The following is a 525,650-nucleotide window of genomic DNA, read 5'->3' on the forward strand; positions in this document are numbered from 1 at the left end:
GGGGACTCTGAGCAGATACCCAGAGGGGGGTGGTGGCGGGCACAGTGGACTGTGTCTGGCCCGTGTCTGAGGGATCTGATGGAGAGGGGCAGACAGTCTCCCCTCCTCAGGTGATTTGGGGACCCAGAGAGGAATCCACAGGTGGGAGCTTGTCCTGGGAACATTTTTAAAGGGATCAGACCACAAAGAGGTGTGTGCAGGTAGATGGGTGGAAAACAAGGCTCTGAGGAGGGGACAAGAACTGCCAGAGGTGAGCACTGCCTTCTTTGTGAGCGCCAGAACCTCTGAGGGACCCACAGACACACCTGCATGACAACAGAGAGGCTTTGGAGGTCGGCTTGGCCCAGGGAAATAAGTGCATCTCGCAGTGAATGGTGGTCCCCTCCCAAAATCCATACGCTGAAGCCTTAATCCCCAGTGCGATTGTATTTGGAGACGGGACTTCTAAGAGACAGTCAGGTTTAGATGAGGTGATGATGGTGGACCCCATGATGGTGCCCTTGTAAGACAAGACACGTGGGGCGCCTGGGTGGCGCAGTCGGTTAAGCGTCCGACTTCAGCCAGGTCACGATCTCGCGGTCCGTGAGTTCGAGCCCCGCGTCAGGCTCTGGGCTGATGGCTCGGAGCCTGGAGCCTGTTTCCGATTCTGTGTCTCCCTCTCTCTCTGACCCTCCCCCGTTCATGCTCTGTCTCTCTCTGTCCCAAAAATAAATAAAAAACGTTGAAAAAAAAAAAGACAAGACACGAAATGGCTTACTTCCTTTCTCTCTCTCTGCCAAGGGAGGACACAGTGAGAAGGCAGCCAGCTGTCTACAAGTCAGGAAGGGGGTCTTCACCAGAAACCAGCCATGCTGGCACCTTGAACTTGGACTTCCAGCCTCCAGAACTGTGAGGAAGCAGATTTCTGATGTTTGAGCCCCCCACTCTATGATATTTTGTTGTGCAGCCCCCGCTAAGATAGCCATAAAGCTGTCCTTACCTCTTCCTCCATTCTCCCTCCCCAGGCTCCAGCCTTGAGGGGTCGACAGCCAGAACTACAAGCTGAGGGAGGTGCGGCAGGGACAGCAAATGAGCTGTCCTCCCACGCGTTCCCATGCTGCAGGCAGCTGGCCTTGGTCTAGGAGTTTTAACTTCTTCTGAATAAGATTCTAAGCAGTTAAATATTATGCAGGACTGGGCATCTCCATTACTGGAAGGCAAGTCTGTTTGCTGCAGATGCCTGAGGACCTTCTATTACTTTAGAGTGATGGGTAAGGTCCTAGAGTCCAGAGGTGGCTGGAAAGTGGAGAGAAAATGAGTTACATTTTGATCACATCCCCAAGTCGTGGTGTTGAAGAAAAAAACCAGAAGCGACTGAAAAAAGCCCCCATCACAGAGGTGACTTCAAGTGAGGTCATGAGGAATGAACACGGTCAAGTAAGTCATGGCCGGGAAGGGGGAAGGTCGGGACAAGAAACCGGAAGGGTTCTTTGTGGCCAGAGTGTGAACTGGTCTCAGCAGGAAATTGGCATGAAGTGAGCCACGTTTGGGGATGGTATCAGAAATAAGATCAGTTAAGCAGCTTTAAAAATTCTTTAGCCAAGAAGTTATGAAGGCCTGAGAGACAGAAGTACTAACGGAAGAGAATGGGCATAGCTGAGGCAAAGGTAGATGCAGCAGGACCTGGTCCCAGACTGGCTTATGGTGGGAGCTGATGGAGAATAACAGCCACTAGAAGATGAGATATCATCTCATCTGGGGAGAGAAGGGCAAATTTGGGAGCAAGGTCCACATTAGTCAGGGTTTTCCGGACACACAGAACCGATGCGAGGTGTGTAGGTACAGAAAGAGATTGATTCCAAGAAACTGGCTCACACAATGATGGAGGCTGCACTGTGAGCTGGCAGGCTCAAGACCTGGGAGAGCCAATGGTGCAGTTACAATCCAAAGGAAATCATCCGGAGAATCTTCTCTTGCTGGGAGAGGCCAGTCAATTCCTTCTATTGAGGCCTTCAACTAATTAGATGAGGCCCACCCACATCGGGGAAGCCACCAAACTGCTTTAGCCAAAATCCACCGATCTGAATGTTAATCTCACCCCAAAACACCCTCCAAGTTGATATACAAAATTAACCATCACAAAGAGCATTAAAAGACCCGTCTTGCTCAGTTGTCCGTGAGTACAGTGAGAGCTGATTGGTCTTCTCAGCACAGAAGTGTCCAAATTCTCAGCCTCCAAGGGTAGGTACACATTTCGTTGAAGACCCATGTGAGGACTTCGACTGACATGAACAGAAGCAGCACCCAGCCCTACTGACGTCCAACCTGCAGCACAGAATCACATCCTTTCCATGGAGCCTTTAGAAATTTCCCAGCTGTACCCATGAACCAACTGTGTGGACTTCATTACCAATCTAAGAAAGAAGTGAGCTCACCCACATAGTCACTGTGGACAATATGGAAGGTTACATAGATTTTTGCCAATGATTTTCCTAAACAAGGAACAATGAGTCACTTAGCAAATATGAAATCTACTGGGGTACCTGGGTGGCTCAGTTGGTTAAGCATCTGACTTTGGCTCAGGTCATGATCTCACTGTTTGTGGGTTTGAGCCTTACATCAGGCTCTGTGCTGACAGCTCAGAGCCTGGAGCCTGCTTTGGATTCTCTCTCTCTCTCTCTCTCTCTCTCTCTCTCTCTGCCCCTATCCCTCACTCATGCTCTGGCTCTCTCTCAAAAATAAATAAACATTAAAAAAAATTTAAAAGCTACATGGTAAATAACATCGCTTTGTATCTGTTTGGATGTTTAATAATGGGCAAAATATGTTCATGTAACTGCTGTCATTTATTTATTTGTTTTTCTTTCTTTTCTTTTTTTTTTTTTTTTGAGAGAGAGAGAGCAGGGGAAGGACAGAGAGACAGGAGGACAGAGGATCCAAAGTGGGCTCTGCACTGACAGCTAAGCCAAAGAGGGACACTTAACCGAATGAGCCACCCAGGCTCCCCAACTCCTCTCATTTAAACCTTAAGACAGGGACATCTGGGTGGCTCAGTTGGTTAAGTGTCCACCTTTTGATTTAGGCTCAGGTCATGATCTCATGGTTCGTGATTTTGAGCCCTGCATTAGGCTCTGCGCTGACATTGTGGAGTCTGCTCTGGATTCTCTCTCTCCCTCTCTCTCCGCCCCTCCCCCACATGTGTACTTGTGGTCTCTCTCTCAATCAATCAATCAAAATAAATACATAAACTTAAAAAAAATTTTTTTAAATCTTTCAACTTTAAGACAGCTCTGAAAGTTCGGTCACTATTCCCTGTTTGGAAGTTAGGAAAGGAGGGCGCCTGGCTGGCTCAGCTGGTGGAGCTTGTGACTCTCGATCTCAGCGTCATGAGTTCAAGCTCCACATTGGGTGTAGAGCCTACTAAAAAAAACAAACAAAAAGGTTAGGAAAGGAGGCCAGGTGGTTAATAAATGAGAGCAAGTAAGGACACAGCCAATGGCCTCTGACTCTGAGCCCAGAGCATCTCAGGCAACAGGGCCTCTTTTGGAATGGAAGCCAGGTGAACAGCCAAACTATGGGGCACCAGGACCAATCACAGCAAAGACTGCTGTCTATCATGGTCCATTAACCCCTAAAAGGAAGAAGGGGTGATGTAATCAACTAGGAGGAAAGGCGCTGGGAATAAAAATGAGGAACCTTCTCCCATAGGTCAGCAGGAAGCACACAATAATGACTCAAGAACTCATTTTTCATGTCATTGCAGCCCCTCCATGCAGGGGACATATTTAGAGGCAAGCAAACCAGATTTGCCTGCACAGAGACGAGCTGCCCAAAGACAGCTGGAATGATACACTCAAAATAACAAGAACTGCTGTGGGGTTCCTGGATGGCCCCCAAGCTCTCCTCACTGCCCCCCCACCCTGTATACCTGTACATTCTCCCAGATAGTCAATCAAACACTAATCCACATGCAGCCGTGATGGGATTTTACAGATGCAATTAAGGTTCCAAATCAGTTGACCTTAAAAAAGAGAGATTGTCCTGGGTGAGCCTGACCTCAGCAGGTGAGCCCTTAGATGGGACTTGGCTCCTTTTAGCTAAAAAGCCTCAAACTGGGGGGCACCTGGATGGCTCAGTCGGTTAAGTGTCTTGACTCCTGATTACGGCTCAGGTCACGATGTCACGGTTCATGAGTTCGAGCCCTGCAATCAGGCTCTGCAGGTGCAGAACCTGCTTGGGAATCTCTCTCCCTCTCTCTACCCCTCCCCTGCTCACCCTCTCTCTCCCTCCCTTTCAAAATAAATAACTTTTTTAAAAATGTAAATGAAGAAAGAAATAAGTAAAATTTTAAAAAGCCTCAAAGCATAGAAGGGATTCAACGCAAGGGCAGATCTGTGCGGCTGGCTTTGAAGATGGACGTCGGTGTGGCAAGGCAGGGGGGGTGACCTCTAGGAGCTGAGAGCAGCCCCCAGCTGAAGGGCAGCTTAAAAAAACAGGGATCTCATTCCTATAGTGGTAAAGAAGTGAATTTGACCAGCAATCTGACTGCACTTGAGAGTAGATCCTTGCCCAGATCCTCCATAGAGGAACACAGCTGGCCAAAACCCTGATTCAGCCTGTCAGACCCTGTGCAGAGAACCCAGCCATGCCTGGCCAGGACTTCTGACCTGCAGAACTATGAGCTAATACGTGAGCAACTCATCAAGCCATGAAGCATGTGGTAATCTGTGACAAGGAAATTTAGAAAAACTAATACAATTGCTAACATTTAGAGCTCCCTGTTTGCCAGACAGATAAGTTTAATTAATTCAACCAATTCTCAGGATTTGTAAGGTAGACACCGACCCCATTTCACAGATGAGGAAATCAGGGCACAAAGCATGTATCCAATTCTTACCCATTTCTTTTTTTTTTTTTTTTTTTTTTTTGTAAGTTTATTTCTTTTTGAGAGAGGCAGAAAGAGAGAGAGAAAGAGAGAGACAGAGCACAATTTAGGGAGGACCAGAGAGAGAGGAGATAGAGGATTCCCAAGCAGGGTCCATGTTGTCAGTGCAGAGCCCCATGTGGGGCTCAAACTCATGAACCACAAGATCATGACCTGAGCCGAAGTCAAAAGTTGGACGCTTAACTGACTGAGCCACCCAGGCGCCCCTCCTTTTTAAATAAAGACATACGACATGTTTTGATATACAAATACATAGTGAAAGGATTAGTAGGTTAAGCTAATGAACATACCCATCTGGCCGCATATTTACCATATATTACTATTGTTGTGACAGTGCCTGAGATCTACTCTCTTAGCAAATGTTCAGTATGCAAGTCAGTATTATTAACTACAGACACCGTGGTGGACTTAGATCTCTTGAATGTATTCATCCTACACAACCAAAACTTTGTATGCTTTGACCAACATCTCCCCTTTCCTCCGACCCCCTGGCAACCACCATTCCACTCTCTGCTTCTATGAGTGTGACTTTTTCAGATTCTACATATAAGATTATAAGTATTTCTCTTTCTGTGTCTGACTTATTCCACTCAGCATAATGTCCTCTAGGTTTATCCATGTTGTTAATATGGCAGGATCTACTTTTTGAAGACTAAATAATCTTTTATATTTAATATTTCATATATATGTGATACATATAGATATATATATAGATGTATATATGTATGATATCCATACATTTTCTGTATCCATTCATCCATCTATGGACACTTAGGTTGTTTCCATGTCCTGGTTATTGTGAATAATGTTGCAGTATTCACAGGGGTGCAGACATCTCTTCAAGATACTGATTTCATTTCCTTTAACTATACACCCGGAAGTGGGATTGTTGGATCATATGGAGTCCTATTTTCAATTCTTTGAGGACCCTCCATATCATTTTTTCCATAGCGGGTGCACCAATTCCCATCCCCATCAACATTGCACAGGGTTCCCTTTTCTCCACATCTTCACCAACAATTATTATCTCATCCTTTTGACAACAGCCATTCTGAGAGGTGTGAGGTGATATCTTATTGTGGTTTTGATTTGCATTTCCCTGGCCTCCCTCCCTCGAAGGGCCTGGATCACTTCAACAACCCTTTATCTTTCTACTCAGAGTTAGTCTGATGGGTACCTGCCTCCTGCCTCTGCCCTTAGGGCTCCAGGCTTACCTTCCTCAAGGCTGACAGGGAAGATCCTTGAGTGAGGTGACTTTGTGGCCCCCAAAATGGTGCTGGGTAGTGGACAGGTGGCCCAAATCCAGTAGAGGATCTGGTAGAGGGTGAAAGGCACTCTGTGAGTTTGGTAAGGCTGCCACAACAAAGTGCCACAGATAGGGGCAACTTCAACGACGGAAATGTATTTCTCACAGTTCCAGTGTCTACAGGGCCAATGTCACGGTGTTGGCGAGCTGGGTTTCTTCTGAGGCCTCTCTCCTTGGCTTGTAGATGGCCACCTTCTCCTCTCTGGGTCTTCACATGTCTTTCCTCTGTGTGTGTCTGTGTTCTAACCTTCTTGTCCTACAAGGACTCCAGCTGAATTGGATTAGCTCCCACCCTCATGACCTCATGCTAACTTAATTATCTCCTAAAAGACCCTATCTCCGGGGCGCCTGGGTGGCTCAGTCGGTTAAGCGTCCGACTTCAGCTCAGGTCATGATCTCACGGTCTGTGAGTTCAAGTCCCGTGTCCAGCTCTGTGCTGACACATCAGAGCCTGGAAGTCTGCTTCAGATTCTGTGTCTCCCTCTCTCTCTGCCCCTCCCCTGCTCATGCTCTGTCTCTGTCTCAAAAATAAATAAAAACATTTAAAAAATAAAGAAATAAAAGACCCTATGTCCAAATACAGTCATGCTCTGAGGTACTGGGGTCGGGACCCCAACATGTGAATTTGGGGGGAGAAGGATGAGGAGGGGACACAACTCAGTCTGTAACGGGCACCAAGTCCAAAGTCAAAGGTTTGAACAGACTTGTCAGAGCCCAAGTGCAAGACCCCTCAGGGCTCCCTGCCAACAGTTCACGGTCCGACGCCCCATAGAGCTGCAACTCCCCGAGACTCCGTCTCCTCTGTCTCCCCCAAACCTTCCCCCACCTGCACCCAGGACCCTCAGCACTGCTTCCACTTCCTGCCCCCCACTCAGGGGCACAGCTTGTGCCCCACAGAGTGCCAGGTACCCCAGCACAATCAGCTCTTCTCATCAGAATTTTGAAGGCAAGCAATATTTAGCAGTTCAAGTGGGGCCAAGGGCTGACATTAAACAAATTTCAAGGGTTATTTGAAGTTAATTGAGTTTAATCATATAATGATTTTATAATTAGTCATAGTGCTCTTGTTTCTATGTGAGTGGACCCAGGCTCTAAAGAAATGGCTGTATCAGGTGGGGACAGGGCCAGACAGCATTAGGGGAAGGCAGCAGGGCCAGGGAGAAGGCAGTAGTGTGAGCAAGAGCCCACAGAAATGTTCTAGTGCACCTGCTGGGTCCCAAACTGCACCGGCCTAGCGCTGGGATCCCAGCTGGGGCTCCGATGCCCCACTGGCCTTGCTGGTGGTTTCTACATGTTTGTCATGTTAACATGGGGTACATGCCCCATCTGTGTTGAAATGGAGCCTTATCACCAGAAGGACAGCACAGGGAAACTTCTAAGGTGACCAGACTCACTTCAGGCTCCACAAATGCTGCGTCAGGCCAGACTATGAAATTAGTAAGTCTCTTAGTCCAAAACACTGGCTGAACCTAATTAATCAGTAGCACTGAACTCCTGAGCAGTGATCAGTGATAGCCAGTGGGCAGCATGAAATCCCTGAAGGTCTTTAAAGTGGGTGCAGTGTGGGTCTGATGTCCTTCTCACCCAACCAGATTTGGGTCATTGGTTTTGCTACCACATTTAGCGCTCAGGACCTCACTGCACCCTTGAATAATGAGATTATGAATGACTCACAGAGATTCCTTGGAATGCTTTGTGAAGCTGGGCCTTTTGGAAACAGCCTGACTCTCCTGGGTGGGTCGGGAGAGCCTGGTTGACCAGCGTGACAGAGTGCGATGTGTCACCCATGTAGGATTCCCCAAAAAATCAGGTAATGTTTTCTTTATGGCCACAGGGGCTCAGAGAGGTAAAATCACCTGCCTGAGGTCACACATTCAGGACTAGGTGCATGTCACCACAGCACCTAGGGACCAAGTGCCTACAACAACACATCAGCTGGTGGGTAGAAAGGACACATGATGGGAAATCTGGGCAGAAGCCTCCATCACTGGGCAAATACCTGAGACACCAGGAACGGCTCCAGCCTACTGTCTTCCCCAAGGAAAGGCCTAGGTTCCGGCCCAAAAGAATGTCAGTGAGAGACACACTGAGGCTTGTCTTTGCCTCCCAAGCCCTCCCTTCACAGAGACCACATTAACCGTATGAATAGGGTTCCAGGGAAATGATCTGATGAGACAAAAGTGTAGGTAATTGAGAGTATAGACTCTGACCTTGTAGTTTCATTCAATGATGGAAATATTTTTAAAAGACACTGTGCCAGGGCGCCTGGGTGGCTCAATCAGTTAAGCCTCTGCCCCTTGATTTCGGCTCAGGTCAGGATCTCATGGTTCGTGAGTTAGAGCCCCACATGAGGCTCTGTGCTGACAGTGCAGAGCCAGCTTAGGATTCTTTCCCCTCTCTCTCTCTGTCCCGCCCCCCCCCCACACACACACTCATACTCACTCTCTCTCTCTCAAAATAAGTAAACTTTTTGTAAAAAGACACTGTGTAACCCAAGTACCCATCAACAGATGATTGGATAAGCAAAATGTGATCTCCTCATACAATGGAATATTATTCAGCCTAAAAGAGGAAGGAAATTCTGACACCAGGCTACACCATGGATGGACCTTGAGGACCTTATGCTAAGTGAAATAAACACATCACAGGGTGACAAAACCTATACGATTCTGCTTATATGAGGTCCCTGGAACAAAGTTCACAGAGACAGAAAGCAGGGTGGTGGTGGCCAGGGGCCAGGGAAGGAGGGGTTGGGGAGTTAATGTCTAATAGGTACAGAGATTCAATTTTACAAGATGAGAAGAGTTCTGGAGATGTGTGGGAGGGATGGTTGTACCACAACCCGGAAGTACTTTATACCACTGGACTGTATACTCACCAACGGTTAAGATAGCAAATTGAAGGTTATGTGTACTTTACCACAATACAAAGAATTGGGAAAAAGCACCATGAAGTCAGGGCCTGTGCTGCTTCCCAGAGCTCCTGGGAACCCCTCAAGCCAGCCACCCCCAGTGGAACTTCCATTTCTAGAACAAGTAGGGTTAGGCTTTAGAGCCTGAAATGAGAGCTCAGCCTGTTTGAGCCTCTTCCTCACCCTACAGAAGTTCGTCTCTAATAAATCCGTGACGCAGGCTTCACCTGGGACAGCGTATCTTGTACAAGTTCAGGATGGATCAGGTCAGAACCCCAATGAGCTGTATCACACTGCTATGGGGACGGCACTTGGCTGTTCCCTGTTGGCACTATCCCCTCTCCCCCAAGCTCCTGTGGCTGTGGGTCATTAACCTTCCCCATTTCATAGGCAACCCCAAGTTCGATGGAACTGTGACAGGCTGTGCCACATTGTAGATGGTGCTGTGACTACACATATCACATATGCTGACACACCATGGAATAATACATGCTGTCTCTCTTCACACACACACACACACACACACACACACAAATGGTTCACAAGAGCCCACATCAACAGTACCGCAGGGAAGGGTATCTGTTTGCCTCCCCTGACTCCAGACTGCAATTCACATACTCGGCCCCTACCGATGAGGCCACCACATAACAGTGACTGTCCCTCCGGATGTCAGCCTCCTGAATGGCCCAGCAGTAAAGGAAATGGCAATACAAGTCAAAGGGGGAAGGACAGAGAGAAGCCCTGATGCTGCTGAGCACAGAGGAAGGCTCTAACTTAGACCTTGGGATGGAGCAGAAAGGGGTTTCTAGAGGTAGCCACTCACCCGAGCCTTGAAGGACAAGGAAGTCAGGTCACCAAGGGGGAAGAGTGGGCCATCAGGGCAACAGTGCATGTGGAGAAGGGCGGGGGAGGCTAGCCCAGCTGAGTCTCCCCTTCTCCTCACTTGCTCACTCAGGGGTCTTGCTCAGACATTTCCATTTCTTCATCCACAGAAGGGGAGCCAGGGGGTGAGGTCGTTAGGCCACTTCTCCAGAGAGGACCACCTGCCCACGGCCCACCGAGGCTCTTCCTGCCTCAGCGGACAATGCTGTCCTCACTGCCTCTTCCAACATCCGGGCTTCTGTTGGTTTCCTCCTTCAGTCTCCTGGTTTCCAGTCACTTCTCTCTCTCTTGCTACCCCCCCACCCAACACACACACTCATACAGGCATGTACACTCACACACACTCTCTCACACACATACATATTCTCACATACTCACACTCTCTCACACACACAGTTAATCTCTCAGTCAATTCCATTAGCTGCTTCCTTCCACACAGGCTCCTGTCCCCTTCAGTCTCCCTGCTGTTCCTGTCACTGCTGAACCCTTAAAGCAACAGCCCAAAACTTTAGCTACACCCTCCCCCCAAAATCTCCTGGAACATGTGCTGAAAATACAGACTCCCAAACCCCATCCTGGGAGATTCTACTTTGTGTAGGCCAGTGCCAGAATCTGTGATCTTAACTGATGATTTTTAGGTGAGAGGATGAGCTGATCTGTTATCACCCTTTCTTTCTTCCCTGAGAAACTTCTCTTCTCTCCCTGTGCTTCAGGTGTGGAGTTCTCCTTGCTAGCTAAAGGCACTGGAAGGTGGGTCTCTGACTACCTGACGTTCCACTGTTCTTTAGAGAAGACACCATTTTAAGGCACCACTAAGGGCAATTCCCATCACTCATGGAACGAGAAACCATTAATGAGTATCACCAGCATGCAGCTGGTATTGTTGACTACCCTTGACTATCTCAACAATTCTCAACAATTCACCAGGCCCAGCCTGTGGCTTCCAACACCCATGCTCCCTCTTTATGGGACACCGCCCACCAAGATCATCCATCAAGAGAGCTGTTATTTACCCCACTGGCTTCCCCATGTGCAACACACGCCATTTTTTTCAGACATTCTGAAATTCAAACTTCCTTCCCACACTCAGTGGCCCAAACTGACTGACCCAGCCAAAATCCAGAGACAAAACTATATCCACTGTATCTGCCACTGCCCAGTTTGGATGTTTTCAACTGCACGTAACACACCATCCATATTTAAACTGGTTCTGAAATGTGAACGTTGATTCCTATAGTAGGGTGTCCAGGTTAGACATTGATCTGTCAACTTAATGGTGTCTTCAAAGATTGTTCTGTGCTGTCCCCAGTCAACTTTATGTAAACACCGGTCCCTTGAAGGTCCAAAGATGGCCACCACCACCAGTAGATTGTTCTCATCCTGCACCATAGAGAACTCCTCCTCCATCAGATTCTGGAACTTTTTTCATTGGACTAACATAGGTCCTATGCTCACCATTTGACTCCATTCAGCCGCTGGAGGACTGCTACATGCTGATTCCCCAACCACATTTCCTGCCTCCCACAGCTGTACTGGGGAAGGGGGGCTTAACAAAATTGGGGTGCCCTTAGGAAGCGGGATTGAATGCTAAGTAAATTGTTCCAAGAGCCACTGCAGTTCCCAGGACACTGGCTCTTCTCAACACAAACCCTGAATGAGACCCCCGTGGCCCACACACAATGCTCTGTGTGGCACATCTCTCCAGAAAGAAAATCACTCGTGTGAGGAGTTCCACAAGCTGATCCTGGCAAAGCCAGACTCCTCCATCACAGGGCCCTTTGTTGGTCTTATGGATTTGCAGGAGTTTTTAAGTGCTTTGCTTTAAGCACCTGATTACATACTAATACAAGGTCAAGGTCTCCTGACAAAAATCACTCTCCATCTCTCTTCCCAGGAACTCTCTTGTTGCAACCTTTGCCTCTTCCCTACCTCCCTGCAGGCCCCATGGCTGTTTGAGGGATGAGAGACCAAGGAAACAAACTGCCTTTGATTCATTTAAAGGGCGGCATTTCCAAAGCTTTGGCGTGTAGGAACATTGCTGTGGATTTGGGGCATTTGTGGCTCTGGTTTAAAGAGTCTGGGCTTCGCTGCAAAGTACTTATAGACCAGAAGAAACGGATGGTCAGCGTGATGGAATTTCTGCATTCAAGGCCACCTTTCCTGTAGGTTAGTGTTATTGATTACCTACACCTCAGGCCCTGACAGGTAATCAATAGACCCTCTGACCCAGATATGTGACTTGGCCTGTGGGGGCTTTAAAAACAAGAAGTGAACATGGCAACTCTGGTTCACACGTTTCATACACGAGAATTACATTTTTTTCCCCAGAGCTGCAGAGCCGTTTCTGCTCAAATTACCCCAGCCATCTGAGGAGAGCATAATCAGAAGGTTCTGTTCATTTTTCCTGCTGGATCGTTCTGCAACCAACTCAAGCCATTAAGAACAAGTGACAGGCTAAACTTTGGGAAAATCTATTTATGCCTCCAAAGAGCTAGGATTCTATACCATCATTCTTCAGGAGGGCCCACCTAACCTTCTGAGCAAGAGGTGGGGGAAATGAGGACGCAGAGATGGGGGCAGGAGAACAGGAAGGGGGCCAAGCACCTGCCAGGGAAAGAGGATAGAGTACAGAAGCCGTTGACATTGTGACCTTTGGAAACGAAAGGTTCATGGCTGGTGATAATGACACTGACCCTCAGAATACCAATGTAGTGGGATCGGGTGGGGAGTGGAACTGCAAACAGTAAAAGACTCTCAAAGACAAATAGAAGACCAAAACCTCCAAAATGATTTCTGGCATCTTCTCCTCCAGGAAGGCAGCCCTAACACAATACAACATCTTGTACAGACCAGGAGTCACCTCCTCAGAGTGCCCATACTTCCCTGGGCGTATCTGTAACGTTTTCCGTGGGTCTATGTGTGTGCATATGCATTGCTATCCCCTCAAAGCTGTGAGTCCATCGAGGGTAGGAATCAGGCCAGCTCACATCTAAATCCCAGCTGCAAATAAAACCCAGTACCTAACAGACTCTCAAGGAAGCCTACCGACTGAGTGAATGAGTAATTTTTATGAATGAATGAATTTATGAATGAGTGAGTGAATGAATGAAAATGTAGCACCCAACCAAACACAGAATACCAGGGTGCTAATATCCCCAAGGATAACAACCTGAAGGAAAGGGGCATCCTTTATCCCTTTCTCAGAAATTGGCAAAGAATTGGCTAGGCACAAAAAAACTTTTACTTCCAGGGATGGGTCCGTATCTTGGCTCCACTAGCAATATGAGTGTAGGTGAACTATTTAGCCTCACTGTCCCTCAGTGTCACCATCTAAGAAATGCAAACAATATAAGGCCTACCTTACAGAGCTGTACTGAGAATGAGAGATCGTGTCCACTCTGTGCCTGGCACATGGTTGGCACTCAAGAAGTTGTAGTTACTGTGGACATTAACCAAGTCTGGCAAGAGAATGACATGGGCAAAGCTGGGGTATCTGTTACCAAGCCAGGAAAGGTTAACCTCACGAAGAATGCCAAGGTCATTCTCAAATACCAGATGGCGGAGCTGAGTGCCAAAAATATTAAGAACACAACTTCTTTCTTCCCAGTCTTGAAAATGATAACAGATTCTAGCCATCCAATAGGCCATCAGAGAAAACCTCCTCAAAGAATGGGAATGCATCAACCAGGAAAGGCAAAGGCACTGCACCTGTGGAAGTGAAGTGATGGCAAATATTAAGTTGCCAAAAATGCAAACACTATGCATCAGTCAGGATACGCTGGGTTGTGCTGTAGTAACAAGCAATACCCAAATCTCAGTGGGTTCAATATCATGTCACATGTCCTTTGCATACTTGCAAAGACTGGCTTGGAGATCCAGGCATAGTGAACAATTACCATCTCAAATGGTGCTGATCACCAGTGCTGGGGGCAAGGGTTTGGCCGGGGGGGGGGGGGGGGGGAAGCTCTAGAGGGTCACATATTGGCAATCAAATGCCCCATCTGTGGGTGACACAGTCCATGCACAATCATTGGCCTGAACCAATCACCAGGCACTACCCAACCACAGAGGGGCCAGGATGGGCAATCCAACATGTACCTAGAGTGTAAGGAAAGAGACATGTTTGGTGATCAGTCTAATGAGCACCACATACCACAAGAGAAGGAACGCCTAGTAAGTTCCATCCAAACTGGCCCTGGACAGTGGTGCCATGAGGATGACTGGAAGGCAAAGGCATCAAACCGCTCCCAAGATCCAGCAGCTCGGAGAAAGGGGTCACTGCAGAAGACGGCTTTACTTTGCCTTCAGCAAAGGGTGGGGGACCTCGAATTCCCTCGCTGACCTCTTTAAAAGTCCACTGTGTTCATCCTACCCGAGCACGCACGTCATACCACAATGCTGCCTGTGTTGGGCAAGAACAAGACAGAAGGCCTCAAAGGATTCAGGTTCTTGCACGGGGGTGAGAAAGTGCTTCTTTCCCCAATTTAGAAGTGAGTTTTAAAACGTGCAAAAAAGCAGAAATTCCTCTGGGGATATTACCCTGCCAGGTATGGCTGTGAGTTATTAGCAACAGCAGCACCCCCGGCCCTGCCAAGACTTACAGGGGACTCAGGAAAGGACCTCATTTTCCAGGTCAAGATCATTAGGGAGTTTAATTAGCACCTTGGCTTCAGAATCGACATGTAACCCCGTCCTCTGAGGCCTGTATAAAATCAACCGGGGCTCCCCATTCCTTGCCAGATGGAAAGTTCAGTGCTCCCCAAGATTATCTTTGGACTCTTGGGCCTTACATTCACAGGGCTCCTATGGTGCTGCTTCCTTTCTCCCCTGTCCTTCATCCCACCTGCCAAAGGAAAACATGAGCAAGACGCAATGGCGGGGAACTGCCTGGTGTGACTATACCAGCAAGGGTTCTGGTACTGTGAGAGCAAGATGGGGACATGAGAGCAGGCTGGCAGACAGGGCACAGAGGGTCTTGGGTATCACAGGAAGAAGCCGGACTTGAGCCAGCCCTCGGCGAAAAGGCAGGGAAGGATTTTAGGCAAGGAGTGAACACAGTCAGTTATGACCTTTAGATGAATCACGGGGCAACTGCAGCTCTAGATATCGGTGAGGAAGCCAATGGAAATGGAGAGAATCCAGAGGGGAGACTCCTGTAGGAGAGCTGGTGAGAAGCCAGGCCTCTGACCTGGAGGTGGGAAGGGGGGAGAATGAGGTGGGGACCAGTTTTTGAAATGAATTGAGAAAGTAAATCGGCAGGGCTTGGTGACTAGAAACAGGGATAAAGGAGAAACAGGGGTTCGGAGGGAGCTGGGAATCAGTGGAGGCAGAGGATGGGAAGACACGACATGTCCAGAAAAGAGAAAGTCATCCAGCCCAGCTGGCAGATGGAATGTTCTTACGGATAAGCGATGGTCGGGGGCCTTGAAGGCTGGCGCCAGGGTGGTGGGAGGCGAGGACAACTTTGCACCGAATCCTATAAGAAAGAAATCGTTCCTGGGCAGATTACTAAACAAAGATCTAGCAGGTCCGGGTAACTTTGCTGACAGCTTGTCTGTCTCAGCTGGGATAAACCAACATGGGAGAACCTTAGAGACTAACTTCCTTGGAAAAACAGAAAGCAACATTTATATAAGGGATATAATGACTTTAAAATACGTCCTCAAATTTTTCAAAACGGCACCCTTCCACAGGCAGAACCTAATCCCCTTCCCCTAAAGTTCGGGCTGGCTTCTGACAAATAGCATGTGGGGGGAGAAACGATACCTGACTCCAAGACCAGGCATTAAAAGACTTCGTGTCTTCCCCATTGCTCTCTTCCGTGGACCCATCTGCTCTGGGGGAAGCCAGGTGCCATGTCCTGAGGACGCTCGAGCAGCAGTACGGAGAGGCCCGCGTGGTGAGAAATTGAGGCCTCCCACCAACAGCCACAGTAGTGTGCCATCTGGGAGGTGGGTCCTCTGGCCCCAGTCAGGCCTTCAGACGACTGTGACTCCAGCATCTTGGCTATTACCTCACAAGAGACCCTGCACCGGAACTGCCTGGCTAAGATGCTCTCAAACTCCTACTCTCTAAAGTGTGTGAGATAATAAACGTTTGTCGGTTTTAACCAATGTATTTGGGGGAAGGGGGTATATTACACAGCAATAGACAGCTGTAGTGGGATGCTCGGGAAATTGCTGGAAACTCAGTGATAAAGGGGGAAAGGGGGCCAGTTAGACAGCCCTTGTCAAAGTTTCGGAAAGACATGTGAGGGGCTGATGGCGGGTGATGGGAACAGAAAGGATTGGACCACCCATAACTGATGAAAGATGGAAACGCTACGGATCTCAGTAACTGGCTGACCACGAGAGTACAGGACAGAAAGATCACAAAGATTCCTGCAATGTTTAGAGCCTGAGAGATTGAGAGGGACCTTCGAGCCTTTTAGAAATGGAAATTGCATGGATCCGTCCTTGTCATCACAAAGATCACCCTCACCATTGTTAGCTTTGGTGTTTAGAACAGTCTTCCTTTTAAAGAATACGTTCCCAAAAATGGCTTCTTAGGAACCTACTTCACTTAGAGGGGTTTCCAAACATGCCATTGCAGTTATTGAAATGGCCAGAGCATGTCTGTTGCACAAAAAAATCTCCACTTTGATGTCCCGTTTTCTGAAATGCTTGTCATTATCCTGGAGTATGTGAGCAACTTGCAGCGGGCGAGGCCTCTTTCAACGGTCAAATGAACAAGATAAAATCCTTTCCAGCAGCGTCTTGTAGCACTTTAAACGCGTGTGTGTTGACCAAGGAGCGAGCTCACATGCATGCATGCACACAGGCACACGGCGGCCCCATCAGGGTTCCCAGTGGAGAGAAAATTGCAGGCACCACATTGATTGACCCATCAACACTTCGGAGCCGAGCAGAGAGAAGGGAACTCAGCTGGACATGGGGAGGGACAAGCAGGGGGTGTTGACAGCATCTTCTGGAAAGGATTCTTGAATCGGACAGCACTCTCCTGTCAGACGTCACGGGCGGCAGATGTGCAGACGCCCTTGCCAAGCGCCAGATAACAGCCACACATTTGGCAAATGCTGAGCCTGCCCCCCCCCCCCCCCCCCCAGGATCCGGCGCGGAGAAATGCATTCGCACACTCTTCTCCGCCGCTCCTTCAAGGGGCCACAGAAACACGGAGGGGAGTCAAGGTTGAACATAAACGCGGAAGTGCACACTGCGGGCCTGCGCCAGAAGCACGCATGCTCCTGCGCTGAAGTTATTTCAGGGTCAAGGAAAGGTCAAAAGACAATAACAGGGAGGATCACAGATACCTCCACCTACTTTATTTTGGTGCCGTAATGATCCTCCCACCATATGAAGACAGGTCTTCCTTTGACTGGAGTTTTAGGGGGCCTGGTGTCAATTACCTGATCAACAGGCAGGTGAGAACTGACTTCACGCTCCGCTGCCCAGCTTCTAGAACAGCCCTGAATAGAACCCCACTGAGGCCCTTCCCATGCCACGTAAGCTTTGCTGCAGAGATGGACCCATCGGATCACTGGTTCCCAACCAATGTGGTCTGTGTCACCCAGGCGGCGTTGAGTAATATCTGGGGACATTTTTTGATTGTCAAAACTGCAGAGAGAAGGGCGACGCTGCGGGCATCCAGCATGTTAGAGGGATGTGCTAAGCTCCTGATGGCGCACAGCTCACCCCCCACAGCGAAGAGTCATCCAGCCCGAAGGTTCATGCTGCTGAGAGTGAGAAACCCCGGTCTGGGTTACAAACTCCATCCAGACAGGCAGTAGGTCTTTTCTTGTTCACTGCGTGGCCCCCAGTGCCTAAGACCCAGTGACTGACTCACAGTAGGTATGGAAGGGAGGGTGGGGTGGAAGGAACGTTCTCTGGAGAAACTTAAAGGCTGGATGAAGGAGCATTACTAACTTTGGCTTGACCAATGTGCTACTGTCTCTCTGGCAGAGTTTCAACTACCCAAGCCCAGCTGTTGATGTCCAGCCAGACACTCCTCCTGGCACATCGGTCAGTCGCCCTTTTGTTTTTTATTTATTTATTTTGAGAGAGAGAGACAGTGTGAGCAAGATAGAGACTGTGAGCGGAGGAGGGACAGAGAGAGAGAGAGAGAGACAGAGAATCTGAAGCAGGCTCCAGGCTCTGAGCTGTTAGCACAGAGCCTGATGACGGGCTCGAACCCACAAACCATGAGATCGTGACCTGAGCCAAAGTCCAACTGAGTCCATTCAGCCAACTGAGCCACCCAGGTGCCCCCAGACAGTGTCACTCTTAATGACACTCTCCTGTCTCCACCCCAAACGTGCACACTTCGGGGCCCACCCGTGGCCTTGGACGTTGACTTCACCCTCCACCCCTAGAACGCACAGAGCTCTGACCATGTGCACACACACACACATGCATACACATGTATGTACACACAGGAAATAACATGCAAGGCCATTTGAGTACTGCCCAGGGCTGGAGCTGGTGACCTAGGATGCTCTCACGCCCAGTTACAAACAAAACCCTGAGCTCTAAACTCTTACATTCCGGAGCTGTCTGTACAATGTTTCCCTTCCCTTTCCAAGCTGCCACCTGAAAGAATATAAACCCCAAGGAGACACAACACAGATGCAGAGTCTCCTCCAGAAGGGTCACTCTTCTCCTGGGCATCTCCAGCCCACCCCAGGCCAGAATCCCTGGTGATCGCCCTGGCAGACTGAGCGAGAAACAGACTAAAGAGAGGCTGTTGACAAGGTGTCCACACTCGCCCTGCCCCGCTGAGTTTTATGTAATGCGGGAAGTTCCTCCATTTGAATGAAAAGTCCAGCCTTTCTGCAGTCACCCAGGAAGTCTTTATCTGAGGCAGTGAACCATGCAGTCTAGAATACCATAAACGCAAGCTGTGGCCTTGTACAGCCTTGATGGGTGGGATCCCCAAAGTTCGACCTTCCTCCTTACTGGGGATGGAAACTGCCTGTACTGATCACGTCTTTTACTATCTGTATTGCAATGCCTTGACATCTGGGGCCTGGCTGACCTTGCAGGGACTGCCCCTTCAAGGGTTAGCCAATTCCTGAACAATTCCATGACATCAAGGACACTATTCATATACAAACCGGCCAATCCAGTGCCCACACCCCCAAATTCCTCCTCTATCGGGCTAGCACACTCAGAGCAGCTATGCCCCTGCCCTGATCAACCAGGACCACAGGTCCCAGATAACTAGGGACAGACCCTATGCCCCAGAGCCCAGAAACTATTCAAACCAGCCAATCCTAAGCCTGCCTAACCTGCCTCATGCATTCCTCCCATGGAAACCACAATGAATGCTCTTACCCACTTTCCCTTGTCTCTCTGCCTCCTGATCGACCGTGGTGCTGCCCTATGTGGCCCTGGGTGGAGTCCTGCGTACCTGGCCCTAGAGAACCGTGAATATGATAAACTTCTTCAGGACAATCATATTTCTGCTTCTGCGTGTCCTACTACGCCTGCCCAAAACAAATCCTGGGGGCCCTCAGAACAATGCCAAACCAGCAGTAGTCAAAAATGCCAACGCCACCAGCATTTACAGATGCCTATGCCCACTCAGGCCTGGGTCACGGCCACACATCCAGCACCTCCTCCCGTCTCCATGCTGGGGGAGTGAAGGGAAAAGGCAGCCAGGAGGTGGGAGGGGGGAAAGGTCTCCCCATCTGGAAGCATCAACTGTGTGCAAACATTCATTCCTCTCTCGTGGCTACAAACTTTGAACCCGGGAGAGACCGAGAGGCAGTCAAGGCCCCACACTAATCAGGTCTAGAACCAAGATTTGAACCTGAGACTCAGACTCGGGCACTCCTTCCAACTCCCTGGGCTGCCTTCCCAAAGGGCGCTTTAAGGCAAAAAAGATGTGTCTTCTTTCTTTGCTGGGACTGGCAAGAACCGTGTAGAAAGGGGCCACCTAGAGGGCGTCACTGCTGTAGTCCCAGGGCCCCACGCCTCCACAGTCCCCTCTCCGGTGACACTCCATTGTTGGGTCACCTCCGGTAGCCCATGGCCAGTAACAGCTCCCAGTGTGCCCTCTTCTTGGGACATTAGCATTTTAAAACTCCAAGTGTGAGGAAGGAAGCCTTCCAAGCGTTTTCTCTAAACCCCTGCCGTTCACAGCACAACACACGTTGGACTGTTTTAAAAACTATGCAACAACACTGCCAAGGAGGTAAAAGGTAGGATTGTTCCCAGCCCGGATCTGCCCCTTGGGGAGGGCTTTACAGTGTAGCCCTGTCAGTAAGCACAGAAGAGGTGATGTCTGGGAGGCGTGGGAACCTCCAGCATCACTCATGCCTGAAGTCAGAACTTCCTGCCAGAAGCCAGGAGGCTCATTCAGGTCTTGCAACCACAGCTGAGAAGAAAGACTTTTTTTTTTTTTTTTTTTTTTTTTTTTTTGCAGAGCCCACATTGAAAATGAGCCACCTCTTGGCATTAACAGCATTTGCACAGATCCCGTGGCAGCAAAGAGAAGCAGAACCAGCTCAAGCTAGGAGAAGGTACTTGAGGAAGGTCCTGACTTAAGTGTCTCCCTTCAGATGGTACACCCTAGAAGGAACAACAGCACCTCTGCCGTGCCCCGGCACGAGCACACGGCAACACTGGACAAGCACAGAACAAAGCACATCCTACTTTAAAAAAAAAAAAAAAGCAGAGGAACCATATATTTTAAAAATGCCAACGTCATGGGGGCCCCTGGGTGGCTCACTGGGTGAAGCGTCTGACTCTTGGTTTCGGCTCAGGTCACGATCTCACGGTTTCGTGAGTTCAAGCCCCACGTTGGGCTCTGTCCTGGCAGGCACAAAACCTGCTTGGGATTCTCTCTCTCTCTCTCTCTCTCTCTCTCTCTCTGTCTCTCTGCCCCTCCCCCACTCACACTGTCTCTGTCTCTCTCAAAATAAATAAAGAAATTTTAAAAAATGTTTAATGCCAATGTCATGAAAGAAAGAAATGTTGTGGAAACATTCCAGATTAAGGGGTCTAATAAATGCAATATCTGTTCCTCAACTGCATCCGGTATTACTTGGGGGGCTGGGGGGGGGGGATCATGTTACAAAGGACATTATTAGCTCAAGTGACAGATTAGAATACAGATAGATTAGACAAAAGCGCTGTACCAATAAAATCGATATTGATAACTGTGCTGTGATCACACGAGCAATCACTTCCATTCTTAGGAGATACACACACTGAAATCTTCCGGTTTAAAAGGCCATGATATATATAAAGACTTTGAATGGGTCAGCAAAAAACATTACGCACACAGCAAATCTGGGTAAGCGATACAAGGATGCCCCTCTGTGCTATCTGTAGTTTTGCCAACTCCTTTCCATTTAAAATTAATTCTAAATAAAAACTTGGTTTTTAGGGGAGCCTGGGTGGCTCAGTCGGTTGAGCGTCCAACTTCAGCTCAGGTCATGAACTCACGGTTTGTGGGTTTGAGCCCCGTGTCAGGCTCTGTGCTAACAGCTCAGAGCCTGGAGCTACTTTGGATTCTGTGTCTCCCTCTCTCTCTGTCCCTCCCCTGTTCGTGCTCTCGCTCTCTCTCTCTCTCAAAAATAAACATTTAGAAAAAAAATTTTTTTTTTAATCTTGGCTTTCAAATCTGATCTCAAGCGACTACAGGCACGGGTAGAGAATGTCCCAGCAACATGGGATCAGGCAGGGGCAGCACCACATGGGCCCAGGAGAGGAGCCCTTCTGATCTTCTCCAGTACCCACTGCATTCCAGAAGCTTCCCTAGGCCCCAGCATAGTGGGGATCGAAACCGACTATCTCACGGAGTTTAGAGACTGGAGGAGGAGGCAGCAGATGATGCACTGGAAATCACACAAGGAAATTCATCACCACAAGCTGCTGGAAGCTCCAAGGGAGAAGCTCAAAAGATGTAAGAAGACGTAAAGTGGGAGACTGAAAATAGAATGTGTTTCAGGGAAACGGAAGCATTGCTGCGGGAGCGTGAGGAGTGAGGCATTTGGGGGGCGGTCCTGACAGGTGTGGATGGTACGGAGGAGTTAGCCCTGAGCAGGAAGCAGAGGAGGGGCCGGGGCCCCAGCAGTTGGGTGAAGGGGGTGCCACTCACGCAGATGAGACCATTCACACCACTGTTTCTTGCACTTGGACTTCTTGCTCCCTCCGGTTCCTCTCCCTGGGGTTCCCTGGGGTTCCCTGGGACACACCTGGCTCTGGCTGGCTTCTCGCCCTCACCTGGTCTTGCCCCCTGCACCTGTGGCCAGGTTTCTCTTCTTGAGAGGAAGCCAGAATCTCAACACTGCAGTCTCACCCAGGCCTACGCGCTTTCTTTTAAACCTCCCTGACGGAATCAAAGCTGTGCCCTTCGGGGACTGATCTGGTCTCCTCAGGCAGCCTCGGGACTTGTGCAGCTGATGGGGGGGGGGGGGCAGAGGGGAGGTGGGCATTCCAGCGGAGCAATGTGACCCCAGAGCACTGGGGCCCTCTGGCTCGTCTAAAGCCGAAGAGAAGGGACGAACGTCAAGACGTCTCAAGCCGCCCCTTGTGTGGACACAGCGTCCAGGGACCGCTCCAAGAGGCCTTGGGACCACCAGTTTTTTGGCCAGGATTTGTAGAAACAGAAAGCCCGGGGTGGACCCTCCCTCTGCCCTTGGTCGGGTGTGGCCTGACTCACACTGTCTGTACCTGTATTCCCTCACCTGTAAACTGGTCCACAACAGTCCCTCCCTTGTGGGCTGTGCTGGGGGATCACACGAGTTACTTCTTTTAGAGCAATGCCCGGCACACAGACAGCGTCTTACTGTCAGGGCTGGTGCTGTGCTTATTACTAGTACAGCCTCACCTTCCAAGGAGACTGCCAAGTCCCGGGCAGGGGTCCCTAGATGTGGCCCTCCGTCACCCAGAACTCCACGGAGCCTCCCATGCGATACCCACTGCCAGGCACTGACACTGACCTTTGCCTCCAACCTGCAGCTGGTCCTGAAACCTGCGACCGCCTGGGGCTTGCCTTCTCTCCTACTCACCCCCCAACGCCCGCAGGCCCACTCGTTCATGAGCCCTGGCCCGATGCCCTCAAGCCCAGCACACGTTCTTCCCCTGTGGAGACCTTCCCAGGTCCTTGTCCACTCCGTAGTGTGTTTCCTTTTACTCCCTGTCGCCGCTAAATTGACACACAGATCCACGAAAGAACAAGAAAGAGGCTTTCCCAGAGAAGAAACCAGCCTGTTGCCACTTGTATGGGCCCGCCTCCACCGATGGATATTAGGGCCTGTGGCCTGAACTATGCCACCCCAAGGGGCTAGGGCTGGGAGTGCGGGGGGAGGGGGGCACGCGGCATGCAGTGCGTGGGGAGGGAGACTTGTAAAGTCCTAAAGAGCTTTCCAGCTACAATCCCACAGTCGGAGTTCCCTCTGGCCTAAGCCTGCTGGCTGCATATCATTTCCTGAACATCTTAGTGAAAGAGGCCCCGGCTCACAATGGCACGTTGTTATTTCTCTTCGGGGACTCTGCAGGAACCAGGGGAAGCGGAGAGGCGGTGCCCGCGCGCCACGCGGGGCCCGCAGGAAAGTGCAACAGCGCCATCTAGTGGCCGTGTCATGCAATTGCGGAGATCCCCATGCTGCTACAGATCTTTTGCGCGGGGACGCGGTCCCTCCCCATCCGTGGTCACAGCGCCTATGACACGGCCTCCCGAGCTTCTTAGGTAACAAGAATGGCTACCGCTGCCACATCACTAACAGAAGTAAAAGCCAAAACGTGTACAGGGGGTTGACCTATTTGGCTTGGATGATGGTGAGGGACCCACCGGGGACACTGGACAGGATTCCTGGGACACCCCCGCCCCATCCCCCGGCTGTCTGGAACTCACTGCGGGGGGGTCTCTCGGGTCTCAGGTCCTCCTGCCAGGGCTAGCGCCAGCCTGCCTGGACTGTGCCTGTCTGCTCGGCTGTTACTAAAGGCCTCTTCCAGAGAGGGAAAGACTGTGTTCTTTTGATTAGAGACCTCAGAAAGGCACAGGTTCACAGACCTGAGCGTGCAGCAAGGTCACCTGGAGGCTTTGCTAAAACCAAGATTCCTGGGCCACAGCGGGAGGCTCTGATCTGTTCGTCTGGGGTGGGGCCTGAGAATCTGCATTTCTACCACAGTCTTGGTGATGCTGATGTTGCTGGTCTAGGGCCCCACTCAAACCCACTGCTTAAACCTCACAGTTATTTTAAAACAAAAACAAAAGCCAATTATTTAGGCTGGACTGCTTCTTCCTAAACATTTGGAAAGCCCCCCGTGGTCTGCACTTATCTGACTGCAGTTACACTGGCAGAGGTCCAGGACCTCGGGCTGGCCACTCTCTTTGAAAAGTGGGAGAGGGAGTTGGAGGACAAGGGAGAAATCTAAGAGCTGAACGCTGGGGCTTTCCCACCACCACGCTGTCACGGGTTGGAATCCACCAGGAGACAAAGTCATACCCAGCCCCAGGCCTGCTGACGCTGCAAAGACCCTTAGTTCCAACCACAGCATCGAGCGAGGCATTCAGGGCAGGATACCTACTGCCGACGTTCACGGAGGGCCAGCTGGAAATCATCTCTGCAAAATTAATGTTCGTGTGTGTTCCACAACCTTCGCAGAAAGACTCGTGCTGAGGGCATTTCATGCTGGAGATTTAGGAACACAAACGAGAAGCTTCTGCACTGGTACGACCAGCATGACTCCAAGACAGGCCTGTTGTCTCAGCCTGCAGTTTTGAGCATGCTCTGTCCCGACACCTAGGCCAATAAGCCAGCACATGTGTTCAGCCAATCAGAAGTGAGCAGTGCTCTTAGTAATAGCCTATCACATCCAGTCCAATCAGACAACAGGGGCATTCAGCCAATCAGAAGTGAGCACTGCTCTGTGCTTCCCCACATCACAGCCAATCAAACCATAAATAAGTTCACCCATTCAGAAGTGATTAATCGTTGAACCCCACCCACCAAAAATCTACAAAATTGTTTATACCTGCCCTGTTAAGAACTGGGTCCCAGTTGATATGGCTCTTAACTGCATTATACATCAATTGAAAAAGGCGATTTCCTTGTAACTAGGAACTAAGTATTCATTACAAATGTTTGCCCGTGATAAAAATGTATACAAGCAGGAGAAAAGCTAGCACTCTCAGAGTTGACTTATCTATTAACACTACAGGCACTCTGCCCAAGGAAATGTTTTATTTTAAAATAAGAAAACAGGGGTCCCTGGGTGGTTCAGTCAGTTAAGTGTCCGACTTTGGCTCAGGTCATGATCTTGTGGTTCATGGGTTTGAGCCCCAAGTTGGGCTCTGTGCTGACAGCTCGAGCCTGCAGCCTACTTCAGATTCTCTCTCTCCCTCTCTCTCTCTCCCACTCTCTGCCCCTTCCCGACTTGTGTTTTCTCTCTCTCTCTCAAAAATAAAACATTAAAAATAAAATAAGGAACAAAAAAAAAAGATACACTCTGTTCTGGGTTATGTTCATCTTTATGATAACAGAGTAGCAAATGTAATTTTTTTTTAATGGAGAAAGGGGTCCACTGAGGCAAAAGTGCCAAGGCCCATGGAGGTTCCAGGTCAAGAAAAAGAACAGAATTATATTGCCCTGAAGGCCAGTACAGCTCTAAGCGTAAATAGTTGTGTGTAACCTCTTTTCCTTACATTTTTACAAAAGAGTAAACTGGAGACAAAAAGAACCTCAGTCTGGACTCTTGGTTTCAAGTAACAACAACAACAAAAAAAAAAAACACCTCAAACTGGCTCAGGCAAAAGAGAAATGTTTATCTCTTTGAAAACTCCTAGCTTCAGGTGCAGCTGAATTCAGGGGCTCAGTCAAAGCCACTAGGCTCCGGTGTCTGTCCATCTGTCAACTCCAGTTCCATTTTCCAGGCCCTCCCCTGTAGCCACAAGATGACAGCAGCCTTGCTACCCTCACCTCCCACCAGCCTCTCTTCAGGCAGCTGAGCCTCCCTCTGTCTTGACCAGCTCATGCTCTGACTGGCCTAGGTCCGGGTCACCTGCCCATCCCAAGCAGAACAGCCAACCTGACCATCCGGCTGCACGTGCCTTACAGGTGAGTGGTCTTTGCACACATCAGCACGTGGGATCACCCAACCAACCCTGGGGGCCACGATCTCATGATCCCCATCTCACAGATGAGGAGACTGAGGCCCTGCCAGGTTAAACTGCTCGTCCAGGATCCCCTGCCCGGAAAGCAGCAGGGCCGGAACACCGAACCTCATCTCCAGACTCCACGTGTGCGTTTGCCCGCCTTCCTACTGTCCTTGCAGTGTAAGAATCGCGGAGAGAAAATTATCACAGGCCCAAGAGAGGTGTAAGGGGGGAGGAAACCGGAAGATGCAGAAATCCCCACCGCAGGCCCTTGCTGGTCGGTTCGCTGGCTGCAGACATCGTCCGAGTAAGTCTTTTGGATGCCAACCTCTGTCACACCCACATCACTCTTGCAATTTGGCCACGTGCACTACCACCTACATACTTTTCTTAAGTTAACTTGCCTATGATGCTTCCAAAAACGGTTGGGGTTTTTTGTTTGTTTGTTTGTTTGTTTGTTTGTTTGTTTTTTAGAGAGGGAAAGGGAGAGAGAGGATCTTAAGCAGGCTCCATGCCCAGCACGGAGCCCGACACGGAGCTCAATCCTACGACCCTGGGGTCGTAACCTGAGCTGAGATCAAGAGTCGGATGCTTAACCGACTGAGCCACTCAGGCACCTCCCCAAAATGAGTTGTTTTTTTTTTAATTTTTTTTTTTAATGTTTATTTATTTTTGAGACAGAGAGAGACAGAGCATGAACGGGGGAGGGTCAGAGAGAGAGGGAGACACAGAATCCGAAACAGGCTCCAGGCTCTGAGCTGTCAGCACAGAGCCCGACGCAGGGCTCGAACTCACGGACCGTGAGATCATGACCCGAGCCGAAGTCGGCCGCTTAACCGACTGAGCCACCCAGGCGCCCCCCAAAATGAGTTTTAAACATCATCTTCATATCACACCTTTAAATCGAAACAGTCTCACCCTTCCTGAAATGAAGACTCATGTCCAAATCAACTCAGAACTATTCGAAGTGGCCACTGCACCCACCCTCACACCCCAGGCGGGGCCCACCGGCTCTCTCTGGGGAATCAGCGCGGATGGCTGCACCAGGACGCAATCACCGTACTGTCCCTCGACGGTCCTCTCCAGCACGCCCACCATCCCCCACGTACTCCGGGCTCCAGGCGAGGGAAGTCAGAGCCCTCTGGAGCAGGAGGCATGGAGAGCAGGCCCCACATGTGGCCAAGGCACTGCCGGCTTACAGCTTGGTCCCCTTCCCTCCATCACAAGGCTGCTGGTTCTGCCGCAGTATCGGGGTAGTTCATTTTGTGTGTCGCCTTGGGGTGAGGGTGTTTCCGGACGCGACTGGCACTTGAATCGGGAGACCGAGTGATGAAAGTGGCCCTCCCCACTTGTTGGGCACCGTCCAATCCACTGAGGGCCTGAAGAGAACGAAAAGGTACAGAAAGAGGGAATTCTCATTCATTCATTCTCTCTCTCTATACCTGACTCCATACCACTATACCTGACTGCATGACCTAAGACTTCAGTCTCCTGAGAGATCAGTCTCCCCCGCTTAGATGAGAACTTACACACGCCTCACTCCCGATTCTCAGCCCTTCAGACCCACACTGGATTTACACCAACTTTCCCGGGGCCTCCGGCTTGAAAATGGCAGAACTTAGAACTTCTCGGCCTCCAGAATTAGATGAGCCAATTCCTTATAGGCAATCTCTTTTTAGAGCTAGAAATGTAGGTAGGTAGTAGGCAGGTAGGTGGGTAGGTGGAGAGGGAGACAAATACTTCATTAATTCTCCTTCTCTGGAGAGCCCTAACACAGCTCCCTCAGCTGCTACCCTCACTGAGGTACGATGGTATTCAGAAGCCACAAGACCCTCGGTGGTTTCCAGCATGCTCTTGCCTGGCCGTTTATTCATCCCAGGTCCCTAACTTCCTTCTTGCATGATTATTTCCATGATGCTCCGGGTGGAGAGACCAAGGCAGCCCCGGGGGAGCCACGGCCACACACGCATCATTACCCACAGTCACTGTGACCAGCTGAACAGATGTATAGTAGTGTGAGCCTCCGTGGAGAGATGGGAAGAGACTTCACGACACCCAAAGGGAGCGCCTCCCTGTCCAGAGATGGAAGCCAGCCCGAGAAGGATCCATGGCTTCCCACCCCACCCACCTGGTGGGGCAGAGATGGGCTAGGTCACAGTCCCCTGACTCCTGATACAACGTCTCTCTTACTTGACCAAGAATATTCCCACCTCAAAGTAAACTGGGTCAATTCAGGTTCCTAGCTCTAAGGACAGAGGGTACAAACCCCTCAAAGGAACAATCTAGAAAATGGGGCCAAAGTGATGAAAGATGAGAAGGGGAGAAGGGAGTCCAAATCACAGCTGGATGGTGACCTGTCCCTAGGTACCTGGTCCCCAGGGTTTCTTGAACCCATCTCCCAGGGGAGGCTGCTGAAGGGCTAGGAGAGCTGAGAGGGAGCGTGGGGGCAGGGGCCCGGGCAGAGGAGTACACCGGGGCCAGGACCTGCATTCCTCCCCTGCGAGTTCACCCACAAGTCAGGTGAATGCACTCTTCCCCAGGGAAGCTGGGTTTGGGCCTCCTGGGAGCCCCCCACACACACATAGTGGAGACAGAAGGAAGGGAACGTGCTGAGTAAGAAAAATTAAATGCCATCAAATGTCAAAAATGAGTCTGGCTGGGGGCGCTGGGTGGCTCAGTCAGCTAAGCGTCCGACTTTGGCTCAGGTCACGATCTCACGGTTCATGGGTTAGAGCCCCGTGTCAGGCTCTGGGCAGTTCGGAGCCTGGAGCCTGCTTCAGATTCTGTGCCTCCCTCTCTCTCTCTCTGCCTCTCCCCTGCTCACACACTCTCTCTCTCTCTCTCAAAAATAAATAAACATTAAAAAAAATTTTTTTTAATGAGTCTGGCTGAAAGAGTGCTGCTCTGGGAGGCACCTTTAAAGAGAAAGAATTGAAATCGGGATCTGGAAGAGGTATCTGCCCCCCCTTGTTCATCGCAGCATTACTTATGACGGCCAAGACATGGAAACCAAGTGCCCAACAATAAATGAACAGATAAAGGAAATGTGGTGTAAACATGCAATGGAATGTTATTCAGCCTTAAAGAAGCAAATCCTGACCTCTGTGGCAACATGCATGAAAGTGGAGAACATTCTGCTGAATGAAATAAAGCGGACACCGAAGGATAAATACTGCAGGATTCCGCGTATATGAGGCATGAATTCTGGTTACCAGGGGCTGCGGGAGGGGGAAAGGGAGATACCGTTCGGTGGGTATAAAATTCCAGTTATGTAACAAGAATGAGTTCTACAGAGCTAACCATACTGCAGAGCACCTCCAGTCAGCAATACTGTATTACACACTTCAAACTGGTGAAGGGGTTAGATCTCGTGTGAAGTGTTTTTACACCAATCAAAAGGGACACAGGAAACTTCTGGAGGTGACAGATAAGTCCATTACCCTGATACTGTGGTGATGGCTTCACGGGTGTGGGCATGTGCACAAACTCATCAAATTGTACACGTTAAATATGTGCAGTCTGCTGTGTGTCAATTATGCCTCAATAGAGCGGGTTTTTTAAGAGAGAGAACCAAAGGGAATGATCTTCCCAGTTCCCTGCATCCCAGTGCTGATGGGCCACACAAATGGGTACAAGGGAACCAAGATGGCGCCATTCCCCCCCCCAGTAGGACACTCACTGCAGGTGGGTGTGTGTTTACCTCACAGTTTTCCATTCGTTCCCTTTCAAGACAGCATCGCGAAAGCACTCGGCCTGTGAAGGGTCTGGGGAGCAGGCGAGGCCTCCCAGTTTCCCCAGCAGGAAAAGGCTGCAGGCTGCATTTGAGAGCATTGGGGGCTCCTTGTCTTTATTTCTGTGTGGGCAAGCCTGTGGGGTTAATGAAGAAATGGGGAAACTTGGAACACGTCTGCACCCCTGGACTCACAATGAAAGCTAAGCATTTTCTCCTTTAAAATGAGAGAGATTTGAGCCCTTCTTAAGAATAAGTCTCAGCTGGGGTGCCTGGGTGGCTCAGTCGGTTAAGCATCTGACTTTTGATTTCAGCTAAGGTCATGATACCAGGGCTGTGGGATCAAGCCCCGCATCAGGCTCCCTGCTGAGTGTGGCACCTACTTAAGATTCTCTCTCTCTCCCTCTGTCCCTCCCCACTCCCACTTTCTCTCTCGCACTCTAAAAAAAAAAAGAAAGAAAGAAAGAAAAGGAAAAGGGGGCACCTGGATGGCTCAGTTGGTTGAGTGTCCGACTTCGGCTCAGGTCATGATCTCACAGTCTGTGAGTTCGAGCCCTGCACCGGGTTCTGTGATGATAGCTCAGAGCCTGGAGTCCGCTTCGGATTCTGATTCTCTTCGGATTCAGATTCTCAGAGCCTGTCTCCCTCTCTCCTGACACCTGCTCGCACTCTCAATCTCTCTCTCTCTCTCTCTCTCTCAAAAATAAACACTAAAAAATAAATAAATAAATAAATAAATAAATAAATAAATAAATAAAGAGGAAGGAAAAAGAAGTCTGTCTTGCCACATCACGGAAATTCAGGGGCTGGGGTGGCAAATTAGTACCATAACAAAACCAGTTAACAGAGGCAGGTACGTGCAGTCTGCGCCACTATTTCTTTATAAAGCTTGGTGTTTCCAACCACAACGAAAGACGCCCACCCTGGCCAGGCTGGGCGTCTTCCGTTTCTGCAGGAAGGCAGGTGGGTGTCCGCGGCCCCAGGACCCCCACTGGGGGCTGCGGTCCTGGGCGGAGCAGGCTTTGGTTTGTGCTCAAGGCTGCCATCATGTGGCCGCCGTGGGTATGCTCAGGAAACTGCCCGGCGTGAGAGAGGTTCCTGCTCTCTGCAAGTCCGTATCAAGGTCCCGTGTCTCCCGCTCATCTGCCACCAGCCAGAATGGGGGCTTCAAGATACAGATCAAGAGGAAAATCAAGTTCTAATGTTGCCATGCAGGTCTGAATCTTCCGGGGCACTTTCCCAGCCTTACCGTGGACTTCAACTATACCCACGCTGTGATTTCTCTTCTAAACGGGGAAGACCTTGCTCACCAGTCAGCACAGTAGGAAGGCCGGAGATGTGAAGCGTCCCCAAGCACTGGCCTGGTCTCTGCCGGGTCAGCTTGCAAGCCCCGTCCTCATCTCGGAGTTTCCAACAGTCCCAGGGGTTCCTTAAATCCTCTCTGTGCAGAAACTAAGCCAGCACAAGTGCTCCATAAGTAGCAGGTTAAAGTGGTCCATCCGTGTCTCAAGACCCGAGCTCTCAGCTTGCTCTGAAGCCATGACGGAGCAAGTCTGCAGACACCCGGGACTTGAGAGCTAAAGGCATCTATCTGTTAGTGTGGGGCAGGGTTTCTCGGCCTTGGTGTGACAATTCAGGCCGAGGTTGCAAGGGCCACCCCGGCCTTTTAGGATGCCGGGCGGCCTCCCTGGCTTCTACCCACCAGCGTCAGTTCACTCCTCATCCAACTGTGACAACCAAAAATGGCGCCAGACGTGGCCAAATGCCCCCGGGGGGGCCAATCGGCACCCATAGAGAACCACTGTCTAGGGGTATACTCGTTGCTATTGCCTCTGTTAATAAACAACCACGCATTTAGTGGCCTAAAACTGCACGGTTTATTATCATACGGTTCTGGAAGGTGGTCTCCCGGAGCTAAAACAAAGGTGTCCACGGCACTGTGTTCCTCCTTAAGGCTCCAGGGGGAGAATCTGCTTCCTGGCTTCTTCCGGGTTCTAGAAGCTGCCTGTATCCCCTGGCACATGGCCCTTTCTTCCACACTGGAAACCCCTGATGGTGGGTGGAGTCTCTCTCACAGCACATCCCCCTAATGATGTCTTTTGTAGCCAACCTCCCGCTGCCTCCGTCATTTAAGGGCCCCTGTGACTACATGGGGCCCATGCGGGTAATCCAGGATAATGTCCCCATTCTGAGATCTCTGGGAAGTCCCCTTTACCACCTGAGGGAATATAGTTACAGCTTCCGGGAAGTCTGACACGGACATCGGTGGGGGGTCATCATTTAGCCAGTCACAAGGGAGTACAAACGTGACTGGCTCCAGCTGGCGAGTGACACAGCCAGCGAATGGTGAGGAGGACAGCTGTGTCTGGGTCCTAAACCCCTGTGTCGCCAGACAAATCTCACCTGTGTACTGGTGTGGGCCCTCCAGCTGCCAGTTCATAGACCTGGACTCACTTTGACTCACACCTTCATTTCACTGATGAGGACCCCGGGTTCCCCAGAAAGGAAGCTGCCATCCCAGACCCCAGTGAGGGGCCAGGCTGGAACCGGGCCCCATGCTCTTTTCGGTCTCGGGACACAAACCCCTGGGTTACCAGGCACCCCCAAAGGCAAACATTTCTGACGGTGGGATTTCAAGCCGTGCGTCGTCAGCAGCCCACATCCCCCTGGAGGCTCGAAGACTGTGCGAATCGGCCAAGGAGCCTGCCCTGAGGGATGGGATGTGCAACAGCGAGGGCACCGGGACTCTGCCAGGCACTGACAACGCATGCTCAGAGTCTGGCTCTGTGCTACACGTGAGGACACAGGGCATCCCTGAAAGACGTGGAAAAGAAATGACCGGTTCGTTGGCTTTGAGGTCTCATTGGGGCAGGGGTGGGATGGGAGGGGGTGGCAGGAACTCTGACAGATTTAGGGGCTCCAGAGTGGAAAGGAGGTACGCCCCATCCCGGCCTGGAGTTCCCAGGGAAGGCCCCAAAGAGCAGCCTGAGCCCCAGACTATGGAGGTTACACGGGGGGTGCCAGGGCCCGCCCCACAGCAAAGCCACAACGGTCCCAGGGGAAAGCAAGGGGTTTCCCACGTGGCCAGAAACAGCAAGGCACAGGTCACAAGGAAATCTGCAGGCTGCAGCATCTCGTCCCGGGGGGGGGGGGGGGGGGGGGAACCCAAGGAAGCACCCACAGATGCCTGCGGGGCCGCAGGGCAGGAGTCTGGTGTGGAAGGCTGCCAGTGCGGCCCGTGGTGCCCACGTGGCTGGGCATCTGAGACCAGGCACTCTGACAGGACAACGGTACGCGTGAGCCGCTGCCAGTGTGGGCAGGACAGACCCAAGCCAAGAGGTGACATCCCGTCCCCACCAAGGCCCTGCCCTGGGAAGCCCCAGAAACGAATGCCCACAGAGGGAGGCCGGAAAAGGCCCGCGTTCTACCTACAGCGGTACCTTTAAGTATGTTCCTTATGGGGTGCCTGGGTGTTTGAGTCAGTTAGGCATGTGACCCTTGATTTCGACTCGAGTCATGATCCTGGGGTCCTGGGATGGAGCCCCACATCGGGCTCGGCGCGGAGCATGGAGCCTGCTTGATATTCTCCCTCCCTCTCTCTCTGACCCTCTCCCCTGCTCGTGCTCTCTCTCTAAAAAATGAAAAGCATAGGGGCGCCTGGGTGGCTCAGTCAGTTAAGTGTCCGACTTCGGCTCAGGTCACGATCTCACGGTCCGTGAGTTCGAGCCCCGCGTCCGAGCCCCGCGTCGAGCCCCGCGTCTGGGCTGATGGCTCAGAGCCTGGAGCCTGCTTCCGATGCTGTGTCTCCCTCTCTCTCTGCCCCTCCCCCATTCATGCTCTGTCTCTCTCTGTCTCAAAAATAAATAAACGTTAAAAAAATTAAAAAAAAAATGAAAAGCATATTCCGTATAGTTCCTTATGTAGCTTATGTAGATTTAATTTATACAAATTTTCTAAATTACTTTACAAACATAATACACACGTTTGGAGATATATATATATATATATATGAAACGATGTGGTTTTTACCTGCTTCTGTTGGTAACCTGAGAATCCAGCAAACATCCGCCAAATCAGGCAAGTGTACAACCAAGTAGGAATAACAACCAAGCCTATTCCTGCAATTCACACGGAGCCAGGAAGACTGTACCACCATCCACCCAAGGGCACGTCCTCCAATTCCATGGAATTCAAACAGGGGCCGAGCACCCAGAGACCAAAGGAGCCATCTGCTCAGTATCCACCTTGTACAACAGCCATGAGCTGCCCACTGGGGCGTGGGTGCCTTGAGTCGGGGGCAATGAAGGCTATGAAAGGTCACAAGCTCTGCAGCTCATCTGCCCACTGCCCAGCGTCACTGTTGGGAGAGGTTACCTTCTAGAAAGCCTGCAGAATACATTCAGGGAAGCACTTCTGTTGCTGCACCGTTTGTAGGATCTTTCTTACAGGAAATTACTTTCTGATAAGGTCTCAGTAGATACTGAAAATGACAGAATGCCCAGACCCCTGGATGTCCGGTTGGGTGCTGGGCTCGCAGACCCGTGACTGGGTCGCTGTGGTTTCCAGCTCATCTCTCTCTTGCCTGGCCACTGGGACATTCTGCACCCTGTGTGAAACGGCGGGAGGCGGAAGATAAAATTGGCCAAGGAATTTCACAGCTTCTCAACAGGGAAACCCCCACACCTAACTTCCAAACCTCCAGTTGCTGACCATCTCTCCCTAGAAAGAGAACTCAATCAAAATCAAAACTTTTATAAAGCTTCTCGCAGAAAATGGGGGTTTTAGAAACTGTCTCGTGATCTGTGGGGCCCCTAGGGTTTCTGCAAGTAGCCACCCAGTTGGATTTATGTTTCTTCCTCGCCCCAAAGGGCATGTTCTCAAAGCCTTCCTGGAACGAAGTATCTGATGCTAATATAGCCTGAAACCCCACTTCCTGAAAGAAAACTTGTTCAAGGAGCCAGTACACAGCAGTGAACGTCCGCCACCAGGACTAGACCCTGCATTCGTAAGGCAAGCTTCTATAGGACCACGGATTCCCAACATCCTCTGCCCACCCTGCATCTGTTTTGTTGTTGCTGCTGCTGTTCTGCTTAGCATAATGTGTTTTTTAAGTTTATTACTTATTTTTTAGAGAGAGAGAGAGACAGGGAGACAGAGAGAGAGATAGAACAAGCTGGGGAGGGAAAGAGAAAAGGGGAGACAGAGAATCCCAAGCAGGCTCTGCACTGTCAGCAACACAGCCTGATGCGAGGCTCAAACCCACGAACTAGGAACCAAAACCAAGAGTTGGACGCTCAACTGATTGAGCCACCCAGGCGCCCCAGCATAATAAGGTGTTTAAGGTTTATCCAGTGTAGCATGCATCAGTACTTTACTCCTTTTTATAGCTAAATATTCCATTGTATGGATTTACCACATTTTGTTGATCTGCCTACCAATCTATGGGCTTTGGGAATGATTTCAGTTTGGGGCTATCATCGATAAGGTGCTTTGAACATTTGTGTACACGCTTTTATGTGGCCATATCTCTTCAGTTCTCCTGGTTACATACCCAGAAGCGGAATTTCTGGATCATATGGTCAGCTTGGGTTGGAGCAACCTGCAGGGCAATGCCCCTCTCACAGGGCATGAGCCTGGGATCCAGGGATGGCTTTCTTCTAATGATTGCTTTGTGGATTTTGCTGTATTCATTGTAGAATCAAATAACTTTCTCCCCAATAACTCCCTTTAGATGGAGTGCACTTTAAGACCCAATCATTACTACTCCACCAAATACACAAGCAACCAAAGAAAAGTGGACAAACTGCGCATCATCAAAAACCCAAAACGCTGTGCCTTCAGTGACACTATCAAGGAAGTGGACAACCCACAGAATAGGAGAAAATATCTGCAAATGATGTATGTGAAAAGAGACTTGTATCCAGAATATATAAAGAACTGTTACAACTTAATAAAACAAAGACAGACCAGTAAAGAAATGGGTAAGGGATCTGAGTAGACATTTCTCCACAGAAGACACACAAAGAGCCAACAAGCCCATGGAAAGGTGTTCCACATCGTTAGTCATCAGGGAAATGCACATGAAAACCACAATGAGACACCTGCTAGTTCTCAAGCACCAGGAAGGATGCTGTAGTCAACAAGACGAATAGCAACCAGTGCTGGCTGGTATGGGGATAGACTGGAACCTTCATACACTCCTGGAGGGCATGCCAAATGGGGTCATCCCTTCGAAAAAACAATTTGGCAATGGCTCAAAAATAGGTTACCTTCTGACCCAGAAACTCCACTCTGGGGTATATACCCAAGGGAACTGAATAACATGTCCACATAAAAATACTGACAAGAGCCAAGAAATCGATCTAAAAATGCATTCATTGGTGTATGAATAAATAAAATGCGGTATATCCATACAACGGAATGTTATTCAGCTATAAAAAGGAATAAAGTACTGATGCGTGCTACACTGTGGATGAATTTTAAAAATGTTACATCAAGTGAAAGAAGCCAGATGGAAATGACCACACACAGTATAATTCCACCTGTAGGACATGTCCCGAACAGGCAAATCTAAAGAGAGAGAAAGTAGATTTGTGGTTGCCTAAGGCTGGGGGGGATGGGGTGGAAAGGGAGAGACTGCTAATAGGTGCGGGGTTTCTTTTTGGGGTACTGACTGAGCGCTGATTGCACAACTCTGCAAATATACTAAAAAAAAAAAAAAAGGAATTATATACTTCGAATGAAATTCATTTTATGGTTTGTAACAAAAACAACACAGCGCACACGCACACACACACACACTTTACGGACATTCCTCATGGACATTCCAAGCTATGTGGAAGGAAACCCTGCACACAGCCCGACCTAAACCAACCGTGTCACTGGCCAGAGAGGGGGTTGCTCAGAGCCCCAGTGTGTTTCCTTCTAACTCTGCAGGGTTGTTTTTTTTTGTGTGTTTTTTTTTAACATCTTTAAATGAACTACACCAACACATCAGTTCTTCTCCCTTGGGAGGATGTTTTTATTGAACAGGAACTTCAACAAACCCCTGAGACATTTTCATCAGTTCGTTTCCAGGTAAACACAAAGCACCAGCCATTCATGCCAAACGGTGTCAAGTTCACAGCACCCATTGTGTCACAGGTTAAAGGCCAGGCCTGCCACCACACACAGAGCACCCCCTTGGCCGCAGATTCCACTGCAAGTCCACTTTTATGGTCCGTGCCTCCTTCACACAGAGTCCACATGCACTGGGGACTTCATGCAGTCTCCATATGGAGCTCTGCACTCTATTTCTTTCCACTGGACTCTTCCCTCTTTCTAATGGGTGTAAGACAAACAACTCCGGGGAACACTCTAGAAGAGACCCTTCCAGAGAGACGGGTTTCCTTGAGTCCAGTAATCACATTTCACTTATCTATATACCTACCCCCAGTGCCCAGCACAGAGCTTGGCCCTGAGCAAACATGTTAAATATCCAGGGTTTTTAAAGTTAATTTATTTTCAGAGATTACGCACACATGCACGCACACGCATGGGGGAGGGGCAGAGAGAGAGGGAGAGAGAGAATCCCAGGCAGGCTCTGCACCGTCAGCAACACAGCCTGATGCGGGGCTCAATCTCACGAATGGCAAGTTCTTGACCTGAGCTGAAATCAAGAGCTGGACGCTTAACTGACTGAACGACACACGTACCCCCTGGATACTGGTTGTACAACAGGATGGATGGATGGATGGATGGATGAGTAGAGGGATACACAAATGGACAGATGTGGGCAGACAGGTGCGTGGACAGACAGTTGGATGGACGCACAAACAGGATGGACAGATGGATGGATGGGTATCAGGACAGATGAACAGACAGGTGGGTGGATGGATAAATGAATGGAAGGACAAACATGGTCAGACGAGTGGGTGGACAAATGTGGACAGATGGACAGCTGAGTGGATGGACAGATGGATGGACAAATGTGGACTGATGGATGGAGACAAGTGGGTAGGTAAATAGACAGATGGACTAACAGGTAGAGGAAAAGACAGACAGATGGGTGGATGAACACACAGATGGATGAATAAATAATTAACAGAGGTCCCATCACATGTGCCCTCTGTCCACTTAGGGAAACAGCAGTGAGTATCTGGTGCTGGTGGTCTGGTGGTCTCCTCCCTAAACCCAGGCTCCAGGATAGGAATTTACTACACCCCTAAAAAGCTAAAACTGTTCTTCCATCCATCTCCAGAGTCTAGCAACAGATGAACAGAAGGAAGCTGTCACCCCTCACCCTTGAGGTGATCTATTACCGTTCATTCCCCGTGCAGTTGAGGACTGCCTCTACACTGGCGCTGGGGACACAAGCAGCAACTGAGCAGACCCAGGGCTGACCCTGGTGGCGACTCATGGGGCTCACAACTGACTGCCCGGTGTTTTGAGAACATGTAGGAAGGGAAGAAGGAGGTGGTCAGGAAGGGACATCTGAGACTAGATGTAGGAGTAGGAATCAGACTGATTGACAAGCTGTGTGTGTGTGTGTGTGTGTGTGTGTGTGTGTACACGCGCATAAGAGGGGTAGGGAAGGGAGAGTGACAGAGAGGGAGGAGGGGAGGAGGGAGAGTGAAAGAGAAAAAGGAGGACAGAGAGAAAGACAGAAGCACAGAGGGAGAGAGGAAAAGGCACATGCCCATGGCAGAACAAGTGCATGAGCGCTGACCTTGAAGCAAGGGCACAGGTGCGTCTGATGGGAAAGCCCAGGCAGCTGGGATATAGAACGCAAGGTAGGCATGCCCAGAGATGGGAGCAGAGTCATCAGGGCCCTCTGTGACAGGCCTGGATGCTCCAAAGATAGTGACAGAGCCCCAGAGGGGTGTCCCCAGGGAGAAGATCAGGTCTGCATTCACACGGAAGCAGGAGCCGGGACCGCGTTGCCTGCCCCAAGACGACTCAGCCAGCTTCCTCTGGTTAGAATCCTACTGAACATCAGTGAGACTACGCCAGCTGCAGAGAAACCCCCACCACAGCTTTCAGGGAGCAGGCTCTGGGGCCTCATGAAGCAGCCTGGACCGCGCCTTACCCCGTGGAAGGCCTGCTTCTCCTGTCCTCACTGGGCTCTTATGGGCAGGGGGTCCCTCGGTTCAGCTCCAAAGCTCTAACAGCGGCCGAGCACACGCCCCAAGCAGGGCCGTGTAGGTAGCCGAGGAGGCCACTGTCACACTGGGGGTTGGCTGGTACCTTTAGATTCACCTTTACCAGTATGGGTCTTTTCCCTCCAGGCACCAATACACTGGAAGAGCCATCAGCCCAGAGCCCCCTCCAGTGGCTTCCCCTCTGAATCAGGCCATGGCTGAGATCCTGACACCGCCTGGAGCCTGCTCTAAGTGCCTCCTGTATGCGAGGCCAGATGTGACCGAGGGACCCATGGGTGGTTTGCACCAGCCAATCCCAGCCACTGCCCTCGGGGAGCTTCTGATGTGACTGAAGTTTCTCTGGAAAAGAAACGTGCCTCCCTAGAAACCCTTCTGGTGTCTGTGGTCTCACAGTGACATCTGGGCTGGCGTGAGCAAACCTGAAACAGATCTCTGCAGTGCAGGCTGGAATGGGCATGGCCCTTCTCTGAGCTTCAAGAAAGAGGCACGTGCGTGTGGTTCCGGTGAGATCTTTACAAACCCCCCCCCCAGGAGTAACAGAAACTACACTAGGTTAAACAAATGAGCTTCTGAAATTCGAGCTTGGGAAAATAACTACCTGTACCTCTTTAGATCTTTGTGCTTGAGGAACGCAGCACTTTCTCAGGCTTTCTATCACCTGGGCCCACAAAACAAGCCTGAGGTAGTCAAGGTCTGTGCGGTCACCCTCTCCTCGAAGGAGAACACAGCAAGGACAGAAGCCAGCTCCCGGCCACAGGAGCATGGAGTGACAGGGGCAGCTCTCACACCCGTGGCCCCTGGGGCCCAGACAGGCCCCTCAACAAGAGTCAGGATGGCGTCTGGGAGTTAGGAGCTGGGCCGCACGTGCTTCTTCTGGGACTCCCAGGCCAGTCCTGCATCCAGCACGGTCCTCTTGGCTTCCTGCCTGGCCGGCTCGGCCCCACAGGCTCGCCCAAGCCGCCCTGCTTCTTCTTCCACTCCGCAGTCTTCATCACTCTTTGTCTGTTCCCGTTCTCCGCTGGTCCTCTCCTGAATCAGAAAAAAAAAAAAAAGAAAAAATCAACGAATCTCTCCAATGCTGGCTGGAACAAGCCCGCAGTGTCCTGGCCGGGCCCCTGCACTCACTGCGTGCTCAGATTCAGAACGGCTGAGCCGGGTTCCAACACCCCAGCCAGCCACAGGGACGCTGTATTTTGTTCTTAAGATGCTCTGGACACGTATTTACTGATGGGAACATACTTCCTGAAGGGAACTGAAGAGCCCAGCCCATGGAGATCTGAGAAAGGGCAAAGCGAGCAGCACTACTTTAAAAGGTGGCACGCTTATGCTTGAGCACATGGACGTCCCAAGATGCCTGCCCACGGGCGGGACATCACACTGAACACCTCCTGCTCCCTTCAAAGGCCTTCGAGGTTTAAATGCAAACTCAGCGATCCGCAAAGAGGCAAAGCACAATACTGTCAGTTCGGTGGCCTGGTAGAATCGTCAGTGAGCCAAATTTTCCATTGCAAACCAAGGAAAATGAAAGCCCCCTCCTCCGCCCGCTTTTCTAAAACAATCCAGCGCTTACTGGGATAGATCATGCCTTTGGTGTCGCGTCTTCTATCCCCGTATCATCTACTTTCCAAAATAAGCAGTACTGCCCACAAGTTGCAACTGTTAAGTTTGGGAGCTTTAAAATCATTAATAATTCTTCAGGAATTCAAGAGCAAACACCCTTCTGTGGCCGAGAAGGGGCGTTATCAGAACTATCTTATACCGGCCAACGTCTGTCTTGGCTTCGGGAAGATGCCTCATGGAATCACATCGCTTCAAAGCAGACCACTAAGGTGGACCACTAAGAAATACTTAGCAGCCATCCTTGTCGGTGGGTCTATTCTCTCATCACTCTGGGCTCCACAATGACCTAATGCCATATTCCATTTTGCAGCATCTGGGCTTGGAGGCGTGGAGGAGGAAAGAAAGAAATTTGTCCGCACATTTGCTCCGCTTGAAAGACACTGGTCCATGGCAGAATGTGAAATTCAGATTTTCCAATACTTCCTTCACAGAGCAGGGTGACGCTGATTGCCACGTGTTCTCTGTTTAGTTCTGGCTTCGTTAGAGCTTGTGTAGCTCAGAGAAGAGGACCGTGAAGAGTCTAATTACGAAGGCCTCGCCTCATGCCGCAGCACAGAGACTCCGAGTGTGAATCAACAGCCCGCTGCCGTGGAGAAACCCACAGCCAAGGTGGTGAGGAAGAGGCCTCGTGGGTTCAAAGCTTTGCTAAACAAGCACAACGTGATTGCTAAGAAAACAAGACACATTCCCAGAATGACACATTCACCACCGTACCTTCTTGCCTCCTTCACGACCAGACATTCTGGGTCCATCATCTGGAGAAGTCCGCCCACAACTGCTCACGTCCTCCTGGGAATTTCCCGGGTGTGCTGCCCTCCCCAAGCAAGAGAGTGGCATAAGCAAATGGAGGTGGCCCCGAGGGAGCAGACAATCAAAAGATTAACAGTACAGCAGGGACCCTTCCGAAAGTACTGATCGCCACGACCCAATTCTATCCTCATGAACTTCACTGTGACACCTGCTACAGTGCCTTCTGGAGAAAAGGGAAACTTGTCAGGTTTGGGGAGACATGAAGCAATGGTTCTACTCAAGCATGTCTCCCATCCAGCTACTAAGCAGGCTCTTCCCTGCTTAGCTTCCAAGATCAGAGATTGGGAGTAGAGCCTTAGGCACTACTCAAGCATTTCTGAGCTGGAATTCTTTTCTTCCAATTATCTGGACACTAAACGGAGTTAGGCTTGCAGAGCTATTCCTAGGCCCTTCTCTTTGCTCGCTGGAATTGTTACTCACAAGAGAACCCATAATCACCCTTGTTAATTCAGCCCTCCTCCCCCTTTCCAAATCAGACCGAACTTGGAAAGGATAACTTTGCTGTCCCACTGTGTACTTCCTACATCCCAAAATCCATACGTAGAGGTAGGTGATTCGGGTGGGGGGGGGGGGGGGGGGCACTCAGATGCTTTAGGAAGAAAATAGTTTTCCAGTTGAGCTGAAAATGCAAGAAACACATTTTTTCAAATAAAAATAAATACATTATTGAAACGTTACCTATACAGGTAAATTTTAAAGTTTATTTACAGACTTTATAAATTAGCCAACTTTGGTTTGGCAAAATTGAATCCTAAGCAGTGAAAAACACCAGAGTACTTCAGGGCTCCCTTGGGAGTTTCTATATAATGCAGTAATGATTCCTCATGTACTTCTCTTTGCAAAAGTAAGCTCATAAATGAGTTCAGAGACTCAGCCTTATTCACTACTATATCCTTATCACCTCAACCAGTGGCCTGGCACTGGGAGATCCTCCATTAGAGTAATCTAGTGAATGAATGAATGAGTGAATGAATGAATGAGAATGCATGAATGAATGAATGAATGAATCAGAGAATGAAGCAGACAATTCAGTATATTCTACACTTCCTGATGTGTGAAACTATCTTTTTATGCGTTACAAAGCATGCTTGGTAACTATCAAATGTTTACTTGTATTTTATTCCTAACCAATAACAGTTCAATAATTTTTAAAAATGAATGCTCTAGGGGCACCTGGGTGGCTCAGTCAGTTGAGCGCCCAGCTTCAGCTTGGGTCATGATCTCGCGGTCCGTGAGTTCGAGCCCCACGTCAGGCTCTGTACTGAGAGCTCAGAGCCTGGAGCCTGTTTCAGATTCTGTGTCTCCCTCTCTCTGACCCTCTCCGTTCATGCTCTGTGTCTCCCTGTCTCAAAAATAAATAAATGTTAAAAAAAAAAAATGAATGCTCTAATTCGGAAGCACGAGGATAAGAATCCGAGAAGCAACCACACATGTAGGTCACAATAAGTTACCATCCAGGAGTTACTATTATATGGGACGCAGTAGGTGACAATGGCCGCTAGAGGGAGCCACACAACCTTTCAAAGAGCAGCATTAGGAAAAATCCATGCAGGATGATGGTACTGCTATGCACTTCCCACCATAGCTCACGCCGCCAAATTGCTGTAACTACCACACTATGTCATGTCCAACTCCCCCAAAAAAGCTGAGACAAGCTCAGAGCTGCAAGCATCAGAAGCATCAGATTTTTAGAAAAAGGACCCTGCCCGCCCCCCCCCCACCCCCGGCCCCAGCTCAGAGTTCATTCACATCTTTTTATATACATACACCGTAGCTTTAAAAATTAAATGTAGCAGCTCAATCTGTTGAGCATCTGACTTCAGCTCAGGTCATGATCTCACAGTCCATGAGTTCGAGCCCCACGTCGGGCTCTGTGCCGACAGCTCAGAGCCTGGAGCCTGCTTCAGATTCTGTGTCTCCCTCTCTCTCTGCCCCTCCCCCATTCACACTGTCTCTTTCTCAAAAATAAAATAAAAACATAAAAAAATTAAAAAATTAAATGTAAATAAAATTCTTTTCCCTGTGGATAACAATTGAATCTATTAAAAACTCACCTGGGAAGAAAGCAACGCTATAACCTAAACAATGAAAACAATGATTTTTAAAGCTGTGTGCAATTATTTCCTGCCTCCAGCCACATTTTTGTAAAAGAACACTCAACTGCCAGAGGATTCAATTTCATCTCCTCCAGTAAAGAAACTTAAGGCATGTGCAAGCTAACTGAGAAGTCACACCAGACAGAATTATGATCCTATTGGTCAAGTTTCAAAGGCTTCATGTGTAACTGAGTGTAGGAAGAAAAAAAAAAAAATTCCCACAAACTCCTTCTCTCAAAAGTTCCGAAAACGCTGTAAATATTTTCAGGGCCATTATAAGCCACAGATGTTATCAACAGGCAAGATCGTGCAAACTTTAAAAGACCTCGTCCATAAATGACGCTGCTTCAAAAAATAGATTTTGAAACCCTGGAAAGGAGCACAAGTTAATTTCCCTTTGGAACATTGTAAAACGTCCATGCCTTACTTAGAATGTAAAAAACAATTGGCTCCCCCGGGCTTCTTGCTTACAGTTCTACTGCTACAGCACATGAAACTGTAGGAGCCCTCCAAAATAACAGCCAGAAATAAAGAAACAAAAGATAGAACTTGAAAAGCAGAACAATTCAAGAAAGCAACTCTAAGAATAACGGGCTGGTTAAAAACTAAAATTAAATTAAATGGCTGTGTGACATTTCCAGGCAAAAGAAGATTCCAGAACCTGCACTGTGGGGTGACCTGTGGGAAAACCTAATGGGCTAACACAGATTTCCATGAAGGCAGACAGACTGTAAACTGAGAAAATGCAGAGCATCTGGGCTAATCTGTGATTGCATTTGCAGCCCCCCACTCACCAACCTGGAAAAAACCTGAAATGTCAATGCTGACAAAATTGCTACAAGATGAAGCTGGCTGGCTGAAAACCTTCCTGACTGAATTAAAATCCTGACTGCTGGCCCTGGGGGGACACAGAAGTTGTGGGTGAAACCGGGAACTAGCCATGATTTATACAGGGAGTGAAAAGATCATAATTTAGCATTTTTTTAATTATATAGTTTTAATTATCTAATTATATCCTGATCATAACGATGACCCTTCTTCCTTCAAAGGACTCAAAGCATGCTTCTGGAACATTCCCCGTGCAAGTTCCCTCATTTGCTGTTTTAAAGAGAGAGTTGGCAAATCTCACAGTGAGTTAAAGTGACAGGTCTGGCATCTGACTTCCAGCTCAGTTTCCTGTGACCAGACCACACCAACTCTCAGCTCTTGAAATAACCCCAGCGGAATTCTCCTCCGAGGAAAGCAGTCTCCCCAATTATGCGAACACGTTCTCCCACTGCTTACCCCCCTCCAGCCTGTGCAATTTCCACATTATTTCCACGTTCTGATATGCAACACTTTTTTTTTTCCTTCATTCCCAGCCAAGGAGCTGCAACATCCAAGACACAAAGGCCAAGTCCACGTGGGAGCTGCAGGCTCATTTGTGACGTTTCTTGATAAACCCACGCGGCTGGTCAGCTTAGTGCATGGGGATCCGGGCAAGCTCCCCTTTCATTTCTAACTGTGGATGCCACAGAGCAAGTCACTTAACCGCCTCATTAGGATCACAGTCACAGCCCTACCATGGCCTCCTTCCCAGGTGCCTGGTCACCCCATTAATATCTGCAGAGCTCCATTAAGCCTTCTAGCTGAAAGGCACCATAAAAGCAAAACCTATCACTGTTATCATCAATAAACTCCAAGACGCTCTTCCCTGTCACGACCTAACGTAAATCAGTTACCCACGTGGAAAGCCCACGGAGGCCTAATGAGCTACCTACAGCCTGGGAAATGGCATTTGATGTTGACAGGAGCTTTCTTCCCCGGGGGCGGGGATGGAAAGCCAGTGCTTTCACTTTGGCGGGTGAAACTTAAAACTGTTAGGCCCTCCTGAGCCTCCCACCCACACACAGCACCTGCAGCCTGAAAGGGTTTGCCGGGATTCAGCCCTGCCCTCCAAGGCCCTCTCCCTGAGCACTGAGCTGAGAACCAACAGCAATGTGCAATCCATCCCGGAGTGCAATCCATCCCCGACGTGGGAGAGGAGGAAGGCACACTGTCAAAAAGCAACTTGGGGAACCAGACACAAGTGAATCTGGTCTTCCCACCCCATCTCCCCTTGGGACCCTCTGCCCGTTCTCATTGCTTGAAAACACCCTCCATCAAAACCCCGCCGGCAAACACACCGTGGTGCTATAACAACCTCAAACTGAAGACAATGCCTGTCTGTAACAGGGACTGCCCAAAAAAACACCTCCATACAGCAGCTTACTATGCTGCCAATAAAAAGGGCGGGGACAAAGTACTCATTTGCAGAACGCTGTCTCTGCAATGCTACCACTTACGTATGCCTGCCATCTCCCCCAAGGGAAGGAGGGGGTGCATGGAAGCCTTGCTCTTCAAGGTAAACCCTTGTGTGGCCTTCCAATTTTTAACCAGGTGCACACATTAGACCTCTTCTGGGTTTCAGTGATCCCTTCGAGTTATAAACAGGGAGCCACTCTGTCCCAGGGAGCTTCTGATTTAGTTAAATTGGGGGAGATCTTCATCAAAGTCCAGAAGATGTGGTTCATTCGGGAAAGGAAGGTAGACCAAGGACAAGAAGCCACGACCCCAGAGGCGCCTGGGTAGCTCAGGCGGTTGAGCGTCTGACTCGGTATCAGCTCAGGTCCTGATCCCACCATTAGTGAGATCAAGTCCCACACTGGGCTCTGAGCTGATAGTGCGCAGCCTGCTTGGGATTCTCTCCCTCCCTCTCTCTCTCTCTCTCAAAATAAATAAACATTTTAAAAAAGAAATAAACAAGAAGGCACCACCCTGGTCTCACTCCCTCCTCTGTTCTTGCAAAAATAAACATAACACCTGCCCGGGCCTGACTCCATCCGTATGCATTAACCTGTGCTTCAAAGGGCACTTTGTTCAATGTGACTCACAGTCTGGAAGTCTTGACTGTTGCAGTTGAACCTTCAGCCAGATGCTGCCTCGCTGGCCCCAGGCTCCTGGGGGCTCCACCTCCCACAGGCGACCCCGCTCCTCCGGATGGGCCAACAGGAACTTCCTGCACACTGAGGATGTGCAAGAGTGAGCCAGGAAGGCCGGCCCCCTCTGCGTCTCAGGGGCGGGCACTTCCGGTTCCAGCCAAGGCCCCGCCCCACCCTGGCTCTGCTCTGTTTCTGCTCCAGGGGCACCAGTGTTTGGCCTCCTCAGCTGTCACCCCTCATGCTCCCGCTTTCACCCAACCTATCTTAGCTGGGGCCACCATAACAAAGAACCACACATTGGGGGGCTCCAACAACAGACTTCCACTGTCTCACGTGGTGGGGGCAGGAAGTCCCACGGCCAGGCATGGGCAAAGGCTTGCAGATGGCTGCCTTCCCACAGTGGCGTCGCATGACCTTCCCTCTGCACCCATCCGTGTCCCAGGCTCCTCTTTTATAAATAAGAACCACTTCTTAAGAATCTACTGGATCAGGGCCCCACTCCTATGACCTCATTAAATTCTAATTGCCTCTTTAAAGGCCCCACCTCCACGTATAGTCACATGGAGGGTAAGCTTTCAACATAAGACTTCGGGGGACCCAATTCAGCCCTTAACATCCCCCCAACACTGTCCTCTCCTCGGGCACTGTCCCTCCTTACCCTGAGCCTCCCCAGCCCTCCTCTCCCACAGAACTTCCAGCTCATCCTCTGCAGATGCCTTGATTCCAGTCACCTCAAGGCTCAAAGACTTCTATGTCCGCATTCACAGGGTGAGAATTTTCTCCGGGCAGTGCCCCAAGCCCAGCCAAATGAGCAGCTGCTCCTGGTCCCGCAGGTGCCCATGGGGACCCCGTCGGGCCCTCCCCTAATACGTCCCAGCCAGGGGCAACAGCACAGATGGAAACCTCCAGAGGGTGAAACTAAGTATTCGGAAAGTGTAAGCCAAACTAGCAGAGTGCTAGATAGAATGTTCTGCTCTCCTATCTTGACAAATATAACTTCATAACAACAGGGAAAGCCAGTTTCAAATTTAGAATTCTTGGACTCCTTGGAGTTTTGCACCAGAATGTGGCAATACTGAGGGAGCTGCCCCCACCCCCCGACAGACGGCCCACCCGCTTCTCCTTCTACCCCAGCCCCACACACGTACACAGCAAGGGGCCTGTGAATGCAAATGTGAACACCACGCCCACACTCCACCCACATCCCACCAACGCCTGTCCCTAGGGTCTAAAGATATGCAAACTGGTGGCATGGTCCACCCTTACGTGCAGACCCAAGGATGGAGTCCACTCGGGCCCTCACGCCACTGGCAGGAATCCAGGGGTCCTGGTAAGTCAGCTTAGAAGGAGTGGTCTGGACCCAGGAAGGACGATACTCTTGGGCCCAAGACTCCTCACACCACGGAGAGAAATGCAGCTGCAAGAGGGCTTTAAAGCATAGGGCTCTGGCCTGTCCTTTGAATGCAAGAAGGAATCCTACCGGTCATGGGGCGCCTGGGTGGCTCAGTCAATTAAGTGTCTGACTTCAGCTCAGGTCATGATCTCACGGTCCGTGAGTTTGAGCCCCACATCGGGCTCTGTGCTGACAGCTCAGAGCCTGGAGCCTGCTTCAGATTCTGTCTCCCTCTCTCTCTGCCCCTCCCCCACTCGTTCACTGTCTCTCTGTCTCCCAAAAATAAAAACATTAAAAAAAAAAAAAAGCCAGTCAGTAAAGTGTGCAGGTGGCACACACCTGAACCCAGTCCTGAACCTCCAGCTGCTTCTTTCTCCACGTTCTACCTGTTCACATAAATGCCCAGGTACAGTCAGGGGTGACGTAAAAGCCTGAGGCCCCAACATCCTCAGCTGGGCAGCTCAAACCCCCAAGACACGACGCGTGCTTCAGAATCAGCACGTTCTTATTTTCTTTCTCTATGGGGCAGAGATAGAAAAGGGAAAAGCAGGGGGGTGCCTGGGTGACTCAGTCGGTTAGGCATCCAACTTCAGCTCAGGTCATGATCTCAGAGTTTGTGGGCTTGAGCCCCGCGTCAGGATCTGCGCTGACAACTCAGCCTGGAGCTTGCTTTGGACTCTGTGTCTCCCTCTCTCTCTCTGCCCCTCCCCCACTTGCATTCTCCATCTCTCAAAAATAAATAAACATTTAAAAAAAGAAAGAAAGAAAAAGGAGAGCAGGGATCCACAAGACCCTGCAAGGGTACCTGCAGTGCTGGCTCTGGGGCGCCCTCCCCCCTCCGTGGAGACTGATACTTCCCTAGGGAAACCTGAGGTGGCCACATTGAGAGGCCAATGCACTCAAATCAAGGTCTCCGAGCTGACGCAAAAATTAGGAGAGAGAGAGGACAGGCATGTGGTTCTGGAACTTTGCAACACCTCAAAGTGAGCAACACAGTACAGGAATCCTGGAATGCTCTTTGCAGAAATTCAAGGCTCTTCAGAGTTTAATTATAGACCATGAGTTTGGAAATATAAAGAAATGACTAAACCTACTTGAAAATATGTTTTCACCTGCTTTTCTTAGGACTTTAGAGCAACAGAACTTTCCTTACCTTCCCTACGTTTTCTCTCTTATCTCTTGATCTCCCCACACAATAACGGTACTGGAAACTCAGTACTAAGGGCCCCAAAACATCTGTATGACAAGAAGTGAAACAGTACCCAGGGTGGAAGGGGTGTACTTCACAGCAGGGGTGTGGGGAACCTAGAGAGATGCTCACCAGAACCTGCCCCCCTTACGTACTTGGAACGTAATGTTTAACACCAGGGTTTGTTTCATTTCCTCTGAAAAAAATACACATATAAGGATTTCTCTTCCAGAACGTGAAAAGGGATTGTGATAGCTCATTTTAAGTGTCAACTTGACTGAGCCAGGGGGTGCCCAGATATTTGGTCAGACATTATTCGGGGTGTGTCCGTGAAGGTGTTTGGGATGAGATGAACATTTGAATCAACAGACTGAGTAAAGCAGATTGCCTTCCCTCATGTGGGTGGGCCTCATCCAATCAGTTGAAGGCCTGAATACAGAGGGAAAAGGCTGACCCTCCCACAAGTAAGAGGGAACTCCTGCCTGTCTGGTGAGCTGGGACATGGGTCTTTTGCTGCCTTTGGATTTGACCCAAAAACTTTTTGTTGGCTTTTCTTGGGTCTGGAGCCTGGCAGAATTTGCACCGTTATGACACCATTGGCTGTCCTGAGTCTCCAGCTTGCTAACTGCAGATCTTGGGAGTCTCAGTCTCCACACCATGTGAGCCAATTCCTTATAATAAATCTCTCTCTCTCTCTCTCTCGTGTGTGTGTGTGTGTGTGTGTGTGTGTGTGTATACCCTATTGGTTCTGTTTCTCTGGAGAACCTTGACCAGTACAGGGACTCAGTAGGGTAAGAATGGAAGAAGGGGACTGTCTTCTGCAGCAAGAGCTACGAGGTACTTGGGGGCTCAGTGCAGTCAGAGCTTGCCTTTGCACTCCAGCTGCCCTCCCAGACAAAGCTCCTGGGCTCCCTTTCAGCGTCTAGCTGAAAGGACTAAGTCATGGGCTCTAAGCATCAAGTGAAACCACAAAGGCCCTCTGAGCGCCCAGCAGGTGCACTTCTCTGGATTCTGCTTCTCTCTGACGCCATGTTTTTTATTATTTCTAAATCCAGTTATTTGTAGGGCTGGGAAAGTCTCCCCCCCACCCCCCAGTGCCACAGCATAAAGTTTCATCTGTGCTGAAGCAATGGGAGATTTCTCAGGAGGAAGAGAAAACCCACACGCAGAGTGTCAAGGAACCTGCCTCCCCGGAACCACCTAGAACTCACGTGTTATCCATCACCGTTGCCCATACGTTTCCGCCTGACACAAAGCGGGTTTACCTTTGAACATGGCGGGAGAAATCGGCCAACTGACGCCCAGAGCCTCGTCCTCACGGAACGTCTCACAGAAGTCCTGCAGCATGGCTGTGCCCAGGCCCTGGCGGCGGTAAGTCCTCCTGACAAACACGGTGTCGAAGACGGGAAGCAGGTAGCATGCACCCGGGCCATCACCACACAGGCTTCCTGCAGGGAAAGGAAGAGACAGGCGCCGTCCCAGGCTTGCACCAAGCTGCCAGGACCCTGCGCGACTCCCACACAGCTGGGTCACTGGTACCACCTAGAAGGGCTCACATCACTAAGACAAAAGAGCAGATCATCCCAAACCACCAGTTCTCCAGCCGACTGACCAGCCCACATGTTATTGATCACGAGCAGTGCAGCCCCCAGACTATTGTACCAAAATGAAAAGCAAACGCAGGTGCATGTGCCATTCACGCACCCAAGACCCTCAGATGCTGCCCACACTGTGCAGAGTTCACAGAGACACTGGAAGCCAATGAGGGGCATCTGGACATCAAGGTTTTCCATGAACCCAAGGGATATGGGCTGGGAGACCCACCCAACACATCTCTAGGGCATGGACTTGTTTCAGTAACTCTAACAAGCAGTCATCGTGTCCAATTAAGACAGAGTGCATTTAGGGGCACCTGGGTGGCTCAGTCGGTTAAGCATCCAACTTCGGCTCAGGTCATGATCTCACGGTCTGTGAGTTCGAGCCCCACGTCGGGCTCTGTGCTGACAATTCAGAGCCTGGAGCCTGCTTCAGATTCTGTGTCTCCCTCTCTCTCTATTCCTCCCCTGCTTGCTCTCTCTCTCTCTTAAAAATAAAGATTAAAAAAAAAAAAAAAGACAATGTGCATTTACCCCAAGCAGACTAAGTCCTGCCTCCCCTACAACATCAGTGACCTTGCTATAGCAGAGCAAGAGGGGCCACAGTTGGCACCCTTCCCACCTTTCCACCCTGAACTGAACTTCACTGCAACCAGCACCAATACCAGCACAGTTGCTGTTTCTGCAGAAGGCACTTGGCCTTGGCCTTGGCCTTGGCCTTGCAAGTTCACCTGCATTGTCACCCTAACCAGAAAATCAATGCTCCACGGAGCCTACTACATCACCTGTCTTACTTCCAAACGTACAAATGCCTGCACCCTAGATGCACGAAAACCCAGGAAAAGAAGTATGGAGCATATTCAGCTCCTATTGGAAGAAGTTTTTGTCCCTGTCAAGAATCAGATGGTGGGTAATTTCCCAAGCGAAAAAACTGACTCCGATTCTGATCAGCCAGACTGAGTTGCAGGGATACATGCTACTGTAGTGAACTGCCTGCAAAAAATGAGCACAATTATTCCCCTTCCTATATCCACATCACATTACATGTGATTCTGAAGCACCTCCCATCAAAAATGGGGCCTGGTTTCATGGGGTCCAGTGCCCCTCTACTATTCTTTCTCAGATCCCTGCTACTCACTCTAAGAACACAACTGGACTAGGCTGCCACCACAACAGAAACATGGCCTGGGCACCCTTGTGGTCCCAGCAAACATCTAGCCAGTCCCACGGAGCAGAGCCACCTATACCACCCATCCCACCCAGCTGAGCCTCAGCAAAACTATCCAAAAGAATGGGGAGCTGAACAGTTGATTTTGTGCCAAAAATGAATGAAGAAGTAATCTGAGGCCAGTGATCAACACCACCCAATTCACTTGGGATGGTTAAGTATAAAGTATTTGAATTTCACCCTCAATATTCCTGAAATGACAGTACAAACTTAGGTTGGAATTCTGCAGTTGCCAACTTTTATATTGAGGAGAACAACATTCCCCAAATGGTAGTCTTCCAAAGCTGAGAAACATTAAAATTACATAAAGATACAATTCCTTTAAAAAAAAAAAAAAAAAGAGTCAAGGGTTGCCTGGGTGGCTCAGTCGGTTGGGCGTCTGACTTCGGCTCAGGTCATGATCTCACAGTTCGTGAGTTCGAACCCCACGTCGGGCTCTGTGCTGACAGCTCAGAGCCTGGAGCCTGCTTCGGATTCTGTGTCTCATTCTCTCTCTGCCTCTCGCCACTTGTGCTCTGTCTCTCTCTGTCTCTCAAAAATAAATAAATGTAAAAACAATTAAAAAAAAAAGAGTCAATATTGGGGCGCCTGGGTGGCTCAGTCAGTTGAGCCTCCGACTTCGGCTCAGGTCACGATCTCACGGTCTGTGAGTTCGAGCCCCGCAATGGGCTCCGTGCTGACAGCTCAGAGCCCGGAGCCTGCTTCAGATTCTGTGTCTCCCTCTCTCTCTTCCCCTCCCCTGCTCATGCTCTGTCTCTCTCTGTCTCAAAAATAAAAACATTAAAAAAAAAAAAAGAGTCAATATTTAGGGATATATTTAATAAAAGGAACATAAGCCTTGAATACTGAAAAACTACAAAACATGGTTAAGGGAAATTAAAGAAAAGGTAATAAGTGGAGAAATACCATGTTCATGGATTGGATGACTCAATACTGTTAAGATGGCAGTTCTTCCCAAACTGATCTGTAAGTTCAACACCAGTCCTATCAAAATCCCAGCAGGCATTTTTGTGGACATTGGCAAGCTGATACTGAAACTGACACGAAATGCAAAGTCTCTACAATAAGCAACCCAGTTTTGAAAAAGAGCAAAGTTGGAGATTTTACACTACCCAATTTCAAGGTTTCTTATAAAATCAAGGCAATCAAGTCAGTGGGATACAGGTGTAAGGACAGGCATGTGTATCAATGGAACAGAAATGAGTCAAGAAATAAATTCTTATACTTTTAATTTCAACGATGTTGCCCTTTTCCAATGAGAAGACAGTCTTTTCAACAAATTGTGGTGGTATGACTGGATGTCAATAAGCCAAGAACAAAAAAAACAAACAACAACAACAAAAAAAAAAAAACAGGAAGAAGAAGCTGGAACACAACAGCCAGTCCAGAATTAGACCCACACAAATATAGTCAACTGATCTTTGACAAAGGAGCAAAGTAAAGTCAGTGAAGAAAGGACAGTCTCAATAAGTGACACTGGACAACTGGATATCCACATGGAAAAAAAAAAAAAAACAATCTAGACACACACCTTAAATACTTCAAAATTTTTAACTTAAAATGAATCACAGCATAAATGTAAAATGCAAAACTACAAAACTCCTAGAAAATACACAAGAGAATATCCAGATGACCTTGGGTTTTGTAACATATTTTTTACATACAACACGAAAGGCATGATCCAGGAGAGAAAAAATTGGCAAGCTGAATTTCCTTAAAATTAAAATTTGCTGGGGCACCGGCGTGGCTCCGTTGGTTAAGCATCCGACTCTTGATTTCAGCCCAGGTCATGATCTCATGGTTTGTGAGTTCGAGCCCCGCATCAGGCTCTCTAGTGTCAGTGCTGAGTCTGCTTCAGATCCTCTGTCTCACTCTCTCTCTGCCCCTCTCCCACTCTCACTCTCCCTCTCTCAAAAATAAATAGTGCACTTATTTAAAAAAATAAAATAAAATTTGCTGCTCAAATTTTTGACATGTGAAAGACGATGTCAAAAGAATGAAAAGACAAGGCACAAACTGGGAAAAAATATTTGCAAAAAGGCACATTGTCTGATAAAGGACTGTTATCCAAAATATATGAAGAGCTTTTAAAACTCAACAATAAGAAAACAAACAACGTGATTTAAAAGTGAGCCAAAAATCTTAATAGACACCTCATCAACAAAGCTATTACATATGGCAGGTAAGGATATCAAAAGATGCTCCACATCATATGTCATCAGGCAAATGCGAATTAAAACAATGAGATATCACTGCACACCTACCAGAATGGCCAAAACCCAAAACACGGTCAACACCAAATGCTGCTAAGGATGTGGAGCAATGGGAACTCTCATTCGTTGCTGGTGGGAATGCAAAATGGTACAGCAACCCTGGATGAGTTTGGTGGTTTTACAAAAGCAAACAGAACTTGTTCCATACGATCCTTCAATTGTGCCCCTTGATATTTATCTGAAGGAGTTGAGAACCTGCACATGAACTTCATGGCACCTATATTCATAATGGCCAAAAACTGGAAGCAACCAAGATATCCTTCAATATGTGAATGGACAAATAAACTATGACACATCCAGATAATGGAATATGATTCCATGCCGAAAAGAAATAAGCTATCAAGCAAAAAAAAAAAAAAAAAAAAAAAAAAAAGACATGGGGAAACCTTAAGGCATATTACTTAAGGAAAAGTCCCAATCTGAAAAAGTCTACATACTGTACAATTACACCAGTTATATGACATTCTGGAAAAAGCAACACTATGAAGGCAGCAAAAAGATCAGTGGTTGTTAAGAGGCTGTGGGGAGGGAGCAATGAATAGGGGGAGCATGGGGGTTTTCAGGGCAATGACGCTTGTACGACGCTACAAGGATAGAGAAACGTCCTTCTGCATTTGTCAAAACCCATAGAATATACAACATAAGGAATGAACACTAATGTAAACTATGGGCTTTAGTTAATAATAACGTATTCTTATGAACTGAACGGCGTCTCTTACATTGAAGCCCAACCCCGAGTACCTCAGAATGTGACTGTATCTGGAGACACAGACTTTACGAGATAATGAAGTTGGGGCACCTGGGTGCCTCGGTCAGTTAAGCATCCAACTTCAGCTCAGGTCATGATCTCACAGTTCATGAGTTCGAGCCCCGCCTTGGGCTCTATGCTGACAGCTCAGAGCCTGGAGCCTGCTTTGAATTCTGTGTCTCCCTCTCTCTCTGCTCTTCCCCACTCATGCTCTGTCTCTCTCTCCTTCAAAAACAAATAAAAACATTAAAAAAATTTTTTTAAAGAGGTCATTACCTCTTAAAGTTAAAGCAAGGTCTTTTGAGTGAGCTCTCATCCAATTTGACTGGCGTCTTTATAAGAAGAGGAAATTTGGACACGCAGAGAGATGTGCACACATAGAGGAATGACCTTGTGAGGACACAGCAAGGAAATGGCCACCTCAAGCTAAGGTGGGAGGCTTCAGAAGAAACCAAACCTGCCAACACCTTGATCTTGGACTTCCAGCCTCAAGAACTGTGAGAAAATTACTTTCTATTGTTTGAGCCACCCAGTCTGTGGTATTTGGTTATGGCAGTCTAGCCAACTAATACGTGCACCAATATTAGCTTATGAATTGTAACCAATGCATCACAATATGTTAATAATAGAGGAAGTGTGTGTGTGTGTGTGTGTGTGTGTGTGGAGGAGGGTGGGGGATATGGGAGAACTCTGTACTTTCTCAATTTTCCTGTAAACCTAAAACTGCTCTTAAAAAAAGCCTATTAATGTTTTTAATGTACTAGGTATTTTTTTTTTATTTTTTTTTTAACGTTTATTTATTTTTGAGACAGAGAGAGACAGAGCATGGACAGGTGAGGAGCAGAGAGAGAGGGAGACACAGAATCTGAAACAGGCTCCAGGCTCTGAGCTGTCAGCACAGAGCCCGACGCGGGGCTCGAACTCACGGACCGTGAGATCATGACCTGAGCCGAAGTCAGACGCTTAACCGACCAAGCCACCCAGGCGCCCCAATGTACTAGGTATTTTTAAAAATTAAGTTGGACGCTTACCTCATATCACAAAAATTAATTCAAGATGGATCTAGGCATAAATATAAGTTAAAACTATACAGCTTCAGGGGTGCCTGCGTGGCTCAGTTGGTTAAGCATCCAACTCGGTTTCAGCTCAGGTCATGATCTCACATTTTGTGGGATCGAGCCCCATGTCAGCACGGAGCTTGCTTGGGATTTTCGCCCTGTCTCTCTGTCCCTCCCCTGCTCACTCATTCTCTCTCTCTCTCTCTCTCTCTCTCTCTCTCTCTCTCTCTCTTAAAATAAATAAATAAACTTTAAAAAACTATAAAGCTTTCAAAAGAAAATAATAAAGAAAATCATCACAGAGTTCTGAGGGAGCCAGAGAGTTCTTAAATTCAATACCAGAAGCACAATCAATTGACAAATCTGATTTCATCGAAATTCACTTTTGTACTTCAAAGGAAACTGTAGGGAAGTGTTTACGAATCACATTTCTGATAAAAAAAAAAAAAGACATATCCAGACTATATAAAGAACAGTTATAATTCAACAAAAAGAAAACAACCAATTAAAAATGGACACATGAAACACTACAGTTTCAGGGATCATTTAAGTCTCTCAGAACATGCAGAGTAGCCTTGATCAGTGACAACCAAGGAAATTATTTGCTGAGAACACTTGCATTTGGTTTAGGACTTCAGATCGGTGGCCATTTGCTGGAGAGTACAAGGAAAACATTGAATTCCTAAAGCTACTTAGAATCAGATGCCTTTATGTTCAGGGATAGGTAACTCTTACCTAACCGAGTTGAATGTTTGTTTCAGTGCCATATGGAATAACGACTCTCAGTGGCTTTCCCCCCTCCCCCATTTTTTTTTTCTGGAAACATGTGAGACACAATGTCTGCTGTTCCCAGCTATCTTTCTTGGCTCCTTTTGGTCATTCTCTCAATGTGCATTAAGTTCTTCTATCAACCACCATTAACGTCTGGTACATCAACACTAAAAACTGATCACTGTAGAAAGGAAAAACCCGTTGCAAGTTTAACCTTAACATGTTTGAAAGTCTGAAAGCAGAACTTGCCTTGTAAGTTAAGTAAGTGAGTAAATAAATAAATAAATAAGTAAGAACGGACTGATGATCTGAATAGACACTTCTTCAAAGAAGACAAATGGTTACCAATCAGGGGAAAGATACTCAACATCATTAGCCATTAGGAAAATGAAAATGAAAACCACAATGAAATGCTACTTTTGACCTACCATAAAAATGGCTATAATCAAAAAGACAAGCAATAATAAGTGGTGACAAGATGTGGAGAAATTGAAACTGTCACATAATGCGGATGGGAATGTATAATGGTAAGGCCACTTGGTCAAATAATTTGACAGTTTCTTAAAGTTAAACATACGCTTATCAAATGAACCACCAATTCTATTCCTGGGAACCTAATACATGCTACAATTTGGATGAACCTCAAAAACATTAAGTAAAAGAAGCCAGACACAAAAGACCACACATTGTATCATTCCATCTAGATGAAATGTCCAGGAAACACAAATTGATGGAGACGGAGAGCAGATAGGGGATTGCCTAGAGCTGGGATGGAAACACAGATTGACAGTAAACAGGCTACTTTCTGGGGTAATGGAAATATCCAAAATCTGGATGGTGGTGATGGTTACACAACTCTCTAAATTTTTTAGAAATCACTTACCATTGGCAAATTTTACGGGGTGTAAAAGTATCCATCTATGAAACTGATGTTTAAAAGATACAATGATAGGCACCTGGGTGGTTCAGTCGGTTAAGCATCCAACTTCAGCTCAGGTCATGATCTCATGGTTCATAGGCTCGAGCCCCACATCAGGCTCTGTGCTGACAGCTCAGAGCCTGGAGCCTGCTTCGGATTCTGTCTCCCTCTCTCTCTTCCCCTCCCCTGCTCGTGGTCTGTCTCACTCTCTCAAAAATAAATTAACATTAAAAACATTAAAAAAATAAAAAATAAAAGATACAATGAATTGTATTTAAAATTATATGGAGTTACATGAAAAGGATACAATCAAGTGTAGAAAGAGAAAAATAGTAACCTTACAGTGGAGAAACCCATCAGATACCCCCTTCAGTGATCAAGGTGAACATCGCCAACAGTAATGTAGGTATCATGTGCCTTCATGTTTGATGTGAGCATGTGAGGACAAGGACACTTCACTTTCCCCCAAACTCATATCCTAGGATAATCATGCGAAAATATCAGACAGACCTAAGTTAAGGAACATTCCACAAATCCCCTGACCAGTACTCCTCAAGTGTGTGCAGGTCATGAAAGACAAGGAGACCCAAGAAATGGTTACAGATTAAAGGAGGAAACTAAGGAGGTACGAAAAATATAGGCAAGGTGGTATCCTGGATCAGACCCCATAAGAGAAAAAGGACATTGCTGAAAAATTAACCAATGTAAAAAAAAAAAAATTAACCAACGTTAATTTCTTAGTATTCATCCCTATACTGTGGTTACTGTGGTTACATAAGATGTTACCAGCAAGGGGACGTAGGAAAAGGGTATTTAATAGGAACTCTCTGAACTATCTTTACAACTCTTCCATAAATCTAAAATTATTTCAAAATGAAAAGCTGGGGGAGACTAGGGGGCAGAAGAAACAAAAGCACTCCAACAGCTCTTTCTAAAGGCCAATCACACCTTCAAGCCAGTCAAATAAAATCTTTCTTCTAACATCAATTCCCAAAGCCAAAGAATTGGCTTGGCTTGGCTTGGCTTGGCTTGGCTTGGCATGGGGCACAGGCAATGAGCTTGCTGTAGGCCAATGAACTCTCCACTCATAATCAGAGTATGAAGTCCAAGGAAATCATGCCACATAACATGGAATGGTTGGTAAGAACCCCAGCAGTGATTTTATTCATTCTACCCATTTTACAGACATGACAGCTAACAGGGTCAAGAAAGGTGAACACACACACACACACACACACACACACACACACACACACACACAAAGGGCTTGGCTCCTTTCTGTCAGTAACAATTGCCCAACTACCTCTCCTCAGCTCACAAAGAGTCTATTGATCCCACAGCAAATTCAGACCAACCCACACCACCAAAGTAACTGATGGCAGAACAGAGTCAAGAACCAAGACCTCTGGTGTCCCCTTCCTTCCTTCTGGCTGCTCCATGTCCAAAACTGCCTTCAATGGCTACACAAGTTGTCTATACCTAACAACACTTAGAAGAGTAAAGCATATTCCAGATGGGCACTGTTCAAAATTGGAATAAAGATGCTCTCTCTCAGGCAAGTTTAAATATCCAGAAAGGTCTTTTACCTGAGGATAACTGGTCCTGAAAAAAAAGGTCATGGGAACATATCCATTGAGTCCACAATTCATAGTAAATGGTGGGAGTAACAAAACAAAACAAGACAAACAAAAAAACTATGGTAAAGCACAAACCAGTCAGAATGACCAACCCAGGGACGACCAGGTGCCTTAGTCGGCTGGGCTTCAGACTCTCGATCTCGCTTCAGGTCATGATCTCACATTTCATGGGTTCAAGCCCCATGGTGGGCTCTACGCTGACAGCATGAAGCCTGCTTGGAATTCTCTCTCCCTCTCTCTCTGTCCCTACCCCATTCATGTCATGCTCTCTCTCAAAATAAATAAGTAAACTTAAAAAAAAAAAAAAAAAAAAAGAATGGCCAACCCAATTGGCTAAAATGGCAGTAGGATGAGATTATTTTAACCATAAATGCTGACAGGAAAAAAAAAACAAGAAAAGATGAAAATTAACAAGCCAAGCATCAGAATTTAAAAGGTTAGAAGAGAAGAGAAGAGAGACCCAAAGAAAATAAAGGGAAGGAGACAAGGAGGATAGAAATTTATAAAATAGAACACAAAAATATAACACGAACTATTTAAAAAAAAAAAAGAGTTGCTAAAGTAAGAAAAAATGAATACCCCATATATAAAGCACATCAGGAATTAAAGATATCACTATGGATGTGGCAGAAATTTCGAAGGTAAGAGAATACAATAACTATGCCAATAAACTTAAAAAGAGAGGAAAAGGACAAATTCCTAGGATAAAACAACCCACCAAAACTGACTAAAATTTAAAAAAAAATAAAAGAAACCAGATAAACTAACTTGTCCTATGAGCATTGAAAACATGGAATCAGAAGTTTCAACCTCTCCCACACTGAACACACCAGTCCAGGTGGCTTTAACTTCTGTCTTAGGTTGGTAGAACTTCTTACCAACCTTCCAGAGGAAAGCCTTCCAGAGAACAAAGAGAGAATATTCTCCAGCCTCATCTATGAGTATAGTACAACTTTTTAAGGAAAAAGAAAGAATGGCCAAGGATAGGAAAAATAACAGTCATTCTTGAACATAAAATAAAAAAGCTTAACCCAGTATTAACAAACTGAATTCAACAGGATACACAAAGTTAACTTAGATCGCTGTAAGGGGCTGGATTCTCTGCTCACCACCCTGGCTGTTCCTGAAGATATGCATGACCGGTAAGGTATCTATGATGAAACCATGACCAAGGGGCATGAACTAACACTGCACATAATGATGACTTTACCTTCAACAGCCTGGGAGGACCTGAAGAAGATACCTCTGAGAGAAGGAGACAAAACCTAACAGACTGAACGATGTGAAGCCAACAGACTGTCCACTAAAAATACACACCCAACAAAACACAGAAAAAAGACCAGGAGGGTTACTTCACAAAGACAGGAGTGAATTCTTGGAATACCTAAGACAGAATTCACAGATGGTGCACCATGGGCAAATGATAGCAACAGGCAGCCAGAAAGTAATGGAAGAAACTGTATCTGCTTCAAAGAGAGAGATTTGTCAGAAGGAAGATATAACAGGCAGGTGGCAAGACAACAGTCACAGCGTATCCCCGCTGCCGGCTGTTTTTGAGAACTGAGATCTGGGCACCAGGAAAGTAATGATGTGGGGCCGCAAGGCACAAAATAACCAAGTGCCTGGCCAAAAGCAATGCTGCTCTTGGTGCATTTCCTTTTGCAAAGTAGCATTTGTGGGGGCTATGAAGCATCTGCCCAGGTCTGTCCTGTTAAACATAAGAAAATCTGTATCCGGGGAGCCTGGGTAGCTCAGCTGGTTAAGCATCCAACTTTGGCTCAGGTCATGATCTCACAGTTCATGAGTTCGAGCCCCATGTCTGGCTTTTCACTGACAGTGCAGAGCCTGCTTGGGATTCTCGCTCCTTCTCTCTCTCTCTCTCTACCCCTCCCCCACTCTCTGTCTCCCTCTCTCTCTCCTAAAATAAATAAATTTTTAAATAAAAAAATAGATAAATAAACTTAAAAAAAATCTGTATCAGTAATTCGCCTCCTTTATAGATTACAGGAGAAAGAACCACTCCAGTTCAACATTACACTGGACCCTGCACATTATCCATTCCATATGGCATAAAATACAGAAAAATGATAAAAGCAAAAGAAACTACCGAGAAATTATAAAACTAAGAGGGAAAGTCTCGCAAGGTCAGCGGACGTAAGACCAACACGTAAGATGGAGGTGGCATTTCTATCTACGAACAACAATCAGAAAATAGGCTTTAAAATAAGATGATATTTTGTAGCCACAGGATCAGCAACCACAACAAACCTGGACAATACCAATGCTGATAAAGACGTGAAGAAACAAAAACTTTTTGCAGGTGACGGCATACATGCGTACAGCCATTCTGGAAGACAGCTATGCGCCCCGTGGGGAAGCGGAGGGTATGACTCACCTACAGCTAGCAGTTCCTCTCGTAGGTATACACCCTCAAGCAGCGTTGATCGAATATTTTCTCATTATCACCAACCTAACGAGCCTTCAGAGACATTTCCTCCTAATCGCCAACCCCCCCCCCCCCACCAAATTAAATACCAAGGAATAAGGCTTTGTTGGGTTGAGGTTTGGAGAGCCACAGACCATTGTATTAGCTATGATTCTTTTGCTCCCCAAGAAAGAATGGTTTAGCTTGTTGGGGGCAATACCAACCCACTGAGAATGCATGCCTTGGATGAGTGGTTCTAAAACCTCAGAGGGTCGATGGGATCACTTGGAGGGCTTGTTAAGACAGACTGCTGGGCCCCACTCCACCATCCGGGTTTCTGATGCAGGGTCTTGGACGGAGCCTGAGGGTTCCTGGAGCCCATAACAGATGAGCAGCGCAAACCGGGTGCTGGAGCATGCCATCTGTTACGCATGATCCTCTGTGCAGTAATGGAGGGCTGCCTGGTGGTCTTGACCGGAAGTATCCAGGCCAGACTAAGCCTTCATAAACAGGATGGATTATGATGGGGTGTCTACCCAACCCACAGTCCTTTAAAACGGCCCCTGCCCCAGCCTCAGTTAAGGAACGAAGGCTAGGTGGCCATATCTAGACCACGAAAGCCAGTCCACCCATCCACAGTCAGTTGAGAGGAGAGGTGGACCCATGGTCCACAAGAAACCAATCCACAGGCCAGCTGGACCAATCTGATTCTTTTGAGGGAACTTAAAATAAAGTAAAACTAGGACTACAATAGATCTTGGCCCTTTAAGGCAGTACAGGAAGAGGCCCAGTGGGCATCATGGCAAACTCAAGTCAAGGTTACAAGGAAGAAGGAGGGGCGCCGAGGTGACTCAGTTAAGCGTCCAACTCTTGATTTTGGTAAAGGTCATGATCTCACGGTTCATGAGTTTGAGCCCCACAACGGGCTCTGCACTGACAGTGTGGAGCTTGCTTGGGATTCTCTCTCTCTCTCTCTCTCTCTCTCTCTCTCTCTCTCTCTCTCTGCCCCTCCTCTCTCTCTAAACAAATAAATTTTAAAAAGTTAAAAAGAGGAAGCAGGAGACGTAAGTGTGTGAAGGAAGCTGTTTGCAAGGATAAACGTGCAGCAGCCGCTGATACACATCCCAGCATGAGAAGGCAGGCTGTGTCCCGTGCTCTTCCCTGCAGACTCCAACACCCCATCTTCAGGCGCACGAGGGGACCCCCATTCCTCACAACAGCAGCCCGTGTCTCATCGGGCAGCAGCGTCAGTACCTGGACCAACACCACGCTCTCGCCACGCACGCCACTTTAGCTACTTATGATTCCGCCGAAGTCCAGAAGATGGCACGAGGGGGTCCTGCCTGATGACACAACCCCGCAGGAGGTGCCTGGGGCACTGGGCGTCTGGGGGAGGGGGAAGGGAAGAAGCTCCACCCCCCTACCCCCCTGCGAGGAGCAGGGCAGCCGAGGCCACTTCGTGGCATCGCTGCCGTCCCCCATGCCTGTCTGGATTGCAAATCACCTAATTTAATGCTTTTAAGTGCCGCTCCTGGTTTTATGATTTGCATTAGCGTCGGGCTTTCAGGAATCTGAAATATAAAGCTGTTCTTTTCAGATTTTTATACAAAAGCAAAATACTTCCCAGCTCGGCCTTAAATTGGCCAGCTCTCCACTTACAGTCTGGTATTTTCTTCCCTTGAATGCTAACAGTCTTGTGGACTAGTGGTTTGAGAACAGAAGTTAAAGTAAAACCTCATTAGTTTTGATTATCTGGGGCTGGGGGAGAATTTCGACATAAAATAGTGAAATGGCTGAAGTGTCAATATTTCTTAAGAAAGGCAATCACTGAACGGCCAAATGAAGGGAGAAATTCAAACCAGCCTGTAAAGAAAATGGTCCCAAAGAGAGGTCTACCTGAAAAGATCTCATTCGGTCTGTACAAAGGCACTTGTTTCAAACTGAATGTGCTCCTCAGCAATACAGAGGCACAAACTACTGATCTACACATGGACTTGGATGAATCTCAAAGCCATTATGCTGAGTGAAAACAGTCTCAAAATTTTATAAACTATATGATTCCATTATGTGACATTCTAGAAAAGACAATACTATAGTGATGGAGAACAAAGCAGTGGTTGCTGGGATTTCCTGTGGTGGCAGGGAGGGTAGCGGATGACTAGGGATAACATGAAAGAGGTTTTGAGGGATGGTGGATTTTATTCTGTATTTTTTTTCTTTTTGAGAGAGAGAGAGAGAGAGAGAGAGAGACAGCGGGAGGGTACAAGCAGGGGAGGGGCAGAGGGAGAGGAAGGGAGAGAATCGTAAGCAGGCTTCATACTCAGCATGGAGTGTAACGCAGGGCTCAATGTCACAACTGTGAGATCATGACCTGAGCCAAAATCAAGAGTCATATGCTTAACCGACTGCGCCACCCAGCCGTCCCGTTCTGTATTTGAATTATGGTTGTAGTTACATGAATCTATACATAAGTCAAAATTCATAGAATTGTAAAGCCAAAAAAAGGGTCAATTTTATTGTCTGATAAATTTTTTAAATACTTAAAAGTATGTGCCAAGAATGTGCCTAGAAACAATGCATACTTTTTTTTAATGTTCATTTATTTTGGAGAGAAACAGAGACAGAGACAGAGAGACAGAGAGTAGGGGAGGGGCAGAGAGAGAGGGAGATACAGAATCTGAAGCAGGCTCCAGGCTCTGAGCTGTCAGTACAGAGCCCAACGCGGGGCTGGAACCCACAAACCTCAAGATCGTGACCTGAGCCGAAGGCAGATGCTTAACCAAAGTCAGATGCTTAAATAGGTGAACCCTGGCCCCTGTGATCCAACTGATGCAATGAATCTGCACACTTTCTCTTCCTCTCAGAATGAAATTATACACTGAAGCCCAGTTTGAGCTAAATTAACAGATATTCTGAATCCAAAGGATCGAATCTCATGAAGAGACATTGTAGCGGTACAAAGTTGAGAAGGATGCCATGTGCTATGCCCATACCCTAAGCACCAACACGAAAACCATACATAATGCCACACGACAAGCACCGAAGACAAAGCCGAGACTGACGAAACAACCGTTCTGAACTTGTGACTACAAACTCCTCCTGTAGTCCGCTACTCCACATGTATCTGCCAGTGATTTTTTGTAAATCACGTGTGCAAATAATAAAGCACAATAAAATAGATCTATTCCCTTTCTGAATTATGGGGTTTTTTGGCCTACTTGGATGCTGCTGGTATCAATCATTTCTTAATTTATCAAAATAAATCCCTCTCTCAGATTATAGAAAGACATGGGAAAGATAGGAAAAAAAATTCTATGATCCATACCTGAACAGAGTCCCCAGCAGATAACGGTGGTGGAATGAAATGCTCATGCAAATCCCCACATGTAATAACTGTTTAAGAAATGTATTTAAGAAATCATTGAAAGATACCACAGGGCACCCAAAAGCACATAGGGGCCAGAGGAGAATTTAATTTCAGGAAATTGTGACTGGGATAGGGAAGACCTATGAGTTTGCAGCTTCCTGGGCATGAGTAACTCAACCCCCAATGCTACAGAAAACATTGGTGGGAAAAGCTGAAATGCTACCAGCTAAAGTGTCAGAGATCAGATTTGGAATTAGGAAAGCAGTTGGGAATTTATTTTATTATTTTTTTTAATGTTTATTTTTTGAGAGAGACAGAGAGTAGGAGCGGGGGAGGAGGAGAGAGAGAAGGGGACAGAGGATCTGAAGCAGGCTGTGTGCTGACAGCAGAGAGCCTGATGCAGGGCTCAAACCCACGAACAGTGAGATCATGACCTGAGCCATAGGCAGCCGCTTAACCGACTGAGCCACCCAGGTGCCCCTGAAAGCAGTTGGGAATTTAAAGGGAAAGACCTAGCAGCAGGAGAACGACAGAATGAGCTAGACTCAAATTCTGAGCAACTGCCCAAATCCTTGGCTTATAGCTGACCTACACATAAGCGAAGGAGCCCCCAGGGAACCCAACAAGAAAAAAGTCAAAAGACCAGAAAGATATCCACTTTCAAAAAAATGGAACTACACAGGATTAAATCATCTGTGAGTTTGATGCTTTTCTCAACCATAAACATTCCTCAACTGAGGCAGCTCAAGTGGCAGAGAGCTGGAGCCAAATGGGCTTGAACAGTGAAAGTACAGAGCCCCAAACCAGCAGGAGCAGGAAAAACAACAACAACAACAACAACAACAACAACAACGAAATACCAACAACAAAAAAAAGCAAAAAACAACAACAACAAACCCTCAGGAGAGGTAAGCTAAATCCACATCTTTGACCACCAAATCTGCAGCCACAGGGAAGATCCCTACAGGGCTAGGCTAAAGAAACAGCCACAGGAAGTCAAACAAACAGATGTTAGCAGCTGCACATCACAAAGGAGACAAAGTCTATTGTTTGAATCCAGGCAAACTGAATGACTACTAGGTCAAAAATCTAAAAATCCTGAGAAAACACACGCACACAATAGCTATAATATTGGTATACTATAGCTGCAACATCTAATTTTCAACTAAAAATTATTCAACATGAAGAAAACAGGAAAGTGTGACCCATACTCAGGACCAAAAAAAAAAAGGCAGTCAATATAACTCACTTTAAATAGACCTAGATGTTGGATTTTGCAAAGGCCTCAAAACAGCTTTACAAATATATTCAAAGAATTAAAATAATTCAAAAAATTAAAGGGAAATATATAGAAAATCTCAACAGAGAAATGGTAACTACAAAATAATATATAAATTCTAGAGTTAAAAGTATAACTAAAAATTTTCAATGGCTCAACAACAAATTGGAGACAGCAGATGAACTTGAATATATACCAGTAGAAATTACCCAACAAAGAGAGAAAAATGTTTGAAGAAAAATGAACAAAACCTCTAAGACACAACTTATAAGACATTATAAAGTACCTCACATACATACAACTAGAACCCCAGGAAAGGAAGAATGAAAGCAGCATAAAAAACAAATTGAAGAAATAATGGCCAAAAACTTCCAAAAGATGGTGAAAAATTAAAGATTCAAGGAACTCAACAAACCCCAAAAAGATAAACAAAAATAAAATCATTCCTAGATATACCACTGTCAAACTACAAAAAAAGCAGTCAGAGAAAAACTATGTGTTATGTATGAGGGAATAACAATAAATAACTGGATGACTTCTCACCAGAAACTATGAAAGCCAGAAGAGACTGGAAAAACATATTAAAAGCACTGAAGGAAAAAAAAAGCTTTCATTAATAATTCTATATCCAGCTAAACTATCCTTCAAATATGCCCATGAAATAAAATATATTTTCAGTAAACAAAGACTGTTTTTTTGTTGCCAACAGAACTGCACTACAACAAATTCTAAAAGAAGTACTTTAGCCTGTAGGAAAAATGACACTGGATGGCAACTGGGACCTATATTAAAAACATTTTTCTAAATGGGGCACCTGCGTGGCTCCATCGGCTGGGCGTCCGACTTCAGCTCAGGTCATGATCTTGCGGTTCGTGGGTCGAGCCCCACATCAGGCTCTGTGCTGACAGCTCAGAGCCTGGAGCCTGCTTTGGATTCTGTGTCTCCCTCCCTCTCTCTCTGCCCCTCCCCCACTCACACTTTGTCTCTGTCTCTCTCAAAAATAAATAAATGTTAAAAAATTTTTTCCTAAAGGTAAGTATGTAACTATTTTAACTATATTTTTCTTTTATTTTTTAATCTCTAAAAGATATAACTACTTTATTAAAAACTATTAATCAACATTGATAGGTTTATAAAATAAACAGATCTAATATATAACAATACTCTATGTAAATAAAATGAGGGGTAAACAAAAATACACCTTTGCAAGATTTCTATATTTTACCTGAAGTAATTCAATATTAACTCTAAGTAAATTGGGAAAAGTTTAAGACGTATATGTAATCCTGGAGCAACATCTAAAAAATTTAAAATGCAAAAATATAGAACTAGAAAGCCAACAGAGAAATTAACATGAAATACTAAAAAACATCTGATTAAAATAAAAGAAGATATAAAGGAGGAACAGAGGAACAAAAAAAAACAGAAAACACAAAACAAACTGCAAAAGGCCTCAGTACAACCAAATCAATAAATAAATGTAAACGGACTAACATCCCAATCAAAACATAGACATTATTTTTCTTAGATGAAAGAGAGAAAGCGCATTCGCGCATTAGCAGGCAGGGGCAATGGGAGAGGGAGAGAGAACCTCAAGCAGGTTCCATGCTCAGCATAGAGCCAGATGTGGGCCTCCATCCCACGACCCAGGATCATGACCTGAGCCGAAATCAAGAGTGGGACCCTTAACTGACTGAGCTACCCAGGTGTCCCAAAAGCACTGGGGCACTTTTAAGACTAGATTTAAAACCAAAGAGTCAATTGTATGCTGTCAATAAAATATATGCTTCAAATAATAAAGACATAAACAGACTAAACATAAAAAGCTACAAAGAATGTATTCCATGCAAACAGTAACTATAATAAAAATGAAGTGGCTATATATTAATATCAAACAAAATAGACTTTATAATAGATATTAGTGAAGACAATGGGAACTTCAAAACAATAAGATGGTCAATACATCAGATGGGTAGAACAATTATAAATATAGATTTGACTCATAACAAAGCTTCAAAACACATAAAGTAAAAACTGATAGAACTAAAATGAGAAAAAGATTAATTCATAATCATAAAGTCTTCAACAAACTCTGAAATTGATAGAACTAGACAAAAAATATCAGTAACAGTGCAGAAAATCTGAATGATATTATCAATCACCTTAATCCAACTGACATTTCCAGAACGCTAAACCAATACCTGCAGAATACACACATTCCTTCAAGTCCACAGGGAATGTCTACCAATATAGACCATATACTGGGCCATTACACAACTCTCAATAGTTTTTAGAATATTAAAATGTAACGGACTACATTCTCATACTGCAACAATTCAATTAGAAACCAAAAAATAAATAAATAAATAAATAAATAAATAAATAAATAAATAAAACATCTGGAATAGTCCCCAAATATCTGGAAATTAAAAACCACTTTAAAACAACTCATAAAAATGACAACGTAAACTAGAAAATATTTGAACTGAATAATAATGAAAAGTGGTAAACTGGTAAGACAGACTTCATCAAACTATTAAAACGTTTGCTCTTTGAAAAATACTGTTGTGCCAAAATGACAATGTTTTCCAATACATTATCTGATAAAGAACTTACATCTATAACATGTGGAGAAACCATGAAGCTCAATAATAAGCAAATGGCCCGGTTAAAGAAATGGACTAAAATATTTAATGACTCTCATATATTGCTGCGGGCAGTATCTATATAATTATTCTAACAGAAATAGTTTTATTCTCTCTCTAAAACTAAGCTAATCAAGCAACGGCAGTTATTAAAAAAAAAAAAAAAAAAAAAAGATCTAAGGTGTACTTCATGAAGCAGACCATCAGGAACCCCTGTGGTACCATCAGACTTATACATTCAGTGGCCAATAACCAAGGCAAACTGGAGTTTGAGAAGGGTCAGTCCTGAAACAGTTTCTTTCTGAAACAGAGAAGCTGTCTCCTGAAGACAGAACCAAATGCTTTGAGCAGAATGAGGCCATTGAGGCAGTCCATGATGCCATGGCACAGGAAGGCCAATGTCGGGGAGATTACAAAGTGAATTTTCATGGTGGATGGCCATCCCTATGAACTTGATGGACGAATGCCTTTTCCGGTAAACCAGCTGCGAAGGTCTGCAGAGAATTCACTGAGCATAAGCAAGGGGAGGTCCGCTTTTCTGCTGTGGCACTCTGCAAGACAGCCTGATGCCCTAGGGGAGGGACATAGCTTTTATCACCTCTCTTCCGTTCAGCGTGAAACCTGTCCCCACAATGCAGTCTAAAATGTTTCAGTACTTGTGGAACACAGCTGTTCTCCTTTGGTTTTGCAGATACCCTCTTACCTTCATCCACACCCAAACACCAGCAGAGTTCAGTTGTCGATCAAGCAAAGTGTGATATAAGCTTCAGATGGCGAAGCATTGTCCCCCAGTGTAGGTATTGTACCTCAATAACTAATGTTTTAAATGGCTACTTTGGTTTGTGTCTGTAAGTTAAGGCCTTGGATGTGGTTTGTCTGTCCTTAAAAGAAATGAAACTTTTCTGCTGATTAATATAAAAAATTAAAAAAGAAAAAGTTTTAATTGGCAATGTATACCAGAAGTCTGTATTTTCTTTATTTGATTTTATACTGGTTTGGTACTTCCCAAACGCAATAAATTGTTGAGTAGCTAAAAGTCAATTGCCACTTAAAAGATCAGTTCATGGATGAAAACAACATGACCCAGGAAGCAGCTTCAGAGAACTTTCCACCAAATTCGTGGAATTCATCAAAAATGAAGAGGAAGCAGAAATCCAAGCACTTTAGTCTGATCATCGGACTCAGCTTGACATCTTAAGGTCCTCCCCTTCACTCTGAGGTCTGGGTCTGCTTTGGGAAGAACGAGGCAGCCACAACCAACCTGTACTTCATCCTCACAAAACGACGCCCTGGTTTATCGCTGCTACAAGGTGCAACAGAAGGCGCTGGAGAGAGAAGGTCACACACTCCTTTCACCCCATTGCTGTGGTTCTCACACATCAAGGTGGGATCTGTTAACCATTTTCACTATGAGTAGGATGTCTATGGCACAAATGATACTGTGACAGATTTAAGACCAGCCATTTATTAGAAAATGAAAGAGGGGGGCACCTGGGTGGCTCAGTTGGTTAAGCGTCCGACTTCGGCTCAGGTCATGATCTCACAGTCCATGGGTTCGAGCCCCGCATCAGGCTCTGTGCTGACAGCTCAGAGCCTGGAGCCTACATCAGATTCTGTGTCCCCCCGCTTCTCTCTTTGCCCCTCTCCTGCTCATGCTCTGTCTCGCCCTGTCTCTCAAAAATAAATAAATGTTTTAAAAAATGTTTAGAAAGTGAAAGAGGAATTAATTACAAAAAGTTTCCCTTCCATTTTAATTATTCTCTGGATCCCTTGGTCTATCAAAAATAAATGACTAAAGAACAGAGCCACTTGGAAAAGCAAAATGGTGCACTGAAATCCAAGAGTAAATGGCTATGGTGAGCAAAGGAGCGGAAAGACACAGGTGCTTAAGTGTGTATGACTGACCTTGACAAATAATTAACTAAAGGAGTTGTTTGCATGGGAAACTGGTCATCTCACACTGAGCTGGGGGGAAAAAAGGGAGAAATGCAGATTTACTCCATCCTGGACAGGTGGATCAAACACACAATATGAATGTAGCTCAATACCACAATCAGCCTTTCGATCCCCTGAGAAAAACACTTAACTCAAGAGAATAGCACCTCTGTGGTGGTTCCCTGGGAAACTTCATTCTTGCTAAAATTTAGAACTCAATAAGAACTAAAGAAGAGAGCTGGGACCATTTGGATTAGAGATGTTGACAGCCTTTAAATATTCAAGAAACTATTAAAGAAAGCAACTTTAAAGACGAGAGAAATCCCTGAGGCAAAATGGTCCTAGTATCACACTCACTTCTTGTCACAGCCCCTAAAAAATAAGTCCCAGTATTTTACCCTAACCTTATTATCATGGCCGACCTCCCCCTCTTCTGAGGTAATGTCTATAAATCTTGGCATCCAGTGTGTTTTTTTCGCCACATGTCAGCTGTTAGCAATGGTATTTTTCCTGACAGCTAATTGGTAACATTAAAGAAAAGAAATGAAGAGCACTGTGCTTGCAAAGTCATTTTACACCATTAACAGCAATAAGCATTTTATGAGGGACATGGCAATGCCTGCGAATCAAAAGGACACACTTTTCACCCTATTTGCCAGTAGACTGAGAATTGAGAAAATGAAATCCATACCTTGGGTTTATTTACAGGACAGCTGAATTAGCAACACTTCCTGTGCCAGAAGATTCTCTCCAAGGAACACTTGTGCTAAGGGGGGGTCCTCCGCAGCAGGCAGACATCGAGAGCCTCCCTCACCCCGAGGGCCACGTGTATCCCTTACCTTTCCTTTTGGTTGTGTAAAACCCAACAGCTGCTCCATCCCGCCACAGAATTTTCGCTTGCTCCTTCACAGGGTGAGGTAAAAAAAACATGTCCCCATCATCCAAATTTCTCTCCAATCTTCCAAAAATAACGACGTTGAGAATGAAAAGCACAATCCTTTCCCCGAATGACTGAACCTTTGAGGTGGGGGGGGGGGGGGGGCAAGGGGAAGGAGAAAAAGAAAGAAAGAACAAGCAAGTGAGAGAGGAAAATCACACGCGATAAATTTTGCACTTGGAATCAACCCACGCTTCGGGGCCAGGTGTGTGCGCCATCATTACAGGATTCCTTCCGTGCTCAGGAGCCAAACTGTGAATCATAATTTCTCACAGAGGTTTTCACAACCCTGACCTTTCGCACCCATCGGCCTCCAGGAGTGAGGGGCAGTGCCAGAGGGGCCTCCTGGGTCCCCAGGGCCACAGATGTGGAATGTAAGTAGAAAGAGAGAACGATCCTTTGCTGGTCAACAAAACAGGAAGTTACCTCTGGAGGGGGCCAGGCAAGCCATTTCAGCAGTTTGACTAGACATGTCTGGAAATCATCCCACCCTCCATTTTTAACAACCGCCCCAGAATTCTGACCCTCAGAAGGAGGATAAAGAATTGGGGAAGATCAATGGCTACACCAAAAGCGGACGACTTTCAATGGCTTGTGATGTGATAGATTTGGAGCACACACTAGAGTCCCAATCTCAGAGACTTACTGGGAGTCAAGGCTCATCTTGTGGCTCATCTTGTTCTAAGGCAATAACATGAAACCACTTCTTGCCCATCACAATGTCACAAGTGAGGCATTTGTGTGTGGTCAAGATCAGGCCCACACAGAGTTTTAGCATTAACAAGTCAAAATGACTTTACACTCCTCTGCCTGTTAAAATTTTCTGCATTTGTATAGCCCACAGGTGGCAAATACGTGGCATAAACAGAGGCGTCCCACTCCTACACCCACGGCAGACATAGCTAATCGATCCCAGTCTGTGCGACTGAGTCCGGATACGGTCAGAGTCCTAACTGCAGTCCTCCAGGCAACCACCAGCAAACACTCGGGATGAACCCAATCGACTATCGATGAACAGAAAGCACTGCACTCTGACAAGACCGCTATGTGACAGCCTACGTGTGTGGGTATTGGTCACCCCGTCCTATGCGTCACCACGAGATCAGCAATGCCATTAACTGGGCCGTGACTTCCACCCACAAGCTCCCATTCCATTGTCACCACACGCCAGGAAGGTCCTGATTCATAGGTAAGGAAATTGAAACTCAAAGAGGGTAAGTGACTACATGTATTGATTTCCGTGCCTCATTCCAAAGAGGACTTATGACAGCTGAATGAGGGCTCTGCCAGAGACAGGCAGGCTCAAAATAGGCCAGAGCTTCTGAGTCCCAGGCCAGTGCACCTGCTATAGCCCAGCTCATGGTTCCTTTCTGCATCTTCATGCATTAGAGCTAAGACTTGGCAGGGGCACCTAGGCAGCTCAGTTAAGCACCCAAGTCTTGATTTCGGCTCAGGTCATGATCTCACGGTTTCATGAGTTCGAGCCCCGAGTCCAGCTCTGTGCTGACAGTTGCAGAGGGATTCCCTGTCTCCCTCTCTCTCTCTCTACCCCTCCCCCACTTGTGTGCACTCTCTCTCTCTCAAAATAAATAAACATTTAAAAAAAGAAAAAGAACTAAGACTTTGGGAAAGTTTCACATAAGTATCTATGCTTAGTTTTATATTGAATACTTTACCCCTTAAAGTTTTATCATCATCACCATCATCACCATCATCACCATCATCACCATCATCGTCGTCATCTATGATACTGACTTTACAGCCTAGATTTGTGGGGAGCTCTTTAGCAACACCCAACCTCTTTGAGCCTCCGTTTCCTCCAGCGGTCAAGGGAGAAGATTGTCTAAGTGGGCCTTAAAACACTTGTTTTGGGGGGAGGGGAGGGGGAAAAAACACTTGTTTGCAAGTGTTCTGATAATAAAAACAAGGCAGCTTGCAGCACCCTAGCAAATGGCACAAAGTGTTCAGTGCCAATAAACTTATTAATTGGTCCAGAATGTAAAATAGTTCACCCTCATCTGGAGCCAAATCTTAAATGAGAAAAAGCTTTGTGAAAACCACACCAGCTTAACTCTGAGAAGCCACCCCAACTTTGTATCTCAGACAGTAGCAGGCCAAATCAAGTTCAGACTTTAAGAGTAACTAGCTGGTCACGCAAAACCTGAGTGGGGTGATGTGGGAGGTTGTATTTTTCAACTTACAAAGCCAAAAAGTTCAGAGGAAAGCCAGAAGAGAAAAGCAGATTGCATCTGGCAGAAGGGAAATATCCAATCAAAAACTGGCAGGGGAAAAAGGAGAAAAAGAAAAGGCACTTAATTCATCCAATTTCATTACAGGGGGAAAAAAATGGGTGACATGTGATTCTGACTTAGAAACGTTTCTGAAAATACAAAACTGAGATCCAATTCTAATCCCTCAATTAGGACCACTAATTATGTTCACAGAAAGAACATTAACCTTTTTTTTTTTTTTTTTTTGGTAATTTACAAAGAAGAGCTGGCTAAGAAACAAAATGTGATTAAAAGAAAAAAATAGATAAATGTCAAGACCTGAAGTTCTACAAATGGAAAGGGAAACTATCCACAGACAGTTGGGGACAGCTAGATCTTTACAACATGATTCATTAAGTGCAAGTAACATCCAAGCTTCTTTCTGTTCACAACATAGGCCACATTTTCAGAAAATTTGGGGTTTTCTTCATCTAAACACAGAAGAATTGACACATGGAAGAAGTGACCACTCTTGTTCTCAAAAACAAAAAAAAAAATGATTTAAAGAGCAAATCAGACTCCTCCTGGCATTCAGAACACCCCGCCACTAAATACCATTGGCCCACCTGTGGAAAGGGACCAGCATAGAAACACAAACGGGTACACCAGGCCACCCCACTGGGTCCCCCACACACATTTGCTGAATCTCAAGCCACTTGCCAGTTTGGGGGGGAGGGGGGGGGGACGGTGGGACCCTTTTCAAAACACTATCTTTTCAGTCAGTTAAAACCAGACCTGAAAAATCCTGCTGTGTACAATTTGGGTGTAACCAGAGGGCATTATGCTAAGTGATAGAAGTCTGACAAAGACAAATATTGCATGATCTCACGTGCGTGTGGAATCCGAAAAAGCCGAACTCCTAGGAACAGAGAATACAATGGCGGTGACCAGGGGCTAGAGGTGGGAGAAAAGAGAAGATGTTGGTCAAAAGGTACAAACTTCCAACTGTACGATGAATAAGTTCTGGGAATCTAGTACACAGCATGATAACATATATAGCTAATAATACTGTATTATATTAAAGTTGCTAAGAGAATAGATCGTAAATGTTCTCATCACCAAAAAATGGCAGTTATATAATGGAATGCAGGCATTAGCTAACGCCATGGTGAGAATCATGTTGCAATATGTATGCGTATCATATCAACACGTTGTACACCTCAAACTTACACAACGTTTATGTCAGATGTACCTCAATAAAGCTGGGGAGGGGGGCAGGCATGAAAAAGGCAACTCACAGGCTGGGAAACAGTATTTGCAAATCGTATCTGCAATGTATGCAATAAGGACTTGTGCCCGGAATATATGAAAAAGTGTTTACAACTCAACAGTAAAAAGCCAACCAACCAATTAAAAAGGGGGCCAAGGAGGGGCACCTGGGTGGCTCAGTCGGCTGAGTGTCCGACTTCGGCTCAGGTCATGATCTCACAGCTCGTGGGTTCGAGCCCCGCGTCGGGCTCTGTGCTGACAGCTCGGAGCTCGGACCCTGCTTCGGATTCTGTGTCTCCCTCTCTCTCTGCCCCTCCCCCACTCGTGCCATGTCTCTGTCTCTCAAAAACAAATAAACATTAAAAAAAAATTTTTTTTAAATAAAAAGGGGGCCAAGGATTTCAATAGACATTTTCCCAGAGAGGATATATGAATGGCCAACAAGTACATGAAAAAATGTTTAACATCCTTAGCCAGAGACATACAGATCGAGACTACAATGAGATACCACTTCACACTGGGTAGGATAGATAACATTAAAAAAAAAAAAAAAGACAGTAACAAGTATCAGGGACACATGGGAAGATGGACACCCTCAGACGTTGCCAGTGGGAATGTAAGGTGGTCCCGCTTACCAGCAGTTCCACTCCTAGGTCCATACCCAAGATGACTGAAAATATATGTCCTCGCAAAAACTTGCACCCAGATGTTCATAGTGGCATTATTCAAAATGGCCAAAAAAACTGAAACAACTCAAATGTCTACCAACAGATAAATGGATGACCAAACATGGTCTATCCATGCAGTGGGATAATACTGAGCCACAAAAAGGAATGAGGTCTGACACGTGCTACCGTGTGGAATAACCTTGAAGACTTCATGCTCCGTGAGAGCAGCCGGACACAAAAGACTGACTACCTAGTGTATGATTCCATGGATGTGAAATGTCCAGAATGGACAAATCCGCAGAGGCAAAAAGCAGATTCGTTGCCAGGGGCTGGGGAAAGAGAGAAATGAGGGGTGACTGCTGATGGGTAAGGGGTTTCCTTTTGGGGTGATGAAAACATTCTGGAATCAAGTAATGGTGACTGATGTCCAACTCTGTGCAAATACTGAAAATCACTCAATTATATACTTTGAAAGGGTGCAATTTAGAGTACACATTTATCTGCTCATTTTCTAAACCAAACCTGAAAGAATACTGATAATTCATTTAGTATTTACAGGACCCAATGAGGGAGATCACGTGGACTGTGGACACATCCACCATTTCAAGACTGCCAAGAAGCACCTACGGAATGAAGACAAGTGTGCCAATCAAATGAAAACAGGCAGACGTGACATAAACAGTCTAAATTCTTCACTAGTTACTACCTTTTTCCTCAGCTTCTGCCCGAGCCAAACTTCAGTGGAGAGATTGCCACAGGGACTCCGAGGAGCTGCTGGGGCACCTGCCCTTACCCTTGCCATCCTAGGTTTTGGCTTTACAACTGCTCTAGAAAACCACAGCCCGTCAAAGACCTCCATGCCCGATCTCAAAGAGACTAGAGTTTATGTCTGGTTAAATCACTTACTAGCTGTGTGGCTCAGCCTCAATGTGTTCATCTGCAAAACCAAAACCTTTAAGATTCTAAAAGTAGATTATCCCCACAGAGTCTGAGGTAACACACAGGTGAGTACCTAACACAATGTCTGACTCACGGTAAGCACCAATAGACAGCACTTGGATGCAATACACAGAACTCTCCTACACACTAGAGAGATCGTTTCGATTAAAGTTTTAAAACTAAGACACAAGGGGCCACTAAGGAAGATAAGAGAGATTTGCCAATAGCCAGATGTCTGTTGCACACGACCATTTATTACTCTTTTTTCTTACCGGCAGGATATTCCAGATTGAAAAGATGTTGCAGTCCTAACTTGCAAATGTGATTTATTTGGAAATAGGGTCTCCAGATGATCAAGTTAAGATGATGAGGCCATGGGGTAGGGGGAGGGCGCCTGGGAGGCCCAGTCGGTTAAGCATCCGACTTCGGCTGTCATGATCTCGTGGTTCGTGGGTTCAAGCCCCACATCAGGCTTTGTGCTGACAGCTCAGAGCCTGGAGCCTGCTTTGGATTCTGTGTCTCCTCTCTGCCCCTTCCCTGCTCCCTCTCTGTCTCTCCCTCTCAAAAAAAAAATGAATAAACATTAAAAAAAAAAATGTTAAAAAAAAAAAGACAAGGTCATTAGGGTGGGCCCCGATCCAATATGGCTGGTGTCCATATAGAAAGGAGGGACCTGGACAGACACAGACCCACACCAAGGGAAGATGACCGTCTGTAAGTCCAGGAACACTTGAGGCCACCAACAGCTAGGACAGAGGCGTGGAACAGATTCTCTCCGTGGCCCTCAGGCTTGTAGCCTCAGGGGACTGTGAGACCATACATTCCAGTTGTTTCTGCCCTAGGAGACTAATCCACAAAGGGAGACTGCTTTCGATTATTAACACGATAATAAGCACAGTGACTTGAAACCTGTTTTGCAATATCCATGTAAACTTACATGCCCTCACCTTCATCAGACCTTCTCGGGCAGGATCAGAGGTTCGCAGCACATCTTCGGTGGCCCACCAGGCCTCCTGTATGTAAACAGCCACAACTAAAGAGAAAGCCAAGAGAAAATGATGATGTGCACACGGCCACGAGGCCACCAGAGAGGCGGTTTCAACATCATGCGACCTCCAGAGAGGCGCAAAGGAGGAGGATGTGTGGGTAACGCGGGCGATAGCTCTAGAACTGTGTTCTCTGACAGCACTGAGCAGGACAGAGTGACCCCTCTCACCTGAAGGGGACTTCACAGAGATCTTCACAGATGGCCCGTTGCCGGCTCCAAAACGAGATATATGTGTCCCAATGCTACTGGGCAAAACACACTACACACCACACTGCTCACAAATTCGATGGCCAAGAATTACATTTTTTTTTCCTTCAAGGTCCAATTATGGGCTGCAACTCAGAACTCCCCACTTAGTCAAATCCAACATTATGGAAGGCCATCAAACACACCATCTTCTCGTTGCCCTCAGCACCGGGCTTGGCCCCGGCTTTTTTTCCATGATTTTTTTTTTCCCCTTCTCACAGTGAAACTGTCACCTGCGTTTTTCTGAGGACACCAATGCTCTCAGAGGTAAAGTAACCTGAAGGCAGCAAGCTGGGGGGGGGGGGGGGTCTGAGGTGGGTCCACCCTTGGGCCACTGGACTCCAAGGACAGTGCTCTCTCGCAGAGGCCAGAAATGAGTCAGCTGTTAGAATATGGGGTGGCGGGGGTGCCTTTGAATAAGGAGGCTCTGGGGCTGGATCTACAGAAGGAAGAGACATCTCTCCTCCAACCACTCCTGCCCCGCCCCACCCCAGGCTACACAGCCCCTGAAGCTTGTGGATTCTGCCCACTCCATGTTCGGACATGGGCCCTGCTACTTACTCTAAGGGTGACCTTGGAACACCTCAACCTCACTGAGCCCCAAAATCATCAGAGTTGCCCAAACTGATCACCTGAGGTGGCTGACAAGTTCTGATGAGGATCGGACAGAAACACCCAGCACAGGGCCAAGTGACAGCTAATAGACGCCTTCCTCCTCCCCCACTCCATGCTGCTGCACCAAATCAGTTCCACCTGCCACCTCGTGATGGGCCCCATGCCCTCCTACCCAGCCCCAGATGCCAGCAGGGTCCAGGCCACCATGCACAGAAGACCATGACAGTACCTCACCTGACCCCCTGCCTCAGTGTCCCCCGCTGATCCATCCTACTGAGTGGTCACTCCAAAGGCAAATCCAGTCATGGCCTCTGCCTCTTGCCCCCCTGCTGGGCAACCCTCCTTTCCTTGTTTAAGGATTCCATTTAAACACCAAAGTTCCTTTGATTGTTTTTTGGTTGTTGTTGTTTTATTTTCTATTTATTATTTTTTTAATTTTTTAAATTTATTTTGAGAGAGAGAGTGCATGCAAGAGAGACAGCACAAGAGGGGGAGGGAGGGAGAGACAGAGAGAGAGAGAGAGAGAGAGAGAGAGAGAGAGAGAGAGAGAATCCCAAGCAAGCTCTGTGCTTTCAGCACAGAGCCTGACTCGGGGCTCAATACCACGAACCGTGAGATCATGACGTGAGCTGAGATCAAGAGTCCATCACTTAACCGACTGAGCCATCCACGCGCCCCTGTGTTTTTTTATTTTTTAATTAAGAGCATTCTTTACAGCAGTTTTATTGGGTTCATAGCAAAATTGAGAGGAAGGTGCACAGACTTCCCAGGCACCCCATGCCCGCACATCCGCACAGTGTCCCCCACCGTCGCTATCTGTACCATTGCGGGAACATTTGTCACAACTGATGGAACTACACTGGCACATCATAGTCCCCCAACATCTATAGTTTATATTAGGGTTCACTCTTGTTATACAGTCTGTGTGTTGGACAAATGTGTAATGACATGCATCTCTCATTATGGTATCCTACAGAGTATTTTCACTGCCCTAAAAATTCTCTGGTCTTCATCGATTGACCCCTTCCTCCTACCCCTGCTCCACCCCTGGCACTGATTTTTTTTTTTTTTTACTGTCTCTATACTTTTGCCTTTTCCAGAATGTAATATAGTTAGAATCCTACAGTATGCAACCCTTTTCAGACTGGCTCCTTTCACATAGTAATATGCCTTTAAGATTCCTTTCTTGTCTTCTCATGGCTAGAGATCTCAAAAATCTTTTTAGCACTACATAATATTCCACTGTCTGGATGTACCACACAATTTCCCCTCTGATATCTTTTTTATACCCCCTTTTATTAAATTGCCATTTTTTAAAAACTTTTTTTCATGTTTATTTATTTTAAGAGAGAGGGAGAGGGAGAGCATGAGCAGGGAAGGGGCAGAGAGAGAGAGAGAGAGAGAGAGAGAGAGATAAGAGAGAATCCCAAGCAGGCACCATGCCATCAGCACAGAGGCTGACATGGGGTTTGATCTCACAAACTGCAAGTTCATGACCTGAGCTGAAATCAAGAGTCAGACATTTAACTGACTGAGCCACCCAGGCACCCCAAATTGCCATTTTTATGCCAGTTTCTCAACCCTGAGGGGTCCAGAAGCCACACAGTAAAACGATGCACCTTCCCAGTCAGATCTTTTTAGCTGAAGATGTGGAGGAAAATGACATGGAATAGAAAACAAAAGTCACTCCAACATTCATGTAAGGTTCATGACTTTGAAACCAATTTTGTGGGCCAATCAGGTTAAGCTGCTACCACCTTCTTCCCTATGGCTCTCTGCTCTTTGAAGAACTTAAGTAGAAAACTCTATGAAGACCAAGTTACAGTGACGTTAGTCAGTTATTAAGCATGAACTCTGCCCAACCAGCCCCTCCTCCCCAAAGACCAAGAGCATCTAAGCCACTATGTCAGTGTCATATCATTGTTGAGTTACATCATCAACAATCGTTCCAAAACTGATTGAGCCAGCTGCGAGAGAAGGGCCAATTAAATGCTTGACACCCGGCTTCATTTATTCAATTAAAGTCATGTTCAAAATGGCACCTACTAGAACTTACAGGAGGTTTATAAAGCCATAAGGATTATTTTCCCGCTTAACAAGGTGAATCAATAAAGGATGTTCCATTTACTAATGCAGTGTATTACCGTAATACAGATGTTCAATTTGCTACGACAGTTTCAAACAGGGAATGTGTGATGATTTGGCGTTTGTGTGGTGCCTTGCAAATTTCACAGTGTGCTGCAGAGCATTAATTAGTCACACAGGTTGTCACAAAATAGATTGAACTGGTTGTTGTTCGGGGGTTTTTGTTTTGTTTTGTTTTTTCCCAAAACTAATCTTAAGCTGCTAAGGATACATAACAATGAAGGTGAAGTCCAATCAAATTCAACAGACCTAAAATAAATTGTCCTCCAAATCAACTCTTTTTAAAAACAGAATCGGCCTTCTGGAAACCAGCAGCTTTTGATCAGAAAAGTATATCTAGTCAAGAGGAACCAGGAGGACAGAGTGGTGTCAGGGTGCAGGGAGAGAGACTACAGCCAGCTCAGCAAGGACAAAGGATGGATCCTGGGGACTGACAGGCACTGCAGAGCCAGCCTCAGGGCATCACTTCTGAGACCCTGAAGCCAGCAAGTTCCAAGAGTTAGAAAGTGGAAGCCACACACCTGTGGTTTTAAAAGAAAATGTGATCAGCATCCCTCGGGCTCTCTCCCATCGAGGGCCTGAGCAGAGACTGGACATCGCAGAAGGCTGTGCAGTGGTGACAACAGTCAAGAGGACGTTACTAGTTAAAGGCCAGCCTCACTGCATGGATTTAATTTCCCTGCCCCCTGAGCGACAGGCGATGTGCACCACAAAGAAATGTCAGTAATGGATTCTATTCTGTGAACGCTCCAAGGTTTCCCAAACAAGTTAAGACAGTGAGGTCCCTAAGGCTACTACCTCCCAGTGGCCCGGCTTCATGGCAACTCAGCATGCTCAAACTGCATTCGACTACCCGTGGCTGAGTTCCTGAATGCATGAACAGTGCTGTCTGTCCTAGGCCCTCAGAGGCCGATGCGTAAATCCCCGTTCTTGCCCTTGGGAGGTGGCAGCCTGCGGAGGAAGGAGTGCTAATAAACAAGCTGCTCCAATACAGGCCGGGGCACGAAAGGTGCCAGAGTCCAGACGGGAGCCAACGCATCACCAGGACCCAGAGGAGAGAGGCAATTCTGCAGAGGGGTGTTGGGAGAGCATCCCCAGGGAATTCAGACAGCTTGGGTTCTGGATCCGTGGGTAAGGTTTCAACAGGCAGAGACAACAGGCAAGGGCACTACAGGCAGCATAACCTGTGAGAAGAGGCACAGAGCCCTACAAGTCCAAGGCCATGCTCAGGGCACCTCAAGTAGTAGGGATAGCTGCAACGAGGCCTAACCGATAGAAAGACAGGGCTGTAAACGTTGGTTTACAACAAGGTTCCAGGATAGAAAGCTAATATACAAAAGCCAATTGCTTTCCTATATACCAGCAATGAACAAGTGGAATTTGAAATTAAAAACACAATACCATTGACATCAGCACCCCCCAAAATGAAATACTTAGGTATAAAGCTAACAAAATATGCACAAGATCTATGAGGGAAATTATAAAACTATGACAAACAGAATCAAAGAACTAATAATGAGACATTCTACGTTCATGGATAAGATAACTCAATATTGTTCGGTGCCTGGGTGGTTCAGTCGGTTAAGTGCCAACTCCGGCTCAGGTCATGATCTCGCGGTTCATGAGTTCGAGCCCTGCATGGGTCTCTCTACTATCAGCTCAGAGCCTACTTCAGATGTTAATAAACATTAAAAAGGCAGGGGGGGGGAGGGGGGAGCACCTAGGTGGCTCAGTTGGTTAAGCATCCGACTTCTGCCTAAGTCATGATCTGGCCATTCCCAAGTTCGAGCCCCGAATCGGGCTCTGTACTGGCAGCTCAGAGCCTGGAGCCTGTTTCCAAGTCTGTGTCTCCCTCTCTTTCTCTGCTCCTCCCCCATTCACACTCTGTCTCTCTCTCTCAAAAATAAACATTAAAAAAATTTCTTCAATAAAATAAAAAAGACAACGACTCAATATTGTACAGATGTCATTTCTTCCCAATACGATCTTTTGGTTCAATGCAATCCCAATCAAAATCCCAACAAGTTATTTTGTTAATAGCAACACTGATTCCCAAGTTTAGAGGGAGAGGCAAAAGACCCAGAATAGCCAAAACGAGATTAAAGGAGAACAAATTTGGAGGAATGACACTAACTAACTTCAAGACTTACTACAAAGCTACTTAAAGCTTTATAGTATCCATATATATAAATATATAAAGCTTACTATAAAGCTGTAATCAAGACAGTGTGATTGTGGTGAAAGAAGAGACAATGAAAGAAAGATGAATGGAAGGTGAAAGAAAGATCAGTGGAACACAATGGAGAACCCAGAAATAGTCCCCCATAAATATAGTCCACTGATCTTTGACAAAGGAGCAAAGGCAATACAATGGAACAAAGATAGTCTTTTCAACAAATGGTGCTGGTACAACTAGGCATCCACACACACAAAAATGAAGCTAGATACAGACTCCTCACTCTTAATAAATACCATCTCAACAAAACATAGACTATTCACTCACCAGTCTCTAACAGACTTCCGTGCCAGTGGAGAACAAGATGACATAAACATTTAGATATGGCCCTGTGCACCTGTGTAGGGAAAAGACTCAGACTTCAGAACCAGATGGGGTTCAAATTCCGGCTTCTCCAATTCCTAGTTATATGACCTTCACCCAGCCTTGAGCCCCCACCTGTCAAATGGAGACCACAACATCCTCTCACCTGGTCATCTGCAGGTTAGGTGAATGAGTCCACCTCACCAAACTGCTTTTCCTAAGGTGTTTGAAGCTTGTCAGTGGTTTCCAGAAACTTCCTCCGCCTGCTTCAAGTGGTTCTCTGGGATATCAAATAAGCATGAAAAGCCCTTTTGTCACTTGTTGGCTTTTGTCAATGAGACAATGGAAACTGCTTCATAACACTCCCGTGTCTTCCTGAAAACTCCCATTTCCAAACTTCCTGCTCTGGTTTGCATGGAAATGTCTATCTTTCTTTCTCTAGCTTGACCTCTACTATCCTGTCTGCTCCCTCAAGTGGATACAGGTTTGTACCCACCACATTTTCTCGTGGCCGTTCCTTTCTCTGTCAGGGAGTGTTAAGCTGACCACCGTCTTCCTCACTTTCTCCTTCCAAGGCTGTTGAAGGAGCACCTCAGGCTCGATGAAGACACACATTTGAACCCACTCAGTGCCTCCTGACAAAATTTTTAAATTTTTTTAAGTGTTTATTTATTCGTGAGAGAGAGAGACACAGAGCATAAGCAGGGTAGGGCCAGAGGGAGAGGGAGAAGACACAGAATCTGAAGCAGGCTCCAGGCTCAGAGCTGTCAGCACAGAGCCCGACGCGGGGCTCGAACTCACCAACCGTGAGATCATGACCTGAACCGAAGTCAGACACTTAACTGACTGAGCCACCCAGGCATCCCCTGACAAAATTTTTAAACCTTTCATCTTGCCTCCCAAGATCTCTTAAAGGAGCTAAGTCCTTTTTTGTTTAAACATGCTTTTTATAATGAATAAATAAGCAAAGCAATCATTGCTAAGAAGTTGACAAGATTTTTCCATAGTACGGGTCAGGGAGAACCGGTTGTCACCTGTCCTTGAAAGGATAGATGGGCTGTGACAGAGGCGAGCATTCCTCACAAGGATTTTTTTTAATGTTTTTATTTATTTATTTTTTTTGGGGGGGGAGAGCGCGAGCGCACACATAAGTGGGGGAGGGGCAGAGAGAGAGGGAGACACAGAATCCGAAGCTCCAGGCTCCAAGCTGTCAGCACAGAGCCCGATGCCCGGTTTGACCCCATGAACCACGAGGTCATGACCTAAGCCAAAGTCAGAGGCTCAGCTGACTGAGTCCCCCAGGCGCCCCTTTCCGGAGAAGGATTTTGAGGCCACGTTCTAACTCAGCAAGGAGGAGCACTGTGAAAGGAGCACTGTGATGGATGAGCAATATCCAGGGAGGAGGCAGGAGCACCTGTGGTTGTGCTCACCGTCCCTCCTCATCTGCCCCAACACACAGGCAGGCAGCAGGATGCACCCACATCATACACAGACCCTCCGAAGGTCACGATTCTGAAGCACATGTTGCTCATGTAACCCACATGTTGAGTCACTATTATGTGCAAAGCACATAGTAAATCCACTCAAGGGATTAAATTTAGACTCTGGCTTAAGACACTGACAACTCCGAGGAGGAGACAATTGCCTGGGACGTGAAACGGAATACAGTGAAGTCAGATGGAGGCTGCGTGCTACAGGGCACCAGAGAGGATGAGGCAGGCATTCCTACTGAGGGGCCGGGAGAGCCTGTGGTGGAAGGCACCCCCAGCAGGCCTGAAGGATGCATCAGCCCAGGTAGGAAAGGGGACTCCAGGTACCGTAGGTGACGGGGCCTCAGAGATGTGAGAGGGCACAGCATGACGGGCAAGGACAGGAACTGCAGGGTGCCAGAGCGGACAGCGTGGGGAGAAGGGAGGAGGCCAATCAGGGAGGACTCAAGGGCCTACGTACTCTGCAGACCACTGCCAGCCACCATGCTTTGGAGAAAAAAAGGGGCATGACCCAGTTACAGTTTTAAAACAAGAACATGTACCACAACCACAGGTGCAAGCACTCACCAAGCATCTGGCACAGCGCCAAGGGCAGTATCTCAGTTAATGCTTGCACGGCTGATTCTTTTTTTTTTTTTTTTTTTTCAGGTGAGGCTCAGAGGAGTTAAGAAACCTGGTCAAGGCCAGGTGCCCATAAACAGCAGCGTTGGGACTGGGTGTGAACCGAGTCCTGTTGGTTCCAGATCCCCCAATCTCCACGTGAAGGAGAGACAAAAGGACAGAGCCAAGGGCCAGGCCCCGACGAAAGCTGACAGAGTCAGAAAGAGAGGGATGACGGGGCGCCTGGGTGGCTCAGTCGGTTAAGCATCCGACTTCGGCTCAGGTCACGATCTCGTGGTCCGTGAGTTCGAGCCCCGCGTCGGGCTCTGGGCTGACGGCTCAGAGCCTGGAGCCTGCTTCCGATTCTGTGTCTCCCTCTCTCTCTGCCCCTCCCCTGATCATGCTCTATCTCTCTCTGTCTCAAAAATAAATAAACGTTTAAAAAAAAATTTAAAAACAAAAAGAAAGGGATGAAAGATGAGGAACAGACAAGAAAAAGACACTGTGACAAGAAAGGAGAGATCAGCATGGAAAGACCTTACTAGGGCAGATGCTTTAGGATTTCATTTTGTGCTTCGGGTGGGGGAAGGGGCCTGCCACTCATTCAGCAAACAAGGACAAGGGCCAGGCACTGCACTTGGCATCAGCAGGGGCAGGACAGGTGACCAGGCCGTGACCACACACACCATGACCAGCACTCTCGGGCATGAGCGGCCGTCACGCACCCACCCAGGGGCTGTGCGCTCATCCATTTGGGCTGATGTGACAAAACACCACGGACTTGTACAGGCTTGTAAACAACAGAAACATGTTTCTGGTAGTTCTGGGAGGCTGAGAGCAGGCTGCCAGCATGAGCAGGCTCTGGTGAGAGCCCCCTTCCACATTCCAAACTGCTAACTTCTCACGGTGTCCTTACAGGGCAGAAGGGACAAGGCAGCCCTCTGGGGTCTCTTTAGTAGGGGCACTGATTCCCATTCATGAGGGTAGAGCACCTCCCCCAAACCCTACTTCCTAATGCCATCCCACTGGGTTTGGATTTCAACATAGAATTTATGGGGCACACGAATATTCAGACCAGCAGTCTTTCGGCGGGGGGTGGGGGGGGGGGGTGCTGGGGCAGAATGCCAATGAAAGTCCTGAGCCAGACTGGGCTTCAGACCTGGAGGCTGTGGGGACCAGGCTGAGATATTAGCTTCAGAAGTTTCTAGAATAGTCTGACCAATGAGAGACATAATCAGAGTAGTGTTTTAGAAAGAGAACAGTTGGGGTGGCGGGGAGGGGGTGCCTGGGTAGCTCAGTTGGTTGAGCGTCTAACTCTTCCTTTCCGGCTCAGGTCTCGATCTCACGATTCGTGAAGTCGAGCCCCACACTGGGCTCTGCGCTGTCAGTGTGGAGCCTGCTTGGGATCCTCTCTCCCCCTTTCTTTCTGCCTCTCCCCCAGGTTGGTGTGATCTCTCTCTCAAAATAAATAAACTTAAAAAAATGGGGGGCGGGGGGGGCACCTGGGTGGCTCAGTCAGTTAAGCATCCAACTTCAGCTCAGGTCATGATCTCACAGCTTGAGGGTTCAAGCCCTGAGTCAGGCTCTGTGTTGACAGCTCAGAGCCTGGAGCCTGCTTCAAATTCTGTGTCTCCCACTCTCTATGTCCCTCCCCTGCTTGTACTCTGCTTCTCTCTCTCTCTCTCTCAAAAATAAAATAAATTTTTTTTTAATTTTTGTAATGAAAAACAAAAAAGAGAACAGTTGGATTATGCCCAGGTAGGAGGCATTAGCCATTTTGAAGTTAAAAAAAAAGAAAAGTTTGGGGCGCCTGGGTGGCTCAGTCGGTTAAGCGTCTGACTTTGGCTCAGGTCATGATCTCATGGTTCATGAGTTTGAGCCCTGTGTTGGGCTCTGAGCTGACAGCTCAGAGCCTGGAGCCTGCTTTGGATTCTGTGTCTCCCTCTCTCTCTGCTCCTCCCCCGCTCATACTGTCTGTCTGTCTCTCTTTCTCTCTCAAATAAACATTTTTAAAAAAGTGTTGTTGTTTAAAAAAAAAAAAAGGTTGTTGGAGAAGGATCTCCCTGATGGAGTGTAGAGAATGGTTTTAGGTGAGGCTGGAGGCAGGGAGAACAAGTGTTGATCCAGACAAGAAGTGAACAGGGGCTGACCACAGCAGTCAGGCTGGTGGGGAGGGAGATTCCCAGAGGACAGAAAACACCACCTGAGGAATCAGACTGGGCTAAGGCCGAAGACACAGGGTGGGGCAGAGGTTGGCAGCCAGCTCTCAAGCCTGAGTGGAAGATGCAGGTGCCTTCCCCAGGAAGAAGTGAGGACAAGAGGAGACGTAAAGGCTTTAGTTTTGAAATGCCTGTTAAAGCTAACAAGGTCAAGGCAGCCAGCAGGCAGCTAGATACACAGCAGAGACACAGAGAAGGTTCCTGCCCCCGTAACATCATAGGAACCAAAGAGGAAAGGGTTTACACACACACACACACACACACACACACACACACACACACAACACACACACACCCCTTACCTCCCCCACACTAACTGCAAGCTGTTCATGTCCTGGCCCATGGTCTATACTTCTTCGATCACAACTGAAGGGGCTTCAAGTCCCCCTACTGCCCACCCTCTGCCTTAACTTGATCGCTCCCCCGGAGTCTAAGCTGCCATTGATTGCCCCGTTACAAATCTAAGAAATATGTAATTCCACAAAAAAAGAGTACAGTTAAACCAAAGTGACAGGCCATCTTCCCAAAAGCAAAATACACATAGGAAAAAAAAAAAAAAAAACGTTGAAAAAGTTCTGGCAGAGGACAGCACATAAACACATTCCAAGGCATTACATGACTTTTATGCAACATTGACCGAGCCGGTCAATAATTTAAGGGGAGGGGAAAAATACGCAAGTTGACATAGCAACTGTCACATTACATTACTTGGGCTACCATTTCCATACAGATGTCTTCCTTAAAGGAAAACACTTCCCCAGATGCCCCATGAACTCGGGCGCCTCTCTGCCATAGAGAAAGAAACATCTGGTTTGCAGTATATTTGCAACAGCCTCCCTGTAGTTCTCAGGCCTCTCTTGCCTTAAGCAATTTTGTTTTCATAAGTCTAAGAGTTTAATTCAAGGAAGAGGGACAAGATGGGGTGCCTGGTTCCTGAGGTGCCGCTGGAATGCAAGGTGTTGGGGCAGAAAGAAACTCACACTGGGCTCCTGGGTGGCTCAGTAAGTTAAACGTCGAGCTGTTGATTTCGGCTCAGGTCATGATCTCACAGTTCATGAGTTTGAGTCCCACATCGGGCTCTGTACTGACAGTGTGGAGCCTGCTTGGGATTCTCTCTCTCTCTCTCTCTCTCTCTCTCTCTCTCTCCCCCTCTGTCTCTCTCTGTGTCTCTGTCTGTCTCTCTCTACAATAAGTAAACTTAATTATTTTTAATGTTTACTTATTTTTGAAAAAGAGAGACAGCATGAGCAGGGGAGGGGCAGAGAGAGAGGGAGACACAGAACCTGAAGCAGGCTCCAGGCTCTGAACTGTCAGCACAGAGCCCGACGCGGGGGCTCAAACTCAGGAATGGTGAGATCATGACCTGAGCCGAAGTCTGACACTCAACTGACTGAGCCACCCAGGCTCCCCTCAAAATAAATAAATAAATAAATAAGGAAGGAAGGAAGGAAGGAAGGAAGGAAGGAAGGAAGGAAGGAAAGAAGGAAAGAAAAGGAAGGAAGGAAGGAAGGAAGGAAGGAAGGAAGGAAGGAAGGAAGGAAAGAAACCCACACCAAAGCTAGTCCATCTAGGAAAGGAAACTTAAAATCACCAGTCTGGACCAAGGCAAACGCGGTGAGTTTCTCAGGGCTCAGGGAAGCAGAGAAAGGTGCAGACAGCCCTAGATGCAGTGGTAAAACCCTCAGATGCCTCAAAGACGCACCCACACCCCAGACAATGGCTCCATCTTTGGCACTAGAAATATTTTCCTTGGACCTTCCCTGTTTTGCAAATACCATTAGTCCCTTGGTAAGAATGACATGTCTTTGTTTGTGGGATGCTGTTTTCCCCTACGTTTAAATCCAACTCACAGTAAGTGCCATAAATTAACACGGAATAATGAAGAAAATCCCAAACAATAGCCAACATGTGTTCCCAAAACACGATGTTGTCACTGTGAGTGGCTCTTCAGTCTGCATCGGTCACTGCCCAAGGAAAACAGAACCCTCGGCTTCCAGCGTGGAGCTTCTCTAGCTTAAGGGAACTCGGGTCCTACTTAACCTGGGGGCCACCTGGTCCCGGCCTCACGTCCATGGTCACACGGGCACCTTAGCTGCCAAGGGGGAACAGGTATTTAAACTGAAGCTGCATTTCTGGCCAGCGCTCTTTTCCCCCAAACTGTCAAACCCACTTCAGTGAGACTCCACTAATGTGGAAAGTGGGGCGAGGGACCCATCTTGGGCCCTCTGCATCACCAAAAAGCAAGCACAGACTCAAACATAAGGATCCCAAGTCCGCACAGTCCTGGGAGGCTGCACCAACGGGGTGCCTGGTAACCAGGTGGTTACCAGGTGGGGTCCCTGGTTACACTTGGCTTCGCGAGTCTGAGGGGCCATCACACTTCAGAGCCAGAAAAACTGCAGTGACTTCCCCACGTGCTGAAATTCAGACTTTACCAGGCCAACAAGCCTCTCCCCCAACCACCCCCCTCCTGCCATATAAGCTTGCTTTTTACTGGATAGACAGAAACCACCGTTTCATCGAGTCACATCGGCAGGTTCATCCCACGAAACGGAGCTGTGTTTAAGCCCCATCCACCCTACCCGCCAGGAGGCCAGGCCTCTCCCTTTAAGGCCCACTCAGGATTAAGAGCTCCCTTTCTGGGAGTCACAAATTCGCAGCACCCTTCCACCGTCACCTTCTGGCCTTGCCCCCTTGACCCCTCTCCAAAATCCAGACAGCACACTCAGGGGTGAGGAGCATCCCAGATAGGGTTCCCCAATTCTGAAGCTCCCTGGGCACCTCAGGGGCACACCTTCCACCCCCTACCCCCGACCCACCACCCACCTGCCCCAAACGCGGCCCCCAGAAGGCCTGGACGGGGGCCTGGCATGTCGCAATCCCGCCCGGCCCCGCGACGGCCACTGGGAAGGCGGGCTCCACACAGGTTCCAGTTTCATCTGAATGTTTGCCTTGGCTCGTTGCTGTCGCTGCAGGCCTAGAATGGGCATGCTTTTCCAGGAAAAATCATCATTTTTTGATTCCCTGCTTGTTTTTCTCAGGGTGCACATGACATGCAATCACCAAAAACTGTAAATAAATTAGCAGCAATTTGAAGGATGAGTGTTATGCTTGGTCACAAAACGTCCTGGAAGAGAGCTAGGGGGATAGATGTTCTAATCAGAGAAGTCAACATGCGGTGAAAAGACCACAAACAATCTCTCCTCCGGCTGCCTGCGCCGGAAGTATCCCGTTGTTTGTCAGCCTTGCCGCCCCCACCCCCACCGCCACCCCCAACCCGCCCCTGCACAGGGAGCCGACGAGAACTGGCCCAACACCCACCCGGAAGAGCCCTCCCGTCCAAGAGCCGACGGTCCGCCCACGGAGATGAGCCACCGGAAATGACTCGAGAATGAACGGCCACCAGGGATGTGCCCCACATTGAAGGTGCACCCAGGACCCCACCCAGACCCCACCCTCCAATCTGAGCTCCCACAGACCCCTTCAGACGCGAGCACTGCTTCCCCTCACCCACAAGGTGATTTTCCCTCCCGGTTGCCCAGCACTGTAGGCACCAGCGCCAAGCCCAGCTGAGAGCTGAGCCATTCCCAGCCCCTCCTCCCCGTACCTGCCATCCACCCCCAGTCCCGTCCTTCCCACTGTTTCCCCAACCCGTGCCCTCCCCACCAGGCATCCCTCCCCTGGGCTCTAACCATCCTCCCAAGGATCTGTTGGCTTGTGTTCCCACTCATCCTCCCTTCTGGGCACACATAAGGCACTCTGCAAAGAGCTGAAGAACCAAACAGGACCCCTGTCTCCAGCCCCAGAGCCCACCATCCTCCAGAGCATCACGAGGCATCTAACTGCCCTCAGCATGGCCTCCCAGCACCCAAGGGCCCAGAGCATAATGAGAAGGTTCTGTGAAAGGAAACTTTAAAACATTCAAAGAAGGGACCAGGTGAGTCATGGCCAGACTGCAAGATGGGAAGCTGCTGGGGGGCAGTGGCAGGGTGGCGGGATGAGCTTCTGGGTCCCCTGTGCCTCTGCAGGTGCTCCTTTGGGTCCAGAGCCCCCAGCCCTGCAGGGCAGAGGGGCAGCCCCTATGACCACTGTGTGACCACCAGTGAGCCCAAATGCCAGGAAAGAGAACCAGCGATCCCAGAAAATAGACAGTGGAGAACTCCCGCCCCCTATTTTGACCAGACTGTCACCTCCCTGCCAAGAACCAGGGCTGGCCCCTCCCTCCACCCAGCAATACCCAAAAGACCCCTTATTCCAGAAACTTCTATAATGCTGTAGCATTAACTCTCTTTCATTTGACTGAATTATAAATTACCATTTTTAATCAACCTCTGGTATTCTTCACCGTCTCCTCTGATCATCTGACCACTGGGTTTTATATGAAAAATATATCAAAAAGACAATTGTCAGAAAAAGAGCTGAAAAAAAAAATCTGGCAGGTTTCCTAACACGGAAAATAGGTAGACATCATCTAGGAAGACTATACATGGGGCCCAGGAGCTTGCCGAGACACCTTCCAACAGAGAGGGTCAGATGTTAAAAGACCAAGTGTAGAGGGTAAGAGGCACCCCCATAACCAAGGACAGGTCCCCAGGCCCAGCACAATCCTTTAAAGTCATATGGGAAAGACTGCAGCAGTGAGTAAGTTTGGGCAGGCTAGGAAAATATTCAAGAAAAGAGAGTGAGCTGTGCCTAAACTCGAGAACCTGGAGGTAGAAACATTCCTTAGCCAGATGCTCTAATGGTCACAGAGGACCATCTTCACTTGCTCCAAATCAGGAGCAAGGTTGGCAACTGGAAATAGTGCAAAGGCAAGAGGGGTGCGTTAGCTACTTTCAGAAAAGCTCAAGTCTCTAGACACAGGGAATTTATGTCCCAGGAGCCAGAAAGTCCTGCGAATGTAATCCTGAAGTTGTAACCCTTAATCTCTGAGAGTATGGGAGGCCAGGGTTGGGCCAAAAAAAACAAAACAAAACAAAACAAAAAACAAATGAGCCAGAACTATCCTAATGTGTTAGGAGAAGATGTAGATCTGGGAACCAATGTCTGGTTCCCTGAACATCCCCTCCTCATGACAGTCTAGAACGAATTATAAAAGATGGTCCATAACGACCCTAGAAAAGAAAGACTGGATTTAAAATCAGCATGAATTGGGGCACCTGGGTGGCTCAGTCGGTTGAGCGTCCAACTTCTGCTTAGGTCATCTCACTGTTCCCGAGTTCAAGCCCCACATTGGGCTCTGTGCTGACCGTGCAGAGCCTGGAGCCTGTTTCGGATTCTGTGTCTCCCTCCCTGTCTCTGCCCCTCCCTTACTCGTGCTCTGTGTCTCTGTCTTAAAAATAAATAAACATTAAAAAAAATTAAAAAATAAAATCAGCATGAATTCACCAAGACCAAAGAAGACAAACTGGCCTCGCTTACCTTTTCTAACAAGCGTGCCAGGCTAGTGTTCGGAAAATACCTAAACACAGTAATCCTAATTTCACGAGCCAGATTTCCTCCATTCTTAATTTCAGGCATGCATTTCAGAAAACATCTTTAAATCTCCTTATGGATGAACCAGAAATATATGCTAAATAACAGGTTGGGTGTATATTTAGTGGTATCATAACTGCATGAATAAAAAAAAAAAAAACAGCATTTTTAAAATGATTTGGATTAAAAAATAACGTGCACACCTTCAGGGGCACCTGGCTGGCTCAGTCAGGAGAGCATGCAGCTCCTTATCTCAGGGTCATGAGTTTAAGCCCCACATTGGGTGGAGAGATTACTTGAAGATAAAATAAATAAACTTAAAAAAAAGAATGCACACTGTCGAAGGCTAAATGACATTAACTAAACAGCCAGAAGGAAGGGTAACTGGATGGAAGGACCTGCTCTTCAAACAAGCAAAGACTTCTTAGATATGACACAAAAGCACAAGCAACAAAACATAGATAAACTGGCCATAACAAAAAATTTTAGGGGTGCCCGGGTGGCTCAGTTGGTTAAGCGTCCAACTCTTGATTTCAGCTCAGGTCACGATCTCACAGTTTGTGAGTGCAAGTCCCACATCAGGCTCTATGCTGACAGTGCGGGGCCTGCTTGGGATTCTCTCTCTCCCCTCTCTCTCTGACACTCTCCACTTGCTCTCTCTCTCTCTCTCTCTAAAAATAAATAAATTTAAATTTTCTTTTCAATTTGAAACTTTTGTGCTTCTAAGGACACTAAAAGGAAAGTAAAAAGACAACTCATAGAAGAGGAGAAAATTTTTTGCAAATCATATACCTAATAAGGGACTTGTGTCCAGAATACATAAAGAATTCTTACAACTCAAAAATAAGAACACAAATAATCCAATGTAAAAATGGACAAAGAGTCTGAAATAGATAATTCTTCCTAAGAAGACATAAAAATGGCCAGTAAACACTTGAAAAGATGTTCAACATCATTAGTCATGAGGGAAATGCAAATCAAAACCACAATGGTTCTAAAAAATAAAAATAAACATAAAATAAATAAGATTCTTTAAAAACCACAATGACTCCTTGACATTGGTCTTGGCAACGATTTTTGGATCTGACACCAAAAGCAAAGGCAACAAAAGCAAAATAAGCAAGTGGGGCTACATCAAACTAAAAAGCCTCTGCACAGCAAAGGAAACCGTCGACAAAATGAAAAAGCAACCTACCAAATAGGAGAAAGTATTTGCAAATCATATATTTGGTAAAGGGTTAGTATACAAAATACATAAAGAACTCCTACAACTCCATAGGAAAGAAAACAAATAATCTGATTACAAAATGGGCAGAGGATCTGTGTTATACTGTGATTTATAACAAGGAAGAGAAAGAGAGACGGGGCGGGGATGATCTTCATCCCTGTTTCTGGCAGAGCTCCTTTAGGAGCTCATTACAATTTCTTAAGTGACAAAGGTGTCTCTTGTTAGGTTAACAAGATGATTTTTGCAGCTTCTAAAGATAGAGACTGGTTTTAGGAGAACATGCCATGTGATTAGCCATGGAAACTTTCAATCCCATCACCTTGACCTCTGAGAACAGGAGAGAGGCTAAGGGGTGAATCAATTACCAATGGCCAATGATTTAAACTATCATGTCCATATCATAAAGGAGGGGGTTTGAAGAGTTTCCAGGCTGGTGAGTATGTGGAGTTAACAGAAGAATGGCATCCCTGGAGTGGACACGAAACCTCCTTGCCTATTCCTCATACCTCACCCTATACAACTCTTCCATCTGGCTGTTCTGAGTTATATCCTATTATATAAACCAGTAATCTAGTAAATGAAATGTTTCTCTGAATTCTGTGAGCCACTCTGGCAAACAAATCAAACTAAAGAAGTAGAAAACTCTGATTTTATAGCAGTCTGAAAACAGGTAACAACCTAGATGTGCAACTGGCATAGAAAGTTCAAAGACAAGGTCATGGGAACCTCCAATATGTAGCCAGTTGGTCAGAAGTAAAAGCAATAGCCCGGGCTTGTAACTGGCATGTGAAGGGACTCGGGAGTCTTATAGGATCGAATTCCTTATCCTCTGGGATCGATGCTACCTCTGGATAGATGGTGTCAGACCTGAGTTGAATGGTGTAACACCCAGCTGGTATATGGAGAATTACTTGGTGTTGTATGGGAAAACACCCCCTCCACGCACTGGAAACTGAGTCTCAAAACACACTTAGGATGAGTAGACATTTTTCCAAAGAGGTCATACACATGGCCAATAGGTACATGACAAAGTGTCCAATATTACTCACCATCAGGGAAATGCAAGCCAAAATAATAATGAGACATCACCTCATACCTGTTAGAAAGGCTAGTATCAAAAAGACTTTGGTGAGAATGTGGAGAAAAAGAAACATTTGCGCACTATTGGTGGGAACGTACTTTGGTGCAGCCCCTATGGAAAGCAGTATGGAGGTTCCTCACAAAATTTAAAATAAAACTACCATGTGATCCAGCAACTGCACTTCTGAGTATCTATCTGAGGGAAACAAAAACGCTGACTTAAAGAGACATATGCATATCTATCCACACAAAACCACGTACGTGAATTTCCACAGCCGCATTATTCATAATAGCCCAATGGTGGCAATAACCCAAATGTCCAACAACTGATAAATGGATACATAAAACGTAGTATATCCATACAATGGAATAGTGTGGAACCATAAAAATAAGTGTACTAAAGCATCTACAACATGGATGATCCCTGAAAACATCATGCTAAGTGAAAGAAATTAGACTCAAAAGGCCGTGACTCCATTCATATGAAACATCCAGAACAGACAAATTCATAGAAACAGAGTAGATTGCCTAAGGCTGAGGAGGATAGGTGGGCAGAAGACAGTGACACACAAGGGGAGACAGGTTGGCTTCCTTTAGGGATAATGAAAAGCAAGCGGTGGTAAATGCAAAACTCTATGAATATACTAACAACCATCGAACTATAGGTTTTAAATGGGTGGTTGTATGGGGCGTCTGAGTGGTCAGTCGGTTAAGTGTCTGACTTCAGCTCAGGTCATGATCTCGAGGTTCATGAGTTGGAGCCCCACGTGGGGCTGTCTGCTATTAGCACTGAGCCATCTTCAGATCCCGTCTTCCTCTTTCTCTCTCTCTCTCTCGGTTCCTCCCCTGCTCACATGCATCCTCTCTCTCTCTCTCTCAAAAATAAATAAACATTTAAAAAAATGTTTTAATGGATAATTGTATGACATGTGAATTATGTCTCAATAAATCTGTTTATACATATAATGGGAATAAAAGTAGTCTTTCCTGTGGGTTCAAAACATCAACTCCACAAATTTTGGAGGACGGGGCCATGTCTTTAATAATGAGTTTGTGCTGAAAAAGCCCAGAAGCCAGGCATGCATGGTAATGAGCTGTCAGCTGGAGGTGAGTCAACCTTTGGTTGGTTCCACTGAAATGCCGAGGCATGATGAGTAACTGTAATTGCATTTCTTTTTTTTTTTTTTGTAAGTTATTTATTCATCTTGAGAGAGAGAGAGAGTATGCGTGAGTATGAGCAAGTGGCAGAGGAGCAGAGAGAGAGAGACAAAGAGAGAGAGAATCCCAAGGAGGCTCCACACCACCAGTGCAGAGTCCAAAGCAGGGTTTGAACTCACATCGTGACATTATGACCTGAACTGAGGCCTGTCACTTAACCGACTGAGCCACCCAGCTGCTCCACCTCCAGCCATTTATTTCTAACAAGCTTCCTGGTGCTATCTCACAGCTGGGCCACGGGCCACACCACTGAGTAAAAAGACAGGAAACTGAAGCTCAGAGATGCTAAATAGCTTAACCCAGGCCACCCCACTCACCAAGGACCAAGGATTGGAAATCAGGTCTAAGTGACTCCAAAACCCAGGTTCTTCCCTCGACAGCGTCCGTGATACGGGCCCTGGACGCCATGTTCCAGGAGAAGCCTAGACCTGACTCAGAAAAGAATCCAGGATGTCATGACCCTGGAGCCCATGTCACAGGGGGAGCAGCTGAAGAATGAGAAATGTGTGTCAGACATGGCAGCTGACCCACGCCTGGGAAGATCTATCGTGTGGAGGAGCCCTGCCTACAACTGCAAGCCTGGATGGCCCCAGTGGGGGCACCAGGCCAGGAAGGAGACGTACGGGCATATCAGTTTGGATTCCTTACGAAGAAATGTTCTAATACTCAGAGGTGTGCCAGAATAGAACAGTCTATCCCAGGATGCAGAGGCCCCAGACTAGAGCCCAGTGCTCCCCAGACACCACCCTCAAGACTCTGACAGAGTTACATACCAACTTTATTAGCCCTGCCACAAAAGAGGCATCATTTGCTGTTTTAAAAAATAAACCTTAGGGGCATCTGGATGGCTCAGTCGGCTAAGTGTCCGACTTTGGCTCAGGTCATGATCTCAAGGTCCGTGGGTTCAAGCCCCGCATCGGGCTCTGTACTGATGGCTCAGAGCCTGGAGCCTGCTTCAAATTTTGTACCTCCCCCTCTCTCTGCCCCTCCCCTGCTCATACTCTGACTCTGTCTCTCTCTCAAAGATAAATAAAAAGATTTTTTTTCATTTTTTTTAATTTATTTTTGACAGAGAGAGAGAAACAGAGCATGAGTGGAGGAGGGGCAGAGAGAGGGAGACACAGAATCTGAAGCAGGCTCCAGGCTCTGAGCTGTCAGCACAGAGCCCCATGCAGGGCTCAAACTCACGGACCGCAAGATCGTGACCTGAGCCGAAGTCAGATGCCCAACCAACTGAGCCACCCAGGCGCCCCTAAAAAAAATTTTTTTTAAATAAACCTTAGACAAATCTTTCAATTCTAGCTATGGGCTCTCAGCTGGGAGACATATTTTCCTTTCTTCTTTTTTTTTTTTAGATTAATAAGTGATAGATAAGTATCAAAGGCGTATTAGTAGGAATTGCAAACTTTTTCCTTGATATATTTAGGATTGAAATAAAATTCAAAAGATCATCCATCCTTTTCTCTCCTGAAATTCAACCGCACTCCCCCCCAAAATCTCCTTGGAAAATACCGGACCTAATGATCTACACAGCCCTGCAATCATGAGCTTCTGGACCCCTGCATCCCTCCTCCAAAGCTGAATAGCCCTAGTCTCTTCAAGCCTTGTTCAAATGGTTTCAAGCCCTCTCATCACCCCGGTTGTTCTCCATGGACGAGTGCCAGTTTGCTTCATATGCGGTCTCAGCAGCACCAAAGAGAACAAATCTGTAATTGCACCGGGATATCACCCTTCCATTACCGCAGTCCCAGGTCACGTCTGCTGTCCAGCAGCCCCACTGCAATGCCGGGGCTCACTGTGCTTTCTGAGGATGAAAACCGCCATCTGTGTCTTTTTCCCTGGGTGGCGCAGAGACACGTCCTCCCGGGCACATCCTTGATCATTGGTTGCTTTTGGACGGACTAGATGACACTTATCCCGTGAGGCGGTCTGGGATCAGTAGACGGAAAACAACTCTCTTACAATTAGGTTTGTTCAAACACAGGCTAACCTGGCCTAGTGTGGTACTGCCTGCCTATCCATGAGGTGTGCAGGCAGAATTCATCCGGAGGTCACGCAGCTGCCAAAGCGTGGCCAGCACTTGGCGAGAATGCCTCCCGCTCTAAAATCCCCTGCTTCTATCACACAACACTCGAAGACGGAGGAAGAGCAAGCCCCACGTGGGCTCACGTGCAAGAGCCAAGGGCGCCGTGACGGAAAAACACGACGGGCATCACGCCTACTCTTGGCCCTGGACGGTCCAGAGCGTCATCAGCTTTTCTGCCACAAATCACTTCATGCTCACCACCACCCTGTGAAGTGAGGCATCCCAGTTTGCAAATGACAAATGAGCTCGGGTCAAATCACTTCTCTGGGTCGCCCAGGAGGTTGGCAGAGCCAGGATGCCAAATTAGTCGTCTCTGACACCATCGTCCGGGTTCATCCTATGCTTCCCTGCAAATCACAGGAGGAAATGGGAAAGGCCAAGGGCCATCAGTTGGTGGGAATCTGGAATGCTAGGGTAAGCAGTTTTGATTGAATGCAGGAGAAAAGAAAAAGACCACAGCTTTTTTTGATAAGGAGTTATTTTTTCATCTCTGTAAACGCTTGACATCAGTTAAGAATTTAAAAATAGAAGGAATAATAAAACAAGGGGAAAGAAATGAAAGATAAGGCCCTTGAGAGGCAACTAAGGAATGGGGGTCCTCAGCAGCATTGGTGACCGGCCGGCCTCTGATCAGAGAAACAGTGAAGAGTGAACCCCACAGGGACGAAGGCACGTGCTTCTCAAACCACCTTTCTGGAAAGTGCATCTCCAGCGTCTTTGAGGAAGAAGCTGGAGAGCTTCATGACTTACATCCCAACACCAGCCTGTCATGCACGTTAACTGCTTGTCCCCCGGGAATTCAGAACTCCAGGATGTTTGCCATTTGCTCACAGGGTTATCGAGAATTGCTGTGATGGACTCAACCAGCTTCTCAACGATTAACTCCTATATGGGGCTTATCAAACAGCTTCAGATCCCTTTAGGGTCCACCCAAACACCCACATGGCCTTCACCGATGTAACTGTCCATACAGAATTACAAAGGAACCAGGGACACAATGGTCACAACCAGGCACGGGGGTGATGTGACAAGCGGGTCAGAGCTGGGAAGAGGGTCTACGACAGCATCCACTGCTTCCGAGTTCAAACCAGCTACAGGAGGTGCGTTCATGCACTCGTGTCGGCTTCGAAATACTAGATTTAAGAGCGTGAGGTACGCATAACACCTGCGCACTTTCTGGAACTCGTGCAAAATTTCAGCAAGCACCACAGAGCCCCAGCCAGTAGGAAAACATTTGAAAACTTTATTTAAAGCGCTACTGTATATAAGGAAAGGTCCAGAGTGAGATTTCTCATAGCTTATGAATATTTATTATAATACATTCTTGAAAACAACCAAAAAATTAAGTACAGTATAAATAGGAAACAGATTTATGAGTCAGTCACATGTTTACATTATGCAAATTATAGTTAAAGACCTATAACCAGGATATTGTTAAATGCCGAAGAAAGGTGGGGGGAGGGGGGGAGCGCTGCTGATATTTGGACGTTTGCTTAAAATCGGCAAGTGATATTTTGAGTTTTGTTGACAATCTGTTCACCGAAGAGTGCCTGTGGGCACATCTTGTTACTTTCGCTAACCTGGTGGTGGAGTCCCAAATTCAAGGCAATGCCGAAGGCCTGGGGTTCTCATAGCCCCTTTGTTCATGGCAACCAAGGCTTTGTTGGACAGAAATGGAAGGAGTCCTGAACCTGAACCAGAAAGCTCTCACACACAGCAGCCACTCTCAGCCTTGGACCAATGAAGAGGCTTTGCCAACATGCTAAAAACTCCCACAGAGAGCTGGCTAAGAACACTTGTGTCTCCAGATGAACAAGAAAAGAAGCAGAAACAACAGTCTCTGGGCTGAATAACTTTCTCCAGTCCAGGATATCACCTTGGGCTTTGTGACACCAATCAAGCAGAGTGTCCTCTGAGTACAAACGCTGGGTACGCAGGGTGAAAAGCAAAGGTCTTTCTCCAGGGGGGCTGGAGAGCTGAAGAAAGCCCCCTCTGCAAACTGTAAAGATCTGTAACCCCAAACTTTCACCAGATAACACGTTGTTTACAGGGGGCTGACTGATAAAGGGTTGGTTTGGTCTTTTTTAATTTCTTATTAGGAAAATAATACATGGTCACCGAAAAACACATCCGTAAAACACAGAAAAGTATAATCAAGGAGAAAATTTCCAAAATAGAAAGGAAACTGGGGCACTTGGGTGGCTCAGTCGGTTAAGCTTCTGACTTCGGCTCAGGTCATGATCTCACGGTTTGTGGGTTAGAGCTCCACGCAGGGCTCTGCCCTGACAGTTCAGAGCCTGGAGCCTGCTTCAGATTCTGTGTCTCCCTCTCCCTCTCTGCCCCTGTCCTGCTCATGCTCTGTGTATCTCAGCAATAAAATAAACATTTAAAAAAAAAGTTTTTATAGAATGGAACTTAAATTGGGGCCCCCTTGAAGTCAGAGACTTCAAAGGTGTTTTGCTTACAGCTCACCGGTGCCCTGGGCCCCAGGTGGAATGATGGGCTGGGAACCTTCTCCCCTAGCCACCTCCTGCCACCCGCTACCAACAGCCCCAGATCCCTACCCCATATGCAACTCAGCACTCACTCCAAGGAGCTGAAATCGGTCACAAATGGGCTCTTCATAATGCAGAGGAAGAATAAATGAGTTACAGATTAAATAAACTTCCTCACCAGAAACAAAACCCCACCCAATCATCACCTTGCAAAACTCCCCTGCAATGCACTAGCTGTGTGGCCCGAGGCAAATTACTTGACCATCAGAGGCCTGATTTGTACATGGGGGATAAGAATAGTCCCTGTGCTCCATAGGACTGTGGGGACACTCCAACAAAAGGGCTCCGCCCTCTGCACACAGCCCGTACATGTTATTAACAACAACATCAAGTACTACCCTCAAAGGCAGCTCGGAACACAGTCATCGTGGGTACGAGGGTGTCTAGTGTCTTTTTTTTTTTCACGTTTATTTATTTTTGAGAGAGAGAGAGTGAGAGCCAGGGAGGGGCAGAGAGAGAGAAAGGGAGACACAGAATCCAAAACAGGCTCTAGGCTCTGAGCTGTCAACACAGAGCCCGATGCGGGGCTCGAACCCACAAACCGTGAGATTTGACCTGACCCGAAGTCAGGCGCTTAACCGACTGAGCCGCTCAGGCTCTCCGAAGGTGTCTAGTGTCTTAATACAAAAGCCAATATGTGTGTCAATAAACAAAAATAATGCACTATCAGATCTCTAAAGGCTGAAAATCAATCACTTCTGCCTTGATATTCTTCTAGGTCCAGCCTAAGAGTACAACCACCATTCCATGTATTTAATTCCATTAGCTGCAAAAGCAATTCAATCAGAATTCTTGCTCAATCCATTAATAACCACCAACCTGTCTTTGTGTCCTGGGGATTAACCAAGGCTAATATTTTATGTTGAGGTTCGTCACGGTACATGGTGCAAAAGCAAACAGACGAAGCTTCCAGTTTAATCTGAAAAAAAAAAAATAATGAAATCACCATTTTGTTCTGTCATCCTGGTAAGGGCACGGGAAATGACTTAACAATTAACTAGCACAATATTCACCAAAAGAACTGTTACACGGAGGTTAATTTGACAGGATGGAGGCAATTTAGAAATGGAAACCTTTACCCACTCTGAGCTAAACACAAGTGGCAAGTGACAAAGGCCCTTCCTTTGTCTCCCACCCTCTCCATCCCTTGTTTACTTGTCCCTCTATCCAAGGACTGATTAAATACCTACTCAACTGATACCCTTCCAGTCCCTCCCTTCCATATGCTTTGGGAAGCATCAGCCTCCCCCACCCAAATCCCCCTTGGGCCTCAGCCTATAAAAGCCAATGGCCACACGCTCACCTCGGGCTTGCACCTGCCAGGCTGGCCTCCACTGTATTCCTGTGGCCACTCCATGGGAACAGCCTCAACAAGCCTGTGTCCACCCACGATGCCACTCAGGCTGCCTGCCGCCCTGCCACTGGTCTCTGCAAGCCGTCTCAATAAACCCATATCCTCTCTGGGCCCTGCAGGCTCAGCTCTGGGTCTGGGGCGGCCCAGGGGCAGAGAACCTCAGTGCCGGTGCCTGTGGGCTTATGAACCAGAGGAACACCAAGCAGCATGTGTGGAGCCTGTAATGCGGGGACTGTCCGAGAGCCTTCTCGAAAGCGCTGCCATCCCAGCCCTCTTTGGGGCCATCGAGCCCACTGCTCCTGGCTCCCAAAGCAAAAGGCCAACATGTTCCACTGCAAAGCCTGTTTTGAAAACTGAGGAGAGTATAAGAAAATGAGAAAAGAATGTGTCAGCTGAGCGAGGCAGGCAGGATGCCTGTAAAAGTTTACAGCAGGCCTCCGTGGTTTTGGAGAACTGTTTCTTAACAAATTCAAGTCACCGTTAGGGACAGTCTCCGAGCTGGCCCTCCCACAGTGGTTCTGTGAAGCACAGTTTACCCACTAGAGGGCTGTTACAGGCCATTAAAAACAATACTTACAGGAGCCCCTGACTGTCTCAGTGGGTGAAGCATGCGACTCTCGATCTTGGGGTTGGAGGTTTGAGTCCCACTTTGGGTGTAGCGATTACTTAAAAATAAAATCTTTTTTTTTTTTTTACATTTTTTAGTGTTTATTTATTTTTGAGAGCAAAAGAGACACAGCGTGAGTGGGGAAGGGCCAGAGAGAGAGGGAGACACAGAATCCACAGCAGGCTCCAGGCTCTGAGCTCCGAGCTGTCAGCGCAGAGCCTGATGCAGGGCTCGAACTCATGAACCACGAGATCATGACCTGAGCCAAAGTCGGATGCTCAACCAACTGAGCCGCCCAGGCGCCCCCAGAAATAAAATATTTTCAAAAATATACACACAGAGCACTGTATTGACATAAAAAGATGTTTCTTACAGACAATATTGTATTCTGAGAGGACGTGAATGTTTAAAATGTATATGCAGAAATAAAAATCAAATGAAACATGTCAAAATGTTCACAGCAGTTAGCTTTGGTTTTTTTTAATTCTATCTGTCCCTGGCTACAGTTTCCCAAATATTATACAAAATATTATTAATTATGCAATGAATAATACAATTAATTATCCCAGCATACGGTGGTTTATTACCAGAAAAAAAATCATAAGTATTACTGTTTAAACGTGATAGGACAATTTCAAGACTGGAAACAGTTCATTAGGACTTTTTGAAGAACCAGATCGATGGGGTACGACATATCCTCAAACCGCTTTCTCATCTTCCTTTTTGTTTGGAAAAATTTCTCTGGATTCAAAAAGAAAAGTTAAATTTGCTAAAAGCAATGAGGAGGTCCGATGCCACCCCAAATTAGACTATTTCAACCACTAAGTGGTACAAAACAGCTACCATTGCTTAAGTAATTGCTAAAATGGTAGGAAAACAAATGGATAATGTTCTCGTGGAAACTTATTTTCCTTTAAGGGGGAGAAGCAGATAGATATAAAGTCATTTCAACATTTCTATCACATAAAAACAACTTAATTTTAAAAACTGTCTTATTTTGTTATGTTTTTGCTAAGAACACTAAAATTACTGGCTCACTGAGCACACTTACATATTCGGGTTTTTTAAGGAAGGGAATCTCATAAATAAGCGTGAAATGAAAGCAGAAGATTGAAACTGCATCCTAAGGTACTCCAGGACTAACTCTTGTATTTCACCAGCCTCTCAGGTTATCTAGGCTTCCCCACACTCCGTCCCACCCTGCAGCCCACAGCCTCTGGCTCCCCAAGAATTAGCAACCCTAACCCTAATGGACAGCTTGCGTCCTCTTCCGGCTTAACCGCCACTAGGGGGCGCTGAAAGCGTGTGCGTGCAGGGACCTCCCTCTGCAGATCAACAATGTGGAATCACCCCAGAGATTCATCTAGGAGTTGATTATGCATTAGCATCTCCAAAATCTCAAGGAAGCCACACTATACAAGCTGCACAAGCCACTTTTCTAATTAACTCTGGAACAACCCTACTATGCCGGGTAGACAGCAATGATATCTGATACGAGTAAAATCTTACATATGTGTAAAACAAGAAAATCCTGTCTCTTCGAACATCAGACTCAAATCTGAAAGAAACGTGACTGACTTAGGTACAGCCCAAGATTCACATATTCTTTTTACTTACTGCATGCGGAAAAAACATTCTTAAAGGTAACACGATTTTAAAATTTTACCCCCAGTCCCACCATCCTAACAAATAAATGTTTTTCATTTCTCTCTGTTCCCTTCCAGTCCTTATTCAAAAGGCAACCTTGGGGCACCTGGGTGGTTCAGTCGGTTAAGCATCTGATTTAGGCTCCGGTCATGATCTCATGGTTCATGGGTTCGAGCCCCACATCGGGCTCTGTACTGACAGTATGGAATCTGCTTTGGATTGTCTCTACCCTTTTCTCTCTCTCCCCTTCTCTCTGCTCCTCCCCTACTCGCTCTCTATCAAAATAAATAAACTTTTTTTAAAAAATGCAATCTTATCGGTACTAAAAATCATTTTTTATATAATTTCATTCCAGTTGACAAAACTTCATTCCAAATCACAAAATTTTAAAACTGAGCCAAACCCTAGAGACCAAAGAGCAACCAATCCCTTCATTTTACACATGGGGAAACTGAGGCCCAACCAGGCATCACACAGTGTCTCCTTCAGTCCCCATAACAACAGTGCAAGGTAAGCTCTGTTATTGTCCCAGTTTTAAATATAAGAACACCAAAACCAGAGAGGTTAAGACACTTGCTCAAGATCACACAGCTAGTAAGCAGTAAATGTGGGATTCACAACAGGCTGTCTCACTCACTGCCTCGCATAACTGGACTTTATACTCAGGACTCCCAAAGCCTATTCTAGGATTCCTTCTGCTTCTCAAAGTGGAATTATTCTAGCATTCACTCTGGAAGTTATTATTTTCTTAATCTATAATATTCATTCTAGTACTAACATTCTACTTTCTAGTGAGCTAGATTTTTCCAGAGCTTTCTACCAACAAGGAACATCACACATACCTGCTCCCCAGTGGGAAGAGAGAAAACCTCTACTGAGGACCGTATCCCTTCCCTGAGTGTCGCATAATAACCCAGAGTTGCTTCCAGATGCCTTTCAGGGTCATCTTCCAAAATATCCACGGGGTAAATGCCTGCAAGGAGGAAAGACAGCAAGAAATGACATTAGATTTACTCTTTTGTTAAAGGGAAAGTCCTTTATTTCTTGAAGTATGTGTATGTGTGTGTTTGAGAGAGAGAAGGCATGAGGTGGGGGGGGGGGGGGGGGGGGGGGGTGGAGAGTGAGGGAGAGAGAGAATCCCAAGCAGGCTCCACACTGTCAGGGCAAAGCCCAATGTCAGGATCGATCTCAGGAACCGTGAAATCATGATCTGAGCTGAAATCAAGAGTCAGACATTTAACCAACTGAGCCATCCAGGCGCCCTGCTGGGTTTTGTTTTTTGTTTTTTGTTTTAAGCACACAATTACCACTTGCTGTAAAAATTATGTTCACCTATTTTTTTTTTCAATGAAAAAGTGCTGCAACAGATGCCAAAAGAAACCAGAAGACATTCTCAATGGCAGGGGTGGCAGCAACCCTGGAGGGATAGGACATTCCACCCAAACCCTCTTGCAACGCTACAGAAACTTCCTTCCATAAACCCAAACCATCAAATGGGTTCCCAAGTATCTATCTTCCCAGAGGGTCAGCCACAGCAGCCATGTGCACAGGCAAATACCTTGAGAGCCCACGCTAGCTGGTTAGAACTTTTTTTTTTTTTCTGAGAGAGAGAGGGCGCGCAAGCAAAGGGCAGAGACAGAGACAGAGGGAGAGAGAGAGAAATCCGGGGCTCATCGGAAGCGGGGCTCGAGCTCACCCGATGCGGGGCTCAAACTCATGAACCATGAGATCATGACCTGAGTGGAAGTCAGATGCTTAACGACTAAGCTACCTGGGCACCCTGGTTAGAACCTTGATAACACTGACAAAGCCAGCTTGAGTTTTGCCAGCTTCCATATTCGCTGTGCAGGCTGATAAGATTTGCCAATTCTTCTCCCTGAGTTGGGCTACTGTTGTGTAAGAGAGTTGAAATGTACTAGTTAGTAGGAACTGTAAACCCACATGTCCATACACAGGGAGACTAGTGTATATATTAATTTGCAAGTTTTCCCCTGGCTCCTCCTCAGCATCTCTTTCTTATCATCACACTTGTAAAGGAAAATTACATCCTTGAATAATCATACAAATTGATAGCATCCAATTCAGCTTGGAAGCAGCAGTCGGCTTTCCCCTGAGATGCTGGCTGGCCTCTGGCTGGCGTGTGCCCAAGTGGGAGGGGACTCTGTCGCCCCCTTCTCTTCTGTGGATCCTGCCTCTGATTCAGCTCTGGGCCTCCTACGGGGGTGAGGCTGCCAAAATGGCTGCCTGATCACCCCCTTCCTCCTCCTCCCCTCCTCTACCTCTTCAAGAAAGATAAGCCTTCACATAAACACTCACAGAGATAGCGGCTTCCCACCTTTCTCTCAGAACCTCCATTCCTCCTGCCAGCTACTTTTCAGGAAACGGGCTGCTGTTAGCAGCAAAGGGTTTCAAGTCCCCAGTCTTTGCCTGTGAGGAATGTTACTGCCATGGATTCGTTACTGGGGGAAACGCTCACAGAAAAGGAGGGATGTCAGGAACGCCTGTGGACCAGGGCCCCGCCTCTGCATATGCCCAAACCCTGCCCCGGGCTTTACATGCTGACAGTGTCGTGGGCACACACAGAGTGACAGATAGATGAGCAAATACATTCTCCCGCTATTCAATGTTCTAAAAAAGGATGTGAGGGGCGCCTGGGTGGCTCAGTCAGTTAAGCATCTGACTCTTGATTTTGGCTCAGGTCGTGATCTCACGGTTCGTGGGATCGAGCCCCGCATCGGACTCTGAGCTGACAGCACAGAGCCTGTTCTCTCTCCCTCTCTCCCTGCCTCTCCCCCATGTTCTCTCTCTCTCTCTCTCTCTCTCTCTCTCAAAATAAATACACATTAAAAAAATATTTGAGTATAAAATGTGTACCCAAAAATTACAACTATAAATGCACTGATACAAATGTTTCAAATACAGACAGAAGAATTAACAGTCCTCTTGGTGACTATGAAAAAGTCCACGATGAACTCTGGGATCTCTCCCTCTTAAAAAGGGCTGTATCTCCGTATAGCCAACATATTCTGTTGCAAAAGACACACACTTGTGGACGGACGGACACACACACACACACACACACACACACACACACACACACACAGAGTCAAGGAGGTCCAGACTCCTCCCTTTGAGCCCAGAAGCCCCAGAAACCAACCAGACATTGCAGGCTGAACCTGCAGACCTCCCCTACCCCCTACTGGGCCTTCCAAGCCCAGAGGGATCCAAGCTGGAACCCTGGCTCCTACCTCAGGGTCCACTTCAAACCTGTCACCAAGACCTGCCTGCGTCCCCTGTCTCCATGCTCATTCTTAGTCCTGAACCTCAGCATCTCAGCCACCTGCCACCCGCCATCGACCAAAATAACCCAGCTAGGTTGCCTGGGGCCCAGGTCCAGCAGGATGCTGAGTGCTCTCTAGCCCTTATTTCAGTCAGTTGGCTTAAGCCCCGTTTCCAGATGAGGAAACTGAGGCCAAGAGGAGAATGCGTGGCTAGTCAGTGGCACCAGCAGGTCATGAAGCTCCGGCTGATTCCAAAATCGGTGTAACACTCAGATTATGTCAGCAATCCCATCAAAAACGATCTCCTCCACCCAGCTCCGAAGGCCCTTCATAATTCCACGCCCCCTTCACCCAACACGCTTCTACACCTGCACCCCCCACTCCTTCTATCGTGACCTCCCCAAGGCCCATCTCAAAAACCGACACTCCCTGAAGCCTTCACGGAGCCCCCAAAGGCAAGGGCTCTGGGGGCCTCTGAGTCCTGTGTCCGAATCCCAACTCGGCTTAGGATGGGACTGAATCTGTCTCTGCGGCCTCCCCTGTCCATCAGGGCCTCGCATGCATGAACTCGCTGGGCCAGAGAGGCAGTCTCACCCCACTGGCTCCCAAGCCAGGAACACGGAGTGCTCCTCAGAGCACCTGGTGCGAACGCTTCTCTCCTCTCCCACCCTGCCGCCCCAGGCTTTTCCCACCCCGAGCACTTAGGAAATCTGGGCAGGTGTCTAGGTGGGCTCTCTGTTCAAACTGCTCTTCACTTCCTCTAGACAGTCGAGTGGCTTCCTACAGCTATGAAAAAAGACTGTGCACGTTCAAATGAATTAAGAAAAACAAACTGGAGAGAGGGTGGCTTCAACCCTGAAGCACCCAACTCAAGCTGCGTGTTCACCCCATGAAAACAGCTTCAAGAACACGCTCTCCTAACTGCCCCCAGGAGCTCTGTCTCAGGAGCGAGTAAAGACCCCCCCCCCCCACTTATACTCTCTGTTGCTGGGATCTTCTCAGGAGCGATGCCTGTCAGACCCAGGCATCTAGTGCGCTCCAGTGAGGTCGAGGGCTGCCAGGACGGAGTCACCAACCAGCTCCACCAGGAAGCTGAACTTGGCCCCTTGGGGGTCAGGGAGGACGCTGTGGTCTTCAGGGCTTTGAGAGAAAGGACACCCCACCAGGGCCACAGGGCCCAGAAAGCCTGGGAGCTCCTGGGGGGCCCACAGAGGTTCCTGCTTGGCTCCCCTACAGGCTGCCAAGGGTTACCTGGCATCAGTTCTGGTCGCCTGTGGTCAGGAGAAATGCAATGAATGTGTTTTGCTCCTTACACACCATGAAATCATTTCCCCTGCTGCTTCCGCTGCTGAGGCTGGGAGACCCCCTCAGAGAACCTGGGGGGAGGGGCAGTAACCTCAGGACACCCTTAGCCTTCCTGCCTCTACTGTCAGCTGGGCCCAGGGGCAGAGCCCTGAGGTGGGGGTGGGGTGGGGGTCTTCTCAGCAGGAAGGCCACCAGAAAAATCGGGCCTGCCTCTGGGGGTCAGGACCCGGGAGGGCACAGACTAACCTTCTGGGAAGCGGAGGGCACCTTTGAGCATCTCAGGCCCCACACAAAACACAGCACCCGTGCCGCACCCAGGCCCACTTCCCCTTTAAAGCCTCCAAGCCAGGTGTAGACCCCACACTCCCCAGAAGTGTCCTGGGACAGGCAAACCAGTCTGGGGGAGGCGGCTCAATTCTTCAGCCCTTTGGATTTTAATTAGTTCTCCTCCGCCTGGGCGGTAAGTGGGGGGGCAGGAGCTCCCCCATAAGAAAAGCTACAGCAGCTTCACTCTTACAAACTGTGTGGGTTCGGTTTCTAGAAATCTGCGTGGGAATGAAAAAGGGAAACGCTTCAGGCAAGAGTGGGGGGGACATCCAGTACCCGCTGGGAAAGGGGACCCCTGCTCTCCCAGGGGAATAAAGACCCCTCCCCAACTTGGCAGGAAGAGAGACTCCCTCCCCAGCCCAGGATGAGCATACACACACACACACACACACACACACACAGGAGACCCCGAGAGAGGAAGGAAGCCTCCCACCCACTCACCCCCCAGACCGCAAGGGCACACTTGGGCAGTGCCCAGGGGCCTCCAGGAAGTAAACAAGTCTGGGACGTCTGACGCAGGCGCTCTGGAGGCTGAGCTGGGACCGCCGCACTGGCTTTGCCGGTGATGGAAGGCAGACTCCGGGCAGGGGCTTCCAGATGTGAAATGCTAACAGGCTTTAATGGCTTCAACTGAACAGGAAATGTTTTTCCAAAGCCAAAAGAACGTAATCTTTTCAGTACAACGCAAAATGCTTTTATGAAAAAGACACCCAGTTGAAATGATAATTCACTGCAGCCTGTAAAAAAAAAATGAGATCCCCAAACGAGCCCCCAATTTAAGAATTCACATTAAGCGTATGTTTGCTGTAGTCACCGGAACAACAACAACAACGTGGTACCTCTTAAAGCATACTTCTAGGGAAAATACTTAAATCCTTCAGGATCTTCGTACCGAAGTCCCAGTTCCCAGGGCTGCACGGATGGTACCCAACACTCCCCCGAGCCACTGCCTGTTACCCACTGCTGATCAGCCACGGCCACTCCAGGGCCACCCACTGCTGCTCAGTCTGGCAAAGCCTAATGCTCTAGAACCTTCTCAGCACTCTTTGGTCCTCCCAATATAAAGAGCAATGCTGGGGCACCCAGGTGGTTCAGTCGGTTCAGCATCCAAATTCAGCTCAGTCCATGAGATCACACTGCATGAGTTCCAGCCCCGCATCGGGCTCACTGTTGTCAGCTCAGAGCCCGCTTCGGATCCTCTGTCCCCCATCCCCCCACCTCTCTCTCTCTCTGCCCTTCCTCCACTCGTGCTCTCTCTCTCTCAAAAAAAAGAAAGCCAACTAATGAAGACCTCGAAAGATGTCCATGATCTGCACTTACCCATTTATTCAGTACCGCTTGCAAAATATTCTCTCTGAATACCACCTCAAACAAATATGAAGAAAGTTCTTTCATTTGGGGAAAGTGAGATTTTTCTCATATGGGACTATGATCACGAGAAACATGAATAAAGATATTTTAAATTTTCCTAGCCCTGCTCTTGAGAACGTTGACCCCAATGAAAGCCTCTATCTACCCATCAGTAACTACATGGCCTTATGTCATCAGAAAAGCTGACTGTAATCACTTGATTTTTTTTGTAGTAATGTACGTTGTCGTTCTTGAAGTATAGCTAACGAATCTTGCTCATGATATGTGAAAAAATTTCTAAGAATACAAAATTAGAAGGCAGTATTCCACTTTTATTTTTCAACAATGGTTTGTATTCCTAACATACATTTTTTTTTTTAATTTTTGCTTTCCTTTATTTTTCATACAAGTGGTCTGCTGTTTCTTCAAAAATCAATTTTCTTCTCAAAGGAACTTATAAGAGGGGCTCCTGGGTGGCTCAGTCGGTTAAGCATCCAACTTCGGCTTAGGTCATGATCTCGTGGTTCATGAGTTCAAGCCCCGTGTCGGGCTCTGTGCTGACAGCTCAGAGCCTCGAGCCTGCTTCGGATTCTGTGTCTCCCCTGTCTCCCCCCACTCACGCTCTATCTCTCTCTCTCTCTCTCTCAAAAAATGAATAAACATTAAAAAAAATTAAAGAAACTTGTAAGAAAGAATCCGTATTACAGAAGAAACTGCCAGCGAGGATTAAGTGACTAATTCTGGACTTAGCAGGAAACATAGAGACTAGTTTGTAACCAGAGAGAGAAGGGCACCAGGAGAGACCAGAAGCACGGAGCAAGAGGTGTCCGTGCAGATCTGAACCCAGGCGTTCCACACACCCACGGCAGGGAGGGCAGCACCTAATGGGAGAAGATTCCCAAATACCACCTCCATTGCTCAGGATTCAGGACCAGGAACTCATCAGGCTCCCCAATTTCTAGCGAGGAATGTGTTTTGCTGCACAACACGCTCCCAGAGCTACGTGTCTTCAAGCTGTATGCTTTAAAACTCAGTATTCGCCATGCAAACTGCATCTTGAGCCTCCGAAGCATCCACCACAGGATGCCTTAAAACTGAGAACTACTCATCACCTAAGGGATGAGTATGTTTAACTAAAAAACAAAAGAGGGTTATTGCGTATACAGGTATCCCCTACTCTTCCCAAGTTTACATTATGCCACTTTGCTTTCATGAAAGAGCTACATTAGTACCCGTTTTTGCTCACTGAAAAAATCCAAACAGGTCTTTCCCTTTTATGATGAAAGGGGAAAAGCAAAAACAGTGTTCGGCATCGGTTCTGCAGTGAGCCCTTACAGACAAGGCACAAGGCACACACAGTGAGCACAGACAGTGGTCGGGAGAAATTCCTTTCCCGGAAAGGATCTCAGCATCTCAGCATCAAGCTGCCAGAACTTCTAACGGTGTCTGTGAGCACCCGTGCTTTATCTCGATTTATTTTATGTATCCCTTAGCAAGTTGTGTCCTAAGGTATCAGAAAAGCCTGCGACAGGTTATTTTTGGGACTAGGCATGCTCAAACACCATATAAGTCCATGGTAACTGATTCTTCTCTTTATGCCATTTCAGCCTCATAGGAAGGCTCTCCTTGCAGAGAGTGGGGGAAACCTGTAGTGAGAAATACCCACAGTTGAACAAAACATTGCCTGGCATTTACTTACTATCCTAAAACCCAAGTCTGCACAGCCATCACGAGGACTCTCCTCCTGCCATTCCAGCATTTTCCCAAGCACATCCCATGAACACTTAGCTCCATAAGATATGCTGTGAACGGGGCTTCCAAGACAGGCACGTTTCAAAATGGGGGCCTGCTGTCCTCAGAGCTCAGTGCTGGGAGCTCCACGTGCCTATCAGCAAGCAGAACGTGGAGAAATCCTGAAGCAGTGGAATTTGCTTAATCCAGCATTTATTTCCCATACTTATTTAACCAGGGACCCCTGTGTCCAAAACACCAACTGACAGATGAAAAGCACAACTTAGAGAAGAGTGGGGGGTTGGAGGAGGGAGGGTATTTTAAATTTTTTTATTTTAGAGAGAAAGGGGAGCAAGCAGGGGAGAGGAGCAGAGAGAGGGAGGGAGAGAGAGAGAGGGAGAGGGAGGGAGGGAGGGAGGGAGGGAGGGAGGGAGGGAGGGAGGGAGAGAGAGAGAGAGAGAGAGAGAGAGAGAGACTCTCAAGCAGGCTCCACACTCCACAGGGAGCCCAACTCAGGGCTCAATCCCACGACCCCGGGATCATGACCTGAGCCGAAATCAAGAGTCGGACACTCAACCCAACTGACTGAGCCACCCAGGTGCCCTGGGAAGAGTGTTTTGAAGTAATATCAGGGCAGAAGGCAGCATCGCTCTCAGACAGAGAGCAAATATGCAAATGCTCAGAGCCCAAAGGCCCACCAGCCAAGGGAGCCACAGTGACACAAGAGCGATCATCCACAGAAAAGAGTAGAAAACAGAAGGTGAAGCAAACATCCACTCAGATATTTTTGTTGCTTTTGAAGAGCATCTGATTGCCAAAATATTCTTAGCAAAGAATTGAGAAAAAAAAAAAACAGAAAGTTGGAAGACAGACTGTAGAATATGTTAGAATTTTTTGAGCAGATGAGCAAAACTGTCAACGCACGTAAGCACGCTGGGAAAGGTCTGCAGGTGGTGGCGGGAAAGTTTCCTTCCCTGGTAATTGACAGGGAGCCTGTCGCTCTGTTATCACATATTTAGTATTGGCCCACTTGCAACTTGTCACTGCCTCGGCTGAGAATAAATCACTCGTCCCGAGTCTAAGACGGTAAAATATGCCGATGACTTTATGTGCCCACCCACACAAAGGTTTATGGAACCCTAACTGCTTTTAATATGAAGGTCTCGTAATCTGACCACTGGTGCATCTTACTTGCAGGCAAGTGATACAGAGACAAAACTATTTCTTCCCCTGAATCATTCAAAAGGACGTGAGGTGGGAATGAAACACGCTGTTGTTTTTGCATCCAAAGAGGTGTCACGTCGGAGGACAAACGTGAAGCCCTGCTTGGGGCAGGCGGGATGAAACGGCATCTCCAATGTATACTTCCTTCTGAATGGTAACCTATAATTGTCTGACCCTGACAATTGTGGGAAGCTCGGGCTTTCCTCACCCCTGAACCTGAGCCGCTCCGTGCCATGTGATCATCACCACGGTGCCATATTTGTCTAACCTTTACTGAGAAGGAAGAAGGCTCAGGAGAACAGAGAAAGCTTGACTCTTTGTATCCTGAATGTAATTGACCAAGAACTTGTGAAAATACCGAGCCCCGGTGTCAGTAACACCACCACAACACGCGATGGCCCCGAAGCTGATGGGAAAATGCTGTGGGGAGCAACTGTCCAGAGCGGAACCAGAGCCCTAAACCACACAGGACACAACGAGAGGAAGAAAAATAACTCCTCATCAACGTAATGCTTTTACCCATTACTCACAGAATAACATTTCTCAGAACTCACCCCAGAACTGTGGCTCTTAATGGACTTCATAAACTTTCATCCAGAAAACCGTATCTCTATGTATGCTCATCTATTACACTGCGAACAATACCTCTGAAGAGGAGGGAAAGATTGGCTTCTGATGCCTGTACAAAGCATCAGAGGGAGTTGAAAATAGACCAGCCCTCAGTGTCCACATCCCAGTTCTAGATTAAGTTGTGCACACTGCAAAGTACTTAGACTCATCACCCAGACTACCACCCACGGAGAATGAATGGAAAAGAATAGGTTTAGGGGTGCCTGGGTGGCTCAGTGGGTTAAGCGTCCGATTTTGACTCAGGTCATGATCTCACAGTTCGTGACTTCGAGCCCCCCCCCCTCCTCCGTTGGGCTCTGTACTATCAGCTGGAGCCTGGAACCGGCTTCAGATTTCAGGTCTCCCTCTCTCTCTGCCCCCCCCCCCACTTGTGCTCTGCCTCTCTTTCTCTCTCCCTCCCTCTCTCTCTCTCTCTCAAAAATAAACATTAAAAAAAAAGAATGGATTTACCTGAATCCTAAAAAATTATTTACTTAGAAGACAACTGTTCCCCAATAACTGGAAACGTGTCAAGGTAGCTACATTTTTATAAGGGCACTGGATCTTTTGTATAAAACTGAAACATAGGTGAAGATGTACACACCAAATACAAATAGTTGCATCAAAGTTAGTAGCCACTAAATTGCACCTAACTGGCTCAGCGGGAAGTGCACAGGACTCTTAATCTCAGGGTCCTGAGTTTCCGCCTCACCTTGGGCATAGAGATTACTTTAAAAAAACAAATAAAATAAATTTTTAGAAAAGTACTAGCTGGGAGAAAACAGAATACTAATGAGAAGTTCTCACATAAAATGTACCCTTTGGGGTGCCTAGGTGGCTCAGTTGGTTAAGCATCTAAATCTTGATTTCTGCTAAGGTCATGATCTCAAGGTCTGTGAGACTGAGCCCAGAGTCAGGCTCCATGCTGACAGCGTGGAGGCTGCTTGAGATATCTCCTTCTCCTTTTCCCTCTCTCTCTCTCTTTCTCTCTCCCTCTGCCCCTCCCCTGCTCACTTATGCATGCTCTCTCTCTCTCTCGAAATAACTAAATATTTTTTAAAAATAAATAAAATGTACATATTCCATTCACATAGGCTTTTTTTTCCAGTTTTACAAAAAGCTTTCACACAAGTACTTGCTTGTTTGAAATGTACATCAACCCTTTGAAGTCAAGAAAGCACACAGAGCCTCACCCCATTTCTCAGATGTGGAAACGGAAGTTCAAAAACAGAAAGTCAGTAGTAGGGCTGGACTCAAACTCAGATCTTAAGATTTCCAGGGGAGCCTTTGCCAGCGCCCCCTCCTGCTTACTAATGTATATCATGTCAAGAGCCATGTGCTATAAGCCAGCACCAAATGGGAGCTAGTACTCAGCACAGCACTGCTTAAAATAATCCTTTTTAAGGCTGAATCATATTATGTTATATAATGTGTGTGTGTGTGTGTGTGTGTGTGTGTGTGTGTGTGTAAAACTGCCATTTTGTTTATCCATTCACCTGTTATTGAATACTTGGACCATTTTCATCTTTTGGCTATTGTAAATAATGGTACAATGAACACGGATTTAGAAATATTTCTTTCAGCCCCTGTTTTCCCTTCTTTTGGGTGTATACACCCAGAACTTTCTATGTTTAATTTTTTTTAACTTTTTAAAAAAAGTTTGTTCATTTGGGGCTCCTGGGTGGCTCAGTCGGTTAAGCATCTGACTTTGGCTCTGGTCATGATCTCGTGGTCTGTGAGTTCAAGCCCCGCATCGGGCTCTGTGCTGACAGCTCAGAGCCTGGAGCCTGCTTTGCATTCTGTGTCTCCCTCTCCCTCTCTTCCCTCTCTCTCTCTCTCTCTCTCTCTCTCTGAGATCCCTCCCCCACTCGCTCGCACTCTCTCTCTCTCAAAAATAAATAAACATTAAAAGATTTTTTTAATAAAGTTTATTTCTGAGAGAGAGAGAGAGAGAGAGAGCGTGAGTGCACATGCACGTGTCGGGGAGGGGCAGAGAGACAGAGGGAGAGAAAATCCCAAGCAGGTTGCCAACTGTCAGCACAGAGCCTGACGCAGGGCTCAATCTGACAAATCGTGAGATCATGACCTGAGCCAAAGTCAAGAGCCAGACGCTCAACAGACTGAGCCACACAGGTGCCCCATCTATGTTTAATTTGTTTAAGGAACCACCATACTGCTGTCCACAGTGGCTGCACAATTTTACGTCCCCATCAACAGCGCACAGGGGTTCCAATTTCCCCACATTCTTGTTATTTTCAACACTTGTTATTTTCTGGTTTTGCGGGGGAGGGGTTGATAACAGCCATTCTAAAGGGTGTGTGCAGTGATATCATTATGCTTTTAATTTGCATTCCCCAAACGATTAGTGATGTTGAGCATCTTTTCATGTGCTTGCTGGCCATCTGTATATCTTCTCTGGAGAAAGGTCTATTCAAGTATTTTGCCCAAACAGTCATAATTTGTAACCTGTATTTTGGGGGCGCCTCGGTGGCTCAGTCAGTTAAGCGGCCAACCTCAGCTCAGGTCATGATCTCGCCACTCACGAGTCCAAGCCCTGCGTCAGGCTCTGTGCTGTCAGCCTGGAGCCTGCTTCGGATTCTGTCTCTCTCTGCCCCTCCCTTCTCATGCTCTGTCTCTCTCTCTGTCTCTCTCAAAAATAAAGATTTAAAAAAAAGGTTTTTTTAATTAAAGAAAGAGCGTTCTGTACTTTGAAAACCTTGTAAGAAGTAAAAAGACATGCATTCACAAAGGGTTACATGGGAAGGCTGGAGTGGCCTAAGTGGACTAATACCTGCAGAGGATTCATTCACACTACCCTCATCACTGGGCAATGATGCCCACCTCTGCCCACCGTCCAGCTGTGCAAGGCTCCAAACAAAGACAGCAGTGGCTGGGAGACGGCTGAAGTCAAGAGGACAGACTGAGTGTGCACTGTCATTTGGTAAGCTACTTTAAAGCTTGGAGGGGAAAAAAAAAGAAAACTTCTCCCAGCTTTTTTTAAATAATAATACAGTAAAAAAAAATTTAAAAATGAATAATAAACAAATAAAATAATACTACAGTAACACCCTGAGGCCTCTGTGATACCTGTCCCCAGGGTACCTGCCCAAGGGTGACATCAGCTTAGACCAAGGTCTCCCTGATACCCCAGGGTCCTAGCAACAGATCTAATCAGACCCAGGTCACATCCAATATCAAGCCCACAGCAAAGGTTTGCAAAATTTTCTGCCATAAAGCTATGTTAAAATGTGTAACCTAAGACATCAAGGCCACCATGCAGGGGTGCCGGGCAATACCCTGGAGAAAAACAAAAACAGTCTCTGTCTGCACTTCTAGAACTTACAGCCTGGTCAGGGAGACACATAATCTTAAAAAAAAATGTTGAATACTCCCATGGTATGGCAGGAGAAGGGAAGGGGAGACAGGAGACAAGAGGACTAGGGAAGTTCGATCTAAGAAAGTAATCTTTAGGCAGAGGACTGAAGAATAAAATGTCAGCCCCATGCAGAGCAGGGCAAGGGCCCAGAACACTGAAGGAACAGCCCATGTAGGAGGAAGAAAGGAGCAAAAGGATTCCAAGAGCTAAAGGCCGGCCAGTGAGCCTGCATTAGTTTCAGGACCCTGGCCTTGCTCCCAACTTCAGGTTTCAAGGAAAATGCAAAAGGAGGCCTCTGAAAGGTCCCCAACAGGCCATGATAGCTGGAGCGTGTCTTTACTCCTTCTTCCAGAACTCGGCAGTCGGCACCAAACCAGAGGCAATGCAGGTTGAAGTGGCCAATGACAGTAGCTTGGACCAAAGACAGCAGTGGAGATAACGAGAAAGAGTTGGCAGGCTTCGGCCAGATGGGCGGCGAACATAGCAGAATTGGATGGTGGTTGGATGCACGGGGTGAGGGGCCAAGGTGGCCTACTTTACCCCCTCCCCTCTATATAAGTCAATGAAATTCTACTGGGACCTTTCAGCCTGTGACAGATTTATAAACTAGCACTGGAAGCAATCTAAGTCTGCTAAGATCCTAGCTCTTTCCAAAGGGGGAAATTGATGAACCTGCCAACAGAAAGAATAAGATGTATGTTATTTTAAAACACTAAGTATTTTCCTTAAGGTATTACGAATGGAGCCCATCGGAGAAGACAGATGAAGCTATGCACAAAAGGATACCACCATGCCAGATCTCCCCAGTATGGAGCCACACGGGCTGTGAAGTTTGGGCATGAGGGAAGGGCACCAGCTTTGGGGTCATTCACACCTGATTTCAAAAATCTCTAAACACATGATGAAAGAAATGGCCACAAAGGGTCAGCACAAACTGAATCAGACCCACAGGACTGTAGATATTGAAACCGTCCGGTAGAGAAGATAAGGATCTTAAATATGTCTAAAGAAATTTAAATACAAAATTTAAAAAGCCAACATTTTTTGTTTGGCCAATAAGATCCTAGGGGGAAAGGAAGCAGAACCTCTAGAAATGAATGTCTTAAAGAGCTGATGAACTAGAAAATATATCTGCAGAAATTACCCAGAATGCAGCACAGAAAGACACAGGGGGAAAATACGGTAGGCAGGTTAAGAAAGAGGAAAGGAGAACTTCAAGGTCCAGTAACAATCTTAACTGAAGTTCTAGAAGGAGAGAATAGGATGGAGAAGAGTTGAGATTTAAAGAAATCATGATTGAAATTTTTCCAGAATTGATGAAAGATACCTACCCTCACATATTAGAATCCCAACCAATCCCCAAGGTAGGAAAAAAAGAAAAAGAAAAATCCCCACCCAGACACACTGTGACCAAACTGCAAAACAACAAACACAAAATGAAGCAGCCAGAAGACACAAGACATCTTCCAAGGGAATGCTGAGTAGACTGACAGCGGCCTTCTCCACAGCAACTATGGCATCCAGAAGACAATGGAAGAACATTTTTAAAGGGCAGAAGGAAAAGAACTTTGATCCTCCACCCGGCAAAAGTAACTTCCAAGAACATGGGCAAATAAAGAACTGTTTAGAAAAACCAAACCTGAGGGAGTCTGCTACCAGAAAATCCTCACTGAAGTTATTTCTAAAGGATACCTACCAGGAGATAAGGGAAGAACCTCAAGGTAAGTTAGTTAAGAAGGAATGGCAGCAAAGAAAATAATAACCACGTGGCTAAAACTCAAGCCAGTGCTGACCAGATGAAACAAAAACATCTAACTGGAGGAAATGAAAACTCAGAACATCAGAAGTTAGAAATCAGGAAATTAAAAATTAGAACAAAGGTGCTACATAACAACAACACATAAACTGGGAAGGGGATAATTGAAATGGGAGCACTATAAGGTCTTGACGTGATTCCAAGAAAGTTTAAAATTGATTAGTTTCAGAATGAGAGTTAACGTGCATTTTAAATTTTCTAAGTGAGGGGTGCCTGGGTGGCTCAGTCGGTTAAGCGTCCCACTCTTGACTTGGGCTCAGGTCATGATCTCACGGTTCTTGAGTTTGAGCCCCACATCGGGCTCTGTGCTGACAGCACGGAGCCTGCTTGAGATTCTGTCTCCCTCTCTCTCTGCTCCTCCCTCACTTGCTCTCTATCTCTCTCTCAAAATAAATTTTAACTTTAAAAAATAAATAAATAGAATTTCTAAGTTAGCCCCCAAAAGAATAGAAATATAGGTATCACATTTCAAAATAGGAGAGAAAAAACAGAATTAGGACAAGGGTTGGGGAAGGATATCTCAATATAAAAAAAAAGTGAAAACATGATGATTTGTTGATACTCATATTTAATTGTTACAGTTAAAAACCAATATTTATTGGAGTGCCTGGGTAGCTCAGTCGATTAAGCATCCAACTTCGGCTCAGGTCATGATCTTGCAGTTCATGGGTTCGATTCCCACATCGGGGCTGACAGCTCGGAGCCTGGAGCCTGCTTTAGATTCTGTGTCTCCCTCTCTCTCTGCCCCTCCCTGCTCATGCGCTCTCTCTCTCTCTCTCTCTCTCTCTCTCTCTCAAAAATGAATAAACATTAAAATTTTTTTAAAAAAAACAATATTCATCAATAACTAGATTATGCTTTAGTAGGGCAGATTTTGTTCATTAGTGTCTTTACCCAAATATTTCTTAATATTTTAATAATATTTTTATTCAGTGTTCATGTAGTATGAAAAAAACACAAAGCAATACCTTTCTGTCTACATAGCTTATTTTTTTCCCCCAAGATGTTCTAAGAGCCCAAAGGTAAGCAATACATATGCATTACAGAAATCACTTGTTGGTAGGTATAAAGGCCAAAACCAACAAGCAACTATAATTCGCTTTGGGCATTATACCCCTCTACCCACATACATACACTCGGCAAAAATAGTCCACGAAGTAGCAGAAGAATATTGGGCAAGGACAGTGTTTCCAGAGGAAGGTCTACACAATGGGGAAGTCTACACAACATCTTCTCCAGCTCCTACCATTGAATGAAATATTCAGGGCTCTGATTAGGGTTTATTTCAGCAAAATGCAATGAAGAAATGAACACAGCTTTTTCCCTATCTTAATGCAATTCAAGAGCAGTGGTTAGAAACTCGGTTTCCAAGAAACACACATTTATCCCCACTTCTGCAAGTCCAGGAAAACGAGCAGTCTCGAAAGTCTGGTTGGGCCTTGGGAGCCCCCAGCACATACGTGGGCAGGAGCTCCCTTACAGCCCTCCATTGGGGTCCCCAGACCTCTACCTCGCCTGAGTCCCAGTGGCCCTGTGGCTGCCCTCCTTTGGAAGAGCAAAGAAGCACAGTGGAAGGTTTCTATACCTGGACAGACAACAGGTATTGGTTTAAGCGGGAAATGAGGCCACTGCCTGGGCATCGACAAGGCAAAGAGCTCGATATGAGAGGGCTCCCCGGGGGCCAGCGTGGGGTGAGGATGATCTGCCAGGATGTCAACAGACAGTGGCCTTTGGATTCAGACACCCTGTGTATCCTACCCCCAACCCCAGCTTGCTGATCAAGGGCCTTGGAAAAGAAAACCCACAACAGAGGACGGACGCACTAAAAAGCATGGAATCTCTCAAGCACAGCTGTTACATCCTAATGAGTGTTTTTCAAAGGTCCCAACCTTCAGTTGCTACTGACAGTCAGTCTTAACTGCCACGGCCCCCACAACCCGGCAACCCTGACTTGGAAAGTCACATGACACCAGGGGCATCTGACCCCAAAATGTGCTTGAATTTTGCCCCGCATTTTCTGTCTGTACCACTCGGACACAGCAGAAAACAGAGCCATTTTCTACAATCCTCTGTTTGGGATTTCCCAAGGCTAAGCTACAAATAAGAATGTCATCAGAGGAGGCGGGAGCCAACTGCTGTCAGGAACTGAGCTAAGGCCAGTCAGCTGGTCAGCAGACTAGGGTTTCAAAGGTCAGAAAGACAATACCTCAATGCCCACTGCCCTCCCACCATCCAGCCGGAGTCCTGGCTGCTCGATCGTTCACACCATTCTGCCAACACATGGCAGGAGGAGGTCAGAACACGAGTCATTTCTGGCCTGGCTTCCTGCATTGGAGATCCCCATTTAACACAGATATTTCACAGCCCTCATTTAGAAATGGAGTAAGGACCATCTATAGCACAGACAGCATTATACGGCAAGGAATCACAACCAATGGTGGGGCTTGGAGGGGGGGCAGGTAACACAAAATGCCCAAGCCATTAGGAGGACCTGCTCAGGACCCAGGCTTCCCAGAACAAGCAGGACCCGGGAAAGATATCCCAAGGAATGGACTGACCAGAGCCCTGTCCAGGGACACCCTGCACCAGCAAGGGCAGGTCGGCCTGGGTCATCCCATATCCTGATACGCCTAATATGCAGTAATCCTACCACCAACACAACCAACAAAAGCTTTCACCAGCTCCTAAAAGGAAATGATTTCTCCATTCAAAGGTCATGGAGCTCCTGCTGTGGGCCAGGTCAGAGCGGGGCGCTACAGAAGAAAGATTAATTAAGGTCCTGCCCTCAGAGAGATCACAGTCTGGCTGGGTAGGAAGTAACTGACCAACTTCAGGGCCAAGTGGATTTTCAGAGACCATCCCATCTTCTCCCTTCCTTCCTGATGAAGGGATGGAGACCTGAAAGCACTTAGCAACAGTGACATGAGTCCAAGTGGCCAGCCCAGCCCCCTACCCACTGCCCCCAATGAGGCCCCGCTGTCAGAGACTCAAATCATGTGCCCAGACTCACCAGGTCCACATGCCTCTATGGGGACCCTTCTGGACCTTGAACTAGATAAGATCCACATTTGATAAATATTTGATTTTTTTTTTTTTTTAAGTTTTATGTTCGCATGAGGTCGTCCCTAAGGAAGGAGGCCCTTTAAGGACTGGCTCGTGGATTACTTCCTTCTCAGGAAGGAAGTGGGAGGGGCTCCACATCAAACATCACCCTTATGACAAGATCCTTTCTCTGGGGAGTCAGACCACCCCCATGTGAATCCCAACCTGCCACTTACTAGCAGGTAACTTTAGGCAAGTTACTTCGCCCTTGCCCTGACACCCTTCTGGGCAGACACGGGTCCTGCCTGCCTCAGCCTCTCTCAGCACCAGGCCCTGCCCCGGGCTTTTCTTTCCGGTCTCTCCTCCTTTGGGTCCATGCCTCATAACCTCAGCACTTCCCCCTCTCTGAGGCTTCAGGCTGTGCCTTCAGCTCCTCGCCTCTTCCCATTTCCCAGGGGACACCCTCGCCAGACCTCCAGGGGTCCCCAACAGAGCTCAGGGCAGGCACTGGCCTTTCTAGATTCTCCCACACTCCAGAGTCAGTGTTTCTGACTAACTCTTCAGTATCACCCATGGGTGGCATGTTCTGGAACATTCGGAAATCCCTGTGTCTAGATTGCTTCAGGTTTTCCCCCTCTGAAAGTCAGTTCCTTTACTGAACTCATCACTGTCCCTGTTCCCCCAACCCAAGCTTCAGAGTCAACCCAGCCTTTGGAGTCTTCCTTGTGTGCTAGCTTTCCCATCTGTAAAGCTCTGCTTTGTTACCAGTGCAAATTGTCCAACACCTAACTTTTCTTACCTGGAACACTAAACTGACTTTTTTTAATAGCTTATTTTTTGAATTTATTTGTTTTTCAGAGAGAGAGAGAAAGAGAGAGAGAGAGTGAGCAGGGGAGGGGAAGAGAGAGAGGGAGACAGAATCCCAAGCAGGCTCCATGTTGTCAGTGCAGAGCCCGACGCGGGACTTGAACCCACCAACTGTGAGATCATGACCTGAGCTGAAACCAAGGGTCAGATGCTTAACCAACTGAGCCACCTAGGCACCCCTAAACTGACTTTCTAAGTGGAGATCATAAGATAGGAAATTCTCACAAACCTTTCAATTTGGGCTGTAAACAGAAGGGATGAAGGGCAAAACAATGGCCTTCTCAGAGGGGACCCTACATTTTACCATGGACGCAGCAGTCGGCAGTGATGAGCTCAGGGTCGCCTGGAACCCTTACGAGGTAGGTCACATCCTTATTTTATGGATGAGGGAGATTCGAGGTGAAGGATGAGAGGAGTACAGAACTGGACCGTGTCGGACTTGCCTTTTCTTTTCCAGGATGCTCCAAGCTAAAATGACAGCAGCAGATGGTCTGCTAGGACCTAAGAACTTTTTCAGCATCAGAGAAATTAAAAACCCTCAGAGAGAGACAGAGAGAGGAGAGAGAGAGAGAGAGGGAGAGTATGTGAGTGTGAGTGTGTGTGTGTGTGTGTGTATGTGTGTGTGGCCCTGGGGCATGTCTTGAATTACTTCGGGGTAGCTCCAGAGCCCCACTGTATCATATCCCCCAACCAGACACCCCAATACTGAGGAGGCTCATCTAGATCCAGAACACAACGCCCATGGGAGCGTCGCAGACCCTTTCCCTACACTTTAGGGCTAGAACAAGCAAGGACCAGGTCACAACCTTATCTGAAAGCATAGTTCTTAGTTTCATGCTTCCTTGCTAAAGAAAAAAGGATTCCTACGTAGGCACGATTCGTTCAAGCCCTTTTTGGAAATGGGCTATCAAAGCTTGGGCAACGGTTCAGCTATGTAAGACTCCAATCCATTAGGCTCTAGCACATGTGGAAATGATTAATGTGTAACTGCCGTGTGTCCTCTGGTCCATCAGCAACCACGAAAGCCACAGCAAACGCTGAAAGAAATGCAGGAAAATCCTTAAAGTGTCCAGGCCAACTACACTTTTCCAGAAGTGAAATTACCCTTACTTTTCCCATTAAACGTAGAAAGCCTGGGTAGAATTGCACAGCGCTAAGACAGTGGTTGGGAAGAACTCTCTGATTCACGGTACACTCCGAGGAGGAGGGGAAGGGAGAAGCGAGGGATTGCACAACTCTGTGCCCATTCCTTAAGTGTTGAAAATATAGGAGGTATTCCTGTACAGTAATTCCCTAGGGAGCAAAACCGTCTCCCTCTTGCAGATGTGGAAGACAAGACCAGAAGAGCAAGTCACTTTTGTTTCTTGACCCAGTTCTCAAACTGGCCCAGCGCTCACTATCCACAACCATGGCGACCAACGTTCCAGAAAGGACCGCAGGGGGGGAAAAAAAATCAAAACCCCAACAAAATCACCCCCCACCCCCACCTCTAAAAACAGCGACCAAACCATTTCTCAATCTCCAGACCAATGAAAACGTTCACCAGGAATGTAAAACTCATACAACTGGCTAGTGGCCACCTTCTCTCCTTAACTCGCTCTAAAAATCGGGGAAAACAACTCAAAGTCACAGTTTTTAAGTGCAGGTCGTAAAAAACGAGTCATTTGCCGCTGTTGACTTCCAATAAAAGGCAAAGGAGCCTCTGTAATATTGGTTTTTTTTTTTTCCTTACAGAAATGGGGGGGAAAGAAAGCGGCCAGTCTGGGGTTTGACTGCACGCGGGGGCAGGGCTGGCCACCTGTGGCCTCACGCCTCGTGGCCGGACTGGACGGAGGGGACGAGAGGTACCCGGCCACTGGGCCCTTCCAGCCGCCGGTCCCCGCCAGAGGAAGCGGATACAGGAGGGAAGAGGCATTTTCTCAGCATCCAACGCCCCCTACGCCACCTCCCACCCAAACACTCCTTTGTGGGACTGGCGGAAAGCCCTTTGGGGATTTGTCCCACGTGCTTTCAGACTCAGAATGGCAACGCTGGCCTGGTTCTCCGGAGAGGGAGCCGGGCAGGGCCCCTCCTGGGCCTCTCAGGAGGAGGCAGACTTAGTTTCGGAAGGCGGGGGGGTGGAGGCGCCCCCAAATCCAGACTCCCCAGCTGGCCTGCTGGATTGGGGGCCGCACGCCCGCCGCCGCGCAAGGTGCCAGGGATAAAACAGGCCGTCCTGGAAGCTGGGAAGGGGGCGGCGGGGGAGCGGAGGCGCCCGCTGTAACCCGAGCTGCTCTTCTGATTTCTCTCCGGCCTTGCGGTTCCCATTTCACAGACAAGGCCACCACGGCTGGGAAGTCAGTGAGCTCGCCAAGCCCGGGTCAGCGGTGCGGCCGCCCGGTGACCCCGGAGACGGGCGGGGGAGCGTGACCGTGACCGTGACCCCTCCAGGGCTACCCCTCCCAGGAGTGAGAGCTTCAGCCCGTCGGTCCCGCACCCGACGTCCCGGGCCGTGGGCCCATCTAGTTCCCTGGAGGCGACAGGTGCGCGGCTAGTGGCGCCCTGGCGCCGACTCCGGGGAAAGTTTCCTGGCCGCTGCGCGCTGTTTACGGTCTCGTTTTGCAGCGCTCGGGCCCCGAGCTCTCAGGCCAGCCCAGCCATTGAAACCCGACACGCGGGGAGGGGCCATCGCGCCGGCCAGCGAGGGAGGCGAGCTGGCTCCGGGCCCCGCCGGCCGCGGCTCCGCTTACCTGCGACTCCGCGAGCTGCCTCTGCCTCCATGCTGGGCTCCTACGGCGCTGCGTCCGGTCCCCTCCGCGCTCCCTCCTCTCCCGGCCCGGGGCCGCCCCCAGCCCCCGCCCCCACTCCGAGGCTGACCCGCCCCTCCCCCCGGACTGCGCCGGATCGCGGCTCGCTCCCCAGAGCTGGCCCTGCCCCGCCTCCAGCCGCGTGCCCTGGGGGCCCCGGCTGCGCCGCCCATTGACCCCTACTCCCCAGTTTGCAAAGCTACACCCTGAGGAGCTTTTATTATTTCCTTTCATTCTTTAGAAGAGAAAACTATTTGCACCCCATCCCATGGCCAGTGTCTCTGGGCCTAAACCCAGTACCCCCTCTCTGAGCCCCTTCCCACTTCCTTCTTCTGTTTCTAAGGACAAGAATCATTTGCATTATTCCTTTTCGAAAATTTACACAGTTTAAAACTAACTCAAAGACCATGAATGTCACTAAGACAGGGCATCTAATAACCTTTTCCGCCCATTTCAGATTTCTTCTGATGCCTGTCATGTGCCCAGTTTTGCCGATAACGAATATTTTCATTTATTAGATGTTCAGGCTTGTCCTCACTTGAAATAGCGTGATTCAATGACAGCCAAGTGTTTCTCCAGCAGTTCTTGCCGTGTTTCCAGGCGTTTTTTGTTTTTTTTTTACAGGGGAGGTATGGAGCTGGGGTGGTTTTAAAATGCGAACGGCCTTGGAACCCAAGATCTGTGGTCAGTCAGCTGGTGCCTGCTCTCTGGTTGGCAGCTCTGAAATTCGCCCTTGTGGATGATGGCCCAAGCTGTATCCTCGGTCCTTCTGGGTCTCTGCCGCAGGACAGAAGGTCTAGAACTCATCTGCCGGCCTGTCCCTCCACCCCCAGCAACAGCTGCTCAGGGGAGCCTCCCAACTGCCGGTCAGAGTGTATCCCCACCTACGAGCAAGACTTGTCATGGACGCTGACATCCTCAATCATGGGATGAAAAACGACCCCCACCCCCGCCCCTGCTGGTGCTTCCATTATTTTTCGTAGCAGTGTGCAAGTTCATGGCGACCAGAGCTGGAGACCCAGCTTAGGTCCACCCTTGAGTCACTTTCTTGAAAGTTTGAGGTTTCATTTTCTACAGCAATGAAAACGCAGAGCTCCCTGGGCAATAGCATTCAGAACACTTAACTTCTCCAAACACCTGTCCTGTTTAATAAACACAGATTAATTAGGCCACTACCATGTGCCCTATCCTGTTCTCGATTGTAATGATTCAGCAGTGAACAAAATTAATAAAACCTTGCCTTTGGAGGCTACTTTCTAGTGGGTGAAAGTGAGCAGGAGATAGAACACAATAATATGGTAAATATGGGATAGAGGAGAAAAATGTTTAAAACAGAGAAAGGGAAGTAAAAACATGAAGAAAGTGAGGGAGGTAAGCATGTGAAAAAGGGAAATGGCAAACGTTACAGCAAGTGCAAAGGCCCTGAGGTGGGAACAAGTCTCTTTTTGGGAGCCTTGCATCTTTGTTGCACTCCTAATAATCGTGGGTGTTACTCAAGGCATTGGTACACGGAGCTAAAGGCTTATTAATCTCTGCTCTAAAGCACACTGCTTCAAGGGCACCTGGGTGGCTCAGTGGGTTAAGCCTTGGATGTTGTCTCAGGTAATGATCTCACGGTTCCTGAGTTCAAGCCCCACATCTGGCTCTGTGCTGATAGCTCAAAGCCTGGAGCCCGCTTCGGATTCTGTGTCTCAGTCCCCCTATGCCCCTCCCCCACTTGCGTGCGTGAGTGCTCTCAAAAATAAACATTTAAAAATTTTTTTAAAAAATAAAGCATACTTGGGGCGCCTGGGTGGCGCAGTCGGTTAAGCGTCCGACTTCAGCCAGGTCACGATCTCGCGGTCTGTGAGTTCGAGCCCCGCGTCAGGCTCTGGGCTGATGGCTCAGAGCCTGGAGCCTGTTTCCGATTCTGTGTCTCCCTCTCTCTCTGCCCCTCCCCCGTTCATGCTCTGTCTCTCTCTGTCCCAAAAATAAATAAAAAACGTTGAAAAAAAAAATTTAAAAAATAAATAAATAAATAAATAAATAAAATAAAAATAAAGCATACTTCTTCAAGTCTTTGTTAATTTTTTTTAAGTTTTGTGGTTTTTTTAGTTACATAATACCTGAATATGTGTTCCTTCAGGGGAAAAAAAAAAAAAAAAAAGATTTTAGACTAAAAAGGTCCCTGTGTCCCATTAAACTCCCGTTTCCAAAGTTGGTATTTAGTCAAACACTCCATCTTTTCCTTAATAATTTCTGGGTTTTTCTCTCTTTAGGCTGAAACTACCCCAAAATTAGAAAATAAGTTCTTCTACATTTCCAATATTTTAATTGTTTTGGCCTGTAGATTGGAATTTTAAAACCAATCAAAACTCATCTATGTCTATGGCATAAGTAATAGATCTAACTAGAACCAATTTTTCCCACACCATCATATGGTCCATTCTTTTCCCCATTACTATGAATTGCTTCCTAAATCATATATGAAAGTCTCGTGTACATTACAGCTCTTCTTTTATTGACAATTTTTGCTATTTCTTCTACAATACCACACTATTTTAATTACCATAGCTTCATCACATGTTTGGACATCCAGGAAGACAAGCATTTTCTAATCAAATATTCAAACCAGGTAGTTAAGGATATTGGGAGATGACACAGATTACATCTAACCTTGAACATTAATTTGCATAGCATTAACATCTTTATTTTTTTAAGTGTATTTATTTATTTTGGCTGGGCGGGCCAGGGGTGGGGGGTGCGGCACAGAGAGAGAAGGAGAGAGACAATCCCAAGCAAGCTCAGTGCTGTCAGCAAGGAGCCTGACGCAGGGCTTGATCTCATGAACCATGAAACCAAGAGCCGGAGGCTTAAGCGACTGAACCACCCAGAGGCCCCTGAGCATTAACATCTTTAAAGTTTTGAGTCATCCAATAAGAAAACATAAGCACACTTAGGTTTATTCAGGTCTTTTTTTTTTTTCTTTTTGGCTAAAGTTCTAGTTTTTACAGATGGATCTAATACATTCCTTTATTTTTTAATTTTTTTTCTTTATTTTAGAGAGAGAGAGCAAGCAGGGGAGAGGAGCAGAGGGAGAGAGAGATTCTTTTTTTTTTTTTTTTTTCTAAACTTTGCTTACTTATTTATTCTGAGAGAAAGAATGCAAATAGGGAAGGGGCAGAGAGAGAGGGAGAGAGAGAATCCCAAGCAGGCTCTGCACCACCAGCAGGGAGAGCCTGATACAGGGTTCCAATTCACAAACTTTGAGATCATGACTTGAGCCCAAGTCAGACTCTTAACCAACTGGCGCCCTGAGAGAGAGAGAGAGAGAGAGAGAGAGAGAGAGAGAGAGAGAGATTCTTAAGCAGGTTCCACCCTCAGTAGAGAGCCCTACATGGGGCTCAATCTCATGACCCTGGGATCATGACCTGAGTAGAAACCAAGAGTGGGTCGCTCAACTGACTGAGCCACCCAGGCACCCCTTTTAAATTATTTTTTATTTTATTTTTTATTATTTATTGTTTGGGTCTAATACATTTCTTATGCTAGGTTTATTCCTACATATTTCTGATATTTGTTGGCCATTATGAATGGGATTTTTCTTTTCTCCAGTTACACTTGCTAATTAGCTATTACGGTACATAAGAAAACTATTGGCTTGGGTATATACCAGTTTCCTATCCAGCCACTCTTATGAGGTCTAATAGTTTTTTTTTTTTTTTTTTTTTTTTTTTTTTTTTTTTTTTTTAATATATGAAATTTACTGTCAAATTGGTTTCCATACAACACCCAGTGCTCATCCCAAAAGGTGTCCTCCTCAATACCCATCACCCACCCTGCCCTCCCTCCCACCCCCCATCAACCCTCAGTTTGTTCTCAGTTTTTAACAGTCTCTTATGCTTTGGCTCTCTCCCACTCTAACCTCTTTTTTTTTTTTTTTTTTTTTTTTTTTCCTTCCCCTCCCCCATGGGTTTCTGTTATGTTAGGTCTAATAGTTTTTAAAGTCAATTACCATAGATTTTCTAAGTAGAGCATCAGATTGTCTATAAATAAGTTGTTAGCTGTCTAAATCTACCTCAAACCTCAGCAACTCCACACTCACTTCTAACACTAAAATTGCTTTTAACCCTAACCAAGAAGAAAAGAAAAATATTATTTAAATATGTATACTGGAAAATAGAGCTCCCACAAAGGCCTAGAGCATGTTTTCAGTATGGTTCTGTCTTACATCCAGGAGGTAGTTTAGTCCTCGTCCAGCCTCATTTACCTACATGGACATTTCCTCAGTGCTCAGAACACAACTGTTCTAGCCATCCCCCAGGTATTTGTGAAATTTGAAGGAAAAATCCAGTATTTAAACTAAAGGGCTAGTAAGCTACTGGATTTTAATAAGTAAACAAATTCCTTTTGTAGCAGTCGTTACTTTTGGGTCAAGGAGCTGTAGTCCTGATAAGAGAGAGAGAGAGAGAGAAACAGATCAAGGCTTAGCAAAAATTGAAGGACAGAATATAACACAGAAGAAAAATATAGACAAAACTTTCTTCTATAAAATGTAGGGAAAACATTACCTTATGATGTATCAGAGCGGACTGCTAGATATTTTAAAACACAAATTATCAAGCTATTAGTTCATAATTCTTCAGTGACATAAAAAATAGCAGCTTTCTGGAACCAGCATGGCTCAGTCACGTCTGACTCTTGATTACGGCTCAGGTCACTGATGTGGGAAACAAAGGCAGAAGAAAATGGCTGATAAAATTAAATTTCCTTATAACTTGCAGCCCATTGACAAATACTTGAGGCAGGCGGAGTAAAACATTTCTCCAGGAACTCCCAACTGTCTTAATGTTAATCCTTTGCTAGAGGGAAAAACAACCTTAGCTTGACAATAGCTAGGCCTCCAGGAATATGTGTCTTCTTTAGCATATGGAAATCCCTTTGGAAACTTCCCCTGAACTTTACCTCCCCCAGCTCTCAAGTATATAATCACTCTCTCCCCAAGGTCCCAGGGCAGCTCTTTCTGCCCACCGGTCCTGTCCCCGTGCTTTAATAAAGAAAAACTTTTAGCACCAAAGACATCACAAGAATTTTTTCTTGACTGTGCGCTCTGAACCCCCACCACTTCAAAACCCCATCAGTCATGATCCCAAGATTGTGGGATCGAGCCCCGTGTCAGGCCCCAAGCTGAGTGTGGAGCCTGCTTAAGTTTCTCCCTCTCCTTCTGTCCCTCTCCCCGACTCATGCTCTCTCTCAAATTAAAGATAAATAAATAAATAGGGGCACCTGGGTGGCTCAGTCGGTTGGGCGGCCAACTTCGGCTCGGGTCATGATCTCTCAGTCCGTGAGTTCGAGCCCCGCGTCGGACTCTGTGCTGACAGCTCGGAGCCTGGAGCCTGTTTCGGATTCTGTGTCTCCCTCTCTCTGACCCTCCCCTGTTCATGCTCTGTCTCTCTGTCTCAAAAATAAATAAAACGTTAAAAAAAATTTTTTTAAGATAAATAAATAAATAAATACTAGCATCTTTCTATACCAGTTTCCTGTGGAAATATTGAACATGATCCCGATGTTATAATATAATGTGGTTTCTAACATACCAATTCTGTTCTAAAACAGTTTTAAATGGTTGTTTCAGAGTATTATAAAAGTCTCAAATTTTTAATTTTTAAATAAATAGGTGCTGTGAGCATTTGAGAGCTATTCTTTAGTAGGGAGGTTAAAAACATGAATATGTTGTGTCAGAAACCTCCCAAAAGGTGAAGTATAGTTTTGGGGTCCTTCCTTACATGAGTTTTGGAGTCAAATCTCGCCTAGGAAAGCAATTGGACATCAATGGGTGAGATTTAAAAAAATATCAATTGCTAACTGCTTCAGGGAGCTAATTCCATAGTAGTGAGAATCATAAATACTATAATTTTGAACACAAAACTGTTTGCCACATTCATTCAGAACGCTCTTCTCATTTAACAACAGGCGAGCCTAACCGAAAAGGGAAAGCAATGAATTCTTTGATGGAATATTCTGAGTCACTTAATCCTCATTTTGATTTTAACCAAATCTAGTTAGTCATTTAACTACAAATTTGTTCCTGTATCCCATAAGGTTACTTTATCATCAACCACATCCTGTTCTTTAGGGAAGAAAACTGTACTCTAGCGAGGGGCCTACACGCTACGAATTACAGCCCACAGCCCCAACCCAGCCCTCCGCCTGTTTTTTGTACAGCCCGTGAGCTAAAAATAGTTTCTACATGTGTAAATAGTTCAAACACAGCACAAGAGGAATAATACTTTGTGACACATGGGCATTACATGGATTCAAAAGTCAAAGTTATGGGAACACAGCCACGCCCTCTCATTTGCATATTGTCCAGGCTGCTTTGAAAACTACAAGGGCGGGGCAAATAATGTTGACTCTGTAGCTCTTTGCAGGGACTGTGTTTGGGCCCCCTTTGAACTACTAAGCTGGAAAAGTAAAGGAATAAGGGTGAGCGAGTCCCCAAAGGCTACCTTGGAAGACTGACATTTTTCGAGAATCTGTTAGTGCGTTGACGAGGCAGTTTGGGTACGAGTTTTGTATTTTATGATAGACATAAGTAGCTGAGCTGGAGGCAGAGATGTTGGACACAGAGGAGAGCTTATTATTATTGTTATTATTTAAATTACGAATGCTTCTTGACGATTGATTTATTCTCCCCACCTCCCAAGAGGAGTTTGACCAGGTTGATTAAATTTCGTTTATGTCAAGTGTACAAAACGTGTTGTAAGAGCTGTTCATGTAAGAGACAAATAAACACTTTTAAGCCTTTTTCTTGCTTAAGCAGGAAGTCACAACTTGCCAATGAGAAATTTTAAACAAATCCCACAAAGTTTTATGTTTGGTTCAAAACTTGAAATATTTAGGTCTTGGGATATTATGATCTTGGCAGCCCACATTTGTCGTCCCTGGTGAGAACATGTGTGTACTGTTACTTGCTTTTCAGTTCACTGAGACAGGGTTGCACCTTGCCCTCTTAATCCCAGAGTCAAACATGATTACAAATATCTTCCTCTCGGGAATCTAACTCATAAGGAAGATCACGGTGCTTTTTGTTAAATAAAACATCTCTCTTTAGTCGCCTTATTCGTTCTCAGGCTTACTGTATTTCACCCGCCTAAAGATTGTGTTTGACATCAGCAATTGTTAGAGACCATTTGTTTTTACAATGGAAAAAGAAATAAAAGTGCAGATGTCAGACCTCAAAATCCATACTTCTCTGGATTGTTTTCATTTTAGAGAATGAGAATGTGTGGGGTTTTTTCTCGGGTGGGGTTGGATGCAGTCAGAGACATGTCACTGTTGCTAAGTAAAAATATTCTCTTTTTCATTAATTGCAAAATTAGGGGAAAGTTTAGGGTATAAGGAAATAAGTGAATTATGGGAAAGTGAAAATTCCAGGACCCATTTCAGTTGAGTTAAAATAAGAATGGCTCGTGTCAAATCCTGAAAAAAATAGAAATAAAAATTGCAGTTTCGTTGGCAGAAAAGTAGCACAATCTTAAAAACAGTTGAGTCTGTTTTGAGGCATGATAAGTTAACGTTAGTAAACATAAGTTGGCTACCCAGATCTCATTAGTTAATATTGTTATCAGCGTGTGACCTTAGCAGCAACCAACTTTACAAATGTGGGCATTTCCTGTGGCCTAATTTGTTTATGACTGTGATGGCCATGCAAAACCCTCCTGACAGATGAACTAGGTGAGTGAACTGGAACCAGGGGAGCCATTCACCAAAGTGGGGGTTGACATAACATCAGCAGTGCCTGAGGGAGTATGTGAAACTCAGTAATTGCTTTCCAACCTGGATTTTTGTATTGTCTGCTTTAATCTCAAAATAAGGTATAACGCAATGCCCTCTGCCTCCCTTGCAAAACAAGGTGGCCCTGGCTTCCCAGAGCAGGCAGGGGAAGGCCACTGGGGGCAAATGCCACTTCCCACCTGTTCTCTGCTGTAAATAAGCCTGCAGCCCACACCAGGGGCCAATTAGAAGGAATAGCCTTTGGTTCAGCATCCCAGGGAGGCATCAGGTGGAGTCTAGTCCTTGGCAGTGATCCCAATTAAAGGGGGTGGTATAGTTTTTTTCTATCAGGGGGCCAATTTAGAAGATGGAACCACATGATCACACCCTCTAATACAGAGCACTCTGAACTTAGGGAAGCAGTGTGGCCCTGGAGGAGCTCGGCCAGCGCCCAGGGGCCCTGAATTGGAGCTTCTCATGACCACACCCAGAGAGAGAAAGAGAATCGTTTTTTGTACTTCCTATCAGACAATGAAAGGGCGGGCCTACGCCGGCCGACTCCATCTTGTTCTGTGTTCTCCACCTTGAGTGACTATGTCCCCGACATGACCCCTTTTCCGGGAAATTCACAGAAACCTCAGACTGCGCCTCCTCCCCTTGAGTAACCTCCCGCTCACCCGTTCAAACTTTCTGATCAAAACACGCCCAGCTACCTGCGTAACAGGACTCCGACCCTTCCCCAACCAATCGGCTGAGGCCATGACCCTTCCCCAGCCAATCGGCTGAGGCCACAGCCATTACCTCACCAACTGCCCCTAGACCCCTATAAAACCTTTGTGCTTTTGAAACTCGCTCTCTCCCTGGTATCTCACCGCTGCGTCGGTGCAGGTAGGGGATTGAGCTCGAGCTAGCTCGAATAAAGGTTCTTTTGCTTTTGCATCGGACTCGGCTCCCTAGTGGTCTTTGGGGATCACGAATTCTGGGCATAACAACAGCTTTCTAAAAAACATATTTTTAGAGGTGCCTGGGTGGCTCAGTCCATTAAGCGTCCGATGTCAGTTCAGGTCACGATCTCAGGGTTCATGAGTTCGAGCCCCTGGTCGGGCTCTGTGCTGACAGCGCAGAGCCTGGAGCCTGCTTTGAATTTGTGTCTCCCTTTTCTCTCTGCCCCTCCCCCACTTACGTTCTGCCTCTCTCTAAGAAAAAATTTAAAAATATATACTTTAGCTAATATATATAATATACATATGTATTCTGAGGGGTCAAGATGTTGCATTACATGGCTTCTTCAATAGGCAGAAAAACCCAAAATGTTAGCTTTAGTTACTCTGACACAATTAAGGACAATTAAGGAGGAGGAACGTCTTCCTAGCCAGGTAGAATGCTACCACGGGGCAGTGGCTAACATTGAGTGGGCATGTGGTTTGTCAAGCACCGTATTAAGTGCTGTGGCAGGCAGCACGTGGGGAGGGGGCAGCCTGAGAAGCCAGCACAGACTTTGCTGGGGGTGTGAGCCTCTGCCCCCCAGGGCTGTGGGGGCCGGGGACAGTGCCAAGGCTCAGGAAGGCTCCATCTAGGAAGGAGGTGCTGTGTGATCCTCCCCAGTTCACAGAAAGGGGAGAGGGGTCACAGGTGAACTCACCTGAGGACCCACAGCTTCTAGGTGACAGATGCTTTCAACCAACACTTTTACCATAAGCTTCATCTGTGGTTTTGGTTTTCTTTTCTTTTTCCTTTTTTTCTTTAACATAATTTGCATAATCACTTTCAAGAGCAACCAAATTTCACTTAGTCATAATGGCCTCACACAATGAGGGACTCCAGCGGAGGGGAAAGGACGATTACTAAAAAGGAGAAAAGGTCTAAACCAACAGTTTGTAGGGTCGTCCACCCACCTGATATGCCTGGGACTGCACTGGTTTCAGCCCATTTTAGTCCCCCGTCCCAGTCCCAGAAACCCCTCAGTCCTGGGCAAACAGGGACAGTTGACCACCAAACTCATGGCTCACCTTAGACCCATACCCAGCAACAAACTGATCCAGACCCGAGAGTCCAGAAAGTCCCTGATTATGCTCCGACTTATCTGTTGCCCAAAGCCTCAGTCCTCAGCTGGTTATTTCTGCCTTCAAGCGGTATTGGTATCCTATCGTCTTGCTGCCCTACCCCCACCCTAGCCATTCATTCCCTTTGGTGGGGGGGAGGGGGGCTCCCAGCCACACAAGGTTGGGTGCCCTGATAGGAGCCTGAGACTACCAGCAGCCAGGCAGAAGGGGTGCCCCATGTTCTGAGCGCCCAGTGCCCTGCGTGGAGCCATGGCCATCTGACCCTCAGAGGCACAGATACAAACTCTCCCCACTTGGGTTTCATGGATTCCCAGTCCAGCTGCGTGATGGCGACCCGTACGACTATTTTTCTGCTTTCCCATTTGCTGCTGCTTTTAGCCCAACCATGGAATGTGCACTTGCCTGATCTGGTCATAAACAGTTCTCTCTCTCTCTCTCAGGGAAAAAGACTGGCATCTGCTGGTGCCAATAATTACAGATGGAAGCTAACCTCTAGCTATTCCGTATTAAAAAACAGGATGCTTCTGCTTCGGTCCTATCCCTCCCTTCAAATAACCCTCGAGTGACATACACACAGGTGCCCGCATGTGGCTTAGGCTCAGACCTTGTCCTCTGCCCACCGGGGAGGAATCCCAGGGAGGCACGGGCTGCCTGAATCTGGGGCCCAGTAGGCCCATGTGGCACCCACTGCGGTGCATTTTCCTTAGCAAGGACGTGGGAGCTGGGGATCCAGAAAGGACATGAGGCTGGGACAGTGGTCCATCTACAGTAACCACCCCAGAGGAGCTCACAGCCCCCACACCTGGACTGAAGAGCTTTCAGCTACTCAGAAAACCCTGAAGCCCTCCCCCAGCACCCCCCCCCCCCACCTGAAAGGGCGGGCCTACGCCGGCCGACTCCATCTTGTTCTGTGTCCTTCACCTTGACCACACCTCCTCCCCTTGAGTAACCTCCCGCTCACCTGCCTAACAGGACTCCAACCCTTCCCCAGCCAATCAGCTGAGGCCACAACCATTACCTCACCAACTGCCCCTAGGCCCCAATAAAACCTTTGTCCTTTTGAAACTCGATCTCTCTCCCCGGCATCTCACCGCTGCCTCAGTGCACGTAGGGGATTGAGCTCAAGCTAGCTCAAATAAAGGCTCTTTGCTTTTGCATCGGACTCGGCTCCCTGGTGGTCTTTGGGGATCACGAATTCTGGGCATAACAAGACCCACCAACTGGAGGTGCTGAACCCCAAAAGATCAACTTGGAAGCAATCGTAGTCACTCCTGTTTTTCACCAGCACATCCAAAATCAACCCCAGCCTCCTCTGGTCCTTGTCACAGGCTGGTCCCCGAAGGGCTTGATTTCTTCACAGAGCTCCTTCCTTTTAGACATATTTGGCATATTTCAAGGTTTTTTAAAATTGTATTAGATGAAGGAAAAAGAGGAAACCAGTATTCCTGTGCACACAGAAAATTGGAAAATTACCTATCTTAATATTTTCAGACTATCATCAAACTCCTGTTAACCTTCTGAGGGAAAAGAAAATTCTTTTGCAAACCCTTTATCTCCCTTGTTCTCATTTGTGTTATTTTGGGTACAGAGATTGAGCAGTTCAAAATATTCTTGAATTGCTAAGGAAACTGTATCCTCCCCCCCCCCCAATAAATGCAACACTTGTCACAAATGAAATATGAATATTGAAGCCCAGCCACCAAGTCTCTGACTCACACTGACCCCTGCCTCTGGCCTGTCAGCTTGTGGTTTTTTGGCAAACTCTAGATTGTTTGATGAAGTACCTGATAATCAGCCACGATTTGGGAATGCCCACTGGGCTTCCACAGTGTGGCCTTCCTTTATTAAAAATGCTCTGAGCTGCCAGGGTACTCTTTTCATCTAATTGGATTTGTGTGTAAATCTCGCCAAGCCTATTGGCACATAGGCCAATGGGGATGGGGGCGGGGGAAAGACACGGGCTCTGAAGAACTGCCTCAGGTTCAAGAACTTCTGACCCGCACCAACAGAACAATGGGACACCCAGAAAACCTGCATCCCTCCAAAGCGCCACCCTGGATTGCAAAAGATTGTGCAAATTTCACCCCGAGGGCCTGCCAAGTTTAAAGTGCAAGGTTTGACCCTGCAAAACAAAACCTTCAGACCTGTACTTGCTGAGTTGTTTTTCCTAATTAAAAACAGATAAGAGATGGTCTGAATATGTCGATCTGAATACGGTTCTAAGGCAGAGAATCAGAAGGTGATTTTTTGTGTGTCCCTCGCTGTATTTTTATTACGTCAACAATCATCCCAGGAGGTACCTGGTTTGTCAGTGATTTTTTTCTGAATCTCAATATTTTTGAAAACTTTTTTTTTTCCTGGCTACTCTCCGTGGCAGCTACGGTCTTTTTTATTCCATAGGATTGAGTCAGCATCAAGAGGACAGCATTTGCTTCCTGGTGTCCAGATCCTGTCCAAAATTCCTCCACTCCCTGAGAAAGATTTACCCCTTGTGAGCCACGCCTAGTGGTTCTAGATCCAGAGTTTAGGGAACTTCAAAGGCACAGCCCTCTCCAGAACCTCTCCTACTCTAAAAGCCGGAGGTCCCGGCAGCCACTGGCCTCCCTTACAAGGGCAGGGATGGGTGGGTGCCAGTGGCCCACGAGCCCTGAGCAAGGGCCACTCTGAAGGAGAAATGAAGTAAGAGACCCCACAGGTGTGGTCACTCCTTCTACACCATCTTTTAGGACAAATGGAATGGCTTCTTCCTTCCACTGGGAACACTTACACAATGTACTATTTCATAATTCAACTGCAGTGAAGATTTCTTTCTTTTTTTAAATCTTTTGCATGTTTATTTATTTATTATGAGACAGAGCACGCGTGCGCATGCGCTTGGAGGAGGGGCAGAGATAGAGGGAGAGCGCGAATCCCAAACGGGCTCCGCACTGTCAGTGCAAAGCCTGATGGGGGACTTGATTCCACAAACCGTGAGATCATGACCTGAGCCAAAATCAAGAGTCAGATGCTTAGCTGACTGAGCCACCCAGGTGCCCCTGCAGTGAAGATTTCTAACAAAAGGCAATTAGGTAGAATTTTGTTTTGTTCCTAGCTTAGGAAAGGTTACCTGCCGGCCTTGGGAGAAGCCATGTCTTGGGACTCCATTGCCCTCTCTGCGTTCTGGCTGTTCGTTTTTGCTGCGCCCACATCTTGAAGTGGCCCCTCTAAAACTCAGACCATGGCGGGAATGGAAGCCAGGAGAAGTCAGAGACCTGAGTTGGGCTTTGTCTTCACTTTTTGCATCTCAGCCCCACCACTGACCGGCTGGGAGACCTAGAACAAGTTTCTTAGCTTTAATGCCTTAGTTTACTCATCTGTAAAATGGGAACAATTATAGTAATCTAGTAGGATTGTTTCGAGGAATAAAAGGGTGAATAGAATGGAGCATTTGCAATAATGCCTGGAACATAGAAAGCAGAGTGTTCACCTTTACTGCTGTTAGAGTTATGTACCTCCTGGGATGGTCTGTTGTATAGATTAAACAATGCCACATATGGAAAGTACCAGGCAGTTTCCAGAACCTGGGAGGGGCTCCACAGATGCTGAATCCTTTTCCAGTCTCCCCATGTGGCCCTGATTCTCTCTGATCACCTGATGCCCCCACCCCACCCCACCCCCGGGGTGCTGAACCCATCAGCCAGGGGTACCCTATCTCCACCCTTCAGAGACGAGATTTCACCTTTTCTTTAGCCCCTCTATTCCTCTCTCCAGAAAAGGAGAGGTCTGTATCAGTCAGGGTTCTACAGAGCAACAGAATACATAGTTATCTTTTCTAAATATGTATACATCTCTAGAAAGAGACTTATTACAAAGTATTGGCTCATGTGATCATGGAGGTTAAGAAGTCCCACCACCTGCTGCCTGGGAGCTGGAGGCCCAAGAAAGCCAGGGAGTCAATTCTATTTTAAGTCTGAAGGTCTGGGAACCAGGAACACAAATGATGTAAGTCCCATCTGAGGGCAGGAAACCATACCCCAGGTCAGCAGTCAGCCAGAAAGAGAAAATTCAACCTTGTCCAAACTTTCTATTCTCTTCTGGCCTTCAATGGATTAGAAGATTGTGGGGTTTTATTTTTGTTTTTAAGGCAGCCCTTGGGATTTAACTGCTGTCTGAATGAGCCATGAATTGTGAAGATGAACTTAACTAGGGCAGAAAGGTCTCTGCTGACGTTGACATTGATACAGACCATTTACTTTACTGGGCCCACCAATTTAAATGCTCATATCTTCCCAAAACACCCACCAGCTCTCTCTCCTCTTTTAAGTATTCTGATCCTAGGTGTTCAAAGTCTCACTACTCACCATGTGGTCCAAGGGCCAACGGCATCAGCACCACCTGGGAGCTTCTTGGGAATACGGAGTCTCCAGCCTCACCCCAAACCCACACAATAAAATTCTATATTTTAGTAAGACAAATGTGCATATCGGCATCTGAGAAATGCTGAACCGAAATACACGTTTTTAAATTTATTTTTAATTTTGAAATATTTATAGATTCATGAGAAATCACAAAGAAATGTATCGAGTGGTCCCCTTCAGCCGCCACCGAGCCTCCTCCAATGTTAACATCTTCAATATCAAAGCCAGGATATTGCCATTGGTCTGATTCAGGGTGTGTGTGTGTGTGTACAGCTCTATGCATCTTTATCACAGATGCAGCTCTGTGTAACGACCACCAACATCAAGATACATAATTGTACTGATATCACGAGGCTCTCTGGAACCACCCCTTTATAGCCACACCTACACGCTTCCCCTTCTCTAACTCTTGACCACTATCTGTTCTTCATGTCTGTAGTTGTGTTGGTTTACAAATACAGTAAAAGCTCGGATTGCAAGTAACTTGTTCTGTGAGTGTTCCACAAAAAGAGCCAACATTTCTAATAAATTTTAATTTGATAAACAAATGATTCTCGCAATACGGGTAGTACCTGAAGGCGACCGTCACAGGATCACAGCTGAGCCAATGGTTCTTGAAATTCGCTTTGATATGCAAGTGCTTTTTTTAATGCATATTTCTGGAATGAATTATGCTCCCGAAACAAGGTTTTACTGTATTGTGTAAATGGAATTATGTGGAATGTATCCTTTTGAGATCGACTTTGTTTTCACTCAGCAGAATGCCTCTGAGATTCATCCGAGTTGTTCGTATCAGTGGTTCCTTCTTTTTTTTTTAATTTTAACAGCTCTGTTGAGATAAAATTCACATGCTATGCAATTCATTCATTAAAACGTACAGCTCAATGGCATTTAGTATATTCACAGAGTTATGCGTTCATCACCACAGTCAAGTTTAGAACATTTTCGTTACCCTGAAAAGAAACCCCACTCCCCTTAACTATCAATTCCTAATCCCCCAGCCCAGCCCCCACACACTCCAGCTTTACTACCCATTAATCCACTTTCTGTCTCTCTAGATTGCCAATTCTGGACCTTTCCTGTAAATGGAGCCGTAAATATGTGGTCCTTTGTGGCTAGCTTCTTTCACTTAGCACAATATTTTCAAGGCTCATCCGTATTGTACCTTGTGTTAGTACTCCCTTTCTTTTCGTTGACAAATAATGTTCCATTGTATGGACTATACCACCTTTTGATTACCCATTCATCAGTTGATGGGCATTGATGTTGTTTCCAATTTTTTTCTGTTCAGTGCTGAGTAGTTTTCTATGATTTGGAATTCTTGCTTTCCCGTTCACCTACTGAAGGACACTTGGGTAGTTTCCAGCTTTGGGTTTGGGTTATTCCAAATAAAGCTGCTGTAAACAAGGGTGTAGGAGTTTCTATGCAAAAACAAGTCTTCATTTCTCTGGGGTAAATAACCAGGAGTCTGTGTGGTGTGCAGTCCACTTTTGCTTTTATTTTTATTTTTTTTTTTTTTTAACGTTTATTTATTTTGAGACAGAGAGAGACAGAGCACGAACGGGGGAGGGGCAGAGAGACAGGGAGACACAGAATCGGAAGCAGGCTCCAGGCTCTGAGCCATCAGCCCAGAGCCTGACGCGGGGCTCGAACTCACGGACCGCGAGATCGTGACCTGAGCCGAAGTCGGACGCTTAACCGACTGAGCCACCCAGGCGCCCCCCACTTTTGCTTTTAAAAGAAACTGGCCGACTATGTCCCAGAGTGGCGGTGCCATTTTGCATTCCCACCGGCAATGTGTACGAGAGCCAGTTTCTCCTCATCCTTGTCAGCTTTTGGTGTTATCAGTATTTCCATTGTAGCCATTCTTTTAGAAGTGTGATGATCTCTCATTGCGGTCTTCATTGAGTTTTCCTGGCAAGCAATGTTGGACATCCCCTACTGTGTTTATTCACTGTCTGTACGTAGATCTTCATCAGTGAACTGTCCCTTTGTGTGTTTTGCCAACTTTCTAACTCGTTGGTTTTTTGTTTTGTTTTGTTTTTTAATGTTTACTTATTTTTGAGAGAGACAAAGACAGAGCACAAGCAGGGAAGAAGTAGAAAGAGAGAGAGAGACACAGAATCTGAAGCAGGCTCCAGGCTCCAAGCTGTCAGCACAGAGCCCAATGTGGGGCTTGAACTCACGAACTGTGGTCATGATGTGAGCCAAAGTCAGATGCTTAACCAACTGAGCCACCCAGGCGCCCTTGGTTTTTTGTCTGATTTTTTTTTTTTAATGTTGCGTGACTTGCAACTCTAAATAATCCTGTTGATCATTCCATTTCCTGTGTGAATGTCCGAAGTGAGAATCTACTTGCCCACAAGTGAGAAGTTGTGTGATTTGCAACTATGCTCTCCCTGTTGGTGCCTGGTCTTTCCATTCATTCAAAAGGGGTTTTTGTAGAGCGAAAGTTCTCATTGTGATGCGGTCTGGTTTGCTAACATTTGCTTTCATAGATCATAGTATGCTCTTGGTGTCAAGAAGTCCTTGCCTAGTGGGTAGATCCCAAGATTTCCTCCCTTTCTCTACCACTAAAAGTTTTATAGTTTTACTTTTTCCATCAAAGCCGATGACGCATTTGGAGTTAATTTTTGTACAAGTTTGAGAGACTGAGGTTGAGGGTTTATGTTTTTGCCTCTGAGTGTCCTGTTCCATCCCCATTTCTTGAAAAGGCCATCCCTCTCCCATGGAAGTGATTCCACACCTCTCCTGGCAAAGGACCGGACATATTCACTGGGTGTACTTCTGGGCTCTTTACAAAGGATGCATTTTAGCCGGACATCTGTGCACTTTCTCAAGCATTGCTGGCTTGGGGGAGAGGGTTGGCTGCACATTCCTTTCTGGCTCCCCCATAATGCCTCCCACAGAGAACTCTGAAATGCTCCCAGATCGGTGAAGCTGCAGGTCTCCACAAGTAAGGATGTGTATGGAGTCCCCTGGGGGCCACTACGGCCCTGAGAGCAGCAGGAAGCTCCCATGGGGGTGCAGGGAGCACCCCAGGTGTAGAGACATTCCTCCCCCCCCCCCCCCCCCCCCCCCACCTGCTAGGCCTGGCCTGAGCTAACCAGAGTCTCTTTGGTTTCAGGTTTTGGGCCCTTCCGGCAGCACCTGGTGAATTCCAGCTGGGAAGCAGTGAAGGTAAACGCCCACCAGACCCTGAAGCTCAGACCCAGCAGCTCAGGGCCCCACCAATTCCTTCCGTGGCTCTGAGAGACCCAGTGTGCAAGGCCCTTCAGTAGCCAGATCCACATCAGACGGCAGAAAACAAATCCTCAGGACCTCTGGAGAAGGACTAGCCTTTGGTCCTTGGGTTGTGACTTGCCTGCCCTCAGGTGGCCCTTCTGGCTTCGCGGTAAAGCAAAGAGACCACAGGGACACTCCTGAGAAGGACAGGGATTGCCCAAAGGCAGGCTCTCCTGCCCCAAGTGCTGGGTTCCCATGACCCCCACCCCTTCTGGCTGTAGGGCCCCAGGAAAGTTACTTCCCCCAGCCTCAGTTTCCTTGTGCATGAAATGGGTGGATAATGGTGCTGATGTTACAGGGTTGTTCTGAGGAGTAAAAGAAACAAGCAAAAAAGCGAGTGAGTATGTAAGTCTGTAAAAATAGCTTTTCATAGTGCCGGGCGTTAAAGTAAGTGCTTGACGATGATGATTATTATAAATGACACTCCCTTATTTTTAAGGGAGTAGCCGACCAGAGGACGTCCTGGGACAGGATGAGGAGGGGTCAGGCAGGGTCTCATCCCCAGAGCAGACCACCTGTCCCCCTTGAAGCAAAGTCCTCCTACCAGTCCCCACGTGGATGTTACTTAGCTGCTCAGAGCACAGCCGGCTGTTTATTCGGCTGTTTATTCACACCTGACTGTCAATTTCATGCCTCTGTTGGATCAAGTCAAAGGTGGGGTCTTGAGTCCACTCTCAGGGCTTCCCAGGCAAGCTGAAAATGCAACAAAGGCACTCGAATCCTGCGTTCGGTAGCATTGCTTTAGTGCTAACCTGTCTGCATAGATGTTCTCAGGGAAACTTGTGACTCTTGACTTTGAATTTGCGTGTTCTTTTTTTCAGCTGGAAAAAAAGCTCAGAGAACCCCAGACTCACTGCCACGCCTGCTAAGTACATCGTACCAGAAAGGCCAGGTCAGGGTTTTTATGAGCTCCCGGGTGTTGGTAGCCTTTTCCTCCAAAAGCGGGATTTTCTGCTGAATGCTGGATGACCCCGAGCCCCTGTTTCTTTTTGCAGTCACAAAAAGAGAAAAGAGCCAGGCCGCCTGGGTTTGCCTCCCAGCTCCAGGAGCTGCAACCTGGGGGATCCCAAACAAGCCACGCTGCTTCTCCGTGCCTCAGTTTCCTCATCTGCGAAGTAGGATGGTTGTCATGCTATGGGAGTTAATACATGTAAAACCCTTGGAACAGGGCAGGGTGCACTGCTTGTGCTCACAAATATGATCCTTGTCACCAGGAAGCTCTTCTATCCGTCAGTCTTCTCAGTTGTGGGCAAATAGGTTCTGACTTTGGAGATTTACATAGGAGATGGAATAATCAAGAGGATTATTTGGGAGCCCCAAGATTGACCCATAAAGCCAGAGGAGCAGGGCAGAATCAGAAGCAGGTTAGGGGCTTCCAGGAAGTGGAAACAGCTGGCAAATTAGGTGCTCAGAGGGGCCCTTCCCCTGTAGATAAACGAGGAAGGACAGAATTTCCATGTGTTGCTGGGTGTGCCACAGGAAAGGATAGCTCACGAACATCACATGTATATATCACGTGTACAGGTATACATCACACATACCAAGGGCTGCAGCCTGAAGGAGTGACAGGTTAGCCTCCACACAAAAAGTGGGCGGGGGAAAATCGCCACTATCAGCAGTCAGATGCAAGGTGGGGGGAGGTGGAGATGAAACCAAGACTCATCCTGGCAGCTAGACCCTTGCAAGGGGCTCCTGACCCCAGCTCCCTGCAGAAGCAGAAGCAATTTCTCTTGAAGATTTAACAACCTCAGATGTTCTACAAAGATAAACTAAAACAGTTTCCATTCAAATGTCACCACGACATAAAGAAATAAACTGCCCTGAATGAAAATCAGCAGAAGCAGACCTAGAACCTCAAGAGCTGAGATTCTAAATTGTTCTGCTAGATAGCATCATAAAATAGCATGATTGTATGTGAAATATTTAAAGAAGTAAAAATAAGATCAAAAAACAAGACTATCAGAAAAAAAGACTATCAAAAGAGAGTCTACCAAGACTAGAGTCTATCAAGACTATCAGGTAAATTGAAAAAGGGAATAGTAGAGGGGTGTCTGGGTGGCTCAATCAGTTAAGATCATGATCAAATGCAATTCATGAGTTGAGCCCCACATCGAGCTCTGGGCTGACAGGATGGAGCTTGGATCCTGCTTCGGATTCTGTGTCTTCCTCTCTCTCTCTCTCTGCCCCTCCCCTACTCATACTCTGTCTCTCTCTCTCTCTCTCTCTCTCTCTCTCTCAAAAACAAATAAATATTTTTAAAAAGGAAGTAATAAAGCATATAGAAATTTAAAACGAAGTGAAGAATTCAACAGATGACCTCTAAGGAAGTTTAGAATTATGCTAAGTGAAAGATGCCAGTCACAAAAGACCACGTTGTAGGATTCCCTTTAGATGAAGGTCCAGAAGAAGCAAATCTATTGAGACATAAAGTAGATGAGTGGTTGCTGAAGGCAAGTGAGGGGGAATTAGAGAAAATAGGGAGTGACTGTTAATGGGTATGGGATTTCTTCGGGAGTGATGAAAAGATCCTAAAATTGTGGTGATGGTTGCACAACTCTGTGAACATACTAAAAGTCATTGAATTATATACTTCATTTTTTTTCAAATTATAGACTTTAAATGGGTAAATTGTGAAATATGAAACACACACATGAATATACATATATATGGCAGGTTAGAGACAGATGAAGAGAAAATTAGTGAACTGGAAGATAGTTCTGAAGATACTATTCAAAGGACAGCATAAAGACATGGACAAAGAAGTGATGAAAGAAATTAAGAATGAATAAGGTACGAATAATAAAATGAGATATTCTAGGGGCGCCTGGGTGGCTCAGTCAGTTAAGTATCCAACTTCGGCTCAGGTCATGATCTTGCGGTTGGTGAGTTCGAGCCCCGCATCCAGCTCTGTGCTGACAGCTCTGAGCCTGGAGCCTGCTTCAGATTTCGTGTCTCCCTCTCTCTCTGCTCCTCCTCTGCTCAAGCTCTGTCTCTCTCTCTCTCTCTCTCTCTCTCAAAAATAAATGAACATTAAAATGTTTTTTTAATTAAAAAATAAAATGGGATATTCTAACATATGGTTAATTGGAGTTCCACGAGTTGAGTTCCACGAGAGAAAATGGAAAAGAAACAATATTCAGAGACAATGATTGAGATGATAACAGAATTGATGAAAGACATGAATTCACAGAGATGAAAGGTGCAAAATACACCAAAGACTAACAAAGTCCACACCCCACACACAGTACAGCCACAGAAAAGCAAGGACAAAGAGATCTGAAAAGTAGCCAGAGAGAAAAGATGGGCCACCCACAGAAATTGGCAATACAATGAGACCAAGAGTGAGTTTTTCTAAAACAACAATAAAAACCAGAGAACAGTGGATTAGTCTCTTCAAAGTGCTGGTGAAAAAGAAATGTCAGCATGGAATTGTGTGCCCAGCAACTTATTTTTCTAGAACAAGAAAGAAATAAAGACATTTACATAAAAATAAGCACCAAGAGTTTGCTCCTAGCAGGCACACTAAAGGAATATGTAAAAGTTGTCCTTTGGAAGGAATGAAAATGGTTCCAGAAAGATGGCATGAGATGGAAGGAGGAAGTGGAGGTAAAATCTAAGCCAGAATTATTTTTCTAAGCCTTATTTATTTTAAATAATCTCTACATCCAATGTGGGGCTCGAATCTGAGATCAAGATTCTCATGCTTTTCTGACTGAGCCGACCAGACACTCCTAAAGCAGCATTGTTTGTCAATAAATAATAATAATAGTAACTGGCTAATTTGCAGGTTTACAAATAAAATATTAAACTAAAATAAAGGACAATGACAGCATAGAAGTCAAGGGACAATTGGAATATAAATCTTCTTTTAAAAAAAAATTTTTTTAATGTTTATTTATTTTTGAGACAGAGAGAGACAGAGCATGAATGGGGGAGGGGCAGAGAGAGAGGGAGACACAGAAGAAGGCTCCAGGCTCTGAGCCATCAGCCCAGAGCCGACGCGGGGCTTGAACTCATGGACCGTGAGATCGTGACCTGAGCTGAAGTCGGGCGCTCAACCGACTGAGCCACCCAGGTACCCCAGAATATAAATCTTCTAAAACCCTTGTATTCTATAAGACAGGCATCTGATATCAAATCTAGACTTGGTTAAATTATATATGCACGGCAAAATTCAAGAGTAACTATAAAAGAGTGGAACTTCCAAGATGGCAGAGAAACCAAATAGAATAAGGTAACTTGAACAAAACCCTAATCAAAGGGGCCACAAATCACCCCGTGGGAAACAAGCTGGATCTGAGGACACCGTGACTATCTTGCTGAACACTAGTTGTAGCTTGCCCCTGTGACACTGGCTACCGCACACCCCCACTGCCATCTGCTGCCCTGGGAAGCTGGAAAGATGTTGCTTCCATCAGAGAGATTTGCTCCTGGCTCAAAGTCAAAGATGAGTGTATTCAATTCACCGTGCCTAGGTGATCCTGCCTTGGCCACAGAGAGACTGACCTTTGCAGCCCTTGTGGGGAGACCCAGGCTCTTTTACCAAGGCTCCCCTATCAGGGTTGCCCCAAAGCACAGGAAGGTTCAACCCTTGTCAGTTCAGCCCACATTTACCTAGTTCCTGATGTGGAGCACAGAGTCTACTGAGACAGTAATTTCTTCCTGTTCTGATTCTACCCCAGTAGATTCTACCCCAGTGCTGCAATTCAATTATTATAACTACCTGACCTCACAGGTCAAGGGCATAGTTCTCTCCAAGACTGCGGTCACTGCAGACTCCAGCTGCGTGTCAGGGGTCCCCAGGCCTCCTGCACTTCTGACTGACTATAAATTCAGGAGTTCTCATGACCCCCTCAGGTTTGATCATTTGACTCACAGAGCTCAGCAAAACGCTATATTTGCAATTGTAGTTGTTTGTCTTTTTAAAGATACATATATATCTTTTTTAATGTTTATTTTTGACAGAGAGAGAAAGAGAGAGCACAGGGGAGGGGCAGAGAGAGGGGGAGACACAGAATTGGAAGCAGGCTCCAGGCTCTGAGCCGTTAGCACAGAGCCCGACGAGGGACTTGAAATCACCAACCGTGAGATCATGATCTGAGCCAAAGATGGACCCTTAGCTGACTGAGCCACCCTGGCGCCCCTGTTTGTTTGTCTCTAAAGGATACAAGGAGTGAGGCCTGGAAGGGTCCCATACGTTCTCTCCCTGTGGAGTCAGGGCGCATTTCTCTTCTGGTACGTCAGTGCATTCGTCAACCAGGAAACTCTACCGAACCGCCATGTCCAGAGCTTTCGCTGGAGTTCCATTACGTGCTCACGATTGATTAAGTCACTGGCCCCATGATTAAACTCAGTCTGGTGCCCCTCCCCTCCCGGAAGGTTAAGCAGCTGAAAATTCCAATCCTCTAACCTTGTGGTTGGTTTTTCTGGTGACCAGATCCCAACCTGAAGCATCCAGGGCCCCTACCCTCAAGAGTCACCTCATTAGCATAACAAACTGCTGCCACTCAGGAAATTCCAGAAGTTTTGAAGCTCTGGTGCCCAGAAATAGGGACAAGAACCAGATAGGCTCTCTCTGATTCCACAGTTCCCTACAGGGGTTTCCTGTCTAGGGAGATGAGGTGGCCCCTAAGTAAAATTGTTATTACTCAAAGCAGATTCTGAGAAGCACTATGCTCTTAGACTCCCTGAAGAGGAAGAGATTCATTTTGCTCTGGAGAACAGATGGAAGAAAAAAAACCTAAACAAAATGAGAGGAAACTGGCCCCGTGGGAGGTCCCTGGGATGGCCATCTTGGTGGAAGCAGAATGAAGGACAGGCTCATTTTTGACAAGTGGGAATAAATTCTCAAAACCACCGTGTGCTGGGGCACCTGGGTGGCTCAGTCGGTTAAGCGTCCAACTTCAGCTCAGGTCATTATCTCACAGTTTGTGAGTTCGAGCTCTGTGCTCACAGCTCGGAGCCTGGAACCTGCTTCGGATGCTGTGTCTTCCTCTTTCTCTGCCCCTCTTCCGCTCACTCTCTGTCTCTCTCTCAAAATAAATAAACATTAAACAAAAAAAAGTGTGCTGGGTACCACACCGGACACTTTATGCAGAGTAGCTCGTGTAGTTCTTCCTGCAGTCCAGAGACATTGGTATTTATTCCCACTGTGCTGGTGAGGAAACAGGTGCTCAGGGCGGTTGACTCTCTGGCCTGAAGACCCATGCCATCTGGAATCCAGTCTCCTGGTGAGTGAAGTCCAGGTTTAGCTCACGTGCCTTCCTCTTCCCCTGGGGGGAAAACAACATTTGGTTCAGAGGAAGAGGACCACTTCCAGCTCAGTAATGGCTTATAAACTTCCTAGAACTCAAGAAGCATCCAGAACCACTGCCCAGTGACTCCTGGGTGAGCAAAGTGAAGAGAGTCACCCAAAGACCTCAGCCCTACAGCCATGTCATCAAGGCTGATCCTCCACCCCCTTCCCCACAAGGTGGCAGCTTGCTCACTCTCCTAGCTCACGATGGACCACAATGGTGATGACCAGAGCAGAAGCCGCACTAACATCTGATGAGGAAGCAAGCCGAGGCCCGGCTCCCAGCACCCACCGTCACCCCAGTTTGCCTCCTCCACTGGTCCCTGCTCTCCGTCTCTGGCTTCTGCTCTGCCCTTCTTTCTGGCTTCTTTCTCCAGGGCGGAGTCACTTGTGATGTCTTTAGAAGGCTCTTTTCACTCTCAATTGCAGGACCATTTTCATTTCCTGGGCCTCCCTCCGTCATTCTGTGTCCTTCACTAACACATCTGCAGACTCTTCTCAGGGTTAGACTTTCCGATTCTGGTTTGGGACCACAGTGGTAGCACCCACGAAAGTGCCAGCAGACTGCCAACACAACGCCCATTATAGAGCTAATCATCTAAGTGACCGTCTTGAGGCAAAGGTCCAACCTAGTTCATGTACATATGTTTGGCTCGTTATACAGATATGGATAATTAGATGGGCTAAATTATGCACTAAACAGCACACAGCTCCTAAGTCAGTATAAGTGCCACACAGTCTGTGGGCACCTCTATCAACATATCCCCATTCGCACAGAGGGCTGGATACATGAATGAATTCCCTTTTTTTTTTAATGTTTATTTATTTTTGAGAGAGAGAGAGAGAGAGAGCACAAGTGTGGGAGAGGCACAGACAGATGGGGACAGAGGATTTGAAGCAGGCTCCATGCTGACAGCAGAGAGTCCTATGTGGGGCTCAAACTCACAAACCATGAGATCATGACCTGAGCCAAAGTCAGATGCTTAAATGTCTGAGCCACCCAGGCGCCCCGAATGAATGCCATTCTTTCCTATCCTCATGCTTTCTCCTAGCAAGGTCAACCTTGTCAATATCACGGGCGATGTCTACTGAGTACTTGTTACATGCCAGGCATCGTAAATGGACATTATGGAATTACAGGGAGGAAAGAATGTTGAATTCTGCACTCGCAGCATCTCACATCTAAGAGAGGTGAGCTATTAACAGATAATAAGTTGACCAGGTTTTCGTCATCGTTGCTCTTAGAAGTTTTTATTTACATAATCTCTACACCCAACGTGGGGCTTGAATTCACGACCCGAGATCAAGAGTCGCATCCTCTTCCAACTGAGCCAGCCAGGCATCCCTTGTTATAGTTGCTCTTGAGTGGGAGAAGAGTGTTTTTTTAAAAGTAGGAAAATACAGAAAAGTAATATAAATGCTGAAAGTCCACAACGAAAAGTCTGCAAGCTCCCAGAAGAATGACTTCATGCTGTTTACCAACAGCATGTGCCAAAGTATTTAACACTGTGCCGACCTGTGGTGGGCACGCCTCCCACCCTGTTCGTAAATTTTATCTACTGACTTATGAATGCAGTTGCTGTGTCATTATCTCCTGGTTTGGGGATACTTTAATTTTGGAACAGGTACTGTGTCACTCTTTCAAAAGGAATTATGTCCATAGCTCTTCTAGAAGTGCCTGAGCCTGGAAAGGCAGCAAATAAAACAAAAGTTTTGTAAATCACACCATGGGTCGGTTGGGCCAAGACATTATGTAACTACACATAAAATAAACCCAGCCTGGGTGGCCAAGAGGTCAGAGCTCCTGCCAGATTTGATCAACTTGATATACAGAATAATTTCTCTTTACTCCAAAGATGAAGTGGCGATATGCCTTTATTACACGTTGCTTAAAAAAAATCATAATAATAGGAGGACGTGGGTGGCTCAGTTGGTTGCACGTCCGACTCAGATCATGGTTTCACAGCTGGTGAGTTCGAGCCCGACATCAGGCTCTGTGCTGACAGCTCAGAGCCTGGAGCCTGCTTCAGATTCTGTCTCCCTCTCTCTCTGCCCCTCCCCAGCTCATAGTCTGTCTGTCTCTCTCTCAAAAATAAATAAACATTAAAAATTTTTTAAATCATAATAATAAAGAATAGGCAGTGAATCAGATGGCAGAAAGAAGCACCAAGCTGAATATCATTTGCAAAGAAGGATGGGTCTTGAAGAGCACACTTAGGGCAAGCAGGCGATTGTTTAGCTTTCCAAGTAAAACTCAATTGTTTCTTGCATTCATCTTTATTTTCTTTTGTAGGAAGGCCTCTTTTCATCCTCCCAAATCCTAAGAGTAAAAACTTTTTCCAACCCAGGCGACCAAAGACAACATATATATATATATATAATGACATTTTTCAGTCTAGCCCACAGTGGGTTTTGATTTGGGTGTTTTTTTTTTTTTTAAGGTTTATCTATTTTTGAGAGAGAGACAGCACAGGTCGGGTGGGGCAGAGAGAGAGAGGGACAGCGGATCCTAAGTGGGCTCCATGCTGACAGCCGAGAGCCTGATGCAGGGCTCGAAGTCAAGACCCCTGAGATCATGACCTGGGCTGAAGTCAGACAGTCAACTGACTCAGCCGTCCAGGTATCCCCATGGTTTTGTTTTTTCTTGATTTATACAAGAAGGCCTGAGATAAAAATAACCAGCATGGGATAAAAAGAGACCCCAGGATCTCCTTGTCATCTGCAGGGACATCACCTGTGCTAGCAACCAGCTCAGTGCCAACTGCTTCAATAGGCTGGTTGGACATTGACCTCCAACTCACTTGAACCATTTCTCATGATTTCTTATACCTCCTCTGTTCAATCTGATGACTGTGTAGTGTGAACCCATTTTATCAGTGGGAAGAGAAAGTAGCCGTGTTACCGCACACAGTTCAGGCTGGTCCCAGTGCATCAGGACACAGGAGTGTCCCCGACTTCTCATTTCACATTGGCAAAAGAATTCACAAGAAGAGGGGGACTATGTGAGGCCATGGCAAAGAGCCCGGGTCCTGGACGGAAGGCTTACTCCATACACGGAGCTGGATTGCACAGAACCCCCTGGATAAAGGTAAGTCAAGAGGAAACCCACATATTAGTGAAGGAGGACCCCCCCCCCCGGTCCATATTCATGAAAAGCATCTGCTGTGGTTTCACAGCCCTCCCCGTAAACACCAGGCTTTTATTAAACATCCAGGGAAATGCGTTTAGTCTGCTTCTTTTAGGGGAAAGAAACTTACATTTGCACACAAGTGAGTCAAAGTTTCAGTTCTTGCTAAACCCTAAATCCCCCGTTGACAGGATGACAAAGCAGAGAAACCAGAGGAAGATCTTTCAGGACACCAGCATCTCCCAGGGCCTTACTGTGGGTCCCCCGCCTGCGAGCAAATGCAGAGTCCTCAAAGTGCCAAAGCACAGCAGACGCTCTGACTTCTTTCCTGTCTGTTTAAGTATAAATTTTATTTACAAACACATGGATATGTACAGAAAAGTTGTGAAAATAGTTCAGTTTCCATATATCCCATACCTGGTTTCCCTATTATTAACATCTCACCTGAGGTCCTTTTTCTGTCCCAAGATTCCATCCAGGATAGGACATCACGCTCAGTCCTCAGGTCTCCTAAGGCTTTTCTTGGCTGTTACAGTTTCCTAGCCTTCCCTTGTTTTGATGGTTTTGAGGGTTTTGAGGAGTACTGCTTAGCTTGGTGTTTTATACTCTGCCTTCAGTTAGGGTCTGTATAATGTCTTTCTCGTGATTCGCCTAGGATTATGGGTTTGGGAGAGGAAGAGCACAGAAGTCAAGTGTTGTTCTCTTCCTATCCATTCAAGGGCAAGTATTGTCAATATGCCTGATTACCATTGATGTTGACCTTGATGACCTGGCTTGTCAGCTTTCTCACTGCACAGTTGCTCTCTGCCCCCTGCCTTTTCATATCATACTCTTTGGAAGGACAGCACTAAGCCCAGCCCACCCTGGGAGAGTGGGGAGTTACGCCTTCGTGAAGGCAGAGTATCTGCATAAATTATTTGGAATGCACCTGCAGTCAAGATTTGGCCCTTTTTTCCCTTGTTTACTTATTTATTTATTTACAGTGGAATGGACTCATGGATTTTTATTTTATATTTTGGATTATGGCTTGTTTCCTTTTGAGAGTCTATCTTCTTGGGCGCCTGGGTGGTTCAGTCGGTGAGCGTCCGACTTCTCTCAGGGCATGATCTCCTGGTTCGTGAGTTTGAGCCCCACGTCGGGCTCCCTGCTGTCAGCACAGAACCAACCTCTGATCCTCTGTCCCCCTCTCTTTCTGCCCCTCCCCTGCTCATGCTCTCTCTCTCAAAAAAAAAAAAAAAAGTGTATCTTCTCTTGAAACCTTTCTCACCTCCTTTGCTATTTTCTGATCCCCAGTGCCCCTCTCCTCCAAAAGAAACACATGATTCCACATTTCTTTTTCTGCCGTGTGCTTTGGCTGTACTGGGTTTAACTAAGGCGGGCACTTTTTAAATAACTGTACTACTTTTATGTATAAGTCTGAGCACATTCTCCTGTCCTCCTACACATTCGACCGTCCTGTTTCACTGATGCAAAAACCAACTTAAAAAAATATAAAAGCATTTTGGCATCCTAAAATTGGACGACTCTTACAGTCAATTGCATTTGCCATCGTTGAGCAGAGATTTTGCTTTCTTGGTGGTTCATACGATAATGCTTGGCGTTCAGTCTCGGAGGCTTAGATTTGATGAGATTCACCATGCCCTTTCTGGGTTACACAGTCTATCGGCATGGGAAGCACTCTGGCCTGTTTATCTTGCTTTGTGGAGTCCAGACCAGAATGTTGAGGGGATTAAGGCTGTATTTGTGCTGCCATCAATATGATGAAAATATATCCTGCAACACACACAGTCGAACACGAGGGAAGAGTACAGAGACAAGTGTGACCCTGGAAATCACGCAGGTTACTCAGGGCAGCATGATGTCGGCTCTGAAGCTCCTTTTCATTCTGGGGAGGGACAGAATTTGGGGAAAAACGAACCAAAAGTTCTTGGGCCTACTTTTTCTCATCTCCACCCTTACATCCACTCACATTAGAAGCCCGTTACAAAATCTTGAAAAATGTCAGCATTATGTTAGGGATGTGCCCCCAGGATTCCAAACCCACGGAGGCCTCCGTGGGCCTGCAGGCTGAGAGTCAGTTTGAGACCCCCTTAGTCAGGTCCCCAGCCTCTGCATTGACGCCTACAATCATAGAGGATTATGCCGCACCCCTGACCCACCTCAGTAAGGGTTGAAACTCTCTGGGGTGCTCCTGACTCTCCCGTCCCGGTCCCGGAGCTCACACACACCGCACCTGCTCGCAGGCAGGAAGGTGTGCCGGGGCAGTGTTTCTTCTCTTGCAGGCATCTACCAAAATATCCGGACAGAAACTAATACCCCCGAATGACCTATGGTGGTCAAATTTTAGGCACTGGGCCCCCCAGGGGTGGGGAAATGTTTGGGGAGCCACAAGATGCATTTCTGGTGTCAGTCCCCAGGCTGCTGGGTCACCCTCTTTTTTGTCACCTGTAAAATTATTCCTGCCCATTACCTGTCTCGGTAACTGTGTTCTAAGAGCTCACAAATTGGAGTCAGAGAGCCTTTTAGCAATTATGTGTTAAGCAGCCAGTTAATCAAGGTCGATTAATAAAGAAAACATAACAACCCTAAACATCGATGCCCCAAATGACAACACTTCCAAAATATGACAAGCAAAGACTAATAGAAGTATAAAGAAAAATCCACAACTGTAGTCAGAGATTTTAATACCCTTCTCTCAATAAGTGAGAGAACACAGACAGAAACTCAGCACATGTACATAACTCTTGAATAAACTGTCAGCCAACTTGACCTAATTGGCATTTATAGAACATTCCACCAAGATCAGCAGAATACACGCTCTTTTTTTAATGTTTATTTTTTTATTTTTGAGAGAGAGAGAGAGTGCAAGCAGGGGAGGGACAAAGAGGGAGACAGAAAATCCAAACCAGGCTCCATGCTGTCAGCATACAGCCCAATGTGGGGCTCTAACTCATGTACCGTGAGATCATGACCTGAGCCAAAGTCAGACACTTAACCGACAGAGCCACCCAGGTGCCCCAGAACACACACTCATTTAAGTGCCTGTAGAACATTGACAGAAATAGGCCATATCCTCAACCATAAAACAAGTCGGAAGAAATTCAGAAGGATCCAAGTCATGAAAAGTATGTTCCCTGGCCGCAGTGGATTTAAATGAGAAATCAACAACAGAGAACCACCTGGAAAATGCCCAAATATTTGGAAACTACATGCATTTCTAAATAAGCCATGACTCAAAGAAGAAATCAAAAGGGATGTTAGAAAGTCTTTGGAGATGAATGAACATTAACACAGAACATAAAATTTGTGGCATGCTGCTAATACAGAACTTAGGGGGAAATTTGTGGCACTGAACAACAACACTAGTAAAGAAGAAAGGTCTCAAATCAGTGACCTTCATGTCTACCGTAAGAAACTGGAAAAAGGAAGAGCAAGTGAAATCTGAACTAAGGAGAAGAAAGGAAATAATCAGATCGAAGCAGAAATCAGTGGAACAGAGAACAGAGTCCTAATAATGAAAGTTAAAGAAACCAAAAATTGGCTCTTTGAGAAAAATCAACAAAATTGATAAACTTCTAGCCAGAATGATCAAGGAAAAAAGAGAGTGAGAGAGAGACAGAGAGAGAGAGACAGAGAGAGACAGAGAGAGAATGATTCTTATTAAAGTTTATTTACCACTATCTGGCTTCCAGCCTTTGTTCCACACTCAAAGTCCTGCCATCAGTCACGAATTTCTCTCCCTCTCTCTCTCTCTCTCTCTCTTTTTTGTCATTTCGCTTGACCTCTCTGGGGTCCTAATAATCTTTGTGGTGGATACCTTATGGTTATTGTTCCCATTGTACAGATGGGAAGACTGAGGCCCAGGGCCACCGGATCCCCCTGTCTTGGCTTGAAAGGCAGCTGTGAGGATTCAATCAAATACGGTAATAACCTGTAATGTCTTGGTTCGGCCCATATAGATCAAATAAAACATCATCTATAACCATGAGCTTCCCTTAGCAAGACCCTCTTCCAAATGGTTCGCCTTCCTCTCACCCCCGCCTCCGGAAAAGCCTGCAGTCGCCCCCGTCCCTGCCTCTTCCCCTGTTTCCGGGGAAACCGCCACATTTCGATGGGCCTGGGTTTGCAATACGGCCTTTATCTGGGAATAACTGCCACCCGTAACTACTCCCCTTTAGGATCCCTCAAATTCCGAGACACCTTCAGCAAACCAGCAGCTCAGACACTGTTCCCTCTTAGACTCTTGCTGTCCTCTGAGAAGATGCCTTCTAGACTTTGCCATAGAACGCAGGAGGCTTTCAGATATGAAAAAGAGGCGGCTTTGTTAAACCCCCCCCTGTAATTATGAGCCCTGTCTAAAAGATGGAGGCGTCAGCCCGAGCTAAGTCACGGGGAATTCAGTCTTCTGATGGCACTTCTTGCCAGGTTAAACCACGTTCGTGGCCCAGCCTGATGGTGAGGTCCATCCATTTTTTAAAACTGTGGCAGACTATACATAATAATAGATTCGCCATTTAATCATTTGAAATGTACAGGTTGCTGGCATTCGGTACATTCACACCGTTGTGCAACCATCACCATCATCCATCTCTAGAACTTTCCATCTTCCCAAACAGAAACTCTGTACCCATTAAACCATAACTCCACATTCCCTGCTCCCCCAAGCTCCTGGTAACCACTGTTCTACCTTCTCTATGCATTCGGCTAGGCTAGCTTGCCGCATGTAAATGGAACCATCCAGTATCTGCCCATTTGTGTCTGGCCTATTTCACCACATTTCTGCTCACATTTGCTACTGAACTTGGCCACTTCCCCTCCCCCGTGACACTGTTCTCAGTACCTGCCCTTCTCTCCCTTGTCTGTCCTGGTCTGCAGTTTGTCACGAGTACCTAGCACAGGCCTAGAACACTGTAGGAGCAAAATTAACATAGCTGGAGGAATATCATTGTTCTTAAAGAAATGCCGTATTCCCAAGGAAGCAAAAAACCTATACCTTACTTACTTACCTTTAACAGGTGTTGTTCTTTTTTCCAATTCCGAATGAGCAATTACACAAGACTTCCAAAGACCACAAAGGAAAAGAGATTGTAATCTGCCACCTAAAAACAGAGTATAGTGTGTGCCCTCCCCAGCTTCATTGTCATGCTCTGCGTCGGGCATGTATTGCCTCTGCAAATCAAACCAGCCCAGGATTTCGTGGTGTCAAACAGCCGCCATTTTATTATCTGTCCGGGGGCTGGGGGACAGCCCGGCTGTGCGGGGCAGTTCTCCTGCTGATCTCGCTTGGGTCTCTCATGTGGTTGTTTGAAGATGGAGGCTGGGGCAGGGTCCTGGAGGCTCCACTGTGCTAGGGTAGCAAGGCCTTTGTCCTCTCCCTGGGAGGTCTCCCCAGCAGGGTGAGTAGATGCCAAAGGGGTAGGCCCCTGACCTGGCTGAGTTCCGTTGGTTAAAATGAGTCACAAGCCAGTTCAGACTCAGTGTGGGAGGAGAATACACGAGGGTGTGAATATTAGAAAGTACGCTTCACTGGGATCTGTCTTAATCAGCTGGGGCTACTGTACCAGAATCCCATAGACCGGTGGCTTCAACAAACATTCATTCCTCACAGTTCTGGAGGCTGGGAAGTCCAAGGTCAGGGTGACAGCAACATTGGGTTCTTGATGAGGGCCCACTTCCTGGTGATGACCTCAAGCAGATTTTCTTTTTAATATTATTATTATTTTTTTAATGTTTATTTATTTCTGAAACAGAGACAGAGCATGAGTGGGGGAGGGGCAGAGAGAGAGGGGGACACAGAATCTGAAGCAGGCTCCAGGCTCAGAGCCGTCAGCACGGAGCCCAACGCGGGGCTTGAACTCACAGACCGCGAGATCACGACCTGAGCCGAAGACGGACGCTCAACCGACTGAGCCACCCAGGCGCCCCCAGATTTTCTTTTTAAAATGTTTAAGTTTATTTATTTATTTTGAGAGAGACAAAGAGCAAGTGGGGGAGGGGCAGAGAGAGAGAGGGAGAGAGAGAATCCCAAGCAGGCTCCACACTGTCACCACAGAGCCCGACGTGGGACTCAAATTCATGAAACTCGGGCTCAAACTCACACAACCGTGAGATCATGACCTGAGCCAAGACCAAGAGTCGGACGCTTAACCAACTGAGCCACCCCAGCCCCCTTCACGCAGACTTTCTTTCAAGCATGCAGACAGAGAGGTCTGGTCTCATCATGCCCTTTTATAAGGGCCACTAATCCCATCGTGGGGGTCCTACCCTCATGACCTCATCAAAACCTAATTTTCTCCCAAAGGCCCCACCTCCAAATACCATCACCTTGGGGGTTAGGGCTTCAACATATGCATTTTGAGGGACACAAACATTCAGTCCACAGCGGGGACCGTCCTGGGGCTATTCTAACACAGGAGATAATATTACCCCTCAGAAGGGATATACCAAATCCCCCTTCCAGTAGCTGGAAATGAGTACACGGCACTTCACACACACCCCGACACCGGGCTGTTAGGATTTTGGTAGTCTGATTAGTGTCACGTTGTTAATATACATCCTATTAAACCAGTAAACTTAAATCACAGCAAAGGTGTTGAGTGGAGGAGAAGTGTCATTAACTCAATTCCTTTGAGTTTCTCGACTGGTCCCATTTTAGAAACTGAAAATAATCCCGATAATCATAGACTGCATCTGTATGCTTGGAAATTGTTTCCAAGCTTTTTACAGTTGTCAATCTCAAGTGTTATGGCTTGACTATCATCATGACCAACAGATTACCCGGGCCGAAATATGCCCCACCTTCAACTTTGAAAAAAACTGAAAATGAAAGTAATGTTTATTTGGTTTTTGGGAGAGAGATAGAGCAAGCCGGGGAAGGGCAGAGAGAGAGAGAGGGAGAGAGAACCCCAAGCAGGCTCCCAGCTGTCAGTGCAGAGCCTGACGCGGGGCTCGAACTCACAAAGCATGAGATCATGACCTGAGCTGAAACCAAGAGTCAGACGCTTAATCAACTGAGCCACGCAGGCGCCCCTTACTGAAAATAAAAGTCAATGTAAGCATCCCCCCACCCCCCGCCCTTGCTCGTCTGGACGACAAAGACTCCTGGTTTGTTCTTCAGCATGTGCCCACAAGACACTGGCTTTCATTCAAACCTTCAGATTTAGGTGATTGGAAACATTGGTTGATAAAATTCTGGAAGTCTATGTAGGCAGATTTATTATTGCGTCTTGTTGGGAATAATCCTGGAATCCCAGTGAAGAACCCCAGCATTGGGGATCTGTGGAGACACACAGTTCAGAGACAGGCTGGTCACTCCCTGCGTGTTTCCTCAACATCTGGCACACATCTGGCACGAGGTCCTGTTTCCAGAGCCTCAGTCTCAGTCCCTATGGTGCAGGCCTCCTGCGGTGGGGAAACAGACCGGAAAGAGGTGAAAACTAAGCAAGACAATGTCAGCGAGGGCTAAGGGCCACCAAGAATTAGCCCAGGGTGACACAGTGGGTGGGGCCCGGGGAAGTCCTCTAGCAGAAGTGGACCAGGAAGGCCTCTCGGAGTAGGTGACGTTTCAGCCAGGACCTGAATGAGAAGCAGAAGCCGCTCTGAGAAGCGTTCCAGGAGGAGGGGCACCTGGCGCCCATCTGTGGGACCACAGTACCCGGAGCCCCGGGAAGAGAGGCGGAGGGGAAATTGGAGGCGGCCTGTTTGCACCTCAACTTTCCAGACCCAAGTTCCTTTGACTACGAGCCTGCAGCTGCTTAGAAACCAGACCTGCCGGAGGAACGTTCTTCTGGGATGAGATTACGATTACTTTGGGTTAATTGTTCCCCTCTGTCTTTCGTTGGAAAAAAGTCACGTGTGCGGAGTGGAATGACAGTGCATTTCCATTCTGTTGCAGAGACCAAGTTTCAAGTGAGCGACTCAGAAAGTCTGGGAGGAAATTGATAGAGCAGATTATTTTATGAAAACGGCTTCCTTGCCAGGGCTGTGTGGCTACAAAAGTATCCCCCTTCCGACTCTGGCCCTCACAGCAGCCCCACCGGCATCAGGAGCAGGAACTGTTGCCCTTTGAGCCTGAGCAGGCCTCCCAAACACCCTTGACCTCGCCGTTACGAATCACGTAGATGGTCCGGTTATGCCTCGGCTCCTGGCTGCGGAGAAGACCTGGGGCCTCCACAGACCTGGGGGTGACCCCCAAAAGCTTAAATCTGCCCAGGCTGCCGGACGGGGGGACGGGGGCCTCCCTGGAGCTGGAGGGCACTGCTGACAGATCGTGAGGGTGCGGCGTCATTCTCGGGACAAAACCATTGGACATGCGTTCAGCCAAGTCTGGCGGCCGTCTCTACTGGCCAGCTCGGGGCATGTGGTGGACCCCCTACTGCCCTTCTTTGCCTAGACAGCAGGGATGACCGCCTCCCGTCCTTTCTCTGCCCCACTCAGTCCTCTCCGGTCATCAGGGGCCAAATGCAGCAGAGAAATTTCGAAGTGAAAATGCAATATCCCTAATATATAAAGAGCTTCTGTGAATAGAAAAAAAAAATGGTGAATAAGGCTATAGACATGAAAAGACTTTGCAGAGAAAGAAACACAAATGGCTCTTATCCATCTGATGCTATGTTCCAACTTGTTCATGAGAGAAAAGCAAATTAAAACTACACCAAGATCGGCAAAAATCCAAAAGTCTGACAACTGGTCTGTGAGGCTGTGAGGCTGATGGGCATTGTCATACTTTGCTAGTGGGAAAGCAGCATGGTACAATCCCACGGGAGGGGAATTTGGCAACATACAACAAAGTGACATATGCTTATATCCTATATTCCAGCAAATTCCTAGGAAGCTCTCCCGAAGAGGCACTGGCAAATTATAAGAAAAGACATACGCACAAAGATGGAGACACTATATATAAGAAGGGGACGGGAGGCTGAATAGATGTTCCATATTTGTTTATGATGATAAAAAAAATTGAAGGATAAATCCTAAAATTAAAACACGGATTCCACTGGAGGGAAAGGGAAGGGACTAGGTTTCTTTGAGTCAGACTTGTTTTGTGGATTTAACTTCGGAACCAGTTAAAACATAGAGTATTTTACATACTAATAAAATTAAATTTTTTTTTTAAACAAGCAATTCATGGAAATTAAAAGCAAATTGAGTTAATAAGCCTAAAAGTATATGCAGTTAGTGACGTGATCGCACGGAGAGAGTAGTTTTGAAACCCAGTAATTTAAGGACAAAAACAAAAATCAAAAGGAAAATATCTTAAACTTTTCAGTAATTATACTGTTGGAAGTGGAGTTAGTATTATTACTCCGAGACCACTGGTATATAGAGTGTTGGGTCAAGTAAAATGTGCATCGAGGAATATTTTGCATCTTGACCTCCGGGACATTGCCGGTAGCTTTCCCCAAAACACTAAAAACACCCTGCATGTGTCAAACACCCCCTCAGGAGACCGTATCACTGTGAAAAGCCAATGCCAGGGTACCGGTAACGTCCCAATTTTACAGATAAGGCATCTGAGGCTCCTTAAGAGCCTAAGGTCAAGTGCCTGAGCTGGTGCCTGAGGGGGCAGATCTGGAATTGAACCTACATCCACAGGTTCCAAACCTTCCTTCTCAACCCCCACGAGGTACAAGGCCCTCCACCTTGGCCCTGGTCATACCGTCTCTCTTGCCCACCCTCTACTTGTTCTGAGGACATTTCCTCTCCGTGGGCATTTCCCACTCACAGTACAAATAAGGCAGCACCATGGTTGGTGGAAGGAAGGGCTCAAAGAGTACTGACAAACTGCATAAACAGATGAATGAAAACAGAGAAAAATCTGTCCTGCTCGGACCACAAAAGCTAGGAGGAAACAAGAAAGGAGAAACGACTCCCAAGGAAGAGCCAGAACCTAAGAGATACTGAGAAGCTCTGTGTCAGGTGGTCCCCAAGACCATCCTCAGGCTCCGTAATAACCCCTGGATCAGGCTCAGAAGAGCTGTTCGACTCAGTTACAGTTCACTACAGCGAGACGATCGAGATGAAAATCAGTGAAGGGAAAGCGGCAATGCGCAAAGGCGAGGAGAGACGGGGTGCAAGCGTCTAAGGATCCTGCCCCAGGGGAGTTCCGGGGATACGTGTTACTCTCCCAGCAGTGACATCTGACATTGAGCGTAGAGTGCCGTCAATCCGGGAAGCTCCCGTGAGCCTTGGTTTTTATTGGCGGTCGGTCACATAGGCATGCCCACCTGGCCGACCTCAGCTACTCAGACTCCAGAGCGGAAACAAATCACCCTGTTAGCAGAAACTCCAGTCAAGCTACTATGACGTGACCCGATGCCTCAGGCATACAAAACCACCCTTATCAGGGAGAACATCCCAAGGACTCAAGCGCTGCTCCAGCCGCCAGCCAAGGGCCGGTCTTGAAGACAGGAGTTTCTTGGGAATACGTAGCGTTTCAGCAGCCCGGGCCTACTGAGGCAACCTTCCCTGTCCAGCCCCTTACCCAGAGGCGCAGCAACCCCACACGGTACAGGTGCAAGTACAGAGAGGGTCAGGTCTTGCCAATACTTCCTACATCAGCACCAACTTGAGGCTCCAAAATCATTTCCCTGGAGGGGTTTACAAGGCGAGCCACTGGGGCATAGGGGATTAAACACATTAGAGTTTCCATTTCTGTGTTAATTTTTTTAATTATGATTAAAAAAACATAAAATTTACCATCTCAACCATGTCTAAGTATACAGTTGAATGGCGTTAAGTACATTCATATTGTGATACAATAGGGCCCAAGAATGTTTCATCTTGCAAAGCTGAAACCCAACACCCGTTGAAAACAACTTCCCATCTCCCCCTGCCCCCTAGCCCTGGTAACCGCCATTTGATATTCTATTTCTACAAGTCTGACTACTTTAGGTCCCGCATATAAGTGGAATTATACGAGGTTTGTCTTTTTTGTGACCGGCTTGTTTCACTTAGCCTCATGTCTTCAAGGTTCATCCAGGTTGTAGCATGTGTCCGAATTTCCCTCCTTCTTTCGTTTTTTTAAATTTATCTTTATTTTTCAATGTTTATTTATTTGAGAGAGAGAGAGAGAGAGAGAGAGAGAGCGCGCGCGCGCGCGCGCGCATGAGCTGGGGAGGGGCTAAGCACCTGAGCCAACCAGGTGCCCCAGAATCCCCTTCCTTCTTAAGGCCAAATACTATTTCACTGTGAGTAGATGCCACCTTGTGTTCATTCGTCCACTGAGGGGCATTAGAGTTGCCTCCACCTTCTGACTATGGCGCATAATGTTGCAATGAACATGGGTGTGCAAATACCTCTTTGGGATTCCTGCTTTCAATTATGTTGGATATATACCCAGAAATAGGATTGCCGGATCATACGGTCATTCTATTTTTAATATATTGAGGACCCTCCACACTGTTTTCCATGGCAGCTGTACCATTTTACGTTCCCACCAACAGTACATGAGGGTCGCAGTTTTTGTACATCCTCACCCACACCTGTTATTTCCTGGGTTTGTTTTCCCCCCACAGTGGCCATCCTGAGCAGGTGTGAATTTCTGTGTTTTCGGTCTATGAAAATAATAAAGAAATTAACCTGGACCAATCCTTCATAGCTAGACTGATGCTGGCCTTGCTTCGTAGGCACGCAGGGAAATGTAATCGTAACACTGCACAACGCCGTGCACAATGTGAAAAATACAACATTTTTTTTTCAGAGGCCAAAAGAGAAACGTGTCAGTCTTGGGGCAAGGGAGGCCATGGGTGATAGAGGGACCCTCCCTCTCTGGGTCACTTCAATTTATTACAAGTATTTCAGCCAACTTAATGGGTTTCAGGATTATATCATCCAGTTTTCATGGAACTAGCCTTTAAATTATGATCAAGGAATCCTCACAGATAAGATCTGCAAAATCCCACAGATAAAAGATAACATGAATAATGCGAACCTGAGCAAACACGCAAAAATATCTGAGCGACACTCCTCATACCCCTCAAATAAGCTCTTTGCCAGGTAGGGTTTTTATACAAAAGCGATGACAATCCGAGGCGCCCGAGTGGCTCAGCTGGTTAAGCATCTGACTCTTGGTTTTGACTCAGGTCTTGCGGTTCGGTGGGATCGAGCCCTGCATTGGGCTCTGCACTGCCAATGCGGAGCCTGCTTGGGATTCTCTCTCTCTCCCTCTCTCTCTCTCTCTCTCCCAGCCCCTCCTCCACTTGCACACGTGCTCTTTCATTCTCTCTCTCTCAAAATATACTTAAAAAATTGTCTAAAAACAATGACAATCTGGTAAGAAATTGCTCCCCAAAAAGAGGAGGAATTAAGAAAACCATTGAAAATATAGACTTCTATCCACTTGTTAATAATGAAGCCTGTTTGAAAGGTGTATTGTGCCCTCAGACATCAAGACATCAGCTAATGATAGTGTGTGTGTGTGTGTGTGTGTGTGTGTGTGCGTGCCCCAAGGAAAAGAGAGGGACTTTTAAACAGAATCCCAGTTGGGGCGCCAGGGTGGCTCAGTGGGTTAAGCATCCAACTTCAGCTCAGGTCATGATCTCGCAGTCCGTGAGTTCAAGCCCCATGTTGGGCTCTGTGCTGATGGCTCAGAGCCTGGAGGCTGTTTCGGATTCTGTGTCTCCCTCTCTCTCTGACCCTCCCCCGTTCATGCTCTGTCTCAAAAATAAATGAACCTTAAAATTTTTTTTTTAAACAGAACCCCAATTTCCCAAATTACTCACAATTTCCCATTACCTAAACAGTTCGACCCCACCATTTTTTAAAAGTCTTTACGTGTCTATTTTTTGAGAGGGAGAGAGAGAGAGAGACAAAGCACAAGTGGGGAGGGGCAAAGAGAGGGGAGACACAGAATCTGAGCTGTCAGCACAGAGCCCCACGTGGGGCTCAAACCCACAAACCGTGGGACCATGACCTGAGTGGAAGTCGTACGCTCAACTGACTGAGCCACCCAGGCCCCCTTCGACCCCACTGTTGGTAACATTTCCTTTGTGGGTGTTTCCTGGAATTCCTTCCCTCTTTTATTTATTTTGAGAGAGAGAAAAAGAGAGAGCAACCAGGGGAGAGGCAGAGAGAAGGAGCGACAGAATCTCAATCAGGTTCCGTGCCATCAGCACAAAACCCTATGGGGGGCTCAAACTCACTGAACTGGGAGATCATGACCTGAGTTGAGATCAAGAGTCAGACACTTAACCCACTGAGCCACCCAGGTGCCCCTCCTTCCCTCTTTTAAACGTATCCTTTCTGAGCCTCAGTTTCCTTGTCTGTAAAATGGGGACATTGTCAGCCCTTCCTTAGGAGGGTTGTTGTGAGGTGTCAGGCATAGCGCCCTCCACAGCCAGCATTCTCCAGGAGCAGTGAATCTGATTAGCAAAGGTTGTTTGTTTGTTTTTTTTATGTTTATTTTTGAGAGAGAGAGACAGAGAGACAGAGACAGAGACAGAGTGTAAGCGGGGGAGGGACACAAAGAGAGGGAGACACAGAATCCGAAGCAGGCTCCGGGCTCGGAGCTGTCTGCACAGAGCCCCACACAGGGCTCGAACTCACAAACTCTGAGATCATGACCTGAGCCGAAGTCGAACCAGACCAGACACTTAACTGACTGAGCCACGCAGGCGCCCCAGAAAAGTACTTTTTTAAGCTTATAGAACCAGAAAAATAGTATTGTCCATTGTAAAAATTTTACAGAGTGTAGAAAGAGATAAGAATTGCCCCGATATATGTCAATTATACCACAGTAACAGTAAAATAAAAAGAATCACCCTATTTCTTCCCTCCAGGGATACCCATTTCCGTGTGTTCCCATTTCCATAAATGGCTACAGGAAATAGTCCGAGATTCTGATTTTTTTTTTTTTAAACTTCTTCCTTCTTAGGGGTTTTCCTATGTCAATAAATCGTTGTAAAGGGAAAAAAGGGAGGGAGGAAGGGAGGAGGGGAGACAGAAGCGTCTGCACCCATCTCCAAGCCTCCCTCTTGCTTTCCCTGGCACTGTCCTGCTCATCCTCCAAGCCCTGGTCAGAACCCCCTCCTCCGTGCAGCCCTCTCAGACTGCAACTCCCACGTGCACAGCCTTGCTTAACCTTTACAGCAACCCATATGAATGAGGTCCTGTTTTACTGTGTTTTACAAATAGGGAAACAGAGGCTCCACAGGTTTTAATGCCTTGCCCAAACGCACACAGTTAGGAGTGGAGGAAGCAGGGTTTAGGCTCCTTCTCTCTTACCCCCAGGCTTCTGCAGCCTGGGGTGGGGGGTGGGGTCCCAACCCAGCCCTTCCCACCAGGATCCTGTCATCACTTCCCATTTCTAGTCCGCGTCTCCTCTAAGAACGGGACCCTCCAGGACGTGCCAAGCCCCGAGCAGAGGACAGCACTGTGGGCTCTCGGGAGTTTTGCATGAATGACTGAATGAAGAAACGCATTCTTGCTGGCTGGTACCAGCCCTGAACTCTCATCTGAGAGGGGAGCATCGGATTTTGGAAAAACAGCAACTGTTTTACAACACCAGTTGGTGCCACAGTCTCGGTGGATTTGAAAAAAATTCGGACAGCAACTGGTGTCTTTTTTCCTTCCATCAGTTCCCTTTGTTCAAATGCCTTGTGTTCCTGGTGACCAGATTTCAGGCGACAGGGAGACAGGAAGAAATGGGAGAAGGAGGCAGAAGGCGGGCTCCCGGCTACCCCAGGACCTTTGCGACTTGGGGCGGTCAGGCTTTTTTGAGGGATTATGGGCCCCGCATGGGCACCCAGCGCCCGGCCGAGCCTTGTCATTCCTCTGGCTGGCGCAACACCCTGGATGCCACTTTGGCAAGGGTGGTGAGACTGGGCTCCGTCCCTCCCCTCGTTGAGCACAAAACATTCTGCACTCCTAGCTGAGAAAGCGTGCCAGTCCGAGAAACACAAACCCCTGGCTCTCTCCAGGTTTGCCCAGAACCTACATTCTCTTTGCTAAAACAACCATCCCTTCTCGGCAGAAAGCCAGCCTGCCTTCTGCTTTATGCAGAATGTTCGACTCGCTGCTTCTGACAGGCCCCGGGCTCATCAGATTCTACTAAATGTCACTTTCAATAAATCTTGGCCTGACTTTCTCAATTTAATATGCATTAATTATGAGCAACGATCGAGCATATAAAGCCCTGACCGTGTGCCAGGCACAGTGCTGGGCACCTTTTGTGAATCATCTCATTTAATATTTGTGAAAACTCCTCTGATTGCGAATTCTCCCCATTTCATAGATGAGAAAACTGAGGTGCGCCGAGGCTAAATAACATGGCCGAGTTTAGCCAGTGGAAGGTGGCAGAGCTGGGCGTCAAACTAGCATCTTCCTGACCCCAAAGCCCATGCCTTTCCCTGCGACACCATAATTGGGGGTCCGTTGGTGTATGGGCCCCATTCCGCCTTGGACCCTCCTCATTCCAGGCTGAGGCTGGCAGTGAAGACTGGCTTGGCTTATTTTTTTGTAAAATGCCTATGTCTGCCGTGGGCACTGTGTAGGTGGCCCAGGACACCAAGTGCGTTTGTGTACGTGTGTGTGTGTGTGTGTGTGTGTGAGAGGGAGAGAGAGAGGGAGAGAATGAGAGAGTGAGCTGTCCACATGAGGCAATGCCCGGAGACTCTCTCCATGATTGCCAGTTAGAAAAATTTCCTCAGTACCCCAGATCAGATCCTGTCTGCAGTCCCAGGCTGTGTGGGACACTTTAAACCTCACGATGAGCTGGGTGGACGAGTTGGCATGAATCTGAGACCCACCCAGGCCTTATCTCGTTGCTGACCGGAAGCCCCGTGCCAGTCCGCTCCAGCTGTCACGACACAGTCTCAAAGCCCGGGGGGTCTAAACGACGTCTATTTCTCCTGGTTCCGGGGACTGGGAAGTCTGAGATCAAGGTGCTGGCAGGTTCGCATTCTGGTGACAACCCTCCATCTGGCCTGCAGATGGCCACTTTCTGTCTGTGTCCTCACACCGCAGAGAAAGAAGGGCGCTGGCCTCTCTCCCTCTTCTTACGAGGGCACTAATCCCATCCTGGGGCCCCCACCCTGCTGACCTCGTCTAAACCTAAGCACCCCCAGACGCCTCATCTGCAAATACCATCGCATCGGGGCTTAGGGCTTCAGCAGATGAGTTTTGCTGGGGACACATTTCAGTCCATAGCACCCTCCTACACTACTACAGCCCTCCCCTGATCCCCGCCCTGTCCTGGTGACCTCAGGATGGCTGTGGTCCTTCCAGGGCCGTCCAAGCAGCTGGGCCAGGGGCCAGGCGAGGTCTGCAGGCTCTGGAGGAAGAGTCCCTCCCCTCTCTGTCCTCTGTCCTCTGCAGGGGGTTGTCCTCTGTTGGCTTTAGTTGTCTCCCCCAGCCCCGGCTCGAAGGACCCCAAAAGCCTCAAGACTTCCGGCCCCGGCGTGGATGGCAGTGGTCACCTCCTGGCCGGGGAGGCTGGCTACACCTTAGAAGAGTCGCTGGTGACAGGGCAGACCTCCCAAGCGGCAGGCTCTTCTCTTGTCAGGACAACAGTGGAGAGAAAGAGGAAAAGGGTGACATTCTAGTTAGAAGGAGAAAATACAGGGGCGCCTGGGTGGCTCAGTCGGTGGAGTTCCGACTTCGGCTCAGGTCACGATCTCGCGGTTTGTGAGTTCGAGCCCCAAGTCGGGCTGTGTGCTGACAGCTCAGAGTTTGGAGCCTGCTTCGGATGCTGCGTCTTCCCCCCCTCTCAAAAATAAACAAACATTTAAAAAATTATAAAAAAAGAAAGAGAAAATACCCCAGGGAGACGTGAAGAGTAATTCCAAGGCGATACGTGGACAAGTGCCAGTTTATAATGGTCCCGAATCCCTCATGTGCAATTCTGGCATCTCCACATATTCGAAGTTTCTCTTAATTTGCTTGCTGGCAAAAAGTGACCTGAGCTGACGTGAGGCAGCTTGTGACACCTGTGGTTTTTCCACCTGAAGTACATGTCCGCGTTTCCTGTGCTGCGGTTTTCACGGGGCTGGCTCTGGAGTCCGGCCCTGGCCCAGGAGTTCCGCTGGAATCCAGCGGAGGCGTGCCAGTGCCGGCCCGTCGTCAAGTGTGTTTGGGCATCCGGCTGGGAGCTGGAAAGGAAACACCGGATGAGCAGAAGCAGGGCGCTTTAATCCCCTGGGAATCGTTTTTCAGATAAATAAAGAACATAAAGTTGTCACGTGCAACGTCGAATGCCCTCCATCCCGCACCAGCTCTGTGAATTCCAAGGAGAGCTCCAGGTTGGCCTCCCGGCGCTTTCTACTTTGGCGAGAGCCATGCCATCAGCCTTCTGGAAAGCCCGGTCTCAGACAGTGTTAGGGGTTCAGCCTCCTTATAAAACGGGGGATCTGGACTCGGAGACAGCCGTGCACGGAGGGAAGACAACGTGGAGACCGGAGACATAGCGCATAAGCCGAGGGCTGCCCCGGGGGGCTTCTGGAAGCTGGAAGAAACAGGTGGGATCCTTCCCCTAGAGGCCCAGAGGGAGCATGGCCCTGTCGACACCTTGACTTTGGACTTCTTTCCTGCAGGCTCGGGTGATCGAGTTTGGTTCCAAGCCACCCAGGTTGTGGCGCTTAGTTAAGACAGCCACGGGAAGGTCACGTGAGGAAGCTCCCCGAAGCCGGTCCCGGGGCCCAGGCCGCAGCGGAAGACCTAAAAAATGTCTGGAGGCTTTCCTCTCTCCTCTCCTCTCAGCTGGCGTGGGGTGGGTGGAGAGGAAACGCTGAGGTGGGGGGGGGGGGGGGGGGACGAGGGGGCTCCTGCTGTGGCCCGCTTTGGTCTGGGCTTGTGTGGGCCAGCCCGGAAGCAGAGTAGCCTTCCTCTGTGAGGCCGGTGGGTGCTGGGCTTGACGGGGCCTGCACGGCTCAGGGTGGACGCCCCCGTCCCTCGGGGAACCGCGTCTTCGCCGGCTTAGTACGCGTAATTAATCGACGTTTCTGTGGACAACTGAAGTACAGCAGCCTTTGCGGGGGACAGCCCTGAAGGCAGAGTCCCAGGCAACCTCATTTGGTTTGGGGGCTCCTCCGTAGCCTTTGCTCAGAGCCAGACCCCACGGGAACCCCACCGAGCAGAAGAAACCGGTTCTTCGCAGATGACTGGGTTCTGAGAAGCAGCCCGGGAGCCAAGCCACGGCCTCCTCACCATCGTGACAAAGGCAAAGGTGACCCCAGAGTGATGCCGTCCAGCCCCTGCTTCCTGCTCTGGGAGCATCCGGAGGGGCCGGGGCCCTGTGCGACCTCAGTGCTCACGTCTCACTCGTTCCCTACACAAGAGCTGGAACCCCTCGGTCTGTCTGGCCCCTGGAATGCTGGCCTGCTTCTTCCATGGCCCTCCGGGGCACTGCCCCGCATGACCTGGCCCTCCTTCCCCGCCTCCCACCACCAGAATCAGGCAAATGAATGAAGTCTCCCTTCGGGCCCCAAATGGGGATGTGATCTTGGCACTTTTGGAAGAGAGCAAGCTTGAGCCGGTCGAGGGACCTGGGCTTCTGGGTGGGTGTCCGGTGGGCGGGACAGAACGCCTTAGGAAGGCTGAGCTGGTCGGGGACGGACCTGAGACACCAAAAGTTGGCCAGGAGTGCGGTCCTCAGCGAGTGCAGCGGAGGCAGCCCTCCAGCAGGGCACATCACTCCTGCCCGTCTCCTCCGCAGCCCAGGGCAGGGCCCCGGATGTCCCGTCTGTGACCTTTGGGCAGGCCTGGCACCCGGACGGCCATCTCCATCCGAGGATGCATGCTCCTGGATGTCGGGAAATGCCAGGGGAGGGAGTCAGGAGAAACACAGGCGCTAATCCGAAACCATCTTGGTGATTAGCACAGGTCCCGGAGCAGGAAAAGGACTTGGCCTTCAGGCTCCTGATTTAACGTCTAATAACTGTGAACTGCACGTGCCTGAGGTTTCACTCTCCTGGCTCTCTTCCTTCCAGACTCCTGCCTGTGAGGACAGTGCTCCCTGACCCTGGGTCTTCCCCACGGCCCTTCTTTCCTCTCCCTGCCCCCCACCCCTCACTCTGTCTGGATCTAGCCTAAACCCATGCCTTTGTAGCCCTGACAGGCCACTGTCTTCCCAGAATCCTCTCTGTGAGCTCCAGACACACGGAACCAAGGGACCGGGTTCTCCCACTTCAAAGTCAGCAGGTCCCAAGTCAACGTCATGATGCCCTCCAGCCCACTTCTCCCTCCGTCCTCTTAGGGGGAAACTCTGACCCATTAGCGCTTTGTGCACGATCCTTTGATGGCTTCCTTTTGCTTCAAGTCCAGCCTCTGGCTGAGCGCTCAGTCTGGCTTCCACAGGCTTTTCTAGCTTCTGTTCCCACCCTTCCCCACGGGCAGTGCTCCCTGATACACCATTGGTGGTGGTGGCTTACTTGTCAAAATGCCTAGGGGTGCTGCAGGCAGTCAGTGCTCCGATCGGAGTCCAGGGGCGCTAAGTATCCTGGTGCAGGACACACGGGAGAAGGCTGTCGCTGCCCCACGCCCACCGCCCCGCGCCAAGTCGCCCTGTGCTTCCCCAAGGCTCAGGCTCTCGTGCTCCTCTGTGCCCCCGAAGCTCCCTCTGCCCGGCATACCCTTCCCTAGCTCCTTCATCCGGCTTGTCTTCATCTGTCCCCCTACACCTTCCCTGCATCCCTTTCGTGAACGGGCTCCTAACCCACAGGCTGGGTCAGATACGCCTCTGGGGTACTCACATCGTGACTGGTGAGGCCTCCTGGGGCCTTAAGGGGCAGGAACCGTGATTCCCCTGCGGCCCCCTGCCACCAGGTGAGCTCCTTGAGAGCAGGGTCCAGGCCCACAGAAGGCCCCTTGGAGGGGCGCCTGGGGGGCGCAGTCGGCTAAACGTCTGACTCTCGATTTGGGCTCAGGTCACGATCTCAGGGTTCATGAGTTCCAGCTCCACATAGGGCTCTGAGGTGACAGTGCAGAGCCTGCTTAGGACTCTCTCCCTCCCTCTCTCTCTGCCCCTCCCTGCTCTCTCCCTCTCTCTCAAAAGATAAACTTAAAAAAAATAAAAAGGCCCCAGGGAATAGAATCAATGACCCAAGTGTTAGCTTTTCAGGGACTCTCCCCGGCCCTGCATCAAGGAAGGGGAGTCTACCTGCTTCTTTCTGCGCGAGCTGTCCAAGCTGGGCCCACAGGGAGGTGGGGCTGCGGTTCTTCAGCTGCCTGTAGATTACAGGGAAGTGACGCAGAGGGTCACCAGAATCTGGGAAGACCTTCAACCGCAAGGAAATGGTGGCTGGGGAGTCGGTGAGGCTGGGATGATGAGGAGATGGGGCCCCGGAGCTGTGAACCCCGGGACCCTGGTTCTAGAGTGGCTGGTGGAGGTGCACTCCGCCCCCACGCTCCCCCCAGTGAGGTAGTAGCCGATTTTCTAAGGTTCTGGGTGTGCCTTCAAGAGTTTAAGCTGAAACACAGAGTAGGTCTTGGAAGAATATTCTGGAGAGAGAGGAGGAAAATAAAGGGAATCTTTATTCCTTGCCGTGACTCAAAGATAGTTTCCACCTAACAGAGGGGCCCTTGCATTGGGTCCCGGCCATGCCCAGGCAGGGCAGGTGGGCTGTGAGGTGAAGCGGAGGGGGGAGGGGGGGCGGTGGCGGGGGGGGGGGGGGGGGGGGGGGGGGGGGGGGGGCAGGGGGGGGGGGGGGGGGGGCGGGGGGGGGGGGGGAGGGGGCGGCGGCGGGGGGGGGGGGGGGGGGGCGGGGGCGAGGACCTTTTGGGACTGGAAGAGAGGCGGAGGGAGGTCTCATCTTCATGACGCCCAGCCTTTTTTTTTTTTTTTTTAATCCGAATAGAGTTATATGAAAAACTGTCCCCAAAATGGACAAAACTGTACAAACGTCCACAAAACAGGAAGCTCCGATGATGAGATCAACACAACGTGCAGCACCAAGTCATTAAGACTCAGGTGTGTGGATAAAATGCTCCGCAGCTATTTTTTCAAAGAGGAAAAATAATCAGCTCAAAAAACCCTGACAATATTTTAGTGCATTGTTACTAACTTCCTTTATTAGGGTTTCATAAAAGAGCTGGAAGATTCTCCAGAAATGGGAAGCTTCTCCTGTGCGAGCCTTAGCCACCCGCTGGGGGGCAAAGAAGGGAATACGTTTTCCTGCCAGAATATTTGGACGTATAAAAGCAGTTAAATGAAATGCCGCATGGGTTTCTATCCGGCTGTTTTTCATTCCAGCACATTCATGAGGGGCGGTCGGCGGGGAATCCCGGAGGTTGTGCCGGCCAGATGTGGGGTTGGAGCTGCTTTGGGCCCAGGGCTGGTTCTCCCTCGGCTTGGCCCTTCAGCTACATCCGGGAAGGCAGAGCAGGCCTCGGTTTCCCTATGCTCTCGGTCCTCCCTTGTGCTTCTGCAGCTTGTCGTGCACATCGGGCTGGACGCCTCCCCCAAGGCCATCGTTCTGGAACAGCGCGCCAAGAACCGAGGTTCTTGGGATGCCGACGTCCGGGGCTTCAGGCCTGCTCTCGCGGCGAGGGCCTTCCGGATGGCCCGGAAGTGATCGCGTCCGGGGTCAGCACGAGGGCGCTCGGCAAGCTGGTGGCGGTGGAGGGCGCGCAGGTGCTCTGCTCTCGCCATGCGGGCAGGTGCGCGCGGCGGGGTCGTTCCCCGGGCGGGTGGGGAGGACGCGCCGCCGCACGACCAGCCCCCCTCCCGGGTCGTCCCCCTTCCCCACCCGAGGCCATCCTGTGCCGTGCAGCGGGCCACTTGCTCACGCGGTGCAGACCAGCGCGTGGTCATCACGCCCCCTCCCCCCCGGGGTCTCGGTTCCAACCCCCCCCCCCCCCCATCCGGGCCTTTGGTGCCTTGCTAGAGAAGAGATGGGAAGGCGTGTTTCGAGAGCCACTAAAGTCTGTGGATGCTTTGTTTTTATTTCTTGCGGCCCAAGTTGTGAGTTAACTATTCTGATTCAGCCCCCCACACAGGTTGATTTACCTTGTTCCTGCGAACTCTGACCCGCAGTGGATAGTTTCTCCTCCCCCCAGCCCACAAGAGAATGAATGAAGAAGTGACTCAGTGCAGACACGAAAGAGAGGGGTTCCTAGGGGAAAAGGGGTTTGGGAGTAGTCGCTTTGAAAATCTGGTCCCTTCCCGGGCCCGGCCACTTGATGGTCGTGGGACGGTGAGACCAAGGGTCAGTCTCTTCCCGGCTCACTCCCAGCCACGTGCGCTTTCTGAGGCAGAAGAACAAAACCGAAGTCTTCCTGGGTGGCAGCCTACCCCCCTCAGGCTTTGGGGGTGCTGTGGAGACCCTTTTGCTTACGTGGCCCTGGGGTGAGAGGCCCGCGCCAGGAGTAACGTGGCACTTGGTGTGGTTGCAGATACGTCTGTGATTACACCTGCTACCTGTCTTTGCATCATGGGAATGCGCGCACGGCCCTCGTCCGCGTGCCTCCATTATCCTGTTGGCTCCCAGGACGTGCTGGACGAGATGAGAAAAAGCCCGAGCTCAAAGCCCGGTTTGCAGAAAACTCAACCTCGGTGATTCCAGACCCGGGGAACCGATGGGGGGACTGCTCCTTTAGAGAAAATTAAATGTTTCAATCCCGTGTGCAGAGTTCAACTGTGCTTTGAGAGACTTTTTAAAAATGGCTTGTAAAACAGTTTACACAGAGGGAAAAAGCTCTAAATTAGCCCAACGAAATCACAAAGGGTTATTTTATTGTCAGAAGAGAGAAGAACACTCTGAAAGGCAGACATTTCACAAGGGATTAACTAGCTTCAGTTATGGTTTTCATGACAATAAAATGAAATCCTAGTAATTTTTTTTTTCCCTCTTAAAAGGACTGTGCAGCGGGCCTGTGTGATCCTGCCCGGATTGCTAAAACCGCAGACCTGTTTGGCAGAGCTGCGTGTGACGGGGTGATCTGTGACCAGCTGGCCGTGGGGAAACACAGGTGTAGCTGCCGCTGGGTACCCCGTTCCTGGCCGCCCAGCTCATGCCTCCAGGTGCTGGGTGCAGCTTCTGAGCCACTGGGTCTCTAGTGTTTGGTTTTTCTTTTTCTAATGTCTTTTAAAAAAATTGTGTTTTCATACACAGGATAAAATTTACCCTTTAGCCATTAAATTTTTTTTCTTTTAATGTTTATTTATTTTTGAGAGACAGAGAGAGAGAGAGCACGAACAGAGGAGGGGCAGAGAGAGGGAGACACAGAATCTGAAGCAGGCTCTAGGGTCTGAACTGTCAGCACAGAGCCCCATGTGGGGCGCGAACTCATGGACTGCGAGATCATGACCTGAGCTGAAGTCGGATGCTTAACTGAGCCACCCAGGGACTGAGCCACCCAGGCGCCCCTTTAGTGTCTGGTGTTAAAGGAGAATAGCTAGGTTTGGCTTGTCTGCCACAATGGGTGTTATACTTACTTTTTAGAAGCAGAATCTCCCCTTCTCAGCTATCATGTTGCCTTTGGGCAAACACTTGGCACTGGGTCTTGTGCCAAGCTGCTCAAAGCAAGGTTTTATCTTGTGTTTGCTAGGGGTAGATATCCAACGAGATACATTGTTTTTTTGGAGGAAGGGGTTGAAGGTGGCTAAGGTCTGGGAAATTTCTTGTTCCTTGTTGTGCTCCCTATCACTTTCATTTAATTACCTTAAAAAAAAAAAGCATTATTCACTTAGTATCCAGATTCCTTCACCATAAGAAAACGCATTTGCAGCTTAATAACAGAGGAACTGGGTGGGCCTTGCTTGTTTGATCATTAGCTAGCACACTTGTGCCTTTGGAACAGACTTTACAGGACCCCTTTTGCAAATGAAACTCGCTTGTTTGACATAAACCAGTTCAGAGTCACATTGTAGCAGATCAAAGGCAGCCAAGCAGGATGGTACAGCCAGCATGCACACGCGTGGGTCCGGCCGCACTGGTTGCTAAAGTGGAGAGCCTTCTGTATTTGTAGGCAAACACCTGCTACCCAGAGCCCCGTGCCCACCCTCCACCCCCTGTAGCTTCTGTCTCAGGCCCGGGCAAGCAGGGGGCCTCGGGACCCAGCCTCGGGGTCATTTCAGACTGCTTGGCACCAGGCGATGCATGTTTTATAAACTTTTAGATGTCAGCCAGTTGGGAGGCCCAGAGCTCCCTCTTCATGACCGTCCCCATCATCTCCCCCTGTGTGACTTCTGATGTTCCTCAGGGAGAATCCCAGAGGGCCCACTCACATCCCCCTGTCGGTACATCCTGGGGCCTGTTTACTTGGGGCTGTTACCTGGCAGTTCTGAGTCCGAGAGCTGACCCAGCTTAAACAGGTTGAACTCTGGGTTGGTCACTTAATAGCTGGTGGGGGGGGGGGGGGGGGCGGGTCTCGGGCACATCTGTATGTTTGCTCATCCGAAGAAGAGTAAAGTCCTTCCTTTGCAGAGTCGTGAATATCTGGTGAGAGAACGGATGTGTGAGCGCCCCCCCCCCCCCCCCCCCCCCCCCCCCCCCCCCCCCCCCCCCCCCCCCCCCGCCCCGCACACACACCTTGCGGAGTCTGGGCTTGTGGCTGGACCCCGGGGAAGTACAGAAATAGCCCCGCGGGATCTGTGCTCTTTAAGAAGTGGCGCGGTGGGGAGAGGCTCTAACGTTTGTAAAGACGCAGCACCTTCATCCTGAGAAGACACTGCTGCTGCTTCTGGCTGAGGACGGGCGCAGAAGGCGCCGCCACAAGCTGGGAGCGCGACCCTGATCGGCCCGGGATCGTGGGAGCGCCGCGCCTGGGTCCTTTGTCCCCACGGCAGCCCACACCCCCGCCCGTGCCTCGGAAGTGCGTCTGCCTGTACTCATCGGGCTACTGACGGTCCCGAGTGCCAGGGGTGAGCAGAAACCCTGGGGCCACACCAAGAGCTTCAGACAGCCCTCTCTTTGAGAAAGGCCTTTTGTTTTTAGGTCCAAGTATTTGTGCGACTCATCGGATCTGAAATAACTGTGGCCTTTGATTGACCTCTGCTGCCCGCACCTTGCTACCCTGCCCTTTACACGGTGTCTGACCTTGTTCCTGGAGTGTAGTTTCTTACCATCGAAGTTTCGTGAAATGCTCAGCTTGCCTGATGTGCGTATGCATTTCTGGTCTGATTCCAGAACACTTACAGCTTGTTGCCTTTGAACATATATTCACATTTCTTACTATAGCCATCTTCCCCCCACTCCCACCCTGGGGGGGGGGGGGGGGGGAGGAATCCCAGATTGTAGAGGCCCCGGGACAGGCCAAGGTCATCGGCTAGAAAGTAACATTTTGAACACCGCCAGGGGGCCACACCCCCGTGTGGGCCTGCTTGGGTCTCACATGCCTCCTGACAAGGTATGCTGGCCACGAGGTACCAACAGGGACAGGGAAATGCGAAGTTGGAGTCCTTCGTCCCAGAGTCACCCGAGGGCAAACCTGGCTCGGCCTAACTTTTGTCAGTGGAAGGTACAGGAAAAGTCTACGGATCAGTCAAAAACGAAGTACAGATTTCTCTATCTTATGTATTCAAATTTTCTGCTAGCTGATTTAATGGAGGGAGGGAGAAGAGCTTCCGTCTTCGGCAATTTGCATGCTGCAAAGACTCAGCTGTCAGAAATAAAGCAAAGCCTTCACGCAGAACACCTCCAAGCGACATGTGTGAACACACACATGCCACACGTAGCTCAGCTCCCCTGCCTCAGAAGCGTGGGGACTCTTCCAGAAAGGGAGGGGAACGAAATCAGAGACCAAAAATGCATACAGAATTCTTTTTATTTAACTTAAACCATGTAGTACTTTAACTACTAGAAAAAAGCAGAGTAAGAGAAACTAAAGTTGCCTTAGCTTCAGCCATTCAAAATAGACAAAGTTTCTTTTTTTTTCCATAATGTAAAGAATCCAGAGTATATCGCAGTAACAGGAATAAATTCTTACAACAGAATATACAAAAACATTTTGAAATTTTTTTCATCTACTGATTTTTTTTTTATATAAACAGAGGATTTTTTTTAGGAATAATTTATACACAGAAAGTCATTTTATGTAACAAATTGGCCATGTTATTACCTTTTTTTTATACTTTTTTAAAAAACTTTTTTTAAACAAGAAAACTCAGAAAATGCATTATTTGCGATGCATCCATTCCATTGCGCCTTCTGGTTTGATTCTTTTTTCTCTTTGCCCCAGAGGTAGACACTCTGGCAAACCTCTCACCTCAACCTCACTGGCTTAGAAAGCAGACAGGTGTTTTCGCCAAGCACCTGTTCCACCTGTGGGTGTGTGTATGCAACGCCAAACATCTGAATGAACAGTTGAAAACAAAAAACCAATTGTTTCTGGACCTTTCTCCCATGTAGTGCAAAACATCCAGATGTTTCTAACGATGGAGATTTTGTGGAGTAGTGTAGACATGGCCAATAATCCATTGGGAGCGAGAGGAAATGGAGTCCGACTTAAACACATTTTTGCGTGTGTGTGTGTACTTTTTACGCAAAAGGACTTGTTTTGGACTGGAAAAATGTATCTTCGGTGTTCTGCCTTAAATAAAAGAAATAGGGTCTCTTCCTTGTTAGAACAAAGCGCTAATCACGATATGAGGCATGTAAGCAAACGGCCCGTGCGCACAGAGTTATCATCATTAGCGTGATAAGTCTGCATGCTGTGATCACCGCGCCATCAGGTCCTTCCCTCTCCAGGCACTGCATGCCCACGGTGACGGCCCGACCAACCAAACCAGATGCTCAGGAGTGCCAGGGCCACCGCTGGGCTGCAACGCCTCTGCTGTGTGCTTGGCCAATGAGGCTCCTTCAGTCTTACACTCCAAAGGGAAATGACCAGTGAAAGATGATCCCCTTCCCAACCAGAGGGTTCTGGAAGACCAAGATACTGAAGATACAGAACTACTTCTTAAATCATCATCATTCCTTTGTTATAAACTAGGGCACAAAGCATGGGGGAAAAGAGGGTGAACCAACGGCCTGGGTCAGGGGGAAAAAAAACAAAAACTTTTTTTTTTTTTTTTTTTTTGGCATATTGTAAAGCTAGCTAGTAAACAGGTGTCCTAAAAAATGGATCACAAACACACATTTGCACACACAGAGAAAAAAAGTGTCTTTAAATTATTTTCGGCAATTATAAACTACAAACATTTTATAAAATTATTCTATGTTCTTACAAAAATGCAATGAAACATTTAATTAGTTCTTGTAAACCAGATCTTCGTCAACTGACTACCCGTAATCTACTGGACTTAAGAGCCCTGTTGAAAACACTAATGAGTGACTAATTAACACAACGTTGACCAGAAAGATGTGGACACACACAAACGTGGACATACAGATGAGTGATCATTATGTTCTTGCATAACAAAGTAAAACAAAACCCTAAAGTCATGCCCCGGAACTGACAACCGACCGTTGTGATGCAGTTCGCATTCTTGAACGATCTCACTTAACTGCAACGGCCGTTTCCAAAGTAGGATGTCAGGTTTGTTTGTTGAAACCAAATGCCCTTGGATGACTGTTGCGCCTTGATGTGGTCTGATACCGTCAGAAACCATCAAGTTCAAAACGTGGCCCACACTTCTTGCTAGCCCTGTACCCTTCTGCTCGCCACTCTGCTCCATGTCATGTCATGACCCTGGTACGGTGGTTTCCCGCTGCCTGATCATCCCACCCTCAAGGGGTGTTCACCTGCTTTTTCTCTAAATGACCAACTAGCCATCTAAGCCGGACGCCCAAAATGAAGCCCTCTGGCCTGTCCAAGGTCTGTATCTTCAGCATCTCTGGCAACAGAGGTTCAATCTACACAACATCCTCCCTTGAAGTTCTCATTTGTGCCACCGACTAGTCAGAGGGGAGGAAGAAAGTTTGACTTTCATCACTGGTGCTTAGAGAGTGGATCTGGTCCGTATCGCCCAATGCTGCTTAGCCCAGGAAATTAAAAAAACAAAACAAAAACAACAACAATGACAAAAACAGCCGACAAACACAGAAGTAACAGTAACAAAAGAACCCCAAACCTTAAATGCATTTCTGGGACTGCTGGAATGGGCCAAGGCATACTGTGGAGCATTACTGTCAACCGGAGGGTGCCTATGTTTTGGAAAGGAGTTGCCTTTGACACTGGCCACCCCGGGAGGACCCGGCAGTGACAGCTGAGGACCTTGGGCCAAGCATCCTAGCCTTCTCGCCGATCTGAGCTATAGTGTGACCTTGCCACAACAGCAGCCTGCATCACGCACAGCCACCCACCAACGGAGGTGAGCCGCTGAGAAAGAGGCTTTGGTGGGACAGACTGGCCTAGAATTTGGCATCATACTTGGCTCGGAAATCTGTTATCCCGACCAAAACACACCACACCTCACGCCAAGCATTTTGCCGTCGGGTAGTTCCACAGTCACCACTTTTTTTTTTTTTTTTTTTTTTAAATTTTACCAAGCCACTTTTCCTACCATTGAAATGTCGTCCCAAGTCCTAAGAGACAGGTTGGAAGGAGAGGCCGCTGTCGGCCACGAACACGGTCTTCCATCTTCCAAGGAGGAAGCTCATTCCAACTGTGTGTCAAACGTCACGACATCCCACAAAGGAGAGCTGGAGTGGTCTGGGCGTCACACAGCGGACGTTCGACAGTGTCTCCAGAACACGCCAGCTCCTGCTGCCTCGGGGAAGGGCTGTGTGTGCTAACGTTTTAATGCTCACATCAATTCCATGATGTGCCTCAGTGGTTCACGTCACTTCAAGCAGCGTGAGCTGCTGTCAGGAGGAGGTTGCGTGGAAAAATGCCACAACGCAGCTTGATTAAATTATGTGGAGCATACGAAAGAGAAAAATCAAGAAGAGGTGGGAAAATCAGCATAAAATGAGGCTAGAACTGTGGACAGATGATGCCTTGGTAAAGTCAAGGTGGGTGGTTTGGTCCAGTAAAATGACTGCACCGTCACGCAAGCAAAATTTTCTTTTATTTAAGTGTTTCTGAAGCTTTCGTTAGGATGGGCACTACGCTATTACTGTTTTCTTTCTACTTAAAGAGAAACCACCTACGTAAAACAAAGACAGAAGGACACCAACAACTCGAGGACAGTTGAAACAAAACCCTTAGAACCAGCTGAATGATCTGTAGAAATCCAGTTGTGGAAACCGGTAGGTTTGTGCAAAAGAGGAGAGGCTACTATTCCCAGGGGTCACCTACAGTGCGGAAGAAGAAAACCCTGATCCGACAGTATTTCTCAGTGACCTTAAGATGCCAGGGGGCTGGGGAAAGAGAGTAGTGTGCTCGCAGGACGGAACTGCGGTGCGGGATCTGAAAGGAGCCACCGCCCTTCGGGAAAACCGCCACCACGTCTCCCAGATAGGATCACCGGGTGCCTGCGAGAGCAGCGTCTGGAAGCGGGCAGCGCGCCGTCCGCCCGGGGAGCAGCAGGTGATGGGATGGAGGTGAGGCCCCGGGCGGGAGGCAGTGCCACCCGGGGAGGAGGCCGGGCGCCGACCGCCAGCCCCTTCCAGCCCGCAGGTTTGGTCTCTGTTTTCCCCGGGGGAGGAGGAGAGGAGGGTGAGGTGGAGGAACAGTCTGGGGGGCGGGGCGGGGGGGGGGGGGAAGCTTTTCTCCCGCGTGCATCCTCGAGTGCAGGAAGGCCTGCTTTCTCGGGCAGGAGGCCTGGCGGGCCGGGCGCTCAAAGCGCTGACGTGGCCGCACCACCGAACTGAACCGGCGCAGGCCTGGGCCTCGGCGGCCAGAGCAGCGGCCCGAGACCCGGACACCGCACGCGTACAGGTGCGGTTACGCCCAGAGACTGACTGCCCCCCCCGCGGTGCTCCCTGTCCTCAAAACCTGCAAAACGAGCGCTCTTCCGGATGACAGAATCTGTGTGTCATTCACTCTGCGCAAAGTCCGTTTCAGTGACGGCCTGGGACAGCCGGGCGGCCTCCCCCCGCCCGCCAGGAAGGGAATCCTAAGGAGGAGCCTCTTAGGAGACCAAGCGAGGAGGAGGAGGAGGAAGAGAAAGAAATGAGACATCTGGGAGAAAGGCAAGCTGTCTGAAATGAGCGGAGAGGCGGGTTAGTGTTGCTTCGACCCCCGAATACAGCCTCCTGGCCTCTCCCTGCCTCATGTGCTCGGCCTGTGGTGTGGATGAGGTTACCGATATCAACGGCATATTGTCAGGTGCTGAGAGATGGGATATGTATTCTTCTGTATATATACACATATAAAAAAGAAGAGTGAGGTAGATAAATGTTTGAAAACCAAAACCAAAACCAAAAAACACGAAAACAAAACCAAAAAACCAAAAGAAACCCGAAAACTGTCCTGTCTTACACACACACACACACACACACACGCACACGCACACGCACACAAAACCCTTTCCTCAGTATTTAAATTCATCACTGGGGGCTTCTCTACAGTGATTGAAACTGGTATCACAAAATAAATTAAAACTCCTACATAGAATACCTTCTTAACTTTTTTTCTTTTTCTCATTTTTTTTTTCTTAAGGGAGAAAAACCATGGGGCAGAGGCTAGAGAACATCGCAGGACTTAAGGTACTGACCAGAAAAAGCACGACATGCTTGCTTTCTCGTGTTTCGTCTCCAGTCACGACTAGCAACCATCAGACTTTAGCTTTGTTCCTCCTCGTAATTGAAACATTTCCATCCCAGAAGCAACTCGGGTGCTGTCATCACTCTGGTGAGAAGTGCTAAAAACTAAACAATACAAGACCCCCGGGCCCCGAGGACTGGGATTCCTGGCTGAGGAGAAGCGAGCCAGCGCCAGGGCTCTGGTCCCCCCCCCCCCCCCCCCCACCCCGGGGAGCGCACAGGGCTCCAGGGCCATCGGCCACCATGGTGCCCATGCGTGCCCGACCCGGCCCCTCTGGCCCTGCACCCTGGAGGGGGTGGGGGTGGGGGGCTGGCTGACACCCTGAGGAGGCCACCCCCGTGGCTCCCTCCCCGCCAGTGCCCTGGAGGCCCCCCAGGGAGTTTCTGGTTCTGGAGACAGGTAGGTGGGTCTGGAAGGTGGTGGCGGAGGCCATGGAGGAGCCCGCCAGACCCCGCTCCGCTGCACCCTTGGACTCAGCAGCTGTTTTTCATGGGATGGAAGGATTAAATATCCATAAAAAAAAAAAAAAAAAAAAAAAAAAAAAGAAGTAATCCAAATGCCTAGCGTCTGCAGTTCAAACTGCTGTTGTACCCAGGAATTAAAAAAATAGAGATATGTGTGTCACAACCAAAACGAAGGTGAGGGAAAGTGAAGGTGAGACTGTCCAACAACGCGACTAGAAACACTGAACGAGGACGTGCGACGTATTTAACCTTTTGTTTTCTGACCTGAGTTTGCGTCATGTCTTGCACTGTAACAGACTCCAGCGCGGTGAGAGAGCAGGCCGGGTGGGGGGTGGGGGGCGCTGCCTCCCTCGCCAGCCTCGTGCCCACACAGCCTACGGGTGAGAACGTAACTAACGGGCAGGGGGAGCAGGGAGGGGAGGGCGTATTTATAAAAAGGCATCAAACAGTTCATGGCAAATTATGTTCGAGAAGTATCGATTACTGGGAAGAGAGGAAGAAAGTCACGCACTCTAGTACAAAGCATAAGAAGTTTCTTGGAGTGAGCAGAGAGGGAAGGAGGGTAGACCTGAAGGTTTTCATAGATTAAATCCACAAAGATAAAGGACAAAAAAAATAGCAGCTTTTTTTTTTTTCTGTACAGACGTATAGATGAATATCTGAACCGTAAAAAAGTTATAAAAGTGACATTAAAGACGATGTGTATGCAAATGTTTCATGGTCTAACATAGAACTGTAAGACCCATGAAGAAGTCCTAGTAACAGAGAAAATGTCAACAAAGCTTAGAATGCTTGAATCCATTTACTGCTTTGCTTCTTACTGTTGTGGTGGTGTTTGAATTTCTTTTCCTTGCAAACCTGCATAAACAGTTGGGCTGAGTCCCTGGAAACCCCTTCCCATCTGTGTCCTGGGGCTGGGAGCGGGGGGCCAAGGGCAGGGGGGACAGGAGACTGGCACGTGGATGACCTTGACTCAAAGCCTGTCTTCCAGGCTCACGACAGGGCCTGTTTCCTCCACAATTCCGGGGGGGGGGGGGGGCTAGCAGGTGGGGGTGGGGGAGAGGGGCAGGGAAGCCGGGTTCAACTTCTCCCAGTCTCCACCGAGAGAAAATCCCATCCTGTCCACTTCCCCCCAAACAATAGCCTAGTCAGAAAGCGATCAGACCTGTGTGAACGTAAGACTTGAAAAGAACGCCAGGGGCGACCAGATGGAGTGCATCATCCACGTGGCTCTTAAATGACGTGACTAGATACCATGCTCGCCCCATGCCTCTGGAAACAAGGAGATAAGTGCGGGGGTCGTGAGGGAGGAAGTTCAGGGTTTTGGCAGAATTTGGCAGCATTAAAATGGTGACAACCTTGAATGAATGATGGCCCTTTTTAAATCTCGTTACGTCCCTAAAAAGGTTAAAGATACAGTTAAAAAAATCCCGTCTCAAGGTGTTTTGTTTTGTTTTGTTTATAAAGACCTACGGTGACAGGCAGGTGTGTACAGGGGCAATGGGGGTGGGGGCCGCAGGGAGGGACAGCCATTTCCTCAATCAGATCAAAAGGGCGTCCCAGCTGGGGTTGCGGCAAATGTTTTTCTATCATGAAGCAGAAGGAAAGAGAAAGGTGAGAGAGAGAGAGAGAGAGAGAGAGAGAGAGAGAAGGGGCGGGGGGAGAGGGAGGGAGACAGATAATGAGAGGAGAGACCGGGAAAGAGTGAGGAGACTCGATTCTCAAGTGTTCTGTTGCTATTAAGTGTTGTCATTAAGGTTCTTAAAGGCCCATGTCAGTTAAGGGTTCGGGTAGGGAAATAAAAAGCTGCTTGCATATTGAAAAAAGGAACATCCCAAATGTGTTTACTGCAGAGAAGCCGTCTCCCGTGGGCAGCAATGGCAGTTCTGAAGATCCACTGAGGTACAGGAGGCTGTGAATAGATTGTTAAAACTCTCTCCCCCCACCCGCCGCCGAGCGTGCACACACGTTACTGTTTGCACGGGATCCGGGATCCGAGGATCAGCAGGTCGAAGACTGGGGCAGAGGCAAGGCCCTCTCGTTCTTGCGTCCCCCGTTCATGTGCGCGTAAGGCTGTCTCTCGTCGAAGCTGGCTCGGAGAACCAGCACGCCGGGGCCCGGGCCGTTCTCGGCCTTGTGTCCTGAGTGTCTGTCGGGCAGCGGCAGGGAGGACGAGGAGGCGGAGGGGTCCAGGGGGACGCTCTCCATGTCCTCCGGCTCCAGATCCAGCTCCTCCGGCTCGGGCGGCTTGTTCTCCTCGCTGTAGTAGAAGGAGACCTCCCGGAAGCCAGGTTCCATCTCGTCCTTGATGCTGCTGATGATCTCCAGGAAGGAAGGCCTCATCTTGGGGTTGTACTGCCAGCACATGCGCATCAGTTCAAACCTGAGGCGGAGACAGACAGACGGTGGGCCCGGCCGCGAACGGTGGCTCCGGGGCCACCTGCTGTGGCCTCCCCCCACACGCGGGCACTGAGAGCAGGGAGGCAGCTGGGCCATTTCTCTCTTGACGGCCCGACTGGCCCGCGCCGCTTTCGCTCCGGGGAACCAGGACCCTCCCCAGGGCCAAGACCCAACCTCTCATTTCCTGAGGACAAATCTAGGTTTACACAGAGTCTGGCATGACAGGTGTTATGGGGACAGTGCTAAGAAATAAAAATACAAACAAAAACCTACAGAGCGTCCTATCTGAAGTGTCTCTTGGAGCCACCAGTGAAACATTACTTCCAGAATTAGAGTGCAGGAAGCCTCTGGTTTCTCACTAATAAGGCTTAAGAATGGGGGCACCTGGGTGGCTCAGTTGGTCAAGCATCTGACTCTTGACTTCCACTGCTTCCCTTCTGCTACTGTTCTCACCAGAAGATTCTATTCTCTGTTTTGTTTTAAAAGTTCTGGCTAAAGAGGGGTGCCTAGGTGGCTCTGTCGGTTAAACGTCCGACTTCAGCTCAGGTCATAGTCTCGTAGTTTGTGAGTTCCAGCCCCGCATTGGGCTCTGTGCTGACACTGTGGAACCTGCTTGGGATTCTCTCTCTTTCTCTCTCTCTCTCTCTCCCCCTGCTCTCTTTCTGCCCTTCCCTGCTTGGACTCTCTCTCTCAAAATAAATAAAAATAAACTTAAAAAAAAAAAAAAAAAAAGGCTTAGGAGCGATCACAGCTATCCTGACAGTGACCCTCCCTTTCGTGCCACCTATGCAATTTCTAAGCTTCTTTCTGGGGCCTGGGGCCGGACAGCTGGCAGTGAGGTGGGAAGGCCACAAGACAGAAGGAGCGTGCATCTAGGGTCTGAGGTCCCGGTCCAGCACCACCCAGGCTGCCTGCTGCCTGCCCCACCACCCGGGCTCTGGCCTCGGGTCCAGGCTGAGCCAAATGAATCAGAGTCCTATGAAGACGTGTAGCCAGATCCCGACAAGGCGGGAAGGTGCGAGGGGCCCTGCCTAGGCAAGGGGGCGGGCAAAGAACATGGCATGAAGCCTGTGCCGGGTCTCACCAGCTGGACCACGGTGGCACTTGGGCCGCAAACCTCTGTGAAGCCTTCAGTGGACCACAGGAGGTGTCCGTCCCCCGCCCCCGCCGGAGAGCAGGAGGCTGCACAAGGAAGAAGGATGGACGGTGTTGTGGTACAGCCAGCGGCCTGGACCCAGGGGAGGCCTGGGCTTGGACAAGGGTTCAGGATGACCAGGGGAAGAGGGCGTACTTCTTATGAACCCAGAACACAGAGAGACCCAGCTGAGTGGACCTTGGGAGCAAAAAGGAGGGTGACTGACATCCAGGCTGGCCACAGAGCCAGAGGAGGCTACGGTTCCGAGAAGGGGTTGGCGGGCGGCCCTTTCTCGCGTGAGCTTGGCACAGAAGAGCCTTCCCTTCCATTACTGTTCTCGCCAGAAGATACTATTCTGTTTGTTTTAAAACTTCTGGCTAAAGAGGGGCATTAAGCGGTTAAGCTCATGATCTCACAGTCTGTGGGTTCGAGCCCCACATGTGGTGCTATGCTGACAGCCCAGAGCCTGGAGCCTGCTACCGATTCTGTCTCCCTCTCTCTCTCTGCCCCTCCTCCGCTCATGCTCTGTCTCTCAAAAATAAACATTAAAAAAATTTTTAAAACTTCTGGCTAAGTCAGAGTGGCCAAAATGAACAAATCAGGAGACTATAGATGCTGGAGAGGATGTGGAGAAACGGGAACCCTCTTGCACTGTTGGTGGGAATGCAAATTGGTGCAGCCGCTCTGGAAAACAGTGTGGAGGTTCCTCAAAAAATTAAAAATAGACCTACCCTATGACCCAGCAGTAGCACTGCTAGGAATTTACCCAAGGGAGACAGGAGTGCTGATGCATAGGGGCACTTGTACCCCCATGTTTATAGCACCACTTTCAACAAGAGCCAAATTATGGAAGGAGCCTAAATGTCCATCAACTGATGAATGGATAAAGAAATTGCGGTTTATATACACAATGGAGTACTACGTGGCAATGAGAAAGAAATATGGCCCTTTGTAGCAACGTGGTTGGAACTGGAGAATGTTATGCTAAGTGAAATAAGCCATACTGAGAAAGACAGATACCACATGTTTTCACTCCTGAGAGTGAAATCCTGAGAAACTTAACAGAAACACATGGGGGAGGGGAAGGAAAAAAAAAAAAAAAGAGGTTAGAGTGGGAGAGAGCCAAAGTATAAGAGACTCTTAAAAACTGAGAACAAACTGAAGGTTGATGGGGGGTGGGAGAGAGGAGAGGGTGGGTGATGGGTATTGAGGAGGGCACCTTTTGGGATGAGCACTGGGTGTTGTATGGAAACCAATTTGACAATAAATTTCATATATTGAAAAAAAAAAAAAAACTTCTGGCTAAAGAGACGCTTTTCAATAAAAATGGCTAAATGGAAGGCTTGACTGACAGACCACTTGCTCGTTTGGCCTCAGGGAAGAAGCCCAGGGGGCACGGAGACCAGTCTGCAAAGGAAAAGCCCTAAGCCAACCTGGCCAAGCTACCTTGGAAGTCCTGGGGGGAAAGGTGTCCGGTCCGGGAGGGAAGAGTACGTGACCTACAGGGAGGGTGGGAGCCTGAGAGAGGCTTTCTGCCTGTGTCGCTGCCGGGTTTTAGAAATCAGATTTTGCAGATTATGTTGTACTGGACCAGCCACACCCATCTGTTCATGTATGTCTGTGGCTGCTTTCAAGGGACACCTGCTAGGTGAGTAGCTGGAACAGAGACTGCCTGGCCTAGAAGCCCAAGATCCCGGCCGTGTGGCCCTTTATGGAAAACGTTTACCACTCGTGCTCTAGCAGAAAAAGATGTGGACAAAATACGAAGACCAGATTTTTTGCCTTGGCCATGCCACTAACCATTTGGCAGGGCTAACCTTTGGTTAATGCACCCAGTAACACACAGGGTGTCGGGCAGGCGGGGTTTTGTGTGTGTGAACTGCTTGAATCCTCTCAAGTCCTAGAAGGAGGTGCATTGTAACATGTCCCCATTTTGTAGATGAAGCAGCAGAAACACCAAGAGAGTAAGTAATTTGTCCAAGGTCCCCAAACTGGTGAGGCGGGAGCAGGATGGCATTCTCTGCGAAAGAGTATGGTTGTGCTTTGAAAACCACCTACCTCAGGAAAAGGAATTTTCTCCACCTCCACAAGGGAAACCATGGTCCCCCTAGGAGAGCCATTCCTGTCCTCATAGTCACCGTGTGACAGCTCCTGCCTGGGGTCACATGGCACAGAAGCCTGCCTTCCCTTACCTCCCATTGCTGCCCAAGAGAAAGGACTCCATTCCCACCCCCCACCCCCAACAAACGGGGCCATAAATACTCGAAACCCCTCTCTGTGGCTCGGCTGTGATTTCCTCTCTGGCTGACTGACTTGTCCCTGAATAGAAGCGCAGCCAAGGCCAAGAACATGTGATGTGCCCTGGCTCGGTGCCCCTGTGGCCAGGGGGAGGGGAGGAGGTGCTGAGAGGTGCCACCAGTGACTGGAGTGACATCAGCACAAACAAACCATGTGATGCCTCTCTTAAAGCCTTCCAGGGCTGCCCATAAAAGGAAGTCTTTCTTACTCTGTAGGACTCAAGACCTTGTTTACACTATCTCCACAAGAAAACTTTCCAGTAGACTCTAGAAGGATTTATGAGCTGATAAAACTCTTCTTTAAAAAGGCACATGTTTTCCCCCTCTCTCTGCCCCTCCCCTGCTCGCTCGCTCTCTCAAAAATAAATAAACATTAAAAAAATTTTTTTAAAGGCACGTTTTAGAACTAGTCCGCTCTGGAGCAGTGCTTTACCCAAGGCCCCCTCGTGGGGGGTGAGGGGATGTGCAGACCCTCCACCTGGGGCAGGAACAGGACCAAAGGGGACTGCTGCCCCGCTGTGAAGCTGCTTCACAGAGGCAAGTGTGACCCGAGGAGGTGGTGTGAGGGAAGAGGGACAACTGTCCCGACCCCTCCCATCCTGCACACAGGGGGCCTCAGGATCGTCACCTTCCTCTAGGCCCTGCTGCATGCACGCAGGTGGTGATCACAAGCCCAGGTGTGAGAGGCAGCCCAGCCTCGGCCCCGTGACAACCGAACCGATGCAACAAAGACCAGATTCTAGAAAGGCCCTGCAGGGCTTGGCACACCCCTCCTCCACCTCCTCCTGGCAGCCTAGAACAGCCAGGATTGTCTTATGAGCCGCTTCTCAGCGGCGCCTGCCAGTGGGACGGCAGGCCTGCCCATCGCCTTGCCCCATATCACTCTGGCTTTGGACTGAGACCAGACTCAGGGCCCAGGTACCACGGGACGGCCTGTAGTTGCGAGGCCAAGCACGCACCAATGGCCATTCCTGACTGTTTGGATTCTACTCAAGCACCCTATTCCCACACAACCAGCACAGGATCACAGCAAGGGGGAAAACCATGTTTGAAGACTACAAGAACCACCAGAGTCCCCTGAATGTGTTTCAGTCTCCTCTGTGAGTTCGTGACTCTCTGGGCTAAAAAGTTCCAATTCTTTCCTGCGTTGTGTATACTGAGCACTGCCCTGGCAAGGATCTGGACCTGTGACACTGTGGAAGTTTTACCGAAAAAGATACGGCTTCTTGGCCCAGGGCTTACAGCTTGCTGCACCTCTGCTCGAGCCCTCTCCTGCAGCATTACAACCCGGTCCTTCTGCCACCCAGCTTCTGAAAGCTGGGGCCTCGCCTCGCAGCCCTGTCTCTGGGACGTCAGCGGTCGGCATGCAGACACAGGCGCTCAAGGACACTCGCGGTGGCGGTACAGAGACGAGAGCTTAAGAGAAGGTTAAGGACAGGCTTTGTCGTCGATTTGAAGCCTAAGTGCTCTGCGCGGTTGAGGGGAGAGGGATTCTTGGCTGCTCCAGAGGAGCCCATCCCACCTGCTTGTAGATACCACCAAGACGCCGCTGCTGAGCCGAAGCCCCCCACCCCCCACAGCCGCTGCACGCCAGCCCCCAGGTTACCCTACTGGTGCCCGCTCACACCTCTGGAGCCACACAGTGGAAGTGGTTTCTTTCCCACCCGGGCGCCCAGCAGGGCTTTTGGGCAACGCCCAGTAGCTCAGTAACGTTCCTCTCCTCTGGCAGAAACGGGAGTCCGCTCTTTTGTGCCCCATAACAAAAGAACCCCTCTCCCAGAACACTTCTTCTTTACCTAAGCTCATCAATAAATTCAGAAGAACAACACGGACACTCCCTGCGCCATCAGCTAACCTCCTTCCATTCTGTTGTTTTCTTCGGAGGGAGAACAATTTGCCAGGGGGGTTCTGGAGGGCAAAGCAGAAATGCCTCCGGAATCAAACACGTAATATCCAAGAGTAACCTCTCCATGTGAATTTCCTTGTCACTCTATGCTGGGAACAGGAAGTCTAGCGCCTTTCCCATGGCAGGTGGGCTGCTTCCCAGGCATATTAAATTAATACCAAAACTCCAGTCACCGGGAGGTGGATCAACTTTAGGGAGTCCCACAAGTTTCTCAGAGGCCGTTTCTCCGAGTCAAAGAGACAGCTCAAAAATAAAACCTCTCCTCCCACTACCCCAAACCACACGAACAAAACCGACACCTGCTTTCTCGGACTGTGGCTAAGCTTCCTACACCACCACCAGCCCCAGCATCAGCCTCTATTCTGGCACCAGACCCTCGGTTGCAAACTCAGCAGGCATCACTCCTTATACTCCATTACTGAGATTTTTTTTTTTTCTCCGAAGGAAGATTTTTCTTATAATGAGCTGATAAGAATACAGTGACCACACTGTTCATGGAGAACAGTCACCTGTGAGGCAACCTGGGAGTCAGTGGGGTGTGGTACCCAGCCCGCGGTGATCCCCACCTCCTGGGGTTCATGCCTCCCGTAATCTCCTCCCACATCACAGAGGACCACCCCTGAGTTTCGGCCATGAAGGACACTATGGCATCTGCTCTGCTCTGGAGTCCTTTGCTCTCGGGCAAGCTACAGGCCCATGGCCCAAAACTAGCCTACTGTCCAATTTTTTTGGTGAGGCCTCTGAGCTAAGAATGGTTTTTATATTTGTAAAATGGTTGAAAAAAAATCAAAATAAGAATATTTTGTGACATGAAAATTATGTGAAATTCAAATCTCAGTATCCCCAAGTAAAGTTTTACCTGAGCACAGCCACACTCATTCACGTGGTATCTGTGACTGCGTTTGCACAATGAGATCTTATGAGACCACAGAGCTGAGAACACTTCCTATCCGTTTTTCTAGAGGTAAGTTTGCCAAGCCCTGCTTGGAGAAGCCAGCTGCATGCCAGTTGCAAGTGGGTCCCGGCCCTAGTCAAGCCTTCTGATGACCGGAGCCTCGTGAGAGACCCTGAGCCAGAGCCATCCCGCTAAGCCGCTCCCAGGTTCCAGGCCTTCAGAAACTCCATGAGATGGTAAATGCTCATTGTTGGGTTTGGGATAATGACCCACTGTGTAAAAAACTAATACAGGTGCACAGAGGAAGCGTTTCCATGCTAGGGAAGAAAGTGTGAGGGGCGCTGGGGTGGCTCAGTTGGTTAAGTGTCCGACTCTTGGTTTTGGCTCAGGTCATGATCTCACGGGTTTGTGAGTTCAAGTCCCCGGTCGGGATCCATGCTTGCAAAGCCTGCTTGGGATTCTCCTCCTTCTCTTTCTTTGCCCCTCTCCCCTGTTTGTGTGCTCTCTCTCTCTCTCTCTCTCCCTCCCTCTCTACCTGCCCCTCTCTCTCTTTATATATATGTATGTATACATGTAAATTAATGTGTATTATTATGTACCTATTTAATATAAATGCAAATTAATAAACATGTACTAAGTGACCTTTTGAGTCTCTTCTAACTTTGGGTTCTGAAACCTGAAGAGGTTAACTGGGAAGGTTCTTGAGGGATCTGGGAAACCCCATCCCCCCTCCCTGCCCCATATACACAGCCCTCTGAGAAAAGGGGCCTCCTGTCATTGGTGGGTCTACTCTGCACCCCATGTCCAGCCCCGGGCTCAAATGATCAGGGGGCTCCCCTGCCCTCAACAAACACACACACACGTGGATGCCAGAATGCTGCTTCCCCTATGGCAGTCTTGGGTCCTCTTTCTTAATTCCATACCAGCTATCCCTGGGCTTCAGCTGAACAAACATTGAGAAGCAGCAGTTAGGAAGCATAAGGCTCAGCTAATGCACTCCAGAAGCATGGGGTGCCGCACCGAGTCCCCGAGCCCAGAGGTCCTACGGCCGCACGGTCAGAGCCATGGGAACAAGGCCTACCACATCGACGTGGATTCAGTTTTGGTAGCAACAAAGTGCTTCAGAAAAAATATACAAAACCCTGGTTTGTTGATGGACAGTGGTTTCTGCTTCCCAAGCTGTGGTAGTCCGATTCTAAGATGCTCCCCCAGATTCCTGCCCCTGGGGTCAACACCCTGTATAACCCCTCACCTGAATGTGGGTCAGACTAAGAAAGATGATGGGGTTTCACCTCGTTATGGAGTTTTCTCATCAGCTGACTCTGAGTTAACCAGCAGGGAGATGATCTGGGCTGGATGTGGCTTAATCAGCTAAAACGAATGGTAAAAGCAGCAGAGATTCTCTTGCTGGCCCTGAAGAAGTAAGACACTCCGGCGGGAGAAGACCCATTCTCCAGAAGGCCGGCGGTTCTGCAGCCCTAGGCATGAGTCCTGCCGGAGGCCCAGAGCCTCAGATGCTGGCGCCCCCAGGCTACGTCTGGATTTCGGGCTGATGAGACTGAGCCAAGGGGCCGGCACACCCGTGTCCAGAGTCCTGACCCAAGGAAACTGTGAGAGACTCAAAGGAGCAAAGGTTTCAGGACTGTCGAGGCCAGTTTCCCTGGTCCCCAGTGGACATGGTATCAGACTCATAGTGGCAAACCCACCACCCTGAGGCCTGGCCTGGGGCCCCTGCTCGCTGGGGGCCTGGTGCACGTGCAGGTGGCATATCTGGGGCGGGGGGGGGGGGGGGTCTTCCACACAGACACAGAGGCGGCCTGACATCTCCTCCGGGGTTGCTCCCAATGTGAAGCCACACCTGTCCTGAAGAACACTTCTGGAAAATTCCGGAACTGGTGCTGAGGCATGAGTGGTAGCCTACCTTCTACCCATTGGGATCCAGAAGACCCTCTGAGCCCTGCTTTAACGTCCACGTGGAAAACAAGTCCACACTCTCTCCCTGCTCCTGTCCTACACCCAATGACCCAACCACAGAACACCTTCACACCCTCGTCTGACTCGTTCCTCCTGTGGACAGTGAGGCCCTCTTGCCCTCGACAGCTCTGACCTGCGCCAACAAGGAGCGCGACTAAGGACGCTGAGCAGCGAGGCCCAGGAGGGATCACGGACACCCTCCCATCATCGGACAAACCTCAGGAACAAAAAGCGGAATGTTCTTGTTGTTGTTGTTAAAAAGAAGCAGCTTGAGGTGATGAATCTGCCAGTGCCCAAAGCTGTACACCCCCGGGGCTGTGTCGGGGCGCCCTGATGGGCCAGCTGAACCACATTCCCAGTCCCCATGGGTCACTGGGTGAAGCCCCAGAAAGCGTGTTGCTTTCACAGCTAATGACTTTGGTCAGCACTCAGCAGAGAAGAAACCTGGGGCGGGGGGCGGGGGGGGCGCCACGGTGGAGGTGGCACGCGGTGGGAAGAGGCCTGAGGTTTGCCCTACGTGGTGCCAGAGCAGTCCTGCCAAAGGCTGCAAGAGGCTCCGGGATTTGGCTTAAGAGCAGCCAGTGCCATGTTGTTGCCCCCTCCCCCACTTTTCTTAAACTCTGGTGCTGAGGCCGGTAAGGATCGCTTTGGTCAAATACTTCCCAGAGATGTCTGGCCTGAGACCCCAGGTGCAAACCAGGACTAAAAGATTAAGGGAGATGCGGTGAACTTAAGGTGGCTCTGCAAAGGCACAGGGTCCTTCCATCAGGACAACCTCCTTCCAAACTGCACCCGCCCCCCTCATCTCCACCTGCCGGGCCACAGAGACTGGCTCTCAGAACCACCCATCTCGGGTGACCCAGGAAGGGTCATCGAGGAGGGGAATCTGAGGGAGGGCATCAGGGGCCCAGGCGTACGTACAGCATGTCGGGGCAGTTGTCCGGCTTGTCCAGAAGGCCGCCCTCCATGACGAAGCGAAGGACTTGCTCGTTGGACAAGCCCTGGTACGGCTGCTCGGCCAGCGTGGCGATCTCCCAGAGAACGACCCCGAAGGACCTAGGGTGAGAGAGGGGACGTGAGGGCTCAGAGAGGGGCGGGCAGCCCTCACTGCCCCTTCCCTTCCAGCATTTCCCCACTCCGGGTGCTGAAAACGTGCCCTCGGCGTGGTGACTGAGCGAGCGTCCTCCAGTGCGCCCAGCAGCGGCGAAGCGTGGCCCTTGTCTTCCCGCAGTGTGGGCAAAGCTGTAGCAGGGGGTGGTTTGCAGTGCCCCCTGAATGACTCAGAAGCACCTGCTTTCTCATTTGAACCCCGGGCAGGTTGAGTTCAGGGCCTGGCCCCAGCCACGGGCCCAATAGGGCAGTGTCTCCCAAATGTGCTCTATCCTCTAATTAAAGGCAGGTCCCCAGGCCCTGCCGGGACAGTGGTTTAGTGACCTCGAATACAGCCTGGGACAATCAAGCCATTCAACAAGCTCCCCTATTTTGGAAACTTGTACCCAAGTAGCTCTCAATGCTGGCTGTGGAGTGAGTCTCCTGGCAAGTTTAGAAACATTTTTTTAATGTTTATTTATTTTTGAGAGCGAGAGAAAGAGACAAAGTGCAAGTGGGGGAGGCGCAGGGAGAGAGGGAGGCACAGAATCCGAAACAAGCTCCAGGCTCTGTGCTGACCCCCACGCAGGGCTCGAACTCACAACCCGTGAGATCATGACCTGAGCCGAAGTTAGATGCTTCACCGACTGAGCTACCCACGTGCTCCTAAATATTTTTTTAATGTTTATTTATTTTTGAGAGAGCGAGCGAGTGAGCACGAGCAGGGGAGGGGCAGAGAGAGAGGGAGAGACAGAATCCAAAGCAGGCTCCAGGCTCTGAGCTGTCAGCACAGAGCCCAATGTGGGGTTCGAACCCACAGACCCTGAGATCATGACCTGAGCCAGTCAACAGACTGAGCCACCCCCCCACCCCTCCTGCTGAGTTTTCAAAACATACTGACGCCTGGGTCTCTGACCGCAGTTCTGACTTCCACAGGTCTGGAGGGTTAGAAAGCTCGGAAGGGGATCTCACAGGTCCAGTGGGGCCAGTGGGGAGGGAAGACCTGTGGGAGTGAGCTGGGGAGCTGCTGGTCTGTGACATGTGACGGGGGCTCAGTCTCACAGGGAGAGAAGCCAGGAGCACAGCACTGGCTGACGGCAGGCTGGCAGGCAAGGAGGCGTCCTTAAGAAGAGTTTAGCTGAGGGGCAAAGGGGCCGAGGCGTAAATTCAGCAGTGGGGGCAGTGAGCCATTCCGCTATGCATGCAGTTTTGCCTGCTGGTTTAGAAGATCTAACTGCTGGAAAACAAATTAAAATATGTGGACACGCACACAGAAAGTTCAGACAGGTAATGTTTAAAAGGAGATGCCGTAACCTGCAAAATAAAGGTGGCCTCCCAACACTGCCACCTTGCACCAATTTTCCTCGGTCTATGTGCCTTTACGCTCAGTTCATTTCAGCAGAATAAAGCAGGCTCGTCGGCAGCAAGCAGCCCGAGGGGCTTCCGACAGGACTGCGGAAGGGCCAGGGGGTGCTAGTGGCAGAGCCACACTGAAAATTCTGGGGCCTGGCGCTTCCCACCGAGAGCTCCCGGGATCCTGGCCCGGAGCCTGAGCCAATGTTTTATTCACTGCTTCAGCTATAGCTACTTCTCCGTGAGCAAAAGGTTTCTGTACAGGGGCGCCTGGGTGGCTCAGTCGGTTAGGCGTCCAACTCTTGATTTCAGCTCAGATCATGTTCTCACGATTCTTGGGTTCGAGCCCCATGTCCGGCTCTGCACTGCAGCGTGGAGCCTGCTTGGGATTCTCTCTCTGCCCCTCCCCTGCTCCCAAGCATGTTCTCTCTCTAAATATAAATAAATAAACATTAAAAAAAAAAAAGGTTTCTGTGCAACTTTGTACTAAGAACAGATATCAGATATAAATAAAATCTTAGCAGAGGACCGACTCACCCAAGGCCCTTTTTAATTTCCAGTGACCAAGAAATAGCCTTTATATTGCACAAGAGACCTAGAAAAGCCAAAGACTCAGAGGCCTAAGTGTGGCTGAAGGCACACTTCAGAGGCTTGGGCTGAAGGCAGCCGGCTTCTCCACAACTCTGGTGCTGGGATGTCATACTGGAGTGGGCCTGGTCACATGGGCAGCATGCCTCGAAGCTCCCAACCTTCATGTCTGGAATGCGGTACAGTGCAAGGAAAGACAAGCGTGGCTGTTTTTACTGATTGCAGGCCTGGCCTCAGGAATCCTCTGAGAACAACACAGTTCCCTCCCAGAGCCCCTTCCCCTCCACAGACTCTGCCGGTGGGGCCAGCCCCTCTCAAGCAGCCCATTCTCACTCAACGGCTCCCGCACGGACTCTTTCGGCTCCGGGTGCTCTGTTTCAAGCTCCCGGTCACTTGGCTATCCATAAACTTCCTGTGTCTCAGCCCAAGCTCTGCCTCTCGGTCCTGTTCTTCTGGCCTCAAGTAGTTGGTGTCCTGCCTCACTCGAGCAGTCAACCCAAGGCCGTCCTTCCCTCGGCCTCCTCAGGGCCCACCACGGCACTGACGGTCCTCCTCGGCCTATAGCACTCTTCCTTTCTGGTGCTAGCACCGTTCACCATGCGGCCTGATGCTCTAGCTAACATGAACATCTTAAGACAGTCTCCCGTGTCGCTCTTCCTTCAGAAGCTTTATGCATCTTTGCAGAACCTGAAGAATCAGGCCCAAGCCCCTGACACAACATCTGAGGCCTTACTTGCTCTCTCTCCACCCTAACTCCCTCAAGGAAGTCCCACCGTCTTTCGCAAGCGTGTCCTGCCGCCATAGCCTCTCTCGGCATTCCCGCGGTCTAGAACCTGCATCCCCACTGCCTTGTAAGTGACACTTCTACTTCAGGGTGCCCCACGGCCCCGTCTCTTCTGGCCAGGCTTTTGTGACTCCAACCTGTCAGGATCACTTCCTCTTCTCCACAAGACTTCACCCTTCCAGGACAGGGAGTCGGTCTCTAGTCGCCCCGTTCTTGCACACACTGAGCATTTCCTGGGCCTCACCAGGTCCTCACGGTCACACACATGAAGTCACACAGCAGGTAACAGGGCTGGCCTGGAGTGACTCCTGTGTGATGTCAGTATCCCTCGTCAGGGAGGGCCACTTGATGCTGGAGTCTGGTCATGCTTCGCGGGACGTGACCGGCAGAGTCCAATGCGTGAAGGCTGAGCCATCTCTACCCCACACCAAGACGCCCCCCCTGGCATCACTAGTTGCCACAGGAGCCATGTAAACATTCAGCAAGCTACTGCAGGCCTAGTAGGGAGTGCAGACACTCCAAAGCAGACCTCACCTCACAGGTTGAGCAGCCAAAGCCCAGAGATGCCCCGTGGTTTGACCAAGGCCACACGGCCAGACAGGGACACTAAGAGGCAAAGCCTGTGTACTTTTCAAAGCAGATGATTTACAACGGCATGGGCACTGGTTTCAATGCCTTCATATCGTACCGAGTCATGAATTTTGTGGACAGGTTTCATCTGTAAACACTAGACAAATGTCTTTGTGTGACGTCTTTTCCAATCATGAGCACTGGGGGGCTTGCCCCGAAGAAGGTACAACTTGATGTGACTATCACACATCAGTGCCACTGCCACCTGGGGCCAGCGTTCAGGAACTACACCTCAGCACACCACGACAGGATCATGTCTGTGTCCCACCCACCAGTAAATTGAGACCTACACAGATCTCCACATTCCCCGCTGACGTGAATTAGCCAGCAAAGAAGCAAATAATTTTAAGTGGGTGCGGGCCTAGGTATTTGTGGAAGTTTGGAAACCTTCTCAGTAAGTCAAGAAATGAAGACTGTTGGAGGGTGATCCAGATGCCCAGGGAGGGGACACACTTGTGGGCCCCAACTGCCTAGTTTTTTGCTTGGTTCCCTCCATCCCTGGAGGGCACACTTGTGTCTTCTAAGCCAAAGGAATCGTCCTGCAAGGACACGGTGCTACGACAGAGCTGCAGGGGTAGGAAGCACAGGGCCCGAGGGCCTGGGAATAAAATCTCAGAGGGCACTGGGAAAATGTGGAAGTGTTCAAACTAGAGAAAAGAGACCACTTCCTTGTGACTCCAAGGCCCGTCTCGTCAAAAACAGACGAGAGCATGCGAGTGTGCTACAGAGGAGGGCCAACGGGTGTCACCAAGAGGCAGACTTAAGCATCATATGAGAAAGACGTGCAAAGAACAAGGGCGTCTTAAGAGTTAGGGTGGCCTTGGGGCACCTGGGTGGCTCAGTCGGTTAAGCGGCCGACTTCAGCTCAGGTCATGATCTCGCGGTCCGTGAGTTCGAGCCCCGCGTCGGGCTCTGTGCTGACAGCTCAGAGCCTGGAGCCTGTTTCGGATTCTGTGTCTCCCTCTCTCTGACCCTCCCCTGTTCATGCTCTGTCTCTCTCTGTCTCAAGAATAAATAAACGTTAAAAAAAAAAAAAAAAATTAAAAAAAAAAAAAAAAAGAGTTAGGGTGGCCTGTCCTTGTGAGGGAGAGGACAAGTAGTCCTGGAGACATTTGAGCAGAAGCCTGAACGCTAGCTGTCAAAGAGGCCATGGGTGGGATGTGGGGGCTGGACCCGACCTTGGGAGTGCCTCCCAAACCAAAGACGCTGAGGTCTCTTTGACACAGTCAAATACAATTCTCTGTATCTCTTTCTAGAGTTTCAACTATTTGGGAACACCTGTTTTGTGCTATTGAATACAATCTAAGGTGACTCCCATTCCTTTGACAGGGAGGGCATGAGATCCTAGGCAGCTGAGGAACCTTCCATATTCACCAAGTCCTGGCCTACCCTACCCATGTTACCCTCAAAGGCTGTGTTACCAAAAAAAAGAAAAAAAAAAAAAAGAATTTAAAGCACTGTTAATGCCTGAACACTGAACGGAATGATTATCAAATAGACATTCTTGTTTACATACACATATTACTCATGCATAATGTCGATGCCGTCGAGTGGGAGAAAACTGGCATCGAACCCCCTGCATGTCCCTCTGTTGCTGCTGCTGGTGGCATTCGTTGCTAACCAGGGTTTGGGCAAAATTAGCCTGTGAGATATTAATAACTCTAGTTTTATCTTCTCATCCTGCCTCTGCTGTCCCTGGCTCGCACGGTTTTCTATTTTATTGTACTACAAGCTGACCTCAGAGCTTTGGGAGGTATAGAGGCTACAATAATCAGATGCATGAACAGACCTTCTCTCCCCATCATCTCTACATCTAAAAATGGTGGTGAGCACTTTGATTTGACAGCAAAGAGCTAACTATCTTGGACAGACCGACTGCAAAAACAGATCTCGTACGTGAACTCGAGAAGCAATCACGCTTTGCCGGGTCGTATTCAAATGCTATTTCCAATTTGCACCTGTCTTCGTAGTGAGATCCAAGGCCCTTGAACTACGAAAGGTTCACGAGGTTAAAAAAAAAAAAAAAATGATGTCGGTCACTATTTAAATAGCTCCTCTATGTGGTCGTCCAGACAGTTGAATAAACAACTCCCATTTCCGTAACACAGCAGCAATGGGACCTCCCGAGAGGACAGCCAAGAAACTAGTTGATGTTCTAGGAGGTAGATGTGCCAGGGCCTCAGCCTGCCAAGGACCTCAGTTGTATTTCAGAACCTGGCCTCCTCTCCACAGTGTTGCTGAGGTATCACAGGAAACAGCGCTACTGAGAGTCCTCTGTACTCCTCAGCTAAGCTTTCTACCCCAAGATACGTTATCGTGAAGGGAGACACTGTGCTTTCTACCCCATCCCTGGGTCCACAATGGTGAAGTCCTTTGAAAAAGGACAGACAGCAGATGGGACCAATGAGAGAACACATCCAGACTCACAAGCTTTGGGTGTGAACAAAGGAATGTCTGCAATCCGGAGTTGTAATTAGGTGAGGCAGCCGCACACACACCACGTTATCTATTTATTGGGAAAGATGGAACGAGGGCAGGTGGCCAGGGGAGAGGTGAAGTTTTTGGACATGTCCCGGCCCCTGATAGTCTGTCTCTCAAGGGCTCCTCGCCACTTACCGAGCACTTAAGGACTGCAAGAAATGTGGGTCTCACAAATTCTTTAGAGCCCACAAATGCCCGCTGTCCTCAGCTAGCCCACTGACAACAGGAGCCTTTCAACTGTGCAGGACTATGGCCCACACAGCGCTTGGCCAAAGCTGGAAACGGGGTAACGATGAATAGAGACCAATAGAAACATAAAGCCCTCGAGACGGAGCCAGTGGGATCTGTGGAAGCTGGAGGGCTCTGGGCTCGCATTACAGAAGAAGACTCTCATACCAGACGTCAGAGTGAGTGGTGAAGACCCCATCCTTGAGGGACTCGGGTGACATCCAGCGCACAGGCAGCAGCCCCTTCCCTCCTTTCCGGTAATAGTCTGTCTCGTAGATATCTCTCGTCATACCGAAATCTGTAAGGTGGAGAGAAGGCACAAGAGTGACGCACTTTGAGCAGCTCTCAGGGCGGAAGCAAAGATGTTCCATCACAGCTGTGGGGCACCCACGGGTGAGCCACACTCTCAGGAGGCTGGGTATCAGCATTTACAATTGTATAAGGCAGAATCGATAAGGGATGACTGATCGATTAATCCTGTGACAAGTAAATACCAATGAATGTCTGCTTCAAATAGGTTTACAATTTGAGTCCTTTGGAAAAAAAAAAGTTGGGGCACCTGGGGAGGGCTCAGTTGGTGACGCATCCGGCTTCGGCTCAGGTCATGATCTCATGGTTTGTGGGTCGAAGCCCCACGTCAGGCTCTGTGCTGACAGCTCAGAGCCTGGAGCCTGCTTCAGATTCTGTGTCTCCCTCTCTCTCTGCCCCTCCCCCACTCACACTCTGTCTCTGTCTCTCTTTCCCTCTCAAAAATAAACAAACATTCAAAAAATTAATAAAAATAAAAAAATTTAATTTCATTCCAAATAAAGAAACAGATAAATAAAAAAGTTAATTCCTTTATTCATTTAAAGTGAGAAGCAGTTTATAAATTACCAAGTCTCCCACTTTATCAAGAAAATATTCACGTGTAGACCAAAGGTCATTTACATGTGGTTTTAGAACCTGGTGAAATAAATAAGAGCATTCTGATTCTTACTTACTTGGTAGCACTGCCCCACTGCCAGAGGAAATAAAATAGTCTTACTGCTTAATAAGGGGGAAAATATTGAAAGTACCAATTCATGGGGAAAGAAAAGTACACAGTAAGATGCTAGGAGATGCTATTTACTAGGCCCCTGAAGCTATTACCCAATAATGTTTTTCAATATAATGCTCCTACTCGTTTTTGAAAATTTGTTCCATTTTCCATGTCTCTAAAAGATGTCACATAATTATGTTTGATGGCAGGCCTGCTTTATAATCCTAAATTATCGCTTCTTTGTCAGATTTTGATTTTCCACTCAATCACCCAACCTTTTCTTACAGGGACTCTTCCGTTTCCTTCCCCAGGAGAAAGGGCTGCTCTCCTTTCTAAAATGTTCATTCATGTCTCTAACTGTGCCACAAAGCGGTTAGGCTACAAAGCAAACACAGGGAATAAAGTTCCTTGCATGTTAACCAACACAACTTACTTGTACTGAGCTGAGGGGTCAACAGCTGCCTCTGGTGAAATTACTTGTCATGTTTGGACTCCATGAGACACCGGGCATTGGAAAAACAGATCTTTCGAACCCAAGTGAGGAATAAAAACGAAGTGTTGGGGGGCGCCTGGGTGGCGCAGTCGGTTAAGCGTCCGACTTCAGCCAGGTCACGATCTCGCGGTCCGTGAGTTCGAGCCCCGCGTCAGGCTCTGGGCTGATGGCTCGGAGCCTGGAGCCTGTTTCCGATTCTGTGTCTCCCTCTCTCTCTGCCCCTCCCCCGTTCATGCTCTGTCTCTCTCTGTCCCAAAAATAAATAAAAAATGTTGAAAAAAAAAAAAAAAAAAAAAACCAAAAACGAAGTGTTGGAACCCTATCTCAGAATTAATCCAGTGACATGCAGAGGAGAGGACTTGTCTTTACTTGTACAAAAAGGAGAAAAAAAAAAAAAAAAAGAAATCCCAGAAAAAGAACACAACCTATTTCTTCCACAGCACAAAAGAAAAATTCCAAATGTTAGTGAGAAAAACTGCAAGTACAAATGTCACTGTAAATGTGCCACTGGGTTAAATGGCAAATATGGTCCTTGCTGATTTGGACTTCAAATGGCAAGTGGCCCGACAAGAGCTCTCCCACCGTGATGTGAAACCGGAAAGCAGGTAGCATGAGCTGAGCTCCTGCGTGTGCCAGGAAGCGGGTGTGGGAAGCAGGATGCTGATGGCCCCAGGAACTGACATCTACTGGGGACCTGTCCTGTGCCAGGCGTGTGCTTGGAGCTGTCCTGTGCCCAGTCCTGCCCACCATCTCGTGGGTCTGCTCTATCAGCATCCCCATTTCCGAGGGAAAGAAACTGAGGCTCAGAACTTAAGGCACTAGTCCCAAGTCTCATCTGCTAGCGGCAGAACCAGGATTTAAGCTCAGGGCTTCCCTGTTCTGTAGCGCTGGGGAAGGAGGGCTGCCTGGCATCTCCATGGGAATAATCTGAGTCTTCATGGAAAAGGGGAAGGAATGAAAAGGGAAGGGGAAGGGAGCAGGGAGCACAAAGAAAGCCCAGACAGTGGCGAGAGAGGCTGTTTCCTAGAAACCTTGGAGCCTGTCAGCCTCTTGGGATTCAAGGGGCACCAGACATGTGGATGCCTCAAAGGGCCAAATCCAGGGACATACTGGTAGCTCATGAATGAGTAGTTCTGATGACTCAGGGATGTCTGCTCTATGATATGGCTCCATTCATCATCTCTGTTTCCTCCAAATGAAAAATAAAGACACTAACCCCTAATTTGATAACTATTCAAGAGGGGATACTCCTCATTCACAACTAAAGGACCGAAATATTTCATTCAAAATCATAGCTAAAGAAAAAATATACTGCTAAAGAAAAAATATACTGCTAAAGAAAGATGAGCATTTCCATAACAGATAGTTCAAGAGCTAGAAAAAGGTTAAATTTATTTTAATTTTTTTTTTTTCAGTACTTTGAATATATCATTCCACTCCCTTCTGGCCTATAAAGTTTCTGCTGAAAAATCAGCTTATGGTCTTATGGGGTTTCCCTTGTATGTAATTGCTTTCTTTTCTCTTGCTGCTTTTAAAACTTTATCACTACCTTTTGCCATTTTAATTATTATGTCTCTTGGTGTGGACCTCCTTGGTTGATTTTACTGGGGGCTCTCACTGCTTCCTGAGTCTATTTCCTTCTACAGATTAGGGAAGTTTCCAGCTATTATTTCCTCAAATAAATTTTCTCTCTCTTCTCCTTCTGGGATCTCTATAATGTGAATGCTATTATGCTTGATGGTGTTGCTGAGTTCCCTTAACCTATCCTTCTTTTTTATCATTCTTTTATCTTTTTCCTGTTCTGTTTGGTTGCTTTCCATTACTCCCTCTTGCAGTTCAGGGATCAGTTCTTCTGCTTCCTCTCTTATTGATTCCCTCTAGTGTATCTTTAATTTTGGTTACTAAGTTCTTCATCTCTGTCTGATTGGTTCTTTGGTATATTTTCTGTCTCTTTGTTGAAGGTCTCGGTGAGATCCTCTACTCTTTTCTCAAGTCCCGTGAGTATCTTTACGACCATTACTTTGATTTCTCTATCAGGCATATTGCCTACCTCTGGTTGGTTCAGCTCTTTTGCTGTGATTTTGTGCTAGTTTTTCAGTTGGGACATAGTCCTCTGTCCCCTCATTTTGTCTAACTCTCTGTGTCTGTTTCTATGTGTTAGCAAAGTCAGCTACATCAAGGAGGTTAATTTTAAATGGATTTTGGATGTAAAGTGTCCTCTGAAGTTTCTCAGAATAAATACTTGATGTTTTTCTGAGCCATTGTCATCTCATAATGGGAAGGTAAGGGTTCTGGTAAAAGTAGGTAGCTTTCCTGAGTAGCCCTGAAGTTATAAGTGTTTTTATCAGGATTAAGAGATCAAAGCAAAACCCAAACCTAAAGGCTAAAATGAATTTCTAACCAGCACCAGAAATGCAACCCAACCCCCCTTTTTTTGGTGTTTCAGTGGGTGGTGGCAACAAGGGGTCTAACCAGCAGGTTGATCAGCTAAGCGTTATAATACACACGTCAAGAGCTTAGAGGTTGACCAACTTGGGTGTGAACCCCAATAAGCAGTGATCTTCCCTCACCTGAGTGATTGCACCTCTCTGTCACTGTTACTGCTCTATGCAGGGGCTTCACCGTTGGGGGCCTCACATCTTAGAAAACTCCATGGACCACTGAGAGGGCAAAACCCCTTTCAAGCCAGAAACATTGGAGGAAATGTTGGTAATTTATATGGCAACTTTTACTCCCAAGTCAAAATCACCTGAGGACATTGCCTCAATTATTTCTGTAACCAACGCTTAGAACTCTTCTGCCCAAAAATGCCCCAAATGCCAGGAGAGGCTACCTCAGAGACCATGGCTTCAGCTCATCCTTGTCCACTGCCTGTTCTGCTGTGCCCACATGTGTTATAGGGATTTGAGCCAGCCCAGTGAGGTTTGTGATTGACTATCAATTGGAGACAACCAAGTTATTCCCCAGTACAAGACTCTGTACTCATGGGAAGCACTGGGAAACCTCTTCACAGGTGGGTGAATGCCAGCTCAGTCTCTGAAATGTGTGTGAGTTTAGCTCCTGCTCAGACCTGGGAAGCTGAGAACACACCTCCGATTTTGACCGTGAAATCTTCAGCCACCATGCAGTTCCGGGCAGCAAGGTCCCTGTGGACAAACTTGTTGGCGTTGAGGTATGCCATGCCGTCTGCAATCTCTCCAGCCATCTGGATCATCTTGCTTAGGCTTGGAGGTGCTAGGACTGGATTATTCTGTTGGAGATTAAAAAAAAAAAATTCACGTGAGAATTTAGGAGTGTCCCCCACCCTAATTCTTCCAGGGTGTGCAAATCCATCTTTGTTCAATCTGAGCACCACAGGTCAGTCTGCTAAGAAACAGGACTTGCTCAGAAGGAACATATTATTATGGAGACCATAGCATCTGCTTCGTGGTAAAGTCATGCGCTTGCCCGCTGACCACATCACACAGAGTTGCAGAGAGAAACGCTAATTAGCACAACTTGGGACCAGCATTTTCTATTTTGGGTAGGGCAAAAATTATTTAAAGTGAAACTAACAATTTCAGATATTAAGATTTCTTGATTACTCAAGTTTTTATCAGTTTATATGTTCCTTTTCTGTCTATAATCAAAGTGCAGGTGAAAGGAGCGAGAGAATATTACAAAGGCTGTGTGGAAATAAGTAAATGTGTTTCCCAAATGGACACTGTATGCTTTATTTCCCATGTGAGCATCGTTATCAAGTATCTGATCTTTTTCTTTCTCTTTAACTTTCATCTAAAGTACAAAAGTATCAGGACTAACATTTTCACTTCACAACGTGGCACTCCTTGGGTTGTTGTTTTCTGTGGGCACCAAGGAAAACAGGCACTCGCCAATTAATTTAAGTCCAGATGAAGCATATTCTGGAGGGGGATCAATGTAAAACGGGGACACGTAACATGATAAGCATTTCCTCTTTGTAGAGGAGGCTTTGGAATTAAAGAGAAATACTTCAGAATAATAAAAAATCCATTTAGAAAAAAGCTTATATAAAACATGTGCCCAAATCTCTCCATCCTAAAAAAATAAAAAAATACAGAGCAAATCAGCCCGCCACAGTTTAGATACTAACCACCTCTTGCTTGTGCTGTGCGATAGAGTTTACCTCAGTTTCCCTGACTACAGAGCATCTGTTACAACACTGCAAAGCCATATTACTCTGACAGGTCCCAAAGCGCCACCTTCCCGGCTCAAACCCTGGGTGCCATGGGAAGAGCATGCCTGGGTGGGGTCACTGCCGGAAGCATGAGCTGGGACCACACATGGAAAGTGCCTGCCAGTGCCTGGCCAGGGTCTGTGCTCAGTGGATGTTGGCTTTGCCCAGTGATGTGCTGGTTTCTGCTGAAAGCTGCCTTCTAGAAGCAGTACAACAACCCTCCAAAGCGCTTGTGGGGTAGTTCCCTACACATGGCGTATGTTTACATTCTGAAGAGACTATCAAGACAGTCTCTGGTGGTTTAAAATACTTATCACGGAGTTTCCTGGGAGAAGTGACATAATGTCCCCAAGGGTAAGCCCAAACCAGCACTTTCTTTTTACATGGGAGTCTCCTTTAGACAAGCTTTTCTGGCTCAGGACCCACCGTTGCCTTTTAAGCTTTCTGGGCTTTAGATGTGCATGGTATGCTAGGAAATCTGCAGGTGAACTGTTAAGTTGATGCTCATAATACTTAAGCTGTGGAGTATTAAGTATATGTGTTTACTGGAAGTGGTCATTTATGGGCGCCTGGGTGGTTCAGCCGGTGAAGCATCTGACTTCAGTTCAGGTCATGATCTCACGGTTCGTGAGTTTGAGCCCCGCATCGGGCTGTGTGCTGACAGCTCAGAGCCTGGAGCCTGTTTTGGATTCTGTGTCTCCCTCTCTCTCTCTGCCCCTCCCCTGCTTGCACCCTGTCTCTCTCTCTCCCTCAAAAATACACATTAAAAATTTTAAGAAAAAAGAAGTGGTCATTCATAGTTAACATGAAGGATAGAATCAATAAAAGGAATCTGATTATACATATTGGAAGAGAGGGCTGACATTTGATCAGTTCATGGTGCCACAGTGCCATTCTTTCAGGCGTTTCAGAGAGCGGAAATCTTTAATCTGCTTCGAGCTACTGAAGGCATGTATACACAAACACCCACATTTAGCAAAGTAAATGAGCAAATCTTAACTTGGGGAGAAGATGCCAAATAGAGTATAATGAATCTGCAGGACAAGCATACATATTTTTATCCTTGACCTGAGTTAGAAAGAACAAGTTTAAATCTGACACATCTAAAAGTGAATTTGAGATCTGGAAAAGGGACTTTCAGAAACCTTCTTGTCCAACCATCTTATTTTACACACGAGGACACTGAGGTGCGGAGGCCCGAAGCAGCTGCCTGAGGACGGCAGACAGCTTGCAGCAGAGCCGGGACGGAGACTACGTGTTTCCAAACGTTTATTCTGTGCCTGAAATCGGGGACGCAGGGAATGAGCGTTTCATACTTTTCAGATGTCTGCATGAATCTGATAAGAAATACACTGCCGTGTCTTGAGCCACCTATCTGATGAAGCTTTTCTCCCTCATGCTGGCTTATGTATTACAGAAGTGAGGCAGTTTACGATCCAGGGGACCTGGGGAGGCACACTGTAGAGCAGAGGGTGGGTGTGTGTTGTAAATCATCTTGCTCAGGGCCCCGGGCCACACTTGGCCTCGTGACCCTCAGAGAACCACAAGGACAATCATCTGCTGTGAATGGAGGAAGCCACATGCGAACAGGTGCTCAGAACTAAAATTTAAGGAACAACTACTTGGGAGATAATTAAGTTGTAGATGAAAAGAAAACCAAAGATTAGACTCAAACAGGGAAAGGCTGTAGAGATTCAAAAGGGAAGTATTCTGGGAATACAAGCAGATGCAAAGCCTGCTCACCACAGAGCAAAGTCAGGGTGAAAGTGAGGCCTTCAGACCCACCGAGGGGGCCGAATGAAAGGCAGATGTTGCTGGTATTATTTGTAAGTATTTATCTACCAGTTTATTCCTAGAGTGACTCACTTGGAGTCATGCTTCCATATGTTAAAAAGCTGCCTTGTGGGTTCATGCCACAGACGGGGAGACACCACAGTGACTAATGAAAAATTGCAGAGGACTTCAGCAGGTTTACAAGTTGAAGCTCATAACACAAATTGGTCTTTTTTACTAGACTAAGCAGACACTGTGCAGCCGAGGTGATTATCATTCTGCCTCAGGATCAAGCCTGACATGTGGATGCAGAGTTCGAGAAAACAGGGCCTCCCGGTCTCAAAGGCTCAGACTGTTGACAGCCTGGGGAAGGGACGTGTGTGGGGAGGGGGCTCATGAATAAGGGGGCATCTATGTGTACAGAGCCAGGTGGGAAACCACACCAGCAACAAGAATCACGTCAACCTAACATTGAACTCTGACAGGCGTTTACTGAAAGACTGCCTGCCACAAACACGGACCCTGAACTGGCAGCGCTCAGAGCCTGGGAGGAAAAGCTGAACACGATGGGGTGGAAGGGGAATCCACTCGGAGGACCATAGAAGAGAGAGTTGGTGCTAGGGGAGCAGTCATGGAGGGTTCCTGCCTTCCGGGCAGGGGAGCAGGGAAGGCTTCAGGGAGGAAGCTGTGCAGACGCAGGGAGAAGTCAGGGAGCACCTGCGGCAGAGGAGGGAACTAGAGGGGGGCGGAATGCAGAACAGGAGCACAGAGGGGTTAAGTAGAAGGGTATCTGAGAAATGGCAAGGGGCTCCCACAAAATCTTGAGGTCTCTCTCTAGTCGGGGACATCTTTCATACAAAGAACCTGTAACCAAGCATGCAGCAAGAAACATTCAATGTTGAAAAGTAAGCAGGTTTAGGGGCGCCTGGGTGGCTCAGTCAGTTAAGCGGCCGACTTCAGCTCAGGTCACCATCTCGCGGTCCGTGAGTTCGAGCCCCGCATCGGGCTCTGGGCTGATGGCTCAGAGCCTGGAGCCTGCTTCCAATTCTGTGTCTCCCTCTCTCTCTGCCCCTCCCCCGTTCATGCTCTGTCTCTCTCTGTCTCAAAAAAATAAATAAACGTTAAAAAAAAAAAAGAAAAGAAAAAAAGAAAAGTAAGCAGGTTTAAAGACACAGGGGTGCCTGGTGGCTCCGTTGGTTGGGTATCTGACTTCGGCTCACGTCATGATCTCACGGTTTGTGAGTTTGACCCCGGGTCGGGCTCTGTGCTGACAGCTTGGAGCCGGAAGCCTGCTTCCCGTTCTGTGTCTCCCCTTCTCTCTGCCCCTCCCCGGCTCACACTCAAAAAAATTTCTTAAAAATAAAAAATAAACACACAATATCTTCTGGGGGGGATGTGGTAGGAAGGTGCTAAAGAAAGAACAGGTAACGTATGAAGTCCATGAAAACCAAAACTGACCTCTATTTCTGGCCTCAGAGACCTGAGATAACTTTTGAGATCGCCCCGCGTCATCAGTTCCATGATGACCAGCGTCGGCTGGCCCTGGGACACCACGCCCAGCAACCGCACCTGGGAGGAATGACAGAGAGAAGGACTCAGAGGGTGAGGGTTGCCCGCGACAGTCCCCATCCAGGCTGCTAGAATAGTCTGTGACCTGCAGAGCCCAGATGTGCAGGCCACAGGGCCCCCACTAGCCGGGGTCTACACCACAGCCAGAGCTGCTAGTGCACAGGTGTCTAAGGGCCAATAGTGAGGTGATGGGGAACTCTGGAAGGCGGGGCGAGACACCAAACCCCCAAGTGATGCCACTGACACTCTGGGGGGCCCCACTGAGGTGTTCTCCCTGCGTCAGTTTCTGGCTTCTCAGGGCATTCTCTTACCACATGGTGACAATTGAACTCCTTCATCACTGAAGCCTCGTTGAGAAATTCAATCCTTTCACGCATGCTCGCGGCCTCGTTCACCGTTTTGATGGCCACCCTGGTTTCGGGCTCATCTTTAACCACGCCTTTGGCAACTCCTTCGTAGACCATCCCGAACGAGCCCTGCCCCAGCTCTCGGCTCATGGTGATTTTCTCCCGAGCAACCTCCCACTCATCAGGTACATACACTGGAGAAGAAGAAACCAGAACCGAAACAGGTAAGGCAGGGAGCCCCTGGGCAGAAGGTGCTTTTGGGGAAACCAGAATACAAGATGCCACTTCCTGAAGTCCACAGAGAACATCAGGAAACAGTGACACGGCTTGTCCTGAAATCTTTGCAAGACAGCTACACGGTCACACACTGGTATTTCAAGTCTTCAAGGATTCTGAGATAATTTTAGGATACTAACAGCACACAAGAACCACAAAGGAATCCAATTTGAGATGCGCTAAGTATAGAATTCACAACAGGCTTCAAAGACTTAGTACGAAAAAAAAAATCACGCAAATATTTCAATAGTTTTTAGACTGACTACCTATTTAAATTGATAATACTTTGGACATACCGGGTTAAATAACGTGTATCGTGAACACTTTTTCACCTCTTTTTTTAATGTTTTTTCATGTTATAGAGAGAGCGAGCGTGAGTGGGGAAGGGGCAGAGAGAGAGGGAGGACAGAGGATCTGAAGTGGGCTCTTCACTGACAGCAGTGAGCCTGATGTGGGGCTTGAACTCACGGATTGTGAGATCGTGACCTAAGTGAAGTGGGATTTCAATTGACTGAGCCACGGCAGGTGCCCCTCACCTGTTTCTTTTATACTTTTTTAAACGTGGTTATTAGAAAAACTTGTGGTTACATATGGGACTGGCCTTCTATTTCTATTGGTAGCACTATTCTAGTTTAGACAAGTGTCTCCAGCCTCACCGAAGCCCCTGGGGTGTCTATATAGGAACAGAAGCTGCTGAACTCTGGCACCAAGGACCATCAGTGGTGAGCAAGGTGGAGGGACAGCTGATGAGCACAGGGGTCTCCCCAGGGCCCTGGCCTGAGTTCCATGAACTCAGGGACCGCCCACAACTGGGTTGAGGGGCTGGGAGGTGGGACATGGTAAGACAGAGCCTGAACATGACTTCTCCAGCCAAGGCTTTCAGTCAATCTGGTTTAAGAAAACAAAGAAGTAATTCCAGGCAGGCAGGAAGGAGAAAGAAAGAGGAAAAGGGAGAAGGGAGGTAAGAAAGAAAAGAAAACAATACAGAGGATCCATCCCACAACTCAGATGGGCAGAATGAAAAAGAAAAAGAAAACTGTGACCTGTTCCATTACCTCCCTAAGAAATTTCAGTTATAAGGACATCCTTCTAATGCTGTGTGTGCTTCTGTCCTTGCCAGAGAGGGGGATTCCCAGCAGGCTCCACTGTATACCAGGAAGGGGTCCCGGCTCAGAAATGCAGGACTGGGGAGCTGCGATGGCATCTGTGTTTGCTTGTATGCTTTTGGACGTTAACCTTGCTCTTACGGCTGGATGTGGGAGAAGCAGTGGCTGGCAGCTGTATTCCAACACCACTGGGTCTCCTGTACTTTTATGCCTGGAAGGAAAGACGTCTATAAATTAGGCCCAAGAGATCCCACCAACTTACGCCACTGAGGAGTGTCCAATATGGCCTATGTTCATCAATCTAGAATTTTCTCTCATATGAACTTTTGTATTTCCCATTACATATGTAGTTTAGGAATTTCGTAAACGGGAGTCTACCTTCTATGTGGCTTAGATGTTATACGGCCCCTAAGAAGAGGCTGAGGCTTGCTTAGGAGAGAAAGTATGTAAGACAAGCCAGTAGATAAGACTCTTCACGATACCCCTCAGAAAGTATAAAGAGAAACCGCCTGTATCCGTTTATCTCCGAAAATCCGGGCTTGCTTTTAATCAGAATTAACTCTGTAGCACACCATAAAACACGGAGTTAAAACCAATCCCATTCCTTCCTTGGGAGGTCCCTGAAGTCAATACTTGCAATCTCTTTCTCTAAATTCAACCCAGCAGCTCTGACTCGAGCCAGCAGGTCCTAAGCCCCGCCAGCCGGCAACGGGTTATGTGCACAATGTTATCAGCACTTCCCTAGAGGGGATTTTCGGTATATTCTGGAGAATGGTGACGTGCAGAATAGCTTCTGGAGAAAGAAGTTTTTAAAGCATTTTCGAACTGCAATGTCATTTTGTCGCCCCTCGAGGAGACTAGCTATAAGGTGTTTGTCAAATGGCCGAATAAATTAAGTTCAAATGAGGTGACCGTGTTCCTACCTGTTGTTGGCCTGGGTGACAGTGTGTTGGGTTTTTATTTTATTTTTAAAGGCGAATCAAGGCATATTATGAAAGTAGTTCTGGAAAGATATAAAATTTGCATTCAAATCACCCTTAGAGTCTGATATTATTGTATTAATGCTCTTTCTAAGCTTCCTGGACACTTCATAGTCAAAATGACAAAATGCCAGTCTTCTGTGCTTTATTTCAAAGCAGAGCAAATTCTCTGGAATAGCCTTATTCCACCTCTACAGAGAAGGAAAGTGGCCTTGCATTTCCCTCATAAATTCCATTAAGTGTGTGATGACTCCTTACCTTATCTGACTTAAAAAAAAAAAAAGCTATTAATTATATAAGCAATGCATAAAAATCTTTTTGCTTTTTTTTTTAATAAAGAAAAAGATACTTTCCACAAGTAACTACTATTTTAAATTTGGTGTGTATCCTTCCAGAATGTTCTCTATGTCTTATATACATACATACATTACATAAAGGAGTATAGAAATATGTGTGTGTGTACATGTGTATGTATATGTACACACATACCTACATGCCTATTAAAAGTACAGCTTTGTGGGGCACCTGGCTGGCTTAGTTGTTTAGGCGTCCCACTCTTGATTTCGGCTCAGGTCACAATCTCACAGTTCACGGGGTCAAGCCCTGCATCAGGCTCTGTGCTGACAGTGTGGAGCCTGCTTGAGATTCTCTCTCCCTCTCTCTCTCTGCCCCTCCTCTGTTCGTTCTTTCTCAAAATAAAAATAAAATAAAGACATTAAAAAATACAACTTTGTGAGACATCTATAGAATCAGGAAGAATGTCCTTATTCTGCACTTGATTCCCATTCAGGGGAGGCTGCTGTTGATCGGCTTTGCTGTAAACAGAACTGAATTAGAAATTATTAGAGAAATCATAACAACTTTACACATTTATATAGTGCTTTTAAAGCGTCAGTGTGTTTTCTTATGTTTTCCATTTACTCAGGGTAATCGATCAGAATAATCACAACTCCATTTCACACGTTCTGCACACCAACTTTCACTTCACCTGAAGCAAGAAGGAGGCACACACTGTTTCTAAACACACCTCCCTGAATTCATGTACTCATTGGCTTATCTGGTGGACCCAAGCCAGCTCCTCCTGTGGGTCAGCTTCCCTGCGGTCGACAAGATGCCAGAGACCATGTCATCCTGACTTCTCAACCACCTAGTTATGCACATGTGTCCGCTGAACCTCAGCGCCTCACCTACAGACAGGCGGGCATAAGAAAAGCCACCTTACCGGGACACAGGAATCAAAGGGAACAGCGTTCGTAAAAGCCCCCGGCAAGTGCCAGTATCACTAGACCCCAGGACCAGTGCCCGGCCTGGACTTACTTATAAAGGTTTGGATTCAAGCACAATAGGGAGAAGAGACAGTAAATAAGGAAAAAACGAAATAAGCATCGAATAGAACCCAACTGCCAAGTCAGACCTCAGTCACTTAACTAAATGGACCTCATGAGTTATTACCCAAGGGTATGTGAATGGGCCGTGAGGGTATAAGTCATAGGAGCCTGGTCAGGAGGGAATGAGCAGAAAAACTCCAAGACAGAAAAATGCAGAGAAGCCATGAGTGATCAAAGACCATCATAGCGATACGAAACTCAGGCTGAAACAGGTTTAAAGGAACTATTTGGTCAGCTGCAGCGTATCCTCTGACTAGATGTCAACAATTAAACAACTTTTGTCATCCTAGCATAAAATCTCAGGCAATTAAGTAAATTGACAACTGTGGTGACCAGTTGTCTCTGAAGACTGTTTTTCTTTGGGGGCATTCCATACAGTCCCAGAATTTTCGACATATTCAGTGAACTGCTAAAAACTGATTTAAAAGAGAAAGGGGGCGGGGCACCTGGGTGACTCAGTCCAGTAAGCGTCTGACTTTGGCTCAGGTCACGATCTCACGGTTTGTGAGTTCAAGCCCTGCGATGAGCTCTGCGCTGACAGCTCAGAGCCTGCTTGGGATTCTCTCTCTCTCTCTCTCTCTCTCTCTCTCTCTCTCTCTCCCCCTCCCTCTGCCCCTCCCCTACTCGCTCTTTCTCTCTCTCTCAAAATAAATTAACTTAAAAAAAATAATAAAAATTTAAAGAAAGTGTTAATGACGACGTATTTGAAGCCAAAGTTACGTCAAATGACGCAAACCTCTTCTCCCTAAATTAGCCGCACTCCTGAAAGCTCCCCAGTCTGGGACCTGACTGGGTCCAGGCAGTGCCCGGAGCTTAGCTGCTTACCATCTGCGGCACTGAAGTACTCTGGGTTCACCGAAGCATACAGCACTCCATTCCCCAGCCTGCTGTTATTTCTGTAAGAAGGAAAAAATTCAGGTTAAAAAAAACCCGACGTGCACACATCTCATCTTTGCTCTATCAGCTTTATTTATCCTGTTTTAAGTATCAGGAGGAAGGGAGCAAGGGGCACCTACTGCCTGCAGACCCTCACCTACACTCCCCCATCTGCCTGGGGCCGAAGACATCTGCTAACAGAGCTCTGGGCTTCCTCAGTGGTCTTGGATGAAAGCCTTGTAAGAAACATTTGTTTCTTGGGGCGCCGGGTGGCTCTGTCGATTGGGCGTCCGACTTTGGCTCAGGGTCATGATCTCATGGTTCATGAGTTCAAGCCCCACCTCTGGTTCTGCGCTGTCCACACAGAGCCCACTTCAGTTCCTCTGTCTGCCCTCCTCTCTCTGCCACTCCCCTACTTTCGCTCTCCCCCAAATTAAGAAAAAAACAAAAAACCAAAAACAAACAACTGTTTCTTTACTTCATTGGAAATTGAAAGGTCTACTGGATAGAAAAGGCTGGGACACTGGGTTTGGAAAATCTCTGCATAAGCAGCGGTATCTGAGGGTGCAACCAGCAAGGGGACAAACCCTACCGGCCCGAGATATATTTTCTGTTGTCACTGACTCGTTAGGAAACGTTCCCTTTTCCTGTGAAGAGCACTGATTGGAAAATCAGGTTTCCCGACCCATGGGGTATTTCCTCAAAATCCTCAAATCGCGTACCTGAACTCAGGTTCAAATCATCAGAGCGCACAGCCACAAAAAGTGTCTGAGCTTTTCCCGGAGGCTCTCACCTTTTTCTGTGGAAGACGTACAACATGATAACCAGTCCCCCCACTATCAGCAGGACGGCAACAGGCAGAGCGATGATCAGGTGGATGAAATTTTCATATGTTACTGCCGAGACAAGGGAAATGATAAAATATCACTGGGTGAACAAGCTGGTCCTCTTTTTTTTTTTTTTTAAGCTGGAAATATGAAAAAAAAAATCCCCCAAAATTCCTTGACTGCCCTATCACAAACTAGGAATTCTGAAGGTAAATGGTATTGGATAGGACACGGCAAAAACCCCTGAGTTATCTGGGGGGGCAGTGGGGGTGGAGATAAAATAAGTGTGTACTGAGGAGTATAGTCATTTTTGAAGTACAGTGTATTCCCGGGGCACCCGGGTGTTGAGCTCAAGTGGTTAAGCGTCTGACTTTGGCTCAGGTCATGATCTCATGGTTTGTGAGTTTGAAGCTCCACATCAGGCTCTCTGCTGTCAGTACAGAGCCTGCTTCAGATCTTCTGTCCCCCTCTCTCTGCCCTTCCCCCACTCATGTGCTATCTTTCTACTAAAAATAAGTAAATATTTTTTTAAAAAGTACAGTGTATTCTGAAATAATAGTTCAAATGGTGGGCTCAAGTGAAATAATATTTGTATGCAATTCAATGACTGTTAATGTATACATACATATATGTATACATACATATATATATAAATAAATTTGCTAAAATAAAATGAATAGAGTTTTACATAAATAGTGCTCAAGTGGTACTGATGCTTGTTTTTATTTAAGAAGAATTTTTTTTAATGTTTATTTTTGAGAGAGAGAGAGAGAGAGAGACAGAACGCAAGCCAGGGAGGGGCATGGAGAGAAAGACACAGAATCCGAAGCAGGCTCCAGGTTCTGAGCTGTCAGTACACAGCCCGATGTGGGGCTTGAACCCACGAACTATAAGATCATGACCTGAACCGAAGTCGGATGCTTAACCAACTGAGCCACCCAGGTGCCCCCTTTTTTTCCCCTAAGATAATTTTTTCAAATGTTTATTTATTTTGAGAGAAAGAGACAGAGAAAGTGCGTGTGTGTGAGCAGGAGGGGGGTAGAGAGAAAGGGAGAGACAGAATCCCAGGCAGGCTCCTCACTGTCAGTGCAGAGACCAACTCGGGGCTGGCTCCCATGAACTGTGAGATCATGACCTGAGCTGAAGTCAAGAGTCAGACATTTGACTGAGCCACCTGGGTGCCTTGAACTTTATCTGTTAAGACAGTTTCACAGACAATTAAAAAGAAAACAAAAAACAAAACAAAAAACCCCCCCAAAAACCACAACTAACTCGATGGCACCCCTTGCCGAAATTGCTCTGAATTCTCCCTAAATGTTTGGGTCTAATTACAAGCTTGACCGAAACACCTGCTCCCCACTGTCACCAGCCCTCATATGACAGGAGCCAGGCTGGACACTGGGGATGCTGACGCATGCTCTGGAAGATTCTCCTGGATGCGGGAGATGAGTGTGTCCACAGGTAGCACAAGAACCGAAAAAAGTGGGCTGCACACACTGCAGGGATGCAGAGGGGAAGGGAGAGGCGAGAAGGGAGCCAGGGGAAGCCTTCCAAGTGCAGAGGAACGGCTGGAAAGGATACTGGAGACTGGTTCCCAAGGGGCCTGTTCAAGCTGAGCAGTTTGAACCTCATTCTGCAGATGAAAGGCAGCCAGTGTGAGCTCTCAGGCCCCGCAGTGAACCGATCAGATGTGTGTCTGGAGAGATGGCTGTGCGTGAGGCCAGCCTGCAGCGGGCTGGCAGCATGGAGGAGGCACTGCGGGTCCTGGAGGTCCTGGGCCAGGGGGCAGGGACCTTGGTTTGTGCTGCGTTATCTAGCCCAGACCTCACAAAGAGACCACTGGTCCTTTTCCATAGAAGAAGACTCCCAGAGGTGACCTGAACTCCCCAAGGGTCACACAGGGAGCAGGTAAGCCATGGTCCTGGGATTGGGAGGGTACACGCTTCCTGTACCCACAGCTCAGAGCTGCCCCAAAAAGCAAGCACCTGAAGTGGTGGCAACAGGGGTTGGATTTCAGTCGCACACGAGAGGCTAAATCAGTGTGACAGGGGGCGGGGGGTGGGGGTTGCTGAATGAGAAGTGGGTGGCTGGGGAGAAAGAAAAGGTGGGGAATGGCTGTAACGGTCCAGGCTTGGGTGGGGCATGGATTATGGTGCCACTCACTGACCTTGGGAACAGAGGCCAGAGAGATACTCTGAGGGTAGCAGCTGTGATTTTGGTTTGAGTTTGAGGTACGCGAGCAGGGGAGGGGCAGACAGAGAGGGAGACACAGAACCCGAAGCAGGCTCCAGGCTCTGAGCTGTCAGCACAGAGCCTGACGCGGGGCTTGAACTCACAACAGTGAGACCATGACCTGAGCCAAAGTTGGATGCTTAACTGACTGAGCCACCCAGGAGCCCCAAGCTATTGTGCTTTTAAAATTAAAGACATTTTGGGGGCATCTGGGTGGCTCAGTCGGGTGAGTGTCCGACTCTTGATTTCAGCTCATGATCCCGAGGTCATGGAATTGAGCCTGGTGTTGGGCTCTGCGCTGAGCATGGAGCCTGCTTAAGATTCTCTCCCTCTCTCTCTCTCTCTCTCTCTGCCCCCCTCCCCCTGCTCATGCTCTAAAATAAAAAAAAAAGTTAAAGACATTTTTTATCAGATAGCTCTCAGAAATGGATTCAGTCTCCTGCATTTTCCAATTCTTGAAAATACTCTCAAGTTATCACTGCCTTTGGGAAGCCAGTAGGGTTTTAGTTTTTCTTCCTGAGGACTATTTCTTATATTTGTATCACTGATACTACCGGTCAGGCTGTACCGTGTTCTTTCTGAGTCCCACATTTCAACGGGAACGTGGACAAACGGGAACACAGCCAGAGAAGAACAAAATGATTAGACGGGTAGAAAATTGGTCTCTGAGACTGGGGCTACAAGAAAGGGCCAAAAGACCAGAGATTATTTAGTCTGGAGAAGAAAAGTCTGGAGAGTAATTTAATAGTTTTCAAGCACATGAAGGGCTCCTTAAAGGACAGCAGTTGCCAGAAAGCCTTTTTGTAAAGCTTCTGTCTCCTCTGAGGATTAAACAGGAGGAAGAGACACTGCACTAGGACAGGAGAGTCTTGTCTGACATGAGGACAAACCTCCCAGCAGCAAAGCGGGCATGCAGATTTAATTTTCCTGCAGTAGATGTCAACTTCTGCTGGAAAGAGTCCATCAGAGGGACTCCCGGTTTCCAGTGGGAACCTAGCGCTCACGGGGTTAAAGATGGGGTAGCCATGGCACAGAGGGCCTCGACTTCTCTGAAGGTAAGTCAGAGCTGCTATTTCAAAGGTCGCAGCCTGATGCTCGACCGACCCCTAAACCGAGGCTCTTGTTCCTAAGGGATGAGGAGAGGGGAGGGGAGAAGAGGAAGCTAGATGCTACTCTAGACAGAACTATGGTGAAGGTTCTAGCACTGGACTGGGTGGCACAGGCACACTGGTAAGAGCAGGGTAAGTGGACCCCATGGGGAGTTCAGACTACTTTAGTTGATGGAATAACCTGCCTCAGCTATCTGTTTACCCCTAAAACTTGGCACAGGGCCAGGCTCATAAAAATGCTACCTTGAGGTCTGCAGTTCTATTCACTCCATTCTTCTTCTGATATTTGTACTATTAGGATTTTCAAATACCTGTCTTTGGCTATTAGGCACTAACCAGGTGGACTGCCGGAATGGCTGAAGTCCAGAACTTAAAAACTCGGGGCGCCTGAGTGGCGTCCAACTTTGGCTCAGGTCATGATCTCATGGCTTATAAGTTCAAGCCCCGCATGGGGCTCTGTGCTGACAGCTCAGAGCCCAGAACCTATTTTAGATTCTGTGTCTCCCTCTCTCTCTGCCTCTCTTCCGCTCGCCCTCTGTCTGTCAAAAATAAATAAAACATTAAAAAATTAAAAAAAAATAAAAATAAAAACCTCAGACAGCAAATCAGGGCAGCACAGAGGTGGATACTAGGAGGGACCAGGGAGGTGGGGACCATCCACTGGACCCAAAAGTAGCACCAGTAAGCAAGGTGGGTCTGTGCTTCCATGTGGGGCAGTAAGGAGCAGTGTTATGCCAAATTTGACCCCAATAACTGAACGTGAAATAATCTTAAAAAAAAACCGGGTTCCTAATTAGAAAGAGAAACTCAATATGGAAATGATAAGGAATATTTATGTCACCACAGAAAATACTGCATTTTCTTGGCGAACCAACCATAGGGCCCTTGGTGTACCTACACATTTTACAAAACTCAGTTTTAAAATCTGAAATCCTTGTCTAGAACGGCCTTCTAAGAATTCTGTCTTGTCAACGGTTTGAGCATAAAATCACAACATGGCCCAGTCTGGGTGCCAGCCGGCGAACACTGGGCACATTCTGCATGTGTTTGTGCTTTCAAAGTACATCTGTAGTTTACTGGCAGGCAGGGAAGGGGACAAGGCCTGTGATGCTACCACAAGGACTCCTCTCCTGAACAGGCTGGACTGGAGGCCCCCAGATTTCTGTCACCCTTTAGGATTCGAAGCCCTGAATCTGAGACCTAACTAGCAGCCCTAACTGGACAAGGGGCAGAATGGTCAACTCAGCACTTTGTAAAAATGCTTTGGACATTAAACACGTTGGAAGCAAAGGCCCCCTCAAAAGCCCTCCCTGGAAAGGGGCTCTGACCCTCTCCCTGCCCCACAAGAGAGGTAGGAACCCTCAACAGCGGCGGCAGCCCAGCTGGAGCTCCCAAACGAGATGCTGGCAGAAGCACGACCCTTCTGAGATGTGCCCAACTCGGCTCCAACATGGAATCAGAAAGTCAGAGGGCCCGACAGCCCAGGCTTCCCTGGTCCCGGCCCAGCCTGCTTTTGGGGTTCCCAGCTACTCCCTCCGCAAGCCTTACTTTTGGCGGGGACGTAGAAGAACACGGGATCCGTCCACGACCCATTTCCAGAGAGAGAGGTGGCCTGGATCCGGGCCGTATAGTTCCCCGGGTTGAGCCGGTTAAGCTTGGCGCCTCCATACTTCCGGTACTCCTGTCTGGATACACATTCCCGCTGATCCTGGGGGAAAAAAACATAGGTGCCAACTCCCCACGAGCATGTGAGAAATGGGTGCCTCTTGCTACCCAGTGTCTCACATCCCACCCAACAGTGATCCCGATGTGCGAGAACAGGAAAGGAACCCAGTGTTGAATGGCCGTCTTCCAGTGACCATACACACACCCAAGTTCTAAAGGAACTTTTCTTTCTTTCTTTCTTTCTTTGTAATCAAAAAGAGCTGCAGAAAGATTAAGGGTTACTGAAACCAATCTATTCTGTGCCAGAAGATCGCTTTCTGCAAGGGGGATAGTTTCTTAAGGGCGAAAACAAGCCCACCTCCTCGCATATTCCGAGTGCTCTGGGCAGAGTGTGGGGCAGCAGAAAGACCTAAATCCTCGCTGACTTGTCTCTGTGGGTTATGGGGTTAAGTCCTCGGCTAACCGGGAGGCGACCTGTGCCATCGACTGGAATGGAAGCATAGCCAGGTACGGACCACCGCCCCACGCTTACCTCGATTTGTGATCCATATTTTATTTCATACATTAGAATCAGTCCATTGGGATTCTCAGGTTCCGGCCACTTTAAAAAGATGGAGTTTTCAGGCCTTGACTCCCAGGTCACCGGCCCAGGAATGTCGTCTGCTCCTTCTGCGCAACAATTTAAACAAGCGAGAAGGTCAGATTCGGGTACGCCTCGGCGGGGGTGGGGTGGAGGCTAACCTAAGAATCCCCTCCCCCCAGGCTGTGCCTGCAGGGCTGAGGGCGGTGGCCACACAGGTTCCTCCAAAGCTGGGTGCTCACACGTTGCACCGGCTTTGGAACCCAAGCAATCTAATGACCTGTGGGGCTCAAGATGCCACAGTCCCTTCCCTCCCCTCAGACTCCCCGCCCCCCGAAAAAAGCCTGCTATCTCTGGAGAAAGGAACCTATGCGATGCTGCAGAACAGAAGCAGCATCAAAAAGGCGCCTTGCAAGCAGAGGAGGCAGCAGCAAGCCTCCAGGCCGCGACGCAGACCCTTCCGAGTCTGCATCTGCATAAGGCAAACGCATCTTTTTTACGCGGGCATGAAGGACGGCCCGCAAGCTGGGCCTGTTGAGGAAGCCGCTGGGAAGCTCGTGCTGGGACCCAGCCCTCACAGCCACCATCAACTCCTCCAGCCGCCAGGGAAGGCTGGGCATTTGCTCTCTTGCTAAAGCAGTAAGGCAAGTGGTGAGCAGGAGTCACTGCAAGTTACAGCTGGCGAAGGCTCTGAGAAATGAGCTGCTCTGGGGCTCTCCTGGAAGGGTGGGGAAACTGAGGCCAGGGAGGCTGACAGCTGCTTCGAGACGTGCTGCATGTGAGCCCCAGGACCGGGCCCCCCTGCTAGACTCCAGTACTCTGGGCTCCTTCTACCACCTGCTGTCCTGGCAGGAAAGAGAACTGGGCAGTTCACCTCTCCTTTTTTAAGAAACTTATTTACCTATTTTGAGAGAGAAATGCAGAAAGAGAAAATCCCAAGCAGGCTCTGTACTGTCAGTGCAGAGCCGGACATGGGGCTCAATCTCATGAACTGTGAGATTAAGACCTGAGCCGAAATCAAGAGTCAGATGCGTAACTGACTGAGCCATCCAGGCGCCCCCTGTCCTTAAAGATGGATGGCAGTCTGAGTAACAGGCAGCTTCTAACTTCCAAGGGGAACGCAAAGACCAAATAGGAGGACTAAAGGCTACTCCAGCAGTTGACCTTGAGAAGCGACAGTCACTCTGAGTCAAGGCAGTTAACTGATTCCACCGGACCCCAGAACTCAGGAGGGACCGCGCAAATTTCCCTGTGCACAGATGGGGAAAAGGGCCGCGGGAATGCACGAGGCACCAAGGGGGAGGAAGAGAGTTGACCCTGAAGGGAGCTCCCTGTTCCTGAGTACTTTGTATAGACAGGCTGGGATGGAGGCGATGTCATTAGGAGCAGACAGACTCCCTTCCCTGAGCTCCTGGTCTACCATGCTTGCCTACATGACCACCATTCTTTAATGAGCAGGATGGAGACTAAGGGTCATCGCCCGGGGTGTTCGACTCTGTGTCCACAAAACACAGGCTTCTCCACTGGGCTGTGAGTGAGTCAGGAGCGGGGCGAGTCGGATCACACTGTACCTGCAGGCATGGTTCTTGCAAAGACAAAGTTGGAGGCGCTGCAGCCCAGCTTCTCAGCCTCGTGGTTACAGCTGTGGATGTCAATGCGGTACAAAGTGAAAGGCCGGAGGTTGGAGATCACAGTTCTCTCCTTGTTATCCACTCTGCTCTCAAAGAAAGGGTATTCTGTCTCGAGCTCTTCGGGGTCTGTGATATTATAGGTGTCTGCCACCGTGATGTTCCTGCTTCGGCTGGACATGGTGGTGTTGGTGACTTGTGTGACATCTCTCCGCTTCCTTTCAGGTCTGTCAGGAAGAGAGAAACTTGGCTGGTAAGTGCTTCTGCCTCTTTGGTCCTTTCTATGACTTGGGTTAGAGTACCGGAAAGAAAAGAAAAATCTTCACTTTGGATGAAAGGAACTATTCAGCCCCTTTGGATGAGAACCAACAAGTAATATGGGGATTTCCTCCGTTATTTATTTTGCTTTCTCTACTCTGCAAACCTCAGAATCGGCACACAAACTGCCCCCCTGGCTCCCAGAGTAGTGACTCAACTGTACCTAGAGGCAAACAAAGGTCTCAGCCATTCCTGGCTCTGCAGTATCCTGGCTGTTTCATCACAATGTCCATGCTCCTTGGTCCACAGACCTTATGGTTAAACATTAACAGTGACCAACTTGCTGGCCACACCAAGGTTTATTAGGGGGTGAGGTGGGAGGGGGCAGAGGGGGTTCAAAGGCCTGTGGTGGTAGCTTCGCCGGCCCCCTTTGACTGTGGAAATAAAGATACCAGGCAGCGAGCCCTTGCTTGGACCCCCTGACCCTTCCCTCTGGGGCTCCCGCTGAACCCCCCCTTCCTCTGAGACTCCATTGTCTCTATTTCTCACACTCCTGGAGGTCTTTCCAGCCTGGTTTTGCCTCCCACTCAGCAGTGACCTCCTATGGCCTCTCCAAGGCTCTGCTTTAACAGGGGCAGAGTCACCGCCATGGACTTGACTAGGGCTTAGAACAACAGCTACACAAAGCACAGGACAGCAAAAGACAAATCAAAAGAAAAGAATGTCTACACCCCAAAGGGCAGACAAACGGTCCAAGCAGCTGGCGTTGCAGGGTGGGGGGGGGGTGGTATGAAAAAAATGGTTTTGGGCTCTCCCAAGAAACCTTAGTGTTTATTTTTGAGAAAGAGAGAGAGAGAGAGAGAGAGAAAGAGAGAGAGGGAGGGAGGGAGGGAGGGTCAGGCAGAGAGAGAGGGGCACACAGAATCTGAGGCAGGCTCCAGGCTCTGAGCTGTCAGCCAGAACAAAACACGGGGCTCATGAGCCACAAGATTATGCCCTGAGCTGAAGTGGGACGCTTAGCTGACTGAGCCACCCAGGCACCCCTCCCCCAAAAAGCCTTAAAAAGAAGCTCCTAGCGTTTACAGGAACCAACAGCAACAGAACATGAAAGTAAACACCCAGACAAGAAACAGCCACCCTCAGGTCAGCCACCGGAAACGGTGGGGAAGAGGGTGCTGTCCGTTCCATACGGAGGCTGTCAGCAGGCATCACTTATCCTGTGCACGGGCAAAGGGCGGGGAGCAAACAGAACAAATCTCATCCGGAAGAAAACTAAGAGTCCAAGGCAAGGAGAAAGAACAGAAGACAGGAATGCTCATCAGTTCTCATGTAGGGGAGAAAGCGGAAGGCCCACAGGGAGACAGGGCACCTGGGAAGCCATTCATGCTCTCAGTGCCATGCAGCAGGCTTCCTGTGGGTCCTTATTTGCCATGAAGTGAAAAACTTGGAAAGGAAAAGCAGGGCGCTTGGGGAAAGGGCCTCTGGCTCCCCAGTCCGCCCGGCCCAAACGCCATCACCACTCTTGTGCAGTGACCCACTAGGCCCCACCCAAACACGAACTGTTCAACCCAGATAGACTCCTTCCGCCAGGCAGAGAACCGCGGGGTCAGGCCGTGTACTCATGGCCCCACTGCATTTACTTTCATAATACTGGGGGAGGAAAGATTAGGAAACGAGGCGGATAATCTCCTGTCCTCACAACCTGCACACCAGCCAACCTTCCTGGAACAGAAGGACACAAGAAACTACGTTAATTACTAGGGAGACCTTTTTTGAACCTACCAGAACTAACGTCCTGCATTCTCTTCAAAACCAACGCAACACATAAAACCAACACAACACCCAATTACATCTGTAAGAAAGAAGTTGCCTGGGCTTAATCCACTGCAAATAATCCTGTGCCCAAACCCCTCCTGCAGCCCATCCCCATTTACCTGGGATTACACCATGAAGTTCAGTCAAGCTGATTTCTAAACACCACACTTTTGGAGACTGCAGAGCTCTTACTAATGGCACCAAGTTAGGGACTGGGGGAAGGGAGGCCACATGGGACATTATCAGGAAGACAAGGTATGGCACAAGCAGAATGGCATGCCCATGATTCTTTGTAAACAGCCACATTTCCAAATGGTGTGACCGACAGCATCACCGTCCCCTTTCCAAACCACTCCCACTCCATCACGTAACCTACTCCATTGGAAAATCTTTCACTCTTCAACACCTGCCAACGTTTGCTACTGAAACCCAACTATGTGATTTAAAAAATGAAGGCAGGGGAGCCTGGGTGGCTCAGTTGGTTAAGCATCTGACTCTTGATCTCAGCTCAGGTTGTGATCTCGTGGTTCGTGGGTTCAAGCCTGGAGTCAGGCTCTGCGGTGATGGCACAGAGCCTGCTTGGGATTCTGTCTCTCCTTCTCTCTATCCCTCCCCTGATCATGTTCCCTCTCTCTCTCAAAATAAATAAATAAACTTTAAAAAAAAAAATGAAGGCAGTGGTCAATAAAAGGCATTCACCACCGAATACTGACTCCAGAAAGCACTTTATAAACTCTATTGTCCATTCCACTTCAAACCTTCAAACCATACGGGACACACTGGACAATATGTAACATACTAAATCTAACTTGACTGGTTTTAGCACCCCCCCCACCCCCACCCAATAGATTGTTCTTAGAATGAATTAAAAGAAATAAAAATCATCTTTGGATAATTTAGTTCTAAAACAGAAAACCTTCCTTGATGATTCAGTCATTCTGCCACACAGACTATTCCTTCTACCCGAATTCTATTGCAAATTGTGTGGACATCAGATTTATGCCCTCGGGAGGAGGCATTAAAAAAAAAAATGAAGTTCTTATAAATTGGGGCTGCTCACCAAAAGCAAATATGGTATTTATATTCCTCCTATGAGAAGACAGACTAGCAGGTCAGACTTGTCCTAGGAGAGAGAGAATGTCAGGGTGCAGGCATTCATCAGGGGGAATCCGGCACGGGAGAAACTTAGTTTTGAATTCAACAACACAAGCACGATGCATTAATCGTATCTGTGTCAACCACAACTCTGCTTTCACATTGCCCGATCTTGTGTTTCACATCTAATGAGGGGGAAAAAAAAAAAGTACTGCCTTGAAACTACAAACTGAAAGCTCGGGGCCCTTTAGCAAAACTTTCCCAAAGCCTGGACTCACAACCTGAGCTTCTGGCAGGTCCGTGGGACAGCAACATAGCCGATAGCTTTTGCTGGAGAATAAACAAGAGAACTCCTGCCCAGCCTGTTTGGGACACTCTCAATTCACCCTCTTCTGTGTCCACAGGAAGGGACACTAGCTGAGCCTCTGCTGGCATGGGGGAGATGGCCCATGTTGAGAGGCAATGTCACCAAGGGCAGGAACCCTGGTGTGTGGCAAGAGGGGGCCAGCTCCCAAATAGACTGTTAATTAATTAGGCTGCTGGAGAAGTCGCTAAGCCTGAATTCGAGTTTCTCATCTTTGAGCTCCTCAAACGTTCTTATTCTTGGAACTACGCGTGACATACAGACAACGTGGATTAGCACCTGAACCGCAGCCCCATAATCTACCAGGCAAATCGGAGCATCTGCAGCGGGGCGGGTCAAGAGGACCCACCGTGGGCTCTCACAACTCCCTAGAGGGCACAGGAGGGGCAGACAGCCACTAAGCGATGAAGGGCTTCCTTCTGAAAAGGAAAGGATGCCTGCACCCTAAAAGGTCTTTATTTCATATTTTCATGATTTTTCAAAGCAAGATGGCTATCTTTGACTATTACACAAACATTAGGAAGGTCACTTGACAGAGAAAATCACTGTAAAAGCAACTTTATTGACACAACCTAAGTAAGCCTTTAAGGGCAAGGTAATTACAGAATAAACAGAAGCCACAGGCTTCTGGTGCCTCTCAGGGTCGGTGGCAGGAAGAACAGTGATCTGAGAACATGCTTGGCAGGGGGCTGGAGGCTGGGGCACTATGGGGACCGAGGAACCTGCAGCTCACAGGAGCAGCACTGGTCTGAATCCAGTTTCAATGTCCACATTTCAGGCAGGAGGCAAACTCCACTTTATGATCTTCTTAAAAATTTCTTTTAACGTTTATTTATTTTTGAGAAAGAGAGGAGAGAGTGAGGAGAGACACAGAAAGAGACAGAGAGAGAGAGACAGAGAGGGACAGAATGAGTGGGGGAGGGGCAGAGAGTGAGGGAGAGGGTCCGAAGCAGGTTCTATGCTGTCAGCACAGAGCCCGACATGGGGCTTGAACTCACAAACCGTGGGATCATGGCCTGAGCCGAAGTTGAATGCTCAACCGATTAAGCCACCCAGGTACCCCCACACTATAAACTTTCAGGAGAAAGAGGGAGACGAGGACCACTACTCTGTTTCCATCTCTTTCACAGACATCACAGGGCTACCCTGCTGGACTCCCCTCCACTTTTTTTATACTATTTTTTAGTGTGGTAAAATAAAATTGTTAAAAAAAACCCCAAATTTTTCATTTTTTAATGGTTATTTATTTTTGAAAGAGAGAGAGACACAGCCAGTGGGGGGAGCAGGGAGGGGAGGCAGAGGATCCCTAGCAGGCTCCACGTTGATAGCAGAGAGCCCGATGCAGGGGCTCGAACTCATGAACGACCTGAGCTGAAGTCAGACGCTTAACCGACTAAGCCACCCAGGCGCCCTCGTGAAGTTGGACCCCTTTCAAAGCTCACTCTGGTTTTCTGCCTCTTGAGTCACTCCTCCTTAGCCAGGCTCAAGAGGCAGCAGGGAAAAGTGGGATGGGCCAGAGGGGCTCTCCCCTACGCCTTGCAGAGTGCCCTTCCCTGTCCCCACAGCCAAGGGAGCCCATCTGCCCTCTGCGGGAGGCTGTGTGGCTGAGGCAGTGGCATCATCATGCAAACGGCCCCCGACAGCCTGAGCCCTCGGCCCCCTCCCCTTCCCTCCAGGGCGACCCGGCTTCCACAGGCCCTCCACTCAACCAAATGGACACCTTGCTTTGTTGTTTCCTCCTTGACGGCTCTGGGGTTCTGCAAACCACCCCGCTGGAGAGAAAGCAACAGAACCCGCCTGGGGAGCGCCAGCCTGGGGACGTTTTCAAAGGACGCCGGTACCTGGGCACAAAGATGGAGTTGTGCAGGAAGTTCTCGAAGACTTTGCGGTACTCAGCCTCCTCCTTCTCCGCCTGCTTCTCGGCCTCGGTTTTGGGGCAGGCACAGCAAGGCCCCTTCTCTCCGCCGCACACTTCGGTCTTGGGGTTCTCGGTCACCTCCTCGACGTCAATGGTGCCATCGGCATACTTCCTGATGGGGATTTTGTCTGCTCGGGAGAGAGAGGGCCAACAGGAGCCGAAATGAAAGCCAAGTCACAGACATTGGTGGCTGTCAGCGCCTTTAATGGAGAACGGAGCCAGCTTCACGGGGTCGCTCAGACGACGGGGGCTGGGCTGCGGGTCCCCCCACCCTCCACCCTCCGTCCTCACCTTTGGAGCAGTAGTTGTGGCGGTAAAGGTAGCTGTCCTGGGGCTGCCGCTGCCACCTCACGATGTAGTAACTCAGGTTGCCGTTGGGCAGGGACGGCGGGTTCCACTTCACGATGAGCTGAGAAGAGGAGTTTGATGCCGAAAGAACATCCAGGGGAATGGAAGGAACTGGAAAGAGGAACAAAGGCCGTCAGGAACTCGCCGCAAACCAACCAGAAGCCGTGGGGGTGGCCCAGAGAAGGAGAGGGCGCAGACGCGTGACATGAAAACAGAACCCTGTTTTGAAATCGTATGAATTTAAACGCCATCGCTTCTCTGTACGGTCTCTATCCTCAGGTCACCTCTGTGGAAACAAACAGGGCCGAGCTGCAAATGGAGACAGGGTTGTGGGGGCCACACCAGGGTTACAGTGGGTGACTTCAAATCTACTTGGAGCACCGTGTCTTTCTCATGGGTTGCAACTGCCATTCTCCAAAGTGTTGGACTCTGGCAGTTTTGTAAGAGGTGAAACGGACTGACTTACGTTTCATCTGAGATTTTGGAGCTCTGATAAACATGGCAAGATGCCAAAATGAGAGAGGAAGTAGGAAACGGCTGGAGTGTGTGTGAGAAGCGTGGAGATAGAGGGCCCGCACGTCTCTCAATTCTATAACCACATTCAGTGGAATGACTGAGACAGGAGTAGGAGAAGCAGTCTGCAAACTCAAATACACACAGAGCCCTGACTGCAAACATTGGACTGTTATCAGCCAAAGAACATCGATTTATAGGCAAAGCATAATAATCTGGTAAAGTTTTATTTACTATTGTCTCCCAAACCCAAACCCAAACCCAAACCCAAACCCAAACCCAAACTCAGAGGTGTCTTGTGTATGAAGGGCAAACGCATCCCAGGACCACTGAAATCTTACTTTCCTTGGGTTCACAAGAAAACACCGATTTTCATGGGTTTTCCCAAATGCAAGAGAACTCTCTACTGTATGTCACTTAAACAACATGGTCATCCAAGCCGCTTTAAAATTTCAAAGGGGCAAAGACCTTACGGGTACTTCAAAGCCCGTAATATGATACACAAGGTTCTGAACACCTGTCTGGAATGATGCTTTGGGGAAAAGTCGTGACTAGTGCCAGCTTTTTCAGGAGAAACATAACCACTGAATGCTCAGCCATTTTCAGGTTTCCAAAATCAAGTATTTCAAGAAAAAACAGCTTACCCCAGATGTTTCAATGATAAGTGTCACAAAAAAGCAGAGGCAAAGGACCAGGTTTCCCCTCTGTCCCTACCATTTGTAAGGACAGGGGCCAAAATGTAGGGAAGTGGCTCAATTTGTATGGTGCTTAGTTTTCCATCTATGGGGAAAGGGAATAGGTTTCTTAAGTATTTGTCATAATGAGGAAAGATTCTTATTTTTCCCGAGCTGTCCATGATAAATGACTTCCAAACCTTAAGAAGAATAACTTGTCTTGTTGCCTTTGAATCTCTGCCACACTGCCCCACACCCAGGATCAGAAGCCTGTGCCAGATTTATTTCTCTAAACACTTCAGGGTCTGTGACATGATTGCGACCCCTTACAGGATCCTAGAGATGGAGCAGGGGAAGGGAGGAGAAAGCAGGCAATGCATGAGCCAAAGGTCTTCGCCATCAATGCTTTCCCTCACCCTCTCTGCCATTTCAGCATATTTTGTGCTACCTTATGGGTGTTTTAAAAAACAGCTCCCATCCAAGAATATGTATCATTGTCTTTAGAAATGATGTGCATTTTCCTACTTCAAAGCCGGTTTTATATGCTTGGCTAACATGCACAAACGTTTCCTTTCATTACTTCCAGATCCTGGAGTTGAGAAATGAGGTGGTTAAGGAAATGAAGACAAAGAAAGGAGGAGCATTTTCACCAGTGAATACTTGGAATGTTCACAACATACTCTGTCTGACGTTTTCCAAATTTTATCTACCTCCTTGGAACCCCTGTCCCTACAGAATGAAGACAAAAAACCAACGGGCCATGTGAAAGTCCCGGAACACCAAATCAGCATGGAGGTTCAACTATGAAAATAAACAAGAGGGGGTGCCTGGGTGGTTCAGTCAGTTGAGCGTCTGAGTCCTGACTTCAGCTCGGGTCACCCTCTTGTGGTTTGTGGGATTGAGCCCTGCATTGGGCTCTGCACTGACAGCGTGGAGCCTGCTTGGGATTCTCTCTCTCTCCCTGTCTTTCTGCCCTTTCCCTGCTCGCTCTCTCTCTCTCTCTCTCTCTCAAAATAAACTTAAAAAAAAAAAAAAAAAAAAAAAAGGGAAAATAAACAAGAAGGGTAAGCTATAGGGGGTTGGATCCCGGCTGGGTCGTCCAAAAAAACCAAGCCAGCACCCTGGAGGACCTGGGCTCACCGGCACAGGGCAGGTGAGTGATGGAAGGCACTACTGAATCCGAAAAATGGACCAGAGGAGCCTAGGGTTTTGGGACCAGGAAAAGAAAGGATACAGCATTATCTATTGATAAGAAAGGCACATAAAAGACAGACTGGTCCAAGGTAGAGAAAAACTATAGGCACGCTCGTTGCTGGTCTGCTGACCGGTTCCTGTGATAAACAAGCACAGTGAGCTCATGACAAATGTGGGATGGATGGTGCATGGATACCTGAAGCATTGGTGCGAATGTACAAGATTTCACTCTTGGCCCCGCGGATATGGTCATTCTCCACCATGGTGAGGGTCACCGCCTTGACGTAAACAGCATACTGCGTCCAAGGCTTTAGTCCATGCAGTAAAATGCCAGGCTCGACGTCCTTGTTGGGAGGGAGGTCCACATCTACCATGTTCCAGCTGTTGGAGCCACAGGCATCCTGGCCATCATACTCCGTGACGTTTTTAAAAGGTCTGAAAGACAACGGGTGAAGCTCAGAGAAAGGTTTCGGTCTCTGCCATCGAGGCGCTCAGAAGCCTTGCCCAGGGGCCGAGTATGTCACCCTTTCTGTAACAGGAATTCTAAATAAAATAATCAATCGGATTTTTATAGAAGAAGAAAATGAAGCAACTGGTCCCAGGTTTCACCGTGGTTACAAACGCCCGATAGAATTGCAGCCGCTGCCTCAGGAAGGGTAAGTTCTAATTGTTACTGGGATTGCAGACACTGCTCCTTAAGAATATATGCAAATGTTGGGGCGCCTGGGGGGCTCAGTCGGTTAAGCGTCCGACTTCGGCTCAGGCCAGGATCTCACGGTTTGTGGGTTCAAGCCCCATGTCTGACTCTGCCGACAGCTCAGAGCCTGGAGCCTGCTTTGGATTCTGTGTCTCCCTCTCTCTTTCTGCCCTTCCCCCACTCACGCTCTGTCTCTCAAAAATAAATAAACATTGAAAAAAAAAAAGAATGCAGGGGCACCTGGGTGGTTCAGTTGGTTAAGCATCCAACTTCGGCTCAGGTCATAATCTCACGTCCATGAGTTTGAGCCCTGAATCGGGCTCTGTGCTGATAGCTCAGAGTCTGGAGCTTGTTTCAGATTCGGTGCCTCCCTCTTTCCTTGCCCCTCCCCTGCTCACACCCTTCTCTCTCTGTCTCTCAAAAATAAAAATGTTAGGGCACCTGGGTGGCTCAGTCGGTTAAGCGTCCGACTTCGGCTCAGGTCATGATCTCACAGTTCGTGAGTTCGAGCCCCGCATCGGGCTCTGTGCTGACAGCTCAGAGCCTGGAGCCTGCTTCAGCTTCTGTGCCTCCCTCTCTCTCTGCCCCTCCCCTGCTCATGCTCTGTCTTTCTCTGTCTCAAAAATAAATAAACATTAAAAAAAAAATTAAAAAAAAAATAAAAATGTTAAAAAATTAAAAAAAAAAGAATATATGCAAATGCTATTTTTCTCTCTTCCAATTGTGGCACTTTTCACCATTAAAAAAAAACAAGTGTAATCATTTAATGCAAACATCAGCTACTGATGAAAAATAACTTTTGGAGAAAAAGGACTTTTGCTACAGAAAAACCGCGTCTAAAATACATCTTCGGAAATCAAATTTGTTCACAAACAGTTGGGACGGCTTAAGTACCTTACTCACATACCCCTCTGTGTGGTCACAATGGAAGGCCATGAGTGACTCCCACGTGTAAATATGCTGAATGCGTAATAATCCCGAGACCTGCTTTCTCCACTGCTATGACCCTCCCTAGGGCTCTGGCTCCAGCAGGGGAAAGGGGGCCAGATACTGCCATTAGTGGCTCTGGTTCCAGCCCCAGGGAAGCCAATCACTGGGGAAAGAGACCTACGACATCACAGTGGGAGCCGGGTAAGGAGGGTGACTAAGCAGGCTGGGGAAGCACTTGGACAAGAGGCAAAGGAAGGAAGAGGGAGACCCAACAAGAGCTTCCGTCTGGAGGAGGACATTGTGGCTGCTGCGGCAGGTGTCCCCTGAAGGCACAAAGCCTCCACAGATGCTGGGAGAAATCATGAGAGGTTCAAAACATGGAGGTCAGTCTCTCTCCCTTTTCCGTCCCTAGTTCGGAGGGCTCATGACCTAGAGCAGAGGACGGTGCCTTGGGAAGGGCCCGTGGGTAGAGGGACAGGAATAAGAGGACAGATCGGTCTGGGGGTCCCCTCCAGGGAAGCTGAGCATCCTGCACGGTGCAGGTGCTCCTGGGGTATGGCTTGGCGGGCACATCCTCTACCCCAGTTAATGGATGTCTGGACTAGCCTAATCCTCTAAAAAACAAACTTTGCTCTTTGGAGTTATTTTATGCCAACCCCTCTAACTACCCACCGGAGAACGAAAGGCCCCAAGCCGACCCCGTAGTGTTGTGGCTGTCGCCGCGGTGATGGATGTCACGTGACAGCCAGGGAGGGTGGGGAGGGTGGAGCACAGGCTTCCCCACCCACAGCCCTGCCCACGCAGAAACTCACGCCTCCTTGTAGTAGACGGTGAAGCTGATGAGGTCCCTGTAGTCAGGGGGCCGGTACCGGTGCCAGGTTATGATGATGCGGTTCTTCCACGTGGTCGTAGAGGTGAAGTGCAGGACGTCACTTTCACCTGGGGCGAAAGGTACATCTGTGAGTGACAGGGACGGACGTCCTTTCCCTCCGAGTGTCTGACAAGCCACCTGCCCCGCACCGTTTCCCTCTTCTCCAAGGCTGGCTGTGCATGCTAATAAGCCCCTTTCTGGACTTCTCAGTGGCTCTCTTATTTCTACTAAGGACCCAGACGTGTTCCCACATGGAGCTGCGACCAGCCTGGTCCTTTGTTTTAGCACACTTGGCTGCGTTGGCCCTGCCCTGCGAGTCCGAGCCCGACAGGGAAGGGCTGCTTGACACAGCCAGGCACCTGCCCTTTCTGTTGAGCCCTAAGACGCGGCTGCCAAGGGGGCCGGGGAAGGTGAGCCCCGTAAGCTGGGCTGAATCTTCTGCGATAGGAGGGCACCTGCTCTGTAGTGTTAGGAGTCTCCGCCTGCTCCTGCTCAACCAGCAGAGACGGGCTAACGGACCAGGTGTGCCACAGTGGGGCACTTTCAGTCTAAACGTGGTATCGGCCTGGAAGGACACGGAAGCTTCCCGGAGGCTCCAGCTGGGGCTGACATACCACCGGGAATGAAGTAAGCACTGACAAGAACAGTGTCACCTGGCAAAGCCCCCTGTGCTCCGTGGGACGCGGCTGGGGAGGTATGGCAGGGACCCAGCTCTGAGTCTCTGTCTTGTTCCTCTGGCCAGATTCAAAGGACCACGAGGACCGGGGAAGAGCTGCTAACCGCCTCTCCTCAGGGAGACTTGGAGCCCTCCTACAGACTGTCCTTTTCTGCCTCTATTTGCCTGAATCCTGACGTACTCAGTAGGTGAAGCGCAGGCTGAAGGCAGTTAATACTAAAAAGTTGGGGGGCAAAATGTGCTGATGTGAGATTAGAAAAACACTCCAGTTCCCGCTCGAGGGTTATTTAAAGAGAAAACATGATTTTGTTTTCAATGGGAAAGAAACGTAGTCACAATCTGATAGGGCAGACCGGCTGAGTTGGAGGAGAACAGGGAGTCCGGCACGGGCTGTGTGGGCATGTCAAGGACAAGGAGCTGGTGGTTGCAAACACGCCATCCCGCCTTGCATCAGGCTTCTTCCCTCCAAAAACCCTTCCTGGGCAGTTTGAGTATCTACCGGGTAAATGCAGATGCCAGCAAAACTAATCAAATGCTAATAGTTTCTCGAACCTGCGTGTGCCGTGTGTGCACGTGCGTGTGCACATCTTTGATCCTATAAATCACTCTCTTTTTTTTCCTAAGACCCTTCCCTTATTAAAGGCCGAGGACAGAGAGACAATTTACTTTTAGAACTCTATCCACCTGAACAGAACCACATTTTCAAAAGCCGCTTTACATACAGGGTTAGCTGAGAGACGTACTGCTACAGCTCAGATACGGGACCTTAAAGGTAAAAGTCATGTAACCGTTGCAAGGTTATAATTACACTCTTCTAAATTTAAGAAAGCAGTGTCAATTCAGGGAGTCTACAGACTCTCTCCATCTTTCTCGTGTTGGGGTGTGAGTGAGGAGAAGGCCAAGTGAGAGACAGACACCCCAGGGCTATGCACTGGGCTTGGGGCTTAGCCCCCTCTGCCCTCAGGCTTCCCCTATGCTGTGGGCAGTGGAGCTGAGCTCGCTCCCTGGAGGGAACTAGCTTCTCTGTGACAAATAATCTGACCGTATGCCTATGCATTAAAAGACATTTAAATTGGGGCACCTGGGTGGCTTAGTCGGTTGAGCATCCAACTCTTGATTTCAGGTCAGGTCATGATAGCAGGGTCGTGGGATGGAAAGCCCCACGTTGGGCTGTGCACTGAACGTGGAGCCTGCTTAGGATTCTCCCTCTCTCTCTCTCTAATATATATAATATATATATATATTATATATAATATACACATATAATATACATACATTATATATATATAAAATACATGGACATTTAACTCTGCATTCTGTAAGCACTTCTGGAAAATCTGTGTAGGAACCTATTTATAAATGTGTAGTGCATTCATCTAGATGCTAAGGGAGAAGTACGAACATGAATGTGTCATGAATCTGCCCTGCTACCGACTCTGAACATACACACGTGTGAGCAAAGTGCTAGTTACGGAGGCCTCGTGTCCCCCCACCCCCAAGTGAAGCGAGGAGGGGACCACAAACGGAGCCGCTGTTCTAGACTGGAGGAGGAGGGGCCACTCACAGGAGGCTCGCTCTCCGTTGTTCCTCGTATTGATGTCCCCTTTGCTCTGGCGCCCCTTAGTCCCGGTCACCTCCTCCATGCGGTAAATTTCGGAGACGCACAACTTGGGGTTGAAAGCAAAGTACATCTTCCCAGCTTTGATGGTCAGGTTGCGATGGCCCCAGTCCCAGAGCTGCTGCAGGTTCTGGTTGTCGAGGACATAGAAAGAGTAGTTCCTGGAAGCACAGAAACCACCGTGAGCTCTCCGGCCCTTGCCCAGTGTCCCCTCCCACCCACTGGCCGAGCCACACGGGCCCTCCTCCACACGTGGCTCCGGAACACGCTGCCTTTGCCAGTGAGAGACTTAGTCATTAATAGTGGGGAAGCGTGGACAGTTCCTGTTCACAACAGCAACCATCTGATTCCAGGACAGCGTACTGGAATCGGGAAGACACGAATTAATTTTAGGACCTCTATTACCAACAAAATGATGCCTCGCGTACCAGAGGGTGTTGCTGGAATCATTCCACAGAAATGCCTTTGGGTATTGCTCTCAGAGCAGAGTATGTGTAATGCACTTGAAGTCAGTCCACGGGAGAACAGACACGCTCGGCTACTCAACCGGAACAGCTTACATATTTGCTGTAGAAAGTCTGCCATTATCCTTGGGGGTAAATCCTACCCGTGCCATCAGCGGTGTCTGATGGGGCAGGAGGCAGAATGGGGACAGGGAGCCAGACTCAGTGGTAGACCAGCCCTGGGCCTGCTCCCTCCTCCAGATTCACCCCATCTTGAAAAGCCTCACCACCCGCCTTGGAGAAGGTGGGGAAAGAGAAACCACCCCCGCTAAGGGCAGTCCCTCTGGGCCACATCATCCAGGCAACAGTGACTCAGTATCCAATACAAGGCTAGTGTGCACAAGGCTTGTTTTCCAAGTGCTGGGCTCCACTCCCAGAGTTTCTCATTAGTAGGTCTATGTGGGCCAAGAATCTGCATTGCTAACCTGCACCCTGCACCTCAGTGGTGCTGACACCTTCAGGTGCCGGGATCGCACCGGCAGAAGCACTGGTCTAACAGGTGCTGGGCACTGACAAGGGGCTGGAGGTCCAGAGCTGACCGAGTGAGTTATGGGCGGACACAGAAGCAGCGGCTCCACCTGTCGACGGAAGGGAAGATGGGAGGACGGCGGAATCAGCAACAGCTCTGGCTACCCAGAGAGAAATCCATGCTCCGGGAGGTGGGAGAGCAGATAGCTACAGCTTAGGGGTCTGGAGAAAGATCCACACAATAACGCCCCTTTCTCCAGGTCCCTGGGGAAACCAAGCAGGCAGGACCTTGCTGCCCATCCAAGTCCTCTGGGCTGAAAGGTCAGCTCCACATAGACCTCGAACCTGTCTTCTCCTCCTCCTGGTCCCCAGCCTCAGGCTCTATCCGGGGCTCACTCGAGCACTTTATACAAAACGGAATTGGTACAGCACTTTGAGCTATTTCTAAGATCCACTTAAGGATCCAATACACAAACTGCTGGGAAGAAAGGATCCAGCCCCCTTTCCAGGGCCAAGAGAGCCAGACAGAAGTGTAAAGCCCTCTTCTTCCCTAGAGGCTGTGTCCATGGGCCCCTCTCTGCACCTGGTGAGGTTCTTCATGTATACTCAGACCAGGACCTCCACCTGCCTTGTCAATCCCCAGCCTGAGTCTCATTCATTAAGAAAGCAAAACTTATGGTTAAAATGCTGCCAAGCAGACTTGTGATGCACTCATGGGAATTCACAAGGGAGTTCGGAGACAGGGGTTCAGGACTACAAATGCCATGAATGAGCCACGTAGCCATGGGCAGTTCACTTAGAACTTTCTGTAGCCATCAGTCTGGTTCACTCATAGGACTAGGAGGGTATGAACACACAGTCAGGACAACAAGGGGTATGAACATCTGAGCTCCCTGTTGGTTTTAGGAGTCCAAGACCCTAATGCCCGGGAGAAGTCACAACGCTGAGCTGGAATCTGCCCCACCAGCCTGAGCCCAGCCCCCCGACAAGCACTGGGCGCTGTCCGTCCACACACGTGCAGGGGTGGTGGTGGTGGGAGTCCTGCCCACACAGGGTCCAGTGGGCCAAGTAAGTCCAAAGGCAGCACCTCTCAAACCAAGCCAGGCTCCTCACTAACCCACCCTGAGGTCTCCTGACACATTCATGGCCACCAAACCAGGTGGCCAAAACTTGCGAGGCAGTAATACTTTCCTTTCGGGAAGTATGTTACTCCCTAACACGTATATCCACTGAAAAAGGAACATGACATGTTGTCCAAATGAGTCGAGACTCAGCATACGCAACGCAAGGCCATGTGTACAACTGGGGAGCGCTGGGACGTGGCAAGGTGAGATGGGCCATCCCCTTGGGCCAGTGGCCACTCTCTTCCCCCCCCCCCCCACCCCCGCACTGCCAGGCTGCAGAAAGCAGGGTGATGCATGCATACAACTGACGGAGGGGTTTGCAGGTGGAAACAGATGCCTCCTATTCTCCCATTCTTGCCCACGGTTACTTCCTGCTCTGAAGGACACTCTGCAGTGCCGACACCAAACCCCAAAGGGTCTGGCTGCTCCCAGGTTCCTGTCTTGGTCCCAGGGGACAAGATCTGGTTGGTGCAGAAACCTCTAGGCCGGGAGTGCAGGCCAATTAACCAGGTCAAGCTCCTGTCTCAACTCGGGGTGAGGCTTCCTTTTAGTAAACGGATTTCACTGGCAGGGAACAGAACTACACGGAAAATACCTTCTGAACAAAACATGCTTTTCCCCATGGAGGAAGCATGAATTATAAATCAGGAACTTGACAAATGAGTGGCAGGCACACTGAAATTCTGTGTATGTGATTAATCACTTTGAAAAGCAAGATTATCTTTTTACAGTAAACACAAACATTTTTTACAACACTGAGAAGGCCTGGGGCCAGGATACCAGTATCAATAAAACCCAGGCATTATGGAGCCTGTGTGAGCGACAGAAGAAGCAAAAATAAAACCCTCGTCAAAATAATAACCAAGCCATCAGGAGCTGCCTGTCAATAGTGTTCTTGTTTCTCCAACCCCAGGTTGGGGCCTGGCTCCGCCCCAAACTTCCCTCCCATGATTAGGTGAAAATTAAGAGACGGTAAAAGGCAGAGAGACTTGCCTGCACATTTACACACACAGGCACACACACACTCACAGATTTTCATTGTTTCCTAAAGGAAATGGCTATATACGTCAATTAATCAATGTGATTTCCTAATTGTTTCTAAGCTTACTGCCTTTACATTCATAGAATATATATAAAAAAATTAAGTTGTTTATTTTTCTGTAGTCACACAGATGCCCGGGTTTTATAGGTATTGATATCCTGACTCCCAGCCCTCCTTGTGTGGCAAAAGATGTTTGTTTCTGTACTTGGGTGGGCCCCATCAGACAAAATGTAGACCAATTCAGGTGGGTTGCAAGCAATCCATCATTTCCTTGAGGATACCTGTATATTATCTGTATTGATTTATATTCTTTTGTAATGTTTATTTTTTTAATTTAATTTTATTTTTTTTAAATTTTTTTTAACGTTTATTTATTTTGAGACAGAGAGAGACAGAGCATGAATGGGGGAGAGGCAGAGAGAGAGGGAGACACAGAACCGGAAGCAGGCTCCAGGCTCTGAACCATCAGCCCAGAGCCCGACGCGGGGCTCGAACTCACGGAACGTGAGATCGTGACCTGAGCCGAAGTCGGTCACCCAACCGACTGAGCCACCCAGGCGCCCCTGTGATGTTTATTTTTGAGAGAGAGAGAGACAGAGAGAGAGAGAGAACGAGCAGGAGAGGGGCAGAGAGAGAGGGAGGCACGGAATCTGAAGCAGGCTCCAGGCTCCAACCTGTCAGCACAGAGCCCAACGTGGGGCTCGAACCCACGGACTGTGAGATCATGACCTGAGCCGAAGTCGGACACTCAACCGAGCCACCCAGGCGCCCCTAACTGTATTGATATATTCTAAATACCTAGTATATACTAGACACTCAGGTGTTTTATTCATGGCTCCAATCTTGGGGCTGTCTTCCTTGAGTAACCAATAACGACCACCTCCCCACCTGCTCTAATGAAGGGCAGGAAGGATGTGGAAGCAAAGGAAAGCGAAAGGGCTGGGAATCTGCATGGTGCACAGAAGACAGCTCCAGGGCCAGTGTTTGGAGCACTGCATTGGAGAATGCAAACATCAGGGTCTGAGCATCATCTCCACCGCTCACTAAGCAACAACTCTAGGCAGTGTCTTATTTGGCTTCTCCCAGGCTGGGAAAAAGGGGATTGAGGGCTAGGAGTTCAAACTACGGGGGTAGAAGGGATATTCCTGCCTTTCAGCCCTTACTGACAAATTGAAAAAAAAAAAAAATCTGCAAATACACAGCTGATCGTTCCCTTTCATTTCTCGGAGAAACCATAGACTCTTTCCGGCTGTCTCTAGGGGGCATCAGAATCCAGCACACGAGGACCGTCTCCAGCATCCTAGCAATCTGCAACAGATACAGGATTTGGCCTTTTCACAGATGCGGCTTTACACCACATCCAATCTCCCCCAAATCCGATATCTGCACCAACTTGGGGGCTCAGCAAGGGCGGGCATTTATATTCAAGTGCCACTAGGCACCAGACAGAAACTCAGAACGTTTCCCCTTTTTTTCTAAATAGCTTTAGTGAGGTAGAATTTACCTACCAAAAACTGTACCCATCATAAGTGTACAGAGCCATGAGCTTCATAAATTTATACAGCTGTCCAACCATCACCACAATGCAGTTTCGGAATATTTCCACGATGTCAAAGTTCCCTCCCTGACAACGCTGGTCAGTCTCTGCCCCTACCCCCAGCCTTCACCAATCTGCTTGCCGTCTCCACAGTTTTGTTTTTTGTAGAAACTAATGGAATCACGTAATGTGCAGCCTTTTGTGTCTGGCTTTTTTCCCACTTAGCTCAATGTTTCTGAGGGTTACCCATGTTGTTATATTATTGTTGAATAGTATTCCATTGTGCCACAGTTTATCCATTCATCTGTTGATAGACATGTGGACTGTTTCCAGTGTTTTTTTGTTTTTGTTTTTGTTTTTTTTTGAGGTGGGGGGTGGGCCATCATGAATAATCCTGTTAGGAACATTCACATTCAGGTCTTGTGTGGGCACGTTTTCATTTCTCTTGGGAAGATACTGGGTAGAGCCTGGAATTGCTGAGTCATATGGTTGAGTCTTTATTTTTAAAAGTCCCCACAGCCCTGTTGCAGCCTAATCTGAGAGTTGCAGGAAGGCAGGATGAAGCGCCAAGTTTTGCAAAGTCAAGTGGTAGGATAGTGAGCACAGAGATGCCTAAAGGCACCCAAGGTTTTCAATTCTTATATCCCCTGCTACCTGCATCTGCTTTTATGCTTTTTGGAGCAACGATCCTTGGGCACCAAAGAATCTGAAATTCTAACTCCTCATTTGTCTGATGCCATAAAAAAATAAGGGTGTCCAAATGAAGGAACTGTCAAGATAGCAGAAATATTGTTTTCTATTCCAGGGCTTAAAAATTAGTCATTTTATATAAATCTTACACGTGTGTATTACAAGACCCATTTCCTTCTTAAGTAGCAGAAAAACCTTGATTTCTCAATGTCTAAGGCTATTAGTCTAGAAACACATCACAGTATGCAGCCTGAGTCACGTCCTCGAGGAAACCTGGAGGTCTGAGTGCTTGCGGACAGACTGATGACTGCCTCATGCTGTCGGGCCCTGTTCTTCCAGCCGCCAAGTACCTTGCTGCCTGTTCAGATGTGATTCTGCCCACATCTTTCGCCGCCCTGGAAATCAGATTACAAAATCGGCTAGCTTGGAATACAGACTCGAGCTCCACTCCAGGTAAAATGCTTGAGCTTCATGTTCTGCGCTTGACTCCGTGGTCTGGGTTGCGCAAGGGACTCAGAGGTAGATCTCAGTTCCAGTCTGGAAAGCCAAGGTCTTCAGATAGAAGGATCCCTGTGCTATGGACTTGTCTGCTCTCCATCCAAACAAAATGCTATGAAACTTCCATTGAGCCAAATGGTGGCACTTATTAGTGTTCTTGTCAGCTACAGAAGTTCAAGAAACATGTCCTTTAAGGCAGTAGTGTGACAAGAAAATATTTAGGAAAAGAGGCAAAGTGCTTTGAGGAGGCACACGTTGAGGAGAAGAAATGACAGGACACAGCAATGGTATCCAATTGTGGCTACACAGTGAAATCACCTCGGATTCTTAAGAAAATCATTGGCGCCTGGATCCCACCCCCAAACATCCTGACCACACTGGGAGTGCCACTTGGGCTACTGGGATTTTTCTTTTACCTGTCCCCACCCAAGAGGATTCTAACGTGTCGCAAAGTTTGGAAAGCACTGGGATAAAAATTACCTTGGCTTAAACCAAAGGCGCACAGAAACGAAATGTCCAGGCCGCTCTGCTAACTCTCCTCGGGCTCGAAAGGATACATTCCATCGCTTACCTAAATTATAACCTCCACGCCTGGGTGCATAACACCTTACGTAATTCTAATACCACCTACCTCTCCAGCATTATTTGCCAAACAGGTCCCAGGATGCCCCAACTCGCCGCCTTTGCGGTTGCTGCCCTATCCTGAACTGCCCTCTTCACCTTCTGCTTTCTGAGTGTTTCTGGAAACACTTTGAGGCCCATGTCAAATGCCACCCTGGGATCTTTGTAATCAGATTATCTGCCTCTTTCTCATGCCCGTGGCACATTCCTTTCCCTTCCCTGGGAGCACCTTGCAAGTTCTGCTTCTGCACTGTTGTTGGTATTTATTTTTATCATATTCCTTTCTTCTCTGCCTCTCTCTGACCCTTCCCTCCTTGCAGGCGTGGGGAGAGCTGGTGAAGGGCTGGAACGAATGCTCTTCCTAAGTTTCAGGATGCAAAACAAAGAATTGAGTTGTTGCTGGTGGGCACACCTGGTGCAAAGAGCTGTAGGGGCGTTCATCACAAGTGACGATGACCGAAACCTTTTTTGGTCATGGGTGGGGAAGGCCCATGAGAGAACGCAACTCCCACCAAGACAGGCAAGAGTCTCAAGCACCCCAGCTAAAGAGAGAACCCCCAAGGAGCGCCCGGGTGGCTACGTCAGTTAAGCACCCAACTGTTCATTTTTGGTTCAGGGTCTCGGGGTTGTGGGATCGAGCCCTGCCTCAGGCTCTGAGCTGAGCAAGGAGTCTGCTTAAGATTCTCTCTCTCTTCCTTCCTGCTCATGGTTTCTCTCTCTCTCTCTCTAAAGTAGTAGTCTCTCTAGAGAGAGAGAGAGAGAGAGAGAGAGAGAGAGAGAGAGGAAGAGACAGACAGACAGACTCCAAGAAGCAGCACATAGGAATTAAAGGCTGGAAGCCCAGCATCCTCGGAGCCTACAAGGGCCACTGATCAGCAGCGGGGTGTGAAAACCCACAGCCCCATCTGCCTTCCCTTGTCATCGAAAACGTTAATAGCAGGCGGGCGCCTGAAGCATCCTGGAGCCTGGAGGAGTCCCAAACACCTGAGCAATGACAGGCATCCTTTAAAGAGCCCCCACCGGGACTTCAGGTTCTATACAAACTTCAGGTAGTCAGAAATGTGTTATCTACATCCCTACAAATAAAAATCAGTCTTAGTTCTCAGCTAAGTATCTCAGCTTTAAGGGCATCATACTTTTCAGTGGCCACGCGACTGAAAGGTAATCCCCTCGTATAACCATTCCTAATAAAAATTACACTCTCCTCCCAGCTTTCATCTCTATGTATATCACTTGTCAGCCTGGGGGAGGGGGGGAACGTGTATCTTTAAGCAGCAGGAAAAGTTGCTGATACCGGCCTGCCAAAGGAAAAGTGCTTACCAACACGAGGGATCCCAGAAACACAAACCTGGAGAGAAAAAGAGCTGTGCTAAACTTCACTCTAAGATTTCATGTAACAAAAAGTAGCCAGCACCCCAAAATGGCAGAGCCCCAGCTTGATGTACAAGTGACTTGGGACACTGTGGGGCACAGTGGCAGCCTTCTTGGATTTGTGGGGAGAAAGAAAGTTTTTTTTTTCCTCGAGAATCAGTGTTCCCAGTGGGGAGGACAGTGTGCTTTTCCAGGATGGAATGAAGGGCTGCCCTCTCTCTTTAGCTGTATCAGATGATGGAATTTTAAGAATTTAAGACTGACCAAGAGTTAGTCTGAGAAAAGCAGGGAGGCTATAAAGAAACCCTTATGGGGTAACTCTATCCAGTCGGGGCAGATAAATCAGCAAGGACAACCTTTCCCATGACCTTCCCACCTCTTTCTTTCCTAAATGATTTCCCCAAATTCTCTTTAGAAGGAATTCGCTCTTTAATGAATGTCTCCTTTTATTGCAAAGCTTAAAGCCAGGCAAGAGTTGTATTGAAAGGGAGTATGAAGAGAAAGGTATGTATGCAGAGGTACACGCAGGCTAACTTCTAGAAAGAAACCGTAGCAAGAAACATCAACTCTTGTTTACCTGGTAGTGAAAAGCCTCCAGCTAGTTTAAAAGCCCCGATCACAAAGCATACTTCTGCAGAAGGCAAAAAATTCTACCAGTAGTATAAATCCTGTACACTAATTGATAAAACAATTTTGTGACTCATGATTTCTGTGTAACAAAATGAACTATCAAGACTCCTCCAGATCGCTTACATTCCCATATATAGTTTACCCGTGAACAACGTGGGGGTTAGGGTGCTGCACTCTGCATAGCCACCAACGCACACGTAATTTTTGACATTCCCCACACTTATCTACTAACAGTCTACTGTTGACCAGAAGTCGTCCTATCAACAATTGATTAACACATATTTCATATATTATATGTGTTATATACTGTGCCCCTACACCAGAGTCAGCTGGGGAAGATGTTAGTTAAAAAATTATAAGGAAAATAACATTTACAGTACTGCACTGTATTTATCCAAACAAAACTGTGTATAAGGGGACCCGTGTGATTCAAACCACATTGTTCAAACCAAGGGTCAACTGTATTTTAAAAGACAGAATGGTTTTCCACAGTGTGTAGCATCCTGAGGTAGATAAGAGTCATGCAAATGATGATTAAGCACCTTAGACCTATTTCTATTGCTTTTGGCACAGAGGGTCCCCATCAGCACCCCTGTCTTGTAGACACGCAGCCCATGATCGACGGGTCACAACACACTTTTCCAAAACAGCAACATCCCACGGACGGAGTCAAGCGTCTGTGAGACCCCACCTGAGGACATGGGCCATCACGCAGGTAGCGTCGGACCCGCAATACCTTCGCTTCCTCCTAACAAGAAAGGGCCCTCACCTTAGTAACGCAGAGTCTTAAAAGCACGCTGCTTCTTTTGTAAAAGGAGGATGTCGGCTCATGACATTCGGAGCACTTACCCCTCCAGCTGCTCCTCTCCTAAGATCTGGCGAAGGTTTTTGAGGAAGGACAAGGAGACCAAGGCGTGGGAATGGCGGATCTTCACGTAGCCTGTCACCACCTCGATGAGTCCCATGAAGTTCTCCAGCTCCGAGGCAATGTTATCTGCACGAAGAGGGGGGCCGCGTTAGCGAGCGTTCGCGAAGCATGAGGATGCCACACTCGGCTTCCCACAAACGTGTTTGGAGAACGATTCCGTGGCAGGTCGTGGTGCCACTGAGAGGCTCAGGCCGCTGGTGCAGGAACTTGCCATCCCTGTCAAAAACGTACTTCCCTGGGCTTGACTTTGAACAACCTCTCCTGGGACAGGGCCCCACAAGAGTCAGGGGAAGGAGACTCTCTAGAAGGCTGGGTACCATAGCTCCCGGGCTGATTAACAGAATGTAAAATCATAAATACCAGACTGCCAATTAGCGAAGGCTGACAAATCTGGGGAATGTCTTTTAATACGCTCTGTCAACAGACAGTGCTGCCTCCACAGTACAAGGGCATGACTAAATAAACAACGTTTTCTCGGTCTCATTAGGAACTGCCTTTGCTGCATTTCTAGTTCCTAAGATACAGGGATCTATATTTAAAGGGTCCATCTTACTAAGATGGGAAGAAAACACACCAAAATGTTAATGATGGTTATCTGCTGGTGATGTTTAAAAATTCGTTTCTGTGCTTCTGTTTTTATAATGCACACATATGATTTTTCTCTAAATGTTTTTTATAATGCACACATATGATTTTTTTCTGAGCGTTTTTATAACGCACACATGATTTTTAAGTGTTTTTTATAATGCACACGTATGATTTTTTTCTGAGTGTGTTTATAACGCACACATGATTTTTTTTCTGAGGGTTTTTTATAACACACACATAATTTTTTTCTGAGGGTTTTTATAACGACATGTAAGATTTTTCATAACGAGAGAATAGTTGGAGAAAGAGCTGCTACTACTACCTATGTGAAAACAACATAATATATCAATGGTGTATTTGCTGGAATCTTGTTATAAACACAGGAAGTTGCCTGCAGTTGATATTTCAAGGAAAAGATCCTGAATTTTAAATGTGGGGCGGGATGCATGCCTGATATGAACATTTAAAAAAAAAAAAGAAGAAGAAGGTTTGGTACTTAAAGGATATGTTCTAGGGATAAGGACATCTTTTCAAAAATTAAGAAATCTAGTAAGAGCCAAAGGAATAAAGCTTTAGAAGCACCTTAAGGGTAAGAAAATTCTAGCCAGAGATGCCAAGCTATCTCTGTGGTGGTTGTGTCAAAAGTGTTATGAAAAATCAGGGGTTTCAAAAACTCCAAATGGACTGAGCATAAACATGTCTCTGCCATCTTGAAACTATAAGAGCTCCGCTCACTCACTGAACACAGAGTATTAAGGACAAGTAAATTCACAGAATAAATAAATCAGTCTTTTTTTTTTTTTCTCCATCTGTAAAGATTTCTCCCCAAAAGGATTTAGGGAACCTCGAGGTGTTCTTACTACTTTTATTCTAGTGTAGGCAACGATCATCAGTACCTTGACTGAGTGGTCCCAGTGATGGAGAATTTAAGGCTAGAAGCTGTTGTCAGCTGAAGATCAGAAACAAAAATATCACAGAATAAGTCCATGAGTAATGCTTCTGCACACATGCAATTACCAGGAATGCCATCTACTCCAAATGATGGCAATCTTACAGGGGTGAAGACTGAAGCTTTGATGACATGCACTTATATTTTTTTTTTTTCCGGCTCTCCAAAGTAAATTAGGAGATTAACCACTCTTTGGACTCAATAAAATTTCAAAGTGGTATCATTAAACTCTTCTCTTTGCTCAGTCTCCTCAATACATTCAAGTAACCAAAACTCTTTGGACTTGGAGCCACGTGATCTCGCTCCAGCTGCAGGCTGCAGGGTCATACCTTTGGTCTACCAGCCTCCTCTGGGGCTTGTGTGTGTTGGGACCTGCATCTCCTGCAGGGGCGATGGGACTAACAGAAAGACGAGTGGCGACCCACAGCGCGAATCGACACTGAGCCCACGACTAAAAAACAGACTGCCTTTCAATCTGTTTTTTTATCTTGAAGGGAAACTCAAAAAACAGGTGTTGGGCACGAGGCTTATACACCATGTTGTTTTTCTAGGCCCGTACTGCAGTTGTGAGGCACGGATGGGAAGGAAAGACAGCAACAAAAGGAAACCAAGGGATCCAGCCATCTCTTCCGGGGGGATGGAATACTTACTGCCTCGGCGGATATTAATGAGCAGATTGCCCTTGAAGATGGTGCATCCTTGGAGCATTTGAGCAGAGGTAACAGAATCAATGGTCTTTGTTTTCTTCTCCTCCTCGCAGACCTTGGGGCAAGGACCTTCACAAGGGATGCAGTACATGCTGTTGAAGATAAAGAATCAACCAAGAGAACTGAGTCAGGCTCCGTGCATTAAAAAAAAAAAAATCATGAAGGTACGCTTTTATTCTGGTTGTTTTTGCGGCACATGTTACAAAATGCAACGGTTCTGAAGCACATAAGTGAGCACGCCACATCTCATCCCTAAGCCACCCAGGATAAGCCACTCAAGTTGCAACCAAAAGGAGAAAGTGCCTACAAAGGAAAAGCGTGCCTCTTGTTTCCAGACAAAATATGTGGTGCACCCTTGAGGCATCCTATCGGCTGGGGAGCCAGCTGGTTCCATGTGGGAGAAAACAGCCTGGAAGAAAGGACACATTCGCTGGTGGCTCCTGTGGAAAATGGGGCCGCTCTCCGATGTTGTGGCCTTCCCTGGCACAGCCTGGGAGACTGCACAGGGAGAGCACAGGGCCAGCGGTGTCTCCGCCACAAAGGGGATACTAACTCTCGAGGCCCGCCTCCCAACCAAACCCAGTGAGGGATTCCCAAAGGCATGTGGAATAGCACAGATCCATCATTTTCTTGCTAAAGCACAAATGAAATTATGTCTGGACGGTGTTTTGCAGCAACTTATAAATGGATCTGGGTGGTTTTCTCCACTGTACACGCGATGAAAGCGAGGAACTTGCACTACTTTGTAATGAACTCCTGTTTCAAACGCTATCCCAAACATCCTGCTAACCACCAAGATTCAGGGATCAGTGAGTGAGACTGGCACTTCTCCTGATCACCTATGGTTGTTTAAGAAACAGCGGACAAAATGCTCATCAGGTTGCTGAACCACAGACCCGGGATCAAAGTGGGTTGATTTCCAAACAAAATAAAAGGTACAACCTTATGGAACATGTGTGTAATAAACAGAATGGTGAACTGATGAGCCAGGTGTATTTCCAGTGTTGTTCTTGAATGGTCTTTTCAACTTCATGAAGGTAAGTAAAAAACATTCAAGAAAGCAGTTGTAACTCTCTTCTCATGAAAGTCTTTTTTTTTTTTTTTTTTTAATGGAACTTTCCTGCATATCTAAGGCAATGGCGCAGGAGTTTGTTTTGTTTATAAGCTCATAGGTAAACAAAATTTCCCTGTTCTTTTCCCATTTCATGTCAGGAGAATGCCAGGCAACGTTTCCCAAGGAGCTGGGCCAAGCCCAGAAAGGCAGATTTCTCTCTCCTGTAACATCACACACAACATTCTTACTTCTACCGTGGGTAGTAGCTTCCCTTCAGCACTTTTTGTTGGTCGTTTATTACTTCTAACTCACCTACACACCACATAATACACCCACCCTCCCTTTCAAAAACCTTTTTTTTTTTCCTTGAAATAATTACAGATTCACAGAAAGTTATAGAGTACAGAAAGGTCTCCTGGACCCCTCACCTACTTTCATCATCTAAAGGTTACATCTTCTATAATAATAATGCAATAGCAAAACCAGGTAATTAACACTGCTACAATGTACCTATAATTCTGTGTGTGTCATCTTATCTCTTGTGTGATCTTCATGCAGTCAAGTTACAGACGTACCTCACGAAGCTCTCCCATACAGCCACCCTGTCCTCATTTCCCTAACTCCTTCCTGGTGACCACCGATCTGTTCTCCATCACGGGAATTTTGTCATTTTTGAGACTGTTATATAAATGGAGTTACACAGTATGTGACCTTTTGAGACTGGCATATGAGTCTCTGGCATAGTATGAGACCTTTTGACACACAGCATAACGTCCTTGAGATCTATCCGAGTTGTTGTGTATTTCAACACTCTGCTCCCTTATATTGCTGAATTATTCCTCCATGGTATGCATGTAACACAGCGTGCTTAACCATTTACCTACTGTGGAACATCTAAGTTGTTTTCAGTCTTTGGCTATTACAAATGAAACTGCTATGAACAACTGTGCACCTGTTGTTCTGTGGACGTATGTTTTCATTTCTCTGGGATGAATGTCCAGTAGTATAACTTCTAGGGTCGCGTGTTAAGTGTATGTTTAGTTTTCCCTGACGTTTTATTCAAATAGCAATTTCTGAACCAAACACCTTTGCTAAACTGTCTAGGAATCATCTAGCACTTTAAAAATGTTTTTCCAAGGAAGTGCTCTGATTACATGTTTATAGATTAAGCTTCCTTGAATCCATTCTGGTACGGAGAGGGTATAAACAGCATTAATAAATATTTTAAACTCAGTGTCAAATAGGCCTTAAAGGCTGAGAGGGGTATTTATTCTTTCTTGACGGTGTTTTATCTTAAAATAGAAGAGGTATATCTGTAGCTCTGAACAGACTATAAGGGCTGGTAGGGAAAATAACAGCTCGATTCTTTGAAAACGCACTGCAGTGGGAGAAACAACACTGTTGAAATGCTTAGCACTCCCTTCCTTCTGGCGCACTACATTGCAGGACTGGGTACCCCGAGGACAAAGATGGTAGCACCCCCAGTTCTTGCACCAGCTGCCCTATCTCCATTCCCACTCCCACGGAGGAAGCATAGCTGCGCCTCATGTGGGTTCCAGGCATTGCCCAGGGCACTGGGAAAGCCCTCCTAAGTTCTAAGTCTGCCAATAAAAGGGGACTACAATGTGGTAGACTTAATTCTGGGTGGAACGTGTATACTTTAGAGCTCATTGTGAGTCCCTGGCACACTATCTTTTAGTTAAAGCCATTATAACAGGTGAAAAGCTGTTCTATGTCTAATATTATGAAATAATGTCAGTTCTAGCTTTGTTTTGAAATTAAGCCTAGGGTATAAGCCACATCTCCAAATATTACACTGGAATACACAATCCCCTTTCGAAAGACTTGCTTGAGGGGTGCCTGGGTGGCTCAGCGGGTTAAGTGTTCAACTTTTCGTTTAGGCTCCCATCCTGAGCTCACGGTTCATGGGTTCGAGCCCCGTGTCTGGTTCTGCAGTGACAGCGCGGAGCCTTCTGGGATTCTTGCTCTCTTGGCCCGCACCCCCAACCACCCCCACCCTCGCCAGCTTGTGCATGGGTGCTCTCTCTCTCTCAAAATAAATAAATAAAACTGCTTGGTGCAGTTACCAGAAATAGACTGCAGCAAAAAGCAGGTGAGTTGCACATTCAAAATTAGTGTTTACTTTTCTAATAGTATTTTTTACTTGCAGAAGATTGCTACAGAACCCAGGCACATAAGGGTCTCCTGGTGCTAAGCTAATCATGAAGGAAGCATTTGGCCCACTGCAACTGAACTATTCTTCCCTAAAAGTCCTCTGGACAGGAGGGAAGAACAACCCCATATCCCTAGTCTTCTTTTGATACCAGGGCTATAGTTCCCTATTTTACAACAATGCTATTATTGCTTTTTGAAAAACATAAGCCAACAACAAATTTACGGAAGCCCGGTGGGCATGCACGAGGGGGATGGTCTCTGCTGTGGACAACTTCTTTGCTTCCCAAGTGAAGTCCCCACGTTCAGGAAGGAAAACGAGAGAGACGGACAAAAACGAGGGAAGGTGACGGTGGAGGAAGCCAGCGAGCGAGAGGAGCAGGTGCTGACGGACAACAGGTTACTTTATAAGCTGCCGGTTAGTCTGGTGCTGCTGGCATGGGCACAGGATGGAGCTTGTGTTATCGGACTTTTGGGCCCGCAGGCTGCCCCAGGGATGCTGGTCAGGGCTTGGCTTGGCTTGGCTTTCCGCCTGTGCTCCCAAAGACTTCACTGGGCCTGTGCCGAGTGGCAGGAAGTGGGGCAGGGCCATCCTAAGTCTACAGCCCTCCCAGGTCTCCCCCACACCCCAGCATGGCCTGGATGGTAGCCTGGCAAGTGCAGAGAGGGGAGAGAGTGACCTCCATGCTGTACCTAGGCCAGCAAGTCAGGTACTTAATTTCAAATGGCCAGGCAGTACACTTCCACAACAAATGCAAGCCATTTATTATTATTATTATTATTATTATTATTATTATTATATTATTATTATTGTATTTATCATTATTATTACTATTATTGTCCAACTCCTCCTAGAATCTCCTACAAAATGTCAGTTACGCCTGTCCTCTCAAGTGGACCCATCGCTCTTAACCTCCGGGGGTTCCCACCGCCCAGATGGAACAAGGGCAGCGCAAACCTCCCTGCTCCCCGGGGGTGGGGGGGGGTGGTGGATGGAGGTGGGGGTGGAAAAGTGGGGACTGCAGGACTGACCTCTGACTCCCGTTCCGGATGAACCCTGAGGGGCACTCCTGCATGCACTCGCCGTCATGGATCACGAACCCCTCGGAGTCGCTGCTCTCGGCGCTGGGGATGTTGGCGCAGAAGTCGCGGTCCACGCAGCGCCAGCCCTCAAAGCGGTAGGTGTTGGGCGGGCAGGTGGGCACGCAGACGCCGGCGTAGTAGTAATGCCTGCAGGCCACGCAGGCCGTGTCGTTGTCCGGCGCGCTGCAGCTGCCCAGGCACTCGGGGTGACAGCACTCGTTGCTGTCCGTGCAAGCCCGCTTCCCGCACGCGCTCGGGCACACTGTGGGGGCGGAGGGGACAGCGTGTGAGACTGGCAGGGGCTGGACAGCCTCCTCCGGGCCTGGCCTGCATGGTGGCCGGCCCCTCCCCACCCCCCCCCCCCCCCTCATCCCCACCGGATCTCTCCAGTGACCGACAACCTACCACCCACCCACCTACCGGACCACCCCGCTCTGCAGTCCCCACTGACTCGCAAAGACAGTATTACAGACCCTAATCACACTTTCATCAAGGCAGGGAGAATATACTCTGTATTTGGAGTCAGGAGACCAGGTTTAAAGTCCAGCCTCTCCTATTTGCTCCCGGTTTGCTCCTGATGAGTCATTAGCTTCTCTGACCTTGACCCTCTCTCTTTTCTCATCTATAAAATGAGGGTAGTAACATCCACATTAGAAGTTTGCCCCAGGCCAATGTGATAATGTGGTAGCCCTATGGGAACAATACGGTGTATTATTCCTTTAAAAAGCATTATGCGCTGTTCATTCTGCATTTTGAATGTATGCCTTGAATATCTTAAAAAGCCTCCGTGTGCAGAAATAGTTATTTCAAAGATTATTTTATTATTTATGATATTAAGAGTATCTTAAAATCGTTTAAAAAATCATTTACTTTAAAAATGATTAACCTAGAATATAGTAAAGACCATACTATTCAGGTTTACAAAATGGCTTTAGAGAAGTTTGAGTCTGCTTGGATATCAAAGGTCTGATTCCAAAAAATGATGGTATTAACTTACTCCCGTATCTTAACCTATTATATAACTGAGAGGACCCTGCGCGGACTGTTTTCCTCAAATACAAAAACAAAACAAAACAAAGCAACAAAAAAAAGGGTGGGTGGGCAGTGTCTCTGAGTCCGGAGGATTCACAGCGTATTAGAAACATTCTCCTTTGAGCCCCTCTGCTCAACTTAAGTGAAAGCGGTGCCTAAAAACCAGAGATCCACAATTCATGTCCCAAGCAGATGAGCTAGCATTTGTCTCCATAACAATGCTGTAATGATCACACTCCATGGGGCTGTTAGCCTCACTGGCAGATAAAATATAAATCAACAAAAATACGAAATCTGGTTTGTATTAGATGTCTCCTACTTTTTCTTGAGCTGGGAAACAACACAAAATTATTTAAATATGTATATTATTGACTCTGACATATATTACTTAGTGAAGATTCTATTGTTTTTCCTTATAATCAAAATATGTACTCAAAATAGTATCAGAGATCACAATTAAGAAATGAAAATATATAGGAGATCTAGTCCATTTGCCTCAAATGCCCCCTTTATTAATACCTTCATGTAGAACGCCCCCACGCCCCTCCCAGGTCCCTTCCTACGCATGTGCATGTACATATAAATATCTACAAAAAAAGAACAAACCATTCTGAAACCATTTTTTGCCATAATATACCGTGGATTCCGTAATCACTTAACACCTGCATTGCATCTCACAGTATAGTGTAGGTTATAACCTGTCTCCTACTATGAGACATTCTGTTTACTCCCACATTTTACTATTACAATGAACACTGCAATCTTCATGAGAATCCTTAATTATTTCCTTAGGATCAATTTCCAGAACTGACCTCGCCAAGTCAAACTATGCTCTGGAAAGTTTGTGCCAATTTACACCCTACCAGTTGCATCCAAGAGTTCCTATCTTACTGCAAATAGGTGAATTTAAAAATGGACATCAGAACTTGGACATTCAAATAAAAACTGTCACCTCTGAAGAAAACGGACAAATTCTCAGGATACTGTTGAGCTTCTTAAAATAATTTTGCAAGCGTCTCCTTTGAAATCATCTTTTGGCAGAGACGATAAGTTGCCTTCCGTTATCTATCCTTTTCATCTATTTTGTTAATAGAACCTTGAGTTTTTAATTGGGCATGTTGCCCCCAAAATATATCTAGATATTACCTCTCCTAGCCTCTCTTGTAGCTAGAAGTGACATATGTCCTAGCCAGTGAGATGTAAGAAAACCTTTTGGCTAGAACTTACTGGAAGATTCCTTAAAACAGAGTGAGCATGCCCTCCCTCCTTGCTGGCTGGAATGTAGGATCAATGCATCAAGCTCAAGCAGCCATCTTGGACCATGAGGTAGGCCATTAAGAAGGTAGAACAAAAAAAAAAAAAAAAAAAAAGAAGGTAGAACAAGATAAAATGATCTTGGTCCCTCATGACCGTGGACTGCTTACCTCTAGACTTCTCTAGATGAGAGAGAAGTAAACTTTTATCTTATTTATGTGCCTGCTATTCGTTAGATCCAACTGAAAAAATCCCAACTGAGATGCACACCTTCAGAGCTACTTACAAGCAAAGAAGACAACCATTCTTGTTGGTTTATGTCATTTTTGTTTACCAGGATTGCCTCAATGACTTCTGGCTATTTCTAAAAACTAAGCTACCCAACAAATAACGAGAAGTAACTATCTCTAAGCACACCAACAAAGTATGTGTTATAGACAGGAGTTCCTAAAATGTTGAGATACAAATATTGTCTACCAAGGAGACCATCTTGAAGAGGGTAACACTAATTTGAATTTATAAGCCTTGCATATCTGTAGTAAATGCACACAGACATGTGCATGCATACGTGCACACACACAGGTTCTACCATCAGCTCTCACACATGAACATATCTAATAATAAAATAGATTAAAAGACTATTTAATTTCAAATATATCCATTATGGAGGTAACCTCAAGGCTCAAGATCTAAAGAACAAACAAACTGTGTATCTTTGGTTCAGGTTTTTTAAACTAGTAACAGGAACAGAAGGCCATTTATCCTTTAGTTATCTACCTGTTTAGCAAGTGTTCATTTAGCAACGTGCTGCACCTGTGTGTCAGATGTTGCCCTCAAGGAATGGACAATATGGCAGCTGAGTACAGGGGCGAATGGAGGTGCATGGCATGCCCTGGGAACCAGGGAAGGTTTTGAAGAGGTACTGAGGCTAGAGCTGCAAGATGAAACATGATAAGGATGAGAATAAAGAATAACACAGATGAAGGGCACCCGGGTGGCTGTCGGTTGAGCATCTGACTTCAGCTCAGGTAATGATCTCCCGGGTTGTGAGTTCGAACCTCGCGTTGGGCTCACTGCTGTCAACTTGGAGCCCACTTAGGATCCTCTGTCCCCCTCCCCACCCCCGCTCTCAAAAATAAACATAAAAAACCCCCTGAGTCCCAGAAACTGGGACCAGTATCTGCTTGCGAAACCCCCTTTCCCTCGCTTATGATTTAAATAAAATGCTACGTAAAATCATAAGTAGCAGACGTTCACAGTAAATAGTATTAAAAACTCAAGAGCATTTAAAACAATGAAAAAATATCCCCGTGCACCGGCTGGTAATCAGTTATACCCAAATGCAAATGTTGCGCATTTCCAGTATGAGAAAGAAAGAAAGAAAAACCCTGACAAAGTATCTGCAGCTTTATTTTGCATTCCATTCCCCATTCCAGTGGAAATAGCATCTCTGGGCAGTGGTCCACGGAGACCCTTCAAAGGAGTGCATTACATGGAGCGGCACGGTCAGTCAGTTCTTGCCACAAGCAGCACACAGGCTGGGGAATTAGGGTTTTGTTTCAGCGACGGGAGCTACTTCAGAAGGAATTTCAGAAAAGCTTAAATTAGGTAAAATCATGTTATTTATAGGCAGAACAATTCCTCTTAAAGGGATCACAAATCAAGGGGTTCCTTTGTGTTACATGATCTAAACTGCACGCCACATATTGAATACTCTAGGGGAATAAAAACGGGGTGTGACGGGGACAGAGGAGAAAGGAGAGGTCACTTGTTTTCTGGAGGACAAACTCTAAATAAGAGGCTGCTCCAGAGACGGAAGCTGGTGTTCCCCCAGCAGCACAATCAGAGGATTCTGGGAGGCAGGAGAACACTCAGGAAGTTCAGGATTAGAGAGTCCTGGAGTCAGCCCCAGAAGCCTGCTGTAAATTTTGTCTCTTCTCAATGTATATAAATATTATTAGTGTTTAGGACTATTAAGGGATTTCTTGAAAAGCCCTGGGCAGTGCATCTCGCCAGCAGATGGATGGCTGCTCCACACAAATGCCAAAACTTAAAATTTAGTACAGTTACCAAATTTCCAATTACGGAGCTGTAGAAGAAAAAGAAGAGAGCCTCTTCCCTGGCTTTCATGAATAGGAGCACACCTAACATGATTAAAAGGCATTTCAGCTTTTCAAAATAAGAGGAAAATGGAAGCTGCTATAAACTAACAAACACACAGGGAGAAAAGCAAATTTATTTTGCCCACGAGATCCTTCTATTCATTGGGATTCTCAGAATGACCAACAATAAAAACAAAAGCCTATCTAAACTGCTGGAAAAACTAACGACATGTCCCACACCAACCACTAAAAGGATTAATTTGGGGTCACGGCCACATAAAAATGAGGTGTTGCATTTAAAAGCTCATTCCCTTCATTTTAGGGGGCAGCAAATAAGTCACATATCAGCCTTTAACTTCTTCCCTCCCTGGTGTCCTTGTACTTATTAAGTTCCTTCTAGTTTTTAGTGTTTTGTTTTTGTTTTTGTTTTTTACATTTGTTTTTGTTCTTGCCAGTCAGTTCCTTAACAATCTTTACCAAAGAGAAGCCATTTTAAAACCGATTATAAAGTGTTCGGTTGGAACTGAAGGTGGAGAACTCAACCTCTTCTCACGGAACAAAAAATTGAAAGGGGGCCATTTTGGAAATTATTTGGGATAAAATTGTGACAAAGAATAGAAATAGTTCATGGATGTTCGAGTGAGGTCAAACTTCTGAGTCAAAACACAGGCTAGTTTTGAGACATCTTAATTATTTCTGGGTTACCCTCTGTGACACATGCCTTTCCTGACTGACATGCATCCTTATGCATAAAGGTGAACCACGGCTAACTCCAGGAAAATGCACTTTAATTTCCAAAGTGCATAAGGGACATGCAGGGGCAAGAGAAATTTTATGGTTTTCTCGTCCTGCTAGGGGAGGAGTTGACTCCATCAGACAGAATCGTGAGCAGGGGGAGGGGAGGGACGCCAGCTGGGTGAGCTGAATGCCCAAATCCATTCAAGGCTGTCGGCATTGTCCTCCAGGGAGCACTCAGCCACAGGTGAGGGGATGAGAAAGGCTCCTTTGGACTGTTAAATATCAGCCTTAGGAGCCAGGCCCTAGGCTAGGTCCTGTAGACACACAGGCACAGGACAGCCAGCCCTCCTGGGGCTCCCCACCCTGAGGACAGGCAGTGGGAGTACCAAGAGAGGCAAGCAAGGGACCAGTGAGGAGGGCTTTACAGGAGAAGGGACTGCCAGGAGCTTGAAAAGCCAGCAGGAGCTAGCAGGTGCATGGGGGTGCTGGCAGAACTGATGGGGAACGCGGGCCAGGAGAACCAGACTCAGGAAGAATGTGTGACCGACCAAGGCTTTGGGGACTGCAGGGGTACAGGAGACAGAGAGGAAAGATGGTGAGACCCAAGTTAGAGAGAGGTGAGAAGGGCCTTTTAACCCACAAGTAGGAGTTTGGACTACTCTTAAAGAGGAAAAGGATGCTATTTAAGGATTCTAAGCTGGGCGTCACATGAGCAGAGCAGATATACATTTTAGAAGGATCACTCTGGCTGCTATATGGAAAACAGAAAGGACGGGTGACCCACGGAGTCACAGTTGCCATCACCGTGCGCCGTGACAGTGGTCCAGATCAAAGAGGCAGTGATGCGGATGGGGAGAGCAGGCAGCTTGAAGATACATCTGGAGAATGTGGGAAGTGTGGCGAGCTTTTGTTTTCGGAGGGACAGAGAAAGATCAGTTCAGTTTGGGATGTGTTGCTTGGTGTATGCCAGATGCTCTCACACTGTAAAATAATCTTCAATCTGTCCTCCCTTTTATCCTCATGCATACTCCTCCCCACCCGTCACCCCAAGCAAAGACCTCCATCAATGGGAGCAGAGTATGAGGAACATCAAGGCTTCCCTGGCTCAGGGAGAGCTGCTACATTTTATCCCAGTGTATTAGGCTGGGCTCTCTAAACAAGTCAGCTAGTGTCAAAAGCAGGCTTATGGGAAAAAGCTTAGAAGCCATGAAACATGAAATAAAACGAAAATACAACTGGTACAACTATGTATGAACTACACACATACCTGTGTGTGTGTGTGTGTGTGTGTGTGTGTGTGTGTACATATATATATATGGCACATATTTATAGTAAAGCACAATTTCCTCAAAAGGAAGACAAGAAGAATCTACCTACCTATCAAGTTTCTTGACATCCTGAGAACTGGCTAATGGAAAACTCTGGAGAACCACTGCCTGGAAATCCCAAGCGGAGCTTAAAACAACTGGCAGACAAGCTTCTGCCTGGAAGACTGTCGTATAAGCCAAATCAGTTACCCGTGGCAAAAGAAAGTTCACGTGGCAACCGGTATCTTAAAACGTTCCCCATAGAAAGTCACATTTGCAACAATGTTTCTCTTAAGGCCAAAAGAAACCTCCTCCTGTACTAGAGAAAACATTGATTGCATTCAGGTTAGATTCCTGAAGATACTCAGTCTTCTCTGTTGGATCCAAGAGCATTCGGTGTGCCCACTGAAGGTTCTTTCTGAACCTGTCAACACAGTGAGCCTCATTTTCTCCCAAATGTGTACCAAGGAGTTCCTCTTTGCAATCTGAAGCGGTTTTCAAGACCCAGTTTGGAGTCTGCTTTTTTCCCAACAGGAAGGCCCCTGGACAAAGCATCCTTGTGTTAACATACGAACTTTCTGAGATACGGAGGTTTGTAAGGGGGGGAAGAAGTTACATACTTCTCCTTACTACTCCCTCCCTGTTAACTGTCTTCTTGCACCTTCCACTCCATCTAAAGGGTCCACTCTGGGGCATGCAACAGCAGGCAGGCAGCCTTGTGCAAGAAGCTTCTAGGGCCATTAGATCTGTCTCCAGTTCAGAAGTGACAAGTACTGTGGTCACATTCACCCCTTTCATCCAAGCACAGAGACTTAGAGCTGAAAGGAAGTTTAGAGGTCATTCATCCCATGCCTGTCTCAGACACTTCTCTGCAAATGTCTAGGGGGTTCTTCACCTTAGAGAAAGTGCTACTCCAACGGCCAGACAGCACCAACCTTGATTAAGTTCTTCTTTCCACCCAATGAGCGTGCATTTTCCTCCTCCTTGGCACTCTCCCCAGACCCCAATGGGTGTCTGATACTCAAGGTAAGCACAGGCTTTCTTCTTTACAGGTCAGACTTTCAAATACTCAGGCTCCAAATTCCAACACGGTGATCCTGGCCTCCCTCTGAATGCTTTACTCAGTCACAGCTCATGTAACATACATGAGTACCACTGCTTCTCAACACCTGCCCCCAAACCTACTCTTAACACGGCGGTAGTAGATGGGACAGTGTGGAATGCCAGGGGACTAGAAGACCAATGGTGGTCTTCTGTGACCACGGCAGTATGCTTGGGGTGATCACTGCAACTCCGAAATAACTATCATTATTGTGCTGAGATAGCTCATTCTGAGCTACTATTTGCCTAAAACTCCTGTCTTCTTTTTCAGATCAAAAATACCTGTTTGAGTCTCTCTTATATGGATGCAATTTTGGTCTAAATACAGGACTCTCTGTTAACATAAAGTTGACCTTCACTGAGCATTTTCACAGGCCTGACAATACACACCTAGTACCTTGTATACATTAATTTAATCTTCCTAATAATCACATGGGGTCAGTATCATTATCATCATGGGTAGATGACCAAATGGAGGCACAGAGATTTAATCACCGTCCAGGGCTATTCATGTACAATTTAATAATTGTTAGGCTGTAAAGCTGGGCTTCAAACCTAGATCTCTCAGACTGTTGGTGGTAGCCTCTTCACCCACTCTGTTCCACGGCGGGGCTATGTTTCAGCCAGTCTGTGTTATCTAAAAGGAAAGGGCTAGGATATGGCTCTTGTGCCGCTTTTCTTTTTAAGCATGCATCCATCATGAAAAAAAATCCCAAGTCCCAGCACCTTTTTCTCCTCCCTGAGGCACACCATGTCATCAGAAGGAAGGACAACACCCACGAAACATGACACTCTGGAAAAGGGACAAGCATCCAGGTGATATTACGGAGATAACATGTCCCCACGAAGCCTTCTTTGTTTATTGAATTATAGCAAATAGAACCCTCAAGGACATTTTTTCCAGCACAAATTTGCAAGGCTGAGCCCTGTCAGATGTACCATTAAATGTCACTGCTAAGTTGCAATACTGAAGTAACAGCTCCCATCATGGAGGGCACTGAGTTAGCACACATTCTGTGGGGCAAATGCAACTATATATAAATGACTGTGCTGTCAGGAAGCCCGACCAGTAAGACCCAGGGAGACTCAGTGACCCGCAGAACCCACGTCACCCAAATAAGTGTAACTCATGAAATTAGATAACCAGACTTCATTTCCTTCACCAGTTAATATGTCTCAGCAAGACTGAAAACGTGGTCATGGAGGAGGAAGGGGAAAAAAAAAAAAGTTCCGTGCCTTCCTCTAGGTCAGCTCATAAACACATATAATCAAGGCTTAAAGAAGTAAGAAACAGAAAATAGTTGAGCTCCAAGACTAGACCTCACTGTCCAGTACACAAGGTAAGCCAGGAGGTATGGGAGAACATTTCATACTGGCTACTGAAAGCATCAGTGAACATTTCATTTTTTTTTTATTAAAAAAAATTTTTTTAATGTTTATTTGTTTTTGAGGGAGAGAGAGACAGAGTGTGAGCAGGGGAGGGGCAGAGAGAGAGGGAGACACAGAATCCCAAGCAGGCTCCAGGCTCTGAGCTGTCAGCACGGAGCCCGACACGGGGCTCGAACTCACAAGCCGTGAGATCATGACCTGAGCTGAAGTCGGACGTTCCACCGACCGAGCCACCCAGGCGCCCCGTGAACATTTCATTAATGAGCCAAAGAAATAATCATCTCCAGACAGTGCCTACTGGATTGCTTAAGTCTCCAAGGTCTGGTAAGTTGTGTTGGGAGGAGCACTGAGAAAACAGAGAAAACAGAAGCCGAAGGAAACAAGCAGCCCAGAATCCAGAAGGAGGAAAGTTCTAGGTAGCACCGTTATTAAGTCAAAATTTCCAGGGTTAACTAGTAAGAAGAGTAAGGAAAGCGCATCCATTAGAGCAAAGATACAATGTAAGATTACAATGGATATACCATGAAAAGCACAAGGCAGATCAGGAATCCTGTTCTGGCTGAGCTGGCTTGGGTTACTGTGGGTTATGTGATTTTTTCCCTTCCTTCACACCTTTTTTTTTTATAACCGCTTTATTGAGATATAATTCACACACAATTCACCCCTTTAAAGTGTACAAATTGATGACTTTTAGTATCTCCACTCAATTGTGCAAACATCACCCCACAGAGAAACTGTGTACCCATCATCTACCTCTCATACTTCCCCCCCCCCCCCCCCCAAATCCCCTCTCCAGCCCTGGGCAATTGCTAATCTACTTTCTGTCTCCACAAATTTGCCTATTCTGGACATTTCACACAAATGGAACCAGACACTGTGTGATCCTTTGTGGACAGCTTCTCTCACTTAGCATAACGTTCTCAAGGTTCCTCCACATTTTTGGCCTGTGACAGTGTTTCATTCCCTCTATTTTCTATGAAACTTTGCTTGCGTGATCCACAGGTGGCAAAATTAGCCTTGTAAGTTAGCCTTTACTCCTCACATGTAGTGATGAAATCACAGGCCCATCGAGAGGCTGGTAGAGAGGCCGATCTGAACCCCAGAATCTATTCACAGTTCAGATTTGTTCTAAAGGAAGAAAGATGATACTTGTCAACTTGACTAAATTGTGTCATTCTCTGATATTAAGAAAAAAGAGGAATCACTATCTAATCTGTGGGGGAGAGGTCACCGGATCTGTGACGCTCTTACCTGCTCTGCCTGACGGAGGATAAAATATACCAATGGGCTTAATCTCTATAGAAATGCCTGGCAAATGGAGACGCTGCATCGCAGAAAATCTTCCTTAGGTGGGGGTGAGGCAAAAAGGAAAGGAATAAAGTCAGATATTAAGGGGCGGGAGGGGAGATTTGCCTTCCCACTCTCTTTACTTTTATAAAACAGTATTCTTTAAAAAAGAAATCAAATCATCCTAACGTACTTGAAAATCGTCCCCAAATTCTTTCTTCCAAACTCATATTCAAAGCCTACATGCAAACTTGGGAACCACAGACAAGACTCAGTGGGGAAAAAAGATCAAGGAAATGGGGGAACAGGTCGGGGGTCCAGGCAGGACCGTGGCGAGGGTGGCCTGTGTCTGCTTCTTCATGCGGGAACACGGCGCTTCTCCCTCAGACACAACTCACGCCCCCCACCTCCTCCATCTTTTTTTTGAGTCTTTCACTGCCAAATGGGTGACTCTTTTGAAACCCTTCCCCAGTGCTGCGACCGCCAGGCACGAGCACATAGAGACACCAATCACTTACTACTGCCTGTCACAGATGCTTAAATGGACAGGGTGGAAAAAATATCCTTTTCACACACTTAAAAATTACTCCAAGTTATTTTAAATGTGGAACTGTTTGTATATTCCTTATAAGTTTATAAAACTCACACTGTCCCTCCATGACTAACTAAAGTGGAATTGAGAGAGTATTCTATATTTATAACTTGTCTGGTTGTTCGTGCTTACAGCCCTATTTCCACACTCTTTTACTGTACACAGAGTTATGTGAGGTATTGTGGGCTCCTAAACTTTGCTGATTTCCTAACAAGGCAGGCCTGTGTCCCGCAGGGACAAATTGGGGGCTGTTTTGTCCAAGTGGAGGCCAAGCTCCGAGGGAGAGGCCTCCAGCTTTGTGGTTTTGGCTACAGCTCTTAAAACCGGTGTTCAGGGCCCATTTCTGGACAACTGCCTGCCTTACTGGTGTTGACCAAAGTATCAATGCTACTGATACATTGTTTATTACACATACCTGTTAGAAGCTCCATGCTGTACAGCTTGGCTACACATACCACTTCCTCCGATTTATTTTGGTGGAAATTGTAAGTCCAAAAGGTGCAGTACTGGAATCAGCCAGGCCAAAGCCCCGTTCCACATACATAAACACTTACGTAAACATAATTTAAATGCATTAACTGAATGTAGCCACTTGTGGGGCGACTACTATTTAGAGACCAGCCCGCACTGTTTTGGATACAACTTGGTCAACCAGAGCACCGTTTACCAGGAGACAGTGTTAAATGCATGAAGTACCTATGGAGGTAGATTTGTGCCGTATATCTGGGATTTACATTTGTACGTGCACACCTGTCCACACATATGCATCGTGGTACGGCCTCTTCGCAGGCGGTCAACAAATAAAGCTGCCTCCTTGGAGAGGCTACCCACCTAGTCAGTGCCCTCACGCTTTTGCAAAGCCCTTTCAGGATCTTCTTTGCAAAAATGTTTCTAGACACCATAGTAGATTCTTTGATACAGCCTCAAAAGCGGTACCTACCTCTTTGTAAAAGGAAGAGGAAAATGGTCCCTAAACCCATTTTTCTTTCTTTCCTAATGTCAGAAGGGGAAATACGTATCTAATCTCAGTGCTGTGGCTGCCAGTGAGGCTGGGGGTTTTGCCTCCTTCCCCCTGATTTCTTGGCCACTTACCGTACGTCTTAACTGTCTTTCAATGATTTGGACCATTTTCTTCTTTGGAAGATTGACTTCTTACTAATTATTTAAATTTGAGCCCTTAAAGATGTATATGCTTTTCTTTTTTTATTTTATTTTTTAACGTTTATTTATTATTGAGAGACAGAGAGAGAGAGAGCATGAGCATGGGAGGGGCAGAGAGAAGGGGAAACACAGAATCTGAAGCAGGCTCCAGGCTCTGAGCTGTCAGCACAGAGCCCGATGCAGGGCTCGAACTCACAGACTGCAAGATCATGACCTGAGCTGAAGTTGGACACTTATCCAACTGAACCACCCAAGTGCCCCTGTATATGCTTTTTAAACACACTACTGTGCCTTGAAAAAAAAAAAAAAATGTAGGTGGCTTGAGAGAAAAATGCTTCCCCCTTCTGTAATTACATCTACTTGAGAAGCGTGGGTCATAACAGTAGACTTTAAGTCATTTTTTTTACCTCTCCAGAGTCTTTGCTCCTTTCTCTTTTGATTGCGTTCCTTCCTGGTGGCACACTTTCAGACTTGTAAACATATATTTTAGAGTATATGTTATGCTACAATACCGCATTATTCTTTTCCATTATCTAATCTGATTGCTGACCCCACTTCCTGAAGTTAAAGTATTTTTACTACTGTGGAAAAACCACAAGAAGATTCACTGGACTTCCCAAGTACAGTAAACTGTGTTATCAGTAAAGGAGGGGAACAGGGTGTCCCAAATGATCCTACATGCTGGTTCACAGAATTAACACATAAACCTTAGGAGAACCAGTTTTGGATAACTGGACCACAGAACACCTACGCCCACAAAAATTCATGGAACTTATATTTCATCTAGCTGATGATTCAAAAGTGCCTTAGAAAAACATACAAATGTAGAAATGTTGTAATGTCCTTGCAAAGATGATTACCTCCCCCCCAAAAAAGAAGCCCAAAACAAAAACAAAAACACCTGAACCAAAAATACCTTGTCATTCCCACAGAATTCTGTTGGTTTATATTTTATTTTGTTTGGTTTTTTATTTGTGTGGATGGTGGAGGGGTGGGGGCAGTAGTTTTACTAAAAACTTTTATCGCCCTTGCCAGAAAGCATTAAAAGTGCTAAAATCCTATCTTGGTAAACGTAAATTCAGTCCCATTGGACAGTATCGTTTTGTCAATTTCATATGGGGAAAAATCTTGTCTCTATACTTTGGAAAGGCTGACTGATAGATTCCAAAGTTTAAGTCCATCCTTTGCACAACTTTAAAAATAATATTTTAGGGGCGCCTGGGTGGCTCAGTCGGTTAAGCGTCCGACTTCGGCTCCGGTCATGATCTCATGGTTCGTGAGTTCGAGCCCCGCGTCGGGCTCTGTGCTGACAGCTCAGAGCCTGGAGCCTGCTTGGGATTCTGTGTCTCCCTCTCTCTCTGCCCCTCCCCTGCTCACATTCTCTCTCTCTCTCTAAAATAAATAAACATTAACAAAAAAAGTTATAGGGGTGCCTGGGTGGCTCAGTCAGTTGAGCGTCCGACTTTGGCTCAGGTCATGATCTCACGGTTTGTGAGTTCAAGCCCCGCGTCGGGCTTTGTGCTGACAGCTCAGAGCCTGGAGGCTGCTTCGGATTCTGTGTCTCCCCCTCTCTCTCTGCCCCTCCCCCACTTACATTCTGTCTCTGTCTCTCAAAAAAATAAACATTAAAAAAATAAAAAATAAATGAAAATAATATTTTAACCTTAATAGTTGAATTTCTTGGTTTTTGTTTTTTGTAAGTGATCGGTAAAATTGGGTTCACCTGAAGTGCCAACACAGGCAACTTGTGTAAAATGCCAGTTGAAAGAGTGTGTTTGAGTTGTAAATGCCCAACGGAGATGGGCTCACAGGTGCCCTCTGCTTTTTTTCCAGTTAATTAGGAATCTTCCGAGAGTAGGTTGTCATTTGATCTCTGAACAATTAAATATCTAGTACACTTCAGGAGCGCCTGGGTGGCTCAGTTGGTTAAGCGGCCAACTTCGGCTCAGGTCACAATCTTGAGGTTCGTGAGTTCAAGCCCTGCGTCGGGCTCTATACTGACAGCTCACAGCCTGGAGACTGCTTCAGATTCTGTGTCTCCCTCTCTCTCTGCCCTTCCTCTACTCATGCTCTGTCTCTCTCTCAAAAATAAATGAACATTAAAAAAAAATTTTTTTAAATATCTAGTGCACTTCTGATTTTGGATATTTGGCTTTTCCCCAGAGTATTATTCAAAGTGAATTGGATTGCTGCAGGCCCAACATCCACTTAGGTCTCTAAGGAAGCTGGAAGGGGATGCAAAATATGGCAAAGCCTACCGTCAGCTCTGAAAAGCAAGGTGGAAGGTTCAGGGACTTTCCCCTTCAGACACTGCTACTCGCAGGCAAGGGATGACCGCCTGGGCCAGGATCAAAGGGGTGATGTGCTGTAAGCCCAGCGTGCACTGGCAGAGAGGTGGGTCCCTCTCCCCTTCCTGTTTGAGTAACTTTTCTCCCACCCCACCTCCTCATTTTTTCACTGCCTCCCAAACACTCTCTGTTATATACTACGGTCTGATTTTCAGGCTTCAAAGGAATTTTCTTTGAAAGATGGAAGAACTTAACACTTTAGGGCTCATTTTATTTTTAAAAGAAACAAGCAGGGTAGCCCTACCATGCAAAACACCAATGAGGCTGCAAACTTGGAAACCGGTCCAAGAATCATTCTTTCATTCCATCCTTGGCCTGAAGACTGAAGCAAGTTGCACAAAAAGTTCATAAACACAAAGGGGTCCAATTGCATTCAAGCTCCCCCAGTGAGGATGAGCATACCCGTGAAGCCACATGTTCGCCATACCACGAGAGTATATAAGGTTTACTTGCTTGCAAAAATAGACAGCAACTTTTAAAACACCTGACTGTGCTTCACAAGTCAACTTTTAACCCTTTCCTAAACACTGTAAAGCCCCAAACTGGCTAAGTGGGTTAGGGGAGGAAAGGAAAGGAGTGATCTCAAGCATAAAGCCCTTCAAAAAAATCTATCTAAAATCCTGGACTTGAATACACCAAAGATAAGGATCTGAAGTGGTTAAGAGAGTGATCTTTTCTTTTTCCTTCAAAGGAATAAGCTCTGTGGCAACTTCCTAGGATCTGATGTCAACACAACTGTTGTCTCCGGAGCTGGGAGTTCTTGGGGCATCCTCAAGCCCCGGGCAGAGGCCAGGGTGCGCTCCTGGCGCAATGCAGACTGGCGCACAGCATCCCTCAGGACCTGTTTGTGTTTTACTCACAGAGAGAACAAGTACTGGCAAGGGACAAAAAAAAGAACATGTTTTGCAAACAATCAGAGTGACCTGAAACCCAGGGTGAAGACTGAAGTCAGCCTGAGCCAGGCTCTGTGCAACGCTGGCTAAGTGGAGTGCTCTGGAGAGGGAACAGGCTTCTCGCTTTCCCATTCACCCAGGAGGACCTCTCACCTAAGGCCACGCCCCACCCCGTCGGGGCTGCTTTCCTTTGTTTGGCTTCGTAGGCGAGCTGGGAGCATCTCTGAAATGAGATGAATGCCCAAAGGAAAGAGCCCTCGTTTTTTTTCTTTTCTGGAGCTGAAAGCAACCCAGGAACTGGGCATCCAGTCGAATGCTTTCATCTTCATTTGGCACCCGAAGAAAACGAGACCCAGACAGCTTGAGACTACGACAATCACGAGGTACTGGACAGCTGGGCCCAGTACCAGGGTCTCCAGAACTCCTGGCCCAGGGCTCCTGTCACACCGTGATGTGATCTTCCCAGCCCCCTACTTTCCTGCAAAGAGAGGGATCTCTCAGACCTTTAAAACCACATGACCCCTTTTGGGATAATCCACGCACAAATCTCCTTTGACACGGTTGGAAATTTTTTTTTTTCTTTTTAGGTTTTTTAACGGTTTTTTTTTTTTTAAAGTGATCTCTACGCTCAATGTGGGGCTCAAACTCACAACCGTGAGCAAGAGTCCTGCGCTTCACCAACACAGCCAGCCAGGCGCCCTGCTGTTGGAAGTTTTGAAATAGATTATCTTCCCCCATTTTCCATTTCTGAACCTGCCTACTCAAGGTATTTTCCTCCCAAATGCACCTGCCCCCATTCCACAAACTGAGGTCTCCTAAGTAAAGCCTATTAAATGTATTTCCACCTCAATTGCACCACACCTCCATCTACATAACTAAAGCCCGAACTCCCCCACCCCATCCCCCAAGTCTACTTTTTCCTGTCTGGCAGGTGGGCAGACCTTATCTTCCTAAATTGCCATTCCCAGCCCACCCAGCGCTCTGCAGGAGCACAGTAGATACACTTGGAACCTGTTGCTTCCAACCTCCTCTGCCCTCTCTAAAATGCCTGCCATAATTCCTCCTCCCCAACCCCCATCCTTTGAAATTTCTAAACCCTGGTAGAGGAAGCGCCTCAGGCTCTTAATAAGCTCAGTCATGCTCAAAATATCCGCTTCACCCACGAGGTATATAGTAGCCGGCAATTCTGACCCAAGCACCCCTTTAGGGAAAAGATGATCTTTCTTCAAGACTCCGTATTCAGAATTCCTAAAAAAGACCATTCTTGCTTATTTTCGTTCGTGTACCTGTGAACTTGCAAGAGTCCAGGACACCGTCTGCAATACCCATCATTCACCTACACACGGTAACAATAGGGGATTAAGAAATCACCCTTCATGCGGCTGTGACCACAGAGAGTACATATTGCAACTTTCCTCCCCTGGAACTTGCAAAACTTACAGGAAATCTTCCACACCTACAGAGTAAATCCACTGCCAGAAAAATGAAGTGTAAACACTTTATATTAAATTAGCCAGGTGTTTAAAAAAATAACATTATCCCAATCCAATATTTTCGAATCCTGGCTCACTTTCAAGTCTTATGGTGCATACAGGGGCAGAGGTGTGCCAGGCACGCGCCCTTGTCCCCCCTTTGTAAGGGGCATGTTTTGCTTTTTTGATACAAACAATCTGCAAATTAGTACACATGTAAAATAACCCCGGGAGGAAAGCAGACAGTGATCCTATTTTCTTTATCTGGGATTTCCCTCCAAATCTTTACACTGGACAACGATGGACATCAAAGATATAAATCTATTTATCTAAAGATAAATCTTTAATTGGGTCCTAGACTAGACATAGTTTTGAAAGAAGCATCCACGAAAATGAAGAAACAGCAAATAGGAAAAAGTGGGAAACGCTAATGTGTCTCAGTTTATAGATGAATGCGTCAATACATGTTTGTGAGACAGTCTATGCAAAAAATCAACGAGCCCTCAAATACTGTCACTTAACCTCAGTCTCTCCCTATTGTCCTCTGGGTGCACATCCCCTGATGTGGCCCCATGTCCCTTGCTTGCCTTCGGGGAGGAGGGACACTATGACAAGGGATAACATTCCTCTGCACATACATAGTGTCAAAAATATATGAAAAAACAAACAAAACTACCAGCCTAGAAGCTATGTTGGCAAAATTTAAAGCAACAATTTAGAAACAGCCTACGCCCATTTATGTGCCAGCTTGGCCGCATTTTTAAGGGCCCAAGTCATGTCTGTCTGTCTGTCTACTTAAAAAAAAATCGTTTTAGAGAGAGTCAAGTGTTTAAAATTTTGAGATGCTTAAGTTCATCTTCTGTTTTGGAGACACAGCATGAGAGAGGAGGCAATGTTCGCCTTAGAGGAAAATGTGGACTGTGGGGTTGGAAAGAAGTGAGTTTATATCCCATTTGCCATTTATTGGCTGTTGTGTGAAAAGGGACTCAGTTATGTGTGTAAGACAGATACTACCACCTTGTGCTAATCAGTGCAAGATTAAATGTGATAAACCATGGAACTGTAGTATTTTTCCTGGGATGTCATAGGTCCTCTGTGAATAGGGTTTCCATAGGTCCTAGGGTTCTCTAGTCCTGCCTCTGCCACCTATCTGCCACTTAGCTGACATGTGCATGGGAGAGTCTCACTCTGTGACCCACTGGCCTCTATCTAATCCCCCCTGGCCTTATGGACCACCACCTGCCGAGAAGGGCAAAGGAAGACACTAAGAACCATGTTCCCAATTGATATCATGTATCAGCATACACACAAGACTTCGCTTCTGGGGGAGAGTTATGTGGCCAAGAAAGAAAAAGAATAGAGAGATGCCAGGGTAGCTCAGTTGGTTGAGCATCCAACTCTCGATTTCGGCTCAGGTCATGATCTCAGGATCAAGGGATCAAGTCCTGAGTCAGGCTCTGAGCTGAGCCTGGAGCTTGCTTAAGATCCTCTCCCTCTCTCTCTCTCTCTCTCTCTCTCTCTCTCTCTGCCTTCCTCCTCCTCCCCTCACTTGCTATCTCTCTTAAAAACAAAAACTAAGACAGGATTCAGAAATATTTCAGATTTTATCTCTGCTTGAACAAATAAAAATATTACAAATTTCAGATTGGCTTGGCATTCTAATTCCAGTTTTTTACTGCTGTTCTTAAATCCCTTTGCTCTGAAATAATCCTCATTTAATGCAAGGTGGGCAGTAGCTTACCTAACACATCATCATCTGAAGGTTCGTTGTAGTTTTGGTTACTATTTTGAAGAGTCCTCAAGCTGCAGGCTGGGGGATGGGGAGGTTTGGGGAGGGCCAGGGGCAAATTACTTTCTAGAGCCTGCCAAGAAAGCTTCCACAGCATGGAAGTTAAACCTTCAACTTCCATCAGGCAGTAAGCTCTTTTTAGATGAGAAAGAGAATTTTTTCTATGTTTCAAAAAACTTCACAGAGGTCTTCAAAAAAACAAAAAACAAAGAACCAACCTCCTAATACAATTTTCTCCTAAATTACTTTATTCACCTTTTACATGGGTTGGATGAAGATTCTCTATAGCAAAGGTATATACAAGCTCCTTTCAGGAGGGCAATGAGACAATTCCCTGCAAACAGTGAAGAGGTGAAGAAGCATCCTCCTTGTTAATTACCGGGTAAGGTGGGGGTAAGTGATAATAACACAGTGTCGCCAAAGGTTGGGTAGGTATCACCAACTGTCATCAGTGTTCAAATAAACCGACAGAGCTACGACTATTCCAAAGGGCTCAACAACTAGTTTCCGCTCTCAGGTTCATAGGCTGCGCAAATTTAGGGGCTCTACAGGAACCACTCAGAGGCTCGCTTGGGAGCTAAGTAAAAATAATTGCCATTATGATTTTCCAGGTCAAAGGAATTTCTTCCAGGATCCACCAGCTAAACCTCTGCGTTGCAACCAAGAACATGTGCAAGCTGTTTGAAAAAAAACATTGGCTTTGTGCACAGGCACCCCGGGCTGGCTTCTCCGCGTGGAGGGAGGGGAAGGACAGCCAGCTGGCTAGAGCAGCAGTCAGACTGTCCAGTTCTCACGCCACCTGCACCTCCCTATCTAGAACCTACTGCTCTTGCTTCACAGAAATGATCCCTGGTGCCAGTGCCACAGGGACATTCCTTCATCCTAATCCCACCGGCTCCAGGCCACTGGGATGGGAAGGAGGCTTCCAGGAGTACGCCGACCACCTGCTCCTCGGACCTCCCTGCTCTGGGCCCGTATCAAGGAAGATAATGCACTTGCTCATCCAGCCAGGAAGGGTGTTAGTGAATTCCTGGTGCAGGCACAGTCTGGAGTTCTGAGAAGCGGCTGTGAGTTTGTGCTCCAGGTTACTGAAAAGCTGCGGACGGACCGTGCTGTATTTCAGGGCACGGTGAAGATTTTACTGAATCGCAGCAAGGATACACAAATACCCATACACATAGTAAAACTAAAACCTCTTACCCGCCTGGCCCCTGCTCCAACCACCCTGGCTCCTTTTTCTTTCTTGAAGAAGGCAGACCCTGTCATGACTCTGACCCATGATGCATGCTGTTCCTTCTGCCTGGCTTACGCTTCTTCCCACTCCCAACCTGCCTCGGCAGCATTTAGTGCTGGGGGATTGTCTTCACCTTCAAAGACTTCTTCTCCCCATCACCATCTCTGGGTAAGAGCCCTTCCTGCTGCCCTATCATTTTAAGACACAGCATCCGCTTCATGTCTCTCAAAGCACTGACCACATTCACAATCAAAAACTTATTTTTAATGGTTATTATTATTATTATTATTTTTGCTGGAGGGAAGAAGGAGGAAGAGTTATTATTTCATGGGTACAAAGTTTCAGTTGTGCAAGACAACAGTTCTGGAGATGCCTGGTGGTGATGGTTGCACAACATTGGGAATGTACTTACTTAGTGCCGCTGAAGCATATATTTAAACTTGGTTACAATGATAAATTTTGTATGCACAGTACTACAATTAAAAAAACACACACTTAACTATGTTTAATGCTCCTTTCTCCACTGGTGCACAGTGCACTGGGATAGGAATCCTATGTTTTTTCATCACTGTGTTCCCAGGGCCATGTCCAGAGCCTGGTCCATGGTGGCGCAGTGTATATTGTGCAGTGTATATTGGTTCCATGAGACATGATATACATACGTGGAGTCAGGTGGTACTTTAACCCTGGACTACTACTTAGGCAAACTTTCCGAAAGCAAAGCCCTTGAAATTTACAGAAGATGTATATGGGGACTTTGTATGTATACTTACATATGCAGATTTTACTGTATTTCCTCTTTGCCTTGAGGAAATTCTTTGTGCCTAGAATCCCAGAGGAACCAGATTCCAAGAAGACCAATAGTCCTTCTAGTATGGTGTGCTTATCTTGCTGATGTGGCTATTCAGGTCCCGTGTCATCTGGGTTTTTTGTTTTGTTTTGTTTTGTTGGCTTTTAATTAGAATCTGCCTCAAATTCTCTTTAGCATTAGACAAAGCATAAATTGAAAGCAAATACGTAACAGAAGGGAGTTTCCTGTAGGATAAGTAAGTACGTTTTATGTTCTGATGGTGAATTGTTATCAAATAAATAACAATGATGACAAAAGTAATATGAAAAACTACTCTCCTTGACTCTCCTAAAAAGGAGGAAAAATGAGAAAAATCAGAGAAGCCACTTTTGGGAGATGAGGAATAAAATGAAAGATAGTCCTCTGGCCTCATGGCTTGGCTGGTTTTCCCCGAGAATAACCAAAGAATCATCTGATCCAACACCAAACCCCAGCCTTCTTTTAGGTCGTATCTGCTTTTAGGCAAACTAAAACTTAAAAAAAAATTTTTTTAATGTTTATTTATTTTTGAGAGAGAGACAGAGGTGAGCAGAAGAGGGGGAGAGAGAGAGGGAGACATGGAATCCGAAGCAGGATCCAGGGTCTGAGCTATCAGCATAGAGCCCAATGCAGGGCTCAAACCCACAAACTGCAAGATCATGACCTGAGCCAAAGTTGGACACTTAATCAATTGAGACACCCAGACACCCCGGCAGACTACAACTTTTTTAATGATAACAATTCTCTCTGTCTCTGTCTCTTGGCCCTAATAGAAGTAAAAGCTCAAAGTACTAGATGAGAAGAAAAAAAATGAGCATTTGTTATCCGTAATAGTAAGTCACCTACCATACGTGGGGGCACTCACTGCTACATGTGCTTGGCATGCGCTGACTTAACGTCCACAACTCTGAGAGGGAGGGCCTATTTTCCCGTCCTCTGAACCATAGTCTCCAGTACAGAGAGAGTGGTTTGCCCGGAGTCACGGAGCTTCGGGAGGCAGAGGCAGAAATTCCAATTGAAGCGACAGGACTCGAGGGTCCATGCTTCTAACCAGTAAGGTACCGTGCATGTGCACATGACACAGAGTTTTCTACTGTAGTTCTCATAACCTACTTTCATAAGTCATAGAAAGGTATCAGCGATATTTCATTGATGAGGAGACTGAGGACCACAAGAGGCTGTGACTTAACAGGGAGACAGATGATGATAAACAGAAGTACTGAATGCCAGGAGCTCAGCTCTCAGACTTGCATGAGTCTCATTTCTGTGCCTTATAGTTCTGTCAGGGTCATTCAGCACCATCCCAAAGGACCAAAAGGCAATGAATTTGACTACATAAAAAAGTGGAAACTTCACTCCTGTGTTTAACCTAGCAATGAAATATTTCTTAATTATTTCTACTTTAAATGGCATAATTCATACAGATTGGTAGAGCACAGAATTCGTACCACTCCAAACACGGTGTTTAACAACAATGGCTTAAAAAAAAAATACAAACAGCCCCCCCCCTTTTTTTTTTCATAAATTCTTCTGGATTAAATATTTGTTCACTTAAAACCTGAGTGCACCTGTCTGGAAGACACCCCAGGTATTGTTGTACATGTAGATAAGAATTCAAGGTAAAGATTCCTGTCCTAAAAGATACACATCAGGAAGACAAGAATACTTTCGGCTGAGTGGACCACGGGATGGAAGGGTGTGTACGAGGCAGGAGTGCCGGAGAAGGACCTCTCAGAACAGGCAAGGGAGCCCTGGCATTTCAGGGAAGGAGGGGGTGAAGGATAGGCTTCCCGCATATTTCAACAAAAGATTATAACTTGCCATCTTTATTAGTATATAACCAAAAAATTTGAAAAAATGACCTCAGCGATATTTGGCCTTTAAGAAAGATTTTAATCAAACAAAATTAAATTTGTTTAAAACATCACAGGATGAGGTCTAGAAAGAGGCTTCTGTCGCTGTCGAAAGTTAATGCCTATGGATCGGCTATTGCTAAAGTTGCTTAAAATGGGCTAATTATTCTCCCACCCCCCCCCCCCCTTCTCTGTCCTGGCACAAGGAAATTTTAAGCCATCTACAATCCCTCCATTAAATAAAAAATAAACAAACAAACCTCCATTGTAAGAGGCGCCATTGGTGTCTGCCTCCTTGTCTTCCCATCACAAAAGCAGAGGAGTGCTAAAGAACAGACTCGCTGGTCAGTATTTCATGAATTTAAAAAAGTGTAGCATTGCTGCCTGGCCAGACACAGCGAAAAACAAAAACCTCAGTCATTTGTTTAAACAAACTCACAAAAACAAAACCACTTCCTCAACGTACTCCGTGAATTCTAAAAAGGATCGCACGTTTAATATAATTTTTTTAAACTTTAACTTTCACAAATTAAAAGCAGGATGATAAGACCAGACAAATGGACATCGCCCCTCTACCCTGCTTATCTATTTCTGGTTTCATTCAGCTGCCAAAACCACCGACAGCACTTCCTCTCATCCCAACAGGAAAATTTCATGGCTCCTGAAGGTCTGAGTCAGAGCAGAAAGCTCATGAATATTCTGATTTTCTGGAGCTGATGCAAGGAAATCACTATAATTGATGACCAGACACAGAGTTACCTACCAAATGTCTGGTCCCTAGAACTACTCCTCTGAAATAATTTATCAAGTTGGATTTCCATTTTCAAAGTTATTAACAATAACAAGAGTCTGTTTCTGATTTTTAACATGAGGTTTTATCATTCGAGCCCTTCTTCTTTTCAATAAAATCTCTCTATACACTGGGATCTCCATTAATAAACTCCTTTCGGTTTGCCGCATTTTAATGAAGGTGAACAGAAAGTAAACCGAAAAGAACCTTAACTTCCCACACGAAATGGGAAGAAATGAGTGTGCCGAAGATTTACACGAGGCTCCGTACGCAACGGGTGCCAGGAAATTAACAGGGCACGTGCGTCCGTGTGGTGGCGGCGGCGGGGGACAGTGGCACCAACACCTCCCCGCGGATCGCACGAGCTCCCCAGGCGGTTCTGCTGCGGTCCGGGATCGGACTGGAGCACGTAACTGGACGTTAGCTCGGAACAATGAGACCCTGGTTCAATTTGAGAACGCACGCCCTCCTTCCATATTAATTTTTCTCTTTTGGAAACCTACTTCCATCTTTTATTTTCCTTTTACGGTGTGCACTGCTCACAAGCACATGAGGAACGAACGTGGAGGGACCCATCCAAGTTATTTACTCCGCGAGCCTCCTCCCGCGGCAAAGCGGCAACAATGCCGCGGAAGTCGGAGGGTGAACCACCCTCTTCCCATAACTTTAGGACAGCCGGTTTTCCATCAAAATTCAATTATCGCTAAGGAGAAACCAGGGTTTGTAGTGAAACGGTTTAGAACGGTTTACTTCTTTGCCATAAAATGGATGATCGACCTTCGGGAAACCCAGACCGCCCCCGTCCCGAGGGAGGCAGCGTGGCTCTGGCACCGTGGGATCGACCCCTCGAGACGGAAACCACGTTCCCATAAAGAAACTTGAGCCACCAAAGGGATTAGATGACATGATCGGAAATACATGAGAAATACTTTCTGCATTTTCCGCTATCGGGATTAAGGAATTAGAGGGGGGGAGGGGGCGGGAAATCAGGACGCTTCTGTCTTCCCAACCCCGAATGCCACACCCGGCCGCTCCCTGTTCCATCCACTCTCGCACATGGTGTCCGGAGACCACGTGAGGCGGCGGCGGGCGTGGCCAGAGCGTGGTCACGTGGCCGGCCAGTCCTCCCGCGCGGGCACGCGCCTTCTGAGCCCCGCCTCCCGCCAGCCAGGGCAGAAGCGGGCGGCCACGAGGGGTCTGCGGCGCTGCGGTGGCGGCGGCGCTCCGGGATCCGGTCCGCCCGAGCACGTGCACTAACTTTAACGGATGCGCTGGAACTTTTTCCAGCGCTGGGCTTGCGGTCTAGAAATAACACTCAAATAAATGTTCCCTGTCCCCCTCCGCTCAGCCGCCAACTTTAGGACATTCACCAAGGCACTGCAAACACGAAAAGAACCTCAGTACTCGGTAGCATGAATTCTGTGCGGCCACACCTTTAAAAGCCGTACGTATTTTTCATCCAACCTAACTCAGAACCGTCAATTCTACCATCAAAATTCCTGCTTGGTCCGGCAAATGTGAGTCCCCTGGCCGTATCTAATGAGCAGCTACCCAAGGTCTGGGGTGTGTGAGGTTCTTTTTTCTTTTCCTAATGGAACGGTTCTATTTCAAGCTCCTAAAATTTAATCCGCAAGGAGTTACAAACATCAGTGAGGGAAAAATGAGGGCCACAGGAATTTAATGTACCGAGTGTGATCTTGCCAGAGTGTGATGATAAAATTACAAACTGGGATGGACTGCAGGATATTTAAAAATGTAGCCATTCACAGTCCTTTCAATTAGATGCGCAAGCTTTTGATAAAATATTGTAGTTGCATATACATACTGTTTCATCCTTTTAAGGTAGAAGTAAAAATATTTTTAAAAATCACATTGGAAGGATCACAATCAGAGAATAAAATAGACCAATTAAAAAAAAAAAAAACCTCTAAGAGTAAAGAGTAATTTTAATCTTTTCAGGATAAAGAATTCAAAATAATGATTTCTTCACACGCATTGGATTTTGGGCTGCTGAAATTTAATTAAATGGAGGGAGGGGCTCCTCTAAATTGTTTGCCATGTGAGTAATAGTGTATATTCTAAAAGAAGGAAACCGTATCTTGAGCACTCCTTTCAATTATAGCCTAAAATGCTCAGAGATAACATTTCATAGTATTAATTAAAGTTCTTATGGTGGCGTAAGCCTTCCTAACCCATCCAAAACATTCAGGGCTGTGCTCCAGAGACAGTCTTGCAACTGTGTCCTCTCAGTCCTCAAAAGCAAGAGACACTTGCAGCCAGGACCAAGATACTAAGAGGACTTTTTTGGAGGGCGGCTGAGATCTCCTCCCCTCTACTTCACCTCCTCTGAAGGGAAATGATGGCAACGACATCTCAAATAACATTCCTATTTGAGACTTCTCAGGCTTCTGCATATTTTTCTGCTGCATGTCATTCATAATTGTCCTCCCAGAAAAAGTGGAGCTGCCACTGCTATTTAAAAAGTTTTATGTCCCTCATTTTAAAAATACATAGAGTCCTCAGAGTAGAATTCCAATTACTAAGTGTAGAAAACAGAAATAGAAAAATCCACCATTTGGCAAACACCACAGTAATGGGTGTTAAAACTGGGAAGTGAAAGAATAATGAGGAACGGTATGAAGAGGCTAGTCTCAAGTATCTACCTCTGAAGGATGCTTCCTAATTACAAAGGTCAAGATTAACAACGGGTGCACTGGCAGAGACCATCTTAACCAAGTGATCAAAATTAACATCATCAGAAATGAAACCTATGGGCATGATGTGTCTCCAGACAGGATGCACTGGGAAGGGCACAGTGGCACTTCTGTGGTCATCTTGCTAACACTGTATGTTCTTGCTGTCACCTGACTTTCATCACAAGCAAACACCCAGAGAAGGACATTCTGCAAAATAACTGGTCTGTGCTCTTCCAAAGTGTGGAGGTGGCAAGCTACCAAGGAAGACTGAAGAAAACAACCTGGGTTTGAGGAAACAGAACAGACGCGACCACAAATGTGAGGCGGGATCCTCTACTGGATAGAAGACCAGACAGGGGAAAACTGGTGGGATCTGAATCCAGTCTGGAGCTTCGTAGTACCACGTCATGGTGATATGATGGTTTTGATAAGCCTCAATTGGTTATGTAAGGTGCTGACGTTTGGGGAAGTTGGGTGAAGGGTGTTCAGAAACTTGTACTTTCTGTAACTATTTTTTTTTTGTAAGTCTGAAATTATTTCAAATTTAAATGTTCAAAAGTAAATGTTCCTAAAAAGTTCATCAAGGAAAAGAAAACAACTACAGCATAGTCAATCAACTGAATGGACAGAGAAACTCTTGAGCTATAAGGATACATGCCAATCAACCATTGGGAACTCCAAAATCTCGCTTTGAATGAGACTTAACTTCGTGTGCTTCCCACTTGGACCAGAGTTGCTAACACCCTGCCATCCCAGACAAAGGCCCCAAAAGTGTTTTGCAAATAAGATAAACCCCTAATTTGGAGATGAGGCAAATGCCTACTTTTTATAGATGATTCCGAGAGCAGTATTGTTGCTACCAGCTAAGGAGGCCGGTAGAGAATGGGGTGTACATGTTGAGGACCGTAGCCTTTCTGACATATTGCCTAACAGTTCATTTATCTTTGGAGTATCCTCCAGTGGGGTGGGAGTAGGAAGTAAGATGGTTGAGGAATGCAAAAAGCAGCAACAAAATGGACACCAGTAAACTGCATACGACTTCTTCTAGATCCTTCTCACAACTCGGTCTTTTTGCTTTAAAGGTACTGAGAAATGTATTTTTTTCTGAACTGGACATATACTCTGTCATCTGCTATAGACGATATGGGCTTCTGCTTTCTTTGTGTTATGCAGAAAAGAGATCAGATTCCTTCAGCAGCAGAATCTTCACTCCATTGGCAGCAATTTCCCAGCCCTGCAAGCCCTACAGTTTCCTGATCCACCACTATGTGGTAGCGAAGGCAATAAAAAGAGTCTTTCGGGGCTGCACTAAAATCTCATCTGAAAAGCTTGATCTACTTTTTTTTTTTTTTTCTCTTCCAGATACTGGTCTCAAACGAAAGGATCCTCATCGGGGAATAATAGAAAATTGAGGCCAGAAATGAATGCGCGACAGCAACCATTTTTGCTCTGGTGTTCCCAGCATCACAGGGTGTGCGATAGGAGATGAGAAATTTGCTGTCAACCCTTGCGGCTACCTGTCCACTCAGAAGCAATAATCCCGAAAGGCAAGGGAGTGAAGTGCCACTGGATTAAGCCCTTGCTTTCACACCAAGAATGCGCTGACTGGATCCGTACAAACTCCTTTCTATGGACAGGAGATCTAGGCTCCAAGACCGGCCTGACTTATCCAATAGAGGGGGCCCTCGGGTGGCAGTTGGCTTCGCTCTAAGATCTCGGCTCTGTTATACCTCATTGCCTCCCAAAGGGAAATCAAGTTCGCTTACAAAGCCTTCAGCAATGAGAGGTGTCCAGTGGAATGGAGGCTGGAAAGGTGGTAGCCCCTAGAAGGAGGGCCTGCTGGAGAGACCCTTAATAGGACAACGGAAAGGTGCAGGAGCATTGGAAGTGGAACGCATAGAGGAGTCTTGCCTGGCAGGGTTGGCGTGGGCCTAGGACGAAGACCAGGAGTGGGAGACGACAGCAGGGGAGGGAGAACCCATACCAGGCGGGAGTGGAAAAGCCCCTTCAGGCATAGCTATCTGAAAGTGAAATACAAGGGGACCCTTGTAAAATACTATGTCATGAAACTAGGTGCTGAGGGCTGGTCCGGGATACAGAAGGGGGGATTGCATGCCTTTTGAAAATGTTTTTTGACCACTACAATTGCTCCCATGTGGATAAACGTGTTCCATTAATTTTAATTATTCCAGCACCTGTCATATTACTAGAGAAACAGAGACATGGATGCAGAGAGAGAAGTAAAAGAAAAAAAAAAACAAAACAAACACGATCATGTGAAGGGAAAACACTTCTCACAGATGGATACCACACCCTTCCGGAACGCAACTATCCAGCAAAAACATGTTTGTGGGGGTCCACAGCCAAGGACCAGAAAGAAGCTAGATCTTACAGCCTACTTACTGTTACACATAATTCTCTCTCTCTCTCTCTCTCTCTCTCTCTTTAGGATTTGTTTTATTTTTAGAGCGAGCAGGGGAGAGGGGCAGAGGGAGAGAGAGAGAATCTTAAGCAGGCTCCGTGCTCAGCACGGAGCCCGATGTGGGGCTCAATCCCAGGACACTGGGATCACGACCTGAGCCAAAATCAAGAATCAGGTGGTCAACCGATTGAGCCACCCAGGCGCGCCATCTTATATATAATTCTAGCAAGCTTAGAAATCTGTTTTCAGAGTACCCACAGCAAAGAGGAAGCAGCAAATAATGACCTACAGAGAGGCTGATGGAGCTTCCTTGTCGTACTGCAGTAAGTCTGTTAAACAGAAATGGGGACATAAAAATGATAAAGCCAAACCATAAGAACACAATAAACACAAGAAATCTTCAGTATACGGCAAACTGCCTCCCACTACGCCTTAAGGCTATCACCATATTATGCATAATACAACAATATATGTTCACTGATGTCCCCAAGTTGGCCAGAAATGATTAAATTATATTCACTAGAGTAAGAAGGAAAGAAGTACATAGTTTATGTTGGAAAGATTTCCCGCATGATAGCGTACGAAAGCTGGTGTGGTAGTCTCGGCTATCCCTATGGCTTTGATGGTACTTCCCTGCCTCTTCATGCTTTCATTGGACAGACTGTTGATTGAGCACATTGGAGAAATGGCTCTGAGAGGCAAGGTTCCTGCTGTCAATGGAGTTCACAGTCTCACTTGCTCAGGACCCATAGGTCTACCTGGAGAGCCTGCACCAGTGTTTGGACTTTTGTGGTCAGTGCTAGGAACTGGGTCTGAAAGAAGTTTTAACCTGGTTTTGGATCTGAGCAAATGAAATTGGCCCGAGGCTTTGATCAAACAGTTAGGAATCAGGGAGTAGTCAACACCTGAAGAATCAGTACCCATGACCAAGGCATGCGACTTTGCCTGCACAAAAATGTAACAATATGAAAGGACCGCGGAACTACACTTCCTGAATTTGCCGACTCTTTCTCCTTGTTGAGGAAATTAATTCTGACACTCATACATTCTTATATTTAGGCTATAACATCCTATAGCTGAATCACTTTATGGTTAATCAACGCATGTAAGAATGGGATGTGTATATTCATTTAAGGAAAAACCTTAGAGATCTTGATATTGTTTGAAAAATCTACCTGATTACAAAAGCCACAACTTCATCAGAAAACCCAGACACAATAAAATGACTTTTCATTTTCTTATTGTTTTAGGAACCCACAAATTTCTTTCCCCTCTTGAGGGCAAACCTTAAAAACTGGAAATCTTTGTTTTCATGAGCTCTTTCTTGGGAGAAAACATGTAACCAAAAATTTGCTCTTCTGGGTGCAAAGCCTACAGACGGAGTACAGCAAAGGAAAGCATATATTTAAACATTTTTTTAAATGTGTTTATTTATTTTTGAGACAGAGAGAGACAGAGCATGAGCAGGGGAGGGGCAGAGAGAAAGGGGGACACAGAATCCAAAGCAGGCTCCAGGCTCTGAGCTGTCAGCACAGAGCCCAACACGGGGCTCGAACCCACAGACTGTGAGATCATGACCTGAGCCGAAGTCGGACGCTCAACCGACTGAGCCACCCAGGCGCCCCAGGAAAGCATACATTTTAAAATTGGGCATGTCTTGGTTCAAATCCAGTCTCTTCTACCTACCAGGTGTGTGTGACAATGGACAACTGATTTTTTCCAGGCCTCTACTTGCTTAACAGTAAAACAATGTCAGGAGAATCCACCCCACTGGCTATTGTAAAAACTAAATGAAATGTGCCTGAGCAGTTGTAGAGTAAGCTCTCAGTACATCGCTCGTTACAATGCAGGTGAATGCACTAAATTTTCACACAGCCTCCATATCCCTGCACTTTGCAGACTGGAATGATAGCACAGGGTAGCTCACACTGGAGGTGCTTCTAGGTTGGACATGAGCGGCTGCTTTTTCCTTGGAAGAGAGGCTCACCTTCCCCTAAGGCTGGGCTTCCTAGTAAGCTTGAGGTTACCAAGGAACAACAACAAAATAAAAGGGCAGAAGGAAGGCAGGAGTCTGCCCTTGAGAGGGGCTTGCTTGCCATTTTTTCCTTAAGAAACGGGTGAGCCACTCCATGGCGTGTTCAAACACCTTCTAGCATAGCTGGTCCCAGATGTCAGATGGGGTTTGGAAAGAGGAAGTTTCAACATCGAGTGCTTTGGCAGACACTCACGAGTTATTCAAAATAAGCTCTACGATGCTGATGGGTTAAGATGGAGTGAGAGATTTCTCCATGGCAGGCCCAGACCTAAGTGCTGTACTGGTTTGCTGCGCTGGTGTGTGGGGAACCGAGGGCCCTCTGAGGGCCTCGCCCATGTTTATCAGCATCCTGAAAGGCAGTCTCTGCCTCTGAACCCCACCATGCTCTGAGCCTTTATATCTCCATTCAATGGCTGAGATCGTCCTTGCGTACTTGGGTGGATTGATGTTATTTCTAAAGCATGCAATTCATTTCAAGAGGGGAGAGGAAGGATTAAGTTGGAAATATTTTTGTATTGAGAAGAAAAATTAAATGTAAGTGGAAATGTTTTCATGAAAATGTTTTTATATTTCAACATTTCCCCGAAGCACTCTGATCTCAATATAACACAGGACTGTGCTAGATTAGAAGGAATGAAGACAAAATGAATTTAAATAAAATTGAAACTGACCAGCCAGGCTTTATTCTCCCAACCTGATGAAAACAACAAAGCAGGGGGAACAAAAACCCCACAGATGAACCAAAAGAAGAAATGAAAATAAACTCCAATAAAATTTTAAACCTGAATGAGAGTTTCAATTTGGTTTCAAAATTTCTAAAATCTACCTTATTTTCACAAAAGCTTTTGAATGTCCATGCATCAACAGCCACTTGATAGAACCCCAAAGACCTTGACTGCTTTCTCTCAGCCAAGAAACCCACTGGTATTCAGTTATAGAATATGACTTGCTTGTTTTATAGTTCCTAGGTTATTAGGAGTATTTAGGTCATTAAGGCTCACAGCCCAGAAAATGTGTGCAATTAGGCAGCTGGTCTAACTGATTGTGTCGCATTTTTAAAAATGTGCATGCCCCCTTTATTTGCCGTAAATATGACGGGAAAAATGAAATGTACAGGTCTTAGTTACCCTTAATCAAAATAAATACATACTTCAGGAGGAAAGAGTTTCGTCAGTTAATCTTCTGTCTGGATCTGTAGCGTCTAGTGGCCACAAGCCACAAGCGGCTATTCAAATATTTAAACTAATTAAAAATTAAATAAAATCTGAAATTCATCTCTCGGTCCCACTAGCCACATTTGGGGTGCTCTATTGCCACACGTGGCTAAGCAGCGACCTTACCGGACAGGTAAGATCTAAAACATCTGAATCATCACATAAAATTCTACAGGACAGCTCTGGTCTAGATGAAGAACAGAGGTGTGAGCTTTGGGTATTTACATTTATTTTCAACGACATACACAACATGGTTTACCTGAATTTGGGGTGGCTTCTTTAAACCCTTGTCCACTGGCACATAACCACTTTCCCTAAGCCACTTCAACACACAAGCCAAGGAAAACCCAACATATAGTCTCTCCTCTGAATCATCTCCAGCTTAGTTTCAATTATAAAACTGCTCTCTTCCCAAATAACAGAACCTCTCACTCAAAAAATGAACAGCCTACTGCCTATAGAGAAAGGAGGTATTTGCAGGCAAATGGACAAATCATTATTTTTAGTTGGAAAGACCTTCCCAAGATACATTTAAATATTAACGCACATAGCAGGTGTTAAATATTAAAACACACAGCAGGCTTCCCCCTATATGGCCATCATCATACTTCTATTTATTTAACGTCTACATTCCCTGTCCAAGTGTCAGCCCGAGCTGAGCAGAAAGCAAGTGTTCTGTTTGCTGTTGTACACCCATTACAAGCACAGTGCCTGGGACAAAACAGATGCTCAGATTTTTGTGGAATGATTGAATGAAACTTAAGAAGAATGGTATTTTGCTAAAGAACAGCAAACATCCTTTTAGAGCCTGGATCCAATTCTTTTATATTTGGACAGCAATCCACCCTTTATTTTCAGATGCAAACTTAAAATAACTCAGCAGACTGATTCATGCAAGCATGCGTGCTACGGTTCAATATTTTCCATACTCAGCAATGGCTCCTTCTAAAAGGCACAGCAAAAGGCATAGCACGAAGCAGTTCACATATGCGTTCTCATCTGCCCCTCACTCTGATACCTTCTATGCTGCGAGGAGGAGGGAATCAAGGCTGAGGGAAATTAAGGGACCTGTCCAAGGTCACAAAGGTATAGACATCTAGTTGGAAAGCCTCCCCAGGTGACGAAAATGGATCATGCCCGTCATAATGCCTGCTTGTACAATTCCTGCTTGGGTCGGGAAATCTACAGTGGTCCCGGGGCACTCTTTCAAGGAAGGGAATGGCTCTGTATCTTTGCACCCCCAGAGTTTAGCAGAGCATCTGCCCTGTAGGCATCCGCAAATGTTTGCTGAAAAAAAGCTTAACAGTCCTAATGGTTCAAGGGTACCCACGCCTGGGGTCACAGGAAGGGGGGCAGAGCTGGGCACACCCCATCTCTCACCCATGGTGACAGTGGGGTATCACAGTGACCCTGCCCCCTATACGGCAGCTTCATGCTTTGGCCTCTGTGGCCATCCTGCATCAGGGGCCAGCTTGCTTCTGCAGGCCGACCAGCTGCACGGCATTGGAAGGAGCTGGCCGTACGTCAAATGTTATCATTTTTCTCACTGCTCTGAACTCCTACCCAATAACCCTGTTATTTTAAAAACACACTTGATTATGAATCAGTCGGGATCCATCAGGCCCCAGGTGTTGGTCACACAACTCAGGGGCTCAGATTTTCTTGTTTGGCCCCAATTCCCTCAAGGCGGAAGTTCTAGAAGTCTGACCTAGAAGGATTCATTTTCATAAAAAATCACTATTGATAAAGGAGCAAGTTCTGAAATTTACACACACAAAGAGCAATTTTTTAAAAGTGGTATTTACTGAGGGTTTGCCGGATGGGACACAAAAGAGCGGAAGTATAACAAAAGGTGCCTGTCCTGACAGAAGTAAGATAAATGAACATTAATGGGATTCGCTAATAAGTGATTGTGCATAATTCTCAGTTAATCTCTCACTGGTCCTGTAAAGTTGGTGAAATGTCTATCTATGGCTGATAAAAACAAAGAACAACAACGCTTATGAGAACTCACACTTACTAAGTGCCTACTAGGCGCGAACTCAGTGCCAAGCACAGTTAATCCTCATGGCTCCCCCACGGGAAAGGCATTATCACCCCCTTCTACAGATGAGGAAAGACAGGCTCAGAGGGTCAGTCATGTGTTGGAGGTGCCAGTGTGTCTGGCTCAACAGCCCAGAGCACCATTATATAATAGTGCCTCTCCCCGGGACTGGGAGACACCTGGAAAGTAAAAGGTGAACATGAGATCGAGGAGGACACCACAAGAATGCATCCATGTCCCATTAAGTGGGGGAGAACATGACTCACAAGAAAAGAAGGTGAGGAACAAGTGCAGTGGGGGTAGCTTCATGAGGGACAGTGTGAAGTTGGTTCTAGAAGATGGAGCCATTTGGAACTGGGGAGGCCAGGGAAGTAAGTCCACGGGTGCTGTGGTCACAGGAGAACTGAGCACTCTGGCGGGTGGCAGACAGGCACTTGTCGGGGTTGGGGGCCTGGAGGCAAAGCCAGGCTAAAGGACAGAGGGCTCAAAGCCCAGTCATGTGGGAAAGAAAGGGGGAACCTGACACTGGGGTGGGGATTAAAGCAGGATTTCAGGAGATTCCCCAGGTGATTCAAAACGAGTCTCAAGTCACTGAGGAGCTGAACGACCAGGGCCCTTCTGCTTCCCCTGCTTATTTGAACGCGAGAAAGCCACTTGGCTCCCAGACCGGCCTGCCCTGGCATTCTCCAGCAGGGAAACATGCTTTGGTTATTCAGACGTGACTTACTGGCACGTAGAGGCTTGTTGGCATGGAAAAATGAACAGGCTGACCTGGCCAGAAAAGAGCAGGTGACGCAAAAACCCAGCAAAAGATGAGCTTGCTGGGCCACGCTGAAAAGCAGGAGGCTCACGTGAGGGGCCACAGAGGAAAGAACCAGGAGATGATTTACCGGAGGGGGTGGGGGAGCCAGGACCTTGGGGACCTCCGGGGCCAAGCAGAGAGGCAGGCGTACTTCTTAAGGTATTTCCTTTGGTCCTTACAGGATGGCACAGACACGCTATTCCCAGCTCGTGCAGGGGGATACTGAGGCTCACAGATGTGAAATTGCCCAGCTGAGCTAATGGGGGCTCGGAGCCAGAGCAGACATCCCCACGGCACCCGTGGCGGCTTTCTGCCTTCAATCAGTTGCTAAGTTGGTAGCTCACAAGGTGCTGTGATGATGCTGCCAGGAACGTCATGGCCCTGAGGCCGAACGCTGCCCAGCTCTGGCCCTCTCCCTCACCTGCCCTCACCCCTTGACTCACAGAAGCTCTTTCTGTCAAATCGTGAAGTGACAGTTGAACCCATTCTAACAAAAACACAAGGATATACATAAACTTGATCATCTTGGAAAAATACTCCTAGCAGGGCAAAGAGTACAAATGGATGACTGGAGGAGGAAAAGGAGAGAGGAGAGGGGGAGAGAGAGGGGAAGGGGGGGAGAGAGAGGGGGAGGGGGGAGAGAGAGGGGGAGGGGGGAGAGAGAGGGGGAGGGGGGAGAGAGAGGGGGAGAGAGAGCGAGAGAGAGAAATCCAAATCAGATGTGGTGGCTAATTTGAAATAGGACATGTTTCCTGGGGCTTAAGTAGGTCTGGAAGGTGCTCTTGCAAATCCTGGCCACCACGTGCCATTCCTTACATTTATACTTGCAATGTATCTTTTCAACCCTTTTCCTTCCCTGGAAGCACCTCTAATGCCCAAGACTGAAAAAGTACACAGGCTGCAAGGCTGAGATGGGCCCCAGACTCCATTCTTCCCCCATGGCTGCAGCTCGAGAGTATGTTGCTACAATTCCTATAATCCAAAACCCAATGCTTTCTCTCTCTGTGGCTGTGATTCAGAACACGAAGGAGGCCTAACCTCCACTCAGCAAACCAGAACCTCAAAATCGTTTTTTTGTTGAACAAGGCTTATCAGAGAATATCCCAAACCAGCCACCTTCATAGATAACTTTTCCTTTCCTTTAAAAAGAAAAGCTAAATCAGACTGGATGTTATATGGAATAGCAGCTCCTAGAATGGGCATTTTTGAACCGAATGCCACATGCTGTATTTTGCCATTTTGACTGCGCTTCCTGCCTGGAGCCTGTGTAACAGAACAGAGGAGCCTCAGACACTGGAGCTGCTCCAGGCCACGCAAACTCCGCTCCGCATCTTCCAGGCAGCCCTGTCGCAAATAATTCATGTCCACTACGCCCCTATCACACTGAATACAACCACATTGTGCAGCTGGAAATGGGAAACCTGATTCAGATCACAGAAGAAGGTACAAAAACAGTTCAACACAATGCTGTCCCTTTTTTGAGGGGTGGGGTGTACCTATCTCAAATCTACCCGTCAGTAAAGGATTCAAGACCCATCTTGGAAGAAAACGCAGAATTAAAAGAGCATTCCATGTGTCCAAAAGCAGCAGCAACAACAAAAAAACCCACCCAGTCCTTCCAGAGCAGCGCCTGCCTGGGCTGCAGCGTTCCTAACCAAAATCCATCTAGCCCTTGCATGCAATTTAAAAAGGAAGCAGGATCTCCGCAGAAAATGGTGCATGTTGACAAAGCATGACTTGTCCCACATGGGCAAGAATAAAAGGAAAACAAGACTGATCACAACCCAGCTTCCTTTACTCTCCGGACCAGAGGGTGGAAAAGAAAAAGGCCAGAATAAGGGCAGGGAGGCGATGGCAATGGAGCACGGGGGCCGGGAAGATGCTTCTGCCCTACGGGATTTTGGTAAACAGCAGCCTGTAATGGCCACTGTTAGAGAGAAGGGAAAACAGACATGGAGGGAAACGTGTTTACAACTGCAGCGGCGGCGGGCGGGAGGCAGGGGGGGGGGGGGAGGGATTCCCCGACTCTGCGCTCAGCCCGCTCCGCTCCAGCGGGGCCCCAGGGCTGGGTAGTGCTTCGAAGCCCCCACCCCCCGCTTTATTGGGGGGGCCCCACAGCTTGTTTATGGGGAAGGTTACTCCTCCTCCGCTCTGGTGATCGCGTCCCTAATACTCCTGCTGCATCCTTGCGGGATGCCCGCTTGACTGACAGCTGCTCCAGCCAGTCGCTGCCTGGGCCCCGCAGAAAGGTGGACTTTCCCAACGAGCTGATTGGGCGGCGGGGAGGGCGGGCCCTCGTGATTGGCGTGCTACTCGGAGTAGAAAGTAGTAAACAACCTTGGTCCACCGCGACGGGGAGGGCGCAGGATGCCAGCTCGCTGGCCCTCGCCCCGGAGCTGGGGGGCAGCACCCGAGACAAAAGGAACCCGCAGCGGGGAGGCGATGAGGAGCTGCCCAGTAAAGCAAACGCGAGTGGGCGTCCTTTAGAGCCCCTGGGCGAGATCTGCTGACTTGCAGCTTCACATCATTTTTGTTCTGTGCAAAACCGTAAAGGTTTTGTTGCCACGATTCTTACTCCTCTTCTTCTTTGGGTTTAAAAACTCTCCAAAGGGAGTGAGAGCCAATGCAGTGGACCCTCCTTCCTGCCAGCTGCACCCCTCCTCCACCTTCAGTTTCTAGTTCTGGCTTTTCTGAAGTTGATTTCAATACCTGAACTAAAAACTGTTTCCTTACACGATACGCTGTTAATGGCACAGAGGTGAATCAGATGCCCTGTTAGACCGATTCATCCCAAGTTTCTCAAGCTGTGATCTCATTCGGAGGTGCCTGTGTTCCGCAGCATATATAAAAAGAAAACTTGAGACGATGGCATTAAGCTCACTTGCCAAGAAATAAACGGTTAACTCGCATTTTCCATAGAGGGTGTAGTTCACCCAGGATACTGCAGTCGAAGGTAATTCCGCCTCTGGTTTGACTTGAATCACAATCCATTCCTCATTCTGGCCTCCCGGTTTTCAGGACCCTAGCGAGAAAATGCGGAGCTTCCAGCATGGAGGCTCTGCTCTCGAGTGAGGCGGCTCCTGGGGCTGCCCCGGGAGGTGCATAATCACCTCAGAGGTCTATAGAACCTCCAAAGGAGGGATTCCAGAGAGGCCCCTCCCTGTGCTGATGGAGGGCAGGGGAGGCCAGAGAAGGGGACCAGGAAGCTGGACCCAGGAGGGATCTCCACTTCACTTGTTTCCCCACTGAATCTACACTGATGATAAGCTAGGCTCTCACTGGTGGCCAGATGGTCCAAGTTTAAAACAAAAAAAAAGGTACAAAAGACTCCCTGCAGGACAGAGCTTAGGGTAAACTGGCCACCTTGGCGGGGGGGGGTCCTCTTCATCACCCCCAAAGCGCACACTCTCCACCAGGCTGTGGTGTCTGCCTGCTCCAACCAAGCCTCACTCCAAGCTCTCCTAAGGAAACCTCTCAGCCCCTCCAGTCACCCGTAAAAAGCCTGCAGAATGGAGTTAGCCCCCTTTGGCCCTTCCAGCCTGGCCCCAGCGCCTAGGCATGCAGCCGCCTTCCTTTCAAGCACCCCTCCCTCCAGCCACTCTGTTCCTGTCACAGATCCCTGAGCCAGCCACACACACCCTTCCCTCAGACTGTGCCTTCTGCTTTCTAGGCCTTACCCCTGCCTGCCCGGGAGAGGCCACTGTTCTCCATCGCTTTCCCTGGCCCTGCGGAACTGCTTGGAAATCGGTCGCCTTTCTGTCAGTGCCACTGTCAGAGCTTCCAGTCCACCTTGGCAGACCCCGCGCGTCCTGAAGGCAAGGGCAATCTGGGTCATATTTTGATCTGTGCACCTCCTGGAGATACACGCCCACCATAAGCACACTCCAGTCTTGCCCAACATTTGCAAGCCGTCCTCATTCTCCCCTTGTCCCCAGTCAGTTCCTCATGCTCTCCCACCACTGGCTCCTTGCTAATGTGTTCCCCCCCCCGAAGCCCGGAGATCAGGAGTCCCTGCAGCTCTGCCCCTACACATCTCTCAGAGGTCCTTTCCTCAGACACAGCTGCTCTCAGCTCATGCTGTTTCCTTGGCCAGTTTGATCCTTTTCTGCCTTTTCGACTCTGCAAATTCCTATTCTGCCTAAACATCACTTCCTACCTTGGGCAGGCCTTCCACAAGCACCCCACTCCCTGTAGAGCATTCCACAGACCCTCCGGTGCACCCTCTCCTCTCTCTAGTGCCTCTCTCTGGCAAGATTTGCTGGAAGAACCAGGGGCAGAAAGGCAGATTCACAAAGTGGTGCTCCCAGGTATCTACCAAACCAATACATTCTGATCTCCAGACGGCCATGGGCAGTGTTTCTGGCAGGGTCCCTCTCCCTGCTCTTTCTTCCAGAAGGCTCCTTTATGTCTGCGAGTGGCTGGCTGCTTCTCAACATTTAGGTCACAGCTCAGATGTCGCCCCACCGTGCCCACCTGCTGACCACTATCACACAGATCTGTTTAATTTTCTTCATGAGATTTAACTATCATCCTTCTTATCTGATTATCCAATTGTTGGCTTTGTAGCCTGTCTTCTCCCGTCCCTGGCATGCAAGCTCCAATAAGGACAGGAACTTTTCATCTGCTGTACTCACTGTATCTTCAGCACACCTAGAGGAATGCCTGGCCCATACCGGAAGTTCCAAACTAACTTTGGGCACGATAAGGGACAACAGAGAACACATCACCCAGCAAGGTATCCTGGCAGACAGAAGCGAAGCTTTTTGGGAGGGCATGTTTCAGTAAATACCCTAAGTCTGACACTTGGGTAAACCAAAAAGAGATGGACAGGACTAAGCTCTGTGGCCTCACTCGGCCCAAAGAGTTTCGGGTGCTCTGAGAATCCCAGGGTTCCACAGCTGAAACTCACGGTCCCTGTTTGTACCCAGTAGAACATGTTATGTGCATCATCCTGTATATACTCCCAAATGGATGAAGATTAATGGTGGGAAAGGGTACATCATTACTGACAAACTTAGTACTTTCGATAGTAAAAACCAGCCCTGCTTTGAGCCTCTTATCATAGGTACTTACTTCTCAATTCCAATTTTTTGGTACAGGTAATAACTACATGGCTCAGAAATGAAAACAAAAATGTATCTATGAGACCCAACACAGAATCATCCTTCTCAGGGGTCTTTGCTTTCAGCATTTGCCCAATGCCAGTATTATTATTTCTCTCTTTTTACACAGATAATGACCTTCATACACACTGTTCTGCGTGTTATTTTATTCATTTACTATACCATGGAGATCTCTATTTTTAGCACCTAAATAATATTCCACTGGATGGATAAACCTTAATTTAGTGGTTCCCAAACTTATCTGTACATTGGAATTACTTGGGGAATTTTAAAAAGACAAAGAAAGGGGCACCTGGGTGGCTCAGTTGGTTAAGCATGTGACTTCGGCTCAGGTCATGATCTCGCGGTTTGTGGGTTCGAGCCCCGCATCAGGCTCTGTGCTGACAGCTTGCTCAGAGCCTAGAGCCTACTCTGGATTCTGTCTCCCTTTATCTCTGCCCCTGCCTCACTCACACTCTGTCTCTGTCTCTCTCAAAAATAAATAAACATTAAAAAAAGAAAGAAAGAAAGAAAAAGAGAAAGAAATCTGTATCCCACCTTCCAGAGCCTGATTTCACTGGTCTGAGGTGTGACCTGAACTTTGAGATTTAAATAAATAAATAAACAAACAGACAAATAAATAAATCCTCAAGTGATTCTAGTGAGCACATAAGTTTGGGAGCCATTGTCCTAACTCAGGTATCTATTTCCTTATTGATGAATATTTGGGTTATTTCTCATCTTTTGCCATATCAAACAGTGCTATAATGAATAATTTTGCATAATTGTCCGTTTGCATGTGTGCAAGTATATCTGTTAGGTAAATGTCTTCTCCAAAGTTGCTGAGTCAAAGGGTGTGTGTGTGTGTGTGTGTGTTTTAAGTATGAAGATTAGTTTTTTGTCAGTGATAGAAGCTGCATGTATCTTTCCCAGCTTGGCATTTGTCTTTGCTTATGGTTTCTGGCTATGCAGATTTTTTTTGTTTTTGCTTTTTTAAAAAAAGTCATGCTTATGGATATTCTCTTTTCTGGCTTCTGGATTATGTATTGCAACTAAAAAGGCCATCCCCACCCCAGGGTTATAAAGAATTCCCCCATGTTCTTTTAGGACTTTTATCGTTTTGTTGTTTATATTTTTACCTTGGATCTATTTGGAATGATGGCGTATGGTATGATGGATGGACCCAAACTTGATTTCTTTCCCAAATGGTCACCCAAGCCCCAGTGCCAGTAAGTGAAGCATTCATCTTTATCCAAATGATTTCAGAGGCTACCTTTATCAAACACTAAATTTCCATATGCACTTCTGTCTATATTTGGACTGTCGATTCTGTTCCACTGGCCTGTCTCTTCATGCACCAGTACCTCCATGTTTTAATTAAGACTCTACGGACTATTTTAATATCTGATAAGGCTAGGGCTCCCCACTGTTCTTCTACAGTTTTCTTAGCTATCTTGTTTTTTTCATGACAGCTTTAGAATTAGTCTAATTAGAAAAAAAGAAAACCCTGTTGGTATTTGGATCACAGTAAATTTATAAATTAACTCATGAAGAACTGACATCTTGATAATGTTGATTATTCCCATCTAATAATATGGTATGTCTTTCCATTTACTCAAGTTGTCTTTTGTATTGTTTAATAGCATTAAGTTTTCTGTTGTTTTTTTTTTTAAGTGTTTATTTATTTTTGAGAGAGAGAGAGAGGAGAGACAGAGAGTGAGTGGGGGAGGGGCGGAGAGAGAGGGAGACACAGAATCTGAAGTAGGCCAGGCGCCTGGGTGGCTCACTCCATTGAGCCTCTGACTACGGCTCAGGTCATGATCTTGCTGTTTGTGAGTTCGGGGCCCACGTCCAGCTCTGTGCTAACAGCTCAGAGTCTGGAGCCTGCTTCGGATTCTGTGTCTCCCCCTCTCTGCCCCTCCCATGCTCATGTTCTGTCTGTCTCTCAATAACAAATAAACATTTAAAAAAAAAAAAAAAAAAAGAATGTGAAGCAGGCTCCAGGCTCTGAGCTGTTAGCACAGAGCCCGACACGGGGCTTGAACTCATGAACTGTGAGATCATGACCTGAGCTGACGCTTAACCAACTGAGCCACCCAGGCACCCCAGTAAAGTTTTCTTGTTAATCCTTAGGTATTTTCTCTTTTTGTTTTCATTGGAAATAGAGTCTTTTCTTCTATAGTATCTTCTAACAAGTTACTTGCATATTGTAGGATTGTGTTATGGCTAAACTGTTTACCTTGTTTCTAGCAGAGGAAATTCTATTCTGTGCCTTTAGAAAAATACAATGGGATGGAAAAAGAAATCAAAGGTTGAATATTCTCAACAATAAATAGAGGAGAGGTTCCTAATCAACCATCTAAATGACCCATTTTGAGTTGGCATTCACAAAATAAGCAAATCAAACGGTGTGGGGCATACTGTTGGAGTGGCTAAGGCAGGACTCTGGCAAAGAGAAGATGGTATTCCTTAAGCTTTAGACCCAATAGATTTAGAGGGGCTAGGGAAAATAAACAGAAAAAAAATTAACGACTGATCTAACAATCATGAATAGCTGATTTCATGCCTTCCTAAAGGCCTACAGAGGATGGTAATATCTTAGCTATATTGTCATATATTAGCAGTGCATATATGGAAACCAGGTAAACTCCAAGGAGATTGGCACTTGAGTAAGAACAGGTAAACTGTGGGTAATGGACTCAACCTCTCATGAGGTGATTACTCAAGGTGGTATTTACAAGTCAAGAAATTGCTTCCTTTCCCATCACCATATGTTTTAAAGAGGCATCCCTCTAAGAATAACCAAACTCTCAGGGCGCCTGGGTGGCTCAGTCGGTTAAGTGTCAGACTTTGGCTCAGGTCATGATCTCATGGTTCGTGAGTTGGAGCCCTGCTTCCAGCTCTGTGCTGACAGCTCACAGCCTGGAGCCTGCTTGTGATTCTGTGTCTCCTTCTATCTCTGCCTCTCCCCGGCTCACGCTCTGTCTCACTATTCCTCAAAAATAAATAAATGTAATAAAAAAAATTAAAAAAAGAATAACCAAACTCTCACTCAAAACACACAGTTTTCTAATCTAGAGATCCCAACTTTAAACATCAGAGCCGTATGGGCACAGAGACAGATGCATGGCTTGGCTCCCCTCTCAGACAGGACTCACCGTCCAGCTGCACAGTGTCACTAGCTGACAGCCTCCAGCTGCTGGCTCTCCTAGGGTCCACTTCAGCTTTTGGCCAAGGTCACACTCTTCTTAGGGCAGCCCCTGAGCATGGCAATGGTCCTAGGGACCTAGTTATATCCATCCAACAAGGGACTCCTCAAATGGACCCCCTTTGCTCGGAGCTCCTTAAGGGCTGGTAAAACTTTTGTCAGATCAGAATCCTGGTCAGGTGCCCCCTCACTTCCAGCCCACATCCATCGTCTCCTCCTCCCCTGTCCCTTGTGCAAATGTTGCTCTTTAGGTAAATCTTATACATTCGTAACTTCACCTTCAAGTCTGCAGGAAAACCCAACCTGCAATGACAGTGCTTAGGAAATGTGAGAGGGGCGTTAGGGTGGCTCACTGGGCTAAGTGTCTGCCCTTTGATCTCAGCTCAGGTCTTGATCTCAGGGTTGTGAATTCAAGTCCTGTATTGGGTTCTGTGCTAGACATGGAGCCTACTTAAAAGAAAAAGAAAAAAAAAAAAAAAAAAAAAAGGAAATGTTGGGAGAAAAGGAGGAAATAAAAATCCCCCCATAATGCAGGACCAGACAATTCTGGAACCGGAAGTAGAAAGGCCTCAAATCACAAATCTATGGCTGTATGTAAGCATTTACTGAAGGCTGGGCAGTTACATTAGTTTGTCTGGCTTAATTTGTCCTCCCGTCCACCTGAGGCAGCAGGTATGATCATTTCCATTTTATAGACAAGGAGTGCCTGATGCAAATACGTGGGAGAACTCAGATTCAAATGCAGGCAGGTCTTTTGGGTTCCAGAGCCTTTCTTTTCCTGCTGGTGCACCGTCCAACACTCTTAGTTCATCAGCAGAGTCATGGTGCTGATGCAGTTTGGAGCTGGCATGGCACCCCGGGTGCTTCTGTACCTACACTTAGATACCTCCCTGTAAACAACGGCCTGTTGTGTCTTTGTCTTTGGAGCAGATATAATAATTGGGAGCCTAGTACCATGTCCCTGGGTCAAGGCTGTTCTTTGTTTATGCCAAGCCAATAACAGAGCATTCACAAATTTGTTTAAACATCTCCTGAGAAAATGTTTGTGCCATTTCCCCTGGTCGCACTGACTGATTAAACCGGTAAAATTAATCTTGGGTGGGGGGCACAAGGGAGGGTTCTCCGGTGGCTTTCCAGCATTGTGTTGAGGCCGCGTAAGAGAAGCAGGGCGACCCTGGCTGGAGTGCGTCCCTGAGTCCAGCAGTCACCTTCTTCTCCACGCGGGGAGAAGAGAAACCTGGGCTGTGTGAGCCAGAGACTGGACAGCACCTCCCGCATCACTTTGTGGTGGTGCCGAGGAAACCAAGCCAACAGGCCAGCCCAAAGTCAGCCACTGGTTAGTGGTGCTACGGGGCAGACATCTTCACGTTTCCTGTCCCTAAATTCCTCCCACTGTAGTTCGTTATAGGCACTAAAGGAAAGATTATGTTTAACTACATTACCCTTAAATTCTCTCCTACCTCCTTTATTATTTAGTAAAGTTGCACTGTGGTGCCTTTACACTGGCCACTGCCCAGGGAAGCGTGACCACATCGGGGATGCCTCGATCACTTTATCAGCTAGCAGAAGCACCAAGGAATTAGCAGAGGATGTTAAAGCTGCTAAACAACACAAATTACAAATGGATCGTCAGCGCACGGACATGTTCTGCTCTGTATGCACGGCTTATGGAACTGGAGTAATTTCGAATTTTTATAAGTCATTTGAAAGCGCACACTCTGATATTAATAAGAGGGTGGGGAGAAAAATATATATAATCAAAGAAAGCTTCTTTCTTTTGGTTGATATCAGAGAAGCTATAGAAAAATCAGCAACACATCTTTTAGAAAAAGCCAAGATTAAGTGAAAACAGCCACTGGTAACAGTCACATGATAACAAAAGAAAAATACAAAAAAGAAAAAAAAAAACCAGGCAAGGCAACCCAAGGATGTTGTGAAATTGTGAGCCTTAATCAAGCTCATACCTCTAAATTTTTATTTTGCAAAGCTGCCAATTCAATTTTATAGTACAAAAATTTCATCAGTTAGGGGACATTTAATATTCACTGTATCTACTAGGAGAGAGAAAAAAGTAACTTAGAAGAGCTTTTAAAAAATACTACTTTGGAACACTTATGGGCAAACAAGAGTTGGAGCATTAGTCACTGTAATTTCCCCACCAAGATCACTAGGTGAGGTGTTCAAAAACTGATAGAGGTAAGTGATGATTCAGCTGCAGAAGAACAGTAAGTTGCCAATCAACTGCAAATAGAGTGCTTCGCACGCTCATCTTAACTGGCAGGAAAGGTTGCAAATCAGAGAGACAGAGAAAGTGGGGGAGGGAGAAAGAATATACAAGGGTGGTGGGGCAGACAGACGGACTCAATTTCCAAATTGCACACATAGAAAGCTCCTCAACAGTTATCATGCCAGTCCCGATCCTGAATTAGGGTAAACGAAAAACAAGTTCCTCGGCACAATTCCCTGGGAAAGTCAGAATGTGTACCGTTCATAGCCACACGGAGACGGTATTAAAGGTGTATGTCCTATGCCTCTCCCTACTCTCAGTTACTGAGCCCCTTCTGTATAGAAGATAACAAGAAGAGTTTGCAATGGGCACTGCCCAGATCTTTCTCTGGGCAGATCCTTAACTAGGCCAAAATATTCACTGTAACTTCATTTCAAATGAGGTGCTGGGTATGTTAATGAGCTTAATTGTGGATCATTTCCCAATGTATATGGATATCGAAACATCACGTTATTCCCCCCTCGGTGAGGTGGTCAATTATTTTCATTTGTCAATTATACCTCAATAAAGCTGGGGGCGAAAAAACAACCCTCCCATGAAATCCTTTGATGAATCAGCATGTGGTGTGTGGAGAGGGTCTGGAGGGGGCCTGATGATGCCCTCAAGCCTTCCCTTTGACATTTCTCAGCTTATCTCAGAGGGCTGGCTGTAGAATTACTAATATTTTAAACAATGCAAATGTAATTATAGTTGGAGTACATTTTCTACAGAAGGAAGAAAAGATTGGCATTTAGAAGCTTCATTAAACTTTTGGCCTTTTTCAAGGCTAAATGAATCTTAGAGAAGAAATAAAAAGTTCCCATTGATTGATTTAAAAACAGATTTCTTGCAATTAGCAGATCTACATCTACAAAAAAGGAAGCATTAATAACTAATTTCAATAATCTCTCACTTTCTCTAAGTATTTCATGAAGGGTGTGTATCTCTTTCTCTATAGAGTGTATATGTTATGTATATATTACTCAGCAAAACTTAATGTTTCATTTTCTAATATTAAGGAAATGTTAGCTATATTTGCACAGGGGTGACTAGCTGAGGCAACTTATTTACAAATAGGCATGTCTGCTAGAAGATTGGGAAAAATGTATTCTTCTATACTGACATGCCCCTCACCCTAAACCCCAGTTACTTTTTTTTTTTTTTTTTTGGTCAGCAGAAGACTTATAAGAGCACCTTTGGAGAATATAAAAGTGTTCAGCACTTAGAATATACCTTTTCTCCTGCTTCTTATCCCAACATACAAATCGGGATGATGTGTTAAAAAGATGCAACCGAATTATCATATTCTCTTCATCTTCCAAATTTATTTAGACTTGCTATCCTGCTCTTTCTCTGCAATTTCCTCTGCTTTTCCTTTTGTCAGTAAACTAAATTACTTCTCCTCCCACATGCATAAAAGCATTAATTTATAAAACACATAGCCATATGTCATATCTCATGTAATTCTATTTTACATTTCACTGCCGCCCGGACTTATCTAACATGAACAAATAGATATTATTTACTGTAGTCAGAATGAGAATTATCTAATGCCACTTACATAGCCATAAATTGATTTTTGATTAATGTTTAAGCAAAAAGCAAACAAGCCCATCTGCTCTGGAAACAAACAAACAAAAGGAAGCGGCGAACACAGTTCACAGGAATTTCTTCAGTATTAGTATGTTTCGGCTGCTGGTGAGAATTCTTTTCTCCCTTGCTATTACGAAAACGTACTGCTGACAAGAATATAATTCTATATCTAGATGTAGTTTCTCCTCTAGCAACTGTTCACTTAATAGACTATTCCTTACTTATGGTAAAATAAAAACCAATCCCACCCTGAAGAAAGCTCAGAAGAAACCAGCAGTGAATTTCTTCTGGACCACACAGTGCTAGCAAAGAACTCTCACATGGATACGTTTTTTTGTTGTTGTTGTTTGTTTGTTTTTGTTTTTTTTTCCTTCTTCTGTAGGGGCTGCTTCTCTGTGGTCCAGTTAAGAAAGAAGGAAAGCTAGGTATCCTGTCTACACAGGGAAAGCGAGTGTGGAGGAAGACTTAAAAATATTTGGAACTGTCACTGGATATATGAAATTTCCTTTTCAATGCAATCCAGAACTGGCAAGCCCCTAAACCAATGAGAAGTAGAGAAAAAAAACAAGGGAAAAAAAAAGCTCCATCCTATTTATTTCTGTAATCTCCAGGGCATGCTCAGTGTCGGGCACACAGCACAGGGCACCCTAGTCTAGGCTGATGGACAGTCTGACTCCACTTAGAGAGAGTTCACCCTACTCCTACTACGGCGGTAAGAAAACATCCTGCCACGTCAGGTGGGAGTCTTACTAATACGGATGAAATGCCAGTATTCTTACTTTCAGGCAGAAAAAAAACATATGCAAAAAAGACTATCCCTGGTGATTACATTTTGAACACAAATAAACAGCAGGTTAAAGGAAGAAAGATTGGCTAAGAGCTTTTTCAGCAACCAGAATGACATAAGAATGCACATGCTGGTGAACAAACAGAGGACACACCTTATTGCCATGAGAAGAAGAAATTTAACTTGCAGCTTTCCAAATTAAATGCTCAATCTGATTACAAAAAGAACACTTGAAATCCCATTCGCCAGGCTATATACTATACCGCCCTTTGTTAAAAGCATGAAGACAAAAGAGTGCGGTGGAGTTTCTACAGATTTTCTACAAATATTTACTCTCGGATTAAGAGAGATACTGTTAAAGTGAACGAGTCATGTTGTGATTATGTTTCAACTTTGGAAATCTTGGGCTCAAAGGAGAGTGCTTGCACGAATCCTAGCGCACCTCCATAAAAAGGACTCTGTAACAGGGTTTTGTTCTAAGAGTTCATTTCAAAATTGTTCCTTAAAGCATTATACACACACACACACACACACACACACACACGCACGTTGGCCTACGGAACAAGGATCTTTGTCTTTCTTTGCCAAAAGACAGTGTTTCTTGAGGCCTGTTTTTGCCTTCGACGGACAGTTCTGATTTCGGCTTCAGAAAAATAAGTACATGGCTGCCATAAACTGGAAAGAGAAAAACCTCAAGCAGAGACTGTTAACATATCAATTACATCAACCTTTTTTAAAATTACAACTCTGCATTTCATTATTCTTCAGGCGAAATGAGTACCTTAAGTTTAGAGCGTCAGGTAAACAAAAACCTTTCACTGTCCCTGGTTCCGAAGTTTGTTTTTATAAACATTCTCCTTGTCCCCCAAACCAAACTATAGCAGAACAATGGTCCTGTTGTTGAGCTCGGCCTTGACCTCTATGGGACAATAGATTGTTTTTCTCTTAGCCTACTCTGGGTGAAATTAGTTTTAATAAGGAAGTCTCTCCCTTATTAAAGGATGTAAAGGAGTAAAAACAAATTTAAAAAATGAATGCACATAGCATAGATTTCTATGCTTAGGTTGCTCAAAAATGGTGGGTGCTCAGCTTGCCAGGAAAGCACGTCACCTGCTTCTGCCTCTCTCTAGGGATAGAGATTAAGAGGTCTGTTCTGGAATTTTCCAAGGAGGCCATTTTCAGTATCATAACAGGGAACTTTCTAGTCAGGATGTTGTTACTCCTATCTACCGGGAAAAACAAAACAAAAGCAAAATGAAACACACAGAAAATTGCTTCTAAAGGAGTCATAGGAAGGAGTTGATCTAGAAGGAAGATGCCTGGAGTCGTCCCTTTTTAGGAAGACAGAAAGGCCAACGTTCTTGAACCTCAGGAAGCCAATAGTACAGAAGCTAGTAAGCTGGGAAGTCAGGGAGAAGCCCCTTTTCCAGAACATTTCAAGGAGCAGATGAACTTTAAAAAAAATTTTTTTTTTAATGTTTGTTTATTTTTGAGAGAGAGACAGAGCGTGAGCCGGGGGAGGGGCAGAGAGGGAGGGAGACACAGAATCCGAAGCAGGCTCCAGGCTCTGAGCTGTCAGCAGAACCCGATATGGGGCTCAAACTCAGCCACCCAGGCGCACCTGGATGAACTTCTTTTCTAAATGTACAAACGCAGCAGGGGCGTGGCCCCCATGTGTCAAGGAAGGGAAGCACCCACTACTCTGGCCCTGCAGCAAATGACCAGAATGAACCCGGCAGCTTGCTCCTCACAGGCACTGCTCAAAGACTTCCACACGTTGTTTGTGTCTCTGCTTTTGAAGGCTCTCAATCTGCAGAGGAGTGGCTAAACAGGCAGACCTACCAACCCGAACTCCTTCCAGATGGTGATGAGGCTGAACATGAGACAAGACTAGAGAAATGGCTTTCTTGGTAGCCTGTAGAAATGTACTTGCGCGGGGGCGGTGGTGGGGGGCGGCCACCTGGGTGGCTCAGTGGGTTAAGTGTCTGACTTCAGCTCAGGTCATGATCTTGCAGTTTGTGAGTTCCAGCCCCAGGCTCTGCAGTGGTGGTGCAGAGCCTGCTTGGGATTCTCTTTCTCCCTCTCTCTCTGCCCCTTCCCCACTTGTGCCCCGCCCCCAGTCTCTCTCTATCTCTCAAAATAAATAAATAAACTTGGAAAAAAAAAAAAGAAATGCACTTGATAACTCCACTGTGATGGTAAGACTGATTTTCAACACACACACACACACACACACACACACACACACACACACACACTTAAAAAAAACTTACTGGTAAAGCCAGGTCCCTTCAGTACATCTTCTCTTTTTTTTTCCTAAAGGTTACAAGTTACTCACTTTTTTCACTGGTTTAGATAATGCCAGAAGAAATAAGACACTATGTAAAGCTTATTTTGCTACCACAGACAGTGGCATTTTAAGGCAGTGGGGCTTGATAAAAGCACACACTGTTTGTGCAAGTGTCTTGCACCAACAATGACTCTCACGTCGTGTGCTCTGGACTCACTGAATACTCCCTTCTGGAATGCCCCCACTCAGGAGGCTGTGGGGGATTCCTGAGAGCCTGCCCTACCCCAACCGTGCCAGCAATAATGTCCAAGGAGGCAGAAAAGAACGGACGCGCAATTAAAACTACAAGGGGAATGATTTCTGTAGGCAAAGTTAATCAGGAGGGCTGTGTCAAAGTTTGGTGCGAACAACTGAGTTTTTAGAAGGGACCTGGAAAAAAAAAAGAGTTAACCGCAAGATAAATAACATGCTAAAAAGTCTGGATTATGACTTTAAAAAAATATTACAGATAAAATGACAGCAGGCAAATGATTTTCCTTCCAAAATGAAAGGACCCAGGGACCATTTTATTTATTTTTTTATTAAGTAGACTCCACGCTCAGTGTGGAACCCAATGCGGGGCTTGATCTCATGACCCTGAGATCAAGACCTGAGCTAACACCAAGAGCAGGACACTCAAAGCAGTGAGCCACCCAGGCTCCCTGACGCAGGGACCATTTGAGCAAAGACATCCACTCACTTGATGACGTGACCAATACCCAAGGGGAAGTTGGGAAAATGACAAGAGAGGTGATCACCACTCCACACGGCAGAGGATGGCTTGGCAGAAGCAGGGGTTTATGGAGATATTCTTCTGGATGCCTCTCCTGGCACCCAGTTCCACAGGTCTGGCTGAGAGATGGCTGCTTAGTGCATGGATGAGGCAGGGGCCCCTCCGTCCTGTCATTAATGGGGGCAAAGTAGACACAGGGGCTGTTGTGTCTCTCCTACCACTACCTTCCCCACTATCCAGGATACTGCTCTTGTCACTAAATCTACAGAGAAGGGGAACACAATCTCGTGACAAAGAAGGGCTATTTGTCTCCCCAAACATTTTGTCTCCTTCCTCTACACGAAGCTAGTGGAATATGTGATGCTCCGTAGCGAATGACCCTCACATTTTCACGTCTGAGGCACACAGAGCGGAGATACCACTTCAGCTGTCTGAAACATTCAGCCAGATTCCGTGTTTGTGTGTCTGTGTGGCAGGGAGGGGACTTCTAACAAGAGGCAGTGGAGAACAGGGTCTAAGAGTATGCAGTCTGGAGCCAGACTGCCTGGGTTCAAATCCCAGGTCTGCTACTTACTGGCTGTGCTTCCTTGGTCAAGCTACTTACCCGCTCTGTGCCTCCATTTTCTCACCTCTGAAGTGGGGATAACAACTGCATCTCTGTGAAGACTGAGTGGGCATGTGTAAAGTGCTTAGAATAGCACCTGGCACATGGTACGTGCTGAGTAAGTGCCGGCTATTGTTGCCATCGAAGTGTAAGCTTGCCAGGAACAGGAATGAGAATCTTGGATGGTTAACAAGCTATAGCTTGGCTGGCAGTGCCATCTGTGAAACCCAGTGGCCTTTTCACCCCTTAACCGTCCTCTAGTCGCCCTGCCCTTGGTGGCCTTGGCAGGAGTTCGGGGTTGAGTGGGGACCGAGGCACCTGAGACTCACCCGGCAAAAGCAGGAGCCCCATCTCCCCAGCAGACACCGTGGACCAAATTCTTGTATTTGTCCAAGATCACATGAGTGGTCACAAGAGGAAAGCTGAGGGACAGGAGAAGAGAGCCTCGGGCAATGACAAGGGAGCCTGAGTGTCTCCCCCAGGATGGCAGCCAGCTGCCATCTGGCTAGAGGCTTATTTAAGTTGTCCTAAGTCTCATTCTAAAGGGATTCTCTGGGCACTGGGGCCTACAAACACATGCAGCTGAGGGAGGCAAGAGTGACACTATGATAGTATCAGCAATGGTCCGCTGCCCTTTGGCCTCAGAGTGCTGCAAAGGTCTTGACGGGCCAGTGAGAAGACCACTAAAGCACAGGCTTCAAACAGCCATTCGGAAACCTTGCTCAGCTGCACACAGGCTGCCACCGACCTTCTAAATAGCAAGTTTGGAACTCAAGAAAGCAATCTTAGGCTTCCTTACCATTGCCATCCCTTAAATATGCATATTCCAATAAGTCCTAGAATAGACTTAGTTCTTAACACTCCATTTTCAAGTGCAAAACCTGGAGTGAGAGGCAGAGAATTTCCCAGGGTCATGTGTAAGTTTGCACTGTTTTACGGGCAAGATGCAGAGAACATTCTAACTTCCATCTTTCTGAATATAGTTTGGCTACCATCCCTGTTGAGGCCTCTAATTTGATCCCGCAATTTTAGTAGCTGTGCGTCAATAATAAATACATCATTATCATCACTTGGTAGAACTGATGTCAAATGTCTCTCTTATCTCCTTGCAGGACAGCCAACTTTTGATAATCTGTGGTAAGCATGGCCAAAGAGCATGGTTAATTGAAATCTACAGATAATCTTAGAAATTCCTTTTAGCCACTAATATCAATTTCTTCCCTTTTTCTAATCTTTACCTTAGACTTCTGGTACAGCTCCAAAGAGATACATTTCATTCCATTCACTGATCGCCCAACCTTTGGTTAAGATGCTAATAAGAACTGAGATGGTCAAATGCAGACAGATGAGAAAGAAAGAGATCCGCGTGATATCCTAAATCAGCAATGATAGAAAATAAAAAGGCTGCAATCAGAAAGTCTAAATTCTTTCTAATAAAGGTGGACCCAAAACACGTTCTATATAATATATTACTAAATAAAGGCTGTTTGTAAAGAAATAGTTTAAAAAAAAATCAGTCTCAGAAAGACTCTCAAGCCATAAAAGCTATTTTGTAAATTGTCTAAAAGGTTTGGCAATCCAATGGATCCAAATCAGAATTGTTGTCAAGGCAGTTTATAGAGTGTCAGTGTCATGTGAAAAAAGCATTCTTTGGATCCATTTGATTGCCGGCCTTTTAACAGTTAAAAGACCGCTCCATTCTTTGTAAATCACCTTCAGCCACCCAGAAAGTTACCTGGAGAAAAATATGGTTAAAGGATCTGTTCAGGGGAGAAGGGCACCTCTTTCTTATAGAAAAATCCCAATGAATAAATAGAGAAGGACAAAGAAAATTGCCATTAGGGTGTCAGAGCAACAATTGCTACAGGTAAGCAATACCAATGGAAGTTGAAATTAGTGAGTGATGAGAAGTAGGACATATGCACTGTCTCCAAGTATCACCCCCCATACCCAAGACATTAGGTGCACAAGGGAAAGTAGTAACTACAGTGGAGAAACTTGGCCGACACCCACCACCTTAACCAAGTGATCAAGCTTACCATCACTAGCGGTGCACATACTGACATCACCCTGATACGATGCACTGAGGAGGACACAACATCACTCTTGTGGTATTCTTCCCCCAAACACAGACATTGAGTCTGATTAGGAGAAAACATCAGAGAAGCCCAAGTTGAAGAGCATTCTACAAAACAACTGATCAATAATCTTCAAAAGCGTTAAGGTCATGAAAAACAAGGAAGGATGGAGAAACTACCACAACTGGAAGAGACTAAGCAGATACAGTAAATAGATGCAATGAACGATCCTGAGGCTGGAAAAGGACATTCATGCCCAAACTGGTGAAATCTGAATACACTCTAGTTAAGAGTACTGTGCCAATGTTAATTTCTTGGTTTTGATCATTGGATTAGGGTTATGTCTGATGTCAATGTTAGGGATAGCTGGGTGACATTTTGGATATTCTGTGTAGTTTTTCAACTGTTGTGTAAGTCTAAAATTATTACAAAATAAAAAGTTAAAAAAAAAAAAAGGAAAGAAGAACTGTTCAGTTCACCCCTGGAGAGTGGGGTCACCCTCACTACAAAGGCGCTGGTTGTTGTTCCAGCTCTCCAGATTTTCCTCACTTGATGGATTTTATCATCTTTGGTAGCACTAATATTACACAGTTGAAATTCAAATTGGGTAGAATGAAGGATGAACATGAATAAAGAAGTCGCACTGATGCTATAGAAAGAGGGATAACTGAGAAATTAAAAAAATTCTAAGTAATTTACACCACCCTCATGATTCACAATAACCCCCATCCCAGGCCCCCACCCTTTTCGTGGGCAAACCTCCCTCAACAACACTGCAGTAATTTGGCAAGACTCCAAAACAAACATTCCTTATTCAGAACTTGGCTTTGTAGAAAATGCAGTTCCGACAAACTTTTAGTAAATTACGGAAGGATGCAGAGGCCCCATTCCACAGAGAGAACTGGGGACCAGGTGTTCTTCCCAGACCTCACCTGCATGAGGAGGCTGCCAGGATGGCTCCCATTTTCCACTCCTTCCTGACTTCCTTAATAGTGTAAGTCAGTATCGCTTGTTACCAGGAACGGCAACTTTTCCCCACTCTTTGATCTATTGTGCCTAAAATTTAACTGAAATTGAACTTAACTAAACTGAACCCTTTGTGCGAACAAAAACAATTTTAAACAACAATAGAAAAACCTACCCTTGCAGACAGGAACAATTACTCCTGGAGGAAATCTCCACTGTAAAGCCATGTGTTAAAATCACCCCACACTGCAACTATCTCCTGAAGGGTAACAATGAGAGAAGGATGACTGAAGACAAGTGCTTCTACTGTGCCCGTAAGTTAATGGCAGGTGGTCCTACCTGTATAGTTGTAGCTTCTCAGCAGAGTCTTTAAATTGTGTGTGTGTGTGTGTGTGTGTGCGTGCGTGCGTGCGCGCCTTTTTCTCTTGCCCTGGCCATGTAAAAAGCCTGAATTACTTCTGACAAAGGATCACATAACTTTTGTTTCGATATAAGCTCGTAAGGCGGGGCTCAACGTTTTCCCTCTTAAGAACACAGGCAGGGCACCTGGGTGGCTTAGTTGGTTAAGCATCCGACTTCAGCGCAGGTCAGGATCTCATGGTTCATGAGTTTGAGCCCCATGTCAGGCTCAGTGTGGACAGCTCAAGCCTGGTGCCTGCTTCAGATTCTATATCTCCCTCTCTTTCTGCCCCTCCCCTGCTTGCGCTCTCTCTCAAAAGAAATAAACATTGAGAAGAAAAACAAAGAACAGAACAAAACACAGGCAAACACTGATGTGAGCCCCACTGCCCCCCCCCCCCAAATCCCCAGTCAACAGATTTGTTGATAACAGTGACAACAGTCTAACTTCAGGTAATAGTCTACACCCTAGAGGCAGAAGTTTGATTTATATCAGTAGGTTTATGTCTGCTAGTTTATGAGGATGCCCTGAATATCTTTCCTAATTAAAACCCTTCCAAGTCCAAGGGTAAAGAGTGCCCTTGATCCAATGCTCGAGCCAAGTGAACCATCCAGGATGGCTTTCCCTGGCTCATATAGTGAAACTCTTTCAGAACTGTTACAAAGATCTACAAAGATAAGGACGCTTAGAGGTACACCTATCAGTACCTGCTGTTTTCAGGTATGTTCCAATTCAGTTTTTTCAGCTCAATTTGTCCCAACTAGACTGGAGCCTTATAAGAATAAGATAAAATAAAGCAGAAATAAGTGTGAAGCCATGAGTTTTTGCAAGAATCTGATCCTTTAGTGATATAACTCACACAATAAAAGCACAAATTATACCGCTGGAGCTGGAGTGTTTAATGACTTCCACTTTCTTAAGAGTATCTTCTCCCTAAACAGATGACAACCACCATGGCTAGAGGAAGTGGTTCCTTCTGATGTTTCCACCATAAACATATTTTGTTTCTATCGTAAATGTAAACCCTACTGTGTACCAGGTACCACGGTGATGCTGGGGATACCAAGCTAAGTCAAAATTAAACTTCAGAGTCTTAAAAACCCTTTAAAAAGCTACAGTCTAGCCAAAGATCAAGCTGTAAACATAGAACTACAACATCAACTGTTGCATGCTACAGAGATAAAATGGATTATCTCCCAGGGGTAGTGGAGAAGGATCGCAAGGGTAAAGAAGGGTTTTAATTAGGAGGTGGCATTTAGCAAGACTTCATAAACCCAGCAGAGCAGACATCTGGCCATAATAAATCAAACCCCTGTACTCAGGGTCCACACGATTACTCAACAAGGATAATTCATGCAATTACTAGAGTTATCATGATCCAACACATAAGTTCACTTGAGGACCCCAACTATGTAAGCAGGAATATTTTTTTGGCTGCCTCTAGCTAGCACGTTTATGAAAAACAGGTTAAGTTACTGGCTCCAAATTACTTTTTAATGAAAAAAGCAAACAAAAAAAGCTGAAGCTTTTAAGATTTTCTTTTTTAAAAACTGGAAAATAATCTCCCTGTCAAGAGCATGCATGATTAATGATTTATGTGATATAAGCTTACATATCTGTGTTCCTATTACACGCATTTCCTAACAGAGTATAATTGCCCTAAAGATCCTTCTGGAACTGATATGCCCCCTCCTCACGCCCACCTCCTTTATAAAAAAAAAAATCCCTCATGTAATTTCTGGAAAATTTTTGACTACAGCTGTCAATGGGCCATTCAAAAATGGAAACTATTGTCGAGCCATTCACATGAAACTCTGAAGGTATTACCACCAAGAGAATAACTCATTTCCACAAAATGGCTGATGCAAATATCGTATTTCAGCTGCGTACTTGGAACTGACATTAGGAAGCCATCTACCTGTGAACTCATTCTGAGGCTAGACCAAATCAGGCTGACCAAGTCAAAAACCAGGACTGAATCAACCAGTCACGTCCTCCTACCTCTCAGAACTATTGTTTTCATCATTTTCTGTGACTCTTAGAGGTACACTACAGGCAAAGGTCTAGAATGGAGAGCATTGAACAGATACTCCATATATGGTGGTCCTTAAATTTTCCAGATGGGGAGCACAGGGGTTAACTTTTCAAAACTCTTTGTTTGACAGATGAGAAAAGTGCTGTTGATGGAGACTGAATGGGTTAATAAAGAATCTAGATTTCTTTGTTTTTCTAGGAACATCGTTGTTACTCTACTGAGTTTTGGGAGAGGGTACCAGTGGACATCTCAACTCAAAGTGACTTGTCTTTGACAGTTTTGAATCGGGAAGAGGGTCTATAAGTGGTTCCTGCCATCTTCTCTCAGTCATGACTAGTATTTGACCCAACCCAAACCTACGACACTGGTTCAACATTCAGGTCCCCCCAGTCAAGGCCATGAATGAATGCAGTCATTACTACAGATGCAGGCAGTGTAGGATCTGAAACAATTAAACTGATAACAGTACTGTTTGCAATAAGAAATTGGTTTCACAAATCTGTGACTAGCAGGGACCAGGTGAATGTGACCAAAATTCTATAAACCACAGATTGTATCTTTTTTTTTTTTTTTGCTAGACATAGCAAGTAAACAGAGTTTAGGAAGCCAGTTTCTCTTTAGCATAAGGTAATTAACTGTGTCTTAAAAAAGAGAAAGGTGTTGGGGCGCCTTGGTGGCTCAGTCGGTTGGGCGTTGACTTCAGCTCAGGTCATGGTCTTGCAGTTCGTGAGTTCAAGCCCCACGTCGGGCTCTATGCTGACAGCTTGGAGCCTGGAGCCTGCTTCGGATTCTGTGTCTCCCTCTCTTTCTGCCCCTTCCCCACTCACACTCTGTCTCTCTCTGTCTCAAAAATAAATAAACATTTTTAAAAAATGTAAAAAAAAAGAGAAAGGTGCCTTAAGCTTCACGAGGCATCCCGCCTAACTTAAGTTTGCTTTTCAAAAGAAAACTGTGCACCCAAGAAAGGCAACCAAGATTTACATAGTTAATTCACATTCACAGAGACATGTCAACATATATCTGTAGAAGGATTATGCTTAATCTTTCAGGTCTTTGAGTAGGACTAAAATGCCCACACTGTGGCTTAAGGAAATCTAACTTGTGAGGAGGTTAAACATCTCAGAGATAACCCAATAATGTAAAGTTTTACCAACTTTCCTTCCTGCATTCTTTCCCTCATTCAGGCACTCATTTAAGTGTAATAAGTTTCTAGAAGGAGCCTGGGCCTGTGCCATGTACTGGGGACCTGGGAGGGTATAAGATATGTATGCCTGCTACACCCACGAACGAAGCAGGGCTGCAGGAGTGTTTTAAGACATCTGACTACACTCTAGTGTTTTAAGACATAATCCTTGCCCTCTAGGAGTTTACAATTTCTCTGGACACACAGAAACTGCACAAAATGATAGAATTAAATAGAAGTAGAGTGCTAGAAGACAAAAGAAATGTGAGTTCTGGAAATTGAGAGGAAGAAGAATTCCCTGGTAGGGGGCGCAGGGGGAATAAAGGACCCAGAAACATGGAGAAGAGGGTGAAGACTATTTCTGGAAAATAAAAGGCAGTGAGATGTCAACATAGGAATGCGAATGGCATACGCCAGTGCAAACACGTGAAGATTTCATGCAAGATACAAAGCAGGGTGTGGGGTTCTAGAACTGGTAACAGTGAGCTACATTCATGCCTGAGCAGAGTCCATGCAAACGAGTATGAAGCTGGCAGGTGGCGAGGCAACATGGATTTAGGTGGGGGAGAAAGTGAATACAAAAAATTCATGTAGGATACTAGAAACCCTGGGGTAGGATGTGGGTGGAACCAATGGGAAAGAGATCTTAGAAAGAATTGGTAGAATTTGATCACTGATGGCAGAGTTCAAGGTTTTCAGCTTAGGCCAATGCATCCATAATAGAGTCCAGGATGTAGGTTGGCTTTGAAAATCCAATGCATGTGGTGTTTCACGTGATGAGTCTGAAATAACGGGAGGCTTTCGCAATGCATGAGTCTGATGGACAGTGGAGACATGGGGAGAGAGAAAAAAGAGAAGGGAAAGTAGGTCCAAGAACCTATCTCTGTGGCCGTGATAAATCCATGAAGATGATAGGCTCTTGCCACATGCCACAGGGAGGAAGGCAGGCCGGCAGGCACACCGCTCTAGAAAGTTGGAGGAGGGCCCTGGTGGACAGGAAAGAATTTCTATGGAACCAAGGCTGGAGCTGAGCTCAAAGAGTTGTTCAGCTTTACTGAAGGGAGGGGAGAGGGCATTCCAGGCCAGGACACAGTGGGGGCAAATGAATAAGGCTTTGAATGACGAGCTACCCTATTCTTTCTGTCTCCACACTAGAAAATCACACTTAGCGTATTTATGGTGGATATTTGATAAGCGGTCAATTAGTTACAGCTATATAGAGCTGTCTCGTACATTCAATTATACTTTGCTTTTTCACCCTAAGTTATTTTCATAAATAAGTTATTTTCCAATAAAAAACAAGGTACACAGAGAGAAGTGAGGGCATCAGATTTCACCAAAACACTGTGCTCCAAACACAGCAGTGGTCAATTCTGGTCCATCTGAGACAATCTGGTCTCTGGCATTTGTGCACTTAAAAAATGTTTCAAGTTGACAAATGCTAATATTAGAGTTGCCCATTATTCAAGGTCATAATTGCTGCGTATAAAAAGATGTAGAGTCACAGACTGTCCCCAAACAGCAGGAGCCCTTGTGGCCTGCCTCTCCCAGGATCCAAGAACTACAGTGTTCTCCTGCTTCTATTTCGAGCATCATGAATGCTAAATAGAAATGTTAAAAATTATTCCACAAGACAAAGTAAAGTAGACATCACCCCCTCTGTAGACCCACACTCTGAAGCGGTTCACCACTCAATTTTGGCTTGCAAATTTATTCTTAAAAAGTGGACTCCTTGGTTTGCCAACTGTAACCCCCAAACTGCCTAATTACATATTTCTATAACATCCACATAAAGGGGGAAAAAATCTCAAGTTATTTTTTAACGTCATAGCCACTATTGCTGTGGGAAAAATCACACAGCAATTCCATCAAATCAGTACTTTGGTCACTTAGCGTCGCGTTCTTTCAGACGTGGATAATGCTAAAGACAGGGAAAAGGACATCAGAACTGGTCACAGTAACAACTGGGAAATCTAGCACAGATATTCTCTTCCTAAGCACATTGAATGTGGTAAAATAAAAAAAACAAAAAACAAAAAACAAACAAAAAAACCCCACCTCTCTGAGCTGGACTTATTTGTAAAATGACTTGTTTGAATGAAGCCTGAATTGGAGATTATTTTTAAATTAATGAAGTTTTTCTACTGGTAAGGACTTATAATAATAAGAAGGACTTATGCAGTATCCTAAGAAGCCCTTCGGGACTTGTTTTAATGAATAAGAATAATGTGCAATTAGGCCAACAATTGCAACTAAGTGCTTCTGAGGGATGGAAAGTAGTTGTTCTCAAGTAGTTCAAATATCATCAAGTTCATATAAAAGATTCTATGGCATTTAACTGAATTGGTCAACTCTGTCATGCAGTGGACTATTAAAATGAGAAATGCACTAAAGAGTACATATTAGGTATTCCCAGGGTTAAAAAAAAACAAACTTCAAAAAATAGAAAAAAAAAACACATGCTAAGTAAATACATTAGCATAAATATAAATTAGAAAAATATTCAGCTCAGGAGTCCTTTCAATAGTAGGTCCTATCCAGGCCTGTAAGTGCTTCTTCATTAATTACTTCGCAAAGGTGCTGGGGTCCAGAGACCACATGGCCAGAGCACAGGAAGTAAAGCTCACTGGGGTTTTAAAAAGTGTGCATCATCTTTCAAAACCTACCAACTAACCCTTTCTCTCCCCACGGTTTCCAGAGGCCACTCCGTCACCCCGTTTGAATCCAAGTAGTCAGAAGGATAAGACATCAGATGCACCAATGAGACATCTCACCGTGTCCCCGTGTGGCCAACGGCCAGCCCGTCCCGTGATCAGTGGCAGTGACCCTACCAAGCTGCTGTGTCTTACACAGCTGCATGAGAGGGCTCTTGTGGGTTCTGTTTGGCATTCCGGCTGGGGCAGAACTCCCCGGGAGTCATAGAAAAGTTCCCATCCTCTCCTGACGTTGAAGATCTGATGGTGAGAAGTTTAGCTCAAGCATGTGAGTGCTGAGGAGAACATTAGAACTCACTCCTCTCCCAAGTAAGTGGAGTCAAACTGGCCAAAAGTGACCGCTCGCAAAGGGCACATCTGTCCAGTGCCGAATGCTCCAGGTGACATTTCTCCTGACTGCCTTTTTATTTTCTGCGATGTCTCCGCCCCTCATCCCCCTTCCCTGGAATTCTGGAGGCTAGTTTATTACCAATAAGGAAAAATCAATGCCTGACTGATCAACCAGCTTTCAGCAGGTAAGAGGAGGGTAGATGAAAAAATTTCTGTGCAATCCCCTCCTCTTTTGCAGAATAAAGCAATGAGAATGTAGTCCCTTCTGATTGTTACTAGCAGCTTAAATGACCACATTTAATCAGAGAAGTACAAGCTGGTTTAAAAGGCCATTTACCAAAGAAGGGATAAATGGCCTTTTAAACTAATTCACACTTTCCAAGTGCCTCAGTTCACCAAGTCAGAGGGTCTCCTCAGACTGTCCTTAAAATCATTAGAATGAACTCTAGTCCAGGCTCTTCTCCCATAACTGCTTCCTTTTCGGTTCATTAAGAATGTTGGCATCGATGGGGCTCCTGGGTGGCTCAGTCGGTTAAGCAGCCGACTTCGGCTCAGGTCATGATCTCGCGGTCCGTGAGTTCGAGCCCCGTGTCGGGCTCTGTGCTGACAGCTCAGAGCCTGGAGCCTGTTTCGGATTCTGTGTCTCCCTCTCTCTGACCCTCCCCTGTTCATGCTCTGTCTCTCTCTGTCTCAAAAATAAATAAACGTTAAAAAAAACTGTAAAAAAAAAAGAATGTTGGCATCACTTAAACACAACAAAGCGATCTGGGCTAAGGGGCTCTTAATGGAATTGTGTCTTCAGGTATGTATCCAAATCCTATGTGCACAGTAGGCACGCGGCACAACGCAGAACTCAAGAGATTCTAAAGGGCTACAAATGTCCACTGAGATGTACTCTGCATGGTGTCCAAGAGCCCTTCGCTCGGAAACTCCTGAACATAGGTATGAAAATGCCAACCGTAAGGCCTTGAAGTCATGTTCATTTATTATTTCCTCTGATTTGAGGGGCGGTGGGTGGAAGAGGGTGGGGTAGGTCAGATAGAATATTTTCAACCAATGGTTTATCCTAAATGCAAATGTTGGGAACACGGTGGCTGCATTTTAAAATCAACTACCCTTTTGTTCTTTTTTCTAAGAAGGGTGTTCAGTGTGATGTGAAGACCGTGTAAGCCTAGGCAGGCGGATGGCCAGACCGAGCATAAACCCCACAGACACGTCACCCAGAGAGAGCAGCTCTCCATATTTAACTGCCTATTCAGGTGCTCTAGCACTTTCGAGATATCCTTGTCAGCAACAAAATACAGCACTTCCTTCTGTCTTTATCACGCTGGTTGCCAGACAACTGCACAGAGCTAACGTGGGCAATGTTACAGTAAACACTTCCCTAAAACATTTATATATGTCATTGATAAACAATAGAAAATTTAAAAGAGATACAAATGTACTCCCGAAACCTTAAATCTTCCTACCACCGAGGCCTAAGAACTTAAAATCTTCTTACACCTGGCAGAGAAGAAGGAAAAACAAAGTCTAAAGCCGTCTATGGATTTATAGCCTAAATATGTCTTCCTCTAGAATATTTAATACACTTAGGCTTTAGTCATTCTACATACTTTGAAAATGCTCTTCAACGATAACTTACAGAAGTTGTATCTTTCATTGCAGCTCACATAAATACCATTTTGCTTTCAGGAAACCAATTATAGAAGAGTAAATCATTTTTACGTTGCTTTCCAAAAATCTTTAATTTAAGCTGCAACATGGACAGTGTGTAGAAATACGAGAAAAAGAGAGCATACATATTCTATCATTCAGTCTTCTACATTTAGCAAGTCAAATCTCTGGAGGAAGGTGCTACAGTCGGGTTGGCTTTAAAATATTCAGGTGTATGAAACATGTGTGTGTTCAAGTACCAGACACAAGTACCTACTGAACTTCTATTAACACATGTGTCCAGACTTGGGGAAGGGATTTGGGGACCTCCATGGTTTCAAGGAGTCAAGTACTACCACTGTGACTCGCTGCTTTATGGGCACGTAGGACACACCAGCACACACGGGCCATGCCATTACACCCCACAACATTCCTGGGAGGAATTCATCCCATTCGAAAGATATGGAAAGCCATGCTGAGGGCCATAAAGGCCAGATGGCTGATGATACTGGAGGAGTCATCCAACTCCCAAACCCAAAAGTTGACCAATCTATGGCACTGCTACAATGCCTCCCAGGCTATGCCAAGCTTGTGAAATTAAAGAACAGAACAGGGGCACCTGGGTGGCTCAGTCGGTCTGGCGTCCGACTTCGGCTCAGGTCATGATCTCACGGCTTGTGAGTTCGAGCCCCGCATTGGGCTCCGTGCTGCCAGCAGCCTGGAGCCTGCTTCAGATTCTGGATTCTGTGTCTCCCTCTCTCTGCCCCTCCCCTGCTCACACTCTGTCTCTCAAAAATGAATAAACGTTAAAAAAAATAAAATTAAAAAAAATTAAAAAAGAACAGAACAACCCAGTGCGTGATCAAGTCTTAGTGGAGTAACTGGAGACTACAATGATAATACAGTGCTTAGAAAAAAGCAAAACAAAACAAAACAAAACAGACTTTAACGAGGGAGTGACAATCAAGGAAAGAGTGAGGGAAGAAATTCCAATCCAGTGGGAGAGAGCATGAGTGAAGGCACGAAGGTGAGAGACGAGGACCCGGCATCTTACCACATGCTTCAGGAAGCCAGTTCAGTGGCCCGTGCCCCTGGGGAGCAGTAAAAGACAAGCCTAGGTGTGAGTGGGGGAGCAATGTCTGACAGGACGTCGTAGCCAGTAGGGAGCCCTTTCGGAGAATTCTGAGCAGGTGAGTGTGTCAACAAGAGGAGCAGTTCAGATCTAACAGGCTGGCAGTGTGTTACAGGGTGCCATAGAGAGCAGGAGGGGTAAGTGAGGACTCCTAACTGGGAGGCTACGTTAGAGTAGCAGCGGCAGGACTGAAAGAGGAAGGGAGAAGTGAGGCACTTGCGTAAGAGTGGAGGACATGGTCTGGGAGGAAGGCTCCTTCCAAGCTCTGCCTAACGATGACGAGCCATGTGACACGCACACACGGGGAAGTGAGACTAGAAGGAGGTGGGCGTGCACACAGGCCTGTGCATTTGCTCTCTTCTACAGGGGAGACGCCCTGCTACCTGGGACAGCGCTAACTATCCATGCTTTCCTCTCCCCAACGGGCTGGGCTGCATCAAAGAGTCAGCCCTGAGAATCCCGAACTATGCTCTCAGGCTACCTTCACCAGTTCCGAATGCAGCACTCACATTTTTGATGAGAAAAACTCTTCCCATTTCAGTTTTGTTCGAAACACATCCTTGACAAATGACTGGGTGATAACAAGTCAACACAATCATGTTGCTTGTTTTCAGGATGCCTAGTCCCTTCTCTCCCAGAATATGCCCAAGAGTAGTAGTTGACCAAGTTGTTTGCGTTTTTTGTTTGTTTGTTTGTTTTGCAGTGGTGGGTTTTGTTTTTTGGTTTTTGGTTTTTGTTTGTTTTTGTTTTTTTAAAACCAGGGTGGTCTAGAGCGAGAAGCATTTTCTGGGAGAGTTTCAACTATTAGGTCACAAACAGAAAACGTGCGGAGGCTGTGTGAAAACGTCCATGATAATGAAACCAAGACGCTCTTGCTATCAGGCTCAGTAAACATAACGTTAGCTTAAAACCACGGGTCTGTCACCTGGAAAAGTGCCACAGGGCTCACAGACTAGCTCTGCTTGGCTCGCAAACTCATCTGGAATCGAACCTGACCATGCCCCAATTTCCCACTCAGTAAGAAACGTTCCTAGCCATCCCGGTAGGGCAAAAACAGAAAAATAAGATGTGATTAGACTTAATGCTTTGTAAAAACCTACTAACTAGTTAAGATGCATCATTCTCTGTGAGCAACTCAGACTGGTGTACTAATTGCTTTGCCTCTGTTCTTCAGAAGTCTGCTGCTGACTGGGGGGTGGGATGGGGTGGTCAGGGGCGTGGGGATGGTGGAGGGGCCTTAAGCCATTACTCTTGTTTTACGGGCATTTGAAGTAGTTGCCAGGCACATGATGCCTACTCTTCCAATTGGTTCCGAGCGATGTCACTTGGTTATTCAGCTCTGCTTGTACTTCAGCTTCCCGCCTTGTCAGGGACTTGGGGACCTCACCAAGTCAAGTCATTTAGAAGAGAAAGAGAGAGGAAGAAGCATGTCTTCTGTAGTCGAGAGGTGCCAAATGTCCTTTGTTTCCCTTCAGCCAGTTTACAACAGAACTCGTGAAGTAAAGATTTCAATCAACATCACCAAGGTGTAAGACTTTCTTCAAAGCACGAGGGAGGGAGACAGGCAGAGGAGTACAGGTGGATGCTAATCTTTGAGTAAGTTAAATCTGATCCACTTAAATAAAAATCCTGACAGTTTGTTTTCAAGCCGGAGAGCTATAAAATGGAAACCACATGCGATTCTATGCCAGAACCTCATTTAAATCATTCACACTTCGGGAACTCTCAGAGAACATTTCTAATTTAGTCAAATACTACCTCTCGTTCTCTACAGGTCCTCTTAATTTATTTCACCTAACCCTACTATTTTTACATTAACAACATGGCCACCAGAAGTTGGAACGGCTCCTTTCTGATTTGCACATTAAGGCAGTTTACTCTGATTTTTTTCCCCATCTTCCATACAGTATTACCACAGAAGTCACAAAGCAGTAGAGAAAGTTCAAGTACCCTGGTGTAACATTATTAACTTTTTGTGTTCAATTCACAGGAAAAAGCTTCCTTGTAGGATAATGTGTTAAAAAACATTTAACAGGCTTTACAAATCCATACCAATGAAAAGCCCAGTGATTCATCGGCATGAAGTTATACCAGCTTCTAATATCAATGGGTCAAATGCATTTTAAGTTCTTGGGATGCCTGGGTGGCTCAGTTGGTTAAGTGTCCGACTCTTGGTCTGGTCATGATCTCACGGTTTGTGAGATCGAGCCCCCCATTGGGCTCTGTGGTGACAGCACAGAGCCTGCTTGGGATTCTTTCTCTCCCTCTCTGCCTGGCCCTCCCCCACTCACATGCACACTTTCTCTCTCTCAAAATAAATAAACTGAAAAAAAAATTCTAAGTTAGGCTTAATTATTTGTATTGGGATTTGTAAGACAGGAACTTCTGTCACTCTAGAACTTTACTATGCCTTGGGAAATGAAGTAACATTAACCAAACATAAAGAGCCATCTCGAAGCTAAAACATGCTTCTGACCCCAATCCTGTACTTTCTTCCTCCCTGCCAGAAGCATCACCAGAGGTGAGTGAACACACTCAGGAGAACTCCGCCTTGGCCTGCGGGGCAAGGGCAAGACTCAGCACCACACACGATGACTACCCTTGGTGCAAGTCTCAGAAGGGGCTCCCTCTCAGGGCTGCTTTCTCTGCTGGAACACTCACTAGATAACTATTTGAGGATGGCTCAAAAATGCTTTATAACAGTCCTTGCAGAGATGAAGGGAATTTTCCACTTTCTGAAGGCCTAACATCTTTTTTCTTGTGACTTGCCCTGCCCAGACTTGCCGGTCAATGATTATTTACCATTTACAGAGTAATTCATATTTGCAACATACTCTGTAAATATTTTTAGTGCTTCATAACCCTTTGTAAGTACATAACTACCTGTTGAGGGGAAGGGAACTGAGCCGGCATGAAGTTGGAATTCAGAAGCCACCATGAATATAAACATGTGTGTGTGCATTCATACATGTGTGTCTCTTCATGTGCTGGCCCAGTAACTATTTCCCTCCTATCCTATGACACTTTAAATCTTGGCCAATTGAGAATGTTAATTTGTACAGTCACTGTGGAAAACAGGATGGACGTTCCTCAAAAAATTAAAAATAGAATTACCAGTAATTCCACTGCTGGGTATCTACCCACAGAAAATGAAAACACTAATTCAAAAAGATACAGTTTAATGCAACATTATTTACAATAGCCAAGATATGGAAGGAACCCAAGTGTCCATCGATAGATGAATGGATAAAGAAGATGTGGTAGGGGCGACTGGGCGGCTCAGTCGGTTAAGTGACTGACTTAGGCTCAGGTCATGATCTCACGGTTGGTGAGTTCGAGCCCCGCGTCGGGCTCTGTGCCGACAGCTCAGAGCCTGGAGCCTGCTTAGGATTCTGTGTCTCCCCCTCTCTCTGCCCCTCCCCTGCTCATGCTCTGTGTCTCTCTGTCTCTCAATAATAAATAAACGTTAAAAAAAAAGATGTGATATATGTACAATGGAACATTACTCAGCCATAAAAACAGATGAAATCTTGTCACCTGCGACAACATGGATGGACCTAGAGGGTATTCTGCTAAGTGAAATAAGTCAGGCAGAGAAAGACAAATACTGTATGAGTTCACTACATGTGGAATCTAAAAACAACAACAAATGAACAAACAAAACAAACAGACCCTTAAATACAGAGAATAAACTGGTGGCTGCCTAGGAAGAGTTGGGGATTAAGAGGTACAAGCTTCCAGTTATAAAATAAATAAGTCATGAAAAAGCAGCGTACTGCATAGAAAATATGGTCAATAATATTGTTGTGTTAACTATACCAGAATTAAAATTAAAAAATAATATTGTCATAACATTGTGTGGTGACAGATGGTGACTACACTTATTGTGGTGAGCCTTGCATAATGCATAGAACTGCTGAATCACTACGTTGTACATCTGAAACTAATATAACATTGTATGTTAATTATACTTCAAGTAAAAAAAAAATCGTTTGGCCCTCTGGCCCTAGGCAACCTATTCCTTAAGTTCCTTGCAGATATCAAATCAAGCAAATTTGGTTATACCACAAAACAGCCTAGTAGTTTGGGTTCTAGTTTCATGACTAAATCAGCTGCACTCCCACCACTAACCAAGATCAAAGAACCACATCCCATTTCCTTGTCTTGGTTTTATTATCTGTGAAAAAGAAGTCATAGTAAAATTATTTGAAGCATTTTAGGGTATGAGGCACATTCAACATCTCCCGTACCCATAAGTTAACTACGCCTTCCTCTTCCACCCCTTCCGACATGGTTACAAACCTAGTATTCCAGCAAGAAAAGGGCCACAGTGACTACATATTCACGATTCTGTTTTAGTCATCTAAATTCATTCATATTCTATTGAATATTAACTTGCATATACTTGTAAAGAGTAAATATTTAAGTTCTAAGCCCAAAGTAGATCAGAGACAGCTAATTCTAGGGAGTAGTGTTAGAAATAGTGATGATAAAAGCAGTAAAAACAAAACAAAAAAAACCACAAGGAATGCAAAAAAAGGCAACAACAACAAAAAAACCCACCACAGGATCTCAAAAATTAGGCAGTCATAGGCCATTTAGCACATTGCACGGCTGCTCATACCGAAAGTTGTTCTGCACACTCCTGAGGGCCTGAGAGTTCCCCTTAATAATTTTTATTTTGTTTGTTTTCAAGTGTGACCTACTTTTCTATCTTCTAGTTCATCTATTTAACCTTCTTAGAATTCAGTGTTGCCAAGTGATTTTAGCATCAGCAATTATATCAGAAACACATTGGAAGCAAACTGTATTACTCTAGCTTTTGTACACCAAAAAGAAGGGAAAAGGTGCACTAAACACCTAAACCTGTGTTTTCACACCATGTGAAGACCAAGCAAGGTTGTGGTACTCCGTGTGAACTGAGGCTTTACCACACTTAAAGAGAAAAGCCAACTGAAATGTCAAACATAAGCATTCCATAACTCAAAGGTACTCCTGCTTTTGAGTGGTGATTTAATGTCAGCAAAATATCACCCAGGTCATTAAATTAATGTTTGGGTCTTATTTTTTAATGTGTACTTAATGTGTACATTTATTTAATTCAGAGTTATCAAAATATCTAGAACCATAAGAAGTTTATGCCTAGTGTTACAGTTGTAGGTGTTTAAATATCTTTATACCAAAGTAATTTGTAATGACACTAAGGGGTAGTAGTATCTTTTACCTTTTACCTAAAAGATTACCACAGATGAGAAACACTGCTCTGGGAGAACTATATTATCTCATCATAGAATAAAGCTACTTTCACGGTGATGGCCTTGCATACTGAAAACAAGAGATATGTTCACTACGTTCTCTTTAATGCAAGCAATGTGAAAGGTCCTTTAGAAGTATTTCCTTTAAAGAAATGATTTTAATGGTGCTGCTTAAAAATGTTGACTCTTAGAGCAACCAGGCAACTTGGCTGTCATTTACAGAATTAAAGTTTTTCCTCATAATCTTAGAATGTTCTGCTGTTTTGGACATATTTCCGTGATATGAAAGCACCTATGTATGTCTTCTAGTGACCAGAGAGGAAAGTTAAAATTACACGTAAATGCAAGTGACTTCAGCAGTTCTTTTGTTAAAGAGGGGCCAAACTCTGCAATATCAACTTTGGGTATGGAACTCATTATCTGTGAAGAGCCTCAGGCACATTCCAAAGAGCATAAAAATCAGCGAACTGAATCTCCAGATCAATGATTCTCAAAGTGTGGGCTGTGGACCCCTGGGGGTTCTATGAGATTGGGTGGGTCTATGAGATCAAACTATTTTCATAACATTATGAAGATACTACTGCCTTTTCACTCTGATTGTCTCATGAGCGTATGGTGGAGTCTTCCAGATGCTGTGTGCTATCAGCACAGACTGAATGCAGAAGCTGATATGAGAATCCAGTTGAATTCTATCCCCCAGACATTGAAGAGATTATGAAACAACATAAAACATCACCACTGTATTACTACATTGTCGGGGGCGGGGGGGGGGGTGTTAACATGTAATGGGTTTATTATTTTTAAATGAACTAATGAATAATTGTTTAAAAGTCATTGAATTGTAATGCTTCATATGGCAAACATCAGTAGGTATAACCCCCATAAATAAAAGCTCTTTGGGGTTGTTTTTGTCCACATGTAGGGATCCCAAAAGCATTGAATATGAAAGCCCCTGAATGGCTTCATCCTTCCTACCAGGGCGGTGACAGGCAGGGGAGTCCCAAATGCCTCTCTCCATCCCTGACCTACCCTCTGAGCCCCCACGCTCCTATATCCAACTCCCTCTTAGCTCCTCCCCTGTATGTCTAGGAGGCATTTCAGACTCAAGAGAGTCAAGACGCAGCTCCTCCCAAAACACCCTGCTCCCAACTCAGGAACTGACACCTCTAGTCCCTGCTCTTCTCGAGCCCCAGTTCCCATTTCCCCAACTCTGGTCCTCATTCTGTGTATTTCACAAGTCCCTAAATATCCCTAGATCTATCCACCTGCAAATGCTATCACTCAGATCCTGTGGTTCTCCACAGGGCACCCTCTCCTCCCTTCCCAGGGCACATCTGGCAATGTCTGGATAAATTTTTGATTTTCATGACTGGGGATAGGGGTGTGGGCTGCTGGTGTCTATCAAGTAGAGATTAGGGACGCTGCTGAACATTCTATAGTGCACAGGACAACTGTTCTGTCTCTGTCTCTGTGTCTCTGTCTCTCTCTCACACACACGCACGTGCGCGCGCGCGCGCGCGCACACACACACACACACACACACACACACACACACACACCCCTAAGGCTTATCTGGGCCCAAATGTCAATAGTCCTAACATTGAGGAGCCAGCTCTGGTCCAAGCCACTGATCTCTCTCTCCACTGGGTTATCCAAACTGCATCCTAACTAATCTCCCTGCTTCTGCTCTTACTTCCCCTTCCCATTCCTGCTCTATTCTCCACACAGCAGCCAGAATAATTGCTGTAAAAATCTATAAATCAGAGCACACTGCTCTTCTGTTTTACACTAAGTAAATTCTCACTCTTGCCGTGGCCTAGAGGCCCTTCCCGCTCTGCTTCCTGACGCTTCTTATAACTCAGTGCTGTGGACTCAATTAGGCACCGTCACCCCAAATTCTTATGTTGAAGACCTAACCCTTGTGTGAGTGTATTGGAGATAGGGCCTTTAAGAAGGTAATTAGCATTAAATGGGATCGTAAGGGTAAGGCCCTAACACAGTAGGATTAGCAATAACATACCCCACTCGCTCACTCCATCACATGTGAACACAGTAAGAAGGTGGCCATTCACAAGTTAGGAAGAGAGTCCTTATCAGAACCCAAACCTTGCTGGCCCCTGATCTCACACTCCCAGCCTCCAGAACTGTGACAAACTAAATGTCTGTAGATTAAGCCACCCAGGCTATGGTGTTTTGTTATGACAGCTCGAGCTGACTGATACACCCAATTTCCCAGCCTTCTGGTCATCAGCCTATGCCCACATCATGGTGTTTTGTCCTGGCTTTCCTCCCTGAACTTCCCCTGGCTGACCCTTCACCAACCATCTCTAGTCCATTTGGGCCTAGGGCCACCTGATTGTCAGAGAGGCCCAACTAGCTAGCCTAACGAGCATCCCCAACGCCACACGCCCCCACCTGGCACTCCTGCATTTCAACTGCAATACCCTGTTTTTTTAAATTTTCTTCTTGGGTAAGCATCGCTAGCCCATTACTCTCTTTGTTTATTTTCTGTCACCCCCCCGCCCCCCGGGTAGGCAATGCAGAAACCTTTTCCGTCTTGTTCACCACTGTATGGAGACAGGACACAAAGTAGGTGCTTAATATGTGTTAAACCAGTGAGTGAGTGAATGAATCTGCCTTTGCAGGTCTTACATTTAAAGAATGGGGATTTTCCAGCCATTCTCTGAGCCAGTCAGCTTCCGGGAGCCAGGAGGCCAAGTGAATCTGCCTTGCCCCACGACTCATTCCCCTCCTCCACCTCCCCAAAGAAAGACATCCTGAGTATGTGCCAATCTCAGATTCCTCTGGGGACCAAATGGGACAGGAGAGAATAATTAACTGCAATATCCACAGTGAGCAGTAATTCATATTCTTTCACTCCAGGGAACATTGAGTCTCAATGTTATGTTGAAACATGGGCCTGAGAAAAAAAAAATCATCCAGGCACAAAGAAGCATGAGGGTAGACCCAGTGTTTGTTATCTGAGCTACAGAGCAGGTGTCCCTTCGATAAGACAACTCCTCAAGGGTCCACTTCGAACTGCCTGAAGAAACCCAAGGCAAGCCATGGCAGCAGAGGAGGAAAGAAAGGGTGGGTCCAAGGCGAGAGACCCAGCAGCTGGGACGAACTGCTTTTTTGTACCATACTCGATGCAGGCAGGTGCTTCTGAATTTGGTAGGTCATTGAAAAGGGAGGTCTGGACACAAACGGCAGGGCGAGGAATGATGATTTGGTGAAGGAAAATGTATAAACTCACAAATTCCTGACGGCCTACTACAGGCTAGGCCTGAGCGGCTCTTGGACTTACTGATGGGAATTTCATGGAGAGTCTTAAGGAGGGGCCGGTTGCTCAAATCACAGACAGGTGAACAGGGCGACATCCCTGATTAGGGCCACCAGGGAAGTCTATGGAGACGAGAACATGATGAATGAGACGGGAGAGAGAGAGATTTTAGAGAAGATGAAGTGGGCAGAGGCCAGGGGGCTGTAATTGGCAGAACATGAAGTCTGAAGGGGGGTGGGGGCATGAGTCCAGGCCACAGAAAGAGCAGACCACGAAATGCCCGGTGTGCAAGGGGTCTGCAGGAGTGCGCCCATGCAGTCTGGAGGAGCATTCCGACTTCAAAAGTGAACATCGACGGGAAGAGGGGTAGCTGCAAATATTTTCTCATTTTCCCCTAGCAATTAGTTCAGAATCAACATTAACAGGTCCAGACTCCAGCCAGAGTGGAGGCAGGGTGTGGGCAAAAGTACAAAGAAAGCATCAAGGAGTAAGAGGGGTCGGAAGGCTCAAACACAGGACAAGCTGCCTCCTATTGGCCTTGGGCAAAGTAAGACCATCCCTTCTCTCCTTCCTGGAACCAATGCTGGGGAGGGTTTGAATTTCTCTGTCCCCAAACACCCGGACACACGGAGTCACATAACATTGTCTCCCACCCTCCCCCACCTACCCCCCACCCCCCACCGAGAGATTTGGGGTGGACGGGATGAGCAGTGAGCCTCCTGCCCTCACTCCCACATCCCCCCCCCACCCAACCTCTTCCAAAAACATCAAATATTTTCTTCCATAAATAATTGCAATAGGATGTCGTAGCGTTTCCCAAACAAACAATAGGCTGATTGTGCCCTGTCTGCCAGGGGCCCAGCCCAGGACACACAAAGGCTTGCTTTCAGAGGCCCAGGCCAGTTCTCTGCTGCAGAAGGATGGATAGGACTCCCCCCTCCCCATTTCTTCAGGAACTTCACTGCAGCCATTCCGTTAGGGAAGGAGCACAGGAAGAGGCTGTTACCACAAAGGAAAAGGAACAAGACCCATTAAAGAGAACGGCCATTGTTCCCCAGATTTTCTGTTGCCTTTGACCTCACCCAGAAAAATTCTCCTTTCACCAGAAGAGGGCTGTTTGTTCTCAAGTCCAAATGACACAGTTTTAGGCTGGTGATTTCTTTGAAACTTTTTTACGAAATGTCAACCATGATTTTAAGTTGTAGTAAGTTGCAACTTGAAAAACGTTCCTGTTTTTATTTTTCTATATTACCAGTTTCGGAATTAAACAGGGTTTAAGGGAGTGCCTGTATTTTTTGTACTACTGAGTACTTTTCCTGGTTTAAAAAAAAAAGTGTGAAATAAAGGATAAAACTCACTTCCTAGCCGCTACTTGAAAAACGCATCCTTTGTATTTAAAAATACAAAGCACATGTGCCCTTCTGGAATTTAAGTTTGATTTTTGTCCCACAGGTACAAGGGAGAGTCTCAGCCATAAATGCCTTTATTTGCCAGTTACAATATTTCCACTAAGGAAATTTAAAAATTTTTATATTCCCAATAATTCAGGATGACCATTCTTCCAGTTTGAGCCACGGCCATTAGACACAAAGAGGTTACTCCTCCCACTATTTTTTTTTATGTTTATTTATTTTTGAGAGAGAGAGTCAGAGCGTGAGTGGGGGAGGAGCAGAGAGAGAGGGAGACACAGAATCGGAAGCAGGCTCCAGGCTCTGAGCTGTCGGCACAGAGCCCGACGCGAGGCTCGAACCCAGGAACTGCGAGATCATGACCTGAACCGAAGTTGGACGTTTAATGGACTGAGCCACCCAGGTGCCCTATCTCCCCCTATTTTACAGTCTTTCTCCTGGACACGTTCATTCTTCCAATTTAAGTGAGATGGAGTTCTGAACGGCCAAGACACTAACACACTCTCTAAAAGCATCTTGACAGCATATACATTTTTGTTTTTCAAACCATGTAAACAAACCATATAAGTCTGCAGAGATCAATGATACATCGGAGCATAAAGGGGACTAAAATGTGTTTTAAAGTTTAGTCTTGGTTTCTCGACAGGATCTAGCGAGGCAAGCAATCCACCATCACGTGCTTCATTTGTTATGAAGTTCAAGTAGGAGTCACTGGCTTATTCACGATATCACACACTCCAATGATCTCACAATTTACAAAACACCCAAGAGATGCTTTCACATCTGCTCGGGCTTCAGCACTGAAAGTAAAAAAAAAAAAACAAAACAAAACCCATCAATTACGGTAGACCAGGATCTATTCCGGATCTTTTTTCTCTAATGGATTGAGTTATGTTGTCAAAAGTCACTGTAACTTTCAACATATGGAGGCATAATGATGGAAGGGGGTCATGTGTGTTCAACCGAATTCATGAGAGAAGGCAATTCTTGGAATTCAGGCTCCACTATACCTTTTCTAAAGTCTCAGGGCTCAGACAAAAGGCATAGATGGAGCTGCTCTGCATCCAGTAAACTGACCTCATCCCCTTGCATTTTTCAACATGTGACAATCTCAACCCTATAACGTGAGGTTTATTGTTATTCAGGTATGGTGAGACCAACAGATCAGGGGATGACAGTCACCAGAAAAACAGGGTTATAGTTCCCAAATGGAGTGTTTGTGCCAGGCCACACCATGCAGGGTCACGTGGAGAAGCACCAGGGCCAGTCAGGAGGCAGAGGAAGGAGAGGAAAATGTAAGCAAGAGATTTATTGTGGGTTCCACAGAAAGAAACAGGTGAGGCAGGGTAAGCAGGTTTAGGATTGGCCAGAGTTGAATATGGGCTCTGGGGCTGTGGGAGCTATCTGTTACTGTTTGGCCCCTGGCCCTGGAGGAATATTGCTCCTGAGTGTCAGAGCCCTACCCAAGATGGGTAGGTAGAAGCATGGGGTTTATATGGAAGGTATGCTCATTTACTAACTCTAGAAATTGGCTGTTTCTGGAAGGGGTAGTCTCTCCAGAGTCATAAGGACCCAAGTTGTCAAAGCATCAGAATTACGAAAGTAAAGAGGCATGATTTTAATTCACAAAGGTAGCATAAGTCAATCAGGTCAAAACTTTTATGTTCCCAAGTAATAATCCTTACTCAAGTCAAGGGGGATGATGAGAATATCTAAATAGAAACTCCCAATTTACTAGCACTATTAGAAATGCCACTTAATGGGGCGCCTGAGTGGCTCAGTCGGTTGAGCATCTGACCTCGGCTCAGGTCATAATCTCACGGTTCGTAAGTTTGAGCCCCGTGTCCAGCTCTGGGCTGACAGCTCAGAGCCTGGAGCCTGCTTCGGATTCTGTGTCTCCCTCTGTCTGCCCCTCCGCTGCTTGCACTCTGTCTCTTGCATTGTCTCAAAAATAAATAAACGTTAAAAAAAAATTAAAAAAAAAAAAAAAAGAAATGCCACTTAAACCACAGTTTTTCAGCCGAAGGTTAGAACGGCGTAAAAGAAGTCAAGTGGGTCTAGGGACTTAAGGTAATGGAATGATTACCTGGTCACCTGTCAACAATAGTAGATTGCATGATACATGTGAAGGCAGCTCATTGGGGTCGGCCCAGTGTCAGCCGGTGGAAAGGCCAAGGACAATGCCTCAAAGAGAGACCTAGACGACACACATATGAAATTCAAAGACAAATTCGTTGGAGAATAGCAGATATAAAAAGATCAAGTTTGGAAAGAGGGTCCAAATATTACACAACAAAGTTTTGAAACACTTTATAAAGAACGACAATGCAGCCATGATGAGGGTGACAGGGCTAACAGCTGAAAGGGTCAGAGAGTCAAAATGCTCCATTGGCTCATGTCAACAAGTCAGCAGGGTAGGAAGTGCCCAAGCAAGATGACACAGTCTTCAGCTATATCCCAAGGGCCATGGCATCCAAAATAAGGGCAGTAAACAGTCCTGGTCTGATTTCTACTGATTTCCTCCAAAATGACTTTTTAATTCTCACGTGGTTTAGAGAGTTGTTAAACTAGAATCTATCCAATGGAGACTAAATATTATGAAGTTAAAAAAAAAAGATAAAATAACTGGAAATGTTTAATCTAGAGGGTTTAATTCAGAGAGTACAGAAAGATGTCCTCACATATTCAAAAAAGCAATTATCTTGAAAAGATATTCGACTTATTTTTTATGGGTCATAAGATACAAATAGAACCAACATATATCAAGTCACGAGGAAGTAAGGTTTTGTTTGTTTCTGTAAGGGAAGAATTTTCCAACACTCACAAGGTGCCTGAAAATGGAACGAGTTCCATTGTAAGATGAAGGGTATGGAGGTGTATAGGAGAATCTTTTGCTTTTCACTTGCCAAATATGCTGGTGTTCAGTAAACTTTTTCTGTAAAAAGATTTGTAAACCATGCTGCGTCCCAACTACTCGCCTCTGCTATTATAGTGTGAAAGGAGCCACGAACAATATGTAAGCTAATGAATGTGATTGTGTTTCAGTAAAACTTCACTGACAAAAACAGGTGTGGTGGACCAGATTTGACAGTGTGGGCTATAGTATGCCAATCCTTGAATTAAATTTAAGAAAATCATTTAGAATTTTTGATTTTACAAGGGTTGCTCCCTCTAAATAGGATATAAAGGGTTGGCTGTATACAAGCATGAACATTCAGTAAGTATTGTTTCCCCAATATTAATTTAACCAAAGAGACTAAAATAAACAATTTTTACTTTTCTCCTTAAAACAGCAAGGTTTTACTTTGGAGGTGGGATGCAGGAGCTCATCTAAAACATAGGAGTACTAGCTTCACAAGGCACAGCGATCGTGTGAAGGATCGCGCTGTGATGCAGGATTGATATAATGCAGACATTAAGCAAACCACCAGAACGGCTGCTGCAGACAACAGTGACCACTCAGGATGCAAGGAAGAAACCTGCCTTCCCCCCACTATGCCTTATACCATAAGGTTGGATATCCGAGGCCCATCTACCAAGGCTGGGATGTGTATCAACCTTCATTCAAACCATAAAAGTGGCTCTCACGATCTCTCTTCACTTAGTTCATCCAAAATGCCCCAAAGGATCTGTTTGGGTCAGTCTCCTGTGCCTCAGGATAGAGCAACTCTACCAAGCTCACACCAAGCCCTATGCCACTCTTGTGCACAACTGTCTTTCCCCCTACTAGGTGCCATGGGAGGGGTGGTGGGTTTTCGTTACATTAACAAAACACATGGGAAACCCAATTTTAGCAACTAGGACGGAGGGTAGGAAGTCTGCTGGAACCACTTCCCTCCCAAGCAGTGTGTCCACTACAGGCACTCACTGATGGCTGTGGACACTCCTGCATTTTGGGTAGCACTTTACATTGGAGAATGGAACCAAACAAACATTTCCTTTAAGTATTCCTCAAAACCCAAACTGGTCTCCTCTGGGGTTGAATCCAGAAACTCTAAGACTATTTGCACAGGATTTATAATCTGGTGTCTACTCAGTGGCGTTATAAAAACATGGAATGGGGGGGAAAATGTCAGCTAAAGAGTCTGCTAATTCACTGCCAGCTCACTGCGGTGGTTCACGTTTCTTGCCCTGCAGGCCAGGCAACGCTCCCGATGCCCAAAGCCTTGGCATCAGGCAAACCTCTCCAGCCAGCAGGGCTTGGGAAGCAGCAGAGCTCACAGTGACCTCACGGCTCCTCTCCCAGACTTACCTTAGCAGAATCTAGCCCTTCTGGTTCCTAAGACCCTGAGCAAACGGAGTCGGATCTCTGTTGCCCTGGAAAAGGCTAATCCAAGCTTACAGCTGGAGGTCCTCAGGCCTCCCTGGACCCTGATGTGCTTGCTGTCAGCCCAGCCACGAATCCCTGTGCTGCCCTGAGGCTTCTTCCATCCCCATACGTGCCTAGCACCTTGTCGGACTGCAACATTCAGGGCAGGTGGACGTCTTGACAGCCTCTTCCTTACTTGTCTAAAAGGAATCTTTCAGGAATATATTTCTCCCATCCCCGCACAGACTAGAGGTGAAGTTCATGTCATGTTCCTCATGATCTCCGGCACCAGAAACTGTAATGGCCTACAGTGTGATCTCAATAGATGGATATTAAACTCATCCGCTCTCCCGGCTCCTGTGTGTTGTTGGGGACACAGGGTACATGCAGCAATCCCACAGGGCTAACCAACTATTCTCATAGTCATTGTCCTTCCAATGCAAAACCGCTGTGTTGGAAATATTAAAAATCAAAGCAAAATGATTATTTGCAATTCATCCCAAAGGTGGAAACATATTTTTGAGGGAGATAAACCTACTGAAAACAAAAATGGATATCTTTGAACTTCAGGTTTCAGAATTAGTGAAAGGCTATTTAGTGGTAGGTACTTAATTTGATGGCTACCCAAAAGCCCGATATATTATTTGAAAATTATTTTTAATATTAATAGATTTATTTATATATTTTGAGAGGGAGAGGGAGAGGGGAGGGGAGGGGAGAGCATCCCATGCAGGGCTTGAACTCAAAACTGTGGGATCATGACCTGAGCTGAAATCACGAGTTGGATGCTCAAATGACCGAGCCACTCAGGCGCTCCTTTTTAATATTAATAGATCTTATACCAACAAAGGTGACTTTATCTTTTAAGCTCCAAACCGCACTGGAATACTCCAACATCATTCCTTCCCCATGCCAAGCTGCCAACCTTTTAGTGAACAGCAGATATTTGGTAACTTTGTGTCACAGTTTCTTTACCATACAGAAGCCATACCTCAACTCTGCAACTATGCAAAAGTTGTGTCCATTGGAGCTGCTCTCAAAGAGTTTTCCGACTCCAAGGCAATGTCTAGAGTGAGAGCTTGTGGACCAGATAGGCTGATGAAATTTACAAGTATCAGTTTGCAAGGAAAGTTACTGTTTAGCTACAGCTGCCACTGTTTCCCCTAAACAGACAACTGTGTGAAACATAGAGGCTTTCTTTTGTTTGACAGAAAGTTCCACTGCTGGGATGAAAGAAAAAAGGCAAAGGGAGAGTGCACGCGTTAATTACTGACCATGTTCACAAAAGCAAAGAAGGCTTACACTTATCCAGGTGGCATTTTACTACGTCCAGGCACCACTGAAACTCCACAGGTGAATTCGTTCATTCAAACACAACCATCCCCTCCAGGTGGGCACCACTATCGATGCCATCTTACACAGTGAGAAACAGAGGCACAGATCTGAGCCAGTAAGTGGTAGAATCTGGAGAGAACCCATCTGGCAACAGTTGATGCTTCCAGCCCCCGCCTTATCTCAGAGAATGCATTCAGGTCTGAACCTACCCTGGGAATAATCTAAATGTAACTCAAACAAGCTCCATACAACCAAAATGTCTCAGATATCACAAAGGAGTACATCTAGTGCACAATGTTGTACAAGGAAAGTCTCTAGAAAGCAGCCCAGGCCTTGTATGGTACATGCAGGCAAAGGGAAGTTCTGAGAGACAAAAAATGTATCACATGATGTGGTTCATCTGTTCATACATCCTGCATCCAACGCCCTGCTTGGAAGAATCTAAGTTTTATGATCAGTATGTGTTCAGCTGCTAAAAATGTGACAGCTACCTCCAAGTTATTTAGATTTATAAAAATCCCGCCAAAGCTACAGCTAACAAAGCATTTATTGAGCAACTGTGAGCCAGGCATAGGGCAGTTGAGCCGAAGAAGGCTGTGCTGGGTGGGTGGGAGGTGGGGGGACACAAGGAAGCTCTGACATCAACGTCTAGAGAACACAGCACATTAGATGTCATAAAAATTTTCAGCCTGCGTGATATTACCCATCATGTCAGGTCTAGAGTCAGTTGTGCCCTAGCATTCTTTTTTTTTAAAGAATTTTTTTAATGTTTCTTTATTTTTGAGAGGGAAAAAGGTGGGTGGGGGGGGGAGAAGTAGAGAGAGCGGGGGACAGAGGATATGAAGGAGGCTCTGCACTGTCAGCACAGAGCCTGATGCCAGGTTTGAGCCCATGAACCACGAGATCATGACCTGAGCTGAAGTCGGATGCTTAACCGACTAAGTCACCCAGGCGCCCCTAAAATTCTTATGTCAATATCCAACATCTTGTGGATGTCTGGCCTATACTGGTAAATATACATGCTCGGCTATCTCTTACTAATGCCAGAATGGATTTTTCTAGGCAAAGTACCATTCCTGGCTTTGCTATCCAGACAAAGAACTGAGAACAGGGACGTCCCAGGGAGTCGGCTTTTCTGTTCACAGCGCTGAAAACACCGCGAGAGAACTTCCATAGGAGTTCTGCTAACACCTATTAGAAGGTGTTTATTCCCACACATGCCAATCATATAGAGAGGCTCCTATCCTTTATCCAGAATTTTTCATTTTTTAAAAGCTCCTCTCAAGAAACAGATGAAGAGTAAGGGAGGGGAGCCATCTCAAGCCAGAAGACACCAGCAGACGTGGCACATGGTGAGCTAGGGCGTGGGCTGGGCCCCTGCCGGTGTCCCTGAGTTGGCATGGACCTCACACAGAACTTGGCCCATCCTACGTGGGTGTAGCAGAAGCACGTGGTATTGCAGCTAAATTCTTACCTGCTCACACCTCTAACAGAAGCATCGTTTTTGCTTCTAGCTCTTCCTCCTGCAACCCCTTCTCCCACTTTCCTTCCAAGCTAGCCTCAAACTTTGCAAATAGAAGAAGGCAGAGGGGAGGGAAGAGATTGTGTCTTATCCTGGAGTGCTCGGGTAGTAGCTATGAAAGTCGTGTGGCAAAACAACAGGAAAAAAGTCTCCTTCGAGAGCTCCCTGAATGACGTGCCCCACACAAGGAGGGCTGGTCAGGGGCGGCAGGGTGGCATTCTTCCCTGGAGCCCGGCGATCTGGTGGCCGGGGCGTAAGGAGGGCTAATGGAGGACATGTGACTCTTTCTGCACCTTTCTCTGACACATGAGACAAATCTGGATAGGTGGCCTCACTAAATCCCCGTGCTAACCCATCCCAGCCCTTCCTACAGTGTTCCTGATTAGTTCATCAAAAACAGAAAAATTTGAGACAAAGACTCACCCAGAAACTTGAAACAGTGGCGCCTGGGTGACTCAGTCGGTTAAGCATCGGACTCTTGGTTTCAGCTCAGGTCATAATCTCACGGTTTGTGAGTTCAAGCCCCGCATCGGGCTCTGTGCTGGCAGTGTGCAGACTGCTTGGGATTCTCTCTCTCTCTCTCTCTCTCTCTCTCTCTCTCTCCCTCTCCCTCTCCCTCTCCCTCTCCCTCTCTCCCCTCCCCCCGTCCCTCCCCTGCTCTCTCTCTCTCTCTCTCAAAATAAATAAAAATAAACATTAAAAAAGAAACTTGAGACAGATAGGACCCAGGGAGTGGATGGGAACATGTGTGGGCCCATGTTCACTCTAGCTTCTCACAGACACACACCCACACCCTGCCGAGTGCCCCCATCTAACATATTCTGTCCCACATCTACTGAGAGAAGGGCTGTGGGAAGCTCACGGTGGGTGCTTTTTCTAAGGTAAAGGACCAAAAAGGCATTTGTCTTCCCTAACAAGCTGACACGACTCTTAGAAATGGTCTTGTGCTACCTAAGGTTACAAAGCCCACCAACCAGAAAGAAAAGGGAATGGGGACTCCTTTATGTTAATTCACACACCGAAAAACAATTTATGATGACAACTTATCAGAGCTACTTTAGTATTTTAGAGTTTCTTTTAAGGGCCAAGATTAAAGGTTTCATTGGTTTCAACAAGCCAACCCAAATACATACTTCCTTCTGACTCTCCCAGAATTATCATAGGTTGCTAACACTTAAGAGGACGACTAAAACATACAAGAAAGGCTGTATACATTGCCAAGGCTGCTGGGGGTGATGGTGGACAGGTCCCAAGTGCCTTGAACCACACACACGCAAAGATACCATATAAACACAGCAGCACCTCTGGGAAAGGATGAGCACAAATGCACATTAAAATGCAGCGTGCCATTTGTAAGCCCGATCTTGTTGCTGTGCCCAAATGCAGGGGTGAATGAGAACATGCTTCGGGGAAAACAATCCTGGAGAAACATTAGGTCCGTGAAAAATGAGAAACATTTCATCCAAAGTGAAAACCAGCTTTTGGAGGGGGTGGGGGAGCTAGGCCTATATGAATTTCTTCTCGCTTTTCACTTAGCTTGCCAACTCGGGCAGTGTTAAGTTAAAATGGGGGAATATCTTCAAATTAAAATTTTAACCCACATGTCTGTGAGATAGATGCCCCTGCAATGCTCCACAAATGCCTCATGAGTTAAAATCATGAGTCATCGAAATTCAAACCATAAATAAAAAGCCACCCCAAGAGGAAAGATTCTTGAATATAATGATTATTTCAAACTCTGGTGAATAACTTTTCCTGTATTTTCTCACCGTGAGAATCTACTGTTTCTTGTAAAAATCCTCTCCAGTTCCCGTAACTTCACACAGAGGAGTAAGGACTTTTTTGAGGATCTAGAATGGCCTGAGTACTCTTCTCCCTCACTCACAATCACGTCCGCACACGTGCTCTGTGTGCACCTCACACCCCACCCCTTCTTTACTTCTCCTTGACTCACCCTGGAGTGTATCCTTCATTCTCCATAGTCAACGCTAAGCCAACAAGCAAGCTACTATCCTTCCTTTAAAAAGAAAAGGTAGGGGCGCCTGGGTGGCGCAGTCGGTTAAGCGTCTGACTTCAGCCAGGTCACGATCTCGCGGTCCGTGAGTTCGAGCCCCGCGTCTGGCTCTGGGCTGATGGCTCGGAGCCTGGAGCCTGTTTCCAATTCTGTGTCTCCCTCTCTCTCTGTCCCTCCCCCGTTCATGCTCTGTCTCTCTCTGTCCCAAAAATAAATAAAAAACGTTGAAAAAAAAAAAAAAGAAAAGAAAAGGTATGTGTTTACTTCTTCCCTTTCACCTGTGGCCCCTAAATGTAGTCCCAAACCAGCCCTTAGAGGACTGGTTATGTGTCACACTGTTCCAAAATGGAAGATTACCTTGCAAAATGGCGTGATAATGCCTCAACTAGACATTTCATGGCATTTTAGCACTACAGAGAAAAGGTTTTTTGGTTTTTTTTTTTAGTCCTCTAAATAAATAATGATGTAATAAATATATAAAACTGACTATTCATTAGCTCGGTGTTCCTTCATCGCATCCAGCTATTATACATGAGCACTGCTTGGTTAACTCATGACTATGGAATATAAATGCATTACTGGGATCTATACACTTTTAATTAACTTCAACTTACTGAATCCAGCTTTAACAGAAACAAAACAAAACAGCAGGAAGCCACTTTTTTCACTGTGTTTCAAAGTCAGCTACAATTAAAAAATCATTAGTTCAGTGTCAACCCCAAATGGAAACAATTACCAATAAAATGTTACATTTACTTTTCATTTTTTTAGGTAGCACAATTCCTGTCCAGAAAAAACATAAGGAATCATGTGTACAAAAAGTAAGATAAAGAAACCAAAATTCTTAGGGGGTCTGACCACAAACACGAGGGAAAAAATACAATGATATAAACAGAAGTAGTTCAAAATTGAAAACCATTACGGAGAAATCTTTCCCATTTGGAATTCATACCCGAGTATGTGTTTATAGTAACGCTCCATGTATCTGATGGACAGAATTCTAGTATCTCAACCATGAAATACTTGGAACCTGATGCCAACATTAAAGCAATCTCAAAAGCCTTTTGAGCTTCATGGAAAATCATTTACAAAAGTTCAGAGTTATCTATTTTACTGAGAGATAGCCTAAGATCAGAATTTACAATCCCTAAACATAGGGACACTACAGAAAAAGGAATCCAATATAAACATACATAGATGTCCAAGGCCATTTAATTTAAGGAAAATCAGAACCCCACACGACAACAGATTGTGAGGCAACAGGTTTCCTAATACTGCCCTAGGCGCCTTCAACCAATAACAACCAAGAGAAAAATGTAAGTATCTTGCATTGTGAGAAAGTGAGCTTCAGTTACGTAGGCAATCAACTCAGGCAAAAAAAAACTTGTTTCAATGATGCTAGACAAATAAAATGCACATGTAGATGTGTGCACGTACAGAAAGACTGCAGCCACGATAGGAGGCATTATTTAAATGTGAATTTGTGCGCGCAAGTGAGACTCATCTTTTTTAAACATTTTTTTAATGTTTACTTTTAAGGGGGGAGGGGAGGGGCAGAGAGAGTGGGAGACACAGAATCCGAAGCAGGCTCCAGGCTCTGAGCTGTCAGCACAGAGCCTGACGCGGGGCTCGAACTCACAAACCGTGAGATCATGACCTGAGTCGAAGTCGGATGCTGAACCCACTGAGCCACCCAGGTACCTCTAGAGACTCTTCTTTTAAGGAGCTAAGTTCAAAGCCTGCATACTTTGCTCCACACAGTTGCTGTTGGTCAAAGCATCTCTGAAACGCTTCTCGATCTTGACAGTTCTGGCTCTCTTGATCTCACTCTGGCCATCCCCCGGCCCCAGGCCAAACAAAACAAAGCCAAAACCTTCTGGCTGTCTTTCAGAAAGAGGAGCCCCCCATTCCTGCCTCTACAGACAGCTTAACCGCTGGGCTGTCCAGCTCCTTCTACTAAAATAGTTTTGGACCCAGTCACACAGCACCACCTCAACCTCCTAACATAAAGAAATACCTCTTTCAGAGTGGTTTTGCTCCCTCTTCTTCTATGGCCATTCTCTCCTGTTTCTTCTTTTATTTCTCACCGCAAACCTTCTCCATTCTTTCTCCTTCCTTAAGTCTTGAAGTCACGGCCTAGACTGTGGGCTTAAGTGACCTGCCATTGTTAGCAATTAGGCGAAGGCCAGAATCCTGTCTTAGAACTGCCAGCCACACCCTGCCACAGCTCAGCCTCATCTTTTTTTAATCAGGGCCCCCAACTGGACTCCAGGGCAGAGGCCATCATTGCCTTTACTTCAGACCCTCGGGAGGCTGGACACAGCGACACCGGGTTGGCGATTTGCCAAAGCAAGAGACATGACAATTAGGACCCAAGACTAGCTACTTCTATCAAGGCCTCAACATATTCCCTCTCAAACCTTCCTCTGGTGTAGTTGCAATGAAACGACCAGCAACCCGTCCCACCTTCCCTTTTATGGTAAGAAAACCTGGCTCGTATTGCCCACACCTATTACCCCCCAGGTGAGGTGCACAGTTTGGGGAGAAGCCACACTGTGCTAACAGGACACACAACACCCACACGAGAGGGAAACCAGGGGACCAGGGAAAGGATTTTGGTATGCAGTGTGAGTTTCTACACCAGTACTGGGAAACGGTGCTTTGGGGTCATTACTAGGTGTGTTTATATGACATCAAAACGTGGAGAGCAAAAGAAAGGTGCTCAGGGTCTCTGGATAATGTTTGTTTGTGACATCAGGCCAGTAGGTGTCTTAAGGTACCTGGTTGCTGCTAGCAACAGAGGAAGCAGTCCTATTTAAAAGCTGGAGCAAAAGAAAAAAACCAAAGCAAACCATTTAATTTTTTTTTCAATGTTTATTTATTTTTGAAGGAGAGAGAGAGCGCAAGTGGGGGAGGGGCAGAGAGAGAGGGAGGCACAGAATCCGAAACAGGCTCCAGGCTCTGAGCCGTCAGCATAGAGCCTGATGAGGGGCTCGAACCCATGAACCGTGAGATCATGACCTGAGCCCAAGTCGGACGCTTAACCAACTGAGCCACCCAGGCGCCCCCCAAACCAAACAGTTTAATCCTCTCTGAGTCTATTCTCAGGGTCCACCTTGGAGGAGAGTGAGCTTAACCTCACTGACAGCACAGCTTTAAAACAGAATTATACCCTCTACATACACCTCTGAGGCCTCAGAGGGTAATTCTCTTCCCCCCAAATATGCTCAAGAACATACACTTGGCATTTCCAATTTGGGGAATCATTTCAAGGGTGGCATAGACTGTCAGTTAGTTTGGGGTTTGCTTTGCATTAAGTGCGGGGTGGTTTGCTCTCTGTGCACAGGATGGTCACCAAGTAAAGGCCTCATACAGGCCTTAAAGCGCTCTTTGTGAGGAATGAGGCCCTCTGTCCAGGCTCACACAGGCAGCTGTAACCCATGCCACCCCCCTCTCTGGGTGTTTGTTTTGATAGAACTTCATTTATGCCCAAGACAATGCCTGCCCTCTTCGTTCTGCCCCCAGCAGGAAGCAGTGGCAATGGGGGGAGGCGGGGCAGGGTGGCCACACAGCTTCCAATTCAGGTTTTGGTACCACAACAATGGAGCTCCAAGTGCCACAAATAAAGAGCCACCCACTGGGAGCAGGATGGGAGCAGGACAGGGGGGCTGGCACATGGAGACCTGGGCAGACCCCAGGTAGAAGTCACCCCATCACTACACTCAGATGGCTCCCAGACGGGGCAGAGGGACCCCACCTGCCTACTCATAGCAGGGCACAGGGACAGACACATAACTAAGTCTCCCAGGGATGACAAAGCCATTTCTTCCCTTCTCTCAGTTCACCTCTCCTACCATTTCCCCCCACCTAAATGAGCAAACACTCAAACACTGAAAGAAAAACAAAATTAACGCACACACATGCTTAGTGTTCTAATTTACCGCCAGTTGCGCAGGGGAAAACAGTCTAACGTGAATTGCCGAAAATGAACGATATCCTTTAAAATAAAGCCTGGGCTGGATGGCTGGGAGTGAATGAAATGCATTACCCAACTGCTGGTGTAACTCAAGCCCTCTCCTCCCCCCTCCTGGACCTCATTCATAAAAAGCCTGCTTTGCCCCAGCAGCTGCAGCAACCGGGACTGGATTTACGTCTGTATTTTCCAAGACAGAGGGAAAACAATTGAGACAAAGAGAATCCCTCGGATATTATCACCGAGTTTGCCTTCTCTTGGGAAGTCACGTTGCGGCTTCTCTTGGTCTCCAGATCTGCTACCCAAACAGGCAGAGGGCATTTTGCAGGGCTCTGTCAGCAGCCGTTCTAATGCTAACACACCCAGCGTGTTATTAAAGGAATTCCCATCTGCTTAGTCACACTCGGTATCTTGCACTTCCCTATCATTTAAGAAAAAAAAAAATGATAAAAAGTGAAAATCAAAGGTTCTTCCTTGTTGGTAAAATGAGGGCTAACAGCATATCTAAAGATTGCCACATTAATGGGGTGGCGGCAACCAAGTTCCTAAAGAAAGGGGTGGCATTTCTTGATCATCCACGTTTAATTTGGTATTGCCATACTCAAACTTTTTACATCTACGCTAGAAACCTTAGGAGGTAAGATACAACTTTAATTCTTTTTTTTTTTAATGTTTATTTATTTTTGAGAGAGACAGACAGCGTGAGCATGCGAGGGGTAGAGGGGGAGACACAGAAGCTGAAATAGGTTCCAGGCTCTTAGCTGTCAGCACAGAGCCCGATGCGGGGCTCGAACTCATGGACCATCAGATCATGACCTGAGCCAAAGTCCGATGCTTAACCGACTGAGCCACCCAGGCGCCCCACAACTTTAATTCAATATTACTTCCCAGATTTCTGAACAAAACAAATCAACAATCAATATGCTGCGTGTTAGCAAAAGTCCCCCCAAGTCTAATCCCTTTTGCGTGGCTCCCCGTCTTGCACAGCATCTCTTACCACGTCCCAGGCGGGGGGTGGGGGGTGGTGGTGGTGGTGGTGGTGCCGGTTCTTGCAAAGGGAGCAGCCCTGCTCAAACACCCATCCCTTAGGAAACTCAGACATCACCATGAAAAATGAGAGGCGATCCCTTGTTTTAGACTCAACACCCTTCTTAAAAACAAGGTCTGAACATAAGAACAGGTTCTAATTTACTAGGAATGGTTTTAATGCAAGAATTAAATAGGAACAGAGTGCAGGAAGGGAAGAAAGGAATAAAACCATTCTTGTTGCCCTCATACCAGAGCTGTCTTCTGGTGAATTGAGATATAAATTTACTCCAGAGGCAAGATGGTTAGAGCTATGAACTGGTCCCCTCTCAACTCTCCCAAAACAAATAGGGCTTCAAAATCTCACAGGGCAAGGGGCTCGGGGAGTCCACTACCTTTCCAGAAAATGCTAGCGTTAACACCACCATCCCTCCATAATCCCACCCTGCTCATCAGGGCTGGTGAGCGGGAGTTCATGTTCCTACACGCTCTCCGCCAGGCGCCCGGAAACCGTAATAGAAGCCCTCAGTACTCTCCTCAGATTCATTTCTACCACATTCTCTCCCCTGAGGCGGCCCCTCCCCCAACCTTCGCCCAGGGACTGACAGCCAAAAAAAGAAGAAAATAATTTGGAGATAGCAAATGAATCTTGTGGAATACTTGGTCAGTGATTAAATCACAATAATTCTATAACCTCTTCAAAGGCAAATATGTCAAGATAACAGGCTCAGAGCAAAATAAACAAGTCTTACAGAAATGATGCCAAGCTTTATAAAGAGATTACCCACACCTTCTGGTGGCTGCAGCCCAGAATCCACAACGATTTTTTTTTTTTTTTTTTTTAACTTGTCTCAGACCTTCTGGCCATTGTGTGAGAGCTCCTATGCAGAGAGCTCCTATGCAGGTCTGTGGTTCTTTACAAGTTTTCAGTGTATTTTTTTCTGTGACCATGATGATGCTTTCCATGTACCCATGATCATTTCTGTGGGGCCCTGGAAAGGGGAGTGAGTCACAGAATAGATGCAGATTTAGTGAGATTGTGACACCTCAATTATCTTTGGCCCCACTCCCAAACATTTCCTATTAATCACCAAAATGCTCCTCACCCCCTTAGGTGTGGGTATGGTTGCCCAAAGATGTGGTAACTTCCCAACAGGAACAATAAAATACATACCCAGGACACACATCGTTTCATTAAGTTTAGACGAAACCAAATGCGTGATATCGGGCAAGTTATCTAATCTCTATGTCCCTCAGTTTCCTCCTGTATAAAATGGGCATGTAACAATGAAACTGGCCCTTGCAGGGCTGTTATAAGGACTGGTCCACAAAAAGTGCTCAATAAACGTTAGCCGCTGTTGCTAATATTGTCACTATGCCATGCCATCACCTGTCCCAACTCTCTATTGAGTTTCTAACACCTAGAACAGCATCCGAATTCTTCACTGTGGCTCCACCGGCTGTGTGATCTGGCTATGCCCGCCCTCTGCCTTGCCCCACCACCTGTCTCTTCCCCCTTCCCAGCCATCCCAATCTGCCTCTGCCACTCCTGTTGGTGCTTCCACACTGACCGTCTCTTGCCACTGCCCTGGTCTAAGATACATCTTCTCTGCCGTGGACTGTGGCCACTGCCTCCTCCTACCGGTCTCTGTACTTCTGTCTGTGTCCCACCGTCTATTCTTAACTCAGTAGCTGGCGTATCACGGCCCATGTCCCTTCTCTGCTCGGAACCCTGTCAGCTCCTGTCAGAGTCAAAGCCAAGGTCCTTACCATGGCTCCTTGCCCCAACTAACCTGCTGCAGCACCATGGCCCTCTGGCCTCCTTGCTTTCCTGTGCCCCTTCTTCTAGGTCTCTGCCCATGTGCTATCCTACTAGAGACCTCTTCTGAGCACCCCATGCAAAAGAGCACTCCAGCCCCAGCACAGCCCAACCCCCGCCTGCCATCCCCACTTTCACAAAAGTTCCATGAAGGAGAGACCTTGTTTTGCCCACCACTCTATCCCACACCGGCATTTGGCCCAGGGCAGTTGCTCAGTAAGTACACTTGTAGAGTGAATAAATGGCCCTTGATCTCGAACCCCAAGATCTTTCTCACCTGGGCACCCCTCCATCTCGTGCTCGTCTTCTACCCCTACCCATGTCTTCTGGCTTTGGTCTCAGAGCAACTGTACCCTCCTCAGAAATGCCTCCTCCAAGAGCCCGGCCCAAAGTCCCTGCTCCCCCCCAACCCCCCCCCTCCCCCCACCCCAACCAGTTCTTCCATTGCTATCTGATGCTGTTACTTGTTTGCTTGTTTACTGTCTGGTTCTGTCACTAGGATGCTTCTATCCAAGTAGGGATCTGGCTTCGTCCATCTCTGTGCCCCCAGTGGCTACCACAGCGTCAACGATGCACTTGACCCATCTTTCTGAATGGATGGTGGTAGGTATACTGACGTTCATTAAAAACTAACAGCACGGATCCAGGGGAGGGGTGGAGAGGGTTCTTTCTGTCCTGCCCCAGTGTTTCAGTGAAACACCCTGGGCACCTGGAAACACCCCACCTACTGATCAGCTCTCTGTGGTGGCCGGTGCAAGCACTCAGGCTCTGGAGATGGCTTGTGCACAGAGGAAAACAAATCTAAGTTACTAAATAACAGCCCAACATCTGTCACCACAGATGCGCAACTCTGCACAGCCAACGATCCCTGCGTGGTGCTACCTGTCCAAATACAGGGTGACAGGTTTCCCTTCTCCCTGAGCGGGCTTTAGAGCAGTCATCACAGCTGCCTGGGAGACGGCCACTCAAAAACAGGCTACAACCACAGCCCGGGGGCCAGCGCCAAGTTCCCGAAGCCTCGGACGTGTTTCCTACCCAGCAAGGACATCAGGTGACTTCCCTGAAGAGGAAAAACTACCCTCAAGGCCACTGAGAAAGCAGGTGTGATGCTTAATGGTGCTGCTGTCGTGACTGTGGGGAAAGCCAGGAGCCACAGATCGTGACTGTGGGCACAGCGGCTCTGCCCCAGCACAGGGGAGGGGGCAGGGCTGTGAAGAATGCGGGGGACGTCTCAGTCACCCCAGAGAAAAAGTGGAAGCAAACTCACCCACCCAAGACACTCCAGGACTGTGGCTTTGAGAGACAGGTCCCCTCTCGGGACTCCAACAGGATTCGTAAGTGAGAGTGTTCAAACAAATCCAGTGTGAACACACATTCCGCAAACATTTACTGAAGCTTTGGTAACTGACGCTCTGTCTAGGTGCTTAGGAGACAATCGTAAGGAAAACAAGAAAGATAAGATACCTGCCCTTGTTATGCTCGTCAGTGTGTGTGTGTGTGTGTGTGTGTGTGTGGCCAGGGTTGGGGGTGGTAAGGGGAGACAGAGAGAGAAAATATACAAAAGACCTAATTATTGAGTAAGTAAGATTGTATGTTAGAACATAAGTGGGGAAATCCAGATTGAAATCACCAGTTACCAGTGATGAGATCCCAGCAGCTAAGACCACGGAAGTGAAGACATACCAGAGAAGTTATACTATTTGATGGACAAAAGTGTGCACATTACAACGTAAATTGCAGGATCACGCTATCTGTGTCCCTTCTGTTCCCCCAAGGATTCTCAGCTGAAGAGGGGTGCCTGGCACAGGTCAGAAATTCAGCACACTTTTACTGAAGAAGTGAAATGCTTGCCCAGCAAGGTCCTGCTTCCACAATATCCCTGGCAGGTGACTCTCTGGATAGGACTGGAATTTTTCCAAAGGTGAGCAGCTGGGGCTTTTACAACAAATCCCAAGCAAAACCACCTCCCCTCCCCCCCATACACACATTCTCCTCCAGGCACCTTTACAGTACTCCTGACCCGCTGAGGGTCACAAAGGTCTACTCGAATCAGCCAGCACACTCCGTGATCCCGCCCTTGCAAGCACAGCACCTAACATGATGCCTGGTCACAGAGTTCACATCTCCTGTTGGCCACTCTCCTACAGAGACACCTCCCCCTGTGCTCGGCATGCTCATGGAGCAGGGCCGTGCTGAGCACTGATCCAGCTGCTGGGATACCCAATGGAGCACAGCCTGTCCATGGGGCAGCAAACTTGAGAGGTGCAGTATCTTCAGTATTTTAGATATTCCAGAAGTACCTTATAAACCTCAATGCCGAGCTGGTTATTTTATTTGCCAAAAGTAATTTAAGTAGGTGCTTTGTATTATTTAGGGAGAAAATGTGGACAATACAAAGAAAGGGGTTACCCCAAATATCTGGCATGTTCCATCTGGAAGAAACGGTTATAAGAAATAGCATATGTAAAATGTGCTTCTTAAAGTTTCTTCATTAATTGAAGAAACACATAATGCTAACATAATAATCTGTATATAATTAAATATCTAAGTTACTAATATATGTTCATATGTTTTTTAAGACGTAAAATACACGATTATTTAACCAAGCCTAGAGGACAAAGTAAAAATATGGCGGTACGTGAGTTAAAGGGAGTTTCAATGAGTCCTCCCCTTCCCACTGTCTTTCACCTGCTTTTCTAAACTCTGGTTAAATATAAACTTACCTTATAGCTATTCCCTAAATAATTTACAACTGCTATCATATTCAGTTTTTTTTCCCACTTACTTTATCTGTGGACTTGAGGGTTAAGTGTTATTACTTTTCACATAATTTAGTGCTTACCCGTCAGCAGATCCAGATTCTTCCTTAAGCTGACCCACAGTGAGGTTAAGGTCAAGGAAAGATTCATGACTTCTGGTCCAAACTGATAGCAACACGAACATATAAACAGTCAGGTCGTGGCTTGGAAGGGAAGGGAGAAGGTCAAAGATTACACAGTACGTCGTATACTGACGTCTATAAAACAAGGTTGAACACTCAGGGTTGACGTGGTGAGGGGTCAAGAGGAGGGGGGAGTCTTGCTTCAAGGACATACTAAAACCATCTCCTGATGAGAGTTTGTAGTCAATCAAGATCACTTGGTGTTGTAAGGGTCTCCCAGACAACTGTAAATGAAGGGCTCTGAAATTATTCCATTGTGAAACCCATGACTGATTTTGTCACAAATGACAGCAAATGTTAGTAGAGAAGTTTGTGGTCACTGTATGTGAAGGACAGGGTTTGTGTATGTGTGTTGGAGAACATTCCTTGGGAAACGGAACTTTTCAGAGACACATCAGAATGCCTCTGGTCTAATGGAGCCGGTCTGTTTACTGATTGATTTCCAAGACCGTTTTGTAAATAAAAACAGTAACCGGCCCATCCTGGAGAACCATTAGGCTGTTAACAGAGCTGTGTGGGAGGTATGGCCTTTGCCCTCTATCTCTGCTCTTTCCCTCCTCACACATAATCAATCTGAGCACCACCGCAGATAACATCTGCTCTCCGATACAGAATGTATCCTATATACCCATCCATTTTTAGGGAAAATCGTCTCAGACAGCTGGCATGAAATCAATGTCCACCTGAAAAGTACCTCTGAGAGCCATCTAATAAAATCCAAAACTACGGCCATGAATCCAAAACTACAGAAGTCCAGGTTGGTTTCTCTAAATAAGCCAGAGAGAAATATTCGGTGTGTGACATTTTATAAACCCACAGCTGTTGAACGACGTCTTTCGGTTACAAAGCTGAACCCAGGGGAGACTGGCATTTTCACAAGAGCATTTCTTTTCTGGACGGGAATGCATAGGATGCTTGTCATAGCCATTACCTAAGTACTGAGACTGGGTAATTAACTCACCATTGTGCACCTCGCTCAGTTCAGAAACCAAACTTTTACACCTGAAATCACCTTCCTTTCATGACCTTTCGCAGAAGTGAAGCTATTTAAAATCCTAGCAAAAAAATAAACATGCACGTTTTTCTGAACACTCCAGACTTATGGGTTCCAAAGATTCAAGGGTGTCCCCTCATTAGGATAGAGTTACATCTTTGCTGAAATAAAAGTTCTTAATGTAGCCTTTTGTGGGGCACCTGGGTGGCTCAGTCGGTTAAGCGTCCGACTTTGGCTCAGGTCGTGATCTAACCGCTCATGAGTTGGAGCCCTGCGTCAGGCTGTGTGCTGACGGCTCAGAGCCTGGAACCTGCTTCAGATTCTGTGTCCCCCTCCCTCTCTGCCCCTCCCCTGCTCATGCTCTGTCTCTCGCTCTCTCTCTCAAAAATAAAGGAACATTAAAAAAATTTTTTTAAATATAGCCTTTGCCTACAGATCTCTGGATGTAAATTGTAGACTGATGTTAATGCAGTGGAAGAGTTTCAAGGCAGGGATATTTCCTTCATAAAATATTATGCATCAGAAGATGCATTCGAAGCTCTAAATATTTAGCGAAGGATAATCTGACATATTTACTAATATTTCCATCAAAAACAACGACATCTAAACTGTCATTTCAACAGTCTAGCTTCTTATGTTTTAGCATAGAGGAATACTGGTTTACGGTCTCTTTTCTTTTTTAAAAAGAAACGTGTAGTGACGGCCGCCGAAATCGGGAGTAACTTGAGCCTGTGACTTGAAAATCACAACTCAGCCCTATTCCTATAGTGATAAGAGTAACAGAAGCTTGTGATTCCTATAAGCTGGCTTCCCATAAGCCCTGAAACATTATAAGGCTTCCATTTTCATGACAAACGTTTGAAAATGCTGTTAAAATGGGATTCATTTATTGACAACACAGGATTTTTTAAAGTACTCGTTTTCCTCTCCTAAAAGGAAGACGTTTTTGCTGTGTTAATGTTCACATCTGTCAGTGACTGACAACTGGATCTGTTGAGTAAACATTTATTCTTTTCGACAAAGAAACTTCACGTAACGTTAAACTCTTAATGGAATTTTAGGATGGAGTGCAAGGGAATTTGGAGTGACTTCACAAACAATAATATCTAATAGCACACACACACCCTGAAGGTTCTCTTCCAGTGGCCCCGGGGAACAGGCCAGCCTTTGTATCAGCATGGAACAGACAGGCTAGAGCTTTTCAGGAAGAAAAAAAAATCAATACAGCGATATACAATGGTAGACAAAGCTACACGTGTTTACAGAGTTTTAGCACATAGAAACATCCGGTTCAAAAGCCTGTTGAACTTGGATCGGTGTTGGGACTCTCACAGGAAGCAACCCCTGACAAAATATCAACTCTTATGGAACAAGAAAAAAATTCTTTTGTTTAGACACAGACTATCAGTACAAAATATTCAAAACCTTTCTTGAAAGAAAAAGTAAATTCAAGGAAATATCTAATCACTAAGAGGAATGATGACTGTTTAAAACTTGGGCCTTGGGAGTTTGGCCTTGCACCTGTCTCCACCAAAGGAGATTAAAAAAAAAAAGACTGAGTTATAGTGTAAAATACACACACACACACACACACACACACACACACACACACACACACACACACATATATATATATATATATATATATATATATATATATATATATATATATGAAAGAGCCCATAATCTGCACCAGCCATAATGATCTTGGTATGGTAACCTGGGTAATATCTACCCACCAGAATTTAGCTTTTGATGAAAATGGTCACACATTGATAGCTTTTGCTTTAAAAGCCTCTTTCCAAACAAACAGACATCAAATCAAAATGCACATTTTAAAATTAGAAAGGTTTTGCCAACTTGTCTTCCATATTTCCAAAGACTGAATCTCACTCAGAAATCTCACTTGTGGATGCTCCTGTCTCTAAGATATGTGACAAGATCTCATAAATGCTCAGTTCATATAATGATGGGTATTTGTGTGGGTACCAGGCACCTTCTCTTCTCCCTGACACTAAGCAGCTACCATGTGAAGGCTTAGATTTTACCTTCAATACATTTATACTCATTTGGAGTCTGCCAATTAAACACTCTTTTGAATCAGTAAATAAATGCGGGAGGCCGATGCTGACAGAAGAGAGCCATCCGCCATTCACACCTTAAACCTAAATGTTAGGAAGGCAATCTGATTCAAGTGTTCTACAGAAAGGGAATGGTGGGGGGGGGGGGCAAAGTAACCTTAAACCCCGAGCCACTCTACCAACCCTTTCTACTTCACTCCCTGCTAGATGAGGATCTAAGTCTAGATTAGGTACTGGGAGTATTAGAGCAGATTTTCTACTCTGCCAACGTCCCTCTTTTCCTTCTGCTGCTTCTCCCCCTCCGAACTATCCCACTGAAACTTTCTATTTGTGTTTGTGTAAAATAGCAGGAACCTGCAATGTGCTATGCTACCTTCTCTTTGTGCACCATTTCCATGCAACACAATAAATTACTGTGCATTATTATTAACCATATCGCATGTGCCTGTGAATTTTAACTCATTCTGGCACTATAATTCTGTTTACTAAGATACACCCAGCCTTTCCCCGTCACACAACATTTTCTTCAACTTACAAACTAAAATGGGATCAGATATAATATGTGGTCTTCTGTGACTTGGCTTCTTTCACTTGGCATATTGTTTCCAAGATTCACCCATACGTTTTACTTTTCATCAGATGGCAAAAGGATCTTGTCCATCTGTGATACTAGGACTTTGGGTTGGAAAACTGTCCTGTTTCAGACCACAAGTGGTTACACGGTAGGTGGTCACAGACAGGGATGTTAATCTGTTTGAATAGTTCACTAATCTTCTTGGCTTCGTGCTTTTACGAGTAAAATTTAACACTAAAAAAAAGTAAACCTCCTAGCAAGTTTAATAGTCAATAATAATGAATTAAAATACATTGTTAGAGGAAAAGACACAAAACAAGTTAGTTGTTGCTTCTTTAAGTCTTTTGAGATACCAGAGTAACATTTGTTGCATTTGATAAACAACATAACAGCTTATAACAAAAGCAACCACACCCAGAAGGCCTTCCTGGCACCATAAGAATATGATTTAAGGACTAAAAGAATGTGTTGTAACGTTATTAGTCAACAGTTCATTAGGCATTAAGTAATTTCTAATCAAGAACCCATCATCATTGAACCATCTGAATGTGAACTTGCTGCTACAAAACTTTCACAAAAGTTCTGGAAAAAGCTTCAGTCTAATGAAGGCTGAGGAATGGTTTTACTTTGCATGCAGTCAGAGTTATCTGACTAGGGGACATCAAAAAATATAAAAAAGAAGGGGCGCCTGGGTGGCTCAGTTGGTTAAGCATCCGACTTCAGCTGAAGTCATGATCTCACGGATCTTGAGTTCCAGCCCCACGTCAGGCTCTGTGTTGACAGCTCAGAGCCTGGAGCCTGCTTCAGAGTCTGTGTCTCCCTCTCTCTCTGCCCCTCCCCTGTTCACGCTCTCTCTCTCTCTCTCAAAAATAAATAAGCATTAAAAATATATAAAAAAAGAAAATAAGGGGTGTCTGACTGGCTCAGTCAGTAGAGCACATGACTCTTAATCCCATGGTCATGAATTCAAGCCCCACCTGGGCGTGGAGACTGCTTTAAAAAAAGGGAGGGGGGTGCTGTAAAAAAAAAAAAAAAAAGAAAAGAAAATGATTCTTTTTCTTCATGTTTACCAATATCCTTTTCTGCTTTTAAGCGTTACAAAGTAAGTGAGTTGAATACACATACTTAGGGAAGTAAGTGAAAACTCCATCATTTGATTAGCCTGACTACATAATTCAACAAGGAATGAAAAAAAAAATAGGTTTTATATGATGGTAGGAGTTTTATATTTGGGTTTAATGCTGCTAAATAGTTTTTTCTCCTTACCTCTGCAAGGGGAAGAAGTTAACGCTTCTCCGCTTTTATATACGCCCTCATGGCCCAAGACAGAAAGGTCCTACAGGGGGAAGAGTCCAGGGAGACTAGAGGCTTTGCTGGGCCGATGAAAACAGTAAGGCCCAGAGGCTCCAGACTCCAGGACCAGCCTTCTTCCCAGGTCTCTGGACTCTGCCACGCTGTTCCACCCCCTGCACCACGGCCCCTTTGCAAGGTGCAAAATGGATTTGAGACAAGCTTCCTCAGATATGCTTCCCGTGTCGGGATGCCTTCTATGCAGGTCTGTCAAGGCCTATGGAGAGGTGTCACCTTGAAGGACAGAGGGAGAAATGATCCTTGAGGCTCCTTCTCATGCTTCTTTTAAACAAAAGGACTGATGACCTTTCTAGGCAAGGACACAGCTCACCCACGTGCCCCCTTCACTTTATATCTTTCACCCCCTGGTACCCAGGCCCACAGCACTGCACCACACATGATGCTCCAAGATGCCGAATCTGCTGGGCCACCTGGAACCCCAACCAGGCACGATGCCCCCTGCACTGCCGAAGCTTTCTGCTTCTGTCACCTGTCCCAGCGCCTGCCCCAACCCAGGTGGAACACAGCCACCTGTTCTGTCACAGAGCCTCCTCAGGGGGCAAAGTCTCAGAACGCAAGCCACAGAAACTCAACAGTTAATACGCATTCCCTCTGGCTAAGTCACAGATATTAAATGTTGGCAGATGGAGTATACCCAAAGCAAATCGGGGCTATTTTCAGTGTCTGAACTTTCTTTTTCCTCTGGGCCCCAGGAGCCCCTACTCTGACCATCTCCCTCCAGAACCACCTCTTCCCCCCCCCCCCCCCCCCCCCGCCCCACAAAGCAGACAACACTCCTAGGGCATGAAAGAGCCCCGGGGTTACCCACCCTGGTCACAGGATTTAAGAACACATGCCCTGTAGAGCCTGGTTTATTTGTTCTTTATTAAACTGTAAGATCACCATCCAATTTGTAAAGCCCCTCCTCCATATTAAAGGTTCAATGGCATCATTTTAGAGGCCCACTTCAAAAGTCACAGTTGCATGTAAATTACATTTGAGAAACATGTCACCTTCTTTGTAAGGCATGGAATTGTTAATATTCAAATGGGAGAACAAGGCCTTCTCCAAGGAGAGGACTAGAAGTCAGGAGCAGGGAGGTGGTGGGCAGAGGAAGGGGGGAACAGATGTCAATCACAGAATCTGGAATTGTGACATCTGGTTTCCTGAGAAATACACTATATATACATAATGAAAATGATCATGGTATAGATTAAGATTATGGTTTTCTGCCTTAAAAAAAAAAAAAAAAGTCTGGCCAGCCAACATCGACCTTATCACCCCCATGGTTCCAAGTGGAAAAAAGCGTCACAGACGCAATTGTACAGCCTAGAACAATGCGTTCTTGTAAACAGCGCGAGGGTTTTTTTTTTTCTCTCAAAGATAAATAAAGAAGGCATAACCTAGAAATAATACAACTACTTACGCACAACGAAAAAAGTTGGCAGTCATGATCAGAGGTAGCCTTAAGGGTTTGCTTGTTTGTCTTTCCATTTTACAGAAAGGTAAATGAATAGGAAAGTGACCTGGAAAAAGTAAGCTATAAGCTCACGTGTTCACCTTGATCGCCGCCGCGGTCTTCCTTCCGAAATGTAGAAGGCAAAAAGCAAGCAAGCAAGGAGCCACTGTAAGACTAATTTCTAAGTTAAGAGCTAGAAAAAAATATTTAACTGATTACTGAGCACAAAAATTCTTTAATTGCTTTAATCAACTCAACTGCTAGCAGTAACTGCTAAGAAACCACAGACCATAAACACGAAGCCTACTGCCTTGACCTGAACCTTGAAGATATCAAGCCAGAAAAGGGGAAAGGGGGAGAGAGAAAATGAGTCTTCTGCAAAGATTACTGGGGCTGCTTCCGTCCAGCCCCCACCCGGAGCTGGATGGCCTACCTACCGGAGTGCAGGGAAAAGGACAGTCCCTCCCCACCCTCCCCAAGCTGTCAGGGCTCCCTGCCACGGGAGCATCCTCAGGGAGCCCCGGGTGAGGCCGCGCAGTAAACAAACGGTTTGCAGAGTTACACAAACTGCAAAGCCGACATCATTAGGTACATGCAACCAGGGAGAAGATGTCTCTGCAGAGGGAGACCTGCGTTAGATAAATACCTGAGAAATCCTTTAATGGCAGGGACGTACATTACGTGTAAGCACACACTAGCACCTCCGAGGAAAAGCACGTAGAGTGTGACAGGGCCCAGAGAACAGGAAGAGAGACCATGATGTGGAAGACAATGGAACTTCCCTCTGACCTTTCACTGGCCCCAGCTCCTGACTCAGGGACTGTCCCTCCAGGAAAAATGCCTGTGCCTCCGCATCTAACCTCTTCCAGGTCCTCGACATTCCTCTGAACCCTGGGATGAGAGTAGCCACGGAATCCACGCCGGTGGGCACGTTCCTTTCTGATTTTGGAAGTGGCACACAATCTGATGGTTTCAGATTAAGATGTGTCCATTCGGAGGGGGGATCAAACATTTGTTCCGCACAAAGCCCCTCGATGCAGCAAGGGTGTGGGCAGGCCACCCCAGCATTCTTCACTAATGTATAGCCATCACCAATCCCATTACCAAAAAGAAAACACCTCGGAAGGAAAAAAAATACCCTAGCCATCAGCGGACTGTGACCTGAGGATACAGAGGCTAATCTGTCATGAAGCCCAGTGTGCAAACTGAGAACCCCACTGTCCCTCACAAAGATGCAGCCCTGAGAATCATTCCTGTTTTTCTTTGGCCTCCTTCTGGCCTCATCAAATTACATGTTCTCGCGCCACAAATGGCCTCCAGGCACATGTACAAAAAAGTACATGGAGCCTATTCAAAAAGCAGAGATATGCCCTTACCAGAGAGTACTAGCTGAGTATTCTAATTCTTTCCTCCTGAGCTGAGCATACCAGATGTACCTGGGGTAAAGGTGAGTGGTCATCTTTTTCAGGATCAACAGATAGAGTGCATTTGATATCTACCCTCTAAGGGTTCAAGGGTTCCACTAAAGGTGTGTGTGGGCGGTGGGGGGGGGGGGGGGAACACTTAACTATATAAGCTTTGAATTTGGATTGTGAAAGGCAAACCTTTCTAGCCATTTTGCATTTGCTCATACTCCTTCACCTTCTCTTGGATTTAGTCAACCTGAAAATTTCACAATTTTGAGGTGGGTGGTTTTGGGAGCAATAGTATTTGCATTTGTTTGAGGGTGTTTTATTTGGGAGCACCAAGGGGGCACTTTCTACCCAAGCCATGTCAGGTCAGCAAGGAGTGGTGAGGACAGTGACTTAATTCTGCCCTGCAAGCCAGACAGATGAAGGAAAGGACAGAAAATGGGAGACAGACCTGTGTATCCACATCAAGCTGGAGTCCCCTTGCTGAGGAGCTGGGACAAGGAAACCCTACGCAGGTCCCTCCACCCCCAGGTCTCATGACCACGTACTAACGGGTGCTGACGGATCCCGGGCACTCTTGTGGATATTTAAACCACACTGCAGGCTTAGGGAATGTCATCAACAACCAGAAATAGTGCCATTTCAATCCAGAACCCAGGCTCTGAGCAACCCTCAAGTGGGTGAGAAAGGTAAGGAATGCTCCAGGCAGGATCAGTTCTCCATGACTTAGGAAAAGATTAGGATGGCAACAAAAGCAGGGAGAGGGGTCACATTTCAGAAGTGACTCTCACAGCCCATCTCTCAGACCTCCGATGGTGCAGGCACTTGCTTGATCATCTGGTGACTGGGGAAATGGCCTGGTTCCTGGCCGGAGAACAACGTCCTTCCCCAAACCATTCTAAACTGGCCCTAGGAGTGGATATATACACACAAATCTGGATTATTTTTCCCCAACACAAATAAGAGAGAGGGCTTTTTTTTTTTTTTTTTTTTTTACCGTATTAAAAAGGGGCGCCTGGGTGGCTCAGTCAGTTAAGCATCCAACTTTGGCTCAGGTTATGATCTCAGGGTCTATGAGTTTGAGTTCGAGCTCTGTGTCGGGCTCTCTGCTGACAGCTCAGACCCTGGAGACTGCTTCAGATTCTGTGTCTCCCTCTCTATCTGACCCTCCCCCACTCATGTTCTGTCTCTCTCCATCTCTCAGAAATGAATAAACATTAAAAAAATTTAAAAAAAATAGTCGCCATGGAGATCACCCATGTTCTCAGGTCCCACACACTAAGACCAAGGTGCTTCCCTTCAGTGAGCACCTTTCTTTCAAGATCTGTTCAGAAAGGTTGAGAGGTATAAAAAAGATGTTTAACTCTATGGCTAACAAACCATAGAGTAAGAACTATTTGCAACAATGATAATTATTCTCAGTCTTGTCAGATGAGCCAAGGAAACCATGTTGCACCTTTAAGATGCCCTCACCTGGCTCTGTTCTCCTGGCCTTAAACTGGTGTTACCTGGACAGGGCTGCAATGAACAAGACCTCGAGTTAGGTGACGTGCTAAAAAATCTAACACTCATCCATACACCTCAGCAACATGCTTCGGATGCCTGCTTAAGGAGGCTGTACTTGCGAGGCCTACAAGTGCTTGGGATTTCTGGGGCAACCCTGGACCATGCACAGTGACCGAAGAGTAAGAGAACTAGGGTAAATTGAAAAACCAGCCATGATTAGATTAGGCAGCCAACCCACACGTCAGTACACCCAGCCCAGCGACTGATCACGGAGGTGCGCTTTATTTGAAGGAAACCCAATGCCCAGATTCCAGATTTACCATAAAGATCCATTATTGGCCATCTCATATGGTCAGATCTCCTGCCTCTTTCCCTTCCTGCCTGGGGCACAGATCATGCCAGCAGAAGGGAAATCAACACAGGTTGCTGAATGTTAACGTTAATAGTATAACATAGCAGGCTAGACTGCTTTACTCACATTATCTAATTCAATCCTCAAAATACGTCGAAAGGCATTTATTTATTCCCATAGTACTGACGAGGACTCCAGTCAAGCTCTGTAAAAGCCCTTGGAGCTACAAAGTCTGTTGGATCCCAAACCCCTATAGGACTGATTAACACCATCTCCTATAATTAGTATCCAAATGTACAATTTGCCACCCTTTTCCCGTAAGGACATTATTTTGAACTCTGGACTACCTAGCACTGAAATCTGTGACTATACTCTAGTTGTGCTATTACCTGATGTTCCCAAATTCAGGGCACACACACAACTTTCATGTGCTACTGTGGAATAGGAAACTGTAACATCTGACAGAAAGAAGGATGAAGAAACTCACAGTTCAAAAAGAATCTCCAAGTACCTGCCTGGGTACATTCAATTCTTGCTACAAAGTAGATATACAGTGTACTGTTTCCAAAAACAGCCTTTACATAAGAAAATTAGATTCAGTTCCTTGTAACAAGATGTCATGCTGATGAGTTGGAGGTTAATTACCAGAAGACAGTAACCAATCAAGGCAAATTTCAGTTGTAAAACTGGGTTTTAAGATTGTAATCATAAAATTACAAGCTACTAGGAACTAGGAACTACTTACCCTGTTTAACTGCTTGCCCCTTTCCAAACACACACACACACACACACACACACACACACGTGTGTGTGTGCGTGTATTCTTTTCAGTTTAATCCAAGTCATCGAAAAACTAGACACATTATAACTTTCAGTTTCAAATGGTAAATGTTTAGAATTATAAAAACTCAGATAAGGATGTCTATACATTAGACCCAGAACTACAGCAGGGGATTAAGTATGAGTGAAACTTGTGTAAAAAGCTCAACAACATCATTAGTATTTTGGCCAATTCTGATCACCTAGGTTGGTACCTCATCCTGACACTGTTCTTTCTAGAAGTAAAAGGAAAAAAGAAAAGATGGTCACATATTCTATACTCCCAAATGGAGCAGGATTCCCCTAGGTCTCTTCTGTTTACTGCAATGAGAAGAATGCCAGATCTCTGCACCATGTATAAACTAGTCCCCAAGGTGGAGAAAAACTTTTTATACCTAAAAACTGAATTTAAATGCCATACTGTTTGTGACAGACTAATCACAAAGTGTATGTGCACACAGTATGTAAATAACTTCTATCTTAGGAGGAAGGCAGGAGTTTGAGAGAGAGAGAGGTTTAAATATATATAAGCTTTGTTTTTAATGTTTTTATTTATTTTTGAGGCAGAGAGAGACAGAGCATGAGCAGGGGAGGGGCAGAGAGAGAGGGAGACACAGAATCTGAAGCAGGCTCCAGGCTCTGAGCTGCAAGCACAGAGCCCGACGCGGGACTCAAACTCACAGACCACGAGATCATGACCTGAACTGAAGTCGGACACTTAACTGACTGAGCCACCCAGGCGCCCCTATATAAGCTGACTTTGTGACAAAAGCACTTTCGGGGAAATAGCAACAGTATGCTCCACAAAATTCACCAAGTGGTTCCTCATAAAAACAACAGGAGTTTACATCACCTGAACATACAGGAACTTCTTTAGACTAGATTAAAATTAAATGCCATCACAGGGTGGTAAGGCAGTTGTTGGTACTATCCAGTACAGGAAAAAGTTTTGAAACAGAACTATATCTTTAAGAAACAGAAGGTTGCATTTCAGCTTAAAGTTAAAAAAACAAACAAACAAACATGGAAACCCTTCTTAACATCATGAACAAGGCAAGAAGTTTCCTATCACTGCATTTATTCAGCTACTGCAATAAGGCAAGAAAAGGAAAAAAAGATTGGAAAGAAAGAAATAAAACTGTCCTTATTTGCAGATGGCATTGTTTATGCATAAAATCCTAAGAAATTCAGGGGTGCCTGGGTGGTTCAGTCGGTTGAGCATCCGACCTCAGCTCAGGTCATGATCTTATGGTTTGTGGGTTCGAGCCCCGCATCGGGCTCTGTGCTGACAGCCTGGAGCCTGGAACCTGCTTTGGATTCTGTGTCCCCCTCTCTCTGCCCCTCCCCCACTCAAGCTCTGTCTCTCTCTGTCAAAAATAAACATTAAAAAAAATTTTTTTTAAATCCTAAGAAATTATCCCAAAAAACTAGTGAGTTCAACAAGTTGTATCTTCATATACTAGCAATGAACAACAACAACAACAACAACAACAAACTAAATACTTAGGTATTAACTCCAACAAACATATACAGGACACATATGTTGAAAACTACAAAATGCTCATGAAAGAATTCGAAGACAAACTAAAAGAAGCAGAGAGGCACCATATTCAAAGAATAAAAGGTTCAACCTCCTCAAGATATCAACTCTCCCTGCACAACTTATATACAGATTTACTACCATTCCTAAGCAAAATGCCAGTGTGGTATTTTTAAAAAAATTTTTTTTAATGTTTATTTGTTTTTGAGAGACAGGGAAAGACAGAGTACAAGTGGGGGGGGGGGGGCAGAGAGAGAACGAGATACAGAATTTGAAGCACGCTCCAGGCTCTGAGCCGTCAGCATAGAGCCCAATGTGGGGCTCGAACCCACAAACCGTGAGATCATGAGCTGAGCTGAGCTGAAGTCTAGCGCTTAACCGACTGAGCCACCCAGATGCCCTGCCAGTGTGGTATTTTAAAACGCAGACATGTTTATTCAAAAATTTACACTGAAAGACAAAGGACTATAATAGTTAAAACAATTCTGAAAAAGAAGAATGAAGTGGGAGGAATCAGTTTACCTGATTTCAAAATTTACTACTCAGTTACACTAACGAAAACTGTGTGAAACAGCAGATCAACGGAATAGACACACACAAATTTAGGTATGACTAATTTTTGACACAGGTGCCAAAGCGATTCAATGTAGGAATGAGAGCTTTAACTAAAAATGACGCCGAAGTAGACAACCCCAGGCAAACACAAAAACAAAAACACTTCAACCTAAGTCTTATGCCTAATAAAAAAATTAACTCAAAATGGCTCATGGACTTAAATAGAAAACATAACGCTATAAATCTTTTCGGAAAAAAAAATAAAAGAAAATCTTTGGGGGCTAGCACTAGGGAGAGTTCTTAGGCTAGACATCAAAAGCATACACCATAAAAGGAAAACTGATAAAATTTCCAATTTAAATAAATAAAACTTAAACAAAATTCAATAAAACTTAAAACTTTTGCTTCGCACAAGACTTTATTAAAAAGATGAAAAGACTAGCTACAGACTGGGAGAACATGTTTATAAAACATATATCCAACAAAGGACTAGTCTCTGCAATGAAAGAGCACTGAAAATTCAACATTAAAAAAAACAACACAACCAGAAAATCAGCAAAAGACACGAATAGGTGCTTCACCAATGAGGATATACAGAGAGCAAATAAACACCTGCAAATGTGTTCAACATCATCAGCCATCAGGGAAATGCAAATTAAAACCACGATGAGATATCAGTCCATATCTATCAGAATAGGCTAAAATAAAAAACAGTGATGATACCAACTGCTGGCAAGGATGTGGAGAAGGTGGGTCATTCACACATTGCTCGTAGTTATGTAAAATGGAAAATAGTTTGGCAATTTCTTAAAAAATTAAATATGCATCTAGTATATTACCTAGCAATTGCACTCCTGGGCACCTTCCCCCGAGAAATAAAAACTGACATTCGTGCAAAAACCTATACATGAATGTTTATAGCAACTTTTTTTTTAACAGCCAAAAACTGGAAATAATCCAGATGCTCTTCATGGGATGAACAGTTAAATAAACAGTGGTAAATCCTTACTATGGAATACTATTCAGGAATAAAAAGGAACATATAACAGCCTGGATGAATCTGGAAAATTAGGCTGAGGGGGAAAAAAGCCAATCCCCAAAGTTACATATTATAATTCCATTTAAAGAACATACTTAAAATGACAACATTTTAGAGATGGAGAGGAGAATACTTGTAACCAGGGTTAAGGAGGGAGTGGGGCGGGGGAGGGAAGTGGAGTAGCTATAAAAGGGCAATAGGAGATATCCTTGTATGAGGAAAACGTTCTGTATTTTGGTTGTACCCATGTCAATATCCTGCTTGTGATGCTGTAACACAGTTTCACAAAATATTACTATTGGAGAAAGTGTGCACGGGAGCTCTCTGTGTTATTTCTTCTAATCACATGTGAATCTGCAATTATCTCAAAATAAAAAAAAAATTTAATGTAAAAAGTCTTTCAACAAATAAGTTAACTTGCAATCACCCAGCAGCCTAGGCAGACAAACGGCTTCTTGCAAATCACATCATTTCCTGATTGATGTAGGCCGTCCAGATGTAAAACATATTCTGTCCATGCATTACCACTTCATCAAGAAGTCACAGCTCCAAAGAGGTTAATTTTTAAGCCTCTATTTAGAAATCCCATCTTTAAGCTAAATTGCATTTGTAGCAAAAGGACCATTTCAGTTATAATAGTTTAGGATTATATATTATGAAAACAATAAACTAAAGGGGTAGCTCAAAAAACAAGCAATCACAGTAATTAGCACAAAAGAATTTTTGAGCCGATTATTGAGCAACTTTCTGAAGAAACAAGACTATTTTAAACTAAAAGAATGCATACCCAAGACATGTTTATGGCAGGGTTATTTGTAATACTAAAAAACTGAAAACAATCTAACTGCCTAATTTGGAATGATTAAAGAAATTTTGCCCATCATTCTAGCATTATGCAATGGTTAAAAATAACAAGGTAGATCCATATGGACTGATAGTGAATAAATAATAATTAAGGTAAGTTATTAAGCTGAAAAAAGGTATAGAACAATGCAAAAGAATGATCCCATTAACACTATGTAGTTTAAAACTACAGATTCGAATATGTGCATACATGATGTAAATGAGGGAATGTTTTCAAAGTTATTTGTGATAAAGACTTGAAGGGGAAAGGGATGGTGAATTGGATGGGTGAAGGAGGAATGGCTTTATGCTAAAGACAATGAAAAAGGTATTCTTGGGTCCCCTGGGTGGCTCAGTTGGTTAAGTATCAGACTTTGGCTCAGGTCAAGATCTCATAGTTTGTGAGTTGAAGCCCTGAGTTGGGCTCTGCACTGACAGTGCGGAGCCTGCCTGGGATTTTTTCTCTCTCCCTCTGTCTCTGCCCCTCCCCTACTTGATCTCTCTCTCTCTCTCTCTCTCTGTCTGTCTGTCTCAAAATAAATAAACTTTAAAAAAATATATTCTTATTGTAAGAAAAAAAACAAACCCAATCAATCACAACACATAAAAATTTAGATGTCTATCAACTCTGATTAAAATAAGATATGTTAAGGGGCAACTGGGTGGCTCAGTTGGTTAAGTGTCCGACTTCGGCTCAAGTCATGATCTCACAGCTCGTGGGTTCAAGCCCTGCATTGGACTCTCTGCTGACAGCTCAGAGCCTGGAGCCTGCTTCAGATTGTGTGTCTCCCTCCCTCTCTGCCCCTCCCCCACTTGTGCACTGTCTCTCTCTCAAATACAAACAAACATTTAAAAACATTAAAAAAAAATAAGATGTATTTTCCACATAATTCAACTGAGTTAAAAAAAAAAAAGTTACTTCCTTTCATATCATCCCCAAAAGCACAGATTCAGGTTTTAATCCAAATCTGTCACTGAATTGTTCCTTCTTTAAAAAAAATTTTTAAATGTTTTATTTATTTGAGAGAGAGACACACAGAATCCGAAGCAGGTTCCAGGCTCCCAGCTGTCAGCACAGAGCCTGATGCGGGGCTCGAACTCACGAGCTGTGAGATCATGACCCAAGCCAAAGTCAGTCGCCCAACCAACTGAACCACCCAGGGACCCCTGAATTGTTCCTTTTTAAAAAGTGAGTAGATCAGGGGCTCTCAAACTCCAGTCTTTCCAGGAATCCTGTGTTTTAACAGGAAAGTTATTTGCTCCCATAGATTTGAAACATGCGGGCTAAAGCAGACACAGGAAGGGAATATAGTGATCAACCTTTCATTTGGCTAGTGCATGAAAAGATGCTCTGCGCATTTCAGAGTTTGAGAAATTCTGAACTTGACCCCCTTGCCTTTGCAATATCCCAAAGTTGTCCATATTATCCATCAAGTTGACAAAGACAGGCAAGGGACCCAACATGGCCTGTGCACCTGGCACAATGAGAGCACGGGGCACTCTTCACGAGGCACTCTTCCACAGATAAGGCACACGTGACGTGCATATGCAAATAGGAGCTGTAAAATCTGCAAGGTATGCAAAATTCCAAGTGGTTTAAATATTTGCTCCACAATCTTGTTTATACTATTAATTTACCAACACAGATTAAAAGCGATTAACTCATCATTTTAATTCAGAAAGGATTTGATAAACAGTAAAAATACAGCCACGTACTACCTTACAAAAGTTCAGTGAAGTAAATCTAAGCTGAAAACCGAGAAACTGGGTTCCCACATGTTATACGCAGAGTCTGTACCAGTTATTTGGTAGTTCTCCATAAAAGGTAAAAATCTTCTAATGGATTGAAGTATAATCTGAAGTGGAACATTAGTAATTTTCAGGGGACATTTAGTTCTAGCGAAAGTGATCAGACTAGCCCCCTACATACCAACCCCGATTTATTCCTTTTTTCCCAAAAATTTAAAAATGTGTCTCACCAGATGAATCTTCAAGATAAACTTTAGAATCACTTTATCAAAGTCCAAACAAATTGTAGAAGCAGGAAAATTGTTTTTAAATTATAAATCCATTTGGGAAAGAGTGACATTGGTAATCGTCTAGCTTTCCATCCCGGAAAAATGACATTTAATTTTATTTGAATCTTCTTTCCTGTATTTATCAGTAAGATACTGTACATTTTCCATAAATACGTCCTACACATTTCCTATTAGAGTTATTCCTTGTTATCTAGATTATATAATTAAAAAGAAACGCAGGGTTATTAATTCCAAATATATTAAGCAATTCAATTAAGTTATCCATCTGAACCTTAAGGGGATCCTTCAGGAGCTAACCTGCCTGAATGAATTGTGAGGAATGATTTGTAATTAGCATGTTAATTTCACCTGTAAATAGGAAATTATGAAACTCTTCAAGGTACTTAAAAGAGTTCTATCACGTAGGCTCCATATTCACCTTACAGTCTTATTTACTGGATTAATTTACACTATCCAGAATTATTAAATCTGATAATACATTGCAGAAACACCTAGAATAGTGTCTGACACACCAAGATAGATATTCAGTAAATATGAATGTTTTGCTGCTGTGACGTAGAGAAAAATGCCCACTGGCTCCATTCTTGGCCACTAACTTTGAATAGATGGTGTTAAAGTGTAGGAGGAGTGTCCTCTGCAAAGAGCCCACGGCACCCCCTTTCTGGAGGCTGTCCTGTGGGGAGGCAAGACTCTCCAGAGGACAGCCCCATAAAGCTGTGTGCAGGTGACTCACAACAGCAGGACATCCCCAAGCCAGAGGACTCGGTGAGCCTTTTAATGATTCCAACAGCCCAAGGAACTCCAGATCCCCATGCAGACATGCCCACTGAGGCCTGGAAGGAAAATTCCACCGCTCATTAACTCATCTCTGACCTTTCTTCGCTGGGGCTCTCTCTGTCCATCTCCCCCCTCTGCTCCGTCAGGACTTCCCGACAGACAGGCAGCCTGCTCACGTGTTCCCTCTACTGGAAGGAAGGCTGTCCTTCCCAGAGTTGCGGTAGCCCCAGCCTCGGCGACCATGGAGGTCTCCCTCCTCCATAAACAAGCCCGCTGCGACGTTATTGCCGCGTCGGACTCCGGAGAAAGGGCTGGTATTTTTAAATGAGAGTTCCGCATCAGGGAAGAGTGGGAGATGTGTCACTCAAGGGGATAAAATCTCAGAGTGGTTATGTGACACTTACAAAGTCATCAAGGCCTCTGACTAGCTGTGTCACTAGAGCAACGTACTTCAACCTCTCCCTGGCTCAGTTTCTTCATCTGTAAAATAGGTGTGGCCATAACGTACCTAATGAGGTTGAGGGTTAAAGAAATTAATATTTTTGAAGCGCTTGTGTTGGTACCTAGCACAGAGCAGTGCTCTGTAACTATTTCTTGAATGAATGAAATCAAGTAAGCAAAAGTCTACCCTAAACTTAAGAGGTGTTTTTTTTTTTTAAGTCAGTCAAAATTTTAAAAAGCTAAATTTTAGATCCCACCACATTTTACAGGTCATTACTAAACATGGGGTGCTGCTATCATTCACTTGTGCTGGATTACATAACACACAAAAAAACTTATTCTCCTGGGAATTTCCAGAACTCTGTAGCACAGCCAAGATACGCTGACCTTGAATACATTGTTCTTGAACAAAGTGGATGTGCTGAACACTGAACTGATGTTACTGCTTCGTACCTAGCACACGACGCTGAATGCTCTCACGCTCCATTATCTGACAGTGATGTTAGTATGTAAGAATAATACATAATTTTTAATCTTATTTAAAATGTATTATGCACTCCCAGAGCACTTACAAGGAACTACTCTTTTGCTCCTCAGGGTTTGCTATCTGTTCATCAGCAGAAAGACAGCTGGTTTGGGGCTCCTGGTGGGTTTTTCCATTGTTTTCAAAAGACAGAGAACTACCCACATGGTAACTTACAGCGATGCTACAGTGATCAGTCACTGAAAATCACACAGAAAAGGTTGCCGCCCGAGCTGCAGGACTGCTACGGGGCTTTTGCTAGGTCCCTGGGAAGGTGGCTCTGTGCAGGACAGATGTGCAAGGGAACACTGTTGGTCAGACGAGAACAGCCTCACTTCCTTACTCCACAAAAAGGAACAGACTAAGGGGTTGAGGGGAGCTGGCCAGAGTCACATGGCCAATCAGAGACCAGTGTACGTCTACCCAGCCCAGGGCCACCCACCCCGCCCCTGCTCCCCTGGAAAGCGTCCTTCCTAATGTCAAGGAGCCTTTGGACTTGAGAGAGTCTAAGAGCCTCTGTGCCCAGTGGGCGTCTGCATCGTTCGGCTAAATAAATCACAACCTCTGTCGGGGCCTCAGTCTTCTCACCTGTAAAGTGGAGGCGTGGGATCAAAAGATGGCTGCCACCAGGAGTGCAGGTCATGAATGATGCAGAATAAAATGAGACACCATAAACTAATAAGCTAAGTGCACAGCTTTGTGCCAAGGATTATGAGAAAGGAGCAGAGGCATCCAGACACTCTCAGGTTTCCAAATAATAAAATGGAAGTCGATGAAGACAGACTGAACAAGTCTTACAACTTCGCCATTTCCCACCGGAGTGAGGACAGCAAAGATGTGGTTGCAGCATGGCGGTGAGCATGGCAGATACCTCTCTCCAGCAGCCTTCAGGCACAGCTGATGGTGCTGCCCACGGATCCCCGCTTGTGTTCACAGGTCAGGGGTATAACTGACAATGTCTGCTCTGTTTTCCTCCCACAGACTAGTCCAGACCCTGGTCTTAGTAAGCTCTGCACTGTCACTGCTGAATGCCCCACCTGGTAGTGGCAGGTGCCCAATAACTGAAAATATCCCTCCCATCCCCAACCCACACACATTCGGAAATAGCATCCATGGGTCTTAATACTGTGAGGTGCTACTTTCCTCTCCCCTGTTCCCCAGTCCATTCATCCAGAGCCTACTGTGAGAGTCTCTGCGTGGGACCCTAGCAGTGAACACAGGCTACTTTTTGGAAAAATAATGCAGTGGCCCCAAGCTGCTTCTCTCCGCATCCAGCATGACTATCTGCAGCTCTGTCTTGCATCTGCGTTCTTCTCTCTTCCTTAAAAGGCTAGCCTCTCCATTCGTTGTCAGGATTTGCTTGCCTAGCCCCTGTGCTGGCCACAGTGTGCTCCATGACTTTGGAGAGCTCCCACAATATACACCACTCCTTAGCTGCTCTATCTATCACTGACACGCAGCCTGGAATGCCAGAACCACCTGCACCCTTGAGAATCGTCTTTGGCCACCATTCCTTCCTCAGATAGGACACTAAAGCCTCCTGACACAGGCTATGAGGCTGTGTCCTTGACCAACACTTTGCTTCATAAGGGTCTCCGCTGTGCCCCGCTCTCCCGCCACCTTCGCCAAACTCCCAAACCCTGCAATGAATTCAAGGCATGTTTTTCCCTCTTTGGAAGGTTATAACTAACAGCCCCGAAACTTTGAACTTGGAAAGCGCATGCATCTACTATACTAAGTTCCAGAGTCACGTGAATTAAGGGATGGTCCACCGAAAACAAACCACACAGAGCAGCTCAAAGGAATGACTACATTTGGGACAAGTGCAACATCCAAATGAAGGCCGTGATTAGGAATTGAGTATGCTTCAGAACGCCCCGCCCCTCCGACCCCCGACCCCTGCGGTGACACACGTGGGCTGACACGGTATCTAAGCACACCCCGGGAAGCAGACCGCAGCCCTCCCTGGCGCCCGGTGATTACAGGGCAAGGCTGAACGCAGCAGCAAGAACTGAGAAACAAAGCCTTCTGTGAAACCAGAAACCGCACAAGGTCACAGAAACAGCAAGAATTTGTAAATCCCGAAAGCCCTTCGGTAAGGAATTTTCCTAAGCACCTGTGTCCAGTGCTGAATCAACGGCAGGCTTGACACATACCTGAGTGTGACAGGAACGCAAATCCAGCCACCCCACCAGAAAGACCATTCAAGGTCACGGGTGTTTAAGATGTGCGTCCCACGAAGCCTTTTCAGCAGAATCGCATCCAGGCAGCAAGCAAACCACCACTTTGAGAACTTGCCTGTGACACGACAGACTACATCCTTGCTCACTCATGTGGCCTCAGGTGAGTCAAGGGAGGTTAGGGTGGATCAGCACTGATGACAGGTGACCAGGCGGCCTGTGCACACACTTTAGCTCTGCAGAGCCCCTGCCTCAACCCAGGGGGGCGGCTGAAGAGGCTCTTACAGTAATGCTTACAAAACCCAGCACTTAGAAGGCAACTCTGCTAATAACCAATAAGCCCCCTTTTTAGAAAAAGAAATACAATCTCTCCTGCCCCACCCGCCTGCCCTTCAGGAGTTTAAGGAAAATCACCACAAGGAGAAAACCAAAGTCGGTCAAAAGCAGCTTAAAGGATGTGCAATTACGTGTGATTTAGAAAGTCTATGTATGATTAAAGCCAGAAAGAAGGCTGTGTACTTGGCACAAGCCCAGCAACGTATTTAAGCAAATACTCTTTCAACCCTCAGGAGCGCCCTTCCTCCCACAACACACCTCCCTAATTCGCAGATTTGCTCAACCGGCCAGTGGTTCCCCAGGTGCGCTCCAGGCCCAGCAGTAGCAGCAGCAGCAGAGGCGTGGGAGAAGAACTTGTCAGAAGATGTGCTGAGGGGCACCTGGGTGGCTCAGTCGGTTGAGCGTCCGACTTCAGCTCAGGTCATGAGTCCGTGAGTTCAAGCCCCGCATCAGGCTCTGTGCTGACAGCTTGGAGCCTGGAACCTGTTTGGGATTCTGTGTCTCCCTCTCTCTGCCCCTCTCCCGCTCACACTCTCTCTCAAAAATAAACCAACATTAAAAAATACATATTTTTTTTTATTTAAAAAAGATATGCTGAGTCAGAAACCCTGAAGGGAAGGCCAGTCAGGTGAGTTCTCAGCACGTTCCCCAGGGGTTCCGGTCTGTGGTCCTTGGGCTGCTGACCCCTGGCCAAGCTTCAGCTGGGGCTCAGCAGGCATCCCACTCTCCCTCACAGCCTCAGAGCAGGCAGAAGACCCCTCCCTCAGAGCTCCCCCAACAAGTGGGGCCTTGGGACAGCCCACAGGTGGCTGCAGTGGCAGCGGTGACAGGAGACCCAGGCGGAGACATGAAGAGAGGCGGTCCCTGAACGTGTCTGCAGGTGGTACTTGCCTGGGAGCTTTAAAAATACCCAAGACCATCAGGGAAACGCAAATCAAAGCCGCAAGGAGATAATCGTCACCCCATATCTGTCTGAATGGCTGGAATCACAAGACAAAAGACAGGAAGGGTTGCCAGGCTGTGAAGGAGAGGGAACCCTCACGCACTGTTGGTGGGGATACAAACTGGCACAGCCATCACGGAAAACAGCACCAAGGTTCCTCAGAAGTTAACACTGGAACCACCATGTGAATCATCAATCCCACATCTCGGTCTACACCCAAGGGAAATGAAATCATTATCTCAAAGACATAGCTGCCCTCTTGTGTTCACCGCAGCATTAGTCACGATGGACAAGATATGGGGACAACCTAAGTATCCGCTGATGGACGAACGGATGCAGAAAATATGATATGTGCATTGTGTGTGTCTCACCCCCCTACACACAATAATGAAATACTATACAGTCACAAAAAAGGAAATCCTGCCATGTATGACAATGTGGATGAATCTGAAGGTCATCGTGTTAAATAAATTAAGCCAGATAAAGCTTACAGAAAGCCAACAACTGCAGGGTGTCACTTACACATAGAATCTGAAATAAAATGTCAAACTCAAGAAACAGATGGCAGAATGGTGGTTGCCACGGCCTGGGCAGAGGGGTGGGGGAGCCAGGAGTGGGGAGTGGCTGGCAAAAGGGTACAAACTTCCAGTTATAAATTGAAGAAAGGTCAGGGGTGCCTGGATGGCTCATTCGGTCGAGCGTCCGACTTCGGCTTGGGTCATGATCTCGCGGCTTGTGAGTTCAAGTCCCGCGTCGGGCTCTGTGCTGACAGCTCAGAGCCTGGAGCCTGCTTCGGATTCTGTGTCTCCCTCTCTCTCTGCCCCATCCCCACTCATGCTCTGTCTCTCTCTGTCTTAAAAATAAATAAAAACATTTAAAAAATAAACAAATAAAATGAAGAAAGGTCTGAGGATCTAGTGTATACCATGGTGGCTATACTGTATTGCATGATCAAAATTTGCCGAGGGGCGCCTGGATGGCTCATTCGGTCGAGCGTCCGACTTCGGCTTGGGTCATGATCTCGCGGCTTGTGAGTTCGAGCCCCGCGTCGGGCTCTGGGCTGATGGCTCAGAGCCTGGAGCCTGCTTCCGATTCTGTGTCTCCCTCTCTCTCTGCCCCTCCCCGTTCATGCTCTGTCTCTCTCTGTCTCAAAAATAAATAAACGTTAAAAAAAAAAATTAAAAAAAAAAATTGCCGAGAAGACCTCCAGCCTTCTCACCAAAACAAAGAAAAATAAATAACTATGTGGGGTGATGGATGTGTTAATGGTCTTGATGGTGAGAATCCTTTCACAATGCATATGTAATCCTCACCTTGTACACTTTAAAGATATACAATTTTATCGGTCAGTTATACCTCAAAAAACCAGGGGGGTGCAGGAATATCGATGCCCTGTGTCACCCCCAGAAGTGGTGATTCAGTTGGTCTAGGGGAGAACAGCAGCCTGGTTCTGGAATTTAAGAAGCTCCCTGGGTGATTACAATGAGCAGGTAAGTTTAGTTCTTCTTGCTGATCTGTGGCTGATAAAACAGAGACCAGGCAGGACACTAGAGGTACCTGACACATGGCCATAGGGGGCACGTGACATGAAGAAGAATGTCACCCCGAAGTCTGGTGCAAGACAAGCCAGGCATCATCCTGCACTGACTGCTCCCAGGGGCCTGACACCAATATGGGCTTGACGCAAATCACCTCAGGTACTATCTAGATCTATTTCCCTCATAAGGAATCTGGTGCTAAGACGGGTTAGTACTGTATTCAGAGTCACACAGCCCCACACTGGAGCCAGAACTCACACCCAGGACTGCCTGGCTGGTGCATGAGCTTGGACACAGGGTCCCTGAGCTACAAAAAGTGACCAAGTGAGACCCCACATCCCGTTCCCTGATCCAAGAACCAATGACCAACTAACACATTTCTTCTTTTTTAAAAAAAAATTAACTGACTTTAATTGTGGTAAAATATGCATAGAATAAAATTTACCCTTTCCACCATTTTCAGCATACCGTTCAGGGGCATGAAGTACATTTTCTTGAACAACTGTCGTCAATCGTCATTCATTTCCCCGAAGTCTTGTCATCATCTGGTGACACTGAATCTCTGACCCCATTCACTGCTAACGTTCCACTGTCCCGGCCCCCAGCCCCCACCACCCTGCTTTCTGTCTATGAATGTGATCCCTCTAGGTGCCTCATGCAAATGGAATCAAACACTATTTGTCCTTCTGTGACCTGCTTACTTCACTCAGCACAATGTCCTCCAGGTTCACTTATACTGTAGCAGGTGCTGGAATTCTTTTCCTGTTTCAGGCTGAATAATAATAGTCTACATTTCTTCTTTTTAAAAAAAATTTTTAAGTTTACTTATTTTGAGAGAGAGAGAGAGAGAGAGAGCGCACAAGCGAGGGAGTGGCAGAGAGGAGAGACAGAATCCCAAACAGGCTCCACACCATCAGCACAGAGCCCGATGTGGAGCTCGAACTCACAAACCGTGACATCATGACCCGAGCTGAGATCAAGAGTCGGACACTTAACGGACTGCACCACACAGGCACCTGTGGACTACAGAAACAATTGCCAAATGTAAAAACTAAAGTCTTTAGCCCAGCTCTGCATTTCCCATGCCCGGGAACACAGACACCAGTTCTCATGCAATCATGAGACACACCCTCGATCCTTTGTGGGGAAATGGGCAAGATGTTCTCAATTTTCAGTCTCTGCCTTATATCTTGGACCAGTGGAAGCCACTTTTACAACCTGAATCATGAGGGATCCAGGATAGTATTGTACCCAATGTGACTTAATATGCAACATTTCTGAGCACAGAAGTCTTAGAGGGAAAAGATAATCTGATTTGAAGGGACTGAGGGAGATCTCAGAAAACCTGAGTGGCCCTCCACTTTTGAGATCCTCTCCTTTTTGTCATTGCATCACATCTAACCCACAGCCTAGTTCTTCACCTATTTCCAAATTATGGCAACTGACCAACAGTCAACTCCAAAGAATAAAAATAATTGATTAAAACTGATTATGCAATAAAGGGATTTGCTTAAAATTGAAACATAAAGAAATAGGGTGGGTTTCAGGCACAGTTTGCCCAGGGCTTCTACTCTGTGTTTCAGCGATTCTCCCTGTCCTGTCTGTCTCCCCACTGGCTTTATCTTCAGGCTGGCATCCCTCATGACCATAAGATGGCTCAAGCACCAACTAGAGCAATGTGCAACCTTACTCACATTCTGTTTTTCAAAACTCCCAAGCCCAAGTTCTGAGTGGTGTCCTAATGAATCGACCTGAATTAGACTGTGAAATTATGGCCAGGAAATGCCTTCCACTGATTATAATGGCATCCTTTGGGGAGGAGGAGGATGCTCTGATTAACTTATGCCAAGTTTGGAGTTATTCCCATACAAAATGTGTGGCTGCTCCTGTGTGGATAGGGTGGTCCCCAAAGGAAAATCTCGGTGCTGTGAACAAAAGGAAATGGCAGCTGATCCGTGTCCCCCAAGGTACCTGATGGCTTAAGCAATTATTCCATGTTAACCCCTGTGCCAAAATTCCACATACTTAAGAACGTTCCCTCCCTTTCTCTTAGGGTACTGATTTTATCCCTTATGATCAAGCAAGAGTTCATAGGTGTGCTTTGATCTTCTCTAACTACGTGTACTTTTATAACGTTGAACTTGCAAGCCAACAGCCACCATATTTATCTTCTAAAAAATGGCAATCACTCTGGGCCCTGAGTTTTGTACAGCCCCCAACATTTTCTGGATGGGAATGCATCTGGGGGAGGGCGCAGAGACCTTCTACAACACGAGCTGCTAATCTAGCCATAACAACAACGAGAAAGTATTTGGGCACAGTAGTCAGAGAAGAAGGTGCTAAAAGTTCCCCGATTGGAAACGACATTCTAACTCTCTTATCTATAGTTGTCCACCAATGGCCTGAGGTAAGCATCATAACAGCATTTAACTCCAGAAAGGCATAGAAATGTGAAGCAAGATTCTGTAATTCTGAAGTTCTAACCTCCTAAGTCCAGGTACCTATAACTTAAAGGTTAAAGAGAGATTTGAGTCAGGGAGTAATGAACGGCCACTCTGCCCCAAGGAGAAGGGTAATCGTTCTAACCACTGGCCCGTCCACATCTCCCCAACTCAAAAGCAAACACAATCCTGTGATCAACAGGTAGCATAGGTAAGCTCTTTACTTATCTGCTCTGGAAAAAAATAACAGCAAATCCTAGTCGCTAATCCCGTTCCAAATTCCTCCTCTCCTTAGCCACCAAAAGATGACCTTTTGAAGACTTTGGTCATTCTGATTCTTCACAAACCTTTCTTCTGTTCAGAACGGCCTGTTTAATATCGCCTGCCACTCCATGAGAATGGATTAAAAAAAAATATATATATATATATAGCAAAAATATCAGTCACTTTCAAAAAGTGGCTGAGCCGGGTGGCTCAGTTACTTAAACATTCAACTTCGGCTCAGGTTGGGGCGCCTGGGTGGCTCAGTCGGTTGAGCGACTTCTGCTCAGGTCATGATCTCACAGCTCATGAGTTTGAGTCCTGCGTCGGGCTCTGTGCTGACAGCTCAGAGCCTGGAGCTTGCTTCAGATTCTGTGTCTCCCTCTCTCTCTGCCCCTAACCCACTCGCATTCTGTCTCTGTCTCTCTCAAAAATAAATAAACATTAAAAGAAAAAAAAAAAAAAAACTTCAGCTCAGGTCCTGATCTCACGGTTCCTGGGTTTGAACCCTGCACAGGCTCCATGCTGATGGTGGGAACCTGCTTGGCATCCTCGTTTTCTCTTTGCCCCTCCCCCACATTCTCATTCTCTGCCCCCCACCCCCCGCCGCCAAATAAATAAACTTTTAACAAGTCCCTTTTTCCAGAGACAAAAAAGTATCAATAAATCAACAGTAAGAAATACTCGCAAATCTAAATTAGTAATTTTTAATAAAATTGGTGTAATATTTCTCTCATGATTTTTTTTAAGTCAGAAAAGTTATAATCAAACACCTGTTTCATGTTTTCAGAAATTTTCAAATTATTCTGCAGGTGTCATGGGGTCCTATATTAAAGAAAAAAAATAATGCTTTTAGTTCAGCTGAAATTCTGTTTATTCACAGTTTGGGGATCTCACTGGAGAAGCCCTCCATGCGTGTGCATAAAGACCGCAAGCAATGTATTCATTTTAAGAACTCAGCTGTGCCAACGTCTTTCTTCATCTAAACTGCTACAAACACACCACTAGAGGGGGGACATTTAAGCTATTCCCCACTTTCCCCACGCTGCTGAAAAACGAAACGCCTTCCTGCCTACTTAAAAACAAATTGTAGGGGCACCTGGGTGGCTCGGTTGATAGAACATGTGACTCTTGATCTCGGGGTTGTGAGTTCAAGCCCCGTGTTGGGGGTAGAGTTTACTTAAAAAAAATAAGTAGAATAAATAAATTGTAGTCAGGGTAGGAGAAAGAAGGAGGAAGGGAGGGAGGGAGGGAGGGAGGGAAAGTAAGCTTGAATATCAGTAACTTGATAAGCAAGCTGCTGGTGAACAAAGAATACCCTGGGCTTTGTAACAATTGCCAATAACGAAACAATGCAAACTTAACACTGCCCTTAAGTTTTTTCTCTCCCTTAACACTGAAAATGTTCACTCTGAAACAAAAGCTATATCTCTTGCACGCTGCTTATTCACAGATGAACTGCAGTGGGAAACCCAAGCCCCAATCTGAGATACATTCTCTCCAACATGCCTGGGAGTCTCACCAGAGATCTTCACTCTGGAGGCATATTCTGGCCCAGATCAACTGCCTCACCTTCCACATCACCATTTTCTGGGTATCACTGCATATGAAACTTAGCTCACCGCTCAAAGCCTTGGCCTTGGCCCTTCTCCTTGGCGAATACACATGCATTGATAAGCACGTACGCCTATGTGCACAAGGGTTCGCTCCATTCAGAGGAGTCCGGGAACCCCTAGGAAACATCAGACAGTGAGGAAAAGGAGAGAGAGGGAAGGATGGGCAAACGGGGGGAGGGGAAGAGGAGGAAAAGTAACCCACAAATCCCAATTTGCATTACTCTCCAGAAATCTAAATGTGGGCTGTAAGAAAACCAGAAGAGTGGGGTCAACATGCAACTCACCTTTCTGATCTCCATATTGGGCACTTGGACGTGAGGAGGGATGGATGGGTGGGTAGAATACACAGACACAGCAGTGTCACAACCATTCTGAGGGTCCCACTAGTGCCAAGCTGCACTTCATCATTCAGTGATGATCCAACTCCCATCAACAATCCCCACTCAGGGCTTCACCCATGGGTTTAAGCCAAAAGGACCCATTCTCCAGCTTTAACCCTTCAAATACCCCACCATGCAGACCAGTAAGGCAGCACTAGAACCTTCTTGTTGACTGGTGATTTCTAAAGGTTTACAGATCAGACATTTCTTTCGGAGTCCAACGACAATGAGGGACCCTCTTGCCCAGAAAAACGCGTATAAATTTTGACATATTTTGAGGGGTTCACAGACTTACCACACCCTGAACCTTGTCCCTCGACTCCCCAGTTCAAAGGTCCTCAGGGTAAAAACATATGCCCAACCTATCTCTTCTCCCAGGTGGTAACTCTGATGAGGGTCACTGCTTCAGTCTGGGGTGTCTCATTATTACCTCCAAACTTGGAAGTCACACTGACATGGTGGAGATCCAGGATTCCACGTCAGAAACGAATTCCAAGATAGATGCCCGCCAGGGTATGGAGCCAAAGGACGGCTGGAAGGGAAGGGACTTGAGAGGCAGCTGATGGCCACTTCCATGCAGAGATCTCCAGAGAACCAGGAAGCAACCCAAAGACCACAGAAAGGCTGAGACAACACTCACGGGCATAACCCACGACGAAGGACAATGACCATTTCGGTTCCTGCTTAACAGAAATTTTGCCCGGAAAACCCTTTGAGCACGCGCCGGGATGTGTAAGTTAAACAACAACAACAACAGCAACAGCAACGGCTACCCAGCATCCACTACTGTTGCTGGCATATTTGCAAGAAGGTGGAAGAGAATTATAAATTCCCAAGCAAAATGAGACAGAGAAAATAACCATGTCAACGATGTCTAATGAAAGTGCCAATAAGCCCCCTCCGTCTCCTGATCTAATTAAACCTTTTTCACAAACGCCAGCAATCAATAAAGAATTATTTCTTATTCAATTTGGGCTTCAGTTTTAATTCCTAGTAGTGCAACGTACTGCGATCCTGAGGGCATCGGATAGGTTCTGACAGATTTCTTACGAGTGTAAGAGGAAGGGATGATACCAGAGTGTCTTCCTCCCCTCCCTGCAATCAGGTAGCACGGTTGCTAGAGGGAGGGCTTCAAAGGCTCCCGGGAGCGCGCCTAGACGCAGAAGCTCGGGGAGTTTTCCCAGAAAAAGAACAGAAGGAAGCCAGCAGAAAAGGTGAGAATAAGAGCTCACTTCCATTCATGTGCTGACACCCTGTACTTCTCGGAGCAAAAATAGGCAAATTTGGCAACACTTTAAAGGCGCTGAGTGATTTAAACAACACAACACAGAGCATATCCCTTCATGGACAAATCACAAGATGTGTGCCGGAAACACAAGAGGTGGGCTGCTTCTTGATGCTGTTTGCTTACAAAGAAAACATTAAGTCTTTCTGTTTGAAAATCTTCACAAAACTAGGCAAAATAGGTACTGGCACACTTAAAACTCTTGCTGATTCTTTTGATACAGAGATCTGTGTCAAAGGAGTTAAAACAAGGGGTGAGATCAAACTTTTTTTTTTTTTTTTTTGCAACAGATAGCAAATGGATTCACCATGCACACTACATTCATGAACAGGTAAGCTCACTGGGGCCATAGCTGTGGTGCTCTTACGTTTAAATCTGATACTCCTCCAACTTCAGCTCAGGTCACGATCTCACGGTCTGTGAGTTCCAGCCCCACGTCGGGCTCTGTGCTGACAGCTCAGAGCCTGGAGCCTGCTTCGGATTCTGTGTCTCCCTCTCTCTCTGCCCCTCCCCAGTTCCTGCTCTGTCTCTCCATCTCTTTCAAAAGATAAATAAACATAAAAAATATAAAACAAAAAACAAAAAAAAACAAAATATAAGGAATTTACACAACTCACCACTGAAAAAACAAACAATCCAATTAAGAAATGGGCAGAGGAGGGGCACCTGGGTGGCTCAGTTCGGTTGAACATCCGACTTTGGCTCAGGTCGTGATCTCACAGTCCGTGAGTTCAAGCCCCACGTCGGGCTCTGTGCTGACAGCTCAGAGCCTGGAGCCTGCTTCGGATTCTGTGTCTCCCTCTCTCTCTGACCCTCCACCAATCATGCTCTGTCTCAAAAAATAAACATTAACATTTTTTTTTTTTTTAATCTGATACTTCTGGCACAATGCCACAGTGTAGAAAGGGCATCTGATGAGTATTTTCTTCGGAGAGATGACATACCAACTGAAATCAAAGTTACTTAAAAAAAAAATAATAATCTCGGTGCAGCTGATGGTATCAGGAGACCTCAGCCCAACTTCCTGGACACAGGAGCTCATCCAAGGTCCTGAGTGTGGCCTGCAGGGAGACAAAGAGGCCACCGCTTCCTCCCGCACTTCCGTTTTTCCAACCAAAGTCTGTCTTTCCATCAACCTGAATTTCTACCTCGTTGCTAGAAGGCATGCGCCACTCGGCTACAGTCTGTGGATTGAGGAACTCAGAGAATTTCTATTATTTAGCAACATTCTCAGGGAAACATCACCCCCACACAAACATGCAAATATTCAAGCAATGCTAAGGATCTCACTTGGGAGATAGGACGGGCATAATGTTCGCCACTTCTTCCCAATCAAGCACCAGCCGGAAGGGGATGCCCCAGCCAGCCAGGGATGCTGGCTGCTTAGACCAAACACAATGGGTTCGCATGGAAAATTCTGTTGGTGCTCACTATGCTTTTTAATCCAATTCTCACTGAGAACCATATATCTTAATACATTAAATCCCATCATACCTAAAATCATTATCTTGGTAAAAACCTACTCATAAGACCGTTGCGCTTGCAAAGTATTGAATATTGACAATAAAAAATATTTCCTGGGTTATTCAAAACATGCATACAACTTTTTCAATACACTTTTATTTTCAAACAGCTTTTGGAGGGGGAAAATGACCTCACTTCTGGTCTCAATTTTTCTAAATTTCGTGAAGAGGTGGAAGACAATACAGACCCATCCAACCAGGATGGGTCATATGTACAGTGATGCCCCATGTACTGACGCACCTTTCTTAATAGCTATAGCAATCGTGACAAGAACAGCACTCCTAAAGAGAGCCACAGCACAGAATTATAGCCTACCTGGAAAAGAAAAAAGGAACAGAAAGACTCATGCTCAGCAAAGGGATTTCATCTGAACTATTAAAAATAATAATATTGAGGGGCGTCTCAGTTGGTTAAGTGTCCGACTTTGGCTCAGGTCCTGATCTCACAGTTTTGAGGGCTGGAGTCCTGTGTTGGGCTCTGTGCCGACAACTCAGAGCCTGGAGCTTGCTTTGGATTCTGTCTCCCTCTCTTTGTGCCCCTCCCCTGCTCATACTCACTCTCTCTCATTCTCTCACTCTCTCTCTGTCTCTCAAAAGTAAATAAACATTAAAAATAAAAAAATGAATAATATTGAAATCATTCACCCCCACTGCAGTTATCAAGGGAGTATATGAAACACCTAACACATGCATGTAAAAAAAAAAACCATAACTAATGCTCCAGAGAACATAAAACAAATATAGATGGGAAAATTAATGATTCCCAGTGACCAATGTGAAATGCCTATCTGGGTTCCTAATAGCTCAGAATGCACCACTGGGAATGTGGGCCACTAACTGGGGAGGGGTGGGATTGAGGGTACCCCTGAGGGAAGCCCATTCTGACATTACCCAGTCCCAGAATGATGTGGCTGGCCAGATGTGTTTTTTTCTACAAACAGAATTATAAATTTGCTACTTGCTTAAGTAATCTATTGTTATTTTCACAGTAATTCAAATTAACAAAGTAACTGACTTGATACAGAATTATAGGTACAAGATGATCCTGACACAATAATTTAAGGTAAAATACATTAACAGGTTTGCTTCCTACCACCCGCAGGAACTGCATCAACTTTGGCAAAGGCTGACACTGTGAAATTTTTTAAAAAGTGGACTAAAAAAGACCATAAGATGTATAAAGATGGGTCCTTGTAGACCCACAGAGAGTTAAATAATCAAAAGATGAGTAATTCAGTCACAAGCCATTCAAGTCCTGCAGATATGTTAAGAATACATCTTAATATATATTCAGAATGACCCCTTAAAAAAAACCACCATTACCATCATCGCCACCACAACAAAAAAAGAATAACCCTTAAAGTATAGAACATAGTGATTTTTATTTTTATTTTTTAATTAATTAATTTATTTTTATTTTTTGAGACAGAGAGAGACAAGAGCATGAGCAGGGGACGGGCAGAGAGAGAGGGAGACACAGAATCTGAAGCAGGCTCCAGGCTCCGAGCTGTCAGCACAGAGCCCGACATGGGGCTGGAACCCACAGACTGCAAGATCGCGACCTGAGCTGAAGTCAGACGCCACCCAGGCACCCCAATTTTTATCTTTCAATGGATAAAAGTTCCATTTTTAATATTGGAATTTTCAGAATACCCACTTCATCCTTATTTTGTTGAAGTTCACAAACCCACTAAGTAGAAAAGTGAGGAAAAGTGGGTGTGGGAATCGAAAATAAGCCAACAAGTTCCCAAAGAAGTGTGGACTTGCAATCTGCAAAGCCAGGTGACACAGGACAAAGATTTCCAGGGACCTGGAAAGCCTTGTGGGATCCAGTTCATAACTTGGTGCTGGTCAGTTTGTTAGCCCTGAATGTATTTAAGCCTTAGAAGTAATAAATTAGGGAAATTCCGGTTCAATGAAAATGCTTCTGGGGTCCCCTAATGACTAAAGAATGAAGAACCCTTGCATGGCCCTGAAAGTGCTCTTTGGACCTGTGGTCCAGCCTCACTCCCTCCACAGGCTGCTTCCAGCCCCCCTCCCCAGGCCGCTCTCTTCCCCCTGAGCTAGTCCGCTCCCCCAGCTCTGCCAGCATCCCTGCACAGCCTGGAAGCCCTCTCGATGTGTGCCATCAGGATGTCTGCTGTCAGATGCTCAGCACTAGCATGACACCACTGCCCCGAATGGCATCTCCCTGCTGGACCATGAACATCTGGAAGATGGTCTCTGGGGGCAGTCTCAGGTGCACAGCTGATCCCCAATACACACTGGCTGAGAAGCCAGCTGTGAGACTACGGGGGTAGTTTTCTGCAACACTAGACTGTTGTAAAGAATTTAGTCAGTCTAAGTTAATGTAAGATTAGCCTGCACTATAGAAATACACGTTATGCAGTAACTGTAAAAGATCATCTTTTTAAAGTGCTCTCACTATTGTTCAGACCATTCTAACCAATGCTCTGCATAAGAAGTGTTGGCGCGATTATCCGGTTTCCCAGAGGGAGAACGGAAAAGAGAGATAATGCACAGTGTATCCATCTCAGAACAAAGATTGAGACGTGAAGTCCTGGGTTTACGCGATAAAGAGCAAATCTTTGGGATAAACACAAATGTGGTATAACCATACAATGGAACGTTATTTGGCCATAAAAAGGCATGAAGGACTGATAGATGCTGCACCATGGATGAACCTCGAACGTATGATGCTAAGTGCAAGAAGCCAGACACAAAGATCACATGTTGTATGATTCCATTCATATGAAGGGTCCAGAGTAAGTTCAGCCATAGAGACAGAAAGCAGACTCATGGCGGTCAGGGGCTGGGAAGAATGGGCAGTGATGGGGGCGGGGCAACTATTTTATGGGAAAAGGGTTTCCTTCTGGGGTAATGACAATGTTTTGGAACTAGATAGAGATACTGGTCGCACAACCCTGTGAATGCACTAAATGTCAATGAACTGTTCGCTGTGAGTGGCTAATTTTATGTTATGTGAATTTTATCTCAATAAAAAACAAACATTTTTTAAAAAATAGCAAATCTTTCATCACATACATCAGAAAGGAAGTCTTCAAACAGACTCTCAGGGGCTCTGAAAACACGTAGGCACTTCGGTCAGGGGGGCTATGGATTTGAAAACGGTATAAGGAATTATCATTCAAACAGTGTCATTAAAAATATATACTAGAAATTGTTTAAATTTAGTATCCTCTGTTATTCTATTATCTCTGCAAACTCTTCACAATATTTATAAAGTGTCCCCTTTCTCTGTGCTGAAAGCCCTCTATTTGTAATGAGATCTAATTTCCCTTATTCGGTAAAAGTCCCCAGAATTCTCCAGTATGTAATTCCTTTGCTACAAACACCAGACCAACATTCTATGTAAGTGTTACTCATGAAGGCTGATGATTTTAGCACATGAATAATTTATTTTTATGTCCAAAATTTCCCTTCTTTCTTCCCTGGTGATAAAGGTCGTGTAAAGAAAAAAAATTTTTAATGTTTATTTTTTTTAATCTTTTGAACATTTATTTTTGAGAGACAGAGACAGCGCATGAGCAGGGGAGGGGCAGAGAGAGAGAGAGAGAGACACAGAATCTGAAGCAGGCTCCAGGCTCTGAGCTGTCAGCACAAAGCCAGACGTGGGGCTCAAACCCACGAACCGTGAAATCATGACCTGAGTTGAAGTCGGACGCTTAACTGACTGCGCCACTCAAGTGCCCCTAATGTTTGTTTATCTTTAAAAGAGAGAGACAGAAAGACAGAGTGAAAGCAGGAGAGGGGCAGAGAGAGACGGAGACACAGAATCCAAAGCAGGCTCCAGGCTCTGAGCTGTCAGCACAAAGCCTGACATGGGGCTGAAACTCACAGACACGAGTTCATGACCTGAGCCAAAGTTGGACGCTTAACCAACTGAGCCACCCAGGTGCCCCATGTAATAAAATTTTTCTTTAAAGGAAAAAAACTTTTTTGTGAATATTCCTCCATTATAAACTATAATATTCTTGGTGACTTTTTCTGATTAATAAGGAGGAAAGTTATATACCAGTTAAGACACAAAAGCCTCACATAATTAAAAGCTCTACTAAGCAACGAAAAGCTGATTCTGTAGTGCAGAAGTGTAGGCTGAAGGAAGAAGGGGTGTTAAATATGCAAACCGAGTATCTATTTATTGCTAATACAGCAGCCACAAGAACAAATCAGATGCAATGCCAAGTGTTCTCATCAACGATATTTTCTCCAGAATAATCAAAAAGCTGAAACACACATCCTACCTGGCACACGCATGTGGCAAGGCCCACTCGTATGCACCCAGGATGGGAATGAGCGCTCGAAGAAGGAGACGCCCTCTCAGGGGAAACCACTCACATCAGCGGGGTCCTACTGGCTGGGATGAGAGCCCTGTTAGAAATGCGTGGCAACCCCACGTGTGTCCATTATTGACAGTATATGCCAAGTTCACTGCAGCATTAATCACAATAGCCGAGACAGGGAGACAACCTAAAGCCTGCTGATGGGTGCATGGATAAAGAAGGTGTCACACACACACACACACACACACACACACACACACACACACCCCACAATACCATTCAGTCAGAAAAAAAGAAGGAAATCCTGCCATTTGTGACAATCTGGATGAACCCAGAGGATATCATGCTAAGTGAAATAAGTCAGACAGACTTATTCTGCATGACCTCACTTACATGTTTGACTTAAAAAGTCAAACCTATAGAATCAGAGAATAGAATGGTGGTTGCCAGGGGTCAGGGGTCAAGAAATGGGGAAATTCTGGTCAAAAGGTACAAACTTTCAATTATAAGATGAATACATTATTAGGGTCTAACGCACAGCATGGTGACTATAGTTAATACTGTATCATATACACTTGAAATTTGCTTAAAAAGTGGACCTTAGGTGCTCTCAATTACACACACACACACAAATGATAACAATGTGAGGTGATGGATGTGGTAATCATTTCACTGTGTATACATATATTAATCATCACATTGTCCCCCTAAAAATAATTCATTGTGCTGATAATTGCATAATTCTGAATATACTAAGTCACTGAGTGGTACATTTTCAAGGGGTGAACTGAATGGTATCTGAATAGAATCTCAATAAAGCTGCTACCAAAAAAATAATAAAAAGTAGTGTGTGACACCAGCAGGTACATATGGGGGACCAACCAACCACCTGTGGAAGTTACACAGTACTTACCCAGTCAGGTGGCCTCTAAGGGACACTCCGGCCCAAATATTCAAAACAAAGGCACAAAAGAAGTTAAAACAACTTACCCCAATTTTAACAAGAGAATCTGTGCCAGGATTTAAGGTTACAACTTGGATGAGGGGAAGATCCAGAGGTTTCTAAAGGGAACCTGTTCCTATCCCAGAGTCAGGACCATTAACAAGGTTTAGAATGCCTCACAAATAAGGGAAGGGTGGGTGTGGGCCGGGGGCAGGCCACCTGTTCCATGCCAGGATGACAATGGACACGATGCTTTGTTCTTAAAACAAAACAAAACAAAAACAAAAAGACAGGAGTCCCAACCATGCCAGTTGCACAATATCAACTGTCCTACAAACAAACAAGGAAACTATGACGCTGGGCATGGGCTGCTTGCTTTCAAAGATTGTTTGTGACCCCTGATTCACATGCTGGAGCATAACAGGACAAATTAAGAAAACAGAAGGGGGAAGAATCTAAACACGGGGAGAAAAACAAAGTTCGAGTTAAAAAAGGGAAATGTTTTAGAATATGCCCACATTAAGTAAGAGCTTATCAAAACTGCATTTGTGCACGTTACATTGGTTTTCACTTCCTCGCAAATGTTAACCTTTTCGTTTAAATTCAGCTTACATATTTGAATGAATGGGATCTCCCTAACAGAAAAATTAACCTCTGGATGTGTATACTTTTTTTTTGTTTTGTTTTAATTTTTTTTTAATGTTTATTCATTTTTGAGAGAGAGAGACACACGGAGTATGAGTGGGTGAGGGGCAGAGAGAGAGAGACAGAATCTGAAGCAGGCTCCAGGCTCCAAGCTGTCAGCGCAGAGCCCGACGCGGGACTAGAACTCAAAAACTGTGAGATCATGACCTGAGCAAAGTCAGATGCTTAACCAACTGAGCCACCCAGGTGTCCCTAGATGTGTATGCATTTTCGAAAGATGAATTTTGTTAAATTTAAAACTTATTATTTTTTTTAATGTTTACTCATTTTTTTAAGAGAGAGACAGAATGTGGGCAGGGGAGAGGCAGAGAGAGAGACAGAGAGAGAGAGAGAGACAGAGAGAGAGAGACAGAGAGACAGAGAGAGAGACAGAGAATGAGAGAGAATCTGAAGCAGGCTCCAGGCTCTGAGCTGTTAGCACAGGGCCTGACACGGGGCTCGAACACTCAAACTGTGAGATCGTGACCCAAGCTGAAGTCAGATACTCAACCAACTGAGCCACCCAGGCGCCCCAAAACTTATTTTGGAATAGGGAACCACACAGTTAAAAAACCAAAATGGTATCAAAAGGTACATATTTAAGGAAGTAATAGTTTTTACTAGTTTCTTGTATATGCTTCCATTTCTTTACACAAATACAACAGTCACTGTACACATGCAAGAATTACTGTTGTTGTCGGACCAAGTCAGTCGCATCATTTCTAGAGGTGAAGAAATGCACACTGCAATCTCTACATGGAAAGCCGTTCACATCACTCATGCTCTAAAACCGGGAATAAATGTTAGGAAGGCAAGACTGATAAAACACATAAAGAGTAAAAAGGTGTGTAGTTAAGATGTCAGTTTTGTCTGTTTCTCCACCAGACTGTGAGTCCCTGAAAGCAGGGACAAGGGTGAGGTCATCACTGTACCCCGCCCCCATGCCTAGCATGGGGACTGGCACACGATAGGTGGCCAATAAACGTTACATGGGTGCATCTACCAATATTCCATCATGAAGGGAGTTAGGGACTGAATGAGACCTCAAAGAAAGGAAGGATTTGGAGATACCCACAGAAGGCTTTTCTGGCAAGGGCAATGGCTCACACTTGGGGCGGGGCGGTGGGGGACTACTAGGTAGAAATGCCATTTGAGGGTCTGCCTCAAACCCCAGCAGAAAGGGCAAGTCCCCACAGAGCCATATGCTGTCATGTGGGCTCTCCTAGCCCAGGACAGGGGTGTGTCTGGAATCTGTACCCATGGCTCTGGCCAACTCAACCAGGTAGCCAGTCTCAGACAAGCTATGGAGTCAAATCTTGAGGGCTTAACCCCTGGCTGAGTCCCCCTCTATGAACTCTTGGATGAATTCATTTCTCTACCTGCTCTGGAATGTGCTCTTCCTCCCTCCCTGCCTCTGTCCCTGAAACTCAGCTGAGACCTAGAACTGGAAAGCTAGCAGTGACAGACAACCCTGACCCCTGTGGATCACAGTGATGTGTCTCCATGAGACCGCCAGCCATCTGAGCCAAGGACAGTCCACAACAGATGTGCAAATGCACAAGTGTTCTGCCATGGCCTTGCAGACTTTCCCATAGGAGAACACTCTGGAACTTAGAGCCAGAGAGCTGCCTTCGACACAGAGCTGCCACATCCCCACAATAGAGTTGGTCGCCCATCCACTGGCCAGATGGCACCTAGGCCTAGACTCTATCAAGAGGATAACATTCCACATGGCTCTGTGCTAAACTCCTCTCTAGTTAATTTTACATTTGGCTTGAAGAGGCTGTTCACAGTAGAAGTCATTTTAAACTGTTTTAATAAATTAGACATCAAAAAGCAAATGATCCAGCCAAGAGAAGAGTTGAGCAACAGTCTCCTCTCCCCTTTTCATCACTGTAGTGCTTTGTTCAGTCTGTATCAAATGGCGGGTCCTGGGGAAACAGGAGAAATAGAACTTCTTACATAACACCCTCTACACTGGGCAGAGGCTTGGGAGTTCCCAAAACAGAATCTCTGTTTTGCCCAAAAAAGAAGAGATCCTAAAACCTGGAGCTAGAGAAGATACACTCTGGTCATCACAAGACTGTGAGAGGCTAGCCTCCTTCCCTGTCAGAGGGTGACCCGACAGACGCCCACTGCGGAAGCCAGTAGCCACCCGTCTCCACTGATACGCGCTCAGCTCAGCTGGAGGCGCATAAGGACCCACGTAGATGGTCAAAGTGTTCAGGTCTTGCAGTAAATAATGGCACTTGTATTACAGCTATCGTTATAAAAATCTGTAACACTTCAAGAGACCATTATGGGGCTATTAAAAAGATATTGCATTCAGTTTTCGAGATGACTTAGGCAGAATGCCATTGCTGCAGTAATTACTTTATTTATCACTATGTAAACGGACCTTACTGCTTCATTAAAAAAGAGAAAAATGATGGTGTTCTCTTGCAATAACCAAGCAAAAGTGGCAGCAAAGGCAGCAGCCCCATCTGCAAACACTGGTCAACATAGATAAGAAGCGAGTCTCAAAGTACGTGGGTCTGAGGGCTGAAAGGCTTTAGCAGCATTAAGTGACCCTACAAGTCACACTGTGGTTGAACCTCAGGTGTTTTCATTAGCAGGTTACAGGCGCTTTAACTTTTAGGCCTGAAACACAGGAATATTCCAAACAGTATACCCAAGGAACGAAAGAAAAAAAAAAAAAAAAACCTTGAGAATACCCAATCTGGCCTGACACATTGCCCCAAACCCCTACAAGACTTGGAAATAAAAAAGTTTTTTGTGTGTTTTTTTAAATTCAGTATGGAAGTGGTTAAGTAACCTGTAACAACATCCATAGCAACAATTTCCAGGTTCTTACTTGTGTTGGCAATTTTGCGAGGACATGAGACTATTTCTCTGGCACCTCTCCGCAATAATATGTGGTCATCGAACAGACCACGGAGGAGGCCCTTCTTCGGTGATGCAAGGGAAGGTGTTTCCCATGTTGGGACCAAACTGTGGAGGTACTTAAGCACTCAAGTCCAATGATCCTGAGAAATGGGAAAACACACTTAATTCCAAAGACAAGACTGTCATCAAGACGAAGCAACAGCACACGTGGTCTTAACCTCATGCTGCCGTCCTTTCTGGGGCGCCCCAGCACCACTTTATATAAATAGGCTGTGAATGTAAGCCATAAACACCTGCACTGAGATGCCCATATGAACACTCTCAAATTGGGGCCAAAGCTGGTTAGGCATTTTGCCTCAAGGTTTTCAGCCGTGAAGAGAGGAAATGCTACCTTTCCCTGCGTGTGTGTGTGTGCACGCGCGCGTGTGTATACACTTCAGCTACATAATTAATGTTATTAACAAAGACTACTCCATTGATAAGATGTATTATTCTCTGTGCTGAGACACTGATGTAGGGGAGAAGGTGCTGGGTGGGGGGAAGGGTAAGAAGTAGAATCCTTTCTATAAGAGAAACATGCTGTGCATTGTGTTTCCTTTATGTAATTATCCTAATTTCCAGAGTTACATTAAGGCGATCCTGCCTCACAGATGCATCATCGCTCCTAGAGGTGCTTCCAAATACAGATATACACATCTTTTTTCTTCTGCCATCCCACAGTACAGCAAGTAAAAAATCTACTCCAGCACATTCTTCACAGGGAAGATATGTGAACATATATATATATATATACATACATACACATATACACACGCACACACATATATAAATACATATATACATATATAAATAAATATATGTATTTATATGTTTATATTTATACTTAGTGCATGCAAGGAGAGAGGGACACAGAGAGAGAGAGAGAAAGAGACAGAGACAGAGAGAGAGAGAGAGAAAGAGAGAGAGAAAGAATCCCAAATAGGCTCCACACTCAGCGCAGAGCCCGATGCAGTGTTTGAAATCACGAACCGTGAGATCATGACTTGAGCAGAAACCAAGATCAGATGCTTAACTGATTGAGCTACCCAGGCACCCCATTATAACAACTTTTGAATTAAAAAAAACTTAAAACTAACAGAAAAGCATAAAGTCTCAGTTAAGCAAGGTGCTGTATGACTCTGTACCTACAGTCAACGAGACTGTATTATACACTTAAAAATTCGGTCAGAGGGTAGATCTCACGCAAAGGGTTCTTCACCCGACAAAATAAAATTTTAAAAATGAAAAATAAAATGAACAGAAAACATCTGTCACTCTGGAATACGAAATTAGTATTCTGGAGGCTTAAGGAGAAGACACGTGGGGGCGCCTGGCTGGCTTAGTCTGAGAGGCATGCAACTCTTGATCTTGGGGTCGTGAGTTCGAGCCCCATATCAGATGTAGAGATTACTTGCACATAAAATCTTAAAAAAATAAAAGAAGAAATGCAAGTATTCAAGACTAAGGAAAAAGAACGTGGAATTCATGAGCCAAAGGTAAGAAATTTGGAGGCTGTGAAGGAGCTACAGAGAACTGCATGCATGACAGAATGTGCAAATGCACATCTTGGGGGAATCGGTGGTTGGATACTGGTGTGTTAGGAGAGAAAGTTTTCCGTCCTGTTAGCCACGGGTGGAGCTGAAAATGACACAGCTTTCAAGTTAACAAGGGGACTGTTGAGTTAATTGAGAAATTGGATTGGGAAACACAGAACAAAGTAAAATCAGGGACAAGCCCTGAGTAAGATGAAAGCAGTAATGCAACGTCTCCGTGATTCCAGTCAAGATGGACAAGGCAGAATGTCCCCGTTGGATGACAGAACTGTCACACTGCGTTTGAAAGATCTGGCTCTGCCTAACAGCAACAGAGAAAGGAACCTACCCCAAACGAAGCGACGAGGTTGACAAACAAGGATCGAACAAAGGTATAACAAGCAAATACAAACAAAAAGCGAGCAAGGGTGGCAATGCTGAAGTCAAAGTAGAATTCAAGGCCATCAGCAGAAGCATGAACCTGAAGAGAGAGCTATTACATAATGACAAATGTGCAACTGGAGGCAAATATAAGAATTATACATCTTTATGCATCAAACAAAACGGCAGGTGAACACATCAAGCGAAAGCTCCAAGAAGCAGTAAAGTTAAAAAAATTACAAAAGATACTTGAACATACCTTTCAATTTCACAGTTAAAACCAAACAAGGATTTGGAGACTCTAGTTAAACATGATGCAATCAATAAGTTTGATTCACTAAATATATAAAATGAAAGCTCTGTGTTTTACCAAGGACATGTTTTTTTAATGCCCATGGAACAATTAAAAATTGATCATGTAAGCAATGGACAAGCAAGCAAACTTTAATCAATCCCTTTACATAGAGCTTTCAGAACTATGTATCACATAGATCACAACGAAATATATCAAAAAGATGCACAAAATTTAGGAATATGTTTCTAGATAATCTCAGAACCAAAAGGCAAGTAAATCTTTTAACTGCAAACCATCTAGAAAATAACAAAATGATTAATTCCCTAAAACCAAAGGCACATAGCTAAAGCTATTCCTAAGGAAAATTTATAGTCTTAAATGCCATTACTTTAAGACTAAAAGCAAAATGAGATAGGCATTCAACTTAATAAACTAAGTCAATGGGCGCCTTGGTGGCTCAGTAGGTTAAGCACCTGACTTTAGCTCAGGTTGAGATCCCATGGTTTGTGAGTTCGAGCCCTGCGTTGGGCTGTTGCTGACAGCTCAGAGCCTGGAGTCTGCTTCGGATTCTGTCTGTCTCTCCCTCTCTCTCTGCCCCTCCCCTGCTCACGCTGTCTCTCTCTAAAATAATTAAACACTAAAAAAATGTTTTTGAAGTCAAAAATAAGTAAATTAATAAAGATTAAATACTGAAATTAAACTTAGAAGATGAATATAAACTTAATATACCCAGATCTTTCAAGAGAATAAAATATACAAACCCCTCACAAGTTTGATTAAGGGGAAAAAAGAACAAAAGCAAAAATATGCATTAGTAATGGGGAAGAGGTTTTTACAATGAATGCCCCCCCCAAAAAATTATATATTATATACAACTCTATGCAAGAAACTTTAATTTTAGATTAATAATTCCCCAGCATAGAGAAAACAAAAAAATCCAGAGAAAAGGTAAAATTGGTGAATAGAACAACTGTAATTTGTTTGGAAAACTACAGAATGTGCTTTAGAAGATTTCAGGGTAGGGGTGCCTGAGTGGCTCAGCTGGTTGAACACCTGGCTCTTGATTTCCGCTCAGGTCATGATCTCACGGTTAGTGAGTTCAAGCCCCATGTCAGGCTCTGCACCAGCAGCGTGGAGCCTGCTTGGAATTTTCTCTCTCCTCTCTGTCTTCCCCTTTCCTGCTCACTCTCACTCTTTCTCTCAAAATAAAGAAACATTAAAAAAAAAAAGTTTCAAAGATTTCAGGGTAAAGTGGGGAACAGAGGAGATACCAAAGCCAGGTGATATTCCAGCTGATTTTTAAATATTTAAGAACTAGAGGTTTCCTTTATTGTGTAAATGCTACCAGACTCTAGAAAAGGGATGAAATTTCTCTTATTTTTTTTTAAAAACATAATCATGATATCAATATGGGATAAAGTACAAATAAGGGGAAATCTCCAGACCCTTCTCAAGACTGTACTCATAAAAATTAAAGTATTAGCAAATCAAATTTAGCAATATATCAAAAGAATTCCACACTGTAATGAATTCGGGTTTCTTCCAGGAATACAAAGATGATTCAGTATTGGGAAATCTAATCAATGTAATATCTTACGCCACAAAATAAAGGCAAAATATTTCAATTACATCATGTCCAAAAGGCATTTGATAATATTCATCAGCCTCTTTCAATAAAAATTAAAACATGAATGGAGATTCACAACTCAAAAATGATAAATTTTACTTCCCAAAACTTCACGATAAACACATTCAATGCTTACAACGCTGAAATTGTTTTATTAAAATCAAGAGAAGGATAGCAATGTTCCTTTCCACAGAAACGAAAGTACCAGCAAATAAGGATGGATACATGTACATACACAAGTGAATTTATGTAATCGTGTTTTAGCAGCAAAAGAAAACACACAAAAACAAACAAACCCAAGGCAACAAGACTGTCCATCCACACAAGACAAGTGGCTCAATCATGATACACCCATATTGTAAATTGCTAAAATGTTAACTCTTCTTTCAATTATATGCAATTGACCCAAAGTGGTGTCCATACTTGTACAAAAATGCTACAAAATACTATATACAGAATACTCTATGTTACTATCATGATCCCATTTTTATGAACACCCCAAATTATATGTATGTACATAGCTTTATGCTGCAAGAGAAAGAACACAGTGGAGATTAAGTTTTCTATATGTATCTTTTATTTTTTACTTGCATCACTGCTTGTGTTTATGTTGTGAAAGAAAATTTTAAAGGGGCCCCAAAATATGTTTTGATGGTACAAAGCCAGCTGCCAGGCACACAAAATTAAGAAAAGAGATCTTGTGCATATTGCTATTTTTTGGGCAAGTCAGAAGAGCATACGTTGATTGTAGCAGCTGGCCTCAGATCAAGTTTGAATCCCAACTTCACTTTGTAACTAGTTTCTAAGACTCTCTGAGTCTCTGTTTCATCATCTGTAAAATGGGTGTAGCTTCTCCCACTCCTCATCGGCTTGTCAAGAGGATTAAAATGCTTGTACCTGGCTTTGCAAAGCTCGTCACTAATTCCATCCTCTCAAAACTGCAGACAGAAAGAAGGAACAAAAGCTTGCCTCCCCGTGGGTTTCCCAGGGCTGCCTGGCAGTACCTAAATCCACGGCTTTTGCTACTTGCAACTACAGCCAAGGTTTCGAGCAGATTCCTTTTCAGTGTCACCACTGCTGCCAGTATAAGTGAGTCAACGGTGACTGAAAATGTCAGCAGTCCCCAGTTGTCACGTTGGGAGTCAGTCACAACCACAACACCAGCCTTGAACTTCTCAACTGGTATTTAAAAGCAGCAACTTCTCTCAAACATTCACAGGCAGATGGCTGGCAGAGGACAGGGATTTCCTGGAGGAGATCACGTAAGACTCTTTCGGGCAAGAAAAGGACAAAGGAGGCATTGGTAGAGCCCTCTCTTTGCAAATCCCAGGGGGAAACGTAGAAGGAAAACATCAGGAAGAGTCAAAGCTACTGCTTCCAAGTTGCCTGGATTAATTAAGGGCCATTAAAAGCAGAAAAGAAAAAGAGAAAAGGGAAATTTTGAGACCTGGTCACCTCCCTGTCCTGACACTGGATCCCATTCTTTAAGACAGTGTTTGTTAGTTAAGAACAAAATACAGAGAAGGAAAAGGTAACAAGGAAAGGGGTTAAACTGTGTGTTGAAAATACATTTAAATTTTCTGAAAACAAAAGAAAAGAAAAAAAAAAGAAAAAAAAGAAAAAAAGAAAAGAAAAACAGGGCTTTTCTGAGAAATGAGGTGGCCAGGAGGGTGGCTGGAACACTGCAAAGACAAGGAGCAGATAATGTCCCCAAGGAGAACGGCACGCAAACTCCTTGCAACAAAATCACAGCCCAGAGTGCAAAGGAGAAACATCTTGGCTTTGAAGGAAAGTATCCGTTCTCTACTACAGAAAGAACTTACATACGAGAGAGAAACTCACATCTTTGTATCTCACATTTTCCAAGATACTTGTTCCATGATCCAAGTAATATGAAAAGGAAACAAAACCATCTGTAAGAAACATTAATCCAACATGGTTTCACTAACAGGGAATTCTCCACAATCTCCTCCCAGATGATAAGTTAAAAACTAAATAAAATGATTCAAAAGATATAACTTACTTAACTTCATAAATATGCTTAGCACAAAACCGTCCACATTTCTTCACGAATTTATATCAAAGTTTATCTGATTCTCTAGCCCCAAATATATTCCTCATCTCATCTGAGCAACTGTTTTACTACTATTTAAGGTTTTTCTCCTTGAATATTTGATATTAATACATTTAAGTTAAAAGCTAATTATGTAGTATGTACAACTCCAAGTACATTTAGTATTACATATACTAATATATTTGTGATTGTGTGTGTGTATATATACATATATATGTGTGTGTGTGTGTGTGTGTGTGTATATATATATATATATATATATCACTATATATATATATATATATATATATATATATATATATATATATATATCACAAATTTGAGCTATATAATTTGCATGTAAAATACAGCTGGAGGATAAAACTTAAATATAGTTTAATAAATACTCTATTCCTTAAAAATGGGCTTAAATCAAAACAACTCCACAGGCAGCAGGACCCATTAGCTAGGAAGGCCATATGTCCTGAGTCTTCAGTTATATGTTTTCATTTTTATAAAAAAATGGCCTGGTCTGGGGTTTGGAAAACAGTTACAGATGTCAAAAGTCCACAAATGAGTGTTTCACTTAGAGCATCTTTTTGTCATTGACTAATATATAGGGGAGGGAAATCAGGAAGGGCAAATACTGAGGCCAGGTGCCTGGACAGTTGTCTAAACGGGTTTGGGATCACCTCAACTCAGTACCCAAAGAACTAAGTCTGTACACAATTGTGCATGTTGTACCCCCAAAAAGAGTGATGCTCTAGTTCCCATGTAAACACTGACAGGGGCTGGCAAAATAAATGTATAATATAAATAGTAAAGAGTTTCTATAATATACATTGCTTCCCTAGAATAAGATTGGCTTGGGCTGGGGAGGGGACAGGGTAAGAGATGCCCACCCAAACCACAGCATATATTGAAACAATAGTGTTATCCTGTCTTCTCCTGGTTTTCGTATTCATGGGGAATTTCTCACTAAGTGAACACGAACATCTTGTACACGTGACTTAGGAAAGCCAGTCTGAGTATACGTGGGCGTACGTTGTCCGGGAGGCAAATTGGCCAATGTGGGTCAAGAGCCTTAAATTCATATCTTTCCTCATAAATTCTATTTCAGAGGATGTACCCTAAGAATTAATTTGAAGTAAAGGGCAAGGCTTAAGGTACAACAATGTTCACTGCAGCCTTCCTGGCCGTTGTGAAAAATTACAGCATTGGAGCCAAAGCAAACGCCCAACACTGGAGAATGGTTCAGGAGATGATGGCATCTCCATCACATGTAACTTTACGTAGTCTTTAAAAACAAGGCGAAGAATGAGTGTTTGGCACTGAAAAGCTTCAAAATGCCAGGAAATAAACATAATACTCTAAGAGGCTGGACTATACTAACATATGTTTAAAAATCTAGTAGAAAATGCACTTAACTACTCTCAGTGATGGACTTATAGGGTTCTTGACTTTTCTGGATTTATTTTTTTTTCCACATTCATTAGCTGCAAGGCAAACTTTTACTTCTAGAGGCCTGATTAGCTTCAGGCAATTTTTTAAAACAGAGCAAAATAAAAACAATGTATGATCAAAAGAATACCAGACCAGGCTCAAAAAGACTTGGGTTGTAGTCCTGGCCCTCCCCTCGGATGAATTGTGGTGGTTGTTGTTGTTTTTAAAGTTTATTTATTTATTTTTGAGAGAGATACAGAGAGAGTACAGGAGGGGCAGAGAGAGGAGACAGAGAATCCCAAGCAGACTCTTGCACCGTTAGCACAGAGCCTGATGTGGGGCTCGAACTCACAAACCGTGAGATCATGACCTGGGCCGAAGTCAAGAGTCAGACCCTCAACTGACTGAGCTACCCAGGAACTCCCCCCCCGCCCCCCGCCCACACACACACCTTAGACAAACTGTTAAACACCTTAGAGCATCAGTGTTTATTCCTGGAAGATGATAAACTGGATGAGATCATTCCAGGGTCCGAGTCCTCAGGCAAAGTGCAACTGGCCAGGGAGGCCAGTCCCCTGCCTGCACCCCAGGCTTGCAGCTGCTTCGTGTGCTGGAAGAATGGGTGCCTTAGGTCAGAGGCTGGGGAATGACAAAAGGGAAAGATGAGGACTTTCACTGGCTTCAAAGTGGTATGGCTGTATGCAAGCAGCTGCATACAGGTAAGAAGTATGGGCCCCTCCTGGAAAGAAACCCAGCAAATACCTTTATTCACTAAGAAGCTGGAAGAATAAAATATCCAAACTAGAATAGGTGTGTTGCTCTCTTTCTCTCTCTTTTAAGCAGAAAATCAAAAGCTCGAAAATACCTAGTTTAAAAATCTAAAATAATCAAACAATTTTTCCCAGGTGACACAGTGAACATTACAGTGAACTGGTCCATCCGGAAAAATGAGAAGTGTTACACCAGACTGTCGCCTGCCTGGCCCAGGCTAGCAACAGCCAAATCTAATCTCTTAGGCAAAATATGGTATGATAGGATTACATAATTAATTTTCCTGTTAGGCCTAATTGTTACTGACTTTATGTCATTACAATGTCAGCTCATCCGGTAGATAACTACTAGCACATTCTAATTACAAAAACACACAAACAATTTGTAACCATTCATTATTAAGTAACGAGAGAGGCCAGAGTTGCTGATGGGAATTTCGAAAAGTGCAAAAATAAGGGCAAACTGGATAAGAGGTGCTTAAGAAATTAATGAATTAATCCTGATGAAATTTCTCAGTTGTTTTACCAGGAATCCAGCTCTCGGATTACCTGCTAGACATATTTTCCAAGAGCCACACTGTTTAACTTGATTAAATGTCAGAGTGACCCAAATCACTCTGTGTCACCAAGAACAAACAGAAATATAAATATTTAAGATACAGTTTCAACTTTTGCCCCTGCGTTGAAAAAAGAGCGGGAGACAGCAGTCCCTGGTAGCTCTATACAACAAGGCAAGTACAAAACCCAAGTTTTAAAAATAGGTAAATTAAAAGGTATTCACATACTAAAAGGATTTATTCTGTGGCTCCCAGTAGGTACTAATAGAAGTTTATGAAGCATTAACAGGGAGAGTGTCACAAGCTAGTGTCAGGACCTCTCACCGGTTTGTAAAGCAACCTGAAAATCAAACTAAAGCATCTCTGAAGTCAACTTTTAGGTTGCTTGCCTCCCAATGTAGTTGTCATTCAAAAAAAATGTCAGCCTGTAGTACCTGAGCCAGTTAGATAGGTGGTAACAGACCCATCTCATGGATGAAGAGTTGCAGAAAGGTGGTAAATAATCTATTATACTGCTTCGACACAAATCCTACCTAAACTCAATTTTTTAAAGCTAACGGGAAAAATAAGCGATGGTGTCTTCCAGGAACAAAGAATACTGGCTGAATAATGGGCCAACAGGAACCACTGAACTAATGCACATTTGGGGTCTCAATGGAGAAAAAGAGGTGCATCCAAAAGGCCTTCTCCCACCCCCACCCGGCAGCAGAGAGCCCCTTTATAGACACCCCATATGCACAATGTGAACCAACCCAGCCTAAGAGTAACTAAACAGCATCTCTCTGTGGCTGTAGTAACTCCTGGAATAACCATTATAGCTACTGAAAATCAAGTCTTAGGAGTAAAGCAAGGATGGCTTCAAGAATAAAAGAAATTAACCACATGTGTGCAGTAAAGATACCAACATATATAATTGCCAACGGACTAACTCTACTTACATAGCAAAAAGTTTTAAAACACTCTGAATGCTGAAAAAGGCAAGCAAGTCCCACAAGTGGATGTTAGAGGAGTCATAAATGGGACCTGTTTCAGATCTTACAGCTTTTCAGATTTGACAAGGAAAGTCAATAGAAAAAAATGATTCACATGTATATTTTCATTTTACAATAATCCTGAGGAGTGCACCTAATAGGCAAAGAAAGGACAAATCTTACATGCAGAAGTCTAAGTGTGAAAACATACTCTGATCATATAAGAATTATTCCCTGTTAGCAGTAAGCAAAATCAGAAATAAAAAATAACCGGGGGGGGGGGGGGATATTTCTAGTTTTAGAACTATTCAATAGGCAAACATTTACCTTCTCCAAATAGATTTCGAAAATCTTTGACCTAACTAATCCCTTCTCTACTGCCCTGCAACACAAGTGTGCGCACGCGCGCGCGCACGCGCACACACACACACACACACACACACACACACACAATAAGTGAACCATTCTGCTACTAAAGCTAATACCACAGATCATATTTTTAAGAGTCAGTAAGGAGCCATTTTCTCAACAAACTAGTGATACTCACTACCATGTGCTACAACATAGCTGACCCAAATTTGATCATATTCTTGTCTCTCTCTTGCTTTTGAGAGGGACAACAGAACTTTAGAGACTTTCCCTAAAGTTCCAAACACAGAGTGATGATCCACCAGTCAATTAACTGTTCAGAAGATACAGTCTTGGGTCACTTTTTTTCTTTTTAATCTTGAAACCCCTTCTGATCACTACTGACCCTGCTACAGAACCACACAACACAGTTATCATGCTCATCTGCCTCCGCTTCTAATATTTAGTTGTCAGAGAGAATCTAAGACGCAAAATAACCCATTCTTGGTTAATTGACCCAGAACCCCAAATTACTTACTGATTACAACCTGATAGGAAAAGGGTGTCAATAAATGGGAGCCAATACAGCTATAATTTAAGAGGTAGACTGCTGGAGTCACCGGTATGAATCTGCATTATTTTGTGAACATTTGGTATTAGACAGTTAAATAACTGAACGCTTGAGAAATTAATCATAGTGATCCATGAACCTGGTGAATTACAAGTTCATGTATCAAGACTGCACAGGATCAACACCAAGAGAGGGTGTGTAAGAACACCACTACTCCAAACCAGTGTTAAAGGCTTTCTTAACTAATCTTAATTAGTGAACAATCAAAACCAGTCAAGTGTCGAGGGAGGGTCAAAGAACTAAAAAGACACACCCATTTGGCCCCTTGAATTCCTTACTACATGCACAGGCCCCCACTCTCAAAAACAAAACAGAACAATCAAAAAGCAAGTTCTTTTTAAAGTAAGGGAGAGTATCTGAACAGCAGAACTTGTGATCTGAGTAACGACAAGGATAAGGAGACCAAAACACAAAGACAAGCATGTTGTCCAGAGATACCTCTTTCTAGAAACTAAGACAATACACAAGTGTCCCCTCTGTTGGTGAGTGTGCTGTTAGCAAGGCACAGACTGGGGGAGAAAACCCACAGAACAAGGACCAATAAGGCGATTTTTGTGAACCGGTAAGTCACAGAAGGAGATCTACCCAAGAGGCATGGATCCGGTCTTCCTGCAGAGGTAAGGCCATCCTAGATCAACCTACAGAGAGATCCAAAGCCCCCTGCTCCCTGAGCAGGAGAGAGCACAGCAGTTTTGCTTTGTTTTTTAAGCTGTAACATGTAATATAAGCACAAGACTTAAAAAAGGATGCAAAAATGTACCCTGAGTTGTGTCGCTCCCTCCCATCCTTATCTCCACCCGATTTGTTCCCCACCTGCCCCCACGTGCCATCATGCTAACCAGGCCCTCGGTTTTCTTTCTGGTGTCAGGCGACATGGACACAAGCGAATGCAAAGACACAGCCTTATGCTTTTCTTCTTAATTTTACAGAAAAGGAGTATACCTTGTCTTCTACGTACATCCTGGAGACCTATTCATACAGAACATGGAGCACCCTTATGCTTCACGAAACCAGGGTATTCCACTTTGTGCATAACTCTTAATTAACTAGCCAGTCCCCCTTCCTGAAGGGCATGAGGAATGTTCCCAGTCTACTACTATCCAGCACACTGCCGTGGCCAGTATGTGGACGGGTGTGCTCAAGCGATACATTCCCAGAAGTGGGACTTCACGTTCATGGATGCCGCCACACTGCCTTCCACGAGAGTGCTGCCATTTTGTCACCTCAGCAGCCACGTAGGAGAGTTCTTCTCCAAAGTCGTGACAATAGAGGCTGCTGCACAAACTTTGGGATCTCAGGGCGGCTTTAACCCTCAAAATAGGAAAAAAAGGGAAAACAAAAGTTTCTCCAAAGAGGAACTGGAATCGCAGGAGGAGGTTCGGCCCCGACATCTTCCACAGGAGCATCTGCAATTCCTCAAAGATGCTTTTCTTTTTTCCTCTCTTATCCTCAGGATACCATAACAAAACCCAAGAGAAGCATAGCCTGCCTGCCCTACCAAGGGCCCTCATGCAGGCCAGGTTCCAAAGTCCTCTCTCATTTCAAGTGAGAAGAGACAGGACTCTGCCACTCAGGAGTTCCTGAAGGCCCATTGCATCTCCTGGCTTCCTCCCCACCACCACCCACCCCCGCCCGTGATGCGGGTCACTGATGACATGACCCACAGGGACCCCGAGGGCAGCCAACCCCGGGGCAAAAGCTTTAGTGCATCGAGTGGCACTCCAAGAAAATAGCTAGTGCCATTTTATAATAAATGCATGGCCATCATTTCGTGATACCCAGAGTATAACAAGGTGTAAATTAACTCCTGTAATTTAGCAGAAAGCTCAGTGGAGTAAATCAATACACACATACTGTTTTACTTGAAGAGTGCTTAGCTTTTCCCTTCCTGCACTAGTTAATATTTCTAGAAAAAGAACTAATCATTAAAATAAAGGCAACCATCCCCTCAAGCATGAAGTCCATGTTAAATTTTACTGGGTAAAAAAGTCATTATTTGGCTGCACCCAGGCCTCTGGGTCAGAGTACGAGGCACCAGTCCACCCCAGCTCGGCTCAGGGAAGGGAACTTCCCTGGGGCCATCTCCCAGTGCTAGTCCTCCCCCTGGGGGGCTGTGGACTGTTTCTTAAACCCTTCCAGATTTAGTGCCCTCCTCTACAAGAGGGTAATGGCAGCTTCTAGTCGGAGGATTGTTTAGGATCAAATGAGGAAACATACACGAAGCCCACAGTAAAACCCCCTGCACTGACTCCGCTCCCAGGTCGGTCCTCAAGGGCCTCCCTGCAGCAGGACCCGGTGGACCTCTTCGTTTCCCTTCCTCATTGGCTCCTTAGTGTCTGTTGGAACCTCTGACCAGCCACCTCCTGAGACCCGATCTCCTGGAATCTTGGACACCACACTCCCTGGCTTTCCTCTTTCCACTTGGACCACTTGGGTCCCCTTTACAGATCCCTGTTTCTCTACCGGCTCTTGCATGCTGCCATTCCATCAGGACCTTTCCCCAGCACAACCTTCTGGCCCTGAACTCCCTAATGCGCTGGACCACGTTTCGGCCTTCAGGTTCCACGTCCACAGAGGCAACTTCTAAAGAGATCTCCCTCTGAGCACCACCAGTCCCCACTCCGCAAAGGCCTATGTGACTCAGAGGTGCCCCAGACTCTCCACCTCCAAAAAATCAAACTCAGGCTCCCAATCCTCGCCTCTGGTCTCCCTCCAGCATTCGCCTGCCCAGGGGAGACAGAACCCTAGATCTTACCCCGGACATCCTGCCCGTCCACTCCTCAACACAAATCTGGGCAATTTCACTCTCCAATCAACTTCTCCTCACCTCTGCTAGTCCAAATGAGCTTCAATGCTTTGCCTTGCTCACTTCAACAGCTTCCTAAAGGGCCTCCTTTCTTAGCTGTTCCACACGCTGTGGCCAGGGTGGTTTTCTTTTTTCTTTTTTTTTTTTTTTTTAATGCCAACATGACATTCTATCTCTCTCTCTGGCACACACACACACACATACCCTATCTGTTGAATATTCTACACTGATTTCCCATTGCTATTATTATTCCCATTGTTATTATTTTTAAAATTTTTTAATGTTTATTTTTGAGAGAGAGAGAGAGAGAGAGAGAGAGAGCCAGCAGGGGAGGGGCAGAGAGAAAGGGAGACACAGGATCTGAAGCAGGCTGCAGACTCTAAGTGGTAAGCACAGAGAGCGACACGGGGCTCGAACCCGTGAACCACAAGATCATGGCCTGAGCCCCAGTTGGACGCTCAACTGACTGAGCCACCCAGGCCCCTCTATTCCCATTGTTATGAAAACACAACCCTCCACATGGCTTCTGGGGCCCTGCCATGGTGCAGCTCCCACCCCACACCTCCCCCTTATTCCCACTACAGACCCTTTACATATTACTTCCTTTCCCTCTTGGTCTCATAGCATCACGCCTGGCCTTTGTGGCACGTATCACAGATGCAACGTTCTACTTGTTTGCGGCTGGTGTGATGAAGTGTCTCCTGATAGTCGGTGCCCTAGGCGCCAGGGCATGCAAATGACTCCTTGGTGCCCAGCGAGCATTTAATATGTATGTGTATAATAAATGAACCAATGAAACAAGAGATGAATCAGTAGGCCTGCCCCCCTCCGAGTGACATGAAAATCCCAGTTACCTCAAAAGTGCCTTGTAAGAATACAGCTGTGTCATGGAAAACTCAGCCTACTGTGTTTATGTTTCTAAACCTTATCAGCAACAAATAAGAAAAACGGTAATGCATTTCTACCTTACCTCCTTTAGGTTAACATCCATCTAATTAGTACGTTATTTTCGAAAGGTAGACACGGAAGGCCTAGTCACTGAAAGAAGGGGCAATAAAAAAAAAAATCTAAAAATAACCGATTTACTCTGAAATCATGATTAACTTAACACACATTTCCTTAAGGGATTTGTGATGAGGGCCGTTATTATACCGGTGAGCCAATTTTTGTAACAAGTGAAAATAATATTATTTAGAAACAATCCCAAGTGATCAGTACCTGTATTTTTAAAATAAGAAAAAAAAAGAGTTTTTTTTTTTTTAATCTTGCACTTCAGAAAACCTTATGCGAACACTGCAACACAGGCATTCTGGCTGGGAGTAGTTCAGATCAAGCCACGTTCGCCCGGAGTTAATTCTACAAAATTATTTTAATCCCTTCAGAAATTGTTGCAAACACCTTCACCGTGTCAGAACAGCTCACCCCACACGGATTCCCACCAGCACTTCACAGCTCAGCTAGACCAAGCTACTCACCACCCCTGCCTGCCTTAATAATGACCAAGAGCAGCACCCGTTCTGTTGGGTTTGTTTTCAAATTTCACCAAAGTCCTCGTGCATCCTCAAACCGCTCTGTTTTGGACCTGGATCCCTGATGTCCCATTCTCCAGGCCTGGGCTAACCTTAAACAGGTATTTAACATGATAGGCACGTGGGAGGGCTGGATACACTCCTCAGGAAGAAACTCTGATCTTTAAAGAGACTCCCCCCCCCCCCCCCACCAGCTGAAATGTAGGGTGACCCATTTCAGGAACCAGCTGTGGAAAGAAGACAGGGCTCTAGTCTGGCTTACCAGGGACATACCAATTCTTAAAGGGCTAGTTCCCCACCTCCTGCCGGCTCACCTGTTGCCACCCTCCCACTGGTCACTTGTTACTGCTCAGAGACTACCATAAAGTAAGCCTATCAATCTTCTCCAAGGTCTTTCATGAATACACATACATAGCACACACATGTATACATGCTAAATACATAACACGAACAAATAATAAAAAATTAGATGAATAAATGTACACAACTGTATTATCAACCACATAGAAATCCATACGTAGGAAGAAAACAACAGAGATACATCTTTAAACCTACTTAATGAAAGCTTTAAACCAAGACCTGGCTTGCTTTCTTTATGACGACCCTTCATAGCATCTCCTGGGAAAATCCAACAACTCTGAGGGAGCCCCTAGTCTAAGAAGAACAACTCCCCAGAAAGGGAGGAAATATGGTACCATGAGATGAACTGGCACTGGCCAGCAGGTATGCAAGGACACGTCTGCTCCCCAACACATATGAATGTGACCTCTTCGCTGGCCTGGAAAGGACTTGGCAATTTGTTCTCATGAGGGGATGTTTTTGCAGTCTGCTGTTTTCTGACATGACCCTCAGGGTGCCCAGTAAAAGGTGATATAGGGCCTCCCATTGCTGAAGAAGGAAATGAGCAGATCAGGCAGCAAGACTGGAGTGCCAACCTCAACCAGAAAGGAAGGATTTTACCTAACCCTGGAAGAAAGTCACTTTTCCACGTAGCATCTAAAAGTTTCAGGAAATGATATAAACTGAAAAGCCAACACTTTTTCAGAGAGCACAGATTTCTCGTTACCCCCCAAATGCCCAGGAAAACCCCATTCAAGTCCTATCAAAAGACCTCTGGTGGGGACAACCTTAAAGGAAAGGAAAATGGGCCTAGGTCGACACAGGAGTTTCTGCTAACAACTTCCCTGAGAGTTATTCTCAAATAGAAAATCTAGAAATGTGAAGTTAGGCTGAAATGTACAGAGCATAAATAAAGCTCTTTAAAAAACAAAACTCCAAGCATTATTAAATACCATTCTTTGATATTTCTACTCAGTAGAAGGATTTTTTGGACTGCAGATATACTCAGCTGAGATCTGCTGACCAGAAAGACTATTCTCGTGGCATACGAAGTGAGGTTTCCCTAGATAATTAGATTTCACTCCATTTCTTCCAAGAGCCAATCCAGATTCATAACAGGGAGTGGCAGGAGAGGGCAGAGGAAGAGACACACGGGAGTGCCAAGGAATGGGCAGAAGTATTTCCTAAATCACCCACTTTTTTTTCAACTGTGTGGATTCTACAATGTTCTCCCATGTGTAGTCACACTACATAGTACGCAGCATGGACATTTTAACATCTCCCTTTACTCTGCCTTCAAAACACTCCCAACCAAACTTTTGCCCTACAGAGAGGGCAAGCCACATATTTACTGTAAGTAAAATAGCTCCAAATAAAACATTTCCCTTTGTTGTACTTTTCTCCTCAAAAAGAGAAATTCTACTTCTCTCAGACACCACGATTTCTTATGTCACAAAAGCCTTTTCAAGTTTGCAGTGACTTGGCAAACCAAGCTACAGGGAATTCCGAAACTTGGGTTTTGATGGGTGTGCTTCGAGACTGTTTTGGCTTCGTTTGGGTTTCTTGTTTCTTCTTCTTAAAAGCTTCAGATGCTTGACCTGTTAAATGCTTTTTTAGCCTTCGTTTCGTCTCGGTCCCGTTTATCATCTCATTAACCACAGCCACGATGTTCTCTGAGGGGAAAAACTGGAAAGAGGAGTTCAAAAAGCCACGGGCATCCCACGGCGAATTAATCACATGCACGAGGTGTGTAAATCGGGGCAAGACGACATCAGGCGCGCGACCAACGTAGGAATGGGAAGAAGGTGTTTTGAAACATCGAGGACTAACCAACACTTAACATTTAGCCTCAGTGCTTTCACTTTCTGAATCAAATAATGAGGCAAAAATATTTTAAGAAAAAGTGGCACTATCTGAGCCTGCTCGCAAGTTCCTTCCCCAGGCTTGAGTTTTTCAAAGAACTGTGAAACCCTGTCCCTCATAAACGTACGTGGCAGTGGGGCTGGGACACCTGCTGCATGCAGTCACAAGGTCCCCAGCCTCTCCTGCGGAGCAAGCCACCGGTCATGAGGCTAATATTTTCTTTTAGCAAAGGTGCCATTTTTCACCAACTCTCTTCTACTTTCCTAACAGGCTCATGTAAGTTGTGTATTTTCAAAGACAAATATTTAAGACAGGATCTGATGAAACACCAAAAAAACAAAAAACAAAAACAAAAAACCATGCCGTTTGGTACCGAAAGACATGATGCCAAGTCAGTTTAGAATTCTGTTGATGATACATATCCATGGTTATACCTCGATGCTGAAGAAGTACCAAAGTGCCACTGTGAGAAAAAGGATGAAAAAATACCATGTGTGCGTGAGATGTTGCTAGAAAGTCTGTGACAGACACAAAGGTAGAAGATTCTCTCTCATAACGAGACCTCGAACAGGTCACTCAGCTAACGTGGCGTGGGAGCCTCCATTTCAGAAAACCAAGAACTGCCCGGATCAGCCGCCACCATTTCCTGGATGTTGTGCATAGCTCCTGAGTGGGCATTAATCAAGGTCAATTCTGTATGAAATGCACAGAGAGCACGGCTCCCAGATGGCTTAGTTACGGCATGAAAATAGCGAGCATGTTGTTCCCACACTCAAACTTCAAACTTTTTTTTTTCAAGCAATGTAAACTTTGAAGTTTTTAAGTAGGACATAAGGTCATCTAAACCTTGTTCTTATTTTGTTTTGTGTTTCAGGACATAGAAGTATACATCCTGGAGCGGGAAGGGCGTGAGGGTTCACGTTTAACCACTTCAGAAGCTGAGGGACCTTGGGCAAAGACACTCAATGTTCAGTCGTCCAGAATGTAAACTGGAGTTAATTATACCCACTTAAATGGCAGTTGGGAGGTTCAAATGAGCATCCTGGGCAAACTGTACCATGGGATGGTGGGCATCATTAGGTATTCCAGTACAAATCTGAATTTCCAGTCATTCTGGTCTTTAATAACCTTAAAAAAGAAATTCACATGAAAACCCAGGTGAGATTTATCCAACTAAATCCTCAAAAGGCCATGGGAGGCGCTAGAAAAGGGAGGTTGTGGCTTGGTCTCAGAAGGACACAACTGCCTCATAACATATAAGTCAGGACTAAAATTCTGTGCCATGGTTTTCTGGAACTTAAAGCAAATGACCGTACACATTCATAAACAGCTCCCCTCTTGTATTTATCAGGCCTGGGTCATGTGCAAGGCATAGAGGCTCAGGGAGCCTGATGGTGTCCATTAGCAAAGGTGGGCACTCACCCACATCTAGCAAAGGCATCCACCACAGAAACACAGCATCGAAGACAAAGGCCTTGGGTACTTGCAACAGAAGAGCCTACTTCTGAACAGGATACCACATCCCCGTGGTTATTTTAAATCCTATTCATTTCGAAGAAAGCTCTTCATCATCTGGCTTCTCCCCTGGCCTCACAATAGGACCAAACCAAGGAATAAATCATATTTTGCTCCAGTAAAGGCTAACTGTTGCCTCTGTCATTTTTTTTTTTTTTTTCTGTGTAGGATTCCCTGAACAAATTTAGATATGCGCTGGGGGACTGTGATAGGATTTTAATCTAGACACACCATGAGCATGACCAAGCACGTGCAGCCAGAGGAACAGCCTGCCTACAGGTGCCATCCAAATCGGAGTGACAAACCTTCGTACACAAGGCTGTATGAGCTCAGATCAGAACCAGGGAACACTTGTGCTCCTACAACAGACATCCAGGGCCTCAGTGGTTCTTTCCTTGTTGACGTAGCACAAACGGCCCAAATCCTCAAGGGCTGAATGAGGGCCAGAGAGAAGATTAGAGAGATTACAGAACTTTCCACTCCTTCCCCATCCATACCTCCTCTCAAAGACCTCTCCCTCTCCTCTTCCAACTCCATCCCAACTGCTCTACAGTGGATCCTGGACCAACAGTGATCAACTTGGATCTCAACAGGCTCAGACTGCTTAAAAACATATGATGACAAACAGCTCTTCGAAAACCTACTTTTCTTTGTCCTAGGATACTGGCGAGGAGAGGAGAAGAGGCAGGAAGGAAACAAGAGGAACTCTTCACTTTTTTCTTTTTCTTTTAGTTTATTTTGAGAGAGCGAGCGCACAATTCGGGGAGGAACAGAGAGAGAAGGAGAGAGAGAATCCTAAGCAGCTTCCATACTGTCAGCACAGAGTGGATGTGGGAGCTCAAACTCACGAAGCCCTGAGATCAAGACCTGAGCCAAAATTAAGAGCTGGACTCGTAAGCAACTGAGCCACCCAGGTGCCTCAAGATGAACTCTTTAAGTTCTTTTTTTCAAGGACTTATTTTTGGAAAATCCCAGTTGACACATTTACTGGAGGACAATTTGGAATCTAAAAGATCACAAACTCAGAAGTCCTTGCCTCAGCCCACCCTTTTGAATGAGTCCCTCCCAAAAGAGTATTTCTAGCTCCCTGACTCCCAGGCGAGCAAGAGTGAGAGCGAGAGTGAGAGTGAGAGCGAGAGTGAGAGTGAGAGTGAGAGTGAGAGCGAGAGTGAGAGTGAGAGAGTGAGAGAGAGACAGAGACAGACAGAGAGATGTCAAGTTCTTGGCAGGACAGATCCTCTCTGGGTTCCTAATGTTGACACTGAAAGATGCTGAGGAACCAACTGGTAACCAAATGCCACCAGCCAGAAACTTCATGCCCTGCCTCAGAGAGAATGCCACACGGTGGCTCCCGAGATGATGGATGGCACAGAGCTGCCACAAGCTGTGCCCATTCTCATTGTTTACCACAGGAAAGCAGGAAATAATTAAAGATAAGGGAACAGGGCTCCTGGGTGGTTCAGTCGGTTGGGCATCTGACCTGATTGGCTCAGGTCATGATCTCGTGGTTCCTGAGTTCGAGCCCCAAGTTGGGCTGTGCTGACAGCTTGGAGCTTGGAGCCTGCATCAGATTCTGTGTCTCCCTCTCTCTCTGCCCCTCCCCTGCTTGTGTTTTCTCTCTCTCTCTCTCTCTCTCTCTCTCTCTCAGATAAATAAACCAACAAACATTAAAACAAAACAAAAAAGAAAGGGATCATTAGGGGACCATGTGAGTGGGCAAGAGGCTGGGCCATCCAACGAAGTCCCTGTAGATGAGGTCCCCTTCCCAGAACACCCCCTCTCCAAAATGCTGTCTTCAGCAGCAGGCTGGTTCCAGGGAAGTGACTGACATTTAAAGTACACTGTGCTACAGGTCTTGGTAATTCATAGATGCTTTTACAACAGGAGGGCTGTTACTATTTGGGGTTGACATGATTCGTTTTTTTCTTTAAAAACAGCCCTGCTGATTAGGAAAACACATGCAGCCCCGTGCAGTTTTTCAAAGGGGGGGGGGGGAGTACCTTTTCTAACGTGCTTGGCTATGTCACACACAGTTACCAGACTGCCCCGTCAACAGACAGCACCCAACACCGACTGCTGACCGCCCCGTCACATTGAAAGAGAAGAAAGTATTCACTGTATCTCACCAATAGCTGTTTATCCAGCGAGTTATAAAAGAAGCCACTGGGTTTTTATTATCCAAGCTTTTAGGACAGTTTGAGTTCAACACACACAATGTTTCATTCATGCTGTTAAATGGATAATATTAACCTTTCTTGCTGAGACGCATTAAAAATGCTGGCTTTTCAGAGCAAATGTAATTAGTTCACATTAGTAACTTCACCAGTGGCAGTGACAGAAGCAAAGTGAACTAACAGGATATAGATTAATGTAATCAAAATATCATCTCCTATCATCTCCACTCGTTAGGCAGCTGGCTGCACTTCCTCTGGTGGTTGGAGGTTTCCTTTTTTTTCCTTTGTAATAAAAACGATAGATCAATGAAATGGATGAATTAACTGCTTGCAATCCCCCCTCAGGGGAGGGCTGTACAGGAAACCATTTTGGTGAGTGAGCCCAAGTTTTTAATTTGATGTCCCTGTTCGACACAATTCTGACAACAGAGCAGTGGCACAAGGCTCTCCTTTAGGGCAGAGATAAGTAACTCACTAAGAGAAAGACACCAGAGTCCTGTTTGCCCTTTGAAGCGCCTCCAAATTCACACGCTCAAATACATGTCTGCAAACATCGCACTAAGCATCTACCGGCAGGTGAGTATTCCTTCTAAACCGTCCTTCTTCTGATCAGAATATCCACATTTTCCTCAGGCGGACCACCCTGTCCTCTCCCTCCTTTGAGGCTGGAGGACCAGTGGCCTGGGCTGGCCCATCAGAGCATCATTGCCATGGGACACACCGGTGGAGGGCAGGCCCACGGAGACATAAGGAAACAAATCTGTGCCATCAGAACAGAGCCCTGGTTCTTCTGCACTGAACCCAAAGTTGGGGGATGCAGGGCTGAAGCTGCTAACAACCCTTCTGCTGCCACATGGACCCCAAGGATGAAGCCAATATGCTGACAGGTGAGTCGTGAAGAGCCCCCAGTGGGGCTTTTGAAGCCTGCCCGTCCCCAGACTTTTCCATTAAGTGAGATGGGCTGTTGTTTGTTTGTTTTGTTTTGTTTTGCATAAATCAGTAGAAATGCTCCCCATCCCACATACACTCCGCACCCCACCCCCCCGCCCCCCCTCCCCGGTCCTGGAAATGAAAATGAAGAGACATCATACATTTCCCATTAGGCCACAAGGCCCTCCCCAGATTTGAGGGAATGAATGGGGTGCAGCTGCCCTAGAGTGGTCATCTCCCCAATGTAACACGACAGCACTTTGGCTGACAGCCCCTCCATGCTCCCCCACCTTGGAATCCACGGTGACCACAGCCACAATCAATCAGCAGTGCCACTGGAACATTCCAGAGTCTCACACATCACTGAGAAGCAGAGAGAAGAAAGAATTTTTTTTTTTTTTTTTTTTTAAAGGCCTGAAATTGGAAGTAGAATTAGATACTCCTTCCTCAGGACCAGGTTTTAGAGATTTAGGCTGTACCTAAGGTTTTTTTTTTTGTTTGTTTTGGGGCTTTTGTTTTGTTGTTTTTTGTTTTTGTTTTTGGGGGGTTTTTTGGTTTAACTTACAAATTCATCTCAGCATAGATGGGAAATACCAAATTCCAAACAACATCATAAAAACTAAATAATGCAAAAATTACACTTAGAAGAAAGTGATTCATAGCTTCCTAAAAGTCTTTTTAAGTAGGAAAGCACCATGTTAATTGAGTTCTTGTCCAAACTCAGGGAGGCATTCAAAGGTCACACAATCAGCCTCCTAGCGTCATTAAAGTACAAAGAGCAGTTAATGTTCAGAATGGTGGTCACCAATTAGTCCAAAACACGCACTGATTTATCAAGCTCACACCTCTGTTTAAGTTTTAAGTTGCTCTGTTAGTGCCTAAGCCTGAAGTGACACAGGTCTGGGGTCAGCTACTTTACTGCAAAGTTAATGCCACTTTTATGAACCCTCCCTGGATGCAAATTCCGTAAGTCACTCTGGGTACAGAGAGGGAAAAGGAACATGTGACTTTTTTCTCCACGTGTGTCTGTTTCAAGTGGGGGGAGAAAAAAGCATGATGAGAAATATTGAGATTTGATTGAGGCTGACCTACTTGGAAAAAAAAAAAAAAAAAAAAGGATGAATTTATAGCTGAGTATTTTAAAAATTAAAAAAAAAAGGCTGAATACAAAAAATGTCATGTCCTGTAACTTTATTAGGTTAATATATCCGAGCACAACGATTAGAGGAAAATACCTGTTACTACATCCAGCCACCAAGCCTGCATGATTTTCACATTAACACCATGATGGAAAACTCCCAAAGAAATGACAGTACAACAGAAACTTCAAATGGAAACCGTAGTAGAGTTTATATGGATAGGATGCACACTACTCCTTTATGTCTAAGGACTGCAACATGCATAGCCAGCCCTGGAGGGTCCCGGGAGGCGGGCTAATGTTACCTGCTGCTCAGGAAACTCTTCTATCCACGCTGCAAACGCATTTGTAAAGGACTTTCAGGGTATGTGATATCAGCCCCAAAGGTGGTCCTGGCTGTTAGTAGATCGAGTGTACCAAATTATCTAGGCATAAAGTTTGCAAGAAAGGGAAAGGATGGGATGATGAGAGGTAAGCTAGACAAATCTCTAGGCTTTGCCTCCCAGAGACACCTTTCAGTGCGTTGTTTGAGGTCCCTATCATCGTGATTTGGGAAACAGAAGTCCTGTGCAACGAGTCCTGTGCTCCGTACAGATCTTGTGAAAATCTTACAGTCTGGGGCAGAGGGGGGTGTCCATCGCTTCTCATATTTATCAGGTAGTTATGCAGCAGACTGTACTGCGAATAAGCTTAAAGACTTTGGAGCGTTCTTCTCTCAAATGCTGGGGGAGGCCTGGCTCCAAGGGTTGAGTGGCCTCGGGTGCATTTCCTTACTCTAGATGCTCTGGCCTCCTGTTGACCACATGGGGGTTAAACAAACCTTCCTTGAGGGAGAATCTGAGCCTTTCAAAACAGCCTCCTTCTCTAGAGACTCAGAAGTGCCCCTGGACCCGGTCCCTTACAGAGGGGAGGTTCACTGAAGCTTTCCTCCGTGGACTATGCCAGGCGCTTGATGACGCAGAGATGCCCTTCTGTATAGCAGCTACTCCTTACAGAAAGTGTTTAAAACAAAGATTTGTGAGAAAAAAAAAGACGGGGGTCCTGGCTGCTGGCTGCTCTCTTCTTCCCACTCCCCACAACCCCTCCAAAGCACTGGGATGACTCCCAAAATAGGTATCCAGTGCTGTTCCCAGCCAGGTCAGCGTTTCCAGAAACCTCCTAGTCCAGCTCCACTTGCTCAGGCCACAAAGCACCTCAAGTTCGAATACTGAAAGTGCAAACATTCTCTCTCCTTTCCCCACCACATTTCTGTTCTGTTTTTTCCTATCCTAGTTAATGGCATCGATGATCAATCAGTATCTCCAGTCGGTCGTCCGTGATCCTTAAGCTCTTTGCTTTTCTTCTACCTTGCCCATCACCGTCTTCCTTCACCGTGGCCCTGCCAGATCTATCTCCAAAAGGTCTCTGACACCCTTTTCTACGCTCACTCTCTACCCACCGGCTCTGCCAGCTTCTCTCCCTCCCTCAAGTGACTGTCAGAGAATCTTTATGGAACACAGATCTACTTATAGCCCTCCTCTGCTTCACAACCACTGCCTGTAAAGTCAGGTCCAACCTCCATAGGCAGGCTGACCGACCATCCCCACACAACCTCTCCCTCACTCTTTGAGGCAATCTGCTTATCCCGATTTATTCTTACCCACGTTTATCTATTCACCCCAGTCCCTAAGCTCTGGTACCTGGTGAACACCTCTGCATCCGCTGAGGCCCTGCTCACCCATAAGCCTTTTTCCCTGATGCCCTCCACGCCAACATGCCCCCTTCCAGACTCCCATGACACTTTAAACACAGCCCTAATAAAACCCACTCCACATTACTGGGTAGTTGATTCACTTATCAATCTCCCCCAAACCTAACCCAGGGGAGGCTCCTCCAGGATAGCAGCTGTGTCTCACTGGTCTTCAGATCCCCAGAGCTGAGCTTGGTGCCTGGCAGAGGGCAGCAAGCTAGGAATGTGGGCTGAATGCACCTGACTTGGTTGGAGCTCGGAGAGCTCGGAGGAGAAGACTGCACCTGTGGAATAAACACAGCGGCTCTAACGCTACCCACTTGGCGAAAGAAGCTGTACCTCTCCCAACACCAGTAACTCCGGTCAACAAGTGGAACCAAAGAACACAACTGTGTGTAAACACGCTGTCAACGGTCACTGCTGACCACAAGTTCCAGTGGTCTCCGTCACGTCCTGGACCAACTGGGTAATAGCTAATTAGGAGTCCCCAACCTGTATTCCTCTAACTAGAGAAGGAACTAATATAGACTCTTTTCATTGTTACCCTGGGGTTCAGAGGAGAAAGGGCCAGCACAAAGCTGAACTGTCCACAGTACGTTACAGGCAACAGGACATGATTTGTGCCAACTCCCAATCCCCCCTGCACAAGAGGCACCACCATGGGAATTAGAGGCACGCGATGCCAGCCAAAGAACCCAGGGTCACTGGATGCAGTTTAAACAAACAAATCTATGGAAACAGTTTATCAATGATGATTAATCTTTTGTCATGACCCAGCCTTTGAAAAATTCATTGGGAGGAACAAACAATAGGCAAAATAACTGAAGTCAAATGAGGGGGAAAAAAAATCGAACCTTTTTAAATGCCATTCATTTTTAAGGGTTAATGATTACGCGGATACATGACTTGTGCAGAGAACAAAAAACAAGCAGAGCAACTAGCCTCTAATAAGAATTCAGGCCTTGACTAAAATATTCCTTCAGTTGGTATAAACTATAATGTTGAGAAAAGGATTCACACATCCCATGACATCTATTTTTATAGCACACAGCCCAGAGTTAAGCCATATCACTTTTAATGACTTGAGATTCCAGAAGAATTATCACTATGGTAACATTTCAAAATGGCTGTCAAAGTTACCAGGCACCAGTCCACAACAGTTTGGATCTAGTAGGGCTTTTAGAACAGACCAAGTTATTTTAAAATTCATCTAATGATTCCGCACGCCCAACAAAGCTTGGCTAGAACTTAGCTAATAGGGTTATTTACGAGTGTGACTTAATAGAAAGAATGCCTAGTACATAATAAGCACTCAAATACTATCTACTGTCACTCTCTCCAAAGCCTTTGGTATGAAATAATTCACTGGTGGTTACATTGATGTGATAAAACTCTTTAAATTTGTTTGTATGTATTAAAGTTTGAGGAAGGACAGGAAGGTATAAAATTTGTCATTATTTCTGTTATGTTAACAACTGACCTTGAGTTATTTTACAGAATAGGCACTGATATAAATTATACAAGATAAAATAAATCTCAAATATTCAAACGTGCTTGTGGGTGGACAACAAAATATATCTCACCATTAGGAACACACACTTAAATTCTAAAAATCCTCCCATTGTGGGGGGGGGGGAGCCACAAAAAAAACAATCAATGCCCTTCGCTCCTCATTTTCATAAGAAAACAGGTTGACTTCAAAGGTTCTCAACTCAGAGCCGAGGAACTCACTCCAAGTCAGAACTATGAAAAGACCTTAATAACGTGTTATTTTTAAGTTTATTCATTTATTTTGAAAGAGCATGAGAGAGAGAAAAAACATGAGTGGGAGAGGGGCAGAGAGAGACAGAGAGAGAGGGAGAGGGGGGAAGGGAAGGGGGGAGAGAGAGAGAAAAAGAGAGAGAGAGAATGAATGAATGAATCCCAAGCAGGCTCTATGCTGTCAGGGCAGAGCCCAACGCAGGGCTCGATCTTACAAACCGTGAGATCATGGCCTGAGCAGAAGTCAAGAATCGGACACTTAACTGACTGAGCCACCCAGGTGCCCCTAATGTGCTTTTACAACCACTAGTTAGCCCCCATCAGTTCTCAAAAATGTTTTAATGGATCTCTTAGCATTAGAATAGAAGAACATCCAATGGTACTGCTTAAGTAGGAAGAATGAGCACTACGTCACACAAGAAGTGTTCTGGAAACATTTATTTTAGTCACATACTTATTTTGTCCTGGGGTCATGATATAAATCTATGTCTTACTGTGGGTCAAAACATTCTGAAACCACTGATGTGGTTTACCTTTGTTTCCAAGACAGGTGAGGTAAGCTCCCCCAAGTTAATGCCGAGGAAGCAGTTGTGCACTGAGACATGGAGTCCTGGCCTTTAAACATTCTTTCCCTTATGCAATCTTGCCTCTTTCATCAATAAAACACTCCACACAAGCATCCAGTAGGATGAATTTACAAATAACCACATTTGAGAAATTAAGGGAGCCACTGACACAAATTCTGCTTTTAACTGGGCTGTTCAGACCAGATGCCCTTTAAATGGGCCCTTGTGATCCCATAACTTTTAATTACAAAATCATGGACCTGCAGAAACAGGGTGTTACAAGTGAGAACTGTTCTTTCCAAGGGTTACGCAGGGAAAACCTTATCCAAGTTTGCCAAAAGCACACATGACACTTCCAAGGCCATTTACCAAGGAGATACACACACACACACACGCACACACACACACACACACACACTGTCCCAAGGGCATTATAGACCAAGGTCCCTGCCAGGGCCTACTGTTTGGGCTCTCACAGAGGTGGTGAATCCCAGGCTTCAATTCCTGAGAAGGTCCAATTCTCACTGAGAATGGCAAGCAGGTCCCCATCTAATGTCTCCAGAGAGCTGGGGAGTTCACTAAGACCTCACACAGAGCCTGCTCTCATGGAAGGACAATCAGATGTAGAGAAGTCTGCTTATAAAAACGCATTAAAGTGGAGTTTTAGGGGTGCCTGGGTGGCTCAGTCGGCTAAGCCTCCAACTTCAGCTCAGGTCATGATCTCACAGTTCGTGGCTTCGAGCCCTGTGTTGGGCTCTGTGCTGACAGCTGGGAGCCTGGAGTCTGTTTCAGATCCTGTGTCTCCTTCTCTACCTGTCCCTCCCCTGCTGGCACTCTTTCTCTCTCAAAAATAAATAAACGTTAAAAAATTCAAAAAAAATTTTAAGTGGCGTTTTATTTTAATGCAAAGAAGTGTAACAAAAAACACAGGAAATGGACCATACCCTACTGTCCGAATAATACCTGTTGACCTTTAAAAAGAATAAAAGCAAGAAAAGCACATGGTTAGAAAATCCAAACAGGGCAAAAAATGTACAAGATGAGCAGTGAGGGTCACCCAGGATCTCCAGTCCCTTTCCATGGAAAATAAGTGTTTCTCACCTTCTGGAAGACTTTTTAATGAGTGTACCAGCATTTGCCAGTATATATTTACCACCAAAAAAGTCAGACCCGAAGGATCACGGTACACACAATGGCCTGTGTTTTTTCACTTAATTTGTATGAGCATATGCAGACCTAACTTTTTTCTTGGTGAGGAACTGCTCTACAAGTACATGTGCATCTGGTGTGTTCATGGATGAGGTGAGTTCAGGGTCTTCCTAATGTGCATCTTGGTCCCAAACTCTTCCAAATAGCTACCTCTTTTAAGAACAGCTATGTAGTGAGAATTCTACTCTTTGGAAACGTGTGAATCCGAAGCAAACTCAATATGCAATATTTTTTGTGCCTACTCTACAATCCTTTTGTTGTTTAAAAATTACACCCATGGGAACAAAAACATTACAACCATCCACACTAGTCTTTCACTGAAGAGCTGTCCTGTGTCAGGCCCTGCGTTGAGTTCTTTACTCCCCATGACAACCTTGGAAGGGACCTAGTATCCTGTCTTACAGAAGAAGAGCCTCAGAAAGATAAACGCTTGAGCAAGGTGTAACAGAGCCAAGACTTTAAGCCGGATCTATCTGATTCAGTGACCTCTTACTAGAAGGGACTTTCTTGACATAGGGCAAAGGTGTTGGCCTCGCCACCAGAGAAGAGGAAGCCACCTAAAAATCTGTACAAAGAAAGGCCATCAAATACTCCCTGGGGTCTCACCCAGCACTTGGTGTTGGGACAGAGGGCCGAATGGGTTCAACCAAGTTAGCATGGGGAAGAGTTGGGGGCCACCTCTCACCCTTGTTCTGCTGTCCCCTGAACAGGGGTCTTGAGGGGAGCAGTACAGGAGTGGCTCGGGCCTCTCCAGGAGGATGAAGACTGTCCAGTCTAAAGCCAGCTGACCTCACCATTCGTTCCCGACCGCACCAACTCCAGCCAGCCTTTCCCTGACAGACAAAAGGACTGCTAGTAAACAGAGGCAATAACAGGCAGGATTTCTCCCTGGAAACCTCACTTTTCACTAAAACGCCTATCTTGAATAACTGTGGGTATGTTTGCAGGTCCAGGAACATGCAAAACAAAAATATTTTTAAAAGTATTTAAAAAGTGAGTAAAAAAAAAAAAAGTCAACTTCAGTGAGTACAGTGGTTACCTCCTGTTCATTTTTTTCTATGACGGGAAAAGAAGAGGGGGCTTTATTTTGCCTCAGCAGGGATGAATTTGCAGCACAGCCTCCAGGAGACCTTTTCCGGCCCAGCCGGCATTCCTTTGGGGTGACAGAGTGGCCGGCCGCGGTTTCCCCATCCTCCCGGAGCCCCGCAAGCGTGGTGACTAAGCCCACAGGAATCTGGCCCGTGCCCGACCCACCCAGAGGACAACAAGGACAGGCAGCCGGAGGAAGCCCCGTGGCTGCCCAGGGCCCCTTCCTCGGAAAGAAAACCCTAGCTCTGCCTTCAAGCTCCAGGTGCAGCACGGGAGGGCGGCTTCTGCTGCAGAAGAAAAAGAGGCCACCTGAGCGCAGGTGAGAGCCCAGTGGCCGCCAGTGGCCCTGCAGCGCGCTAAGGGATCAGAAAGCCAAGGTCCATGGTACACCTTTTATCTCTTCGAGAAAAACTCCAGGTAAATGCTGGGTGTTTGCCTGAGGGAGGCAGAATTAAACTCTGGGCAGGCAACCACAAGTTCAGTTGGCCCAATAAATAAAACAAGAAAAAAAGAAACGTAAGGCTGCATGGCCAACTGATTTTTCAGGAGCCTAATACATGGTAAAATCAGCAGTTGGAGATCTGATTTTGATAAATCATTTCCTGACACCTTCTATTTTACTCCCTGTTATGTTTATACACACACATACACACAGAATAAAAAGCTTCCTGTAAACCACATCCCTTTCTTTCTTTACCACAACCTGCCATTCATCAGGGCTAAAGCACCCCCCCCACCTCCATTTAAAGATATTTTTATAAGATTAAAGAAGGGTTTTAGAGAGGAAAAAAAATCTCCCCGTTAAAAATCAGTTTAAAAAAAAAGGTGCTTGATCACTGATCAGCATCAAAGTTTTGCTGCCAACGGGAACAGGATCCATCAATGTAAAAATGCCTAAAGGAGAGGGGGTCTTAGTGATGGGGACAGAAGCGAGGCATTAACATTCAGAAACAAGCAGTTTCATAATTAAGCATCTCAATTTGACTATAATTATGTCACTCCTTCACTGTCATAGTTCCTTTATCTGAAGAGTCGTAAATTTTCTGATCAGGTAAAGAAGAGGGGGCAGTCAGGGGAGAGTGATGCGGGGCCAAGCTGACTTAAGCCTCACTGGGGAGACAGAGCAGGCTGCCAAGAACTCATCAAACGTGGAAACATGGAGCCTGGCCATCTCCAGGGCAAAGCAGGCCATCCAGTGGCTGCTGGGTGTGCTGTGCACTGGACGGTTCAGGGGGCTCCCTGGGAACTGGCATGGGGCAATGGGGACAGTAAGGAAGGGATAGCTATGGACTCAAAGAAAAGCAGGTCTGGATTCAGCTTGGCTGCTTAGCTCTGCACAGCACCTTACAGGTGTTATGTCAAGTCTCTGATGCCTCAGTTTCTCTCTTCCCCAAAATGGAACAGCAGTATCCACCCTCTAGAGTGACAGATTCCATGAGAATGGCCTGGCACATACCGATTGCTCAGCGAAGGCAGGTCATGATCGTAAACACAGTCCTTTCTAAGCAATTAATGGCCACAGGGATCCAGAGGGCAACTGGGGTCCATTCACCAATGTACGGATCACGTGCAGAATCCACCTCGTCCCTGATTCCTCTCCACCCCAGAGGCCACACCCCAGTGTCCAAAAGGGACCTGGCACGTGTGGGATAGATCCACAGGCATCTCAGAGGTCTAGCTCATTGCGGGACACGCTGAAGCACTGTGAGGGGACATGGGTTCTAATCTGCAAAACATCGAAAGGCAGGGGAATCTTCTAAAAGGTTCTGGAGAGCTTTAACACAGATTAGCAAAAATGTACTTTTGTCAACATGGTTAGATGCCTGGGATTTCTGTTCAGAGAAAAGTGAGTCACATAAAGACACTGGACAAGAAGACCAAGATTCTGACCCAATAAGATGCTGTAGCTCCGTTTCTACCATCAGATGAATAGCTCTGTCTTGGTGCCGTTCACAGTGTGCCAGTGTCACTTACTGACTCACCCGTCCCTCTCACTGGACCCAGAGCCCTTGATGGTGGAAAAAGGAAGCAGAAAAAAAGGGAGTGATGGCAGGGAAAGGATAGAGTATGCATAGGTGGAGACTGTCTTTGGGCAGCGTCCCAGGTTCTAATCCGGCTTGACCCTCAGAGTCCTGGGTGTGGCCTTGGCTAAATCTTCCCGTCCTTTTCCAAGTTAGTTTCCCTCTAACCCGCTCGGACTTTTCCGGAGGGTTAAGCAGAGCGTGTGAAATTATTTCCTAGAAATATTTCCTTTATGGAATGCAAATTCTAATTGAACTTTTATATATTCCAGAGCCTAAGCCTTTTCTTGTGTGCTAATGGCAGCACATCCTTGAATAACCAAATCCGGAGATAGCGGGCAGGTCTGAAGGACTCTGCTGTGAGTGACAAGGAGTAAGACCAGGTAACTCAGCCTCCTGCAGCCCTTACTTCTCCACTGCAGGAAAAATTCTCTTCTCGTTTGCTAAACCTGAGCATGTTCCACGAGGTCAAAGTACTTCAGAGTCATCACGTCCCGTGTGCTCTCCCCCAGGCTCCCTCTGAGCCAGAAGACACCCCCCTCCCCCAGTCAAGTATACGTTTAGATACACAGGACAACGGCAAGGCTGTGTCTATCACAAAGGTCTCGCCTAACTGGAATACAAACATGAAGAATATTAATTGGAACATGCAGGCCCAGGTGACGTTCACCATGACAGTCGTAATTTTAGTAAAAATGGCAGGTTCATGAAAGCACCTGCTTGAGGTCCTGGAAGAAGGGATTCCTGAATTAAGTCAGGGAACCATCTAAATGATCTCTATGCTTCCTTTCCACCCTGAGATCCACAGATGCACAACATTTCCTCCAACTGGCTTCTTCATCCCCCATTAGTAGTAGTCCCTGGGAGCCAGGCCTGGGGCACAATCGCCTCCCCCGCCCCCCACCTCCTCCCCACCCCCACCCCGCCACTTACCCACCTGGAGAGACAACCTCTTTCCTCCAGGAAACTCATTTCTGGGGCCCACACCTAAAATGTCCTCAACATGGAAATCCAAAGAGTTAAGTCTCCTTAATCAAGCTTGTTCATACGCTAATGGCATAATTAGCTTGGGGGGGGGGGCAGTGGGGAGATGATACGCAACACAAAAAGTTAATGGTTACCTGTTGTGGTTTGCCTTAGTTGATTCGTTCAAACATTAACTCATTTGCTATAACCTCAAATAACACAATAAAATCCTAGAAGAAATGGAAGTTTGTTTCTTTCCATTTTCTTGACATATTAAATCACTGATACAATTAACTGCGGACTGGCCTAAACTGCTCCAAAGCTTTTTCAACCTGCTAATTAAATTTGCCCTCACTGCCCTGATAAAAATTCTAGGAAACCTTGGGCTTCTGGCATACTACACAGTAGGAGAGAATCAAATCTACCGACCTCCAATCTCCTGATCCACTTAATAAACAAAAAATGTTAACAACATACATTTTTTTAAAAGATCTACATGGCTTCGTAACGTAGACATTCCAAGTCTTCCCACAACGTTCAGTGAAGGCTCCTGACAAGAGATTAATGAGCTGTTAACCGCTATCTTCCAGGCCTAGCGATTTTGGCTTCTCCCTCTACTACAGAGGCAGTGCAAAAAGCAGCAAGTATCCCGCGCCATGCTAAATGGAGCTGCCATACTCAAACATCTTCACCTTTACTGTCTGTGATCCAAGCTGCTCTATTAGCAGGGAGAAGAATCTTGGCTAGCTTCAAAGCTCCCTCATCTTTCCATTACTTCAAATGGCAGCCCTTCCCCACTCTCTTCTTTGCATTAAGTAGCAGGAGCTGAGAGATGCAATCAATTTAACAGTTCATTCTGCCCATTTACATTACTTATTTGTTTTAGCAGTTCCTCTTTGCCACAAATGCCTCCTTTGCCCATTCATGTCTGCATACTTAACATAGATTTAATATTTCTCTGGGCCAAAGATCATACGCTGAGTTTTTCTTTGACTGGAAGACAGAAGAGATGAGGAGAGGGGGAGGATGTCTGGAATCCCTTCATTCTTGTAGACCACTCCAGGGAGCAATTCTCCATACATTATCAAAAGCTTAGATCAGCACCCGCACGTTTCAGACCCAAAGTGCAGGGGGGAAGAACAGGAGAAGCGACTAAAACGCACTGAGCCCATCTGTTTCAGGCACTGTTAGACACTTCCCTGACCTTGTATCATAAAACTTGCTTGGTGGCCCCGTGGTGGAGCAGGGAGTCGAACCCAGACATGGACCCCCAAGTCCACATTTCATACAAATCATGCCATGAGTAATCAACCAAAAGTCCACCATACAGAAACCAACTCAAGTCCTTTGAGGGCAAGAATCACACACATCTTCTTCTTCACACACATCTGCTTCTTACCTCCTACAGCACTTGGTGGACACGTTCCAGATTTGACTCGGAATCCTCACACCCAGACAGGCAGGAACCTGGCAGTGCTGACTCTCAGCTCCTATCCTGACTGCACACCTACAGACCCCTGCAAAGGCAACTTCTTTGTTCCCCCAAACCTGAACATAAGCCCTTGGAGAGAGAGTCCTTCTTTTTGATACCAGATATAAAGTGAAAACGACTAGCTTCCCACCACCACCCCTGCCTCATCCAACCATCATACACCAAAGGGATAGAGCTTCTGGATAGAGCTCACTCAAAAAGTCTTCTCCCACATGGAACCAAAGCTGTGGGCAGTAGATACAAATGGTATCTAAGACAAACAGACTGAGGGCAGGTGGGGGGCACAGGAGGGGGAGCTGGTTCGGACCTCAACCACCATTCAGATTTCTGCTTTTATGAAATAATGTACTCCGAATTCCAAACGCCTTACCAAGTTTTGGAGCACAACCCATTCACGAGTTGAGGGCCGTATATACAATGCCAGGCAAATAGTACTGAGCAAGTGTAGACATTTTTAATGAAAGGCCTCAATCTCACTTAAGGCAAATATTCTTCCCATGCAAAGCCCCAAATATGGCACTCTCCCCCTCCTCTGCTCTCAGCACTCTTTGCCTCTCCTCTTCTTTTGGCCAAAATTCTGGAGCGCCTCATTACACAGCATAAATGCTCTATCTCTATCCTTTGGAATGTCATGTGTTTTATTTTATCGCATAACAAAATCACAAGTTTCGTTCACGTTGCATGGAACTTGCCCTAAATAGATCAACAGAAACAATGGAGACGATTTTGGCCAAGTAACAAATGTGAAAACCTGCAGAGACACATCGAGACCTAACTTAGATGGCACTTCTCATTCAAGCCTCTTCACCCTTCTTCCTTACCACAGGAATGATACGTATATAATATATTCTCTTTCATTTCATGAGAATGGTAAGGAGGAGCAGGAGACCCAAAATAATTCACAACTCAGCAGAGGTTAAGGACTTACCCAAACCATGTTTAAGTGTACATGCAGGTACACTCTCAAACTTTCACTCATGCAATTGCTCTTAGACTTGGTTGATAATGAGTTGGTTTACTCATTCCAGCTAGGACTGCTTTGGTCATCTAAAAATATTTTATCAATCCCTTTTTAAAGTTCCTAGACTAGAGTGAGGCAGTATTAGTGCCTAAGATTAGTGTGCTCACACCTGCCCTTCCCTGAGTGGAGACTCCCTAGTCTCTACATCCCAGACACCTCCCTTCCCGCACAACCCAGCCTCCCCATCTTCACGGGAACCAAACTACTCACATGCTACCCAGGGTCAAGCCCATGTGGGAGATGGACTTGTATGAAACATCTTTTCCATGGGCCTCCCTCTGGCAATGAAGGTAGAGAAGCAAAATGTATAAACAGGGCTCAAGTCTGGACTCACAAGGGGCTTATCATCTATTTGCAGAAAGACACAAATGGTGAGTAAGCAAGGTCTTCTGAAATGACTGTCAGCAGAGGGAAATGATCACTGACCAGAGAACACAGCAATGGCTCCATGCCTACTCCATGCCAGTACACGAATGACTCACAGGTGCATGAGCCCTCCGTAAGGGAGATGTGGGGAGGTCTCACGGAAGAGCAGACTTGAGCCAAACCCTGAAGCAGACAATGGTTAGGGAGAAGCCAAGCAGACAATGGTTAGGGAGAAGCCATGAAGAGCATGGCAACGTCTGCCCCAGCTGAAACTCGCCATGATACACACCAAAGCCAGATTGCCTAGAACCAAAAATGCACACAAATGTAAAACACACCCAACTCTCAAACTACTGAGAAAGTATTTTAGTTTCTCTTTGATCAAGCCAAAAGTGCTTCTGAGTCCAAAGCAACTCAGCAGTATCATGGTAGACATCAGTCACTTGCCATGATAGCAGGAAACTCTTGCTGGGCTATCAGTTTGCTCAGATTCTGGATGAGGGAAAGCCTACTTTAGTTGAAAAGAATGATTTAGATGAATTTAAATTCATTCAACATAATCGTGTTACATCGGTGTTTCTCAAAGTACTTATGAATAATTCACTTTGGTAACAGCAAAAGCCAGACCAGAATAAGTCACTTCAAAGATACAAGACTTAACATAAATCCTACTGATTTTCCTAGTCTCAACGCCTTCTCTAACCACTTTTATTTCTTTCTACCCTATCACCGAGATGCTTCGCCAGCCTCCTATCTTACTTACATCTGCTACCAGCTCATCAGAGCCTGTGAATCACAGCCACCTCCTGGGACCCCACAGCCCACCTACCACTCTCCAATCCTGTCCCTAAGGGTAGAGCCCATCCAAAGAGCAGGTCAAATGCTTTATGCCTTTACAAGTCTAGAATGTCTGTTTCCATTTCTCTAGCAGTACTGACTGAAAACCAGGGCCGATGGGTCCATCTTAGGTTCCTAACACCCTACTCTGCAATAATGAATCTCAGAGCTGGAAGGAAATTCAGGCTCACTTGGTTCAAAAAGATGAGGAGACCAAGGAGCAGGGAGACTGAGTGCCTGGCTAAGGTGTGGTGGAGGAGGTCCGATCAGTGCTTTCCACAATACATGATGTGTACAAAATTTTCATGCAAGCTCCACTGCACTGATCAGCTGCACTGCCCCCTTCTCCTTCCTGCCATTTGATGAGCCAGTCACCCACCTCTCCAGGCTGCCTTCAGAGAGGAGAAGGCACCGACCAGAGGTTTGCATTTATTTTGCTACAGTGGAGGCACTGAAGACTGGAGTTACAGGGGGGTGAGGAGCTGCTGTAAGCAGAGTCCACGCTTCACGCTTTTTTTGAAAATGCATGACGTACACCAGGCTTGTTTACACACACAGAATCTGAATGAGCTCATACTAAACGATTCACAAAAACCACTCACCTTTTATTGATTAGCTGAAGTGGGGTCTGAACACCATCCCAATTACCATTTCCCTCTAATGACCACTTAAATGCCTTCTCCATCGGCTCTTCATCCACACTCTGAGGCTTTCCATGAATGCCGTGCCCGGCAAGACAGAGCTGCAGTTACCCAAACGAACAGTATAGACCTTCCCGCAAGACCAAAGCAAGTTGAGGGTCTGAAGCCCCCAACCTTGCAGTGTGACTGCATTTCCAGGGGTCTTCCTGGGCATAGTAATTGGGCAGAAGGAAGCAAGGCCCTGACAGTTATCCCTATGGGCCCATCAGTAAATCTAAAATCAAATTCGTCCCGCAAAACAACTTTCTCTTGAAATGGTGGTCTGTTAGGTCGGCTTCTCCTGTTTTACCAATTATCCATCATATAAAATTTGCTTTAATTAAGCACCCCTAGACATTCACCCTCCTAATCGCCATCTCTGGCATCCCGTGACTTTTCCACGGAAAGTCCCCCCCCCCACAACAAACAAATATTTGTTGAGATGAAGAAGCATTCTTCTGAGAAAAATGACGCGTTCTCAGAATTCCATTCGTAAACGACGACGATGTCAAGATCCTTCAAGCCCTGACTGCCTATGAGCCTAAAAAAGATGGCCAGGGATAAGGTGGCAGGTGGCGAAGAAGAAGCAGGAAACCCAATGATCTCAGAAGATGACACCATGCCACCTGGACCATGCTGCCTCGCTGGTGTCCCCTAGACCGTGCACGAAATTATAAAGAGCAGGTAAAGAATATGCCCTTCTGCATCCAGGCTTCCCTGTCTTTCCTCGTGGGTGGGAGACAGGACAAGGTACATTTTCCACAACCTTGCTTAAAATCTGTTCCAAAGCTTCTTTGACACAGTTATTCAAAACCCTTTAAAGGAAGTACCTATGGATTACAAAATAATCCAATCATTTCAAGTTCACTGAAGAAGACAACAAAAACTATACCCCTACATCTTACCTGAGGAAAGACTAGGAACCTATCAATATCATCTACTTGGCAAAGCATAAAGGGACCATTCAGAGGTTAAGAAATCAGAATGGAAATGTCCTAGTAGGTTACAACTCCAGGAACAAGGCTAGTCCCTTCTGACCTAGGGATCTAGCTAGTTTCCATTTGTCTGCATATGACTACTAGTACCTTCTGTGGGGGTCGGGGGTGGGGAGGGGGACTCCTAACTCGAACACCATGGCTCCCCAGGAATGTTTCTAATAATACCAACCTTCATCTTGCCTTTTTTCTTGTATCGTAGGCTATTTGCTTCCCCATCTTTCTTTATTATTTTCCCACCTCTTTTTACTAGTATGTCCAACTCCCTGGTCTCAGGCAGCTGCTAAAAACCATCCAAGCACTTTGCATCTATCCGGAAATCCAGAATGGCAGCCCTGGTTCATAGATCCGCTGCCAAGGGCAGATGTACGCATATCGCAGCTGGGCCGTCTTCCCCAGGGGCCCCTGGGCACAGTGGGCTCGGGCCCAGGGCCTGCATGGGCTCCGGCAGCTACAACCTCGTAAACTCCATCCGAGTCCCTTCATCAGAACTTGCAAACACAAATTAGAGGCAGCTACATGCTGGGTCAGTCCGCACAGCCTTTTGTACACAAGGCTACGAGTGAGGATCAGGCAACACCGAGTCTCCAAACACGTTGCCTCTGTTCCCATCCCACGTGGATTCCGTGAAAAATGGCACGAAGAAACGAGAGACGACCGGGCGGTTGTTTGTGACCAAGGCCAAGATACAAAAAGCGACTTCTGTCCAATAATGAGATGAAACAGAAACCGGGCTTCCGGGAGAAGGCCTGACATTCCTGCACAGCATTTTCCCACCCACCTGATCCCCTCGAACGGAAGGAAGATCTAAGGGAGGACAGAGAGAGCCACTGTTTGTTTCCTGCACTGGGGGCGAGAGGAGGGAAAGGAAACAAAACAAAACAGCCTAAACAGGAGAAGAGGCCGGGTGGGAGCACAGAGTGGTATGCATGAGCAAGTACACACACACACACACACACACACACACACACACACACACACACACACACGCACACACACATACTGCGAGCCTTTCCCAAAGAAGAGAAATAAACAGACATGCTTCAGCCTGGAGCAGACGGTTGGCTACCTTTACTATGTGAGACTGGCATTTGTCACAAATAAAAATGTACATCCTTGTTATCTTCCCCCAAATCGTGCCCACTCTATAACCACTTTACTGCTCTCTGCAAAAAACGCATTAAAAAAAAAAAGATAACATTTAATGTTAGTATCAAACAAGAATCTTGTTGATATTTCTTAAATTCTTCCCCACACCACGCTTGCAAGCAGAATAAATTCATAGGGTTTGATAACCAAATAAATAGAGTTTACATGTAACTACAGAGGCCCCACTGGCATCCTGATACAGTCATATGTACCTCACTGAATGTTCTTTAAAGATACGGCTTATCTGGACAGACACAAGAATTTGAACAATTTGGATTAAATTAGCAAGATCCACTCCTACACTATGCCATGCTATTTATGATAATTGAATTTTTGCAATTTAGAAAAAGCCATAGAGAAAGACCATTTAAGATATGGCAGTAAACATACACATTCAATGCAGTTTAATGCTCACAATTCTAGATGGTCTCAGAATGCAGCTCTTAGACAGTTTAATTTTAGAAAGACTAGCAATTGGCTATCATTTCCCAAAAACCTACTATGTGCTCGGCAGTCTGTCTGGTGCTTTGTAAGTTCTGTCCCTGCCCCGTCCTGTTTCACAAATGGAAGATGGGGAAGGCAGCCTCATTCCAGGACCTGGAAACACACGAGGCTAATGAGTGGAACCCTCTCAATTCATCGACTCTTCTTAAACCTTTGCCGTATGATGCCACCTGTCCATACTGGAATGTAATATGTATGTGTGTGTGTATGTATGTATCTCCCATTTTGTAGAAAACTACATATTCTTGCAAATATCAACGTTAACATGCCATGATGGTCCACTGGGGAAAATCACACCTTTCAGGTGCAGAGCCACTGGACATGCTTGGAGACCAGCCGAACAGAGGATGCCAGGCATGTGATGGCAGGTGCTGTCTCCACGGAATCCACAATGACAACTGTCAAGGGTGGATACCCCCGGAATGTCAGGAGTGAGGCCCCAGCCAGTCCCATGACACTCAAAGGACTGTAGAACAGCGTCTAAGCTAACACGCAGGAGCACAGTCTTACCTGGATGGCCACTCTTCCTGTCTATGACCCGCCCTTTTCCACTGACCCCAGGAGCCTGCAGCACTCCCTGACCTGAGATGACAATCATCTCCACCAAGCTCCGAGAACTGCTCAGCTCTCATTCCTGCTCCTGCAGAGCAGTTCACACAGTGACAGGGAAGACTGTTCCAAAGACTGAGAAGATAGGCTGGATACAGAAGAGAACCCAGAATGCTCTAGATTTCAGATTTTGACCGGAGGTTCCTTCTTCCACACAAAAGATTACAACATGTCTTAAATCTAGATTCTCAAGTTATGCACAGTGATAAACAGACGCCTGCTCTGTTTAATATCCTGTGTGTCACAGACAGAAAGATCGCATCTCTTGCTACCAGAGTTCCGGGAACACTGTGGCTGTCTCTCGTTTGCTCCCAGTCAGGGGCGCAGTCCATCCCACAATGGTGCTCAGAGACCCCGATTCAGACAGCCTGAGTCCCGGAGTCACATCACACGCTAGAAGGAGGTATGGTTCCAATTCATGGCTTCCAGCTTCACCACGGGCCAAACCTAACTTTTGAACCACCTTATGCATTCAAGTTGAGCGATGCTGTCTAGCACAAGGTTAGCCCTGGGCCCACGTGATCCACGTCATTCCCACTCAAATCAAGAATGTCACACTGGCGTACACACAAGAAAAGCAAGATAGAAATGTTAACGTAACAAAAGAGGCATTTTAGGACTAGAAGGAAAAGAGGACAAGCTTTTTTTTTTTTTAAGCTTATTTATTTATTTTGAGAGAGAGAGAGAGAATGTGAGCAGGGGGAGGGCAGAGAGAGGGAGAATCCCAAGTAGGCTCTGTGCTGTCAGGGCAGAGCCTGATGCGGGACTCAGTCCCACAAACTGTGAGCAAGACCTGAGCCAAAATCAAGAGTCAGACGCTTAACCGACTGAGCCACCCAGGTGTCCCAGAAATCAGGACAATCTTACAAGTAGGCTCAACTGGTGAGTTCTGAAGGGATTTCAGATATTTCCAAACACCTAGAATTGCAAAAATCACCCTAGGAGAGTTATTCTGAAAGCCTTTTTACTCTCTGAGATCCTTATTAAAAAACAAACTCCTGAAGGGAACCCAGGAAGGTGACACCTTAATTAGGGGAAAATCAGCCAAGAACAAAGCCTTTCAAGGAGCCAGGCAGGAGAACTAAGAGATGGGGGTGGGCTCAGAGGTGTCCCAGAGAGCCATGGACACAAACTGCTTCACCGTATTGGTAACAAGGGTCGACAGTCAGGGAGAACAGAATGTGATCTCCATGCTTGACTATAAAAGGCATAGAAATGAGGCCCAGGGGCATGTGACCCCCTTCTAAATAAAGATCACCCCCACACTAGGAGCAGCTGACCAGAGCAGGGGCCTTCCGGGGGAAGAGAGACAAGCTCCTACCATCAACACCATGCCAGACCCACTCCACTGGCTGCCTTCTCATCCAGGATCCACAGACCTGCCCCGGCTCCAGCTGGAAAATGCAGGCCCCTCTTCTCATCCACCTTGGGCAGTCTGGAGGGCCCAGGCATGCTAGAACCTGGCGGCCGACCACACAGTGTTTCGCAGAAAGAAATACCCCTCACAGAAGCTTAAAACTTGGAGGAGGAGGAGGAGGAGGAGGAGGAGGAGGAGGAGAATGAGAATGGAGAGGAGGGGGAGGAGGGGAGAATTAAGATGAAGTAGGCACATTGCAGGGCAGAGAAACCGTGTCCCTCACCTCACCCCACTCCAGCAGGTGATTTACAAACACTTAAGCAAGCCCCTCACTTTCACCCGGCAGGCCAATCTCTAAGAAAATGAGGAAGGGGAACAATTTCACTCCACACACCAATACCGCCCTGTGAGAAGTATCTGATAAACAGGAACATGAGAACCTATTTTTTTTTTTGGGGGGGGGATGTAGAATTGTCTTTTTTTATACTACCTGCCTTCATTTTGAGTCCCTGATCTCATCAGCAAGACGGCTGTAAAATGTTTTCCTTTTGTCAATAAAGGGAGCCGTTTACTGCCTTCTCGCACAAAGGCTCCAATCTGCTATTTTCCTGCTTTCTCATTTGGAAGGCAGTGGCGAAACGCAACAGACCCCGGGACCACTGTTTCCAGTCAGCACCCTTCTAATTGAAAGAAGGCTGTGCCACCAGCAAAGCTGGCCAGGCTCGCCACCTTCATGAATTTCCTGGCAAAGACTAGGCCTTCTCGCAGGCAATACAGGGATGTGAGTAGACCACAAGCTGTTCATCCTGATGGGTTAAAGAGGACTTGGAGACACTGAGTTTAGTAGTAAGTTTTAGATTTTTGTTTTGTTTTTTGGGTTTGGTTTTTTTTGTTTGTTTGTTTTTTTTTTTGGTTGGAGGACCATCCATATCTGAAAACAAGTACCAGAGGGGTGCTTGGGTGGCTCGGTTGGTTAAGCGCCAGACTCTTGATATTGGCTCAGGTCGTGATCTCACAGTTCATGAGTTCAAGCCCTGCATCGGGCACCATGTGCTGGTGCGGAGCCTGCTTGGGATTCTCTCTCTCTCTGCCCTTTCCCTGCTCGCTCTCTACCTCTCTCTCTCTCTCTCTCAAAATAAATAAATAAACATTTAAAAAAACTGAAATCAAGTACCAGAAAGCCCCAGTGGCAAGCAAACGCCAGATGCCACTGAGGCAATTCAATCGGGCATGAAAAGAACCACAGGTGCTTCCAGAGTATCTACCCTCACCCGCCCCCATCCCTAGACACGGTTGGCTTTCAGCAAATAACTGTACAAAGTAAGGGATGGTGCCAAGTGCCACAGGCCAAGTTCAACTTTTAAGATGGTTTCTGCACTTCTCCATCACCTTGGGCCTTGAATCCTTCTGACAAGGGCAGGACAGAGAAGAGCTCCTACCATCCACGGCTGATCCTCCCTGCCAGTGACGAGCCGGACACAGGGTTGGTGATGGAGCTCCTGGGTAGCAAGGACCGTGAAAGCGACACAGGAGACATCCACATTTCATAATCCTCGAGTCTTTTGGCTTGCTGAGGACTGTTATTACACACTGCTCTCTGCAGAGGGGCGGGGGGTGGGGGAAACAGATCTTCCTGACAATAAATCTTTCACAAAGCAAGTGCGTGCTCACCCCTGGGGTGACACCCGTGCTCTCCGAGATGTGGAGGACGCGCCCAGAATTGACTCAGCAGTGCAGAAAGTGCCACTGCCAGGTTTCTCTGCTACGGGAAAGGCCCACCAGAGTCTGCAAAGTCCCAGAGTCCTATGCCAAGGGGCAAGAAGTCTGCCAGTGAGGGCGGCCACCTGGCCAGCACATGCAAGCACCATCACGGGCCAGGGACACGGCAGGCAGAAGGCAGGCAGGCAGCTTGTCGGGGGCATGCATGGCCCAATTTCATGAGATTCCACAAGCTCCCACTACAGGATTTCAGGTAGAGGAGCCTGTCGGTCAGAGCATGTGTTAGGGAGTTCACTGGGCCGAGGCAGGGGTGCAGGAAGGCTGGAGAGAGGCCAGGTCGCTGAAAAGGGCAGAGGGGACAGCGGAGGGTGGTAGATCTGAGAAACCCTGGGATGGAAAGGGCTTGTCTTGCAATTGGAGGAGGAAGCATCCAAACACCCAAGTTCCCGACATGGGAGCGTGGAGCACCAGAACGCTGTCCACGAAGAGACAGAATAGAAGAAAAAGACTCAGTAGAAGGGAGGAGACAGAGAAGACTAGAAGACACTGAAATGCCTGTGGTTGTCTAGACAGGAATGGATATGTGGGTCTAAGAGCTTATAAAGAGGTCTAAGCTGAAGATGATATTTACGGACCAGCTGTAGACAAAAGGATGGTGAAGCAGCAGGTGGAGCATTCTGGGGAACAAGGGCAGTGAAAAGAGGCCTAGGATGGAAGTCTGGAGACCGCCAGGTACTAAAGACTAAACCAAGGAAAAGGAGCCGGAAAAGGAATGGTTGTAGACATAGGAAGAGAAGCAGTATCTTCCTAGGAGGCCGGGGGTTGGGGGGGGTGGGGGGTGGTTGGGGGGGAGGGGTGGTCACCAGGGCTGAAGGTCAGGGCCACAAGTTACATTTTTACAGAAGGGAGAACACCGTACATGACTTTTTAAGGGTCAGTCACTCTTTAGCCGTAACTCAAGCCTGCATAAAACCACTTCTCCAAATCACAGGACAACAGAGAAATCCTAAAGTGGGTGGAGAACCCACGAAGTAGTCATTTCCTTGATGGGGCTGTCTACGAAGCTGCCTGCCACCCACCGCCCAGTTAGGATACCTAAGAAGGAGCCGAAGGAAGAGCACCAAGTAAAAAGTGCGTATGAGCACTCCAGGATTGAGGCCTTCTCCGCGGTGTCACAAATTTCACACGCATCCCTGATTTGACGTAGCTCTCCAGACGCTCTCCCTGCTTCTGTGGGCAGCCCTGTGGAGAATAACTGAATGGGGTTCTTCCACACTTCACTGTTTTAAATGGGCATCTTAATGCTTACGTTGACTTCAAGGTAGACATTGTGTCCAGGCTCAACACCCTTCACCAGGCTCCTTGAATGACTCATAAGCATCCTCCTGGAGAGGGATATCACAGCACTGCAGTGCTCAGCCAGAGAGACGATGGGGGACAGAGAACGTATGGCCTTAGAAGGAGTGCTCTAAAACAGCACTCTCCAACAGAAACAGAATGAGAACCACACCTGTCCCTTCAAATGCTATAGTAGCCACATGACAAAGTAAAAAGAAACAGGTGTAATTAAGTTAATAACATATTTTATGGACTCCAGTCTGTCCAAAATATTATCATTTCAACAACATAATATTAATAAGGAAATACCTTACTTTTTCTCCTGACCCTGCTACATCTTTGAAATCCAATGTATTTTACGCTTTGAGTGAGTCTCAGTTCGGACCAGGCCACAGTTCAAGCCTGAATGAAGCCACATGTGGCTAGTGGCTACCACATCAGACAGCACAGGTCTGAAGGGAATCTATGTAAAGAGAGAGCTCTGATTCAATTAGAAAAACCTCTTAAGAAGCCTGCCCATGCATGCTGGAGTTTTCCTGAAACTCCCAGATGAAGAGAAGACAATTTCCTTGAATGCTGGTAGTAATTTTTCAATAAATACTCCCTTGTAAAATCTCAGAAAAACGTCAGCAGGACTGAGAACTGGCGGGGGAGAAGCCTGCAGGGTGCGGCCTTGGGGAAGCAGGTGTCCAGCCAACAGGCCTGTCAACATCAGCCATACCAGCACCAAGGCCCAATTTCTAACCCCCATTCTTTTTTCTGGTGCTTTTCCTTTTTTTTTTTTTTTTTTTTTTTTTAAATAGTCCAAGTGCCCTATGAGAAAGACAGGATCTATCCCAGATGAAGAAACTGAGGGCCAGGCAATTTAAATTACTTGCTCATTCCCGGTCCCAGCTACCAGACCTGGACCCAGAAACCAAGCCTCGCCTCTGCTCCAGGCTTCTTCAACAACCAGCTGGTCAGAAACAGCCAAAAATCCACAGTGAGGCCAAAGTAAATATCGACTGAATCACTGAACAAGTGCCCACCTAATGACTTTTTAAATAACACCTCCCTTTTGTACAGAGCTTATGAGTTTTCAAAGCAGTTTCGCACACATTTGGTCACCACTGAGGAATAATATGGGACTGCCCTAAGGAACATTCTAAAGGTGCCCAACCATGGCCCAGAAGGCTCGTCCAAGGTCACCCAGGCCATTTACACCGCATCCAACATCTTCCCACTACACACGATGCCTCCCTTGCTGACGCCTTTTTCTTTTAAAATAAAATTTTAAAATGTCAAGACTACTTAAAAAGGTATTTTTGTTGTTTTCCCAAAACCAGTGGGTAACCTAATGATAGGGTACCGTTTTAATCAATCACAAATGTGACTTTAGCACAGGACCTTCTTCCAACCCTAGCCAACAGGGACTCTTCAGCGGCCTGATGGCGTTCTTGGCCATCCAAGGTCCTAGCTGAAGCCAGTGGGACCCCTTCCCTTATTAATCAAATGTTCATGTACACACTGATGGAATGATAGCAAAAAAGTGTGAGCTGGGTCAAAGAAACCATCCTTTTCCTGCTTCAACCCTGGAAGGGAAACAGAAACAACAGCTACCTGTGGGGTCTGGCCTTTATTTTGTTTATTTTATACACTTCAAGGTTTAGGCGAGCCTACCAATTTGGGATTTCTTGGCTTTTCATGACTAGCTAGAATACATGAGCTCTTTGGGTCTTTAACTGGGCCAACCATTAAATAATAGCTATTTATAGCTACCACGCTGACTTCCAACCAGTGAGAGGAATCTTCCTGGCCAATATACCTAAACATTGCGAAAAGCAACACAGCAGAGGCCCAGAGTCACCTTCTAATACCAAACAACTTGGGTCTCAAGGTATTGATCACAATAATTCAAGAGTCTGGTTATACTCAGGCGTAAAACGGGCAGACTGCTGATGAACAAGAAGGTTCAGAATACCACCACCTGGACCAGAAGAGCAGTGGGCATATTTCAAAATTCTTCCACTGAGTGATTTCATAAGACTTGTAACTCTTCAGGGGACAAAAAAAAAAAAAAAAAAAAAAAAGATAGAAAAAAGGAAATGGACGCACTGGGGTGTACAACTATACTCACTACACAGCCACCTTCAAGTACAGCCTGAATGCGGGATTCCTGAAACCTGGTCCAGGGCTCTCGCACCATGGCCAGGTGCTCCATCATAAACCAGCAACACATAAGCATCATAACATCACTGGGGACCAAGGAGGGAGTGGAGGTCACCATTTTCACAGGATGTGAATTGCATTAGCTCTTTACTTTTCCTTTATTCAACCATATTCCAAGTATATTCATGCTAAGGAAGTCCCGCCATGCCAAAAGATCTCTTTTCGTGCAAAGGATGAACGAGTTGATCCCTAAGCAGTCCCTGACTGCCAGGGCGTAGGCCCTTCCAAACACAGCGGATCACCTTTCTCATCAGAAATCCAAAACTGAAGGTCGGTGAGCAAGCTTCTAGCCCAGAAGGGTGGTGGATTATTTCTAGTACATGATTTGAAAGGTCTTGATGGCAGCCATGCCACAGTCCCGCATCCCATGAGTTCCCAGATGCAAAAGGAAGCCAACCAAGACCCCCACCGGCACACGGCAGGCGGACGTGTCCTCAGTGCCACGTCACCGCACCCTCCCAGCAGAACCCCCGGCAGAACCCGTGCGTTCCAAGAGGAGGAGGGCAAGGGAGAGAAGGAGGGGAAAGAGAAGCGGCACAGGGAAAGCCACATCAGCGCCATTCTTACTTTTCTGGCAGCGGTTGGTCGTCCAGCAGCGGTAGTTGTATTCATTGTTGATGGTCGTCTTCTCGCACAAGGGCTTCTCCTCCATCGTCCCCGGACACAGGTCCCCGCATTCCTTTGGGGGCTTGTTTCCCACGATGTAGTTATTAGACACCGCATCCAGGATTAGGGACCAGTCCACCGTGGAGAGGTAACAGAGGTCAGCGTTTTTCTCAATCCTGATGGCCCCCCGGGTAATGTTCCTCAGATTGTAAAGCCCAATATCCTTGAGATTGGTCATCTCAAAGATGACCAGGGCGTAGTTGTAGAAGAGTTTCCAGCCGCGGATGACCGTGAGGTTCGGGAAGAGGTCCCCGAGGCTCTCGAGGCCGGCCACGCGGAACAGCAGCAAGTACTCGGTGATGACCGTGAGCTTGGGGAAGCGGTAGCTGCGGTAGTCCTCTGCCTTGGAGATGAGCAGGATGTGGAGGTAGCCCTCGATCACCGTGCAGTTCTCCAGGCGCTTCAGCTGCTGATAGTCGTTACGGATATCGATGCCCGGCCCGCAGACTGGAAGGGAGACAAGAGGGCAAGGGCGGGACACGTCTGAGTCAAAAGGAAATCATTTTCAGAACTACTTCCCACCCCACAATATGGTCAGTTTTCAGGAAACCTATCTTATTATTGTTATTTTTAAAGAAATAAGACTCAGTTCTTCGCAGCAGACCAGCTTTAGGTATAGGGCCGCAGGCGGACTATCTGAGTCTCTAGTTGGTCAGCTGTCATTCGTGAAGCGTCTACTCTGGGCCGGACGTTGTGCAACACACACGGCGACCATGGGGGATGCCGTCCCCATCCCACTTATGTGTAAACCACAGCTCTGAGCCCGGGGTCGTACACGAGAAGCACATGCGGGAATCAAGGCTGCAGGCTCCAGAGCTGCCAGCCGCTCACCCCCCACCCCTTCCGCAGAGCACCAGTGCCCAAAGTCTGAACAAACAGCTCAGCAGCCACATAACAACTTCCTACCGCATCGAGCCTCAAGGACACCAAGCAGCAGTTGATATTGGAGAACAGTCACCCTGACCTAGAAAGTAGGGACACAAAGAAGCACATTCCCACATTTCTTGCTACCATCTGATGCGGGCCAGGTGGCCTTGTGTTCTTCCCTAATACTGCGTGAATGTAGATACAAAGGCTAACTTAACAGAAAGGCAAGAATGCATGGTTTCTATGAATAAAAGGGATATGCAATCCCAACTCTAATATTTTATGAATCAAGAATCAAGAAAGCAGGCTTCCCATAGGAAGGTTAGGCAACAGAATAGCCAAAAGACAGTAAAACTCATCCATGTCTCAACGTCCAAAGATAATCACTGTTAACAGTTCCTATGCCAGTGATCCTCTCTCTGTAAGGAATTTGATTAAGGTAAAGGAAATCAGGCAATAATATCACGTTTTCAAATACACTTCAATCACTTAATATGAACATTTCACCAAATCAATAAATGTCCTTCTACGTTATCACTTTAAGGAGATACTGATTCTAGGCTGTGAATATGCACCATGAGTTCTTTTATTTTTTAAAAAACCAATCCCGTATTGTTGGATATTTAGGTTATCTCCAATTTTTCTCATCATAAGGAACATTCCAGGGAACATTCTCGGCAGAGATCCAAGACTCTTTTCTTGAGATAAGTCCCTAGAAGTAGAATTGCTGGACCAAGGCATCTGCAGATTTGAAATGCTTTTGATAGAACAGCCTTGATATTGGAAACTTTTATTTTTAAAATTCTAAACACATACACACACACACACACACACACACACACACACACACACACCTTGGTTAGTACCCTTTCTTAGGCTTTAATAATCACAAACCTTCCATTAAAGCTTCTCAGATAGAGTCAAGTTTTCTGACTAGTGTAATTCATTAGTTTTTGGAGCACTCAACACATATGATGCTGTAGGAAGTGCAAAGAAGTGGTACCTGCCCTCTGAAGAGGCTCACGGCGAATGCCAAGAGCTAAGACCCATGACAAACAACTGTCGTATGTGGCAGAAGCTGGTCAGTGGTGTGTAGAGTGCAAGTCCACTCTAGATGTGAACCGAACTGGGCAGGACAGACAGCCTTGGAGCTACCCACAGAGAGGAGGCCCTTTCTGTGGCAGGGCTGAGGAAAGCCCTTGCATGCCCTGACTCCTAGAGGATGGGTAGGACTTAAAACTGGGTATTAACATTCCAGAGGCCAGAGAAAAGGGAAAGCATATACACTCAAGGGACAGCAACACTGATGGCCAGGGATGTAGAGAATAAACGAGTTTGGTAGAGTCCAAGTCACAAAAGGTCACACATGGGGATGGAAACTTTCGTCTCAGGAATGAGGCCCCTCTCAAGACTCTCGAGTGGGAGAGAAGCCCAAGGGAGACCTTTTTTTGGAGGATTAATCTGTGGTCAAGTGCAAGACAGAATCAAAGTGGAGCAGCTGAGGGAAAAGGGAAGACCAGTCCAGTGGGGGACAGAACCATAGACAGGAACTGGACAGAGAATGGCAGTCAGGGGGTGGGGTCCAGGGGACCCAAGAGCAGAGAAGCAGTCAAAGCTTGAGAACCTACAACCTGAAACCTCATTTGGTCCACTTCCCCTCTTTTGCTGATGAGCAAAGGAAGCCTCTACAACAAAGAAGAAGATGGGAGAAACCAGGGCCCTGAGAACATCCCATGCTGGAAAAAGGCTGTGAGGGAAGCTTTGTTTCATTCTGTCTCATCTCACGTGATCCTCTCAATAGTACTTCACACTCCGTAATATCATCACCCCTTTGCACAGGTGACGTATGTAAGATGCTGGCCCCTTCACAGCAAAGCTTGACACGTGGTTTCTGGATAGTCCCAGCTCCTAGTATTCTCACCAACTGGTTACCCCCAAACTCCTCCAGCTAAACTTCTGTCCCAGTCATGGTACCAAACAACTCTTTGCAAAGCCCCTGATGACATTATCAAAGCCAATAACAATTCCCTGTCCTATTCTTACTTGATCCTTCCAGTTATCTGACATTGCCTCCTTCTTGAGGCCTCTCTGACTCCACACACCCGCTCACCACCCTCAGGTCCTACCTCACCTCTAAATGCTGGCCTCTGGCCTCAGCCTCCCCCCTCTCTGTCCTCTCACATGGACAGCTGGCTTCCTGTGCCACCCATACACTAGATGATTGTCAAATGCATGCCAGTGGCAGCTCCAGAGTCGCATGTCCATCTGCCTACTCAACATCTCCATTTAGGTGTCCGATAACACATTCCCTTCCTCCGACAAAATCTGCCTCCTGCACTCTCCTATCTGGGTCAGTGACACCCCGTTTTCTGAATTGCTCGTGTCCAAAATCAAGGGCTCATTCCTGATTCCTCTCTCTCCCTTTACACTGTACAGATCCCATCCTCTTGGGCATTATGCTAACTGCCATGTCAGACGGAGAGACAAACGTTTTGTGTTCTCACATATACACAGAATCTTAAAAAAAGTCAAATTCACAGAAACGGAGTTAGAATGGTCGGTGTCAGGGGCTGGGAGTTGGGGGAAGTGGGGAGGTGTTGGTCAAACGGTACAAAGTCCTCGCTCTAAGATAAAGAAGACCTGGGGAGCTAAGGCACAGCTCGGTGACTGGAACTGACAACACTGTATTCCTGGAAGTTGTTAGGGGAGTAGATCGTAAATGTTATCTAGACACACACACACATTGTACACACAAATTATACTTATGTAAGAGGATGTGGAGGTGTTAACTAACTTTATCATGGTAATCATTCTGTAATACATACACGTATCCAATCAGTACACTGTGCCCTTAAACTGATGTGTATTAATGTCAATAATATCTCAAAAAAAAAGCTGAAAAAACAAAACAAACAAACAAAAAACAACAGTCCTCTTGGCTCCAGCTTCCAAGCCTGTGGGAAGCTGGGATGTTCTTCCCACCATTACACCCCACCTCTTCTGTACACTGTTTCTCAATGGCCCCATTCACTCCCCTCCCCCCACCCCCACCCCACCCAGGGCATGTCTGCCCTCCTCTGGCCTTCTTCTCATCCCAGGGTCTCCCCCACTGATCTGTCCCACTAGTGTCAGCTCCAGGAGGACAGAAGATTATTTTCTATTTCACCCACCACGACACCCCCAGTGCCTGAAGCAGTCCTTGATGTATGGTGGGCACACCATTAATTCACACGTAGAATGAATGGATTTCACTACATCTGTCCGTCTCCACTGCTCTAGCCCTGGTCTGAGCCACTGTCATCTCCAGCCTCATCTACACCTTCCCCACCATCCCGTCTCTGTCCCTGTCTACTTCTATCTCAGCTGCCAGTATGTTCTTGCTTAGCACACTATAGCTGCCAAGCGCCTTCCTTCCTTATCCCCTGTCTGAAGTGTGTCCCCTGTCACATGGACAGCCCTCCACTCTCGTCCTGTCATCTCATCAGAGCTTTGCCCCAACACCCTAGCTTTGAGAATCCCCCCCCTAACTCTCTCCCCCCACCTCATTTCCCTATTTCACTATTTTTACAGCACTTTTCATGTCTGAAAAGTGTCAGGCCCTGAAAGGATGTATTTAGCTGAGTGATCACTGTCTATTACCCTCATGGAAATGAGAGGCTCTGTACAGTTTTCTGCCTGTCTCCCATGCCTAACATCCAGCATAACGTACACGTCTGACATCCAGCAGCTTCGTAAAGATGTGCTGCCTGGCTGGGGGCCAAGGTGAGCCTAAGGTGGGATGGGGAGAACAAAGCATCTATCAGATAGGTGCCACTAGAATTCTCTCAAAATCAAGAAATGTCACCCAATGATAGTTTCAGGTCAGTGACTCAATACGCAAGTCTTCTTTGCTTTTGAACTATTCATTTTTTCCTAGGCCCGCCTAAAATTTTACATTCCTTCTATGCCATTATAAACTAAGCGTATTAGTTTACTCTGAAATGATAAACAGAAGTTTTTAGAGAGGAGTACTTGGATGCGGTCTGGTTTTGCATTCAGCATGTGTTTGATCCTATTATAAGGTGTTAGGCAGCAATTAGTTTGCTATCATTTCCTGCAGACCAGAAAGCTCGGGACCCAGTGAAAGAGCATGAAGCCTCATAACCAAAGTCTGCCAAAAGTTTATACTGCGATCAAAGACACTGGGAAAGAATCGGCTTTGCCGTGTAGACCACTCAGTTAATGAGCCATGATACAGAGCTGATATGGACAGATTCTTCAAATGAAAGAACTGTTTCCACACTGGACACTTTTCCCCAATTTATAGAAGAAAAGAAAAGGGGGGAAAAAAAACAAGGAAGAAACTAACCACTTATTCCTGAAGAGAAGACAAGCCCAAGCCACAAAGTGCGAGGCAGGACCCGGCTACTGGGTGTTTTGGATTCCAGGAGCGACACTGTTCGCCTTTGGGGTATTTTGTGATAGGAACAGAAAAAGGAAAACCCAGCTGGGCCAGGAATGATAACACAGTGTCCAGAAGGCACAAGCCACAAACAGGAAAAGAGAATGCAGCATACTTCATTGGGGCCGTGAAATAATACAAGCATTAAGGGAGTCAATATTCCACACAGCACACTAAGGAGAGACAGACACACCCTTGCTACTACTCACTGATGATTAAAAGGAAATTGCAAAACACCGTTTCTCCCTTTTCAAAGCAGCAGATATCAAAAAAACACACACAAAAAAAAAACACAAAAAAAACACAAAAAAACAACTCGACTTTACGAAAGGCATTGGAATGTGAGCTCTCAGGCTGGCCCCATAAAGAATAATCAAAGCTTATGGAAGTGAAAGCAAACAGGAAGCAGAGGGAAAGAACACTGTGGAAGGTAGGGGCAGCATGAACAGACCGCCAAGGCAGGAGCAGAGGGCACGGGAAGGGATGAGGAGGGGAGAGGCAGGGGTGGTCTGGTACCCCAGGCCAGGACCCTTTGGAGGGAGGCAGGCAAGCAGACAGGCAGGCGAGGACCTGGGGGGGTAGAAATCACTTCCCCCAAACTAAAATTTTAAATTAAGTCTTTTAGTTGAAAGAATACTGCTCCCCCAAAATTTCCTATGTATTTTTAAAACATCAAAGGGTAGAATTTCTGCTCTAGGGACCTAAGGGAACAACATAAACAAACGATACATATTCGGGAAACAAATCCCTAAGAACTGCTAATATAAGAAGGGTTAATAAAAAGCATCTGCCTGAGAAACCCCCCCCCCAAAAAAAAAAGCTATGAATCTAAGTATGTGAAAGAGAGGAGGAAATCAATGACCGCTTTGGCATGCTCTATGCGAAACACAATCTTGTGTCCTAGAAAAAGAAAAATGGGATGACTTAGGTCTGAGTCCCAAGTTCCATTTACCGGCTCCTACCCTCAAGGGGGCACATACCCTTCCTCAGCCTCATTTTCTTCACCTGCAAAATGGGCTGTTCATACCTACCCGAAGGAAGAGGTCATAAAGATCAGATAGGGCTTTCATGTTCCTGTGGCTGGCAAGGGGCTTTAGGCCATGTTACTACATAAATAAACATGAATAAAAAAACATACACACGCCCCCGTTTTGTTGCCCCAATCTAAAGATGAACAACAAAGGGGAAAATGAACAAATCTGTTGATTAGCCTTCTGACACCAATTCCATTAAAGATGATCAGAGGTAGTTACCTAATTAAAATGTTTTCAACTCTGATCAACTCTTCTTTAAAAATATGGGGCAGTCTTAGCTTGCAGGATTGGAAATAAAAGACATTGGGAAGCATAATTAGCCTCATTTTACTACAGGTCCACAGGCAGATAATGAGTAAAATGGTCGTCAACCAGCTGTCATGTCTGGTTCTGGTGGTAAAAGCCCAACATAACAACCCCCCCCCTTTTTTTTTTCTTTTCAGACAGTGGCCCTCTATACAAGTTCTTTATGTCCCTTAAAATGGGTTCTTTGGAATCAATAACTTAGTACTATAAAAACTCTAGAGGCACCTGGGTGGCTCAGTCAGTTAAGTATCTGACTCTTGATTTCAGCTCAGGTCATGATCTCAGGGTTTGTGGGTTCAAGCCCCACATCAGGTTCTGTGCTGACAGTGCGGAGCCTGCTTGGGATTCTTTCTCTTACCCCCTCTCTCTGCCCCTCCCTTGCTCTCTGTCTCTCTCAAAATAAATAAATAAACTTAAAAAAAAAATCTCTAGACTCTGTGAAAGTCACACTGATGTTAAGAGGCTAGGAGGGCATTCATGTCTAACTGAATTTTGTACAAAGGGGCCGAACAACCACCTCTCCAGCCAGTGGCAAGTTAAATGAACTAAAACTTTTAATAGGTCAGTGAACAGGGCTGCAGGACCACAAAGAAGGGGACCCATGACTCCCCACCTCTGGGGAGGTCTGGAAGCCATCTCCGAGGAGGGGATCCCTGAAGATGGTCTGAAGAATGAGCAGGGTCTTGCCAGGAAAGGCAGGGGGCCAGGGCACCAGTCAGAGGGGGGTGCACACACATGGAGGTGCCTGGGAACCCCCAGGAGTAGAGCCTGTGGACAGAGAAACAAAAGCAACTGCAGGACAGAAGCTAGAAAGCAGTCTGAGATGAGCCGTTACGAGGTCAACTTGGTTTTGCAGGTAAGAACAGCCTTCAAAACCCTGAGCGTTCATCACAACCACCTGGTGGGCTTGTTAACACACAGACACAGGGACCCAAGAATTTGCATGTCTAATAAGTGCCCAGTGGTGCTGAGCCTGCTGGCCTGGGCACCACCCTGCGAGAACCACTGCCCTAGAAAGTAATCCTGTAACCCCCCTCGTGCGTCACTACCCTCCCCACCCACTCACACATGCAATGTGGCACACGTAAAACTTGTGCACCTGCATTTCTTAATTTGATCTTCACTCTACCAGAAAATCCCCAAGCAACCCATAGAAACTGCACGAAGCACAGCAAAGCAGAAGGAAAATCAGGTGGAGACAGAGTGTCCTTAGCACCTCACGGTCCACCCGCGGCTGCTGAATCTGCAGCGCCTACTCTGGCTTGTCTCAGCACACCCTCCATGTGCTCAGGAAAGGGGTGGCATGGGTCTCTTTCCACCCACTCCCTCCCAGACTTCAACGAACCAAAAAACCAGAAAGGGAGGTGGGGTGGGGGAGGAGAAACAATGTTATGATAATAAACACTGTGGATACTCCAAAGTTTGTTATAGTAGAATTTTCTGTGTAAGTGTAAACAGACACAATTCATGTTAAGCCTTTTTATCTTCATGCCTCAAAGAGAATGTGTTTACACTGTATATGTACATTGATATCTTACACACGGCAAGCAGTCCTCACAACCTGACACATTCAATAACTACCCACAATCACAAGAATGTAAGGGATTGCATCGCGCAGGTGGCTTTCGGAACAGAAATTAAAAATTAAGTGTAATTTTCAACATGCAAATTGTCCTCCACTGCCCCACAGAAGAGCCATCTCTGTCATACATATAAACATAATCTAAAAACCCATTCACACATAAGACATAGCCCTGAAGGCTCTGAACATTAACAGAGTGCGCTGGGCAAAGAATTCACAAAGCAGGCTGAGATGTTTACATCCTGCCTCTCTGATGAAGAAATGGAAACTTCACTGGGAAGTACTTCAAAGATTGGAGGGAACATAAGCCCCAGTGTCCCCATCACATAAAGCATCTGGAGCCACACAGGCTGGTGCAGAAAGCTGTATTTGCTCGAACAGAGGAACAACACCTATTTTCCTGGGTCTTCATGAGAACAACTTTGCTGCCTTGATGGTGACTCCAAACTCTTTTCTAATCTGAAAATATCAAAAGTCCAATATTCCAAGTCCTTATATTTTAAAACTTTAAAAAAAAATTTTATTTATTTGAGTGAGAGAGAGCGAGAGAGAGAGAAAAGACAAGTGGGGGAGGGGCAGAGAGAGCAAGGAAGAGAGAATCCCAAGCAGGCTCTGCACTGTTAGCACAGAACCCAATATGGGGCTCAAACTCATAAACCATGAGATTATGACCTGAGCTGAAGTCACAATTAACCAACTGAGCCACTCTGGTGCCCCCAAGTCCATATATATTTTTTTTTTCAATTATTTTATGCTTATTTTTGAGAGAGACAGAGACAGAGCATGAGCAAGGGAGGGCAGAGAGAGAGGGAGACACAGAATCAGAAGCAGGCTCCAGGCTCTGAGCTGTCAGAAGAGCGCCAACACGGGGCTCGAACTCACAGACCGTGAGATCATGACCTGAGCCAAAGTCGGACACTTAACTGACTGAACCACCCAGTGCCCCTATATCTATCTATCTATCTATCTATCTATCTATCTATCTATCTCTGTATCTATCTCTATAGATATTCACATATCTCTATAGATATTCACATATATTCATATGTAGATATCTCTATAGATATAGAGATATCTATATAGAGATAAACATTAAAATATCTATCTCTATCTCTAAATATCTATCTCTATATAGATATATCTATATCTATCTAGCTCTATCTCTATATAGCTATCTCTAGATCTATCTCTATCTCTATAGAGATAGAGATAGATATTTTATAGATATCTCTATAGATATAGATATAAAGATATCTATATAGAGATAAATAAACATTAAAATATCTCTATCTCTATAGATATCTATCCATATCTATATCTTGATATCTATATCTCTATAGATATCTAGATCTAGATATAGAGGTAGATATAGATATCTATATCTAGATCTAGATCTAGATATCTGTATCTAGATATAGATATAGATATCTATACCTACCTCTATCTCGAGATCTCTAGATCTATATAGAGATAGATCTCTATAGATAGATCTAGAGATATCTATATAGAGATAGATATAGATAGGTCTATCTATATCTATCTCTATAGACATAGATATATATAGATATAGAGATATTTTAATGTTTATTTATTTTTGAGAGAGAGAGAGAGAGAGAGAGAGAGATGGTGTGTATGCACAAGGTGGGGGAGAGACAGAGAGAGAGGGAGACAGAGAATCTGAAGCAGGCTCCGGGCTCTGAGCTGTCAGCACAGAGCCCCATGCGGGGCTCAAACCCACGAACCATGAGATCATGACCCAAGCCGAAGTCAAACACAACCAACTGAGCCACCCAGGCACTCCAAGTCCCTATATTTTAAAAGCACCTTTGTAAGAGCCCAAATCGTCTGTAACTATTCCCAGTCCCAATGGCTGGTTGCCTTTTTGATGAAGCGGCACCCAAGGACTAGACTCCCTTGGGTATGCCCACCCACTACCCCCCACTCAACCGCTCATGGGACCTTGGGGGATATGCATCAGGCTTCACTGCCCGACCTCCCTGGGGCAGCCTCCTCAACACAGGAGCTGCAGCCTGACCTGGAAAATATGTGCTCCTTCTGCCTCCTTTTCCCTTCTCTCTTGACTTTGGATTTTCTGCTCAGAACCAGGCTAACCTTCCAAATAAAAGTCGGCCCTGTGGCCCCCATCCTATCTCACGGGCTTTTATAGAACGTGTTACATCACTCCAGTTCACATCCTCATTTCAAAAATATTTTCCAATGTTCCAGTTACCTCAAGTGACCTGTACTGTTTCAATTAGGCAGTTATCTCGGCAAGCTGATTATGGGTGTACAAACCCCCCTCAACAGCTCCCTCTGTGCCGTGGTGCACTTCCTCATGGATATGGTGCTGAAGGTCAGTCTCTTCAACTGTTGAGGCTTTTCACCTGATTTGGGGGCTTTGTCAGAGGGGAAGGGACCACCTGCCACTTGGCCTGAGGTCAGCCACTTCATCAGGTTTGGGACTAAGTTTATTTTTTCTTCCAACAAATACTAATAAGATGCCTACCGTGTGCTAATACGTAACGTTCCAGGTACCCAGAAGTCAGCGGTGAACAGAATCGACACATTCCTGCCTTCGTGGAGCGGCCGGTCCCACTGAGCCCTAAAACCGTCCCAGTCCAAGTTCTCCAGGGCAGGCTCCCAGGCTCACCCACGGCCGCCCTAACAAAGGGCACTGTGGGGTTGATGCGCTCAGACAGATGCCCCTGCTGGACACCCACGGAGTCAGCTCACACCTACTACAAAGAGCCATCACACAAAACATGAGAGGATGCTGGGTCTCCAATGCCCAGACAGTCATCCTGGGACAAACGAGCCTAACTGAGGGCCACACACAGCAGGGGCTGCTGATGGCAGCACGGACCTCCTGGAGCTGGGGTGGCAGGGATTTAAGCAGGTGAGAAGAAAGGGAGGGAGAGGTCTGAAGGAAAGCAGGAAGAGGCAAGGCATGCCAGAGAAGGGCAAAGAAAGGCCTGGAACAGAAGGCACTAAAGAAGCCAAGAAGAAAACCCCAGCCGGATGTGTCACCTCAGAACTCTCAAAGCAACAGGAAGGCCACGGACGGGGTGCCTGGGTGGCTCAGTCAGTTAAGCGTCCTACTTCAGCTCAGGTCATGATCTCACAGTCTGTGGGTTTGAGCCCTACATCGGGCTCTGTGCTGACAGCTCCGAGCCTGGAGCCTGCTTCAGATTCTGCATCTCCCTCTCTCTCTGGCCCTCCCCCACTTGCTGTCTTTCCCTCTCCCTCCCTCCCTCCCTCTCTCTCTCTCTCTCTCTCTCAAAAATAAATAAGCATTAAAAAAAAAAAAAAAAGGAAGGTAATTCTGACACAGGCTGCATGGGGATGAACCTTGAGGACATTCGGCTGAGTGAAATTAGCCAGTCACAAAGGTACAAATACTGTGCAATTCCACTACACACAGTAGTCAAATTCACAGAGACGGAGAGCAGAATGGTGCTTGCAGGGCAGGGGGAAGGGGCATGGGGAGGGGTAGTTTAGTGGGTGCGGGGTTTCATGGTTTCAAGATGAAGAGAGTTCCGGAGGTGAGCTGTACAACGATGTGAATGTACTTAACGTGACGGTACACTTAAGCATGGCTAAGACGCCAAATTTTATGTTAAGTGTATTTTGCCACAATTTTTTAAGTATAAACGTTCACTGCATTTTATTCTGCCCCTCATGTGGGTCACAGAGGTGTAAAAAGGACAGCTAAAGGCAGGCCATGTAGCCCATCCAGCAGCAAGGACCACAAAGAGCCCAGCAGGCAGGAAAACAGGCTCAGAGATGGGCTGGGCACTGAGAATGATGGCCCAGGCCAGGCATGGCTGTGGGGCTGAACTCAGCACAGCCAGAGACCTTGGGGCACAAACAGCGGGGCCTCAGGAAGAGTCAGGTGCAGACTCCCCGGGGAAATGGGCGCTGAGCATCCGAGGCAGGTGTAAGTGGTCCCATCGACAGGCGCCTGCCTGCACGCACCTCTCTAGGGAGTGGGCAGAAACAAGCCACCGCCCTCTGCCACGGAGCCCGTGGCTGACCCTCCCTATCTGCTAGGACCCATCGGCAGAATGCTCACTCCATTGCATCAGTTTTCTAACTTTGCCTGTGGCAGTTCACGTCTTACAGCCGGGTACATCTGTAGCTCCACGCAGCTCTGGCCTTCGGACAATGTGGCAGAGTAAGCCTGAGAAGGAGAATCACACTCCAGCCTGTCCTGTCCTCCCCACCCCCATACACAATCTCCTGCCATCCCTTAGGCCTTCACGCCCACTCCTGCAAAGGCCTTTGTACCTTCTATCACGTCTGTGTTTATTATTCTGCTCTAACACCTCCAGAGAGGTATTTTTTCCACTCTGTGCTTAGCCAAGCATCTGGAGGCCGACACATCCCTGACTCCTTCACTGAGGCATGCTGCACTTTTTACCAAGACCAGGTACCCTCTGCAGTGGGGATTTCTTCATCCACCCCATGGGGGTGTCCACCCACCAGCCTGGACAGCGGCCCGTGGAAGCCACGCTCGGTGTCCTGGCAGGAGAGGGTGTCCTAAACCAGTGCCCTTCAAGACCCTGGCTCCCCAAAAAGATCAGTCGAACATCTTTCACTCAATCCCACTCTGCTGCAGATAACAGCCCGAAACCCAGGTGACCCGGTCGTAACACTCCCCGCTCCACTCCAGCAGTATTATCAACCAAAGGCAGAATGAAAGAAACGTACTGCAGCAGAGTGAAGCCATGGGTCATAAGCCTTAAACCATCACACGCCACAATGACTGGGATTTGGGGATTTTTCTTCTTCTTAGCATGAGGATTTTTTTAATTGGTAGATTGTGGGGACACTAGACTTTATCTACAGTGCCTTGTTAAAATCTCATCATATCCTTGCTGAGCTACATTTGAACAGCTGGGTGAATGTGCAGTTCACCCTCCAATGTGCTGATTAATGAATGGCCCAAGGAAGGTCTCTGGTGGAAGGCCACAGGGCTCTTTCTGAGTCCTGTATGTTTCAACATTTTTATCAATTACTTGAACGACAGCACAGATCAAATGTTTATCCAATTCAAGGATGCCAAGTTTCCAGGGGAGATGGCAAATACATTGGATAACAGAGTCAAGAGCTAAAAAGATCAACAGATTGGAATTGCAATCGAGAGGAAATAATGTTATTTGGACACTTGGGTGCAAAAAAAAGAAATGCACAAATGTAGGAGGTGTGAAAAAGACTTAGGAGATTTAATTGGATATAATTTCTGCATGTGATGATGGGGTGTTGCGGCTGCCAAAAAAAAAAAAAAGTCAGGTGGTCTTAGACCGTATTAGGGGAGAGTGAGTACAGTAAGGGGCCAGAGGAGAGCCCCCTCAAACTGGGTTTCTGTTTCCACCGTTTAAAAGAGATGAGACTAAATGGGAGGACATCCATGTGACAGCCCGGGAGGGGCAAGGACCAGAAATCCCTCTCACGGGGGATGGGAACACAGAAGTCGGACCAGCACAGAGGGGAAGATTCAGGCTGCATCTGAGAACACGAAGTAGGATTTACTTGAAGTCAGGCAGGGCTGCCTAAGGAGGTAATAAAGATTTCTGTGGGCACCTCACAAGCCTGATTGCATTTACTGCTGATAACTCTGTGGGTGTGTTATTCACCCTGTTTACAGCTGAGGACACAATGACTAAACAACAAAATGACCCACTGGGATCACTCTGTTATGGGGGGGGGGGGGGCAGAGCTGGGGCTTAAATCTGAATTTCCTCCCACCAACCTGGAGCAGAAAATTCCTCTTCCGATGTACGGCCAGGCAGCAAGGATGCTACAGCCAGGTGCTTATGTGTGGGAGAGGGGCTCTCCAACACACGGTATACCCCAGGTGCCATCTGACCATTGTGGGCACTTCCTTAAGGGCTCTCAGGGTAAGCAGACACTTGTGCCAAGCCCAAAGAGCCCTGACCCCTGAAAGAAAGAAAGAAAGAAAGAAAGAAAGAAAGAAAGAAAGAAAGAAAGAACGAACGAAAGAAAACCTATAAAGAGCCTTACAGGTATCTCCACCCATATGTAAAGGGACAAGACATTGAGGGGGTTAACTTCTCATTTCTGACCGCATGTTCCATCGAAAAAGCATATACCGTCACCGTAAGCTAACTCCACTGCAGAACGTCAAATTCTTTTTGTTGTTGTTCACACACCATGGTGGGGGCAGGGGGACAGACAAGAAACACAGTCTCACCCAACTACAAGAACTCTTCCTGTGCAGGTGATGTTTTCCTTGGCAGATGGAGACAGAGCTCACCAATCAGGAACTCGAGATTTCGACCCCATCAGACAAGTGCCCCTCATCGCTCCCCGTGTTCCCACGAAATCACAAACCCACCTTTATCTCAACTCTCAAATAGCTCTCCTTCCACACATCGCTCTTTGTAACAATTCTACTTAGAAACAGGTCAAACTTCCCTCCGCAAGTCATAGGGAAGTCGGTCCCCCTCAACCTTACCACAGACATTCTTTATTTGATGCTGAAATTCAGATCACACAAAGATGCCCTAATGTTAAGAGAGTTACCAGCCCAACGGAAAAATCTCTATGTTCTTCCACAGCAATTGAGAAGCTTTTTTTTTCTTCACCAGTTCAGATTGAGAACAATGTACTCTCAACTTGGACGAGCACGAGCAACTCTTGCCTTTAAAGCAAACCACTTAGTGAGATGTGAGGGACGGAACGTGGCTACCAGCATCTGCACCCCGTCTCACCCGGGCCTTCCATTCAAGTGGGCTCAGGGGTGCCGGGGCCGGGGCACCGCAGGTGGAAGTCCCACGGCAAGGGGGCACAGCCATGCTGCCGTCTCCCCTCACTCCAGGAAGGTGGCAGGTGCTCCCGAAGCTCCAGAGCGGTACGACCAGGGCACCGGAACCTGCCGTGGCTGATTCTCATTAGCGAAGGGGTGACACACGTGCCCTCTTGAGGGACTGTCATAGAGGATGAACGACACTGGCCTGGAATGGGCACCCGTGAACAAAAGAGGCAGTGGGAGTATCGCCCCTCTGATACTCTGATACTCCTCCAATTCGATTTCCCTGCCCCCTGGCACCCCAGCACGTACTGTGATAACATGGTACCTCCGTGGAGACAAGAACAATTATACTAATAAAGCCTGGGTACGTAAAAGTGCAGCATCCAGTGCTCCTTGGTACCGGATTAACAGGCACGTCTCCAAGGTGCCCAGAGCAAAGACAGGTGCGATGGAGGCACCCCACCTCGGCGCTTTCCCTCTTTGGGGTAACACAGGGTGAGGCCTTGAAGACTTCTACCCTAGACAGCAGGCAAACACAGAAGACAGATGATCCTTCTGTCAGGGAACAAACAAACCCCTGCGAGGCAGAGCCGGCCCAGCTCAGTGGCACTCTGACAAGACTGGCCTCTGTTGTCAGCGCTGGGGAAGCAGCCGGCCACAGAGACCCGAGGATCGAGTCTGCAGCACCCTCCGTGTCCCGCAGCTGGGGACAGGGGCTCCTAAGCCGTGCTCAGGAGCTCCATGGACCAGCTTTCCCAGGGATCTGCCGAGGAAACACGCCCAAAGTACGGGATTCAAACAGAGCTGTTTGCGAAGGGGGAGAAAAAGTCTAAACAAAAAGCCTCAAGTCTCCACAATAAGGTAATAAATCCTGTCCCCCCCCCCCGCCCACATGCAGGCGACACCACTTACACGCCGGGTTAATGCTCACCTGCCCACGGCCAACACCACCTCTCTGCCTGCCGTCTGCTCTGCTCATCCTGGACCCAGCCTTAGGGGTCTCCCAATCACAGCACTGCTGGTGGGTAGTCGATCAAGGGGTGTGAAGAACAGGGTGTTCACACGGATGCAGCAACAGGGCCGGAGGTTGGGGAGTGGGTCTGCACATGCTCTGTATGCCCCTCCATGCTCGCTATGGAGGCCGGCGCCTTGGCAAAGGGGACATGAGCCAAAGCCCTGGCAAAATGCAATGCAATGGCCCTGGAGATGAAGGGCTGTGGGTTCTCAGGTGGCTCGCTCACGCCCGCATCCCACCAGGCCTACCTCCCCCTGCATCCGCTAGTGCTCCAGAGCAAGATGTGTTTCTCCCTTCCCCACCATCTCCCCACACCATCAAGGCAGCAGCTCTCACTGTTGAAGGAAAACAACAAACTCAGAGTAACACTGAGTGCTTTTCATATTTAAATACTGGGGCCCATGACCAAGGAGAATATCTTAGGTAGATGCCGCAGGGGGCAGGGAAGATTTTGAAGGAAGGCTCTGATTCTTTGAGAGGAGATCCCTATTATGTTTATATTTCTAGCAGAGCTTAGTGCTAAACAGATGTTTTATCAAATGTTACTGGAGAGTCGCATTCTTGCGCTCATCTTCATCAAGGTTTCCAGGGCATCATAAACACGCTTCTCATGACTGGAAAAATGTGAACTAGAACACTTTTAGTTTATCAGATTAGCAAAAAATTTACAAATCTAATACCACCAAGCTTAAGTAGACACAGGACAATGTGAACAGCACATTTACAGCCATGTTTGGAGGGCAACATCGACCCCAATGTTCAACTGGGTCTCTGAAACCAGAGACCCAGTCACTAGCTCCTGGGGACCCAACCCTCACACAGTTGGGGAAGACAGACAAAAAGTATTCCCTAGAATCGTACGTATAAAATCAAAAACTAGGAAACAACCTAAACGTCCATCTTTCAGAGAAGCTACAAGGCCTCCTTACAGTGATTAATACAGCACGACTGAAAAGAACAGAGTATCAACATATAGATGATTTTTAAAAGCCCTTAGAGAAGAGAAGCCCGGTGAACACCACATTGGCTGGGTGAGGATAAGTGTCACTGGCAGGGTGCTCCCTGGATGAGTTGTGACACAAGGGCATTCGACCTCTGGGTCTTCCTGCCCCAAACCCAGGATCCGGGTCCAACCATAGGAAAACCATCAGACAAACCCAAATTGAGGGACACTCTACATAAACCTGACCAGAGTGCTCCTCAAAACGGGCACAGCCACCAAGGAGTAGGAAAGTCTGAGAAACGGTCACCGACCAGAGGAGGGGACAGAGACGTGAAGACCCAATGTAACGCAGGATCCTGCGTGGGATGCTGGGAAAGGAGAACACTGGACCCAAACCAGCAACGTCCAAATCAAGTATGGGATGTAGGTAATTAAAAGTGAGGTAGTGATGTTAGTTGTGGTTGTGTACCATGGATGTAGGGGAAACAGAGGCAGGTAGGAACTCTGAACTGTCAAGGCAGCTCTTCTGCAAATCTAAAACTATTGTAATAGGAAAGAGTTATTTAAAACAGATAGATAGGGGCGCCTGGGTGGTTCAGTCCATTAAGCATCCAACTTTGGCTCAGGTCATGACCTCGTGGTTCATGGGTTCGAGCCCCTCGTTGGGCTCTGTGCTGACAGCTCAGAGCCTGGAGCCTGCTTCAGATTCTGGGTCTCCCTCTCTCTCTCTGCCCGCCCCCCCAACTCATGTTCTGTCTCTCTGTATTTCAAAAAATAAATAAGTGTTAAAAATATTATTTTTAAGAGGCAGAGAGGGCACCTGGGTGCCTCAGTCACTTCAGCGCCCACCTCTTGATTGTAGCTCAGGTCATGATTGTGGGTCAGGTCATGGGATCGAGCCCCACATTGGGCCCCGTGTTGAGTATGGAGCCTGCTTGGGATTCTCCTTCTCTCTCTCTCTCTCTCTCCCCCTCTCTCCCTGCTCATGTGCTCTCTCTCTAAAATAAAAAAAAAAAAAATTAAAAAATAAGAAAATTTTTAGAAAATAATTAAAAAAAACAAACAGATGGACAGACTCAGGACAATAGGGATCCTATTTATGTCTTTTTTTTTTTAATTATCTATACCACTCTGTGGCTGCTTCCCTCCTTACTCGCCAACCCCCTCCCCAGTTTACACAGGTATACACATGCACACAGGAGAAAGCATCTGGAAGGACATCGCATCGCTGAGCTGTCAGCAGTGATCACCTCTGAGGGCAGGGAGAGGACAGGTTACGGCAGTCACCTTCTACTCTGTGATTGTGCCCTTTCCATTTGTACAAGGACCCTACATTCATGTATTACTTGCACACTCAAAGCCGTTTTAAAAACAAAGCAGATCACTCTGCTACAGGAAGATATCCAAGATCCATTACGTCGAAAAACCACAAATCGCACATTTATGTTTTAAAAAGACCGAGGACACGACATTTTGCCATGAGTGGTGAATGTGGGCAAAGCTTACCTGTGGGAAGTAGGATGGAAGGAGGAAGAGTCCAAAGAAAGGAGGGGAGGAGGGGCTCAGCATGTTTGCGTCTTACCGTGTACGTGTTTCACCAAGAGCAAGTCTTTTTTATTCCAATCATTATCAAAATGACAATACATCCTCCCAGTTCGTTCCTGACTTGCTCCATCGCCTTGACCCCAAACCACCCAACGGAGCCCACAAACGTTTTGCCATCCTGCTTGCAGGGCCATACCCCGGCCCCTGCCCACAGCCCCCTGGTGCCCCCCTTCCCCTCTCCCTCGCATGTTAGCTGGACTGCTGGTAACAGAATCTCTCCATCCAACAGGGTCTGTAAGGGACCAACAGTGCTCCCCACTGCAGTTTCCTGGCAGACTCACAGGAACGTGGTAACTGATCTCCATGATGGCAGGAAAGTATGGCAAGTTCCTAACGTGCCTCCTGAATCATCTTTAAACTATGCAAGGTCTCCTCCAGCAGTAAGTAGACTGTAATACTTTGGAGGAAGACTTTCTGATTTTTCAACCTATGACAAACTCCCAGGTCCCCACCTGGGGAGGCTAACCACCTACTACGAAAGTCCAAAGCTGGTTCTCCCCGAAAAGGACGTCGACAACAAACAACTGGAAATAACGGTAAGATACCTAGAGGGAGAAAACGGCACAACAAATATGAAAAACTGCTATTCCACGTTGCTTCTGAGATCAAGTGACTTAATTTCACCAACATCGATTTTTCTCAGAGGGATTTAATTTCGCTAAGACGGGCTGAGCCTCCATTTCCTTGATTCCTTGGTTCCCTGGTTCCTCTGAGCAGGCCAAAGTCACCACCCACCACTCCGAAGGGAGAGAAGCAGGGAACCTTAGGCCCAGGGAGGGGCATCAAGGTGCATACGCTGATGAATGGAAGCGGGGTACCTCTGACATTAATCGTGGTTTCTTTTTTAGGTCCTGCGTCTTTCAGAATGTCTGCTAAAAGCTGGGCCCTTTCTCCAAAGAACCACACTTACAAAGGATTTGCATGCAATTTCAAGAGGTCTTCTGAAGCCCATCTACGGTCCTCCTGAGTCACCGATCACTAATCAACTACACTTGAGCCTTAAACCTTTATAATACCATTTTACAGAGGAAGAAACAGAGGGCTAGAGAGATTCCATGGCCTTTTTCAAAGTCCCCCTTAGCTGGTAGCAGGATGGAAATGAAGCCTTCGTCTTGTGCTACCAAGAAGAGACGTTTCTAAAAACATACAGCACATCCAGCAGAAATTAGCCTTGATCCCCCCAAAAAGGGATCATAACATTATTTCCACACCTCCCAATGCCACACAGTGGTACATATGTGACACAGTTCTGTTGTAACGCACCCAGTCTGCATAGTGAGCAACAGTGTCCCAACGAAAGCAGGCCAGGGCTTTTTAACCATTATATAATGGCAATTTTGGGGTGCTATGGCATCTATACCAAGTCCTAGCTGCTGCTGCCGTCACCTCTTCCCTGGTTACCACAGAGCACATACCTGGCTGGGGGCTGGACCCCCAGCCCAACCCTCTATGATGTACCCTCTACCCTGCTTCCAAGACCATCTTTCTAAAATGCAAATCTGATGATGCCTATTCTTTCACTTCAGGCTCTTCAAAGGCTCCCTGTGCTTTCCAGAAAAAAATCCACCTCCTTAGAATGGCCTCTAAGACCCTTTGTGATCTGACCCATGCCAACACCTCCAGTGTCCACTTCCGGTAGTCCCCCTGCAAGGACAATACATGAACCCACCTTAAGATTCCCAAACTCTAAGACACTAGGCACACAGGCTTCCTGATAGCTCCTTCTGTCAAAACACACCATCTTCTCTATGCCAGCCAGGCCCTCAAAATTCACCTTAGTGCCAGCTCGACCCTCCACTCTCTGCTCTGCCACAGGACCCTGGATGCACTCATCTCCCCCTTGTGTTTGGGTGCTCACCAGCCTACCAGCCTACTGGACTGGGAGCCTCTGGCCAGCAGGGCCTTTCCTGTATTTATTTTCTGAGGGCCCACCTAGCACAGGCCTGAGGAGTAGCCGGTGCCTGGTAAATACCCAGCGAATGAATGACAGGTACAAAATCAGCCACTAATCGTTGTCCACACACTCTCTCCTTTCCTCCTCTGAAAGCCTTTGGGCTTTAAATTCATGTGTGTCCATGGAAAGTCCCAACACGTCATTAAAATCTGCTAAAACTGTCAAGTGTCCTCGATGGAACACAAGATGCCATCTCATACCCATTCGGACGGCTACAGACCGCTGACCAACAAACAAAACAACAAACGTTGACAAAGATGTGGAGAAACTGGAATCATTGTGCACTATTGGTGGGAATATAAAACGGTACAGCCAGCTGTGGAAAAGAGTATTATGGTTCTTCCAAAATTAAACATAGAATTATCACGCGATCCAGCAATTCCCCCTTCTGGGAACGTACCCCCAAAGAACTGAGAGCAGGGACTCAAACACATGTGCACACCCGTGTTTATACCAGCATTATTCCACCAGCAAAAGGTGGAAGAAACCCACGTCTCCAATGGATAAACAGAATGCCATTTCTACATACAATAGAATATTATTCAGCCTTAAAAAGCACATTCGGACACCTGCTACAATCCGGACGTGCCCTGAAAACATCATGTAAGTGAATGAACCAGACACAAAAGGACAAATAGGGTTTGATCCCACTTCTATCTGGTACTGAGAGTGGTCAAATTCGTAGAGACTGAAGGTAGAATGGTGGTTACCAAGGGCCGGGGGAAGGAAATGGTGCAGAAATGGGGAGTTAGTATTTGTTAAACAGGGACAGTTTCAGTTTTGCAATATTAAGAGTTCTGGAGATCAATGGGAGTGCTGCTTGCACAACAGTGTAGATACACTTAACGTCACTGACCTGTACCTTTACAAATGGTTAAGGTGGTCAATTTTAGGTATATTTTATGTTATCCATATATAAATTTTATGTTATGTATACAATTAAAATTGGGGGGAGAGGGGGTTGGAGTGCCTTCACGTGCTCCTGTCTGACACTGTTGTAAGCAAAGCTCAAAGTAGTTTTAGGCCCTGATCACTGCCCCGCCATCCAAAGAGGCTATATAGCTCAAAGGCTCAGTGATGAGGTACATGGGATGCGGGAAAGGGAACCTGCCACCAGCCGTAGAACCAGATCTGCAACGCTGGGAGCATGCTGGTCTTTTGCACACCCTTTTCCCACCTTTAACAGTCATTTGGGGGTGCCACTTAGGAGCTCAGCTCTCAAGAGACATCTCAGAGAGCCCCTGAGCGGGCAATCACCTCACACATGGTCTGAGCCAGTCAGGGAAAGAGGCTGTGTCCGAGCCCCTGGGAAGATGCCCAAAGGCAAAGATCTGGAAGTGGAAGTGGAAGTGGAAGTGGAAGTGGAAGTGGAAGTGGAAATGGAAGAGGAAGAGGAAGAGGAAGAGGAAGAGGAAGAGGAAGAGGAAAAGGAAGAGGAAGAGATTCCCAGCAAGGCATGCAGGGGCGGAGCACTGCAGGAGGCTGAGGGAGGAAACCCCAGGCAAAGTCTATGCCTCATAACCCTGAAGCCTCTGCACCAACCAACTCAAGCAGAAGTTCAGGTCTGCGCTCTTGTAAGTTACAGCCCCAGTAGGGACCCACCGTGGGCAGTTCCCAGGGGTCTGAGGAGCACCACACCATTGCTAGGCTCATGTTCCCACCATCAACCATTTCCTTTCAGTTCCCAGAAACCAGTGTTGTTGACTGAATTCAAACACAGCATCGTTCTTCTTAAAAAGACAAGAGCTCCAACTGCAAAGCTAAACGGAATTCTGAAATGCTAGGAACCAATCTTCGGATTTTCGATCTAGTGAAACCTGATCCTCTAGTATACATCGGACGGACGCAATGGCAAAGACACAGATAAATTAAAATAATCTAAACTGGTTTCCGTTTAGCTGTGTAATACGATTTGGGACCATATAACTGGCTTTCCTCATTACACTTGGCCTAAGATATTATTAAAATGAATTTGCAATTTCCAAATTACGTTAACAAATGGCACCCAATTATGTGCCGAGTGGCAGGGCACAACCGAAGCTATAAAAAAAATCGATGCAGGGATGATCTCTGGTCTGGAGGAGAAAAAGAGGAAGAAGAAATGCATCTACAGAGCATACAGTACAGGGCCCAACTCCTCACGAGGTTTCCCAAACATCCCGAAGCTCAGGGGGACTTCATAATTCACCTTAAATCGGTCACTAAATACTAATTAATGCTGGGTGAAATGCAAGCCCAGATTTACCAAGGCCAAACCCCACGGAAGCTCTCCCAGAACAGGGGTCTCTCCCCTGACCACAATCCTCTTCCTATTCTCTAAACTGTAGCATCCCAAGGGCCAACTTTTGCTCCTTTTAAAAAAGCTCCCTGCTCTCATCTGGATAAGCTTTAGTTATGTTTGTAAAACATTCAGAAAAGGCCATAAAAAGATCTTCACCAAGGGCTGTGCTAAGTATTAAGTATTATTCAATAAACCACAGCTCGGAGGCTACCAGCTGACGTCTAGCTATAACCTGGAAAAAAAAACACTGGCTGAATATATCTTTTTTTTTTTCCTGTTTAAATTTCTAGGTATCATTTACATTCACCTGCAACCCTGTCTCCCCCATTCAAAAAACATAAAACAGAAAAGCAGAGCTACAGTAAGATACAGCCAGAGTAGGTGGTATATTATGATAAACAAGGATGACAATAAGGCATTTTTCCAGCTGCGATAAACATATTTAAGATCTATCATAGAGGCTGTTGGAGTTACAAGAGAAAACGATCAAAATTACAAGTTGTTTATAACACAGAATTTATGTCTTCGGAGCTTTTATGTTTTAGAGAGAAGTTGTCTCACGAGGAGATCATTTCTTTACCTTTTTTTTCAAATTTGAACTTTTTTTCTTCCCCCTGGGTTGTAACTTTTCGGAGGTTGTCAACACATCCAAAATGAGTTAACAACTGGCTAGTGGGATGGGCAGCGCCGTCTGTGAGCACGCAGAGCATGTGGTTCCTGCTCAGAGGCCAAGTTGGGAAGGACACTGCTCTGGAGTGGCCTCATCGGCCTCAGGACCGGTCCCGCCAGGTGGTCACAACACTCGTATTTCATTACTTCTCAATATTTTGAACGAGCAGTTCAACTAACAGCTGTCTCTAAGACCCAGAGATCAGAAGTAAAAAAAAAAGAGTAAGGGGAACGGGGAATTCTGTCCAGATTCCTAAACATCCACGCTTTTGTGCCATTTCCTGGCCTCTGAAACCATTTGGTTTCTATATAGAGGTTTCCTTTCCCTACTTAAAAAAAAAAAAGAAAAGAAAAAACATACGCACACACACCCCCCCCCCCCAAAAAAACACACTAAACAATAAACCTTGCCATCCGACTGTGACTGATGAGAAGCGCTTGTGAAATTGGCTTGTCAGATGCACTTATATAAGAGGATACCCACTTGATTGCAATTCATAACGTCCCTAACATCCAACAAACTTCAATAGACAACGATTTCCTCAACAAACGAAACTGTTGTGTATTAAACTAAGCTGAGCTGAGATTACCTCATCCCTCAAAAACCAACGGCAGTAAACAAGTCATAACCCAGCTGGGCAGTGCCCGCACGAGCACACGTCCTTTGCAGCACCCAGGGGTGCTTGCCAGCAACCTCCCTGCCTGCTGAGCAGGACTGGCCCCCGGCTCTGGGACGCTGAAGGAGACTCAATAGGAGTGGATAACATCACATTGTGAGAGATGTGGTCTGCGAAACAAACACTTTACTTTTTGACTTTTAAAATAAATAGCCCAATCGTCTGAGGAATCCCTGAGGTGTATCCTTGGAAAGGCACCTTATCTCTTGCTAAGTCAAGTACCCAAATTAGTCAGATCTCCCCTAGAACCCTTGGAATGTCAACCTAGTGTCACCTGTTTTAATGAGTACCTACTATGTGCCAGACACCAGACTCTAGGGAGACAAAGAACACGTACCCTGCTCTTAGAGAACCCCTAGTAATGATGGGGGGTGCGGAGGGAGAGAAAGATAAACCAGTCATCCCAGTACCATGAGGTCAGTATAGCCCACAGTGCATAATAGGTATACTGACAGGTAAAGAGGTCGCTGACATGAGAGTGTAACCAACTTTTAGGACGGGAATGCCGCCCGAGAGGCTACTTTGAGTAAAATGCATAGGAAGAGAAGTCTAACCACTGATTCCATGCGAGACCCAAATAAGACATTAAATATAAATTTAAAAAGCAACCCAAAGAAAGGTATTAGTTTCTGTGTCCCCAAGGAAAACGTGAAAATGTAGACAAGGCCTTCAATTAAACTTCCAACATTTCTGAACCAACTATTTAAAGAAAAAGGCTCCTCTTATAATTACATTTGACACTTTTCCCCATGAACAGCACAGATAATGCTTCTTCAATGCGAAGCCTGGTCTCTTTGGGCCCTAAATGGAATACTACATCGCCCAACAGGAACACCCCAAGCAAACCTAAAAGAGGCATTTCTCCTGGAATATTCCCAGTCCCTTCTGGAACACAACTCAGGTCACCTTGGTGGATGAAAGACTCCTAGTATGATTTGGGAGACAAAGGGTCCTGGAAAGCACATCAGACCAGATCACCACTGAACACTCTGTATAACCAAATGACAGTGGCAACTCCTTGCAGGTCTCCAGGGCACAGGCCTGTTCACACACCCACCCTGTCGCCCATCCTGCTCTCCGGGACGGACTCTAGGCCCAAGGACCTCCGTATCCGTGTGGGCAGAAAAGTACTTCCTCATCACTCTCTACCTTACACGGAAAATCACCTAGCTCAAAGGAGAGAATACAAGGATGCCATCAAAATCCTAAATTGACTTCACATGATGCAACAGAACTCGTGGAATTTCTTCTCCCACTCCCCCCATCCCAGCTGAATACGGACATTCTCCTTATGGTCACTATACCAAACAGTCATTCAGATGATATCAGAGAAAGGCCCTACATTCAATATTGGCTTGATATAGGCCTAAATCAAGAGACATGAACAGAATTTTCAAATTAAACTGAGCCAGACTGACCTTTACCAATACGCAAGGTGAGGCTCTCCACTGAGGCAAAGGGTACATCACAGCACCTCAGAGAATAACCCTGAGGTTGGAGCATGAGACCCAGAGAAGACCCAAGCCCTCCCTCACATGGGGCATCACAGAGGGTGATGTTGTCCCAACCTTATTCCATCTCTGCAGCCGGGAACCACCTGAGGCCATCCGAGCCACCTTCTGGGGCTCCCCTAATATCCAGCAAATTACAACACTACTTCAACTTGGAGGTTTATCCAGGGGTTACCCTTTGGGATGAACCCATATTTGCAAACATCTGCCTCTCCATCAAGCCCCTAAGGTCCATGCAACACCCACTGCATGGACTGTAATCAATGAAAACTTCCCTACAACTGTATTAACTGATAGTGGATGCAAAGACAGGCAAAGAAGCAAATAATCAGGTGCGTGTCATGTGCCAGGGAGATGAGGGAAACAAGAATGGTACAGACATAGAGACACTCAGCACCTGCCCTCAAGGGGCTCCCCATCTATCAGCAAAGCAGATTTGTAAAGAGACGGAATCCTAACGTAGGGGGAGTGCCATTACCGCTTAAAGGAAGTAATTAATTCTGGTTCTTTGGGGAAAGGACAGAAGCACAAAACAAAGAAAGCTCTGGCAGGTCTAACAAAGGATAAAAGGGAAAGGCAACTAAAAATAGAAATGAGGAAACAGATACTGAGGAAATAACACCATAAAGAAAACTACAGACAACTGAGCTATAATTTTTAAACATAATGACATTGATCCGTGGGAAATGTTTAACTTACCAAAATTGATTCAAAAGACAAGAAACCCGAAAAACACCAATACCTGTGGAAGAATCTTTTAAAGTTCCCACAGAACTATCCATTTTTAAAAGCGTCAGCCTCCCAACTGTTTGACAAGTGAGTTCTTTCAAACCTCCAAAGACAGCGTATCGCCATATTATATAAACTGTTACAGAGAAGAAAATTAAAAGTTATTGATTCATTTCACAAAGCTAACATAAACCTGATAACGAAATCGGGAAAAGACAGCATAGAGAACGATAAAATTATCTCGCTTAAATTTAGAGATGAAAAAAATTCTAAATTTTAGGAAAAATTCTAAATGTTAGAAAACCACATTTAATTAGGATTATAAACAGTCTCCGGCAACAACCAAAAATGGTCATCCCAGGACTTGCGGAATTACCACCAGGTAATCTATTCCCACATCATACGACTAAGTATGACAATAACAATGTCTGAATCTAATGGATGCTAAAAGGACATCTGAGGATATTTGACACCCATCCCTAAGAAGTCACCCATGCAAACTTGACAGATAATTCTTCAACATGATGAAACCCTTTGTTAAACCACAAAAGATCATACATATTGGGGAGTATCAGAGGTGTAATGCCTCATTAATATACCAAAAGACACATATATACCCATGATCAGCATTTAGTATGATTCTGGATGTACCAGCCAATACAACAAGATCCTGCGGTCAACACTGCTTGGCTGACCCAAACCCCATGGAGACCCACTGGCCACCTCCCCGCCTCTAATCAGGGGCGGGCCATGTGACTCAGGTCTAGACATGACAGGGAAGGGCAGCTGGCTGAGCGGGGCTTGCTGAGAAGCCATTCTCTCTCCCTTGGATCTTCACCTTTCACATTCCTCTTTCTTCCTGCCTGAAACGCAGACGTGATGCCTGGAGGCACAGGGCAGTCTTGAGACATGAAGACAAAAGCCACATGGATGGATGGAGAAAACAGAAGCCAGGAGTCCCGTGCCCCATCCACTCTTGGAGCACACTGCAGTAGCCACAGATTGCTTTCCTCTAAACTTCCTGAACTGGAGAAAACTCAGCCCTGACTACTTAAATTTTTATTAGGCAGGTTTCCTGTTATTTGCAGCCATTTATATTCCTAAATGACACATACCTGAAACAGAGTTAAGAGGTGTGAGGACTGGGAAAATGGGAACAAAATTCTCCTTGTTGGTTACCAGCCATTTTCTGCACAGAAAAATCAGGAAAATTAACTGAAAAAATTACTAAAAAAGAGCAATCAATGATTTGGGTAGAAACCAGATAAGTATATAAAATATCTAAGCTTTCCTCAAACACAAGCAATAATCAGTTAAAATATATAATGGTGAATAAAGATTCCCTCCAGATTAGCAACAAAAGTGTTAATGACATAGGAACAACCCAAAAGGAAAAGTATAAGACCTCTATGACCTTCTATAATTTCTTAATTAGATAAATAGAAGCTGAATAAATGGAGAGCCATGAAATGTCCCTGAATGAGAAGTCCAAGTATTTGGAAATGTTATTTTTCTCCCAAAGTGATTTATTATCAATCACAATTAAAATCTAATGGATTTCCCTTTTTTGAGGAAGGTGGTGGTGAAGATGCTTGCAAAAGCAAAACAAAGCAAAACACACACATACACACACACATGCACACACTTCATCTGGAAGTGTCTTCAAAAATTTTTAACTGAGTGCAGACTCTTTCTAGAAGGTGTTAATATGTGTGATGAAGCTATCATGTGTAAGACGACCACAGCCAGCACACAGATTAGTGGGAAAAGACAGCTTTAAAAAAGATCCTACAATGTAAAATATATTAGACGTCCAATGAAGAAAAACAGAAAACATCATCATGTTGGGAAAACTGAATAATCAATAGGGAAAAGTATCCTGCTTTGTTTAAATACCAAATAAATCCTAGCAGCATTAAACAATTAAAAGAAAAAGATGAAACATAAACTAGAACTTAATAGGCATGATTAAATTTGACTGATTTTGACATAAATGTAAACTTTCCAAACAAAAGGATTAAAGGCCATAATGAAGAGACTGCTATTCTACATTAAAACGAAACACTGAGTAACTCAACAAGGAATAAAAGCCAACAAACAAAAAGACCAGGGGAAAATATCTGCAATACAGAGAGCACAGGGTAAAACATCTTTATAACAGAAAGGTCTACACGAATCTATTAGACTGCATTGTTAATTAACCCAAGGGAAAAATGGAAAAAAAGGACAATGAACATCCCATAACTTTTTTAAAAAAGGAAATTAAAACAGTGAGATTAAAAAATTTTAAATGCTAAAATTGCTAGCACAATTTAGCATCCAACACCGGTGAAGAGTATGGTGGCAGGCACTCCTGCCAGGAGCGTAAACTGGAGTTTTCTTGAAGGCGATTTGGCAATATTTACCTAGGATCAAAAGTATACACACTTTAAAAGTTCCTAGTATTCTATACTTTCAACTTTTAAGAGGCTAACCCAAAGAAACAGAGTAGCACATCAACAACAGGGCACAATGATCTTATCACATTATTTTTAATGACAAAAATTGTAAGATGGTTAAATTTAGCAGTTATACAATTATATTTAGTTATTTCATTTACAACCATATTCCAGATGATAAGAATATAATGTAACAGCCAAAAAACAGAAAAATCACAATGTGATGCTAAGTGGGGAAAATGAGGATAAAAAACTGTACATATTGCATAACACCCATTTTATTTTTAAAAACATATAAATAGATGTGTAAGATTAGGGCAGAAAAAGACCTTAGGACATTACAACAAAATATTAAGAATGGTTACCTCTAGACTGATTGACTAAAGATGAATTTTATTTTCCTTTTTTTCCCCATGCTAATTTTAGATTTTCCCCTAATAACCATGTATTACTATTATAATTTGAAAAAAGCAATAAATGTAATAATTATAGTACATGGTGGCAGGCAAATCTGTCCCTAATTAAAGGTTCGTTGTTCATCAATGTGGCATGTTATCTCAGAACAGGTCAACTATGTGAAATGCTTATATTGCCATATGGACACGTGATGGTTGAATCAAATTCTCAGAACTACCTGAACCCTCTCTTGTAGGCCCCACATACAGGAGGCAATGAGCTCTCCTGGGCATGTAGTAACTGGAAGAAGGCAGGAAGCTTTGCTGGACTGCAGTCTTGACCATGATCTTAGAACCCTCTGGACCTCCGTTTCTTTAACGTACCTTTACAGAAGACCCACTATATATACCAAGTACCATGGACCCACATGAACATGGTTCTTGCTTTTATGGAACAGCTTACCTTTACAAAATTTTAAGTTTGAGCAAATCTGACCACCATTTTGCCCTGTTGGCACGTGTAATTATAATTTGATAACAAATTGTTTCAATACAAGAATTAGATCCATTTTACAGCAGTTATTTAAAAATGTACCTAAAATCCACTCTCCCCAAAAGCTGGGAGTTTACCATTACTTTTAAACACATAGATTTGCTAGAATCTATCAAAAGCATTAACATTTTGACCACTCAGAGACTACCACTGACTCATTCTGTCAATCAAACTTGTCTGAGCTCTCAAGAGAGCCTCCGCTAGACTCCACAGTTTTTGGAGAAACAGCAACCACAACAGGAAGTTCACTGCATGCGGAGAAAAGAGTGCTCACTAATTTCCGGAGACAAAAAGATGGTGGCCCCAAACACACAAAATTGAAAACGAATCAACCAAGCCCAATGCAAAGTGGGTGCTTACCAGGAATGTGCACATCACCTATTTCACAGAATGTTCAGTGGCCTCAAAAAACAGTTGCCCATTTGCTAATTCAGAGCACCCAGCTCCCAAGAGCTCTGTACCATCATCAGGAATTGAAAAGATTTCTCCAACAGCTAAGGGTGAGGCATGAGGGTCTAACTGTGATTACAGAACATGAACTCTGCCTGGAAGAATCCAGTGGTCACCATCTATTTTGTTACAAATGCAGGTGTTTCCAAAGATGATGTGTAGGTCTGATGGAAGGAAGGAAGGGAGGGAGGGAGGGAGGGAGGGAAAGAAAAGAAAAACTAAAAATTACACCCAGGGATTTGAGGGGTTTTTCCCCAATTTTTATTGTTAAGAGAACCCCCAAAAACTAGCTAAGAGAGCTATTGTTCCCCCCCACACTGGATGGGCAATTAAGGAAGGATAAAACAAAAAGATATGTCCCCTATTAATGACCTCTAGAAAGAGTCCCCCCAGAATACAGGCTGTTCCACCAGTATATCAATTAACCATATTGTATGAAATCATGTGTGCTCTGAATGGACCCAACAAACCCCAGAGAAGGTAGGCAATACCACTTTAACCTACCCCTGGCTGACAACACAGCCCAGCATCTCCAAACAACAATTACTAGGCTATACAATGGAAGCTGGACGTTAAGAATTCCACCCAGAGATACTTGTGTTAATCCTCATGAAGTTCCAGATCAAGTATCGCTAGATATCCTGCTTCAACTTTTCAGGCACCTGGATTTGCAGGGAGGCAGAGGCAGGGGGTGGGGGTGGGGGTGGGGTCAGTCTATTCACCACAGATGAAATGATTCTGGGACTAGAACTAGTCAACTCAGAACCACTTCAGTGGCCAAAACACCACCCCTTAAAGCTGAAAGGCTTTTATATTTCTTAAAATGTTACTACATTTATGACAAATTAGACTCGAATTTTCAAATTTATTCAAAGGAAGAATAAAAGTCATAGCACAGATGTACTTGAACTTGAGACACTTTTGCTGATCTACACTTTTACTCAATGGAAAGGGTTTGTTGGGAAAGTGTGAAGTCTGACATTCCATCATTTTCTTGATCACTTTGGACCTTTCTCCATTGTTGCAGGAATTCTAAATGTTCCCACATCTCTTACATTCTCGAAGTGTAATTTGTACCTAAGTAGTTTTTTTTTTTTTAAATAAACATTAACATTATGAGGGAAACAATTGGCATTGTTGAAAACATCTATGTGTCCCGGCTAACTCACTGGTGCTTCCATTATATTCATATACACACCATAAAGCTAAGAAAGGATCTAAAATTTCTGTGCTGATTAAACTGAAGTCCTTTTAACTTATCGCCTTCATACAGATACAGCCTATCCAAACAAAAAGATCTCAAGAATTCTTTTGAAAGAGCCCAAACAAGAGCCTAAACTTGCAAAGCTATTTTTCAGAGCTCACTAGTACAACAACAGGAAGTAGAACTTCTGGGATGGGGATTTTGCTATTTATTTTTTCTTTCAATGGCTGCTTTTAGGCAAGAGAGAGGGAAAAAAAAAAAAAAAAAGTCTAGAGGCATTACAAATCCTGCAGGCAATGAATCAGGAAGTGGGAAATGGTTGATGCTGAAATGGCCAGCCTGAAAATCCTGGCTCTTTTATGTAGTCAAGTCTCCAAGGCCAGGAATTTCAGAAATCTTAGGCATTTTGCATTATTTTCTGAATCTTAAGGAGAGCTGAGACTTGAGAGAGAAAGGCCAGAGAAAATTAACCAGTAAGTAAGCCCCTAGCCTCTGGCTTCATGCCTCAACCACCACGCATACCTTGCCCCCATAATTAAAGGCTCAGTGGGAACTCGCTGTCTATAAATGGGGTTTTGTTTGAGATGCTGCTGGCGGAGGGGAGGGGGGCGGTGAGAGGCTCATGGTTTGCACAGACAGGGCCTGCCCCCACACTTCAGCCTCCTCATTCCTTCCTAGTGTTGAACCTGCAGCAGACTCAGGACCCGAAACGTTTCACAACTCGAAAAGCCGCCAGTTGATTAAAAATCATGGTCACTTTTGTTTTTGGGAAAGATACTACCTGGATAGATCCTGTTAGATTTGGGTAAAATTCAAAGGTCTGTGGAACAAAACTACATAAACGCTTTCAGCCCTGCATGCTGCTCTCACTTTTAGATCACCTGTTTCAAACAGAGCTCTAGGAACAGTGTGGAGCTCGCTCTCTACAAAGACTGCATTTGCATCAACCTGAGACACCCAACAAATGTCTGCACAGGAGTTTATTATGCTGATCAAGGGAAAAGCGAGTACTGTCATCCTTCTTCCAAAAGTAATAACAACTCAATCAGAAACTTATTCCTGTTCCAAAGTCCTAACAATCTGAACACCAGAAAGCTACCAGAGCTTGTAAAATATTCCCAATTATTTTCTATAGAAATCAAACATACCTCCTCTACTAGCAGATTATATTAGATGACAGGTTTTTTAAAATGTTCATCTAGGTGGAAAGCAAAAAAAAAAGAAGGAAATAAAGTCATTTCTACTTGCTCCTGTCAAATATGGTAATTTGGGAGATCTTTTTTTTCCCCCAGCATCCCAATAAGTAAATGTGCCATAATCAAACAGGAAAATACAAACTGAAACGTGCAGAATGAGCACCTGCATACATACACTAGGGAGGGACCACACAGGACCCCCGGACCAGCCTTCTCTCATGTCCACCACGGGACATTTACCACCATCTCCGCGAAAAGGTTCTGGGTTATTTCACAAAGACAAGTAGCCTCCACTTTATAGTGTTTTAATTTAGCACAAGTAAGAGACCCAGTCTTTAATAAACTCTTTTTGTCCTCAGGAAATAACCATGTCCCTTAGCCTGGCCTCTGCGGACCCCCAAATTCCCAATTTGCCCCCAGCCTCATCCCCCACTACTACGTCAATAAACCTTCCTCTCCTCCTTCCTGCCTTTTTCTTCAAGCCCCACACTACAGTGTGAAAGTCCTGACCTCAGCCCACCCCCACAGGTAGTTAAATCCTCTGGTCCTCTAAGCACCTCCTCCATGAGGCCTCCAGGATCCCTCTGGGCATTAGGATCTCTTCCTCAGTTCCCACGGCTTTTCCCCAGCCTGTTCATTCTGTTCTCATTCGTAAAAGAGTCCTCCTATCCTAGCAGGCGTGCACCCCTTATCTTCTCGACTATCCCATAAGCTCTTTTTAAGGCAGGAGCTGCATTTTATACACCTGTCTACCTCCAGCAGGTCCCTCCATATCCAGATACTCCAACCTCTCTCTTTGACTCCTACAAAACCAAATCCTCTCTACCTAGCTCAGCTCAGCCTCCCTTGGGCCGCTGGCTTGCCCCTTTGCCTCATGTGCTCTGCAGTAAAAGCCAACACCAAATCCTCCTCTCTCGCTCACGGTACCGAATCCAAGTGGTATCCTCAGCCCATGCTCTCATGGGCACCCTGGGCAGGCCCAGTATCAGTGGACATGACCCACTGCCCTTGCCAGGAGCCAGAGCACCCCTCCATGCCCAGTGCAGCTTCATCACCAGGCCGCCAACCTCCAAGTCCACGCTCAGGACGCGAAGCCAGGATGCCAAGATGGCTACACGGCCCTGGGCAGGCACCCTGCAGTTTGCACACCTTCTTGGCAAGCTGCTCAGAGGACTGAGGAGAGGTGGGTGTGCGTGCCTGCCCACTGCCCTCAGGGGAGTTGGGGTGGAGTTCCCAGAGCCAAGAAAAAGAGGGTCCCAGAGTTCCATCACACTCCACCCACACATCTAGCCTTCAACCTTTCTCTGTCCATCGGCTGAGAAGAATCCACAGCAGCTCCGAACAAACGATGTTTAGGACAACTTCCTGACCCAGACCAGAAAAAGGTGGCAAATGAGACTTCTATTCAGAGCCCAGGGAGGTTTAAAAAAAAAAAAAAAAGGATCATGAATTCCTCCCAGTTCACTGACACACGTTCACTGAATATTCAAACTGTAGCAGGGGTGAAGTTCAGGGAGGAAAGAGGAGGAGAAAAACTTCACCGGGGCATGTGTCCCTTTCATCTGATCATGCCCTCTTTTCAGGCAGAGGAGGTTCCAAAAAAGCACAAGAAGTGCTCCTTGCAGGTTCCAGGTCAGCAGGTAGGAGGGGCTAACTCGGTCCTAAGGAAGCCCCAGCCTGTAGGCAGCAACCTGCACCCAGGGATCCTCACGGGCAGAAGCCTTAAGACTGCCTTTATCCGGCTCTAAACTGCTTGCAGGATTAACAAGAAGGCTTGATCGATACTGATTTTACCGTCATGGGAGTGACTCACCATTAAATCCTACCCAGCTTAAAACTCAGCTGTGAACAGAAACAAAACAACATAATAGCAGGGTCTGATTTAAAATAGCAAGTATGACTTGTAAACAGCTAATGCTTATAAACAATTAACAATCACCTCCCTAGCCTTCTGGATTTGCTGTGAGAGAAACCCACCGCCAAGCACTCCGAGACGGGCCGCAGTCCTCCACGCACACTACCCCTGCCCCCCAACCCACCACACTGGAGTCGGGGTTTACAAAACAGACCCTGGGGAAGTTGAGGTGAGTGCCTTTGAGCTGAATTCCATATATCCAATAGGTGTGTGCTCACCAGCGAACTGAGCTTTCAAAAATACGAGTCAAGCTGTCCTGGAGTATAATTCTCCTCGATGTAGCTACTGCAGAGTTTAAAAAGCAGCAACTCTTTTGTCCAAAAATGGGGGAAATGGGGTCATTTCCTCTGAGACTTCCCAGTAACTGTATTCCTCTCAAGCAGTATTCACTTTAAGAAAAGCAATGGCCCACACACAAGACAAACTATACGTTTCAAGCATTTGACCAAAGCATTGGAAGGCAAATGTACTTAGTGCCATTTTGAAAATACGCACTTTTAGGTACGGGACCCCCCCACTGAAGTTTTCAAGATGAATCTGTAACCAACTCTCAAAACTGACCAAGAATGTGTATATAAACAGAATCCTGGTCTTGAGAAGCCTTCGCTATAGCTCATTCCACCACTGTGCTGCAACTGTAACCCCCAATGGGATGGTACTAGGAGGTGGGCCTTGGTGAGGTGATTCGGTTTAGATGAGGTCATGAGGATGGACCCCTGTGATGGGATGAGTGTCCTCATAAGAAGAGAAAAAGACCAGAACTCTCCGTCTCCCTCTCAACAAAATGGCAACCTGCAAACCAGGAAGGGGGCCTTCATCAGACACGAGATCTGCCAGCACCTTGATCTTGGGCTTCCAGCTTTGAGAACGGTGAGAAATAGATGTCTGGGTTTGTTTTGTTTTGTTTTTAAGCCATCCAGCCTGGCAATTTATTACAGCCCAAGCGGACACAGACATCCCCACGGCTCTAGGCAGAGCGAATCACCAACCTGAGGAAAAGGCACCGCCTCCCTCTTGTCATTTAACAAACACTTCCCGCTCAGGAAAAGAGTGGTCACTCAGGCTTGCCTCTGAGATGGAGGGGAAATGCCAGTCCAACTTCTAGACCCGGATGAGCTGTGGTAGCCAGCTTTCTCCTTCCCACGGGGCCCAGACCAAGAAGCTGTACCTTGAGTGGGGTGGAGAAAACTCGTCTTGCAGCCAGACAGGCTCAGCTACCTCCCAGTCTTGCTGGAATCGAGCAGGTCCAGGCCTGAGCCCTGACTCCCGGTTAAACTAGAGGGTGACAACTCAGTTACAAAGAACCAGCCCAAGAGAATCTGCTGGCATGATGGACAGGCAAGCCTTGCCTTCGAAAACTAGAGGGTGACAACTCAGTTACAAAGAACCAGCCCAAGAGAATCTGCTGGCATGATGGACAGGCAAGCCTTGCCTTCGATATGTGCCAGACGTCCTGTCCCCTTCAGCAACATGCCTCTTGGAAGCCTCAGTTTCTCCTTCTGTAAGGTGAAGGCTCTGGCTCTTTCCTTCCTTTGAAATGTTCCCATTTCTGCTTACAGAGGTCAATCCCTTTCCTTCAGGGCTCCCTATGTAATGGGGGAGTCAGTGTGCAATAAAATATTGAGCTGTCAAAACAAATGAAAAACTTCCAGGGTAATCAGTGAGGGAACCAAATATCTAAACAAATCTCTCTTCTGGAAAAATAAGAAAATGAAAACGCAATTACACATCACATGGCTGATTAGTAATAAATTTTGTGACTAGACAGCACAAAAGTCTGACTCCTGACTTACTTTCCCCGAAAGGAAAAGATTATCTGTGACACTCTTTCACTATGGAAAACAAACCCATCCCTGGTGACTCATCTGAAATCTATGTTTTTTGGTGAGGCCTCCCCTGACCTCCCATGTCCTGTGCTGTGCACCCCCGCCCCCCCCGCACCTGTAAAACCTTTGGCTTGTCTCCTCAACCGTGGCCATGCTGGGCAGGAGTTGGTCTTCTTAAATCTGCCCCCCCACCCCTCACTATCCCACATGGTATACGCTCACAGCTGACTCAATCAAGAAATCAGGTGTTTGGGGGCACCTGGGCAACTTAGTCGATTGAGCCTCTGACTTCGGCTTAGGTCATGATCTTGCGGTTCATAAGTCCGAGCCCCGCATCGGGCTCTCTGCTGTCAGCACAGAGCCTGCTTCGGATCCTCTGTCTGTCCCCCTCTCTGCTCCTCCCCATCTCATGCTCTCTCTCCTTCTCTCAAAAATAAACATTTAAAAAAAAGAAGAAGAAATAAGGTGTTTTTTCTATTGTAGTAAAATAAATCCAACATAAAATTTTCTGTTTTGACCATTTTTAAGTGCACAATTCAGTATCGGTAGTTACATTCACATTTTTGCACAACATCACCACCATCCATCCATGGCAGTCTTCATCTTGCAAAACTAAAACGCTAAACCAGAAACTAACTTCCCCCCTTCCCCTCCCCTCTGTCCCTGGGAACTGCCATTCTACCTACTGTCTCTGTACATCTGACAACTCTGGGCACCTCATGTGAGTAGACGGACACAGTATTTGTTTTGTTTTGTGACTGGCTTATTTCACCTAGCATGATGTCCTCAAGGTTCATCCATGCTGTAGCAGGTGGCAGAATCCCCTTCCTTTTCATGGCTGCATAATACTCCACTGTGTGTATACACATTCTGTTTCACCATTCAACCACTGACGGGCACCTAGGGTGCGCCCACCTTTGGGCTGCTGCAAATCATGACCTGCTGCTATGAACATGGGTACGCAAGTCTCTGTCCAGCTCCCTGCTTTCAATTCTTTGGGCACGGGGGTCCCAATCTCTTCACATCCTTGCCAACACTCGTAATTTTCAATTTGTTGATAATCACCATCCTAACGGGTATGAAGGGGTATCTCGTTGTGGGTTTGATTTGCATTCCCCTAATGACAGGTACTGCGCTGAGCATCTTTTCATGCGCTTCCAGACCTCAAGAAATAAATTTTGAACCAAAGGAATGAACTCTTCCTCCTCAGAGAGCTTTTCTCACAGAAGAAAATCACCATCACACTATGAGTTGCTTCATTAAAGATGAGGAAGTGGTTTGCATTCAAAATACGTTTCCCTGGGAAAATCATCACTGTAGGTGATGGCCCCCTAGCAAGACCACCCTAGCCCACCTAACAAGCTCTTGAAAGAGAAATGAATCCCAATCCTGGGAAGCAGAGACCCTGTACAACCCAAGGGAGCAAAGTAAAAGGGCAGTTTCTTCTCGAGATCCCAGAGAAAGGCTCTCCAGCAAAACATTTACTAGCCAGGTGCCATTTCTGCAGCTGGCCTCCAAACCCCTGACTAAGGCTGTCCCTGGAGGTCTGAGGCCCCAGACTCCAGGGACTCCCATCTCTGGAAACAGCCTTCCAACAACGAGGGGCACAGATTCTTAATTTTCCCCACTTTAAAAAAAAAATTTAAGTTTACTTACTTTGGAAGAGAGAGTGTGTGTGCACGAGCAGGGGAGGGGCAGAGAGAGAGAAGGGGGGTGGGGTGGGGAGAGAATTCCAAGCAGGCTCTGCACTGTCAGTGTGGAGATGGATGCAGGGCTCGAACTCCTGAACCGCGAGATCATGACCTGAGCTGAAGTCAAGAGTCGGACCCCAATTTTCCCCACTTTTGATCTAAAATACTGCACTTAGTTTTTCTGGATACCTAGATTCATGCCAGACCCTATGTCCTAAATCTGGGCTGGGGATAGCACTCCCAGTCCCAGCTACTCATGTCTTTGACCATGCAGATCTGGTTCTCCCCCAGAAGGCCACTTGACCCCTAATTCCATAGCTATCCCTGAGACAGGAACAACGCTGGGAAGTACACCATTCAGACTACCATGTGAATGACTCATTTCGGTCATTTGGCCTGACACATGGGTTTTTTTGGGAGCCAAATAATCCCTCTCCTGCAGGAGAATGTTTCATGCCCTTCCACGGAGGCAGAGGGATATCAGGTAGAGACACAAAAATCAGGGGAGGAAGGTGCATCTCTATCCCCAGAGATAGAGAGGCCGGACAGAGCTCTTCTGAAATGCCTCAATGTAAAATGAAGCTGGAGTCTTAACATGAAGATCAGAAAAGGCAAACGTAGGAAGAGCAAACATGGCAATCATACACACCCAGGAGGGCATCAGTTTTATTTTTAGGTAAACAATTTTTATTATTATTTATTTACTTTTGAGAGAGAGACAGAGAGCAAGCAGGGGAGGGGCAGAGAGACAGAGAGGGAGACAGAGAATCTGAAGCAGGCTCCAGGCTCTGAGCTGTCAGCACAGAGACTGACGTGGGGCTCGAACTCACGGACCGCGAGATCATGACCTGAGCCGAAGTCGGACGCTCCACTGAGCTACCCAGCCGCCCCTTAAGTAAACAACTTCTAACGTGTAAATTCTCCATTCTTAATGACAGACAGTAACAGCCGACCCCCAGTACTTGTGGCAGACACTCTAAGAGATTTACGTGTACTCATTCATGAAGTACATGTGCCATTACCATTTCCCATTTTACAGATGAGAAGACTGGGGCAGACACAGGAAATAAGGTGTCCCATGAACAACAGCACGTTGTAGACTTGTTCTGAGAGGCTCTGGGCTCTAATTCAAATCTCAAAATGGAACCTGGACCATCATGCACGACTGGAGGCAGAAGCGTCTGGGACATGGCAGGAGGCCTGTTTTCCAAATGAAAACACAGACCGGTTGAGATCCTTAGGCTCTACTTGCTCAAACAGGTAGAAAATGATTTAAAATTCAGAATTCTCTATCCTGATAGCAGACGAGGAATACAAAATCCCCCAGGCCACATGATGTCACCCTTCCAGGAAGCCTCTTGCATTACTGCGTCTTTTAATGGTATTTGTCCAGTGAAAACAGTTACAGTCGTAGAGAACGGGCAGCTCGTATCTACGAGCACCAATTGCGAGCTAAACACTGGTGATTGCTTCTCATCGAGAACTACAATGTGCCCAGTCAAGTTAAAAACATCAATCAATAGGAGTTAAAAAGCACCAGTAGCAAAGCCCAGACCTGGACGCAAAGTTGGCATCCTCGTTTAAACAAATTATTCCTCATTCCTCTCAGCCTGTGCGGTGACGGTTGGAAATAGCCCTGCAAGGTCTGCCAGCACTGCAGGGGGGTGGGGGGGCAGGGGCCCCTCCCCGTCCATCCCAACCACAGGAAGCCAAGGCCAGGGCCAACTCGGGTCCACCCGACCCAGCTCAGATGGAAACGAGGGTCATCTCTTGCCTGGCTTTTCTCAGAAAGTTAGAAAGCAGTGCCCTGGCAATGAACGTGAGAGCAGCCGCCTGAAAAGGTTTCACTTTGGGAGTATGTCTGGAGGCTGTGTATTTACTCCCGCAGTTTCAGCACTCGTACTGGACGTTACCAGGTACCCCTGATGCCCCTGACAAAGGTAAGCGCTCCCCTACAGGAACTTTTCTGAAGTCCGGGGCGGCAGTTTCCAAAGGGCTTTGCAATGTCAAGCGCCTCACTGGAGAGTGTTCCCCCTGGGTCCTCCTCCATCTACACCTTCACTGGTTCACCCTGGGGTTTCTATCTCTGGTCCCCCAACCCTGACCCCGTCAAAGGCCAGGGCAGCCTCCCCAGCACCCTTTCAATTTCAATTGAACCCCTTTCAATTTTCCGGGGTTCAAAAAGCTTCAAAGCTCCCCACTCTCTCTACTCACTGCTGAGTCCCTTCACCAGCGCGCCTGGCGCTAATGCCCAGGCCAATGCCAATGCTACTGCCCCTTGGAACCCTAGCCAGACTGCCTAACACCTTCTCGGGTTCCTCAGTAGCTCCATGACAGCACCCCTCCAGCTCACAAACTTCCCCACTAGTCAGCATCCCATGAGTAAGCACTGAATGCATCTGCCTGCAACCGTCCAGCAGCATTTGACTGTTTCCATCTGGAGAGTCAGCCCCTTGAGAAAGTAGTACACATGCTCTCCACAGGCTCTCAGGGGAGCTGAGGCCATTGGAGGCCTTGGCGGTAGAAGCAGGGTTTTGGATCTTCCCCACCGTCCTCCTCTTTAGATGGGCGATGACCTTGAATGTAAGGGTCCACAGGAACCAGCCTGAGTTAACTCAAAGACAACTTATCTTCTGGCTCAGAGAGGCAGCCTGTTAGTGGTTCTAGAGGGCTGAGCTGAGGCTCAGACTTCATGAAGTTAAAACTTCACTGTAGACAAGGGACAGGAGGTCTATCCCTGAGGGACAGTGATACCCGGTGCCAGGGAGACAGCGAGAGGATAGGAGCTCCAGCGAGAGGCCAGCAGGGCCACCATGGCACATGGAAAACAGACTGATAAAACATGCCTTTGGATGCCTTCTACTTGCTGGCACCTCAGAAACGTTACTGCTAATCTTCATATCATCCCAAATACCCCAAACTGCAGATGGGGACGATGGGGACACTGAGGCCTGTAGCTCCCTTCCCAATCCCAATATGCCTCCCTGCGTCGGAGAGACGGCGAGGTGTTTGAGGAGAAAGGGCTTCAAAGGCAGCGCTGTGCACATGCAAACCCCAATGACGAGGGCAGATGAAAGGCGGGCGCTGTACTGGCTTGTCCTGGTGAGTTCACATCCACCCTGTGCAACATTCACAGGGCAATTTTACAAGATACTTTTTTTTTTTTTTTTTTTTTTTACAAGGTACGCTTGAAATTAACATGCCAGGTTCAAATGATTATGTTTACATTTTCCGTAAGAAATATCCCGCCTCACCAGTCTCCTCAGGAGCATGGAGCTTTTAAGGATAATTTCTTAGGTGTTAATTACTTTCAGGAGCCCTCTTCACGCCATCCGAGACAAGTAAACTTCCGGGGGCGGGGGGTCGGAGAGGCCAATCAAAGGCCCTGGCCAGAACCCAGGAGAGGGGGGCACTCAAGTGATGAGAGCCTTTTACGACTGGCTGCCATCCCTGTCAGCATCCAAGGCAAAAGTTCACTGGCCTCACCAAGAAAACAAGGCAAGGGACAGAAGCAAGTGTCTGTTCACAGTATTTTTGCTGGTTCCAATCAGACCTTCCAAAGCACTTCATCTCTCTCTACCTTGTGTCTTGGGATCTGGAGGCTACTCAGGTCATGAGAAATGACCTAGGCCTGCCGTGTGATCCAGAAGGGAGAGAGCGAGCGGTGGGCAGCTACAGACATGGAAGCATCCACCTGGCCCGGAGGCTGGACCTTGGGGGTCCTCTGTATCAGGCCACCCCTGAACCACAACACAGCCCAACCCAGCCTGAGTGCCTGCCTTCAGTCAGGCACCCAGTACCACCAGCGAAGCCCCATTACCAACAACTGGTGGACAGGAGTCATTAATTCCTATCTGGAGGGAACTTGCGGGAAAAGGCATCCCTCCACAGGGATGAGACAGCCTTGACAGGGCTTTCCTGGAGTTTTAAGGCTTTTGTTCACCTCAGTCTGCAAAAAGCCTGGTGAAAGTTGCTTTTTTTTTTTTTTTAATGTTTATTTTAGAGAGCGAGCAAGTGTACAAGCGGAGAAGGGGCAGAGAGAGAGAGGGAAAAACAGAATCTGAAGTGGGCTCCAGGCTCCCAGCTGTCAGCCCAGAGCCCGACACAGGGCTTGAACTCACAAACTGTGAGATCGTGACCTGAGCCGATGTCGGAAGCTCAAATGATGATCCACCCAGGCGCCCCAAAAGTTTGATTTTAAAGATAATTTTATTGCTTTTGAGTTCCACATAGTAGTAACTAGCACAGTAAGATGCTTCTGCTGGCAGGGCTATAACAAAAAGATGAGAATACATTTGTTATCAAGATGCTTCACAGTGAATGGTAGGGGGAGTGGGACGGAGCTTAGCCCTCTAAGAAGTCTCCTGTTTGAGGTCTTCCCGTGTGGCAGGCACCGAGCCACGTCCTGGAAATTCACAGATGACCAAGGTGCCATCATTGTCCTTCTCGGCCACTGGGGGAAACAACACAGGGCAAGCTACTCATAGAGCTATAGCGTGTCACGTGACCACCCTACATGCCGAATCAAGGCTGCGGAGTGGGTGAAATTGTAGCTAATGCTTAAAGGAGTTTTCCAGAGGGCAAACTGGTTAAGAGTTGTTTTAAGCAGAGAGGTTGCTACCAGCCAGAGCAAAGGGACTTGAAAGAAAGAGTACAGCCTGTTTGAGAAGGAGCCCAAAGAGTTGCTCAAAACGACTGAGATGATGGCACACTGCGGTCCTCTCTCAGCCAAAGGAATGATTTCCAAATTAAAAATAATAAAAAGCAAATAAAATAGAATAAAATGAATAAAAATAATAAACAGCAATCACGGGGAAATGAGTCTACAACTTTCAAAAGGTAAAATGGAGTAACCACGCACATAGTAAGTTTGTCACAAGGAAGGGACAAAGTGGATTCTCAAAATACCAAAAAAAGCATGAAACAAAACACAGAAAAATACCGAACCCAGTACATCTGATGTGAGATCTAACACCGGTTAACGGAAGTGTCTGTCATTCTCCGTTAGGAATTCTGACTGGTGAGTGTCTTAACTACCTGAAATTGTCCAAGGCAACACCTATAAGAATGATAATTTAAGTGTTACCACAGAAAGAGAGCAATGGGGATCTTGCTTTATTTTTCAAAATGAATTAGTAGGGCTTTTTTTTTTTTTAATCTCTAATCTCAAGAGAAATATTTTAGAACTTTTTATTTGCTAAAGTCCTGTAAAAACACCTTAAATCTTGAATTGTGAAAGGTACGCTAGATACAAGGACTCTGCCAAAGTTGTTTACCTCACTTAGGAAGACCCTAATTGTAGCTAATTCTCAAAGGAGCTGGCTGACACACTACAGCAGTCTTAATCCGAAATCCCAGTGGTTTCTACCGAAGCCTGCAGTCCACACATTCTTCTGCTATCAGTTCCCAGGAACCAAGCCAGAAGACAAAATCTAAGGGACGCGCGTGGGGAGGGAGCGGGCGATCGCGATCTTCATCCTTGGGCACTAGCAGGGTTAAATCAGTCACGGAAGAGGCTGAATCTCTTTTCTGGCCACTAGGTGTCGCCTACGCATTAGTGAGGTGGGCAGAGTACGCACTGGAGACTTCTCAGGCGCCGGCAGGAAAGGACAAGGGGAAGAATTAGGGGAGAAAGCGTAGTGAACAGATCTCTGAAGCAGAAGGTGAACTGCTGGGGTTTACCACTGTTTGCTGAAAATAGGTAAAATCGTACTACTGGGATTTAACAAGCAAAATGTATCCTGTTAAGCACCTTAAGTTTTATTGTAGAACATTTACTGAGCACCTACTATATATCAACCGCATGTAAGTTACAAGGACAGTCAAGTCTCCAGTGTGTCCTACTTTCCTGGCACTATCCAAAGAACACCTACGTTCAAGAATGTCACATCCATAAGAGCAGTAGGAAGCTGAAGTCTGAGGAGCTTAGTATATGCCAGCTTCTGCTCTAAGCACTTGACATATGTATTAATTCACTTAATTTCTATAAATAAGTGTATCAAGTGGGTTCTATTAAAATTGCAATTTCACAGACAAGGAAACTGAGGCACAGGAAGATTAAATCATTGGCCTGAGATCTTCACTACTGAGGAGCTGAGACTCAAGGCAAGCTCTTTGGCTCCACTGCTCTCGGCGGCCTCATAAAATGACGACAGCTCAGGTACAGGACAAAACAAATCACTGCTAACCAGCACAGTAGTGGTAACGAACTCAAAGGGAGTGAGGGGGGAGGTTAGGTCTACGGAAGTTTGAACAATCTGAAAGGCTTCATGAAGGAAGAGGCATCAGGAGTTAGAAACAAAAGTGTATCATCTCAGATCTTTTAAAACCATAGAAAGGTACTTGGAGGAAATGAATTTCCTGATTAGCACCATCCTGTCCCTGCTCCACAGATCTGTCTGAAATCCAGAGATTTTTAAAAATAAAAAAACTATACCCTCCCCCCTCCAATTTTTCTGACATTAGTTTTCTGAATATATTAGAAGAAGTTTTTGTGATGTTGCTTGATGAGAAAAGAAGAAAACGTCCCAGTTATTTTAAGTCTCTACATTTGTGTTGAGCCTCAAAAAAGTTAAATAACTTGTTCAGGGCCAAAGACCTAACTGGCAGCAAAGGAGAAACTCGAACCAGGTGACTCTGTTGCTCTCTACAGTAGCACTTTCCACTATTCTGTACGCGGGTAGCAGAGAGGAGAAAACATTCCAGACCATGAACACAGCAGGAACAAAACCATGGAGACAGCAATGGCATGGCGTGTTCACCGCAGAGGTGAAGCGTGGGTGCTGGGAATTAACACGGGATCCCTACAGCCGTCTCACTAAGGATGTATTTATTGCAGCCCAGTGTGAGGAGCCTTGGACTTGATTCTTGAACCACAATGCAGCACCACAAAAGGCACACGCTGAGAATTTGAGGCTGGCCCATCCATCACACCAGAGAGAAGGAACAGGAGTCAAAGTAGCCCAAGCGGGTCGGAGGCCAAGCTGAGCATCTCCTCAGACAGATGATGCAGGTCTGGCAGACTGGACCAGGGTGGAGCTAAAATCAGGAGAGAATCTGAATGATTTCAAGGGACTCGGTAAGGTAGAAAGGAAACATTCAATTAACCAGTCTCCCCAGAAACGAGTGAGCTGAAGAACTAAAATTTAACTAGCAATTCCATCCTGACTCAACACTTGTTGTTGGAAATCTTACTGAGGGACATGTCAGAAAGAAAATCCCAAATAGGTCACCCAACCGTGCAAGGCGATGATCGCAAAAGAATTTCCTGTAACCAAACTGTACCACGTTGCGACCTAACGTATGCCATGAACTCACTGTCCGCAGAAATCAGACGACAGAACTGAGGAAAGCTGAACGACAGATCTTCCTGTCACTGGTCTCTTTGTTCGTTTGTTTTCATGGCAATCTGTGCTCCTCTTTCAAATCCTGAGTCTGTGAGCTTGTGTATTATCCCACTAGCAGGAGACCCAGGAAAAGAATACGGGGAGAATAAATTCAGGACAACACAGATTAATCTGAGCACATTAGATGAAGATCCTACAATCTATACAAAGCTAATAACTTAGAAAACTATTTGCCAGATGGATCATGGACCGCACACCTTGGCTTTCTCTCTATGCTTCCTACTTTTTTCCAGGAAGTTATTAAAAGCCACTCGGATACTCCAAATTTGGGAAAAGCCGTAACACGTAAGCCTATCTCCCCCTAAATATCATCAGACTTCTGTTCCTTTACTATGAACTAAAGGCATTAACCAAAATTTGCCTAACCCAAATTGGTGCTGTCTCATTTACTTAGTCAAATATGTATTTCCAGTGATCAATTTTATAGAGACAAACCACCAACTATATTTTACATGAGAGAAGCTGAAAGTATGCATCCAAAATATCTCAGGAAAATTTAAAAGTTCTGCTCTATAAAACATTTATGCTTTAAGGCTGTCAAAATGTATTTGTTCTCCCATGTCAAGAGTAATTTAAACAGCAGCATGTGTACACCTGAATTACCAAACTGACAAGTTATTCCAAAGCCGGTTTAAGGAAAGCCAGCACCAGGTTAAAAAGAAAGTAGCCACACAAGAGTACACAAGACGGAAACAGTAATGTACTTAGAACAGTCAGAATTTGAATGGATGGAAATACACGTACACACACACACACAACTGTGAACAAGTAGCATTTCTATTATATAATTATTACTGAAGTCGGTGCCTGTCTTGTTCAGGGGGCTAAGACAGTGAGGAGTGAAATAAACGAATAAAGTTTCAGCTCCCTTCCCTCCCCCCTCCCCGCCAAGAACCCTTTGGACCAGGAATAGAATACTTCTAAGTCTTTAAATATAAATGCTTTAAAAAAAATCCAGACTATTATAATGTGAGCAATCTAAGGCAGACGTAGCTACCTCTGTAGTATTTGTGGTACCAGTTATGTGCGTGCACATTTTCCCCATGTGGCTAAGCCACCATAGTAGGTCAAATAAGAAAGTATGGGCTGCAAGACCGTCAGCCATCATAAGTGGGACACTCAGCTCCATGGACACATCCCCAGCAACTTAGAAAGTAAGCTATCACCAGCACTAACCAAGGAGAGGATAAATATGAGAATAAAGGCAGTCCCTGCATCCCTACCTACTTCTCCCCGTCATAAATAACAGCAACAATACCTTGTAACAGTTATTGCCATTGCAAACATGCATCTTTCATCATAAAAGAAACTACTTTCTGTTGTGTTCCAGTAAAATCTGAATAGCAACCTATACGTTTAAAAATTCTTGATAGGGCACAAAAAAGAATAAAAGCCTTGCTTACTAGTTTGTTTCTCTAGTGTTTCATTGTTTTTTTAATGTTTCTTTTTTTTTGGGGGGGGGAGGGGCAGAGAGCGAGGAGGAGACAGAATCGGAAGCAGGCTCCAGGCTCTGAGCTGTCAGCACAGAGCCTGATGCGGGGCTTGAACCCACATACAGTGAGATCATGACCCGAGCCAAAGTCGGATACTCAGCCGACTGAGCCTCCTGGGCATCCCGTTTCTTTAGTGTTTTAAATAAACATAACAAGTGATTTCTATGGTTTGATTCATACTTTTAAAATCTTCTGTAAAATATTTTATGGTATCAGAATGAATTTTTAAACTTAAAGATCTAAGCCCACTAAGTGTTCGATATACATTTACTGAGAGAGGAGGGAGAAAAAAATTGTCAATTCAAGAAATATCAATATTTCCTTAAGATTTTGAAATGAATCAGTTTCACAGGCCATGAGTGAAACTGGCATAATTGAAAAAAGTAGGAAAGTCTTCAAAAATGGTATGTGGGACTTTACAACATGAGTAAAAACTGATGCTTTAAAAACAGAAAACAATCTAAGTCTTCAAAAGTCTCAAAATCAAAGATACTTACTATTCTGAGTCAAAAAAGACCATAGCAATATAACAAGAGAAACAAACTTCATCATGCCAAGGGAATACGCATCTATTGCGGTAACAACCTGACTTGTTTTTAAAGATCTTTTGTTTACCAATAATCTTATACAAAACATATGCCCTTTGCTCAGAACAAATCAGTTTTACAGATACTTAGAGGTTTCTTTCCAAATACTGAAAATCAGTTACTCTCCCCAAATGTCAACAAGTCTCATTGTGCACAAAACATCAGGACTGTTGCATGTATCCCCTCCTTAAATTTAAGCCAAATCACATGTTTACAAATAACGGGAAAACCTCCTCCTGATAATCTGACCCCAAACACCATTTTCAAGGTCAGAGGGGAGTGCCTGGGTGGCTCAGTCAGTTAAGTACCTGATTCTTGATTTTGGCTCAGGTCGTGATCTCACAGTTCATGAGCTAGAGCCCCGAGTTAGGCTCTGCTCTGACAGCACAGAGCCTGCTTGGGATTCTCTCTTTCCCTCTCTTTCTGCAACTCCCCCCCCCCCCCCCCACCACCACCACTTGCTCGCTCGCGCTCAAAGAATAAACTTAAAAAAAAAAGGGGGGGTCAGAGTGCTTCATTCATTATTCACTTTGTTGTCCTTCAAGTGTTCAACGTTTTCCTTCAGAACATCTCGGACAGAGAAATGGAGAAACCCTATCTCAAGCACGTGTGCAACTACTATATATTTAGTACAACTGATGGGAATGCATACCTTGGACTCAGCACCTGTCACAGGTTGGCTAAGAAAAGTAGTTCGGTGTAAGGTGGCCCGCAGGCACAGATACCTCTTCTTAGGATTTTTAAATGAGTGTTGAAAACAAATCGAAGCAAATCACAACCCAGAAAGAAACACAGCTTCTACTTTTTACGATTAAAAAAAACAAAGTCACGATTCAATTGCCTCCTGGATCTTATTCTTTCCCTTCTGCACCTTTACAAACAGTGAGTTCTTTTACATGATAAAGCCTTACAATTAAGCAAGTTTCCTAATAATGTCCAGAAGGCTCAGCAATGTGTTACTCCAGAACAGTTTTGAAATAAGTTCCACCTTCCGTACAACTCAAAACATGCCGTGCAGCATTCACGAACGCCACCTGTAACTCCTGAAGTGTTGGCAAAAGGTACCTGCAACACTCCACATTTTTAATCACAATTGTCAGAACCAATGTTGTAAAAAAGCTGAGAGGCTGAGCACAGACCAGTGAATGTGTCCCGTGCGTCCAGTACTGCAATGGGAGGCAATATGTGAGGAAGGCAAAAATGGTGCAGCAGAGGGCTTTAGAAGATTCAGCAACATTGGTTTACTTCGTATCTTAAGTCTACAGAAATGTTTTTAAAGGGCCTTTAAAATGCTGTTTGCCGCCTATTTGAAAACCATGCATTCTGTGCTGAGTCTGAAAAAGATCTGATTTTCTAAGCAACTTTGTTTCACGCAGGAGTTTTAAAAAATGCCCCAAGGACAAAGACAAAGCCCTCTTTCCTTGTAAGCTTACTCACTGCCTGGCATAGGGTCCAGCTTTCATACAGCAGGTGCCCAATAAGTGCTGGCTGGATTCAGTTGCTTCTTACAGCTTCAGTTGCTTCTCACAAAACAAATGAAACCAGATTTAAAAGGAAGCTACTGTCCCTTGAGGGCTCCCCTTGGCAAAACTCTAAGGCAACAAGTGAAAACGATACAGTTGATTTTCATTACTGCCCTGATCTTGCAACAATAAGAAGGGCAGGAAACATTTTTATTAGTAAACTAAGTCCTAGACAAAGACCAAAAACAAATGTAAACAACCACTATTCTCCACATCTTTTTCTATTAAAAGGCCAAGGTAAATCTGGAAAAGGGCATAGCAAAAATGCCTTTGCTGTATGTTTAAATCTTTTGTTCCACGAGAAATTTTAATTAAAAAAAATTATCGTATGCCTGAAAAAACTACTGTAGCGTACAAAGATCCTGTTTCCTGCTCAGATTCTGAAGCCATTTAAAAAAATAAAATGAGCAACAAAGAAAAAACCCACCCCATTCATCCTCAGTCTTTACTACCAGAGTAGTTAATAAGGGATATCAAAGAGAGAAAGAAAGAAAAGAAAGAAAAAACAAAGTGGAAATTCTTTACCATCTTAAAACAGTACATTATTTCTTTGTTGGAAAACACATGTAAGAAAACTGGAAATACAAAAAGCCTTCCGGACTCAGCTCCTAAACTTTAGTCTTGGAAAGACCAACTTCGTTTCGGATTCAGTTAAGGATTTCACTGTCACAAATCTGACTTTCATTGGCATTTGTGTTTTTTAAGTCCAACCCCTAAATCCCTACTTGAGCTGTGTATAACCAAGATTTTTTTTTTCCTGCCCATTTCTCCTATGGTGTTGAAACCCCACTGTTACAACACCAGCCATCAGTTTGCCGTATTGCTAGAGTGCACGGATGTAAGAAACTCCACAAATAAAAAAGAGATATGATCACTTGCTGGACAAATTTACTTAATCTAACCTCTATGTTCAAAGTGACAATGCATTCTTGCCAACCTTCGCAGATTTCTTTAAAAAGGGGGGGGGGGGGGCGACCCAGGTTTATTGGGATACAATTTGTATGCCATAAAAGTCACTAATTTAAAGTGGACACTCCAATGATTTTTAGTATATTCAGAGTGGTACAACCATCACCACAATCTAATTTTAGAACATTTTCATCACCCCCAAAAGAAAGCCCATACCCATGAACAGTCACTCCCTGTTCCGTCCTCCCCCGGCCCTACTCAACCACTAATCTACTTTCAGTCTCTATGGAGTTGCTTATTCTAGACTTCATGTAAACAGAATCATATAATATGTGGTCTTTTGTGACTGGCTTCTTTCACTTAGCATGATGCTTTTAAGGTTCTTCCAGTCAACCTTAGCATATTTCTTAAGGTTAGAGTTTTCTAATCCTTCTGACAAATCAAACATATAACCTTTTAAACTTCAAATCCTGACCCACACCCCATCCCTACTCAAAAGTACCATTTACTTGCTAGTTCCCTCTAGAGAGTCTAAACTATAATTTGCTATTTAGGTTTTTTCCAACCTTCTTATTCTGGATTCTTCCTCTGGTAATAAAACACCAACTTCTTTAAACATCAACCTTTCACATACCTATATTTCCCTGACAATAGGATAGGGCTGTGCCTGGGGCAGAAAGAGGACTGAGCCCTTTTAATGAGATAGCCAATATGTTTAAAATACATGTGGATTTTAAAAAAAGACGAAGCCATCAGATGATTTAGCTATCACTCAGAACTTCCCAGCCTTTCTTATTTAGATGCTCTGTTCACATTATGTTGATAACAAAACAAACGTGTCTGCTTGACTTCATCTGCCTCAAAAACTTCTACATCTTTTCAGTGAAAGATTTAAAAGAAAATCACCTTACTGTTGTAGGTGTCAGTGTTCAAAGAGTAAACACTAATCCTTAAATATGCCAATACAATAGGAACAAACACCAGCCCCATTTTTATCCCAAAACAATACTCATCCCTGACTGGATTCAGTAGTTTATTTCCATCAGAGTTAAGGGTTCCAGCACCTGACTAAAAACTGAACACATGCTAAACACTGAGCATATCCTTTTCTCTTGAAAACGTCAGAGCTGTAGGAAGGAACAGAGACTGAGTTAGGACTTCAACAAACCAAGACAGGAGTCGGGGTGCCTTCGGGCCATCCGTCAGGTTTTCAGGAACCAACAATTTTCAAGGGATCCTTGAGAAAAGCTTTGGCCTCTCTGTATCTCTCTGTATTATAAACATGCATGAAAATGCCCCTTCTCCTCCTGTTTTCTCAAGAAAGAGCCTCCTTTCACAAAGAATACTGTTCACGAAGATCGCTGGGAACAACAAGACATCCTATTTTAAAATGCCCGACTCCTTCCTCAAGACGCAAGGCCATCACTGGTGTTGTGAACCTCACAACTAACATTAAATAATAAAACTAGAAACATTACACACCTCAATATCATGCCTTAAAAAAAAAAATGGATTAGCTCTCCTGTGGTCTTCTAAACTGTATTTAGCCTTGAGAGGCTAGAAACCCTCTTCTGTCCCCCCAAACACCATCTGTAACTCTGAGAAGGGAGCCGAAAGCCTTTCGTCCAATCCAGTGAGCTGAAAGTTTAGAAAACAAAGAGGAGGAGAGCTCAGCTCTGTGGAAGGTCCGGCCTCAATCTGCGACTTACTCCGTGTAGTAAACACTAATTCTTTACAAAAATCTCCTCTTACTCCATCACGGACTCATTTCTTCCAAGACACTTAAGAAGGGTTTGTTTACACAACAGCCTTTCCGAATTGCCCCCGTGATGGGGCCAGACAGCCCCGCCGCCGCCCCCCACCCCCCACCATTCTCCCTCACTCTTCGAGGCTCCGTCGTGATTTTTCAAAGTTAACTGGCACCACCTGCATACCCTCGGCAAACATTACTCACCAACACGCCCTCAACGTTCCCAGCCCCAGTTCCCCGACTGCATTTAAACTTTAATCGTGTTCAAATTACCCTGCCATCGCGAATAAGCCAGTAAACCACGCTTCCATTTTCTGAGTATAGAACCCCCTCCTCCTCCTCCTTCCCCCATACGTCGTGGGGCCCTAAGTTCTCCCCCCCTCCCTCCCCCCTCCCCCCTCCCCGCACTTCCCTACCCCTACCCGACACTACCAAAACAAAAGCTATCAGATTGCAAGCGATAGCGAGTGTGGAGCGATACTGCTTATTAACTTTGTACAAAGGAAGTGCGGGGCAGGAGAGCTACAGTGCGACGCAACTCTGGCCAGCAAACCAAGGCGAGGGCTCCGCGCTCGCAAAACAGAACACCCTCCCGCCCACCCCCCGCTGCCGCAGACCCCGGCGCGCCTTAAAGGCTGGCGCGCGACACCTCTCGCCGGGGCCAGGCGTCTAGGTGTCCCCGAGCGGCCGTGTGGCGACAGCTACAGCCCCGCGTTGAGAGCACGTGTGTGGAAATGCACGTCGGCCCGGACCACACACCCACTCCCGCACAGTCGGATGCTGCCCGAACACTCCCCACCCCCGTCTGCAGGAGGAGAGGGGTCTACGGGCCGGGGTAGCAACTGGGAGAAGAAAGTCCCAGAACCCTGTGAACTAGGGGCCCAGACGCGCTCCTCGGAAAAGCTGGACTGATGCAGAGCCCCCGACCTTGCAGTTTTCGGGGGTGGGGGGTGGGGGGAGTCTAGAGCGGGAACTCTCCCCCCCAACGCCTGAGCCGCACAGAGCGGTCGCGGGAAGCCGGGGGCCGGTAACCCGCACAGGATCGGGCGAAAGTGACGGGGAGGGAAAGGCCAGGAACCCAAAATGCCCGAGGGGTAAAGCGCGTTGGCGACACGAGGCCGCTCTGGGATGTTTGGAAACGTGTCCTGGGGCTGCGGGGCCTCTCCGCCGGCCGCCTCCCCCTGGAACCCCACGGCCGGTGGGCTAGCCGATCCCCGCCTGTCCCGGCAGCCAGGGCCCCGCGCGACCGCGGGAGCTGTCACCACCGTCTGCGCGCCGCGCGGGGGCCAGCCCGCCGTGCGGAGCGGCCCGCGCGCCGCGAGGGGGGTGAGGTGTGGGTGGCGGGGCCCGGCCCGGCGCGAACTTCCCCGACGGAGTCCCAGCGCGGGCACGGCCGCGGGGGCAAGAGCGCTTCCCAAGGCAACCGGCTCGCGGGGCAGGGCTCCCGGGACAGCGAAAGAGAAAGCCCCCGAGGCTCTTCCCGCGCGGGGGTGCGCAGAGCCGGGGCTCCGGGGGCCGCTCCGGCCGGAAGGCCGAGCCCCTCCACACCCCGCCGGGCTGCCCCCGAGCCCAGGGGCCCGACAGCTGCGACGACGGCAACTCGGGTTTCGCAAACAGGGCGCAGCCCCTCGGAGGAAAAGTTCCCGCAGTGGCCGCGGGCGGCGGGCACATACTCACTTTCTCCACTCGTCGGCCAGAGCGAGAGCGCGGCGGAGAAAAACAGGAGCCCCCACAGCGAGGTCGGGGACCCTCCTCCGGAGCCAGACTTCATTCCTTTTATTTGGGACGAAATTCCCCTCTCTCAAAAAAATAAAAAACAAAAAGAAAAAGAAAAAGAAAACAAAGAAAACAAAAAGAAAAAAAAAAACGGGAAAGGAAGAAAAAGTCTCAAACTCAGTCTTCGCCCCCTCCGAAAACAAGGGCGAAGGAAACAATACTCCAAAGGCGGCGCCGGCCGGGGACCCTCCGGGTGCGCCGAGCGGGCGGGCGGCGGCGCGGGGCGGCCCCTCAGCGCCGGCAGCCTCGGCCCAGGGCTCGGCGGAGTCGGGAACCCGAGGCGCGCCGGGGCGGGCTGTCGGCGTCGTCGGCCTCCATTTTCAAACCCAGAGAGGCAGGAGGGAGGGGGGGGGGAACTGCACAGAAAGGGGGCAAAGCCCAAATTCGTCTCGGCGGAGAAAAACAAGCCCGACCCCAGGCAGAGCGGGAAGCTGTCCGACACCCGAGCCTCCGCGGCGGGAGGGCGCGACGCAGTTCGCAAGATTGCCCCGAAGTCCGGGTCGCGGGCGAGGCCGGCCGGGGGCAGAAATGCGGAGTAAAAATGAATGAGCGGCTCCCCCTCCTCCTCCTCCTCCGGGCTCCGCTCGCCGCCGCCTCCTCCCTCAGCGCCGCCGCCGCCGCCGCCGCGAGCTCCTTCCCAAATCCAGAACACACACAAAGCGGCGGGCCGGCCGCGCCGCGCTCAGCACTCCCGCCGCGCCGCCCGGGCTCCGCGCCGGCCCCCGCCCGGCCCCCGCCCGCCGCCGCCGGCTCCGCGCGCGGGGGCTCCGGCTCGCTGAAGGTCAAAGCCGAGGCGCGCAACGCGCCGTGGAGCTCCCCTAGCGCGGGAGGGGCGTGGAGGGCCCGGGGAGTGGGGCCGAGGGTCTGCAAGCGCCGGGCACGGGCGCGCCGGGGGCAGGCTCGCTGGCGGCGTCCCTCTCGCTCGCTCGCCTCTCTCGAGTTCGCCTGGTGCGCTCGCTCCTCCTCGGGTTTTTTTTTTTTTTTCCCTTTTTTTTTTTTTTTTTTTTTTTTTTCCGCTCAGCGGAGTTAATGCTGGTAAACAAGAGCCTCAGCCTCGCCGCGCCGCTGCCGCCGCTGCTGCCACACACTGGGGGCTCGCGCGCGCGCACTCTCGGGGCCGCGCACACGCGCCCGCGCGCACACTGGAGCGGCCACAGCCGCAGCCGCGGCGCGCCGAGGGCCCGGCCCAGGCCGGCGCGCGCCAAGAGCCGGAGCCCGGGATTCCAGGGACGTGCGGAGCGGAGCCGGGGCGTGGGGTGCGAGGCTGCGAGGCACCGCCCCCGCCCCCCGCCCGCGCCGGCACACGCGCGCGCGCGCCCACACGCTCTCGCCCCCACCCGCACTGCGCCGGCCACCCTGCACGCGCCCTCCCCTCCCGCAAGACTCCAAAAACAATGCCCCCGGCGCCGGCCTGGGCTCCGCGAAGGGGCAGGCTGGAGAAGAGAAGGGAGGAAGGGAGGGGGCAGGGTGGGCCGGCAGTGCGGGGCCGGAGAGGTTCATTGAAAACAACAGCAAGGCTGGAAAGCGCGTTTCCCTGATTCTTGAAAAGCTTCATTGTTTCTTGCAGCTGTTGCAAAATAAATAAATAAGTGCGTGCATGCGGCATTTTTTTCGCAGCGTGCTGGAAAGCCCGAATGTGGCGGGAGGGGCACACCTGGGAGAAAGCAGACCCCCAACCTACTAAGGCAGGCACTTTCACGCAAGGGTGGGACGGCCGCGGCGTCGCGGCCGCAGAGTCCGGAGTTCTGGGGGCTCGCGGGGAGCTGAAGGGGGAGGGCGCGGCCCGCGTGGTTTAGCCCAGGGGCGTGAGGGGATACTGCCCGCCGCCTGCCGCGGGCCCCGAGCGGGGGAAGGGGGGGGCCCAGACAGACTGCCCCGCGTGCCCAGGGCGCGTCCCCGCAGCGGCCGCCAGGGGGCGCGGCAGGCGCCGGGGAAGGCCGGCTGGCGGAGTGTCGCCTCCCTCCGGGAGAGGAAATGTGGGGGCCCGGGCAGGGGGGCTGGCTAGGCTGGGTCGCGCTGGCCGGGCCTCCACTACCCGTGGCCCGCCCTGGCCGCTCCTCGCGGTCTCACGCGGCTCGGGGATCCACCACGTGGGCGGCTGCGGGGAGCGGCCGAGGCGCGTGCACAGTGCCGGTCTGCGGGGCCCCGGAGGCAGGGGGGGGGCGTGTCCGAAGGGCTCCTGAGAATTGGGTGGGGGGCCAGGGCCGGAGCTGAGACAAGTCTCCCCGCTGGTGTCGGGACCCGGAAACATGCCGCACACACGCGCGATCCGTGGTCACTGCGGAAACCCACCCGCACCTGCCTCGGGTCCTCCCGAGCACGTCTCTCTAGTTTCGTTTGCTACGTAAGTGGCTAGAAACCAGCACAAACGCCAAGTCTCCTTGGTGGTTTTCTTGATTGTGACCAAGGAGAGGTTTCCCCAAAGCGAGACTGCCCTAGGACAGCCATCTAATGAATAAATGCCGCGGAGACCAGGTCCTCAAAGGAGAAAAACCCCAGCAATGGCTGGAGAAAGGAGTTTGAAATACGTGGACTTTTAAAAATAGTGATTGGACCACGTGTCGTCTGTAATGTGGTCCGGTTTCATGACTCAGGCTAATTGATGTCAATAATAAATAAAAAGAAGATGGCTAATGAAAGAGTTGTGAATCTCTAGATCGAGTGGAAGTGTTTGTCTCATAAACGATCAGACTGTCTGGTAAGTAGGGATCTGTTCTAAAGGAAAGGTAGGTTTCTTTTTTTACTGTAATTGTAAAAGATTTCCGCGTTACATTATGCATCCCATCATTCGTAAATATTTTTTTTTAATTAAGAGCTGAAAACAAGTCAGAAGCTATCATAATGGAAACCTAGCCCTTTTCTCCCCTGTATTTATTTCCTAGATCATTTTTCCCCTTGGAAATTTTTAGCTCAATTCAGTGAGTCAGTTGTATAGAAGGAAAATAAATCTTTTTTTTTTTTTTTTAACTTAAGAAAGTCATTCATATGGGATTGTTTTTGTTTAACTGAATTCAGCTTAATTTTCAAATACAGTGTTCCAGTTTTAGATGTTTCTGGACATTAACAGAGAAAGAAACATACTAGAATCTTTAAAAAGAAACTTAAATTTAGCATGTATCATTTAAAAATTAGGCAGTATATGTGAATAATTAAAATTTAGTTTACTAATTTTTAAATATTTCTTCAGAGAGTTCCCTGCATGAGTTTGGTCTTGAAGCCTACAGATCCATTCTACAGCTAAATATAAAGGAATATCCATAATATATTTTCATATTTCATATTCAGAATTTTTTAATATGTACTTCTAAATTAAGACAAAAGTTTAGAGCTGATTTTTTAAGGTGAATGCTAATATAAGATCCTTACTACACAATATATTTCAAGTATTAGTAGTAAAAATGCCCACTGAGTTGTGCCTGAGAACATAAGGAGGTTTATGGAATAAAGAGAAATGCGTAGTTATTTAAATTGTAGGGGTTTTTTGACCAAATTGATTTTTCATTTGTGAATTTTTTTAAAGCCTGTGTTTTCCTAAAGTAGTAGGAAATATATAAGATAAAGTTATTTTAGACCGTGAAGATGCTTACTATTATATAGCTTAATATTTAGAAGAGAGTCAAAATTTAGATTGCTTTTCAGCTCTAACTTGATCACGTAGACAAAGAAGGTGATTTTTATTTTCTTCCAGGATTAGATGCTACATATCAAAGTCAAACTTATTTTTTTCAACCTTGGAAATTAAATCACGTAGTAAAACATGACTGGAGTCTTTGTTTTACAGTAGCATTGACAATGCATCACACATTTTGTTGTATGCAAATTTCCCCCCACGTATCTTATAAATTTCCCTTCATTTGGAGCTGAAAATGGTTGCTCATTTTCACTTTTTAAAACTGTTTACTTGAAAAGTGTTATTTCGAAATATTCTGCTCAATGTATCATGCTCCCCCAAAACGTAACATATACCAAGTAAAAAAAAGAAATGTGAGAAACAGCACAGGTGACAATCGACAAGTATTTTACGTACACAATATATCGTGATATATTCTCAGAAAGGAATGTCATTCAAAGCAAAAGTGAATAAACTACAGCCACATACAATGTGGGCAAAGCTTTGAAACACAATTTTAAATTTAAAAAAAAATGCAAGTTCTGAAAAAGTACACACAACACCATTTTGATAAAGCTCTTAAAAGCAAAGACGACAAAAAGCATGTGGCAATTTTTAAAGCAAGATAATTACACAATAAAGTATTTTTGCTTTATTTATTATAATCATTATTATTTTAGCAAAAGGATTAATAAGGAGCACAAAGCATAGGATCCTAGTTACCTCTGGGAGGGGTTGGGGAGAAGCCCAGAAGCACACGCAATGTTCTCAGAACTGTGCTCATTCCTCAGGCTGGGTGGTGGGTTTACAGATTTCCACTTTATAATTATACTTTATAACTAATGCATATATTGCACATATTTTTGTATGTATAAACTATGAAAGAAGATGATAAAAATATGGGAGGGATTCACAAAAGAGATCACCCCAGTTTTCCAATATGATTTTTCCAGATTCTAAGTTGTTTGTATAAATAACTCAGAGGAATTAAAGAATCACTACAATGATATAGTTACTCAAGGACTTATCCTTCAGGATACATTTCAAAAGAATGTGTACTCATAACCTATCAGTGGAATTTGAGACAAAAATCATGAGATAAAAAAATGTAGAAATATTCACTTCACGGGTAATCAGGTTCACTAATTAAAAGTGTATTATGTAAACTGTCTGGCAATTTCCTGTAAGGTTGAACATACACCTGACTTATGATCCAGCAATTCTCTATCCCTAGCTATTTAACCAAAAGAAATGAAAAGTTCACAAAAGACCTGTATGGGAATGTTGGTAGCTGCTATATTCTTAATAGCAACAAACTGGAAACAACCCAAATGCACACCAAAGAAGAACAAATTAAAAAATCGTGATATGTCCATTCGAGCCAATATTGCTTAACAATAAAAAGGAACAAACCATTAATATATACAAAAACACAGATGAGCCTCAAAAATATAATGCATAAGCCAGGCACATATTGTATATTAGTCTGTTCACATGAAGTTCACGATCAGGCAAAACCGATCTATGAGATAAAAATCAGAATCGTGTTTGCCTTTGATGGGGGGCAGGAGAGTTGTGGATGACTAGAAAGAAGCACAAAGAACTTTCTAGGGTTATGACAATGCTCTTTGTCTTGATTGGGGTATTGGCCATGGTAGTGTAGACATTCATCAAAAACACATCGAACTGTACACTTAAGACAAATGCACTTCATAGAGCGCCTGGGTGGCTCAGTCGGTTAAACATCCGGCTCTTGATTTCGGCTCAGGTCATTATCTCGTGGTCTTGTGAGTTTGAGCACCACATCAGGCTCTGCACTGACAGTACAGAGCCTGCTTGGGATTCTCTCTCTCTCCCTGTCTGCCCCTTCCCTACTCATGCTGTCTCTTGTCTCTCAAAATAAATAAACTTAATTTTAAAAAAAATGGATGCACTTCACTATACGTAAATATATCTGATTTTAAGTTTTAAAGTGTGTATTGTGTAAATTAGAAATTTTGCAGCCGTTCTAAAAAAAGAAAGCACAAGGCTTTCCATTTTTGCTATTATGTGAGTTCCCAGAGATGCTCATCTCAAAACTTCATGCCCACAGCTGTCTCTACATATAAATACATTTTCAGAAGTCCATCTGCCTAAGGTCCACTGGAAAGGGTTTTAGCTGTGTTAGGCACCAAGGGGTCTCCACAAAGCAATCCAGGGGTAGAAAAGATACTAGTGATCTCAAGTTGGTTCAAGTCCCTGCATGGTCAAGGCGATGTGAGTCGCAGTCTCCGTGAGATCTGTTTACACCCAACTTGAGAAGATTTTTTTATTTTAGATTTGCACAGGTAGCCTGGCGCTCACAGGACCGTAAATGCTACATTCCTCTGTGATGCTTTAAAGGCAATATGGAGGTTTCAGAGAGAATTTGGATAGAGATGGCTGGAACATCTTTTTCTGACAACTTCCGGAACCATGTTTGGGTGAAACATCAATAAGAAAAGTTCTTGGAAAACCTGGGGCAGGAGTGACAGGCATCCTTGGAATCACCATAGGTTCAAGGCTTCTGTCTCTGCACCAACACCCTGACCATACCCTTCTACAGATTGGCACTAGCCTATCTGCATCCTGATGGTAGAGATGTTCTTTATCCGCCATGTAATTAACTTTCACACATACCAGTAGTAAGGATCTCTGCCTGGCAGAGAGCATCAAAGATGCTACTTTTTTTTTTTTTTTTTTTTTTTTTGAGAGAGAGAGAAAGAGCAACAGAGTGCAAGTAAGGGAGGAACAGAGGGAGACACAGATTCTGAAGCAGGCTCCAGGCTCTGAGCTGTCAGCACAGAGCCCCACGCAGGGCTTGAACTCGTGAACTGAGAGTTCATGACCTGAGCTGATGACGGAGGCGCCACCCAGGTGCCCCGATGTTACTTTGGTTTTGAAATGCATCAGAAAAGTACCTACAAAGTAGGATTACATCAAGATTTGTGTTCCCTCTGATTAATGCCACCAGCTCTGAGATGTTTTTGTTTCTTTGTTTCTTAATGTTTATTTTTGAGAGACAGAGCACAAGCAGGGGAGGGGCAGAAAGAGAGGGAGACACAATCTGAGGCAGGCTCCAGGCTCTGAGCTGTCAGCACAGAGCCCAACGCGGGGCTCCAACGCACAAATGGTGAGATCATGACCTGAGCCGAAGTCAGGCGCTTAACTGATGGAGTCCCCCAGGCGCCCTGACCAAATATGTTTTATCAGCAGCAGGGAGGCTGCCCGCCACCTCCCACCCCCACCCCTGCCCGCCTGCCCTACCCTACTCCGTAGTGCTGTATGTCACTTTGTGCATGCCTCTTTGCCTCTGTGTTTCCTCCTCTGTGAAATGATCGCATTGGAGTAGATCTTTTGGCTTCTGCAATACCATGATTTCCCTCTTTGGTTTTTAATCGAGAGTGCTACCTTGGTATCTTATACTCTAACCCACATGTCTCCTACCTTTGCCTTCTCTGTTAAGTAATTAACAGTCTATAAATCAAGGCACAGGCAAGAGAAGCCAGGCTCAGGGAACAACTGCTTCCTAGTTTGTTTTATTAATGCAGATTTCCCACACATTAGGATTTCTTAGAGTAGAACCCATTTTTTAGCACTTCTAAATTCTCATATGTATTCTTCTAAGAATATGGTACGGGAGACAAACAGATACATCACCACAGCAGATGCGAATGGTTATAGGTGATCCACGAGAGGAATCATCTTCCAGTTGACTATTGAAAATGTTCCTGTAAAATGCCCTCTTTGGGATATTAAGTTCCAGTGTAAACCTTATTCTGTAGGATATATTTGTACATTTCTTCAGGACTTTTTTTTAAGCAACATTGGTGTGTCTGGGTCCAAAGTAGTAGCAAACCCTGTTCTGGCCTCATGGACGCGCTGCAGATAAGTGAGATCTTGAAGTTATGCAGATGTCTGCGCTCTACAGTGTGGAGACCACAATATCAAGTTGTTGACATTTGTTCTTGGAGGACCATTGATCAACAAGAGAACTGAACACTGACACAGGGGCACGAGTATGAAAGGGCTGGATGCTATATCCCATGAGGGATGATTAAGACATATAGACATTAAGAGAAGTCTTCTATGACCTCTGGTTCTATATACCTGGAAGATTATTACTGGACTTGACCCAGGTAACTCCAATGTGCAGAGCTAGACTAATGGGAAGGAAAACAGATTTCACTTCTTTCTGAGAATGTTTCTTCTTTTCCAATAGAAATAAATAACCTCTGTTTGGAGCACTGCCTTGTACCGGAAAGAACTCTGCGTTATTAGGCTGTTCCTACAGAGACTGGATCCACACCTACCGGGGAAATCGTCCAAAGAAGCACTGGATTAACTGAGAGGATGACAAGTGATATCTGAGGTCCCTGGATATTTAAATTCTACTTCTGTGCTTGGATTACTGTGTCTGATGGTCACTGAAGGAGCCTAGCTTTGCTTTAAATGAATAGGGATGAGCTTTAAAGTTGAAGATGTATTAGTTTAATGGGATGTTGAGTTTATCTTATATTATAGAAACCCTGTTGAGATAGCTCCTGAAAGCGGTCCGAGGCCCGGTTCCAATATGCTAAAAAGTTAGAAGGTCAGGGATTGCTTTCAAACCTGCCACATGGTGTGGGAGATGGTTGAGCCAGGTAGGAGCTAGGAGGAGGTTAAGATAATAGTGTGCTAGTTGCAAATGTTTGACAATAGGCTGGGGGAGGGAGGTCTGATTTGTAGAGCTTGTCAATTTCCTCTGTGTAAATATTCCACCTTGGCTAATGAAAGCTGCCAATGTGAGGTCACAGAGTACAGAGTTCTGAGGAGACATACATCTGGATTTTGTGAGGCTCTAGGACATCACTGGGTTAGGACACCTGAGAACCTTGTGTTACTTTTTTTAAACAAATTAAATATGTATTCAGTAAGCAATGTATTAAGCAACGCAGTACAAAAATGGCAATAGCTATAAACGGGAAATTCACAAAAGAAACCAGAACAGCCAATAAGCATGAAAAATATATTCCCTAACCTGATTGGCAGAATTAAGAATTGGACAATACCAACTGTTCATAGGGATAAATGGGGGAACTGAACTCTTATTCACTGCTACTGGGAAGATAAATTAGTGAACCCACTTTGGAGAGCAACGTGGCCATATCCATAATGTTAAAGATGCACCTAGCCCATAACCCAGCAATTCTGCTCATAAAGCGTATACCCTAACATCTCTTGATGTATGCACCAGAAGACATATATAAGAATGTTAATTGCAACATTGTTTTCAACAGTAAAAAACTGGAAACAATCTAACTGTCCCTCAGTGGAAGGATGAATAATGGTGCATTATTCATTCAATAGGATACTATACAGAGGTTAAATTGAATGAACTAGATCAAAGTGAACCAACATAGATAAATTTAATAACTAATATTGTGTAAAGGAACAATTTGCAAAAGTTATATAACCACATGTTACTGTTTATGTAACTATTAACACAAAACTATAGCATATATTCGTTAATAGAAATATACATATGTAGCATAAGTATAAAATACGCATGGAAATAATAAACAGCAACTTGAGACATTATCTCCGAGAATGATGAGAGAGGAAAGGAATAGAGTAATTTTAACCGTATTGGTAATGCTTTATTTCATGAGAAGACAAAAGAGATTTGAGACAAATGTGGCAAAATGTTAGTATCTGTTCAACCTGGATGATGGATACACGTATGTCTGTTAAATTATTTTCTGTACTTTTCTATATGCTTGAACTATTTTATAATTTTTTGTCTTTTTTAAAATAAGTCTTTGATTTTAGGACAGTTTTAGATTTACAGGTTAATGCAAAGAGAGTACAGAGCTTTCTTGTATACCCCAAACCCAGTTTCCCCTATTGTTAACATCTTTTTTTCTTTAATTTTTTTAATGTTTATTTATTTTTGAGAGAGAGACAGAGCACAAGCGGGGGAGGGGCAGAGAGAGGGAGACACAGAATCTGAAGCAGGCTCCAGGCTCTGAGCTGTCAGCACAGAGCCCAATGCGGCGCTCGAACTCACGAACCGCAGTATCATGACCCGAGTCAAAGTCGGATGCTTAACCGACTGAGCCACCCAGGTGCCCCTATTATCAACATCTTATGTTACTATGACACACTTATCACAATTAATGAGCCAATATTGACACATTATTATTATTAACTAAAGCCCATATTTTATTTAGCTTTCCTCAGTTTCCCCCTAAGGTCTATTTCCTGTTCTGGGATCCCTTTGAGGGTCCCACATCACATTTAGATATCATATCTCCTTGGACTTCTCTTGACTGTAAGAGCTTCTTAGACTTCCCTTGTTTCTGATAACCTTAACAGCTTTGAGGAGTACTGCTCAGGTATTTTGTAGAATGTCTGTCAACTGGAATTTTTCTGGTGTTTTTCTCATGATTAGACTGGACTAACGTGTTTTGGGGAGGAAAACCACAGAGGTAAGGTTGCGTTCTCATCCCATCGTGTCAAGGATACACACTGACTTATCACTGTTGATGTTGACCATGACCACCTGGCTGAGGTGGTGTTTCTCAGATTTTTCCACAGTAGAGTTACTCTTTCCCCCTATTTCCATACTATCCTTTTTGAAAGAAAGTCATTATGCTTAAGGTGTAGGGACATATGCTCCCCCCTTCACAGCGAAATAGTTCCATAAATTATTGGGAGTTATTCTGCATGGAGGCTTTGTCTATCATCTGCATTTATTTAATTGTTGTTTCTATTGGTATGGACTCATGTACACGTATTTCATATTTTGGGTGACAATCCAACACTACTTTATCTATTTTGTTTTGTTCAACTTGTTCCAGCTTTGGCTATTGGGAGTTCCATCAGTTGGCTCCTGTGTCCCTTTGACATATCCCCATCATTGAATTTCGTTGGTTCTTGGGGTTTTTTTTAGTCCAGATCCTCCTTATTCTCTGGAGTATAAGATACTCCAGGCTTATGTATCTCCTGTGTCGGTCCTGTGATCAGTCATTTCTCCAAGAGCTCTCATTCCTTCTGATGGAGAACCCTGTGAGAAACCAAAATCTGGGCACTAGCTGTGTTTCTTGCTTCTAGATCCTCTTGGCTGGCAGAACAAGAAAGCATGTGTGTATACTAATGTGTATTTACACGTGTCTGCATCTAGACTAAGGTAAATATAAACTCATACTGAAGTCTCATACCCAGTCCCCAGCTCTAAACCATCAGCACATGGGCCACTGTGACCTTCTCCCTTGCTCTCAGTACAGCAGTGAGGAACCTGACTCTCCCCATCTGCCATCCATTAATTATTTCTCCATTTACAATTTTTTAAGAAGAAAAAGGAAAGCTGTAGGGAAATGCCTCAACTTAGTGCATTATCCAGACCAAAGGTGCAGACTAGTCACAGAGTAGACATTTGCCAGGAGAGGACACTTCATGTCATGATCCATTTACAGCCCAGACCTCCCTTGGTGCCTTGCACCCTTCCAGTAGGCACTCATGGAAACACGGGCAAAATGTCCCTTCAGAATCAGTCCCTGAAGCCCATATGGGAAAGCAGAAGCCCACTGAAGGGCACCTGGCAGGGCGCTTGAAGAAGATTAGCCAAAAAGGAAAGTCGTGGGATACAAGCTAAAGAGAAAATCCAGAGAGGAAACGTTCATTTTCAGCAGCAGCTCCTAATCTCTTTTGAATTGTAGATCTCCGCAAGACTCAGAAGAGGGCCATGGACCCTCAACCCAGAAAAGCCTTCACACAGATCAAGCAGCATGAAAAAATTGTCCCATGGTGGGGTAAACCTCACCTCTGAGCCTATACTTGGACTTCAGGTTAAGAAAGCCTTGTGTATATTTCACGAATGTCAACTTTGTGGGCTTGCTTATCTGTGAACAGGGAGGGGTGAGCAGGTGGGCTCCGGGTGAAGACCGCATCGTTTGAGCCCAGCTGTTTTCGGGGTGGGCAAAGCGCCTGCCTTCCAGGTGTGGGCCCAGGATTTGTCACTAGCAGCTGCCCATCCACTTTCATAATGACCTCCCATTTATAGCAAGTAGCAAGTGATGCTGGGTTTCTATTTATGGAGATAAAAAATTGTTTCTCTTAAAGCCAATCTAATTTTTTTTTTAAATTTGTTTAGAGAAAGATGTGAAGTGACATTTGGGACCGTAGGGAACTGAGGTTCTGAAACTAGGTGCAAAGAAAGATGTCTTGAGTATAGTGAAAAGTTCACATGCTTTGGAGCCAGAAGGGTCTGGATCCAAACCCTCTCTTTGCCAATCGCCAGCTGTGTGATCTTGGGTAAGTGAAACTTTTCCCATCTGTAGAATGGCAATAATAAATTTGGCATGCAGGACAGTGTTTCTGGTACCACTCACATCAGAATCAGCTGAGGTGCTTGTAAAATGGAACTTCCCAGGCTGCCACCCCAATGTTTTTCTCTTATGAAATCCTAAGGGGAAAAGCCTAGAAATCCGCATTTTAACAAGGGCCCCCAATGCTTCTTATGATATTCTGTGGGCTTTGGAGCGGATAAAATGAGCTAAAACAGGTAAAGCACTTGGTACACAGGAGCAGGAAAGACGATTGCTTTGGATGGTCCAGCATCTGAACATCATCTCTTTTAGAGGGGATCCCAAGGGCCCAGCTCAGGATTGTCATGGATGGCTATGCAGGTTGTGCACTGCACACAAATCTAGTGATTACCACCTCGGAATTGTGCGGTGCATAAACTATATGATCATATATGCCCTCCTTCTCAGAAGGAGCTCAGCCGATCTAGATCCTCTCCGTTCTTTCTCCTTTTTGCACTTGGTTCTTCCAGCCTTCCTTACAATTCTCAGCTACACAGCAGCCCTCCAGTGAATCCCTTCAGTGATCAGCTGGCCAGGAACTGGATTTTGCTGTTTGTGATCTACAAACTTGACAGGATGAGTGGCCAGTGGCTGCTTTGTTTCCTTCCATCAAGCGTTCCTCAGTGGTGTTCCTGGGATTTGGGAAGTGCTATAGTGCCCCTCCCTGGTGGAGAAGTTAAGTAGGTAAAGATATGACCCATTCCCTTATCCAAGCTCTGTTCTGCTTCAAGCTGTTTTACAGATTGGATTTTGGCTCAATAGTTCATTTGGAAAGAATAATTCTACTGCTTAAAAGAAAAAAAAGTTTGAAAACCACTGCATGATATAGGATACCCCAGAGGAGACTGTGTGGTGTGGATGCAATGAGGCAGAGAGAGAGAGCAGAGGAGGCTGAGGCTGAGTCCTGGGGTCTGTGGGTCTCCCTAAAGTGAGGGCAGCCCGGGCCCTCATTTCAGAAGTTATGCTGGTAGGTGCGAAATCCCATTACCTGAGTAAGGGAAATTTTTGAGGCCTCTCAAAAGTTTCCTTTCCCTCCTCATGGGAAAAGTGGACTGTGTCCACTTATGAGAAGAAAAAGGGGGTGCTGCTGTCCAGGATCACTGTGTCAATCAGAAGCCCACTGACCTCGGGAGAGGGGAATAGGAGGGAACTTCTGAAGAATCTCCAAAGACCACAGCTAAAAAAAAGGGACGGAAGTCATTACTAAGGAACCAGAGGGGGAAGGGTGCATGGTACTTTCCTTTGCCATGGGGTCACTGGCCAATGGGAGTGAGGGTGAAGCAAGATAAAGGGGTTTGGACATTTCCCAAAGGAACCAGAGCTCCCCCCAAATCTGCAGCACTTGGAACATAAAAATAGAGATGTTTCTTTGCTCTACAAAATCTGACATTTGCAACAGAGGTATTAAATTTTCATTGCACATTTCCTCTTGGTTCACAACTAAGACAGTGGAAAAAATTCCTCCAACGAAAGATGATATGTTGAATATTCTTACGAATATCATCCCCGTCACCTGCTTTATCATGGATCAGCTGCCCCTGGGCTGCTGCTTGCTTCTTGCTTCTGAATGGGCCACAGACAGAGAGGGCTGTGTTCGTCTTGCTTTTATTGTTGTGTACCAGACTCTTCTCTTGTTTTACTAATTTATTCCCTTTTATCCCCATACCCCAAGGTTAAGGAGGGGGATGGGGAACCCCATCATAAACGTAGGCAGGTAGTTTTAAATTTTGTATATAATGTAAAAGCAGGGTTATACAGTAAGACACACAACAATATAAGGGTACAGCAGCGTTTGGGAGAGGGTCATCTGATGAAAGTTGTGGCCCCTCTCCCTGGAAGAATCTGCCTCTATTCAAAACACAATTTTGCATCTTCTAGGGTTCAGGGACCCTGACAGCCCTCTATGGACATCCATTGAACCCCAAGTTTGTTACCCCTGTATGATAAGAAAATTGTGAGCATTTGAAATGCAGACTCTTTAAAATGGACCTTTCATTAGTTTCAAGATTACAAAAATAAGTTGCGTTGGAATAACAAAATTGCAACAAAATAGAAATGCTACATTAATGAATAGATAATGATTATTTCTAGTTAGTGCAACATAGAGATTGCTTAGATATAAATAGATTCTTCTAGGCGAGGAGGAAAAGAACTTACCTTTGTTGAGTGCTTACTTTTGGCCAGGCATTGTATCTGATGTAGTATTTCCTTTTCCTTAAACCACAGAGCTGGTTATTGTTACCACGGGCATTTTCACAGATGGGGAAACTGAGGTACAAGCAGAGGACAAAGGTGTTCCCAATGTGGTACAACTTGTGATGTAAGGTGTTAAAACTTCTGTCTTAAACACAGACATGGAGAACATTTTTAAAAATACACTACTTACAAAAATTAATTTATTTAGCAAAATGCACTTAATGTTCTCTGACGGGGGAACTCAAATTCTGTCTTATCAAAATAACACTTAAAATCAGTGGAATTAGGGATTCCTGTGCCACATACGATTACACCATTGAGTTCCTTTGTCTCATTTTCTTGGGTTTTCATTTGGAAAGGTTTTTGTTTTTTTTCTTTTAAGTCCTAGTATATCTACAACATGTCATACCTTAAAGAGAAAATGCCCCGTTGGACACTACTCACTCATTCACTCCATAAAACTTTGCCTCTCTTAGGAAGGAGCAGCCCTGCTTCCCAGACGTGGAATCAGCTTTTTCTTCACACTCTCCCACCTCACCCCACCCCCACTTTTTTTTTTTTTTTTTTTTTTTTTTTTTTTTTTTTTACCATCTGTACCATTGCAAATGATTTGTAGACAGTTTGTGTCCATTTTTCCCACCAATGTTACTTAGGGGCGTGTGTGCACATAGGAAGCCTTCAGTACATGTCTGCTAAACTGAGTTAAATTCCTACCTTTTTAATGGGAAACATTTTTAATGCAGAAAAATAAGAAAAGTTTTGAAGAGACACATGATCCATGTGCCAGGATTTGCAGCAAATAATATGTTCTCATTTTTGTTTTAGATGTTCGTTTGCTTTAAAGGAATAAAATTTGCAGATGGTTTTACTCTGGTTTCATTCTCCTGCCCACTGAAGAGAAAACTATGATCATTATTTTGGCATGTATCTTCCTGATCTATAGTTTTATACTTAAAAAAATTTTTTTTAATGTTTATTTATTTCTGAGACAAAGAGAGACAGAGCATGAGTGTGGGAGGGGCAGAGAGGGAGGGAGACACAGAATCTAAAGCAGGCTCCAGGCTCTGAGCTGTCAGCACAGAGCCTGACGCGGGGCTCGAACTCACAGACCACGAGATCATGACCTGACCCCGAGTCGGACGCTCAACCACCTGAGCCGCCCAGGCGCCCCTATATCTTTATACTTTTACTACCCATTATCCTCAGTATTATTTTACATGATTTAAAAATTTTACATATTCTGTACCTTGCTGTTTAAACTTAGTATGTGTTTTCAAGATCTATTCATGTTGATGTTATCGATCTAGTTTATTTCTTAGTTATTACATAATGTCCCATAATTTGACTATATCACGTCTTACTTATCCCTTCCCAAGTGAGAGGCATTTAGAGAGTTCCTGTCCAACTCTTCACTATAACAATGCTGTAATGAACTTCCGTTTTACAACTTGGGTTACTTTTTGTATATTGGTAAATAGGGGAAGGATGTTGGTATAACATGGAAGTCACGTTGGCTCACAGGTGGTTTTTCCCAATATGTTACGGTCTTGAAGCGATAGAAAAGAGAAAGTCTTAGCAATGAATACAGACCTGAGCTGAAAATCTACAGAAGTATCTTTCTTCAGAGCAAACAGTAACAGGTTTAATGGCTTCAAAGGCCACTATGCTTTGCACTAATAAATGATCAGGTGATGCTTGAGAGGGCAGATGAAGAAAACAGAGAAATGGGATCATTTCCTCCTGTGCTAAAACAATGAAATAACGAAGAAAACTATCCCGAGGGCCATATTCTTAATTTTATGAAAATTTTAATGAAAATCCACACCTACCTGTCCAGGAAGGATCCCCAAAGAAGAGGCATCTGGGGTCCTAGGGGCAAATGCCAGCAGTGGATTAACTGTACTGTATTTTTGTCATGATTTTAAAAACATTTTTGTTTTTGTTACTTCTTGGGTGACTAAATTCCACAGGTTTTGAGTGATGTTCCCCAACCCTGTTTTCCCCATAAGACTTGCTATTTTTAGCCGAGGGATTTGCATTTATTTCCTTAAGTGCATGTGTAAGAGTTTCTCTAGAGTATAAACCTAGCAGTGGAATTGCTGGGTCACAGGGGATGTACATTTTCAAACTACTCTAGATTTTTCCAAATGACTCTCCAAAGTGGCTTCATCAGTTTACACTCCCATAAGGAGAGTCCTTATTTCCCTGCTTCCATTCTATTAGCTGATGCTGTTAGACTTTATTTTTCACCAATATCATTGGTATAAAATGCCTTTTCATGGTTGTTTTAATTTGCATTGCCCCTGGTGCTGGTGAAGTGGAGCATGTTACTATTTGTTTATCGGCCATTCTGGTTTCCTTTTCTGGGTATTACCAGTTCGACACTTTGTCAATTTTGAAGCTGAATTGTTTGTCTCTTTCTTATTGATTTACAGGAATTCTTTATGCATTCTTGACATAAATCCTTTGCCTATTAAATTTCTACTTTTATGTTCCCTTCCTTATGTCCCATTCTCCATATAAGTCTATATTTTATATGACCAATCCACCATTAAATCCACTGTATTGGGTTTTTTTTCTGGAATATATCCTAGGTACCCGTGGTTTTAGATTATACAGTTAGGTTGTATAACCAGAAACGTTTGAACCTCAAATGTTTATAAATATAAATGTTTATAAATATTATAAATAAATGTTTTCCCATCCATACTTTATCCATTCTCCTATTTATAGAACCTTCTCTTTGTATGAAAGAGTTTTCGAAGCAGATCAAAAGAGATATCCCCTGTCCTGAAGAGTGTTGGCGAGATTTTTTTCTTTTGCCAGGTTAATAAGAAAAGATTTTGGTGGAAAAAATTCAGGAAGGTTAAAATTCATATTTGAATTGGATCCTTTGTAGATGCCTTAAGCCCATGAGAAAACAATATGCTTTATTAAATTCCACGATTCTTTTTTTAAAAATATTCAAGTCATAAGCAATCATTCATGCTTTCCTGACAAGTTACCTAAGAAAAATTTCCTTAAACTAAACAGAATTGAATTTCAGACTAAATTTTAAAAGTGACATTCTGATTAAAAAAAAAAAAAAATGATACCTAACTCCTAAAAGAAAATACATGGAGTTTGCCTGGAACTGAAAATTTTGTGTGTGGAAATGTGAGGAAAAGATCTAAGTGTTGGCAAAAGATCGCAATAAAGTAAATGATGTGGTTTTCTCAGGGGTGATTTTGCAACTTGAAACATTCCAAAAAGAGTTACTGATCACAAAGTTTCTTTTAGCTTCTAGCCTCGAAATACTTGGCATACATGGAGCTCTTACGGATATTTGGATAAATTAAATTTATATTGACATTTTCTAAAAATTGGCACAGGTTTCTAGCTGGTGTGGGCACGTGTCAAACATGGAACATTTTGAAGCATTCAATTTTACAACAGATAGATATCAACATTAAACTGTCCCTCCTTTCTCTATATTCTTAAAAAGCTAAATCACAGTGAGATTTTAAATATGGCATTATTTTCTGATAAAAAAAAAAGTAGCAGATTCCTCAAAAATTAATCAGAGGACTACCATATGAACTAGCAACTTCATTTCTGGGTACACACCCCAAATAATTGAAAACTGGAACCTTAAACAGATATTCGTACACCAGTGTTCATAGAAGCATTATTCTCAACAGCCAAAGGTGAAACAATCCAAGAGTCCATCAGCAGTGAATGGATAAACAAAACGTGGTATACGTATACAATGAATTAATATTTAGCCTTTAAAGGGAATTCTGATACATGCTTCAACAATGTATGACCCTTGAAAACATGATGTTACATGAAATAAATCAGATACAAAGGGAAAAATATTGCAGTGAGTCCCCGTACACAAAATATCCAGAGTAGACAAATTCATAGAGACAGAAAATAAACTAGTGCTACCCAGGGGTTGGGAGGAGAGGGGGATGGGTAGTTACTGCTTCATGGGAACAGAGTTTCTGTTTGGGGGAAATGAAAAAAATTTAAGAATAGGGGTAATAATTGCACACCATTGTGGTTGTAATTAATGTCACTGAATTTTTCACTTAAAATGGTTATACACTTAAAATGACTAAAATGGCAAAAATTTATGTCCTGTATTTTACTGTAATAAAAAAAAAGTTTATAAAAGACGTTTCTTCAAGCCCTACTACCAGTTAAAACAACAAATACTTAATAATGGAAGCTTGGAAAACCTATCAAGTAAAATAAAATTAAAGCCACCTGTTACCTTGTGATAATATGTAACTAATGAACTGTGCATTCTCTTTTTTCTGGCCATAGGTACATAGGGTGTGCAGGATCATCCTGTATAGTAGTCTGCTTTTCTTACCGAATGTTGTTAAACATCAGTAGAATCCAATCTCACCTGTGAGTCTCAGCCTATTTAAACCAATCAACAGTTGTTGGATATGTAAACTGTTTTCAATATTTTCGCAGTTTTTTGTTAAAAAATTTTAAAATGTTCATTCAGTTTTGAGAGAGAGAGAGAGAGAGACAGAACATGAGTGGGTGAGGGGCAGGGGGGTGGGTAGAGAGAGAGTGAGACACAGAATCCGAAGTAAGCTCCAGACTCCATGCTGCTGAACTCATGAACCACAAGATCATGACCTGAGCCACAGCTGGAGTCTTAATCGACCAAGCCACCCAGGCACCCCTCAATATTTTCACAATTTTAAACAGCTTTGTCATGGACATCCTTGTATATATACCTTTTGTGAACATTTGGTTATTTCTTTTTTAAGATATTTTTTAATGTTTATTTTTGAGAGAGAGAGAGAGAGAGCACAAGCATGCACGAGCAGGGGAGGGGCAAAGAGAGAGGGAGACACAGGATCCCACAGGCTCCGCATTGACAGCAGAGAGCCTGATGCAGGGCTTGAACCCACGAACCAGGAGATCATAACCCGAGCCGAAGTCAGACACTTAACCTACTGAGCCACCTAGAAAAAGAGGTAACTTTCACAGATTGAACAAGGGATGGAAAAAATCAATAGAGATCTGGCACATTGGAATGATCAGTCATTCTCTGCCACTGTGATCCAGATGGAGACATCTTGAGGGCTCTTCTTGCTTGGGGACTTACATCTGCATGCCTGCCCACCATCCAGACCCCTCCAGCCACACCTAGGTGCTCAGTGTCCAGCTACTGTATCTTTGCTGCTGCCATTTCCTTTCCCATGAAATATTTTCTCACCAACTTCCTCAAGTACAGACCCGTCCGTTCTTTGAGATCCATCTCTAACAAACCCCCAAGGGCCAAAGGTGGAACAGCTCCCAGAGTGAGGAATGGGGGAGGGGAAAAACCATAGGTGCAAATGCCACCCACAAATACCATCTGAAACAAATTGAGGGAGAGGTGGGGGCCAGGATTCTGGGATCTGGGCGGAAGGCAAGCTGGGAGTAAAGGGGGAGAGGCCCCTGGTTGGCATGTTGTGCCTTTTCTCTTGCGAGTGGGGGTATGAGAGGCAGGGCAGGATGGGCAGATGACCCCATTGCCTGGAACATGGTACCTTTTACAACGAGTACTCAATTCTTGAACAGCACTCAGATTTTACAATATAAGAAATATTATCTTCAGCTGTGCTAACGTAATAACTTGAATTTGTGTAGCATCTTAATCTTAACATACGTTACCTAGTTTAAAAAAAAAAATTGGTTTTGAGGGATGCCTGGGTGGCTCGGTCAGTTAAGCGTCAGTTGTTGGCTCAGGTCATGATCTCGCCATTCAGGAGTTCAAGCCCTGAGTTGGGCTCTGTGCTGACAGCTTAGAGCCTAGAGCCTGCTTCAGATTCTGTGTCCCCCGCCTCTCTCTGCCCCTGCCCCATTAACACTCTGTCTCTCTAAAATATGAATAAACATTAAAAAAAATTTTAAATAATCGGTTTTGAGTCTCAGAACTAGTGGGTGACATTGGTGGTGCCCTGATCGTCATTATTGCCAGGTTATTTATGTGCCGATTTCCAGGTTCGGGAAAGCTGGACAAAGCAGCAACTTACACCTAAGACTTCTGGCCTGATGTTCTGAGCATTCTCCAACACACCTCAAGCTGCTCTTTCAAAATTATGGCCATCTTCTGTCATTCTGTCACTTTTCTGATGTAAAAATGTCATGTCAAGTTGCAAAGTTTAGAAAGACCTAACTACAAAGAGGGCTTACATTCAAATGACTCTTTTGAAAGGAACATAAGATAAATACGTAGTTTAAAATTAAAGCTACTAATTTATTTAAAAAAATAAAATAAAATTTAAAAAAAATTTTAAAAATGAAAGGAATATAAGAAAGGACTTTGTTTTCCCTTTCTGCAAGTAAGGGGCTAAAAAGCACAGAGATGCTGTATGGCAATGTTGTAGGTGTTCTAAGGGTGACAAGTGTGAATGCTGTCTTAATAATAAATGTCTTAGGAGATAGTTTAATAGCAGAGTTTAGGATAAATTTTCTTAAAGAGTACATATACTTCATGTATATTCATTCTTTTCTTTTATTATTTTTACTGCTATCTGTCCTATCATCCTAATTCATTCCATTGCTTTCTAATTATCTTGGTATTTTTGTTTGGTTTGATTATTTTCATCAATACTGGTTTACACAAGAGCAGCACTGGGCTGGCTGTGTCATACAGAGATGAAATTCACGAGGTCTTTGTCTCCAAAAACCCCTTTGAGCAAGCAAGAATTAAAGGCCAAAAGACCTCTACCCTCCCCCATGTGCTCCTGAAACAACACACACACACACACACACACACACACACACACACACACACACCATCAGTAAAAGCCCAGAGGAACGGTGCTGTTTGTGATGGAAACACTTATTTGTTTCACTTTTTAAACAAAGTATCATAAAGATATCTAACTAAATATTGTATTAATTGATACCAGAAATAGCCATAGAGATACTGGCACATTGTAAACACCAATAAGTCGAAAGAGATTTGGTTTCAGATTGCTCAAATAACCCACAATTCTTCTTTGAACACTTCTACTCGAGGAAAAAGATCTTCAGGAAATGAATAAGAGAAGTGGCAGAGATCCCAGATCTGAAATCATTTTCTTTTGCTCTGTGCCCCCTCCCCAAACGGGGTGAATGTACTTATGAGTTCAGTAGGTGGTCTTGCTAAGGTGTGATTTGAGAAATGCATACCAAAAAGCACATGATTCCTACACTAGTCAGAGTTTAAGGATACATCCTTACCTTTTCTAGTTTCCAACCTAGATTTTACTTTTCTTTATTAATGAAACACCTTAAAAACAATGTTCACATTCTTTTGGTTAAATCATTCAACTCTTTATATTACTTTAAGCCTTTCTCTGAGTTTTATCTGTACATTAATGGATTTCACACCACCTTTATCCATCGTTTTATACATTTTCATCTACTTTTATTTTCTGCTTTTTTCACTTTTAATTGTCTTGTACACATTTTTCAATGTATCTGTAATTACCATTAATTTTTTTTTCCTGGAAAGCAGTAACTCTCAAGCATCCTTTGGTAGAATAATTCTTATATTGAAGAAAATCCTGTATTGTTTGGCGGGATCCCCCCCCCAGCCTTGGACTGACGAACCCCTTGTGATAATTCATTGCAGCATTTCACAATCCCCTTTCCTATGCAATTAATTGTTTTCAGTGTTTGACAATTGAAACAATGCTATGGTAAGAATCTTGGTATATAATTTCTTTAAAAATTCACTTGATTGGGAAAAATTCTGGGAGGTACATCTTTTGGAGTGAAAACATTCTTTTGTTTGTTTGTGAGATGTGCGCCCGCAGATTACTTTCTGGAAGAAATTAACCGATTTTGATTGCCATCGACAAACAACAGTTCTCTGTCTCCCCAAAGCACATCGAGCAATGAGTTTTGTCATTTGCTTTACTTTCATTTAATTTATTCAGTGTGAAATGATGCCACACTGATTCAATGGGAATTTCTTTAAATTTTAGGATAGGTGGCTGGTTCATCAGATGTTTTATTTTGTTTACACTATCCCTTTTCTTTTAACATCTGTCTCTTGAGCACTGGCATTTGATTTGGTTCTAATGAATTTATATAAATCCTACAGCTATTTTAGATAATAAGCATTTGCAGATCGTTTCACTCAAATATTTTTCATCATCTTATATGATTTCTAGAAATCGAATTTTATGAATCTACTCTTTCCGTTGTTTGAATAACCAAAATTATTTCCATACATAGTTCTATCATGTTTTCTATTTTTCCTATGATAATAGGAAACAATTATTGTTTACCATTGGATGTACCCACTATTTATTATGGTAGTAGATTTGAGGTCTGGATCTAACTTAATTTTTTCTTCATTTTGATTTCCAGTTATCACCAAAGAATTCATTACATAATTATTACTTCTCCATTTGCTTTGTTAAAATTTATCATTTACCAAGTTCTTACATATGATAGTCTACTCCTACATCCTCTCTTGTGTTTAAATTTACTTCTGTTTTTAAACCAAAACCATGATGATTTTTATTTTCTTATTTACACTATTCTGTGTTTTCTAAATTTTTAAATAAGCACATATTTTATTTTATTTGCATTTGGTTTTTTATAATGATGAAGCATCTTTAACAATTGTACTTACCGTTCATACATATTTATTTTTGAGCCATAACGTTGGAATATTTTTTGGCAGATTTTTATAGATATTTTTATAGGTTTAATTGAAAGCAAATCAGATACAACAATTAATAGGTGGGAAAATGCATTCTTCTTTAATATTCAATCTCGTGATGTAGTACAGTTTCTTCCTTTACATCTCCTTTTAAAATTTAGCATTTTCTAGTTTTCTTTGTAAATCCTGAGTTAGGATAATTCTGGAATACTATAGATTTTTGTTAGTGTTATGAATGGGACCACCTCAAAGTGCTAGTTACTTGCTGGTTTTTACTAGAAATGCTGTGATGTTATGTGAATTTACCCTTTATCTGTATACTTAATGAACTTTTATTTTATTTCTAATACTTTTAGTTGGAATCCTTAATTTCTTTAGGTTCAATTTAAAATAGTAATATTTAAAAAATTTTTATAATATTGATTCTTTAGTGTATTTTAAAGCATTGTCAGGACAACAAGAATCTCCAAAGGTATGCTAAATAATTTTAACAAAAATCCTCTTTGTTTTTCCTTGTTTTTAAATGGAATGCTTCAAAAGTTTCTCTATTACAAACTGGTAGGTTTTATCATTATTAAAGAAGCATTTCCTATTTCTGGTTTTAAATTTTTACCAGAAAACAGCATTGAGTTTTATCAAATATTTTAATCTTTTATTAAGGCCATATAAATTTTGTTCTGAAGTTATTTAAATTGTGTATTTTATTCCTAGCTTCATTGTATTTACCTGGACATATTACTATAATAAAGCCTACCTGTTTGTGGAAAAACTACTTTAGGAACAGGGTTGTATTCTATTTACAGATATTCTCATATCTTTAAGAGCTTTGTCTAGAAAGAGATTTCCTTTGTAATGTTACCAGGGGGAAGAACAGAACCATTTTTTGTCTGCTAGAATAAACTAATAAATATTTTTTAAAAATTTTATGTGTTGTAATTAGTTTTATTTGAAATTTTGGAAAATTTGTATTTAACTCATTATGTCTTTGTAGCAAGAAAAGCAGTTTCTTAGCTAACCTTAATTTCTTCCTTAGTTATTGGTCTATTTGCATTTTCAGTCTTTTATTGTAACATTTTAAATTCTGTAACTTTGGTAAAATCATCCATTTTACTTGAATGTCCAAATGTATCACCATGGTGAATGGGCAACATATTCCCATATAAATATCAGCCTCTTTTTAGTGTTTTATTTTTTTTTCTGATTTCTAAAAAATGTTTTTCACTGAATTTACTAGTGAATTTTTTTTCCTGCCTTTTCAAAGTAAGGGATCTCAGCTTTAGTATTTCAGAGAATACTTCTTGTCTTATTTGTTTAATCATGCATGTATTTTTTTTCCTGGAGGTTTGTGCTTGGTTCTTTTTCTAGAAGTATATTTCTGGTTTTTGAAATTTTTCTTTTCTTATTAATAAAGGCATTTGAAGCAGTGAAGTTTTCTCTAAACATATCTTTCCTTTAAGTTCAAGAATCTGATGGGTACTATACTTGTTTTCCATATTTTAAAATGATATGTTATTGTATTTCAAATTTCTTCCCTGACTAGGTAATAGTTGGAATCTTTGTTTCATTGGCACTTGGTCATTTTTAAAAAATTTAAAATAAAATACACACAATTTTTGCAGTGAAATCATGCATGTATTGCATATAATTTAGGGTATCTTTCCTTTATTGAAATTTCCTGTTAGTTTCTTTGTGAAAGTTTGCCACATTCGATGTTTTCCCTTTAAATTCACACCCTAAAATTGCTCATTCAACCTTATTAATTGCAGTTCTGCAAATTCTTATTTCTTTTTTCCTACTTCATTTAACTGTTTTAGTGGATTAAGAATTTCTGCTACAATTTTATTTCTTCCAATTTCATCTTATAATTCTAAATTTCTTCCACGTACTTTGTTGCAATGTGTTTTAGTTCATATACATTTAACACTTTTTTGTTTTCACTGATTATTTTGCCTTTGATTCTCACATAATAAACTCACTTCTATTGCATCACCCTTTTTGCTTTCTGTTTTTATATCATAATATGTTTGATTGATATTTTCTGACCCAATCAATTATTTTTATTTTTTCCACATTTATCTTTCCTTCCCTTTTAAATAGAATATTTTTGATTTTTTTTCTTAAATACAACCTGAAACTTTTTTTTTAGATAAGGAAATTTAATCCATTGGCATATACACTTACAATTGTCATATTTAGACCATCATGACCATATTTTATTTTTATTTTTTGATATATTTTTTGTTATATTTCTTTTTTGTTTCTTCACTTGGGAGTTATATGTAAGTTGCTTTTACCTCATTCATTTCTGAAAAGAAATAGAAAATAAATATTTGTATTTTTATAAATATACCATAGTAACTGTTAAGAATAATCTGACACTTAGGATTTTGTGCCCTTGACTTTATACCTTCCCTCTCCTCTTCTCCTTATCCCAGTTCCTCACAGCTTGTATATTTGAGATAAATCGTTCTTAAGTTTTTTCTATTTTTCTGCCTCTGGTACTGATTGCTTATTGCCATAACTCTGGAAATGCTGCTTGAAAGCGAAGTGTACGGCCAAGGAGTTTATGTAGGGTTTTCTGCTATTGAACTGGTAGATAATCTCTGAGGTTCTCCTTTTTCTTTTCTGTTCTTTCTTTTTAGGAATGCTTTAGATAGTTTTCCACTGCCTTTGGGAAACTCCCAGCCCCAGCTGCTTCACTGGATCCTAATCTAAAGCACTTTTTAAAAGCAGAAAAGCACCAGTCTTCATGATATTTTAAAGAAGAACATGAATAGAACAGGCAACATCACGTCAGTGGCTTGTATTCACCTCACAGTGGACGCTGAGAAAACGTGGTTGAATTCTCTGTTCTTGACCGAGGAATGTTCGAGTCACTAGTTGGCTGCCTTTCTGTGTGCTTGTGAGACCCCATGGTCCCTTGCTGGGAGAAGCACGGAGTTTAGAATTCAAAATTTAGCTCTGCTACCGACCGCAGCATCTTCTAAAAATTGAGGTGCTCTCAAGGTTACAGAGAGTAGTCTAAGGGGCCAATCTCTGGATCTCTGGTGATAGCTCTGTTCTCCCAGAGCCCTGTTCATTTATTTATATATCGATTGAACTAATTCTTTCTTTATTTATAGCTTCTCTGTTATATAACTGCCCCACACAGCTGAGATTCTTTTTTGGAATGAAATGTGGAATAGTTTAAATACCTATGAAATCAAGTGTATACTCAACACTGTTACAGTTTCCAGTCTGGGCTCTTCAATCGGTTCTGGAAATTCTATTTGCTAACAGTTTAAATGAGCATCTGGGGCGCTAACTTTTTCGCTAGGAGGAAGAGTATCAGCGATGGCTAACATTTATTGACCTTTTGCCACAAGCTGCCTCACTGTCAGTTTTGGAAACCATCGTTTCGACTCAGAGTGCCTTGTGATTTTTTTTTCTTTTCTTTTATGATTTTCCTGGAGGATTAATCTTTTTTTTTTTTTTTTTTTAATTCTACACTTGATTTTCCAGTTTATCCTTTATCTTAATGATTTAAGATTCTGGAGTGTTGTCTCTCCCATACCCCGAGCCTGCTTCTGGTTTGTTCTAGATGGTCATGTTTAAAGCAATCACTACAATTCTGTTTTGTTTTTAAGTTTATTTCTTTATTTTGATAGACCGAGCACATGAGTGGGGGAGGGGCAGAGATAGGGAGAGAGAATCCAAAGCAGGCTCCACCCTGTCAGTGCAGAGCCCAGTGCGGGTCTCGATCTCAAGAACCGTTAGATCATGACCTGACTGGAGATCGAGTCTGAAACTTAACCAAGTGAGCCACCCAGGCACCCCTACCTTTCTGGGTTTTTTTTTTGTTTTTTGTTTTTTAATTTTTTTTAACGTTTATTTATTTTTGAGACAGAGAGAGACAGAGCATGAACAGGGGAGGGGCAGAGAGAGAGGGAGACACAGAATCTGAAACAGGCTGAAGGATCTGAGCGGTCAGCACAGAGCCCGACGCGGGGCTCGAACTCATGGACCGAGAGATCATGACCTGAGCCGAAGTCGGATGCTTAACCAACCGAGCCACCCAGGCGCCCCTACCTTTCTGTTTTTAAAGCTGCAACAGATTGTGTGGTCATTCTCTCCCATTCTTCTTCATTTGAGAAGGAAATATCATCTATGTTCTAATTGTGATTCTTGTACTTGTTCTTTTTAGGAAGAGGGACTGCAGCTTTAATGGTTTTCTTGCTATTAATGTTGTGTATGGAATAAGGATTTCACCTACTTTTAAAGTGTTTACTCTTCTTTGTTTTTACACAGTTCCTAAGAAGGCTCATTTCCTTCTCAAGAAGGCTCATTCACTAAAGAGGTTCTAGATTTCTGATATTTTAATTGGCATCTCGGTAAGTCTTAACAGACAGGAGCTACCTTACAGAAACTCTCACTCCCTCATCGATTCAGAACATTGCTCTTTTCAAACGACTTGACTTTACCAAAAGAACCCGGGGAAAATGCAAATTACCTTGTGAAACAAAAAATATTGTCCATTACTGTAATTGGCCTTGATAACAAAACATCACTATTCTTAACTATTGGAAAAGGAGACACACGTGAGAACTTAACTTTACTCAGAGTTGAAAAGCTTTCTTCCCTTAAACGTCTTTTGATTCCTACAGTTTGACCTTTTATCACTAATCACTTAAATACAAGTCTGCTTCTCAGCAACCCCTTCCATCTGGATATATAATCCCCTCTCTTATGGAGTTTTTAGAAGTCATTAATACAGGTATGTTTTCTGTGGGGGGGAAAACCAATCTTTCTTTTTTAAAAAAATTTTTTTAGTGTTTATTTATTTATTTTGAGAGAGAGAGAGAGTAGGGAAGGGGCAGAGAGGGGGAGAAAGAGAGAATCCCAAACAGACTCTGTGCTGTCAGAGTGGAGCCTGATGTGGGGCTCCAACCGATGAACTTAGAGATTATGACCTGCGCCAAAACCAAGAGTACCCTTAACCCATGGAGCCACCCAGGTGCCCTCAAAACAAATCTTTCTCTCTTTTTTTCGATTTTTTAAATGTTTATTCATTTTTGAGGGGGGCGGGGGGGGGGAGAGAGAGAGAGAGAGATTGAGACCATGAGAGGGGGAAAGGCAGAGAGAGAGGGAGACAGAATCTGAAGCAGGCTCCATGCTCTGAGCTGTCAGCACAGAGGCTGACACTGAGGCTGGAACCCAAAAACGGTGAGATCATGACCTGAGCCAAAGTCGGATGCTTCACCGACTGAGCCCCGCCCCCCCCAGGCGCCCCCAAAACAAATCTTTCTTAAACACAGACTAGAATGGTTTCAGCACCATCGCCTTTTGCCCCGTCCCCCCACCTGTTTACCCCTGTGTTGCTTAAACACCTTCCCAGGAGCACATCTTTGAGTAAACTGAAAATCACACGCACCCAGCATGCAGCAGGCTCCAGGGCTTTATGTTACCGCGGGCTCTGCACGAGCTGCCCCCAGCATCACCCCTACCCCCAAAGTGCCCATACATCTGAATAATATCTTCATGCATCTTTCTTTCTTTAAAAAAAAAAAAAGTTTTATTTATGTAAGTAATCTCTACACCCAAGGTGGGGCTCGAACTCACAATCCAGAGATCAAGAGTTAGATGCTCCTCTGACTGAGCCAGCCAGGCGCCCCTGTGCATTTTTCTTTTGGAAGCCTAAAATAAACCTGCAGGGGAAGGGAGGGAAAGTCAGGGCTTCTCTCATTCTTGTACACAGAAAGGAAGCTGGCCCTCTTCAGGAGAACTGTAATTGATAATTTGCAGCTGACGCACAAAACACCGCGTTAGCTTGCACGGGAAACGGGAAGCTGGATGCCACTGCTAAATATTGCTAACATTACTATTTGTATCCCTGCAATAAATAGTGTTATTACTGTAAAGCTGAGCAAGCATGACATTTCTGACTGCCTCTCCTTTTAAATGGAGAATCTATAAATAGTGCCTGGGTAGCATTTAAACATTTCAAAGCATCACGTTTTTGTTAATACAAATGTGTGATCAGAGCCATTCACTCCCATAAATATTTTCCCTCACAATCTGAGCATCAACAGCCACATGCTTTTCCCATCACCCACCAAATGTAAGACACTTGGTAAAACGCTGGGCATTCCAAGGTGAAAAGCAGGGCTCCTCGTTAAGAAGCCAGGAATGCCACAATGCACCACTTTAAACACCCCCCTCCACATCTTTCCAAAGATTCACATGAGAAAAAAATCGGTATTTCCCAAGGCAGACAACCTTTGTGCCAAAAGGTGTTTTTTTGAAAAAGGGTTCTTTTAGTAAATAAGTTTATTGAGCATGACCACTGCCCAGCAACATTTGGGGGCTAGGCATTAAACAGGGAACAAATCAGAGGGAATCCCAAACCTTCAGGAAACTTGCAGTTTTGTTTTAACTGAACACATAGTATGAGTTTCCTGTGGCTGTTGTAGCAAATTGCCACAAACTTAAAACAACAGAAATGTATTCTCTCAGTTCTGGAGGCCCAAAGTCTGAAACCAGTATATCTGGGTCACAATCAAGGTGTCCACGGGGCCACTCTCTCTCTGGAGACTCTATGGGAGAACCTGTTCCGTGCCTCTCCCGGCTTCTGGTGACTGCTGGCTGTCCTTGACCTGTGGCCTCATCCCCCAGTCTCTGCCTCTCTGGTCTCATTGCTTCCTTCTCTTCCATCTGTGTCAAATCTCCCTCAGCCTGCCTCTTTTAAGGACTCTTGTGAATGCATTTAGGAACCACCCAGATAATCTCCCATTTCAGAATCCCTAACTTAGCCGCATTTGCAAAGACCTTTTTACTAAACACACACCTTTCCGGTGATTAGGACCGGATATCTTTGGGGCCATTATTCAGCCTACCACATGTAGAAACAGCTCTGAGCGGTCCTATAGTAGCAACAGATTTTCTGCTTTGACCTTGAAACCCTTTGAGAAACACCTGTCGCAACCCAGAGAACCCTGGTCGTCAGAACCCACTGTGGAACGAAGCTGGTTGAGAGGCTGTTTGCATAGGAGGGAGAGCTGTCCTGGGAGGGGGGTTCGCTCTGAGTTTTCCCTCCACAGTGGGGTTCAGTAAACTCTCTCTAATTGACCTTGACTATATCAGGTTTGTTGTAAAGAGGAAAGAGAGATGACAGAGTTTCCTGAACATGGAAAGGCTTTGTGGTCATGACTCCTCATGCACGGCTTCCACTCTCCTTTGTCCCTGGTTCATGACAGCTTCCAGAACTTTCCTCGTCTTCCCTGAGAAAAACAGGGCAGGATGGAGGTGTTTTCACACACACACACACACACACACACACACACACACACACATGCAACTTTTTTAGAAATTAATAGAAAACAAAAGGGACACAGTCAATGGACACAAAAAGACCTAGTTGACAAAGCACTGACTCCTGGTTAGTTGACTGTCATGTGGCTCTGTCCCCAGGTCCTCACTGTCCCTTGTGATTTCCAGCAGGTAGTCTCCTGGCTCTTTCTGTTCCAGGCCAAACCTCACCTTTATTTTTCCTATTTTAAGTTTCTGACACTCTCTATAATCTTCCTATCAAGCTCTAGGTTCTGGAAAGAAGAAATCTCATTTTCTATGTTTTTAGAAATCCAACTAGGACGCAACGGGCAATGACTGTGTGCCAGGCAGACAAAGTGCCTCCCCAATTTCACACCAGGTGTCCTGAACCTGGCTCCCAGACCTTCCTGCAGAAAGAAGGAAACCCTAAGTTAATTCTTTCTTCACGAGCCTGAATGAAAGGAAGGCTTCATGGAAATCCCAGCCCTCACAAGCTTTACCAGCAGGAGGATTCATCTGACAACATAAATGAGATCGGGAACTGTAGAATTTTTTAAAATAAAGCTTTGGACGTTCCATGTAGAATAGAAAGTTTCTCTGGAGTTCATCAAAGACATATTAAGAGAGAATGGGGCACCTGGGGGGCTCAGTTGTTGAGCATCCGACGCTTGATTTTGGCTCAGGTCATGGTCTCAGAGTTGGTGGGTTCGAGCCCTGTGTCCAGCTCTGCACTGACACGTGGAACTCTGCCTCTCTCTCTCCCTCTCTCTCAAAATAAATAAATAAATTTAAAGAAGTAAAAAAAATTCAAAAGAGAGAAGAAAATGCTCCTGGGGGCGCAACAGAGGCTTCAAGGAGATTTCCATGAGAACATATGTAAAGTGTGGTATTGTAGCTCAAAGCCTGAAGTCCGAATGTTCCAGTGACAGGTCTCAAAGGGCAACGACCCTTCCAGCATAGCTGATGTAAGGTTCTCTCTTGTGTCCAGGAGTTCCTCCTTAATGGGGGGTAAGGGGGCTTAGAACTTATCATATTGATATATTATTAAGTCATTGATGCTATTATATCACTGCAATTATTCTAGGTAATCTATAACCAACAATAGGTCAATTATAAATATCTATGATGATATTGATATATATAATAGTGATAATTTACAATATGGGTAAGCGGGGGGCACCTGGATGGTTCAGTTGGTTAAGCGTCCGATTCTCGATTTCAGCTCAGGTTATGATCTCACAGTTCCTGAGTTCGAGCCCCACATCGGGCTCTGCACTGACAGTGTGGAGCCTGCTTGGGATCCTCTCTCTCCCTCTTTCTCTCTCTCTGCCCCTCCCCCACTCACTATTTCTCTCTCGAAAATAAATAAGAATAAACTTTATTTTTAAAAATGGGGGTAAGGGGGTCCAGGCACTGTCCAGAGTTACAGCAGTGGACGTGCAGGCAGTGAACTCTGCCTTGGTGCAGCTGACATGCTAATGTGATAGGCCAATAATAAGCACATAAATAAACGATATGGCATTACCTTCTCCTCCTCCAATCCCAATAAATTCTCACCCTGGATCTCCCTGAGTCAGGAGGAGTACCATGAACATGGTAGCCAGAGAGAACAGAAGATGTGTAAGAACAAGGAATAAGAATGTAGTTACATCCAAACCATTCCTGGCTGCACAGAGATTTCTGTACTACTAAGTACTTTCACTTTGTCCCAGCTCGTGGAACCCTCCAAGAGATGACTACCATCCCTGTGTATTAACACCACTTCACAGATAAAGGCTCAAGGCCAAAGCTTGCTCCATGAGACACAGAACCTGCACTTGAACTCGGGTCCTCTCTTAATTTGGTGCTGTCCCCACTGCATTCACCCAGAAGGAAAGAGACGGCAGGATCCTGGTAGGGTTCAGAGGCTGAGCCGTAGGAAAAGGAAATTGCTGCTGCACGTAATTCATTTTCTCAGAGTGCTTTTTGCTGGAGTGGGGAGTTGGAGGTCTCATCCTATAAGTTCTGCACTCTGCCCACCTGTCTGACCTTTAGAGTAGGTACTTGGCTTGCTAAAACGAGAGCTCGGACCATGGCCACCTGCTTTGACTGTGACTCTGCTGGAGGCAGAAGAAACTCGCAGCCATTTTTGGGCTGGACAGTGGGGATTTTTACATTCATTTCTCAAGATGTCTTTGGTGGGCGGGAACAGGCAACCGCTATTGACACAGCTATGGATAATTCTCCTTGAAATGGGGACCTAGCCATTGCTTACAGGGCAACAGTCAAGGGGGTACTTAAAAAAGTTTTTTTTGAGCCTATAGGAAATATTGACAGATAATAACAAAAGCTACCACACTTTCTCCTTCATCAATCAATCAATAACAAAAGAGTCGACGGTAATAGTCAATACAATTATTTCAGGGCACTTTCTCTACGACTGAATGATCATTGCTAAGTTTTTCATGCTGTCAGATTAAATTGGTGGGTTGATGGCCCCTGCTCTTTCTCACCCCCCTTCTCCATCTAGCAGGGGAAATTTTGAAGAAGCATAAAGTATAAAGGGGAAAGTTAATTTTGGATTTCTGAGTCTGGCCAGGTAAATTTGGGGAAGTCCAAGCATACACCCAGTAGAAACTTCTCTCCAACAGAGAGGAGCATGTACCCTGACTTCCCCAGCCCCTCTCTTATGCCCAGGAAAGACGTCTGGGCAGATGTCCATGTGAACATGTCTGTGCTCTTGCTTAACGTAGACCAAGGGGCTTGCCTCACCCAGGTTCAGCAAAGGTCCAGGCAGCCACTGTTTCGGGAAGGCTGGGAGCTGAGGTCAGGGTCCTAGGACTTGGGAGGGACACTCAAGACGAGGATCACCAGGAACTAGGCTGGACTACTTGCTAGGGAACTGGTCTGCAATAAGAAACAATCAAATAATTACCGTTTGCTCTGTAATAAACATGATACACCGGCAGAGCTATCCCGATAACGATCACATGTCTCTTCCCCTCCTCCCTCCTTCTGTGCCCTTTCTTCTCCACTGCCTTTCTTTTAGAAATGTATTATCCTTGTAAAATGATACCTGCTCGCAGTGAAATATTCAAACAATGCATTAAAGCGCAAAGGAAAAAACCCAAGGTACTGAAAATGTAACCACCCAAGAGGTTACAACTGTTAACCTTTTGGTAGTGACGTGTGTGTGTGTGTGTGTGTGTGTGAGAGAGAGAGAGAGAGAGAGAGATATTTCTAAGATTTTCATCAACGTAACACACTTGTGGTAAAGTGCACAAATCCTCAGCATATAGCAAACTGAACAGGCCTAAGTAACTAGTATCCCACGGGCACCCCTTCCAGCTATACCCACCCCCAAGCATGAGTGCTGCCTGATTTCCCACCTCTGAGAACACTCTGACTGATATACCTGCAGGTTTTTATTAAACCCAATCAATGATCCTATGGCTACCATGTCCCCCTAAACTGGAATTGCAACCCCCCCCTACATCGGAATTGGAAAACAGCCCCCATCCCACAACACAACTGACATCTCCATCTACGCTGATTCGTTCCACAAACTCTGCCTGAGGCCCGTGAGCCCCTGAGTGCTGGCCCACAGTCTGCCTGCCTTCTGGAACCACCTGGGCAGCTTTTTAATAGTTGACACCTGGGCTCCTGGGCTCCTGGGCTCCTGGGCTCAGCGAGGTGGATTTAATTGGTCCAGGTGGGGCCTGGGCACTGGGGTGTATAGATTGTCTATCTCCCTAGGTGGTCCTAATGTGCCACCAAAGGGAAGACCTCGGCTTTAGGGCCATTTTTCACCACACAATACACAGCAAGTAGGTCTCTGTAAGACTGTCCCAACCCACTGACCCCATTGGCCTTTGTGAGACCAGCCAGAGAGCATCATGCTTTCATCACTGGTAAGAAGACTAGGTCTCAAAGAGGTTCTGTGCCCAGACTGCACAACAGTGGCAGGAGGTGCTATGCTGGATAGAGCCTAGGTCATGGGCACGGGCCAAGTTCTCATGGAACAGAGGCAGCCCCAGCCCTGAGGAAGTGCTCCCCCTATCTCCTTACCCCAAATCTTCTATCATGTCTAAGAGGCCTACCTTCTTAGGACTCACAGGTAGGAATCTGAGGAGGCACAGATATATGCTTGTACAGCCACAGATTCACTCAGGAGGAACAGGCAGGAGGCCGGGGCGGGGGGGCGGGGTTGGGGCTTGTTTTCTTCAGGAGGGCAGACACAGGTAGAGAGGGCCCTATGACTGTATTTCCTGATTTAAAAAAAAAAGGTTACTATTAGAATTTTCAAATATACAGTAAAAGGGAATGTATCACCTTTTTAAAAAATAATTAAGATGTTTAAGGGAAAGACATTTTTAAAAAGCACCAGAAGGATATTTCTAAACCATTAGCAATTGAAATTGAGGCTGATTCAAATCCAGTTTTCCCCCTGAATTGTATCTTCCACACCCAGAATCTGCTAGAATAAAAGCTCAGTGAAGGCAGGGATTTTTGTCTGTTTAGCGCTCCAGTGCCTAGAAGAGCACTTGACACACAGTGGATGCAGCTAAATCTGTCAGCATCCGAACAAATGTATGAACTGAACATGCATGGCTTTTGGATTGGGGGAAAACTGTTATAAATGGTCATATAAAAATAGACTCATGGAGAACAGTGTCCTTCTTTTGTTCTGCCAGTGGGATGCTGGGCAAAGGATGAAATGGCAGCCAGGATTCTCTGTGGTCATGTCTAATTTTTTCCACGGTGTAAAATTAAAGAGCAGATGAGTCAAAAAAAGGAAACTGTAAGAACACTTGGAGGATAGGTGATAAACCCACAAAAAGCACCATGCATCCCAACCATTGAACCTGTTAATTTATAAACGATGTGTACTTGGAAATAGCATGCAGGTGGTTCGTGGGGGAGAATATAAAATCCAATGTCAAGGGGGCAGAGCCTGGGTCCTGTGAGCTTGTATGTCCTCCAAACTGGTGGGAAGAGGGAAGGGGTTAAAGAGCCCCCCTGGGGCTGTGACCTCATCACCACTTTTGTTTCCTCACCTGGTTGTCACCCATGGTGCTGACAGAGGGGGATCTTGCTGTGGGCCAAGGGGCACCTGGGGGACTCAGTCGATTAAGCGTCCAACTCTTGGTTCCAGCTCAGGTCATGATCTCACAGTTCATGGGTTCGAGCCCCTCGTGGGGCTCTGCACTGACAGCACGGACCCTGCTTGGGATTCTCTCTCTCCCTCTTTCTCTGCTCCTACCCTGCTCACTCTCTGTCTCTCTCTCAAAATAAATAAACCTAAAAAATTTTTTTAAAAAAGAAAAGAAAATGTGGGCCAAGGGGATGTGTATGGGAGACACCAACGACCTAGGCCCCAGAGAGTTGACCTAGACACTTGACCTAGCCTATGCTTCTCATGGAGGAAGAGCTGGAATAGATCTCAGATGAACCCCAAGGGCCCGACATTTCTGGAAAGAGTCATTAGTGCAGACTTCTGAGGTACTCTAACCTTGCTTGACTTTCTTGTATGCAGTGCTGATTTGTAGAATTCATTCTTGGAAAGTTTCTGCAAATATTCAAGAACCTAGGGAAATGGTACCCTGTGCTCTCTGAGGATATAAACATCCCCTAGTTACATCCTTGTAGGCAGACACTGAGGCAAGGGATACATCTCTCCTCTCCTGGGTGAGGCGCAAGCTTGAACTTGGGCCAAAAGGGATGTGCTCAGGATCACACAGGGGGACCCCGATATTTCAGAATCCTTGCCTTGGGCTCTTATGCAACCAGATCAGCCAACACCTGGCCATGTCCAAGTGCACGTGACACCGCCCACGCTCCTAGAAAGTCTTTACAAACCAAATATCTTAGGCCTCCTCAGCTTTCCCATCTTGATAGTCTTTCAGCATTTATAAAAGTCACTGCCACACTGTAAGATGTAGTCTCCCTTCTCAGATAGCCTTGGGTTTATGGCGAATAAGAACAAAAGTACCAAAAACTAACATTTATAATATGCATACATATTTCAAAAAAACCTTCAGATAAAATGAATCACATAGTCCTGTGATGAAAAAAATAATAATTTCTGTCCTTTTTTTAGATGAGTAGACTGGGACTGGAAATTTTCTTGGTTTGCCCAAACCTCTCCTGCCTCCAGAGCTGACCACCAGACAATTGTAGGGATCCATTCTTATCTAGTATCTTACCTACCCCTATACATAAGAGGATCTCACTAAGAGCACTGGACCGAAATCAGGGCATGGGTTAAATCGGGGTTACACTGGGAGAGTCCTATTTTCTCCTTCATAGGATTAGATTAGATCAGATGATCTTTGGATGCCCTACGTCCTAGCACATTTTTGTTGCTCCATCTCAAAGGCTGCACCAGGAGGTCAAGTCCCTGGCCAGAGATCAGGCTCTTCTGGCTAGGTAGACCCCAGTGAGGGCACAGAAGAAAATGAGATCATATTAAAATAATAATAATAATAATAATAATAATAATAATGGGCACCTGGGTGGTTCAGCCGGTTGAGCATTCCACTTGATTTTGGCTCAGGTCATGATCCCAGGTCATGGGATCGAGCCCTGTGTCAAGCTCTGCGCTGAGCCCAGAGCCTGCTTGGGATTCTCTCCCTCTCTCTGCTCCTCCCCACTCACATGCATGCTTTCTCTCTCTCAAAATAAATAAATAGACTTAAAAATAAGAAGAAGAAGATGCAAGGAGAAAATACCTTTTCAAAAAGATTTTATTTAATCTTTACACCCAACATGGGGCTTGAACTTACAACCCCAAGATCAAGTGTCACATGCTCTCCTGACTGAACCAGCCAGGCACCTCGACCATCGGTTTTTCACTTGACAAACATTTACAGGAAGATTGCCCTGTGCTGGGCATGGTTCTAAAAGCTAGGGACAGGCACACAAATAAGTAAATAAAAATAAAATAAGAGCTAGGGACACAAAGATAATGACTGGGTCAACTTCTTCCTTCTGGTCAAAGAAGAGACTGGTAACTAGAAGGCAACCTGGGGAGGGCAGTAAGAAAAGATGGGCCAGATTCCAAGGAGCTGTCATGCTCCCAGGATGGGGGACTGGTGGTGGGGGGGAGGAGGCCAGGAAGTCTCTGGAGGAGCAGAGATCTAAGCAGGACCTTGTGGGGCACCTGGGTGGCTCAGTCTGTTGAGCATCTGCCTCTTGGTTTTAGCTCAGGTCATGATCTCACGGTTCATGAGTTTGAGCCCCACGTTAGACTCTGCACTGACAATGCAGAGCCTGCTTGGGATTCTCTCTCTCTCTCTCTCTCTCTCTCTCTCTTTCCCCCCATCCTCTCTCAAAACAAACAAAGAAACAAACATGAAAAAATCAATAGGGCCTTGTAATGGGGGTCAGGGTCCCAATCCTCTTCTACCCCTCCTCCTTCAACTTCCTCTCAGTGGTGGTAAGAAAACTTAGCCCACCACTCTGAAAATCCAGAGAATCCCCTCAGTTACAGGATGATGCAAGTCTTTCCTCCGGTAACAAATGAATGGGGAAGCTCCCTTCCTGAGAGCTTCTGTGTCTCAAAGGAGGTCCCTTCTCACCCCAACTAGCTTACCCACCTACTTCACAGCCAAACGGTGGCATTTCCTGGTACTAACGTTGAGAAAAGCGGAAGAGCTTCACTCCTAACTATTGTCATTTTCTTTTAAATGTTACCGTCAAAACGGATATATATTTTTACCATTAGGGATGGAAATAGCCTAACAGGTGTACCAAGGGGTGTTATAAACAAAATGATAAATTAAGGTGCTTAGCACAGAGTTGCAAAATGTTAACATGGAATTAATTTTATAGGTGAAATGTACTTCTTGAAATATAATTCACACGCTGTAAAATTAACCCATTTAAAGTGTGCAATTCCATGGTGTTAGTATATTCACAGAGCTCAGCAACCATACACCATGATCTGATTTCAGAACATGATCATCACCCCCAAAAAGGAATCCTATGCCCCTTAGGATTCATTCCCCACTTCTCCTTCCCCAACCCTAGTTAAACTCTAATCTCCTTTCCATCTTTATAGATTTGCCTATTCCAGACATTTTATATAAATGGAATCAGGGGCACCTGGGTGGCTTAGTCAGTTAACCATCCGACTTTGGCTCAGGTCATGATCTCACAATTCATGAGTCTGAGCCCCACATCTGGCTCTGTGCTGACAGCTCAGAGCCTGGACCCTATTTCGGAATCTGTGTCTTCCTCTCTCTCTGCCCCTCCCCACTCATGTTCTGTCTCTGTCTCTGTCTCTCTCTCAAAAACAAATAAACATTAAAAAATAAAATAAAATAAATGGAATCATATGGTAAGTGTTCTTTTGTGAATGCCTTCTTTCATTTAGCATAATGTTTTCAAGGCTTATCCATGTTATAGCATAGATCAGTATTTCGTTCCTTTTTAGAGCTGAATAATATTCCATTATATGGATGTACCCCATTTTATTTATCCATTCATGAGTTCGTAAAACAGCTGAGTTTGCTTTTTCTTTTTCTTTTTTTTTTTTATATTTTGGTTCCTAAGAATAATACCACTATCAACATTCACGTATAAACTTTTGTGAGGATGTAGATCTCATTTCTCTCAGGTTGATGCCTACGAGTGGAATTGCTGGGTCATTTGGTAACTCTGTGCGGAACATTTTCAGGAACTGCCAGACTGTTTTGCCAAGTGGCAGAGTACCATTTTACACTCCCACCATCAACGTAGGATTATTTCAATTTCTCTACATCCTCACTGTCACCTGCTATTGTCTGTCTTTTTTATTATAGCCACCTAGGAGCATATGAAGGGGCATCTCATTGTGGTTCTGATTTGCTTTTCCCTGATGGCTAATTATGTTGATCATCTTGGCATGTACTTATTGACCATTGTTTTATCTTCTTTCGAGAAATATTCCCTCAAATCCTTCGCCCATTTTAAAATTGGGTTATATGCCTTTTTGTAATTGAGTTATAAGAATTCTTTTTTTTTTTTTTTAAGTGTACTCTTTTTTTTTTTAAATTTTTTTTTTTAACCTTTATTTATTTTTGAGACAGAGAGAGACAGAGCATGAACGGGGGAGGGGTAGAGAGAGAGGGAGACACAGAATCGGAAGCAGGCTCCAGGCTCTGAGCCATCAGCCCAGAGCCCGATGCGGGGCTCGAACTCACGGACCGCGAGATCGTGACCCGGCTGAAGTCGGACGCTTAACCGACTGCGCCACCCAGGCGCCCCGAGTTATAAGAATTCTTTACGTATTCTGGATACCAGTCCCTTATCAAACACA

General features: G+C 46.1%; 3 protein-coding genes and 2 long non-coding RNA genes across 10 annotated transcripts; 3 read left to right on the forward strand and 2 right to left on the reverse strand.

Moving 5' to 3' along the window:
- Nucleotides 1-38,457: 38,457 nt before the first annotated feature.
- Nucleotides 38,458-126,838, reverse strand: LOC122221671 (protein FAM169B-like). 3 transcript variants are annotated; one of them, XM_042941105.1, is made up of 9 exons: nucleotides 126,778-126,838; nucleotides 105,963-106,093; nucleotides 102,332-102,431; nucleotides 77,916-78,001; nucleotides 71,785-71,962; nucleotides 50,331-50,513; nucleotides 46,436-46,567; nucleotides 41,332-41,426; nucleotides 38,458-40,026 (listed from the first exon to the last, which is right to left on the reverse strand). In XM_042941105.1, exons 1-9 carry the CDS (start codon nucleotides 126,806-126,808, stop codon nucleotides 39,844-39,846), a joined length of 1,119 nt encoding a protein of 372 aa, XP_042797039.1. In that variant the 5' UTR covers nucleotides 126,809-126,838; the 3' UTR covers nucleotides 38,458-39,843. The 3 variants fall into 3 exon arrangements, with proteins under 3 accessions (XP_042797039.1, XP_042797041.1, XP_042797040.1); XM_042941107.1 differs by lacking the exon at nucleotides 46,436-46,567; XM_042941106.1 differs by lacking the exons at nucleotides 105,963-106,093; nucleotides 126,778-126,838 and adding an exon at nucleotides 102,816-103,363.
- A 16,784-nt stretch (nucleotides 126,839-143,622) lies between these two features.
- On the forward strand, nucleotides 143,623-145,502 carry LOC122221134. The gene is made up of 3 exons (XR_006203095.1): nucleotides 143,623-143,705; nucleotides 144,177-144,229; nucleotides 145,330-145,502. It is a non-coding gene; the product is annotated as an uncharacterized LOC122221134 (long non-coding RNA).
- A 24,459-nt stretch (nucleotides 145,503-169,961) lies between these two features.
- On the forward strand, nucleotides 169,962-176,400 carry PGPEP1L (pyroglutamyl-peptidase I like). The gene is given in 7 exon segments (XM_042943086.1): nucleotides 169,962-170,010; nucleotides 170,095-170,213; nucleotides 170,703-170,822; nucleotides 172,680-172,689; nucleotides 175,051-175,223; nucleotides 175,226-175,347; nucleotides 176,083-176,400. Coding segments are annotated over 7 exon segments (807 nt in total). The 3' UTR covers nucleotides 176,297-176,400.
- A 10,162-nt stretch (nucleotides 176,401-186,562) lies between these two features.
- Nucleotides 186,563-487,335, reverse strand: IGF1R (insulin like growth factor 1 receptor). 4 transcript variants are annotated; one of them, XM_042941109.1, is made up of 21 exons: nucleotides 486,139-487,335; nucleotides 432,638-433,183; nucleotides 253,456-253,768; nucleotides 249,141-249,289; nucleotides 246,875-247,019; nucleotides 237,488-237,702; nucleotides 235,189-235,315; nucleotides 232,946-233,184; nucleotides 230,312-230,479; nucleotides 229,944-230,148; nucleotides 224,514-224,797; nucleotides 222,895-223,031; nucleotides 222,246-222,405; nucleotides 217,323-217,425; nucleotides 216,479-216,549; nucleotides 211,868-212,097; nucleotides 211,446-211,556; nucleotides 207,110-207,269; nucleotides 202,674-202,803; nucleotides 196,274-196,408; nucleotides 186,563-187,128 (listed from the first exon to the last, which is right to left on the reverse strand). In XM_042941109.1, exons 1-21 carry the CDS (start codon nucleotides 486,230-486,232, stop codon nucleotides 186,747-186,749), a joined length of 4,104 nt encoding a protein of 1,367 aa, XP_042797043.1. In that variant the 5' UTR covers nucleotides 486,233-487,335; the 3' UTR covers nucleotides 186,563-186,746. The 4 variants fall into 4 exon arrangements, with proteins under 4 accessions (XP_042797043.1, XP_042797044.1, XP_042797045.1 ...); XM_042941110.1 differs by lacking the exons at nucleotides 432,638-433,183; nucleotides 486,139-487,335 and adding an exon at nucleotides 345,791-345,910; XM_042941111.1 differs by lacking the exons at nucleotides 432,638-433,183; nucleotides 486,139-487,335 and adding an exon at nucleotides 269,997-271,562.
- Nucleotides 277,536-281,556, forward strand: LOC122221673. The gene is made up of 2 exons (XR_006203391.1): nucleotides 277,536-278,194; nucleotides 280,736-281,556. It is a non-coding gene; the product is annotated as an uncharacterized LOC122221673 (long non-coding RNA).
- Nucleotides 487,336-525,650: the final 38,315 nt, after the last annotated feature.

Source organism: Panthera leo, chromosome B3, assembly GCF_018350215.1.
Source record: "Panthera leo isolate Ple1 chromosome B3, P.leo_Ple1_pat1.1, whole genome shotgun sequence".
Taxonomy (NCBI): domain Eukaryota; kingdom Metazoa; phylum Chordata; class Mammalia; order Carnivora; family Felidae; genus Panthera; species Panthera leo.

Coding starts and splice junctions, on each gene's coding strand:
- LOC122221671 (XM_042941105.1), bottom strand. CDS start 126,808: ATGGAGGCAGAGGCAGCTCGCGGAGTCGCAG. Junction 106,094..126,777: donor GGCAGCTCGCGGAGTCGCAG/GTAAGCGGAGCC, acceptor TCCTCCTTGCAG/GCATTTACCCCGTGGATATT. Junction 50,514..71,784: donor TTACACAACCAAAAGGAAAG/GTAAGGGATACA, acceptor CTTTCCCTGCAG/GAAGCCTGTGTGGTGATGGC.
- IGF1R (XM_042941109.1), bottom strand. CDS start 486,232: ATGAAGTCTGGCTCCGGAGGAGGGTCCCCGACCTCGCTGTGGGGGCTC. Junction 249,290..253,455: donor ATCCGGAACGGGAGTCAGAG/GTCAGTCCTGCA, acceptor TATCTTCAACAG/CATGTACTGCATCCCTTGTG. Junction 202,804..207,109: donor TTTCACGGTCAAAATCGGAG/GTGTGTTCTCAG, acceptor TCCACCTTACAG/ATTTCGGTATGACGAGAGAT.